Source organism: Microcaecilia unicolor, chromosome 2, assembly GCF_901765095.1.
Source record: "Microcaecilia unicolor chromosome 2, aMicUni1.1, whole genome shotgun sequence".
Classification (NCBI taxonomy): Eukaryota; Metazoa; Chordata; class Amphibia; order Gymnophiona; family Siphonopidae; genus Microcaecilia; species Microcaecilia unicolor.
The window spans coordinates 219,418,474-219,909,469 of NC_044032.1; the positions used below are offsets into that span (position 1 = coordinate 219,418,474).

Consider the following 490,996-nt stretch of genomic DNA (forward strand, 5'->3'; position numbering starts at 1 on the left):
TGGGCGTGGTTAACACATGGGCATCCTTGACCGATAATGGGAAAAAAAAGGGCATCCCTCACGAACATTTGGCCAATTTTACTTGGTCCTTTTTTTCATGACCAAGCCTCAAAAAGGTGCCCGAACTGACCAGATTATCACCGGAGGGAATCGGGGATGACTTCCCCTTACTCCCCCAGTGGTCACCAACCCCCTCCCACCCTAAAAAAATATATTAAAAACATTTTTTCCAGCCTCTAAGCCAGCCTCAAATGTCATACCCATCTCCATCACAGCAGTATGCAGGTTCCTGAAGCAGTTTTTAGTGGGTGCAGTGCACTTCAGGCAGGCAGGCAGACCCAGGCCCATCTCCACCTACCTGTTATACTTGTGGCGGTAAATGTGAGCCCTCCAAAACTCACCACATCTAGGTGCCCCTCTTCACCCATAAGGGCTATGGTAGTGGTGTACAGTTGTGGGGAGTGGGTTTTGGGGGGGCTCAGCACACAAGGTAAGGGAGCTATGGACTTGGGAGCAATTTGTGAAGTCCACTGCAGTGCCCCCTAGGGTGCCCGGTTGGTGTCCTGGCATTTGAGGGGGACCAGTGCACTATGAATGCTGGCTCCTCCCACGACCAAATGCCTTGGATTTGGTCGTTTTTGAGATGGGCGTCCCCGGTTTCCATTATCGGCGAAAATCGAGATCGCCCATCTGTAAGGTCTGCGATCTCAACATTTAGGTTGACCATCTCTAAGGTCGAACTAAATGTTGAGATTTGGGTGTCCCTGACCGTATAATCGAAACGAAAGATGGACGCCTATCTTGTTTCGATTATATGGGTTGTCCCGCCCTTTCCCGGGGATGTCCTCAGAGATGGGCACCCTTAGAGATGGTTGTCCTCGTTTGAAAATGCCCCTCCACGTCTCACAAATTGGTCTAGGATATTGGACCCAGCCAATGTTCATTCCTGGGACCCATGGAGGGGCATAATCGAAAGGAACATCCAAGTTTTGATGAGGATGTCCTTGCAAAACGTCCTGATTCAGGGGCGGGGAAACCCGTATTATCAAAATAAGGTGGACGTCCATCTTTCGTTTCGATAATACGGTCAGGGACGTCCAGATCTTGAAATTTTGGTCATCCTTAGAGATGGTTGACCCTAGACTTGGTCGTTTCGGATTTTCAGCGATAATCGAAACCAAGGATGTCCATCTCAGAAATGACCAAATGCAAGCCATTTGGTCGTGGTAGGAGCCAGCATTTCTAGTGCACTGCTCCCCCTGACATGCCAGGACACCAACCGGGCACCCTAGGGGGCACTGCAGTGGACTTCATAAAATGCTCCCAGGAACATAGCTCCCTTACCTTGTGTGCTGAGTCCTCCAAAACCCACTATCCCCAACTGTACACCACTACCATAGCCCTTACAGGTGAAGGGGGGAACCTAGATGTTGGTACAGTGGGTTTGTGGGTTTGCTAACCCCCGGACAGCAACGTAGCCAGACCACAAAAATTGGGAGGGCCGGAGCCCAAAGTGTGTGTGTGTGTGTGTGGGGGGGGGGGGGGCATATTTTGCCCTACCTCCCGGCCCCCCATCCCGTCTCCCTGGAGTCATTGGTCCACTTCCCACTTCCTTCCGACACATGGACCTGAGTATGACATCTGAGGCTGGCATAAAGGCTTGCACAAAATATTTTTAAAGATGTTTTTTTGAGGGTGAGAGGGGGTTAGTGACCACTGGGGGAGTAAGGGGAGGTCATCCCTGATTCCGTTGGTCATCTGGTCATTTTGGGCACCTTTTTGTGCCTTGGTTGTAAGAAAAACACGACCAGGTAAAGTCATCCAAGTGTTCATCAGGGACATACTTGTTTCTTTCGATTATGGGTCGAGGTCGTCCAAGTGTTAGGCATGCCCAAGTCCCACCTTCGCTACGCTTCCAATACGCACCCTTGAACTTTGGCCGTCTCTGCTATGGAAAGCAGTTGGGGACGTCCAAAATCGGCTTTTGATTATACAGATTTGGACGACCATGTGAGAAGGACGCCTGTGAGATGGGCAACCTTCTCTTTCGAAAATGAGCCCATAAGCCTCCTTGAAATATGCCTCCCTGGATCTCGATGTTAGGAATCACAAACTGTCCATCTGCATATTGCTGGTGGACAGGGCCACCGAGAGGTGGGGCAAGATTCCCCCGGGCCCAGCCTCCAAGGGGGGCCCGGTGCCGGGGTCTGTCTCTCTCCTGCTCCTGATGGGACCCAGGTGATCACATCCCGACAGGAGCAGGAGAAAGAAAACCTTGGCATTGGGCCCCCCTGGAGGCTGAGGAGGAGCAGACACAGGGCTTTGGGGCCTCTGGTTTGGCTGGCAGGGGTCCCCAAGCCCCGCCAGGAGAAGCCTTTCTCCAGCATTGGTCTCCACCACATTGCTTGCCCTGCAGCTGCTTTTCCCCTCACATTGAGCATGCTAGTGAGCATGTGCAACATGAGGGGAAAAGCAGCTGCAGGGCAGGCAATGAGGAGAACAGCGCTGGAGGAAGGCTTCTTCTGGAGGGGCTTGGGGACCCCCACCAGCCAAGGTATGTGGAGTTCCGGTGGGGGGCTGGGAGGTAGGGCAAAATATGCTCCCCCCCCCCCACACACACACTTGGGGCTCCGGCCCTCCCAATTTTTGTGGTCTGGCTATCTGGCTACGTGGCTGTCTGGGGGTTAGCTGCGGCGGTCTTGGGGGGGGGGGGGGAGTGGTGGCCCTGCCCTGGGCCCAGCTCAGTCTCTCAGCAGCCCTGCTGGTGGAATTTGTTTTGCCACATTTTCATGGTAAACTTGATGTATTCGATCAATCCAGGGTTTGTACATTTCAAGGCAATTTATTTTCCAGGAATGTGGATATAAGGCTTTCTTATAGTCAATCCATGCTATACTGAGATGTCTGCTTTTCTTGGCACTGGCCACAATGGCTTTACTCAACATTAACTGGTCCTTGGTTCCATATGCTCCCTTTTTATTGCCATGATGTTATTAGAATCTATATAGTCATATATTCTATCAGCATCTAGTGCTGTGAACAGCTTTTAGAATGTAGATGGACAGTAATAGGTCTGTAATTTTTAGGACTGTTACTTGGATCTCTATTTGGAAGAAGAAATGTTTGGCCTGTTATTAGCCACTGTGGTGTTGATTCTGGCTACCCGAACAACTGATTTTTACAGTTCATCAGGTCTTGGGGTGCTTTGGTGGTTGAGCACCCCCAATATTGAACAAACTCCTTCACTGTATCCAATGAGAGGCAATTTGTTCTGAGTTTAGCACCCCAGTCATTTTGAAAAGTTGGCCCTATGCATAGACTTAACTGAAAGACTGGAAAAAGCTCTAAAAAAGAACTTCAAAATATATAACAGCAATAATTTAAAGCATTATGAAAATATTTAAACTTGACCCAAGAAAACCTAAAAAATACAAAAAAAACCTAACAATGGCAGTGCAAGAAACTGGAAAGAAAAAGAGTGAACCAGAGACGAAGCCTCTATTGAAAAAGAAGAGCAAATAAGTCAGTACATGGATTCACATGAGACTCAAACAACAAACTCCGCCAGAGAGTTGCATGAACAGAAAAGAGTTCACCCGAGACACAATAAATAAATCCCACCACAGAGTAGACAATCTGGCCTCAGTGCACACAGCAGAGCACACCCATGACTAAGCCTTCAAGCCCTGTGACAGCTCATTTATAAGGCACAGAAGAGAGCTGACCTGAGACCCAGCAAACCTGTGCTGCAAAGGAGCAGGCCTTGAGTACAGAGCAAACCTCACCTGAAACTCAAACAGCAGACTCCACCAGAGAGCAGTTCATCTAGTTCACAAGAGTTTATTCAAACTGAAGTTGTTACATAGATTGAGATATTTCATAGAGGGTTATTAGTTATTATTTTTGGACCATTATTCAAGCAGTTTTTCTTACTTCTTTGGACTATTGTAATATCTGCTTTTTGAGATTACCAGCTAAACAAATATCGGGCTCATTTTTGAAAGAGAAGGGCGCCCATCTTTCGACATAAATCGGAAGATGGGCGTCCATCTCACAGGGTCGCCCAAATCGGTATAATTGAAAGCTGATTTTGGACATCCCCAACTGCTTTCCGTTGCAGGGACAGCCAAAGTTCAAGGGGGCTTATCGGAGGCGTAGTGAAGGCGGGACTTGGGCATGCCTAACACTTGGACGTCCTCGACCCATAATCGAAAGAAACAAGGACGTCCCTGATGAACACTTGGATGACTTTACCTGGTCGTGTTTTTCTTACAACCAAGGCACAAAAAGGTGCCCGAAATGACCAGATGACCACCGGACAGAATCAGGGATGACCTCCCCTTACTCACCCCAGTGGTCACTAACCCCCTCTCACCCTCAAAAAACATCTTTCAAAATACTGTCAGCCTCTATGACAGCCTCAGATGTCAGACTCAGGTCCATGACAGCAGTATTCAAGTCCCTGGAGCAGTTATAGTGGGTGCAGTGCACTTCAGGCAGGCGGACCCAGGCCCCCCCACCTGTTATGTTTGTAGATGAAACAGCGAGCCCTCCAAAACCCACCACAAACCCACTGTACCCACATCTAGGTGCCCCCCTTCACCCGTAAGGGCTATGGTAGTGGTGTACAGTGATGGGGTTTGGGGGGGTCAGCACACAAGGTAAGGGAGCTATGTACCTGGGAGCAATTTATGAAGTCCACTGCAGTGCCCCCTAGGGTGCCCGGTTGGTGTTCTGGCATGTCAGACGGACCAGTGCACTACAAATGCTGGCTCCTCCCATGACCAAATGGCTTGCATTTGGTCGTTTCTGAGATGGATGTCCTTGGTTTCGATTAGCGCCGAAAATCAGAAACAACCAAATCTAGGGACGACCAAATTTAAGGATTTGGATGTCCCTGATGGTATTTTTGAAACGAAAGATGGACATCCAACTTGTTTCGAAAATACGGGTTTCCTCGTCCCTAGATCAGGACGTTTTGCGAGGATGTCCATATCAAAACATGGAGGTCCCTTTCAAAAATACCCTTCCACGAAGGCTCCAAGTTTTCCTAAAATGTATCTGTAAAAATTATTTTGAAAGGTAATGGGGTTGAGCACGCAACATCTTTTCTGTGTGAATTACATTGGTTGCCTATAAGGGCAAGGATTTAATTTAAACTGTTAACTTTCATTTTACAGACTTTATATGGATTGAGCCCTGGATATTTAGCTGTTATGATTACTGTATATAGGCTATCCTGCTGTTTGCAATCTTTCTAGTAACTGTTATTAGCCCCTCCATCTCGTATGTGCTGCCGGCTGGTTAGTACAAAAAATAGTACATTAACATAGTAACATAGTAGATGACGGCAGAAAAAGACCTGCACGGTCCATCCAGTCTGCTGAGGTGGAAGGAGGTGTTTCAGAGAGCTCTGCAGACTTCCAGTGGGAGGAGAGTGAGGCCTAACTCCCTCCCCAAGGATGTGGAGGGCCTCTGGGGAGCGTTCCCCAGGACAGGCCCAGGCCATGGGGCCTCTTGGGCTCAGGGACCAGAGGGTCAGGAAAAGCGGTCTCCTCCCTTGCAGTGCCGCAGGGAGGAGGGAAAGGAGCCCTGTGGATAGAAGAGGGCCAGACTCCAAGGGAGGAAGCCAGACTGGTACCCCCCTCGCGGCCGCACGACGTCCAGCAGGTGAGGGGGGGAGAGAGCTGGCGGAGACCCTAGAGAAGAGCTGGTCTGAGAAGGAAAGAGTGGTAATGGAGATCTGTCAAGAGGCCCTGCCGGAGGTGGAGGAGGAAAGCAGTGAGGATAGTGACGATCTAGAGGAGGAAGAGCTTGTGGACTACTGCCAGGATCCAGAGGACCCGGCCAGTGGCATAATTAAAGTGGTGAAGAGAATTAAAAGTACGGAGAAGGAGGTGGTGGACCTGGGGAAGCGAGTCAAAATGGCAAAAGCCCTGAGCAGGCTGGCCCCAGCAGAGCATCGCAAGACCTATATGAAAGAGGAAACCAGGCTGCTTAGGCTTCTCCAGAGAAAAGAACAGCTGCTGAGGGCCCTGAGGAAAGGCCCTGGAAATCCTCTGAGAGAACTCTATATCAACAGAGACAGGATGGCCTCGGGGGGACAGGCCCCGTCAGCCTCGGTACAGTGGAAGCAACAAACAGAGCAGGAAGGAATCAGCCCAGGCTTTGGACCCCAGAACATTGAAGCATCAGGGGAGCTGCCAGGAACTAGCACCCAAAATACATTGAAATTCATGCAATACCTTGCTAGTCAGTCAGGGCCTCTGCAGGCAGCTTCTGGAGTAAGCAGGACTGAAGATGGGGCTGTGGAAGCCTCATTGAGAGCACCTGAGTGTGGGAGAACAGAACAGGAAAAAAAACTTTAACACTAAGACTTTTCACATTGTTGAAACAGAGGCTGCAATTTCAGGAGAGAAACCTTTTTCCACAGAAGTGGTGGTGGAAGTTGAAACAGAGAACTTACCTGGAGAAGAGGAGGTTGTCCTGTTCCCATTGCCTGTAGTAGGAGCAGACGGCAAGGAAAAAATGCCTGGGAGGCCTCACCCACAAAGCTCTGAGGAGCAGGATGTTCCAGCCAATCAGCCTGCAGCAGGGCTAAGGACTGAAAGTGGAGATGTTCCAGCAGGGAGCTGCCTCTTAAAGGAGAATGCAGGAAGAAAGGCAGGTGAAGACAAGGAGTGGTTTTCCATAGAGAAAGCACAGGAGGCCACACAGTGTTCCCCACATAAAGGTTCAGAATGGCAAGGAACTGCGCTGCCGGGTGGCGGGATGCCATGCCCGCCCAGCACATTGGAGCAGGAGGCGCCAGCCAATCGGGCTGGAGGAGCAGGGATGGCCGCAGAGGAGAATGCTACAGCGCAGGAGGATTCCCCATGTTTGGGAGAGCGAGTGGTGCTGGAGTGCGGGAAGCCACTCTTACTTTGCAAAACGGCAGAGCAGGAAGTCCCAACGAAGCAGGACGCCAGAGGGGAGACCAGTTCCCAGGAAAACAGCGGGCCCGCACAGGGAAAGCTGGAGCAGCACGTTGCAAGGAGGGACCCAGCACAGAGAGCAGGTTCCGGGGGGGAAGGAGGGGGGGAGGAGCGGGAGGTGTTTGCCTTGCAGTGTGCGCCAGAAGGAAACTTGACTGGTACCTTTGACTTTGCAGTTGGCCAGGCTGCAGGGGTGCGAGCCAGGGGGGAGTGTTCGGGCCGGGAGGGGAGGGTTGGCTCGGTGGGCGGGGGAGGGGGTCAGGGGCATTGGGAGGGGAACAAGTATTTAGGGGAACCTGCTCTCACTGTCTCTAGCGAACGTGTTGAAGGGGACAATGGCAGGTTTTTTTGCTGCAGGGGAAATGGTACAGAAGGACACTGTGAAGGCAGGGGATGTGCAAAGTCTGCTGACAGAAGGGAGAGAAGGGAGGGAGGCTGAGAGGGGAGGCAAGAGAGAGAGGGGGGTACGGCACAGCAGGAGCAGGGGGGTCTCAGTGCAGGAGATGGAGGAGGGGGACGGTGGGGGGGTGCTCCATCCTTTGCGGCGGTAGTAGGTGGGAGGGGCGGGCGCAGGGGGAATGGGGGGGCAGGAAGCATTGGGGAAGGATGGGGGGGAGGGTGGGGGGGCCAGGATCCCAAAAGGAGGAATATGATTCAGTTAAGGTGGGTGGGGGAGGGGGGGATGCCAAGTAGGGATGAGGCCCTGAAGTTGGTCTTGGGTTTAGGATTTCTCCCAGAGGACCTCTATGCCTGTATCCACCCGGTGAATATCCCAGAGTATGATGTTAGTTTTCTGACCCAGCGAGGCATGGAGGTCTTCTGGGAGAAATACGAGGGGGTAAGGGGGAAAGGGGATTGGAGAAACTTTAGGGCCGTACCGATCAGCAGACCTGACCTGGTGCAGGTAACCCTGCTGGTCCGAAATGAATCCATTTCAGGGGCGGACCTGGCCTTCTGGCTACAGCGGTACGCAGAATTGCGTACCCCCTTGTCCAAACTCCCTGACCCCAGTAGGGTGTGGGCGGGAGGATGGTGTGCGCAGGTTAGGCTGAAGCAGGCAGGACACATGACCCAGCACATTCCCTCCGCGGCGTTCATTGGCAGGGATCGGATCCTCTGCTTTTACAAGGGGCAGCCGCGGCAATGTCACAAGTGCGGGTCATTCAGACATTTTAGTATGTCGTGCCCAGTATGGCAGTGTGGGAAGTGCGGGTCTAAGGAGCATCCTACGGAGTCTTGTGCATCTATCCGGTGTAATTTGTGTGGGGGTCTGGGGCATGCATTCAGAGCTTGCCCTTGGGCCTCCCATAACGTGGGAGAGGAGGACATGGGAGGGGGCGGTCCAGTTCAGAGGGAGAGGGGGGGAGTGAATGTAGGGCGAGATCAGGTTCCCGGGGTGGGGGGGAAAGGAGCTGCGGAGGGACAGGGAGTGGGAGGTGGGGAAGGGTTGGGGGAAGGGCGGAAGCGGCAGGACGGGGCAGATGAGGGTTGGACGCGGGTGTCAACAAAACAACGGAAGGTGACGGGGGTACGGGAGGAAGGGGGAGGGGAGGCAGGAATGGGGATAGAAGTAGAGAACAGATTTAGGGGATTGGAAGATGAGGGAGGGGGTGACGAACTGGCAGGAGAGGAAGGAGAGGATGGGATGAGCCGGCAGGATGGGTTGGAAAGCATGGCAGACGCTGGAAAGGGAACAGCGGGTAAAAGGAAGAAGAAGAAGAGGGAGAAGGTTTTGAGGGACGAAGAGGAGGAAATGGTAGTGGAGGAGGTCGGGGAGGTGGGGGGCAGATTGGGGGGGGCTGAAGGGAGGGTCGGGGAGAAAAGGAGGGTAGGACAGGAGGCAGGGATGAAGGCAAGAGAGGAGAGGGAGGATGGGCTGGAGGCAGGATTGATGGAGGGGGTCGAAGAAGGGGCAGAAGGGGCGGGAGAGGAGGCAGGGGGGGGAGGGTCAGTGGACGACTCCCAAGGAGGGAGGGAGGTGGGCGAAGAAAAGAGGAAGAAGGAGAGGAAGAAAGTAAGGAAAGGGGGGGGGCTTTTTGAGCTAGGGGTCCGGGACTGGGCGGACGAGGAAGGGGAGGGTGAAGGGGAAGGGATCCCTGGAGGTAGTATGGAGCAGAGGGAAGGTAGCAAGGAGGGCGGGGGGTATGGAACGGCACAATGATGGCTGGACTGCTGTTAACATTCGCCACACTTAATGTGGCTAGTGTCGCCTCCCAGAGGGCGAGATGCTTGGCGTTCGATGGCCTCTCTGCCGTGGCGGTGGACTGTTTTCTTCTGCAGGAGACCAGGCTGCGAACGCTGGAGGAGGTTCGGCGGGCAAAGCAGGCCTGGAGATGGGGGCCCTCTATTTGGGGTCTGGCAGGGGAACGGTATGGGGGGATAGGCATCCTCTTCAAAACATTTAAAGTAGAGATCCAGAGGGTGGTGGAGCTGGGAATTGGGAGGTGTCTGGTGTTAGATGTGAGATTGCGGGGGGTGGCTTTGCGGGTGATTAACATCTACGGGCCGCAAAGCAAACGGGGAAGGGCAGCACTGTTTGGGAAAATTCGGCCGTACCTTTACACCTCACGGCAGCTAGTTTGGGGGGGGGGGATTTTAACACAGTCATGAGGAAGGAGGATAGGGGGGGGAGGGCGGCGCAAGTAGGTTACGATGGGGTACGGCTAGCAGGGATCATGAAGGGAGCGGGATTGGTGGACGCGCACATAGAGTTTGGTGGTGGGACGCAGGGTTTCACTTTTGCCCGGGGCACTTGTAGAAGTAGAATCGACCGGTTTTTAGTTCGGGGAGGGGCGTGTGGGAAGGCACCAAGGGTGGTAGAGGTTGATTCTCAGACCACAAGATGGTGCTGGTCGAGCTGGGGGGAGGGGGGATTCACGGATTGGGGAAAGGATTGTGGCGTTTAAATCAGAAATGGTTGAGGGAGGGGGTGTTGTACCAGGAGTATCTGGAGTTTCTGGCAGACCAGGTATCCATTCAGGGTGTCTTCCCTTCCCTAGGGGACTGGTGGGAAGTTTTGAAACACCGCACCAGGGGGTTCTTTCTCCGTCAGGCGAGGAGGCAGGGGAGGGAGGTCACCCGGCTAGGAACTGCTCTGAGGAAGCGAAGGGACAATTTGATTTCCAGGGGAGGGAAGAGGGAGGACATTGAGGCCTTGCAGCAGGAGGTGGAACGGGTACAATACAATCGGTACTCTTCCCTCGTCTATGAGCGGGACTTCGGGAAGCTGCTCAGCCCGAACCCTTATGACTGCTGTAAGGAAAGAAGGGAGAGGAGGGTGGTAGAGGGGTTAAGGGATGAGGGGGTGACGCTCCAGCAGTCTAGGGAAGGTATCTTGCAGGTGGTGGGGACCCACTTTGGGCGGGTCTTTTTGGACCAACGGTTGGGGGAGGAGGCCATGGCGAGGTACATTGAGGAAACCCCAGGGGTGGGTAAGGGGGGGCCTCATCTTCGGGCCTTGCTGCGGCCGTGGACGCTGCGGGAGGAACAGGAGGCCATTGGGGCCTTGCGGCGCAGGACGGCGCCGGGGCCAGACGGACTCCCGGCAGAGTTCTACCAGCGGTTTAGGGATCAGTTGGCGCCAGTCTTGTTGGCAATCTGGGAGGCGGCACGAACAGGGGGATCCTTGCCTGAGTCGATGGGGGCATCAGCTTTGGTCCTCCTTAGCAAAGGCAAGGACCCCCAGGATGTGGCAAATTGGCGGCCGATTGCACTTCTGAACACCGACCGGAAGATCTTCGCTCACATGCTCCTTGCCCGCATGAGGAAGATCTCCGGGGAAGTGCTGGCAGCCCCGCAGGGGTGTGGGGTCCCGGGAAGGGGGGTGCTAGAGGCAGTGGCCTGGGTGAGGGAAGGCCTGGAACGTAGTCGGGTGGGAGAGGGCAGGCTGGTCGTGGCCTTGGACCAGGACAAGGCTTTCGACCGAGTGCAGTGGGGTTTTTTATGGAAGGTCCTAGACCACTATGGATTCCCGGGGGAATGGATCGCGCAACTTCAGTTATTGTATGCGGGGGCGCGATTCTTTCCCCTGGTGAATGGATGGAGGGGGGCGGAGGTGGGGATCTCGGCGGGGGTGCGGCAGGGGTGCCCGTTGAGCCCCCTGCTGTACGCTTTCGCCATTGATCCCCTGGTGAGGAAGCTGGAAGGGGGGGGGGAGGACGGGCTCAGAGGAGTGGAGGTAGGCAAAGGGAATGTGTTGCGAGTCATCGCCTATGCGGACGATATCACCGTCTGGGTGGCGGATCGCAGGGAGGGGAGGAGGCTGCAGGAGACCCTTGCAGCATACTCCCAGGCTTCGGGGTCTCGGGTAAACCTGGGCAAGAGCACCAGCTTGTGGGTGGGGCCAGAGGGACGGCGGTTTAATTTAGGTGGAGGGTTCCCGGATGGGATAGAGAAAATGAGGGTTTTGGGAGTGTATTTTGGGGGAGGGGATTACGGGCGGGAAAATTGGGAACAAAGGATAGCGGAGGCGAGGGAGAAGGTGGACCGCTGGAAGGGGTGGCGGATGCCATGGAGGACCGGGTCCGGTTGCTGAAGAGCCAGGTGGTCCCCATGTTCCTGTTCCTGAGCTACATCTGTCTCCTGCCGGAACGCTGTTTCACGGCAATTTACAGCGTGTTCTTTCAACTCCTGTGGGGGAACAGGATGAACCCAGTTCGACGTAATTTCACTTACCGGTCGCGGGAGGAAGGGGGGGTGGGAATGGTAAACCCAGTCTTGCTATTCTCCTCCCTCTTCATCCAGTTTAACCTGGGGCGGGCGGGGGGTCTGAATGCCCCAGGATGGGTACACAGTGTTGTCCAGTGGTGGGAGGGATTTTGGGGTCCTTGGTTGGGGGGAGGTAGGGTGGGACGGTTGCGGAAAGGGTTCCCGGAGGGGGTAGGCTACTATAAATCTTTGGTAAAGCTGGTTCGGCTGTGGGACATTACATGGGAGGAAGTTAGGGCAGGGCAGAGGGAGATCTGGGTGGAGCGGGTTCGCTCCCAACGCTTCTCCTCTCCCCTGGCTCTTAGGGATGCTCCGGAGCCCGTGCTGAGGCAGGGCCTGCGTTTTATTTCATCCAAACGCATCCCACACAAGTACAGGGACATTGCTTGGCTGTCCCTACATGGCAGGTTGTATGTTAGGGCAAACCTTCGGTGTAGGAACCAGCAGGACCGAGACTACCCGAGGGGGGAGTGTGCTGGCCGGCTGGAGACCATGGACCACTTCCTGAAGGAGTGTCCATTCTCCGTAGCGGTTTGCCGGAGAGTGGCTGCCTTGCTGGCCATCCCCAGCTTCACGTCCTACACCTATGCGGACTGGGTGTATGGGAGGCAGGGGGAGACGGGGCGGCTAGAGCCAGGTACCGCCTTTCTAATCTCAGTTATCATCAGATACTGCCTATGGATGGCTCGCTGCGGGGTGTCCCTGGGCCAGGAGTGCAGGTCTGCTGAGCAGGTCTCCTGGGACGTTGTCCGAGCTGTCCAGGAAGTGGCCCGATGGGAACGGGTGAAGGTGGGGGTAAAGACCTTTGGGGTTTGGTGGAAGCATGTACGCTTGAAGTTGAGTTGAATGTTTGGGGGGGGGTTGGGGGGGACGGTTTTTTGTGTAAAATTTGCATTTTTGTATAAAAGTATAGAGGGGCTGGCTTTATAACTGCACAGTGTAATGTATTGAAATTTGATTTTCCGCTTTCATTTAATAAAGGAATTCTCCAGTTTGCCCAACAAGATAAACTCATATGTGCTACTTTTTGTGTATACCCTACTTTGATTTGTACCTGTCCACTTCAGGGCACAGACCGTATAAGTCTGCCCAGCACTATCCCCGCCTCCCAACCACCAGCCCCGCCTCCCACCACCGGCTCTGCCACCCAATCTCGGCTAAACTCCGGAGGATCCATTCCTTCTGAACAGGATTCCTTTATGTTTATCCCACGCATGTTTGAATTCCGTTACCATTTTCATTTCCACCACCTCCCGCGGGAGGGCATTCTAAGCATCCATACTCTCTCCGTGAAAAAATACTTCCTGACATTTTTCTTGAGTCTGCCCCCCTTCAATCTCATTTCATGTCCTCTCGTTCTACCGCCTTCGCATCTCCAGAAAAGGTTTGTTTGTGGATTAATACCTTTCAAAACCTTGTACAGAGCTGCATGTACTATGGGCTTGTGATCTGTCAGCTACAAGCCTGTGTGGAGTTTGTATCTGAACCTAAAAGAGACCCAATTCTTCACCTTAATGTCCCTGTGAAGTATCAGTGTTCAGTATTTCTTTAAACAAACATCTACCTCAACTTCTGGAAAAACCTAAAAACACACCTTTTCAGGAAGTTCCTCCCCTCAGCGACTTCATAACTTCTTAACCATTAAAAACATCCCAAATAACCTCAAAAATGGAAAACGATGTATACCTCACTCCCGCAAATACTACCTACTCAACCCAAATGCTTTGAAAACGTAATCTACGCTACTCCAGATCATTGGCATTAAGTATCCACAACAACTAACTGACATTCTGTAATCCACCTCTGTCTGTTGCAATATGTAAGCCACATTGAACCTACCAAAGGGTGGGAAAATGTGGGATACAAATTAAATAAATAAATAAATAAATATCACTTCATTAAGACATTTGCTTTTAGGATGTCAGGAGCACCTTCCACCGCTTTCCTCTTACATTATTTGGAAGAGCTGCTGAATGGAGTGGAGGAGTGGCCTAGTGGTTAGGGTGGTGGACTTTGGTCCTGGGGAACTGAGGACCTAAGTTCAATTCCCACTTCAGGCACAGGCAGCTCCTTGTGACTCTGGGCAAGTCACTTAACCCTCCATTGTCCCATGTAAGCCGCATTGAGCCTGCCATGAGTGGGAAAGCGCAGGGTACAAATGTAACAAAAAAAAAACTTTGGAACAGTCTACCATCTGATTTAAGGAATATTTTGCACTACATGTGTCTTAGGAAAGCTGTAAAAACATGGCTGTTCCAACCATATTTGTAGAATGGATTATTTATTGATGATGTCATAATTCAGCTATACTGTACTATAAGTTTTGTACTGTATTGTAATTTTTTGTATTCTATTGTAATTATTATTGTAACCCGCTTTGAATCTGACAGTTAAGCGGGATATAACTGCTGAAATTAAATTAAATTATATTCATATTCAGGACTGGACCTATTATAAAGTGGACTAGGTGTATGCCAAGGGAGACAGACCTCAGGAGTGACAGCAAGATAGCAGCAGGGAAGTGCTTTAAAAAGCAACTGACATCAGCCAGTCTTTCAGCATCCTCTGCTCAAGCCTGCCATGTCCCATCCCCTCCCCTCCAGCAGCAGACAGGACAGAGCAGGATGTGGCAGACCTTGAGTATGTGTGCATGGTGGGATGGATCTCTGTTTGTATACTTAAGTAGAGGAGTGTGGTAGCCGTGTTAGTCCACTCTTAAGGTTATCAATAGAAATCAAACAAAATAAAACATGGAAAAGAAAATAAGATGATACCTTTTTTATTGGACATAACTTAATACATTTCTTGATTAGCTTTCGAAGGTTGCCCTTCTTCCTCAGATCGGAAATAAGCAAATGTGCTAGCTGACACGGTCTCAATCAGTGATGGCTGTATACAAACATCTATATACAAGAAACCCACAGACAGATGCAGCTACCTCCACAACTCCAGCTTCCATCCTTCACATACAAAAAGATCCACCATTTACAGCCAAGCCACAAGATACCACTGTATCTGCTCTGGCCCAGGGGACAGAGACAGACACCTTAAAAGCCTGACTGCATCCTTCAAACAGAAAGGCTACAACCCCAAAATAATCTCCAAGAATATTGCCTCCTCCCTCAAAACACCCAGGGAGAATCTGCTACAGTACAAGGAGAAAAAATCCACAGACAGAATCCCGCTTGTAGTGACATACAATCCAGAGCTGGAAAAACTGAGGAAAATCATAAGAGATCTACAACCTATACTCCAGGAGGATGAATTACTGAAAGAGATATTCCCATCCCCACCAGTACTAGCCTTCCGACAGCCACCCAACTTAAAACACAAGCTAATCAGAAGTAAACTTCCATCACAGACTGAAAAGGAACAGAAGGGCACACTTCCCTGTAATTTATCCAGTTGCAAACTATGCCAAAATATTTCACAGGACCCCAAAGTCATCCACAAAGGGATCTTTCACTTGCTCATCTTCCAATGTGGTATATATCATTCAGTTTAAAAAATGTAACGAAGGATGCTATATTGGAGAAACAGGCCAGATGCTTAAGACAAGATTCAATTTACATAGACATCACATGAACAATACTGGTGCCAGTAGGGTTCCCACGCCTGTTGGTCAACATTTTACAGGACTACTACTACTACTTAGCATTTCCATAGCGCTGTCAGGGTTAGGCAGCGCTGTACAAGTTTAAACATGGGGAAGGACAGTCCCTGCTCAAGAGGGCTTACAATCTAAAGGTAAAAACTATGTAGTCAGTGTAGGTATCAGGAATGGGAAGGTGGTTAGGCGCCAAAAGCAAGGGAGAAGAGATGGGCCTTGAGTAAGGACTTGAAAATGGGCAGGGAGGGCGCATGGCGTATGGGCTCAGGAAGTCTGTTCCAGGCATAAGGTGACGCGAGGCAGAAGGGGCGGAGTCTGGAGTTAGCGGTGGTGGAGAAGGGTACAGAAAGGAGTGATTTGTTCTGAGAGCGGAGGTTACGGGTGGGAACATACGGGGAGAGGAGGGTAGAGAGGTAATGGGGGGCTGCAGATTGAGTGCACTTGAAGGTCAATAGAGAAGCTTGAACTGTATACGGTAGCGGATCGGGAGCCAGTGAAGTGACTTGAGGAGAGGAGTGATATGAGAGTATCGGTTCACGCGGTAGATAAGACGTGCGGCGGAATTTTGGACAGATTGAAGGGGGGATAGGTGGCTAAGAGGGAGGCCAGCGAGGAGAAGGTTGCAATAGTCAAGACGAGAGGTAACGAGCGAGTGGACGAGGGACCGGGACACTGTACCAGTGACTTCACAGTGAGAATCCTGAAAGGTAACTTTAAAACCATACAAGAACGTAAGACCTTTGAAGTCAGAATGATTGAATGAAGTCAGAATGATTGAATATTTTAACACCCAACAGAAAGGACTTAACAAGGATCTGGGGTTCCTAGCCCATTATAAACCATAAAGCTGTATGTCTTTGTTGATCACCCTCCCCTCACCTATCCACACCATCCTGTTAGAATATCAATGATATGCTTTGATGTCCCCATGCACACCTCCTACCCACCCCCATCCTCCCACCCTGTCAGACTGTCATAGTAATGCTTGAATGTTTTCACTTATATACACTGTCAGCTAGCACATTTGCTTATTTCCGATCTGAGGAAGAAGGGCAACCTTCGAAAGCTAATCAAGAAATGTATTAAGTTATGTCCAATAAAAAAGGTATCATCTTATTTTCTTTTCCATGTTTTATTTTGTTTGATTTCTATTGTTTGTATACTGAAAGGCCTGCCATTCACAGCTTTTAAAAGAGAGAAAGAAGCAGGACACCTGAGGAGATGGTAGGGAAGGGGAAATGTTGACTACAGAAGGTGGGGGAGAGTAGAGAAGGGGAGATGTTGAAGACATGGGGAACGGAATGGAAAATGCTGGACTATGGGTGGGCATATTGGGGCAGAGCAGGGCAGGGCAGGGGGCCTCATAGATGATGGTTCATCTAGGGCATCCAATTTTCATGGGCCAGTCCAGTTCAAATAGCCTCAGACAGAACCATGAAGTCAATATATTACTGCTAATGGACTCAAACCTGAAATACCTGGATGAGAAGTTCCTATTCTCAGGAAAGAAGGTGCTGAAAATCAGTGGCACAAACATAGGAAGAGTGCTAAATCCTAGATTCAGCAACCCCAAATACATCCACAAGGGAACAGATGAATTAAGGCAACAGGAATATGCCCAAAAGGATAAAAGTTACTACGTAACTTTGTAAGTCTAAATGATTTGAAAATGAGCTCCATGGTATCCTTCAGAGCAAATGAATTCACAACACCTGGATATTAGAAGGGTAATTCTGTCACAGAGCACCTATTACAAGCCTGTTCTATAAAGAAATGCTATGGCCGAAGCTGCACCTCTAATGGAGGTATCATAATCGTCATGAGCCGCCCTAATCATATGCTTGGAGCATTCCTCCAAGTTAGCCATGACATTGTGAAAGGCAGGGCTATTATCCTGAGGTAATGCATCTCCAAGCTTGCTAAAATCTTCCATAATGATGTATAGATATTCTATATGATGGAAAGCATGGACTGAGATTTTTGCTGACAGCATAGCTGATTGAAACAATCTGCGAGACATTACATCCATAACCTTTACATCTTTTGGTGGAGGATGATTTGTAAAGTCCTTTTGAATTTTATTTTCTCTCATAGCCGATTTAACTACTAATGAGGCACGAGGAAGTTGTTGTTTACTGAAACCCAGAACATCCTCTACCTTATATTTATTTTCTAATGCTCTCTGAACTGAACAAGTGGAGTAAGGAGTCAGCCAGAGCTTTTGATGATGCTCCTTCAGAACTGGTGCTACAGGAAGAGCTATTGCCTCCTTAGTAATGTTTAAATATTTAGAAACAGTTCGTTTGTCAGACCTGTGATCTGAGTGCGATGGAATATTAATACTAACTGATTCTGCTAACTTTAAAAGAAACTTCGAATAAGAAATTTCTTCTAAGGTGATTGGTGTAGCCTTGCAAGGAGAATGAGGATTTGAATCTGGTTTGGAATCTTACTTAGGTGATCGTTGTGGAAAGAAAATATGATGGTCTGGTGATGAGATTGGCGTGCCAAAGAGAATCCTGTTGCTTGGAAATAGAAGAAAAAATAGACCAGTCCCTTTGTCTGTCTGAATGTTTCTTTCGATACTGTGGGTTAGCCTGTGATGTAGCAGTAGCAGTATCCTGCACTCTATTTAAACTTTGTTGCCTTAAAAAGTGAGTGAGCAAATTCAACAAATCTGTTGGAATTTGAGAAACAGATTCCTGTGGAGTGATGTGATGTGATGTATGCCTAGACACAGACGTTTATGATGTCTTGAAGGGTGTCGGCTATGACTTCAAGTCTGGGAACAAGAAGAACTCACCCAATGCCAACGTTTGGGTGCCGGTGAGTTAGGCGTGGAGACTCTACCAGACAGTCGCGCTAAACTGGTGTCAGGGTGAGTTTCAGCTAATTGCTGTTGCTGCTCGGCATCTAAAATGATAGATGCCACTGTCAGCTCCAGCACTGCCTAGGTGCCGAGAATTTCTTTTGCCAGTGTAAATGCTGTAGTCTGATCCCTGGGCACAGAGGCAAGGGGGAGAGCAGACAGCTGAGAAACCTGATCCCCAGGCATATTAGCGAGGGGGAGAGCAGGTGTAAGCAATGTCCTGATGTTAAAAGGAGTTGACACCACTGTGGCAGACAAACATAGTAACATAGTAGATGATGGTCCATCCAGTCCGCCCAACAAGATAAACTCATAGCATAAGTGTGATACTACGTATACTTGATCTTGATTTGTCCTTGCCATTTTCAGGGCACAACAAACACTTTGTCTTACGACGTTTCTTTTCAGAGATAGTAGTTGAATTTTCTAACAATGGTGTTCTGACATATTCAACTTCAAAGCTCGTATGTTAAGAGTTTTTTGAGACATACTGAGACAGTTGTCATAGATTTTTACGTCATGGTTCACACCCAAACAGCGGAAGCATAAACTGTGAGGGTCTGTGACAGAAAGGTTTCTTGTACACTTAGTACAAGCTTTGAAACCTGGCTTTGAATGAGACATAGTTAAAATCCTAGATGCTAAATTAAACCCCGTCTCAAATAATAATAATAATAATAGAAGCACGTTAGGGACAAGAATTTGACTCGGGTCATTCTGTGATAGCAGACAGAAAAAAAACTGACAGGGGGCATGGTTATGGGTTATTTCAAACTCATTGATAGGAGCAGGAAGCTAGGGACATGCAAAGTAAAGTGTTTTAATGTGTTTTTTTTTTAATTTTCAGCTTGTAGAAGGACCCGGTTTACTGAAACCCAGAACATCCTCTACCCTATATTTATTTTCAATAAATATTTCAATTAATCTGTGTGGCTATCTGATCTGATCCATGGAGAACCAGTGAGTTTTCTGGGGCTGGGACAGAAGGGAGGGCAGGGCTGCCAAGAGGGGGGGAGTAGGGGAAATTCCCCAGGGCCTGGCCTTCAAGGGGGGGCCTGGTGCCCATCCAGCACTAACATGGCTCTCCTGCTCCTGTGTGCCACAGAGCAGTTATCGCATTAACTCTGCTCTGCCATCCACAGGTCCTTCTTCCTGCCACATCCCGCCTCCTGTGTAAAGTACTTCCTGTTTGGATGTGGCAGGAAGAAGTGCAGTAGAGAGGAGCTAGCAGGAGAGAAGACAAGCAAGTAAGCAAGCCCGGGGGAGAGGGGGGCATGCACGGGCCCTGCTTTGTCTCTTGGCAGCCCTGAGGGCGGGGGGGGGGGGGGGGGGGGGCGGCAGATTGTTGAAAAAGAGTAGTACTGAAGACTATGGTGGAAAATGTGAACGGTCTGCTGTCAGCTGATGAAAAGGACTGGCAGTAAATGCCAGAATTTTACATGCTGGTGGACCCCGGGGTGGGGGGGGGGGGGGAACGGCACTATCTGAATGAGCACATGAGCAGCAGGGTAACACTAGAAAAGAGAGCTAGAAAGTGCATGCACTTGTGTACATTTCTGTGTTTCTGGTGAGGCCAGGCTCATATAAATAAATTTTACCTTTGAAAATCTGGGTTGGAGTGAAGAAGCTCAATGAAATTTTCAGCCCATGGAATATACCCTGTTAACAATTAAAATACCTGGGTAAATTCCTTTGAACACTGTCCTAATGCAGCCTCCAATCTGCCTAAATTCTTTCATAAGCATAAAAAAAAAGCTAAAATATTTTATTTTGCTTTTCCTATTTGTGAACCTTTTATCACATGTAAAATTTTGTAAATGTATACCTTAGACACATTACCCTTCAATGTCACTCTTTCAGGCAGTCCAAGAGCTGCCACGTTACCCAGCCCTAGGAGGGAAACTTTTTGGTCAGTCCTATTTTTGAACGTATATCTCAATTCAGTGCTCTATTTGTAGTCCCTGATACCACCACTAAAATCAGCACTTCAGGTCCTATAATTTACCAGAATAGAGTTGCAGAAATCCAGGACTGTCTCAAAATTTCCCTCCTGGAACTGGGTAACTTGGCAGCTCTCCATCTCTAACCATTAAGCATGTGCTTGCATAGTCTCCATGCTCACTCACAAACTATAATGTTATCATACTCACAGCTATGCTGTGTTCATTTTGCTGCTAGTTCTGGAGAGGTGAAATGATGGTGGGGGATAGGGTTCCTGGATGGGAAGAAGGCACAAATATGTTTGCCTAGGGAGCCAAACCAAGAAACACACAGTTTGTGAGACTATCAGGCTCATTTTCGAAAGAGAAGGACACCCATCTTTCGACGCAAATCGCAAGATGGTCGTCCTTCTCACAGGGTCGCCCAAATCGGTATAATCGAAAGCCGATTTTGGACATCCCCAACTGCTTTCCATCGCAGGGATGGCCAAAGTTCCCGGGGGCATGTCGGAGGCGTAGCGAAGGCGAGACTTGGGCATTGCTAACACATGGACGTCATCGACACATAATGGAAAAAAAAGGGCATCCCTGACGAGCACTTGGATGATTTTACCTGGTCCTGTTTTTCTTACAACCAAGCCAGAAAAAGGTGCCCGAACTGATCAGATGACCACCAGAGAGAATCGGGGATGACCTCCTCTTAGGGACGTTTTGCGAGGACGTCCTCTGCAAAACTTGGGCGTCCCTTTCGATTATGCCTCTCCACATGTTCCTTCTCCCCCCTCCTTCCAAGTTTGTCAGTGGTATGCTGCCACCTCTTCCTGCCGCTGCTGCACTACTTCTTTAGGTTCATAGCCCAGTGCCTCCACCATTTCTACCTCCTGTGGGATATAATGGGGTAATAATAATTTTAATTTTTGTGAGGAACGGGAACAGTGGTTACTCATCAATCTGTGTATAACTATGAAGGATAGATTTTGGAAAGGTGATGGCAATGCAGAACTTAGGTTTCTTCAAATCAACACAGAAGTCAATATGAGAAGTGGCAAACTTTATAGGTGACTCTCAGAAAGAGACCAAGAGGTGACATTGCTCAGCACAGTGAGTACATTAATCTTAATTAAGGGTATGTGTTGCACAAATGTTTAGCACATTTCATGAATCCCCTGCTATAAATGTCACCGAACGCCACTGGTTCGGGGGAAAACAAAGGATCACAGATTTGTCAAGTTACTCAGTTCCACAAGGTACACTTTTTGGCCAGTCCTAGATCTCAAAGCAGTGCAATATTTGTAGTGTCTGACTATAAAGATTGACAAAAGAGAGGCTTCCAAAGTACAAAGACACAAATGTAAGCCCCCCAAAAAACAAAAACAAAAAGCCCACAAAGGGGCCCACAAGACTGGAACAACCAAGAGTTCTTTATTGGAAATACCCGACAAGGGGTGTATTTGCATAAACTATGCCTGCCTCATAGTATAAACTAGAACTTAAGATATACATACAAATAAAATTGAATGTGCTGGTGTGCATGCCAGAGAAGACATTACATAAGTGCATCTGATTAGCAATCACTATGGGCCAGATTCTATATATGGCACCTAAAAAATCCGTGTGGAACTCAGTTTCGCCTCAGTGTATTCTATAAGATTTACGTGCGATATATAGAATACGCTTAGTCAATATCATCGCGCTAAATATGCACACGCCCATTTGCATCAACAAAAACCTGGCTTAACTCCTGGCACTTAGATTTAGGTGAACTGGGCCATATTATATAACTATCAGGCTTATTTTCGAAAGAGAAGGGCGCCCATCTTTCGACACAAATCAGAAGATGAGCATCCTTCTCCCAGGGTCTCCCAAATTGGCATAATTGAAAGCTGATTTTAGGCATCCTCAATTGCTTTCCGTCGTGGGGACGACCAAAGTTCACGGGGGAGTGTGGGAAGGGTAGCGAAGGCGGGACTGGGGCGTGCCTAACACATGGGCATCCTTGACCGATAATGGAAAAAAGAAGGGTGTCCCCAATTAGCACTTGGGCAACTTTACTTGGTCCATTTTTTCTCTTACGACCAAGTTTCAAAAAGGTGTCCGAACTGACCAGATGACCACCAGAGGGAATCGGGGATGACCTCCCCTTACTCCCCCAGTGGTCATTAATCCCCTCCCACTCTGAACAAAAAAAATCTTTAAAAATATTTTTTGCTAGCCTCAAATATCATACCCAGCTCCATGACAGCAGTATGCAGGTCCCTGGAGCAGTTTTAGTGGGTACTGCAATGCACTTCAGGCAGGCGGACCCAGGCCCACCCCCCCCCCCTACCTGTTACACTTGTGGTGGTAAATGTGAGCCCTTCAAAACCCACCAGAAACCCACTGTACCCCTTAGGGCTATGGTAGTGGTGTACAGTTGTGGGGAGTGGGTTTTGGGGGTTTCAGCACACAAGGTAAGGGAGCTATGCACCTGGGAGCAATTTGTGAAGTCCACTGCAGTGCCCCCTGTGAGAAAGACGCCCATCTTCCGATTTGTGTCGAAAGATGGGCGTCTTTCTCTTTTGAAAATGAGCCTGTAAAGTCTTAGCTTTTACACATTTGCGGCTCACATTGCACCATGGTTTTAGTTTTTCCTAGATTGCTCCATAAAGATAGCTGTTTCTTAACTTTTTTAAGTTTGTACTTGTATATATGCATTGTTTTAAAATTATTTTGATGTTTGTACAAGTACATATGCATTGTTTTTTTAATTGTATCAATATACACTTATGTTAAATGAATACTGTACATATGCACACATTTGCTTTCACTGCACATATAACGATTGCTAATCAAATGCACTTATGTAAATATTTTCTCTGGCATGCACACCAGCACATTCCAGTGGCGTAGCCAAGGGTGGGCCTGGGTGGGCCAAGGCCCACCCACTTTGGGCTCAGGCCCACCCAGTAGCAGCACACCTGTGATGTGGTTGGCAGGGATCTCCAAGCTCTACCAGCTGAAAACTCCCAACAACTGTCCCTCCTGCATACCTTGTAAATAGCAGATATTCGCCTGCAGTGAGCAGCGACTGATACATACTGCTCGCACGGGCCCCACAGCCTTTCTGCTGATGTATTCCCACCTATGCAGAAACAGAAAGTTGCATCAGAGGGAAGGCTGTGGGGCCAACATGAGCAGTGTATATTAGTTGCTGCTCGCTGCCGGTGAAAATCTGATATTTAAAAGGTATGCAGGGGAGGGGGGATGTTTGAGAGACAATATGGCATGCAGGTGAGAGAGGGAGAGACCAAATCACTTGTGAGACAAGGCGGAGTTCTTCTGCCCGCCCATCTTGGACCCAGGCCCACCCAAAATTGGGTGTCTGGCTACGCCCCTGGCACATTCAATTGTATTTGTATGTATATCTTAAGTTCTAGTTTATATATTGTTTTATTATCTTTTAGTAGCCCCCTGAGGCAGGAGTAGCCTAGTGGTTAGTGCAACAGACCTTGACCCTGGGAAAGTGGGTTTGAGTCCCACTGTAGCTCCTTGTGACTCCAGGCAAGTCACTTAACCCTCCATTGCCTAGGCACAAATAAGTACCTGTATGTAGTATGTAAACCACCTTAGATGTATTTGCAAAAGCCACAGAAAGACAGTGTATCAAGACCCCAATCCCTTCCCTCATTATACAGATCGCAATGCACCACCCCTGGAAAACAACCACGGCTTCCTTGCTATCCCCACACAACTTTTATTATTTTGCCTTGGCTAAGCGCCGTTGACATTTTTGTTGTTGTTTTACTGTTGAATTCCTCACTAACAATTCTGACATATATTACTGTATGTCACAGTCGTTAGGAAACGGTAGAGAATAAATGAGTGAGGAAGACGTCTCCCGAGGATGTACGTGCGTACCAGAGGCTTATGTGCATCCTTCCCTAGGCCTGTTGTTAAAAGCAGGGCTTCTGCTGTTGTTAAAAGCAGGGCTTCTGGTTAAAAAAAAAAAAGGCAGGAAAACCCACCAGAAAGGAGCCGGGAGACGTCATTGCAGGCTGGGACTGAGGGGGCGGGCGGCAGAGGCAAGATGCTCCGCCCGCAGCAAACCTCCCTCTAAGAGCTCCAGCAGGAAACAGAAACACTTCCCTACATTCATTCCCACCGCCCTTCCTAGTCAGCAGCCCTGAGTCTTCACACAGGCTTGGCCCCTCCTCCTCCCCCTTCTGTTTGCATACAGGAAAAACAGCGTGTGATATATTTTTTTCCCTTTTTTTTTGCAAAAAGGAGGATTCTTGATCTTTGCAAACTTTTCTGGGGCATTCTCCCCTTCTTCTTGTAGCGGCTGCATGCGTGCCCGGATACCGAAGAGGGAGTTATAAGAGTGCGTGCTGGCTAGCGCTGAGGGTGGAAAAGGAAGGCAAATACTGCTGACAGACGGTGCAGTGCCCGAGAGGAGGGAGACTTGTCTTTTGCCTTGCTCTCGGGGCACGAAGGGGACGTGGTGAAAAATCCCCACAGGGCTGGTGGATCGAGAAGCAGCTTGTGCCTGCCTTTGCCAAGAGGAGATCTGCTTCCTCGGTCGATCGCTGTATTAAATGTTACTGGTCTGTGTGCGAAAGGCAGGGAGAGCAAATACACAGACTGCTTTTTAGACGGCATTTTCCCCTCTCCTTAATTTTTGTTTTGGTTTGGGTTTTTTTTTTTGTCATGGCGGGTTGCTGCTTATCTCCTGAAGAGAAGGAATCGCAAAGGATAAATGCAGAAATTGAAAGACAGCTCCGCAGGGACAAGAAAGATGCCAGGAGAGAGTTGAAACTGTTGCTTCTGGGTAGGTGGCGGCTTTTACTAAAATAATGTTCTTCTTCTTTGCTTGTCAGCTTTTGGGACTCATTGGGGGATGGGGGCTTTTTTTTTTTTTTTGCTTAAGGATTGGACTGGCTGAGAGGTTTTAATGAACAAAAATCATTTTGGGCGGGGGCTGTGATGATGCCTCTTTCCATTTCTTGCATTTGTTGGCATCCTCGAGCCTTTCTGTTCTCTCAGAAGCAAATGGAATATGGCCAATTCCTGGAACTAGAGACAAATCTTTTACTTCTAAACACTGACACTTGGTCCCGTGTATGATGGGAGCAAGTTTAGAGGGGGTAGGCATAAGAATACAGATGGAAGTGGTGGTCGTTTTTTTTTTTCTTCCTTTTTCTTCTTTCGCTTCAGTGATGCCCAGTTTACCTTCCTACTCCAGCCAGATCACGTGCGTCTTCCTGGAGGAGTGCGATGGGTAGCAGACGGTGGGGCCTGGCCCGGGTACGTTTTTGCGAGCGCCGTGCGGTGCAGTTTGTGCGTTACTTCAGACTTCAGAGTGAGATAAGGACTGGGTGGCGGTGAGGTGCCCTCGCGCACCTGGCAGCGGGCGGGGGCGACGTGGAGGGGAGCCGCTGCCCTGAAGGGTCTCGCGACCGGGCAGGCTGTTGCCTGGGGTCGCAAAACAACTTTCTAATAGGTAGCACAACCCTTCTCTTTTCAAAATGGCCAGATATAGCTCATGCTTGGAGGGAAGGGTTGTCGCCAAAGTTACTAGACACTGGACAGTGTTCTCAAGAGTCTGTATTTAACCCAAAATGTCATTGTGTGTGTGTGTGTGTGTGTGTGTGTGGGGTGGGGTGGGGGGGGGGTGCTTGTGGGAATAAACTATAGCTGGCTGGTTTAAGTTACCCTCCGTTATTTTAAGGGTGGAGTGAATATTTAAGGCTGTATTTCAAAAGCAGTGCAAAAAGAAGTGTTAGAGCAGTAGACCATATTATAGTCTTATTTCTTCCAGTTTTATTATTTTTTAAAAACACATAGCTGATAACATATCCCAATCCTTAAATTACAAAACATAACTGTACATTTACATTCATAACTACTACATTATTACTGTGATAATCTAAAACATGTCAAGCAATAAAACCTCACTAAACAAAAGCACTTTGTTGTTTCCAAATTATAATAAATTTGTCTCTGAAAGTAAAGCAACAGGCGATGAATATTTATTTTATTAATTATAACACAGTTATGTTGTTTGAACAATTTTACTATGAATCATATGCCTTATTGATTTAAAATTTGACACCCAGTTGTGTGAACCTTTGTCCTAGTGGATTTTTAAGAACAGAACTCTTGGACAGCAGCAAACCTGCAAAGTGCAAGTGTTAATATATGCAAGGAAAAACAGATGCCTCAGGTGGAAGTATTTCTGAGAAGGCACCTTGCTCCACCTCCTGCCCTTTGCCACTTTGTGGTTCCCAATTCTCCATTCTGTAGGTGTAGAACTTAATCTGGTCCTCACTGTGGGGCCCTTTAGATGCAGGACATTTAATGCATGGTAACCGCAAAACTAATGTGATTATTGGGAGTGGCCCTGCATTTTTCAATACGAGTCCTGCATTAAAAGTTCCCTTAGCATGCTGTACTGATACAGTAGCAGTTAACACGCAACCACTTAGCACTGTCTATTAAGGAGGCGGTAAGTGGTTCCATTCAGTAGCGTAGCAAGGGTGGAGCGGTGGGGGCGGTCTGCCCCGGGTGCACGCTGCTGGGGGTGCAGAGAGCAACCGCGCGGCTGCTCCCAGCAGCTAGGAATGCACTGGGGGGGGGGGGGGGTTGATGCGTCGGGGGTGTCATTGCATCGGGTGGGGGTGCGCAGCGGTGATCCGCCCCAGGTGGTAGTCGACTTAGGAACACCACTGGTTCCATTCTAACTGCACTTTATTTAGTGCACTTTAAGTGGCGCAACCTCTCCAAGCCCATTCTCTGCCCATGCTCCATCTATAGTTTTGCCTCTTAGGGGCCCTTTTACTAAGCAGTGGTAAGGGCTAACAAGTGGGTAGCACGGGTCAGCAGGGGTAGCATGGGTGCCCTCTGGTAGTTTTGAAGTTGACATGTGCTGTTTTCCATGGTAGAAAATAATTTTCTACCGTGGGGGCATTCCCGGTGGTAATCTGGAGCACAGGCACATTGGCGTGCGCTGCCTGATTACCGCATGAGTAGCACGTGAGCTCGTATTGCTTGGTCGGTGGCAGTAAGGGTTCAGGAAGTAAATAGCCACGCGCTACTTCTGATTTTACAGCGCGGCTATTTACTACCCCCATTAAAAAAAACCTCCTTTTTCCCAGCAGTGGTAAAAAATGGCCCAGTGCGCACCAATTTCACGGGTCCACACTACCACAGACCACTTTTTACTACAGCTTAGTAAAAGGACCCCTTAAGTTAAAAATACACGGTGTAGTGCATGGCAGTGGCAAAATATAATGCAAGAGCTGTTCCCACGTTTGTGTGTTGGCTGTTAACCATGCGTTAATCTGCTTGTTGGAAGAGCCCTTTTACTAAAGTGCGCTAGGCTATCTCTCCAAATAGTCTTTGAGAGAAAGGGCAGAAGGTTTGTTGGTATAGACAGCACAGAATAAAAACACAAGTACATGTCCTTTATTTTTTTACTTAAAATGAGGTGTGCAACTTGTAGAGAAGATTTTATTTTTCTCTAATGAATGTACTGTTGCTCAGAATCCCAGTACAGTACTATAAAAAAAAACTAGAAAAGTTAATGTATCTACAATTTCATTCCTTTTTTGCTGCTGCTTTTTTTTTTTTTTAATCTGTTCGTTATGTGAATCTGTTTCTGGATGCCAGGCAGTTTTGTAAATTGTTGCACTGAAATGAATTATGCTTTGTAGCTTAAAGCAAAGAGAACTTGTAGTACTACTGTAGGTAATTGCAAAGTGTCCCATTGCACTTGTAGACATATTTCTCTATCCAATATAGGAAAAACCTTTGTCATCTTAAATAATTTTAATTTAGATAACGGAGGTAAAATTTGTAGAACAAGAATTATTACGGGTGAGGAAAAACGTCTTTACTTGGAGGATAGTTGATGTGTGTGGAATAACTTACCAGCGGAGGCCTGGCTGGATTTGTACACGGATGTATTAGGTCTGTGTCTCGGGCAGCAATCTGTCAGAGCTGCTAGAACAACTGGGACTTGCTGTTAACAGAGTTTTTTTTTTGAGAGGGGCTGCAAGTCAGGTTTGGGGATGCATTACTGACAGTGCTTAAAACTAAACCTGTTACTCAGGAGGGGGTTGTAAGTAGCCAAAACCATAACAGAGTTTAAATGGGGGTTCAGATTTGTAGAGAAGGCAGTGGGAAGGGCAGATGGGTGGACCTGGGTTGTAGAATTCCCTAACTCATTCCTGTTCTCAATCATGTGGAGTACTAGAGATCCGAAAAGGGGAGATGGCAGATGAAGCTGACTTGAACAAAATTGTGCTAAGTGTAATGCCACAGTCTCGAGAAGCTAATGTCAACTAATAAATATATAGAAGCAAGTCTTTGTTACCTTCTCAATTATTGGTGGTGGTGGCCAAAAAAAACCAAAAACAAAAAAAAAGTTTCCTAGCATAGGCTGCACACTGACTTGGCTACACCTCTAAGTGACCAGTTACCCTGAACTACAGTAGCACAGGCAGGGGGTAGGAGGAGGGGCAGGCTAATGGGCAAAATTCTCCAGTGTCAGGTCACCTGGACAGCTAAAAATTGGTGTGCTTGGTACTGGTCCAGGCAGTACTGCTTGCACTGTAGTGAGCCCAGGTCAGAAAAGCTGCTGGCAAACAGTTAAGCTCTGGAACTCTTTGCCGGAGGATGAAGTAACTGGGTTTAAAAAAAGGTTTGGACGAGTTCCTGGAGGAAAAGTCCATAGTCCGCTATTGAGACAGACACGGGGAAGCAACTGCTTGCCCTGGAATTGGTAGCATGGGATGTTACCACGTTTTGGGTTTCTGCCAGGTATTTGTGACCTGGCTTGGCCACTGTTGGAAACAAGATACTGGGGTAGATGGACCATTGGTCTGACCCAGTATGGCTACTCTTATGCACTTCTTTAATTTTATATTCATTTCTTGCATTTGAACTTTTGTAGATTTTCTTGTATGCTTGTATATTGCTCATTTGGTGGTTTTAATATTTTTCTGACCTTTCTAACCTCTCTTCCACTCTGGCAGTGATGGTGGCTCCTTCAGAGCCTAACCACAGCAGCAGCAGCTTTTCTGACCTGGGCTCACTGCAGTGTAAGCGGTACTCCCTGGAGCAGTACCAAGCACGAACTACAAACCTGAAAAATAGCAAAAAACCAACAAGGATACCAAAAATAGACATAATTAAAAAAAATGAGCTAAACAGAAAGTTACAAGGAAACGTATATTTTGTCCTGGCTGCTGAAAAGATTTAGACTGGCACCAAAGTTTACTAAATATTTTTCTATTCTTATCTATATTATCATGTAATGGACTTTTTGGAAGCACAAACTGATCAAGGGCTTCTTTTCTCCTGGTGTGACAAGCATTCTTGTGTCAACAGTCGAATCTTTAATGTGTTCAGGGACAAACAGCCAGAGTGCAAAAGTCCCACATAAAATATGGAACACTTTTTTAAAACTTCTCCTGTCCTGCAGAATTAATGTGGGACATATTATCTATGCACATTTTTTCTCTGTTAGAAACCATTTCTAGAGTTCACCTTTCAGCTGTTTTGTTGTATTCATATTTAGAATTTGTCAGGTTACAGCTTTGTCCAGGTTTCTGTTGACAAGTAGCACAACCCACCCCCCTCAGTTTATGCAGATCCCTACTGGTAGGAGTGACCAGGTAAAGGGAGTTGTCAAAAATGTCAAACATTTGCATTGCCTCAGTGGTAAAATACATAGCAGTAGGGAAATGGACAGCATTAATAGCTTCATTTGTTCTAAAGCTGGGATTCTCAATCCAGTCCTGAGGACACACCCAGCCACAATGAATATGCATGAGATTTACATACAGTGCAATTAGTGCATGCAAATGTATCCCATGCATTTCATTGTGGAGGTCCTGAAAACCTGACAGGCTGGGTGTGACTCAAGGTCTGAGTTGAAAACCCCTGTTCTAAAGGAAACCTGAATTTCTCAAAGTGTTATTAATATCAGTGTTGCATTAAAAGACAGAGTGCAAATGTCCAGTGTATTTTCCATTTGGATTGTCACTCTCCTGCCTCATCTCTGCTCTAAGACTGTCTGAATTCTAAAATAGTTTTACCAGGTAGGTTAGAATTTGGGTTGTAGAAAAGCCTGCCTTAATTCACTGATCTATCCTTTCCTCCTGGCATCTCTCAGTACCTTCACACTGAAAAGCAGTGCTAATTGTGAGTGTTTAGGGGATGTGATAGCCCTTGTTCTTGCACAGACTACCCCTTACCCATTTCCAGTTACTAAATCATGCATGCACTTCCACTCTCTTACTCTCTGTTGGGATCGTCTGGCACAGTTGTACGATTTTCTGGAGTATCCAATATGTTTGGCTCCTGAAAATCCTGATGACAGATCAAAGCAGCCTGCAAAATGAGCAGACCTCCAGCTAAATTTCTGAAACTTATTAGTTGTGATTCTCCAAGAGCCCTTGGAAAATGTTTACATCACTGGTTGTCCCCTAGGGTCTTTTTGGGGGAAAAGCAAAGGAGTACTTGTAAAGTTCTAAGAGGAACTTTATATGATGCTTGTTACCTGTATCTTGTAAAGAATAACTTTAAGCAGTTCATGTAGCAAGTTATTAATGTAGATATTAGCAATCTTTACAATATGTGTGCACATATTTATTTTAGAATAAATTATAGTGCTTTCTTATTTTAACAGTCTGACATGTAGGGATAACCACGCGGGACGCAGCTCTAGGCTAACTGGTGCCTTGTGCAAAATCTGATATTAACACTGTCCTGCCCCTTTTTAAAAAAGTACCAGCTTCACTCATGCCTGAAGCCTCTTCAGGCATCTCTCCTGTACCGTCAAGCCAGAAGGTCAGACCTCAGTGAAGTCTGTGTTCTAGGATGGGACAGAACTCCCAGTGTAAATCCTGCAGTATGTACAGAAGCTCCCTAGCAATTGGTACAGAGCAAAACTAGGAGGCTACTTCCACTCGCATACAAAAAAAAAAATTCTAGCATCGCTGCAGTAAAAGCAAAAATGACTTCATCCACTGCCTACTACTGAGAATTGTACCAGAAGCCACCCAGATTCTGAAGTGCAAATCTTCCATACAGTAATGGCTTTCCTTCCCTGTGCTCAAAACAGCAACAACCCAATCTGTGAAAAAGTAGTACTTCAAATACTATACCAGGCCTTAGACCACCTCTGCACCCCCCTGCTGGGGAAACTGAACAAGGCAGACTGATGCAGATTCCTGTATAGGGCATGCACACTAGCAGGATCATTTCCCTCAGTGACACATGCAGTGCACAGACAGACCCTCACCAAACACAGAATAAGGCACCATAAACTAGCAGTATGCAGACAGAACCAGAACCCCACAAAGCCAGGCTCTGTGAGATGTATAATAGTGGAGGCATTGAAACACAGTGCCATCTGTACTATGGAAAATACAGTGCTATCAGACATGCATTTCCAACGCTGACATATTCTAATCACTAAACCAAAAGTAAAGTGCTTTTTCCCCCTTGCCTTTGTTGTCTGGATTGTTTCTAATCATGTTCATCCTGTAGATCTTCTAACTCCTTTTCTAGGGTTTCCTTTCCTTTTGTTCTTTTTTTTTTTTTCTTTCCCTACTTTGTTCTGTCTCTCTTCCAATGGTCCTTTCCTTTCTTTCTTTTGTCTGTCTTCTTGTCTGTTTCATTCTTCTAGCTCTCCCTGTCCAGCTGGGCGGGCTCATGGGGCTGGGCTGCACTGGTGCCTAACACGCCGACCTTGGCTCTGGAGGACCCCTGGGGCGGGCCTGGCTCTGGCTCTGCCTGCCCCAAAGTGCTGCACTGCTTAAGTTGGAGAGTCGCGTCGGAGAGAAAAGGACAGGAGGTCGGAGGAACGTCGTAGAGCGAGCGGGTTGTCCGGCTTAGCAGCAGGTATTCTAGGTCTGGCAGGAATGTTTGTTATAGCACCGTGACTCCGCACGGGAAGGCAGCAACTGCAGCACATGCGCATAGGCGCCATTTATTGAGAAATCCATTTGGGGGAGCGACTGCTCCCCCTGCGCCCCACCTAGCTACGCCACTGCCCCTTATTCATTTTCATGCTTTTTCCAGCCATCTCTTCTAACATCCTCCTATCTATTTTGTTTTCATTCTTACGCTCTTCAAAATACTCCCATCCCCTGCAGTCACCTCTCTCATTTTCTTCCACTCTTTCCCTTTACCTCTCCAGTGTGTCTTGCACTTTTACCCAACTTCAGTCTTCTCCATCTGCTTCATCCCCTGGATTCTATAAATGGCACCCAAATGTCCATGCCCGAATTTGGGTGCAATCCAGAGATTAATGAGCCAATTAACATCAATAATTGGGTGCTAAGAATCAATTATTGATTCTTACCAGTTAGAGGTTGCACATGCATCTGGCTGCGCACTATTCAATAAACCTGGGCGCCCAAATCCTGTGGGGGATTTGAGCGCCCAGGTTTATAAAAGAGTTACATAAGTACATAAGTACATAAGTAGTGCCATACTGGGAAAGACCAAAGGTCCATCTAGCCCAGCATCCTGTCACCGACAGTGGCCAATCCAGGTCAAGGGCACCTGGCACGCTCCCCAAACGTAAAAACATTCCAGACAAGTTATACCTAAAAATGCGGAATTTTTCCAAGTCCATTTAATAGCGGTCTATGGACTTGTCCTTTAGGAATCTATCTAACCCCTTTTTAAACTCCGTCAAGCTAACCGCCCGTACCACGTTCTCCGGCAACGAATTCCAGAGTCTAATTACACGTTGGGTGAAGAAAAATTTTCTCCGATTCGTTTTAAATTTACCACACTGTAGCTTCAACTCATGCCCTCTAGTCCTAGTATTTTTGGATAGCGTGAACAGTCGCTTCACATCCACCCGATCCATTCCACTCATTATTTTATACACTTCTATCATATCTCCCCTCAGCCGTCTCTTCTCCAAACTGAAAAGCCCTAGCCTTCTCAGCCTCTCTTCATAGGAAAGTCGTCCCATCCCCACTATCATTTTCGTCGCCCTTCGCTGTACCTTTTCCAATTCTACTATATCTTTTTTGAGATACGGAGACCAGCACTGAACACAATACTCCAGGTGCGGTCGCACCATGGAGCGATACAACGGCATTATAACATCCGCACACCTGGACTCCATACCCTTCCTAATAACACCCAACATTCTATTCGCTTTCCTAGCCGCAGCAGCACACTGAGCAGAAGGTTTCAGCATATCATCGACGACGACACCCAGATCCCTTTCTTGATCCGTAACTCCTAACGCGGAACCTTGCAAGTTGCTATGGGTGGGTCGGGGTCTTCACAAAAGATGTGCGCAGTGTTATAGAATTTGGGGGATCCTTGCCCAATGTCCTCACCAGGATTTATACCAGGTTTTAGCTGGCATAAGTCCTTGTGCCCTCCCTGCTAGGTGCTATTCTATAAAGGGTGCTGGGAATAACGCAGAGTGCTGATTTTTCTTGGTACCTATTTTTCAGCACCATTTACTGAATCTGGCTTTGTCTGACCAAATCTTCATTCTTCCTGTTGCCTGCCTACCAGCTTTCCATCTCCGACTGTCACCTTTCTCACTTCCCATCTTTCATTTTTTCCTCTGTTCTTCCCATTCTTGGTTCCTTTTTCTTTTTTAAATTATTTATAGACTTTTCAGCCTATTCTCCATCTTTCATTCCTTCCTCAGCCTATTTCCCTCTTGTCTTTCAGCCACTCCCTAGAACTCATCTGCTTTCCTCTGCCTTTCTTCCCCACAACAAACTGAATTTCTTTCCTGTAATTCCCCTACATCCCTGTTTATTTCCCTTTCTTTCCTTCTTCATCAGTTGTATGCCCTCAGCACGACAGGTCTTTCAGACATCTCTCAGCTCCTCTCCACTTTTCAGTGTCCTCCCCTCATTTTCTAGTCCACGCTCAATTCCACAATCTCCTGAGTCTCCGTTTTAACTAGGAGCTTCAGAGCTGCCTCTCCTTCTTCTCAAGGGCATTCAGTCTCACCTTCCAAACCTCCCTCCTCCTCCTTTTCCTCATGTTTCATTCTTGACCTCTCAGCTTCCATCTTCTCCCACCCCTTATTTTTACCATCCATCTGTGCCTTCTGCCTGACTCTTACCTTCCATCCTCTCTCCTATGATCTGACCCATTCTAGCCCTGGCAACAGGAGAACTGTTCTGCTTCTCCTCCTCCTTCTCTCAGCACCAGTATACCTCTCCCCTGTGTGGTTCAAACATTAACCATGTCATTGGCAGGGCTGGGCCCACAGTGCTGCTTTCTTATTAGCAAAGAAAGCATCAACTCTTCATCCATGACTGAGAGGGAGGCAGCAGCTGTACTTCACCTTGCAGGTGGAAATAGCTCATAGTGGGAGGGTGGTAAATTTATATGAGGACAAAAAAGGTGCTAGCAGGGAGTCCCACCTTCCATTCTCGGGTGCAGTGGAGAAAAGGAAGCGCACTCGTAGAGGTTCTGAGTTCGAGACCTGGTGGAAAATGACCACTGGTCAAACTCTTCTTTGCCCCATTGGTGGGAGGAGGGCTGCAGTTGGAGGTGGTAACTAACTCTTTCTCAGCCCTGTTAGACCTGGTATTTGGCATCCTTGGTGACCACACTGCAGATCCTCAAAAGCTGGCCCTGCTCATATGGATTGGTGTACACAGATTCACACATGCACGCTCACGGTTTCACACACACTGTCTTAGCAGAAAAGGGATGGCACAACAAACTTACAAGTTACTGTCCGTGATCCCTCATAGAATTGCATTGTGATTAAAATCACAGTTGAAAATCTCTTAGAGTGTGCCCTCTTTACAGAGCTGTTTGTTCTGTGGTTCCTTGCTCTCCTTGTATTTCATCTTTACCTCACTTTTGAAGACAGTTCTTATGTGGTCTTGGTGGTATGTATATGACCCTATGTATCAGTAAGGAGCTCACTGGTTCAAGTGTTTGTAAAAGGGACAAAATATGTCATTTAGTAGAAGAATAACTCTTCTTTATGTATGTTCCCCCTCCCCCCACTACAAAGGAATAAATTAAAAAAATCCATACGACAGATATTAGGTCACCAACTGTGAAAATGACTGATGGGCCTCTTTTTTTTTTTAATCAAGCTGCATTTGCGTCTCCTAGTGCAGTAATGCCGACAAAGCCCATTCACTTTGAATGGGCTCCTTTGGCATTGCTGCGAGGAAACCGCTAGCGCGGCTTGATAAAAGAGGCCCTTAGTTGGCTAGCTCTGGGGAGGGTATCCCTCCTCCCTGCTGACTTCTGTGTCCAGCTGAACCTCTGGGATAAGATTCATGGCCCACACTGATCCCTTTCTTTGGAGTGGTGAATCTATGGCACTCTCTTATTCCTTCCTCTGGGGGAGCCAGAGAAAGTGACAGAACAAACAGGGAACCAGTTCCTTAACGTCCCTCCGGACCAGCCCAGGTTTGGACTGATGGGTTGTGCACGCCTTCCAGCAGGTGGAACACTATCCACTGGGGGGGGGGGGAGGGGGACACCAGTGGCATTCCCCTGATGAGATTGGCCTCCCGCAACCACCAGAAGAGGCTGCTGGAAGGCGTGCACAACCCATCAGTCCAACCTGGGCTGGGACGGGGGGGGGGGGGGGGGGGACTAAAGGAAAGCAAATTAGCAGGTAAGGTCTAATTTCTCCTTAAAGAAGCAGGATCAGCCATGAGATCCAAAGAGGAACTGAGAGCCCCAGGAAACTTAGATGTAGGAAGGGACAGTGATGGCAGCCATAGAGTGTAGGAGGAGCCGTAATCCTCTTTGAAGTTTTATGTTTCTGCCTTTTTGTAATTCTTATGTTGGGGTTGAGAATATATCAGGGGCGTATCTGAACTGCGGCGGTAGGGGGGGCCAGGGCCAGAGTGAGGGGGCACATTATAGCCCCCCCCGCCGCCATTGCCGATCCCCCTCCCCCCAGCCGCTGCCAATCTCCCCCCTCCGTTGTTGTCGCCTACCTTCGCTGGCGGGGGACCCCAACCCCCGCCAGCCGAGGTCCGCGTCCTCCTGCCGCTGCCGGCTGCCGTTAAAAGAATTCCGTCAGCTGGCGGGGGATCCCCAACCCCCGCCAGCCAAGCCGAGGTCCTTTCATTTCTTCTTCCAGTAAAGCTGGCGCCGAAAGTTTCTTCTGAGTCTGACGTCGCTGCACGTTGTACGTGCAGGACGTCAGACTCAGAAACAGCTTTACTGGAAGAAGAAATGAAAGGACCTCGGCTTGGCTGGCGGGGGTTGGGGGTCCCCGCCAGCTGACGGAATTCTTTTAACGGCAGCCGGCAGCGGCAGGAGGACGCGGACCTCGGCTGGCGGGGGTTGGGGTCCCCCGCCAGCGAAGGTAGGCGACAACAACGGAGGGGGAGGGTTGGCAGCGGTAGGGGGGGTCCAGGGCGAAATCTGCGAGGGCCCAGGCCCCTGAGGCCCCATGCAGATACGCCCCTGGAATATATATATATATATATATATATATATATATATATATATATATATATATAATATATATATATATACATTTTTTTTTCTTTTTTGCTGTTGTACCCTTTACATCGCATCTGGAACAATATACCTACAGAAGTGGTAGCCTTGTGTGTATCATGCAGGTTTATGGGTCTGGTAAGCATTTGCACGGTAATATAGTCCAAACAAGATGAAATGAGTTGCATCCAGAGCCTAGAGTTAACACAATGAACTAACTAGCTGGAAACAGGACAGGCTGCATGACTTCTGTGAATACTTTTACCTTGAGATGTAGCCTCTCATTAAAGTAAGAGAAAGTACACATCCTGAAGAAAACAGCACCCAAAGAAATACCTCTTCCATGAAAGGTCTTAGTTATCTAGTGATTTGGGGGGTCTTTTACTAAGGTGTGCTAGCGTTTTTAGCTCATGCTAAAAATCAGCTGACGCTAAAAGGGGGGATTCTATATATGGCGCCTAAAAAAAATCTGTGCAGAAAGCATTTTTGCCTAAACATATTCTATAAGCGGCGGCTAGATTTAGGTGCAGTATATAGAATACACTTAGTTGATATCTCGGTGCCTAAAACTATGCACATCCATTTACACCAGCGAAAACATGACGTAAACCTGGCACGTAGATTTAGATGCACTGAGCCATATTCTATAACTACGCGTGTAAATTTTGGAACACCCATGAAACACCCATTTCCCCGCCCATAACCACGCCCCCTTTTGGCTTTGCATGTTAGAAGTTAGGTGCCCTGCGTTATACAATACTCTTAGCAAGTTGTGCGCGTAAATTCTAATTATTGCCAAGTAGTGCTCATTATTTGTTAAGTGCTGTTATCTTGCTGATCTGCTTGTTAAGCTAATTAAGTTATGTACGTTGTTATAGAATATGCTTGGATTTTGGGGTGAATTTCTAGTTGCACTATATAGAATCCGAAAGTAAATGCTAATGACACCCATTATATTCATATGGGCGTCTGTGTTTAGCATCAGCTGATTTTTAGTGTGAACTAAGAGTTCTAGCACACCTGAATAATAGACCCTTTTGTTTCATTAATCTATGGCACAAACGTATCGCTTGATAATGCAGACAAGCTTGTCTAGTTTTTCATATTTTTAAAAAAACTTCTCTCTATTAAATTCTCACCACAAAGTGTGGGATTGCCCATACAAAAAAAAAAAAAACCCACCCAACACGTTTGTTCCTTACAGTCAGTACACAAAAAGACTATCTCCCAGCCATAATGCCTATTTAATACAACAGTGTAAGAAATAAAATATCATTGCACCATATAGTTTTCCAGTTTAAATAATGAAATATCTAAATGTTAAAATATGTTTTACTTAAACCATATATGTTCTTTCTTTAATTTTTTCCTTTAAGTAAGTAAACTTTAAGTGAAACAAAGAATAAAATATCTCAAACAAAATAGCTTTAAATTACAAGCCTAGAATACGTTGCTTGGGACAGGCTTTGAGGCCCATCTAGTCTGCCCAATTTACTCTTCTGCTGCTGAACCACAGAGACTGCCTTCATCTTCACTTCTTTGTTTTGTCCCACACCTTGCTGAACTCCATTATAGGTTTGACCTCCACCATTTGCCTGGAAGGCTGCTCCATCCATTTACCGTCCTCCTTTCTATGAAGAAAAATATCATCATTCTGCTTCCTTTTTAAATATTCTTCCTCTAGAACACATTTTCTTCTGAAAAAAATGCCTGCTCTTTGTGCTTTACATTATGAGGTATTTGAGGTCTCGGGTATACAAATTTAGGGGCCTTTTTACTAAAGTGTATTGAAGTTTTGGGCTTAATGTGCTATGACACAAGGATTTTATCAGGCCCAAAAGGAACATTGCATCAAGGAGAGGCATTCCCACTATTTTTTATTGCTGGTTGTGTGTTAACTTTTGGATTAGGAGGCAGTAAGTGCTCCCTTGTTAACTGTGCATTAGCCAGTTAGTGTGCAGTAAGTGTAATATGCTAGTTAGCTAACTCTTCCATGCCCAGTCTCCGCCCATGCCACTCCCCCTAGTACATAAATTCAAAAAAATTAAGTAGTATTGGGTAACAGGCAAACTACCTCAAAACCTCTTTCCAGGCATTACCTGCACATTAAAGGCTGGATTCAGTAAATGACACTCCTGTGCTATTCTGAAATGGGCAATCATAGCACAGAGTGTCAATTTTGGCACCCACATTTGAGCACCAGGATGCCTGCTGAAACCAATTGTACTTCTCTGTGCCCAGTTTGGTTGCGCATAACCAGTATACATTATGTGCAAATTTTAGGAATGCCCCTGACCCAACCGTGCTCCTCCCATGGCCATGCCCCCTTTTGGTTTGCACGCTATGGGATTTGGGCGCGCATTGTTACGGAATAGCACGTAACAAGATGTGCATGCAAATTCAGTTGGCGTGCCAGTTATCACTCAGTTATTGACACGGATTGCATCATTAGCCAATTTAGTTGGGTGGGTGCATATCTTGGATCGGTGCCCAACTTTGAGTGCCATATATAAAATCCGGGGGTGAGTTCTTAATGCACTTTAGTAAAAGGGCCCCATAGTTCTTTAAACCTAACTTCACAGGAGTTGTGAGGCTTCCAGGTTCTGCATCATTTTGGTAGCCCTTCTCTTATCTGTTCTTCTTATGTCCTTTTGGAGGTACAGCCTCTAGAATTAGACAAAATCCCCCAAATTCTATACATGGCGCCTTAAGTTGTTTCGCGCTAATTTGGCTGCATGGCCAAATTCTGCACACAACTTAATTGATAAAAAAACCAGTCAGTTTAATTAGAATTAACATGCACTACTTTGTAAGTGTATTCTGTAATGAGATGCACGCAAATTCTAAAGCACAGTCAAAAAGGGGGCGTGGCCATGGGCATGGAATGGGTGGGTTGCGGGAGTTTCAGAAAACTATGTGCACTATTATGGAATACACCCGATGTGCGTCTAACTTAGGCGCAGGTATTTAGGCCTGGTTTTAGGTGGCCTAAATGGGTGTGCCTAAATTTTAGTCGCAAGATTGGTGCATATTCTATAAACTACGTGTAACTTTAGATGTAGTTTATAGAATCACACTAACCATATGGTTTTACGGTGCCGATTTTTAAGATGCCATAAATAGAATTCCCTCCAGTATTCCAGATGAGATCTCACCAGTAACCAGTGTCACTTCCAGTTCTTTGTACTGATATGCATTGATATTATCATATATGAACACCCTGAGGTTCTTTTTGTTTTGGGCACATCAGTATCTTTGCCCCTTATCACATACTGCTCTTTTGGATTTTTGCAATTCATGTTCATGACACCATACATTTTTAATCCAGAAAAAGAAAAACCTGCTACCAAGCTGTTTACCACTTCTCATGTCTTCCCAGATCATGCTTCATTTTTTTCTGCACCATCTGGACTGTTTATTTTGTATTTCTGTCCCTATCTCGCTTTTCTCAATGTGACTCATAACAGAATAATAAGCATACAACCATGTAAGTAAATACAGCGTCAAACACATTTCATCTCCCCAAACTTACAGAATCACAGTGTGCCTTAACCCCCTTTTGTCACAGCAGGGCTTGAGAATTAACTATCTCCCTCCCCCCCACACCCATCACCAGTGTTCCATGTGAGGTGGGAGGAGAGCCAAAAAACATCTGCCTATATGCTTGCTAAGTTCAGAGTAAAAGTTCCAGGGGTTCTACATAAGTACATATAAATGAAAGAAACTTCAACATCTCCATTAACAATAACAGGGGGTCTTTTATGTAGGCGCGCTGGCGTTTTTAGCACGCATTAAAAATAGGGGCATGCTAAACACTAAAGACGCCAATGTATTCCTGTGGGCGTCTTTAGCATTTAGCGCATGCCTATTTTTAATGCACGCTAAAAATGCCAGCATGCCTACGTAAATGACCCCCACAGTGATACCCACGTGAAAAACACGACGAAAAAGATGTTTTACACCATGTGGAAACTTAAAAGAGTAAAACCTTTCTTCCCTAGACACATCTTCTGTACCCTGGTACAGTCAATGGTAATAAGCCATCTGGACTACTGCAATGCACTGAATGCCGGGTGCAAAGAACAGACAATCAAAAAAACTCCAAACTGCCCAGAATACAGCCGCCAGACTCATATTTGGAAAAACCAAATATGAAAGCGCAAAACCCCTAAGAGAGAAACTTCACTGGCTTCCACTTAAGGAACGCATTGCGTTCAAGATCTGCACAATTGTACACAAAATCATTCATGCAGGTGCCCCAATCTACATGCTAAACCTAGTGGACCTACCTCCCAGAAACGCCACAAGATCATCCCGCAAATTTCTCAACCTGCACTACCCCAGCTGCAAAGGTCTTAAATACAAGCTGATGCACGCCACTACCTTCTCTTACAAGAGCACGCAGATATGGAATGCATTACCTACAGACCTGAAAGCATTCAAAGAAACATCTATCTTTCGAAAATCTCTGAAAACATTCTTCTTCAACGAGGCCTACAATGAGAACCTATAACCTCACTAAGTCCACTCAACTATGAATGCACACCTTCCACAACTACCCTAACAACTCTCTTCCTTCTTCCCTCTCCCCTTCCTTAATCGCTACACATTACTAACTGTATCTGATATCCTGTTATGACAATGATATCAAATCTATGTAAGCCACATTCAGCCTGCAAATAGGTGGGGGAATTTGGGATACAAATGCAATAAATAAATAAATAAATAAGGTTACCTATAAGAAGTTTCATCAGAATGCATATATTTCTGTTGGTTTGGAAGTTTACCAGCTTCTGAATTAAGTTGTGATTTTTGCATTGGGATGGCACAGTTGTGCCATTGATTTATGAATATAGCAAAAATGATCACACATGTTTTTTAAGTTAGAAAAATATGAAGATATAAATGGCAAAGTTGGTTCTTAATTTGCCGTTATGAGTTGGGCTTAGAATGCTGAGGTAGGAGCCCTGAGATCTGAGTGACTGATCCAAAACTTTGTTTATATCTCGCTGCTAATTTCTTCCGAGGTGCTCACAACATTCACTGTGACAGTTCTGAACTGCTTTCAGATTAAAATAATAGGGTAAACTTAGTTAATTTAAAACTTCCCGCAGGGATGTTTATAATCCTAATGACAACTTCCAGGGTCAGGCATTTACTGCTGCTATTGCCCTGGTGAATTTAAAAGCACAAGGCAAAGCTCTCCCGGTAGGCAGGAAGCGTCTGGAAATTGTTGGACCCTAGAGATCATTCTTAATAAACTCTGCTTAGCAAATTGGTGGCATTCTAGCATTGTTACCACCTGAGGGATGTAAACTGGTGTGGTAGCAATATTAGTCTGCTTTTAAAAGTTATAGAAATAAAACAAAATGGGGAAAAGAAAATAAGATGATACCTTTTTTTATTGGACTAACTTACATTTTTCATTAGCTTTTGAAGGTAGCCCTTTTTCTCCAGATCAGAAATAAGCAAATGTTGACATATCAGAATATATAAATGCAACACAAAAGCATTCCAATGACAGTCTCACAGGAAGAGGGTAGGGTGGGTGGGTTAGGTGAGAAACGTGGATGAGAGACAGGGAGAGAAGGATGGCTGATAAGAGGGTGACAAAGCAGTAGAATTTTGTGGTTTATAATGGGATAACCCCCCCCCCCCCCCCCCAGATATTCAAGTGCTGTCTGGTAGGTGTCAAAATATGTCATCATGTTGACTTCAAAAGGTCTTACATTCTTGAATTGTCTTAAAGTTTCCTTTTAGTATTCTCACCATAAAATCATTCATGCATAAGGGAATCCTTCACTTGCTCATCTTCAAATGTGATATATATCATTCAATGCAAAAAGTGTGAAGAAGGAGAAATTAGCCAGATGTAAAAGACAAGATTTAGTCTACATAGACATCATATTAAGGATGACAAATGCCAACCAGGATGTCACCTCTGCCAGACAGCACTTTACAAAACCAGAACACTATTTTTTTCACCCTCTTATCAGTCATCCATCCATCTCTTCCTGTCTCTCACCTACTCGGCTCTCCCTGGTGCCCAAGATCAAAAGTAAACACGAGTGCTAGAGGCCATTAGTGCCCGTATTTACCAGCACAGAATGATCAGAGGGATCTAGCACAGCAAACAATGAGTATGCCAGACCTTAGCATGCAAATGTAGTCAAGCTCATTTAAATGAGGTCATTTTGTATTCCTCCTTAATGATCAGAAAAGAGCGACTGAAACAAAGTTGCCTTACCACTGTAAAAAAAATAACGCCCAATCCGAGCAGGCGGTACCTTATTGGAAGAGAGGATTTCCCATGATTCTTTCTGCAAAATCTACCAGTTTTGATTGCTTTTGGAAGCAGAAGGAAGCCCGGGCAAGCCTTTCAGCGCTGGCTGTGAGAAACAGCAGACCCGAAGGTGACGCACACATTGGTGTTCTTGTCCTGCGTCTAAAATTTAAAGCAGCCATGCTTAAAAACAAACAAACCAAAGCACACATTGGCATCATTTACTTGCATCTAAATATAAGCATTCAGAAAAAAAATGCTTCACATTCGGGTTTTACCAGGAGCTGAGCTTACCGCTGAACTCTTCTGTGCGTGTGCCAAGCACAATCCTCCCGTTGAACTTCTGCTCAAAGCTATGAGCGTAGCTATATTTGCATCTTAATTAGCATTGAGCATTAGGGCATTGTTCTTTTGCACTGTTCTGGTGGTATTTTTATGCTGCTCTTCAGAATATCGCCAGAGTATTGATCAAAACGGGGAAACGCCTGCTTCTCGCCTAACCTGCCCCACACTGTCTTCTTGTTAGACTGTCAATTGGAGTGCTTTTGTGTTTCATTTATTTATTCTGATATTTGTCAACATTTGCTTATTTCTGATCTGGAGAAGAAGGGCTATCTTCAAAACATAGTAACATAGTAAATGACGGCAGAAAAAGACCTGCATGGTCCATCCAGTCTGCCCAACAAGATATACTCATATGTGCTACTTTTTGTGTATACCTTACCTTGATTTGTACCTGTCCTTTTCAGGGCACAGACCATATAAGTCTGCCCAGCACTATCCCCACCTCCCGCCACCGGCTCTGCCACCCAATCTCGGCTAAGCTCCTTAGGATCCATTCCTTCTGAACAGGAATGGATCCTAAGGAGCTAATCAAAAATGTATTGTTAGTCCAATAAAAAAGGTATCATCTTATTTTCTTTTCTGTCTTGTTTTATTTCTATTTATTACTTTAGATCAGATGAAAATTCTTCCCCTGCTACATGTTTTGTTATGACAGCCTGAAAGCCCTGAGCTGTTTCTTTTCTTGTTGATATCCGCTGCAGTGTGGGGTTATCGTTTCATTTCCCGTTTTAACCTTTTGGGTATGTTCAAACAGAGATAAGCTGTTTATCTAGAATTCTACATCACTACGAGCAAGTGACACTGAATTGCTAAGATTTTATCGGCCTTTTGTCGGAGAGGATGTGAGGTGATAGGGAACATTAGCCCTGAGCTCTGGCAGAGTTCAGGCAGTGGTCAGTTACGGGTGATGGTTAGGACACTGTTAATATCTCATCTCCCGGATCAGGCATTAACAGGGGGAGTGGAGAATAGGACACTGGCTGCATGTTACATATGTCATAATTGGGTCACTGACAGGCTACCTCCAGAACATTTTGTTAAAACAATATTGGCAGGTTCTCCCAGCATTCAGGAAAGGAGTGAGACTGGAGGAGTTCATGGGTATGTGGGGATATTATCCACTACGTTTGAAAGATGAGACTGTGGAAGGCATGAGAGAGATTTGTGCTTATTAAATGATCTTGTGACAGTAAGGGGAATTGGCACAAAGCATCCTGCAAGGAGCAGGTTCAGCTGAGATGAGACATGATACTGGGACCAACATGCTTGACCCCGATGGACAGGAGACTTGAACTAATGTTTGCTACACAGCAGCGTGGGGTGCTACCGTCTGAGTCACTGAACAGGCCCAGAAATCCATTTTAAAGCCTGAATAGTACCAACATGACAACTTTTTTTTTTCTTTCTCTGTTATTAATTCCTGATCTTCTCAGAATTCTCACTGGGTAATAGGTTAACTCTTACTGCCCTGCAAACTGAAGGGGCTGGGATGCTGCTTCTGAGGCATATATACTCAGCAGTCCTCTGTAGTAGCCACATTTTTCTCCTGCACTCATTTCCCACTAGGCCTCAAGAGATGGGGGATCTGAATACAGATCCTCCCACACTGAAGCACAGAGGAGAGGCCAAAATGACATTTTATTTTGGCCTTTTAAAGCTGCAAGCTGTCTGAGCAAACACCCATTCATGCCTTCTGGTGTGCAGTGTAGAGCTTAATTGGGTAATAAGTGGCCTAATGGTTAGAGCAGTGAGCTGAGAACCAGTTCAGACCCCTCTGCAGGTACTTATGATCTTTGGCAAGCCACTTCGCCCTCCTTTGCCTCAGGTAAAAACTCAGATTGTGAACCCTCTAGGGACAGAAAAACACCAACTGCACCTGAAGGTACACTGCTTTGATAGCTATCCGGTGTGCAGATGAAACAGCAAAAGAAATAGTACATATCCTAAGTTTCATGCTTTGAAACAAAATGATAGTGCTAACATGATTCTTATAATTTAAATTTCCTGGTTATTTCTAGATGTCTCCTTTTTATTCCCCCCCCCTAACTTTTTCAGTGTGTTTAGCTGGTCTTCTCTGTTCTGAAGAATCTCTTTTCCGGCATTCAAGTTTCACTTTTCATGGTATATTCCTCCCAGGCATTAATCCATGAGATGCCATCCTGGGCTTAGTGGAAGGAGAGTCAGCATATTGGTACTCTGATTTATAATTTTCATGGGGGTAAAATGTGCTGCTTTGGATTTAAAGGTCAACAAACCATTTTTAGGTGATATGTACCTTTTTTATTGGAATAACTTAATTCATCTATGACTAGATTTCCAGAGTTACCCTCTGTTAAATAGGAGAAACATTACAAAATGTTAAAAAAACAAGCATCTCCTCTGGAATAAAATTATATTTGGAAAGATATAGGGGATCTCTCTCTTTGTTGTTGTTTTTTTTTTCTTTTTTCATGTAAATAAATTTCAAGATAAAACGTTGCTAGTTTTGCCTCACAATAAAAACAGCACGTTGTGAACTTCTAAAAAATATTTTCTGTGTACCAACTGCTTGTGGTCTGTATCAGGAATGCAAATGTATTAGAGACATCGAGGTAGACTTCATGGGCAGGTCACAGTTGAATGATGTAAAATTAAAAGTCTGGTAATTCTGCTTTTATCAGTTCTTTTACTCGGTATGTAGTCCAGGACATCTATCTTGGTTGATTTTTAGCAAGCCAGGGATGTCTCGCTTGATTTGCTCCTCCCCTGCTGCTTGTACCAGGCACATCATTTTGTCATGCCCATGCGAAGATGGTTGGATTTTTCACAACTCCTAATTCTATAATTTTGCATGCACATTTTTGTACTTAGGGGCCATTTTACAAAGCTGCGGTAGAAAGTGTCCTGTGGTAGTTTGTGAAATTGGCACGCGCTGGGCCAATTTTTACCACGACTGGAAAAAAGGGCTTTAAAAAAAAAATGAGGCAGTAAATGGCCGTACGCTAAAATCAAAAGTAGCACACGCCTATTTACTGCCTGAGCCCTTACCACCACCCATTGACCTAGCAGTAAGGGCTCACCCGCTAACTGTGTGTGGTAAACATGCATCGCGCATCGATGTGGCCACGCTGCCGATTACCGCAGGGAATGCCCCTCACAGTAGAAATTAGAAAAGTATTTTATACTGTGGGGGGAAAAAGCACACGCCAAGTTCAAAATTACCGCCGGACGGCCGCGTTAACTGGGTGGTAGCGTTTGATTTGGCGCACGCTACCCACGCATTAGCCCTACCGCTGCTTAGTAAAAGGGCCCCTTAGCTGCTAAACTACGCGTATAGGTGATAGAATACTGCCAGTTACATGTGTAAGTTAATTGGTAAATTAGGTGCTATTTGGTGCTTACAGCCAATTATCAGTGGTAATTTGGAATTAATTGACGCTGCTTTGCAGTTACACACATAACTGCACTAAGTTGTATTCTGGAAACAGTGCACAATGCTATAAGCGCCGATGCTGAAAACTCCGGTGCTGTAAAAATACTACCGGAACAGCACAGAAGAACAACGCCCTAATACTCTCCACTCCGAGGGTGTCGGAAGGCCTGTGCCAGTTGGCAATGCTACTGGAACAGGGGGGGGGGGGGGGGGTCGTCCTCTTCGCTGCCGGTTGTTGGCAGCTGGTCATCTGCGGTGGCTTTGTGTTTGGTGTGTGCTGCACGCTGAAGGGGGGCCCTGTTTCCTCCTGGGCCGCTGATTCCAGCCGTTGGTCTTCAGCCTGCCTTCCTGACAGCCGGTCAGCTGTTTTCAGCGAAGATCGCATGTGGCTGGATGCTGAGAACTGACAAGCTACCTTCAGCGAGTCAAGACTTCATTTTGGACTCCTTAATTTCTTTTCTTTTTGCTTTCTTCTCTCTGCTTACTTATTTGTTTACATAATGTATTTGTATTGCGCTGGTCTGGCGATCGCCTTTCCAGTCTAATGTAAGCCATTTTGAGCCCGCATCCTGTGGGAAAAGGTGGGGTATAAATGCACTAAAATAAATAAATGAATAATGAGATGCAAATATAGATGCACTCATAGCGTTCAGCATTAGGGAGTTTCGGCGGGAGGATTGTGCTTGGTGCGTGCACACAAGAGTTCTGCAGTAACCTCGGCTCCTGTGCACACGTGCCTGGTAAAACCTGTTTTCTGTGGCCAGAATATAAATGTTTTAAATTGTTTTTAGCTTGGACGCTAATATTTAGATGCAGAAAAAGGATGCCAATGTGTGCTTTCACTGGGTGTTTTTAATTTTCTTTTTTAGCATGGACACTTTAAATTTAGACACAGGAAACAGACACCGGTGTGTGCTTTTGCTTGGGTCCAGTAGCGTAGCCAGACTTCGGCGGGAGGGGGGGGCCAGAGCCGAGGTGAGAGGGCACAATGTAGCCCTCTCCCCCAGTGACGCTGACACCCCCCTGCTGACGACCCTCTCGACCCCCCCTCCCTGCCGCCAACCCTCCTCCACCGCCGTCGCCTACCTTTGCTGGCGGGGGACCCCAACCCCCGCCAGCCGAGGTCCTCTCCTTCCCGCGCAAGGCTTCGTTCTTCTGAGTCTGACGTCCTGCATGTACAACGTGCAGGACGTCAGACTCAGAAGAACGAAGCCTTTTCGCGGGAAAAGAGGATCTCGGCTGACGGGGGTTGGGGTCCCCCACCAGCAAAGGTAGGCGGGGGGGGGGGGTTGAGAGGGTCGTCAGCAGGGGGGTCCAGGGCCGAATCTACGGGGGGCCCAGGCCCCCGTGGCCCCACATAGCTAGGCCCCTGCTTGGGTCTGCCGTTTCTCACGACCACGCTTAAGGGCTTGTACGGTTTACTTCTGCTTCCAAAAGTAATCAAAACCAGCAAATTTCATAGAAGGAAGCATGAGAAATCCTCTCTTCCAACACCCTAACAGCATGCTCCGACTAGGCGTTATTTTTTGCCGTGGTAAGGCAGTTCTCTTGTGGGCGCTCTTTTCTGAGCATTGGGGAGGAATACAAAATGACCTAATTTAAATGAGCTTAACTACATTTGCATGCTACTTGCGCTGTTTGCGCGCTCGTTTGTTCCCGCGCTCCGAGCCTCTGAACATTCTGCGCAAGTAAATGTGGGTTCTAGTCCAGTGCTAGTGGCCATCTAATGCCCGCATTTAATTTTGAGCATCAGGACAATAGGGTGTAACTCCAAGAGGGGCAAACATTTGAGAGAGGCATGGACTGGTCAGGGGCACATTGCCTAGCACTTACACTACTAAGATTCCAGAATATTGTCAGTCACATATGCAATTGCAACTCTTAGTCGCAGTCATTTACACCAGCCATTGGTGTGTAAATGCTGACTTACACTAGTGTAGAGTGTAGGAGTGGCCTAGTGGTTAGAGCACCTGTATTGCAATCCAGAGGTGGCCGGTTCAAATCTACTGCTGCTCCTTGTGATCTTGGGCAAGTCACTTAACCCTCCATTGCCTCAGGTACAAACTTAGATTGTGAGCCCTTTTGGGACAGAGAAATACCCAAATGTAACTCACCTTGAGCTACTACTGAAAAAGGTGTGTGCAAAATCTAAATAAATAAAGAGTATTCTAGAATGGCAGTTATGTATGTAGTAGCTGATACAGAATTCATGCTCAGTGTGCAGCATCCTAGCACCTAGGTTTTGGTGACCTTTTCAGAATTACCCCCCTACCCCCCCCTAATTATATAAACTTGAGTGCACAATTTTGCAACTAGCGTGTAAAATTGTGCTTGTATGTTTATAGAATAGTGCGTAATTTAACCGGCACCTGACTTGTTTAAGTGGGCACTAATTGGCTTTAACAGCCAATAATGACCCCTAAGTACAGTTAATTGGCACCAGCTCCCAGTTATGCATGTAACTACTACTTCTAATCATTTCTACTACTACTACTACTACTTAACATTTCTAAAGCGCTACTAGGGTTACGCAGCGCTGTACAATTTACATAGAGGGACAGTCCCTGCTCAAAGAGCTTAATTTCTACAGCTCTACTAGATGCTGTACACATGTCTCTGTCCCTACAGGGCTCAAGTTTTTTTTTTTGTACCTGAGGCAATGGAGAGATAAGTGACTTGCCCAAGGTCACAAGAAGCTGCAGCGGGAATGAAACCCAGGTTGCTAGGATCAAAGCCCGCTGCACTAACCATTAGGCTACTCTTCCACTCTGCACATGTAACTGCACTTAGGTGCTATCTATAAACTTAGGGCCCGATATTCAGAGAGAGTTAACTGGCCAGGAACAGCCATCGACTGGTTAGCACCAAAAATAAAGCCAGCGATGTTGGGAGTGTTCAGGGGGCGTGACCAGTTAAGTCCCGATATTCAAAACGTAACCAGCCAAATAGGCCTGCTTTTTATGCGGCTTTATCTTTGCCCGCTAAGCCGTGGCCAGTTAAGTCTGAATAGCAACTTAACCAGTCATGCACTAGCTGGCATTGGAAAAACCTGGATATTCAGTGCAGATCGCTGGGAATGGCTTGGCATTTAATATCCAGGTTGAATGCCAGCAGTGGGCAGTCAGTGCGCTACCTGCTGGTGGCTGAACATCTGAGGAGGGGGGAGTGTTATTGTCTTAAGTTCTATAGTGTGTAACTACAAGTGGAGCGTTAACATGGAGGGGCACGGTTGGGCCAGGGGTGTTTCAGGTATTTAGGCGCTAAGTTACATGTGCAACTAACAGTATTTTGGCATGAGCATTTACACTGAGAACGCGGGCAACTGGGTTTGACTCCCACTGTAGTTCCTTGTGACTCTGGGCAAGTCACTTAACCCTCCATTGCCCCAGGCCTAGCACACCTTAGTAAAAGAACTCTAACGGATTTAGCACGCACTAACTGCTAAGAAGCCTATATGGTTACGGTTTATTTCAATTTGCTATACCACCATAACTAACTAGCAGCTCTCAGTGGTTTACAATAAAGCAAAATTAAAACAAATCTAAGAAGAGGAAAGGGACTACAAAATTTGTACAGGAAAGTGGATCGAACAGAGAGAGAGAGAGAGATGCAGAAGATTAGGATAGAGGAGAAGGGAAGAGGGCAATGGACAGAAAACAACAGCGATTTGCCATAAAAATTACTCTGCGGAAAAGGCATCAGTAAAAAGCCAAGTCTTTGGTTTTATTTTGAAAGTTTTAAAAGAGAATTCAGCCTGAATGTCTTGTGGAAGTGAATTCTAATGAAAAGGTGCAGCAAAGAAAAAGGCATGATGACGACTGGACTCTAGTTGAGCAGATTTAGAACTGGGCAAGACCAAACACTGATCGTTTATTGAGCGTAAAAGGCTGGCTGGAACATAATGGGCTGCATGACATTTAGCACACACTAATTGCTAGCACGTGCTAAATCTGTTAGCACACCTTAGTAAAGGAGCCCTTAGATTGCGAGTCCACTAGGGACTGAGAAAGTACCTGCTTATAATATTTGTATACTGTTTTGGTTGTACAACAGAAAGGTGGTATATCAAATCCCATTACCATTCACCAGCCTTTGACATAAATGCTTGCACCAAAAGTTTGGCACTCAAATGCTGACTCAGTGTTGCAGAACACTTGCTTAGTGCTCCCAGTTTTTTTTTCCAGCTAACTTTTGGCGCCCTTTCTTGAATCTACCCCTATATGTTTTCCAAGGCTTGTATTGGCCCAGTATAAATCTGGACTCTCTTTATGGTGGGATACTTCTCATTTGAAACAATATGGGAAATGTTAGTGGAGTTCCCCAGGTCATTTGTAGTCTAAAATGACAGGAACTCTCCCCCACTGGAAGTTTCAGGTTTGTCTTATGTTGGAAACGGTGCAAAGAGTGAGCACTCTTTCTACATTGCCTCTGAAATGGGGGGGGGGGGGGGGGGGGGGCAGGAACCAAACATGAAAATTCCTGTAAATGATATGGAAAAGTAAGTAAAATTAAAATTTTGTGTCTGCACACCCCTGTTAATTGACTAGTATTAAAATATCATTGCATTATGTTTTTTTAATACGTGAACTTTCAAGACCACAGAAGTCTGAAGAAGGGATTCATGCAGTCTTAAGGTCATATACAATATACTAGTGTTGTCATACTGTTCTTGTTATGGTCCAGTGAAAGGCACAACAACTTTCAAAGGATATGATTTTACTGACCCTATCACAGGTTTCTTTAGCTATAAATAGTAGAATCCTTATTAGAGTCATTGGGCCTGTTACGCTGATCACCTTCTTTGATAGCAAAGAGGCAGGGCTCTGATCTTTGACATCAATTTATAAAATGATCTTGGGTTTAAGTTTAATTAAAACATTATTTATTCAAATTAGTTTGCTGAGATGTAGCTTTTTTTCTCAAGTACATGTGCTTATCAGTTGCTAAAGGCAGTAATTCAGTGTCGGTGAAATGAATAAATTGGCAGCAAGGTTTGCCCAAATGTAGCTGATCTGAACATGGCACACTTTACAGAGCAGAGAATCAGGAGATTGTAGGACAAGCTGTACAGTCTTGTGCTTTAGAAAAATATGGGCCTGATACTCGAAAAAAACCTGTACTCCTAAATTTATGTTCCTAAATTAAGACTCCTAAATTTGTGCTTAATTTTCTGTCTAACTTAGCCTAAGTTTTCAGCTGAAAATTTCTTAAGAGCTTAAAAGTTATGCTTATAAATTTAGGCCTGCCATTCATTTGCCTAGATCAGGGGTTCTCAACCCAGTCCTCGGGACACACCAATCCATTCTGGTTTTCAAGATATCCACAATTAATACGAGATAAATTTGCATGAGCTTCCATTGTATGCAGATCTATCTCATACATATTCATTGTGGGTATTCTAAAATCCTAACTGGCTTGGTGTGTCCTGAGGACTGGGTTAGGAACTCTTGGCCCATATTGATGAGCCTAGTGAAAATCAGTGCTAGGCTCCTAAGTTTTTATCCATGCCCAAAATCTGCCCTTTTGCCGTTCATTTTTTCTGCTCCTAAATGTAGGAGTCTAGCAAGCCTTTGAGTATAAATTTAAGCACTCAAGTTTTTAAAGACGCCAATTTAGAAGCATAAATTCTTTGAATATTGGCCTCAGTATTTTCAGCATTTCATTTTGACTCCTTTTGTGATATGATCATTCTTAAGTGGTCTTTTCATACATGTTTTTCAGTATTAAAAAAAAAAAGACTCCAGGTAATTTGTAAGAATATGATTGTTCGTGGTACCTTTTGCTTGAAATACTGTAGATGGTATCTCAGCAGTTGGATGTGAGGTTTTCCAGTTAATCTAATACGGTGAAATAAAATCTTGTTTGAACGAACACTATCTTAGGTGTAATGGATTTACATAATTCTGAATGGATTTACATAATTCAGCTATTGACTTTGACAGAACGCTAAAGCGGATGTCAGCTTTCTAATTATTATACACATAAGTAACTTTTCTTTGGTTTAGTTAACTGTTTTAAATTCGGGTACAAGTGAATTCTGAAGACACCAACTGCCGGATTCTATCCAGCATGCCTAGAGATCGGTGCGGAAATCCATGCATAGTCTATAACAACGCTAATCAGCGTTTTTAACACCAATTAACGAGCAATAATGAGCACTAAATGGCAATAATTAGAATTTACAGGCCCAACTCGCTAAACGTATTCTGTAATGAACTGTGCCTAAATACTAATGTGAGCAGTTGAAAAGGGAAATGACTATGGGAGGGGAAATGGGCGTTTCATAGGCATTCCATTTGAGTAGAGAGATGTGGTAGCCCTGTTAGTCCACTTTTAAAGGTAATCAATAGAAATAAAACAAAATAAAACATGGAAAAGAAAATAAGGTGATACCTTTTTTTATTGGACATAACTTAATACATTTTTTGATTAGCTTTCGAAGGTAACCCTTCTTCGTCAGCATTAGGTGTAGAATATTTATCAGACATTTAAAAAGAGTGTAGACCAGCTTGCTTGCCTTTGATGCTGTAGCAGCTGTCTCAGAATTGGTTGTTTATTGTATGGTTGCGAGAAACTGCAAATGGGAAGTCTACTAAGATTATTAAACGGTACTGCTGCTTGATAGTGGAGGAGCAGCCTCTGTTCCTTGTGATCTGGACCAAGTCGTTTAATCCTCCATTGCCTCCGGTAAAAACATAGATTGTACATCCTACAGGGATAGGGAAATGCCTACTGTACATGAATTTTACGTGCCTTGAGTTATTATTGAAACAGGCATGAGCTAAATCCAGAATCTGTTCCCCATCCCCCCCACGTGTCCGCTCTTGCTAGTCTGCTGCCACCCGTCCTTGATGCCGGCAGTTTCTTCCCTTGTCTCTACTTCTAGGAGTCTGAGGGCTTTAATTCTCCATCTTTCACCTATTCCCCCCCCCCCCCCCATGAAACACTATCTTCTTTTTTTTCTCCATAAGCCCATTTCATTCTTTTATGTCATTCCATTGCTTCATTACCAGCTACTGCCTCCTGCACAGTTTTAGCTGTTCACAGTCCTAGCTAAGTGGTTTTATATTTTGGACAAGGCTTGGAGTAAGCCGAACTCTAGAGTAGCTAAATTGCAAAAAAATTTTGTAGGTGTTTTTTTATTTTTAAATTTTTATATTAGATTGTATGGTATACACCTGCTTATGTGCTTGTATTTTTATGTTTGTCATATTTATCATTCTATAGAATTTTGAGGTGGAAGCTGTTAATACTGACCTAATTAAAGGTAGGTCCTTGTTAGAAATTAAAATAGAAAGCTAACAATTTTAGTAGGGGCCCTTTTACTAAGCTAACACACGCTTAATGCAGCAAAAAAGAGCCTAATGCAAGATGCGTAAATGTATTCAGTGTTAGTTTTAGCATCTGTGTGCGCTAAGTTCAGTGTGAATTATATTTTTGTATTTTTATGGAGGTGGTAAGTGCTTTCGTGGTAATTTTGTTAAATGGTTTTGTGCTATTGCTAACATTAGCACATGGCCATTAATGCAACAAATAGACAAAGCCCTTTTTGACAGCCACATTAGAAATGGGGTTAGTGTGTGGGAAAAGCCTGCGTAAGGACGTGCTAAGTGCAATAGGTTTTAGAAATTACAGTCTGTATATATACAGTACATTCTCAATAATCCGACCATCCAGTGTATCTGAGAGACACCCCCCCCCCCCGTGATGTCATCGCGTTGCCATTAGGAAGAGAACCTGCACACTTCTTATCTTCTGGCTTCACATGCTGCTGGTTAGTGTTAATAAACAATACTATTTTTTAAATACAGATACCCTATCCTATGCCTGTTCTTTATGCATAAAGTATGTTTTCTGTGCATTTTTAAAGGAGTTACCATTGTTTTCTCTGTTATCCGACTTTTCACTTATCAGACAACAGCTCAGTCCCTTTACATTGAATAACAGAGACTGTACTATATATACTTGTGGGTGTGTATGTGTATGTATATATATATATGTAATATTATACGTATGTGTGTGTGTGAAGCCCCGCCCAGCTCGTCTCAGGATGGACTGGGCAAGGCTGGGAGCCACCATTTTCGAGGTGGTGCTGCTTGAAGAGGAGGGAGTCTACTCCCTCATTCAGTAAAGGTGGGGGGGGGGGGGAGTGGAAAAGAGGGCCACTAGACCACCAGATTGGGGAGGGGCTTGGTTTGAGGCCTATTTGGCCACCAGGGCTATTTTTGGGGGGGGGGGATAATGGGGGGGGTTAGGGAGTGGAGATCCACTGGATCTCCAGCCCCCATGAACTTGTGTCGGGGGGGTCAGGGGGACTGGAGGCCCGCCGGACTTCCAGCCCCTGTGTAGCTGGCTCAGCGTTTTGGGGGTTGGGGTTCCTGCTCCTGCGGTAGGGGCTGTATTGGTGGGAATGGGGGGGCCTGCTAGCATGCAAATGCATGCTGGGCAGGGCTCACCATTCCTCCCCAATGGTCTGCAAACCCTAATGCCAGCTCTGAGCTGCTATAGGGTTTGCCGTGGACAATACGCCAATGTTTGATGTGGTGGTCGCTGATCATTGAGGAGGAATACACTTAGCTGACATTTGCATGCTACTTGCGCTAAGAGCCCTGTTTTGCATGCATGTGCATGTGCTAGTTGCATTCAGAGCCTGCGAGCGCGTTTCACGCACTTGGGAGCTCTGACCATGGGGGTAGCAAATGCAGACACTAGTATGGCGCTAATAGCCTCTAGCACCTGCGTTTGCTTCAGATCATCAGCCCATGAGTGCATCTACCTAACAATCAGAGTTCCTTTTGACAGACCTAGTCAGTGCATCTCTAGTACAAGGACAGAGGCCAGTTTGTAAGAAATGTAAAGCAGCTCTGAAAACTTGTATTTTCTGTCAGGCATTCCCTGAATGATACCTCTCTAACCACACTGCTAAGTGTAATTTTGTGATATTACTGCCTCCTGCTGGCCTGTTTTTTGCCACTTTTGCAGGCATGGCCCTTGCTTCTTCCCCAACTCCTTAACCTGTTGTATTGCAATGCTTTGATGAGCATTTTTAATGATATTGTAAAATAATTTTCTTATGTTCCAACCTTCTATTAATGTCTGTCCCCTCTTTTTTTACCCTCTACCCACTCCCTCCCCCCAGGTTTTGTCTTGTCACCTACCCAAACTTTTATTATAGTTTGATGTAAACGGCATAGATGCTATTGACTTATTTGTGGATGTTTTATCAGGGAGCTGCTTTTCTTTTCCTGTTTGACTGGCTAGTATGTTGTAGGTAAGCTGCATGAGGGTGGTTTCCAAAACCATTTACTGCTGTAAATTAACCTGACTAAAAATTGATCTCCTCTGCCCTGCTGCTGTAAGTACTTATAGTCTTCCATAATGTAGGGGACACATCCCCATGATTGGGAGAAGACCTATAGAATTGCTTGCCTAGAAGAAATGCAGATATTCATCTAGCTTTCCTTTTTGAAAAGTAGCTAGGAGGTCTGTAAGTTAAATGTAACCCAGGTTTTTGGAGCTGGGTGGGCTAGTCAAAATTGTCCCCTCCCCTATGCCATACTTAGAGCTCTTTGGGATTTGTTTTTCATTATCTGTGCCTTATGGGGGTGGGAGAATGTCGCTGGTATCTGCAGTGAGATTATTAGGAGCTGGTGCGGCGTATCTTCAAGGGTTTTTGGATTAAGTGATAAACCCTCCTGCACACAATTTGTATCCCACTCAGTTTTGTTTTCGGAGCCTTTAGTAAAAGTGTGGTGAATTCTGGGCTTAATGCGTTTTAACACAAGACTTTCCTTTGCACTAAGCTCAGATTGTACTTGGTACTCATGAGGGGATTTTAAAAAAATATATTTTAATGCAGGTCATGCACTAATGTCATTAGTGTGCGTCACTTGCATACAGTTAATGTGGGAGAACGTACCGCTTTTTAATTAGGAGGTGCTAGGTACTCCTGTACTAATCAAAACACTCTAGCTGGGTAACGCGAGAATGTCCCCTCTGCCCATGATACACCCCCTCCCCCCAAAAAATAAAAAAAAAGGTAGTACATGGATTACTGTGTGCAAACAGGCAAAATACAGCAAAATGCTTTTAACACAGTGGTTCTCAAGTGGTGGGAGGTATGTTGCATACAATTTTGTATAAATAGCATGTCTGTGTTTCCTTTCCAATCTTTAATACCTGCAAGCTGGGAAGACCAGGAATCTTGAGAATCAGATTCTTGAAATCCCCATAATTGGTCCCTATTTCTGCTTCCCCATGACCCTTAATAATAATTTCTGCTGTCCATAGATTGTTTTCTGTATAGTTTTTGAGTAGTATATTTGTAGGTTTTTGTGTTGCTTCACAGTATCTGACAGTGGAGGAATTTTGTGTTGCTGTTACTCAGGTGACATCAGAAATTGAATATATGGAGAAATTAGATCTTACCTACTAATTTGCTTTCCTTTAGTCCCTCCGGACCAGTCCAGGGATTGACTGATGGGTTATGCACCACCTCCTCCAGCAGGTGGAGACTGAGAACTCTGAATCTAGAGAGCCCATAAAAGCCATAGCCACGTAGCCTAGAGTCAGTATTCTCAGTCTCCAGCAGGTGGAAAGGGGGTAAGAGCCCTTACTCTCTTCAGGGGACTTTTTTTTCTTTCTTTCCCTCTGCTTGACTTCAGTTAAAATAGAAGAGGACAGGATTTTTAAATTTTCTTCTGCTTTTCCTTCTGTGCCCAGAGTAATTTGGCTTGGTGGGACTGAGTACAGTGCATACTCTAGTCAGCCCTGAGGTGCTACACCCGAAGGTACCGGGTCCCTCCCTCAACTTTCCTCCTACTTCTCCCAGTCAGCGGCTTGTACTGTAGGCTGGGGAGGGCTCACTCTCTCCGACGGGAGAGCAGTTCAGCCTAGGGAGAAGGCAGCCGTAATATAAGAAAAAACCACGAACAGCACAGCAACTCTTTGGAAAGGAGGTAATTTTTGGTCTCTCTCTCTCTCCCTGGTTTTCCCGGTCGGGTGGAGGCTTGTTTGCGCAGATTTAAGATCAGCAGGACCAGCCATGAGCGAAAAGCTGCGCTGGTGTCTAGTCTGCCAGCGCCGGGGGGGGGGGGGGGGGGGGGGGGGGGGTTGGAGCCTCCGGTGCGTGTAAATTTTGTACAGCGATCAAAGATTTGGGGGCGGTGGCTCCTTCTTCAGTTCCGGCGGGGTCGGTTGCGATGGCGACTCCTGTGGCCCCGCCGGCCCCAGCGCTTGCTGCTTGGAGGCCAGAAACCATGCTTGCAGCTCGGAGGCCTGAAATGGGGCTCGCCCCGGTTGGGGCGGAAATGGCGGCCATTTTGACTGCTCCGTCCAGCGTGGAGGACAGAGCTGCACTTGGAAATTTGTTTTGTTGTATGACAAGTGAGAAATTTGGGACTGATGTGTTGCTTACAGTTTTTTTTAATATGAGATAGGGAAATTCATATAAAACTTACAGTTAAACAAGTATTTAGGCATGAATTTAGTTGTGAATTTTCAGTGTGTCACATATATGAATGTTGTCTCAAGTGTGTCACAACAGAAGAAGGGTTCAGAACCACTGCTTTAATGCATTTTGTGGTAGCCTGTTCTTGTGCACTAACCCTGTGCCCTTTAGTAAAATTACCTCTTAGTTTGTGAATCATGGAACTTTGGGGGATAAAAAAAGCCTCCCAAATCAAATGCCTTATGTATGTTTTCTGTTGAATTTTCAATCTACTAAGAAAAATAGGTTTGTAAACTAGTCCATAGTACCATGCAGGAATTACCATAATGGCCTCAAATTTATTTCCCACTTCACATATTTTTGTCATTCATATGTAGTTTATTTTGAGGCATATTTTCAAAGCATTTATACTTCCAAAATTACATAGTAACCTATGGAACGTTGTAAGCAAGTGCTTTGAAAATTAGCCCCTTAGAGTTTATGCATTTGTACTGTGTAAACACACGGATATATTGTTGGAAAAATACTGGTCACTGTGGGAGGGGCTGGGCCAAGAGACAGGGACTGCGCTGGGGTAACTCTGGAAAAGATGTTGATGGTAGGGATAGATAGAAAGGGAGGAGAAAAGTGGGACAGCAAGAGATATGCAGGTAATATCAATGCAAAAAAATGTGTTAAAAAAAAAGGAGAGGGGAGAAATAGCTATACATTTTTCATGTCCCCCCCCCCCCCCCCCAAAAAAAAAAAACATTTGGCTGGCATAGAGGTGTTAAAAATTGTTTCTACCTGTATATAGTACCATAGTAAATGATGGCCAATAAAGACCAGCATGACCTATCTAGTCTGCCCAGTATAGTGGTTAGAGTTGTAACTACAGCTCAGTGGAAGTTACTACCCTCTCTACTTTTTTTTTTTTTAATTGTCATGAAGTCTTTATTAATACTTAAAACACAGATTTAAATACATAGCACATCGTATACAGCATAGTGCAGTTCAAATGTATATAACCAATTTATGGTATTGTGGATGACAAATAATACAACACATGGTAAGATTCTCACTGCATACACATCCACCCAGACAATTCTTGCCGTACGAGTGCGCCCAGGAGACTAGTCATTATGCTCAGCCCATGACTTCAAGATTTGTAATTTTGTATATATGTTAATCCCCATCTCCCACCCCCACCCACCCTATCCCACCCCACTAACCAGCATCACACTACCCGATAACAGCAACCATATTATACATGAAGAAGAAAAGGTTCCCAGATCATGTGCCATCTGTTCAGATGATTGCGCCGCTCAGCTAATAGCCTTTCCAATTCACAGATGAGCCTCAGTTTTTGAATCCACCTAGCTATTGGTGGGATTATAGGCTGTTTCCAATGGGCTGCAATTACCACTCTAGCAGCACATATAGCCTGCCTCAGAAAAATTTGCTGGGTCTGAGGGCGATGTGCAACCCCCGCCAGAAACAGAAAAAAGGTTGGATTCCAAGGTAGTGGGCTACCCATCCATCTTTGCAGCCTATTATGTACAGATCTCCAGAAGGCACTGATCTTCCTACAAGTCCACCATATATGTCCCGCTGTGCCTTTTACACCGCAACCTCTCCAACATACTCCCGTTGTGGTGGGGAAAATGCGCTGGAGGCGCTCAGGTGTCAGGTACCATCGGTACAGCACCTTTACCGCATTCTCCTTGAAGGGCACATGAGACGACACCCTCAACACATCCCGCTCCAGTCTCTCCCATGATGCCTCCCCCATTGTCAACCCCAGCTCCCTTTGCCAGCCCTTCCTATGAAGCGTGTAATTCTGGGATTGCCTATTAACAATATGGTAGAGGCGTGAGACCAGCCCACTAGTTTTGGGTGGCCCCTCACAGATGGCTTCAAGTGCAGATTTTTCCCGGGCCACCACCTCCCGAACTGCCCGTGTCCTAAGAAAGGTGGCTAATTGGAGGTAAGCATACCGGTCCGACCCTATTATAGGGAATCTCTCGAGAGCCTCTGGATACGACAACAGCGAATCCCCCTCAAACATTTGGCCCCACCTTTGTAGACCTCCCCTGTACCATCTAGTGAATACTCCCTTTATTGTACCGGGGTAAAATAGTGGGTTGTGTGCTATAGGAGACAGACAGGAGAGTTCAGTACGTCCACGGGGAAACAAACTATCCCAATTAGAAAGGGTAACATATATGGAAGGACACAAGCCCCCCTCTAGGGATCTAAGTGAACTCGGGATCCACAAGAGCGCCCCCAAGGGCCGTGCACCCAAGGTGTATTGTTCCAGTTGCACCCACTGTCGATCCGGATAGTCCTGAAACCATTCCACTGCCGCGCGCACCTGAACTGCTCTATAGTACCAGGCCAAGTTGGGTACCCCCAACCCTCCCCTCTTTTTATCCTGGTATAGGACCGAACGCGCCAGCCGCGGACGTTTCCCCGCCCAGATAAATCGCATTTTACGTTCCTGCAATGTTACTAGGAATTTCCTTGGCATCTTGATTGGGAGGGCTTGAAAAAGGTAGAGCAGGCGCGGCAAAACATTCATCTTTACAGCAGCTATGCGGCCAAACCAGGAGAGATCCAGGTCACCCCATCTACCAAGGTCCTCAGTGAGTGTCCCAGCCAAGCCCTTGTAGTTTACAGCAAAGAGCTCGGAGTGGCGGGCCATCAGATTGACCCCCAGGTAACAAATGCTCCTGTCAGCCCACCTGAAGGCATAGGTAGATCTCAACGTTCCCACAAGCTCCTCCGGGAGAGACACATTCAAGACTTCAGATTTTTACATATTCACTTTAAAGCCCGACACAGTCGAGAATTCTTCAATCTCCCCCAAGAGCCCGGGGAAAGTGGTTAGGGGGCGAGTAACAAACAACAGCACGTCATCCGCAAATAGGGATAGCTTATGTACTCTTCCACCTATGGAGAGACCCGAGATATCAGGGTTATTCCTAAGCCTGGTAGCAAATGGTTCCATCACCATTGCGAATAGCAAGGGAGATAAGGGGCAACCCTGTCTAGTACCCCGATGTAGAGGAATCGTTGCAGAGTTGCCCCCATTAACTCGTATACAAGCCTTAGGAGAATCGTAAAACGCTTGAATCCAGCCCCGAAACTGAGGTCCTACCCCAAAGGCCTCTATCACTTTGTACATAAATGGCCAATGCACGCGGTCGAAGGCCTTTTCGGCATCTAGGCTAAGAAGGCATAGGGGCTTATTCATTATTTTTGCCAAATACATTAGGTCAACCACTCGCCTAGTATTGTCTGAAGCCTTTCTATATGAAACAAATCCCACCTGGTCAGGGTGAATGACAGCTGGAAGCAAAGGTGCCAGGCGGTTGGCCAAGACTTTAGCTAAGATTTTGACATCTGCATTCAAAACAGATATCGGGCGGTAAGACCCACAGTCTGTGTGGTCCTTATTCGGTTTAGGCAGAACCGCAATCCAGGCTTCCAACATGGAAGCAGGCAGAGCCTCCCCCTTCCCACTCAGGTTAAACAGATCAGCTAACAGCGGAGCCAACTCAAGGGCAAATTTCTTGTAAAATTCATTGGGTAAGCCATCCAATCCCGGTGACTTACAGGAGGGCAGATGCTGAATTGCCTTTTGTATCTCAACCGGAGTGACCGGGGCATCCAGCATGGTCCTCTGCTGCTCTGTGAAAGAGGCAAGGCTACTGTCAGCTAAGTATTCTAGAATAGATTCAGCAGGAGGATTAATCTCTTGTGCATAGAGCCCCTGATAAAATTCACTAAAGCGCCTCCTTATGGACTCAGCTGTATTCAACATTTCACCCCTCTCCCCCTTGATATGTGTTACCGCTCGGTCCACCTTTCGTCTTCGTAGCTTTATAGCCAAGAGACGCCCTGCTTTGTTAGTAAATTCGTAAGATCGAACCCTATTTCTATTTTGTATCCAACTTAGCTGTTCAGAGTAGATAGAGTCCAGCTGAAGCCTCTGTCCCCGCAGCTCCTCCAGCACCTCTGAAGAGCCACCTGACTTGTGTTGCGCCTTCAGACGCCTAATCCTTGCCAGGCATTGTGCCAGCTGGGCCCTACGGACTCTCGCACGCTTACTAGCTAACTGTAGAAAGTAGCCTCGCGAAACTGCCTTCATTGCATCCCATACCACTCCAAGGGGTGGACCCGACTCCATATTGAACTCCAGGTATTCCTTCAGGACCTTTCTACATCCCTCTACCACCTCCCCCTCCTGCAGCAAGTCTGTATTAAGCATCCATCTTTTGTCTTTGACCTCAGCCCTGATAGTTGGCAAGGTAACCCATACCGGGGCATGGTCAGAAATTGTCGCACTACCAATTCCTGCTTGTGGTCCCCTCTCAGCAAGAGTAACATCTAAGAATATATAATCAATACGAGAGTATGACTTATGTACGGGGGAGAAAAATGTATAATCCCTCATGGTCTTATGACTAAGTCTCCAGATATCTAAAGTCCCCAGGGAATAGACCAAAGAACCTAAGGCCAGAGAGTCCCTTGACACCTGCTGCTGGGGTAACCCGGATCTGTCCAGCGCCTGGTCCATGACTTCGTTAAAGTCACCCCCCAAAATCAGAGAGCTCCTGGTGAATGTAGTTAATATGTTCTTTACTTTGGTGTAAAAGGTGGTCGTTTGGTGCGTATATAGATGCAAGCGTAAGTTCGACTTGGTCTATGGTGATGTGAAGCATCAGGAATCTCCCTCCTGGGTCACGTTTAATGTTTAGAATTTGGGGCGAAATGGAGTTGTGGAACAAGACCGCTACCCCACGCTTCTTGGACCCATCTGCTGAGGAGGCAAAAACGGCATTGGGATAGTCTGAGTGTGAGAGGAGTCGCTCATGCACCCTGCGGAGATGTGTCTCCTGCAGCAGAACAACATGCGGTTTTATCTGTTGTAACTCTTTAAACAGTTTCTGCCTTTTTTGAGGCATGTTCAACCCCTTCACATTATATGATAGTATTTTAAGGTCTGCACACATTACAAGGATTCTAGGTCAAGGCTAAACAAATGGGTTCCAATCACTCCATGTGTAGATGTTCCAATAAACCGGTGATGCCCCCTACCCGCCCCTCCCCCTCCTTGCCTTCTAAGTGTCCCCCTACTCTCCCATATCCCCCCCAACCCCTCTTTTCTAACACCAACTCGGAGGCACATGGCCCCAAAGTGGGACGAGAGAAAGTGACACACCCTCATCCCCACAGCCAGCTCCCTCACCCCTCCCTGAATCACTCCTTAAACCACCAAGGTCCCTTAACTTTCTACCCAATGCTGAGTGCACTCATCTTCATAAAGGACCCCAGCACGCCCCACAAATATTTAAGCTACCTCCCCCCTATGTCCCCAGCAACATTACAACCTTGAACACAACAGTCCCCACCCCACTTTTCCACCCTCATAACTTCCAGTAATAAGGGACCTTAGTGTCCCTTTTGCTAAAGTAACATAACTCTTAAAACATAACATTACAGTTGCTACTCCCTGCTGCTTTTCCAGCCATTGGCACAGACAGAACCATCGTCCCTCCAACCCTTGCAGAGTGCCACTGCAGCGGTTCAGGTTTCCTCCATGGTAACTCTTCTTTTCGAATTGTTCCTTTTAGTAGTGGAAGGGACCCGCTGCCATTTTTGAAGTTTAGCCTTCGTGGCGGATGCTAAATCACCTGGAGGCTTGCTTGTTTTCACCAGGCCCGCCGCATGCAGGGATGCCCATGCTTCGGACAGTGATGTTACTCTATTTTTGGTTCCCTGGAGAGTGTAATTCAGCGAGAAAGGGAAGCCCCATCTATATGCAACGTGTTCTTTAGTTAGAATGTCCAGGGCCGGTTTCATGAGGCGTCTCTGCTGTAGAGTAAACTGCGAAAGGTCTTGAAACACAGATATTTTTGCTCCGCCATATTCCAGGTCAGTCTTTTTCCTGGCGCAATTAAGCAGTTGTTCTTTCAATTCATACCGGTGGAATCGTGAGATAATGTCCCTTGCTCTGTTCTCCTGCCTCTGACCGAGGGATCTATGTGCTCTATCAATTTCTATCTTAGCCGTTGCAGCATCAGAACCCAGCAGGGAGGCACACAGTGTTTGTATAATAAGCGGGACATCTTCGTTCTCACCTCCTTCGGGGACTCCACGGAACCTAAGATTGTTCCAACGTCCCCTGTTTTCTAGGTCATCGAGCTTGTATGTGAGGTCTTTATTTTGTTGATCCAGAGTTTGAAGGTGGGCCTCATGCGAGAGCAGGGACTCAGAGTGCTCTTCCAGCTTTGCCTCCGCCTCTTCAACTCTGTTGCCCAGCTCGCGGAGGTCAGAGCTGAGTACCTCCATTTTGTCCAAGATCTCGTCCTTCGATTTTTTAATATCCTCCTGTATACCTGCGAGCATCTGGCGAAGTTCGCCCGAGATTCCTTTTTTAGCCGGCGGCTTCCGCGACTCTGACATCGACAGCGCGGAGTCTGAGTCCGACGGGGAAGCTCGCGCCATTGCCTCGTGGCGCTTTGCTGTTTTACTTGCCCCGCCGCCAGTCGATTTATCGGCCTCCTTAGGCCGCGCTGAAGATGCTCTACTCATGCTGTTGCCGATGAGGAGCAGTTAGGAACGCTGCAAACACTTTTAAAATAGCTGGGGAGTGCTTTTTATAGCGAATTTGTAATTCAGGGAGCGGGAGCTCAGAAGCTAAGCTGCCATCAGTGGCGGTGACGTCACTTCCTCTCCCCTCTCTACTTTTTTAAAAGTGTGAGTCACTTATGTTTTGCTTTGAGCGGAAATGCTTTAAAACACTTTGATTTCATCCTATTATTATCCCCTGCTCTTTTGAATTCTGTCACTGTTTTTGTACCCACCACTGGGAGGGCATTCTGGGCATTCACCACCCTTTCCATCAGAAAAATATTTCCTGATGTTGATTTAAAATTTTCCTCCTTTCCACTTTATATATTGCCCTCTTGGTTCTATAGTTTTCCTGGCTTTGGAAAAGGTTGTTATTATTTATTGCATTTGTATCCCACATTTTCCCACCTCTTTGCAGGCTCAATGTGGCTTACAGTACATCATGAATAGTGGAAATAAGAAGAGAAAAGACATTTGCTATTACAGAAGGATTCTGGGTAACATGACAATGAAAGAAACATGATTGTAATATAACAGAAAAAACATTATAAGACAGTTCAGGATACATGGGGGGAATTCACATATGTTGATCTTTGTGATATGTCTTGTTAAAGAGATGGGTCTTCAGTAGTTTGCAGAAGTTGGTTAGTTCATAGGTTGTTTTTAGGTTGCGCAACAGCGCGTTCCATAGTTGTGTGCTCATATAGGAAAAGGTTGATGCGTGCGTTAATTTGTATTTTAGACCTTTACAGTTGGGGAAATGAAGATTAAGGAATGTGCGAGATGATTTTTTAGCATTCCTGGGTGGTAAGTCTATCAGGTCTGACATGTAGGCTGGTTAATTTCTTCAGTAATGCCTTTCAAGTATTTAAACATCTATATCAAATTTCCCCTTTCTCGTCTGTTCTCTAGTATTGAGGTCTTCAAGTCGCTTCTCATATGTCTTCTGGCACAGACCTCATATCTTATATTTTTATCACCTTCCTCTGAACTAGTCCAAGTCCTTTCTTTCTTTCTGTCTTTCTGTCTTCCTTCATGCATGCATTTGTATCCCGCATTTTCCCACCTATTGGTAGGTTCAATGTGGCTTGCATGATTCTGGAGTAAAATAGTTACAGATTGTATACAGCAAGGTTACAATTTATATGGAACAATGAGAGTCTTTAGTAGATTGTGTAGAGCTAGGTTTTAATTTGTATAGACCAATGAGATTGGCAGATGTCTTGATTTTGATAGGTTAATGGGTTTATGTTTGTAGCAGGCGGCTGAGGCTTTCTTCCGTTTCTGTTCATTGTCATTTTCTTGTGTTGTAATTCGGTAATCAGGGTGGTTAAGTTGGTTTTCTGAAAAAGTGGGTCTTCAGGTGTTTTCAGAAGATTAGGTAATTGTCCTTGAGTTTCAGGTCATTTGGTAATGTGTTCCAAAGTTTGGTGCAAACGTAGGAGAAGCTGGAAGAACAAAATTACAGAGCATATTAAAAAGTATGGATTAATGAGACAAAGCCAACATGGATTTAGTGAAGGAAAATCTTGCCTCACCAATCTATTTTATTTCTTTGAAGGGATGAGAAGAGACACGTGGATAAAAGTGAGCCGGTTGGTATTGTGTATCTAGATTTTGAAAAGGCATTTGACAAAATACCTCATGAAAGACTCTAGAGGAAATTGGAGAGTCATGGAATAGGAGGTAGTGTCCTATTGTGAATTAAAAGCTGGTTAAAGGATAGAAAACAGACAGTAGGGTTAAATGGTCAGTATTTTTTTTGTTACATTTGTACCCCACACTTTCCCACTCATGGCAGGCTCAATATTCTCAATGGAGAAGGGTAGATAGTGGGGTTCCCTAGGGATCTATGCTGGGAACGCTGCTTTTTAACATATTTATAAATGATCTAGAGATGGGAGTAACTAGTGAGGTAATTAAATTTACTATTGACCAAAGTTATTCAAAGTTGTTAAATCGCAAGAGGATTGTGAAAAATTACAAGAGGACCTTACGAGACTGGGTATCCAAATGGCAGATGACATTTAATGTGAGCAAGTGCAAAGTGATGCATGTGGGAAAAAGGAACCCAAATTAATGCTATGTAATGCAAGGTTCCATGTTAAGAGTCACCGACCAGGAAAGGGATCTAGGCGTCATCGTTGATAATATATTGAAACCCTCTGCTCAGTGTGTGGCAGTAGCTAAGAAAGCAAATAGAATGTTAGGTATTATTAGAAAAGGAATGGAAAACAAGAATGAGGACATTTGTAATGTATCGCTCCATGGTGTGCAGTTGCATCTCAAAAAAGATATAATGTAATTAGAAAAGGTACAGAGAAGGGCAATGAAAATGGTAAATGGGATGGGACAACTTCCCTATGAGGAAAGGCTAAAGCGGCTAGGGCTCTTCAGTTTGGACAAAAGATAGCTGAGGGGGAGATATTTTAGAGGTCTGTGTGCATCTAAGCATTCTTCTGGCTTTGGCCATCACCTTGAGATTCTCAAACACTAACACCTTGAGGACTCTCTCCTAGTTTGTGAACATCAGTCTTTCACCCCCTATTGAATACAGGATTTCTACACCTCAAGTACATGTGTGTCTGTATGTAAACATATATTATTAATTATTAATTGTTTCCACAGTGCATCCCAGATGTATAGTGCTGTACCTGTAATGGACAGTTCCTACATATTGGAGTTAGAAGTCTGATCAAAGCTCACAGACAAGACAAGAAATAGAATATGAGCTAGGGCACCAAAGGTGTGATTGAAGAGAATGAGACAGGTGGGTAGAGGTAAGGATTAAATTGAGGATCATCAAATCTGAGGTCCGGTACTGAAAATACTTAAAGATACATTTTGGGTAATGCGCTTTGTTACTGATCAGTCTATTTTAATTGGTGTAGATAGACAGACTTATTAACCCCTTAACACTGTCTGAATCTGGAAATCAGAGCACTGAATGACCAAGTACTTTTTGTGGGCAAGAAGATTTAAAGGTTTAAGGGGTAAAAGCAGCATTGAAGAGATGACCATAAAGGGAGCGCTCTATTTCTATAGCCATACTTATAAAAGTGTGGGAAAGTAATGTTATGAAACTTCACCTTTAGAAAAGAAGAGAATCACATATCTTACCCACACGCACATTCCCTTGCACACATGTGCTCCCATTGTGATCATTTTTGCCATTTCTCTGAAGTTGTGATTATTTAAAAAAAAAAAAAAAAAATGGTAGTATACTTATAATACAGGAGCATTAATAGTGAACAGTTAGCCACATAAATTAACAAAACATAATGGATGTGTAAGATTTTTCCCTTCTCAGTGTGATTTTCCTTCCAGGATCTTTATTGATTTTATTTTTAAGAGAGGCCCCTAGAATTTATTAGCAAAATTTAAATGGCAGGAAAAACATGAGAAGTATGAGAGGATCGAATTTGGAAACGCTTTCAAAACTACGCTCTGCTTCAGTTTGGTAGTAAGGTCTATGATGGAATGAGGGGACAGTAGAATGACCCCTTCCCACATTTAACACAGGGTTGAGTTGAAGAACATGGTGAGAACTGTACATTCCTCCCTATCTGTCCCCATGCCCTGTGGGGGAGACAGCAGACTTTGAGATACCAGTTGAGGGATGGGCAAGGTGGGTCATTCTGGAATGGAACACACACCAGAATTCCAAGATCACTAACTTCCAGTTGAGACTCATGTTTCATTATGGAGATAGTCCAACCAAGTAACTTCGGTGGACAAGTTCTAATGTTCTAGTTATAAAACCTAGCTACTAAGCAGCCACCATTCCTTCCTTCATAACAGAATCTACTTGGAAAATTAAACTTGTGTAAATGAAATTTTTAAGTGAGCTGTTGGAGACGCCGAAGGGTAGAACAATATGTAACAAAAGAATCCACCCCTCCACCTTAGAAACTTATATTGGAAAGGATTCTGAAAACTATGCCTTTAAATGCTTTGCCTAGTTGTTGAGGAAAATAACCAGTTTTTCATGCTTTTTGTAATTGATATTTGGGAAAATTCAGTATCTGGTTGCTGTTCTTCTCCTGAAGGCAAAAACCATAAACTTTGAGGTGACCTTAATGTTAGTTATAGTTAAATAATTTAGTCAGTCAGTCTTTCCAGGATATTGAGTATTCTCATGTCCAGAAAAAAGCAACTGGATCAGGTACAAGCCTAAGGCCTGATGTGCAGATGTGAATTAACACAAGTTCCTTGTCATCAAGCAGATGAATCCATTACGAGTGGATTGTGTCCATCAACCAGCAGGGAGAGATAGAGAGCACTGAAAAACCATAGTGCCTCATGGCCAGCTAGCTCCATCTGCCTCTTCAGTATTCTCTATCTCCCCAGCAGGGTGGTTGCAGCTTGTTCAAGCTCCTTCAGAAAATCTGCCTGGGGTGGCTCCTGTGCTTTTGCCAGTTGTAGCAGGGGTGTTGTGGCTGATGGTGCCCACTTTAAAGGCAAATAGGTTAGCCCTTTCCCTGCCTTACCCAGCCCCCAATGTGGAAGTGGACAAATAGGCAAGCCCTGTCCTTGTCTTTGCCCATGCTGGGGATGCAGGCACATAGGTTCGCCCTTTCCCTGCCTTTTCCACGCTACTGATCCTCCGGAGTTGGAAATTTGCCTCTTTCGCTGTTGCCTCAAACTTTTCTCACAGCGTTAAAAAAAAAAAAAAAGTTGCATCGCGCTTTGGCGCTGCGATCCCAGAAAAGAAGCTTTCTTTTCAGCATATCTGCTATCTGGCTGGCCTCTGTCTGAAGTCTTTAAGGCACATTCCACAAGAGCGATTTCCTCTTCTTGGGCTGAAACTGATGCACTCTCAATTCAAGAGATATACAGTGCAGCTACTTGGGCTTTGAAGCTCTCTTTTGCCCGACATTACAGGCTGGATGTGGCTGCCAGGAGAGACGCGCATTTTGGCACGTGGTGTGGCTTGTTCCCATCCTATCTAGGGATTGCTTTGATACATCCCACTCGTAATGGATTCATCTGCTTGATGACAAGGAAGGGAAAATTAGGTTCTTACCTTGGTAATTTTCTTTCCTTTAGTTATAGCAGATGAATCCATGAGCCCTCCCTCAGTGGTTCATTGTGTGATTCATGTTGCTTTTATGTTCAGTTTTTCCTGTAGATATGTTCCCTCATTGGGAGAAGTTGGAAAACAGTTTTCAGGATTTCTGTTCAGTTACAGGAGGATGAGTTCATTCCCTCCTTTGAGTTATAGCTCCAGTTTTGGGGCGTTCATCCGCTGTGAGGAAAGTTCATGTTGTTATGCTTTGCGGTGTAACACTGCTTTGGAAGCTTCAAATACTGAAGCGGCAGATGGAGCTAGATGGCCATGAGGCACTATGGTTTTTCAGTGCTCTCTATCTCCCCCTGTTGGTTGATGGACACAACCCACTCGTAATGGATTCATCTGCTATGACTAAAGGAAAGAAAATTACCAAGGTAAGAACCTAATTTTCCCTTACAGACTTAGGAGGGACATTATCAATATGGGCTGCCATTAAGATGAGTTGTTTTACCACAAGTTGTGCTATTTTAGCAGAGGGTCCTATTTTATGCAATGAGACTCTATACTAAAATAGTGCAACTTAATAACCCATCTTAACTGCAGCCCAAGTTGTTAACTTCCCCCCTTAAGTTACTAAATAGGTCCAATTTGCACATAAATCCTTGGATTCTATATAGTGCTTCTTCAGTTATATGTGCAAATCCAGGATTTGTGCACGCAACTTAGTTAACAAACCAATTGGCGCCGATAATTGCCAGTTAAACAGTTGAAAGTAATTTGCATTAATTAGAATTTACGCGCACAACTATCTAAATATATTCTGTAGCATGATGCATATAAATTCTAAGTTGCATAGTTGAAAAGGGGGTGTAGCCATGAATGTGTAATGAGCAGGATGTGGGCGTTTCTAAACGTTTCTAAAATCTGTGCGCGTTATAGAATACACCCAGTCCGCGCCTAATTTAGGCATCAGTATTTACACCAAGTTTTACTTGGCATAACTGCCCATGACTAAATGTAGTCATGCGGATGGGTTCTCATGTATTCTACAAACCAGATGGAAATTTAGGCGTATTCTATAAAGTATGCCTACATTTAGGTGTACTTTATAGAATACACCTAGGCATATTTTTTCGGTGATGATTTTTGTGGCATGATATATATAGAATCTAGCCCAAAGGGGCTCGCTTTAAATTCCATGTATTTAACATATTAATGCACATTAATAAATTTAGGGGCCCTTTTCCTACAGCTTAGCGTGTGCTAATGGACATTAACATGTGCTAAGTGTCATGTGACCGATAGGTGTAAAATAGGATGTGTAGCATTTAGCATGTGCTAATGTCTATTAGCATAAACAAAGCTTTATTAAAAGGTCCCTTGGGAGTTTGTGAGCCCTCTGGGGACAGGGAAATAGAAATACTGCATCAGAAGGTAACTCACCCTGGGCTACTAGTGAAAAGGCATGAGCTGAATCCAAATAAACTGGTATTAAGGAAAAGGACAGTTTGGTGGTGCCTAGCAGTGTCTGTTAGGGTTTCTTCTAACAAAAATGTATATATTTGATACTGTGATATTGAATGCCAAAAGGTGATTAAGTTTTTTTTTTTCAGCTATCTAGTATGTAAACATTTATTTAAAATTCCTGCACAACCACAAAACTGGTTAAACAAGCATTCACTGCGGCTTACAATAAACATAGCATTTGAAACTCAAAACAAACAATCACAAATAAACCGAAAAGACCAACACATAGTTTAAAAATACTAAATGCAGTCATGTAAAAGCTATGAGGCGAGACTTGCGAACCTAAACATGTATACTCTGGAGGAAAGGAGAAACAGGGGCGATGTGATACCAACGTTCAAATATTTGAAAGGTATTAATCCGCAAACGAACCTTTTCCGGAGATGCGAAGGCGGTAGAACGAGAGGACATGAAATGAGATTGAAGGGGGGCAGACTCAAGAAAAATGTCAGGAAGTATTTTTTCACGGCGAGAGTAGTGGATGCTTGGAATGCCCTCCCGCGGGAGGTGGTGGAAATGAAAACCGTAACGGAATTCAAACATGCGAGGGATAAACATAAAGGAATCCTGTTCAGAAGGAATGGATCCTCAGGAGCTTAGCCGAGATTGGGAAGTGGGGCTGGTTGTTGGGAGGCGGGGATAGTGCTGAGCAGACTTATACGGTCTTTGCCAGAGCCAGTGGTGGGAGGCGGGACTGCTGGTTGGGAGGCGGGGATAGTGCTGGGCAGACTTATGCGGTCTATGCCAGAGCCGGTGGTGGGAGGCGGGGCTGGAGGCGGGGATAGTGCTGGGCAGACTTATACGGTCTGTGCCCTGAAGAGGACAGGTACAAATCAAAGTAGGGTATACACAAAAAATAGCACATATGAGTTTATCTTGTTGGGCAGACTGAATGGACCGTGCAGGTCTTTTTCTGCCGTCATCTACTATGTTACTATCCAGCTTATAATTGAAAAAGAAAAACGCCTATATTGCGACCCAAATCGGGAGATAGACGTTTATCTCACAAAAACGAATAAAGCGGTATAATCGAAAGCCGAATTTGGACGTTTTCAACTGCACTCTGTCGCGGATGGGGCGTGTCGAAGGCGTGGTGAAGGCGTAACTGGGGCGTGGTTATCGGGCGATCAGAGATGGGCGCCTTTCGCCGATAATGGAAGAAAAATATGCGTTTTTAGCGAGAATTTAGGGCACTTTTCCTGGACCCTGTTTTTCCACGAATAAGGCCCCAAAAAGTGCCCTAAATGACCAGATGACCACTGGAGGGAATCGGGGATGACCTCACTTGACTCCCCCAGTGGTCACAAACCCCCTCCCACCACAAAATATGCCGTTTCACAACTTTTTATTTTCACCCTCAAATGTCATACCCACCTCCCTGGCAGCAGTATGCAGGTCACTGGAGCAGTTGTTAGGGGGTGCAGTGGACTTCAGGCAGGTGGACCCAGGCCCATCCCCCCCTACCTGTTACAATTGTGCTGCTTAATGCTTAGTCGTCCAACCCCCCCAAACCCACTGTACCCACATGTAGGTTCCCCCCTTCACCCCTTAGGGCTATAGTAATGGTGTAGACTTGTGGGCAGTGGGTTTTGAGGGGGATTTGGGGGGCTCAACACACAAGGGAAGGGTGCTATGCACCTGGGAGCTCTTTTACCTTTTTTTTTGTTTTTGTAAAAGTGCCCCCTAGGGTGCCTGGTTGGTGTCCTGGCATGTGAGGGGGACCAGTGCACTACGATTCCTGGCCCCTCCCACGAACAAATGCCTTGGATTTATTCGTTTTTGAGCTGGGCGCTTTCATTTTCCATTATCACTGAAAAACAAAAACGCCCAGCTCACAAATTGTCGAATAAAACATGGACGTCTATTTTTTTCGAAAATACGGTTCGGTCCGCCCCTTCACGGACCCGTTCTCGGAGATAAACGCCCATGGAGATAGACGTTTTCGTTCAATTATGCCCCTCTATGTATGTTCCCTAAAGTGATGTTAAGTCCTGCTTACCCAGAAGCTGTACTGAAAAAAGTTCCAAAACCAGGACCAGCCACAGTCAGTGCCATGGAATGAATTACTGATAGCTTAGCCACACATACAGTAATCAGGGGCAGTGTCAAGATGCCATATAATGTTTTAAAAATAAACCAACAAACCTTGAACTTAATTCTGTACTCAACAGGCAACCAGTGCAGAGATTCTGAGGCAGATGTAATATGATCCCATATGCTACGACTTACCAACAGTCAGGCTGCCCACATTCTGAGCCTTTTGAATTGCACATAATTATGATTTTGGTAAACCCAAATCCAAACCCAGGCCATTCAAAACTACAGCCTGAAGTACCGTATGAAAATTAATTGGATGCAAGATAAAATGTGACTGTTACAGTAAACAAAGTTTACCGAAGACCCTTCTAACTATCTATCATAAGCTCACCTAGCAAAATTCCAAGGCTGCCTCAGCATGGTTACTCGCTATTATTCATGATGTCCAAAACTAGTGATTGACCACAATACTTAGGTTAGATACCATTGTGATAAATTATTTGTTTTGGACATTGCATGATATTTTTTTTTTAAGTGAAATAAAAATGGGGATGCCGTGATACGCTTTGGATCACACAGTCTTTGTTATAAAATACTTGATAAATGTTCAAACTGACACTAGTTTACCAAGTAAATTGCCTTGAATTTGACATTTGTGTGTTCACTGTGCTTAATGTCCCATTTTATTCACATATTTAAGTTGATGTATATAGACAAAAAATTAATTTGAGGGTTTTGCGTTCTGGTTTGGTACTTTGGTTTTGAAAATATAATGACAGACATAGGCATAGTCGCTTTTCATTTTTGGCAGGGGTGGGGGGGGGGGGGGAGAGAAGGGATAAGGAGCTCAGGATTGCAAGAAGAGGTGACCTTTTTTTTTTCTCTTCCCCTCCCTCCAATTCACTTTGATTTAGCATGGAAGGGCACACTTTCCCTCTAGGCCTTATGGCAGCCTTCTCCTCCCATCCCAACTTCTTGATGAGCTTCAAAGAGGAACTTCTTCCTCTTTGAAGCTCATCTCTCTCTCTCTCTCTCTTTCTCTCTTGTATTCTTCCCATCCCCCTTTTAAGCTTGTACATTCTTGGCACCTGTACTACATTTTCTTGGTTTCTGATTGCCTTTCTTGATACCCGAGGATCTCCTATTTCTCCATACCCATCACAGAATAGTCCCTTGCTGTCATCAGTTTTGTTGTTAATGCTGTTCGTGCTTTTTCTCCTTTACCCACAGTGTTACGGGTTTCTTACGTAGGGCTTTTTAGAGGTGAGAATGGGAATATTTGGTGATCACAATTTCATTCTTCATAATTCTGTCAGTATTGTGATTCCAGTATTTTTCTGGTAATGTTGTAGTATTCATGCATTGTCTAATGGAGGGAGACATACTACCTTTCTGTGCATTTCTGTAGCATGTTGTACCAAGTAATGAGACATATAACCATTTCCAGTTCTGTGCCATAGAATCTGTTTGTCAGTTTTAAGAACATTTTTTTCCTATAGCGGCAGTGAGCCATCTTGTCCGTAATCCACTTGTTTTTACTGTAGTTATTAATCTCTCCCCCTTAGGTTTAAGCTTACCTCTCCTTAACCATTCATGTGTAAGGACTTGATTTACTTGTGGTTTCTGGGGAAACTCTATTTTCCATTGTACTTGTTTGCTGGTCTGATTTCATTAAACATTTTTTTTCCTCTTGTTTTGCAAATTCTGTTGTTTCTTGCTACCCCCGCCCCAAGGCACTGGTGAATCTTCACTCATTCCTTCAGTCCGCCAAAATTCAGAGTATTCAGGTCACCTCAGTAACAGCCACAAAAACTCCTTCCAACTTGTGACGTAAAACAAACCTTACAAAAAAAAAAAAGTCACTAAGTAAGAATCTGTATAGCAAACCTGCCAACCATAACAACACTAACCCTCAGGATTCAATAGCAGCAATCCAACCTATTAAAATTACAGTGCTGCAGATATTACACTGGGCTATAGAACAGAACATTTTGAAGCCCAAAGCACAAATAGTTTAAATGTACAGAACAGGCAATATGGATGTGGGGAGAACTCCTATGCCCAATAGAAAAGTTGGAGAAGCAATGAAGGCCGCATCAGAGGCTGAAATCTTTAGGAGCAGGGGAAGAAGATTTTTTTTTTTAATAATTTGGATCCTGTTAAATGTTCAGTCCTGAAGAGACAGTCTAGTCAGTATAGTAGATACATGATGTTTTTTTAAATTATCTTATTTATGCATGTATTTTTGTACCCAACCTAGAACTGTAGAGAGCAGGAGGTAGTAAATAAATTGATTAATTGAGAAGACTAGTGAGGGGGAAGAGGAGGAGATGCCATGTGAAACATATATGCTGCACAAAGCCCAGCCTATCTATACCCTATATGCTGCCTGTTAATTCCCATTTTGCAGAGGTCATGCTGTATGTAGGAAGGAGAGAGGCATATGTGACTCTACGTATGATTCTACGTGTGCTCAGAAAGTAGCTCCTATTTAAGGGCCACCTGAGCATAAGGCAGTGGTGACTTTCCATAACCAGACCTAATTAGTGTTTCATGGAACACTGGTTGGGAAACGCTTGCCTACAAATGAAAGTTGGGAGGGGAGGAAGAGTAGAACCGTGGGAAGAGATGGGGAAAGGAAGAGGAGCCCTGGACAGGCTTGGGGACGTACTTGCTACCTGTATAGCAAAGGTTATGCTTGGGCTTCCTCAAGCTAGGTGGATGAGAATTTTTGGATTTCTAAGGGTGCTTTTGGCTGTTTTTAAATCTTTCCATTGGCTAGTTTAATTTGGTTTGAATTTGGTAGAGTTGATATTTGAGTCCTGCTTCTAGCATTTTCTTGTAGCAGGGGCTCCTATTGTGAAATGGCAGGGTATTGAATTTGAACTGCATCAGGATTAAAGTTTGCTCTTGTTTCCTGTATCCTAGAGGAGAATATTTGAGTTATTATTATTATTATTATTTATTGCATTTGTATTCCACATTTTCCCACCTATTTGCAGGCTCAATGTGGCTTACAGAGTTTTACCCTTGTTGTGATGGTTAAATAGGTGGGGTTATTTAAATTATAGTATGTTATTTTAATCTGGTTTGATTTATATTCGCTCTCACCCCAGATTTTTTTTTATATACACCTCCCCCCATAATGAGAAGGGTGGGCTTTCTTTCCTGCAGTATTACTTCCAGAACATGGTACATATGCTAAATTCTCTCTTGCTGTTTGAAACAGGGTAGAATTAAAGCATAGGCAAACTAGGCATGTGCCTAGTACCTTTCTAACTTGGTCATTGAGAGGACAGAAATCATGCAGAAAAGGCATACTAAATGACCTGTAGCACCATCTTTACAAACGAAGGCTTCAGATACTTCAAATGTTCTGCCAGAGGAACAAGAGATGGAAGGACAGGGTAGAGACATTAAAATATTTGACAAGCTTTAACAAAATGCAGGAAGATGAAAATCTTGTAGGAAAAGGGAAATATCTGAAGCTGCAGGAAGGAAGGCTCAAAGGAAACTTGAGAAAACACTGCTGTTAACGGCGATTGATGCCTGGAATAGACTACATCACTGTTAAGCAGTATTACATACTAGCTGATACCTCCTGCACCTATTAGTCTACTTGTCCCTGCTAAGTCACACCTCCCCAGCCAGACTCCACCATTTTTGTCCCAAAACTTTGTCTTAACATAAACATCTCTCTATATAATAATTTGTTCATTTGTGTCCCTGGATGGCTGGCTGGGTTCATAACTGTATGCAAATGAGCTTACGTCAGCTCACCTCCAGCGTTCCCTTCCCCTCTGTGTCCCGCCCTCGCGGAAATACGAAATGACGTCAGAGGAGGGCGGGACACTGAGAGGGAAGGAAAGGGAAGATTAGAGGTGATGCAAGCCGAGCGTGCTGCTGCTGCGACCTGAGGGAAGGAAAGGGAAGGCTGGAGGCAACACGAGCGGAGCCTGCTGCTGCTATGACCTGAGATAAAAGGAAACTTTTAAAGGCAGGGCGGCAGGAAGGAAAAGAGGACTGTTGTGGGAGATGAGGGCGGGCAGGTGAGGACTGGGGTTGAACTCGACCTTGGGTGCTTAAAAGGGGGGCAGGTGGGGGCTGGGGCGAGTCACTAGACATGGGGGGGAGAATCGCTGGACATGGATGGGATGAGAGGGGAGAGGAGAATCGCTGGACATGGAGGGGAGGGCAGGGGGGAGAGAGGAGAAATCGCTTAGACTGAGTCACTGGGCATGGATTGGATGGGATGGGGTGGGATAATTGCTGGACTTGGAGGGGAGGGCAGGGGATCGTTTAGACGATAGCCTTCTTAGGTCCCATTTCATTTTTCGCGAAACGGACTTTTTTGCTTGTGAATCCATAAATCACTCAATATTCCACTGTTGTCCTTTTCTGGGCGCATGGTTGAGTGTTGGGGAGGTGGGAGCGTGTGTGTTTCCTCTCTTTTTCCCTTCCTTTATCATCCCCTCCTACCCTGTCCTTCCCTCCCTTTTTTACTTCTCTGTCACCTTGGCAGCATCTCTGCAAGTTCTAGTAGAGGGGGGAGGGGCAGGGTGCGACCCCTGGTGGCATTTCCACAGTAGTGCCACTGTGGGCATTGTGTTCCTTAGTTATGTTGCCATGAGTCTTTCTAGCTCCTCTTTCAGTACTGTTCAGGTAGCAGATGCAAGCTAATGGGCACATCTGTGTCCACAAACACTACAGATGTTTTCTGCCAGAGGTCACTGTGAGAGGAGCATCAAAGGGGTACGGTGTAGGGTTTATATGCATGCTGATGCTCATATGTGCACCCCATTCCCTGGTGACAGATGGACCTGTATTTATCCTATGGGAATTTATATATATATATATATTTATATATATATATATATATATATGTGTGTGTGTGTGTGTGTGTAGATAGATACAGATATATAGATCAATATATAAAGCAATTTAAGCAAGTTAGCCTCACACAAGCAACTTATCAGCTGATAATCAGCCGCACCTAACTGGTTTGTGCCACTGAATATCACCACGGACCGCTCAACTGAGAGACGACTATTTTGTGGGCAGTCCTGGGGTGGAGTCGGCACTTTTGCGGTTAAGTGTCGATATTTAGCACTTAACCGCTTAAGTTAAGTGGCCAAATGAGACTGCATAAAACACAGTTCTATCTTTGTGTGGTGTCGCTTAGGCTGTTACGTACTCAATTTTGTACTTAACCGCATAAGAGGTAGTTGGCCGCATAAACCCGGTTATTCAGTGCTGGTGCCCAGACGTGGCTTTTAGCATTGAATATCTGGGAACAATGCTGGTGGCGGCTAAAAACCGCTTACTGCTGCTGTCTGAATATCTACCCCATAGATGCTCGGGAGGGAAGGGAGTAAGGGAGAGAGTTGGCGTTCCATAGAATTCCACAATATAAGAGTTCCTTGACCAAGAAATAGTTTGATAACATTGGCCTACATTCCGAGAGACAATTTAAGCATGCTTGGAATAGATACAAAATGCAGTGATAAGGCAGGGAAACAGTCACATATAATTTTAGAGGACCAGTGGGGGGAGAATATAACCTAATAGATGGAGAATGGAGCCTGACTGCCTCTGATCTCCAAATAAGGAAAACCTATACAAACGGCCTTTATTACAGCCTTGTCGGCAAAAGCACCGTAGCATTGAGCTTCCAAGATGGCTAGGAGTAACCCACATGGAATAATACCATCAGTTTGCATGCTTGGGGACAGATGTAGAAGCCAGTGGTAGCAGTAGGATTGATAGGCTAAGTAAAAAAAAACAAAAAAAACATGGTGGGAGCCAATGTTGTTTAATTATAGGAAACTATGTGGTCATCTACTGAAAGTGCTAGAAAACTGTAAAAGGAAACAACTGTGCAGATTGGATGGGCTAATGATTCCTTTCCTTGGTGCTCCACTTTCTCCCTATCTACCATGGTCAGAGTTGGCTTAAACATTAGACAGCTTCTGGGGGGAGAAAAGAGCAGTTACAGTCAAAACAGAACAACTGATCCTAAAAGCCACAGAAACTCAAAAGAACCATTAGTGCATGTGTTACCCAGAGGGAGGGTGGTCAATTTTCAAATAGCAGTTAAAAAAAAAAAAAAAAAAAAAAAAAAAGCAGCCAGAAAAACCAATTAGTGGCAAACAAACAGGGAAAATTTATTTCAAGAAGCAATCTTTAGTGACTAGTGTGTTATGTACTGTCCTACAGGGTATTCAATGTAAAACAAAGATTCCCTACACTGGGCTCCTTCCCTGAAGTAGTATTCATCGATCTTTCACCAAAATGAGTGTTTTACTCGAGTTTTGAAGCAGTTCACACTGGCCTCCAGGATCCTAGTGTAAGCGATCTTTATACATTGAATGCCCTGCTTTTAATGTTGGTTACTAGTTCCTATTATAAGGATTGAATGTGCCCCTGATGCAGGCATCGAGTTGCTGAAACATATCGGGCAAAGGCTGAAACATCTGTGTGGTAGGACAGTATATAACACACTCGTCACTAAAGATTGCTCCTTGAAATAAATTTCCCATGTTTGTTTGCCACTTCTGGCTGCTCTTTTTCTTTTCTTTCTTTCTGTCTCTCTCTTTTTTATTTTTTTTTTACTGCTATTTGGACTTCTACTGTGGCTTTTTTGTTCCTCTTTCCTTTTTCCCAATTTTCAAATAGTCCATTTACATAGCTAAATGGCTTTTGGAAACTGTACTCATTATATAACTGTGTACAAAGCAAAAATGTTTATTACTACATAAGTACAGTTCCTAATTATGGGGCCCTTTTACTAAGCTGTGGTAAACACTAGTGTGCGTTTACTAGGGCTTAAAATGACTTATAGTGGAACACACTCGGGCGTCCTGTGGTAAGTTTCAATTCAGCGTGCGCTAACTTTAGCACACAAAAAAATATTTTTCTTGGAGGAGCGTGTCAGGAGGATGGAGTGTGGGTGGTCCTGCATTAGTCTTTAGCATGGCTACATTACCGTTCACTAGCTGACCGTTACCCCCCTACAAAGTAAGTGTTCATGTGGTAAGGGTTTTTTTTTTAATGACTGTACACTAATGACAACACGTTCAAGGTGTGTCCTTCCTCCTCTCTGGTCTCTCCTCACGGTGCACCTAGCTCCTAGTTCTGCCCTGTGTATCTTTTTTTTTCCATCTGTCGCCCCCCCCCCCCCCCCCACACCAAATAAACTCTTTCTTCCTCTCAAAATTTAGATTTTTAAATCACATAGGGAGGAATTCTATAAATGGAATTCAAAAATGGGTGCTGGAAAAGATTGTCTCTAAGCACTATTCTATAAAGGATGTGTGGTGTTTAGCGCCAGTTCTCTGGACACCAGACTTGCCTGTTGGGTACACTGACCCATTATTCTATAACTCTGCGTGAAATATTTTTGGAATGCCCCTTCCATGGCCACACCTCCTTTTGGGTTGTGCGCTGTGGGATTTAGGTGCCCAGGGTTATAGCGTGAGGCCAGATACACATGCAAATCCTAGTTGATGACAGTTAACATCAATTATTAGTTAGCATCCCATTATTAATGGTTAAGAGCTCGTTAGCAAATTAAGTTGCATGCACAACTCAGGACAGCATCCAGATTTGGGCATATGATTCACACTGCATGTCATTTTGCAGTCTTTCTCTCTGGACTTTCCCCATTCTGTCTGTATGCTGTATATCTGTAAGCAAAGAATATATCCTCTTCATCAAAATACATTTTCTCTGTGTTGTGGTGATTGGCTTGCTAAAGGGAACTTATTTCCCATCAAGGTAAAGATAGTCCTCTGTATTCAAATATCAAGTTGAGAACTTGTGTGATGATTTCTTGTCAGACTGTTAGTGGGGTGGTTTGCCATTGTCTTCCCCAGTCATCTGTATCCCCTGGTTAGGGCTGGCAACACATCTACTGATTAAAAGTGGATGGATGGCTGAGTTGGTCAGAGGCTGGCTACCTGGCAGAAATCCCAGTGTGGGATTTTATCTCAGGTTGTGGGTGTAGTGGGCAAACAACTACTGATCGCACCACAAGCCCTCCTATGGTTTACTAAACATCTAAGGAAGCGCTGCTGAGACCTTTTCTGTACGACCCCATTTTAACACTTAAAAATTCAGATGACCCCAGATGATGATTAAAAGAACATAGACTGCCTGTCCCCTTCCTTTCCTCATCCGCTTCCTTCTTCCCATCACTTATCCAAAGCACGAAGGCAGAAGCAACAACAGTGGTAGTAACACTCAGCTGTGCGCTCACAGACCTTAGTACTCTGCATGGATTTCCAGTGTAACAGGAAGCCCACATATGAGGAGGGGGCAGGGCCTGTGAACATTCATTGATTGTAGCAAGAATAGCGAAGATGACTCAGGAATGAGTGGACAACAGTGAATAAACAGTCAATAAAAAGTTTATTGAAAGGTAATCGAGACTCGACACAGCTGTGTTTCGGCCGACTAGGCCTGCATCAGGAGTTGGTCGTGATTCTAAACCACAAGTTCACTCTTGGAGTTTCACTGTGCATACATTTTTGCTCCACTCGGGCTCACGGAACGCACAATCTATTTCCTTTATACAGTTGTGACAACCAACTCCTGTTTTATTCACTGGAGCGTTGCTCACTTATTCCTGAGTCATCTTCGCTGTTCTTGCTACAAACTGTGTATCCTGCGGATATTTGTTTCTTCTGTGTATGCATCAACATTCATTGATTCGCAGGCCCCATGCTAGCTACAACTACTGGGACAGTAGGTCACAGTGGTGGTCCAGAGGCAGATCCCATCTTCTAATGGGGTCAGTTTGTGAACCATTGCCCTGAACGTTATTCAAGACCATCATGCTTCCACTGCAACTCTTCTGTGATCTGTGTGTTACGTGGAGAGGGGAGTATAGGGAGGGGGGATCAGGGGGTGTACATTGAAAATGGCCCTGAATAGCTTTTTATTAGAAATATTTAGCACTAGCTCTAGTACACAAACTGTAGCTGTGAGTGCTCTATGGTGGAGGATCCATATTTACTATGGAGGGGGTATACCTAAACTTGGGGAGGGAGGTGGATGTTGCTATTCTGAGAGTTCCTGCTGTCCGATGAGCACTTCTGAAGGTACACCTAGGAGGAAGCGGCTCTAATTTGTCATTCTATTCCTCGTCCTTCAACTGGCAAAGGTACCTAGGCTTATGGTAGGAGGAGAAGAAGCAGGAGAAGCGTGCCAAAAAAGACTGAAAGCAAACAAGACAAGTAGGCTTCCTAGTTTTCAGATGTTTAGCACCCATATGGACGTGGGGTGTTTCAACTTTTCCGACTTCTGAAATGACTGTGTTAAAAAAGTTTCTTTAAACACATCACTGTTTGAATTAGTTCTAAAACAAGAAACTATCCTTATAAAGCGAAGAGAGTTAGAAGAAAACTGTCTTTCGTGCTTGTACAGCTCACAGGGAAGCATTGTATTTTTCTTACCTTTTCATTATCTTATAGGCTGTTTAGCAGACTCCCTTGTTTTGTCTAACTGGCTGCCTTCCATCCTTCTTCCTAGTGCCAGATTTCTGTTGTGATAAGACTGATGTTTATTTTCTTTTATTTGGATCTCCCATCAGGAACTGATTTTATAAATTGGTAAATAGCTGTGTGTTGGACCTTTACAACTAGCGTGAACTGGTTTGGGGGGATGGGAGAAGAGTTTCTGGTATCTGAATAAATCAAATGCCGTATAGTGTACACAGCTCTTGTAGCCATATGCAGGAAAAACTACATTCTTTATATTTTGTGATTAACTTTCTGTGAATATGCAGAAGAATGATCTAACATCTTTTAGTCTTCTGGTGGTCTAGTAAAAGAAAGGCCTTCCCCCTTATATAATTACCCTCAGTAAGTGTTGCAGCATGAACTGAACATGAAGATGCTGGGAACAGCCAAACAATTTTAAGGGCAATTCTGTAATTTAAGTGCCCACATTTTACATGGGTGCTTGCACATCTAAATGTCTAGAATATTAGCACTTATCCCAAATGTTATATATATTGCGCCTTAATTTCCGTGCGAAAATCAAAGTGTATTCTACAACAATGCGCATAACTTAATTGGTTAACTAGCTAATCAGCACTATGTTAACAAGCAATTAGCACTAATTGGCATTAAGTTTACGCTCACAACTCGCTAAGTGTATTCTGTAACGTGATGTATGTAAATTCTAAGTCACTTGGAGGGGCATAATCGAATGGGGCGCCCAAGTTTTCCTGAGGACGTCCTTGCAGGACATCCCGGCGAAGGGGCGGGGAAACCTGTATTATTGAAACAAGATGGGCGGCCATCTTTCGTTTCGATAATACGGTCGGGGACGCCCAAATCTCCACATTTAGGTTGTCCTTAGAGATGGTCATCCCCGGTTTTCGGTGATAATGGAAACCGAGGACGCCCATCTCAGAAACAACCAAATCCAAGCCGTTTGGTCTTGGGAGGAGCCAGCATTCATAGTGCACTGGTCCCCCTCACATGCCAGGACACCAACTGGGCACCCTAGGGGGCACTACAGTGGACTTTGGAAATTGCTCCCAGGTGCATATCTCCCTTACCTTGTGTGCTGAGCCCCCAAAACCCACTACCCACAACTATACACCACTACCATAGCCCTAAGGGGTGAAGGGGGGCATCTACATGTGGGCACAGTGGGTTTCGGGTGGGTTTTGAAGGGCTCACATTTACCACCACACAAGTGTAACAGGTAGGGGGGGATGGGCCTGTGTCCGCTTGCCTGAAGTGCACTGCACCCACTAAAAGTGCTCCAGGGACCAGCATACTGCTGTCAGGGAGCTGGGCATGACATTTGAGGCTGGCAAAAAATATTTTTAAAGTTTTTTTTTTTTTTTTAAGGGTGGGGGGGTTAGTGACCACTGGGGGAGTAATGGGAGGTCATCACCGATTCCCTCCGGTGGTCATCTGGTCAGTTCGGGCACCTTTTTGAGGCTTGATCGCAAGAAAAAATGGACCAAGTAAAATCGGCCAAGTGCTCGTCAGGGACGCCCTTCTTTTTTCCATTATCGGTCGAGGATGCTCATGTGTTCAGCATGCCCCAGTCCCGCCTTCACTATGCCCCCGTGAACTTTGGTCGTGCCCGCGACGGAAAGCAGTTGAGGATGCCCCAAATCGGCTTTTGATTACGTCGATTTGGGCGACCCTGGGAGAAGGACGCCCATCTTGCAATTTGTGTTGAAAGATGGGCGCCCTTCTCTTTTGAAAATAAGCCTGATAGTTGAAAAGGGGGCGTGGTCATGTGCGTTGCTAAACTCTATGCGCATTATTATGGAATACATCTGCTCTGTGCCTAATTTAGGCGTCAGGATTTGTGCCAAGTAAATGGACGTGACCAAATTTGGTAATGTGGAGAGGCGCTCGGTGTATTCTATATACTGCACGGAAATTTATGCCTAGTCTATAAAATTTAGGTATACTTTAGAGAATACACCTAGGCGTATATTTTTTAACGTGTGGATTTTTCTGGCGCTATATATAGAATCTAGTCCTTAATGCGTGTATGTGTGTTCACACCCATGAAAGTGCCAGTAGGGTGCCTAAGCGCTGTTCTACAAATACCTGTGCCACTTACATAGTGTGTGTATATATGCAAGGAGGCATATGCATGGGCGGGCCTCCCAATATTGTAAGTTACGTTCATCTCTGCTGCACTTAGGTACCTGCACTATGGCTGGTGCAACTGGGGACATTTAAACGTAAGGCACACCGACACTGGGTTACACTAGTATTCTATAATGGAACCTCGAGTCCTACCTTGCGGCCTCAGGGTGTCTAAATGGAGGTGTCCAGCTGTAGAATTTACCCCCTGAATGCAGAGGTTTTGCAGTTACCACAGGTTACATTTGGCAAGTAAAGTGTGTTTACTAAAGTCCGTTAAGACTTTCCAGTTCATAGGGCCCAATATTTCCAAAATTTAAATGTGTAGGGGGAGTAGGGACTGCAGGCATTCTAAGAGCAGAGGAAAATGTTATACAGAAATTGGCAAAAATGAATGCTTTCTCTGTAATTTATACAGTCGAGCGTTGGTACCAGGGGCGTAGCCAGACCTTGGCGGGAGGGGGTCCAGAGCCCGAGGTGGGGGGCACTGTTCAGCCGCTCCCTCTGCCTGCCCGTCCGCCACTGACCCCCCTTCCACTTTGGACCCCCCTGTCAGGTACCTTGTTTGCTGGCGGGGGTCCTCAACCCCCGACAGCTGAAGAGTCTTCTTCAGCGCGGTCGACTCTGGCGACTTTGTTGTGTGATGATCTGTTTCAAACTCCTGACGTCCTGCACGTCCTGTAAGGCGTCAGAAACAGATCATCACACAGCGAAGGCGCTGAAGAAGACTCTTTGGCTGGTGGGGGTTGGGGACCCCCGCCAGCAAACAAGGTACCTGGCACTGCGGCTGGGGTCAAATGTAGAGGGGACCAGGGCTTAATCTGTGGGGGCCCATGCCCCCGTGACCCCACATAGCTACGCCCCTGGCTGGCAAACAAGTATTGGGTGCAGCTTTGTATGAATAAGAAATCTGTTCAGAGTTACAAGCTGATAGTGGTGTCACCTGTATGAGTCACTGCCAAAAATTTACATTCATAGATTTCTGGTCCATGAATTGCTGAACATTCACTTTGTAGTCCTTTTACAAAGCTGCAGTAAAAAGTGGCCTTAGCATACCCTTAAGCGGGTCTTGCCTGCGTACTAAGGGGTTCTTTTACAAAGGCGTGCTGAAAAATGGCTTGCGGTAGTGTAGGCTCGAGTTTTGGGTGCGCGCTGATCCATTTTTTAGCGCGTCTGTAAAAAAGGCCTTTTTTTTTTTTGCCGAAAATGGACGTGCGTCAAAATGAAAATTGGCACGTGTCCATTTTGGGTCTGAGACTTTACCACCAGCCATTGACCTGGCGGTAAAGACTCACGCGGTAACCAGGCGGTAATGACCTATGCGCGCCAAATGCCACTTGGCGCTCGTCTGTTACGCGTGCCCGAAAATAAAAAATATTTTTCAGACATGTGTCTCGGACACGCACCAAAAATGAAATTACCGCAAGAGCCACGCGGTAGTCTGGCGGTAACTCCATTTTTGCATATGTTGGGCGCGTTTAGATGCTGATGGGGCTTAGTAAAATGGCCCCTAAGCTGGTTTCTACTGCAGCTGGAAAACAGTCAGGTGTCTGAATTAATGGCCGCGCGCTAATGTTGATTTTAGTGCATGGTCATTATTAATAATTAGGGCATGTTTTGTAGGTGGTAATGTCTTGTGATAATCCTGTGCTTAGTACAGCTACATTGCTGTATGCTAACTGAATAGCACAGAAACGCCCATTCTCCACCCTCCAGACACTCCCCCTCAGCTGAAAAATAACCATTTTTTTTGCGCGTGAGTGGTGTGCCATATTGCAAAATTACCCCAGTTTAGTAAAAAGATCCCTTTTATGTTTTTGCACTAATCACTTTATGGTATAGATTTCTGACTTTTGTGTATAGTTTGGGAATGATTTCATAAAGGATTTTCTTCTTTGCATAAAGCATGTTTTCCATGTGGAAAACTATATTATAAAATTGTGAGATTAAAAAAAAATATATATTCTGTGCTGATAGATTGTATGTATCTGTATTTGGACAGCATGCAGCCATTCCCAAGGGTGTCATTTTGGGTGGAGTGAAAGCAAAGTTGTGATGTTCATGTATAAGATATAAAATATATATATTTAAAATATGGAACAGGTGTAAATTTGTGCATGAATATTCATGTTTTGGGGGCTGTTTTGGGGGAATAACAGCACATAGAGGCATATTTTCAAAGCACTTTGGGAGGCTAAGTTCCATAGGTTTCTATGGAACTTTGGGAGGCTAAGTGCTTTGAAAATGAGCTTGATAGGCACCTAGTTTGCCTTTACAAAATTTGCTTAGATGCCATTTTGGTCTTTTCACCTGTCATCAGATTGCCCCTCATATGTATTTTGAATTCTTATTTGTTGTTTAGGATATCCCTACAATTCAACAGCAATGTAGTACAGTCTTGGTAAACGTTGGCTCACTGGGGATGTAGAATAATCTACTGATTCTCATGTCCAGCCAGCCTTTTTGTGGGTTAGGCAGCCAGAGGTGCGTATGAATCTAGAACTTTAAACTTCATCCATCTGATTGAAACCTGATATTCTGATCATCAGCTTTGCTAGTTCATTCTCTAAAAACTGATTCTCTTAGTCCTAGCTGCTGCTGCTGATCAAGTGTTGTCTAAAGACTAATTGGGAATGTTCAGTATGTGGTTTCTTCCTGGCTTTGTAGATTATTTTGTGTTCCAATAGTTTCGTTATTTTAATATAGGTGTTAACTTAGACCAGCTTCACTTGTGACATTTATGTGGGTTATTAAAAATAGATACATACTTATTTGAATTTTGTTTTCCTAATGTTTTGGATATGTTTTTGCATGCAGGATATGTCTTGGTTAATTTAACTTCCATCATCTTTTGTACCAGCCTTTGTGTTTACTAAAGCAAAGTAGTTTGCTTGTTAATAGTCTTGGGTTGATTTATTTTTATCTTTATTAGTTGACTGTACCTCAAAGTCCATTGAACCAGCTGTGCTTTATTTCTAATTGCTGCTGTATAATTTTCTTTATTCAGGATTGCAAGATTTTATTTTTTCTGAGAATTTGGGCTGCGGTTAAAAGTTTTTAGAATCCAGGGTAAAATTTTTTTTTGTTTTAATTTGTTTTGTCTAAAAAGTTTTGCTTAGATTTTCTGCTGCAGCTGGCCCAGGCTAGAGAAAGATATGAGGTTAGAGAGCGGGAAAGGAGGAAAGTAGAATATAGTGGAGAAAGGTTGAAAGGAGAGAAGAAAGACAAAAAAAAAATAGAAATGGCAGAATAAAAAATTCCATATCATCAAGCTGATCAATCCATAGACTGGTGGGTTGTGTCCATCTACCAGCAGGTGGAGATAGAGAGCAAACTTTTGCCTCCCTATATGTGGTCATGTGCTGCCGGAAACTCCACAGTATGTTCTCTATCTCAGCAGGTGGTGGTCACACACAGCAGCAGCTCTGGCTAGGCCTCCAAGCCTAATCCTTAGGTTTTGTTGAGGCCTGGGGTTGAGGGCTCTTTTGAGCAAGTGCAAACCTGGTGGTGCCAGGTCCCTCCTTTTCTCTCCCCTCCCGCTGGCTCCGTTTAAAAAAAAAAAAAAAAAAAAAAAAAATTTTAAACGTCTTTAAAGGCGTTTAATTCGACGTTTCTTTAAACGTTCACTGCAGCTACTCACTGGGACACCAGTTCGTTACAGCTCGGAGCGGCAAGCAGGTAATTTTACCTTTTTATAGCGGGCAGGGGGTTCCCCGATTCTTCTCCTCGTGGCATATGGCGTCGGAGGGCGAGGGCGCAAAGGGTCGCTCCCCGGATCGCTGGAGCGCTTCTAGAGGGGATGCGGGGGTTTTACAACCTGATTCGCCCTTGATGGGTGACAGTTTAGTGACCGATGAATGTCCCGGTCGTTCCTCCGGCGTGGCGTTTTTTTCCCGCCATAAACGCCCATCCCCCGCTCCTCGCCTCCGCCATCTTGGCCGGCCACGTGGCTCGGACGGCTTCTTCGTGGGCCGCCCTTGAGGTTGGAGACATTAATGCCATGAACGCCCTTAATTTGGGCGACGGCACAAGCGGCTAAAGTTAAGCGCCGTTCTTCCCGCGCGGCTCCTTCGCGGAGTTTCGCGCCGGACGCCATTTTGGATGCGCAGCATGTCTCTCCCCCGCTATTGCGAGCGCCGGTTGAGAGTGCGTCTAGGGCTGTTGCCCAGGCTGCGGAAGTGCACAGTCTGGGGGGTTTCTCCCCCGAGTTTGTTTTGCTGCTGCATCAGGCTTTCCTCATGCAAAACGCTGCCCCTGCTCCCTCTTCTGATAAAGAGGTTGAGGTTCCCAGAGGTAAACGCCCTCGGGTTGATTTCCAGGCCTTGGAGGACTTTGTCTCCTCCGATGTAGATGAGGGCAGCGTGTCTGAGGTCTCCCAACGGTCCTTTGCGGATTCCTTGGAGGAGATAGATCCCCGCTCGGATGGAGCGGATGACCCCTCTGCAGCGCGGCTTTTTAGCCCAGAGGATTTGCCCAACCTGTTTTTACAGGCCATGGACACTTTGAAGATTTCCTCTCCGGAGGACGTCTCTCCCTCAGCCCCTGTTGGCTCTGCCATTATGCTGGGGACGAAGCGCCCGCCTAGATCCTTCCACGTGCATGATGCCATGCACACCTTAATTGCGGCTCAATGGGATGTCCCGGAAACGAGCCTTAAAGTGGCTAGGGCTATGTCCCGCCTCTATCCTTTGGCTGTGAGTGAACGTGAGGCCTATCTGTGGCCTACCGTGGATTCTTTAATCACTGCGGTGACTAAGAAAACGGCGTTGCCGGTGGAAGGTGGCACGGCCCTAAAGGACGCCCAAGACAGAAGATTGGAGGCGGCCTTAAGGTCGTCCTTTGAGGCAGCTGCTTTAAGTTTGCAGGCCTCAGTTTGCGGCTCCTATGTGGCCAGGGCGTGCCTGACTATGGTGCAGCGGGCTTCCCCCTCGGATCTTTCCTTGAGGGCTGATTGGCCGGCCCTGGAATCGGGCTTAGCCTATTTGGCAGACTTGATGTATGATGTCTTGAGAGCCTCAGCTAAAGGCATGGCTCAGACAGTCTCTGCGCGGCGGTGGCTTTGGCTGAAACATTGGTCTGCTGACCACGCCTCTAAATCCCGCCTGGCTAGATTGCCTTTTAAAGGCAAGCTGCTCTTTGGGGTCGAGCTGGACAAAATCGTGACCGATCTCGGCACGTCTAAGGGCAAGAAATTACCAGAGGTCAGGGCTCGGGCTAGTACTCGTCCCGGTACCTCCAGAGGACGGTTGCTGGAAGCCCGTCGGTACCGCCCGGGCAAGTCGGGTTCCTCTGCCCACTCTTCCTTCAAGAGGAATTTCTCCCCCAAGCAGCATTCCTTTCGCAGAGACCGCCGTCCCGGAGGTGCGCCCTCCGGTCCTCCCCCAGGGTCTCGTACCCAATGACGGGGCCTTGGTTCACGCCCCAGTGCAGATTGGAGGACGGCTGTCCTCGTTTCTGGGCGAGTGGACCACTATAACTTCAGACGCGTGGGTGCTGGAAGTCATCAGAGACGGCTACAAGCTAGAGTTCTGCCAACCCTTAAGAGACGGGTTTGTACTCTCTCCCTGCAAGTCTCCGGTCAAGCTGTGGCAGTGCAGCAGACCTTGGACAACCTGATCCGCCTGGGTGCGGTCGTTCCGGTGCCAAAAAATCAGATTGGCAAGGGACGTTACTCCATTTACTTTGTGGTTCCAAAGAAAGGAGGTTCTGTCCGGCCTATCCTCGACCTCAAAGGGGTCAATCGGGCCTGGAAAGTGAGGCACTTTCGCATGGAGACTCTCCGCTCTGTTATAGCGGCAGTGAAGGCAGGAGAGTTCTTGGCTTCCTTGGACATCAAGGAAGCGTACCTGCATATTCCCATCTGGCCTCCTCTCCAACGCTTTCTGCGTTTTACAGTCCTGAGACGACACTTCCAGTTCAGAGCCCTCCCTTTCGGGTTGGCTACTGCTCCGCGGACCTTTTCCAAAGTAATGGGGGTCATAGCGGCCTTCCTGCTAAAGGAAGGAGTACAAGTCCATCCTTATCTGGACGACTGGTTGATCCGAGCCCCCTCTTATGCAGAGTGCGGCAAAGCTATGGACCGGGTAGTTGCTCTTGTGAGCTCCCTGGGATGGATCATCAACTGGAAGAAGAGCCAGCTGCGCCCGACTCAGTCCCTGGAGTATCTGGGAGTTCGATTCGACACCCAAGTGGGCAGAGTGTTCCTGCCAGACAATCGGATTGTCAAGCTTCAGGCTCAGGTGGACTAGTTCCTAGTAGCCTCTCCTATTCGGGCTTGGGACTACGTGCAGCTGTTGGGCTCTATGACGGCCACGATGGAAGTAGTGCCCTGGGCCAGGGCTCATATGAGACCACTACCGCTATCTCTGCTGCTGCGCTGGACTCCGATGTCGGAGGATTATGCTGTGCGCCTTCCCGTGGACCCAGCAGTGCGCAAGGCGCTGAGCTGGTGGACGCAGACAGACAAGTTGTCTGCAGGATTGCCTCTGGTGACCCCGGAGTGGATTGTCGTCACGACAAACGCCTCTTTGATGGGCTGGGGAGCCCACTGCTTGGGAAGGACAGCGCAGGGGCTCTAGTCTCCTGCAGAGGCAAGTGGTCTATCAACCTCCTGGAACTCAGAGCCATTCGGTTGGTGTTATTGGAGTTCATCCCGGTACTGGTGTTGTAGCCTGTACGGGTCCTGTCGGACAATGCCACGGCTGTGGCCTATATCAACCGCCAGGGAGGTACCAAGAGCGCCCCTCTAGCCAAGGAGGCTATGAGTCTTTGCCAGTGGGCGGAAGCGAACCTGGAGCAGCTTTCAGCGGCCCACATTGCCGGAGTCATGAATGTCAAGGCGGACTTTCTCAGTCGCCATACCTTGGAGCCCGGAGAGTGGCAACTATCTGCTCAGGCGTTCTTGGACATCACGAAGCGCTGGGGCCAGCCGAGCCTAGATCTGATGGCGTCATCGGCCAATTGCCAAGTGCCGCGCTTTTTCAGCAGAGGACGGGACCCTCGATCCCTGGGAGTAGATGCTCTTCTCCAACAGTGGCCGACACAAGAGCTCCTCTATGTGTTCCCGCCCTGGCCCATGTTGGGCAGGGTGCTAGACCGGGTGGCAAAGCATCCCGGCAGGGTAATCCTGGTGGGTCCGGATTGGCCCAGACGTCCCTGGTATGCGGACTTGATCAGGCTCTCAGTCGACGATCCTCTGCGGCTGTCAGTGGAGCAGGGCCGGTTACATCAGAGTCCCGTGGTGATGGAGGATCCCTCTCCCTTTGGTCTTACGGCCTGGCTATTGAGCGGCAGCGTCTGAGGAAGAAGGGCTTCTCAGACAAGGTCATCGCCACTATGCTGAGAGCGAGGAAACGCTCTACTTCTACTGCTTACGCCAGGGTTTGGCGTATCTTTGCAGCATGGTGTGAAGCAGGCTCACTTTCTCCCTTCACTGCTCCAATTTCTTCAGTGTTGGCGTTCCTGCAAGAAGGTCTGGAGAAAGGCCTGTCGCTCAGTTCCCTTAAAGTCCAGGTAGCGGCTCTGGCTTGCTTCAGGGGCCGCCTGAAGGGTGCTTCCCTGGCTTCGCAGCCAGATGTGGTGCGCTTTCTCAAGGGAGTTAATCACCTGCGCCCTCCTCTGCACTCAGTGGTGCCTGCGTGGAATCTCAACCTGGTGCTAAGAGCATTGCAGAAGCCGCCTTTTGAACCCTTGTCGAGGGCATCTCTGAAAGACCTGACGTTGAAAGCAGTCTTTTTGGTGGCTATCACTTCAGCCAGAAGAGTTTCCGAGCTCCAGGCGCTCTCATGTCGAGAGCCTTTTCTGCAGTTCACTGAGGCAGGAGTGACTATTCGCACAGTGCCTTCCTTCCTGCCCAAGATTGTTTCTCGCTTCCATGTGAATCAGCAGCTCTGTCTCCCTTCCTTTCGTAGGGAGGACTACCCAGAGGAGTACTCTGCTCTTAAATATCTGGATGTGAGACGAGTCATCTTCAGATACTTGGAAGTGACCAATGATTTCCGGAAATCGGATCATCTGTTTGTCCTGTTTGCAGGTCCTCGTAAGGGTCTGCAGGCTGCTAAGCCTACAGTGGCAAGATGGGTCAAGGAAGCCATTGCAGCGGCTTATGTGGCCGCGGGGAAGGTGCCGCCTATCCAGCTGAAGGCTCACTCCACGAGAGCTCAGGCGGCCTCGATGGCAGAGGCCGGATCCGTCTCCTTGGAAGAGATATGCAAGGCGGCAACTTGGGCTTCGGCTCATACATTCTCCAAGCATTACCGTTTGACTGTGGCTGCACGGGCGGAGGCCCGGTTTGGAGCTTCAGTGTTGAGGTCAGGGATTTCAATGTCCCGCCCTGGGTGAGTACTGCTTCGGTACATCCCACCAGTCTATGGATTGATCAGCTTGATGATATGGAAGGTAAAATTATGTATAATCATACCTGATAATTTTCTTTCCATTAATCATAGCTGATCAATCCATAGCCCCTCCCAGATATCTGTTCTGTTTTTATTCTGGTTGCATTTCAGGTTCAAGTTTAGTCTTCAGTTACTTCAGAAAGACTTCGTGTTCAAGTTTTTTCACTTGGATTCTTCAAGAGTTGAGACGAGTTTGTGTTACAGTGAGCTGCTGCATTCCTCTCCCCTCCGTTTTACGGGGCTGGATTGAGACATAAATTCTGCCGGCACTCCCTCCCGCTTCGTGCGGCTGTAGGGCAGCTTTGTACCCCTCCCGCTTCGGCGGTGTTAGGGTCAGTCAGCTCCTCCCGCGGTTGCGGTTGCAGGATAAGCCAGATCCCCCCGCATCGGCGGGTGTGGTGTCCCTCCCCCGCTCCGCGGGGATGAGCTGGACGGATTCCCCTCCCCCACTTGTGTGGGGATGAGCTGGGTTAATTCCCCTCCCCCGTTTCGGCGGTGGTGAGCTGGGCAGAGTGTCCCTTCGTGGGTGTAATTCTCTAAGTGCTGAGTCCTGCGGATGGAGCTTTGATATCGACATACTGAGGAGTTTCCGGCAGCACATGACCACATATAGGGAGGCAAAAGTTTGCTCTCTATCTCCACCTGCTGGTAGATGGACACAACCCACCAGTCTATGGATTGATCAGCTATGATTAATGGAAAGAAAATTATCAGGTATGATTATACATAATTTTACCATATATGATAGTTAAAGGGGCCCTTTTACTAGGGCATGGTAGTCCTAATGCGGGCCTACCATGGGATTTGCTGTGGCGTCCTGCAGTAGTTTGGCCAGCTACTTCTGCTGCAGGAGGTGTGTCTGGAGGAGGAGAGTAGGCTTACCTGCGCTAATTGGATAGCGCAGGCACATTAATATACACTACTCGTAGGAGTTGCATGGGAACCCTTATCACCTCCTAAATAGGTGGTGGTAAGGGTTTCTGACAGTAATGGCCATGTGCTAATGGGGAAATTAGCCCATGGCCATTTAAACCCCAAAACCCCCAAAACACCAACAGCCCCATTTTTCAATCTTGCTTGAAAGTGACTGGAGCGTGCGGCAAACCCACGTGCTAATCTCAGTGCCAACCACTTTCTAGTGTGGCTTGATAAAAGGACCCCAAAATGAGCTGTTTGATCAAGGGGCCCTTTTACTAAGCTGTGTTAGTAAATGGGTTTAGCGTGTCCTTACATGGGACTTTCCCATACACTAAGCGCAGCTGTAAATTTGGCCTTTTTTCAATTATTTCTTTTTCTGGCTGTGTGCTAATGCTAACACTATCACGTGGCCATTAAAAATAATAACCTCGGAGCCCTTACTGCCTCCTAGGACAATGCTAAGGGCTTCTGTGTTAAGTCAGTGTTATTTGGTTAGTGCACGCTACTGTCAACATGCTAGCTGACCAGCACTTTCTACACCCATTCTCCGCTCCTGATAAGTTATTTCCCAAAAAAATAAATAAATACCGAACGGTTAGTTCGTGTAGATGGCAAAACTAACACAAAATGCTTTAACACATCCTGTGTTAGGCCATTTTTTTCTGTTTAGTAAAAGGGCCTCCAAAAAAATTTAGACAAAATTAAACAAAACTTGTTTTGAAAACCATTTTATTCCTCATTCTGGGAGGAAGTTAAACAAGGAGCAGTAAAAGGTGAGCTTTTACCAGTCCTTGATTTACCACAGGAGTCACCCACCTTCAATACTACAGGTTGCCAACTCCCATGGTAAAGCACTGATGCTGCCTGCGAGTTGCCTGAGCCCCATTCATTCTAGAAAATGCCTTGTTAGACTGGCGATGACAAGAATAGATGAAAATTACAGATAACCATTTCCCCTATTCTTCCTCTCAGAACTCTTCTTTTAACTTAGCTGTCCTATCACTTAGCTTCTCTTAGACTTTCTCGGCGGGATTCTATATATCGCGCCAAGATTTCTGCGCAGAATTCAAAGCGTATTTCATAACAATGCGCATAAACTAATTGGTTACCAAGCTGATCAATGTTGGTAATTGGATGGTAGCAACCAATTATCAACACATTGGCATCAATTAGAATTTACATGCAGAACTGTCTAAGCGTATTCTGTAATGTGGTGTGCATAAATTCTAAGTCGTATAGTTGAAAAATGGGTATGACCACAGGCGAGTCATGGGCGTTTCTAAATCTATGAGCGTTGTTGTAGAATACACCCGGTCCGTATATAATTTAGGTGTCAGGATTTACACTAAGTTTTACTTGGCGTAATTATCCGTGACTAAATTTAGTCGTGTGGAGCAGTGCTCTGTGTATTCTGTACTTGGTGAATTTCATTTCAGCGCTTTTTTTTTTGGCATGATATAGAGAATCTAGTCCTCTTTGTCTTAAGATGTAGGACAACACTGTAAATATTTACACTAGGCCACAGAGCACCAATGTAGCTACTGATGGAAAACTAGAACAAACTGGATCGTACAAATCCCTACACAGAAACTACATGCGAGCAGAATCCTTCACCTCAGTCACAGATGCAGAAAACATACCAACTCTCATCAATACAAAACGCAACAAGATAAATTAGAAAGAAACTGGCAGATTGGAAACCACTAATGCAGTATCAGTAAAGGAAAAATAGATGTGCACGGTATTTCCTTCTGTGTGCCACAGAATACAAAAATAGAAAGATGTACTTTTGCCAAAGCTGATGCATTCCAGTTCTTAAAAATTGAAAAATTTCTTTTCTACCTTTGTTGTCTTAGCATTTTATTTTTCTAACTGGTCCAGCCTATCTCTTCTACTTTCTTTGTGTGATTCATATCCTTTATTTTTTTTTTCAACGTCTCTTTTCCATTTCTTCTCTCTTTCCTATTTTCTTATTGTCCTTGTCCCTGTTTCCTGCCTTATTCTCCCTTTGTTTTTACTCACCCCCTCCCAAGTCCTCATCTGTCTTTCTCTGACTCTCATTCCTTCACCAACCCCTGATATATGCTATTTCTTTTTTTTTTTTCCCTTTATCCTTTACCCAACTTCCCAAATTCTTCAACTTCTGCCAGTTTCATTTCTGTACTATCTTTTTTTTTTTTTTTTTTTTGTACCCCGCGCTTTCCCACTCATGGCAGGCTCAATTTGTACCTGGGGCAATGGAGGGTTAAGTGACTTGCCCAGAGTCACAAGGAGCTGCCTGTGCCTGCAGTGGGAATCGAACCCAGTTCCCCAGGACCAAAGTCCACCACTCTAACCACTAGGCCACTCCTCCACTCCTCCACTCTTTGCATATCATAGTCTCATCTCTTAGGGGCAGATGATCAAAAGCCCTGAAGCTAGCGCTGGAACAGTGCGGGGCTTTACTGCACCGATGATCAGAGATAATGCATGCAGATTTAAGCAGCGCAATTATCTCTGATCATGGGGTAGAAGTGCGGGCGAATTGTGCCGAGCATGCGCTCAGCACAATCCTCCCACACTTGTTTGACAGGTCTGGGCTGTCAAAATCCCAAACCTGTCAAACACAGGGGCTGGAGGTCCATGGGACCACCAGGCCCTGACTACCCCTGCCCCGAACAACGGGGGCTGGAGGTCCGGCGGACCTCCGGTCCCCCCCCCCCTACGATCCCACCCCCCCCAGGTTCAGGGAGGGCTGGAGATCCGTTGGGTCTCCAGCCCCCCAAAACCCCCAGAAAAAGACTCCCTGGTGGTCCGGTGGCCACCACCGCTGCCGGTCAACCCCTCCTTCCCTCCCTCCTAGCGAGTTTCAGGGGTGGCCGGACCTCCAGCCCACCCCAACTCCCAGAGTTGTCTGCCGCCGAATCCCTGGTAAAAATAACCCCGAACCCCCTCCCGGCCCTCCTACCTTAGTTGGAAGAGGGATGCAGCCTGCCTCCCTCCTCTTCCTTCGACGCCGCAAAATGGCAGCGCCCAGCCCTGCCCAGTGCATCCTGCGATGCGCTGGGCGGGGCTACACACCATATAAGGGAGCAACTCTGTTACTGTTGTAATTAGTGAAGATGTATTACTGCCTCCTAAATAAGAGGCAGTTCAGAGGTGTGTCTGCTGAATTTTTGTGATGATTTGGAACGCCCTTCAACTGAGCAAGAACAATTTATTTGGAAATTTTGCTTTATAGCTAAAAGAAATATCCTGATTCATTGGATATGCGTAGAACTACCAGGAATAACATTGTGGAGAACCAAAAATGCATGATTTCTTATGAATGGAGTGTTTTGTCTGTCCTCCAAGTTGGGGATAAATGAATTTAATACATTTCTAAAAATTTGGGTTCTCTAACCATGCGATTTGTTTAGTTCACTCCTTAATTCCTTAAGGGGGTGATCGGAGGGTTATGGGGGAACTGAAACGGGGTTGGAGGGTATAAGCGGACGAGGTGGGTATTGCTGTGGGTTCTGGGGATGCAGAAATGGGAAGTTACGGGGGGGGGGGGGGGGAAGCATATGAGGAAGAAAGTGATGGTGATTGTTGCTTAATGACATTTTCTTGTAAGAAATTTGAAAATAAATAGGAGGCAGTAAGTGCAATAGTGTTAACTGTGAATACCCAAGGTGTGGTAATGAACATTTCTATACAGTAATTGGATGGTGATACCCTCAACAACGCACAGGCTTTGTGCTTTGATAATGCATTAAGGAGTCCTTTTACTAAAGTGCACTACAGTCTGGCTTAATATGTTCTAACTTGGGACTTTCCAATACGTTAAGACCAGATTTTACATGCCACTCTTTTGGGGCTTTTTGTGTGTGTGTGTGTGTGTTTTTTTTTTCTCCAGGCCTGCAGAAAGTTAACACAGGAGCATTTAGAGCCTCCTCCAGTTTAGTGCAAGTTAATCATAACATGGTAACTGGTTAATGCTGCCCAAAGCAGAAGCAGGAAGACACCCTGTATGGAAACCCAAACACAGAAGCCAAAGCAGGACCCAATAAGGGCTGTGTTTCAGCGGTTGTAGCCATCTGCCTCAGGGGTTACTATGCACAACTTAAGACACTGAGGGGTCCTTTTACAAAGCCACGGGAGGGCTAACGTGCGGGTAGCACGTGCCAAATCGTTACTACTGCCGGGATAGCACGTGCAGCTGGCAGTAGTTCTAAGATTGGCATACGCCGAATCCCACAGTAGAAAATATTTTTCTATTTTCTACCACATGGGGCGTTCCTGGCGGTAATTAGCAGTGTGGCCACATTGGCATATGCTGCATAGTTACCGCATGGGTAGCGCATGAGCGCTTACCGCTGAGTCAGTGGCTGGTGGTAAGGGCTCAGGCTGATAGGCACGTACTAGTTTTAATTTTTGTGCATGCCCATTTCCTAGCCCATTAAAAAAAATGGCCTTTTCCCCAGCTGCGGTAAAAAGTGGCCAAGCGCATACCCAAAAGATGTGCCCACACTAACGCAGGCCACTTTTTACCGTGGCTTTGTAAAAGGATCCCCTGAGAGCAGGGGCGTAGTCAGACTTCGGCGGGAGGGGGGTCCAGAGCTCAAGGTGGGGGGCACATTTTAGCCCCCCCACGGCGCTGCCGACCCCCCCGCCATTGCCAACCACTCCCACTGGCGCCGCCACCACCACCACCAACAACGACAACTGTGACCCCGCCACCGCCGCCCTCTCGACCCTCCCCCTCCTGCCGCCAACCTGCCGTCGCCTACCTTTGCTGGCGGGGGACCCCAACCCCCGCCAGCTGAGGTCCTCTTCTTGGGGTGCAAGGCTTCGTTCTTTTTCTCAGTCTGACGTCCTGCATCAGAAACAGAACGAAGCCTTGCGCCGGAAGAAGAGGACCTTGGCTGGCGGGGGGTTGGGGTCCCTTGCCAGCAAAGGTAGGCGACGGGTTGGCGGCGGGAGGGGGGTCGAGAGGGTCATCGGCAGGGGGGTCTAGGGCCAAATCTACGGGGGCCCAGGCCCCCGTGGCCCCACGTAGCTACTAAGAGCGATGTCTGGTGCAGAAGATAAAAACAGCAGCCTCCACAGCGCTGCAGTGTAGGTGGTAGCACACCGCGGATAATTCATAGGCCAGCTTAATGCTTTCACGCCCATTCTCTGCCCAAACCACGCCCCCCCCCCCCCCCGAGTAAATTTCTTAAAAAATAAATAACAGGGCTCCTTTTACTAAGCTGCGGCTTACCACTCACTATATAGGAAATACCGCTGGGCTACCGCAGCAGCACAGCGGTACTTCCTACCCCTAGTGCGCCATCATTTCCAGTGCTACAAAAATGTATTTATTTTTGTAGCGCCAGAGTGTACCTGGCAGTAATTGAGCAGTGCCGTACGCTGTCCGGTTTCCGCCGGGTTAGCGCGGGAGCCCTTACCGCCACATAAAAAGATCAAGTATATGTAGTAGTATGCTTATGCAATATCTTGTTGAGCAGAGGATGGTCTTTGTCTGCCATCATCTACTATGTTACTGTGTGCTCAAACACTATTTTTAACTTTTCTAAACTTCTAAGTGCACATGGGAAAAACCTTCATAGCCGTGTGTATGTAACTATAAATCAATAATCCAAACCAATTTATCTTGTATACTCATATGTTGGAAGCAGCTCCGAACTTGTATCCTTGTAATTGCTCCAACACAGCAAAAAAGGCATCCGCAGGGAGTTTCTTACATTTTTAAATTCTTAACAAACAATCTTTCTTTCAAACCACTTTCTGGCAACCAGTGCTGGTGCAGCTCAACTTCAGAGTCATGTGGTAGCAACTGGAAAGGTGCAGCTGTGACAGGACCTGGGGCAGGGCATAAAAATCCCAGGAGCCATGTTGAAATGTCTGGTTACCATGGTGACCCGGTGCTCAGAATTTATTGAGCCCTTTGTTGTATGTTTTTCCAGTTCTTGGTAGGCAGTGTTCATCATGGCAGCGGTGGCTAAGAAAGCAAATAGAATATTAGGAATTGTTAAGAAAGGAATGGAGAACAAACTGAGAATATTATAAAGCCTTTGTATCACTCCATGGTGCAACCACATCTCAAATATTGTGTACAGTTCTGGTAAACACATCTCAAAAAAGATATAGCAGAATTATATAAGGTATAGAGAAGGGGCAATGAACATGATAGTAGATGAGATGACTTCCCTCTGAGGAAAGGCTACAGCGTCTAGGGCTTGTCAGCTTGCAGAAGAGATAGCTGAGGGGAAATATGATAGAGGCTGGCATAAATACTGAATGGAATGGGTAAAGGTGAATTGCTTGTTTAATCTTTCCAAAAATACACGGAGTAGGGGGTACACAATGAAGCTATTAAGTAGTAAATTTGAAACAGATTGGAGAAAGTATTTCTTCACTCAGCATGTAATTCAACTCTGGAATTTGTTGCTGGAGAATGTGGTAAATGTAGTTAGCTTAGCAGAGTTTAAAAAAGGGTTGGACAAGTTCCTGTAAGAAAAGTCCACAAGCCATTATTAAGATGGACATAGAAAAAAATCTGTGTGTTTTTACTCTTGGGGTCTTGCCAGGTAGGATTGGCCACTGTTGGAAACATGGCACTGGGCTTGATTAACCTTCTTTTGGACTCGGTATGGCAATGATTTTATTTATTGTAACTTGGTGCTTAAAAAATATAAAATATAAAATTTTACTTGAGAAGTGATTTACTATACTGCCTTTAGCTATCAAACAGAGTAAAGCGGTTTACAGACTGAATACATAAAATGAAAAGAACTACAGTACCTTGATAGGAAAGATTGTCAACCACACCAAAACAGCACATGGACAGAGTCCTTTCACATGTATTTTGGCGAGGCATCCAGAATGCAACCAATCATGCTTTTGAAAAGACCAAGTTGTTAACACGGATTTAAAGCTTTTTAAAGCCATCTCATTGCGAATTGTAAAAGGCAGAGAGTTCCAAAAAGCAGGGGCTATAAAAATAAAGTCGAATGCCTTGTCTCTAATTGAGCCAATTGGGGTCCAGAATGGTCATTTAAAGACTGAAGGACACAAGATGGAGAATAAAAGATGGTAAGTGCTGACAAATTAGAGCGGCTTGCCAAGCTGGAAAGCTTTAAATGCTAAGACTAAGACTTTAAATTTTACTCAAAATTTAGTAATAACTCATAAACAGTGGAATAGTATGATCTGACCTGTGAGCAATGCAAAAAGTCGAATAGCTGTGTTCTGTAAAGTCAGTAGCTTCCTCATAGCGATAGCAGAAATCCCTGAGCAAACCACATTGCAAAAGTCTAATCGCTTCACAAAAAGAGTTAAGTATGGAATGGAAAGAACTGTGATCAAACATAGATCATTTGGAGGCCCTTTTACAAAAGTTCGGTAGGGCGTGACAAATTGATCCTGTTGTCGGGGTAGCGCAGGAGAAATAATTTTCTATTTTCATCTCATGGGGGTGTTCTTGGTGATAATTGGCAGTGTGGCGTGTGAGGGCTTACCACCGAGTAAATAGGCAATATGGGGGGGGGGGGGGGTCACGTGGTAAATGCAAGCTGCTAATTTTGAACTTAGTGCTTGGCCATTATTGCCGAAAGTAGAAATTTGACTTTTTGGCAGATGCGCTAAGCGGTGGCCTGAGCACACAGGAAAATCAGCTGCTAAAAGTAGCACAGGCCACTTTCTAGCATGCCTTTGTAAAGGGACCCTATAGAGCACAATCACAGGACAAAAAAATCCTGATCTAATAAGTGAGGAATCTGAAGGCAGAAAAGAAAGTCGCGAGTCAAGAATAATACCCAAATAACAAAAGTTATCCACTGGCTTAGTAGTAGTACTAAGTAAAGATAAAGAAGTTGGAGCTGGCAATTTGGAGGTACCAAAAGAACAATTTATGTTCTTTTGGTATCTCCATTGTGTGTCGTATAGTTTATATTTCCAGGGTTGACTTCTCAATTAAAAAATCCCCACTGTGTAAATTTATTAATTTTAGTAGAAGTGAGAAAACAATACCATTCATGAAAAATTTCACTCAGATTTGAAGTTTTAAAGTAAACATTTAAAATTCTAGAATACTACATTGGGAAATGAATGCTGATTGAAAGGGGGCCTTGCAAATTGTCTATCATTTTCTATTATATAATTTTATTTATTAGGATTTATTTACTGCCTTTTTGAAGAAATTCACTCACGGTGGTGTACATCAAGAATAAGTCGAGCATAAGTAATAGACAAATTACGTCAGTAAAAATATTCAAACAGTACAAAGTATGGCATGGTGTACTACATTACAGTGTAGCAGACAGTTCTTTAAAGCCAGCATCCTAATCTTTAAAATGTTATTCGACATGTCTCCCGACTACATGCTAGACCTGATTGAATTATCACCAAGGAATGCAAACCCAGAAACCAGGAGCTACTACCACGTCTACCCCAACTGCAGCAACATCACCTACAAACCCATCTACACAGCTGGGTTTAGCTACCTGGGTTCCAAATGGTGGAATTCAATCCCCACGGCCATAAGAAACATCAACAACTATCTACAGTTCAGAAAAGAACGAAAAATCTATCTATCTATCTATCTATCTATCTATCTATCTATCTATCTATCTATCTATCTATCTATCTATCTATCTATCTATCTAAGAAGGCCTATGATTAACTTCACATGTCACTCATGTTCTTAACACATGTAATCAAATAGCTTGCTCTAAGAGCCTTTTGCTAATTGTAAGCCACATTGAACCGAAACTTCTTTTTGGATAACTGTGGAATATAAAATTGTATAAATAAATAAAATAAACACAACACGCAATAAAACATTTTATCCAGGACAAAATCTCTGCCTGCTTGTCTGACATTGCTACCTAGATGTCTCAACGCCATCTTAAATTAAACATGGCTAAAACTGAACTTCTTATTTTTCCCCCTAAACCCTCCTCCCCTCTTCCCCCATTCTCTATCTATGTTAATGGCTCTCATATCCTCCCTGTCTCCTCAGCTCGTAACCTTGGAGTTATCTTCGATTCCTCTCTCTCCTTCTCTGCCCATATTCAACAAATCGCCAAAACCTGTCGCTTCTTTATCTTCAACATTAGCAAAATTTGCCCTTTCCTTTCTGAATACACCACCAGAACCCTTATTCACACCCTTATTACTTCTCGCTTGGACTATTGCAATTTACTTCTCACTGGTCTTCCACTCAATCATCTTTCTCCTCTCCAATCTGTCCAGAATTCTGCAGCTTGATTTATTTTTCGCCAAATCGCTATGCCCACACTAGCCCACTCCTCAAGTCACTTCACTGGCTCCCTATCCGCTTCCGTATACAATTCAAACTCCTCTTACTGACCTTTAAATGCATCCACTGTATGACCCCTCACTACCTCTCCTCTCTCATTTCTCCCTACACTCCTCCTCGTCAACTCCGCTCTCTGAACAAATCTCTCTTGTCGTCCCCCTTCTCCTCCACCGCTAACTCCAGACTTCGTTCCTTTTATCTTGCAGCACCTTATGCCTGGAACCGTCTTCCTGAACCCATATGTCTAGCTCCATCTCTACCTGTTTTTAAATCTATGTTGAAAGCTCACCTTTTCACTACTGCCTTTGGCCCCTAACTGTTACTTATTTGCCCTCCTCCTTCCCTGTTCCTCTTTACCCTGTAATTCCCTTGCCCGTAATGTCTTGTTTGTCTGTTTTACTTAGATTGTAAGCTCTTTGAGCTGGGACTGTCTCTCTATGTCAAGTGTTCAGCGCTGCGTGCGGCTGGTGGCGTTATATAAATGTTATTAGAAGTAGTAGTAGTAGGCTGTAAGCAAAGATGGAGCATATAGATAGAGTAGCAGGAGTAAGAAAGTAAGGTACAAATTTAAAGAAAATTGCAAGTGAGGTCAAAAAGGTGCTTGAATATTATCTTAGCTAGGGTAGGAGTGGATAAATATATCCTGTAATGATTTATGTAGTATCTACATGGAGCTAACTGATAGGGATGGCTTATGAGGTGCAAGTGTTGTGAATGTTTCATATGAGTAAAGGCATTGCTTGATGGTTAGTGTGTATTAACTGCAGACAGGTTAAGGTCATGGAAATAAATGGTGTAGTTGATGTTCTCTTTAAGCTGTGCAGGAGTCTCTGCTGCCTGGTTTTTTTTTTTTCTTCTCTTTATTAGCAATTTTTAAATCCAGTTTAAGGGGAAAAAAGACACACTGACTGGGAATTAAAAAGAAAAGTACAACATAAATTATGCCATACTAAAAAGGTAATAAATACATTTCCTTGTCATTGAAAAAAACAAGAAATATGGGAGAATAGATCACTAATATAGACACATATCCTACGATAAAAAGAAGAAAAAGATAGATGAAAGAAAAAAAGGTAAAAAAAATTCTAACCCTGCCATACATGCTTCTTACCTATACTGCCAACCAATGATTTATTTAAAATATTTTATTACTTGCACAATTCCAAAAGTACTTGGCAGCAAACAAATCAACCTACATATAAAAATATAAATTTGGATATCATATTTTACATTTTAAACTTTGGGCCCTGTTTACTAAGGTGCGTTAGCATTTTTAGCTCGCTAATGCTAGAGACACCCATATGGGTGTCTTTAGCATTATTGCGGGCTAAAAATGCTAACACAGCTACAGTAAGGCTTAGTAAACAGGGTCCTTTGTTTTGAAACCATGTACGTAATGGACTATATTCTACATATGGTGCCTGAAAAATCGGAACCAAAAAGAAATACGCCTAGGTGTATTCTATAAAGTATGCCTAAATTTAGACGTACTTTATAAAATAAGCCTACATTTCTGCGCAGATTATAGAATACCTTGAGAGCCCATGTGTGCAACTAACTTTAGTCAGGGGCAATTATACCAAGTAAAACTTGGTGTAAATGCCGATGCCTAATTTAGGCTTGGACCAGATGTATTCTGTAACAACGCGGATAGATTTTAGAAACGCCTATGACCCGCCCATGGCCACGTCCCCTTTTCACCTATGCGACTTAGAATTTACACGCATCATGTTATAGAATACGATTAAGACAGTTCTGGATGTAAATTCTAATTAGTGCCAATTAGTATCAATAATTGCTTAAGTGGCAATTGTTGGCACTGATTGGCTTGTTAACTAATTAAGTTGTGCACGCAAATCCAGAATATTACTGAATTTGCACGTTCATCTTAAATCGTGGTATATAGAATCCGGAGGAATGAGGGCAATTTCACAATGCCATTTAGAAGGACAAAAGGGCTATTTGAAAATTGCTCATTCTTCCTGCAGGTAAAAATATACTTTTTGGGTGGCTGTCAGGATCTGTTCTGCGTGGTCCTATTCAGAAGTTGGAGATCAAGGCCAGGGATAGGCAGACTTCTACAGTTTGTGTCCTGAAAATGGCAAGGACAAATCAAGATCAAGTATACGTAGTATCACACTTATGCTATGAGTTTATCTGGTCGGGCAGACTGGATGGACCATACAGGTCTTTATCTGCCGTCATCTACTATGTTACTATGAAAATAAACTCACATCTCAAAACATCAAACAGGTGGTACACCAGTGTTCTAACCACAAGGAGAGCTGCAGCCCTTTCACAGTTTCAATTCATGAGGAAGGCAGTTCCCACAGGACTCAAATGAGATGTTTGCCCTGTTGCAACCCGTTGGATGGTCAAGGCAGAGGAGAGAAAGGGGGCTGGAGGGGTTTAAAAAGCTGTGGGTTTGACCCAGGCCTTTTTCTTTCTGCCTTTTTGCACCCACAATTCATATCCTCCAATCCATCCTTATTTAATGTCTGAGATACAGTCAGGACTCTGATAGTGGTTAGGGTGGTGGACTTTGGTCCTGAGGAACTGAGTTTAATTCCCGGCACAGGCAGCTCCTTCTGACTCTTGGCAAGTCACTTAACCCTCCATTGCCTGCCACATTGAGCCTGCCATGAGTGGGAAAGTGTGGGGTACAGATGTAACAAAAATAAAAATAAAAAAAATGTTCAAATATGCTAGAAGAGTCCTAACTGGGTCATGTTGCTCCTAGGCCACCAGTGACTCGTAGTACTGATGTAACAGGGCCTAGAGGGCTGGCAACTCTGCTTCAATAGGACAGGCAACCTAGGGAAGCTCTGACCATTTTGTAATTGGGAAACCACAGCCTCCCTTATCTGCATCAACCATGGCGTGCATATGCAGGATAAATTCCCACGTCAAAGATAAACTAATTATTCCTCTTAATGTCAGATACGTTCAGTTCTTCTCGGTTAAGTTGGAGATTCAGGGGCTGGGCCAAGGTCAGGATTGTCCAGTTGGTGAATTTTTAAAGGTGATTTTTAAGAGAGTAAGCAATCAGGCTTTTACAGCATGATAAATAATTTATGAATATTCAAGGAAATGAATGGGGTTGCATAGTGGTGATAGTTATCTGTGTCTGCACGAGTGAATTGGTTACACTTGAGAAAATGCAGTGTTATTTTTGTGGTCTCTCCTATGTAGTGCAGGTATTTTATTGTGAGGCCATACTGGAATATGTTATTTTCTGTTCTGAATATCTGTGCTGTTCCTCCTTTTGAAGGCCTAAATTTGGGTGAATTGAGAAAATGGTAAAACTGGTCACAATTCTTTACCACTACTGTTTATTTCCAATTGCTACCAGAGATGCACAGTGCTGTACAAATTCTCATAAAGAGTGTCCCTGCTCCAGCCAGCTTAAAATTTAGTCAAGGCAGACATATAGGACAGAATAGGCTTTGGGAATTCCATATGTTAAGAAAATGGTTAAACTTTAATGGGCAGATGATCAAAAGCCCCGCGCTGTTCCAAACAGTGCTCTAAAATAGCGCTGGAACAGCGCAGGGCTTTACCCCGCCCTATGATCAGAGATAATTGCATGCAAATGTAAGCACGCAATTCTCTCTGATCATGGGGTAGACGTGCAGGAGGATTGTGCCTGAGCATGCAGTCAGACACAATCCTCCTGCACTTGACAATCCTCCTGCACTTGTTTGACAGGTCTGGGCTGTCAAAGCCAGACCTGTCAAACAGAGGTTGGGGGTCCATGGGACCTCCAGACCCCGACTACCCCCACCCCAATCCAAGCGAAATTGGGGCTGTAGGGCCGGCAGGGGGGGGGGGTCGAGGGGACCAGAGGTCTGCCGGATATCCAGCCTCATGTTGCTGGCGGGGGGGGGGGGGGTCGGGTCGAGGTTCCTGCGGGGGGCTGCTGCATTGAGGGGGGAATGGGAGCCTGCTAGCATGCAAATGCATGCTGGACAGGGCTCAACATTCTTCCCCAATGGTCGACAAACTCTAAAGCCAACTCTGAGCTGGCGTAGGGTTTGCTGCGACCAGTGAGCCAGTCATTATTTACAGTACAATTAGAATACATCATAGAAGGAAATAAACTCCCTCTCTGAGATTATGCATTTGTTAAAAATTTACATGCATTTACAAACTGGGTCAACACCTTGATTCACTTAGAGTTTGAGGGAAAAAGACATGCAAATTTACATGGAACTTGAGATTTACAAACTGAAAGCTTGTTAGATAATTGGCCTGGTAGTTGAAATCCAGCATTCAATACAGATTTTGCTTAAAATTGCAAAATGATAAAATTCATGAGAAAACAGGTCACAAAGAGAACTCTTAATATGCTTCAATGCTTCAAACTAACCATCACTGGTATGCTTATTTGATTTTGTAATGTGATACACTTGTATGCATGGCAATTCATTGGGGCATCTATTTATTTACAGAGCAAGAGCAGTATCGAGTCTGCATTCAAATTTAATTCGGGTTTATCTTCCTACAAATTGGACCCAGCAACCCCTCTCCCTAATAGATGACATTTCTATATGATTTCAGTTAATATGCAGCCAATGATAAAAACACGTTCTAAATGGGATGGAAGTAGAATAGCTGGCATTAGACAAACAACATTAGAAAAAATACCCTTCAAATAGCAAAATACCTCAACAGAAAAAAAGGACTTTTCTGGCAGGCTTGTCATCCACTTGACCTTTTTACTTCTGTGAATCATCTAGAGCAGTGCTCTTCAGTACAAGGCCCTGGGGGGGGGGGGGGGTTGGTTAGTGACCCCCCCCCCCCCAATAGACTTCTGGGGTGGCCTCCATTGTTTTTCTGTTTCTTTTTTCTGCTGCTCTGCCTCTCTACCCAGCCTCAGGACAGAAAGAGGAAAGGGATCGGGGGAAGAGCCAATAGTCAAAAGAGAATGCATTTGGAAATGCTCACAAACTTGAGGATACCCCCCAATGAAGTTTGAAGGTGGGCTTGTGGGGATGGATGCCATTGACACACTGGTCAGTAGTGTTGTGGCCTTGCATGGGAAGGTATTTGATGGCTGTCCTTCAGCTCATTAGAATCCAAAGTGGCTCCAAATTAAAAATGAATAAAACCCACTGATCTAGATGCCTACATTTTATAGAATAGATGTCATGGCTGTGGTCATGCCCCTGAGTCCAGACATCTTCTTCCAGTGGCTCATATAGCGGGGTCACAGAATGTGCAAGCGGACTTTCTCAGTCGCCACCAGTTGGAGCTGGGGGAGTGGACGCTCTCCCTTCTGGCCTTCGATCATATAACTGCCCGTTGGGGGATGCCAGAGATGGACTTAATGGCCACCGCATTCAATGCGAAGGCTCCCCGTTTCTTCAGCAGGGGACGAGAGCTAGGCTCAGAATGCATCGATGCCCTTCTTCAACCTTGGCCCAGGGACCTGCTCTATGCCTTTCCCCCGTGGCCAGTGGTGGACAGGTTACTGACTCGCATTGCCAGTCATATCCCGGTCGAGTGATCCTAATGGCCCCGGATTGATCAGGCTTCTGTTCGATCATCCTTTTCTGCTACTGGCGCAGGACAGTCTCCTGCAGGGGCCAGTCACGATGGAGGATCCCTCCCCTTTTGGTCTTATGGCCTGGCCCTTGAAAGGGCAAGGTTGAGAAGAAAAGGGTATCCGAACGCGGTTATCACTACGATGCTGTAGGCTTGGAAAATATCCACCTCGATAGCTTATGCTAGGGTGTGGAGTACCTTTGATTCGTGATGTGCGAGTTCGAGATTGTCAGCGGCTTCGGCTTCAGTATCGGTTATCCTCGCGTTTCTTCAGGAGGCTGTACAAAAATCACTCTTGTTGAGTTCTCTTAAGGTGCAGGTGGCAGCTCTGGCATGTTTTAGAGGCCAGCTTCAGGGGGCATCCATTGCCTCCCACCCGGATGTGGTTCGTTTCTTGAGGGGTGTAAATCATTTGTGCCTTCCTCACATTCCAGTTCTGCCATCCTGGAACCTTAATCTAGTTCTCAAAGTGCTTCGGCGTCCTCCTTTCGAACCCTTATCGGGATTACGATTAAGGATCTCACCTTGAAGTAGATTTTCCTAGTAGCCATTACTTCCACTCAGAGAATTTCAGAGTTGCAGACCTTTTCTTGCAGAGACCCCTTCTTGCGTTTTACGGCGGCGGGGGTGTTCATTAGGACAGTTTCTTCATTTTTGCCCAAGGTGGTTTCTCGTTTCCACTTGGGGCAGGCCCTGCATTTGCCGGCCTTCCGCCAGATTACCCTGAGATATTCTGGGCTCTTCGCTGCCTCGACGTGAGGCGGGCGTTTCTCAGGTATTTGGAGGTGACGAATGAATTTCTTATTTCTGACCATATCTTCGTCCTTTTTGGAGGCAGTAAGAAGGGTCATATGGCGTCCAAGGACACCATAGCCTGTTGGTTGCAGGAGGCCTTCTCTTTGGCATACATGGCATTGGGCAAGCAAGCCCCTTTGCAAGTTCGTGCTCATTCTACGCGAGCTCAAGCTTCCTCCTATGCAGAGTCCCATTTGGTTTCTCTGGAAGATATCTGCACGACAGCTACATGGGCTTCGGTCCATACATTCACTCGTCATTATCGGGTGGATGTGACAGCTCGTCAAGATGTGGTGTTTGGCTCGTCGGTGATTTCTGCTGGGTTGGGGGTGTCCAGCCCTACTTGAGGACTGCTTGGGTACATCCCACAAGTCTCTGGATTGATCTGTGGGACGCCATGGAAGGAAAAATTAATTCTTACCTGCTAATTTTCTTTTCATTAGTCCCAACAGATCAATCCAGAGGGCCCCCCCCCCCCCGGGTTTACTGTCTGCGGTTTTGTTGCGGTTGATTAATAAAATAAATAAATAAATATAGAAATGGTGGAAGTATGTTGGGCAATTGGTCTGACAATGTCAGGAGACTTTTCTATTGTTTCCATTCCACTGCTTTGGTATCGTTCATACTGAGGTTCAGCTGGCTGCACAGGTCCACATATAGCAAACCTCGGAGGTTCTCTCTATCTCCACCTGCTGGTAGAGGGACACAAACTACAAGTCTCTAGATTGATCTGTTGGGACTAATGGAAAGAAAATTATCAGGTAAGAATTTTTTCCTAAAGGAGCAGCTGCAAATGTCGAAAGTTTACATCAGGCATGGATGTTCGAAAATACCATCCTTTCAAACCTATAGCAGATATAGTCAATGCATTAAAAAAAAAAGCTGAAAGAAGGCCAAATGACAGCCAGCATGGTTGAAAAGCAAAATGAAGGAGGTTATTAGAGCTAAAGGAACATATTTCAGAAAATGCAAAGCACTGATAAGGAAGGCAAAGAGAGAATTAGAAAAGAAGCTTGCCTCAGAGACACAAATACATAATAAAAACTTTGTAGGTACATTCAAAACAAGAAGCTGGTGAGTGAAACAGCCAAATGCATGATATGATAGAGGTCTATAACGCCTGAGTGGTGTAGAATGAGTAAAAAAAAGTACTAAGACTAGGGTACATTCAAGTTACATGGATCTCTAATTAGAAAATGGATGAATAAAAAAAACCAACCCAAACTTAAATGGCTGTATATGTGTGGATGTGTTGAGTGGCACTTAGATGGTGACTTCAGCTTTGAAGAACTAAGGCTGATGTCAGGCAGATTTGTGTGGTATGTGTCCTGTATATGGCAGTCCAGTTTAGGATGAGGTGGAGATGGTTTTGCCAGCAACTTCAGTAGCTGGAACGTGAGGACAGTGCCATGCAAACATTTATGTTCTGTGTCCCACAAATGACAGATTCAGATAGGCTGGCGTTTGCTTCAATGCCAGCTCCAGTAGTTGGAATGTAAGGACAGTGCGGGGTGGTCTTCTGTCCCAGAAATGTCAAAGAAAGACCATGATCAACTATTCACATTTATTGTTTGTTTAATCATGAATTGATAATGAGTGTGACTGTTGGGCAGACTGGATGAACCATCTAGGTCTTTATCTGCTGTCATTTATTATGTAACTTTTCAAATGGCTAGGAGGAAATATTTTTTCACTCAATGAATAGTTAATCTCTGGAACTTGTTACCAGAAGATGTGTTAACTAACAGTGATTAGATTTCTGGGTTTCAAAAATGTTTGGACAAGTTCGTCGAGGAAAAGTCCTTGAGATAGAAATGGGGAAAGCCACTGCTGTCCCTGGGATTGGTTTCATGGAATTTTGCTACTGTTTGGGATTCTGTCAGGTACTTGTGACCTGGATTGACCACTGTTGGAAGCAGGATATTGAGCTAGAAGGACCATCATTCTGCCTCAGTATGGCTATTCTTATGATTGAAGGATAAAAGAGACAAAGGACAAGACTATAGTGGAGAAACTAAGTGAATTCTTTGTGGAGATACCAATGCCAAAAATGACATTTAATGGTGATGAGCTGGAGGAATTGAAACAAATCTTTGTAAATCTGTAAATATAATAGGGCAAATTGACAAACTAAAGCGGAGCAAATCACTTAGACCAAATGGTATACACTCTTGAGCAGCGATTCCCAAGTCAGTCTTGGAGTACCCCCTTGCCAGTAAGGTTTTCAGGATATCTACAATGAATATACATGAAATTTGGTTTGCATACAATGCCTCCATTATATGCAAATTTCTTTCATGTATATTTATTGTGGATACCCGGAAAACATGACTGGAAAAGGGAGTACTCCAGGACTGATTTCAGAAACACTGCCCTAGAATACTGATAAAACTAAAAAATGAAATTGCAAGTCTATTATTAGTAATATGTAGCTTATCTTTTTAAAATCAAGTATGGTACCTGAAGATTGGAGGGTGACCAATAAAATGCCAATTTTTAAAAAGAGTTCCAGAGAAGACCTTGGAAATTATAGACCAGTGATACTGACATTGGTGGCAGACAAAATGGTAAAGATTATTATAAAGAACAAAATTACTGAACATATACATTGGCATGGATTCATGGAAAAAGCTAATATTGATGTTGCCAAGGTAAGTTTTGTCATGTCTATCTGCTACTTTTTTTGATGGTATGAATAAACATGTAGGTAAAGGTGGATTAGTTGATATAAGGATTTTCAGAAAGTATTTGACAAAGAACCTCATAAAAGTCTATTAAGAAAATGTAAAAAGTTATTGGGTTGGAGGCAGTGTCCTGTAAAAGACACTGAACTGGGTAAAAGATCAGAAACAGAGAGTAGGGTTAAATGTTCAGTATTCTCAATAGAGGAGGCTAAATAGTGGAGGTTCCCAAGGAATGGTACTGGGACCCTCTTTTTTTTTTTAACATATATATTGTCTGAATGGTGTACATTCAGGTAGAGTTGTTATTCTTCTTTCCCTGGATGGCTCACAATCTAAGGAGCTCTTTTACAAAGGCATGTAAGGGCCTACTCATGTGCCCCAAGCAGTAATTCTGAATTTGGCATGCACCGAAAACACATGGTAGAAAATTGTTTCTACTGCCTGGCGCTTACCCGGCGGTAAACAGCAGTGGGTGTGCGCTGTGTGCCTTCTGCCCAGGTAGCGTGTGAGAGCATGCCGCTAATTCAGTGGGTGGTGGTAAGGTCTCAGGCCGAAAATGGACGTGCACTGGTTTTAATTTTGGCGCATGTCTATTTTCCAGCCCCTTAAAAAAAGGCCCCTTTTCTAGGACATGGTAAAAACTGGCCCGGTGCGTGTCCAAAATCCACGCTCACACTGCCGCAGGCCACTTTTTACCACAGCTTAGTAAAAGGGCTCCTCAGTTTGTACCTGAGGTAATGCAGGGTTAAGTGACTTGCCCAAGATTACAATGATCCACAGTGAGATTTGAACCAGGCTCCCCTGGTTCTCAGCCTGCTGTTCTATTAGGCTACTCCTTCACTCCACATTTATAACATAAATATCAGCAGATAAACACCTTCATGGTTCATCCAGTCTGCCCAGCAAGATGGCCAGAGTTGAATCTGGCACTCTGCACAGGTTCCACTTCATGATTAAACACTGGTATACTAAATCTCTGTCTCTCTTCCTGCCAATGTTGAGGCACAGACCGTAGAAGGTCTGCCCAGCACCTAATTTCCACCTACTGGAGTTGCCATCAAAGCCCATTCCAGCTTTGATCCTGATCTGTTTTTGCCATTTATGGGACCCAGACCAAAGTCTGCCCAGCAGTGGTCTTCCCAACTTTTGAAGGTACCGTCAAAGCTCACTCCAATTATGAGGTCATTGAAGTTTAGCTTTAATTGGATTCCATCCTTGTTCTATAAATGACCTGAAAACAGGAGTAATGAGTGAGGTGATCAAATTTTCTGATAACACAGTTATTCAAAGTTGTTAAATCACAAGAGGACTGTGAGAAATTGCAAAAGGACCTATGAGAATGGGAGACTGGGCATCAAATGAAATGTAATGTGAGCAAGTGCAAACTGATGCATGCTGGGAAAGCAACCCAAACTATAGCTAAATGATTCAAGGATCCACATTGAGTCACTACCCAAAACAAGGATTTAGGTGTCATTGTTGATGTTACATTTAAATCCTTTGCTCAGTGTGCAGTGGTGGCCAAGAAAGCAAACACAATGTTAGGTATTATTAGGAATTACCTATTGTACCTGAATGTAACTTGCCTTAAGCTACAACTGAAAAATATGTGAGCCAAATTCAAATAGTAAAGGAATGGAGAATAACACAGAGAATATTATAATGCCTTTGTAGCGGTCCGTAGTGCAACCACATCTCAAATATGTTGTGCAATTCTGGTCATTCCATCTCAAAAAAAATACAGCAAAATTAGAAAAGGTGTACAGAGAAGGGTGACCAAAATGATGGTGGATGGAATGACTTCTTTATGAGGAAAGGTTAAACAGGTTAGGGTTCTTTAGCTTGGAGAAGACATGACTGAGAGGGAGGTATGATATAGGCCTTTAAAATTATGAGTGGAGTGGAATGGAGTGGACATGTTTTTAAGTGTATATTGTTTTTCTTGTACCACCTTAACTGTCTGACAGGACAAGGCGATGTTCATACTAAAAAGGAAAAGAACAGAACTACAATATTACAAAGAAAGGTTAAAAAACACATTTACAATGCAGTCATAACAGAAGGAGAGAGGGTGGGAAGGGAAGGTATAGATAAAAGGTGAGAGAAGGGAGAAAAGATGCTAGAGAAACAGTGGTGACTGACATGACAAAAACCCTCAGTGGGCATCATAAGCCTGGTGGAACAACCAAGCCTTCACTGCAAACTTAAAGCTATTAAATGATGGGTCACTATGGATATTAATTGGGATGTTATTCCAAGTGAAAGGAACAGTGAAGAAAAAAGCACACTGGTACTCTTGAATTGGTCTGGGCCAGGGAAGAACCAGACAGTGATCGTTGATAGGACACTAGCAGGGGAGTAGGGCAGCTAAGTAAGGCGTGTGTGTGTGTGTGTGTGTGTGGGTGGGGAGTATCCAGTCTGAAGCGAGAACTAGGATTTTGTTTGCGATTGTTTGCTGAACTGGGAGCTAGTGAAATTGAAGAGGTGAAATGTGATCAAATTTACGAGCGTGGCACAAAAGTTGAATTTCTGTATTTTGCAGGGACTGATGTTTTTTCATAATTAGTTGGAGAAAGACCCAAGTAGATAATATTGCAGTAGTCCTACCATGAGATAAGAAGAGAGAGAATGAGTGAACGGAAAGATGGGAGTCATTTGTTTTTCTAGGGTGGGGCACACAATGAAGTTAGTAAGTAGTACCTTTGGAACAAATCAGAAAAAATATTTTTTTTCACGCAGTGCGTAGTTTAAGCTTTGGATTTGGTGTCAGAGAATGTGATAAAAATGATTAGCATAACAGGGCTTAATTAAAGGTTTAGACAAGTTCCTGAAAGAAAAACCCATAAACCATTATTAAGGTGGACCTGGGAAAAATTCACTTCTTCTTCTTGGAATAAGTACATGAAATCTGTTTTATTCTTTTGGTACTATGTCCTGAATGGGCCACTGGCTTGATAGACTTTCAGTGCATGATAATGCTTATATTCTTATGCAAAGATTGTGACACAAACTGTGGCGTACCTAGGGGCCAGGGGCGTAGCAACGTGGGGGCATGGGCCCCCACAGATTACGCTCTGGCCCCCTCTACATTTGACCCCGCCCCCTGCCCCATCAGGTATCTTGTTTGCTGGCGGGGGTCCCCAAACCCCGCCAGCCGAAGAGTTTTCTTTAGCGCCGGTTGACTCTGGCGCCTCCATTGTGGGATCATCTGTTTCTGACACCTTACGTCCTGCACCGTGCATGTAGCCCTGTGCAGCACGTAAGGCGTCAGAAACAGATGATCCCACAACGAGGGCGCCGGAGTCGACCGGCGCTGAAGAAGACTCTTCGGCTGCTGGGGATTGGGGACCCCCACCAGCAAACAAGGTACCTGATGTGGGGGGGGGGCAGGGAGTTGTGGTTGCAGCGGCGGGGGGGGGGGGGTCGGCAGCGGGGGGTCCGTGGCTAAACAGTGCCCCCCCACCTCAGGCTCTGGCCCCCCTCCTGCTGAGGTCTGGCTATGCCATTTTTTAACACCCCCCTCCAAAATCCAGTACTAGGCATACCGAGAATACAAAACACTCAGGACCTATAGATCAATTCTACCATACCATAAGCAGTAATTTCTATGAGTCACACAAGGAAAAGGAAAGCATCTTAAACACTGCAGTGAGCACTAGAACATCTATTCACCTATTGTAAAACGAAACCAGACAGAATAGTACAGATCGTCGATCCTGCACAGTCAATGCCAACTGAAAGCCATGCCTTTTTCACAAACACAGATACACCCTAATCCACTATAGAATAAGTAATCATAAACTTTCTATTTAGACAAAAATTAAACTGAACCCCCAAGATGCCAGACTCTGCATACAATGCAACGCCACAGAAAATGTCCCCTAGTGATGTGCAAAATATAAAGACAGTAGATGTAAATTTGAAAAAACTAACAAATACCAATCACCACTTTACAAATTAACAAATAGAAATAAAACAAATATAGAAAATAAAATAATACCATTTTATAGGACTAATACATTTAGCTTTCAGACGCCAAAACCTCCTTCCTCAGGTCAATACAGTATAGTGCTGTTACAATATCCTATTCTGACCTGAGGAAGGGGGTTTTGTTCTCTGAAATTTAGTCAAAATGTATTAAAATTAGTCCAATAAAAAGATTACCTTATTTACATGTTCTATTTATAAACATTTATTAACACATCTACAATAATACTTTATCCTAAAACAAAAAAAATAAAAATATATATTTTATTTACAGTTTGGTGGTGAAGGCGGTTGCCAGCAATTGTTGTCAATCCTAAGCATTAGCGTGTCAAAAGGAGTTTCTTTGGGGTCCTCAGCAAACAATCTGAGATGTTTAGTAATTTCAGGGGACAGGATTTCCAATAAAAATGCTTTATGATGTTCCTGACCATAATCTTCTGTTTTGGGCCAACCCTCCTGGTCTCGAAAGGCTGCTTCCAGCACCCACAATCTGTGCGCAAATTGTTCTAGTGTGTCATTTGGCAGGGGTGCAAGTGTTCTAAATGCTTTCATTTGAGTACAGCGAAATAATTGCTGAAGACCCTTTTTCACTAATTGGTATGGGTGGGTGAGAGATCCTACTTTAAAATAGTGGGGTCCTAAAGCCACATGCATTAGTCTGTCAAAGTCAGACGTTTTCCTCTTATACTTTCCTAGGCCCCAGTGAATCAGAATATCAGTGGCCCATTTGCACCATTCATTCATATTAAAAGGCATAGGGCCGACCTTCTGTGTTATCCTTTCAATGTCTCTATCCTTTAGTGAGTCATACAGTACCAGGTTTACTGGTGTTCTGGGGTCTCTACTGGACTCATTTTCTGCGTCTGCAGAATCCTCCCTGTCTCTCAGGTTAGTTCTTGAGATTGGGGTTGCCTCATCTATGCATGTCTGAGTGCTTAAGTCAGTGTTTTCAGTCTTAGATTTGCCCCCACTTCTCAAATCCACTACACACACTTCTGTGTGCTTTTGTGGTTCTATGAATTGAAAACCTGGCTTGTAGGGTGTTTCATAGGCTGGCGGTGCTGAGGGAGAAATACATGGGGCCTGCCAGCGCACAGAGTTAATCTGGTCCTTTGAGGCACATTTACTTTTTAAATGTTTTAATTCTGTTTTAGCCTCGTCCAATTGTTCATTTACATGTAAGAAGGAATTTGTTGCTTGCACCACCAGTGCCCATTTCATCGAGATGCACACTTGTGCTTCCTCAAGGTCCCTGGTTAACTGAGTGCACTGAGTGGTCAGGTCTGCATTTTGCTGTTTCAAAGTAATTAGTCCCCTACACAGGCCTTGTATAAAAAGGCATTTCCGTTTATTAGTTTTCTTTTTGAACTCTTGGGAATGGTGTACCATTTGTTTTTGAATGTTATACCAGGAATCCTCTGGGAATTCCCCTTCAAATGGGCCTCCCTTTTTGTTACAATAAGTCTGTACCATAACCTTTAGTTCTTTAAGATCAAAAGCATCCATGGTTGAGGCTGCTGAAAAATACTTTTTATTGGTACCGGGGCCTGGCTAGTTTCTTTATAGATATACATATATGGAACTAGCTCTGTGTAGCTTCTTGGATTTGGAAAAGCCCTCTTTATAAAGTAGAGGGGCTGGAGAGACAGTTTAGAATGAATATAGATTAAGCAAGGCAGGTGTTAAATTAGATATTACTACTACTACTACTATTTAGCATTGCTATAGCGCTACAAGGCATACGCAGCGCTGCACAAACATAGAAGAAAGACAGTCCCTGCTCAAAGAGCTTACAATCTAATAGACAAAAAAAATAAATAAAGTAAGCAAATCAAATCAATTAATGTGAACGGGAAGGAAGAGAGGAGGGTAGGTGGAGGCGAGTGGTTACAAGTGGTTACGAGTCAAAGGCAATGTTAAAGAGGTGGGCTTTCAGTCTAGATTTAAAGGTGGCCAAGGATGGGGGCAAGACGTAGGGGCTCAGGAAGTTTATTCCAGGCGTAGGGTGCAGCGAAACAGAAGGCGCGAAGTCTGGAGTTGGCAGTAGTGGAGAAGGGAACAGATAAGAAGGATTTATCCATGGAGCGGAGTGCACGGGAAGGGGTGTAGGGATGGACGAGTGTGGAGAGATACTGGGGAGCAGCAGAATGAGTACATTTATAGGTTAGTAGAAGAAGTTTGAACAGGATGCGAAAACGGATAGGGTCTTGAGGAGAGGGGTAGTATGAGTAAAGCGACCCTGGCGGAAGATGAGACGGGCAGCAGAGTTTTGAACCGACTGGAGAGGGGAGAGGTGACTAAGTGGGAGGCCAGCAAGAAGCAGATTGCAGTAGTCTAAACGAGAGGTGACAAGGGTGTGGATGAGGGTTTTGGTTGAGTGCTCGGACAGAAAGGGGCGGATTTTACGGATGTTGTAAAGAAAGAAACGACAGGTCTTGGCAATCTGCTGGATATGAGCAGAGAAGGAGAGAGAAGAGTCAAAGATGACCCCAAGGTTTCGAGCTGAGGAGACAGGGAGAATGAGAGAGCCATCAACAGAAATAGAAAACGGGGAAGCTCGGTTTTGGTCATATTTAATTTTAGGTGGCGTTGAGACATCCAGACAGCAATGTCAGACAAGCACGCTGAAACTTTGGTTTGGATGCAAGGTGAAATATCAGGGGTAGAAAGGTAGATTTGGGAGTCATCAGCATAGAGATGGTAGGAAAAGCCATGCGATGAGATTAATGAACCAAGGGAAGATATGCCAACTGTCGGTTCCTGTCAGGCAAAGCTGACTTTTCACCAAGACAGAGACTGGCCGGATATAGAAAAATAGTTCAAAGTGACAGTAAATTAGGTGATTATCAAAGGCAGATATGTAGTGTTTAAAAATGTGGGACTGTTTCACTTGGTACCCCTTCCAATAAAGTTGAAAGATCTATCAGTCTTTTCTGAGCAGCCCCAAACACAGCATTAAATTACTTCAACTTTCAGTCCCCCTTAACAAGCCTAGAATTACATATGCAAACATGCAGAAAGCAAAACAATGTCTTACTTACCCAGCTGGAGACTCTTTTCGAAACCGAGATGAGCTCCCCAAATGCCAGCAATCGTTGTCTAGGGTGGTCCCGGGTCCAGTTCGCAGAGGCAGTGGGTTCTCAAAGAATACACAATTCACACGGGTTTGGATATGTAAAGTATAGTATATTTTTGCAGATATGTATGTGCTCACAGCAGGACAGGTAATGGGTGCAAGGCTGTCTCTGGGTGTGTGTTTGGAGAGAGAAAGAAAGGATAGGGTGTTTGTTCAGAGGAAGAGAGAAGCCTTGGAATAGGGCTGTCTGAGAATGGGGGAAGCAGAGCCAGGTGCTCTGGTGGCTAAAGATGGAGGTGTGCAGAGAAAGAAAAAGAAGAAACAAAGGCAGCCCAACAGAGTCCTGTGCACTCTGCTGCAGGGAGAAAGAAAAAAGAGAGGCATAGTGCCCAGGACACAGAGAAGTGCCCTGCACAGAGAGAGAAGCAGTAGACCCCAAGCAGAGCTCTGTGCTCTGCTGCACAGAGAAAGACAGAGCCCCAAGTAGTGCCCTGAGCTCTGCTTTATACCTAATAAGAACTGAGAGGGAACAGGAGCAGAAAGAGATCAAATAACTTCTCTCCTTCCCAGTTATTTCCTTTACAGAACTCCAGATTATTTTTTGAAGTCAGGAAAGCTTCTCTGAAGTCAGGAAGAAAGGTGACAAATTTCATAGGTTGTCCCTCTTTGAAATCCATAGTGATGGAGCTTCTATGTCTGGCCTTGTTGCTCTCAAGCCCTGCTCCCAGATGGAACAAAAGGTATGTTAATCAAGAGTAATTGAGAAGCCAAAGGGCTATCAGGCCTCTCTGAGCACCATTTGGTCCATTTTGCCATCCTCAGTGGTTCCTGAGGGAGGGGGGAGAGTTCTCAGAGGTCAGAAGCTGGTTTAATATTAATATAAGTATGTCCAGCAATAATTTTGACTTCCAGGAATCCTGACAGTGGTTAGCTTAGCAGAGTTTAAAAAGGGGTTAGACTGTTTCCTAAAGGACAAGTCCATAAACCACTACTAAATGGACTTGGGAAAAATCCACAATTCCAGGAATAACATGTATAGAATGTTTGTACGTTTGGGAAGCTTGCCAGATGCCCTTGGCCTGGATTGGCCGCTGTCATGGACAGGATGCTGGGCTCAATGGACCCTTGGTCTTTCCCAGTGTGGCTTTACTTATGTACTTATGCCGTCTCTGGTTTCTGCTTTTCTCATCTTCTTTTCACTGTCTTCCTTTCATCCAGCATCTGTCCGCTCTCTGTCTGCCATCCAGTGTCTGCCCTCTTTCCCTGTCCCTTCCATCCACTGTCTGCCCTCTCTCCTCCTTTCATCCACTATCTGTCCTTTCTTGCTGCCCCTTCAATCCACCATTTGCCCTCCCTCTCCCATCCATCCAGGGTCTGCCCTCCGTCTCGCTCCCCTTTCCATCCAGGGTCTGTCCCCTCTCTCTGCCCCCTCTTTTCAGCCCCCTCTTTCCACCTGCACCTAGTTCCAGTTCCAGCCCACATCTCCCACCTGCCACCCTTTTCAGCCCCACTATCCCACCAGTCCCCAGCCCTTTTTTCCCATCAGTCCTGGGCTTCAGCCCCCAGCCACTTCTCCCTGTCCCCTTTTCAGCCCCTAGTTTCAACCCCAGCCCTTTTCTCTCACCAGTCCCAAGCTTCAGCCCCAGCCAGTTCTCCCTGTCCCCTTTAAAGCCACCAGTCCCCACAGTTTCAGCCCCTGCCTCTTTTCAGCTCCCAGTTCCAGTTTCAGACCCCTTCTCCCATGAGCACTTCCCCCCCCAGTCCCCTTACCCCCTCTGAGCACCCCCACCCCTCCCCAGTCCCCATTCTCCCCTCTGAGCACCCCACTCCTCCCCAATCCCCTTCTCACCTCTGAGCATCCCTCCTCTGAGCTCCCCCACCCCTCCCCAATCCCCTTCTCACCTCTGAGTACCCTTCTGAGCTCCCCCACCCTCCCCAATCCCCTCTGAGCTCCCTCACCCTCCCCAATCCCCTCTGAGCACCCCCACCCTCTCCAATCCCCTTCTCCCCTCTGAGCACCCTTCCTCTGAACTCCCCCACACCCTCTCCAATCCCCATTCTCCCCTCTGAGCACCCCCACCATCTCGAATCCCCTTCTCCCCTCTGAGCTCCCCCCGACCCAGTCCCGCCCCCCCTCCATTGAGAGCCACAGAGCCCTCTTCTCCTGCCACCGCCTGCCTTTTTCTTCTTTTTTTTTTTTAATCCGTGTAGCCAGGCAGGCAGCGCTTCGCATCTGCCCTGCGTGTGCTGTGAAAGAAGTAAATCGCCAGCGCTGGCTTCGGGGCTTCCCTCGATGTCCCGCCCTCGAGGAAATAGGAAGTTACCTCACAAGAGGGCGGGACATCGAGGGAAGACCCGAAGCCAGAGCTGGCGATTTACTTCTTTCACAGCACACGTAGGGCAGACGCGAAGCGCTGCCTGCGTGGCTGCACGGATTAAAAAAAAAAAAAAAAAAGAAGAAAAAGGCAGGCGGTGGCAGGAGAGAGACGCGACGGAGCACCCCCACCCGCGGACACCCGGGGCGGACCGCCCCCACTGGCTCGCCCTTGTTACGCCACTGGTTCCCGTGATCTGCCCCATATACGCCTCTGAACACACTTAACAGCCAAGTTGCTTACAAACACTCATGTTCTTGTCACTATGTATATTAGCGTTGGGGGGGGGGGGGGGGGATGTAATTTATGTAAGAGGCATTTTATGCACACATAGAAGACACACACATGTAGAGAGATGTGTACGTAAGAACTTAACAGATAGTGGCTGTGGTACTTAACTTAAAATTGGGCCCTTTGCATTTTTCCGTCTGCTACTTTTTGTCAGATAAACAGGGGGATGAAAAATTGGCAGTTTTGGAAGCTCCAAGTTGTTCTTCTCTTGAGCACATCCTAAACAGTTAGGAATTTCCATCTGGTATGGAGGGAGGAGGATCTTTTACAATTCTTGCAGTAAAAATGTAAATAAATAACACTTGCATCCTGGCGTTAAGAAACAATACCTTCCAAAACTTCAGCACTTTGCTAAAGTCTGCAGAATGCTTAGCTGCTACATAAATGGGGAACCTCCTTCACAACTGGCGTTTCCTCCTGCAAGATTTCTAGTCAGTGCACAACAGAGTTATAAAGGACACTGAGACATCAATGTGTCATAAATGATAAAGTAATTGCAGAGTGGAGTTTTGCTGTGCATATCATGTAACTTCCAGCTCTGTGCCGTGCAATCTGTATTATCGCTATTCATTCAATTGGAGTAGATTTCAAGCGGGGGCACTCAGATACTAAATAATAATAAATTCCAGTGCTCAATTAGTCATTTATCAATCAATACCTTATTAGATCACCAGAGCCATCACTGACAACTCGTTTCACATGAGTAACTCCTCATGACTTGCCTTAATCTTCATTGGCTCTTATGGTTATCATTTATCAAATTTTAATCTTCACTAAATCTATAAATCAGTTTCTTAAAATGGCTGAACCAGTGCCAGTATCAAAACACTTATCCTAAATTTTACAGACCAACTGTATTGAACTAATGTTCCTCTGCTCATAATGTCTGCTCAATCAATTGGCTGGTGAAGCTCCCGGGGGGGGGGGGGGGGGGGGGGTTAAGGGATGAAGACATTAACTACAAAAATCTGTAGGTAATAAAAGTTGAGATAAATCCTACATGGACAGGTTTTGAAGATCTTCATCGGTGTAAAACTGGATAAAAAAAAGAAACCCCCCACAAATTATGTAACAATCAATATGAAAAATAATAAATATAATTAAATGATCACCGAATGTTATGCTTACCAGCATGAAAATTGATAATGTACTTAGAATAAACATTTAGAATAAAAAGGCAAATATACTTCATGTGACAATTACCAAAACATATCATAGCAAATAAGCATTGTTAGTTACATACAATATATTACTCTCAATACCTAATGGTTAAACAGACTGCAGTTCTCTTGTATTCTAATCTAAAAGCACTCTTATCTACATATTTTCACTTATAGAGTTGTGCACTGAATATATCACATTGAAGATTTTTCATGATAGTTTTGTATCCTTTTTGTCTTTGTGTAACAGATGGCAAAATTTTCAGATTAGCATTTGCCATTCTGGCTTCTGCTTCTAGAATGGAAGATAGTGTTCTTAGATCACTATACATGATCCTTACCACAATTGAACCTGGAGGCGTTCAATCTATCTGTAGCCCTGAGCTTTAGCCCCTACAGAATGTAATAAAATAAAGAAAAATTGAAAACATTCTTAATTGGGAAATGTGCAAGCAGATTTTCTAAGCTGGAATTTCTTAGTTCTTGGGGAGTAGGAGCTGAGTCCTTCAGTCTTCCACTGCTTGCTAGAGCACTTGGGCCAGCTGTCCTGTGACTTGATGAAGTGTTTCCCATTCTTCAGTTGCTGGAAGGTGTTCCACTCAGCTGGTATCAACGCCCTAGTGCAGCGGGAGCCTCTCTGCATGTTTCCTGCCTGGCCTTTTATTAGCAGGGTCCTTCAGACAGTGGCCAAACATCCATTTCTTGCGATTCGTATAGCTCCTGTTTGACCTAATTGACCTTGGTACACAGATCTTATTTGTCTGCTTCTGTGGGGACAGGACGTGCTGAGGCAGGGCCCAGTCGTGATGGAGAACCCAGATCTTTTTTGGCATGTGACCTGGCCTTGGAGAAGTGTTGCCTGAGGAACAATGTTTTATTTGGCTTCGGTCATTTCTGTTCTGCTCAAGGGCTGAAGGCAGTCTACATCCTTGGTGTATGTCCGGGTGTGGCAGGTCTTTCAGCACTGGTGCGCTGATCGCGCCCTTCCTCCATGACAGGTGGAATTGTCCTCTATTCTGGTATTTTTGCAGGGAGGGCTGGAGCAGTGGTTGACTGCAAACTTCCTAAAGGTCCAGATGACTGTTCTTGTTTCAGGGGTAAGCTGCAAAGAGTTCTGTTGATGGGATAGTAGGATGTCATGCTTTTTTTTTTTAATGCTGAGTGAAGCACATTTGGCCCCTGTCTGAGCTGTTATGCAGCAGTGAGATCTCAGCCTGGTCCTCATTGCCCTCACGAGGCCTTCTTTGAAGGACCTCACCCAAAGATAGATATATGATCACCATTTGTTTGGCCAGGAGAGTGTCCAACTCTGCTCTGTAGGAATCCTTTTTTTTCTCCTTTGTATTTGAGTTCATCTCCCGTCATATGGCTCCTTCATTTTTAGCAAAAGTGGTTCGTCCCTTTCACATATATCAGGTGGTATTGCTCCCAGCATTCTCAGGTAAGAGCAGTTAGCTTAGCAGGATTTAAAAAGGTTTAGATAAATTTCTAAAAGAAAACTTCATATGCCATTATTAAGATGGACTTGGGAAAATCCACTACTTGTTTCTAGGATAAGCAGCATAAAATCTGTTTTACTGTTCTGGGATCTTGCCAGGTACTTGTGACCCTGATTGGTCACTGTTGGAAATAGGATACTGGGCTTGATGGACCTTTGGTCTGTCCCAGTATTGCAACGCTTATGTTCTTAGGATGGAGAGACTTGGATTGTGAGCAGAAGCTCCAAAGGTTGGACATCGATGGGGTGCTTTTGTGGTACCTAGAAGTTACAAATTCCTTCCAGTAGGTAATCAACTCTTCAAAATCTCATACAATTATTCAATATCATGGTCTTTGTATCTACAATGTTACTATGTTACCATGTATACAGCTGAGCAACAGAACAGGTCTAGCTTTGAATGATTTATTGAGCTCTCTAGTTTTCCGAGCAGAATGAAATGTCTCATAATTGGCAGTGTTGCACATGTATGCACTAGGCGCTGTTCAGTACGGTAGTGTCTAAAGTGCTACAGCATGTAACTGCAAGGGGGGCACACACATGGGCAAATCATGAACATCCCATGTGTCTGTCGTCAAACAATGTGCATAACTTAGGGGGAAATTCTATATATGGCGCCTTAAAAATCAGCGCCATAAAGCCACACAGTGTGATTCTATAAAGTACGCCTAAAGTTAGGCGTAGTTTATAGAATATATTTATGCAGTGTCCTTGTGTTTAAAATTTAGACGCACCCATTTAAGCCACCTAAAACTAGGCCTAAATACTTGTGCCTTACTTAGGTTAGATCGGATGTATTCTATAATAGTGAACATAGTTTTTTGAAACGCCCACATCCCGCCCATGCCCCTGCCCCCTTTTCAGTTGCATACGTTAGAGTTTACACACATTGTGTTGTAGAATACACCTAGAAAGTTGTGCGTGTAAATTCTAGTTAAAGCCAATTAGTGCCACTGATTGGTTAAGTACCAATTATTGGTGCTGATTGGCTTGTTAATTAAATTGTGCACCTAATTTGGCCATACTGCCAAATTAGTGCACACAACTTAAGGTACCATACATAGAATTTGGGCGCAAGTTGTTTGGTGCACCTAGACATACCCACTTACATCAACAATTGACCTGGCCTAAATTTTGGAATTCCAAAGAGGATTTGCACTAGTCTACTCTAATGACTTAGGCGCACCTAAGTGCCATTATGGAATTGGCGCTAAGTGCGCCCCATTGTGGCACCTACTTCTTGGTATGAAATTATAGCATTGCCCCCATTATCCTTACTTTATTTCCCCATTTTACTTCTTGTATTTCCTCTCTTAAACCCTTAAGGGTTAATTTTATTAACGGAGCACTTAGGGTAAGTGAGCATGAAAGTGCCTATTTGGGGTCTTTTTGAAATAAAGGTACATTGGCACCAAGGCAATCTTATAAAACAAGAGCACAAATCCAGCAACAGTAGCACCTACATTCATGGCGTGACATTTTGCCTGCTCAGGAGAAAGTGTACATAGCGCACACTTTATAAAATGCGCACGTAAATGGCGACTCTGTCAAGTCTCCGCCCTAACGCTCACTGTAAAAGTATTCATCAGCTTGTACCTTATGTACTTTTAGGTATGACCTAATTTTATCAGATCCCATTTGCACATGCAAAGCAATGTTTTATGCACGAAACGGCTTATAAAAAGGGACAGCAGTAAGAGGGCAGTTTTATAACTTGCCCATATGGGCTCTGGTCTCTGAAACAAAAAGGTATGCATACATGCAGTGACTGTTATTCCTGGACTCCTTCCGAGATCTGTTTTGCTTACAAGAATTCTTAACTCTGTTTTCTCTTTTCTTTTGGCACCAAACTGTTGAGCTTGTAGACCTCAATGGAACTTTTGTGGGTGGGAATCTTCTCCTGGCAGCCCCATTTAATAGTGTGTTGGAGATGCTGGGCTGAGCAGTCTGTGCAGAGGAGAGGGTGGGTTTATCTTTTTGAGGGTGGGGGAAAATTGTCTTCCGTCCTGGGGCTTGACAGTTCTTCTTCCTGACTTTTTGGATGACTCATGGTGGCTTAAGATGCATTAGTTTATACAGAAAGTTGCACTATACTAAATCTTTGCACTTTGAACTGCAGGTTCAGAATGTGGATAATAACAGGGATATATCTGCTTTTTGTGCCTGTGCATTGGAATGGGGAATTCATTGGGGGATGTTAAATTTAAAACAAAGCTGGCACATAAACAAACATGCAGAATAAAGAGACTGGCAGGAGAATGTTGCATGAAGAGGTGGCACAGAATCTGTGTGTGTTTGGTTTGAAAGACAAATAGGGGAAATGCCTGACCTTATAATCAGTAGTTTGCATAACATTTGTGGTATATGTTCACCCATAGCAAAAAAAAAAAAAAGAAAACATATTCCAGAGTGTTAAAGCAAAAGCTCAAACAGTGGTGCTCGAAGAAACTTAATGAAACTATCGCACCAGAAGAGAAGACAGCTGTGTGTAAAACTAAAAGGAGATATTTTAAGGGCAACAAACTCTCTTGGTAGGTGAGAGGAAAAAGAGTCTGCTAAGGTTTTCTTAAAACAAAAAAAAAGGAGCTGAAAAGGTAAAGAAAAAAAGATTAGCTTTCATAAACTACAAACTAGTTCAGAAAGAGGAAGATGGGCAAAAATATCCAGAAAAAGACAGTACAAAAATATTTGGAAGATCAAGGATGCAACTTATTTTTAATAATGTTAGGGGCATTCCTACAAAAGTGTGGTAGTTTTTTGCACTTACTGCAACTTAAGTGCAAAGCCTGTGTACTAAGTGCAGTGGGCATGCCTAGCATCTAGCCTGTATTTAGCGCACAGGGCAGATACCTACCAAACATGGCCATGTTACATGCTCTGGCAGATAGCAAGGATGAATCCATGATATCTACTAGAGAATGTAATGCAGGCCCCAGCATTACCCCTAGTTTGAAAAAAAAAAAAAAAGCTTGAGATGCTGTGACAGGTCATCATCCCTCTCTCAATTCCCATCCGCCAAAGCAGACTATTTCATCCCCCCTGGACTCACCCCAGTTCCCTAGTAGTCTAGGGACTTGATCGTTGTTTTTCCACTCAACCCACCATATTCTACACTTTTCAGGGAAAGAAGTATTTTATTGGGGGACAAAGCATTATCCAAAAAAACAAAATGGAACTGCAGCAGTTTGTCTTCATCCCTCCAAGTCAGTACTTAGTGGAAGCACCTTTGAATGGCATTTATAGGTGTTAGTCTTTTGGGATAAGTCTCCACCTACTTTGCACACCTAGGTTTGTCAGTATTAAGCTGTTCATCATTAAATTGTTCAAGCTCTGAGATTAAGGTTCTAACTCGGCCATGCTAGGACACTGACTTCTCCTTAGCATCCCTCCAGAACAGTCCAGAAGGACTGATGGGTTGTGCATGCCCACCAGCAGGTGGAGACTAAGAACTCTGATTCTTGCATGAGCCTATAATATCCTTGCTCAGCCTCAGTTTGAATCGGTATTCTCAGTCTCTAGCAGGTGATAGATGTGGTGAGCCCTTCAGTTTCAGAATTTTCTTCTTCTTTCTTCTTTTTAATTCTTTGCTACTTTATCTATATTTAAAAAAAACCAACAACAAAAAAAAACAACCTTTAGGCTGCATTTCTGTGCTCCGTCAGGTTCACTTTTGGCTGGCAGAGGCCCGTGGGGGTTCTCTAGTGCCTCGAGGAAAATACACTCGGGCGGCCGAGTCCCTCCCCCCTTACACCCCCGGTAGTCCTTAGCTAGCCCTAAAGAGGGCTGCTAACTTAACTTGGGACTCTCAGTCTCAACCCCTTTGAGGGAAGGGTTTGTCTGTGCTAAGGAGAGACAGTCATATTGGATATATTAAAGATTAAACCTCCCCCCCCCCCCAAAAAAAAAAACCCAGGAACACTAGCTTTGGTTCCTAGTTACTGCTGGTTTTGTTTTCTTACTGTCTGTGAGCTGCTGTCTTTCTGCTGAGTCAGTACGCATTTCGTTTTCTGAACTGACGTGAGTGAGAAGTTGAAACACTGTGCTGTCTGTCTGTCTGGCATTTGTAAGTACTGCACAGTGCCGGTGACTGGGGAGGGGGGGTGCTACAGAGCAGGTTGATTCCCCATGCTCCAGTAGTGTTTGTGGCATTGCAGCTATATGTGGAGAGCCGAGCCCTAGCAGATCGGTGATTCCAGTTTTGGCAGGAACCGCTACCATTTTAGATTCTCACAGTGCAGTTCTGGAGCGGCCTCCATGGGCTTCCTTCTTCCCTTCCTTTAGCAGCTTTTTCAGTGGTGCAAGGGGGAATCCCCAAGGGTGGTTTTCCACCAGAGTTGTCACTCCGGATCCCCCCAGGGGAGCCTCCGTCTTCCTTCTCTAAGTGCCCTAGGGTATTTTGGGATGAGGAGGTGGAGGATGAAACTCCTGGAGATTGCATGGACTCTGACCATTTTCTGCATGGTGAGGAGGAAGGGTGCAAGGGGGAATCTCCAAGGGGGTTTTTCCACCAGAGTTTGTTTTGTCAATGTATAAAGCCTCTCTTTTAAAGCATTCGACTCTCGGATGTCACTCCGGATCCTTCCAGGGGGCCTCCGTCTTCCTTCTCTAAGCGTCCTTGGGTACTCTGGGATGAGGAGGTGGAGGATGAAACTCCTGGAGATTGCATGGACTCTGACCATTTTCTGCATGGTGAGGAGGAAGGACTCTGGGAGGACAGGAACCTTAAGAGGTTGTCAGAGCCTTTCTCTCCTCAGGTTGACTCCCTACCGGGAGAAGACCCCTCGGTGGCCCTTGATTTCCACAGGGAAGACTTACAGGAGCTCATCTCTTTAGTCTCCTTTACTCTTAATTTTGAGGAAGAGCCGGTGTCTGTGGTACAGCCGACTGTGGACGTTTTAGTAAAGGAATCCGTAAGTCAGGTAAGACTTTTCCCATGCATCAAGACATCAGAGATATTGTTCAGGCACAATGGGAGAGTCCAGACACTCCTTTTCGCTTTGCCAGGTCCATGCTTCGTCTTTATCCTCTTTCAGACCAGGATAAGGCATTGTTGAAGCCTCCTGTTGTTCACATGGTAGTGTCGGCGGGCACCAAAAAGATTATAGTGCCTGCTGGAGGTACCGCTTTGAAAGACCCTCTGGCTCTTAAGATGGCGTCTCTTTTGAAGCATTGTTTCGATGTTTCCACCTTTGCGATTCAGGCTGCCATTTGTGGAGGCTTGGGGTCTAGGGCGTGCTTTCATTGGTCGGAGCTTCTTCTTGATAGGACTTCTGATCACTTGTCTTTGATTGATTCGGAAGGCTCTCAGATTGAGATATCTTACGGAAAACTTGTGGTGGTGAAACCACCTCTTCGTACTGGTGGGTGGTTGTCTGAAAGGGCTACTATTGCAAGGTGGATTAAGGAGACCATTGCTTCTAGCAAACTGATTCTGCATGGTGTCTGGGCTCATTCCACAAGGTGTGTTGCCTCTGCCTGGGTGGAGCGGTCCCTCGTTTCACCTTTGGACATCTGTAAGGCGGCAACCTGATCTTCTCTCCATACCTTTGTTCGTCATTACAGGCTGGATGTTCAAGCCCGTCAGGAAGCGGTTTTTGGTGAGCGCGTTCTTACCGCAGGGTTTTCTGGGTCCCGCCCTTAAACGTACTACTCAGGTACTTCTCATCAGTCCTTTCTGGGCCGGTCTGGATGGATGTTAAGGAAGGAGAAATTAGATCTTACCTGCTAATTTTCTTTCCTTTAGTCCTGGTTCAGGAGTTCAGTATTGAGCTCTGCTTTTGTTGTTGCATTATTAAAAAAAACAAAAAAAACAAACAACAACAACCACCCAACTTTTTATGGTTTTCTAAGCCAGCATTCTTGCTTGTTTGCTGCTTTAGTATGGACATACTGATTCAAACTGAGTAAGCATATTATAGGCTCACGCAAGAATCAGAGTTCTCAGTCTCTACCTGCTGGTAGGCGTGCACAGCCCATCAGTCCTTTCTGGGCCAGTCCGGAAGGATCAAAGGAAAGAAAATTAGCAGGTAAGATCTAATTGCTCCTTCTTTTACTTAGGCATTCCACTGTAGCTTTGGTTCTGTGCTTTGGGTCAATGTCATGCTGAAAGTTAAACTTCCAGGCCAGTTTTGGCTTTCTTGCAGAGGGCATTAGGTTTTCCTGAAGGACTTTTCTCCATTCAGGGCCAGCGCAACACGGTAAGCGTGGCAGGGGGGCACTGATCTCTGGAAGGTGCCACAATCCATGCTTACCGCTGCTGCTGGCTCACAGTTTCAGCCCCAGCTGCAGCCCCCTGGCCACCACCTGCCCACTCTCAGCTCCCGCAACAGCCCCCTTTTTATTCCTGCTGCCCCACATTTAAATATTGTACCTCAAAGTCGAAGCGACAGTGGCGGCAGCAGTGAAAGAAGCAGGCTTGCCTCGAGCCTTCCCTTCCCTTTCAGTGTCCTGCCTTTCTCTGATGTAATTTCCTGTTTCCACGAGGGTGGGACACTGTGAAGGAAGGGAAGGCAATGTTGAAAGGAGGGTAGATAGGGACACAGAGGACCATGCTGAATGGAGGTAGATAGGCACACAGGGGGGTATGCTGAAGGGAGGTAGGCACACAGAGGGGACAGTACTGAAAAAGGGGAGGGTAGATAGGGACAAAGAGGGGTCAGTGCTGAAAGAGAGGTAGATTAGCACACAGAGAAGGGAAATACTGAAAAATGGATGGGGAGTTAGGGACATGGGGGCAATGCTGAAAAGGGGTAGTTAGGCACACAGAGGAGGCAAATCAGAAAAAGGGGAGGTGAGATAGAGACACAGAGGAGCAATACTGAAAAGGGGGAGGGTAGAGATAGGGACCCAGAGGAGGAATGCTGAAAAAGGGGAGGGAGATAAGGACACTGGGAGGGCACATGGTGAACATGGGGGAGGAAAGGGACACAGCTGGAGATGCTGGAAAAGAGGTGAGATAAGGACATAGAGGAGATAGGCACCCAGAGAGGCGATGCTAGAAAAGGGGGACAATGGGAACACAGAAGGGTGATACTGGAAAAGAGGTGGAATGGTGACACTGAAGACACAGAAGGGAAATGCTGGACAGGACAAATAGGGATGCAGAGGGGAGATAGATAGTGGACACAGAAGAAATGTCAAATGGACAGAGACCCTGCAAAGACAGGAAAAAACAGAGGAAAGCAGAAGAGAGGCACTGGAACTGAATTGAATGGAGAAAATAAAATGCTCAGACAACAAAGGTAGAAAAAAGAATTTTATTTTTATTTTAAGATAAAGTAGCTGTGTTAATTTTTTGTTTTATTTGTTATTGTTAATTTGTAATATAGGGAATGAAATATGTCAGTTTCTGAAATTTACGTCTGCTATCCTTATAGCAGTACAAGGGGAAAATATTTTTGTTTTTCTTGTGTTGTCCTGCATGCCAGAGACTATTTTTTGGAGGGGTTCAGCTGGATTTTGTCTACGTATTTTGTTAGTTTATAGTCTGGCGTACTATTTTCAGTGACGCCTTTTTATATGCGCCATGGCTGGTAAATGGGTGTGGTTACTGTAAGGACAGAACCATATATAGTGACCCCACACATAAGGTTGGCACTGTATGAGTACCAGGACCTTTTTTCCTACAAAAAAAAGCACTGGATAGGGCCCAATTATCAGTGTTAATTGGCTTGTTATTTAATTAAATTGCACATGCAATTTTTAGTGACTCATAAAATTCAGGGTGAAATTGCTATTAGTTCAGATGTAGCCTAGTTGTTGGAGCACTGGGCTGACAACTTAAGGGAAGCCCGGTTCAAATTCTACTGTTTTTCCTTGTGATATTGAGCAAGTCAGGGGCCCTTTTACTAAGCTACGTTAGGTACAACAGCTGAAAGTAGAGTATCATGGGATGTGCTCTAGCGTCCAGTGTTAACCCAAAACTATACATGTGCTAGCCGTGCACTAAAAGATATTTCAGATTTGTTTGAGGGAGCGTGTCATAGTAGAGTGTGCGTTACTGAACTAACCAATTAGCACACCTGTGGTTACCACACACTAACTGGTTAGTGCAGGAATACCGCTGTTAATACAAATAAAAAAGAAAATAGGCCATTTCCCCCTGATTCTGCATTGTGCACTTAGATGTAGGCACCAAAATCGGCATGGATTATATAGCATCGCACATAACTTAATTGGCTTAACAAGCTAATGAGTGCTGATAACAGCACTTAACAAGCAATAATGAGCATTAATTGGCACTGATTAGAATTTAGGCGCACAACTCGCTAAGCGTATTCTATTACGATGTGTACCGAACTTCTAATGCGCAGAGACTAAAGGGGGCATGATTATGGGTGGGGAAATAGGTGTTTCTTGGGCGTTCCAAAATTTAGGCGCCTAGTTATAAAATATGGTCCAGGGTGCCTAAATCTACATGCTGAGATTTACACCAGGTTTTTGTTGGCGTAAGTGGATGTGCTCAGATATTGGTGCTGAAATATCAACTAAGCATATTTTGGTGATTATAGAATATGCTTAGTCGGCACTGATTCTAGTGCCACTTTTTTTAGGTGCCATATATAGAATCTCCTCATTTATGGCTGTGGTAAAAATGGCCATAGTGCACAGGAAAGACCCATGTAAGGACATACTAAGGCCACTTTTTCCCACAGCTTAGTGTAAGGATCCCTTAACCCTCCATTGCCCCAGATACTAACTTCTATTGTAAGCCCTCCAGGGACAGGGAAATACCTAGAGACATATTTTCAAAGCACTTAGCCTTCCAAAGTTCCATAGGTTTCTATGGAACTTTGGAAGGCTAAGTGCTTTGAAAATATGCCTCCTAGTGTACCTAAATGTAACTCACCTTGAGCTACTACTATTGAAAAGATGTGAGCTAAATCCAAATCATAATAGATAATTAGGAAGGAAAAATACATTGGAACAAGGTTGCTTTGCTGGTCCATAGAATAACCTTAAAAAAAACTGCTAGTGTCGATGTTTTGAATGGCGAGTTGATATTTTAGAACAAAATGGTGTTTGCACTCATGATCTGATTTTCAGTGACACTGCAATTTTTTTTCCAACTTGGTGCTGTTCTTTCTTTCTGTGTCTCTGAATTTATTTGCTTTCTGCCATGTTATGTACTGTGAAACTGGATACTGAATTCAAGTGTCTTTAATTTTCACAGGGAAAAATGCCTCAGGGAGAAGGATTTTTTTTTAAAGACGATGTAGTTGGAAGAATGTGTTTAGCTGTAGTATTACAGGGATGCAATATGTTGTTTTTTGTTCCTTCCTCTTGTAAATTTCTGGTGTGTATGATTGTGCTCACAATATGTCGATATAGTACCTGATACCTTTGCCCTATGCTTTAGGATGCAGAAACAAAAGACAACAAATGGATTGAATAAGGTTAGGTAATCTCTATAATTTTGCTTATTATCTTATACACCCTGTTAAAGCAGAGGAGGGGAAAGGCTATAGTTAGGAGCAAGGGTCAGGTATTGTAAGATTGCACTGTAGGAAGGAGGGAGGGAGGGATCAGTGAATGTGTTGAAATGCCTTATTATATTGTATATGTTACACTAAGGAGGTCATTTTAAAAACATGCCCACATATAAATAGAATTATTCACATATGTAGATCACATGTGCTCCAGATGAGACTTCCAGAGAGGGAGACATCTTCATTGGTAAGACTTAACTGTGAAATTGTTTTTAAACTTAGGGAAAGGTAGACTTAGAATTAAATAGGTAACCTCAGGTACTTTATTTTAAGGAATGCATTTTTTTTTAGCACATAAAGTCTGTGCTGTAGTTCCATAGACTAGCATTTAAGGGGGTTATTTTACAGTTTACAGGAGGCCTCAGTTTAGATTTTAATTTCCTCCCACCCCTGGCCTGATCTCTGATTTATAGGCCCTTGAACCAATTAGGAGACTGTACAGATTTAATTAGGGCATCTTTATCAGCTAGTAATTAGCTCTTAGAAATAATCTTAGATCCATACAGGAGAACCTACTTATAACATTAAAATAATAATAATAATAATAAAAACAAAGTATAGCAATATTAGAGAACTTTAGTTTACATATTCTCACTCCATTAGTGACTTTAAGAAATCACCAATAATAGATGGGGGCTATCCAGTCTTTTGCACTCAGTGTTACATGTTTGATTATATCCCAGTTGGTGAGAGATCATATGTGTGTACTTGTTGCAAAGAGCTCCTAGCACTCAGGGAACGATTCTGGTCCCTGGAGGCTAGACTAGCAGACTTGGGAGGAGCTGAGACAGACAGAGAGGTTTATGGAGGAGACCTACAGGGTTATAATAGAGAAGATCCACCTCCACTCTGGCAGCCTCTGTGCTGCCATGGAGGAGAAGGGTCTCTTGAAGAGAGAGTATCACTGTGGAGAAGCAAGAAATGATCCTGTAGCTAGGACCTGCCTCCCCCTGGTTTAGAAGGCAGTAAGGTACAGGGGGTAGGAATATTAGAGGGATAAGGAAGGGCAGACCGTCTATTCTACCCGTTGCCACTCAGAGTGGCAGTCATTTACCGCCCCCCTGATAAATCCCTCCCTTCCTTCCTCACCGACTTCGATGCCTGGCTTTCTGTTTTTCTTGAACCCTCATCTCCATCCCTCATTCTCGGAGACTTCAACATACACGTTGATGACCTGTCCAACTCTCACGCTTCTCAGTTCCTCACTCTAACATCCTCCTTCAACCTCCAGCTATGTTCCACCACCCTACTCACCGTGATGGCCATTGCCTTGACCTCGTCCTCTCCTCTTCCGGCTCACCCTCCAATTTCCACACCTCAGCTCTTCCTGTCTCTGATCATCACCTGATCACCTTCACACTTCTTCACCCTCCCCCTCAGCCCCGCCCAACATTAACCACTACTTCCAGGAATCTCCAGATTATTGACCCTCCCACCTTATCATCTAGTATTTCTAATCTCCTCCCCTCCATCATGTCCTCCGAGTCTGTTGACGAGGCTGTCTCCGCTTACAATGCCACTCTCTCCTCTGCTCTGGACACCCTTGCACCATCCACCTCCCGTCCCACAAGGCGTACTAATCCCCAGCCCTGGCTGACCCCTTGCATCCGTTACCTTCGCTCCTGCGCCCGATCTGCTGAACGCCTCTGGAGGAAATCTCGCACCATTCAGATTTCCTTCACTACAAATTCATGCTATCCTCCTTCCAGTCCTCACTATTCCTTGCCAAACAGGACTATTACACCCAATTGACTAATTCTCTCAGCTCTAACCCTCGTCGTCTCTTCGCCACCCTTAACTCCCTCCTCAAAGTGCCCTTCGCTCCCACCCCCCCGTCACTCTCTCCTCAATCACTGGCTGACTACTTCCGCGACAAGGTGCAAAAGATCAACCTTGAGTTCACTACCAAGCCACCTCCTCCTCTTCACCCTTCAACCCTCTCCCTCAACCAACCAACCCAGACCTCCTTCTCCTCCTTTCCTGATATCTCCGAGGAGGAAACCGCCCGCCTTCTTTCCTCCTCAAAATGCACCACTTGTTCCTCTGATCCCATCCCCACCAACTTACTTAACACCATCTCTCCTACTATCACCCCCTCCATCTGTCATATCCTCAACCTCTCTCTCTCCACTGCAACTGTCCCCGACACCTTCAAGCATGCTGTAGTCATGCCACTCCTCAAAAAACCATCACTAGACCCTACCTGTCCCTCCAACTACCGCCCCATCTCCCTCCTACCCTTCCTCTCCAAGACACTTGAGCGCGCAGTCCACAGCCACTGCCTTGATTTTCTCTCCTCTCATGCCATCCTTGATCCGCTTCAATCCGGTTTTCGCCCTCTTCACTCGACAGAAACAGCACTTTCTAAAGTCTGTAATGACCTGTTCCTTGCCAAATCCAGAGGCCACTACTCCATCCTCATCCTCCTGGATCTATCCGCCGCTTTTGACACTGTCAATCATGACTTACTTCTTGCCACACTGTCCTCATTTGGGTTCCAGGGCTCTGTCCTCTCCTGGTTCTCCTCCTATCTCTCCCACCGCACCTTCAAAGTTCACTCTCATGGATCTTCCTCCACCCCCATCCCCTTATCTGTTGGTGTTCCCCAGGGATCGGTCCTTGGACCCCTTCTCTTCTCAATCTACACCTCTTCCCTGGGCTCCCTGATCTCATCTCATGGTTTCCAGTATCATCTCTATGCTGATGACACCCAACTGTATCTCTCCACACCAGACATCACCGCGGAGACCCAGGCAAAGGTATCGGCCTGCTTATCCGACATTGCTGCCTGGATGTCCAACCGCCACCTGAAACTGAACATGTCCAAGACCGAGCTTATCGTCTTTCCACCAAAACCCACTTCTCCTCTTCCTCCACTTTCTATCTCAGTTGATAACACCCTCATCCTCCCCGTCTCATCTGCCCGCAACCTCGGAGTCATCTTTGACTCCTCTCTCTCCTTCTCTGCGCATATCCAGCAGATAGCCAAGACCTGTCGCTTCTTCCTCTTTAACATCAGCAAAATTCGCCCTTTCCTCTCTGAACACACCACCCGAACTCTCGTCCACGCTCTCATTACCTCTCGCCTGGACTACTGCAACTTACTCCTCACCGGCCTCCCACTTAGCCATCTATCCCCCCTTCAGTCTGTTCAGAACTCTGCTGCACGTCTCATATTCCGCCAGAACCGATATACTCATATCACCCCTCTCCTCAGGTCACTTCACTGGCTTCCGATCAGATACCGCATTCAATTCAAGCTTCTCCTTCTTACCTACAAATGCACTCAGTCTGCTGCCCCTCACTACCTCTCTACCCTCATCTCCCCTTACGTTCCCGCCCGTAACCTCCGTTCACAGGATAAATCCCTCCTCTCAGTACCCTTCTCCACCACCGCCAACTCCAGGCTCCGCTCATTCTGCCTCGCCTCACCCTATGCTTGGAACAACCTTCCTGAACCCTTACGCCAAGCCCCCTCCCTGCCCGTCTTCAAGTCTTTGCTTAAAGCCCACCTCTTCAATGCTGCGTTCGGCACCTAACCCTTACCGTTCAGTGAATCCAGACTGCCCCAATTTGACTGCCCCTATCGGACCGACCGTTCACTTGTCTATTAGATTGTAAGCTCTTTGAGCAGGGACTGTCTCTCTTTGTTAAATTGTACAGCGCTGCGTAACCCTAGTAGCGCTCTAGAAATGTTAAGTAGTAGTAGTAGTAGTAGTATGGATAAAAGAGAAATAGCTGGGAGTAGGGAGGGAGGAAGCTAAAGAGAAAAGTGATGGCTACCTCTATGTTATGATTACAAGTTGTTCATTTGTTTCCTGATGTATCTTGAACATAGCGTATGAATATTGTATTGTCTGTGATAGGTCATCAATAAAATTGTTTAAAACTAGAAGGCAGTAAGGGCTCATGTGCTGTTGATTACCGCCGGGAACACCTCCCCGTGGAAAAAAATAATAATTTTCTACTACGGGAAACTGCACGGGCCTTCGGAACTACTGCCAGGTGCCCAGCAGTAGGGTCGATTTGGTGCGTGCTACCCATGCGGTAGCCCTACTGTGGCTTAGTGAAAGAACCCCTTAGGTAAAAAGCTTGTTTTCAGAAGTGCTCGTTTCATGTGCAGGACCCAAGAGACAGGCAGAGCTCCAGAATCTCTATGCGTGGATGAGGTGATGGTGCAGGGAGGAGGGTTTTAGATTTGTTAGGACCTGGCCAACATTCTGGGGAAGGGGGAGGCTATTCTGTAAAGATGGGCTCCACCTTAACCAGGGTGGAGCCAGGCTGCTGGCATCAATATACAAAAAAGGAGATAGAGAGCTTGGGGGAAGGCCGACAGTCACTCAAAAGCACATGGTTTGGAACAAGATATCACCAATCAGGGAAGACAGGGCATCCCGATAGCGAGGTTGCAGTAGAGACCATAGTAGATCAGAGGGCTCATTTTCAAAGCACTTAGACTTACAAAGTTATATGGGGGAAGCAATGAAGCTACTAAATAGCACATTTTAAAACTAACTGGAGAAAATATGTCTTCATTCAACATGTAATTAAACTCTGGAATGCATTGCCAGAGAATGTGGTAAAAGCAGTTAGCTTAGTAGGGTTTAAAGATGGTTTGGATAAAAGAAAAGTCTATAAGCCATTGTTAAAATGGACTTTGTAAAATCCACTTCTTATTTCTAGGATAAGCAGCATAAAATCTGCTTTGCTGTTTTGGGATCTTGCCAGGTAGATTGGCCACTGTTGGAAACAGGATACTGGGCTTGATGGAGATTTGGTCTGTCCAATATGGTACCACTTATGTGATTGGAGGAGTAGCTTAGTGGTTAGTGCAATGCACTTTGATCCTGGGGAACTGGGTTCAATTCCCACTGCAGCTCCTTGTGACTCTGGGCAAGTCACTTAACCCTCCATTGCCCCAGGTACAAATAAGTACCTGTATATACTATGTAAACCACTTTGAATGTAGTTGCAAAAACCACAGAAAGGTGGTATATCAAGTCTCATTCCCCCTCTTATGTAAGTATGACCCCTAACAGTAGTACTGTGAGACTATCTGTAGGTGTCATTGGCACCATTTAGATTCCAGGGCAGGACTACTAGACTCCAAGGAGATCCCAAATTAAGTGCCAGAGGAGGGGACAGTCATGGGGGTGGGAGGAAAGTGTTTTCTTGGGGGCTGTTCTGGGGGTGGAGGGTCCTTTGAGAGGGATTGGAATGGCTTGTCTGCTCTTTGGAGGTTTTTGAGGAAGAGTTTGGATCAGGGGTTTGCTCTTTTGGTGGACCTTTGAGGGGTTGTGGCCATCTGCGGGGGAGGGGGTATCTGATGAAGGGGATTATGCATCTGGAAAGGTCAGGGGGATGAGCTGCTGTGGCTTCTTCACAGTTCGTCACTGAGGAAGTGACCATGCTACTGCTGCCCTTAATCCAACCTGCGTGCTAGCTGTCGGTCTCCCATGCCTCTACTCCACCCCATCACACCCACGACCCACTCCTATTTATATTAAGCAGTCAACACAGGGTTTTTACATCCAATATTCTTTAACATGGGTCCACACTAACGCCAACTATATAGTAAAACCTGTGCTAGTTGCTTAATGCAGCTTAATAAACAGCGCCCCCCCTTCCTGCCCCCCAAAGCTGCACTAAGGTCCAGAGAAATAATGAAAGACAGCCTGGTTTGCTTTTGTTTTGTACCCTTGTTGATTCACCAGACTAAGAAGAAGGATTTCTATTTTATAAGGAGAAGTAGGCTAAAAATTATTTTGTTTGAGGAGACACGTCTGGGGTGGGGGAGATATTCAGTTAGTGCATCCACATTAGCGTGTGCTAACTGGTTAGCATAGGATTACCATGTACAAAATAGGTGTTGATAAGTGCTGACGCGGTCAAGTTTTTTTAAATTGGCACGCACAAATGGCAACATTAGCGCATGGCCATTAATGCAAAAAAATGGAAAATCGGCCATTTTACTGCTGCTGAAAAATATCCTTATCACTTGGGAAGAAAATCCAATCAAGGGCACACTAAGGCCAGTTTTTGCCACAACTTGGTAAAAGGACCCCCAATTGAGTAAACTGTTGGATATTTTTACTGCTTTAATTGCCTATATCCAGCTTATTTATGCTGTACAGCGCTTTGGGTGAATTTCTTTAAAAAGGCATTCAATAAATCCAAATACCCACAAAATACATTACTGCTTAAAGTATGCACCTCCTTACAGAATTGCACCCTAGTAGCAAGGAGTTTTGCTATTTGCATGAATAAAGTTTGTATATCTATCACTGATATGCTATTATCATTCCCACCTTACTGTCACAACTCCAGATTTCCTCCTCTTCTCAAAGACCTGTTCTATGGGAAACTTCCTAAAATATGTGAGTTCTTGTGCACATTTGCATAAATTTGCATGGTGAATAATGTGAATTTATGTTTAATAAAAACAAATCAGTCAGTGTATTTTTCTAAATGCTGGCAGCTGCTGCTGAATTAAATCTGGATATTTGGCACTGGTATCCAGATGGTGGATTGCATATAGCCGCAGGCTGGATAGTGCTAGGGACCTCCCCTACTCTGCTATCAGACTGCCCTGGCTCGGTCCATATAGCTCTGGGGTAGTCTGTAATAGTTTTCAGTGGCATTGTCCAAATAATGCTGCTGAAAATTGCTGATTGGTTCTGGTCAGATGCTGCCACCCAGATAAGGGCTTTTGCATATCAGACTGTTTTCCAACTTTGCTTGTGTGCCTGTATAATTGGTTCTTTTTTTTAGAATTTTATGGACAAGGAGTTTCATTTATCAGTGTAAGGGAGCAAGGATAGAAGAGAGAGGTGGAGTATATAATTCTCTAAGGATCAGGTGGCGGTGAGCAAAATGTTTTTGTCGCATGCAGAAAATTTCATTTATATTTCTTAGTTGAGTGCTACGTGCTATTAATGTAACATTGTAATTCATTACAGAATGCATTTTAAAATTGTATTTATTGAAATTGCATGTTCAACTATTCAGGCAAGAGTGTAAAATACATGATTCCTCTAATAGACCTCCCACCTAGAAATGCCATCAACACAGCCCGCATCTATCTCCAACTTCATTATCCGTCTTGCTGGGGTGTCAAATACAAGCTTCTTTTTGCCTCTACTTTTCACTACTCCAGCCCGAAGACTTGGAATGCTTTACCTCTGAACCTAAAATCTCAATCTGATCATCACCTTTTCAAGAAGATTTTGAAAACGTTCTTTTTTTGAAAAAACTTACTCCATTAGTAATTCTGCTTATTAGTCACCCTAATTGTTGTTGGTGTTCTCACCTTATTCTGCTGTAAAATTCATGTGTTGTACTTCTCTACTTTTGTAATTCATGTAAGCCTCATTGGGCCTGCAATTGTGGGAAACTGTGGGGTATAAATGAACCATAAATAAATAATAATAAATAAATAAAAATTATTTCCATTTACAAATGTCTGTTTCTCTCTTCTGCTTTACCCTCTGTGTTTCTCCTCCCACAGTCTAGCATCAGCCCCAGTCTAGGTTGGGACATTAACAAGATGACAGCAAATACATGTCTTGTTTGCCCACATGTAAAGCGCCAGCAGCGATTTCAGCAACCTAAATGTGCAGAAAGAGTGGCATCACATGGCATCTTCCATGTATCATCACTGAAACTATATGTGGAAGTACTGATTTTTGTTTTTTTTCGGATATAGGAGCTAGCAATTATCTCTCTCTCTTCTAGAATTAGGCACCGGTTATAGAATATGTTTAGTTTATATTTCAGCGCTGAAATGTATGCACATCCATTTACACCAATGAAAACATGGCGTAAATCCCAGCATGTAGATCCTTAGGCGCATTGGACCATATTATATAACTATGCATGTAAATTTCAGAACACCCACAAAAATGCCCATTTTCCTACCCATAACCACGCCCCTTTTTGCCTGCGCACGTTGGAAGTTCAGCGCACATCGTTACAGAATACGCTTAGTGATTTGTGTGCCTGAATTCTAATCGGTGCTTTATTATTGCTTGTTAAGTGTAAGTGTTAAGTGTTATTATTTGTTACATTTATATCCCACATTTTCCCACCTATTTGTAGGCTCAATGTGGCTTACATAGTACTGGAGAGGTGTTAGACTCCGGTGTAAACAAATACAAGGCAATGTTGTGGTAAGATAAAGTTCATATGGCACAGCCACACTAGGGAATCGTACAACGGAAGAGTTGTGTTATATGTCCATTACATTCTTTAGTTTTGTTGTGTTGCAGAGATCAGGCATTTATGTTGGATCGGTAGGGTATACCTTTTTAAACCGGTTCCATACTGGGACAGACCGAAGGTCCATCCTGTTTCCGACAGTTGCCAATCCAGGTTACAAGTGCCTGGGCAGGATCCCAAAACAGTACAATATATTATATGGTGCTTCTCCTAGAAATAAGTAGTGGCTTTTCCCCAACTGGGCAGCTTTCTCTTCTGAGCAGTGACTTTAATTTTGTCTAGAAGTGGCGGTATATAAAGTCCTCTAATAAACATAATAGTACTGTTTGTATAATGCTGTTTCACTATTACTTTTCTTGTTATATACCAGGGGCGTAGCCAGACTTCCGTGAGAGGGGGGTCCAGAGCTCGAGGGGAGGGGGCACATTTTAGCCCCCCCCCCGCCGCCATTGTCACCCCCCATCTCTGCCGACCCCCCTCCCACCGCGAACCCGCCCCCGCCTACCTTCCGTTTTGCTGGCGGGGGACCCCACTCCCCGCCAGCCGACGTGCTCTCCGACCGTTCTGCTGCAGAGAAAAATCTTCTTCCTTGCATGCTGACGTCCTGCACGTACGGACGTCAGACTCAGAGAACTCCTTGCATGCTGACGTCCTGCAGCAGAACGGTCGGAGAGGACGTCGGCTGGCGGGGAGTGGGGTCTCCCGCCAGCAAAACGGAAGGTGGGCGGGTTTGCCGGGAGGGGGGTCCTGACTGAAATCTATGGGGGCCCAGGCCCCCTCAGGCCCCACGTAGCTACGCCACTGTCATATACGATCTTCCTCTGGTATGGTGAACTTGTCACTTTCTCTTAGTGTGGGCTAATTAGTGGATTTTCTGTTTTTAATCCTGATTTTTAAAAAATATTTTGTTTGCAATATTTATTTTCCATGGATGTCCACCTCTTTTCCTTGTCAAAGTATAATTTGTGATTGTGTGATTAAAAGTTAAATAAAAAACACAAATTAATGTGATTACAGTCATTATAACTTTTTTTCTTTAAGAAAAGTGTCACTTGTTACAGACCAGCTTTAGATCCACCCAAAACCATAAGATCAAAGGAAAAGAAACAATTATAAAGTAAATATTAAGCATGGAAAGAAACCTTTTATAGTCCATAGCTTAAGAAAAATTCAGATTCCAAATTTTAAATCTTTCCTGTCATTTAATTTAATTTTACATCTGTATTCCACTTAATCAATGACAGCATTCAAGTTCAATTCCATAGAATAACATATGTACAAATTATAAAATCATCATAAAATATTAAATATAGGGGCCCTTTTACTAAGTTGTGACAAAAGTGGCCACCACCATTTGTGTTACGTGGGTTTCCCGTGCACTGCAGCCACTTAGCGGTGGTAAAATGGCCACATTTGTGTATTTTCCTGTAATGGCCATACACTAATTTCCCAATTAGTAGGTGACCATTGCCACAGGAGCCCTTACCGCAACCTATTTACTAGGTGGTAAGGACTCGCATGCTAATCGGGCAACATGCAGGAAAAAACCTATGCTACGTGATTAGTGCAGTGCACACCTACTCTCCACCCATAGATACGTCTTATGCATCAAAAAAGAAAAACTATTTTTTAGCGCAGGATCAGCATGCACTGATCGCAACACTACCATGGGTCACCTTGGTATGTCCCTCAGCAGTGCTTTCTGGCACATGGTAGGCATACGCTAGTGCCTACTGTTGCTTAGTAAAAGGGCCCCATAAACATCTATACAATACCAATATAAAGTACAACATACAACCAACCCATGAAATATTACAATAAAAGTACACTAAGGTATTGCGTGTTTCTGAAAAAAAAGAAAAAATGCATCTATATTTGCTTTCAAGGAAACTAAATTTTCAAAATGTGCTAGTGAGTGTATTTGTATCATTATCAAACCAACACAGCTGAACAGTTATTCAATGACTACGCAATCAGGGCATGTGTTCTTTCAAATTGGGGCAGGGTACAGTGCTACCAGAATATATGGACGTGTCTATAGGTACCAGTCAAGTGAGCCTTTGAAGAATTTGTTGTCTTTATCCCAAATAGTGCTTTATTATCATTATTGTCATTGTTGTCATTATCATTATTATTTATTTGAGTATTTATATCTGGCCAATCCCAAGTCCTCAATGGGCTAAAAGCAAAATACATAAACAAACATAAATAAAAAAACACCACCACCACCACCACCACCACCACATAGGTACAAATCATAACTAACATACATAATAAATGTAAAACCAGCACAGTCATATATATATATAATATCAAGTTGGTGTGGATTGTACCAAGCAGAGAGAGGTTTGGAGGTGCATTTTCAATATGACATCTAAATCCGATTTTGGATGTTCTGTGAAAAGCGTCCAAAAATCAGTAGTGAGCATGGCCATTTTCAAACCAGAAAAAGTCCAGCTTTTTGTTTTGAAAATGGCCATTTGCTAGATGTTTTTGTGCTCAGTGCGTCTATCTTTTAGGACCATTTTCGAAAAAATAATGAAAAACACAGAAAAACAAGTCATTGGGATGTATGGGGAGGCCAGCAGTAGACTGGCCACACAGACATCCCAGCAGAACAGTGGGGAACCCTAGGAGGCAATGCAGTGGACTTTGATGTTAAAGGTCCCAGGTACACATCTCACTTTTACCCCCTTATATTGTATAGGGAGCCCTCCAAAACATACTATACACAACTTTCTCCGAGGACAAGCAGGCTGCTTGTTCTCACTGATGGGTGACGTCCACGGCAGCCCCTCCAATCGGAAACTTCACTAGCAAAGTCCTTTGCTAGTCCTCGCGCGCCCGCGCGCACCGCGCATGCGCGGCCGTCTTCCCGCCCGAAACCGGCTCGAGCCGGCCAGTCTTCTTTTGTCCGCACTCGGTACGGTCGTGTTTCGCCGTGTCAGGCCCCGGAAAGTTGACCTCGCGCGTCCAAATTGTTTTTGAGCGTGTTTTTTCTTCGGAAAAGCTTTTTCTAAAGTCGGGAAGTGCTCCGGAAACCCTCCCACCGGGTTTCGTGTCAATCCTCCCCGTACTTCCAGCTTTTTGCCCCGGTAAGTTTTCTTTCGTCGTCGGGGTAGGCCTCTTTTTGGCCTCGGTCGAGATTTTTCTCCCTCTAAATTTTGGTGCTTCAATTTTCGCCATTTCGGCTTTTGATTTCGCCGGCGTGATTTTTCCGCCCATGACATCGAAGCCTTCCAGCGGCTTCAAGAAGTGCACCCAGTGCGCCCGGGTTATCTCGCTCACTGATCGACACTCGTCGTGTCTTCAGTGTCTGGGGGCCGAGCACCGCCCTCAGAACTGCAGTCTGTGTTCCTGCTTCAAAGGCGGACTCAGGTAGCGAGACTAGCCCAGTGGAACGTGTTGTTCTCGGGCTCTTCGTCGGCATCGGCACCGGGATCTTCGAGTGCATCGACGTCGTCAGCGTCCAGACCATCTTCCTCGGCCGCCCTTGCATCGAGCGCATCGAGGCATCGGGCCTCTGCATCGGCACCGAGACATCGGATAGCTGCATCGACGTCGGTGGTACCAGGACCTCGTCTGCTGATGTCGTCGGACGGTGGTGCATCGGGTGGGAGTGCAGGTGAGGGCTGTCCATTCCCCTGCTGGTGGCGGTGAGCCCTCGGGTGGGTCTCCTCCTACCCTGAGGGCTCCTGCGATACAGCCCCCCCGAGATCGACCCTCTTCGGTCTCGGCCCCGAGGAAGCGACGGGTGGATTCGACGTCCTCCTCGTCGGTGCCGGGGAGCTCCGGTGACATGCTTCGGAAGAAGTCGAAGAAGCATCGACACCGGTCCCCTCCCCGCGTCGGCACCGAGAGCTCTGGGTCGCCGAGGGAGTCGGCACCCAGCAGGCATCAGCACCGAGAGGACCGCTCACCCTCTGTTCAGGAGGTGTCGATGCGCTCCGCTCTGGACAGCCCGGAACAGCCTCCACGCCCGGAACAGGTACTGACGTCGACGCCTGCATCGACCTCCATGCCTTTCTCTGCAGCCGCTCTGAACGAGAGCCTCCGGGCCGTTCTCCAGAGATTCTGGGGAGCTGTTGCGCCCTACCCCTCGGTACGGCGGTGCATTGCGCCTCCGGTACCGTCGAGCGTGGCGCACGGCTGGCCCATCGCCGGGGTGAGGTCCCCGACGTCGGTACAGCGTGCGGTGCCGACCTGCGGGCCACCTCCAGGAGGGCTCCCCGACTACGTCGGCGGAGGGAGCTTCGCCGAGCGGGCGAGGGAGTCTACCTCTCGACGCCCCCCATCGGGACGTGGCTCCACGAAGTCGAGCCGGGCCAGGTTGCAGAAGCAGGTCCGTGAACTTGTGTCTGACACCGAGGGGAGGCCTCGTGGGAAGAAGAAGAAGATCCCAGATATTTCTCTGACGAGGAGTCTGAGGTCTTCCTTCTGATCCCACTCCATCTCCTGAAAGGACAGCTTTCTCCTCTGAGAGTCGTCTTTTTGCTTCCTTTGTCGGGAGATGTCTACGGCCATCCCCTTCCCAGTGGTTGTGGAGGACGAGCCCAGGGCTGAAATGTTTGAGCTCCTGGGACTATCTGCTCCACCCTAAGGAAGCGTCCACTGTTCCCTGCATCATGTCCTAAAAAGACATTGCTTGAGAACTGGACGAACCTCTAACTAATCCCCACATCCCCAAGAAGACGAGTCCCAGTACCGGATCCATGGGGACCCAGAGCTGATGCGCACCCAGTTGCCTCACGACTCTGGAGTTGGGATCGGCCCTAAAGAAGGCAAGAGTTCTAGAGAGCAGCTCGGCACCCCCGGGCAAAGACTACTAGAACCTTAGACTCCTTGGGAGGAAGGCTACCATTCCTCTATGCTCGTGTCCAAGATCCAGTCTTACCAGCTCTACACGAGCATCCACATGCGGAACAATGTGCGGCAGTTGGCGGGCTTGGTTGATGCTCTTCCCCCTGAGCAAGCCAAGCCTTTTCAGGAGGTGGTCAGGCAGCTGAAGGCGTGCAGAAAATCCTGGCCAGAGGAGTTTATGACACTTTTGATGTTGCGTCCAGGGCCGCTGCTCAAGGTGTGGTGATGCGCAGGCTCTCATGGCTGCGTGCCGCCGACCTGGAGAATAGAATCCAGCAGCGGATTGCGGACTCGCCTTGCCGTGCGGATAACATTTTTGGCGAAAAAGTCGAACAGGTGGTAGAGTCTCTCCACCAGCGGGACACCGCATTCGACAAATTCGCCCGCCGGCAGCCTTCAGCTTCTACCTCTACAGGTAGACGATTTTTCGGGGGAAGGAAGACTGTTCCCTATACTTCTGGCAAGCGTAGGTACAATCCTCCTTCCCGACAGCCTGCGGCCCAGGCTAAGCCCCAGCGCGCTCGCTCTCGTCAGCAGCGTGCGCCTCAGCAAGGCCCCGCGGCTCCCCAGCAAAAGCAAGGGGCGAGCTTTTGACTGGCTCCAGCAGAGCATAGCCGACATCCAAGTGTCAGTGCCGGGCGACCTGCCAGTCGGGGGGAGGTTGAAAGCTTTTCACCAAAGGTGGCCTCTCATAACCTCCGATCTGTGGGTTCTCCAAATAGTCCGGCAAGGATACACCCTCAATTTGGCCTCAAAACCTCCAAATTGTCCACCGGGAGCTCAGTCTTACAGCTTCCAGCACAAGCAGGTACTTGCAGAGGAACTCTCCGCCCTTCTCAGCGCCAATGCGGTCGAGCCCGTGCCATCCGGGCAAGAAGGGCTGGGATTCTATTCCAGGTACTTCCTTGTGGAAAAGAAAACAGGGGGGATGCGTCCCATCCTAGACCTAAGGGCCCTGAACAAGTATCTCGTAAAAGAAAAGTTCAGGATGCTTTCCCTGGGCACCCTTCTCCCCATGATTCAGCAAAACGATTGGCTATGCTCTCTGGACTTGAAGGATGCCTATACACACATCCCGATACTGCCAGCTCACAGACAGTATCTGCGATTTCAGCTGGGCACACGCCACTTCCAGTACTGTGTGCTACCCTTTGGGCTCGCCTCTGCACCCAGGGTGTTCACAAAGTGCCTAGCTGTGGTAGCAGCGGCGCTTCGCAGGCTGGGGGTGCACGTGTTCCCATATCTCGACGATTGGCTGGTGAAGAACACATCCGAGGCAGGAGCCCTGCAGTCCATGCAGATGACTATTCGCCTCCTGGAGCTACTGGGGTTTGTGATAAATTACCCAAAGTCCCATCTTCTCCCAGTGCAGAAACTCGAATTCATCGGAGCCCTGCTGGATTCTCGGACGGCTCGCGCCTATCTCCCAGAGACGAGAGCCAACAACTTGTTGTCCCTCGTCTCGCGGGTGCGAGCGTCCCAGCAGATCACAGCTCGGCAGATGTTGAGATTGCTGGGCCACATGGCCTCCACAGTTCATGTGACTCCCATGGCCCGCCTTCACATGAGATCTGCTCAATGGACCCTAGCCTCCCAGTGGTATCAGGCCGCGGGGGGTCTAGAGGACGTGATCCACCTGTCCACGAGTTTTCTCGAATCCCTGTTTTGGTGGACGATTTGCTCCAATTTGACTCTGGGACGTCCCTTCCAAATTCCTCAGCCACAAAAAGTGCTGACCACGGATGCGTCTCTCCTGGGATGGGGAGCTCATGTCGATGGGCTTCACACCCAAGGAAGTTGGTCCCTCCAAGAACGCGATCTACAGATCAATCTTCTGGAGTTGCGAGCGATCTGGAACGCTCTGAAGGCTTTCAGAGATCGGCTGTCCCACCAAATTATCCAAATTCAGACAGACAATCAGGTTGCCATGTACTATGTCAACAAGCAGGGGGGCACCGGATCTCGCCCCCTGTGTCAGGAAGCCGTCAGCATGTGGCTCTGGGCTCGCCGTCAGGGCATGGTGCTCCAAGCCACATATCTGGCAGGCGTAAACAACAGTCTGGCCGACAGGTTGAGCAGGATTATGCAACCTCACGAGTGGTCGCTCAATTCCCGTGTGGTGCGACAGATCTTCCAGGCGTGGGGCACCCCCCTGGTGGATCTCTTCGCATCTCAAGTGAACCACAAGGTCCCTCAGTTCTGTTCCAGGCTTCAGGCCCACGGCAGACTGGCGTCGGATGCCTTCCTCCTGGATTGGGGGGAAGGTCTGCTGTATGCTTATCCTCCCATACCTCTGGTGGGGAAGACTTTGTTGAAACTCAAGCAAGACCGAGGCACCATGATTCTGATTGCTCCCTTTTGGCCGCGTCAGATCTGGTTCCCTCTTCTTCTGGAGTTATCCTCCGAAGAACCGTGGAGATTGGAGTGTTTTCCGACCCTCATCACGCAGGACGACGGGGCTCTTCTGCATCCCAACCTCCAGTCCCTGGCTCTCACGGCCTGGATGTTGAGGGCGTAGACTTTGCCTCTTTGGGTCTGCCAGAGGGTGTCTCCCGCATCTTGCTTGCTTCCAGGAAAGACTCCACTAAGAGAAGTTACTTCTTTCATTGGAGGAGGTTTGCCGTCTGGTGTGACAGCAAGGCCCTAGATCCTCGCTCTTGTCCTACACAGACCCTGCTTGAATACCTTCTGCACTTGTCTGAGTCTGGTCTCAAGACCAACTCCGTAAGGGTTCACCTTAGTGCAATCAGTGCATACCATTACCAAGTGGAAGGTAAGCCGATCTCAGGACAGCCTTTAGTTGTTCGCTTCATGAGAGGTTTGCTTTTGTCAAAGCCCCCTGTCAAGCCTCCTACAGTGTCATGGGATCTCAATGTCGTTCTCACCCAGCTGATGAAACCTCCTTTTGAGCCACTGAATTCCTGCCATCCGAAGTACTTGACCTGGAAGGTCATTTTCTTGGTGGCAGTTACTTCGGCTCGTAGAGTCAGCGAGCTTCAGGCCCTGGTAGCCCAGGCCCCTTACACCAAATTTCATCACAACAGAGTAGTCCTCCGCACTCACCCTAAGTTTCTGCCAAAGGTCGTGTCGGAGTTCCATCTGAACCAGTCAATTGTCTTGCCAACATTCTTTCCCCGTCCTCATTCCTGCCCTGCTGAACGTCAGCTGCACACATTGGACTGCAAGAGAGCATTGGCCTTCTACCTGGAGCGGACACAGCCCACCAGACAGTCCGCCCAATTGTTTGTTTCTTTTGACCCCAATAGGAGGGGAGTGGCTGTAGGGAAACGCACCATATCCAATTGGCTAGCAGATTGCATTTCCTTCACTTACGCCCAGGCGGGGCTGGCTCTTGAGGGTCATGTCACGGCTCATAATGTCAGAGCCATGGCTGCGTCGGTAGCCCACTTGAAGTCAGCCTCCATTGAAGAAATTTGCAAAGCTGCGACGTGGTCATCTGTCCACACATTCACATCTCATTACTGCCTGCAGCAGGATACCCGACGCGACAGTCGGTTCGGGCAGTCAGTTCTTCAGAACCTGTTTGGGCTTTAGGATCCAACTCCACCCCCCGAGGGCCCTGTTTGTTCTGTTCCAGGCTGCACTCTCAGTTAGTTGGTAAATTTTTTAGGTCAATCTCAGTTATGTCCTCGCCGTTGCGAGGTCCAATTGACCATGGTTGTTGTTTTGAGTGAGCCTGGGGGCTAGGGATACCCCATCAGTGAGAACAAGCAGCCTGCTTGTCCTCGGAGAAAGCGAATGCTACATACCTGTAGAAGGTATTCTCCGAGGACAGCAGGCTGATTGTTCTCACAAACCCGCCCGCCTCCCCTTTGGAGTTGTGTCTTCCCTTGAAGTGTATTGTCTTGCTACATACTGGACTGGCCGGCTCGAGCCGGTTTCGGGCGGGAAGACGGCCGCGCATGCGCGGTGCGCGCGGGCGCGCGAGGACTAGCAAAGGACTTTGCTAGTGAAGTTTCCGATTGGAGGGGCTGCCGTGGACGTCACCCATCAGTGAGAACAATCAGCCTGCTGTCCTCGAAGAATACCTTCTACAGGTATGTAGCATTCGCTATACACTATTACAATAGCCCTTATGCCTGCAGGTGTCACATTTATGTAGTTACTGTAGGTTTTTGGTGGATTTTGGAGGGCTCACACTTTCCACCACAAGTGTACCAGTTAGAGAGGGATATGAGCCTGGGTTCCCTTCTGTACAGTGCACTGCACCGACCACTAGGCTACTCCAGGGATCTGGTTGCTGCTCTTAATAGGACTGGCCATAACATCTGAAACTGTCATAGAGGCTGGTATGTACAGTTTCTTTCACAGCTTTGGTGGGTGGGAAGAGGGTCAGTGACCAGTGGTGGAGTAAGACAGTTAATGCCTTAATTCCTCCAGTGATCATTTGCTCATTTAGCCACCTTTAAGTCACTTAGAGGCAGATGCAGCAACCAAACGTAAAAAAATCAAAATCGTTAAAGTCCCTAACGATTTTTAAAAAACGAAGAATGCACCAAAAACAAAAGTCACACATGCTCAGATCGGTATTCAAACGTACAATGTATCAAAGAATCACAATACACATCGGTAATTGGCTCCTAAATCATGCGCAGAGCAGCCAAGCGTTTTGCTGGCTGCTCTGCGCATGCTGCAAACGTAAAAACAAACAAAAAAAAAAGCCACAACACATACACGTGGCTACCCGGTCAGCAAAATCCAAAAACAAAGGATCGGGAGGGGGCAAGGGCGCTCATCAGGAGCGTCCTGTATGGACGGCCTTGCCCCCCCCTCCCCCCGCTGCTCCCCACTTTCCGCCGCTCCCCCCCCCCCCCCCCGAAAAAGCAAAATGCTAGCTGCCCCGGTCCCCCTCCCTTCCTGTTCCTGTGTTCTGCAGAGCTAACTCCGCCTCCCGTCATTCTTTCGCCCCGTGCCCCGCCCCCGCTGCCCCCCCCTGAGGTCGACTACGCCGCTCCCCCCCCTCCACCGAGACCCCCCTCCCTATTAACGACCCGAGCAGCGCCTCTCACCTCTTTCAGAAGCGCTGCACGGGCAGGAAGATCTATTGTGTTGGTTGTAGAGTCTCCATGACGTCTCTTCTTCCCTGGCCCAGGCCCCGCCTCCTTCTGACGTAGGTTACTTACATCAGAAGGAGGTGGGGCCTAGGCCAGGGAAGAAGAGACGTCATGGAGACTCTACAACCAACACAATAGATCTTCCTGCCCGTGCAGCGCTTCAGAAAGAGGTGAGAGGCGCTGCTCGGGTCGTTAATAGGGAGGGGGGTCTCGGTGGAGGGGGGAGCAGCGTAGTCGACCTCAGGGGGGGCAGCGGGGGCGGGGCACGGGGCAGAAGAATGACGGGAGGCGGAGTTAGCTCTGCAGAATACAGGAAGGGAGGGGGACCGGGGCAGCTAGCATTTTGCTTTTTCGGGGGGGGGGGGGGGAGCGGCGGAAAGTGGGGAGCAGCGGGGGGGGGGGCAAGGCCGTCCATACAGGACGCTCCTGATGAGCGCCCTTGCCCCCTCCCGATCCTTTTTTTATTTTTTTATTTGATGTGTTTGCTGACGTCCTTTGGACCAATCACAGCGCTTTTAGCTCTGCTAATGCGCTGGGATTGGCTCAAAGTTTGTTTATTTTTTCACTTAATGATTTTTCCTGGCACAGAGCTGTCCTAACGAGAGGTCCAGACCTCTCGTTAGATTTCCTGCCTTTTTCCTGCGTAAAGGCAATCGGAAAAGGTTAGTGCATGTCGTTTCAATGGGGTTTTCACACTAATTGCTCATCTCCATTCCGTTTTCGTTAGCTGCTGGCTTCCTCGGTAAAAGCCCTTTCATGCATGCAACGGATCAAATTTTCCTCGTTGGAGGGTCATTAAAGGCTCATTTAGCTTTAGTGCATCTGCCTCTTAGTCATGGTTGAAACAGGTCGAGCCAAAATGTCTTAATTTTGGCCCTAGACATTTTCATTTTATTCCATTTTTGAAGAAAAAAAGTCTATCTTTTGGTCCCGCCCAAAACATTCCTCAGTACACCCTTCTTGAAATTTGGATGAACTGTGGAGCAAAATGTCTAAAACTGAGATGTTGAAAATTGCAAATTTGGACGTTTTGGAGAGAAAATGGCCTCCTTCCTTACAACATTTTTTGTATGTTTTTCTCTTTTGAAAATGAGCCCCTTGATGTGCTGAAGTCTCATTTCCAATTTCTATCACTGTCCATCCACCCAGTGAGAAACTACCGCTCTAACCATTTCCAGTTTTTTTCCCCTTAGAAATGGTGCATGCTTGACCCGGAACTACCGCTGGTGGCTGCATTGGGCTGGTGGTAGTCCCGGAATAGCAAGCGGTAAGCCCACATTGGGCTTACCTTTGCTCCTGTAAAAGGGCCCCTGAATTGATCTTCTCCATGGTGATGGACCATTCTTATCAGTTTCTCAATTGTCAGGAAGATGGTGTTTATGGCTGTTTGATCCCAGGTCAAAAGAATCAATAACTTAATCAGCAACCAATGATGAATTTCTTGTATCAAATCACCTGCTTTGCATCCATTGCATACACAAAGTTTAAGGTATATCAAGCACAATGACAGATGTGATTTTCAGTGGAGTTCAAATTTCCACAGACATCCAGCTTTTCTCAGTCATACTCATCTAACATATCAGTTGTGTCATCTTGTGCTGTCCAAATACAGAGAGGGCTTTTACAAAATTGGAACCATTGTCTGGTGTAACAGTTTTTCATGTTTGTTTATTTATTTTCCATATTTGTACCCCACATTTTCCAATCTGGTGGTAAGTTCAATGCGGCTTACAGTAACTCAGATAAGCAAGTTTCAAGTTGTTTGAGTAATGTAGAAAGGAAACCAGTACCTTATGACTTCCTTTGTTTAGAAGGTATGTATATACATACATATTTAGGATAACAAATCTGTTTCCACAAGTTCTGGATATGGTTAAGAAATTTAAAATGCATGCATGTGATTTTGAAATTGGATTGGAATTTCAAAAGGTGCACCACAGTTTTTAAACATAAGCATTTTATGTTATTGCTTTTTGAATCTTGACTAAGTAAGTAATGACTTGATTTACTTGCTGGCAAAATTGTAAATCCAAAAGTAATGCACTGGGCAAAAAATACTATGGCCATAGGCAAAAGTAAAAAAATTGATATCTAAATTGCAATAAAATAAACCATGGTTCAATTTCTTCATAAACTGATGCAAGTATTTCAAATGTGTACAAACTCTTCAGTCTTTGTAAGGTGAAACAAGCCCTCTTGGGCTGTAATGAAACACTATCATAGTGGTCGGTAACGCCGTTGTAAGATTTTCCATGGGATGACGAACAGTTAGCTGTAGTGGAGACCTACATCTGTTTATGAAGAATTCACTGACTTTTTGCTTCAGTGTGCCTCAACTTATGGTTCTGTTTTACTGCAGAAATGGAGGAGTGGCCTAGTGGTTAGGGTGGTGGACTTTGGTCCTGGGGAACTGAGGAACTGAGTTCGATTCCCGGCACAGGCAGCTCCTTGTGACTCTGGTCAAGTCACTTAACCCTCCATTGCCCGCCGCATTGAGCCTGCCATGAGTGGAAAAGCGCGGGGTACAAATGTAACAAAAAAAAAGAAAAAAACACTAGTAATTCTACTATTTCCATAGGCAATAATCTCTGCACAATGAAAATTTTAGATGAGATGATCCACTGTTGCTTGTATGATGAGATTGGTGTTAGAAAAAAATCTGTTCCAGGTTTTGCTGCTTTTATAATGAGATGGCGTCGTATCTCCTGCTTCTGTTTTCTTGCACTTGATGTAAATTTTTTATACATGTTCACACATCTGTGTATGTATGTATTGGGATTTATTAACTGCTTTTATGAAGAGACTAGGAATAAATGTCCGTTTCTGAGGGCAATGAAACGGGCGCTAGCAAGGGGCCCCCTCCCTCCGAGCTACTTGCCTTGTTCGGTGTTGGCGTTGCTGTGTGTGGGTAGGGTTTTTTTTTTTTTTTGTTTGCTGCGCCTCCGTGGCCGTGCCTGTGGCGTTTCGGTTTCGGGCCTCGAGTGTTATAGCTCCGCCCTCGACGTCATGATGTTTTGACGCGAGGGCGGTGCAGACACTCCAGGGCACACCGGATATCTCGGGCGCCTCAACTTCCGTGGAGGCTTCAGAACGTTGGGGTTGCCTTTTATATATATAGATTAATCTATCCTGAGGATGAATTAGATTGATGTGTTATTTCAAATTACATGATGAGTTTTTGAATGCTTGCCATTCTGTGTACTTTTACCCCTCCGGATTCTATATATTGTGCCTAGCGTTCCGTGCTGAGAATCCAAGCGTATTCTATAACACACTTAATTGGCTTAACAAACCGATCAGCATTTTTAACAGCACTTAACAAGCAATATAATGAGCACTAATTGGCAATAATGAGAATTCACGTGCATAACTCACTGAACATATTCTGTAATGCAGAGTGCTTCAATTGTAATGTGTGGAGATAAAAAAGGGTGTGGTTATGGGCGGGGAAATGGGTGTTTTGTGGGTGTTACAAAATTTGCACACACTGCTATAGAATATGCCCCTCTGCACCTAAATCTGCGTACCGGTATTTATGTCATACTTCCCTTGGTGTAAATGGATGCACATAGTTCTAGGCGTTGGGTATTAACTAAGCGTATTCTATGTACCGTGCCTAAATCTGGGTGCCACTTACAGAATATGCTTAGGTGGAAATTTATTCCGTGCAAATTTTTCAGGCGCCGTGTGTAGAATCTAGCCCTTAGAGCACATATTGGGCAAACTAGGACCTCGTTTACTTCCAGAATCAGTCATTAATTGCGTTTAATGACTTACAAGATGTTAAGGACAATTCTTGTTGCATGTCCACATCCATTAGGAGCCAGTTATGAGATTTAGATCTGTGTGCATTAAAGGAGGTGATTGGTCTGCAGTAATTGTTTGCTTTGAAAGTGCTTTGGTGCAAGTACTTGTAATGAAAGTGCAAACATAAAGTTGGAATGAAATAAAAGCACAGAAAAATGCCTCCATTACTTCACTAAAAGTACTTCTGTTTTGTACCTCTTTGTTACTAGTAAAAGTACTGAATTGTAAGTAATGAAACACATATAGTTTCATTTTCAAAGCATATAGGGGTCCTTTTACTAAAGGGTTGTTATTTGGCAACCCAGTACTACCGCGGGCCCAACACAGGTGCTGGCGGTAGTTCCACCCCCAGCGTGCGCCATTTCCGGCGCAAGTGGAAATATTTTAAAAATATTTCCGCAGGGAGTTACCCGTCAATAATAGGGCAACATCATGCGTTACCCAGTTAGTGCAGGAGCCCTTACCACCACCTCAATGGGTGGCAGTAAATTCTCTCCCCCCCCCCCCCTTAAATGGCTGTGTGGCAAGTGCGAACTTACTGCATGGCCATGTCTTTTTTTTGGGCCTCTTTACCTGCTTTGGTAAAAGGGCCCCATAGACTTACAAAGTCAATTTGTAAGTCGAAGTGCTTTGAAAATGAGCACTATTATTTTAAGCACTGAATGGTGGGTCTTTCCTCCCTTTTCCTCCTCTTGTTTATAGTTACTTGGTACCACTCCTTTATTTATTTATTTTGGATTTAGCTCACACCTTTTTTTAGTAGTAGCTCAAGGTGAGTTGCATTCAGGTATACTGGGTATTTCCCTATCCTTGGAGGACTCATAATCTAAGTTTGTACCTGAGACAATGGACGGTTAAATGAGTTGCCCAAGATCACAAGGAGCAGTACGATTTGAACCGGCCACCTCTGGATGTCAAGACCGTTGCTCTAACCACTAGGCCTCTGTGCCATAGGAATTGAATGGGCTTCCTCTCGTTTGTCATGCTGGGAATCGCTAGCGCGGCTTAGTAAAAGAGGCCTTTAGTTTTCATGTTAAATCTTTTAATATCCCCACCACAAAAAAAAGGCCTTTTCATTCCACCTAGACCTTGCTTTGGTACTGTCCTGCATGTAGGGTACTTCTCTACTGCCAAAAGGAAGGAGCATCAGAGTCCTTCCATGTAGATAGAATAACCTTCCAGGCAGCTGGAAAGATCCTACATAGAAGAGAAACAGGGTAATGGATTACCTTTCCCTCTTATTCTTTCATTTTAACATAGGTCTGAAAGGTGTGTCCTGTCAAGCCCATTTGGACACCACACTTGGCACCCACTTTATAGAAGTTCCTCCTAACATTTATGCACTGATTATACCCATAAATGATTAGAATTAGAGCTGTACCAAATAGCATATTTTACTATTCGGCTGAATACGAATACCAAAACGAATAATGGGCAGTGAGATTTAACATAACAAATAATAAAAGAACCAACGTGAAATCAAGGATAAAGTGTTTATTTCAGTAGGATTTAGCACAGTAGAGTCCCGGTTTATTCGTATTCTAATTTAAATTACTATTTGGCTGAATATGAATAATGTTTTTTGGGGGCACTATTTGGGGCTGAATCGAACACAAATATTCGGTACAGCCCTAATTAGAATAATGGCATATATGCATCTGTGTGCATATATAGATGTAAATGCTAAAATTCTGCCTAAGCACCATTCTGTAAATATGTGCATATCTTATAGTGCATTTGAGCAGGACTCAAATGTGTAACTTATACAGTGGTGGAAATAAGTATTTGATCCCTTGCTGATTTTGTAAGTTTGCCCACTGACAAAGACATGAGCAGCCCATAATTGAAGGGTAGGTTATTGGTAACAGTGAGAGATAGCACATCACAAATTAAATCCGGAAAATCACATTGTGGAAAGTATATGAATTTATTTGCATTCTGCAGAGGGAAATAAGTATTTAATCCCTCTGGCAAACAAGACCTAATACTTGGTGGCAAAACCCTTGTTGGCAAGCACAGCGGTCAGACGTCTTCTGTAGTTGATGATGAGGTTTGCACACATGTCAGGAGGAATTTTGGTCCACTCCTCTTTGCAGATCATCTCTAAATCATTAAGAGTTCTGGGCTGTCGCTTGGCAACTCGCAGCTTCAGCTCCCTCCATAAGTTTTCAATGGGATTAAGGTCTGGTGACTGGCTAGGCCACTCCATGACCCTAATGTGCTTCTTCCTGAGCCACTCCTTTGTTGCCTTGGCTGTATGTTTTGGGTCATTGTCGTGCTGGAAGACCCAGCCACGACCCATTTTTAAGGCCCTGGCGGAGGGAAGGAGGTTGTCACTCAGAATTGTACGGTACATGGCCCCATCCATTCTCCCATTGATGCGGTGAAGTAGTCCTGTGCCCTTAGCAGAGAAACACCCCCAAAACATAACATTTCCACCTCCATGCTTGACAGTGGGGACGGTGTTCTTTGGGTCATAGGCAGCATTTCTCTTCCTCCAAACACGGCGAGTTGAGTTCATGCCAAAGAGCTCAATTTTTGTCTCATCTGACCACAGCACCTTCTCCCAATCACTCTCGGCATCATCCAGGTGTTCACTGGCAAACTTCAGACGGGCCGTCACATGTGCCTTCCGGAGCAGGGGGACCTTGCGGGCACTGCAGGATTGCAATCCGTTATGTCGTAATGTGTTACCAATGGTTTTCGTGGTGACAGTGGTCCCAGCTGCCTTGAGATCATTGACAAGTTCCCCCCTTGTAGTTGTAGGCTGATTTCTAACCTTCCTCATGATCAAGGATACCCCACGAGGTGAGATTTTGCGTGGAGCCCCAGATCTTTGTCGATTGACAGTCATTTTGTACTTCTTCCATTTTCTTACTATGGCACCAACAGTTGTCTCCTTCTCGCCCAGCGTCTTACTGATGGTTTTGTAGCCCATTCCAGCCTTGTGCAGGTGTATGATCTTGTCCCTGACATCCTTAGACAGCTCCTTGCTCTTGGCCATTTTGTAGAGGTTAGAGTCTGACTGATTCACTGAGTCTGTAGACAGGTGTCTTTCATACAGGTGACCATTGCCGACAGCTGTCTGTCATGCAGGTAACGAGTTGATTTGGAGCATCTACCTGGTCTGTAGGGGCCAGATCTCTTACTGGTTGGTGGGGGATCAAATACTTATTTCCCTCTGCAGAATGCAAATAAATTCATATACTTTCCACAATGTGATTTTCCGGATTTAATTTGTGATGTGCTATCTCTCACTGTTACCAATAACCTACCCTTCAATTATGGGCTGCTCATGTCTTTGTCAGTGGGCAAACTTACAAAATCAGCAAGGGATCAAATACTTATTTCCACCACTGTATAATGTCATGTTATGCATGTGTCTCTGACATTTAGATGCAAACATTTTACACCAGCGCTGTCTGGCGCAAGTGCTTGTGCCTAAATTATACATGTGTATCTAACCTGTTACTATAGTATATTAAAAAGAAAGTGGGCACCACATAGGTGCAGCAATATAGAATTGTCCTCTTAGAGCACATCTCTGTGCTAACCCAGGTTTAAAGGTGTTCTGTTGTGGAAGTACAAGTTCTTTTTCAAGTATTTATATTGAGTCTCCTATAATGTTTTATTTGCTCTCAAAATTTTGATTACAGTAAAACACTGACCCACCTGCTGGAACAAAAGGAATAAAGCCAACTGATTTACATCCAAAAGTGGCTCATTCTGCTTTATCCCTCAATTGACCTCTCAGAGCTTCATGCAGAGAGAATGATCTTAGAATACTGCCTCACCCAGTACATCCTCTAACTGTTCTTCAAGTTCAGAAGTGCTCACCAACCCTAAAAGTAGAGATATAGTACTGCACTTGGAGATATAAGGATAATATTTCCTGTGATCTAGCTTAAACTTCTGTTTGAGATCCTTAAAAGATACCAGAGCAACGTTCTCGTCTATTACTTGCGCCAGAGATGTAGTTCTTTTCACTCCTGATGCTGGTTTGCGATATTGTGCTGGTCTCTTTCCACCCAGACTTATTACCTTCTCCCCCCCCCCAAAAAAAAATCAACATACTTTTTTTGAAAAACCTCAGCTTGGCCTAGACTCCAGCTTCAGCTGTGGTGCTTTTATCTACCCAGGTGTTGACTCCCAGCTTCAGCTGTGGTGCTTTTATCTACCCAGGTGTTGACTCCCAGCTTCAGCCATGGTTTGTCTGCTCTGTCCTGGCCAGGACTCTGGTAACAGTTCTTTTATGGGAGCCCCATGGTAGATCCTAGGCCTCACAGTTTAGGCAGCTGGGTGACCTGCTCATGGTTTTTCCTGCCCTGTTAATAAAGTAGGTATCTGTGTGCATAACTGTAGGGATTAATTCTGTAACTTGCCACCAAATCTTAGCTGTCCCATTGCCATGCGCTGAGCATCAATTCAATAACCACATGTGGACGCCAAGATTGTATTATGGAATACTAGTGTAAGTCGGCATTGGTGGAACTTGTTGTAGGTATGCCCATTGGGCATACATGGATGTACATAAGTGTGCCATGTGATGCACATAACCAATAGTATTCTATAAGTTACACGCATAAGTTAGAGACATGCCCATAGTCCGCCCATATGCATGGCTCCTTTGCAGGTATAGGTGCAGCCTTTTAGAAAAGCGCCTAGTGTACTTGCGTGCATACCTGACAATTTCGACACTTCTGATTGCATAAGTGTAGGTTATAGAATTGCCTTTGACATTTGTGATGTTTATATATGTTTGAGGCTTGGAAGTGTAAGGGGTATTACAGTTTATAGTTTATTAAGGGCCTTGTTTACTAAGCAGCATTATAGGCACATTAACATTTTTAATATGCATTAACCATGTATATGCCTACAGTATCCCTATAGGTGCCTACATGGTTAGCGCACACCCTAAGTGTAGGTGTGCTAAAAACACTAATGCACCTTATTGAACAAGGCCCTAAATTTGATATAACGCTTAACTTTGTATAAAATCACAGCAGTGTACAAATAAAATAAATAAATAAAAGAAAAAGGAACTCCAATTTATGACAAGAAAGCACACACACACACACACACACACACACACACACACACACACACACACACACACACACACACACACACACACACACACACACAATAGACAAAAGAAAAACAGCCATCAACAACTACCCAAAGCGTCAAGCCTGCTAATCCCCAGGGAGAATTGTTTTTATGTACAATATAAAAACACAAAATTCAAATTCATGGGGTCACATAATCTTATTCCATGGTCTCAAGAGGGACTTGGGGACCTTTTACTAAAGTGCACTAAATGTTTGTAGATACCATGCATTAGATGCACTTACTTCATATTAATTTTTGCAACACCTGTGCAGGAACTGGGTGGGGGGGGGGGGGGGGGCATATTTCCGTACAGTTAGTGCACAGAAAAGATCCTTACTGAGCAGGAAAAAAAATAATTTTATAACAGAGCACCTAGGTTAATAGTAGGGCAGGAATGTGCTTATTTCAAGCCTGTTGTACCTAGGGGTTAATAAAATGACTCTGGGCAAGTCACTTAACTCTCCATTGCCCCATGTAAGCCGCATTGAGCCTGCCATGAGTGGCAAAGCGCGGGGTACAAATGTAACAAAAAAAATAAATAAAATTACCCAAGTTGTCCCAGAGTTCCATTGTGGCCAGCAGCGCAGGTCCTTGGAATTTGCTGAGGGCTGAGTTTCTGTTGGCTTGGCAACAGCAGCTGGCAGTTAACAGAAGAAGCTGAGGCACTGTGAGTGAAAGGATGTGTTTTTGAAGGCTCTGTGTGTGAGAGATATGAAACAGTGTTAAAGTCATTTAGAAAAGGTTTAATGTGAAAGAGAATAATTGAGACCTAGTTTGAGAGTGACCTGTACAGGAGAATGGCCGTGGGTCAGGACAGTAAGTGGACTGAATGAGAAATAGAGAAGAGTGACAGGGGGAAAGTGAGAAAGGGGTTTGGATGTGACATGGAAGAAAGTGGAAGTGGGCTTTAAAACTGGGAAAGAGAAGTCATTGTGATTTGACTGGGTCTGTGTGCAGGTGAGTGCAGTACAGAGTTAACCCAGACAGCAGGTTGGAATATTCAGCACATTCATAGTATAGTGATGCTGAATTTCTTGTAAACAGTAGAAAGAGTTTAGACATTAATGATATTACAAACAGAATTTAACCAGATGCTATCAGTTTTCTCCTCAGAGAGGAGTTACCTGTGAGTAAGGAGAGGTTTTGCAAAAGTGTTTTATGCTGATTTGGTGATAGAATGTTGAGTGACAGAGTGAAGGTGAAAGGTTTGACTGTGAGAGGAGCATAGAGTCTGTGCAAAAGCTTCCTCCAACATCATTAGATTAGGGACTACACAGTGAGAAATAGATTGGAAAGGTAAAAATATTTTAATTAGTTTTGTTTAAATTAGTGAGATGGCCACAGTATTATGAAACCTATTTAAAGTCACCATAGAGAAGTTTTTGGAAGAAACAGGGAAGTCAGTGTTTTGCCTCCCAGTCTGTTTTTTTTAGAGAGGTTTAGGAAGAAGAAAGCAACTACAAAGAAGCACCGGTGAAGTCCAGTCCAGCATTCACGAGCCCCCACGCAAGAAAGAGATGACTCAACTGGAACGCTAGCTCAGCTAAGTGACAGTCTGCAAAGGGAAAAAAAACTGTACCTAGGAACTTGAGTGATATTAAAGGAAAGGGAAATAAAGGGAATACTTACCTGGGTTGAGAGTTGTCCAATCCAGAAGAAGGCGGTGCACTGAAAGAAAAGAATTACACACAAAGAATCAAATTCTTAATACAAACTGTATGAAGAAGAAACAAATAGAATGGTTAAATGTTTGGTGCAGTAGAAAATAGTGGTACTTATCTGATGTTAGGCTGTGTCAAAGAGAGCGTTCATCCTGTTTAGAATACAAAAGGAACAAGTTAACAGGGAGCAATTGCTTCTTAAAGTTTACAGGTTCAGACTGAAAAGGGGGAGGGGTTATAAGTAGGATAAGGAAATAAAATAGTGAGTGGTTGCCTGTTAAACTTATATGTTTTGACTGGAAAGAGAAAAATCTTTGCTTATAATTTATGGTTAAATACTTACCTTAATTTGAGAACGCAAAAATAAAGAAAACGTTTAATTAATACATTTGAAGTTTGATCCTTTGGAATCTGGAACAAATCCTGAATTTAGTTTCTTTTCCTCTCTCACGTTTTGAAAGTGGGAGACAGACGAGGTTAGTGTATTTGATACTCCCCTCCCTGTTTCCGGAGGTAACCCAGAGTAACGGCCGACTACTAATTGTGTGCACTCTGGGTCTCCCGCTATTCTACACCTAGCCAGAATGGAACAGAGGGGGGGAGTGACACTATGTTATAGAGATACTTAGAGGGGCATTTTAGAAAGGATGTCCAGTTCAGAATATGGATGTCCCAAGTCAGAATGTCACAAATAGATGTCCAACTATATATATTTTACAACATGATGCAAATACATGTGAGATGGATGTCCATGTGCAGGAAATGTCCAGCATGAATGACCATTTTACAAACTGAAATGTCTAAGTTATGAACGGGGGGGAGGGGGGGGGGGGAAGGGACATGAACATCTATGTGGCAGCATAGAAATGTCCATTTTATAAAATAGACAGATGTCTACTTAGAGCAGAGGGGTAACCTAATTCTTAGAGCAGTAGGTTGAGAAGCAAGGGGACCTAGGTTCAAATCCCATTCAGCTATTTGTGATTTTTTTGTTTTAATTGTGAGCCCTGCAGGAATAGAAAGCCTCCAGGCTTACAGAAGTCTTATATATTCCGGTACAGTTGATATTTGTATGTCTCTGGAGGGTTAACAATTTAAAAGAAAAAAAAGAGAGAGCATGAAGTGGGATTTTAACCTGTATCCTTTGGTCTCACCTTTAAGCTATTTTTCAGACCTGCATACTGCTCTTCTAAAAATGCCCATAGTACCTGAATCTGTCATAGAGCCTAGTATGCCTTTCTGGTTCACACCATCCATGTTTTTAGACATAAACATCCCTTTCCGTTCTGTGATTGGAGCTGAATGTCTATATTTTGGCCCCTCCCTAATCTTGCCCAGACCACACCCCCCTTGGCATATGGACATATTGCAGTGTTAGACGTCTATATTTGCCCTATATGATCAGGATATCGATGTCTAAATGACAGTTTTCAGAGGCCTAAAATAAACATTATGGTGTTTTACTGCAGCTTGGTTTGTTTATGTGAACTTTTTATGCCACCATTCTCCAGTACCACAGGAGTCATTAACCTGTGGTAACTTAGTTCTGCAGGTTAGTGACTCCCATGGTAAATGAATATTGCAAATTGTGGTCAGCCTCAGAAACTGTCTTGGGGTACCTAATGTGTGGTGCAATGCTCCTAGGGAACATTTCTTAAAGGTGCCAGACCCTCCCCCCCCTCCCCCCCCAAACCTATCTTTATCAATCCCTGGTAATGTAGGGGGTCCATGCTATAAAGTCCCCATTGCAAGAACAAATGATTACTGTTGAATCCACCTTCAGAACAGCTATTCCTTTAGGGACTGTGTGGCTCTTGCTGTTCTGACAGTCTTACAAGAAGTATATGGTAGTTCAGGCAGCATGTCAAACCCACTGACAGCACATGATATTGGAAAGGGAACAGATGTTCCAGGAGTAGTGCCAGCAGTACTGTGGAACTCAGATTGCAAAACACCGTTCAACCTGTCTGGCTGGGAGCTTGCTGATTCCTCATAGCAGTATTCTTTCCCATTTCATCCAGAGTTGAGTTTGTATTTTTTTTTTGTCAAGATCTGTTGAATTGACCTTATTTCTTTTATTTTTTAAAAATATTTTCGTTATTAAATTACTCTCTTAGTGTCTAACATAGGTGTAACCTATTGAATTGTTTTTTTCAGGTTGATGTAATAGTGCAGGATTATATCCTGAATTTGTACCTTTGGAGTACATGGCATGGCCTCGGGACAGGAATTTTGAGGAGGTTTAGTCATGAAACTGCACCTCCAAGAAAAACCACCGAGTGAATAGAAATGTGTACTTTCCTTGTCATCAAGCAGATGCAGCCATTACAGATGGGTTGTGTCCAACAACCAGCAGAGGGAGATAGAGAGCACACTTTTTCAGTGCCTCATACCAGCTTGCTCCACTGCCTCTCTTCAGTATTCTCTATCTCCCCTAGCAGAGTGGCTACAGCTTCTTCGAGCTCCATCTAAAATCTGCCTGGAGGTTGCTCCTGTGCTTTTGCCAGTAGTTAGCAGGGGTGTTGGAGGCTATAGCAGCTTCACTTTAAAGGCACATAGGTTCGCCCTTTCGCTGCCTTACCCATACCTCCGTGGATGTGGACACATTGCTTAGCTTTTCCTGTCCTTCCCCACCAACAGTGGATGCAGGCACATAGGTTCGCCCTTTCCCTGCCTTTCCCACTCACCTGAGCCTCCGGAGTTCTATTTACCTCTGCTTTCCTCACAGCATTAAAAAAAAAAAAAAGTCGCGTCGCGCTTTGGCGCTTAGACGCTGGAACAGAGGTTTTTCCTTGCCTTTTTCTGTGGGACCGGAGCTGTGATACTCGGTCCAGTGAGGTAAGAGTGTTTTCTGACTCCTCCGGGGTGGGCCCGCGATCGGGGCGATTTTGGCGCGAACCGCCATTTTGAATTTTACCGCCGTTTTCGGCGATGGCTGCGGAGTCAGTAAAGCGCTGTTCCAAGTGTGGCAAGCGCAGATCAGCAGCGGAGCTCTGTAAATCGTGCTGTACAGACGTTAGAGCCGGCCCGAGCATGGCGAGCGACGATTCTTCACGCTCTGAGCTGGCAGCGGGCGCCATTTTGAATTTACCACATGGCGCGACCTCCGCTGAGACGGAGAGTCCTGAGCCCGGGGGAGGCCTCAGAGTGACGCTGATATGAGAGCTACTAGCCCCGGCAGAGATCCGGGTGCCCAGGGTGAGTTTTTCTCCCCTGATTTTGTCTTATTAATGCATAAAGCATACATGCTTAAAAGAGCTCGCCCAAAAAGCCTGGCATAGGCCTCTTCTAATGCCCCCCCCCCCCCCGGTCTGGGTATGCCCTCTGAGGCATTATTCCCTGATAATTGGCAGAATATGAAGCGCAGAAGGGCTCATTCCCCTTCAGAGAGTGCTGCACCTCCATTCCCCCCCCCCCCCCCCCCGTGGTCGGGCTGCGAGGATTTGGAGGACTCTGGCAGGCCTTCATGGTCTGAGGAGCCAGAGTCTGGTGCAGAAGTGACTCAGGATCTGGACGATCCCTCCGCGGTGAGGATTTTCCACCGTGATGAGCTGCCAGCGCTTATTTCTGATGCCCTGCAGGCTCTCTCTATTGAGGACCCTGCCAGTGGCACAGCCTCCTCTGTGAATCCTAGGATGGCTAGTACCAAAAAGCCTGCTCGAGCCTTTCCTTTGCATGACTCCATCCAAGAGCTTATTTCGGCTCAATGGGCTGACCCCGAGGGACCTTTGAAAGTTTCCAGGGCTATGGGGCAATTATACCCTCTGAGTGAGGAGCATATGGCTCGCTTTGCTATGCCTAAATTGGATGCCCTAGTCATAGCTGTGACAAAGAGAACTACCCTCCCTGTTGAAGGAGGTGTTGCCCTGAAGGATATTCAAGACCGTAGACTGGAATCAGCACTTAAACGGTCATTTGAACTTGCAGGTCTCACTATTCGGGCATCTGCATGCAGTTGTTATGCTGCTAGAGCCTGCCTGGCTTGGTTGCAACAGGCAGTGGAACAGCCCGGTGATGGAGCAGAGCCCTTTTCAGATGTGGCTCCGCGGATGGAGTCGGCCTTGTCCTTTTTGGCTGACGCCCTTTATGATATTGTCAGAGCTTCGGCTAAACACATGGCAGTAGCAGTGGCGGCTCGCCGTCTTCTTTGACTACGGCATTGGGCGTCGGACATGGCCTCTAAGCAAAGGTTGGTGAAGTTGCCCTTTCAAGGCCTTCTCCTGTTTGGTGAGGAGTTGCAGAAAATTGTGAAGGGCCTGGGTGAGGCTAAACCCCAGCGCTTGCCCAAAGATAGGCCTCGGCCTTCCTCTAAGGGTGCGGCGGTCCACTCCTCTTACAGACCTCGCTTCCGTGAAGCTCGAAGGTACCGCCCGGGGCGTTCTGCTGGGTTCACTTCTCGTGCCCGTTTTCAGCAGAGGAACTCCTTTCACTCGGACAAACGTTCCACAGCCACTGGCTCAAGGCCTGGAGTTCAGGGGTGACCCTCTCAATGATGGTGCGCTGGCCCTCTCCTCGAGTCCTGTCATCGGAGGACGTCTTTCCCTCTTTGCTGAGGAGTGGGCCAACATTTCCTCAGATCAGTGGGTCTTGGACCTGATCAGAGACGGTTACAGAATAGAATTCGACGCCCCTGTAAGAGACATGTTTGTGGAGTCCCGATGCGGTTCTGCCGCCAAACGGGCGGCGGTAGAGGAGACTTTACAAGGTCTGATTCAGATAGGGGCCGTGTCCCCGGTACCTCCCACCGAACACAGCTGCGGCCGCTACTCCATCTACTTTGTGGTGCCGCGAAAAGGAGGGTCTTTTCGCCCTATTCTGGACTTAAAAGAATTAAACAAGTCCCTGAGAGTGCGGCATTTTCACATGGAAACCCTGCGCTCCGTCATTGCAGTGGTACAGCCAGGAGAGTTTCTCACGTCTCTGGACCTGAAAAAAGCTTACTTGCACATTCCAATTTGGCCCCCGCACCAGAAGTTTCTGAGGTTTGTGGTGATGGGAAAGCATTTCCAGTTCCGGGCCTTGCCTTTTGGCCTTGCCACAGCTCCCTGCACCTTTTCGAAGGTTATGGTGGTAGTAGCTGCCTTTCTAAGGTGAGAGGGTATTCGGGTTCACCCGTACCTGGACGACTGGCTCATTCGAGCAAACTCTGCTGCAGAGAGTCAGCATGTAACAGCCAGAGTGGTCTCAGTACTTCAATCTCTGGGCTGGGTCGTCAATTTGGCCAAATGTCACCTGACCCCTTGCAGTCTCTAGAATATTTGGGGGCCAGGTTCGACACAGCCTCGGGGTATGTGTACCAACCCGAGCAAAGGCGGTGCAAGCTTCAGAATCAGGTCCGTCTGCTCCTGAGGATGCCCCGCTCGCGAGCTGTGGACATTGTCCAGCTGCTTGGATCGATGATGGCCACCATAGAACTGGTGCCCTGGGTGAGAGCGCACCTGAGACCTCTACAGTATGCTCTACTCCAAAGATGGTCTCCAGTATCTCAGGATTATCAATGCAGACTCTCTTAGCTCCCTGCGGCCCGACTCAGCATGGAGTGGTGGCTCTCAGACAGCATGCTGCGGCGAGGAATGCTGCTGGCGCTCCCTGATTGGTGCCTAGTGGTGACAGATGCCAGTCTGAAAGGCTGGGGCGCACATTGCAAGGGAAAGTATGCCCAGGGTCTATGGACACCCGAGGAGTCGGAGTGGTCCATCAACCGCCTAGAGTTGAAAGCGGTGTTTCAGGCGCTTCTGGCCTTTCAAGTGATCCTGGAAGGATTGGCTGTCAGAGTGATGTCGGACAACACGACAGCAGTGGCCTACATAAATCGACAAGGCGGCACTCAGTGCAGAGCTCTAGCCGCGCAGGCCGAACAAATTTGCCACTGAGCCGAGCTGCATCTACAGTTTCTGTCGGCAGCTCACATTGCAGGTCAGAGCAATGTGCAAGCCGATTATCTAAGCAGGCATCAGATCGATCCAGCGGAGTGGGAACTTGCAGACGAAGTGTTCCTGCAGATATGTGCCAAGTGGGGCAAGCCGGTTATGGATCTAATGGCGACAAGTACCAATGCCAAAGTCCCGTGCTTCTTGAGCAGACGGAGAGATCCTCGCGCAGCAGGGTTGGATGCCTTGGCTCAACCCTGGCCTCCGGGCCTACTGTATGTGTTCCCTCCGTGGCCCTTGATAGGGAGAGTGCTCCTGCGGATTCGGCTGCATCCAGGAGAAGTGGTTCTCATCGCCCCGGATTGGCCCAGGAGGCCTTGGTGTGCGGACCTCCGACAGATGCTCGTAGAGGATCCCCTTCAGTTACCTTTGGTTCCCAACCTGTTGTCACAGGGTCCCGTGACCATTCAGGACGCCGGCCGATTTGGTCTTATGGTCTGGCAATTGAGAGGGCGCAATTGAGAGGCAGAGGCTATTCCAATAAAGTAATTACCACTCTCCTGCAAGCCCGCAAGCATTCCACTTTCGTGGCTTATGCCAGGATTTGGCGCCAGTTTGAAGTCTGGTGTGCTTCCAGAGAGATCACAACCCTGCGGGCTCCTGTCTCGCCGATTCTGGACTTTTTGCAGGATGGTGTACAAAAAGGCTTGGCCTATAATTCCCTGCGGGTGCAAGAGGCAGCGTTGGCCTCCCTGCGTGGCAAGGTTGAAGGCGTGTCTTTAGCTGCTCATCTGGATGTGGCACGGTTTCTTAGAGGGGTGTTTCGGCTCCGTCCTCCCGTGCGTGCACCTTGTCCAGCTTGGAACCTGGGGCTAGTGCTGAAGGCCCTTCAGGGTGCTCCCTTTGAACCGCTTCGGCGTGCTTCAGAGAAAGATTTGACACTGAAGGCCATCTTGTTAGTGGCCATTACTTTGGTGAGACGGGTGTCAGAGCTCCCGGCGCTGTCCTGTAGAGACCCATTTCTGCAATTTTCAGAGTCCGGGGTCACGGTTCGGACCGTGCCTTCCTTCTTGCCTAAGGTGGTTTCAGCGTTTCACCTAAACCAACCTATTTTCTTGCCCTCCTTTGTCGAGGAGAAGTTTCCAGAATCTTTTGGGCAATTGCACCTGTTGGACGTGCGCAGGACTCTGCTGCAGTATCTGCGAGTTACTAACTCTTTCAAGACCTCTGATCATCTGTTTGTTTTGCTATCAGGTCCTCACAGAGGGTCTCCAGCGTCTAAAGCCACTATCGCCCGCTGGCTTAAAAAATCTATCTTTTCAGCTTATTTGCTTGTTGGCAGGCCTCCGCCTGATGCCTTTAAGGCGCATTCCACTAGAGGAATTTCCTCTTCTTGGGCTGAAACTGGAGTACTCTCTCTTCAAGAGATTTGTAGTGCAGCAACATGGGCTTCTAAGCTCTCTTTTGCCCGACATTACAGGCTGGATGTGGCTGCCAGGAGGGACGCACATTTTGGAGCGCAAGTGCTGGTGCGTGGTGTGGCTTGTTCCCACCCTATCTAGGGATTGCTTTGATACATCCCATCTGTAATGGCTGCATCTGCTTGATGACAAGGAAGGGAAAATTAGGTTCTTACCGTGATAATTTTCTTTCCTTTAGTCATAGCAGATGCAGCCATGATCCCTCCCTGTCTGATGCTATCTGCTGTAAATCTATTTCAGGTTCTGTTCGTTTTTCCTGGAGATTCCGTCCTTGGGAGAAAGTCGGAAAACAGTCTTCAGGATGCTTGTTCAATTAAAGGAGGATGACTTAATTCCCTCCAGTTTCATGTTTTGGAGGATGAGTTTATTCCCTCCGGGAGGATGAGTTTATTCCCTCCAGTTATGTCTCAATGGAGGATGAGTTTATGCCCTCCGGGAGGATGTTTCATCCCCTCCATTCTGAGTTAATGCCCTTTGTTGTAGGGCCATCGTTCGCTGTGAGGAAAGCTTATGTTATTCCCATTGCGGTTTGCCATACTGCTTTGGAAGCTTCAAATACTGATTAGAGGCAGTGGAGCAAGCTGGTATGAGGCACTGAAAAAAGTGTGCTCTCTATCTCCCTCTGCTGGTTGATGGACACAACCCATCTGTAATGGCTGCATCTGCTATGACTAAAGGAAAGAAAATTATCACGGTAAGAACCTAATTTTCCTGTGCTGTTCCCTTTGAGCTATATCATATCACACTTTGATATGACGACATACAGTTTTCTCTCTTTCCATGGAACTATTAGTCCAAGTTCAGAGCGATACTGTTAATATGGGTACTCTGTAGGGTTTTGGGTGCTCTAATCGGGTTGAACTTTGGTTCTAAGAGACAGTATAGGGACTGAATTGGTGAAAGCATCAGCCGTTTTCGTGAGTATCTGCATGGCGACCTACAGTTGGTGCTCTGCTGTCAGTTATACATATGACTCTTAATCAACACAAATTATGATAAAGTGTGGAGAGATCATTAAGATTACTTAAAAAGAATGTGTGAAGTTTAAAATGAGGCCTCTATCTTGATCAGTCTTGTCTTTCTGATTCATGACAGGAAAGCTGTGAAACAAATCATTTACCATTGCTCAAAGTAACTCCAAAACAAGGACAATTGTTGGATAGAACCTAGAAATTGGAATTGAGCTGTCCAGGTCAGGATGTGTCAAATTCCTGTAGTATTTTAGGAAAGAATCTTCCAACATAGAGCCTTTTTTTCTAAAATACATAAGGGAATGCATGTGAATGCATTGGTCACTTGGAGCAGGAGCAGCCATTTTACAGTTGTCTGAAACAACAACAGAGGTAACTAGGCAACATAAGCATCTAAGTATTGCTACATGTATAAACTGGTATTTCAGAACTTTGACATGTAAGTATCGAAAGTTAGATGTGCTGTGTGCCATTTTGGATACCTACACATCTAATTACTCCCAATTAAGTATATAGCCTGCAGTAATTTGAGGGGGAGGGGGACCTTCCTTAATTCTTCCTGTCTGAAACGAGCATCTTTATAAAACTGAAATGTACTTGGGAGCAGCTGTAAATCACATCTTGATCACAATGATCATACACTTACATTACCTTTCTGAAATGGGAAATGTGTGTGTATTTTTTGGTTCTACCTTAGTTCCATCCGAACCAGGGTTGTAGCCAGAACTTAATTTTGGTTCCCTTTGAGGGGGGCCAAACATTTTCTCACTCCCCTCTTCCCCCAGCTGACACTGCCACTGCTGCATCATACCTTTGCTAGCAGGGATGCTTATGGCCCATCAGCTGAAGAGATTCGCTGCTGGAGTCCCCATCTATGCTGCCTGAGCAGCGAGGAAGCCAGCAGTTGTTCTAGCCTCGATGTCAACACTTCTGCACATGCTCAGTTTAATGCATGCACGGAAATGTCAGCATCCGTGGCTGGAGCACTCCGCTGATGTCATGTTTCTCAGGGAGCATGAGTGGGACTCTAATGGCGAATCTCTTCATCTGGCAGGGCTTGAGCATCCCCACCAGCCATAAATCTGATGCTGCAAGTTTGAAGGGGGCCTGAGCCCAAAGTGGGGGGGGGGCTCAGACCCCCATAGTCCCCTCCCCCCCAATGGCTATGCCACTGATCCAAACCATGTCCCTTTGCCATAGGCATGTGTTAACAATTCACACGTATAAATCTGAAGCTTTCAAAAATTGGGTTTTCAACCTTTGTTCAATAGACACATGCAAATGGCATATAAGGGCCTTAATGTAATTTTTCTTAGGATTAATGAATGGGTTTTGGTCGCCATACGCTTGTGTGATTTTGATTGAAAGCATGGTGTACTAGTATCTCTTCTATGTAGACAAACAGTAGAGCAGAGTAGGCAAGTGCTTTTGTGTGAGTTTGTTTTAACATTATCAAATGTGTTGCCATGCTATCTAGTGGGAAATGGGGCAGGCAGGGGTCAGCATCCAGAAAAGCTGGTGAGGATGTAAATCCATCCTTGGTGAACAGGAGACTAATTGTATAGTTGTTTAACTCTTAATTTAAAGCTGTGTTGTTTAATAAACGTGAACTTGTGTACATCACCCCCATGACTTTGCTAGTAACCATAATTTAGAATAGTAAAGGCTTCATTATTATTATTATTTTTATTACATTTGTATCCCACATTATCCCACCTTTTTGCAGGCTCAATGTGGCTTACATTTCATCGTGGATATTGGAAATAGAAAAGAATGTACATTTGGATTTACAGCAAGTTTTGGGTACAAGATGGTGAAATACATAATATTGGGAATAGAAAAGAGTATACATTGTTTTAGCAGAAGTTTTGGTTACATGATGGTGAAATACATGATAGTGTTACAGTCAAAGGCATTAGGTACAAGAAGGTATGGGAGCAAAAGACATAAAGAACATTCCTGGTATCTAGACGAAGGTGGAGTTACGCATGTTGTTCTTATGATCTATTTTGTCGAAGAGATAAGTCTTCAGGAATTTGCGGAAAGTGGTCACTTCGTAGACCGATTTCAGGTACGTGGCAGTGAGTTCCAGAGCTGTGTACTTGTGTAGGAAAAGGTTGATGCAGCATCGATCTGTATTTCAAGCCTTTGCATTTAGGAGAATGAAGATTGAGGAATGTGCGGGAGGATTTTTTTTGCATTTCTGGGTGGTAGTTCTATTAGATCCGACATACTACTACTACTACTATTTAGCATTTCTATAGCGCTACAAGGCATACGCAGCGCTGCACAAACATGTATGCTGGGGCGTCACCATGGATGATTTTATGGACCAAGGTACAGAGTTTTGAACGTGATGCGTTCTTTGAGTGGGAGCCAGTGTAGTTTTTCGCGGAGGGCTGTTGCGCTTTCGTATTTTGGTTTGCCGAATATAAGTCTGGCTGCCGGTGTTCTGGGCTGTCTGGAGTTTTTGAGTATTTGCTCTTTACAACCGGCGTTAGAGTGAGTTACAATCGTCCAGATGATTAAGTACCAGTGATTGTACCAGGTATCGGAAGACATTCCTTGGGAAAATGGTCTGACTCGTTTTTAGTTTCCACAATTGAATGGAACTTTTTTTTAGTTATGTTTTTTGTATGGTTCTCAAGTGTTAAATGTCGGTCAATGGTGACTCCAAGGATTTTTAGGGTGTCTGAGACTGGTTAGACTTAGATGGGTGTGTTGATGGTGGTGAATTCTTTCTTGTTGTATTGCGAGGTGAGTACTAGGCATTGGGTTACTGTGAATCTAGGGTAGGGGTTACTCAACCCAGTCCTTGGGACACACCTAGCCCATCAGGTTTATAGGATAGCCACAATGAATACGGATGAGATGGATTTGCATGCACTATTGTATACAAATCTATCTTGTGCATATTCATAGTGGCTATCCTGTAAACCTGACTGGGTATGTGTGTGCTGAGGACTGGTTTGAGAACTCCTGATCTAGAGCAATACGTGGTTTTTACCACTAAAAGCTAGACTTTTTTCTCTTTCCAGATACATTTTTCTAAGGGCAGATTTGGGGTGGACATTTATCTATTTTCTTTTATTTTAAATATGCTTTTTAAAAAATGTAAAACCACTTAGAAGACGATTATTATACCTTTGACCATGTCTCACAATCTCCTTAAGCTCATTCTTCAATCTCTTCCTCTCCATCCTTCCTACTCCTTACCCCTCCCAATCTCTTCTCCTTTTGCTCATCCTATCTTTGTTTACCTCTCCATGCTCAATTTACATATCCTCAAACCCCACTACTACTATGTTTACTACAACTTGTAACATTCTCCTTCAAGACTTTGTAATTCTATTTACTATGTAAGCCGCATTGAACCTGCTATGTGTGGGAAAGCACGGGGTGCAAATGTAATTATTATTATTATTATTAATTTTGATAAGTGGTATATCAAAAAATAAAAGACTTGAACTTCTTTTGCATCAGTACAAATCAAGCCATATTGTATAATTAGTAACTACTTTGGAAACTTTCAAATATCAAATCAAGTGGGAGACCTGGGTCAGAGCGTGGTTAAAGCTTGAGTTGTTACATAGTCATCGTGGGGGAAATATTCAGTCCGCAGCAGTAAGTGGCTTGGAAGCTGCGTCCAGCCACGGACTGAGCTAGTCCCAGATATTCAAAGCTGGGGCATGTGGGACTCCTGGCATTGATTTGATTTATTTGTGATACCGCTAATTACAAGAAATGTGCTTTAAATGGTTACTTATCCAGTTAGTGGACTGAATATTGCTGCTAACCAGCTAAATTGATGCTCCGCCCCAGCCCCTCCTTAATCTAGCCAGTTAGGGAATGGCTGGTTAGTGAGATATTCTGGGCAGTATTCGATTACATGCTGCTGAATATCCAGGAATGGCAAGCTCAGCAGAGTTTAACTACACGGGGGCTTCTTCTGCCTGGTTAAACCCTATTGAATATTGACCCACTTGTCTTTTTTCCCCTCCAGATATCCTCCCTAATGCTTATCCCTAGTGAATCAAGGTGTCTGCTAGCTGCAGGCTACAGGAAATCTACATCTAGCCTTTATGTTGGTATCTTTTTTTTTTGTGTCCCCCCCGCCCCCCAGCTATGATCCTTGGCCAGACCTGAGCACATCGTCCCTTCCACTTGCCCAATTGAATCCTGCATTTAGACTGACTGTATGGCAGTACACAGTGAACAGTTGGATTTATTCAAGCAAGAATGTTATTTCCTAATCCCTTAACTTTAGGGAGATCTCATCTGGAGTATTGTGTTCAGTTCTGGAGGCTTTATCTCCAAAAAGATGTGGAAGTTTAGAGGCAGTCCAGATAAGTGCTATCAGAAAGCTTTGCTAAGATCTGAGAAACTAAATAAGGACTGTAGAAGGGAGGAGGGATATGATAGAAATCAGGGGCAGTGGACGCCTTTTTGTTTGGGAGGCCAAGCTCTGCTCCAATCCCACCCAAGTTGTACACCCAACTCCAGCATCTTCCCTTTCCCTTCCAACCATTTCATAGACCCCCCCCCCCCCCCCCCATGGTGCCCAGCATCCTTCCCTACTTCTGATTCCTCCCCCACCCTGGTGTGTAGCCAGACCTCATGGAGGTGGGGGCACATTTTAGTCTTCTTCCCTGCCGCCTTGCCCCCCCCCACCGCTGTCTTACTGCACCCCCTGCCACCCTGCCACTTCCCAATCACTGCTGCATCAAAGTATCTTGGCTGGCTGGGGTCCCCACACCCGCCAGCTGACAACTTGTCCAGTGCCGGTGTCCGGCGGCGCCGCATTGCCTGCCCTGCTCTTGTTCCCTTCTCATGTCCTGCATGCTCCTTTAAGGAAAGTCACTAAAAGGAGTGTGTAGGACGTGGAGGGGGAAGAGAGAGCAGGGCAGGCAACGCGGTGGCCGCCGGGAGACCAGCGCTGAACAAGCTTCCAGCTGCGCGGGGGGTTGGGGACCCCGCCAGCAAAATCCGGGGCCGGAGGAAATTTGAGGGGCCCAGACACCCAGGGCCCCACGTAGCTACACTACTACCCCCACCCTGGTGGCCAACATGTCTCCATCCTCTTCGTCTCACTGTCTGCCCCCCCCCTCCGGTGTTGTCCAGCATGTTCTTTCCTTCCCGTCTCTCAAACCCCTTCTCAACCCCTTGTGATGCCTTAGCATTTCTCTTCTCTCCTCTCTTCCCCTCCCCCTTGGTCTTTCCTTCCCTACCCCCCCCTTCCAGGCTGAGAACCAGGGAAGACAGGGTTCAAATGCCACTGCTGCTCTTTGAGATCTTGAAAAAGTCACTTAACCCTCCATTGCCTCAGGTACAAAACTTAAATAGTAAGCCCTCCAAGGATAGGAAAATATCTACTGTACCTGAATGTTGCCTTCAGCTATTACTGAAAAAGGCATAATCTAAATCCAAAGTTTAGTACCAGGCATACTGTGAAGTAATACAAAATACTACAGATGTCACTCAGCACCTACAGAGCAATCCTACTGTACCATAATAGCAGTTAGTTCCAGAGTCACATAGCAAGCACCTGCCTCGGAAAGGACACATAAACACTGCAGTAGGCACTACAACATCAGTAAATCTATTAGAAAATTAAATAAGCAGATTTGCACAGATTGATCCTGCACTGTCAATGCTAACAGAAAACCATGCATCTTTTACATACAGAGGACACAAATAGATCCTCACCCAGTATAGAATAAGTAACCACAAATTAAAAACAGAAATAGGTAGACAAAAATTAAACTGAACCCCCAAGAAGCCACAGTACAACACCAGAGAAAGAGAAAAGGTGATACGTCCCCCTGTATTGCGCAAGATATAAAGATAGCAAATGTGATTTCAAAAACTGACATATTCCAATCACTTCATTACAAGTTAAACAAATACAAATAAAATAAAATATAGAAACTATGATACCATTTTATTGGACTAAATACATTTTTTTCAGTTAGCTTTCAGAAGCTAAAGCCTCCTTCCTCAGGTCAGGACAGTATACTGCTGTTGTGCTGACTGAGAAAGGAGGTTTTGATCTCCAACAGTTAGTCAAAGAGGTATAAATTAGTCTATACAGTACTATGGTACTGTGTTATGTTAATAAAAAGATATTGCCCTGTTTCCATTTTCTACTTATGAGGTCTTTTTCTAAGCTATGGTAATAGGATTTGATATACCACCTTTCTGTTACATATATTATATGCAGGTACTTTCTTTGTCTCTAGTAGGCTCACAATCTAAGTAAGTAGTAGTGCATGCTTGCCGTGGAATGCAGGACTTCGGCAAGTTCCAAATCTGCTGCTAATCACATGCTAAATAAAAAGTTTTTTATTTTTTGGAGGAGGCATGTCTTGGGGGTGGAGAATAGGCATTCCTGCTCTAATCAGTTAGCACATTGACATACTGCATTCTAACTGGTTAGTACTGGATTACTGCATGAACCCTTACCGTCAACAAAATAGTGTTGGTAAGTTCTCCTGTAGTAATTCTTCATAATGGCCATGCACTAATGGCAACATTAGCACATGCACAATCAATATATGGGGTTCTCTTCATAAATAATGGACACACTGACTGTTACTGGAGCAAATGCCTCGAGAAGCTCCTAGACTTTTAAAATTGTCTTCAAAGAGCAGTACTTCCTCATCATAAGTACATATAAGTACATACATAAGTACATAAGTATTGCCATACTGGGAAAGACCAAAGGTTCATCAAGCCCAGCATCCTGTTTCCAACAGTGGCCAATCCAGGTCACAAATACCTGGCAAGATCCCAAAAATGTACAAAACATTTTATATTGCTTATCCCAGAAATAGTGGATTTTCCCCAAGTCCATTTAATAACGGTCTATGGACTTTTCCTTTAGGAAGCCGTCCAAACCTTTTTTAAACTCCGCTAAGCTAACCGCCTTTACCACATTCTCTGGCAACGAATTCCAGAGTTTAATTACACGTTAAGAAAATATTTCTCAGATTCTTTTTAAATTTACTACATTGTAGATTCATCGCATGCCCCCTAGTCCTAGTATTTTTGGAAAGTGTGAACAGACGCTTCACATCTACCCGTTCAACTCCACTCATTATTTTATAGACCTCTATCATATCTCCCCTCAGCCGCCTTTTCTCCATGTAGCTTACTGCTTACTGCTGTCATAGTAAAGAACTTAGCTTAGTAATAAACTTAGCTCCAATTAATAGGTCTCTGTGTACTTCCTTGGGTCCCGACCATGATCAACGGTGGCCAGCGTTTCAAATTTCTGTTTCTGCTTCAGGATCACGGGCCAAAATGATCTACAGTGGGACGAAAAAACAGGAATGAGGTTTGTCATACCGGTCCAATTTTCTGTTTATTCTTTCTTTTATTCGTGTGCTTGCTTCCGTTCAACTGTGCCAACGGCGGCTTCAGAGACACCCTACCCAGAAAATGGCAGCTCTTTTAAAGATTTTATGACGTCACACGCTGTCATTGTCTAAACCAATCCCCATTCTTCAAGGGACGTGGGACCGTAAATCCTCTAAGAGGCAGAAACTAATTGCTGTCTATGCTTTTGTCACAGGAAATGGAGCCACTCAATTTTAGAGTTGAGCCCAGCCGGGACAGAGGCACCTAGTTTAAAGATCCATCTCTGCTCGTTTTGTAGAAGAATGCGCCGTCTATCTTGCCCTCTCTGCCCTGAGGCTATAATCTGCTGTAGCACAAGGCAGCAGAGGGATCTAAAATTATGCTTAACATCGTTGCAATGGAGGACTAAGGGTGACGTGCTCTTCATGGTCTTTATTGCACTCTTAATCTTTAAAAGAGACACCATTTTCTGGGTAGGGTGTCTCTGAAGCCACCGTCGGCACAGTTGAACGGAAGTAAGCACACAAATGAAAGAAAGAATAAACAGAAAATTATGACAAGCCTCATTCTCATTTTTTCTTCCTGCTGTAGATCCTTTTGACCTGTGATCCTGAAGCAGAAACAGAGATTCGAAACGCTGGCCACCGTTGATCACGGTCGAGACCCAAGGAAGCACACAGAGACCTGTTAATTGAAGCTAAGTCTACTACTAAGCTAAGTTCTTTACTATGACAGTAGTAAGCAATAAGCTACATGGAGGTTTTTGCTGATGATGAGGAAGTCCTGCTCCTTGAAGACAATTTTAAAAGTCTAGAAGCTTCTCGAGGCTTTTCCTCCAGTAATGGTCAGTGTGCCCATTATTTATGAAGAAACTCCCATATATTGATTGTGCATGTTGGCAGACGAGGGTATCTCATCCCCTGAAATCATTATTTAGTTTACCTCTACGAACATTAGCACATGGCCACTAATAGATAAAAAAAGAAATCTGCCATTTGCTGGTTGCGGTAAAAATAACCTTAGCACAAGGAAAAATCTGTGTAAGAGTGTGCTGAGGACACTTTTTACTGCAGCTTAGTTAAAGGACCCCTATATTAATGTTTATTAACATAGCTACCGCACTACTTTATCCTCAACTAGCAAATAAACTTCTTTTTTCTACCTTTGTTGTCTATTTACATTTTCTAATTGTGTTGATCCTGTTCTCTGGTTTCTGCTTTCTTTGTCTTTTCATTACCTTTTATTCTTACCTCTCTTGCCAGGATTTCCTGTCCATTTGTCATTTTTCTCTCCTTTTCTTTCAGCTTGCTTCAGTTTATTTTTCTGCCTCTGTCCAGATTTAATTCTTGTTTACTATTCATTTTTAAGTTTCCTCTTCTTACTGTGTTTACCTACAGCTTGTCTTCTTTCCCTCTCTCTGGATCTTCTATTTCACTTCCTCTTCACAGTCTCTTGGCAACTCTATCCTCTCCCCCCCACCCACCATCCAGCATCTGCCCTCTTTCTCCCCCACATCAAACATCTGCCCCTCCCATCTTTCATCCAGCATGTGCCCCCTTCCTCTCCCTTTCACCCAGCATCTACCCCCTTTCCCGCCCCCTCATCCATCCAGCATCTGCCCCTCTCCTCTCCCTCACCCCCCATACTGCTGCCGCTGCTGCCTCTCTAGAGCAGCAATGGCAAGACAAAGGTAACAAAATGATTGCAGGGCTGCACTGTTCATACTTGTAGCTGCCGCTGTGCACCAGAACAGGAAGTGATGTGGGAGGGGGCAGGACCAGCGGCCGCGAGTATGAACAGTTCGGCCCCTGATCACTTAACCTTTGCTTTGCCACTACTGCTGGTCTGGAAAAGCAGCGACAGTGGGGATGGCAGCAGGTCCTGGTGTGTCTGCTGCGCAACATAGAGGGAACATTTAATTTATGGGGGGTGCCATGGTGCCCATGGCTCTCCCCCCCCCCCCTTTCCAACTTCTGTGATAGAAATATTTAAATATCTTAGAAGTGTGAATAACAAGTATTTATCATCAGAAAGGAAGTTCAGCAACAAGTTGGCATGACAGAAGAATTAAAGTGGGTTGACTCAAGAGTAACCTAAGGAAATGCTTTACAGTAAAAGTGGTGCATATGTGGAAAATCTTCCAAGTGGAGGCAGTAGAGACTGAAAGAATAAGAATTCAGAAAGATGTGTTGAGCAGAGAGGATCCTTAATTATGGGGATGATGGTGTTATAGCCTGAGATGAGAGAGGCTGTGCCAACACCAGAATTAGACATTCTGGGGCCCAGGACAGAAATTTGAAAGGAGGCCCCAAAGCCAGCTTTCAGGCTGCACTTCTTCAGCTTCGAGTAGCCCTGGAATGTGCAGTATTGCAACTGCCATTTTCTGTGTTTCTGTGTTCTATTTCTATGAATTGTCATTGCATACAGTGCTGGCATGTGCCACCCTTTACATATTATACGATACTAGGAAAAAAGGCCCGTTTCTGACAGAAATGAAACAGGCGCTAGCAAGGTTTTCCTTGGAGTGTGTGTGAGTGAGTGTGTGATACAGAAAGAGTGAATGTGTGAGTGTGTGTGACAGAGCGAGGTGAATGTGTGAGTGTGTGTGACAGAGAGAGTGAGGACTGTGCGAGAGTGTGTGTGTGTGAGAATGAGAGTGTGTGCCAGGGGCCCCCTCCCTCCCAGTTTCAGGGTCTGCCCCCCCTGCAAGGTCCAGTGTCCACTCTCCCTCCCTCCCACCCACCCAGTTCCATGGTCGTTCCCCCCCCCCCCCCTCCCCAGTTTCAGGGTCCCCCCTCCCTCCCTCCATCCCAGTTTCTGGGTCCGCCTGGCCCCCCTCTAAGTTCCAGGGTCGGCCCCCCCTCCAATTTCCAGGTCTGCCCCCCCTCCAAGTTCCAGTGTCCGCTGTCCCTCCCTCCTACCCACCCTGTTCCAGGGTCATTCCCCCCCTCCCTCCCAGTTTCTGGGTCCTCCCTCCCTCCCTCCATCCCAGTTTCTGTGTCAGTCTGGCCCCCCTCCAAGTTAGTTCCAGCGTCGTTGCCCCCCTCTCTCCTTCCCTCCCTGTTCCAGGGTAGTTGCCCCCTCTCTTTCCCTCCCCTCCAGCCACCCACCTGCAACGTGGTGAAGCTGACTCCATGACTGAAGTGAAGGTTTTTTTTTTCTTCATGTTTGTCGCTCTGTAACCATCGCTGTAGGCCCCGTCCTCGTGCCTCTGATAGGTCCGCCGCCCTCGACATCAAAATGTGATGACGTTGAGGGCAGCGGACCTATCAGAGGCGCGAGGGCGGGGCCGAGAGAGATGGTGACAGAGCTACGAACCTAACGAACCCTTCACTTGAAGCCATGGAGTTAGCTTCAGAACATTGAAGGTGCCTTTTATTATAGTAGAGATTTGAATTAAAAGCAATCTTGTGACAAGCATACAAAATAAAATTTCCCTTTTTCATTTTTCTCTCTCTTTCTTTTGCCTTCTGGTAACAAATGCCACCTCTGCAGCTCTTTCCAGTTGGCAGTGGAAAGAAAAAAAGGCATAAATACATCTGAAACCTGGATTTTATTTTTATTACTGCTGTTGAGTATTAGCGGTACCGTAATAGCTTCTGGCAGCTGCCTTTATTTCTGGATATTCAGCACCCATATCTAGGGGTATGAACTTAATTGCCATGATGAGCTAATATTGCTGTCCTAACTTATCCAGATAGTTAACTGGGGGCTAGTGCTAAATATTGGCAGTACCCAGGTACCTTCTGGCTCTGCCATGGATAATGCTGTTGGAAATCAGTAACTGGAGCCAGTGAGCAGCACTTATTTGCATGCAACCTGCTCTGGAGCTTCTCTTATCACTGATCCTGCCCCCTCTGATGCATCTTCTTGTTTCTGCTAGGGCAGAACAGCTCAGTAGGGAAGGTCCAGAGCAGGTTGCAGGCAGTGTGCATGTATCGCTGCTCTGCCACTGCCCTCTAAAAAGCGCTATTTTAAGGTAACTCCAAGAAAGAAAGGGGAGGATTGAAAGAATGGGCAAGATGATAAACTACGGGCAGATGGGAAGGGAGGAAAAGATACTGGATCATACCCCTGACTGGAGGGGGATGGCAGGTGCGATTAATTTTGTTAGACACAGTTTTGTTTTTCATTTGTTACTAGTAGAATGTACAGCTTTAGTTCATAAGTACATAAGTATTGCCATACCTGGAAAGACCAAAGGTCCATCAAGCCTAGCATCCTGTTTCCAACAGTGGCCAATCCAGGTCACAAATACCTGGCAAGATCCCAAAAAAGTACAAAGCATTCTATACTGCTTATCCCAGAAATAGTGGATTTTCCTCAAGTCCATTTAATAATGGTCTATGGACTTTTCCTTTAGGAAGCCGTCCAAACCTTCTGTAAACTCCGCTGAGCTAATCACGTTTACCACGTTCTCTAGCAACTAATTCCAGAGTTTAATTACACGTTGAGTGAAGAAAAAGTTTATCCGATTCATTCATTGTAGCTTCATTGCATGCCCCCTAGTCCTAGTATTTTGGGAAGTGTAAACAGACGCTTCACATCTACCCGTTCAACTCCACTCATTATTTTATAGACCTCTATCATATCTCCCCTCAGCCGCCTTTTCTCCAAGCTGAAGAGCCCTAGCCGCTTTAGCCTTTCCTCATAGGGAAGTCGACCCATCCCCTTTACAAAGTTCTTGTTTAGGACCCAAATTTCCGAGTAACATTCCAGCTGCTTTTTCCTTGCGTCTAAGGGGCTAATATACTAACTGGGATTTCCCACACCTTAGTGGTCTGTTTTTGGTAAAAGTTTGCTATGTATGTAAACAAGCCCTGTAGCAAAGTTTCACTAGAAACTTTGCTCTGGGCCCTGGCTGAAAAACATACCTCATTCAGGGAATCTTTCTACCCAAACGAGCATAGGAAGATGTCTTCATGCACTGGTTTTCACGTGATTTTGAATTAATCCATTGCTTTTCATGGTATTGCATCATAACAACTAATTAATCAAGAAATGTAGTGAACTTTTATATAGGAGGCCATGTGAAAACATTTACTGCTTCCTTATTGTCCCTGCCATAGCTGTCCAAACAAAGTAGCTTGTGACTTGTTTGGACTGGTATGGCAGGATTCAAGGAAAGCAATTGACAGGTTAGACTAAAATTTCACCTAACAAAGGGGTAAAGTGTGACACGATCCCACAGCTGTACTTCGTATGACAAACACACAAAATACAAATTTTTTGAGGTTTTGTGCATTTTGTGTGTATGTTTATTTATTTTTTAAATGATTTAATGTCATTGTATCTGATATGCCTCTTGGAGTTAGACTGTGTTGAAACATTGACAGATATAAGCTTTTATCATCACTTTTGTCCACCTTAGTTTACCTAGCAGTTTGTTTTATGAACAGTAGGTTTGCATTTGCATATTATGAAATATGTGCATGCGTTTTCAGGGCAAAACACTGCATATAAAAGTAGATAATCATATTTCTTGATCTGGGTTCTAATTTGGATTCCACATCACTTAATTCAAGCCTAGGCTGCATGGGTATAAGAATATTTGGAAAATCCTTTTGCTCTGGTCCAGAACATTCCATTTCATTGGGCTCTTCATTATCATTTCTGGTTTACTGTTTCTTGATATTTTCATTATGTTTGCACTTTTGTACCTTGGCACAATGCCATGATGTGACTATTCTTCACTATAATTTGGATCTAGTTCTGATTCATAACTGCATCATCTATGGAATTTGAGACCAGTTGTACTTAGGGAAGAGCTGGATCTGGATTCCCTGTGGGCTGTAGCCTTAGAAGGCTCTTATACTTTATACTTCATACATTAATGTGCAGGAATTTGCATCTCAGCAGTTCATGCATGCAAATTTAAATAAACTTTCTCATGAAAAGGTAATACTGTGAAGTCTACTTTTGTAGATGGCTTTTTAAAAGCATGCTTCACAAGAAAAATAGCGCAGCATGGCTGACATTTGGTGGGTTTATATTTTTGAGGTATTTTGTGCTAATTTTTCATATGATGTGTACTTTTGGATTAGAAATGGCTGAGCAGCATGATGGCTGTGAACTTAGTCTCATTTTTAAATCTGCATTAATCAGTGCTTTTTTTGTAGAAAAAAAGGTGCCGGTACTCATTATGGGTGGGGTCACCACACATGGCTCCACCCATATGATAGCCACACCCACATTAGCCACACCCCTTATACCAGCCATGGCGCATATAAACAGACATCATTGAAAATATACTAGTATAAGAGAAACACAATAACTTGTGATTTTTTTTCATTATAAATCATTTCTGTAAGATGTTACAGCTCCAGTATACCCAGTGCAAAATAAGACAGCAGATGTAAATTCTTAAATTGGACAAATTCCAAACACTAAAATGAAAATAATATGATTTTTTTTCTACCTTTGTTGTCTGGTGACTGTTTTCTATCCATACTGGTCCAATTGTCTGATTCTGCTGCTCTTTACTGTTCTCTTAACTCCGTTTCCAGGGCTTCCTTTCCATTTATTTCTTTACTTTCCTCCTTTCTTCTTCCATTTCCAGCATTTCTCCTCTCTCCCCGCCAACCCCTCCATCCATCCATGTCCAGCAATTCTCCTCTATCTCCTGCTCTGCTCTCCTCTCCATCCATTTCCAGCATTTCTCCTTCCTCCCCTGCCATCCCATCCATGTGCATCTCCTTCCTATCTTCCCTCCCCTCCATCCATGTCCAGCATGTCTCCTCTCTCCCCTGCCCTCCCCTCCTCTCCTATCCAAGTCCAGCAATTCTCTCTTCCCTGCCTTCTCCTTCCATCCATGTCCAGCAATTCTCCATTCTCCTCTCTCCCCTGCCCAGCAGTTCTCCATTCTCCTCTCTCACCTGCCCTTCCCTGCCCTGCCATCCCATCCAATCCATGTCCAGAATGATTCTCCTCCCTCCCCTCCCCTCCATGTCCAGCGATTCTCTTTTGATAGTAGAGGCATGGGAAGAATATGGTAGCACACATACTAAAGAGGATTCACTTTGCTACTTAGATGGTTGTAATAGTAGGTCTTCTAAATATATGTTTCCTTAACGTCCCTCCGGACCAGCCCAGAAAATGACGGATGGGTTATGCACACCTACTAGCAGGTGGAGACTGAGAATTTTGACTTTCGTGAGAGCCAATAAGACCCCTGCTCATCCTCAGCCGAACTCGGTATTCTCAGTGTCCAGCAGGTGGTAGGTGGAGAGCCCTACAGTCTTGGTTCTTTTTCCTTTGTTCTCTTTATCTAGTCTGCTTTGGGCTGTGGCATCTGTGCAACAGGCGCCCCTAATTGAGAGAGGCTGAGGGCCAATGGATTTCTTTGTTAGCCTTGGGGTGCCAAACTCGGGCATCTGAGTCCCTCCACCCATTGCTCATTCCCATTTTCGGGTCCCTTGGGGTCTCTTGTTGGAATGGAGTAGAGTCTCGACCCCTTCAAGGGAAGGGTGTGGGAGTGCTTCGTGGAGACAACCACATTAGGCTGTGTACCTTCTTTATTGCTCAACTATCATTAAAAAAAAAACAAAAACAAAAAACCGAGAACGAGCAAAGCATGGCTTCTTTTGTTTTTGAGCAGTGCTGGCGTTTTTTTCTTTGGCATGCTGCAAGCGGCAATCTTCCCTATGAGGTGCAGGTGGTGCACATTCCCGCTGCAATGGCCAAGAAGCTATGATGCTGTCCTGATATTGTTGTCTTATCCTATGTTTATGGTTCTGGTTTCATGTTGCTTATTCAAGTGTATAACTTGCATGTTATTTTCTAAAATTGCAACAATCTAAAAATAAGACAGTGCTCCCTTGGCAGTTCATTGTTGTGTAAGCAACCTGTGCTGTGAACTTGAGGAAAACTACTCCATTATCAGTTAAACTTTTCTGCAGGTAATTGGCAGTAATCTGTAGGTTCTATTTTTTAAATCTGACCTACTTTCAGGTATTTCTGTCAGTGATTTTTCTTCATCTTCCAGATCTTACCTTGACTTCAACAGTTTCATGTATCTAGCTGGAAGCATTTGACTTATCTTAGTTTTTCAAAGCTTGATTATTGATCTGTGTACTTTCACATGATTGTTCAAAGTAGATAGATCAGCAATCACAAGCTGAGAGAAGAGTTATAGTATTTGTTCACCCATAGAATTGACTCATTTGGCCTTCAATTAGTTACTTGAAGACAATCAACTTTTTTGCACTTAACTTTAAAAATGTAGTAGTGTATCAACTGGAAGGGTGTCCAAACCTTTGCACATATCATAATCACTTTTTGTATTATTTAGAATCTGTACAAGCTACAATTATGTAGTAATTGTGCCTTTTAAGGTCAGCTTCCATTGGTTTATGAATTTGTAGAAATATTCAGTTTGACCAGAGGTGCCTAAACGTATTTATTCAGCTGTGGTTGAAATTGTTAAGGCTCTTCAACTATCTGATTAAAAGATTATATTTATGTGTATACTAGTAAAAAAGCCCCGTTTCTGATGCAAATGAAACGGGGGCTAGCAATGTTTTCTTCTGTGTGCATGTGGGAGTGTGTGTGTCCCTGCCCTCTGGCCTCTCTCCCCTCCCCCCTCTGAGTCCTTCACTGTTACAGAGCCAGCGATTTGATTTCGTGCTCTGCTGTTTTCCTTCACTGACTGTGTTACAGAGAGGGCGGGGCAGGACACTCATAGGGAAACCGGATATCTCGCCCCCTTCACACTTCCGGCTGGAGGCTTCATAGAACGTTGGTGTTGCCTTTTATATAGAGAGATGTACATGTACTTTTTTATACTGCTGGTTACTTTAGGTTTTAAGGAAACACAGTGCAGGCGATGAAGAAAGAAAAGGTGTTTTTATTAAAAATCTTCAGTTGATTTGACATGGCCGTGTTTCAGCTATAGGGCCTGCATCAGGAGTCTTAACATATATTCTGATATCACTACTGGATAAAAGCATGATATGATTATGAAAATGCGAGGTTTAAAAACCACCATCCAGGAGAAAAATAAACATAAGCAATATAAAAGTATTTCCCAAGTCAGTCCTGGAGTACCCCATTGCCAGTCAGTTTTTCAGGGTATGCACAATAAATATGCATGAACTTTAATTTGCATACACTGCCTTCATTATATGCAGATTTCTTCCATGCATATTCATTGTAGATATCCTAAAATACCTGACTGGCAATGGGGTACTCCAGGACTGACTTGGGAAACACTAATATAAAACAGTGTCTTCAATTGCACTGACTGCCATTCAAGGGTATACATATACATTTGAATAATCAAGCTTATCGTGAAAGACACATACACACACAGGTGATCTTTTAATCAGATATTTGAAGTGCCTGAATTTTTTCAACTAGATTATTTTAAATAGAACAAGGTTACAATATGTGACAAAAATTTTAATTATAAGACTCCTGCATTCTCATGAGACTCCGGGGATAAGAGACACTTTTTTTTTTAATATTCTTTTTTTTTTTTTTTACAATGATGTTTCATGTTCTCATTATTTTGGGCACACTGTTTTCTTTGTTTTTCAGGGGAAACCCATACATGGGATCATACATCTTAGATAATTTACTTTTCTTCATTAGAAAAGCAATGTCCTTGGATGGAGGTGGTGCCTGAATAGGTTTCCAAGGAAATAATATTCTTAATTGGAAATTGATTTACACTTGGGTGCTACAAACTATCATTCACAGTATCATTTACAGTATCTGGCATTATCTAAAAAGAAAAATGCACATCAGTACATTTTGGGGCCTGTTAAGCTGCATTAGATGTTTAATGAGGCTTTTAACATGGACTAACACCATAATGACATATTAACTTAGTACACATTAATTGAGGCCTTAAACACTGACCGCTTGAGCATTATTTAATCAGCCAGGACTGACTCCTGATCAGTTAAATATTCTTAAGCCAGCTAAGTGCTAATATTCAGTACAAGATAGCCAGCTATCTCAGCTGAATATTAGAACTTATCGGTTAGCCCGGTCACCTGTTATGTCGCGTGACAGCTGATTAGTGCCATTATTCATTGGCTGACCAGCTAAGTTTGCAGCTAGGTAGGCCTGCTATTTATGCGGTTTTGTCTTTGGCTGTTATAACTTAGCTGGTTTTCCCACCAACCATGAGAACCAGGCTACCTCCCACGGTCTCAATATTGGCCCTCGAATGCAGAAGTTATAAGAACATAAGCATTGCCATACTGGGATAGACTGAAAGCCCATCAAGCCCAGTATCTCATTTCCAACAGTGGCCAATCCAGGTTAGAAGTGCCTGGTAAGATCCTAGAAAAGGAAAACAGATTCTGTGCTGCTTATTCTAGAAATAAGCCGTGGATTTTCCCCAAGTCCATCTTAATAATGGCTTGTAACCACTCGCCTCCACCTACCCTCCTCTCCTCCTTTCTGTACACATTAATTGATTTGATTTGCTTACTTTATTTTTTGTCTATTAGATTATAAGCTCTTTAAGCAGGGACTGTCTTTCTTCTATGTTTGTGCAGCGCTGCCTACGCCTTGTAGCGCTATAGAAATGCTAAATAGTAGTAGTAGTAGTAGTACTTATGGACTTTTCTTTTAGGAAATTATCCAAACCTTTTTTTAAACCTTGCTAAACTAGCTGCTTTTACTCATTTCATCTACAAACAGACTTTTTCAAGACCCTTATTTAGCACTTTAGCCTTTGAAGATAGGCTCAAGTGCAATTTTCACCACTGAAGACAGATTCAATTGTGACTGACAATCAGAGACTCCTGAGGCAGGCATGAGGTAGTGCTACACCAGTGGTAGTTCCCGCATTTACAGTGGCCTAAAATTATTTCAGAAGTGTTGACAAAATCAATACACCTATGTGTTAAGATCTCTGCTACAGTCCTATCTAGCTAGTAAGCTATGTGGGGCTGTTCCTGAAAACAAGAATAGACAGTCAATACATTCCAATGTTTGTAAATTAGTGCCACTACTGCTGATATATGAGTTAAGGGGGCACTGCCACAATCTTTTCATTAGTTCTTTCCATCCTTTATTGAAGGAGGGAATCCTGTTGTGCATACTTAGCCCTATAATAAGCCTTCTTTACCACCGCCCTGGGATACCCTCTATCCAAAAACTTTTCATGTTGATGAAACTGAACTGTAGTAGAACAAATGCGACATATACACAAAAATTGGCTTGTGGGTAAACTGGCTAGTAGTCGATAAGGGTGAAAACTTTGAAAATGGAGGAAGATGTTTTGTGGTATTTTTTTAATGATACAAGGTGGTTTGTAGTTGCTTATCTTCTTTATATATGTGCACATCTAAAACATCAAGCTGTTCTTTGGTGCTCATTATAGTAAATTACAAATTAACTTTCAAAGAATTAATCTATTAGAGGAATGGGTTTAAAGAACAGATGTCTCCTTTCCTAAGGAAGAAGTTATTGTCACGAAATTGCTTCCCATGCTTAATATGTTTAAACTAATGGGATTTGTAGAGATATCTTTCCTCAAATTCTCTTACCAGTTGTGTGGCTACCGTTGGGTTCAATGAAGCCCCTATTGCAACTCCCTCTGTTTGCTGGTAATTGCCTTGGAACCAAAGATTTTTTTTCAGTAACAAAAGATGCCAAATTCCATTAAGAATTATGTGAAAATCCGCTTTCCCAAGGCCAAGGCTTCCTTTTGTGATATTTGTGTATACAATGATACCACATCAAGGGAGGCTAGTATTGTATCTGAATTTACTTCAACCTCTTGTATCACACTCAAGAAATGGGTAGTGTCCTGTAGATATAATTTTACTTCTTTTAAAAATGGTCTATACATTTTCCCTAAAGTTAGAACACAAGAGTAGCCATACTGGGTCAAACCAATGGTCCATCTAGCCCAGTATCCAGTTTTCCAAACAGTGGCCAAGCCAGGTCACAAGTACCTGGCAAAAACCCAAATCATTTCAACACTCCATACTACAAATTCCAGGGCAAGCAGTTGCGTCCCATGTCTGTCTCAATAGCAGACTATGGACTTTTCCTCCAGGAATTTGTTCAAACCTTTTTAAAACCCAGATACGCTAATCACTGTTACCACCTCCTCCGGCAAAGAGTTCCAGAGCTTAACTATTCATTGAGTGAAAAAATATTTCCTCCTATTTGTTTTAAAAGTATTTCCATGTAACTTCCTGGAGTGTCCCCTAGTGTTTGTACTTTTGGAAAGAGTAAAAAATCGATTTAATTCTACTCGTTCTACACCACGCAGGATTTTATAGACCTCAATCATATCTCCCCTCATCCGTCTCTTTTCCAAACTGAAGAGCCCTAACCTCTTTAGCCTTTCCTCATAAGGGAGGAGTTCCATCCCCTTTATCATGTTGGTCCCTCTTCTTTGAACCTTTTCTAATTCCACTATATCTTTTTTGAGATACAGCGACCAGAATTGAACGCAATACTGAAGGTTTGAATGCAATATTTTTGGTCTTATTCACCATCCCTTTCCTAATAATTCCTAGCATCCTGTTTGCTTTTTTGGCTGCCGCCACACACTAAGCAGAAAATTTGAGTGTATTATCTACAATGACACCCAGATCTTTTTCTTGAGCGCTGACTCCCAAGGTGGACCCTAGCATCAGGTAGCTGTGATTGGGATTATTCTTTTCAATGTGCATCACCTTGCATTTGTCCACATTAAATTTCATCTGCCATTTGAACTCCCAGTCTTCCAATTTCCTAAGGTCTTCCTGCAATATTTCACAGTCTAAAATAGAGTCTCACATGGATGCTATAGGTCACTCTGGAGAATGCTTAGTACTCTTATGGACCTTCAGGACAAAATAAATTTTAAGTGTTTTAGGAAATAAGTCATTTCCTTAGATGTAATCATATTTCTCAAAAAGGCATTACCAACTTTTGCTTTAATTTCATGTTGCAACATCTCCATCCAATTTCTTATATATTTGTTGATCAGCTAGTTGAGATTGTGCTTCTGCTATATAAGTTTGAACTGGATGATTCCACCCTTGTTTGTTTGTAAAATCACTAATTCTGTAGTCTCTCTCAAAGCTTTAAATTCTTGCCTTTGTTTCGCTATGAGATTGTATTGGATTGGAAAGTGGTTTCCACTTTTTTCAAATTTCTCATTGCTGAAATAGTTGAATCGTGGAATCTGGTGGACCTGTTGGCAACCACAAAGATTTTTTTTTCACAATGTAACCCACATTTGTTCTGCGTTCTCCACAACACTGCATATGTTGCTGCTCTATTATACTTGGCTACTGCACCAGCCATCATATTCAGCTGTTTTAGCACCTTGAGATACAGTGTTGTATTGTGAAATACGGCCCATGTCAGGTCTTCCTTTTTGGTGCTACAATAAAGTATTCTGAGCTTCAGTTTACTGGTGGATTGTCATTGTGTTATCCTCTACTCCTGTTTGGTTCCTTTGGATTCTTGTAGAGGTTGTTTTCCTGCTTTTGGTGTGGACAGTACCTGATACTCCCCCATTCCACTCATAACCAAAACTGTATGCAAGTTTCACCAGTGTTTGTCCAACTCTTTTTTTTCAATGAAGATTCCACCTCCAGCGCCCGTTTGCTGCTGTCTGCCTTCTCCCCACTCTCATCACTAATAGATACTTGCACTTTGATGTACCTCTGTCAAATACTCTGTATTTTCTGGGCTTGCTTTCAGCTCCGTTGGCTGTGATCTTCCTGCTCTCCACCCTCCCGGATTGGCACAAGGCTCCACTCCCTGGTGCCTGAAGGTGAAAACTTGTGTGGTATTTGTGCCACAGCGGCGTGAGGACTAAGTACAATTGCTGCGCCTCATTAGAGGGCAGGTAAAGAGAAGGAAGTACAAATATGACAATAATGGTAATTTTAGCACTCTGGGATTAGATCACAAACTTCCCACTCATGCAATCCAAGTTCAGAACAGTACAAATTATAAACACTGAAAGGAAAGGACACAAGGTTTAAGTATTAGAAGAATAGACAAGCTGTTTTATTAAAGACTAGTAAAAAAGCCCCGTTTCTGATGCAAATGAAACGGGGGCTAGCAAGGTTTTCTTCTGTGTGCATGTGGGAGTGTGTGTGTCCCTGCCCTCTGCCCTCTCTCCCCTCCCCCCTCTGAGTCCTTCACTGTTACAGAGAGAGTGATTTGATTTCATGCTTTGCTGTGTTTTCCTTCACTGACTGTTTGTGTTACAGAGAGGGCGGGGCAGACACTCATGGGGAAACCGGATATCTCTCCCCCTTCACACTTCCGGCTGGAGGCTTCATAGAACGTTGGTGGTGCCTTTTATATAGAGAGATAATGGTAGCAAATCTAATCAGAGACCATCTTATGCAGAATTACCCACGATGATGGTAGAACAATGATTTCATGTATATGTCAAGGCAAAGATAATGCACGCTAGCCTAGCCTAAAGTTTGTAGGACATCTGACACCCCATGCACTAAGGAGAACGCAGTTCAATCTGATAGATGGTAATATGAACACTGGATGCATAGGAAGTCAGGGACCTTTGTTTACTCTGTCTCCTTCTTACACCTTTTCTTCAGGTTATCAATAGAAATCAAACAAAATAAAACATGGAAAAGAAAATAAGATGATACCTTTTTTATTGGACATAACTTAATACATTTCTTGATTAGCTTTCGAAGGTTACCCTTCTTCATCAGATCGGAAATAAGCAAATGTGCTAGCTGACAGTGTATATAAGTGAAAACATTCAAGCATTTTTCTTCAGAAATTGAAGAGTCATGCTTACAAGACTGTGTCTTTGTTTTGCCAATGTTATTTCTTTGGGGGTCCATGGACACGGCTCTTGACGCCTTCAATGTTTTTTTTCCTTGTTCACGAAGGTCCACAGTACAGTAAAGAAAAGTTGTTGTGAGCAGTTGTTTTGCCTCTGTTAGCCTTGATGTGTGAGCAGTGTACTTGAGGCCTCTTACAGAAAAAAACCTCTGCGTGGAAACTGACATGGCCTAAGTCTGTCAAAAGTCAGGTTCATAATGTAGAATAGTGCTTGATTGTAGTTCTACATGCTTTATCCCTAAAGCGGTGTGCACCAAAGGAGCAAGGCCAAGGAGCAGAATGTTCTCCTTGGGCGAGCTCCTTGAGGCGACTCCATCTAATGTTTGGTCCTGCTTCCTATGTCTTTCTCGCTGGCAGTAGCTCTTCTGTTGCAGGTTTGTATTGGTATTCTTATTTCTCATCTGTTTCATGGGGCTTTTTCCCTACTAATATTGGCAATTGCCTGCCCCCTTCCCCTGCTTCACCCCACTCTAGGTTCCTCACTCTGAGCCTTCCTAACCCTTTCTCTTTCTCCTTTGCTTCCCCATGCCTCCCTTTAGTCTCGATCTTTCTCCTTGATTGCAGATCTATTTGATCCAAGACTGGCCTTATTTATGATCTTGTATTGTCTCAGCCCTCAGCTGTTTATTGTCTGAGACTTGGCTCCATTCTGGTGAAGTCTTTCTGAGGCAATGCTGCTCTCCTGGTATTTGCCTTTTTTAGTAAGTCCCGAGCCTCATGGAGAGGAGGGGCCATGGCCCTCCTGGCGCCTCTCTTCCCTTCCCCTTACAGAAGTTCCCTCTGGGTAACTGCCCTATCTGGAATTGCTTCTCCTGCAACTAAACTCAATCCCTGGGATCCGTTTGCTTCTGCTCTATCTTTCGCCATCACATGACCCTGTCTTCTGGGACTCTCTTGTTCTGACCGTTTTTGAATCAGTGACACAATTTCCTCATTTAGTAATTCTTGGGGATTTCAACTGCTATATGGATGCTCCCATTAGACCAGTTGATAAGCTTTTCCTTCTTTCTGACCTAGACTTGACCTAGCACCTTTCCTTCCACACCCATGTTGCCGGTCACATATTGGACCTTGTCTTCACTCAGGACCTGGATTCCCTTTTCATTTCTGGTCTCTCTTCTTTGCCTCTTTTCTGGTCAGATAACCTTCTCATTTTTTTTACCCCCCCCCCTCTCCTCTCCCCCCCTCCCAATGTTATCCTTGGTGCCACACTAGGCACATTGGCTTAGCCACTCTTTCCCTCCTTTGCACAGTGTTTTTCTACAGAATTTCACTCTTGCTGCTGGAGGCTCAGGTTTACACATGGAACTCAGTTCTCACTACGAAACTGGACTCTGTTGATTGGTATGCTTGCCTTCTGGTTTGTCCCTTCCCAGACAACCTTATTATCATGCCAGCCTGCATCTTCTCAAGAGATAGGTCAGGCACACAGAGAGGCTCTCATACAAGTCTAAGACCCAAGACAGTCTGGCGGTTTGTAAGTAACATCAGTCTTTTTTTATTGCATGGAACTCCGGTGCCAGTACTATCTCTACCTGATACAGTCTTCCATTGACTGTCCTAGGAAATTTTTCTCCATTCTGTCCCACCTTATAGTCACTAACTGTGTTGTCCCCATTTCCCTCTCTGCAGAAGATTTTGCCACTCAAGTTTCCACCAAGGTTACTTCTTTCCATTCTTCCCTTCCCTTACCTGTTCTTCCTCCTATCCAGCCTACTCCCTTGTCAGTTGTCAGTGCTTATTTTGACCACCCCCCAACCCGTTCTGTGCAGCCATCTCAGAAAACACTTGGTCCTCATTTGCCTTATTAAACTTGTTTCATCCTCAAATCCCACCACCTGTTCAGTTGACTCAATTCTTTCTACTTGGCTTAGGAACACAACGGATGGCGTAATCCCACTTGCTCGCTTCATGGTGAACAGTAGCTTATCCACGGCATTGGTTCCCCAAATTTGGAAGTCAGTCATTGTTCTTCTAGCCCTGAGGCAGTGTAATTTAGATTCTAACCTACCTGTGAAGTACTGGTCCATTTCCAACCTGCCCTATCTGGCAGAGCTCACTGAGTGAGTGGTATTTACCCAGCTGCTCCAGCAATCTGAGGACTCTTCTGCATTGCATCCCTGTCAATCAAGCTTCCGGCTGGGTTACAGTACTGAAATTGTCATTACTTTGCTCCTCAATGATTGCACACAGCTCTTGTTTCTGGGTAGATGTCCCTGGTCCTGCCGCTTGTTCTGTCCATGACATTTGACCTGAATGTAATCCTTAATTGATGATGTCCCCTTGAAGTGTGGCAGTGGGTCGTGGGTGAAAGATAGAAGGGGATAGGAAGCTGGGGAAGAAGTGAGACAGGAGAAATGAAGGGGTTGTTAGCAACAAACCATGCTTAACAGGTTTTCACTTTCCATGCACAGAGCCACTGGAAGTAAAACCTGGTAAACAGACTTTGCTGCCAACACCCAGAAGGAGCACAGGTCACAGTAAACAAAGGAAGAACTTCAGGGTTTGTGTAGCCATGTCTCCTGTCACTTCTCGCAACACACTAGCGTGCTGCAACACACCGGTTGAGAACTGCTGTTGTAGAAGAGACAGTGCATTTGGTCAAACAGTATGCAACTATCATTCAAATGGGTTGCTGTCACGTCTGTGGCCGTGACCACCCTCAGACTTACCTTATTCCTGGGGGTCAGCTTCCTAGCTGGCTCCTGTTTCTTCTGTCTGTCCTTTCTGAGCTAGCTCTGGCTCTCTGTGCTGGCTGCATCCAGCAGCATGACACTAATTGCCTCACTATACTGCACCTGTGGGTGTTGCCTGGGTTAGCTCTCTCTCTCTCTCTCTGTGTGCTGGCTGCTTCCAGCATGACTCTAATTGCTTCACTACACTACACCTGGGTGTGAGAAGCCTCTCTGTGTTTCACTGTGCTTTCTGCCTGCTCTGTGGTTTGTGCTTGAACAGCCTCCGTAGTTGCTTAGAGATTGCTGCAGCTGTGCCTTTGGTGTTGAAGGGCTTTATTAAGCTCTTAGAGACTGCAGCCTTGGCCTTTGCATTGTCAATGCCTCCGCAGTGCCTTAGGTCCCGAGGTTAGTGTGCTGTTTGCACAGTTAGCTTTCCTTGTCTTTTCTTGTGGGCTTCCAGCCCTTGTGCTTTGCGAGTTACTATCACCTGTGGGCCTTGCCTTCTGGCTCAGGGTATTATTGCTCTGTGGGCTTTCAGCCCTTCTGTGTTTATTGCTCTGTGGGCTTCCAGCTCTTCTGTGCCCATTGCTCTGAGGGCCTCCAGTCTGTCTGCGTATATCCCTTTTACCTGTGGGCTTCCAGGCCTTCTGGGTGTATTACTGCGGCCTGGGGGTTTCCAGCCTTTCTGGGTGTATCTCTCTGACCTGCAGGCTTTCAGCCTTTCTGTGTTTATTATTCTCTGTGGGTTTCTAGCCTTTCTGTTATCCCTGTGCAGTGGTGCAGCAGCACACTGTCTGAGTCTAGTTCCGTGCCCTGTCGCCCTCGTGTATCCCAGACCCAGGGTGAGTCCTCTGGATCTTCAGTTCCTGCCTTATTCTGCAAGTCCTGCCGGCCACCTGCACTTCGGAGCTCAACTCCGGAGGAACGGTGGCTAAGTGCAGGTGATGCTGTTCCTGTTTCGTCTGTTCTAGTTGCCTGCCTTGTACTACTCCAGTCCTGAGTTCCAGTTCTGCTCTTCTGTGTTTCCAGTCCCGAGGTGGTCTTGCCTGCCGCTGCCGCTCCTCGGCAGTGGCCCAAGGGCTCACGAACTCCAGTCCTGCCTTGAGGACCTGACAGAATGCCAAGGCCCTCGAGAATGCAACAGTTGCTTAGACCATGTATTATTCTGAAATCTGAGAAAGCTATTCTATCTCGGTGCTATCAGATGATGCCATCCACTTGTGTGGCTGATTTATATTGTTGTTTGTAGAGAATACAGTGATACCTCGGTTTTCGTCGATAATCCGTCCGAAAACAATCGGCAAATCCGAAACCGACGAAAACCGAGGCAATTATTTCCATATGAATCAATGAGCAGGAGAACGCGTGGTTCGCCCTTTGTTTTCACAAAATTAGCAGCGAGGTCACGTGGGCACGCTGATGAAACCCGAGGCAACCGACGAAATCCGAGACAAATTCTTTGCGGGAAAAAATCGACGAAAACCGAAACCGACAATAACCAAAGTCAACGAAAACCGAGATATTACTGTACCTGTTAAAGGTAAGCAACTCTGCTATACGTTTTGTTTCCTTATGCCACTTTATAGAAGTTGTGTATGCTTTATTAGGGCAGCTCAACCTTTTATTCACTATAGATCACTTTTACAAAGGTGCACAAGGTGGTAATTCCAAATTCGGCGCACGCTGAAAACACGCAGTAGAAAATATTTTCTATTTTATACCATGGGGCGCCTACCTGGCAGTAAACAGCAGTTGGTGCACGCTGCATGCTTACCGCCCAGGTAGCGCGTGAGATCTTACCACTAGGTCAGTGGGTGACGGTAAGGTTTCAGGCCGAAAATGGACGCGAGATTTCATTTTGCCGCACATCCATTTTCTGGCACCATTAAAATAATCCCTTTTTTCCAGACATGATGGAGAAATGGTCCAGCGCTCATCCAAAACATGCGCCCATACTACCATCGGCCACTTTCTGGTGTGCTCTTGTAAAAGGGCCCCATCTTCTTCCCTGATGCTATTATTCCTGCTGTTTATCTATGTTATAGTCACATGTTTTATACAAAATGCATTAATACTTTAGATTTATTGGTTTGATGTCTCACATAGATACCAGAGGATGAATAATTCTGAAGCTCGTTCATTTTCTTAGTTACACACAGGCAAGAGTAGCGCAGGAGCATCTTACGACTTCAGGCACTTACTCCTAGTTTGTTTTAGGAGTAAGTAAATGTCAGGAAAAAAGAAAGGTTGTTGGTGACTTGTATGCTCAGTTTGTTTGGTTGATTTTGCATTGGTCATAGTGTAGCCCTTTGCACAGCCCCCAGGTTTTCTTTGATAAAGGTAAGTTCCCACTTCTATTAAGAATTATAATTGTCATAACTTCATTTTAGTAAAAAGTTTTTAAAAAATGTAAAAAAAAAAGGAAAGTATTGATATAATAAAGGAGGTGGAGGTGTTTTAGACTAGTGATGGAAAAATTCAGTAACCTCAAGTGTAGTCAATCTCTATATATAAAAGGCACCACCAACGTTCTAATGAAGCCTCCAGCCGGAAGTGTGAAGCGCCAGAGATATCCGGTTTCCCCATGAGTGAAGGAAAATAGCACAGCACGAAATCCCTCTCTCTGTAACAGTGAAGGACTCAGAGGGGGGAGGGGAGAGAGACGCCCTCACTCTCTCTCTGTAACACAAACAGCACAGCAGGAAACTTAACACTGAAGGAGGGGGGAAGGGGAGGGGACAGACAGCACAGGGGAAGGGAGAGAAGGCAGAGGGCAGGGACACACACACTCCCACATGCACACTCTGAAGAAAACCTTGCTAGCCCCCATTTCATTTACATCAGAAACGGGGCTTTTTTACTAGTAGATTAATAAGATACTGATAAAACACCAAAGTCTTTTCCTCCACATTATTGTCCTTATTTTTACTTGACGTGAAGAAACTGAAGAGATTTAGCATTAATACTATTTAGAAAGCCTGCTATTTTTGGTGGTATTCAATAAACACAGAAGAATATGGCCCTTGCTACCTGTTTTGACTTTTCTGGTGGAGTTGCTAGAAGTAATGAAGCTGTAAAGAAGGGATCCAGTCTCTATGTAGTGAATATTCTGATCCTTAATGTCTTTGATTAACTCTGTTTTACATTTTATTTATTCCTTCAGGAATCTTACTTGATTGCACATTTATTCAAGTTTGTGTTTTTGCTTTTAAACTATTGGCATATATTTATTCAGTAGTTCTTAACGAAGTCTTTGGTACACACCCAACCAGTCAGATTTTCAAGATATCCAAAATTAATATGCATGAGATCATGTTCCATGCACTGTTTCCCCTGTATTCAAACTAATGATATGCATATTCATTGTTTTATCTGTTGGGGGCATTCCAGCACTTCTGTGCTCTGTCCTCAAACTTCGATCTTTTGCAGGTCACCATGCACCAGCATGAAAGTCACTCACTCCAGAATTTGTTTTAGAATTAATGTTGCTGTGTGTAAGAATTCAGTATATTTCCTGGAATGATGCAGTTGAGTTCTTCCCAGTGGCGTACCAAGGGGGGGCGGTGGGGGTGGTCCACCCCGGGTTCACGCTGCTGGGGGTGCCGTGGCGTGCGCCTGGCTCCGAGTTCGCTATCTTCGCTCCTTTGCTGCAGCTCCCTCTGCCCCGGAACAGGTTACTTCCTGTTTCGGGGCAGAGGGAAATGCAGCAAATGAGTGAAGTTAGTGAACTTTTCGGAGCTGACAGGCACGCGCCGCGGCACCCCCCCCCCCCCCCAGCAGCGTGCACCCGGGGGGGGTTGTCATTTCGCTGGGGGGGGGGGGGGGGCGCATCGGCGATCCGTCCCGGGTGCCATCCTGGCTAGGAACGCCACTGGTTCTCCCCCCATACTTTTTCAGTTTGTCTACCAAGATAGACCAAAATACAGAGAGGAGTGTTGTGGAAATAATAAACAATTCTGGAAAACAAAAACACACCAACATTCTAGAACAATTACCAGTACCAAAAATCTAGATATTGAAACAATTAGAAACCCACAAAACTAGGCTGGCCTAGTTGCTTAAAGAGGGCAGTTTTATAACTTGCTGCCACAATGGGGCTCACTTAGCACCAGTTCTAAACAGCCCTTAGAAATGCCCAAGCCATTATTTATTTATTTATTTTAGCAGTATTTATATTCTGCACGATCTTTACATTCTCGGTGGATAACAATATCAAAACATACGTAGATGCATATTTTCAAAGCACTTAGACTTACAAAATTCCATAGGTTACTATCCAGCTTATAATCGAAAGACAAAAACGCCTATATTGCGACCTAAATCGGGAGATAGGCGTTTATCTCCCAAAAACGAATAACGCGGTATAATCGAAAGCCGAACTTGGACGTTTTCAACTGCACTCCATCGCGGAAGCGTACAAAGTTGACGGGGGCGTGTCGGAGGCGTGGTGAAGGCGGGACTGGGGCGTGGTTATCACCCGAACAGAGATGGGCGCCTTTCGCCGATAATGGAAAAAAAGTATGCGTTTGTAGCTAGAATTTAGGGCACTTTTCCTGGACCCTGTTTTTTTCACGAATAAGGCCCCAAAAAGTGCCCTAAATGACCAGATTACCACCAGAGGGAATCGGGGATGATCTCCCCTGACTCCCCCAGTGGTCACTAACCCCCTCCCACCACAAAAAATGATGTTTCACAACTTTTTATTTTCACCCTCAAATGTCATACCCACCTCCCTGGCAGCAGTATGCAGGTCCCTGGAGCAGTTGTTAGGGGGTGCAGTGGACTTCAGGCAGGTGGACCCAGGCCCATTCCCCCCCTACCTGTTACAACTGTGCTGCTTAATGCTTAGTCGTCCAACCCCCCCAAACCCACTGTACCCACATGTAGATGCCCCCCTTCACCCCTTAGGGCTATAGTAATGGTGTAGACTTGTGGGCAGTGGGTGTTTAGGGGGATTTGGGGGGCTCAACACACAAGGGAAGGGTGCTATGCACCTGGGAGCTCTTTTACCTTTCTTTTTTGTTTTTGTAAAAGTGCCCCCTAGGGTGCCCGGTTGGTGTCCTGGCATGTGAGGGGGACCAGTGCACTACGACTCCTGGCCCCTCCCACGAACAAATGCCTTGGATTTATTCGTTTTTGAGCTGGGCGCTTTCATTTTCCATTATCACTGAAAAACAAAAACGCCCAGCTCACAAATTGTCGAATAAAACATGGACGTCTATTTTTTTCGAAAATACGGTTCGGTCCGCCCCTTCACGGACCCGTTCTCGGAGATAAACGCCCATGGAGATAGACGTTTTCGTTCAATTATGCCCCTCTATGGAACTTTGTAAGTCTAAGTGCTATGAAAATGAGTCCTATAATCTTCTAATGCATAGGACAAATAAAATAAAAACCAAAGGAAACATAAGTCAAAAATGATTAAAAAACTCCTGATTCCAAAATGAGGTCAACAGATTATACTTAGATAACATCAGTTATCACCATATGCTCGAGCAAATGATAACGTTTTTAGTTCTTTTTTAAAATGCTCCATATTCTGTAGCATACGTAATTGAAGCAGGGGCGTAACCAGCCCTCAAAAATTTTTTTTTGGGGGGGGGCCAAGGTGGACTGAGGGGGCAACATATCTTCCCCACCCCCACCCCTCGCATTAAAAATAATACCTTTGCTGGAAGGGATAACAAAGCCAGCACTGTAAACACTGCAATGGGTATTAAAATATCAATGCACCTATTGGAAAACTAAACAAACCTAATAACTATAGATTGATCATACACAGATATTTAGTGCTAAAACAATACCTGATCTTTCACACACACAGAACCTCGCCTAAGTAATCACAAACTAATTTAATTTTTGACTACATATTTCTATGTTTAAACTCCCTAGAAGCCAGACACTAAAGAGAAGCAGTGATGCATGTCCCTCTGTACCATAGGCGTAGTTTGACTGTTTTATTTGGGGGGGCAAGGGATGGGGCGGAGCATATTAGCATATTCATTTGCATATATACATATGCAAATGAATATGCTAATATGGAGGAAGGAAGGGAAAAAGAGCTGGCTTTTTGGGGGAATAACCATAATGAATATGTATGAGATATCAAGCCAGCTCTTTCTCCCTTTCTCCCTTCCTTCCTTCCTTCTTTCCTCCTTACCCAGCACTCCCTCTTCATCTCCAGTAGTATTTCCAGACCCCCTTTCCCATACCATACCAGCGTTGACCTTAGAAATGAATAGGCTATATGTAGATCCTTCAAGAGGTAGTGTGTCATGATTTAGGCTCTACACCCTTTCTGATGTTTTGGTGCCACCTCAGTAAGGCCAACACACAATCTCTCCACTGCAAAACACTATACACAAACTTGTACAAAAACACACTCATATTCTTACTAAACCATAACAGCACTAATTCCAAGGACAGACTCAGCATGCAGCAATACCAGAAAAATTGAACCTTACATGCAAAATATCACAGTACACATTTCCAAAAGCTTACATATTCCAATTAATAAATTCTGAATAAAATACTTTTTTCTACCTTTGTTGTCTCATCATTTAGTTTTTCTATTCGCTTTGGTCCCAGTGTCTTCTGTTTTATGCAGTGCCTTCTTTATGCAGTAGCCCTGTCTCTACCCTTCCTCGAGTTTCAGTATCTGCCCTCAACGTGTCCCTCACCCCAATCTTCATCCTGTTATTCCTGTGTTTTTTGTTAATTCTCCCCTCTTCCAGCACCCTCTCTTTCTATTTCCTCCTTTCTATACAGCACCCTCTCTCCCTATTTTCACTCCTCTGACCAGTATATTATCTTTCTCTCGCCCTCTTCTGTCCAGCATATCCTCCTTCCCTTACTTCAATCCAGCATCCCTCCATGTCCCCTTCCCTTCCATGTCAGCTTCTCCATTATATCATTATTTCTCCTATGTCCAGCATATCCCCTCTTTGTCCCCATCCCCATACAATGTCTAGCACCCCCCATCTTTTTCTTACCTCCCCATTTCCAGCATCTCTCCTGTCTTCTTACTCACCCTATGTCCAGCATCTTCCAATATCCCTTTTTCCCTCCCAGCATTGTCCCTGTGTGTCCTTATCCCCTCTCTGTCCAGCATTGTCTCTTTGTGTCCCTGTCTCTATGCTCCCTCAATGACCAGAATCTCGCTTCTCTGTCTCCCTGACACTCTCTTTTCTCTTCCCTTCCTCCTACATCCCCTACTGGGGCCAATATGTCTGGCTCTCAATTCCTACCATCCATTCACGGTCCAGTGTCTCTCCCCCTTTCCCCAAGTCCAGTCTCCCTTCTTCCCTCCTACTAGCTAATCCACATCTAACAATCCCCTCTCCCCCCCAATCCAGCACCTCTTCCTCTCTGTCCATCATCCCCCCCCCCCCCCACAAATATCCAGCACAGCAGGACCTGCACCTCTCTCCCTCCATCCTCCTGTCCTCCATTCACCCCTACCCACATGGTTCCATCACCTCTCTCCTCCCAAAGGTCCAGCAGAACAGTACCTCCATCTTTCTCCTTTTCTCACCCCCACCCCCATCCCGGTTTCAGCATCTCTCCCTTTTCCTTCCTCCTCACAGGCTGATTATCCCTTGCACTTGCGTTGATCGCTGCCGGTAGCGGCACTGCAGCCAGCAATAACAGCAGTCTACCTCGGAGCCTCGGACTTCCCTACCACACGTCCCGCCTCCTCTGGTACAACTTCCTGTTCCGCATAGGCGGGACGTGTGGCAGGGAAGGCTGAGGCTCCGAGGCAGACTGTTGTAATCGCTGCAGCGCCGCTACCAACAGCCCCTGGTACCGAAGTTGAAGCGGCGAACGGGCGGCCGGCAGTAGTAAAAGCAGCAAGTAGCAGACAGGCTCGACTCCGCTTTCCTGCTCTCTCTGCGTCCCGCCTTCCTCTGATGTCATTTCCTTTCGGGCGGGACGCAGAGAGAGCAGGAAAGCGGAGTCGAGCCTGTCTGCTACTTGCTGCTTTTACTACTGCCGGCCGCCCGTTCGCCGCTGCGGGTCGTCGTCGTTTGGGGGGGCAAAGCCCCCCCTCGCCCCCCCCCAGTCTACGCTCATGCTCTGTACTGTGCAAAATATAAAATGAGCAGGTGTCAATTTCAAAAATTGACATATTGCATTTCAAATTACGAAACGGAAACAAAACTAAAAAAGGAAAATAAGGTACTACCTTTTTATTGGATTAACTTAAGGAAGGAGGCTTTGGCGTCTAAAAACTAGTCAAAAATGTTTTTCAGTTAGTCCAATAAAAAGGTTTCACTATTTTCCATTTTATTTTTTTAGGTGCACTAGCATTTTTAGCACATGCTAACCAGGTAGATTCCCATAGGAATATTATGGGTGTCTATACAGTTAGCGCATGCTAATGCTTAGCGTGCACTAAAAACGCTAACATGCCTCTAGCGCGGCTTAGTAAACAAGGCCCTTAATTTATTAACCTCTAGAATAGATTAAAACAGCTACTGTACTATTTTATCCTAAATTCAAAATACAATTATTTTTCTACCTTTGTTGTCTGGCCATTTAATTTTTCTAATTGTGTTGGTCCTAGTCTTTGATTTCTGCTTTCCTGTCTTCTCTATAGGGATTCCTTTCCTTTTGTTTATTTTTCAGTGCCCTCCAGTCTTCTTCACTTCCACTACATCCATCTGCAATATTGATCTTATTCTTTCACTTTTCTTCCATTTATTTTTCTGTCTTTCAGTACAGATTTCATGTATTCTTACTATCCAGTCTTCAATTTTCCCCTTTTAAATACATCTATCTAATGCTTTCCATCTCTTTCCCTCACTCTGTCACTCCCATTCCTTTTCCTCTTCCTCTTATTTCACAGTCTTTCACTGGAAACCTCAAGAAGTCAGATTTTGCATGGACAGCAATAGTAAAGAGATAGACACTAAAATGCAAAATATCAAAGATGTGCATTTCTGAAAGTTCCCAAAACCGTACAAGGAAAAACACTTGAACTCTACTGATAATAGTCTAGTTAACCTCAATATTAAAAATGGAGGAAAAAAAGACCTCACATGCAAAAGGACACCATGGGGGTATTTTACAAAGCTGCGCTAGCGATTCCTGTACAATAAATGAGAGGAAGCCTATAGGAATTGAATGGGCTTCCTCTCATTTACTGCACAGGAATCGCTACTGCGGCTTTGTAAAAGAGGCCCCATATGATTAAGTGTCGCAAATCACGTGGATATTTTTCATGGGTTAAAAACCTCCATTTAATATTTAGATGTTTTTATGTTATTTTTAAAATTATTTTGCCTTTTTTTTTGTTACATTTGTACCCCGCGCTTTCCCACTCATGGCAGGCTCAATGCGGCTTACATATTGTATACAGGTACTTATTTGTACCTGGGGCAATGGAGGGTTAAGTGACTTGCCCAGAGTCACAAGGAGCTGCCTGTGCCTGAAGTGGGAATCGAACTCAGTTCCTCAGTTCCCCAGGACCGAAGTCCACCACCCTAACCACTAGGCCACTCCTCTTCAATTATATATGCAAATATTTCCAAAAGCTGATATTTCAATTAATAAATTCAGAATAAAATTCTTCTTTCTACCTTGTCTGAGCATTTTATTTTTATAGTCACGCTGGTCCAATGTCAATTTTCTGTTTTTCCTGTTTTTGCAGTATCCCCTGCCCGTTTGACATTTCTTCTGTCTTGTCCACCATCCAATCTTCCCTCTGTGTCCCTACTGGTCCCATCCAGCATCTTCATTCTGTGTGTCCCTGTCCCTATCCTCCATTCACATTCACCATCTGCCCTCTCAGAGTCTCTGTCCTCCCATTACATTCAGCATCTTCCCCTCTGGCTTGCTGTTTCCTGCATTTCATCCTGTTTGTCCCTCCCCACCCTACCCTACCCCATTGTGTCCAGCATTGTCCCTGTGTGTCCCTTTCCCTATGCTTTCTCCTTGCCCTGCATCTCTTCTCTGTCTCCCTGACCTTCCGCTCTTCTCTGTCTTTCCTTCCTCCTGCACTCCTACTCTGGGGCCTGAATGCCTTCCTCTTTCCCCCACCCCCATATCATAGTCCAGTATTGCTCTCTCTTGGGTCTCCAATGTATCTCCCACTTTCTTCCACTCCGTCAATCCTACCTCTCTCTCTCCCCCCCCCCCCCCCGTATCTATCCTCTCATTCTCAGATCTCGCACCTCTCCCTCCCTCCACAAATCCAGCGTGTCTCCCCTTTCCTTTCACCCCAACCTCACGGTCCCGACTCCCGGCGGCTCTGATTCTCACTCTCCTCTCTGTGGTCCAATGGTGCAACTAATTTGTCTTGATCGCTGAGGGTAGTGACACCGAAGCGATTAAGGCAGGCTGCCTCGGTCTTCCCAGTGATGACTCTCACCCACGTGGAACAGGAAGTTGCATCAGAAGAGGGTGGGCGGCATCACTGGGAAGACCGAGGCAGCCTGCCTTAATCGCTGCAGTGTCGCTACTGACATTGATCAAGACAAATTAGCAGCACCATCGATCGGACTGAAGACAGATGCCCGCACCTGAAGCAAACTAATAGCCTTAGAGCCTGGAGGTCGTGAGGGGGGAGACCGATCGCTGCAGTAAGAGCAGGTAGGCTGGGTTTTAGTTGCTGTTGAAGGCTTTAAAATTGGAGGTCATCTTATACAGGTGCCTATGATCAGTCACCTCTTTGACCACCAGCATGGGGGACCTGAGAGAGGGATGGGGGGGGGGCCTGGGCCCCCAAGGCCCCCTGTAGCTACACCACTGAATTGAAGTGATAACACATTCCATCATTTTCAACCAGCCACCATAAAAATGGATCTCCTATAATCTTCCAATCTAATGGTCTGATATAAAGGTACCTCTACCTGTAAATTTGCAGCAGATCTTAACAATCTCAGAGGTTGATAAATTTGAGGCTATTTTTGAAGAAACAGTAGTATTAAGAATTTTATATATATTTAATAAAATTTTAAACTCCACTCAATAGGGAGCTAATATAAATTATTTTTTTAAAAATTGGTGAAATATGAGTATAACGAGAACATCCTGTCAGAACAAGAGCAACAGAATTCTGGGTTACCTGCAAAGACTTAAGCACATTCTTTGAAATACCAGCCAATAATTCATTGCAATATTCAAACAAGGGGCTAATTATACTTTGAATCACAAGTCTGAAATTTGAAAAATTTTAGCAAATCTTTCAATCTCCTCACAATTCTCAACTTACAAAAAAAAAGAACCGATCTTATTTTTTTACATGAGCCTTGTAGGACAAAGTAGAATCTAAGATTACTCCTAAATCCCTCATCTCATTAGAAATAGGAATACAAACATCATGAATCTCAAACTGTGGTGGTACATCAGAAATAGGTATCCAGATAAGAATACTAGCTCAAAGCCACACTGAGCACCTAAATTTAGGTGTGCTCACTTACAGAGCAAGATCCTCACGGAAGACGAGCAGCGAATATGAATGAGGTCAAAGATAAAGGCACCAAGGAGTCCAAAGGGTGTTGTAATCTATATAAATAAATCCCACCTTGAACATTCTGAAGCTCCCTCCAACTGTGGCAGTGAAGTCCTGAACTGCTGTAGTCCTCCTGGCTATTCGGACTACTCACCACCGCCCTCAGCCACGCCCCATCTGCGACCGACGCCACGCCCCAACTGGACATAAAAAGCACCATGAACGTTCTGAACCACACTCTGAGGCTTCAAAAGTTCGTATGTTCGAAGCTCTGTAACCACTTTTAAGCACAGTACATCTGTGCGCCGCCATGATCTGAACGAGCGTCACAGCTGCAACACACACGGATGAGCGTCACACCAATAGGAATACAACAAGGGAGGAGCGTCTGAGGCGAAGGCGTCACACACACGGATGAACGTCACACCAATAGGAATACAACAAGGGAGGAGCGTCTGAGGCGAAGGCGTCAGTTGCCGTTGCCACGCAACGGAATGCAATCACGCGTCATGCACCTATCAAACAACTCAAACAAAAGAAGGGCCGGACCTACGGCTCAGTCAATACGTGCGCCTCCATCGTTGCCATGCACCTATCAAACAACTCAAAGAAAAGAAGGGGCGGACCTAACACGCGAACGGCTCACTCAATACGTGCGCCTCCATCGTTGCCAAGCAACGGAATGCAACGACGGATGATGGACCTATCACAGCCAACTGCTACACAACAAAGGAGGAGCAATAAACGTAAAATGGGTCACTCCTTCTCTGGGTAACACGAGCCCAACAACGCTGGAAAAACAACATTGCTTTCCTTTACTTTGTTGGAATAAAGGTAACGCAAACTTACTTTTCAAAAATATATTACCAACTTCTTCCTGTTTTCTATGTCCGCAATTCCCCCTCTGCTATGCCGGAACATTATTTTCTCTGTCCGCAATTCACCCTCTACTTCTTGCTGCTTTCTGTGTCCGCAATTCCCCCTCTGTACCCAGAATAAAGCGTCCTCCGAACGAAAATACTGCTTTCCTCTGCTTCTACTCATCTGCACTCATTCCCGGTATTTCACCCGCCATTTTCATAATACGTTTCACCATCTACTAATCATTGCACTGCTAAAATGCCCACCGACAACAACAAACGAACCTTTACCTGCTCATTTGCTTGCACGCCTCTACCCTCATTTATTTCTGTTTCTACACCTTTGCTGCTTCGGTGTTATTTCCTGCACCTTTACTTTCAACCCTGTTATAGGCAGCCATTTTGAGCACCACTACCAGTACTGAAACAAATGCATGTCTGCTAAAGTATACATCTGTTAACAATAATAACGTTACTAAACACAATTACATACATTAAAAGAAACTTTTCTGTCAGCTATATATGTGTAAAAAAAAAACCCTTTAAAAATCAAAACCATACCATGGGGATATCTATATAAATAAAATCCCCCCTCAGTGTTCTGAAGCTCACTCCATCTGTCCTGAACTCCTGTCCTCCTGGTAGGCTAGGCTATTCGGACTACTCACCCTCAGTCTTAGCCACGCCCATCTGGGCCGTAGGCCACGCCCCATCTGCACATAAAAAGCACCCTCAACATTCTAAAGCACACTCTGAGGCTTCAACAGTTCGTATGTTCGAAGCTCTGTAACCATTTTTAAGCACACTGCATCTCTGCCCCGCCCTGACCTATCAGAGAAGGGAGGAGTGTCACAGCTGCACTGCTCAGACCTATCAAAAGGGAACTGAAACAGGAAAAGGGAGGAGCGTCACACCGAATGACGGACCTATCAGAGGGAAGTCAAATAGAAGAAGGGAGGAGCATCAGAGGCTAACTGACCTATCAAAGGGAACTGAAACAGGAAAAGGGAGGAGCGTCACAACGAATGACGGACCTATCAGAGGGAAGTCAAATAGAAGAAGGGAGGAGCGTCAGAGGCCAAGGGGACGGCCGTATCTACGTCTCATAGGTTTCCTTGCTTTCTTTTCAGTGTATTGCAGTTGCAGCCACTTAGGTAAGTCTAGCAAGCCTGTCAGCTACTGAATACAGAAAGCAAAAGATAGCATGTGGGAACTTGCTCCATTTTGTTCTCTGGAATGCAGTGATTGTTATACAAATGGTCTTGCTTTCATTATTTTGGTAGGGCCTGCCTTCATGACTGTCCACAGTCCCCCCCAGTCCTGACACCTGACAGGGGGGACAGGGAAGGACACTCACTGTCTCACATACGCACTCGCACACACTCATTCTCACATACACACACGCACTCTCACAGACACACTCACACCCACTCTCTGTCTCACACACACACACTTGCACATTCTCACTCTCACACAGTCACTCTCTCAAACATACACACTCCGCGCAAAACCTTGCTAGCGCCCGTTTCATTTCAGTCAGAAACGGGCCTTTTTTACTAGTAGTTTATATTTATTTTGAGTTAAAAGGTTAAAAAAAATCCTTTAGCAAAATAGGAATTTGCAGCTGGAGAAGCAAGATTCGACACTTCCGTTTTTCGGTGTGAATGCCTGCATCAGAAGTCCAAATGCACTAAAGTACTGTGAGTCTCAACATATGAATGATTAGGAAATAAAAATATTGCAACTGGTACCAAATGAACCAAATGTGCTTAGCACTGAGGCAGCTTTGGTACACACAATCACAGTTTTGATTATTGGATGTGTCGAGTCGTGTTTCTCCTGTTGCAAGTTCTTACTTTGCTAAATGACTTTTTATCTTTTAGCTCAGATATAATCCATTATGACATCCTTTGAACTCCTTGATGGTTTTTTTTCCTTGACTTCACTTCATCTTTGCACGCCACTTTTTTACTGCGACTAAGTAAAAGGACCCCTGAGTGAAGACATATATTTTCTCCAGGTTGTTTAAAATTTACTACTTAATAGCTTCTTCATTTGTGCACCCTAGTCCTAGTATTTTTGAAAAGAATAAACAAGCCAATTTATTTGACAATAAAGGTTTTGAAGGAATAATCTCTAGAGAGTCTGGTCATTCCCACTCTTGTGTCCTGCATTGGACTTTTGTGGGTTTGTTTGTTTTTTTGCTTGAGAGATGTGCATGCACTGCCTTCTTGGTATGCAAATCTCTCCCATGCATATTCACTGTGAATACAGTGCACTCCATTTATGTGCACGTCGGATAAGCGTATGCTCTGTTTAACTGCATGCTGTACTTCGGTCCTGTTTTTGGCGCCATCAATTTCTATGGGGACAAACTTTGGTTTAGCGCACCACTGATAAGTGCAAGATTCGCTTATATGCATGGTTTAAGACCGCTCCTCCGCAGGAAAGACTCCGCATAAGCGCACACATGGAATATGGAAGCCGATTGGCGTGTGACAAAGGGGCAGTAAATTTGAAATCTCGTTGGTTAACTGCCACAGGCAGAATAAGCGAAAGAATGTTGTTAGAGTGTACACTGGAGTTGTTGTCGTCGTCGCGCAACTGTAAGACTTTAACACTGGCAGAACGAATAGAAGTTCTTAAAAAGTAGAAAACAAAGTCAAGCATCTATTGCTAAAGAATATGGTGTCAATCCTAGTCAAATTTCACGTATCTTGAAGCAGAAAGACCAGCTTCTGGAAGACTGGCAAAACAATACAAATCCACACCGGAAACGTAAATGGGCGGGAAAAGCTGAGGATGTAGAAGATGCTCTTCGGTGGTTTTCTCAAGTGAGGAGCAGACAGCTTCCTGTCAATGGTCCACTGCTTATGGAGAAAGCTAATCAGCTAGCTGAAAGTCTTGGACTAACTGAATTCAAAGCCACTTTTGGATGGTTGGAAAGATGGAAGGAGAGGAACAACATAAAATTCAAGAAACAGCATGGTGAAAAAGAAGATGCTGATGAATTTGGTGTTGAAAATTGGGTTGTTTCAGTTCTTCCTACCATCTTGAACGAGTTTGCACCTCATGACATTTTCAATGCTGACAACAGTCTCTACTGGCGTTCGATTCCTGATGGAACACTTGCATTCAAACAAGCCGAAACTACAGGAAGTAAAATGCCGAAGGACCGACTGATGATCCTCCTTTGCTGCAATATGGATGGGAGTGAGAAGTTGGGACCACTCGTCATTGGAAAGAGCAAACAGCCCTGTTGCTTCAAGAATGTTAAGCGACTTCCTGTGTCATACGAGGCTAATGCAAATTCATGGATTCACTGGGGAAATTTGGAAGCAGTGGCTAAAGAAGTTAGACACTAGAATGCGGGCACAAAAGTGTCAGATTTTGTTGCTTTGTGATAATTGTGCTACACACAGTGATGATGTCAGGCTGTCTAACGTCAAGGTGGTCTTCCTGCCACCAAACACTATCTCTCTGATCCAACCTATGGATCAGGGCATAATAGCCAATTTCAAAAAACATTATCGGGCTCATGTGAGCATTATGGATGACCTTACTGGCAAGGATAAACATGCTGTTGAACTGTCTCGTAATCTATCACTTTTGGATTCCCTCATATGCAGAAAGAAGCCTGGAATCATATTACACAGGCAACCATTGTGAACTGCTGCAAGCGGGCAAACTTTGTTAGGGATGTGGAGAGGGACGAAACAGATGCAGCTGTTTCAAATGCGTCAGATGAACAGGCTATTGACATCCCAGCCGGTGTTACTGAAGAGGAGTTTCATCACTATGTAGCTGTTGATTACGATCTACAAACAGCTGAAGACAGCACTGATGTCGAGATATGCGCCTACACGCAGGCAACAGCTGATGATGAAACAGATGATGAAATGAGCAGTGAGGCACATGCTGACGAAATTCAACAACCTCCTGTCACTTTTGCAAGAGTGCTGGAGAGTCTCAACACCGTGCGGGCCTATCTGGAGGCCACTGGATGTCAGTGCTATGACAGTTTTTACCGTCTGGCAGACGTAGTCTATGGAACTCACAGACACAAGAGTGTACAGAGGACTATGACTGATTACTTCAAGTAAGCCTAATGTCAGTTAACGGAGACTGTATAACGTCAGTTAACGGAGACTGTATACTGTACGTATAATAAACAGTACTGTACATATGTTTATCAGATGTCAAGCTTCTTTGGGTCATAGTGGTTAAGTGCATGCTCCGGTTAACTGCATGTATTTCTTTGGTTCAAGACCCTTGCACTTAAGCGGATTGCACTGTATTGTGAAAACCTGACTGGCCAGGTGGTCCCTGAGGACTGGGTTGAAAACCACTGAGATAGACCTTTAAATATCTGAAAGGTATTAGTGAACAAATTAATGCTTTTCCTAAGGAGGGGAAGCTGTAGAAATAGGGGGCATGATATGAAAGTATGAGGATATGTACAGAACATCCCTGAGGGCGTCTTACTAAGGTGCTCTCATGCTAAAACTGTGGACGCACTAAACGTTAGAGACGCCCATAGGACTGCATTGGCGTCTCTAACTTTTAGTGCACACACCAAAAACGTGAGCACGCCTTAGTAAAAGACGCTTTAAAGGCTTAGAGGGTGGAAACCAAGCTTAGAGTGGTTCAGTTGGAAACAAGGGTAGTGAAATAATTAATTTGCACATCTAAGAAGGCAAGAAGTAGGTAAAATGCTTAGGGGGTCTTTTACTAAAGGTTAGCTTGAGTTATCTGCAGCAGGGCCCATAGGAATAAAATGGGCCCTATTTCAGGTAACTTGAGTTAATCTTTAGTAAAAGACCCCCTCGGTGATTTCTGTAACACCACACTGGAAATGCTTGTATTTCCTTTTCAGTTTTTTTTAGTTCATCTTTCCCCTGACTAATGACATTCAAAGTTGTTCAAGGCAGAAAAACACATTTTGAATCTCATTTGCCTGAGTTCTCCAATATCTGAAAGTTCTTCTTATACTTTTGTTGTACTAAAATTAATAAAAGTCCTGGTTAGAGGCTTTTTCCAAATTTGCCTTTTTTGGGGGGAAAAATTAGGAGAGCAAGAACATTTTTTTCAGCATAACCTGAGCCTTTTACAGAAGGACAGGAGCCCTTCACTCATTTTGATGTATGCAAATTTCAGCTTAATATACAAACTGAACTGTAGATGAGTAAGTAGAAAATAATTTGAATTTCAGACTTGGCTTCCTAGGTGCAAAGCAGATGTCTTAAAAGCACAGTAAATACTGAGGGCTTGATTCACCTAAATTCATTTTGGCCTTCGAGGGCCAGATGGCAAAGAAGGAAGGAAGTACTGTCGGTATTAGTACAGGTGCTGAGATATCCACATCCCTGGTAAATGGCTTGCTTAAAAGGGAAATACCATCTGCACAGATTTTACATACAGCTGTGCTTGCTCCTTACCTTTACTGAGTTGCAAATAGGATTTGTTTTACAGCCTTTTTAAAAAAGTTAATATGCTGCATAGTTTGCAGTATCTTTCCTTGTGCTCTCTGCCATTGCCGGCATGTATCACGGTGTGCTTCCTCCATGCTGTCAAGGTGGTAATGGCTCAGCTGTGTTGATGAGAAAGCATTGCTGATGCTGGCAATTCTGTATCTAATCATGACAGTTCACAGTGAGTGTGGTGAAGGTGATTGTTGTAGTGATAGGTTTATTCACACTGGTAACAATAATAATTTAGTATTGCATTTTCTAACGCCTCTGTTTACAAAGGCACGCTATAGGCGAGTTAGCGTTTTTAATGTGTGTTAAACACTAATGCACATCAAACGCTAACACGCTGTGAGGAACCCGTGAGGGTCATGGAAGAAGGAATCCAGGAGAGGAGCAAGATGGCTAGGTTTCATACCCGGGATTCCAACTGCGAGTCCCAGGATCCTAGGGGCTGGGAAGCCACGCCCCCACGGAGGCATACGTTTCCCAAGAGCCGGAGAAGTGAGGAGGACTACAGTTCCTAAGAACCCCTGCAAAGCCCTGGGGGTAAGCATAGGGAGCAGCAAGGGAACTACAAGTCCCAGGATCCCAAGGGAGAGGAGGGGGATTGGCTGAGGAGGAATAATCATAAAGGGAGTGGAGCTCATGGAATGGGAAGGGGAGAAAGAGGTCGGAGAGGAGATCCAAGCCCAAGATGACTGGGGAAGTGAGCCCATGGAGATTGCTGCTCTAGCTCAGGTATATGGGAAGAAGTTGAAAGGCTTCATAACAAACATTCTTCAAGGCTGGGGAAAGCTTGGAGGAAAAGTTAAGCAGCTGTTCCACTCAAGGGGGAGAGAGGTGCCATGCTGTAAAGCAGTGAATGATTTCAGCTGTGGCCAGAAGTCAGACCCGGCTGGAGAAACAGATAGTGACTTGAACTGTGTCCAGGAACCTGGCCATGTTGGGGAAGCAGTGAGTGATTTGAACTGTGTCCAGGAACCTGGCCATGCTGGGGAAGCAGTGAGTGATTTGAACTGTGTCCAGAAGTCATGCCATGCTGGGGAAGCAGTGAGTGATTTAAACTGTGTCCAGAAGTCATGCCATGCTGGGGAAGCAGTGAGTGATTTAAACTGTGTCCAGAAGTGGTGCCATGCTGGGGAAACAGTGAGTGACTTGAACTGTGTTCAGAACACTGCCATGCTGGGGAAACAGTGGGTGATTTAAAACTGTGTCCATGAATCAGGCCATGCTGGGGAAGCAGTGAATGATTTAAACTGTATCCAGAAACTGTGGCCGGCGGAGGGGAAGGAACAAGGGGTTATATGTGCTGTAATCAAGGACTGTGTCTGGAAGAGGAAATGTCTTGGCCTTGCTGATGGAATAAATCGGTTTTAAGCATATTTTGGGAGTCTGGTTCTGGGAGTGCTGTGTCCAGGAAAGGGCCCTTCCAGGGTCAGCCGAGTTCATACCTGCAGGAAGGCCTGAAGGTGGTGGCCTGCTGACAACGCCTATAGGAATGTATTGGCACATTAGCATTTAACATGCCTTAACTTTAAAGGCACGTTAAAATTGCTCACATGCCTTAGTAAACATATCCTTTTATATGCAAGTTTCTTTAAATTAGACATCTTATTTTCTAACTCCTCTTACTCTGTTACCTATTCTATATGTTCCATCTTTGCTTATACCCTACACTGTCTATTATAATGTTCTATTACATATTGTGTTGACATTGTAAGTAGTTATACCGTAAAAGACAGGAGGAGCCTCCACGGAAAGTCAAAGCAAAACAGCAAAAGTAGAGGCTGACAAATGCGCAAACCAATAGGGAGATAATCTAAAAAAAAACAAAACATATTTTATTAAGGCGGATATATTTTATTTGAAATCTCTTAATATTATGTTTTTAATTTGTCCTGTTTTTTTGTAGAAAGTTGATTGTGACCCCTGAGGCAGGCACTTTGGCGCCGAAACACGGACCGTGTCGGGTCCTTGATATTGATATGAATATTCTGAATAAACTGTTTTTTGAGATTATCTCCCTATTGGTTTGCGCATTTGTCAGCCTCTACTTTTGCTGTTTTGCTAGTAGTTATACCGTGCCATACTTTGTATTGTTATTGAATACTTTTACTGCTGTAATTGTCTATTGCTTATGTTTGATTTATTCTTACGGTTCACCACCTTGACTGAATTCTTTCAAAAAGGCGGTAAATAAATCATAATAATAAATAAAAATAATTAAATGATAATGAACTGCCTGAATCTCTAGACCATATCAATGAGTACACTGAGCCCCTCTGAGTATAACTCTGTTCTACCCAAAAAACGAATACAATAACAAATATATAAAAAATATATAAAAGTATTAAAACACAAGAGCAGCTGATAATATAGTAATACCATGACGTAAATAGGGACATATTCTTTATATATATACTGTATATATATATATATATATATATATATATATATATAATAATTCTCACCTCCAACGTACGTTCTGACACTGCCTGGGACCGTGGAGATCCCTGGAGGTGTTCTGCTTCCGTTGGTAGATCACAGTGACATCACTGCTGGAAGAATCAAATGAAGTGCCACTGATTGGCTGCGAGCCAGGCAGGGGGAGGAGTAGGGAAACGCACGGAGCGTGTTTCCCTACTCCTCCCCCTGCCTAGGAAACAATTGTCAGTGCCCCCCTCTCGGAGCATCACCGAGGGGAGGGGCGCTGGACATGGGTGCCTGGAGGGGGAGAGGAGAGTCGCTGGACATGGATGGCTCCGGGGGGGGGGGAGGAGCAGGGAAGAGGGGGGTAGGGGCTTGGGTGATGCGACGGAGGGGAGGGGGGTCGCTGGACATGGATGGCTGCAGGGGGGGCAGGAGAGGGGGGGCTTGGGTGATGCGCCGAGGGGGGGTGGGGGGAAGGGGATGGTCGCTGGACATGGGTGGCTGCAGGGGGGGCAGGAAAGAGGGGGTCCTGAGACCAGTCACTCACTCACTCTGTCTCTCACATACACTCTCTCTGACACACTCTCTATCACACTCTCTCTGTCACACACACAAAGTCTCTAACTCTTTGTCACTCTCTGTCACACACAGTCTCACACACACTCTGTCGCTCTCTCTCATTTTCTCTCTGACACACACACTCTTTCTGAAACATACACTCCGAGGAAAACCTTGCTAGCGCCGGTTTCATTTCTGACAGAAATGGGCCTTTTTCACTAGTAAAATCATAAAATGAACAAATATAATGCATACAGAGTGGGTATGTAAATAAAATACGTGATAATCATATTAACTATTAACACGGCCTGTGTCGAGCAATCTTTGATGTATGCAACTATATTAATAAAGATCGTGTATTTTTAATACTGATCTGCTTGGTTGTTTTCCACTTTGGAGTTTGCGGCTTGTTTGCTTTGCTGTTTCTTGCTACCCCAAAAAAACTTCTGCAGAAGGGAAAAACAAAGAAACTAAATATTAAGGGCTCCTTTTATTAAGGTGCGCTAACAGATGTAGCGTGCACTGATTAGTGTGCACTAAATGAAGACACCTGTTATGTTCCTGTAGGTGTCTTAGCATTTAGCGTGTGCTAAATTTGTTAGCGCACCTTAGTGAAAGGAGACCTAAAATACTAAATCAGGACATAACTCTAAAGGCACTTTGTTGCATAGATATTAGAAATACAACAAAGTTTCTTACTTGTAACTGCAGTTCTCCATATCCAACAGGATAAATCTACATATGGATGACATGGTTCGATGGTGCTGGTATGAAGTAGCTCTCTTGAGAGATCTAACAAAAAATTAGAAAATGTTTTTTGAGTACGCACCAAGCTTTGCTAATGCTGCTCAGAATTCAAGTAGTGCCAGGGTGGTCTGGGGGCAGAGCTAATAATACCTGCAATATTCAGCACCGGCATTCAGATAACTATCTGGGCAAGAACTTAGGCACTATAGCTCTCTTAACTTGCCCAGTTTTGTAAAAGGGTTAAAATATTATTATTATTATTATTGTTGTTGTTGTTGTTGTTGAGGCTTATAATGATGATTAGTGATGTCTTTTTGGTCAGGGCTGTTCATAGGGTGAACTATACATGTAAATACTGGCATTTACACTTGTGTCTCAGGTATATATGGAAAACCAGATTTTAGAAAGCCAGTATTTACATGTATATACACACTATGTGCAGATAAGGAGGCATGGCTTGGACAGGGTGTACTCAAAGCCAAAATCTATATGTGTCACCTCCTACACACAAATACATACACACACACACGAGCAATACAGACATATGCATACGCAGAGAGGAAAAACAGATACACATATGTAGGCAGAGGAACACATCCTATACGCACACACGTAGGTTGGTAAGAATTCCATGAGCCATGCTGTGCATGCTGTACCCTCTTTGGTTCTATGATTTTGGTTTGGTTTGGAGGACAGATTGCTTGCACCACACACCTGTTCTTTGTAGCAACTTCAGTTTAGTTAAACTTTAGGCAAACAATATTGGTTGCCAAGTCCACGTTCTGAATCAGATTTGGTACTTTGCATGCTCTGGTTTATGCAGACATGTTGCTAGGATAATGTGAGGCTTACTGTGTCCAGGATGTTATAACTCGTGCATTCAAGAGGGAGAGACCCTAAACAAAAACAAAGCAATATGAAAATAAGGCTTAGCAAAATAAACACATACTGTTACAATTTGCAGACAGTGTTTTCTACTGCTTCTTTGTCAGCTTCCACTTCAGTCAGGGCTGAAATCCAGAGCAATTAGCTGGGGATATATTCCCCCTGTTTTCTATACCTCTGTCAACTCATTTAGCCTGCTCATGACAGTGACAGTCCTCAGGCAGCCACCATGACCATAGCTCTTTCTGCAGCCCTGCATTCACCAGCGTTGAATTGAGCCACTAATCCCCTAATTCTGTGTAGTACGTCAAAAGTTAGGCGTCGGTTCGTGACGTAACTTATGTTCTACAATGCAGTTATGTTCCATAATGGAGGTGCGATGGCAGGTACATGTGTAAGTTTCCTTAGGCACTATTCTGTAACTTGATGCCCAAGTGCTCTAGCGTGCAACTGCAAGGGAGGTATTCACAGGGGAAGGGCATGATTGGTTCATAGGGTTTTCCACCATTCCAGGTGTAAGCGTTCTTGCTGAAATGTAGGTGTGTCATTGCCGACTAACACTAGTATTCTGTAATGAATTTTAGGAGGGGGGCAAATTTGCTGCTGTTCAAGACGAGCTCAGCGCTCAAATGTTTGCACTTAACTTTTAGTTGCCTAATAGAATTACCCCATAGGTGCGATCATTCTGTGACAACAGGGATTCCATTCTTCCCAGAGGCCGTGAGTACTGCCTCCACACCATCTACAGTATCCTTTCTGAGGTGCTCTCTGCATCTATATTGGAGTTTAAGGTGATAAACTAAGATTTTTGAAATGTGATATTCATGAAACAGATGCGTAGTCTTCAAAAATGTCCACATGTAACAGCAGAAAATTGTAAAGATGTACATGCACATACAGATATATCTGCTGAGGGCATTCCCCAGGTTGAAGGTGGACATGGAAAAAAATTGAGCGCTAGCACGGTGTAGTTTTACAGTTTGAGGACTGTGTTTTGGATATGAAAGATTAATGAAATAGATTGGAAAAGATTCTTCTGTAGGCACAAGAGTTTAGGAAATGCTTGTGATACATTGATTAAAGATAACATCAGACTTAGACATAAGCTAGAAGTTACTGATAGTATAATAGAAAGAAAAATTGTGTTAAGTGAGTTTTCCTTTTGTGCAGATATGTCTGGTACAGATTTGTTCCTAACTAATCTTAGGTTGCAGCAATAGCTTTGTGACCATTTCTTAAAGTTTGATTTACCAGGCTCAGAGGGAGAGAAAGTTTTAATTACTGCTTATTCTGGTTAAGCAGTTGCCTCCTGTTCCATTGAACCACTAGCTCAATCTGACTATAGGTCAGAGGTGGGAGATGGGACCTAAGACAATTTATGGAGCTTGAAGTGGGCTTATATAATTTGGGGGGATGGGGCTACTACTGCCACCAGATCCTTCTCCCTGCTTAACATTGGGCACTCTTGTCCTTTCATCAGTTTCCAGAGACTTCCCAACTGTTCTACACAGTCCTGTTCCTCTCTGGAAACTTCTGGTGCCATACTGGTGCCTTCCTGACAGGTGAAGGAAGCACATAAGTTCAACTAGAGACCACAGCTAGGATGGACCTCAGGGCTGCTTATCCACTGTATATGAAAAGCAGATAGCTTCTCCTATTAGCTGGCTCACATTAAACAGGCACAACACAAAGCTGAAGAAGTTATTAGTTCTACTTGTACTCATTACACAACTATTTCAATTGATATAAAAGGAAAAAAAAAGACCTTAAATGTCCCAACCGTGGCATTTCATGAATATATCTTATGTCTACTTATGTTGGACTCCATTTTTCTCATCGGTCTTAAAAACAAATCTCCTTATTGTTTTTCATCATTGTTGTGCACTGCTTTCGTTCTTCTTCAACAAAAATAAATCCGACTTACCTCCTACTGCATCCCAACTAGCTTCCTATTTTGAACATAAAATCTTTAATGTAAGACAAGGTGTTATGAATCTTACCTCCTATTACCCTACCTATCGAACCGGCAAACCTACATGGATGTTCAGTAGCCAATAGATCTTGGTCTTCCTTCCAAACTCCCTTTTTGGAGACAGTAAAATCATTTCTATTGAAATATTCTGTCTCCCGTTGCGCCCTGGATGTTTGTCCTAGTTACCTTTTTAAAGGAAGCTCCAAGTACATTTATTAATCTCCTTAAACCCAATATTTCCTTCATGCTAAGTAAAGGTCGCTTCCCAAAGAATAGAGGTTCAATCATACTCCTTTTCCTAAAAATTTATCTGCATCAATCAATGATGTCACCAATTATAGACCAGTAGCACCCATCCTCCTACTAACTAAAGTCATGGAAGGCAGAGTTGCAGCCGAGTTTATGGAATATCTCTCATCTTTTTTCACTTTTGCACAAATCCCAATCAGGATTTAGGCCCTTTTTTACAACACCAAAACTGTCCTTGCCACTTTATTTTCAAACTTCAAAAAAAGAAATTAGCTTTAGTAATAAATTAATCCTGATGCAATTTGACATGTCAAGTGTATTTGACGTGGTAGACTACCAAATATATTAGATCACTTTGGATTAAGTGGGAATATCCTTTAGTGGTTTCATGGTTTCCTTAAGTTCAAATCTTATCAAGTTAAAGATGGCCGACTCTATCTCTTCTCCTCCATGGTTCATTGATTGTGGGCTCTCCCCCCATTCTATTCAATGTAATGATATCACCTTTGGGTAGCAGGCTTGAATATGAAGGATTTAATACTTTCATATATGCAGTGATGTCACTCTATACTTACCATTTAGCAAATACATCTCTGAAATTTTTATCCAAATTAAGTCTGGACTTGACCTTATGGAATCTTGGGAATCTGAGTTCAAACTTAAAGAGATAAAACCAAGTTCCTGGTCATTACCAATCCATTTGATTCTACTCCTTTCAATTCATTTACTGTTAATCAAATATCCTATCCCATCAAATCCATGCTAAAGATTCTAGGTGTAGCTGTTGATCAGTAGCTTACATTTGAGCAACATACAAACAAGGTCATTGCCAAATCATTCTTGACTCTCTGGAAGCTTAAACACATCAGGCCTTAACGTCCTATCTAGTATTCTTAGACTCCTTGTTCAATCCTTGGTTCTCTCCCAGTTGGATTACTGTAATGCTGTTTCATCAGGTTGCAAGGAGTGGATCCTAAAAAGACTCCAAACTGCTCAAAATACAGCGGTTTGATTTATTTGTAAAGTGCCATGTTTTGAAAGTCTCACCTCTTCTAATTAGATTGCATTGTCTCCCTATTAAATCTACAGTTCCGTTTAAGATATGTACCTTTATCTTTCAAATAATATACAGACTAGCTCCAAATTATATGTACCATCTAATTGAACTACCTTCTGGGAATGCTTTCCTTGGAGCCAGAGATTTCCCCAGTCTCCGCCCACTGAATTTTAAAAATGTCTGCTACAAATCAGATTTCTCCTACATCAGAACTAAATGTTAGAACTCTCTCCCTAAATGTATTAGATTTCATTCTAATTATGTGCAATTTCAAAAGAAGTTACAAACTCATCTCTTTACAGATTCATTTCAGATTTCTTCATATTACTCTAAGTTTTTTGATCTAATTAACTGTTCGACAACCTTATCTTCTTCTTGTATTATGTCTTTATCAAATTGTACATTGATATAATTGTTCTATTAATATGTTGTTCCTTATTACTCAAGCCAACATATTATGACCATTGTAGTTTTTCATTCTACATTCATTCAATCTATATTGTAAGCCACATTGAACTCAAGACTTTTTGGGATAATGTGGGATATAAATGTCACAAATAAATAACACAATAGAAAACACACTCACAAATGTATTCATATATCATTCCATCAGAAGTGCAACTCAGAAGCACAAGAACTTTTCACAGAGCTATAGCCGCTATTATTATTATTATTATCATCATCATCTTCATCAGTCTAAGAGTTTTTTTTTTTTTTTTTTTTTTTAAAGAAGTTATAAAGTTTTTTTTTTTTTTTTTAAATCTTGGACTGATGACAATGATGGTACTTCCAAGTTGTCATATAAGCTGGCATATTTCTTTCAAGGATTTTAATCCATTTTTTTTGAGTTGCTGTTTGAAAGTTGCTTCTCTTCAATTTCTGCTTCAGATTAAGTGGCTGCCAGAAAGGTGATGTGCGCAATTAGCATGTGAGGGCATTACTCAGTCCAGGATTGGCCCTTGGCAGGAGAACCAGAACACTTTTGCTCTCTACTGTTTGGTCCGCACCTCCCCTGGGGGCACCAAAGCCTTCTGCTAGGTTAATGGCCTACCTATAAATCCTCTCTAGCTGAGATGGGGTCCTTTGCTCGATAATTATAGCTCTAGTAGGTCCCTGGCCTTCTATTTAGTTCTCCATGGCTTGGAAGGACTCCTTCAGAAAGAATACTGTATATTTGGAATGAAAGGTAGAGGGAGCCAGCAACAGATGTACACTCCATGTCTTCACCTAATCTTAACCAAAAGGCCAAGCAGCAGTGAGAATTTGTACAGATAGCGTGCTGCCCCATTCCCCTCCTGTCTTTAGGCTTTTTTTTTTCTTTTCATGAAATCCAGGTGTTGAGGGTTGCTAGCCCCACACTATAAGTTTGGTATGCTTGAATGCATTTCCAGATACCTCGTTCACTTTTCCCCAACACACATTCCTTTTCTTTCTTTCTTTCTTTCTTTCTTTCTTTCTTTCTTTCTTTCTTTCTTTCTTTCTTTCTTTCTTTCTTTCTTTCTTTCTTTCTTTCTTTCTTTCTTTCTTTCTTTCTTTCTATTCTGCTTGATGTTTATTTTCTATGTAACCCAGGTCTGTATTTTGCAGTGCCTTGCCTTACGCAAATCCCTAGCATGGCAGCATCACATTATATTTCTCCCTGTTTCATGCAAATCTCAGAGTCTGACACATTCACACTACACTGCTAGAGTCTGGTTACTCCCTTCTATTGTATTTATCAACTAACAAGTTCCTGATACCTGTCCATGATCACTTAGGATCCCAGAGCAGCTTTCAAAAAACAAATATATACAGATACATTCAAAACAATAATAGCAGTATAGCCTTAATATCACACAACCAAATTCCCCTGATAGCTCACCTTTTCCCTGCTAACAGCTCATCCCCCATCTCCAACCACCATCCTTAAGACAAACTGCTACATTTATCATATCTTACCAAACTCTTGCACAAACAGGTAGGCCTTAACCAACTTTCTGAATTGTAGATTGCTTTTCTCCTCCCTAGTCAGATTGAGCCAAAGGTCTAAGGCCATCCAGAGTCATCCTCAGTCTAATCTGCAGGTCCCAGTGAATTGCCAATTCTTCCTTTGACAAGATTGCAATGAGTGATTGTAGTTCTAACAGGTGTCATGCCCAGGGTAGTGTGGGAAAGGTAAAGAGAGAGGGTCAAAAACTTGAATAAAAGACAGCCAGGATGTCAGCAGGTGGATTAACACTGCAGGATTCCCAGTGAGGCTTCAGCAGAGTTGCAGGAGCTCAGGGCCCTGCCCCCGTAAGACAAGCACCACAATCTCAGTTAAGTGTCTACATTTATTCCAGGGAAGACATCCAACAAGGCAAAACAGAAAAGAAAAACTATATACAGGTATGTAAGTTCAGGGCCAAGCAGCCAATGCTGGGCAGCAATCAAGGAAAAATGACTCTGGTCATTACAGATTCCAGGATGCGGCTTCCTTCAGCTCCAGGACAAAACTTCCCCCCTTTCCCAGCAAACTATAAAGGTTCCAAATTTGAAAGTGCTCAGTCAGGCTTGGATAGACCAGTCATCACCTTTTAGCGCAGAATTATTAAAAAAAAAAATCAAGTTAAATTCACCTTTCAAAGGTTGAAGCATTTAGAGTTCCAATATGGCAACACTCCTTTCCAAGGAACTTAAATCTCTTCCCCTACGGTGCCTGACAAATGGTACCATGGGAACAACTGCACCCCACCCCACCCACCTATGGATTTCTTTCTCTTAGCTGTAAACGTCAGCAAGAAATCTGCCCCACTGGGGTATACAGTATCCCACAGCAACTTATACAAACCAAAAAGCCAACAACAGAAAAAAAGTCAGAGGCCTGGGGGTGGAGCGTATACTGATTGTGTTCCCAGGGAACTGGCTGCAACTTTCCACAACCCCAGATTCTAGAAGTCCAGGCCACACCTTTGGCTTGTAAGCCTGCACTGGGACTGAGCTTTTCCTCTCCCCTGCCCAAGGGTAAACAAGGTTCCTTTCCTGACCTCTGGACAGGAATACACTACCTTGGGAAGCTGCTTTCCAAAGTGAGTATGGCGGCCATGGACAAACTCAACAGATCCTCAATATCCCTGTCACACATGATATTTCTTTACTCTCCCCCATCAAATCTTGGGGGGGGGGGGGATAGGGGAGTTTGTGGAAAAGCTGGGAACATTTGTTCAATTATTTATCCTCCAGATGTCAGACCAGAATTTGTAAATATTACTGGGATATTGATGATATATTTTGATTGGACTAAGGGAGAAAAGACTATCTGACAGAAGGATAAAATTCATTAAAAGTGGGCTGTTTCATGGGAAAAAAAATTAACTTTGAGTACCACAGTCTCAGTCAACAATGTTCATGTACACGCAGCTGTATCCAGAAAACAGCCTGACAGGTTCCAGCTTTCACTCCTCAGACACAAAAAGGTCCATTATACATAGTCAACCACACAGCATTACCAGAAAGCTTCAGAGTGCTGATGGGATCTCCCAAACAAAAGCTACAACTCTTAAATCATCTTCATCAAGATTGCTTACCACACTCAGAGCAAATCTAGTACAAAAGGAATTAGAACCACAGAAAGGAAAGGAAAACCACAGAGAGAATACCTCTTATAGTAACATCCACTCCAGAGCTGGAAAAAAAAAAGGCAAAGTGACAGACACATTTCCTGCTCTGCTGATACAAGCTTTCCTGCCTGTACCTAATGTGAAGCAAAACATGAATATGAAGCCAGCTTCTAAGAGAAATTCAGAAATAAGAAAATGGTATAAATCCTTGCACAATATACCATGCTTCAAAGTTTGCCAATACATATCATGGGACCCCACAGTTACTCACATGGGAAAGATTTAGTATAATTGCAACCTTTTCGTGCTGGTTTTCTAATGATGCATGGGAAGCCAGAAGTTAAAGGCAGAAATATACACAGAAACTTGTAATTTGTAATAGCTCAAGTCACCAGTTTCTGGGCTCGCATGCATCATTAGAACTGGTTGCAAATTTCCACAGCCCCGGATTCTAGAAGTCCAGTCCACATTTATGTTGTCAGTACATGTGAAGTTCTGCATAAGTGTGGACAGTTTCTTTCCTGTCTTGCTTTAACGGAAGTACCGCCAGACTACCACAGCAGCCTGGTGGTACTTCTGACCCCTACTGCACCATCATTTCCGGCGCTACAAAAATGTATTTATTTTTGTAGCGCCGAACTGTACCCAGCAGTAATTGGTTACCGGCGGGTTAGCACAGGAGCCCTTACCAGTAAGGGTAAAGGCTCCCCTCCCCGCCCCCCCTCAAAATGGCCGCGCGGCAAGTGCTTTACTTGCCGCCTGGCCATTTCCTGCAGGAAAACGAGACCTTCTGTTTTACCAGCTGCGGTAAAAAAGGGGCCTCAGCGCACGTGTAAAACACACGCCAGCACCGGCCCCCTTTTGCTGCAGCTTGGTAAAAGGGGCCCTAAGCCGATTACGTTACACGCATTGTTATAGAATACGATTGGATTTTGGCGTGGAACTCTAGGTGCGATATATAAAATCCGGCAAAGAATGACTCAGATGTAGATTGCAGACTGCTTGATGCCTTGCATCTTCCTTAACAGAATTTTCTCTTCAAAGTAGATAAGAATCTTAACCACATAAGGTTAAGCATCAGGGATCTCAACTGGTGCAGCAGTGGTTAGACATTCATTTTTCACTGGGATTCTTGGTCATCCTTTCTTTATTGCCCGTATTTCCTTGTAGTTTGCTTTCAGTTATTTACTCCTAGAAATTCTCGACTCAAAGTGCTACAACACTCAAAGAAACGGAATATTAAGAATTATGTGAAAAAGAATGGTGGAAAACTCTCAGCCTGCCTTCATAAGGGAGTCATCCCTTGCCCTTTATCAGTTTCCATTCTCTGTTTCTTTTCTAGGTTCCATTATATCCTTTTCAGGTGAGGTGACACACAGTTTAAATAGTGAGGCTGTACCATGGACTGATAACTCACTCAGGGCCTCCTTTTACAAAGCTGCGCTACTGATTCTCGGTGCGACAAGTGAGAGGAAGTCCATTCAATTCCTATGGGCTTCCTCTCATTTGCCGTGCAAGAATCGGTAGCGTGGCTTTGTAAAACAAGCCCTCATATATCCCATTTCCTTTGACAAAAATCTCTAGTCAAGGTCCCCCCCCCCCCCCCCCCCACACCCATAATCATGAACAATGCACACAGGTTTGTTTTTTTAAGGAGCCAGTACAAAATTGTATTTTTCTATGTAACTTTTTTTCCTCATTTTTTTGGTCTATTGTTTTTGGATTTTTTAAAATAATAATGTTCAAATAAAAGTACAAACAAACACAAGACAAAACATTCGTGTCCACATCACGGGAGAAAAAGAGGACAATGAGAAAGGAAACAGTACATCTAGAATTCAAAACTAACAGTTCATTTCAACCTGGTTAAACAAATGATGTTAATTCTTACCACTCATGATAACTTTACTTGGTTTCCATATCTAATATCAGTCTAACTACTCTGGTTCAAAGAATACATATTTAACATTATGGCATTATGATACTGTAATTGCTTCTGTCAGTCCATGGTGCAACTTTGACTTTCATACTGTGTGAAGTTCTGGTCTACTCGTGTGAAAAAGGATATATTGAACAATGGAAAAGACATAGAGAAGGGAAACAAAAAATGATAAAGGGGATGGAATGACACCCTTGGAGTGGAGCAGTAGCCTAGTGGTTAGTGCAGTGGACTTTGATCCTGGGGAACTGCGTTCAATTCCCACTGCAGCTCCTTGTGACTGGGCAAGTCACTTACTACTACTACTACTACTTATCATTTCTATAGCGCTACCGGACGCACGCAGCGCTTCACATGTTCACATCTGAACATGGAGAGACAGTCCCTGCTCAATAGAGCTTATAATATAATTATGACAGACAGACAGGACAAGTAAGGGTTAGGACAGACAGGACATATCAGGGATAGGGGACAGTTGAAGGTTTAGGTTTAGGCGTTAAAAGCAGCATCGAAGAGGTGGATTTTTAGCCTAGATTTGAAGATGGGCAGAGATGAGGCTTGGCGTACCGGCTCAGGAAGTTTATTCCAGGCATACGGTGCAGCAAGATAGAAGGAACGGAGTCTGGAGTTAGCGGTGGAGGAGAAGGGTGCAGATAAGAGAGATTTGCCCAGTGAGCGGAGTTCCCAGGGAGGAGTGTAGGGAGAGATGAGAGTGGAGAGGTACTGAGGAGCTGCAGAGTGAATGCATTTGTAAGTCAGTAAGAGGAGTTTGAACTGAATGCAGAAACGGATAGGGAGCCAATGAAGTGACTTGAGGAGAGGGCTAATATGAGCATAACGACACTGGCGGAATATTAGTCGTGCAGCAGAATTTTTAACAGATTGAAGAGGAGAGAGATGGCTCAGTGGGAGACCTGTGAGAAGCAAGTTGCAGTAGTCTAAGCGGGAGGTGATAAGAGTGTGGATGAGGGTTCTGGTTGCATACTCAGAAAGGAAAGGGCGAATTTTGGTGATGTTATAGAGGAAGAAACGACAGGTTTTAGCAGTCTGTTGAATATGTGAAGCGAAGGAGAGGGAGGAGTCGAAGATTACCCCAAGGTTGCATGCTGATGAGACGGGAGGGATGAGCGTATTACCCACAGAAATAGAGAAAGGGGGGAGAGGAGAGGTTGGTTTAGATGGAAAGATAAGAAGCTCAGTCTTGGTCATGTTTAGCTTCAGATGGCGGTGAAACATCCAGGCAGCAATGTCAGACAGGCATGCTGAAACTTTGGCCTGGATGCCTGCTGAGATTTCTGGTGTAGAGAGGTAGATCTGGGAGTCGCCGGCGTAAAGATGATACTGAAAACCATGGGATGAGATCAGAGTACCAAGCGAAGAAGTATGGATGGAGAAGAGTAGAGGTTCCAGGACAGATCCCTCCATTGCTCCAGGTACAAATAAGTACCTGTATATACTATGTAAACCACTTTGAATGTAGTTGCAAAAAACACAGAAAGGCGGTATATCAAGTCCCATTCTCTTCCCTTATGAAGAAAGGCTGAACAGTTGGGCTTTTCAGTTTGACAAAGATAAAACAAGAGAGGGGAAAATTGAACAGAATGGGATATGGGGGAAAACCAGTGGAAAGACACATTGAGTTTGAAAGTGGATCAGATTGGACAGATGGTTTCATAAAAATAAGCTCCTGACCCAGTGCATTTGTGGGGGAAAAATGCAGATTTTTCTGGATGTGTCTAGGATTACTCAGTCGATATAGAAACAGTTTGTTCATTTAAAAGCAATAGCTTTTGCACTTGGGGCTACTTTCTTTTTGAAATTCCCCTCTAAGTGCTGTCAGATATTAAATATGTATTTTTGTACCCAAGTAAAGTTATCATCAGTAGTAATAATTAACATCATTTATATTTGTTTAACCAGGTTGAAATTGACTGTTAGTTTTGAATTCTACATTTATTGTTTCCTTTTTTTATTGCCCTCTTTCTCCCGTGATGTGGACAAGAATGTTTTCTCTTGTAAGTGAAGTGCTTGATTGTATTTTTATTTGAATATTATAATAAAAAAAATCCAAAAAGTAGAACAAAAAAATGAGAAAAAATGTTAAAAATATAATTTTGTACTGGCTCCTGAAAAAAAAAATGGTGTGAACTGTTCATGGTTCGGGGGGGGGGGGGGGGGGGGGGACACCTTGCCTAGGGACTTCTGCCACTCAAAGGAAATGAGATGTACTGACTGTGTTATTCACCTACTACCTGTGCTGATCCTGGATCAGTCATTATGAAATCAGAAATTCTTATTTTCCTTCATGAAGAGTGACGTAGGGCATGCTTTCTCTTCTTTTGCTTTTCATTTTGGAATAGATATTCCAGCTTTGAAGTCTCTGAGCACCTTGCAGCCTTGAAAGAATAGTAAAGAATACCTTTCCTGCTGCCCCCAGAATCAGAATACAACGTGAAGCACTGTGAAATCAATGCAAATCCTCCACTCTGGCTGGTCTGTCTGTGAAAATGAATTCTTTGGCTCCAGACCAGTCCACTAGAAAAGATTCTTTGATATATATAGGGTTTTTTTTTTCTCTCTGTATGGTTACACCACTTATGTAAAAGCTTAAAGCTAAACTATCAGCCCTGTTTTGCATCTCAAATTCAATTTTTAAAAGCACTCATTGTTTTCCTAAAGGCATTTGAAACTTCAAGTTGTACTCCTTTTTCTGCCCAGCTCTTTATGTTCTCATTCTGAAACCTGAACCCAGCTGTTTCTCTTTTCCTCTGGGTCAGGCCTTGACACATTTCTTTTGGATCTGGGAGCCAGCCCTGAAATATCAGAGAGCGACTGCGGCTGACAAGTCTCTCAATCTTCCCCTCGCCACCAAAGTTTAGCCAGATGCTCAAAACTCTGGCACTGTACAAAACAGCACCGGAAAATAGCGCCATTGAAGCGCGGCAAAAGAACTTCCCAATGCTCAGCATTAATGGTATGCAAATTTTATGTGCATTGTTAGCACTGAGCATTGGGAAGTAAGTGGGGGGGGGGGGGGGGGGGAGTTGCCCAGCACAAGACTTGTGTGAAGACATTGTGGTTCTCCACTGGCCAAAGGGAGATGCCGCATGTATGAAGAAAACTCCCACTAGGCTGGGCCCTTCCTCCAGCAACACCCAAGACAGTCTTAGGTCACAGAAGAGATGCAGACTAGAGAATGACACGGGGACAAAGTTTGGCCCCGCCCCTGTCCCATCCCCGCAGGTTCTGTCTCCGTCCCTGCCCTGTCCCCGTGGGCTCTGTCCTCATCTGCAGAAGCCTTGAACACTTATGATTTTATATTTCAATCTTTTTATTAAAGTATAAAAAGGAACAATATGCTGTGCAACTGTTGTGCATAAATTACAAATAGAGAACAATAATAATAATGAGCAGATATAATAACCCTCCTTCCTACCGCCACCCTCTACCCTTCCAACCCCAACAATAGGTGATTTCTGTTACACCAAGGAATCCTAATTCACACTGTTAAAATGTCCAGGGGTATAAAATACAACCCATTCTGTAGGCCCTAGAGGGGAAAAATATGCCCTATGAAGCACTGTTATGGTTTTTTAAATCTGTGGATAAATAGGAAGTCATCAACAATTTCAGGATTCAATCTAGCTCTCCTGTCTTCCACAGTCCTTCCTGGAGTAGAAATTGTCTTCTTAGAAGATGTGCTGGTAGCAGGATGTACAGGATCTCCCATGCAAATTTTGCTAGTTGTGGCCAAAAATCAAAAAATATCCAAAAAATTTTCCAAAAAATCAAAATATCTTTGTAGGCATCACTTAAACATAAATAACAGCCCAGGTCATTAAAAGCCTTCAAAGTAGAAAATAACGTGGGGACAAAGTTTGTCCCCATCCCTGTGGGCTCTGTCCATGTCCCCATCCCTGCGGTTACTACGATTCACCATCCCCGTGTCATTCTCTAATGCAGACCTTGCTTGGAGACAGGTTTTATTTAAAATTATCTTTTTAGATACAGCTCCCCTTGCACAGCACAGCCCTCCTCCCTTTTGGCCGCTGGGCTCTTCCCCTCTGCTGCCTGTTCTCACTTGCCCCCCCTCCCCCGGGGGCCGCGAGTTGCTTTTTTTTTTTTTTAAAGAGCCCAGTGGCCAGGAGGGCTTTGCTGTGCACAGGGAGCAGCTGCCGCCAAGGTCTGGGGCCTGTGTGGACACCCTAAAGACAGCTTGTTGCTGGCATAAGATTTTCAGTGGCAAGGACGCCCTTGTTTACCGAGCTGCCCGTTGAGCATCACAGGGAATAGGTAATACTCTTATTTGCATCTTTTTGACTAAGATTTGTATCCTATTGTGCTGTCCCTTGGCGTACTCGTTATTCCCCGTGGTGGGGGCCTCTGTGCATGGTGCGCCAGCAAACGCTGGCACTAGTCTGGCACTAATTTGCTTCTGATCATCGGGGCTTTGGAGAGCAGGAGGAGAGGAGGGTTCCTTTACAGAACTGCTGAAGATTTATTAATGTGTAGTTGTGGATTGAAGTGCTAACCGGAATGCACAACCAGCACATACCCCCTCCCCCCCCCACAATGCACATTATCAGCAATATGATGGTTCCTGCTCTTCAATCCCCAATAACCACTTTGAAAGGTAATTACGGTATGACTTTGCTTTGCCTATTGCTACAACCCTGCTTCCTGCCAGTTTTCTCTCTCTCTCTCAGTTTAATTTAATCTAACCAGACACGTGTTCCTTCTACCTTCAAGAGGGATTTAAGTGGATTATAATAAAAAGTGATGTACATAGTTAAAAGAATGAAAGGTAACAATCCTCCACTTACCCAATAAAATAATACTAAAATAAACCACCCCCTTCCATCATATGGTAGAAATATGAGCACAATCATTATTGATAAAATACAGTACTGTTACCAGTATACAATTACTAATAAAAGTACAATTCTGTTACACATGAATTAAAGAAACAAAGCAAATTAACAGTCCCATAAAGTTATGTCCTAATTCCTTCGGCACATGTAAGCATAAAAACAAAAACAGACAAGGTCTTTCCTTCCCCAGCACAGAGATTAGAGGGTGATTTGCAACAACATAGATTTGGCTATAAGCCTTCACAAGAAATAAAATTAGGAGTGATTAAAGATACGGAAAAACAAAAAATGTCCCTCAAAGAGGCACATCTGGGATCAAAAAAGCAAAATCTAAAAGAAATTTAAAAATCGTGGGTCACGGGTCCTCAATAAAATACTTGTTAATGAGTTTATGGAAAAAAGAGGTCCTGAATAGCGTCCAGAACTGTAAAGAGAGATTCAGATTTCAAGTTAAAGAGCAAATTGTTGTTTAATGATAGAGACATTTAAATACCTTCGCAGCGTAAATGAACAGGAGGCAAGTCTTTCATTTGAAAACAAGCTGTAGAAGGAGGGGGCATAAAATCAAGGTGAAAAGGGACAGTCTCAGGAGTAACCTAAGGATATACTTCTTCACGGAAAGGACGGTGGAAGCATGGAACAGCCTCCCAGTGGAAATGGTAGAGATAAAGACTGTATCTGAATTCAAGAAGGTGTGGGACAGGTACGTGGTGGATCTCTGAGGGAGAGGAAGGCATAGTAGATGGTGTGGCTAGGCAGACTGGATTTGGCTGTGTGGTCCTTATCTGCCATCATTTTCTACGGGATCTTTTTACTAAGATGCGCTGAAAAATTGGCTTGCTGTAGTGTAGAATCCGGGCGGTAATGACCTATGCGTGTCAAAAGCCACTTGGCGCGCGTCTGTTATGCACACCCAAAAATAAAAAATATTTTTCAGACGCGTGTATTGGACGTGCGCCAAAAATGAAATTACTGCAAGAGCCACGTGGTAGTTGGGCAATAACTCCATTTTGGCGCGTGTAGACGCTTACATGGCTTAGTAAAAGGTCCCCATGTTTCTACAACTGCAGGATCCTTCCACTGAGTGGGAGTCCTCCACGTACAGTTCTGCCAGCAGAGGGTGCTGTTTCACTAGCACATTTTCAATAGTGAGGGATACACAAACTGCAGGACTCCAGGGTTTTGTTTCACTGGTTACCGATATCTATGGAAGGTGATTTTAAAATCCTGATTCTTGTGTTTAGAATTTTGAAAGACTTTGTTCTGCAGAGACAGCAATATGCCTGCTCTAGGGCTTTGTACTTGAACCAAGATATACATTTTGAGAAACCACCTCCATTCACTGGATCAAGTTGACTTCCACTAGGATAGGATTTTTTCAGGAAGCATCTACTGTTCCCTCTAAGCTGAGCAGGAGTCCTTCAACTACATACTGCCAGTGGGTGGTGTGGCTTCAATACTGTGCTTTCAATTGCTAGGAACAGGAAGTGGAAGGATCCTGCAGTTTTAGAAACATGGGGCCCTTTTACTAAGCCATGTAAGCGTCTACACGTGCCAAAATGGAGTTACTGCCCAACTACCATGTGGCTCTTGCGGTAATTTCATTTTTGGCGCACGTGAAACAAAATCAATAGCAGGGTGGCTCTGTCCTGTTTCTTACCATATGTTAAGACCCTTGCTGCTGTATTTCGAATCAGCTGTAACCTCCAAAGAGATCTCTTAGCAATCCTCAAGACAACTCTCAAATCAGAGTGACGAATGAATGAGCAAGTCTGATGAATAATGCAGGGCTGTGGATTTGGAGTCGCAGAGTTGGAAGCAATTTTAGGTGGAGTCAGAGCCGGTAAAAATGTCCCTACTCTGACTCCAGCTTCAGAATAAAAACTTACATTATAATATATGATAAATTTATCATTTTGGACTTTTTTTTTTTGTCCTTGAGCTAAAGTAGTGGTGAATATGTTTTATTTACCAGTACTTCAGATCAGAACAAAAATTAAAGCCTAATATCAGTAGGAGTTGGAGTCAGACAGTGAAAATAAAATAGAGAGGATGGAGTAGTTGAAGGTTTGGTGTACTGACTCCACAGCCCTTGAATAACACACTTTAGTAAATAGTAGAGAGAACTGGTAGAGACAATGTGAGGGTTTAAGAAAAACAGAAGGAAACTGGTGGGGACAGAGTGTAAGTGTAAACAGCACATGAATTAGCACACATTATTAGTGCGTAAGCACAGTAACCATTACCATATTGGCATGACAGTGTGCACTAATTCACACCAATTGCACATTGTGTTATTGAGTGGTTATGGGTGGGGAATTGGCGTAGCCTTCATGGACCTTTACCATATGCTGTCACTTGTGTAGTTAGTATGTATGTTCGTAGCCCTCCCTCTCAGTTGGAAGGAAGTGCATTCACGCTGGCTGTGAATACATTTAATAAAAGGTAAAGAACTTTTCTGTGCAGTAACTGGATGGGGACATGCTAGAAACACCCCCAGTAGTTAGCACAGAGCCTCTTCACCTTACTGCAGGGGCGTAGCTACGGGTGGGCCTGGGTGGGCCCAGGCCCACCCAATTTCAGCCCAGGCCCGCCCAGCGCCAGCCCCAGCTCCCATTGCCAGCCACTGCTGCTTTTCCTGATGAGCAGCAGGGCCGGCGCTACAAAAAGAAGAAGCGCTCAGCTGACTGAGCTGAGCGCCAACGCTAACGACGACTCGATGAGAAAAAATGTTTTAAAAAAAACGCGGCACCGCAGGCAGCCTCGAAGCATTGGCTGCTGGCTCTGCAGGCTCCGCCCGTCTTTTACGTCACTGCCCCTGGAGCGAAGCGTTGGCGCTCAGCTCAGTCAGCAGAGCGCTTCTTCTTTTTGTAGCGTTGGCCCTGCTGCTCATCAGGAAAAGCAGCAGTGGCCGGCAATGGGAGCTGGGGCTGGTGGGCCTGAATCGGGAGAGGGAAAATGGATGGCAGGATGGGGAGAGAAAGAGGGAAAACAGATGGGAGGCTGGCAGAGAAAGAGGGAAAACGGAAGGATGGGGAGAGAAAGAGTGAAAACAGATGGGAGGATGGCAGAGAAAGAGGGAAAACGGAAGGATGGGGAGAGAAAGAGGGAAAACAGATGGGAGGATGGCAGAGAAAGAGGGAAAACGGAAGGATGGGGAGAGAAAGAGGGAAAACAGATGGGAGGATGGCAGAGAAAGAGGGGAGATGGATGAAAGGATGCAGAGAAAAAGGGGAGAGACTGGAAGGATGTGGAGAGAGAAGGGACACTGAACAGAAAAGGGTAGAGAGATAAACACTGGTTAGAAGGAGGGAGAGAGACATTAGATGGAAGGATCAGGAGAGAGGGTAGATGGGTGGAAGGATGGGGAGAGAAAGAGGGAAGACGCTGGATGGAAGGTTAGGGAGAAAGAGGTGACACGATGGAAGGATGCAGAAAGAAAGAGGGGAGACTATTGGAAGGATGGGGAGACAGAGGGGAGAGACTGGAAGGATGGGGAGAGAAAGAGGAGAACTGCTGCATAGAAAGGGGAAGTAGTGAAAGATTGGAGAATAAGAGGAAGGGGCATGGGGAGAACAAGGGTGAGAAAAAGATGAAAAGCCATAAGTAGATGAAGGAAATTAAAGAATGGATAGTAAGAATGAATTAAATCTGGACACAGAGAGAGGCAGAAAAATATTGAAGAAAGCAAAGAAAAAGGAGAGAAAAATGACAAATGGCCAGGAAACCGTGGCAGAAGAGTTAAGCGAAAACGAAGGAAAGCAGAATCTAGAGACTGGGAGCAACACAATGAGAAAATGTAAATGGCCATACAACAAAGGTAAAGAAAATAATTTTATTTTTAATTTAGGATAAAGTAATATGGTGTTAATAAAGTTTCAGAGACCAGGACTTCCGGTGACGTCATGAGCTCGAGTGCAGCTCGATACTGAAGCTCCGAGCCTAATCCCATAAAATCACCGCTATCCACAATAAGAAGCAAGGCAAGGTACTTACTTTATATGGAAAAATTCCTAACAAGTTCGCCCACAAATATGGCGCAAAAAACATTAAAAAAAGATAGAAGTAAAGCGAGTAGCGTCGACACCAAAACGCTGGAGGAAACCGCGCCAACAGGGCCTACATTTACGGAGGCTCAACTCCACCAACTGACACAAGCGACCGAGAGGGCCTGGGAACCCAAATGGATAAGTCTGAATAGCAAACTAGAGGCATATCAGACGACTCTGGACGGGTTTAGTATCCGACTTGGAGATCTAGAGACGAGGGTCTCGGCAACGGAAGACGACTCGCGAGGATATGGCCCCGATATTGCAGAATTAAGGCAACAAGTGGTGGAGCAGCGCAACCTCCTAGATGAATATGAAAATAGAGCAAGAAGGAACAACATACGTATTATTGGACTGGATGAATCTGTCCCGGAGCGCAACCTTGAAACATGGTTGGAAACTTGGCTATCTAAAGAGCTGGCGCTCACGGACACGATGGGCCCAATGGTTATAGAAAGAGCACACCGCATGGGCAGAAAAATGGAGGATAGAAATAGACCGCGTGCAGTCATAGCGAAGCTAATGAACTACCGCCATAAAATAGAGATAATGCAAGGCTTCAAAATTAAACGGGACTCGCTACAATATAATAAGAGGAACATTTTGATATTCCAAGATTACTCTACTGCCGTCCAAGAAAAAAGAAAACAATACCATCCGCTCTGCTCAGAGCTGGCACAGAAAAAAATCCGATTTCGCCTACAATACCCAGCTCAACTAAAAATATATATACAGGAGAAATGGCAGTCATTTCCCACGGCAACTGAAGCCAGAAAACATTTAACGGACAATAAAATCCTGGAAGCAGCTTGAATTAGCCTTCTTGCATAATAGAGATAATATGCAAACCACAGCAAGTATTACTGAATATGTGGATAGCAAGATTATTGTTTACTGTTTAAAATTTTGGGAATTGGGAGCTTCAGGTGATCACCGAGGTCACAGGACATCCACCTGGAATATCCAGGTGGCTGTACAAAGGTTACATGTGTGGTTGGGAAGATAGGGGGAAGGGGGGGATAAGGGAAAAAGAACCTACTCTAAATATGGTAAATAAGGGACAACAGATAGATCCTCTCAGAGACATTGATGTAATGGTAAAAAATGGAAATTTGTTGACCAAGATATATGCAAGGTCCCCTGCGGGCACAAATTTTATGGGTTATAAGCGTAAGGATATATGTATACCTATGCAACTATGCCACTTAGAGTTATAACATGGAATGTAGGGGGCATAACATCCCCTATAAAACGGAACAAAATACTTACAGCCCTCAGGCGACACCGGGCAGATATAGCCTGCATACAGGAAACACGATTAAATGATATAGAACATTCTAAATTGCAAAGATTGTGGGTTGGTGAATGCTATGCGGTAAATGCCCAGGGGCGGAGGGGAGGAATTGCGGTCCTAATTCGTAAAGGGTTGGCCTGTAAAGTAACAGTGGTAGAAAAAGGGAAACAAGGTCGATACATAATACTGCGAATATGGCTACAAGGGTTTGAATTTTACCTGATCGGGGTATATGGGCCTAACGAATATGACAAAGAATTCTACCGGACGTTGGGAAGTAAATGTCTCCAATACCAACAGGGTAAGATTTTAATACTCGGGGACCTTAACTTAATTCTAAACCCCAGAGAGGACACCACTAATCCGCAGTCGGCACACTACTCAGCACAGCGAGCAGGAGAACTACAAATGCTTCTGAAGACATTAGACCTGGTGGATGTGTGGAGAACACTACATCCTGGGGAACATGACTATACACATAGATCAAGGGCACATGGAACACAATCGAGATTGGACTATATTCTCCTAGGCCGTACTATGTTCCACCAGGTGAGGGGGGCAACCATAGGACCGGAGGAGATCTCTGACCATACTCCGGTATGGATGGACTTAGAGTTACCAGGCGACAGGGTAAGAGGAATAGGGTGGAGATACCCGGCATATCTGGACGGGGACCCTCAATTCCAAAAATATCTACTGGACAAATGGGAAGACTACACATTTCACAATAAAGAACATGCAGAGACAGAACCAATCTTATTTTGGTCCGCACTAAAGGCGGTTCTTAGAGGGAACATTATTGCCTATTGTAGTGCCCAAAAGAAACGCCGAGCGGCGACAATACTACAATTGGAAAAACAACTTTCCAAAGCTAAACGTATACACATTTCAAGACCCTCCCAGGTCACATTGGAACATTTAAAGACCATACAGGTCACACTCAATACTCTGCTCCATGAAAAAGAACAAAGGTCAGCAGTGTATTATAAATATAAATTACACCGATTTGGGAACAAAACGGGACGTTTACTAAGTAAAGTAATAAAACACTGGGGGGGATCCCGGACGGTGGCGGCCCTGAAGGATGAGCATGGCAGACTCAGAGTAACACAAAATGAAATTGGGAGAATCTTTACTAAACATTTTACACAATTGTACTCAACAGAGAGCCAAGTAAATAAGCAGCTGATACAAGACTACTTAATACAAGCGGGTCTGCCAACAATAACACCTGAAGACCTAGCTATACTCAATGCTCCATTAACACTAACGGAACTCCAACAGGCTATAAAAAAATTAAAGAACCGAACGGCGCCAGGGCCAGACGGATACACTGGGGAATTTTATAAGATCCTACCCCTAGAAGCCCAAAAGACACTGTTGGAATATTATGAAGAGGTGATTGCCGCAGGAACATTTCCCAAATATGCTAATACAGCCTTAATTACCTTAATTCCTAAACCGAGGAAGTCGCTGACTAAAGCAGAAGATTACCGCCCTATATCCCTAATAAACGTTGATACCAAATTATTGGCAGGAATGTTGGCAGAACGCATGGCAAAATGCCTCCCTAACTTAATAAGCCCAGAACAAGTTGGATTTGTTAGAAATAGACAAGCCACACACAATGTCCGCCGGTTACTATTAGCTATAGCGTCATGTCAGGGGCAGGAAACACCGTCGGTAATAATGAGTGCAGACGCAGAAAAGGCATTCGATAGGGTGGGATGGGAGTATCTCTTCCAGACCATGAGGACGATGGGGATTGAGGGCTGGTTCATGCAAGCAATCGCAACACTATATTGTAAACCGGGGGCGAGCATTATTGTCAATGGTATAAAAGAGACTGAATTCAAAATAATGAGGGGAACTAGACAGGGGTGCCCATTATCCCCTGCCCTTTTTGTGATATCATTGGAACCACTGTTACATATATTGAGAAACCAGGCAACTATCACGGGAGTGCAAATAGCAGGCCAAAATATAAAGGTACTAGCTTTTGCAGACGATCTAATGATGACCATAACAGACCCTCCTAGATCCATGGCCTTGTTGATACAGGAGATAGAACGTTTTGGACAAATCTCAGGATTCAAATTAAACTTGACCAAGACAGTAGCCCTTGAAATAGTAAAATATCCACGCAAGGGATGGACTGCTGAATTTCCCCTTACCTGGGAACTAAATTCTATTAAATATTTGGGAGTGCATGTGCCGGCAGATCTCTCTCAGTTATACGATCTTAATGTAAATAACTTACTCACAGAGACTATACAGACACTGCGGGCCTGGGGCGCCCTTCCAGTGTCCCTATTGGGTAGGATTGCACTCTTTAACATGGTCATTGCCCCAAAATGGACATATATATTTCAAACTTTACCTTTGTACCTGAAAAAAAAAGATGAGCGCACATTACACCGCCACACACAACGATTCCTCTGGCGGGGAAAGAAAGCAAGACTGCCGATCTCTATATTGACTATCCCGGTGGAATATGGGGGGCTGGGACTACTGAACATTCGCTTTTTGAGTATAGCTAATGGCATGAGACACATAAATGACTGGTTCAGGCAAACCAGTGATTACACTAATACAGCCCTGGAGCTGGGTGTGTCCCCGGGGATGCATTTTGGTAACTATCTGCATGGCACTGGAGTGGAGGTTCCATATCCCCTGAAGCATTCTGGGATAGTGACAGCTGCCAGGGCTGTCTGGGAATGGGTGTGTCGCCTTCACCATTTTTCACCCAGAGTGACGCCATATTTGCCTATCTGTAACAACTATGCCTTTATACCTGGACAAATGTACACTGTATTCAAGAGGTGGGAAAAGAAAGGCATGGTATATCTTCTCCAGGTGGTGACTACCGAGGGCAGACTCAAATCATTTAATGAGCTGCAAAACAAATATGGCTTGCCTGCCAGTGATGAATTTTACTATAGACAGCTGCGACACTATGTGTCATCTTTACCATGGACATCATTAACAGAAGATGTACAGGAAGAAATTTCCTCAGCTTATTCTTTGGACTCTCAACAAAAAGTACCCATGGCATATCATCATAGACATATACGAGATACGGCTTTGGAACTGGACTATACCAAACTAGCACACACTTGGACCCTGGATTTACAAATTACAATAACTGCACAGGTGTTACAAACTCATATATTGCAGATTCGGAAGACTACAAATGCAGCTGCACACTGGGAATTACAATATAAGGTGGCTCTGAGACTGCACGTTCCACCGAGAAGGGCATTCCACATGGGACTATCCCCCTGGGGCGAGTGCCCAAAATGTAGAGCACCAGGAGCTACAACGGGACACATGTTCTGGCATTGTAAACATACGCAAAGCTTTTGGCGGCAGATTGTGACCCAGGTAACCACTATGTGGGGACAAATGTGGCATTATGATGCCCAATTATTATTTGGACAACCAAAACTGGGGAAAAGACCTAAACGAGGATACACAGCATTTGTGATGCGAGCCACGCTTGCAGGTAAACAGACCATACTGTCAGAATGGATATCCCATCAACCTCCCAAGGTGCAGCAGTGGAGGACACATATGATACATATAATGCGCATGGAACGTATGGCTATAAGGGACCTCGACTCCACAGAAGGAACACAATTTCAGCAACGTTGGAACCCGTTTTAGACTACCATGACAGCAGCAGCGAGAAGTCATATATTAAATCCCTGATAATAAGGTTTTGAAAACAAGAGGATGAAGGAGTAGGGAAGGGAGAAGGAGGATAGGGATGGGTGGGGGGGAGGAAGTTAAGGGAAGGGGGGGCGAAAATTAAAAACATTGTTTACCAAGTATGGTTTAATATGAACAATAGTAGAACTGGCAGAAATTATACAATGTATATTCTCCATGTGTTGTTTACTAATAAAAAAAGATTTAAACATAAATTGAGAGTTCCTCGGTGTACGAAAACATATTTTAGAGGTTCTGCCATAATAAAAAGTTTGGGAATCACTGCCTTAGTCAGACACACAAATATGAAACAAGGGACCACATATCAGTAATACAGGTATAAAGGCAAGAAACTGAACTGGAAATCTCAGGAAGTCACTCTTCACACAACAATAATAGAGACAGAAACTGAAATGCAAAATACCAGAGAGGCATTTCAAAAGCTGACATATTCCAATTAATAAATTCAGAATAAAATAGTTTTTTCTAAAAAAAATAAAAAAAGTTTCAGAGACCAATACTTCCTTCCTTAGGTCAGGAGAGGATACCGTAACAGCATTACATAGTAACATAGTAGATGACGGCAGAAAAAGACCTGCATGATCCATCCAGTCTGCCCAAGACAAACTCATATGTGTATACCTTACCTTGAATTTGTACCTGTCCTTTTCAGGGCACAGACCATATAAGTCTGCCCAGCAGTATTTCCCGCCTCCCAACCACCAGTCCTGCCTCCCATCACCGGCTCTGGTACAGACCGTATAAGTCTGTCCTCCCCTATCCTCGCCTCCCAACCACCACCCCCTCTTCCCCCCAACTGCTCCGCCACCCAATTTCAGCTAAGCTTCTGAGGATCCATTCCTTCTGCACAGGATTCCTCTATGCATATCCCACGCATTTTTAAACTCCGTTACCGTTTTCATCTCCACCACCTCCCACGGGAGGGCATTCCAAGCGTCGTCCACCCTCTCCGTGAAAAAATACTTCCTGATATCTTTCCTGAGTCTGCCCCCCTTCAATCTCATTTCATGTCCTCTCGTTCTACCGCCTTCCCATCTCCGGAAAAGATTCGTTTGCGGATTAATACCTTTCAAATATTTGAACGTCTGTATCATATCACCCCTGTTCCTCCTTTCCTCCAGGGTGTACATGTTCAGGTCAGCAAGCCTCTCTTCATACGTCTTGGAACGTAAATCCCATACCATCCTCGTAGCTTTTCTTTGCACCGCTTCCATTTTTTTAACATCCTTCGCAAGATACGGCCTCCAAAACTGAACACAATACTCCAGGTGGGGCCTCACCAAAGTCTTATACAGGGGCATTAAAACCTCCTTTCTTCTGCTGGTCACTCCTCTCTCTATACAGCCTAGCAATCTTCTAGCTACTGCCACCGCCTTGTCGCACTGTTTCGTCGCCTTCAGGTCCTCAGATACTATCACCCCAAGATCCCTCTCCCCGTCCGTGCCTATCAGACTCTCCCCGCCTAACACATACGTCTCCCTTGGATTTCTACTCCCTAAGTGCATCACTTTGCATTTCTTCGCATTGAATTTTAATTGCCAAACGTTAGACCATTCTTCTAGCTTTTTCAGATCTTTTTTCATGTTTTCCACACCCTCCGGGGTGTCCACTCTGTTGGAAATCTTGGTGTCATCCGCAAAAAGGCAAACTTTACCTTGTAACCCTTCAGCAATGTCACTCACAAATATATTGAACAGAATGGGCCCCAGCACCGATCCCTGAGGCACTCCACTACTCACCTTTCCCTCCTCCGAGCGAACTCCATTCACCACCACCCTCTGGCGTCTGTCCGTCAACCAGTTCCTAATCCAGTTCACCACTTCGGGTCCTATCTTCAGGCCGTCTAGTTTATTTAAGAGCTTCCTGTGGGGAACCGTGTCAAAAGCCTTGCTGAAATCTAAGTAGATGACGTCCATAGCACGTCCTTGATTTAATTCTCCTGTCACCCAGTCAAAGAATTCAATGAGATTCGTTTGGCACGATTTCCCTTTGGTGAAACCATGTTGTCTCGGATCTTGCAACTTATTGGCTTCCAGGAAATTCACTATCCTTTCCTTCAGCATGGCTTTCATTACTTTTCCAATAACCGAAGTAAGGCTTACCGGCCTGTAGTTTCCAGCTTCTTCCCTATCCCCACTTTTGTGAAGAGGGACCACCTCCGCCGTTCTCCAATCCCTCGGAACCTCTCCCGTCTCCAAGGATTTATTAAACAAATCTTTAAGAGGACCCGCCAGGACCTCTCTGAGCTCCCTCAATATTCTGGGGTGGATCCTGTCCGGTCCCATGGCTTTGTCCACCTTTAGCTTTCCAAGTTGTTGATACACACTCTCTTCCGTGAACGGTGCTATATCCATTCCATTCTCAGGTGTACTTTTGCCAGTCCCTCGCGGTCCTTCTCCAGGATTTTCTTCAGTGAAAACCGAAAAAAAGTAGCTATTTAGTAAATTGGCTTTTTCTTCATCATTATCTACATAGCGGTTCGCTGTATCTTTTAGTCTCACAATTCCCTTTTTAGTCCTTCTTCTTTCACTTGCTTGGAGAACCATATCGGTTTCCTTTTCCTCTTGCTTTTATTTACTCTCCTTATATAAAGGTCTGTGGCCCTATTTATTGCTTCTTTCAGCCTGGACCACTGCCCTTCCACTTCCTGTTCGTCCTCCCAGCCCATCATCTCCTTCCTGATACTGACCACTGCCCTTCCACTTCCTGTTCGTCCTCCCAGCCCATCATCTCCTTCCTTATACTGACCTGAGGCAGGAGGTTTTGGCCTCTGAAAGCTCACTGAAAAGGATTAGGCTATTAAATAAATTGTCTGAAATCTGATGCACTGAAAAGCAGCACTTTACCCTGTGTGACAAATGCATCTGAGTGTGACTAAATTTTGCTGGGGTGGGGGGGGGGGGGGTGTAGAGAGAAAATTTTGTGCCCACCCACTTTGGGTTCAGGCCCACCCAAAATTGGCAGTCTGGCTACGCCACTGCCTTACTGCACATTAATATTTGCTTTTAACCCGTGGTAAGTGCAAAACGTTGCCACATTTTAGTAAACAGAACCCCCAAGTCCCTCTCTCTATCCTGCTAGTCTCTTTCTCAGCTTCCTGCCCTGCCCCCGCACAGGTCCTCCTTCCTTTCCAGTTCCCCACTGTGTTCACACCAGTCTCCATTTCTCAAACCCAGTCTCCCTCTTTCTTAGCCGAGTCCCCCAGCAGTCATACTTCGTATGCAGATCTACTTTACTGCACCAGCCGTTCATTGCTTTCTTTGACCTTTACAGGCAGCTGACGCCCCCTCCTTTTTTTTAAGCATTTGTGGGCTCCTGACGCTGGTGATCCCTCTGGCTAATCAGTGACCCTAAAATTTCTGGTCACCGTGATGTTCGGGCACCTTTTCGTCAAGCCTTGTTCTGAGTTATTTTATGTTTTTGCTGGATTGCTCTGAGTTTTTACATTTTCCATATTTAAAGCATGTTCTACTCACGGTAAAAAAGCTTTTATACATTTGGGCAGTGCCAAAATAGAGCACCTACTTATCTGCAACAGTGCATAGGCATTCCCTAGAGCATAGTCTGGATAGATTAGATTAGATTATTTGTAACCCACCCATATCCAGGATGGCGAACAAAAACAACATATATAGCAATTACATAGATTATATAAATAAAATTAGTAAACAACATACCCAAACAAGTCTTCAGTAATAACAAAAAAAAAAGTATAACAGTAATTTTTAAATACAGTCCAAAATTCCCAGGCAGCTATTAGCTGTACCCAGCAGGGACGTGGTAGGCCAAACATAGTAAATGAGCCTTCAGATGACGCTTAAATGTCAATAAATGAGTTTCATTTTTCAGGCCACAAGGCACTTTGTTCCGTTCAATTGGTCCAGTAATCGAGAGAGTCCCCTTCCTTGTTGCATCCAAATGAATTTGATTCAAAGCAGGCACTCCCAAATCACAAGCCGCCACCGACTGTAACTGTCATGATGGCACATACTGTTGAACTGCATGTTTCAGACGGAAAGAAGAATCTTGCTGTAACACACAATGGATCATCGGTAACAATTTGAATTTTATGTGATATGTGATGGGCAACAAACGCAACCTCTTCAGATAAACAGTAATGGGCAGTGAATGCATTTGTTTACAAAATATGTGAGTACACTTCACTCTGCCGCACCCCAGTACCTCTCCACTCTTGTTCTCATTGGGTACTCAGTTCTGTGGCTAAATCTCTCTTGTCTGGCCCCTTCTCCTCTACTGCTAATTCCGGACTCCGTTCCTTTTATCTCGCTGCACCTCACGCCTGGAATAGATTTCCCGAGCCTGTACATCTAGCCCCGTCTTTGGCCGTTTTCAAATCCAGGCTAAAAGCCCACCTCTTTGACGCTGCTTTTGACTCCTAACCACTACTCACTTGCCCTGTCCTTTTATCCCCACCTCTTCATTCCCTTACCTCTTAGTTGTTCTGTCTGTTTACCTGTCTTATTTAGATTGTGAGCTCTTTGAGCAGGGACTGTCTTTTCGTGTATGGTGTACAGTGCTGAGTATGCCTTGTAGCACTATAGAAGTGATAAGTAGTAGTAGTACATGCATAAGAGTGTGCACACACATTTGCCCCAACTTCAGAACAGGTATAAGAATCTCTAAGGCTGGTTCTGGTGCCTGTGCTATAAAGACATAGGTGTCTATGTTGCTTTTCTAAAGTAGTCTTAAAATAGATATCTTTTTCCAGCTTGGGCATATTATAAAATTACTCCCTTTCAGGGAAATTCTTTGAACTAGGCACTGACATTTATGTATGTGATATGTGTTCATATGTATAGAATGCTAGCATATGTGCAGGTAGGTGCTGTGCTGCAAATACCTGCTTAACTTCTATAGTGCTTATTTGCAAGAGGAGCATAGGAGGGGCTCCCACTTACGAATGTAACTTACAGAATACTGTAAGTTACATACATCTCTGTTGCCCCTAAGTAAGAACATAAGAATAGCCATACTGGGTCAGACCAATGGTCCTTCTATCCCAGTGTCCTGCTTCCAGCAGTGGCCAATCCAAGTCACAAGTACCTGGCAGAAACTCAATTAGTAGCACCATTCCATGCTACCAATCCCAGGGCAAGCAGTGGCTTCCCCCATGTCTATCTCAAGAACAGACTATGGACTTATTCTCCAGGAACTTGTCCAAACCTTTTTTTAAACCCAGATACGCTAATTGCCGTTACCACATCATCCTGCAACGAGTTCCAGAGCTTAACTATTCTTTGAATGAAAATATATTTCCTCCTATTTTGTTTTAAAAGTATTTCCATGCAATTTCATTGATTGTCCCCTGGCCTTTGTACTTTTTGAATGAGTGAAAAATCGATTCACCTCCACCCTGTCCACACCACCCAGGATTTTGTAGACCTCAATCATATCCCCCTTCAGCCGTCTCTTTTCTAAGCTGAAGAGCCCTAACCTAGCCTTTCCTCATATGGGAACAGTTCCATCCCCGTTATCATTTTGATAGCTCTTCTTTTAACCTTTTCTAACTCCGCTCTATCATTTTTTAGATGTGGCAACCAGAATGGAATACAATACTCAAGTGTGAGTGCCTAAAAGTTAGACACATATATACTGTGTTAAACTTGTATTCTGCAATAGGATTTAGGTGTCTAGGTTCTTTATAGAACTCTGCACCCAGAGGGCACTGATTACCTATTGTATGCTGGGTTCAATATAAAAATTTGTTAATTCATCAGGTTTTGTATGTGATTGCCCCTTGGTACTTTCAAGCTCTGTTAGTTTATTGACCAGCTAGACATTTAAGGTCTAAAACAGCTATAAGGCTGTCTACTGAGTGAATGACAAGGACAAGATATGCAGAAACACATGCTACAGCCTTTTCAATAGCAGGGCCACTGTTGTGGAACAGCAGATCAGATTCTTTACAGTTATATCGTGGAGTAAAACAGTTCAGAAGTTCAAAAACTGATTTTTAAAAAAGTTTTTTTAGTTAAAGTTTTGTTCTGTGTGAGATAGAATAGTATATATAAATTGTATTTGTATTTTGTTTTTATTTCTGTGTGCTATTTGTACTCTACTTAGTTTCTAGGCGGAATAGAAATGTTTTAAAAAATTGAAAAGCATGTGCCCAAAATGGACGTCGTGATTAGGGCGCCAGCGATGCAATCAAAATGTTTAATTGCGTGTTGTTGCAATTGCAAATTTTTTATCATTGCCCACTGCTAATTTTTAGAGAAAATGCTGATTTTTAAAGTATGCATTTCCCACAACCTGTGGCCTGTAGTAAGATAAGTTTCAAATTGGTGAAGGAAGAAGTGCATGAGATATGCATGCAAACTTATCATCGATATCCTGAAACCCTGACTGGCTTTTGTGTAGGTCCTGCACCATATTGGTATGTTTGGCTCTGGATCAGCTCTAGACTGTGTTATATCCTTTTGGAGATATGATCTTCAGAACTGAACAGAATATTCTAGGTGCTGTCTCACCACCGAAGGTCTATATGGTGGCATTATTACTGCCCTCTCCCTATCCACTCTAGCATTCTTCTGGTTGTAGCCACGTTGCTTTGCTACCATGACATATGCAGATATAATCATCTGAGGTCTCTCTCTCGGTTAGTGCACATCAGTGTCTCAGCCCCTCCCCCATCATATCATGAATTTCTGCCTGAACACCAGGAGACCAGCCCAATTTGCCCATAACTGGGAAAAACATCACGAAGAAGCCAAGCTTTGAGTCTTTCCAATTGGATGTCAAAAATTAGGGCATTCCACAAAGATGGGGAGAGCAAATTAAAGGTGCTTTGTAAGAAGCCTCTAGCCTAAAGTTTGATGAGGGTGGAATGACCAAGAGATTAGCCTGTAAGTGCCTGAATGTGTATTGGGGAATGTAGGGGATTACTAGAGAATTCAGGTAGAGCGCTGTTCCCGAGTAAAAAGCACGGTAATCCAAGATCAGTATTTTGAATTTAATTCTACAGGAAACAGAAGCAGCATTGCTGGAGGAGCAAGGGCGAAACATGGTCAAAGTGTTGGCACTCTACAGTAGTTTTACCACTGTGTCCAGGAGGAGCTGCAGGCATTCCTGACTATGGAGAGGATTACCAGCTAAAAGAGAATTATCATAGTCTAGATAATTTAGAAGTAAAGAATGGAGTAGAGTGAAATGCTTTAAAAGTTGGAAAGAAAAAGCTAGGTGAATTTTCAAAGACTTCTAGATGTCCAGTATTCATCTGTGTTTTAGATGCATACAATTTTTGATATCTAAGAAAGAAAATGTTAAAAATTGCATGCATCAAGCCCTGGATTCTATATAGTGCGCATATAGTGCTGCGTCGAAACCTAGGCATATTCTATAACAACGCACATAACTTAATTGGCTTAAGCTAATCAGCCTTGATAGCACTTAACAAGCAATAATGAGCACTAATTAGAATTTACACGCACGGATAACTAAGCGTATTCTGTAATAAACTGCACTTAAATTCTAATGTGCACAGTTCAAAAGGGGCGTGGCTATGGGCAGGGAAATAGGCGTTTTTTTGGCATTCCAAAATTTACATGCGCAGTTATAGAATATGGCCCAGTGCACGTAAATCTACCCAAAGGGATTTAGGCCACGTTTTCATTGACCTAAATGGATGGTCATTCTTTTAGGTGCTAGGATTTCCGCCTAAGTGTATTTTATATACCGCGCTTAAATCTAGGCACTGCTTATAGAATATGCTTAGGCGGAAATCTTTACCGCGTGGAATTTTTAGGTGCCATGTATATAATCTGGCCCTAAGTGCCTAATTGAACAATCTTTAATTAGCATATTTTCTATGTCTAGCAAGATACACTTCCAAACATAAAAAAACTTTTTAATAAGGATATTAATATAAACTCAAAACCAGTTTTCTTTCTTTTTTTAAATTACTTATTTTTTAAATTTATTGTGCATATCACAAAAAATGCCATTGAAAATAAGGCCATAGATGCATTAGTAGGGTTGTTTTATAAACGTTATCCATGTGTGTAAAACCAGGCTTTACATATGAAAGGGCTTTTATATAATTGCAACTCCATCCATGCTCTGTCCCACAATATGCCTTCCTGGGCTGCGGCAAAGTGCAAATGTTCATGCGTATAGTTACACCAGTTTCTGACTGCTGAAAATGTCCACGGCTTCAATCTAGCTGAGATTTCTGCTGGTTTTTTCTTATAATTTTATAAAGACACACAGACGACCCTGCGTGTCTTTAGAAAATCGGTTCAAAACAGGCACCTACTTACCTTCACATATAGGTGATGACTTATAAAATTACCCCAAGAAGGCAACTTCCAAAGTTTTTTTTTAATGGGTAATCCCTGAACCCCCTTAAAAAAACTGTCCATCCCTCTCTGCTGTTCAAATCTTCGGTACAAATCTTTACCCATTTCCAAAAGGGATGGGCCAGGAGCATGAAAATATAAATAATGTGATTTTTTTTTCTGGGTATGGCTGCACCAAGATTCAAATGCAAACCCTGCAGAGGGTAAGAAGTTCAAAATAGCATGAGAGGCAGGCGTGGACATTTACACCAGCCCTAGGGCAGGTGTAAGTGTCTATTCTAATATTTGTCTTGTATGTATGTAATCTGTCCGAGTGGCAGGTGTGGCTCTGGCCACCTTAATCTGCAGAGTAGATGGACCATGTGGATCTTTACCTGCCGTCATATATACTATGTATTGTATAATCATAAACTACACACATACTTATGTGCTCTGCTCATCCTCTACCCATTCACGCCCAAGTATCTGCCATTTATCCCTGTGCCCACACAGTACATGCCATCATGTCATAGTGCATACCATTTCAACTATTAAGTATTCTGTAAGGGGAAGGGAAGGGAGATGGGACTTGATATACCACCTTTCTGTGGTGTTGTACAACTACATTCAAAGCGGTTTACATATATACAGGTACTTATTTTGTACCAGGGGCAATGGAGGGTTAAGTGACTTGCCCACAGTCACAAGGAGCAGCAGTGGGAATCGAACCCAGTTCCCCAGGATCAAAGTCCGCTGCACTAACCACTAGGCTACTCCTCTGCATCTACATGCAGATGTGCCCCATCCCTGACTAATTGATAAAACTTTTACTTGGAGTGGAGGAGTAGCCTAATGGTTAGTGCAGTGGGCTTTGTTCCTGGTGACCTGGGCTTGATTCCACCTCAGCTCCTTGTAACCTTAGGCAAGTAATTTAACCCTCCATTGTCCCAAGTACAAACACTTAGATTGTGAGCCCTGTTGGGACAGAGAAAGTATCTGCATATACCCCTAGATTCTATATAGCGTGCCTAGAGATCCTCGCTGAAATCCAGGCGGGTTCAATAACAAGGCGCACGACTTAATTGGCGTAAGCTAATTAGCGTTGATAGCACTTAACAAGCAATAATTAGAACCACTAGGAGTGGCCTAGTGGTTAGGGTGGTGGACTCTGGTTCTGGGGAACTGAGGAACTGAGTTCGATTCCCACTTCAGACACAGCTCCTTGTGACTCTGGGCAAGTCACTTAACCCTCCATTGCCCCAGGTACAAATAATAAGTAATCTGTCCGAGTGGCAGGTGTGGCTCTGGCCACCTTAACCTTAAGCCGCATTGAGCCTGCCATGAGTGGGAGTGCGCGGGGTACAAATGTAATTAAAATAAAATAAATGTATTCTGTAATGCACTGCGCTTTAACTTGTTGGATTATTTGTAGTAAATAATTAGCAGATTTTAGTACACACAGCTTCAGCTTTAGAAATGTTAATTTCTTTCTTCATCTCTCTCTCATTCACCCCTGAATAATTCACTGCTGAGTCACTTTAAAGTTGAAGTAACAAAACATCTGTTTACTCACAGTTTGTAGTTAGATTATAATCAGACAGGCTTATATTTACATATTACTATACATTTGTCTTATCAGCTCCTTCCATGTGCTTAGATTGTAATGGATGCTCACACCATGGATCCTCTCAGGTTAGGAGAGAACATGAGCTCCATGTGCTGTGCTGTTTCTAACCCCCACAGGAAGTTGCATAGCTGTGTGACCTCTCTAAGTAATTCACATCAGAGGTCACAGAGTAATCACAGAGAAATAATAGGTGACAGGCAATGCATGTAAAATACAATACATTCCAACATAACTTGTAATGTGCGCAGACAAAAAGCAGTGTGGTTACAGGTGGGGAAATGAGTGTTTCCTGGGCGTTCCAAAATTTACATGCATAGTTATAGAATATGGCTCTCTGCGTCTAAATCTATGTGCCGGGATTTATGCCATGTTTTGTTGTTGTAAATAGATGTTATATACCGTTCCTAAATCTAGGCGCCAATTATGGAATACACTTAGGGGGAAATGTTTTCCTTGCAGATTTTTTAGGCGCCATATATAGAATGTGTATAGGGCTGTGTACATCTAGTGATGCTATACAAATGATCAGTACTATGTTTACTGCTTTAATTGTCAGTTGCCTATATTCAGCTTATTATTTCTTCAGAAAGGGGGAAAGGGAATGGGACTGTGGTTTTTGCAACTACATTCAAAGTAGTTTACATAGTATATACAGGTACAGTGATACCTCGGTTTTCGTCGATAATCCGTACAAAAACAATCGGCGAAATCCGAAACCGACGAAAACCAAGGCAATTATTTCCATATGAATAAAAAAACGCACAAAAACACTGGAAAGCAATGGAATTGTGTGGCTAAATGCGCGGGGTGATGTTCACACAACGAGAAACAACGCCACACTGAGCAGGAGAACGCGTTTTTGCAAAATTAGCAGCGAGGTCACATGGGCACGCCGATAAAATCTGAGGCAACTGACGAAATCTGAGACAAATTTTTCGCGGAAAAAATCAACGAAAACCGAGGTATTACTGTACTTATTTGTACCTGATGGAGGGTTAAGTGACTTGCCCAGAGTCACAAGGAGTTTCAGTGGGAATCGAACCCAGTTCCCCAGGATCAAAGTCTGCTGCTCCAACCAGTAGGCTACTCCTCCAAATGCAATGACCTTCTAAATGCAATGACAACCTGCCCAAGGGACTATATTTATTAAGCTTTAATGAGCTTTTTGATAGCCTGATTTTCTCTCGCTAAGTGAGCTTTAGGACTTAATGCCCTTTAGTAGAAGGGCCCCTTAGATTGTAAGCCCTCTGGAGATGGTGAAACACTCATAGTACCTGAATGTAACTCACCACGAACTACAGGTGCACTGGCATGAGCTAAATACTAAATAAAAATATCTGTCTATAAAACAAGTCCCTTGATAAATCATGAGGCGGTTACAGGGAAATTTTAATAAAAATCTGACCCAGAGTTGTAGCACTGGAAACTTCAAATCAAGAAAGCATGTTTTTTTTTCTTTTGCGTTACTTGTGAAACATCTGGGAAAACTCACACCTGAGTGTTTAATAAAAAGCATTCATATTTCAAAAGTGCAGTATAAAAACCCCTTCCCTGTCAGGCTGTAATGTATTTACATTCATAGCAGCTTTTCCAGTCCATCAGAGAAAGCGAAAGTTAATGTTGAAACTTTCACCAAGTCCCCTATCTTTTTATTCGTATTTTATTTATTGCAAACGGCAACACAATAAATAGTTTATATACAGTGACTATTCTAAGGCACATTTGATGCCAGCGGACAGTGAGGACAGTCCTGTATACCAGTTTAACTATACTGTTGCTAAAACAGCAAAGGATCAGCTGTGCAACTTGCAATATTTTTTATCATTACTCCCAAGCCTCCCGTCTCCCTTTTCTGTGGCTGCCAATCCAGTGACAAAATCTCGTTCCAACAATGATTGCCAATGGTGGGCTAGCAATACAACATAAACTGCCTTCCATATTTCAATGTATTGACCAGGCACCCTTTTCCTTGCATAACATGCCTCCAAGCACCAGAAATTTCAGCTTCCATTAGATACTGTACGGACTTGTGGAAAATTTAGGAACCTTATATTCTTCCACAAAAGATTTTCCAAAGTCCCCAAGTCTGAAGTTCAAAATTGCTTTTGATCAAAGAAAGTTTTTCATTTTGAGCTTGAACCAGTTTTTCCTTCACAGTGGCCAAGAAGTACATTATGGCTCTGATCTTATTGTTACAAAGACGATATTTAAAGGAAGTTTGACAGTTGCTCAGTTAAAGAAGAAATATGGGTAGCCAAGCACATGATGGATGGCCTTCCAAACGCCAAACTATCTTTTTGGGATAGAGCGGCGGAAATCAATCTGAAGCAGTTCAGTGGCAAAGCAACTCTGGTCCGTGTCCAGAACGTGTTCCTGGCCCTCAGGACTCGTCAGATTATCTTACTTCCATCTTGCCTCTCCAGTCACCAGTACACTTTATAGTTGGAAATGCCAGAAGCGCAGGGACTTCTCTCATCTCCTGCTTTCTGGGACTGCACTAGGTACTTCTAATTGCAGTATGTTGACAATCCCCCCCTTGGCATTCCACTGTGGTCATCCAAAATCAAGGAGTCAGCATTCAGAATAAGTGCTCTGGTGATGGTAGGATAGTAAATAAAAACAACCTAAAAATTAATATACAGTGATACTTTGTTCTTGAATTAATTCATTTTTTGACTTAGCAGGTCAAGAAACTCCATTCTTCAGGTCAAGACAGAACAAGCAAAAGATGACAAATAAAAGAATTGAATTCATTTAATTCCAGTGCTTTATAGCCTGCTTAACCTTGGAGTTCAGTGCATCATAAAAGCATTCTGGTGATAGTCTGAAAGGCAAAATGGGGAGGGGAGAAGAGGGAGAGATGGTTGGTTGATCAAAATGTGACAAAGCAGTAGAATTTTATGGTTTATATTGCGATAGGAAACGTAGGAGGGCTTTTTCTAAAATGTGCTATAGTGCAGAATTTTAATGCACGACAAACCCAAAACTAATGCTGATTCCCACATTTTTTTTACTGCAGGTCATGCATTAATATTTGCATTATTTGCACCTGCTTCGAGTTAATGTGGGACCACTCACTGCCTTCTATTTAGGAGCTTCTAAGTGCTCTCACATTAACAGTATGTTAGCCAGTTAGTGCCACAATAAGTATAATGTGCTAGCTGGCTTATGTTTCCACTGCTCCTGATTGACTATTTTTGAAAAATTCTGTAAAGTGTGGTTTAACATGCAGATGCAGGCAAACTCCTGTAAAGCCCCTTAACATGGCTGCACGTTAATCCCGTGTGAAGAGCTAAATGCCCTTTAGTAAAAGGACCCCTTAGATCTTTTCTAAACCCTCTTACCTCATGTCAGTGGTAAGGTCAAATGCACGTAATTTCTGTAAACCAGTGTTTCTCACGTCGTTCCTGGAGTAACCCTTGCCAATCAGGTTTTAAGGATATCTACAATGAATATGCATGAGATTGATTTGCATAATGGAGGCAGTGTATGCAAATTGATTGTCATGCATTCTCATTGTGGATGTCTTGAAATCTGATTGGCACTCCAGGACCGACTCGGGAAACACTGCTGTAACTGGAAGACACACCCATGGTCTGCTTATGCTCCACCCACATGCACGTCCTCACTTGCAGTTAGGTACTACCTAAGGGGCCCTTTTAATAAAGGGTTGCTGCATGGCAACCCAGAACTACCGATGGCTCAACATGGGCGCCGGCGGTCGTTCCGCCCCAAGCTCACGCCATTTCTGGTTCTAATGGAAATATTTAAAAAATATTTCCGCAGGGGTTTACCTGGCGGTAATTGGACAGCGTCGTTCTCTGCCCGGTTCCTACCGGATTAGCGTGGGAGCCCTTACTGCCAGCTCAATGGGTGGCGGTAAGTGTTCCCCCCCCCCAAAAAAAAATGGCCACGTGGCAAGTGCGAACCTAACCGCACAGCCATTTCATTTTTGGCCTTTTCACCGCTGTAGTAAAGACCCTGGTGAGCAGCAAAAACAGCTGCTGCTAGTGCAGGGCCCCTTCTACCGCATCTTTATAAAAGGACCCTTTATAGAATAGTAGCTAATTCACATAAGTGCCAAACTGTCAATTAATGACGCCTTTGATGTGCATAAGTGGCACACACACTTCTAGGCACCAGTTTATAGGATTGCCCCAGAAGTGATTATAAGCAAGGGGGAAAAAAAGCCGATAATATTTGGATTTGAATTCAGATTTAAACCCAATTATTCTGTCATACCAGTTAGTTAATATACAGTTAAAGAAAAATGATCATGGTATTGAAGGCGTACGCCAGTGGGGAATCTGGATCCAACTTTTCCCAAATACAGCAAATTCCAAAGGTGATGCACACAGAGCTAAATTCAAAGAGGTCAGTCATGTAGAACAAATAATACAATAAAAGGCCCATTTTAGATAGATCTTGGAAAAGGGAATTGAGCAGGCCAGGCCGGGGCATGGTCTGCTTCCCCCTATACTTGTCAAAAGGCTCTGCTAAATGCAGAGCCTTTTCGTAAAATACCTAGAAGGATACTGGCAAATACACAGGTATTTGCTGGCCCATCCTGCAGGCCCAGCAATGTTGCAAAGCTGCTCATAGAAATATGTTGCTGTAGCTAGGAATATTTATTAATTTATAAAAATGTTTTATACCATTTAGTGACATATTCCAATAACACAATAAATAAAATTATAAAAAAAAGATTCATCAACATTATGGGTTTCCAGGTGCAGCAACGGGATAACAGGCCTAAGTCTGGCCTGTCATCTATTAAAAGAACTGAGGAATAAAGTCTGCTTCCCTCCTGAACTGGCCATGACATTCATCAGAATCCCCCCGATCCCCCCAGTCAAAATGACCCCCTGACTTTCTGACATCTAACAACTCTTTCCCTCTGGAGTGCCTGCCTGGTGTTTAGAGAGGGGAGACAGTGGCAGGAGCAATCCCTGGTCATTCCTACCCTGTGGGGCACCTGAGTTCTGAATACAACTATGAATCAAGGGTGCCAGTCTCATGTTACTTCTGCTGGGGTCAAGCTGCAAATAAGGGCCAGGGGTGGGGATTCTGTTGGATGTTGGGGGCAGTCTGAGGGGGGGAGGTATTTTGATGAAGCTAAGCAGGGCGGATCAGGTGTTGGGGAGGGTACCATTGGTTTCCACACCTGCACCTTCCAGTTTCGTTCCAGGTCTAAACTGGGAGCTGGCACGTACGTGTCCCTCTGGGCAAGTGCAAAAGCCAACAGACTACGTATCCCTCTGGGCAAGTGCAAAAGCCAACAGACATTTATTAAAATCTAGTTGTGTATTCCCAAAGTAAACATCTATTGTGGGGGCATGCCCAAATCATGCCCCCTTTAAATCTCTGCATCCTGGGGATTATATGCTTGCAAGTAAAATCACTATTTGCATGTCTCTGAGTCTGGCACACTCACTGATCTGGATTCTGTTTCTGTGAGTCCTGACATCCTGCATGTAGTCAGGACTCACAGAAACAGAATCCAGATCAGCAACGCGCCGGAGACCGGCGCTGAAGAGAACTTTGGCTGGCGGGGGTTGGGAACCCCCACCAGCAAAGGTACCTAACAGCAGCGGCGGGGGAGGGTTGGTAGCGGCAGGAGGGGGGGGGTCGAATGTGGCGGGGGGTTGAAAGCTGGGGAGCCAGGGCTAAATCTGCGGGGGCCCATGCCCCCGTGGCCCCACCTAGCTTCGCCCCTGTCTGGAAGTTGTGTGAGTGCCGGTCAGTATTCAGTGCTGGTACCCATATACCAGGGGCGTAGCCAGACCGGCGGGAGGGGGGTCCAGAGCCCGAGGTGAGGGGCACATTTTAGCCCCCCCCCCCGGCAACGCCGACCCCCCCCCCCCCCCCGCCATTGCCAACCCCCTCAACCCCCCTCTCCTGCTGCCAACCCTCCCCCGCCGCCGCCGTTGCCTAAGTTTGCTGGCGGGGGAATCTATGCAGCATATGTCCTTCTGTTATTTGGCCACTGTCTTTGGAAGAAACTTCCTTTAGAGCTCAGATCCAAGTCTAGCTATCGAAAGTTTAAGATTGCTCTTAAGTCATTGTGTTTTTTTTTTTGTCAAGCATTTCCCCCAATTAGTCGGAAATCAGGCCTAAAAGCAATAATGTGTCCACGTACGTTACATTAATTGGCCTCTGTCAAATTTGTAAGCTCTGTGGTCTGTCTGGTGATCTCTATTTGTTCTGCCTTCTGATATCAGCTGGATTTTGTTTTTAGTTTTTGTTGTACTGTACACACATTTTGTGATCTGTTTTGATTTTACCATTGTATACCATTTTGATGTTCTTGTATGGAAGGCTGTTAAGCTAATTATTACACCAGCTCATACTAAGACAGCGGTGCTTTTTTAATAAATCTAAATTAACAGGCAGGTTAAAAATTGATAGATAAATAAAATGCTTGGATTTTGAAGGATTAAAATCAGAGAAAATTAAAAGCATTTGAAGTGGTAGAAGTGAAGCTTGCTAATGGCAGTGCCGTTGATAGAGCATTGTGTTTTATAGATCGAAATTATAATTTACTTTTGAAGAGAGATTTTACAAAAATCTTACTTTTCCTATAAATCTAGATTTTTTGGAAAATTGAATTTACCCCTTTTGATACTTTTATTTTCATTTTTATCATCTCTTAAAATCATGTTTAATTCCATTTCAGAGCTCCTTTTGTATCCCAGAGCACTATTGGTTATTGGCTGACCTTGGTGAGAAGATATTATTCTCCTCCTGTTCCGATCTTCTAACACCTATCCCAATACGGTTTGCATGAAAAAAACAAAACAAAACACCCAAATGTCATTAGCATGTGGTTTAGAGAACCAGGATCTCCTTTCACAGAGTTCTCTAATAGCCCATTACATCTAAACCTGCATCATTGTCCTATTTCTTCCTGTATAAAGTTCAATTATAATTTCTAACACTTTGATTGCCCTGGAATTTAAAATACATTTTCCACAGTGTTATTTATGTTCAGAAGTACGTACAATCAAGAACATCTTTTTCCTTTATTGAAATGTTTCTTTTATAACTTAGCAATCTGGGGCTAAAGCTTTTTTCTTCTTGTAAAACATGTTTTACAGTCAAAATTTGCTCTAATAAAATTGCATAGGTATTTATGCAGACCACAACTAGGCACACTGAAAAAAACATTTACTTTTAGACGATCTGTACTTTGGCATTTCTGGGGTTTGGTTTTGGTAGAGATGGGATAGAGTGGTAGGGGACATTTGGATGCCAGTGGCCAAAAGATCTGCACCCTGATAGCAGTGCTAAAATGCTGGCATGAAAATAGAAGTGCACAAAGCTCATGTACTACTCAGAAATGCCCCCTCCAAAAAAATAAAAAATATTTTTTAGTGTGAGGTTAGTGCACCCTGATTTGGCAGTTACTGTAGGACACCCGAGCACATCCCATGATATGACATTTTAAGCTGTGTTAGGCACAAGTTATCTCTTAACGCAGCGTAGTAAAAGGGTCCCTTAACTTTTAAAACATTCTATGTATTTCTACTGGTAATATATTAAAAGGACAAAGACATATGGAAATAAATGTCACGTAGCATGTAGAAAAGTTGAAATCCTATAGTAGCAAATTCAGAGGCTTTACATAGGTAATGCTAATTACCCTTCTTCCTCATCCCCCCTTCAACCCCCCCAACAAACCTACTGTGGTCCCAAGCAGTATAAGGAATCACTGAGATTAAGAATATATACACCAGATGCGCCAAAGAAACTGATGACATTCGCTCAGATCTGGAAAATGAACTTGCAGTTTCACACTCACAGGAAAATAAAGCCAACAATAGATCTGAGTAGGCCAAACAACTGACTCCCTAGAGCTCCTTCTGTGTGACATGGAGGAAGTGGCTTGCGTCATGGCTATATAATAGAACAGTAGTCCTCAAATAGCACAAGGCAACTGAGCTATCACTCTGACCAAGATAAATATGCATGAGATCTAATTTGCGTACAATGGATATCATTTAAACAGCGGCAACAGCAAAACTAGTATTTTTTTTTTCTATAGTTCAGTTGAAAGTTAAAATAATTAATGATTTTTTTTATTTATTCCTGAAGAGAAATTAGTATTTAACATATTTGAAATCAAGCTTCTCTTGTTTAGCTAAATAGTTTGTTTATGTTTAATTTGGTCTTAATATACTGCCTTTCCATGCCAGAATGTCAAAGTGGTTTACAAAACAAAATCAGGAAAAAAGGAAAGAAACTCCATGCATCCAGGTAGCAAAGGAATAAGAACAAAGAACTGAATTAGGAGAGTAGCTTAGAGCAGGCCTGCCCATCCAAATCCTGCACCAGACCCTTTATGTCCCATCTTGCACATCACGAAAGATGAGGAGAAAAAGATGAATTTCAAGATCTTTGCAGAATTTCTTGTGGGTGGGCTCAGATCACAGGCAAAGGATCTGTGAGTTCCATAGAAATGGAGCCAGGAAAAAGAAAGCTGCCTGTCGTGTGAATTCTAGCCTTGCATGAATGGGGGGGGGGGGGGGGGGGGGGGGGGGTAGGGTTGGAGAAAGCCAGTGAGCGGAGTGAACATATGAAGCAGCATGGAGTTGCGGCAGTATGGCTTTATTGGCTTTGGCTGGTGTCAGAATCTTGAACACTGTAACACCAAGGGTTAATTTTTAAAAATTTATTATCATTAAAAATATTGCCTGGGAGGCCTCTGGGGTCTTCGGGCAACTTGGTCACTTTTGGGAACCTTTTGGGGTCTGGATTGCTTCTAGGGGTGGGTCCCTAAGTGATGTTTGCAGCTTGATGCAATGCTGTACCGGCTAGGAATGAAGGCTTCCTGGCTGGGACCGATTAAGAAAATGGCCGGCTATGGCCTAGCCTGTAGTTTTACTTATGCTCGGAAATACCCTGAGGCTGAGACTAGGCCCAATTTGAAGCCAGGGCCTAAATTTTGAGGCCTGCCTGGCTGGAGCTACAGAGGTTTTGCGGCTTTTTGCTACTACCGCAAGGAGTGCATCAGGACCCAGACCAAATGTGGGGGAAAGGTTGGGACCCTTGGGAGAGTGAAGTAAGGGATCTGGTGGCCCAGGAAAATGTTTAATTTATTTTAAAATGTTAGTTTTTGGGTCTGTGGGTCTGGATCATGAGGTTTACATTTTGGGGGGAAATTTTTAGTAGTTATGGGTTCTGGAGATCCTCTTGACCATGGGTCAGGGGGACGAGGTTTCTGAAAATTTTCCTATAAGGGGGTTAAATGGTAGGTGGGTAGTGCATGCTTGGTTTGGAGGTTTTAGGTGGGGTTTTGGGGGGGATTTTAATCGATTAAAATGCTTATGGGGTTATAATCTATTTTTTTTTTTAGAGGGATGTCTGAAGGTTCTGAGTGATTTTAAACCACTTTATTAGTGAAAATTGTGTGACATTCATTACTAAGTGTATTTGAAAATTTTAAAAGCATGGCGTGGAAATAGTTTTTAATAAAATGTATGGGAGTTTTTGTGGTAAAATGTCTACAACAGTAGTTTTTCTATTATTTCCCATGGGAAAAGTTAGTTTCAAAATGGAGTTTGGATTGCTCTGTTGGGGCTAATGGAAAGAAAATTATCAGGTAAGAATTAATTTTACCTTCCATGTATTAGAAAAAAAATCTGAAGGTTCCATGTAGGCTGTTGGCTGGGCTAGGTCAGATGATCCGGCCAAGGCAGCATTTCCTAGGAAACAGCTTCCTTGATAGTTGGTGAGAAGAGCTGTGATGACTGAAAAGTGTAGATGTGCTGTACTGCGTCTCTTGAGTGAGAGAAAAAATAACATTTTTAAGATGGCTGAGTGCTGTAAAATAGTGATTTGGTGAAAACTGGTAAACATTTTAAACTAAATTCAGGTTTTGAATGTTAAGTTGGGAATGATTGTTACAGAGTGAGTGAAAAGAGAAATCAAACATTTATGAGAGGTGTGTGAAAGGAGACTGGAATAATAGACAAATTAGTTTGACTGTAACGTTAAAAGTCAACCTAAGAAGGTTTGAAGTTTATGTGTGAGAGACAGTTGCAAGTGAGTGAAAGGAGAAGCTCTCCAGTAGCTATAGGAAAAAAAATGCAAAGATCAGGTCCATGGAAGACAGAGCAAACAATGAATATTTTATTTCTGTTAGCTAGCAAGGCCACAATTTTTTAACGTATATCCCCAGACTGCATTCATGATTCAGAATAAGGAGAGAGGGTTTTGCTTCCTTTAATTTTGGTACAGTTAGGGCAGTGATGGGCAACCTTTTGAGCTTGGTGTGTCAAAATTCGCCAAAAAACCGAGCATAACTCGGGTGGTGTGTCACTTCGAGAAAAAAACCATAATTTCGCGATATTTATAGTTTAACAAAAATGTATAATTGTAATATAAAACTGTATTTAATAAACCAAAAACTAATTATTTAACTTACCTACTTAGTGACTTCTTTGTTCATCTGTCAGTCGGTTTCTTTTGTTGGTCTTGATATTATTTAACTTGTGTGGGGTGCCATGAACTAAGATAAGTGAGGGGGAGGGGGAATTCTTTAACTAATCTGCCTATTAGTGACTTTTTTGTTGCTGAATTTCATTGGCTAAATCTTCAATTGAAGGTTGGTATTTTGTACACTTCAAGCCCAAGCAAGCGCTACTAACTTCATCTGTCAATCTGTTTCTTTTGTTGGTTTTGATATTATTTAACGCTGAGAATAAGGTTTCACAAAAGTACGTAGAGGGAAACATTGTGAGTAAAGCCATTGCTATATTTTTCAGGGTGCTAAAAGTGTCTGGTAATCGGATCCAGGCACTCCAAATTTCCTGGTAACTCAGATATTCTCTTAATAATTGCATCTTTATTCTGCATATCGTGAAATAGAACTGGTGCACATCTTAGGAGAGTTTCTTTAATAAATTCTCCCTCACTGAGTGCTTTTCCATGCTGAGCTATGGAGTGAGCAATGCTCAAACTTGCAGATGTTAAATTTGTAGAACCTTTTACAAATTTAAGGATGGACTTAGATTGGCTCTTATAAAAGTGTAGCTGCCTGGAAATGTATTCCTTCCGTTCATCCTCACTTTTTTTCAAGAGCTGGGAATGATTAGTTTCAAAATGTCTATTTATATTCCACGTTCTGCTTACTACCGTTTCAGTACATAGAACGCAAAATGATTTGCCATTTTTTTCTATAATGCCATACATCTCGGTCCATGTCTCTTGAAAGGGTCGGCTACTGCTACTACCACTTCCTTTACTTAACCTTGGTTTTTTATTTTTTGAGTTCTCCATCAGGGGGGCAGAGACAGAAGATAGAATTATAGATAGCCTGTTAGCCCTGCAGGCAATTAAGGGTTAACTAGCCTAACTGACCACCTTATGTAAATTAAGATGGCTGCCGCTATTTCTAATGGCGGGAAACGGCACCCATAGCACATGCCCTCGCCTCTCCCAGCCTCCCCCTCACCTATCTCAGTAATGGTGGTCAATTACAAATCCACGACACCCCAGAACAGTAGATTGGATGATGGTTGCTGGTTATGGTGATCACAGGGCCCTCAGAGATGCGTCCCCCACGGCATTCCGCTGCTCTCTGCTCCGCCGGCCGGAAGTGAGGAGCCGGGGCAGAGGGAGCAGCAGGGAGGGAGCCAATAGGAGCGCACACGGCACACCCCCAGCGGGTAAACATGCACCGGGTGATTTCGCCGGGGGGGGGGGAGGTCGCGTTGCACCGGGGGGGAGGGGGGGGCGCATCGGCGATCCGCCCCGGGTGTCAGCAAGGAACTCCGCTGCTTCTCTGTATGCGGCCACATGTGGCCGCGTGTCACTGAAAATGGCTACGCGTGTCAGTACTGACACGCGTGTCATAGGTTCGCCATCAGGGAGTTAGGGTAATAGTCTTGCATCATGGGGAACATCTAAGCCTAGATCACCACTGTTGTCTATGGGCTCCTTCGCAGGAAAGACCAAAGAGTTCAGGAGCCAAGAAAGACCTTCAGCTAAGTGATTTGCACATCTACACAAGCACCGGGGAATGTACAAAACACAGTATAGAGTACTTCTGGAGCAGGTTCTGATGCACATTGGAAAGAATAATTCGAATCATACCTGATGCTAGGGTCCACCTTGGGGGTCAGCACTCAAGAAAAAGATCTGGGTGTCATTGTAGATAATATGCTGAAATCTAATGTTCAGTGTGCGGTGGCCAAAAAAGCAAACAGGATGCTAGGAATTATTAGGAAAGGGATGGTGAATAAAGCTGAAAATACTGTTCTGGTCACTGTATCTCAAAAAACATATAGTGGAATTAGTTTCAAAGAAGAGCGACCAAAATGATGGAACTCTTCTCATATGAAGAAAGGCTAAAGAGGTAGGGCTCTTCAGCTTGGAAAAAAGACAGATGAGGGGAGATATGATTGAGGTCTACAAAATCCTGGGTGGTGCAGAACAATTAGAAGTTAATCAATTTTTTACTCATTCCAGAATTACAAAGAATAGGGAATACTCGAGGAAATTATTTGAAAATACTTTTAAAACAAATAGGAGGAAATATTTTTTCACTCAATGAATAGTTAAGCTCTGGAACTGTTTGCCAGAGGATGTGGTAACAGCAGTTAGTGAATCTGGGTTTAAAAAAGGTTTGGACAAATTCTTGGAGGAAAAGTCCATGGTCTGCTATTGAGGCAGACTTGGGAAGCAACTGCTTGCCCTGGGATTTGTAGTATGGAGTGTTGCCATGATTTGGGTTTCTGCCAGGTACTTGTGGCCTGGCTTGGCCACTGTTTGGAAAACAGGATACTCGGCTAGATAGACCATTGGTCTGACCCAGTATGGCTACTCTTATGTTCTTATGAGTTTTTGGAGCATACACGGGTTCTGTAAGGAGGGAAAAAGAACTAGAGTTAATTCTTATGTCATGAGAGAGTTTTAATTCACATTAGAAACTGAAATTTGGTCTGAGTAAAAGCAAAGTAACTTATCTGATAGCCTGGTCTGTAGTTAATTTCCTATTCACTTCAAGGTGGTAGAGTCACTGTAAGAAAAAGAAAACAGACAAAACTGTAAGGCTCAGCCAAACTCATAAAGTTTGTATTGATAGTACCTTTGAGTGCCAAATATATTCAAATTACAGCTTTAAATACATTTTGTTTCGAACAAACAGATTTTTGGCCTCTGTTTTCCAGCAAAGATAAATCCTAAATTTAGTTTTCCTTTTCCTCCATTCAACTTCGAGTTGTTTGGATGTGGTTAGTTTAATTGTATAACACTGTTAGAGAGATGTAGCTTGAGGTATCTGCCATGACTACAAACATCTGGTATAATAGAACTGAGCACCCTCTGCAACGGGGTAATTACAAAACACTGCTGAATTAGTACGGGTGTGACATATCCTGGGCCTTACAGAGAATCATAATAGCAGTGTTGTCTACAGTCTGGAGAAAACAGCGGTGATCCCTATGTAAATCACATTTAAACATTAAGAGAAGAATCATTATTAAAGAAATCATGGTAAATGAAGAAAAAGATCAAGAAACTACAGAGTGGAGGAGTGGCCTAGAGGTTAGGGTGGTGGACTTTGGTCCTGAGGAACTGAGTTCGATTCCCACTACAGGGCAGGCACAGGCAGCTCCTTGTGACTCTGGGCAAGTCACTTAACCCTCCATTGCCCCATGTAAGCCACATTGAGCCTGCCATGAGTGGGAAAGCGCAGGGTACAAATGTAACAAAAATAAAATAATAATGGAAATAACATTTTTGTAGGCAGTTAGCCCACAAGGGGGAAAAGCCATTATTAAAGCAGAGATAATAGAAATATTTTAGATTAAACAAAGATGGTGCCTGAAGGTTGTCTAAGTACTCAGGAACACTCATTTAGGAGTGCTAGAGGCCGCCACCGTCTTGTTGGACACAAAAGTTGAAAGTTGCACTGCATTCTAAACAAAAGTATATCATGCACCCTGAAACTGGATCATACAATTACAGGGATAACGAAGAAAGGTTGCCCCTAGCTGCAAAACTTGAGGTCTCAGCACTAATAATTGCCTTCTCTTCTTCTAGGTCAGTCTCAATACATCAGGGTACACTGAACTCTTATAAGTCATAGATAAAACATCTTTATATTTAAAGAGCAGCTTCAAGAGCCATTCCCTGAACCAATAATGTAGTAGGAACCAATGCTTCTGTATCTGATAAATTAAGGAAATTAGTCAATTATAAACTAGTCATAAAAACACCAGATTTCTGGATTGAAGAAAGCTGTTTCTTACCAGCGGGAAGGTAATATTTATTTATTTAATTTACTATTTGTACAGTTTGGTATAGCGCTGGTTTACAATAAATACATTTTGGAGATTGGGGGGAAAGAAGATTCTGGAACCTTCAATATTCAGGAAGATCAGAGAGGATGCTGAGATTAGTGGACCTTGATCTAACCCAGCATAGTTTTTCTTGCTTTTATGTTCTAGTAAAATGAAGGCTCCTTTTGGCCCATCTTGGGACCTGAGGGAAATCAGTGTTTTCCTTAATATCAGTTATTGTGGCTATGCAGTTTTTAACTTCCCTGGATCTATCAGACGCTTACATGTTATAATCAGACCGGACTTTCAGAAAATTTTCTATTTTGCGTTTCTAGGACAACCCTTGCAGTCCATGTGCTGCCTTTTGGGATGGTCACAGCACCATGGACATTCACCAAGGTATTGGTAATGGTATCAGTCTGTTTTAGGAAAGAAGAGGTGTCCGGTATGCCCCTATGTCAAAAATTGGCTAGTTTAGGCGAGGATTAAAAGAGAAAGTAAGCTAGCAATGGCCAGGGTTATTGTAGTCCTTGAAGAGCTGGAACGGATTATCAAATGGGCCAAAGGCAAGTTAAGTCACACTAAGTCCCTTTGCAGAATACTAGTTTAGTGCGGATCTTCCTCTTGCCTTTTTGAGCGCCATTTATAGAGTCTCTCCTGTAATGTCTGATGTTCAACAAGCCATGGTATTTCTGTCAAAGATACAGATAGACAAACTCCAGTCACAGATATGGGGGTTCTTATATATACCTTGTAAGTAGTATACTATCAGGCTCATTTTCGAAAGAGAAGGACGCCCATCTTTCAGCACAAATCGGAGGATGGGTGTCCTTCTCACAGGGTCGTCCAAATCGGTATAATGGAAAGCCGATTTTGGATGTCTCCAACTGCTTTCCGTCGCAGGGACAGCCAGAGTTCCCAGGGGTGCGTCGGAGGTGTAGCGAAGGCGGGACTTGGGCGTGCCTAACACTTGAATGTCCTCAACCCATAATGAAAAAAAAAGGGCATCCCTGACGAGCACTTGGATGACTTTACCTGGTCCTGTTTTTCTTACGACAAAACGGTGCCTGAACTGACCAGATGACCTCCCCTTACTCCCCCAGTGGTCACTAACCCCCTCCCACCCTCAAAAAAATCTTTCAAAATATTTTGTGCCAGCCTCTACGCCAGCCTCAAATGTCATACTCAGGTCTGTGACAGCAGTATGCAGGTCCCTGGAGCAGTTTTAGTGGGTGCAGTGCACTTCAGGCAGGCAGACCCAGGCCCATCCCTCCCCCTACCTGTTACACTTGTGGTGGTAAATGTGAGCCCTCCAAAACCCACTGTACCCACATCTAGGTGCCCCCCTTCACCCATAAGGGCGATGGTACTGGTGTACAGTTGTGGGTATTGGGTTTTGGAGGGCTCAGCAGACAAGGTAAGGGAGCTATGTTTCTGGGAGCAATTTCTTTTTTTTTTTTTTAGTATAAATCAGCTCCATTCACATACAATAAGTGCCAACACATTTGGCTTACTGAACCAGTCTTAGCAATCGCTTCAATACTACTGAATGCTCAACAGTTGCATCCCCTATTCTACTACATCTCATTTCTACTTCTACTTCCCCCCTCCCCCCCTCTGGGAGCAATTTCTAAAGTCCACTGCAGTGCCCCCTAGGGTGCCCGGTTGGTGTCCTGGCATGTCAGGGGGACCAGTGCAGTACAAAAGCTGGCTTCTCCCATGACCAAAGAGCTTTCATTTTGTCATTTCTGAGCTGGGCGTCCTTGGTTTCCATTATCGCCGAAAATCAGAAACGACCAAGTCTAGGGACAACCGTCTCTAAGGATGACCTAAATTTCAAGATTTGGACATCCCCGACCATATTATCGAAACGAAAGATGGATGTCCATCTTGTTTCGATAATACAGATTTCCCCGCCCTTCCATCAGGATGTTCTGCGAGGATGTCCTCATGAAAACTTGGACGTCCCTTTCGATTATGCCCTTCCACGTCATACTTTGTATTGTTATTTGAATATTTTTACTGCTGTAATTGTCTATTGCTCATGTTTGATTTATTCTACACCACCTTGAGTGAACTCCTTCAAAAAGGCGGTAAATCAATCCTAAGCTAAATAAATAAATAAATACCTGTTCTAACTGACTTGAACTACATGCAGCTACTGGAATATGTGGCAGCAATGCTGCAGATAGTCCCTTGGACAAGGACTCATGTGTGCCCATGGCTGGCAACCATCCTCCTGACTAATTTATCATCGGGGGTCATAGACTACAATAAGCAGATTGCTCTATTAGGAGCTACCTGGCAGAGCCTGCAGTGGTGCCTCAAAAGCGATACGGAAGTTTCAAGCCCAATTTATGTGTATACCTTGTGTTTTGAAAATGGACAATTGCTATTCTTAAACTTTATAGTTCCTTTCTAACTTTCAGTGACCATATGGTATTATTGTAAACCACTTAGATGTTATTACTGATGGGCGGTATATCAAATATTTAATAACCCTAGAAACTTGTGTGCACTTAAAATTATGGGCTTAAGTTTGCATTTAGATGTACTAGCAACAACTTACTCCACAGCGGATAGAGCAAGCATTCCTGAGAATTGAAGTGCTAGCTCTTTATATTCTGAGTTCAGTCTGGCAGTGAGCATGCCACGGAAAGCAGCAGTAATGTCTGGATACCTAACTTTTGTGCTTTCTGTATTCCTCCCTCTCCTTTTTTGTTTTTGTTTTTTCTCTCGTCTTCATGCAGTTATGGGATAATTTTTAATATCTTTCTTGTTTTCACTTTGTGTGGATAATTTGAACCCATGTACATTGTGGTCAGTTTTCAAACAGACGCGCTCCCCCCTCCCGGTGTTTCCTTTTGAAAATTAACAATGGCAAAGTATGTTTCCTAAAAGCAGCTGTGTCTTCACACTTCTTATTTGTGCAAGATGGTCAAGAGCATGTAAAATAGTGTGCATACTTTTGAAAATGTCAGATACATGTTTAGTTTAATCCCGTGGCCTAAACATGGTCCCCGGGAATACTGCTTCTTAACATGGTGAAGACTACACCTGCGTTGAAAACTGGCATGTATTTTTCACCAGACAGAAGAGGAGAAATTTCAAGCCATTTTACCTACATAACTCACTGTTTACTCTGGTAAAGGGCATTGAAATTGCCCTCTTAATATCAAATATTTTTTAAAAGTCTTTTCTTCCGTCTATAACTTAAAAAAAATAAATAAAAGGATTTCTTTCTTAGTTGCTCATGTTGCTTCCAGACTTTGTGACACCTGAATAGGCTTTGGTAAGATCAACCCAGCAGTATCTATTATTCACCCGAATTAACAATGATAGCTTTCATACACTTCATACATTGTGTCCTCGGGAATCGTCCTAACGTCAAAGTGAATTATCATTTCCTTTTTGCCAGTAAGGTGTTTCTACCTTACTTTGCAGACTGGGATCGGTAAATGTCATTAATGTTTAGACTTTTCAAGTTTGTTTTTTAGTGTTTTAGTCTGTGTGTGATTCTTGTAGACAAGCCGACCAGAGTATTATTTCAAATGCAGAAATAGCCATTATGAAGTAGACTAATGCATGGCTAAAAAGATATGATGTGCTACAGCCCCTCCTTTTTTATGCTGTTCTTTTCTTTCAGGCACTGGAGAGAGTGGAAAAAGTACCTTCATTAAACAGATGAGAATTATTCATGGTTCGGGTTACACAGATGAAGACAGAAGAAGTTTCACGAAACTGGTTTATCAAAACATATTTACTGCCATGCAATCTATGATCAGAGCCATGGATACTTTAAGAATACAGTATACCTCCGAGCAGAACATGGTAAGATGCTAGCAGATATATGCTCTGTTTGTTATGTGTTCTGTTCCACTTATACCCTGCCGTTTTCTTTTTTAACTCGATGGTTTGTTTAACGTGGCTTACAACAAAAATTTACAGGCTGATATTCAGTGGGAGACCAGGTGATCCCTGCAATCTGAATATCTGCCTGTTAGATTTTAGTGTGAAAAGTCTGCAAAACGTGAAGGCTTTCATCTGAAAAGCTGTCTTGTATTTTGCTTTATCACTGTTATGATTTTTATTCAAATTTGTTATTCACATTTCCTAAAAAAGAAAATTTAAAGCAAGAAAGCTAGACACAAAGGCCAGAGGTTCTGTTTAGAGAAGACAGAATAGGAACATTGGCTTGCCTGTAGCCCTCTGACTAATACACCTGTAAGGGATTTTGTTTGATTCTATAGTACAAGGCCTCTCAGACTTCTTATTTACTGCTGAGTCTCTTTAAAAGTCATAGATTTTTAATTTATATAGCTTTTATCATAGGCTAACAAGTTAAACTGTATTGTTAGAACAGTAGTTGAAGTTGTAGCAAATTTTGATGAAAAATTAACCTTAAATGCCTAATTTACCACCACCCCCCTCCCGTTTACTAAGCTGCACTAGTGGCTGCGGTGCGCTAATGCCGACAGCCCATTCACTTTGAATGGGCTGTGTCAGCATTGTCACGCAGCCACAGGAGGGTTATCCTCACACCTTTCAAAATAATGACTTAAGGTGGACACATAAGCAGCACTTATACACTCTTTTTAACATGCCGATCTGAGGAAGAAGGGCAACCTTCGAAAGCTAATCAAGAAATGTATTAAGTTATGTCCAATAAAAAAGATATCATCTTATTTTCTTTTCCATGTTTTATTTTGTTTGATTTCTATTGATAACCTTTAAGAGTGGACTAACACGGCTACCACACCTCTCTACTTAACATGCCTCTGAAATCGACTAGCAGATGGAGACAGGGAAAGAAAGTAGTTCTTGTAATCCATCCCTCAAGGTATCTTGTTTCCATAATACCTCAGTATTTCTCTGTCTCCAGCAGAATGGTGACGTTGTACTGTGCAGCTCCTTAGATTTTCAATTTCTAAACTGGTTTATTCCCGTTTAGTTAAGCTAGAAATCTAAATTTATAAGTGAAAGAGGACTGTATGGAGCTTGTGAGGGTAATACCTGTTGGTTCCAAGTCCTTTTCTTTCCTCCACCTGCTCTGCTTTGGGCTCTTGGGGACCTTAGCTCGGCTATACTGAGGCTTTCTCCTGGTCAGATATTCGGGCCACATGCCAGTTGAGTTTGGGGAGCTTTTCCTGCTACTAGAGGGCAAATACTTGGTGGTGTTGAGTCCTTTCCCTTTTCCACCACCGCCGTCTGAACTACTTCAGTCAGCAAGTATTACACAGCCTGTTTTATGTTTGCTCTGACAGTACAATTGTTGGACTTTAGCTGATAAACTAATTTTCTTCAATTCAGTGCACCTTTCTGTGGTAAAATTTTCTGTTATTTTTCCTACTGCAAAAATGGCTTGAGATCTCAAACTCTGATTTTGCTCTGTGTTGTATTTTTCTGTCTGTGCAGTACTGGTGCTTCATTTTTCCCTCACTTCTTGCCAGAAGCGGTTTTTGGTGCACCATGTTTCATAACTTCGTTTTCATCTAATGATTTTTTTCTCCATGCAGGAGAGATTCTCATAGCAAAATCTCCATGCAATAGTGAGGGGTTTTCTGTCAGTTAAAAAAAAAAAAAAAGTAGGTTGGTACTTGTGAAAGACCAAGCGGCATTCTGCTTTCTTTCTTAAGGAATGAGTTTCTGAAATGCAATGCCTTTATTGCTATCTGCAGTTATAGTGAAAAGGTTTAAAAAATGTTTTATGAATTTTTGATTTTAAATCTGCTAATGTTTTCTCTCAATGTGACCTAATTAAGCCTCTGGATTGCTTCAGCTGCCATTTCAGTTTAGCAATGTTTTTTACAGCTCATGCTGTTGGCTCTTCTGAGCTCACGATCTCTCCCTTCTCTGAGCTTGTAGTATTGACACTGCTCAGCTTATGATATCTGATGCTACTGTGCCCAGAGTTTCTGATTCAGCTGTGATGTTGGTATCTGGCTGTAATGAACTCTTGTTCTTTGCTTTACTAAGCTAGATATTTCTAGCTCTGCTTATCTTACAATGTGTGTACCTCATGAGACTATGGTATTGGAGTCTAATAGGTTTCTGGTATCTTTCTCTTCTGAACACACAAAAAAACAAAAAGAACCACGCTATGAAAAAATATCAAACGAACACACAAAGTAGGGATGGGTGCGATGCGGTCACGCTGCTTGCACGCTACCACTTCTTACGTGGTCTTAGTCACAGACTTGACTCGAGTTTTTCGTTTCAGGTATTCCTCAAGTGTACTCTCAAACACTGCTGGGCTGTGGATTGCAGATTCTTTTAGTTTCTTTTTCTTATCCTCTACAAGCTACTAGTCTCGCCTTCAGCGAAGTGTCATTACCAGAGACACTCCTTATTTAGTCTTTCAGTCTCACATCAGCTTCCCCAGCTTGAAGGGGTATCTCTAATTCAGTTCCACTTCTCATTTCATTTCACTGTTACTGTGCACCTCATGCTATTCAGATAGGGTCCTTTTACAAAGGCGCGCTGAAAAATGGCTTGTGGTAATGTAGGCAAGGGTTTTGGCGTGCGCCAATCCATTTTTCAGCGCGCCTGTGAAAAAGGACTTCTTTTTTGTTGCCAAGATTGCCGCGTGTCCATTTTGGGTCTGAGATGTTACCGTCAGCCATTGACCTAGCGGTAAAGAATCTGGGTGGTAATGACCTATGAGTGTCAAATGCCACTTTGTGCGTGTCCGTTACTTGCATCCAAAAATAAAAAATATTTTTCAGATGCACATATCGAATGCGGGCCAAAAATGAAATCGCCACAAGAGCCATGCGGTAGTCAGGCAGTAACTGCATTTTGGCGCACATTGGGTGTGTGTAGATGTTTACACAGCTTAGTAAAAGGGCCCCATAGTTCCTTCAGTTAAAGGTATACTTGATCCTTTGAGTAGAGATCAGGTTCGTTCAACGTAATGTATAGTCAGGGCCGTGCCAGCGAGGTAAGTGTGGCAGGGGGGCGCCGTCCTCTGGGGGGCACCCCGCCGCGCCATGCTTGCCTCGCCCTCCCGCTCCCATGTCCCAACTGCCCGCCCTCTTCTCCCCCCAACAAAATCTCTTTTAAATTTACCTCCGTCCGGCTGGCAGGGCAGCGAACGGCGCAGCGTCAGTGAAGGAGGCGGCGCTCCCGACGTCTCTACTGGTCTTCCCTTCGCTCAATGTCCCGCCTTCTTCTGACATCAAGGAATTGACGTCAGAAGAAGGCGGGACATTGAGCGAAGGGAAGACCAGTAGAGACGTCGGGAGCGCCGCCTCCTTCACTGACGCTGCGCCGTTCGCTGCCCTGCCAGCCGGACGGAGGTAAATTTAAAAGAGATTTTGTTGGGGGGAGAAGAGGGTGGGCAGTTGGGACATGGGAGCGGGAGGGCAGGGGAAAGAGGACAGCGATCATCTACAAGGGGGGGGGGGGACGGCACCCGATCCCCTGCGGGGGTGGCGGGACCCGATCCCCTGCAGCGGGGGCGGCACCCGATCCCTTGCAGGGGGCGCCATAGACCCTTGGCACGGCCCTGTGTATAGTGCTTCGGTGTATCTTGGATATCTGTGGGAAGGAGGATCCTAACATGACAGTTGGAAAGTTACTACCTTGTGTAAGCAGTAACACAGGAAGCAGCAGCATGTGCTTGATGAGGGAATGAAGAGACAGGTTGAATGCATTCGAGCTGAGTCTGAGAGAAGCCAAGCTGTGCAGACAGAATAAGTGTGATTTTTTTTTCCACGCGTCTCCAATGCAAGACAGATGCAGAGAAGTTCTCCTTATTCCTGCAGCCTTGTTTTGTCTCTTCTCTTATCTTCTCCGGTGCTGCTTTCCCTCTAGCATGCAGCGAGATTGCTCCTCTATTATGGATAACCTTCACAATTCAGTTTGCTCTGTTTTCACAATAAAGAGAGTGGCTCTGTTTCCTAGTGTTGGATAAGATTAATCTGAGTTGTTGGTCCGGTCTATCCAAGTTTTCAGATAGTATCACCCCTTACATCATTTTCTGGCATATTATCCTCTCAGTCTGAAGGGTAATTTTTCTCTCTGATTGGATGGAATCTTTTCCCTTTTGAGTCTTATCTGTGCTTAGTCTCAGATTCAGTTGAACTCCTCTTTCCAGCTTGTCCTGGACAAGGAAGGAAGAAATTATGTCCTGATAGTTTCCTTTCACTTAGTCCCAACAGATGAGTCCTGTCCTTCAGTAACAGTTGATCCATTTTTTGGATTCAGTTCTTTTTATTGAAATTTAAACAACGTAACAAGTAAAACATTCAGTACATATGCAACATCAGATGTGAGCGAGGATGCTCCAGATCATGATCCATTTTTGTTTACAGGTTCATTTTGTCTGTCTTCCAGAATTTTTCTGGGGCTTCTTTCATTAAGCCTATCTTTTCATTAACCAAATGTTGGGTTTAGCCATACTTCTGCTCTTCCTTAGTATAATGACTCTGGCTCTATGCCAATCTGTTCCTTCTTGTCAGATTATGTATTTTGATTTCTGGCAGCTCAGTACTTCTTCCTCTTCACCTTTTTAGGAGAAGCATTATACATCTAGCTTACATTTGCTTTGGACTCATCTGTTGATCACTTAATAAAACTCACCCTCAACGTTCTGAAGACAACGTTCTGAAGTCACTCAGTCACTCCCTGAAGGGTTCATGGATTCATGGTGGTGAAGCCACAACACTGGCCATGTCTCTCTGCCCCGCCCTCGCAAGACGGACCAATCAGAAAAAACACCCTCAACATTCTGAAACACAAAGGACCATCACAACACCGTTCCCAGGCAACACTAGGCAACGTAAGACGGACCAATCAGAGGAAACTACGTGACAATAAGGGAGGAGCATTCCCCAGCAGAATGGCTCTTATCTGAGCAGCACGGAGAGCACAGAACCACCACTGGAACGAGAGACGAGTATTCCTGCTGTGGGTATGTGCAAAAATAGACTGGGGGGGGGGGAATTTTTAAATGCCTAATGCCAGTACTGAAGAGTGCCAGAGGGCCTATAGCACAGACTATATTTGGGATCGCGTGACATGGAGTCAGAGGAGCCGGAAAACAACGTGCCCGTCACCATCTGGGACGTGGGCGAACAGGACAAGCTGCGGCCCAGCTGGAAGGATTACCCGTGACCCAGCCAGCAGCAAACAGCGACCAAGGACAGCACAGCACATCCCCCAACCCCCAAGCAAAAAACAAAACAAAAAAAGACACACATCAACAACCTGCACACACACCGCACCCTCACACACAAAATAACTCTGTGACACATACACACACACACACACACACACAAAAAAAGCCACATGCTAGCGCCCGTTTCATTGGTTTCGGAAACGGTCCTTTTTTACTAGTATATGAATAATACATTCCTCCTTTCAGAGATGCAGGTTTATGCTACAAGCTTTTTATCTATACCTAACCTCCATTGCTTGGTCATTCGAAATACTGAAGTACCATGGGATCACGGTACCCTTGATGTATAGATCACAAGAACTACTTTCTTTCCCTGTCTCCATTTGTTGGGTCAATGGACATAACCCACAGTGCCTCTTATTGCTCTGTACACTGAAAATGTAAAATGTGCAATTAAACTATGTATATAGACTGCTAAAAATCCCTTATTCCAGTCTGTATAACTTGGGAAAGTTTAACTCTAATTTTTGCCCAAATAAAAAGCACCTAAGTCTTTGCTATTTTGCCTGAAAAAGTGCTTGGGGCTAGCGGTTCTGGGCTGATTTGTGAAAATGTGATATTTTAAATGGACTTGGTTTAAATGTAGTGATCCCATGTCTCTTAACAAGGAGTGTGGAATGAAGAATACATCTGTACAAATGATCTCTCCTCCCTAATATGTTTAAAGACCACCGACTGTCTTTTCTTTAAAAGTATGCTCTAGCAGCCTCTGTCTTCAAAAAAGGTTTTCAATATGTTTCTATTGTAAAACTCATTTTTCTAAGTAACAATAAGCATCCCCCTACATATTGTATTATTAACGTAACTAGTGCTTTGTTCTATATCTGCCAGTATCCTTTTCAGAGATGCCAATTCTTGGCTCATTAGGAGTGTGTCACACTCTTCAAAGCTTTCTCACTTTTACACTCTTTAAGCCCCTTTCACTCATTAGAGCTCAGTGCCATGACACTGATTTTGATCACTGCTTTCATGAGAGGCAAGCCCAAGAGAGAAACCAAGCAATTTTTTTTTTTTTTAGACCTTGCAAGGACTTTATTTCTTGGTTTTAAAAAGATGTGTTTTGTGATATGGCAAAGTCCACACAGAAATAACAGAATCAATTTTTGGTTAATGAGGTCCAGGGTTCTTCAGCTGTTGGCCTTATTTATATCAAAATTTCCTTGTAAATGTATGATTAGGTATAATGAAGTTTCTTATGGTTTTTTTTTTTAACCAATGCTGTTAATGTTCTTCCTAAGTGATAATAAGATGGCTTGTTCTGATTCGCTGTGTTAATAGTCTGCTGTGCGATATATTTGCATTCACTCTCTCTAGAGCTGGACTTTTTTTCTGATTTTTTCTATTTCTTTTATTATACCTCCTGCTTTGGGGATTGTTGGATCCTTAAATACCGTGGCCTTGTGGTTTGCACTGTAGTGGACTTACTTGTTTCTAATTTAGGTAATTAATTTGTTTTCTGAGTGTGAACTTTTGTGTGCCAAGGTTTACTTGAAGATAACTATTCTATTTAATAGAATATATAATATTCTATCAAACTAAAAATCGTGGCCCAACTCATAAGAAGAAATCAGAGTACTGTTTCCCCTATGCCATCCCTTTTCCCTATACTCACAAATACATGTGCTCTGAAGCCTATGTAATACTTTTAGGTCCTGTTTACTAAACTGTGTTATAGGTGTGTTAGCGCTTTTAACGCGAATTAACCATGTACACGGATTAACTGTGTATGTGCCTACAATATCTCTATAGGCGCCTACACGGTTAGCACACGCGCTAATTGTAGGCTCATTAAAAATGTTAATGTGCCTTAGTAAACAGGGCCCTTACTCAAAATGCATTGATTCCAGCTTTAAACTAAAAACTTACATTATAATACATGGTAACATTTAAAGCCCAATATTAATAGGACTTGGAGTTGGAGAAGGAGCCGGACAGTAGAAAAATAGAGGCCTTAGAATTGGAATCTGAGTAGAAGGTTTTGGGGGTCTTTTACTAAGACACGCTCACGTTTGCAGCACGTGCTAAAAATAGGCGCGTGCTAAACATTAGAGACGCCGATGCATTCCTGTGGGCTCTCTAATGTTTAGTGTGCGCCAAAAACGTGAGCACGCCTTAGTACCATGTTAGTACTAAGGACTAGCATGAGGTGTAGAGGCCGACCAAAACTGAAACCGAAAACTCAAGCTTTGTGTGACTGAACCAGTAAGGGCTGCTAGGGATTGTCAGAGCTTACAGGCTGCATCCCTCCCACGGTATCCCAGCCAAAATATAATAATTTAAATAATAAAAGACCGCATTTTACCTCCACACACATGGACCACAGCTAATGAAAACTGAAGCTAAAAGCCACAGTGCTTTTACAGTGGATGACTTTGTGCCACATTCAGTGTGACAGCTGCTGTCATAACTCATCAGAGAGTCTAATTCCTAAAGAGCTTATCATCCCAAATTTACAGACTTAAAGTTTTGCTAAAATTGTGTATTTAGAACACTATATTTACCATATAAACTATTGTGGAAGATCATAACTGCATTTCTTAGTACAAAAACAAAGAATCCCCTCTCTCCCCCCCCCCCCCCCTCCCCAGGACTTCCTTTCAATCCCTAGTGGTCTAGTGGTATAGTCAAGGCAGGAACAAATTGCTTCTGCATAAAAACTTCTGCAAACAACTGCATTTTTAGCAATTTCTTGAACTGAACCACATTGCTGCACAAACGAAGGTGTCCAGGGAGGGCCTTCCATAGCCGAACACCTACAATGGAAAAAGCAGACAAATTCATATCGACATAACGAACTCTTGCTACTGTGTCCAAAGGTAAATGCATCGCATTTTCTGAATGCGGCGACCGTCGCGGACAATATGCATTTCTTTATTTGATCCACTCTATCATTGCGATATAATTTCTTTCGTTGGCTACAATGGGAACTATCAGGTCAGAAGTTGGGGATCTGGGGGTGAGTAGGAGTACAGAGGTCAGGAAACAGAGGAGAAACCTGACCAGAGAATAAAATGATTCTTCCACCTCCTTTCAAGTGCTGCTCCTGTGTCAGGATTTTCAGAATGATATTTTGGTACATGCTAGCCTTCTGGAAAGGAAGTAGTGTTACCATGAAATCCTAAAGATATATGGTACAGCTGTGTAGGCTTGCCTCCCTCCCCACACTCCATATAAGACGGAGCTCATTGGCATCATGGTCTCTGCCCTCAGAGGCTCCAGGCAAGACATGGATGTGGATTCTCTGATGGGAAGGGAGGAGAGGGTCCAATAGTATCAGTTACTCTTGTTAAATTTGCATTCCACGTGCACTCCTGCAGGTATTGAAGAAAAGGCTCTGCATCAGCAGATCCTTTTGTAAAATACTATTAGAACTGAGAACATCCTATTCTGGACATCTCAATTCCAAACTCTAAGCTCCACGTAAAATGGGGCTCTTGTGGGAGGCGGGGGGAGTTATGAATGTGAGCTCCCATTAAGATGTATTATAATACTGTTAACCCCAGTTATTAGTAACTAGGTTTCATTGCATAAAATGGGATCTGTGCTAAAACAGCACAAGTTAGTGAAAAAATAACATGTCTTAACTGTAGCCCACAGTGATAACTACACCCCTTAATGTTTTACTTTGATGTCCATGATTTGTTTTAAACACCTAGTACTGCATCTTGGTCAAAATAAAGATTGTAGTATTGGAATTCAAACCCACAAAATATTAAGTGGAGGAGTAGCCTAGTGGTTAATGCAGCAGACTTAGATCCTGGGAAACTTTTGATTCCCACTGCAGTTCCTTGTGACTCTGGGCAAGTCACTTAACCCCCCATTGCTCCAGGTATAAATAAGTAACTGTACATACAATGTAAACTTCTTTGAATGTAGTTCCAAAAAATCCCACAGAAAGGCGGTATATCAAGTCCCATTCCCTTAAGCTTTTCCAACTGAAAAGATGACAAGAGTAAAGCATTTTTAATACTAAATTTGATTGGCTAGACCCAGGTGACACCATGTGGCATGCAGCTAATATTGGATTAAGGGCCAGTAAGAAGTCATGATTAAAACATGCAACAGTAGCTAATTTTGTTAAAAAAAAAAAAGCTAGTTGCCAAAATGTTGAGGTAGCGCTGAGACAAGGTTTCAGGGCTGTGACAGTGAAATGCAGACTGGTAGGCTATATTGCCTTTATGTGCTGTCATTTTCTTTGTTTCTAGGGAAGAGCTATTCTGGCATTTCCTGCCTTCATTTGCTATGTTACTTTGATTTTTCGATAATATTTCCTCAGTGATAATTTTCACTCCAGTTGGAGGCCTTACCTCCTGCCACCATCCCATACTTCCTTTTACGCTGTTCTCAATTAGAAAACAAAATGTTAAGCACACGTCACCTGCTGTTTCTCTGTTTAGTTACTGCTATAGATGTTAAAGCCTAGGAAATATCCACTATCACAGCTTGACATTTTTAAAATCAATTGAGAGAAAAAAAATGTTTGCCTTGTAAACAGCAATCATAATATTGGATCTCTGCTGTGTGTCCTCACCCAGAGTAAGTGATAAGAGGCAAAGGCATAATTGAACAACTAAGGCCTGTGGATGTTGCTTACAGACACTGGTCAGAGAGGAGCCCTGCAGCAAACGCATGAGCAGATGGTGTACTCACAATCAGAATATATTTGGCTACCACCTAATGGGCCCTGTTACTGCTGCCGGCCTAATGTGGGAGCTAATGGTAGTGCTGACCCCAGCATACACAATTTTCAGTGCGACTGGAATTTTTTTTTACTTCCGAGTTAGCGTGGGAGCCTCTACCGTCACCTACATAGCCGCCAGAAATAGCCACATGGCAAGTGTTTTATTCACTGCACAGCCATTTCCTTTTGTTGGCTTTTTACCCGCCGCAGTAAAAGGGGCCTTGGAATGTGACGAATCCACGTGCCAACGCTTCCGCGGGGCCCCTTTTGCTGCAGTTTGGTAAAAGGAGCCCTAAGGGAGCTAAAATTTGTATGCATACCGCCTTTTTCTCCAAATGACAACTGCATATCAAGAATTGTGATCATTATTCCCACTGACCTGAGCGGGTGCCTCCAAACACCTTGTAACCACTACGCCACTGCTCTGACTAAATGGTGGTTTACACCAGTCGTTTTTAACCCAGTCCTCAGGGTCCACCTGGCCAGTAAGGTTTTCAGGATACCCACAATGAATATGCATACCAAGAAGGCAGTGCATGCAAATGCCTCTCACTCATTGATTGGGGATATCCTGAAAACCCGACTGACCAATCAGCAGGAACACCAGACTACGAGGCCCTATACGGTTCGAACTGCGTGATGGCTGGAGAAGAACTATGCAGCTAGTAAGTGGTCAGTGTGCTTCCTAGAGTTAACTGGTTCTTTCACCTTAAATTTAACAGAAATGGCATTTAGGGCAATGGTTAATTTCTGGAACGTACATTTAGCAGGATTTGATACTACTGCGCCTTTAAAGTGACTTATCACATCTCAGAGAAAGGTCAGCCCATGTTTGCAGATGATGTAAGTTGTTTTTTAAAATTTTTATTTATAATTCTTTCAATTATTACATTCACCAAAACAATGAATGTCAAGAAGTTATTAGAAAAAAGAGAGAAAAGGGAATAATTACATTACAAGCAATATTAAAAAAAACATCACTTTTGCCCACAAACTGGGAGTCAAGATAAGGAAATAATGCTAAGGAAATTTTCAAAAACTTCTAATAGAGAAGATGTACAGTGATCATAGAGCAGCTGGTTAAAGAGATCAAAATAAGGTCAGTTTATTCAAGGACAAGTGATTTCTCCCTTGCATTCAAAAACTCTATGAGCTGATTTGGCTCAAGAAACATGAATGTATTAGCACTAAACAAGGAAATTTTAATATAAATGTCCTGGCAGAAAAGTTCATTCTTCTTGCTTGGGTTATATGAGCCAAATCAGGAAAAGTGAATAGCAGAGTCAAAAACAACTCATTCATATGTGTGAATTTTGGTCAGGCTCTAACACAAAGGTGATCACAAAGAAGACCCTCCAGAAACTTATTCCAAAGATGACTCAAGGAATTTCATCAAATTCAAAGCTTCTCGAATTCCAACCTGGTTATTTACTTCCCCAGATTTCTGTCTAATGGGGGTAGACAGATAAACAGCTCTTGAAATAGGGGGAAGATTATCAGGTGGCAAGCCTAACATTTCCCTCATATAGCGCTTGACTAACTCCAACACTGAAAATATTGGTGATCTGGGTAAGATTAAAAATCTAAGTGGTCCTTTTACCAAGCAGTGGTAAAAAAGGCCCTGCAGTAGTAGTAGTAGGCCATTTTTCCTGCACACCAGGGCCCTTTTACCCACAGCGTGTTAAAAGCCCTTAAAACAAACGGCCATGTGGTAAGATTGGATTGGAGTGGAGGAGTAGCCTAGCAGTTAGTGCAGCAGACTTTGATCCTGGGGAACTGGGTTCGATTCCCACCGCAGCTCCTTGTGACTGTAGGCAAGTCACTTAACCCTCCATTGCCTCAGGTACTAAAACTTAGATTGTGAGCCCTCTAGGGACAGAGAAAGTACCTGCATATAATGTGTACAGCGCTGCGTATGTCTAATAGCGCCATAGAAATGATTAGTAGTAGTAGTAAGATTACTCTTTCCGCGTGGCCATGTGGCGGGAAGCACTTACCCCCACCCACTGAGTTGGCAGTAATGGCTCACTCTGTAACCGGGCAGCACACGGAGCTGCCCGATTACCGTTGGGTTAGTGCCATGGTGAAAGTTACAAAAATATTTTTCGTTGTGAAAGAAACGGTGTGCGCTCAAAGCAGAACTACCGCCGGAGGCTGAGTTGGGCCGGCGGTAGTTCCGGGTTATCACGCGGCAACCCTTTAATAAGAGAACCCCCTAAGATTATTCTTCCTTAATTGATTGTCAAAATATTCCAGGCGACGCTGTACTGTTAAGATGTACCTAACCCATTATAGAATACTAGCACCAAGTCACTTTAGGCATGACTGCGTACATCAGGTCAATGGCTGGCATAAGCTGATGTGCCTCAGTGCACCATGCAGCTGATAGTATTCTATAAATCACGCATGTCATATGGTAATATGCTCACGGCATGCCCTTGCTTTGCCCACAGGTACAGCCCACTCGCTAGTAGGCGTTATACAAAGTTGGAACCGAGTTTATAACAGTGACGTAGCCAGACCTGACATTTTGGATGGGCCCAGAGCTAATATGGGTGGGCACTATGTATATAGGTATGAGTCGTGTTTCATGGGATAGTCTAAATAATGCCTTAGTGTGCACTTGATGACAAAATTATCTGCCCAACAGATGTCCTGCATCAACATAAACCACATACATACTTTATGGAACACAGAAATTTTTCAAATAAATTTAAAAATGTCAATCCGCACCTGGAGTATTGTGTTCAGTACTGGTCTCCGTATCTCAAAAAAGATATAGTAGAATTGGAAAAGGTACAGCGAAGGGCGACGAAAATGATAGTGGGGATGGGACGACTTTCCTATGAAGAGAGGCTGAGAAGGCTAGGGCTTTTCAGCTTGGAGAAGAGACGGCTGAGGGGAGATATGATAGAAGTGTATAAAATAATGAGTGGAATGGATCGGGTGGATGTGAAGCGACTGTTCACGCTATCCAAAAATACTAGGACTAGAGGGCATGAGTTGAAGCTACAGTGTGGTAAATTTAAAACAAATCGGAGAACATTTTTCTTCACCCAACGTGTAATTAGACTCTGGAATTTGCTGCCGGAGAACGTGGTACGGGCGGTTAGCTTGACGGAGTTTAAAAAGGGGTTAGATAGATTCCTAAAGGACAAGTCCATAGACCGCTATTAAATGGACTTGGAAAAATTCCGCATTTTTAGGTATAACTTGTCTGGAATGTTTTTACGTTTGGGGAGCGTGCCAGGTGCCCTTGACCTGGATTGGCCACTGTCGGTGACAGGATGCTGGGCTAGATGGACCTTTGGTCTTTCCCAGTATGGCACTACTTATGTACTTATGTACTTATGTAATCCTGCACTATCCCACAATTCTAGGCAGGTTACAACTGTTACATGCGTAAAATTTCACGAGAAGAAACCTTTCCCAAAGTGCCAGCCAAAGCACACACCACTCAACCAATTGCACACCCAAAGCTTCACAGTATATGCCACTTTGTGTCTGTAAATGGACAGAAAAGCAGCAGGTAAGTGTACGCATACCTGTGTAATTGGCAGCTTTAAATGTGCTATTGACTAAATAGTGTATGCTCTAGCTGGCACCCCTAAGAGAGGTCTCGTCTCATGTGATTTAAATTGGTCTCTTCTACCCTCTGATTAATAGTGTATAGAATATACATAAAATGTTTTGCATATTAATTACTAGACAAACACTTAAACTTGACAAGACATAAGTCTACTATAATGGCAAACGTCTAAACATACATCACAGTATCCTGTAAAAATAATTACAGCAATGGCACATATCCTTCAAACCTTGCTTTATAAGAAACGTAAATGCATGATTAAATTGTGTTAAAAACCACCTTTTCTAAAATGGCAAATTGGACAGCAGCCTAAAATTACTTGGCAGATCTGTCATGGTCCACAGATAAGTTGTTTCCTCTTACAGTTGTCCATAGGAAAAAAATGTATTCAAATTCTGGTAGGACCTCGGTAATGGCTATACAAAATCCCTTCACTGCCAGATTCTTTGTTAAGTAACACTGAATCTTATGAAGATGCTTCTTAGAGCCTATGTAGCAAACCTTAACACCAATTCTGAACACACAAATACCAATAACTGTACCTTAAAAAGGCAGCAGTGAATATACACAACAGCAATACGGTTCCCATTGGAAAAACCAGACAAAGTGAGACTGATATAGATTCCCACACAAACCACATGCCAGCAGAATCTCTAACTTCGGTCACAGGCAGAACACAGACCAACCCTCATCACAATAAAGGACCAAAAATTTGATATTGTTCTGTGGCCTGGCATCAGCCTGCAGAGATGCCAAGTTACCCAGTTCCAGGCTGGAGATTTTGGGTTCATCTTAACTGTTGTTGTAATCTGCCTTTGGAAGCCTGGTGTTATAAAGAAGGAATATACTGAAATTAAATTGAATTAAAATGAAACTCTCCTTTCATTGGGGCACATGGAATCTCACCTTCACCTCATCTCTTTTGTACAAATGGATTATTCTGTTTTGAGCATGTTTCAGGGACAAGTGGGTTTCATAAATCAAAATAATAAAAATAAATATTTTCTTTCATGCCAATCTCTCATTTGTTTAAACATAATTAAATGGGCTATAAGCCCCTAATGCAGTCCAATGGTTTTCATACATTTTGTCCTTGTGATGACTTATACTGTAACCAGGGCCGCCGAGAGGGGGGGACAGGGGGGCCAAAAGTCCCCAGGCCCGCGCCACCGCAGTCAGGCCCGCCCACCGTCGCTCCCGAACTAACTAACCTTAAACGCCTCCTTCCTTTCCTTTCACCACCTTTGTGGTAAGCAGCAGCAGGGCAGGCCACTCCTTCCTTCCGTGTCCCGCCCTCGCCTGACATAACGTCCGCGAGGGCGGAGCACGGAAGGAAGGAGAGGTCTGCCCTGCTGCTGCTTGCCACGAAGGTGGTGAAAGGAAAGGAAGGAGGCGTTTAAGGTTAGTTCAGGGCCCGGTAGCGGGTGGAGGGGGTGGAGGGGGGCCCAGCGACCTCGGGGAGGGGGCCCGGCGGCGACGATGACCTCGGGTGGGGGGGCCCGGGGCCCGGCTGTGGCTCTCGACGGCCCTGACTGTAACACAGGGGCATAGCTACGGATGGGCCTGGGTGAGCCCAGGCCCACCCAGTCTCATTGATCACCAATCAGCTGCCAGCAATTCTGCCCAGCCGCACGCAGTATTCCAGTCGCATTAATAAATGTGCAGAAAGCAGTGAAGCACCTCCTACCGCCTTGATTTGTTTTCTGCTATTTGGGAGTCAAGCATCGGATGGGGGGGGGGGGCCTCCACTCCGCACCGCTCTGCTCCGCACTCTTCTTAGGGTGGTTTACTTCTGTCTACTGCTCTGCCTCCGTTCCCTGTGGCTGCCTGCTGCAGCTCCTCTAGCCTTTGCTCACTAAAGTGGTCTGCCCTGCAGTGCACGCATCGATCTGGCATGGCCAGGTTTCATCTCGTCGTCTCCAGTGAGCCCCCAGGACCCAAGGGGTTGGAGTGAGAGCAGGAGACGGCATGGTGTCGAAGGGTTGAGGCCATGGACTCGGAGGTTGGTCTGTGTTTTCCCTCCCCCGCACAGCGACAGCCATAATTCCCATGTACTCGGGGCAGGGCAGACGGGCATACATGTTGTCGTTCTTTATCGTTAGTGGCATTTTTGTTTGACCTCACTTGTGTTTTTAGGCAAACTGGCTTAGTGCGGTATGCGGATATACACAGAGGAAGTATAACAACGGGATATCTTTTCATGGGTAGAGTTGTGATTTATTCATTGTGAGTCGTGATCAGTGTGTCATTTGGAGAGGCAGGTTGAGAGGTCACCCTAGCACGTGGTGTTTTATTCGTGTGAAGGGCCACTAAAGCAGACATTATGAGAATCAGGTACTCAAACATTCAGAGTTTCTATCAATCTATTTATTTACTTATTTTATGACATTTTTATGTATGTAACAACCAAGACATGCACTAAGGGATATGAATTGGGTTGATACATGGGAGCATTTGAAGTCTTTTTTTTTTTTTTCCCTGTGTCTGGGTGAAGGAAGGGGGATGGTTTGTTGGAACTTGCTCCTTTTGTTTTGTGGGGTGCGGTGGTATATTATAAAGGTGCACTTAATATTGTTTATTGCTGCTATTTAAAAGAGAAATATTGGGTGATGGGGCAGAGCTACCGTCATACAGAAGTCAAGGATCAGTCTGGGTGTGTGCCAACATTTTCCAGCTCTGTAAAGTCTATTTGGTTGTGAAAGGCATATATATATATATTTTTTTTTTTTGGGGGGGGGGGTAATCTTTGTCTCCCAGCTCTGTGTTTGTGTATAGATGAGTCCCAGGAATAATGATGGCTAAGGGAAAGCAGCAGTAAAACAGTTGGAGCTGAATGACATTTATGTTTTCCAAATGATGATACATAGCTTGATGGAATGTCCTTGTTGTAAGACCAGAGTAAATAATTTCTTAACTTCTTGCTTAAAATTAACCAAGGAAGAACAACTCTATTATTCTATCTCACTGTATTTTCAGTTTTGTTATAGCAGGGGGCGTGGCCAGACGGCCAATTTTGGGTGGGCCTGAGCCCAAGGTGGATGGGCATGGAATTTGTCCCCTCCACGGTCCCCCTCTGGTTTGCTCCTCTGTCCACCCCTCCCTTTCCACAAACGCCAAATATTAAATACTTGAGCTGGCAGGGATCCCCAAACCCTGCATGCTGAAGTTTTCCTCGTCCTCCTCGAGCAGCCAGCACTCTTTCAAACGGCAGCCGGTAGCACTGGCCTCAGACTGATACTGCCGCCGGTAGGCTGTGAATGCTCAGTGGTTTTGTGTGTATGAAAACTGAGCATGTGCAGAGGGGCCGGTCTCAGTGTCAGCTCAAGGCAAGTGCTGCTGGTTTGCATTTGGAAGAGTGCAGGCTGCCGAAGGAAAGAACATCTTCAGTTAGCGAGGTTTGGGGATCCCCACTGGCCAAAGTGAGTGTCACAATTTTGGGTGGACCTGAGTCCAAAGTGGGTGGGTCCCGGCCCACCTGTGGCTACTCTACTGGGCGAGTCACAAATTGAAGATGAGTTAAATCTATCAATGAAAGGAAGTTTCACCTGTAGAAGAGAGTGAGAAGCAGTGATGGGAAGGGTAAGCCAAATCTGCATGGATAGGGAAAAGTGCACTAGACCTTGCTGGGGAGCGGAGGAAAATAAAAGGCTGGGTCAAGGGAAAATGAGAAGCAGAACAGGCTAAAAAGATTTAGGGGCCCATTTACAAAGGTGTGATAGGGCTACCCTGCAGGTAGTGCGTGGCAAAATAGTCATACCTCGTGGCGTACCACTGTGCCCTGCTGTAGTTCTGTGTTTGCTGCATTGCATTTCCCACACCAGAAAATATGTCTATTTTCTAGCTCTGGGTGGGGGGAGTGGACATGCCCAGCAGTAATTGGCCATCGGTGCACGCTGTCAGATTACCACCGGGTTAGCGAGTGAGCCTTTACCACCTAATAAATAGGAGGTGATAAGGGCTCAAGCAGTAAATCACTGTATGCCAATATTTTTATTAGCGCACAGCCATTTACGATTTCCATAATGGGAATTCCTGAGGCAGTAAAAATGGCTTTGGTGTGTGGCAATTTTCATATACCCACACTACCCAGATCCCCAACTTCTGACCTGCTAGTTTCCAATGTAGCCAACGAGAGAAATTATATCGCAATGATAGAGTGGATCAAATTGTGTGTGTGGGGAGGGGGGGGGGTTGCGCTGTATGTTAAAGTGGGAATTTAATCAAATAAAATAAATATTCTACATGCAACAGATAGCAGTGTGGAATCATTATGGATAGAAATTCCATGTGTAAAGGGAAAAAATATACTGGTGGGGCTGTACTACTGTCCACCAGGACAGAATAAACAGACAGATGAAGAAATGTTTGCAGAAATTAGGAAAGCTGGCAAATTAGGCAAAATTATAATAATGGGTGATTTCAATTATCCCAATATTGACTGGATAAATGTTACATCAGGAAGTGCTAGGGAGGTAAAATTCTTAGCTGTAATAAATGACTGCTTCTTGGAACAACTGGTCCAAGAACCAAGAGGGGGAGCTATTTTTAGGTGTAGGCCTTAGCAGAATGCAGGACGTGGTACAAGAGGTAATGGTGTTGGATCTGCTGGGAAACAGTTATCATAACAGGAGGCCCATACCAGATGTATTTCACATATGAATAAAGGTAGAAAGAAGAGCAAATGACAGCCAGCATGGTTAAAAGGTGAAGTGAAAGAGGCTATTAGAGCCAAAAGAGTATTCTTGAAAGAATGGAAGATAACGAATGTAGAAAATAAGAGGCATAAGCACTGTGAAGCTAGGTGCAAAGCATTGTTAAGAAAGGCTAAAAGAGAATATGAAGAAAAACTTGCCACGGAGACAAAAACTCATAGTAACACCTTTTTCAGGTACAGCAGAAACAGAAACCGTGTGAGGGAATCCTTTGGACCGTTAGATCCTGAAGGAGCAAAATAGGCACTCAGGGAGGACAAGACCATAGAGAAGAGATTGAATGAATTCATTGCTTCAGTTTTTACTGAAGAAGATGTAAGTGATTTACCTGTACCAGAAATGGTTTTCAAGGGTGATGATGTGGAGGAACTGAAAGAAATCTCAAGGAATCTGGAAGACATCCTGAACCAAATCAATCTTAAAGAGTGATAAATCACCTGGATCGGATGGTTGATCTTTAACCTGTTGTCAAAATCATGTATAGTACCTGAAGATTGGAGTGTGGCCAATGTAATGCTGATTTTTAAAAATGGTTCCAGGGGTGATCAGGGAAATTACAGACCAGTAAGCCTGATTTTAGTGCCGGGGAAAATCATTTCCTTTCTCTTCCCAAATCCCCCCCGTCTAGCACCTTCCTTCTCCCCTTCCCTCAGTGAGAGCAACACAAACTCCTCCACTACCAGACACCTGCCCCCTTCTCTTACCTGCCCCCCCCTTTTCAGCCCCAGCCCCTTTCTTCAAGGAGTTTAGATAAAATAGGAGAAGAAGTGACGTCAAAATGTTGAAGCCACTTTCCTGCGCAGCTGTTGCATCCATGTTGTCTTTCTTTATTGTTGGTAGCATTTTTATTTAATTTCACTTATATTTTCAAACATGCTGGCTTGTGCAGCATACAGATATACACAGAAGAAGTATAATAATGGAATAACTTTTCATAGGTAAAGTAGTAATTTCATGCTCAGTATGTCATTTGGAGGGGCTGGTTATAGGGACACCCTAGCACTGTTATATTCGTGCAGAGATTCCCCCCTTCCTCCCCCTCTGGTAAAGGGCCACTAAACAGACATCATGTTATAAGAAACAGGTGTTCAATATTTGAGTTTCTATTTATTTATTTACTTGCTTATTTATGACATATCCCATATTAAACATATGAATTAGGTTGAAACCTGGGAGCATTTAAAAGTTTATTTTTTTTCCTGTGCTACATCAAAAGAAAAAGATGGCATGTGGGAACTTGCTCCTTTTGTTTGTGGATTGCAGTGGTATATTATAAAAAATGCAGTTGCCTTTTTTAATTACTACTATTTCACAGAGAGGTATTGAATAATGAGGGAAGGGCTTCCTTCATGCAGAAGTTCTGTCCAACGTCAGTGTAAATGTGCCAACATTGTCCAGTTCAGCCCACTATTAGCCACTAACATAGGACTGGTGAGTTTGCTGGTGGGCTTTTGACTGAAGATTGAATGATGAGAGATGAGTATCATTTCAATATCATGTTATGCCTGAACCAGAATATTGTTTGATGTCTTTTGGACAATTGTTTTTCTTGTGATTGTATCCCAGCTTCATTGACTCTTTTTTGACACTTTATTCAGATAGTTCTTGCACCGTAGCTAGTGGAGGTTTTTTTCCCTATGATGGTGAGCCATGCCTACGCCTTAGAACTGCTGTTGACCGGGTGGTTCAGCTGCATTTCTTTCTCCATTGCTTGAGTGTGCTTGAATGTTGTGGTGTCAGAGGGTCTCAATTCTTTGGGAGTTTGTTTTTGATAGATTTTCTGACAGTATAAGTTACCACAAGAACAAAATATAAGAAAACCAATAGACTTCATTAGGGGCTTATAGCCCGTTTAGTTAAATTTAAACAAAAAGAGATCTTCATGAAACAAAATATGTATTTTTGACTTATAAAACCACTTGGTCCTGAAACATTTTCAAAACACAATAATCCATTTGTGTATCTAAAAGGTAAACTTCTACAAAACAGATGAAGATGTGATTCCATGTGCCTCAGTGAACGATTTTAATTCTACTTCCATTTAATTTAAATATATCCATCATCTTTATAACACCAGGCTTCCCAAGGCAGCCTGCAACAGTTAAGATGAACCCATCAGGAAACAGGATATCCTCACTGAAATTTGGCCATCTGTATTGTATAGAACAGTGTAGAAAAATGAACACAAAATACAGAGTTTATAATTGTGTTTCTACCAGCTACAATAAATTTTGAAGCAGTTTTAGTGATAATCAATTGTTATTTCATGATATTTATATCTACATATAGGAAGCTTTCAAATAAATTAAAAGGCTTTCCAATAAGTACAAAAAAAATCTTTTCTCCTCCACCTTTTAAGGCACTGCCTATCCAACTGAAACAGCTTTAGACTTGTTACAGATGGACTACTCATAGGCAGTCCCTTATTTCTAACAATCTTTAGCTATTGTGTTTTGGGTGTACTAAAACCGTGGCAAGCTTCGCTGGCTTCAGCTCATACAATGGACTAGATAGACTAACTTCGTCTCCTGTTTTATCCAACCTCCTTGCCTTTCTGCCACCTGCCCCTCTTTTCAGTGCCAGGCTCATTTCGTCTCCTGTTTTAACCAACCTCCTTGCCTTCTGCCACCTGCCCCTCTTTTCAGCCCTAGTTCCAGCCCCAGCTCCTTTCTTTCACCCGCCCTCATTTTCAGCCCCAGCCCCTTTTCTCCCACCTGCCCCTCCTTTTCAGTTCCCAAGTTCCAGCCTTAGCCCTCTTCTCAGCCCCCACCTGCCTGCCCTCAGCTCTCGTGACAGCCCCCTTTGTGTTCCTGTCACCCTGCATTTAAATCTCTTTTACCTCAAAGCGGCAGTGTCAGTGAAATAAACAGGCTGCCTCAGGCTTTCCCCGCACTGTGTCCCGCCCTCGCGGAAACAGGAAATTACATCAGAGGAAGCAAGGGTGGGACATAGTGAGGGAAGGCCCTAGGCAGCCTGCTGCCACTTTGAGATAAGAGATTTAAATGCAGGGCGGCAGGAACAAAAAGGGGGTTGTCGCAGGAGCTGAGGGCAGGTAGGTGGGGACTGGGGGCTGTGGGTGGAACTGTGAGCTGTTGTTAAACATGGTGTGGTGCTTACTGGGTTGTACTGGCCCTGCAGCCAAGGGAAGTCTTGCCTTACCAATTTGCTTCATTTCTTTGAAGGCGTGAATAAACATGTTGAAAAAGGTGAGCTGGTTGATGTAGTACATCTGGATTTTCAGAAAGCTTTTGACAGAGTTCCTCATGAGAGACCTCTGAGAAAATTAAAATGTCATGGGATAGAAGGCAGTGTCCTTCTGTGGATTTGGAATTGGTTATTGGACAGAAACAGATGGTAGGATTAAATGGCCATATTCCTCAATGGAGGAGGGAGGGTAAGTAGTGGAGTGCCGCAGGGATTTACGCTGGGATTGGTGCTATTTAACATATTTATAAATGCAGATGAAACAAAACTATTCAAAGTTGTCAAAACACATGCAGATTGTGAAAAATTTCAGGAAGGCCTTAGGAAACATTGAATTTCAACTGCCATACATCCAAATGGCAGATGAAATTTAATGTGGTCAAACGCAAAGTGATGCACATTGGGAAGAATAATCCGAATCATAGTTATCTGATGTGAGGATCCACCTTAGGAGTCAGCACTCAAGAAAAAGATCTAGGTGTCATTGTAATGCTGAAATCTTCTGCCGAGTGTGCAGCACTGGCCAAAAAAGCAAACAGAATGCTAGGAATTATTAGGAAAGGGATGCAAAATAAGACCAAGAATATTATAATACCTCTGTATCACTCCATGGTGTGACCTCAACTTGAATATTGCATTCAATTCTGGTCGCCGTATCTCAAAAAAGATATAGCAGCATAGGAAAAGGTTCAAAGAAGAGCGACCAAAATGATAAAAGGGATGGAACTCCTCTTATATGAGGAAAAGTTAAAGAGGTTAGGGCTCTTCAGCTTGAAAAAAAGACGGCTGAGCAGGGATATGATTGAGGTCTATAAAATCCTGAGTGGTGTAAAAGTGAATCAGTTTTTCACTCTTGTAGAAAGACCAGGCGACACTCAATGAACTTATATGGAAATACTTTTAAAATAAATAGGAGGAAATATTTTTTTCAGTCAAAGAATTATTAAGTTCTGGAATTCGCTGCCGGAGGATGTGGTAACAGCAGTTAGCGTATCTGGGTTTTAAAAAGGTTTGGACAAATTCCTGGAGGTAAAGTCCATAGTCTGGTATTGAGATGGACATAGAAGAAGCTGCTGCTTGCCCCGAGATTGGTAGTATGGAATGTTGCTGCCAATTGGGTTTCTGCCAGGTACTTGTGACGTGGATTGGCTACTGTTGGAAGCAGGATAATGGGCTAGATAGACCATCAGTCTGATCCATGCTTTTATGAGACAGTCTTTCTGCTATACCTGAGCAGCAGTGTCCTGGCAGCTTAATCAGTAAAATATCCAGTGTACCTGAAAAGGTGTGAGCAAAATCTAAATAAATAAACATGAGTGAAGATTTTTTTAAAAAGGTGGTTTATTTTCATTGTTTTTTTTAATTTTTCAAGATATTCTGTATTTTCAGTTCATTTCACGCATAACAACAAGTTAAAATGCATGCTAATTCATAGGTTAATGCTCATTAAATCAATATAATATGCACTAATTTTGTTAAGTCACCCTTCCAAATGCATAACCCTATTAATCAGATCATATTCTGGCCTGGCCTCCCATTCAGACTGCAGTTTTTGCCTTTCTGGTAGAGTACTTGCGTATACCACCTCAGAAGCAGGATCTCAGACCTTCCTGTAAAGCATGCAGATTCTCAGCATAGCAGATGGCTTAGGCAAGTCACCAAATTCTAATTTAGATGTTCTCAGAAGGAGTGATGTGGGCAGGAAGGAACTCTAACTATGCAGAGACAGACTGCACTTCCGATGCCTACAAAGATAAACACATGAAAAGAAAAACTCAATTATGAAAATAAGGGGAAGAAAGTCTGTGACCTCATGCCACAGCTTGTACAAATCAAAGTGACTTAGATAATGTAATAATTTAGATCATCAAGTAATACATGTGATTGATATTTTACCAGAGTTTTATATTAACAATTTTAGGCGAGAATAGAGTTTTATTTTTCATAATGAAGAAAGGAATAAAATGCATCATTAATATAGGAAAACATATCAGGTCAGCTGTAGTCTATTGTTTTTTTTAATTTTTAAACAGGAAGCTTTATTGAATGAATCTACAAACATACAATTGGCAACAAAAGAAACACATGATACAGATCCATTACAGCTCACGGGCACTACAGAGGTAACTCCATCTTATACAATGAAAGTAATCCCATCTTTTTATTATTTAAGTAGAATAATAAAGAAAGGCAAGGCATAACATTCCCAACTCCCAGTACCTTTCCACCCCATAAACCCTCCACATCTTCCTCAATACAAGTATAAAGCTAGTAGCATTCCCAGTTACACTAAGGTAGAAAGCAAAGGAGCCCAAATCTTTTCCCATTTGGCTATCATCGTATTTAGGTCAGCTGTAGTCTATTTTAAGGGTTATTCTATTAGTGGGTGCCTCCATTAAGGCCTCTGGTGTCATGCAGTGAGAGCCTAATTCTATGGCTTCTGAGCTCTCCCAGATTCCATTATGGAATACTAGCCTTACATTTACACACCTGCCATAGTTCTGGCATATCTGCAGGCACCTAAATGAGGTAGGGACATGTGTTGCTTACAGTATTCTGTAAACTGTGTGTAAGTGGAAATCCTACTCTAGCTCCACCCGTGGTACACTTCCCTTGCATTTGCGCACTTGGGGCCCATTTTACCAAGCTGCTGCAAAAGGGGGCCTGCGTAGGCATGTGTTTCTGACACGCCCAGTTATAAAGTTGCTTTTCACGTGGATATACACCCAATGGGAGAAACCCTTAAGTGCATTTGGTCCCATAAGTGCTATAGGCAGCATTGTAGTGTCCAAAATTACAACTGTGGTGATATTGCTAGAGGGGGGACTATGAATTATGATGCATTTCAGACCTGAAGAAATGAGCTTTACTGTGACATTCTACCACAGCTGACAGACTAAGAAAAACTGAGGATTCTTTCAAAATCTCAGAAAAGTTTCCTTTACTGGTACTTGTGACCTGGGCCTCAGGGACCAGTATGGCTATTCTTATGTTCTTATCGTGTCTGCTTCTTTTTTTTCTGCCATTGAATGTACGCTTTTCTGCTCCCTATGACTTAACCCAGTGGTTCTAGGTCAGTTCCCGCCGGACAATTCCCACCACCAATTCCCATCTGGACAATTCCCGCTGAACCAATTCCCACCACACCATGGAGGACAATTCCCACCCATAACTCCAAAAATACAAAACACACAAGTAAAGTAATCTCCCTCATTTTCTCTTCCAGGCATGCAGTTCATGTGTTTGTGTGTGGGGATGCCCCCTCCATACCCCCCCATACCCCCTGTTGTAAATTTAGGGGTCCAGAGCCCCCCAAGAAGGCTAGAGTGACCTTAAATCTGACTCCATCTCTAAATAACACTAGTACTGGGGTAATCAAGGAGTTGTGAAGTTCTAAAAGGAATTGCCACTAAGAGAGATGTTAGGTCTAAGGAAAAGATACCAGCCTTATGACAAACTGGATTTAGGTTACAAGTTATACAATGCAGCGAAAGATAGCCTGATACAGCAAAAGCATTTATACTTACAGCCTTTCATCATAAAGTGAAGCCCACAAATCATCATTTGGAATGAGGAGTTTATTTGCCAAGGTACAAGTCAAATCAGTGATTGACAACAGGCACGTACAATCAATTAATTATAGGAATATAATAATCCAGCTGCAAACAGGTGTTAATTAGTTCCTAATCTTTTATAATTTCTCTTACCAATTAAAGGTTTTACAAGGGAAAGCAATTAGGTAATTTGTCAATTCTGCTGGACACATTGGTTTCCCTTGGAGAGAGAGAGTGGCAACCCTTCTTTTCTCTCTAACTTAAACCAGGAAATATCCTGATTTTTATAGGTGCCCTCAGGATATGGATAATATGACAGTAGATATACCTGATTGGATCTATGCTAATGTCATGGTTGTCACTGATTGGCTCATGCTAATGAGTAGCTTCTATCTTGCTAACATGGTTTTGTCTTTAGCTCGCTTGACCACAAATCTTAAGCAAGACCCTGCATCCAGCTACACCTTTCCTTTCTCACACCATGGTTGACCACAATCCTGCTCACAGGAAAGTCTCATTTCTCAACTTGTTTTTCTAACTTACATTAGAGAAAATTCCACTTTGTAACAGATACGGCTTCCATTTTGTGCTGAAATCCTCCATTTTGTTTCCATATCTATTGACCTAACTTTTCCTAATTTAGCTTATTTAGGCCTCAATCCGGGCTACAAACTAGGCCATACTTTTCCAGTAAGCTCCCAGTTATGTCAGCCATCAGATTTCTGACTCAGCCAAGGTCTGTAATGGCCTGAGCTCTATGACTGGGCCCGCCACCATTCCAGTGGGGGGGTCTCTGGCTGTACCATAATTATACACCCCCCAACTAGGTTTCAACCTAATTCATGTTTAATCCAGGATCTAAATGTCATAAATAAGTAAATAAATAAATACAAAATGAAGTTCATGAGAGTGGGGGGGGGGGGGGGGGGGGGCAGTGTCCCCCACACCCCCTAAACTAGGTTTTAACCTAATTCAGCTCCTCAAAATGACACACTGATTACAATTTATAAGAAATTACTACTCTACCTATGAAAGGTTATTTTGTTATTATACATCCTCTGTGTACATTCATATGCTGCTCTAACCTCCTTGTTCCAGATGCTGTTAAAAAAAAAAAAGCACTTCCAGGACTTATGGTACCCAATACAAGAAAGAAGCTATGGTTGGTTTGGGGGAGGGGATGTCCTTGGTGGGAATTCTTCCCCTTAAATTGGAATTGTCCTAGGGGGGAATTGGTGGGGGGGAACTGTCCGGTTCAGAACTCGCCTGATACCAACCCAGTAATGCAGAGGCACATTGAGTAATGAAAAACAAGGACAGTTCACTTTTCCCCGTGATAAATGCAATATATTTATGTTTATTATGGGACTTTATATACCATCTAACATGCGCAAAAGTTTATGCAGTTTACAAAAAGTATAAAATAACACATTGTAACCAGGTACCTTTCTTGTGCAGCCAAGGATAGAACAATCTCCTCCAGCCACAGGCTTCCGGTACAATGAAGAAATATATGTTCACCAGTAACTTCAATCTTAAGAACTTTTATTCCCTGCAGGTTTCTAATACACAGTTCCAACAGCAGCATTCACCTTCAATCTTAAGCACATATAAGCCACCTGAAAGTGTGTGGCCAACAGTCCCCTTTAAGCAGCAGGCTATCAGCACATACCAGGATTCAATACAGGCTTACAGTCAGCTTCAGTCTGGGCTCTTTAGCCAGTGCACAATAAACAGTAGTTCAATTCCCAAGACAAACAGTTCTTTCAGGTCATCATCACAGTTCAATCACCAAGCAGCAGTTTCTACGTTCTAACCTCTTTCCCTTCAGGAGAGTTCAATACTTAAGGGGCTCCCTCTCGATTCCCACTTCAGGCACAGGCAGCTCCTTGTGACTCTGGGCAAGTCACTTAACCGTCCATTGCCCCATGTAAGCCGCATTGAGCCTGCCATGAGTGGGAAAGCGCGAGGTACAAATGTAACAAAAATAAATAAAAATAAAATACCCAAGGGTTTTCCCCTGCATCAACTTCACAGTGAATTCAATACTTTTGGGACTTCCTCTCACCCAAGGAATTTCAGCCTGCTTCAGTACTTTAGGGACTTCCCTGCCTAAGGGTTTTCAGCCTGCAACTGCTTCTCTCCTTCTGCTTCTCTCTCCTGAGCTGAAGTCCTGGGACTCCTTCCCACCTGCCTAATCAATCCCTGGCTTCAGCTACCACCACCAATCATTCTCCTTCCATTAGCTTCCCCACACCCATACCAGCTGAGTTAAGCATTAGACTAATGAGACCAATGATGAGCTCCTGCACACAGGGTTTCCTAACTCTCTTTCCGCCTAGTGGCAGCCACTCTACACAACCTGCCAGCTTACACCCATGTCTTCCCTGATTGCAGCTAGGAGTCCAGTCCAGGTTCTTCATCTCACCCTCTGGCGCCTTGCCTGCAATGCCTTCTGGGACTTGTATTTCAGACTGAAACTGCCTTAACCCAACCATCCTGGATGTGACTTTATCATAACATATAATAATAATGATGAAAAAGAATGCCAACCAAAATAGGAAAGAAACTTTCACTTCAAGAATCAACCACACAGTTGCAGACAGAGCACATACAACAAATAATATATAGTCACATTGAACCTGATCTATTGGGATAATGTGGGATATAAATTAAATAAATAAAAGAAAAATATAATAGACAATGACATTATGCATTAAACAGAACTGTCATCTGTCAATGGATCCCATGATATCTCCATATGCTAACTGACAAAAGTGTAAAAATGTTAAATTATACATATGAGATGTTGGAAAATGGATTTTAGAAAATAGCTAAAGCAGGATATAAAGTAGAATAGATAAGGAGTAAAAAAGAAAGAAAGAAAGAACGAACAACCTCCTTCAATAGTTTTGTCCTCTCCCTGATAGTTTTACTGACAATATTGCTAAAAAGTGCCCAGTCCAGAGAGAATGTAGTGCCCTTGAATGACCTTAATTATAACTAACATAGTACCAATTAGGAAGACATTTCTCGCATATCTTAGCTTGATGTCAAACTATGGCAGCATGTGTGAAAGAATTCAGCAGCAGAGCTGATGCAGGACTGAACTTTAATTTTAATTTTAAAATGGCATGTATATTCCTCTTCTATCCTATATAGAGGTTTGAGGAGGATCATAAACCAAATAGAGTACAACATAATTTTAAAACACAGCTCACTAATACAAAGACATTTTGATTAGATCCGAATTACATAAACAGTTAAAAAAATTATCATCTTCCTGTAAAAAGCCAAGGGGTCCTTTTACTAAAGGGTGTTAAGAGTTTGCCATGCTATTAAGGTGTTAAGGTTTGCCAGGCTACCGTGTGACCACGTTAAGTGGTTTTGTGGTGATTTGCTTGTTTCTGTGCTTTAAATCGTGTGTTACTGACTTTTTCAGAATTTTTCTATCGGGGGCGTGGCATGGACAGAGAGTGGGCTTGGAAGCCTGAGCCAGCTAGCGGATTACACTTACCACAGGCTGCTTGTATAATGCAGTGTTAATGTGGGACCACTTACCACCTCCTAAATAAGAGGTGTTAAGAGGGAGATTCTATATATGACACCTAAAAGGTCGGTGCTGAAATCAGTGCCAAGTGTATTCTATAATTGACGCCTAGATTTAGGCACCGATTATAGAATAAGCTTAGTTGATATCTCATCACCTAAAACTACATGCATCCATTTACACCAGCAAAAACGTGGTATAAATCCCGGCGCATAGATTTACATGCACTGGGCCATATTCTATAACTATGCCCGTAAATTTCAGAATGCCCATGAAATGCCCATTTCCCCACCCATAACTATGCCCCTTTTTGCCTGCACACGTTAGAAGTTTGGCACACTTTATTACAGAATATGCTTAACGAGTTATGCGTGTAAATTCTAATCAGTGCCAATTAGTGCTCATTATTTATTTGTTTGTTACATTTGTATCCCACATTTCCCCACCTGTTTGCATGCTCAATGTGGCTTACATAGTACCGTAAAGGCGTTCGCCAATGTTGGTATGAACAAATACAGTAATGTTGTGGTAGAATAAGGTTCGTGTGTACAGACACATTAGGGAATCGTAGAGAGGAAGAGAATCGTAGCGAGGAAGAGTTGTTATATGTCCATTACGAGCTTTGGTTTAGTTGTGTTGCAGGGTACAGGCATTTAAGTTGGGTCGGTAGGGTATGCCTTTTTGAACAGGCTAGTTTTTAATGATTTCCGGAAGTTTAGGTGATCATAAGTTGTTTTCACGGCTTTTGGTAATGCTTATGTAGGAAAAGCTGGATGCATAGGTTGATTTGTATTTGAGTCCTTTGCAGCTTGGGTAGTGGAGATTTAGGTATGTTCGTGCTGATCCTGTTGCGTTTCTGATTGGTAGGTCTATGAGGTCTGTCATGTATCCTGGGGCTTCGCCGTAGATAATATAGACCCTTTCTCTGCAGTAACCACTGACCTCCTACAAGAGACATTCCTGCTTTGAGACAAAGTACAAATGAACATGTGAGAGCCTGAGAGAACTCCACCTGCCTGGCCCCTCTCCCCCATTTTTTCAGATGTATTCAGCCTTGTTGAAATTGATTTCTTCATTTTTCACTGTTGAATAAGGAGAACAGATAGTTCTCATGTTCTTGTTCCTAGTAAGAAAACATATCAAAAGAATTTTCCACCTCAGAGACAGAGGGGTCAGCAATAAGATGAAGATGTAGGTTTTAGGCAGAAGTATACAAGAGAATGCAAACCTCCTTTGTCTGATTGATCAGATATAAGAAGGAAGAAGAAACTTGTGTCTGAAATTACACTTTGTTCCCTAGCACGCTAGTGCTGTGTTCCTTCATTATTACTGCCCTTTTTTTTTAACATGGTTCATGCTTAGTTTCAAACATTAAATGCTAATCAATGTTGCAAAAATTTCTTGTGTAGTCTGTAATGAAAAGGCTTGGGTTTTAAATAAAGACAGAGAAGGATTAAAAGGCAATTGTATTAATGGTTGTGTGGTGCAGTTACACACGTCTTGCATGTGTAAGTGACAGGGGTGTAGCCAGACACCCAATTTTGGGCATCCCTGAGCCCAAGGTGAGTATGCATGATGACAACCCTGCCCCTTCCCACCCAGCATCTCTCCTCCCCACCAAGAGATCGGGAGGGTCATTTAACGCCACTACTCTGACCCCCCCCCCCCCCCTTCCCGGTACCTTTAAATCCTTTAGGTCATTGCTGGCAGTGAGCAGCAACTCATTCCCCCTGCTGTTTGCTCCTGCTCCAAGCCTTCCCTCTGGCACAACTTCCTGGTCTTGTGAACTGGGGTATGTACTATAACTCGTCGTTTTCTTCTACAACCAGGATAGCATTAGCATGGAAGGATGTTCCAACAGAAATACTGTATCTTTGTTTGGAGTGGGATAGTTGTCTGTAACACATTCAGTATAATCTCGCTTACCGCTTCCCAAAATCTTTTTATGGCTGTACATTCCCATCATAAGTGGTCAAATGTCCTTATCTCTCTAACATCTTCTCCAGCAAACAAATGCAGCATTATCTCCATATTTATGAAAAACTAGTAAGAAATGCCCGTTTCGGGAAAAAATGAAACGGGTGCTAGCAAGGTAATCCCTCCCCCCACCATCCTCCCTCCCGAGTTCTAGGTCCCCCCTCCGTCCCTCCCTTCCGAGTTCCACGCCCCCCCTCTCCCTCCCTCACTCACTACCTCCCTTGGTTGCGAATTTGTGATGAAAGTTCGCAGCACTCTCCCCGCTGCTGTGCTGTCTGGAACTCTGGAATCTCTGAAACTCGTGCGTTGTGCCTTCGCCACCCCGCCCTCAACGTCATTTGCCGCCCCGCCCTCGACATCGCTTTTTGACGCGAGGGCGGAGCTACAGTGACTGCAGGCCAAACCGGATATCTCGGGCGCCTCATCCGGCTTAAGGCTTCACTTGGAACGTTGGAGGTGCCTTTTATATATATAGATATTCATATGCATTATATTCACTCTCATCATTAATTTTAATTGGGTATTTACTTTTGAATGTGAGAGAGAGAGAGCAGTTAAGAAAACTATCTGTCTCTTGTCGACCCAGTCTTGTTTCCCAACGTTCTATATATCTGTCTCCCAGGGATTACATCTAATTCTTTTAGGGCTGTGAGGGAGTAGATAGCCTACAGTTCAGCCACCTTGCAGTAGGTAGTGCTAGTCTGCTGAGGCGGAGTCAGAGGGGCAAGGCTCAGGCCAGGAGGGTGTTAAATTCCCTGAGCCAGAACAGTTCAGGGAGGCCCTGATACAGAGAAGAGGACTCCACTTTAAGCTAAGCTGCACCACCTTAGGAGAGAGGATCAGGGAAGCAGTGTGGCTCAAGCTTAACCATCCATAGAGTACCAGGGAAGAGTACCAAGGTAGGAGAGAATCTTGACTTCTATGCAGAAAGTACTTGTTTTGATGCATGTTCAGAGGGAATTCAGGAAGGGTTTAACAGAACTGTTGGGCTAGGCTGGGAGCCAACCCTGGAGAGAGAATGCTGATAGTGATATCTGAGGAACCAGAGAGAAAACAGAGACTGTAATTGTGCTGGACGAAAACCTGTGAAGAAACAGGGGCACAAAAGTTGAGTGAAACAAAATATTTTCCCTTTTTTTTGCAAAACCCTGTGTGCCTGACTGTGTTTGTGCCCAATCCAAGCCCACACCTTTGACCACATTACCAGAAGGGCTTTAAATAGATGGGAAATTAGCTTTATTTCCACACCTGCTTCAAGCAGGACTTTCTCAGAGGTTAATAGAGAGCTCAGAATATTTCTCCTGTTACTCTCTCTGGTAGCGAAGCACCATATCTGAAAATAATGAAAAAATTGTTACACAAACTGTTGCACTTACATTCATTGTCTTACAAAGAGGTCTGAAAAAGTTTAGCAAAAGATAATGAGCCACTTCTCCTAATCTGGATCACTACTAAAGAGTAACATCTTTATTCTGACTAAACGAGTTTCCAAGTTGAACCAATATAGACATTTTTATTGTCTTTAGAGATGATCTCCAATTATATAGAAATACATTTGGCGCCCCTAATCCAACTGTGTATAGACACTATGGGGCTCATTTTTGAAAGAGAAAAATGTCCCAAAAGTGTGATAAAACACCATTCTCAAATTGCCAAATTGGTATTTTCAAAACCTGTTTTGCACATATCTATCTATGCATTTTGTCTGCAGTGTGTCCAAATCACAAGGGGGCATGTCAGGAGCATTTCAAGGGCAGGATTAGGGCATGCCTAACACTTGGACGTTTTGCAGCTATAATGGGACAAAACCAAAATGTCGAGGGCGACGACTTCAACATTTTGGTCTAGACCTGTTTTTCTAACGAATGACACAAAAAGGTGCCCTAAATGACCAGATGACCACTGGAGGGATTCAGGGATGACCCCTTTACTCCCCAATGGTCACTGAACCCCTCCCACCACCAAAAAATGTGAATAAAATTAGTACTCAGCCTCAGATGTTATAGCCGGTCCATTAGAGCAGCATTCAGGTCTCTGGAGTTGTCTAGTGGTGGGTGCAGTACCCTGTAGACACATGGACCCAGGCCCATACCTCCTCCTACCTTTTACACGTGCTAGAAACCGTGAGCCCTACAAATCTCACCAGAAGCCCACTGTACTCACATATAACTGCCTGCTTCACCCATAAGGGCTATTGTAGTGGTGTACAGTAGGGTTTTGACTGGATTTAAGAGGACTCAGTAGGCAAGATAAGGGAGCAATGTGAGATGTGTATCTGGGAGAATTTATATGAAGTCCACAGCAGTGCCTCATAGGGTGCCCATTATTCTCCTGGGATGTCTGGGGTACCAGTCTACTAAAAATGCTGGCCCCTCCTACATCTCAGGGGCTTGATTTTGTGCGTTTTTAACTTGTGTGGGGTTTTTTTTTCCCAAAAATGGCCTAAAAAGATAAACACACAAAGCACAAATCCTTGTTCTTGAAATTGTATTTACGGAAAAAAAAAAAGATAACTTTTTTTTTTTTTGAAAATGGGTATATTTCCTATTAGGATTTGGTACGTTTAGAGCGAAATATCCAAAGTCCAACTTAGATGCACTATCGAGAATGCCCCTCTATATGAAGTCCTAGCTTTTTTTTTTTAACCTTGCCATATAAAAGATATAAATAATGTCTAGATTTCTGGAGGGGGGAGGGGGGAACCTTCTAGCAATCTTAACTGAAAGATGCGAAAACAAATAGACCTTTTGGGAAGACAATCATTTTAAGTACATTAATTCTTTCCAGTCACAAAAAGAATAATCTTTATTTTGGAATGACTGAACAATTTTTGTCCATTTATTTATTGTAATTTGACAAAAATAATGAGCACAGATTTCTTACCACTATTACTCCCAGGTAGCAGAATTTAGCAACTACTTTGGAATCATACTTGGCAACTTTATCTGCTGTTTACACAGATTCTAAGCTATAGTTTGAAAAATTTACTGAATAATCTGCAATACAAAAAAAAAATCTTCCAAAAGACATGGTAAATTAGAGGCCAAGCGACTTTCAGTTTCAGATTTGGCACCAAAACTAGCCTGAAATCTGGGTTTGGGTTTTGGTCTAAAATTCCAGTGCATTTTTGGCTGAAACAGAAACTCTGCCCCCCCCCCCCCCCCCCGGGGCTACCTGACCCACCTGTAGGCCCTCCCCAGGCCTACCTTAAGTAGCTGTTGTGATCTTGTGGTATTTTCAGGGTAGGAATGAAGCACACTCATTCCTACCCAATGCCACTGCCCAATTATAGTGGCTGCTGACATTTTCCATGATAGCCTCATGAGACTACCGCATGAAGTCCCAACAGCCATTTTGAGACTGCCTTCCTTATCAGCGCTTTTCATTTGACTTGCCATTCCTTATGCTGTTTCTTATTATTTTCAGTTGGATCCTTCTATTTTCTGAAGGATTTTCTTTTAGCTGTAATAGCTTCCTTCAACTCACTTTTTAACCATGCCATCTGTTGCTTGGCCTTCCTGTCTCCTTTTTTAATACATGGAATATAACTGGTCTGGGCTTCCAGGATGGTATTTTTGAACAGCATCTACACCTGATGCAAATTTTTGACCTTTGCAGCTGCTTCTCTAAGTTTTTTTTTTCACTGTTCTCATTTTATCATAGCCTCCTTTTTGAAAGTTAAATGCTAATGTTTTGGATTTCCTTTGTGTACTTAACTCCAGAGCCAATATCAAATCTGATCATATTATGATCACTATTATCAAACAGCCCCAGCACCATTACCTCCTGCACCCAATCATGTTCTCCACTAAGGTCTTGGTCTAGAATTTTTCCTCCTCTTGTTGGCTCCTGTACCAGTTGCTCCATAAACCAGTCCTTGATTTCGTCATGGAATTTTACCTCCCTAGTATGCCCTGATGTTACATTTACCCAGTCAATATCGGGGTAGTTGAAATCACCTATTATTGTTGTGTTCCCCAGTTTGTTTTTGTTAGCCTCCCTAATTTGTGATAACATTTCTACATCTGTCTGTTCATCCTGGCCAGGTGGACATAGTACACTCCTATCACTATCTTTTTCCCCTTTACACATGGAATTTCAATCTATAGGGATTCCAAGATTTGTTTTGTGTCATGCAGAATTTTCAATCCATGTGTTTTGAGACCATCCTTAACTTACAGTTCTACTCCTCCATCAATTCGATCCACCCTATCACTACGATATAATTTGTATGCTTGTATGATAGTACCCCACTTGTTATCCTCCTTCCACCAGGTCTCAGAGATGCCTATTATTTCTAACTAGTAAAAAAGGCAATGAAACGGGCGCTAGCAATGTAATGAGTTCCTGCCATTAATGTTTCCACGATTGTATTCTGAATATAATTGTTGTTTACATGTATAAGATTTCTTTATATACATTATTTTTTGTGTAAACTGTGTTACAATGTGGTAAAAGTTTTCCTTGTTCAGGCCCTTCAATCAGTTTAACAATCACATCAGAAGAGCTCCTTACTCGTGAGAATGCAACATACAGTTGCCCATGTGAGAGACTGAGAGTGACAGTGTGTTTTACAGACAGTGTGAGAGAGAGAAATACACAGAGTGATTGAGTGTGTGTGTGTGTGTGTGTGTGTGAGTGAGTGACAAAGTGATTAAATGTTTGTCTTCCCTTCCATTCTGTGCACTTGCCTCCACTGGTGTTCATACCTCCCTGTATATGATTGTTTGTTAGAGATTCAATCCACTCCACTTTCCTCCTCCAAGTTCTGTCTGTCTGATTGGTTCTTTGTTGCTTGGCAACTATGCAGCATTCCGTTTCCTCGACGTGAGGGCGGGGACAGTGAGAGCCAATGAAATGCTGAACTACAGACTTACGAACCCTACACTGCCACAGTGCCACAGTGCCACAGAGTCAGCTTCAGAATGTTGGAGGTGCTTTTTATTATATAGTATTTTTCATTTAGTGCAATATATTCTAACTCTCACATCTTATTTCTTAGGCTTCTGGCATTTGCATATAGAAGCTATGTTTGTTGTTTCTATTTACATCTTGCTCTGCTGTTGACAGTGATAATTTGTAATCTTTTGTCTGCTTTTTATTTAAAGACACCTCGTCTACTGTGGTCTCTATTGCAACCTCACTATCTTGATACCCTGTCTTCCCTATTTTGGTGATACCTTTGAATGATACCTTGATCCGAACCATGCACTTTTTGAATGACTGTCGGCCTTCCCTCAGTTTATAGTTTAAAAGCTGCTCTATCTCCTTTTTAAATACCAATGCCAGCAGCCTGGTCCCACCCTGGTTAAGGTGGAGCCCATCATTCCAGAATAGTCTGCTCCTTCCCCAGAATGTTGCCCAATTCCTTACAAATCTAAAACTCTCCTTCCTGCACCATTGCCACATCCACACATTGAGACTCTGGAGCTCTGCCTGTCTCTTCGGCTCTGCGCGTGGAATGGGGAGCATGTCTGAAAATGCTACCCTAGAGGTTCTAGATTTGAGCTTTCTACCTAAGTGCCTAAATTTGGCTTCCAGAACCTCCCTCCCACATTTTCCTATGTCATTCGTACCCATATGTACCAAGACAGCTGGCTCCTCCCCAGCACTATCTAAAATTCTATCTAGGTGACGCATGAGGTGCACCACCTTCGCACCAGGCAGGCAGGTGACCAGGCGATCCTCATGTTCACCAGCCACCCATCTATCTACATGCCTAATAATCGAATAACCAACTACAACAGCCATCATAACCCTTCCCTCCTGGGCAGAAGCTCCTGGAGACACATTCTTGGTGTGAGAGGATATTGCATCCCCTGGTAGGCTGGTCCTGGCTTCAAGATTACGTCCAGCTTCACCAGAGTGATGCTCTCCTTTTAGAAGAGCTCCCTCCTCCAAGGCAGCCCAGGGGCTGCCAGACTGGAGGTGGGACTTCTCTACAACAACGTCCCTGTAGGCCTCGTCTATGTACCTCTCTGTCTCTCTCAGCTCCTCCAAGTCTGCTACTCTAGCCTCAAGAGAACGGACTCATTCTCTGAGAGCTAGGAGCTCTTTGCATCGAGCACATACATATAACCTCTCACCAACTAGGAGATAATCATACATGTAACACAGTGCAAAAGACTGTATAGCACCCCTCTTGCGGCTGAACTGCTCTCTGCATCTTATTATTATTGTATAATTAAAACTTCTTAAGGTACTAGTGATATCAGATGAATATAAAGAGCCTTAAAATTAAATGTATGTAATTAAATGTAATATGTAATTTATTTAGTGTTTGCTTCTCAGAATATAATGAAATGTAATTAAAACTCTAATGAGAACTCTCCTCTTGTTGAATGGTAATAGGTTGTGAGGTCTTGCAGAAATGCTAATGTGTCAGCAGCATATAAAGAAATAGAATGGACATGACCATCAACCGTTAAACCTTTAATAATAGAAAGTATGTGTAGCAGCTATTGAAGATTCTGTCACAATGGCAAATAATAAAGGTGAAGAGGGCAAGCTTGATGGGTTTCTCTCTGTAACAAAATCAGCCATTTCCCAGCACGAAAGTTGAAGGGCGGGGGGGGAGGGGGGGGAGGGGGGGGGGAGAGCTCCTGTAACCACTTTAAATATTTTGGTCCAAATCTGAATTTTTGCAGCACACAAAATAAATATTGCTGTTCCCCCATATCAAAAGCTTTCTCTGTATTCAAAGAAAGAACTCCTGTCTCTTCTTTAAAGGTTTTGAACATGGTAAAGAGTACTTATCAAGCATCTAATATTAATTTGAGCCATACCTATTCTTTATGGTTCCTTTCTGATCTGGATGAATTATTTGCAATATGCAGTTTTGAATTCTGGCACTGACTATTTTGGTAAAGATTTTGTAATCAATATTCAGCAAAGAGATAGGTCTGTAATTAGAACAGAAGGAGGTAATGTTTCTATTCTCCTTCAGAATAACTGAGATAATCATGTTGTAAAAAGTTGGAGGCAGCTTCTCAGTAAGAGTGATCTTTGTTATAAGTGTCTAATAATACAGGTGCCGCAGTCCCCACCAGCCCCCCTCCGTCCGCTGCTGGGCCTTCTGCATTGAAATCATCACAGCGCCTCACCTGTCACCTCGCTCCGTGACTGAAAGTGCAGCAGCGGCAGATCAGATTCGCCTCCCTTCGGGCCTTCCCTCCCTGTGTCCCGCCCTCGTGGAAGTTACATCAGACGAGGCGCTGTGATGATTTCAATGCAGAGGGCCTGGCCCGGTGGCGGATGGAGGGAAGCAGGTGGGGACTGCGGCACGGTGGCCTGGTGGGGGGCAGCGGCGGCGACGATGACGACCTCGGGGGCGGAGCGGCCTTGCCCCGGGTCCGGCCCAGTCTCTCGGCGGTCCTGCCTCCACTGCATGAGAGTCTAAGCATGGTCATTTCTACAGTTGCAGCCAATCTGCTATATATCACAGTGTTGCTGAACTGTTAGATGATTATAACTGCTGTCAGATTTCTACAAAGAATTTATTTGTGAGGCATTCCAAGTTAATCTGCCTTCTGAGTTTTAATAATTGTGGAGACATTTTACTAAGCACGTAGGCGCCTACGCACACCCAACACATGCCAATTCAGAAATACCGCCCAGCTACCGCGTGGCCCGTGCGGTAATTTCATTTTTTACGTGTGCCAGAAAACAATATTTTACTTTCTGATGTACGCAAAAATTGGGCGGTAACTCCAACTTCACGCATGTGGGTGATTACCGCATGGTTAACGTGAGAGACCTTACCGCTAAGTCAATGGCTGGTGGTAAGGTCTCAGACCCAAATCGGACATGCAGCAATTTTTATTTTGCCGCACGTCCACCGGCAAAAATTTTAAAAAGGCATTTTTGGCAGGCATGCTGAAAAATGGATCTGGACATGCCCAAAACCCGTGCCTACACTACCGCTGGCCATTTTTTAGCACACCTTAGTAAAAGGACCCCTGTAATAGTATGCTTAACTTTAAATTGTTTGAGCTGCCACAGTAAAAAAAAATTATTTGCTTTATAAAACTTCCTCCTAGTGAGCTTCATGTAATAAGCAATTTGAGAAGATTCTAATGATTGTAATTCCCCTTTCTTTTTAATTAATGATTCACACATTTTACTTTTATGGTTAGCCTTATGCTGTCTCTCTAATCGACTAATCTGAGTCAGCAGCTGTGAAATGTTCTCTTTCTGTTGCCTTCTTTTCATATATGAGGATAGCAAAGTGATATGATCTCTTAAAACTGCTTTTCCAGCTAGCAGAAATGCTGTTCTGACTATTGCAAAACAAGTCAAATATGCCTTCTTCCATAATTTTGTCAGCTCAGGTACATATTCTGGTTCAGTTAACTGTTATCTATTCATAGCCCAGAACCTAGGCTGGAGTGGAAGAGCAGCCTAATGGTTAGTGCACAGGCTTGAGAACCTGGGGAACCAGGTTTGATTCCCACTGCAGCTCCTTGTGATTCTGGGCAAGTCACTTAACCTTCCATTGCCCCAGGTACAAAATAAGTACCTGTATATAATTCATTTTAAAACAAATTGAAGAAAATATTTCTTACTCAACGTGTAATTAAACTCTGGAATTTATTTCCAGAGAATGTGGTAAAAGGAGTCCATTATTAAAATGGACTTGGGGAAAATCCTTCTTATTTCTAGGATAAACATTATCAAATGTTTTGGGATTTTGCCAGATACTTATAACATGGATTGGCCACTGTAGGAAACGGGATTCTGGGCTTGATGGACCTTTGGTCTCTCCCAGTATGGCAACATTTGTGTACTTATGTAGGCTTAGTATCGGACAAATTATGTAGATCTATCCTAATTAGAAGCATGATTAGAGATTTGATATTCAAGATAACATTTCTTTATTTTTGATAGTAATTTATGTGACAGCAAACCACTGGTCTAGACAAGAATATGAATTATATGTCACTGGGTAAAATGCGTAGATCTGTTCATGTCTATGGTGCTGCTGCCAAGCATTGTATAGTCCATTGTTCTGTAATTGGGCATTAAAAAAAACTCATTATCTTTTGTAATGTAGCAGAATTATTTGACCCCTCCTTAGAGGTTAGTCTCTATTTCTGCTGCAGAATTAAAAAAAAAAAAAAAACCTGACTTGCTTTTGTTACTGGAAATTGAGCTCACAAGGCTCCCTGAGTATCTCAAGGTCTTCATTTAATCTTTTATCTTTGGTCTTTGCCTGTTTTTCTTATCTGAAACTATTTACATATCCAGGTTTACACTGTTGTAGTAGTATTGACTCCCCCTGCCACAACCAAGGAGCCTTCACCTCCCGTATCAGTTAATAACTGAAGGAGAGAAGTATTCCTTTCTACATATGTGTACATGTTCTGTTTGATCACCTTGACCAGACAGAGCATGAGTATAATTGTAGCTACGCACTGGTATTTTTCAGAGGAGTCTCTTCTAGGAGATTTTTTTTTTTTTTTTTTTTGCCCCTTTAATTCACCTCTGTGCACTGCGGGGGTTAAGCCATAAGTCTCTGCAGTCCAGACCCTTCATGCCTCCTCCCCGTGCATGGGAAGTTAAAACTTGCTATGAAGATCCTCTACCTGTAACTAGAAGCAATATAGCTGAATACTCTGCTAGCATCATATTAAATGTATTTATTGTATCTGCTTCCTGGGTGATTGTGCATGAGTCTGTAGTTTTATGCACATTTGTCATCAGAAAATACAAAAGAACCCACAGGCAGAAGCACCTGTTGTTCTAAATTAACCTAGAAGTAGCAATCATTGAGCTTCAATCGTCAATTTGAAGAAGTGTTTGAACAAGGAAGGAAGTACCTCCACTTGAGCATATGTATTGGCCAAGGAAAATTGCACTCTCTGAAATGAGCCGAAAATAATAATGTATCTACCTTCCAAGTCTGAGAAGGGTTTATCTATTGCAAATTGTCCATTCTTAGCAAAGAGTATCACTACTTATCCTCTGGAGTTTTTGTAGGAGAAACATACAACATGATCAACCCATACCCTCTTCAGATTCTCATGTTCCACCTAGGATACTTGTTTTTCTTTCAAAATTATTTTAGTGGGATTAGTGTTTTGAGATAGTGATAGAGTACCTTCTTTCGCTTAGTTCGGCTATTAAGCCCATGAACATTCCATGAAATTAGGTTAAAAGCCACGTAACAAGTATGTATGTATAATTTTCTGAAACTCTACATTTTTCAATCCATAAGCATAGAAAACATGAGTATATCACAGTTGTAGAAAAACTAAGAACCCTGCCCCCCTGGAAATCACTTCCCCCAAGTATAACAGCTTACCACTGCTACAAAGAATGTCCACTTTCTGGGGCATCAGAGGGGTAATGATGGTGTAAAAAACAGACCCACACCCCAATCAAAACCCCCAGTTGTCATAACATAGACAATATACGGACCTTAGCCCAGGAAAGGAGAGAAAAGAAAAAAAAAACTATAATAAAATAGATCACACACAAGTCATCAGTGAAACAGTAGAGAGCATGCACTGTGTTCATCCCATAAGACTTAGTTATTCTGCAATTAGTTATCTAAAGTGTACCCCTCGTACTACTACTACTACTATTTAACATTTCTAAAGCGCTACTAGGGTTACGCAGTGCTGTACAATTTAACATAGAGGGACAGTCCCTGCTCAAAGAGCTTACAATCTAAAAGACAAGTGAACAGTCAGTCCGATAGGGGCAGTCAAATTGGGGCAGTCTGGATTTCCTGAACGGTAAGAGTTAGGTGCCGAACGCAGCATTGAAGAGGTGGGCTTTAAGCAAAGACTTGAAGGTGGGCAGGGAGGGGGCTTGGCGTAAGGGCTCAGGAAGGTTGTTCCAAGCATAGGGTGAGGCGAGGCAGAATGAGTGGAGCCTGGAGTTGGCGGTGGTGGAGAAGGGTACTGAGAGGAGGGATTTGTCCTGTGAACGGAGGTTACGGATGGGAGCGTAATCCACCCTTCTCTGTATCCATTTAAAAGTGACCACTGGACGTTCTGGTTTACAGAGTATTTTCATTCCGGATATGTGATGTCCATTTCCGTTATAGGAGTATGTGTTAGCCAGTTTTGTGAGTGACGTCTGACCTTTAAGACTTTCTGGTTCTTGGGTATATTCACTTTCCAGTCTTCCTCTCTAGGAGCTTTACTTGATTGTCTTTCCATATCCTTGTTAGTTGAACATGCTGCCCAATCTAGGCAATCTTCAAGCTCCAAGACTAGTTGCATCTTACCCTTATAAGAGCAAATGGAAACCTTAATCTATATTTAATATCTGTCCCTCAGAGCTTGCATTAGCAGTTGACAATGTCCTGCTTTTGTAAAGTATATTGCAAAATATCTACAAAGGTTTAGATCTCCATAGTAAGGTTTTATATTGAGCTTAACCACCTAGCATACACAGAACAGTTTGCATTTTTCTTCATACTGGTGAAGCTACAATAAGCGCAACTTTACTTTTTCCTGAATCATGCTATCAGGGTGTTCTATGAGCTCTTTCTAATTGAATTTTCTTCATGTTGTTGTCCAGCACAAAATATCATGTATTTCCTTTTATTACATGATTCAGAACATGTCTTCCATAGGTCCTTGGACTCCCAGGACCTGATTGTTTTTTTGTTGGTGTTGTTGGTTTTCCATATCATCTTGTTTTTCTCTGGTCTTTTTAGACAATTTTTAAATTTTGTGAACTCTAGTCTGCAATAAAGCCACTTCATCAATTTGCTCACCAGTGTTTGTGCTGTCTTTAAGTCTGCTGCTATAGTAATGATATTTGTCCACAGCAACTTAATTTGTGTCAGTAATTCAACAAAGTCAACTTTTGCAACAGCAGCATTGGGATTGTCTAAATGCTGAACAGCCCTTGCAGGTTCTAGAATTTTTGCTGCAATCTTCTCTTGGGTTTCAGGGAATGAATCTGCTGAGTTTCACCAAAACCTTGCATAGTTAGTTTTGGCTTCCAGTATGGTAAAGATCTGAAGCCAAAACACACAAACCAAATGTCCAGAGATTAGTTTTCACAGTGATCTCAGCTCTGCAGGCTTAACAATATTTGTCTCCTACTTTCATAGGCGGTCGGTGGCCCAATTGTTTGGGGAGGCTAAAGGGGCGGGGTTAGGGGGTGGGGCCAGGGGCGGAACTTACCTCCATAATTGTCTGACAACATACAGAAAAAAATAAGTAAAAATAAAATAGTCACAATTAGTACCTTTTATTAAATTTAGTTATTAGATATGTATCATATGTCAAAAAATAGAGTGGTTGCTCAAAGCATATAGTAACCACAATTGCTCAGCTTCAAAACACTATGCACAACTTTGTGAAAAACACACTCAGAACCTTACTGTACCATAAATATTACACTGGGCAGACCCTAATACACCAATATACCACCCATACGGAAAATGCAGACCATCAACAATATGAAACAAAGGATCATAAATCATAATTCTCATGTAGAGCCACAAAACACCCTTTTAGGGTGGATAGTGTTCACAATGAGCTCCTTTTATTAACGACCATACGTAGATCCTTCAAGAGGTAGTGTGTCATGATTTAGGTAGGCTCTACACCCTTTCTGATGTTTTGGTGCCACCACAGTAAGGCCAACAAACAATCTCTCCACTGCAAAACACTATACACAAACTTGTGCAAAAACATACTCATAACCTTATCAAACCATAGCAGCACTAATTCCAAGGACAGGACGAGCTACAACCTTAGGCGTGGAAAGGCAGCACTGTAATTACACCGGCCTCTAAAACACCAGTACACAACCTAGTGAAACAAAAAGGGCTGCAATACTACATGCTAGCAGAATACTGCATCTTGATCACATATGAAAAACACATGACACAACAGATATGAAGGCAAAATACTGAACTGGAAAGTTACCTCAAGAAGTCAGACTCAGCATGCAGCAATACTAGAAAAATTGAAACTTACATGCAAAATATCACAGATACACATTTCCAAAAGCTGACATGTTCAAAACAGGTAGAGAAGTGAGCAGAACAGAATAAAGAAGGCCAGAAACAACACGTGAGCAAAGACTAGGGCAATTATCACATGGGAAAGGCGGAAATGTCCAAGGATGACGTGCCCTGCTGCTCCCTGCCACACCCAGGAATCACGAAGACCGACAACAGGGGGGGGGGGGGGGAGATCCAATAAATGTGCCAAGCTTGAATTCCGGAAGCTTTCAATTTCGAAAGATACCAAAACCCGTAACCAACACCACGAGAACATGTTTTCCTGCCAAATAGTGCCTCCCTACTTGCGTATTTTCAGGCAAAACCCCCCCGCACATGATCGTAATAACAATATTTTTAAAAATAAGCATTTGAAACTATAAGAAAAAAATAACAGTCGGAGATCACAGCACGTGAAGCCTAGACATCCATAGTCTTGGCTTGCGCCGCTCCCGCACACAACACACAGTAGTGGGGCAGAAATCTAGATAGATTGTTTCGCTTGAAGAGGTCTTTCAGTTCGCTCATTTTCTTCCTCCATTTATTCACCTGTTTAGATTCGGCCTGCGCTGCAGTGGGACCCTTCTTCCTCAGAACGGTCACTGCATCCCAATTGCTCTCTGCCATCCTATCTTAGCTTCTACTACTGCACTGAGCCCCGAAGAGCTGATTCTGGGGAGAGCTGCTTGTATCAACATCTTTCCTCTTTCCCTTCACTTTCACTCTACCGGAACCTAAAGTGGCTGCTGCATTTTGGGACCAGCCGCGGAACAGGCATTGCTGCATTCTGCATAGGCGCGCCTTCCGATTCAGTCTCCGGGAGAGGAAATGACGTCAGGGAGGGGGAGAGGCTGGGAAAGTCGGCAGCTGGTTAATGTGACCCCGTGGCTCTCTTCTGTTTTGCTGGTACTTCTAAACCGGCAGCAGTGGCAGAGTTAGCAATGGAATGGGAGGAAGGCAGAAGTCATGGTTGGGGCTGGGGAGGCTTAGCCTCCCCAAGCCTCTTATACCGGGCACCTATGCCTACTTTCTTAGCAGATACCATGCACCCCCATTGCCACACCAAAGCTACCCCCACCACCCTCAGACCACCCTTGGGAACTATAGGACTGGTGAATGCTAGATCAACTGCAAAGAAATCCTCGGTGATCCATGATGCCATACATAAACAGCATCTTGACATCCTATGAATAAGTGAAAACTGGCTAGATGAAAGGGGGGGGGGGGGGGGTTACCACTGGCTGAACTATGCCCAACAGGTTTCAACATCCAACATCAACCAAGACCAGGAGGACGGGGTGGAGGGGTAGCAGTCTTGATTCGGGATACAGTCAAACTGCACAGAATATCCATCCCCACGCTACATGAATCAGAAGCTTGTTTAATCCAGTTTAAAGAGGAGAAACCAATCTGGTTACTCATGGCACCTCGTAACACCACATTATCTGTGCAAGAACTCCTAGACTTGATTACTCAAGTGAACCTGAATTACCCTAGGCTGGTGATCATGGGAGACTTCAATCTACACATCGAAACCCCAGATTCCATCAGATCTGCCTTTCTGGACATGATGACAGCACTAGGATTTACAAAGGTGATCAGTTCTCCAACCCATGAAAAGGGTCACATACTAGGACTGGTATTTTACAAAGGAATGGATATCCCAGAATTCTGGGATAACAATATTGAAATAACACCCCTATCAAGGTCAGACCATTTTCTAATTAAATTTTCCCTAAGTGACCACCTGAAACAAATAGCACTTCCCAGAGTTTGGAAGGAGATAAGAGGCAAAAAAAAAAAGCTGACCGCTGAGAATTTCCTAGAGGCCTTGGACTATCCACATGTGGATGAAAAGACGAACAAGTTGACATCTGGAATACATACCTTGCCAAGACCTTAAAAAAACCGGCACCACTAAAAAAAGTCTTATGCCCCACTCACAAAAGCTCACCTTGTCAGAAACTGGAAAGGAGATGGCGTAAATCTTGCCTGGATGAAGACAGGCTAAACTGTAGGAAGCACACATCAAAGTACTGCCAAGCCTTAATAGCAACCAAAAAGCAGTATTTCTCTCCATGCATTGCACAGGCTGCCAATTCAACTAAGCAGCTGTTCAGTATAGTATACAGCCTACTGCAACCCCCACAACAGAACCAGCCTGCCCAATCTAAACTGAACTGCAATGATTTTGCTGCATACTTTGTCAACAAAATTAAAAGCCTCCACCAGGATTTACAGGCAATCCCACCCAGTCCCCCACCAGTTAACCAGGGGGTTCAAAAACTCGCCCCCTCCTGACAGAGACAGATGGGACACTTTTAACCCAATGGCAGAGGAGAGCAAAATCCTAAAAGACCTTTGACCAACTACCTGCTCCCTTGACCCCTGCCCATCAAAGATACAGCAGGCAAGTATGGTCCTCATAGAAGGCGCCTCAAAAATTGTGAACACCTCTCTTTCTAGTGGGCAGCTATCAACATCATTAGAAAGGGCAGTGGTTCGCCCTCTGCTAAAGAAAAACAACCTTGACCAGGACAAATTTGAAAGTTACCGGCCAGTATCCAACATTCTATTTCTAGGGAAACTCTAGAAAAACAGTCTGTGTTCAACTTAATGATTGACTAGAAGAGAGAAACTGGCTAGATCCATGTCAATCTGGATTCAGACCCGGTTATGGAACAGAAATGGTCCTCGTATCCCTACTAGATGATCTTCACAGAAACTAAGACAAGGGATTCGCCTCGATGTTAGCAGTGCTAGATTTCTCAGCAGCTTTTTGACTGACAGAAACAGGTATCAATGGAACAGTACTTGCCTAGTTCAGATCCTATCTATCAGACAGGCAACAGTCCATAATGTTTGGCAGCAACTCATCACCACCATGGACACTGACTTGCGGGGTACCACAAGGATTGATACTGTTGCCTATTCTGTTCAATATCTACCTCAAGCCACTAGCTGAGCTGATTCGGTCAATGGACACTCAGTTCTACATCTGTGCGGATGATGTGCAGCTATTCATACCCATTGAACCTGACTTACCTACAGTCTTGAATAAACTGATTACCTGTCTAACATTAATTCAAGAATGGGCTAAACACAACAAACTTTGCCTGAACCCAAGTCGAACCGAGCTTCTCGGGGTCCCCAACACAAGTGGATACATACCTGACATCAAAATCCCTTTTGGGAAGTACGAACACCCGCTCAAATCACAAGTCAGGAACCTTGGAATACAGTTAGATTCAACACTTACTCTAATTCCCCAAATCCAAGCAACCTTCAAGACCTGCTTCTACTATTTGTGACACTTAGATGCGTCTCTCCTTACATCGAGAAGGTAAATCTTATCCCAGTTGTGCATGCCATGATAACATCAAGATTGGATTACTGCAATGCACTATACAGTGGTCTGACTACAAAGGGCCCACACCAGCTCCAGTTGATTCAGAATGCAGCAGCAAAGCTCATAGAAGGTTGCAAGCGATGTGACCACATAACACCATTTTTGCAAAAACTTCATTGACTACCAGTACAGTACGAGGCTAAATGTAAAACTCTATATCTGATCTTTAAGCCCCTCAAAGGAAATGGCCCTGAGTATCTGAAAAGTAAGATGATCCTCTGCACACCGCCAAGGACACTAAAGTCTTCTCAAGGACTATCACTAACCACACCCTCTCCAAAAGACATTACACAATGTTATACCCGCAAGCGAGTCTTCTCCGGAGTAGCCCCAGCACTCTGGAATGCACTGACTTAACACAAGACTATCTCTACTTCAGGAAGCAGGTAAAAGTTTGGCTCTAAAACCAGACCTTTAATGGAAAGAAGTAACTAAACTTGTTAGTCTCACACACAAGGAGCTACTTGGGCTGCACATACTGCAGCAGGACATGTCTATCCACTCCTATCCTAGCTGAGATAATATTTAAGCATCTCTCTAGCCTCATATGCATCTTTCATTAAATCAGCCACTTTACTTTTGAACTCTTCTTACTCTCTTACCTATCTATATGTTCCATCTTTGCTTTACCCTTCACTATCAATTAAAATGTTCTATTACGTATTGTGTTGGCACTTTGAAAGAAACATACCACCCATGGGTACAAGTGATTTGTATTTTATTTGACTCCTTTGTCATTTTCTCTTTATGTTCCACACCTTATTGTATTATTTTATTACTTAATTACACATACATATTTTTTAAATATATATTTCATAGATTTGGTCTTACAGATACAATACTTAAGTGCATACGTTGATTTTCTTTTTGTGACGTATTGGTGATACAGTAACAATCGCTTCAAATGTTGTTATTAAGGTCAATTTATTTATATATTCAATAGCCGTTGAGCCCGTAAAAACGGGCTAGTAAAGGAAGGGGGGGTTTGAAAGGCCCCCCTGGATAGGTCACCGCTGCCCCCCCCCCGGAGTCCCCTCCGCCACCCCTCCACCTGGGCCGGGTACCTGGCTTCACTATTCAAACCACCGGAACGCAGCACACAGCTCATCTGAGCTGCCGTCGGCCTTCCTTCTTCTCTGCGTGTGTTCCGCCCTCGTGTGACGTAACGTCGGCGAGGGCGGGACACAGGCAGGTAAAGAAGGCCAACAGCAGCTCAGATGAGCTGTGTGCTGCGTTCCGGCGGTTTGAATAGTGAAGCCAGGTACCCGGGCCGAGTGGAAGGTGGGTGGCGGCGGCGACTCCAGGTGGGGGGGGAGCGGTAGCGGCAACCCTGGGGTGGGGGGAGCGGTGGCGACGGCGGTTCCCTCTCTCGCAGGTGCGCAAGTTCCCTCTCTGTCACGCCCCTGTCATCACATATTGACGCAGGGGCGGGACAGAGAGGGTCTCTACTGCGCATTTGCGAGTGAGTATGCCTCTTGCCATTTATATGTTTGATTTGTACTTGTTTACAGATATTTTTACTTGTTTTTATTGATATACTCTGCTCATTATGTTTTTATACACATGTTCATTTATATATCTTCATGCATTTGTGCCTTATCATCTCCTCCAACCCCTCTCCCTTATAATATTACTTATCCGCACATCCCCATTATTCTGCTAAGCTTAGCCTGTTTTTCTCTGCATTATACTTTGTAATTCTACTACTATGTAAGTCGCATTGAACCTGCTATGAGTGGGAAAGTGCGGGGTACAAATGTAACAAACAAACAAATATGTTTTACAGGCATAAAACTTGTTAATATCACGTATATTGAATTGTTTCTATGTCTTTACAATTTATGTATTTGTATATTTTTATGTGTGGTCCCATGACTCCTGAGGCAGGCAGCTTTTCACCAAAACACTGGCCCATGTAGGGTCTTTTACCTTTGGTGCCTAATAATTTGAACTTGAATTCTCTCTGCTTGAGAGTCTGGTCACCCTCTACTCTCTCTGATCCTCATACAACAAACAGAAATATTCAAACGAGGTACTGTAATTGAACACAGGTGGGCTCTGTGGGTGTTAGGGCAATTTTTGGAAACAGAACTAATTTTAGATTTGCTGTGACAAAATGTGTGAACACTCAGGCAATGAAGGATTTTAGGGTTTTTTTTGTCCTTAATTATGTTAAAAATGTGGATTGTGTTGTCTATTTTAGTGAAGCAAACTGCTATTTAATTGTACTTTTCAGGCAGCAGATTATGAAACTACAAAAGGAGAGGCAAGATTTACCAAAACCTAAAGGACAAATGATAACCAAATTTTATGAGATGTATGATATATTAATTAAATATAAAAAAGGGAAAGGGGATAGAATTTGATATACCGCCTTTCTGTGGTTACAGTCAAAGCAGTTTTCATATTATATACAGGTACTTATTTTGTACCTGGGGCAATGGAGGGAACGGTACAGTTTAGGGGATGAAGAACTTTTGTATATAAAAGAGGAGTGGGACTTGGGTGTGATCGTATGTGATGATTTTAAGGTAGCCAAACAGGTAGAAAAGGTGATGGCAAAAGCTAGAAGGATGCTTGGTTGCGTAGGGAGTGGAATGGCCTGTAGGAAAAAGGAAGTGTAAGACTCAGGTGAGACCTCATTTAGAATATTGTGTACAATCCTGGAGTCCGCACCTTCAAAAAGATATAAACAGGATGGAGTCAGTCCAGAGGGTAGCTACTAAAATGATCTTCGTCATAAAGCATATGGGGACAGACTTAAAGATCTCAATATGTGTACTTTGGAAGGAAGGTGGTAGAGGGGAGATATGATAAGAGACATTTAAATACTTATGCGGCATAAATGCATAGGTGCCGAGTATCTTTAATTTGAAAGGAAACTCTAGAATGAGGAGGCATAGGATGAAGGTAAAAGGGGATAGACTCAGAAGTAACCTGAGGAAATACTTTTTCACAGAAATGGTGGTAAATTCATGGAACAGCCTCCTGGTGGAAGAGAGAAGAAGGGTGATCTTTGCTGCAGCCTTCCACCACCATTGCATCTTCAGCCCAGCCCCCGGTTTACCATGGCAGTTCCACTGAGACTGGCCAATTCTGCAGTGATTCCACAGAGACAAACCAATTCCACAGTAAATGCAAAAATATGCAACACTTGACGTTATTTTTATGAATGGGACTGCATAAGACTGCATTGTCTTATGGATCCTAACTAAACTCTGGAAATTAGAATTTTGCTAAGAGTGAACCAGACCTATTCATGTAAACAAAATATTTCCATTTCCTATAGCAGTGCTCATTAGACCTGGTTCTGCAGTCATTAGGATCAGATCAGCAGATCACTGCTGAAATTTAATTACTGTCATAACAATGTCCTCCATTAGCCCTCTGCTGCTGTAGTTTTTAATTATAAATATTGTTTCAAGAGAGAAGAGAAAAAAAATGTTTCTACCGTCCTTTCTTAAAATAATCATCTAAAAAGTATTTACCAATCTTTTCTAAGATTCTTTAAGTTTTTGATAGGTTAGATTTTAATTTAGTGACTAGAACCACACGTAGGAGAGAAAAGGAAGTTACATAGATCCTTGCTGAAGTATAAACAAAGTTTGGGAGGAGGTTAAGGAACAGGGATGGGAACTCAATGAAGCATTCTATATGTGTCTGGTAACGCTGTACAAATGTTAATAATAATAATATTCTACACTACCAATAGAAGGCTAGTGGAGTTTAACACTGAAAACAATATAATGCAATTCTTACTCATAGTAACATAGTAGATGACGGCAGAAAAAGACCTGCACGGTCCATCCAGTCTGCCCTAGAAATGTGCTACTTTTTTGTGTATACCTTACCTTGATTTGTACCTGTCTTTTTCAGGGCACAGACCGTACAAGTCTGCCCAGCACTATCCCCGCCTCCCACCATCGGCTCTGGCACAGACCATATAAGTCTGCCCAGCACTAGCCCCGCCTCCCAACCACCAGCCCCGCCTCCTACTACCGGCTCTGTTATCCAATCTCGGCTAAGTTCCTGAGGATCCATTTCTTCTGAACAGGATTCCTTTATTTTTATCCCACGCATGTTTGAATTCTGTTACTGTTTTCATCTCCTCCACCTCCCGCAGGAGGGCATTCCAAGCATCCACCACTCTCTCCGTGAAAAAATACTTCCTGACTCCACTCTGTCCATACAAAACTGACACTTCAAAGAAAGGAAAACACCTCAGAGATTAGTACAATGCCTTCTGCATGTTTGATCTAATATCATCATAGATTTAAAACCTTTCCTGTGCAATCAACACCCTTAAATGTCAAAACAACATTTTTCAAATAAACTTTTCCTTATAAAAACAAAAACTTATTGTAAAGTCTTTTGTGGTGTGATAGTTAAAGCTATAAACCTGGCACTTCTAATGCTAGTCTTTGTCTGACGATGGCCAGCATTTTGTCCAACTGTATCAGGAACCGTAGGACTAAAAAAAAGTCTGTGAAAACATAAAACCAAACAAAAAAAAAGAACTCGTGCACTCGATACTCATTAGTTCCTTAGCGCAATCATTGTTCTTGCCATCAAACAGGCTTACAAAACACGTCAGCGGGTTAAAATATGAACACTTTCACTCAAAAAGAGCAAAGATCACCGTCTAACATTATAAAAATCAAAAGAATAAAACAAATAATTTCAAAAATGTATCAGAAAACATCAGAAAATTTGTTGCCATTCTATCTTCGCTTTCAAACCCTTTGGCTACAATTCAATCTAAGCATCCATCTTTGCTCCCACTGCAGAAGAAGTCGCTTTTGGTCTCCTCACTTCTGGTTGGGCAGGCAGTATGGTCTATTACAAAGTAACAAAAAGATTGATAGGGATGTGCCACTAACTTGAGTTTCTTCTCAGCAAGTATTCCAAGCTGCCTTTATGCTCATTTTTGTTTTTCTAAGGTAAAGTTTATGAAATATGGTTTTTTGAAGTCTGTAATGGACTCACACTGGAAAGGTTTTAAGCGTATGATTATATTAGATCAAGCATGCAAAAGGCATTGTTCTGATCTCTAAGGTGGTTTCCTTCCTTTGATGTGTGAGCTTTGTATGAACAGAGTGGAGTAACAATTGTTTTCAACTGTATGAAACACCCATTTTTTGTATCTCATTAAGCATTTAATAAAGCAAGGAATACACTTGCCAGTTAACTAATTATTTGACCTGAAGCTGAATCTATAACACATTTTCTCAGGTCTCTGCAGGTTGTTTTAGGTTTAAAAGTTTAAACTCCACAAGCTGTTTTTCCTGTTCTCTTTAGCCTGTTCCTTCTTTCCTGACTACTATTCATGGTACATTTCTGCATGCTGTCTGGTAATGTGCTGTATTTAGGGTTGCCAACTTTTTGACAGAAAAAAAAACCTGACACCTGCCCCATGTCCCTCCCTTGTCATACCCATTGTCACAGCCTTTCCCCCAACCCTCTACAACCAACTGTCCCAGTGTCTCTTTTCTGCATTTCTCTTTTTCTGTCTGCAGTGTCTCCTGTTCATTTAACATTTCTTTTCTCTCCCTGTCCACCATCCATCTTCTTTCTAAGTCCCTTATCTATCCTGTCCATCATCTCCTCTCTATGCCCCTGTCCCTATTCACTCCCCCCTCCAGCATCTGCCTTCTGTGTCCCTGTCCCCCATGTTCAGTGTCTGTCCGCTGAGTCCCTGTCCTTCTGTTTCCAGCATTGTTCCCATTTCCCTATTCCTACCTTTTCCAGTTTTGCCCTCCATGCCCAGCATCGCTTTTCTGTGTCCCTGTCCCTCCCCTCTCTGTTACCTTCCTCCCACACAACCCACCCTGGGGCCAGGATCTACTACTACTACTACTATTTAGCATTTCTATAGTGCTACAAGGCGCTTGTCTCTCCTCTGCCCCCCCCCCCTCATGGTCTGCTGGCATCTCTCCCTTCCTGGGCCATGTGTCTGTCCCCCTATCCAACCCCCCCAACTGGTCACTGCCTCCTGTCCCCTACCCCCGGAGCAGGGAGAGTTTCTTTTGCAAAAGAAAGGTCATATATGCCACAACAATGTCCTCAAACTCTCAGAATGCAAACGTATCACTTCTTTTACCCATGCTGGTAAACTAGCCAGAAGCGTTCCTAAAATAAGCCCAGGGTGGGGGTTAAACCTGTAATTTGTGGGTGATGTGTCCTTGCAATAAGAACGGGTCCGGCGACATCAGTCTCCTTCCTCTTCCCATGGTCCTTGACCAGCAGTGAGCCATGGGCAGCGCTGAAGGCATGCTGGTTCCAGCTGCCCCTGGTTCTTTTCTCTGCTTGGTCCCACCTTTTCTGATTCAACTTTTTGCGAGTAGGACTAAGCAACGAGAAGGAGCGGGACAGCTGGAAGCAGCAAGACTTCAGCACTGGCCGTGGCTTACTGCTGTTGATGACCGTGGGAAGAGGGAGGAAACTGATGTCGCCAGACCTGCAGAAGGAAAGAGAGCAAGGGAGGAAGAGTTACTTGAGGCAGCAAAAAAAAGCCTGGCTTTTGTGGTGCCGGTTTTAAGGGTCTGCCAGCAGCTGACCTGGCCATTGCAAAATCAGCCAGATGGCAACCCTAGCTCCATTCTTAATTTTGTTCTAAACCTGTTACCTGCATTCATGTCTGGTATAGCAATCAATGTTTAAATCATTCCTTTGTCCAGTATGATAGGATTTCCACACAACAAATATTAAATCACTTTACAAAGATTTTACATCTTGTATCTGTAGGAGGTAACTTGTAAAACCTTTTTTTGTATGTATATACCTTGATAACACGTATAAAAAGCCTCTTATAAAATTGTACCACATGTACAAATATGTGCTATGACAAGAGTGTTTGTACATGTCCCAAGTGTAGGCGTGTTTGCTCGTGTTCCACCCTCCTGCCGCAGAGTCAGACCCCATTGAACTTGTTGCCAGAGGATGTGGTTAAAGGAGTTGTATATCTGGGTTTTAACGACGGTTTATACAAATTCTTGGAGGGAAAGTCTATAAACCATTATTAACATAAACCTGGGGAAAGCCACTTATTCCTGGGGGTAGGAAGCACGGAATTTTGCTACTTTTTGGGATTCTGCTATGTACTTACGACCAGATCTGGCCACTGTTGGAAGCAAGATACTGGGCTAGATGGACCATTGGTCTGACCCGGTATGGCTGTTCTTATGTTCTTATCAATCCTGCTGTTTACGGAAAGCACCTTTTACTAGTGAACAACATTTGCTATATAGAGATGTGAAAAAGTTTTTGTCCCCTCTTGATTTCCCTGTTGCATATAGTCAAACTGAATGGTTTCTGATCTTTAAACAAAATGTAATATTAGACACAGAGAGCATGAATAAACACCACAGTTTTTAAATTATTACATCATTTATTTAACAAACAAATTTGTTCAACATCCATATCACCCATGTGAAATAGTAACTGTTTTTGAGACAGACAAGGGGAAGCCACTTCTTACCCTGGGTTTAGTAGCATGGAATATTGCACTATTTGGGTTTCTCCCAGGTACTTGTGCCCTGATCTAGCCACTGTTGGAAGCAGGATACTGGGATAGATGGATCTTTGGTCTGACCCACTATAACAATTCTTGTGTTCTTTTATATGTGTGTGCATTGTAAAATACACATCTATGAATGTACCTCTGCCATGTACTTTTGCACCAACAGGTATAAATTTATTCAGCCACATTTTAGTCACTGGTTTGGTTGCTTTTGTGTTGGTATTTATGAGGGAATCTATATGATGCTGTCATTTCCCCTTAAGGATACTCCCTTACTGTGTTAGAGCCACCTTAAAACTCATAATGCTGCCCAAGGGGGAAGTGACATGGAAGGGTTGGAGCCAGGAGGGCATGGTCCAGAAATTATAAAAGACCAGGGCACACCTAAGTTAAGGAGGACCAGAGGGAAGCAGTGACGCCCAACTACATTTGCCTCCATCACCTACGTGTGAACTGCCAGTGCCACAGTCAGGTAGGTCAGGTTTAGCTTGGAACCTTGCAACTTTAGATGTTTGACTCAAGTAACTGCTAGTCATTACATTGATAACTGCGGAACCAGGCCAGAGACAAGTAAAGCGTATCGCCAGACTTGGAGGCATGAACCAGTGGCGTAGCTGTGGGTGGGCCTTTCTGGTCCTCCAACACACTTCTAGGGTGACCACCTAGCTCCCCTTGCTTCCTCTCTTCCTTCCCTGGATCCATCCGCAGTCTGGCGACTCCCTCCCTATCTACCTCACCGTGTTTGTGAGCGGCAGCAGCAGCAACGCACATCTGCGCCTACATTGGTCTCTGCAGGCTTCCCTCTGCTGCATCCTGCCAAAGGAAACAGGAAGCGGCATCAGCAAGGATGGGATGTGGCCAGGGCTGCCGGGGCCGGGCCCGGGACAAGGCCGCTCTCGAGGTCACGTCGCGGGCCCCCCACCCGAGGTCGCCGGGCCCCCCTCCACCCGCTGCCAGTGCCAGGCCCTCTGAACTAACCTGAAGCGCCTTCATCTTCGACGCAAGCAGCAGCAGCAGGGCAGACCTCTCCTTCCTTTCCTGCCCCGCCCTCGCGGACGTTACATCAGGTGAGGGCGGGACACGGAAGGAAGGAGTGGCCTGCCCTGCTGCTGCTGCTTGCGTCGAAGATGAAGGCGCTTCAGGTTAGTTGTGGGAGCGACAGTGAGCACGTGGGCTGGACTGTGGTGGCGCCGGGCCCCCCCCCCCCCCCCCCGGAGGCCCGGGCCCGGGGACTTTTGTCCCCCCCTCTCGGCGGCCCTGGATGTGGCAGAGGGAAGCCTGCAGAGACCAGTGCAGACAGCGTTGTGCATTGCTGCTTGCGAACGTGATGAGGCACACTGCGGAAGGGGAGTTGCCAGGTTGTAAGTGGGGGGAAATACCGGGTGCAGGGGTGGAGGAGAGGGAGAGACAGATGCAGGACAAAGGGGGGGGGGTAGTTCAGAAGGACCAACCAAATAACTGGTCTGGCTGTGCCACTGCCAAAAACATTGCTATGATTGCAGACTAGTTTGTGTTTGATTTTTTCCTCACACCTGTGAATGGAACAGGATCTCTATCCAATACTTATAATAAATTGTGTTTTTCCTTTACCTGCACCTGTTGTGTGGCTCCAGTTAGTCCTGGCCACAGTATTTTTAAAAAAGATACATAGTTCTATGGGTCTTGGCCGCCTGACTTGGGCAACCTGTAATAAAATTTCCCTCCATCCGCCTCATTCTAATGTTGAGCACTATTTGTGCATGTTTGTTTATAGAATACTAGCACTTGTGCACACAAATGTACACATACATGCATAAGTGCTAGCTGTGTGCACAGTGGTATTCAATAAGATGTGTGTGCAAATGCTTTTATGTGTAAATGCAAGGGAGAATATGCATGGGTGGCACATGGGCAGGGCTGACAATTATGTGCACAACTTACAGAATACTGTAAACTATGTGCACACTTGCTGCATTTAGGCATGACCATTTATGCCTGCCATAAATGTAGGTGTTCTTCTGACAACTTACACTAGTATTCTATAAGCTCAGTTATGCTTATGACTACGCTAATAGAATAGGTGCCCCCCCCCCCCCCGTGTAAAGTGGGCACCTAGATTTTGCCATTCACTTATAGAATGCCTCCTCCCCCAAATGTATTAAAGGAGGTGTTTGCTCACTAATCTATACAACATGCTGTACACTTTCTTGGAAACGAGCAATTATAGAAATATTCAGAGAGTAATTAAGAAAACAGAAATGTCTCGGAGTAAGAAGTGGGGCAGTTTGGAGAGGGTCAAAGTAAAACAGCACACAAGTGAAAAAAAAAACCCCCAGCACCAAGAGCCTTCAAAATAGGGACTAATCTTTAATTTATGGACCCGACATGGGCTGTGTTTTGACGCACAGTGCCTGCATCAGGGGTTGTCTAAGGAAATAAATACTAATCACAGAAAACCCAACCTAAGGGTTACAAACGATACAGCGACCAAGGATATCTTGCCTTGTAGCACTCTGGGTCTAAAGAAATAGTGGCAAACCAAAAAGAGTGAGAAGTACAAGAATATTTTCCAGAAATCAGTTTTGGATAATTGCAATTCTTAATATTTCTGTCAATATCCAGCCTACGGCACTAAGTGTTTTATTACATACTGACTTCCGCCCAGGACCTGGATGATTTCATTAACACAATATTGCGTTAATGCAATCATCTGGGTCCCGACTCCCAGCACACAGGAGCACTGGAGCAGGAAAGGACAGAGCGAGGGAGCAACGCACCAGTGACTCAGAGACAGAAAGGTGCGGGGGTGGGCGGGGGTGGGGGCGCGTACGCATGCACGCACACAACAGTCCAGTCTTGCCCCGGGCACGGCTGTGTCTCTCAGCAGCCCTGGGTCAGAGCAGATATTTGGTGGCATTCTCCAGGTAGTTGCCACTGATGATCTGTGCTGGACCCGGTCAGTGTGAGCTAACCATGTTGGAGCTGCTCCTATGGATAACTCTTGCTGAATATCGATCTGACTGTCCCTAAAGAGACAGAATAGTTTTAGGATTAGAAAAATTGGCTAACATTTCTAGACAAATCTGTGCGTTGCCATCTTGAGCTGAACATTTGTCTAAATTGGAGAGACAGGTGGCATAAAGGAAGTAGGCCTCAAAGTTATGAGTCAGCTTCTCTTTGTTAGCATTGGATTTTCAGCTACCTTATGTTAACTTTGAGATTTCATTATGAATTTGCACCTGACAGACCCCATTGAGAATACTGAACAAATCTAATAATTCCTTTCCTAATACCTACCAAAAATAGGCATTTCAGCACCCTGAATATTTACCTTCACACACTGAGTGAGATGAAAAGTTCAGCAGTATAATCTACGAGATGGTAATTCAAGCCTCTCATTTACTTTGGCTTTTGGATGATGTGTGTGCTTACTGTGAGACAATTTTCCTGCTGTACATCATTTAATTTCTAAAACAGCCTGGACTTAGTGTACTAAAATATGCTGCTGTATTACCACATGCTAATGTGTATCAATTTATTGTAATTTCCATTTGTATTCTGTCTTTTCAGTCTAAATCAAAGGGCATATACAAATAGAAAAAAAACACTAAACAATTATAATTATCAAAATAAAATACAATAAAATTACTCCTTCAATTGTCACACCTTCTCCCCCCCCCCCCCCCACAAAACAATCCTTCCCTAGATCATAAAATAACAACCCCTGTCCCTCCACATGCTCATCATCACCTTGCTATACAGGTCAACACTCATAATAAAACCTTTTCAGGTATATTCAAAGCAGGAAGCCTGCGAGGAGTCAGTTCGGCCATTAGATGTTCACAGGGAGGACAGACCCATAGTTGAGAGACTAAATTAATTCTTTGCTTCAGTGTTTACTGAGGAAGATGTAAGGGAGCTTACCTATGCCAGAATTGGTATTTCATGGTGACAGTTTAGAGGAACTGAAACAATTTCAGTGCATGTATAATTACTATAAAAATAATTTGTGTGATGTTATGATTTATTGTTAAGATCTCATTTATTGTGCTTTTAATATCCAAGGCCTTCTGATGCTTATTAGTCTGTATGCACTTCATTATCATCTGTCGTCAGAGGTCTGTGCCACAATAAAAAAACGTTTTTTTGTGCTGGATTCTCTTCTCTTTGCCTGGTTGTTCCCACAGTGCCGTGCTTTTCTGCTTTTGTGATTTGTGGGTTTTATTGGTTCCAATTTTCTGTGAACCTGGAAGATTCAATAGACCAGATTGACAAGCTGAAGAATAGCAAATCACCTGATGGTATACACCCTAGAGTATTGAAATCTCAAAAATGAAATTGCATATATACTGTGAGTAATCTATAACCTGTGATTTAAGATAAGGTAGGGTATCTGAAGATTGGATGTTGACAAATGTAAAACCCAGTTCTAGGGGTGATCCAGGAAACTATAGACCAGTGATCCTGATGCCAGAGCTGACTATAGTCATGATTTAAAGGGACAGAATCAACATGGATTTACCCAAGGGAAGTCTTGAATTAGTAAGACTAGCCCAACCATTAGAGAAAAGTAGGCAATCACATAGGGCAGAAGCTTTTGGGGGGGGGGGGGGGGGGGAGGGAGAAGGTAGCAAAAAGCATATGCAGACAAAGCAAAACAATAGAAGCAGTAATCAGTGATTCTTTGGGTTTGTGTGACTGTCTCAATGTATTGTTTTGCTTTTACCTGCAGAAAGGGTAGGTCATTTTCAAACAGCCTGTCTACCTAGATAAATGACGTTTGGAAGCTCACACACTCACAATACCCTTGACCAGCCCTGTTCCCAGTCTATTAAAATTTTTTGAAGGCATGAATAAACGTGGATAAAGTCCCTCATGAGAAACTCCTCAGAAAATGTAAACACCATGGGATAGGAGGCAATATACTGAGATGGTTTAGGAACTGGTTAAAAGATAAGAAACACAGAGTAGGGTAAATTGGCCAAATTTAATGTTGCTATCTTCACACATTTTCAAGGACAAAATAATACTAAGCCCTAATTTTTATGACCCTGGGCCTAAGTAGTGAAAACTGACTTTGTTGGATTTGTGTAGCCTTTGCTACATCTGGAAAGACCCACAGTTTGATATTAAGAACCTTCAAAGATCAAATCATGATCCAATAATTCAGAGAATGTAACAATCAAGGTAGCTACTTGAATATTGCCCTTTAATTCACCAACAGAAGAATTAGGAGTATCCAAGCTATGTGACAAATTTAAAGAAGTTTCCATCTTATTAGCTTTTCTTGCAGAAGAGTATAGAACATTTTCAGCTCAAATCAGAAGATAATTTCAACACTTCCTTAAAATATCTATCCAACATCAATTTAAGGGAGACTCCATTTTGCTTTGGAAAGCTGAAAAAATTTGCATAAAATGCAAATATTTAGATCTTGTAATAATAATCTCAACAGCTACCAATTGTCTATAAAGCAGTATATTATCTTTAGATAGAGCCCCTCCCAATGATTCATCCTTAGACAGTCTAAATTCAAAGTCTTCCAATTTTTTTTCTCCTGATCAGTAAGCTTAGGTCTAATACACATCACTTTGAGGGGTATAATAGAACGGGGCGCCCAAGTTTTCATGAGGGTGTCCTCGCAGGACGGCCCCGCGAATCACTTTGAGGGGTATAATAGAACGGGGCGCCCAAGTTTTCATGAGGGTGTCCTCGCAGGACGGCCCCGCGAAGGGGCGGGGAAACCCGTATTATCAAAACAAGATGGGCATCCATCTTTCATTTTGATAATACGGTCGGGGATGCCCAAATCTCAACATTTAGGTCGACCTTAGAGATGGTCGACCTAAATGTTGAGATGGTCGACCTTAGAGATGGTCATCCCCGGTTTTCAGCCATAATGGTGTACAGTTGTGAGGAGTGGGTTTTGGGAGGCTCAGCACCCAAGGTAAGGGAGCTATGCACCTGGGAGCAATTTGTGAAGTCCACTGCAGTGCCCCCTAGGGTGCCCAGTTGGTGTCCTGGCATGTCAGGGGGACCAGTGCACTACGAATGCTGGCTCCTCCCACGACCAAATGAGTTGGATTTGGTCGTTTTTGAGATGGGCATCCTCAGTTTCCATTATCGACCTAAGGTCGACCTAAATGTTGAGATTTGGGCATCCCCGACTGTATTATTGAAACGAAAGATGGACGCCCATCTTGTTTTGATAATACGGGTTTCCCCGCCCCTTCGTGGGGGACGTCCTGCGAGGATGTCCTCAGTTAAACTTGGCAGCCCCATTTGATTATGCCCCTCCACGTGTCATCAGCAAATTAAATTACCTCACTAGTTACACCCATCTCTGGATCATTTATAAATATGTTAAAAAGCATTGGTACCAGCACATACCCCTGGGGATTTCCACTATCTACACTTCTCCATTGAGAATACTGACCATTTAACCCTACTCTCTGTTTTCTATCTTTTAACCAGTTTTTAATTCAGACTAGTACACTACCTCCTATCCCATGACTCTCCAATTTCCTCTGGAGTCTTTCATGAGGTACTTTCTCAAATGCCTTTTGAAAATCCAGATACACAATATCGACCGGCTCACCTTTATCCAAATGTTTGTTCACCCCTTCAAACGCTTAACTAACTCCATGTTGGCTTTGTCTAATTAATCCATGCTTTTGAATATACTCTGTAATTTTTTTCTTTATAATAGTCTCTACCATTTTGCCCAGCACCGACGTCAGGCTCACTGGTCTATTATTTCCTGTTTTAACCGACTTGAATGCAAAAGACTCAGTGTGGGAATTGATCCAGGGACCCTTTGCCTGACAGTATGTCTCTGTGCCAGTTCTTGAATTATCCTTTTTCATGTTAAATGTTGTGTAGTAGTGATTAGTTATTAACTATTCCTTTAGGTTCCTACACTGCAAATTGTTGGACGATCCCTCATTAGTGTAAATGTACTGATATTATGGAGTTTGGAGACAGCCTCTGGATGGCAGGTTGTTTCTTCCGTTCTATACACTCCCATCATCTGTGTTGGTTAAGAAAGGTAAACACCACAGCTGTTGTGAGTCCTGAATAAAAAGCAGTATGAGAACACAGTGTTGTGGTATAAATGATCAGCAATATCTTCTACAGTTTCTTTTCAAGAAGTTACAAACTTAAAGAGTATACTTCACTTACTGTGCTGTCATTCAAAGAAATGTTACTGTCCAGTTCCTCTAATTCAGAGACCAATATGTCATGGGTGGAACGGGGGCATTCCTAAAATTAACGTGCATTTTTATGGAATAACGGGGATGCGATTTTTGGATTGGGGACCCCCGCCAGCTAAGGTACTTGCTGCAGCAGTGGGTGGGGGGGCGGCGGCAGGGAGGCAGACCAAAATTGCCCCCCCCACCTCAGGCTCTGGCCCCCTCCCACGGCAATGTCTGGCTACACCGCTGGTATACGATGCCCGAGAAGGATAAAGAGTTGTTTGGATTTTGAACAATTTAAAGCGGTGGTGCAGGCTCTAATCCTGAGTCAGCTGGATTATTATAATATGTTGTGTACAGGGTGTTCTGATTTGCATTGAGGAAATTACAAACATTACAGAATACGGTCTTGAGAATGCTATATATTCTGCTAGGAAATTTAATAAGTTAACACCTTTGTATATCAGGGCTTATTGGTTACCCGTACAGGCATGAGTAATTTTTAAAGTCTGCACTTCAGTGTTTAAGATTCTGTATTGGCAAATACCACAATATAAGATAACTCATGATTTGGTCAGCTCTTCAAGGCATGTTACAATCAAAAAATTGAATATTATTACATTTTCCATGTGGTAAAGGAGTGTGATATAAGCAAATATTTGTGTCCACTTTTTCCTGTTACTATGGGTAACTTTTTTTTTTTTATGCAATCCAAATCATTTTCTACATACTACTTTTATTTTGTTTGTCTTGTCGCCTTTTGGACAGAGCCTGTCCACTGAGCCAAAATCAACAAAAGTACACCCATCTCTGACAGAGATTTCCTCTGTAAAACTGTTGGAAGCTGAAATAGTTATGATCAGCCCTTCTGATAACACGCAAAGCTGGCCCAGTGCCAGAGAGGACTTTGCTTTGTTGGAACTTGGGTGAGGTCTTTTTTTCTCACTGAGAAATAAGACGGAAATGCCACCCGCTGATTAGCTAGAATTCATTTAACAGATTGACACACATGACATTGAGATACTGTAGGTGTAGGCGCCCAGAGGAAGACTGCAGCACACTGGTGGTTACATACTGCAAAAACCCTGAGACCAAAGATCAAGCAGTTGTGGAAACAGCAGTACTCAGCTCTCAGACTTTCATGGGGATGGTGGGGGAAGTTGCTTAGAGCTTTAAAAATAATAACTTAAATCAGTACTACTGAGAGGAGAAGAAATCGGTGATATTATTGCCATTCAATATAAACAAAATCATTAAGAAGTGTCTAATTTGCTCACATTCTTCTTACTTCTGAGTCATTCTTAATGCATAAAGTACCGTTTTTCAAGTCCAGTCCACAAGGCACTGAGATCAGCTTAGGTTTTCAAGTAACTGCCTGTGAGGGAGTGAGTAAGTGATATAATGGCAGATGACTCCGAGAACACTCGCTCCCTGATGGCCTGATGCTCAAAACCTTAAAGTGCGCACCAAAAGTGATTAGCGCCGGTGTTAGTGTGCCACCCAATGCTCTATTGGTTTCAGCACGGGCCACATTTAAACATGGTCATTTAGTATTCCCGCAGCATGCTAAAAAAGATAAGTACATAAGTAATGCCACACTGGGAAAAGACCAAAGGTCCATCGAGCCCAGCATCCCGTCCCCGACAGCGGCCAATCCAGGTCAAGGGCACCTGGCAAGCTTCCCAAACGTGCAAACATTTTATACATGTTATTCCCGAAATTGTGTATTTTTCCCAAGTCCATTTAGTAGCGGTCTATGGACTTGTCCTTTAGGAAACCGTCCAACCCCCCCTTTAAACTCTGCTAAGCTAACCGCCTTCACCACGTTCTCCGGCAACGAGTTCCTGAGTTTAACTCTGCATTGGGTGAAGAAAAGGTTTCTACTATTTGTTTTAAATTTACTACACTGTAGTTTCATCGCATGTCCCCTAGTCCTAGTATTTTTGGAAAGCGTGAACAGACGCTTCACATCCATCTGTTCCATTCCACTCATTATTTTATATACCTCTATCATGTCTCCCTTCAGCCATCTCTTCTCCAAACTGAAAAGTCCTAACCTCCTTAGTCTTTCTTCATAGGGAAGTCGTCCCATCCCCGCTATCATTTTCGTCGCCCTTCGCTACACCTTTTCCAGTTTTACTATATCTTTCTTGAGATGCGGCGACCAGAATTCAACACAACACTCAAGGTGTGGTCACACCATGGAGCGATACAACGGCATTATAACATCCTCACACTGTTCTCCATACCTTTCCTAATAATACCCAACATAGAGCTATCAAGCACATTTAGTGCCAGCAAAAACAATCTCAGAATGCACTGGGTAGGGCGGGGTGCCACCATTTGGATGACGCCGCCTGGGAGGGAGAAGGAAAGGATGCTTTGAGGTATGTTAGGGCTGTGGAGTGGGCCTAGGCTACCAGGGTGGACTTTGGACCACTGGGGCTTTGGCTACTGTTTTGGGGGATTGAGGTCCACTGGAGCACCAGGGTTTTGGCTGTGGCTTTTTTTTTTGGGGGGGGGGGGTCCACTGGACCACCAGGGCCTTTTCTGAGGGGGATCGGGAGGGGTCCGCCAGATCACCAGGGATTTTTTTTTAAGGACAGAAAGGGGTTGCCTGATGTTTGGGGGGGGGGGGGGGGGGAGGAGGGAGATTCGGGCCAGTGTTTTGTGGTGACATGATTTTTTTTTTTATGTCAACTTTCCTGTCAGTGCCTGAGTCAATCAGCACCCAGGCATTAATCAATATTACGATTTTAATGTGGCATTGATTTGCATGCTCTTTATTCTGAGCATGCCATGGTAAGTTTATTGCGCTAGGTTCATAGTAGAATTTGATTCAACCGTGAACCTTTGAGCATCAACCCATGAGGCTGCAGTTTAGCCACCTTACTGCAGGTGGCACTAATCTGTGTGGCAGGCTGCATCAGAGGGGCGGGGCTCAAGCTGGGAGGTGATTACATTTCCTGGAGCTGAGTACATCAGGGAGGCTCCGAGGCAAGAGGTCTCCAGGAGCGAGACCCCGAATACAGAGGTCTCCTGGAGGAAGACTGTGAGAGAAGGAATCCCCCCAAGGAATTGGCTGGACTTTTTATAGTACCTGGGGGAGGCTCAGGGAAGCAGAGTGACCCTCAAGCTTATATCTCCAGAGTCTTGAGTGGGAAAGGCTTTCCAGGTAGGGAGTTTCTGCAAGTACCTTGAAGACTTGTGTGTTGTGTGACCAGGCTGAAGGCAAGCCTTTGTTGGACCATTTTGTTTCAAACAGTAACATTGTGTTTGGGGCATAGGTAGAAACCAGCTCTAGTAAAGACGGCTTCCTTAGGGTTCTTAAGAACACTGATAGCACTGCACTAAGCTGTGATGCAACAGGCTTTTGTATAGTATTGATTTATGCACACAAGTAGGCTGTTATAAAATTAGGTTACTTGTTGTGCAAGCTGGCATGTATTTTTTCGTTAAGTGTCTACAAGTGCAGAATTTGGGAAGTTTATAATCAAATTCCTCTCTAGATTTCTCATAGTTAGATACTGATTGTAATTGAGACATTTTCTGTTCAAGTTTTGGTTTATCTTGTGCTAACGTCCGCTGTATAGTCTGGATTAATAGCAACATAAGATCCAGTGGTTCATTATACTGTTCCACTGGTTCACAAATTCAACGTCTTCAGGAAAAAGTTTAGGTGCTTTCGGCATACATAACCCTCTAGGAATAATTTCCTTTTTACAATAATCCACCGATGTGCCACTATGCAATTCAAATCGAACACTGAGCAGCACTGCAGTATTTCAGAACCGTCATAAAATTAGCTGCATTGAGAGCAGGAATTCCCTTTCCTGGGGCATGTTTAAGGGGCTTTTTTACTAAGGTGAGCTGAAAAATGGGCTGCGCTAGTGTAGGCAAGTGTTTTGAGTGTGCACAGATCCATTTTTCAGTGTGCCTGTAAAAGAGGCCTTTTTTTATGTTTGCCGAAAATGGACGTGCGGCAAAATCAAAATTGCTGTGCGTCCGTTTTGGGTCTGAGACCTTACCACCAACCATTGACTTAGTGGTAAGGTCTGACACGTTAACCGTATGGTAATCATCTACGTGCGTAGAATGACGATTACCACCCGGTTTCTGCCGCGCGACAGAAAATAAAAATTATTTTCTGGCACGTGTAGCGGACATGCGTCAAAAATGAAATTACCACAAGGGCCACGTGGTAGCTGGGCGGTAACTCAAAATTGACGCACTTTGGGCATGTGTGGGCACCAACGCGGCTTAGTAAAAGGGCCCCACCCCTAAGTTAGGGAAGTAAGAGTAGGCGTTATTAGTATGACCCTAGTCTTAACACACAGTTTGGGCACCAGCTAGCTTGTCGTAGGTCAGGGGTATCCGGGACTAGGGCCACAAAGAAATCACAATCCACCTTATCCCAAAGCACTGCTTCTTTTCTTAATTGCACACTGAGCTGGGCGCAGGCCAGGGCTGGATAAAAATCTGGAAGGCCGTAGGGTTATGAGCGGGGGCTTTATTTCTCTTTAGTCTGTTCTCTTTTTTTTTTTTTTACCAGTCTGGGAGTAAATAAATTTCACTCACATTCAAAGAAAAGACTTCAGTCCAGAGTTGTTCAAAAAACAAAACATTTACTGAAGATTTTGCAATAGGCAGTTCAAATCCTCTTTTATGAAACAAATGGGCAAATAGTGGTATCAAATACAAACTATAAATCCAGAGCCTAACTTAGGAATATGGTGTATCTTTTCAAATGCAATTTATAATCCTACAGTATGTACATATTTACAACTTCTCCTGTCCATGCCCATCCCTTCTGGGAGAAACAACCTAAGGCTGCGTTTGCAGAATGTTTTTGAAGCAAGCAGATCTTCCTTTTGGACCAGACTTCCCTGTCTGTCCATGCTGTCCTCCAAAGGAGTACCTCTCCCGGCTACCACCTTTGTCTCCAAACAGGCTCCTTCCTATTCCTGCTCCCAGGCTGGAGCACTCTTCCACGTCATAGTAAATGCTTTACCGGCAGAAACCTCCTCCTTGATCAACCTTAGTTTCTTGAACCCATCAAGGAATCCCCCCTCTCCTCAAGGGTCCCGCAGGCAATCAAAGACCTTGTGCCGACCCCAACAATAACATTTATTAAATTCAAACTTCTCCCCTCACTGTCACTCAAGAACCCAAAACACATCCCTCTACAACTCACCTAGGAACCCACCCCCTTGGGCTGGATCCTTTACCACCCACAACCTCAGAACCCTCCCCTCAGTAACTCTGGAGAGATCTCTCATGATTGTTTAGTAATTCCTATTATAATGGGGGATTACAGTAGCTTTCTAGGGATAAAAGATATCCCCTTCCTCTGGTCAGGACTGTTGAATGATGGTATATCTCCACTTCCCAGCACACCATGAAGATTCCACATTGCAATGCATTTTGTCTCTTGCAGGACTTTCTCCCTGATTGACTCCATGCCATCCTTCATATAGAAGGCTACCCTCCACATGCTATGCCATTTCATTGTCCTATTGGCTGTTCTTCTTCCAACAGGTCTCCTAGATGCCTGTTATGTTTATTTCATCATTTAGTGTCATTCTTTCTTAGTCATCAGTCTTACCTTTTAACTATTCACACACAATTCCCATCTTACTTTCAAGGACATTTTAAGTTAGCAATACATAACAGGCACTGTAGGAAGGGGTATGATAACTTTTTTTTTACCGTCCCCTCTCCAAGAGGTATAAAAAGTATGACATTTTTTGAATATTTTGTTATCTTTCCAAGCAGCTAAGTTCAGAAAAGAAATTTCAACTACCGTGTTTCCCTGAAAATAAGATACTGTCTTATATTCATTTTTGCCCCCCAAAATGCGCTAGGTCTTATTTTCAGGGGCTGTCTTATTTTTCGGGGAAACATCGGGGTTGGATCGGGGTTGGCCCGCCCTCCGTCGCTCGCGGAACTAACCTTAAACGCCTCCTTTCACCTTCGCAGCAAGCAGCAGCAGGGCAGACCTCTCCTTCCTTCCATGCCCCGTCCTCGCCTGACATAACATCCGCGAGGGCGGGGCACGGAAGGAAGGAGAGGTCTGCCCTGCTGCTGCTTGCTGCAAAGGTGAAAGGAGGCATTTAAGGTTAGTTCCGGGTGGGTGGAGGGGGGCCCGGCGACCTCGGGTGAGGGGGCTGCCTTGTCTGGCTCTCGGCGGCCCTGCTTTCAAACAAAAATTTGCTAGGTCTTACTTTCGGGGGAGGCCTTATATCTACCAATTCAGGAAAACCTCTACTAGGTCTTATTTTCGGGGGATGTCTTACTTTCGGGGAAACAGGGTATAATTAGATTGTTTGGCGCTTATATAGAATTTCATCGTAATATGAAAATATTTTTATTTTGGAAGTATGTGCTGAATTCATCATGGTGCTTAATAGACAGCTGGCGATTAGGATATGTCTTTTTGTAAATTGATCTAAATGTTAAGTGGATAGTGAGGTAGGAAATATTTTTATGTAGTTGTTGTTATTGTTATTCCTGGTTATTGACCAGTATCTTAGTTTGTAAACCGCTCTGAACTTGAAGGCTAATGCAGGTAATAAGTTTTGTTATTATTATTACAATTAATGTTTTATTTCTATTCATTTATATTTATCTGTTCTTTATTTAAATGCACCTGAACTACTTCAGCTGGTAACACAACCCATTTTTCTAGTATACTTTGAAGATATCCTAGTCCAAACTATGCATTTCTCAGCTTTCCCTATAAGTGGTTCTATGTTGAATGTTAGCACCAGCAGCTAGGTTTGACCCTGATTAAGTAAGGCAGTGCTTCTCAACCCAGTCCCATCAGGTTTTCAGGATATCCACAATGAATATGCATGAGATAGATTTGCATTCACTTCCTCCTTGGTCTATCTCATGCATGTTCATTGTGGACATCCTGAAAACCTGATGGGACTAGGTGTGCCTCAAGGACTGGGTTGAGAAGCACCGAATTAGGAGCTCATTCTTTTAGAGTAGGCCCCTCTTCAAAGTGTTCTCAGGTTCCTAACAAATCCAAGCCCTCTTCCCTGCAGTACATGTTGAGACTCCAGAGCACAGTCGTCTTCTGCGGTCTAGCATGCATGTGGACTTCAGTTTCCTAAATTTGGTTTCCAGAAACTCCCTCCCACACCTTCCTTGTATTATTGATACTCACGGGTACCATAACAGCAGGCTCCTTCTCAGGACCTTCTAAAATTCTATCTAGAATGATATGTGAGGTCTGCTACCTTTGCAAGTTACCAAGCGAGTCTTATGCCCACCAGCCTTTCTCTGAGACTTGTGGGAAAACTTGTAAGCTTTGGGTGATTTAGAATTTGGCAGCAATGATAGAGTTTGGTTGTTATTGATAAACCCTACATCCCACTGCACTATATTGCATTGGCTCCCAGTTAACGTTTAATTTCATTAAAAAAAAAAAACATTTTTTAGGATGGTTAGAGGGAGAGCACCTTATTATCTGATAGATAAGATAACTACATGTGTACCATCTTGCCATTTGAAGAGTAGTCACATAGACCTGCTTAAGGTGCCTTCCTTTAAGGAGGTGGGCAACGTTGATTTGCATTCTCAGATGTTCTCAGTGCAGGTCCAATGTTATGGAATGCCCTTCCTGTGAACATTTAGGTTGAAAGGGAAACGTTTGGCCCTTTGAAATAAGTTTAAAACATCTATTTATGGGTAGATGAGGCTATAGTACTTAGGTTTAATAGGTTTTAGTCTTGGGCTGTTAGTGGGGGATGTAGAGAGTTTGGGAGTTCTGGGATTGCTTTTAATTTCCTTTTAATTTATTTTATATTGTTTTACCTGCCTGTTTTATATGCTATGTTAACCTGCTTGGTCATTTTTGGACGGGAGAGTGGTATATAAGAAGTGGAAAAAATTACAACCATGTTTAATAAAATATACATCTACAGTGTTCCACAGCTTAAACAAAGTTAAATCTAATGTTGTCAGCAGAGCAGCTCTCAATATCACAATTTCATACTAAGAGACTTACAGTACCCAACTTGTCACTGACCCATAGATCATACTAATTGCTTTAATCATTGAGTTTACTATTCAAACTGAAACTAAAGCAGTTTAACTTTTAGATCACTTTTAAAAGTGAAAAAAAATACCCATCTGAGAGATGAAATGCAAATGCCGGGTTGGGGACTTAGACAGCTGACGTGTTTCGCAAAGCGATGTATCAAGGATATGTCCCCTATAAAAAGGAGAAAGATAATAAATTAAACAATTTCTCCTACAGAAAAACCCCAATTGGAAAAACGAATGTCTTTCTTCCTACCTGACATTTAAACACCAGCTGTCTGGTAGAATATACTTAAACCCCAGGCAAGATGGCGGCAGCTTTTTTTTGCTATACTGTTTAACCCTCCCTCCACAGAAACTCCATTCACAGAACTACCTCACTTCAGAAAATATTTACTGGAAGTCTTGAAATTTTCCCCAGAAATCTATACCTCCGTTGAATAAAATATACCTTTTAAGTCTTCTGGTGACCTAAGTGAGACTATTTTACAAGAGGAACAACAAGGGAATTAGATGTGTCAGCTTTGCTAGAAATTTCATTGAGCATGTGACTATGATTGCCTCTTTTTTTTTGTCTCTGAACAAGATCTTAATGCTGTGATGAGCTTATCTACTATAATAAAACTCTGCTGCCTGAAGCGCTTTCACACGGAGGTGAGAGGCACTGTCATGTCAGTGCAGGGGGCCCGGCATGGAGGGAGCGGCGGCGGCGAGGAGGGTAGCTGGACATGGCGGGAGGGCAGGGGAGAGAGCAGGGTTGGTGGACTGGGGGAGGCCAAGGGAAAGAGGAGGGTTTCTGGACATGGGGGGAGAGCAGGGGAGAGAGGAGGGTTACGGACATGGGGGGAGGGCAGGGGAGCGAGCAGGGTTGGTGGACGGGGGAAGGCCAAGGGAAAGAGGAGGGTTGCTGAACATGGGGGGAGGGCAGGGGAGAGAGGAGGGTTACTGGATATGGGGAGAGGGCAGGGGAGAGAGGAGGGTTGGTGGACGGGCGGGGGAGTTCAGGGGAGAGAGGAGAGCTGCTGGACATGGGGGGAGGGCAGGGGAGAGAGCAGGGTTGCTGGACATGGATCGATGGAGGGGAGGGCAGGGGAGAGAGGAGGGTTGCTGGATATGGATGGAGGGGAGAGAGGAGGGCTGCTGGACATGGATGGATGGAGGTGAGAATTATTAAATTTACAACAATAAACAACTCGCCCCTCAACTTTCATTTCTTCCTATCGCGCTCGCCCTTTTTAACGGGCTTAACGGCTAGTCTTACATATTGAGCACTTTCCAGGTGGGCATGCACACAGGCAGAACATGGGTGGAGCGCACACTGGAGTAAGTACTCATGCATGCATGTGTATATACCAGGTTACATAAGTATTCTATAAAATAAAGTAGGCACCCATCAGGCCCCTTTGGGTACCTATATATAGATGCACTTTTATAGAATTAATCCCTAAGGATTTCTCTTGAGCATCATGCAATCTATGGGCCCGATGCTCAAAGCTCAGGTGCTGTAGTGAACAGCGCTTGCCCCATACCACAGGAACAACGAAGAAAAATAGTCCTCCAGTGCTCAAAGCTAATGGCATTCAAATTATATGCATGCAGTGAGACCAAAAGTAAGAGGGAGGAATGTTCCTGATAAGTGTGCACAAGAGTTTCGCGGTAAACGCAGCTCTTGTGCTCGTGCGCCAGGTGAACCCTGAAGTGAAACACACATTGGTGCAATTCTCCTGCACCCTTAAGTATAAGCCTTTCGCATGTTTTTTTTTCACTTGAAAGGGTTATATTTAAGTGCAGAAAACAGGCACCAATATGTACTTTAACTTTTGGATTTGTTCAGACTAACACACATTTCTTTCTCAGTACCAACGCTTACAAGCTTCACAGGCTTCTTTCCACTTCCAAAACAAATCAAAACCGGCAGATTTTAATCTGAAAATCAAAAGAAATCCTCTCTTCAAATCCCCCAACGCCAGCTCCAAGCTGGTGGTAGGTTTCCAGCAGTAAGAGCAGGGTTTGTTTGTACTCTGTACTCTCATCATTGGGAAGGAATAACAAATGACACCATTAAGATCCATTTGACTATATTTAAATACAATTTGCAGCCATCTTTGGTACGCACATTGTTTCCTGCACTAAAGCCCTTTAAGCATTCTGCGCAGATTAACATCTGCGCTAGTCCAGTGCTAATTAGTCTGACGCTGGTGTTCGGTTCTGAGTATCGGTCCCCATGATACTAATAATAATCAAAGCAGTCACTTAAAGAGGCAGTTCTGAGCTGGTTGTTTAGTAGCATCCTTGAGTGGGATTGAATTACGGCGTGACAAAGATGTTGAGGCTTTACAATAAAATGAGAGCTGCTCGGTTTTAATCTCTCTCTCAGCCTGCTGGAATGTAAACTTTGAGTATTAGCTGTTTTATAATTTAATAGGCATGATCCCATTGTAAATATCTCTAGCTTCTGAAAAGGAACACACTGACGTGATGTTATTCGTCTCTTCAGTAGTTTTTAAATAGTTTGACCCCCTTTTCTGGATGGAACTGAATTTAACATAGCACCATTAAACATGATGCTGTGCAGCGTGCTGTAAAATCCTAGATGTAACGAAAAACCCAGTGATGATGTAAACTTTTGTATACCGTTCATTGGCAGAATAGGAATGAGAATAAATGTGGATTAAATGTAGTAAATTAGAAAGAGCTGTACTGCTATTTGTTCTGCAGACAAACGGAAGAAAAATGCACAGCCAAAGCCGTCAGGAGCAATGATTAAAGAGTATTTTTTTTTTTCAAGTAGTGTTTAACATTGGGAGTCTGCAGTACCCGAGTTTTCAACACTATACTGCATCTTTGAAGGGTCACATGATGGCAATGCTCTGAACGGATACCTGGTGCTGGCTCTCCTCTTCCTGATCCTGCAAAAACCTTTACATTTTTATCAATCGCCAATTACTCAGGCACACTATATAGAGGTGACTTACCTTACCATTCTCAGGACCCTGGAAAGTGATATATAGCTATGGTTTGGCAGTGTTGAGGGGGGTATGCTGATTAAAACTCCATGGCCTAGTAAAGACCATGGCAAGTCTACTTCTGACAAAATGGTGACAGACTTGGTGGCCTCTCCCACGCCAGCTGATCTTCCGGTGCTTGTGCTTCAGGAGGCAACTATCAAAGAAATTATGAGAGACAAGATATCCTCGATGTCAAACTATCCAAGCTGCAAACATCCATCAATGATATTAAGAGAAGCCTGGATGCCCCTGCGATCAGCATTCAACCAGCTGAGGACAGGAATTCCCGCAAGGAAGATTAGGCAGTTGAGGTGAATGGTAAGGTCCGAGCACTTGAACATATGTTACATTACATTATACAGGACTTATAGCCTGCAAATACCAAAACAGTTCAGATCATTCACAATATTACTAATAACAAGTTTATAAGCTAATCTAACCAAAATCTCAGTTGGAACCTGATGCAACATATTTCCTAAATAAAACGGTCTTAAGTGAGCTCTTAAAAATTGGATAATTTTTAATCAATCCGAGTTTAAAAAGCAAAGAATTCCATAGAGTTGTATGGGGTTAAGGAATCAAATCTACCCAAGGAATCTTTCAGTCTACTTGCAGTATTCTACACTCTCTGTAATTGTCTCAAAGAGGCTTTGGTGCAACCTGAAAAAACTATATTACAGTAGTCGATTCTTGACAAAATCAAAGATTGAACAAGCCTAAATATAGTAGTGTCAAAGTATCTGTTTATGAGGTGAAATAACATCTCTCTCATTGGTCTTAAGTCTGCAAAAGACAAAGAACTACGGGAAATAGTGGAACACTGACTGCCACAGGAATTGGGTATGGAGCTGGAGGGCTCACGCCTATGAGCACAGCGGGTGCACCATGTTGGGGTTCTGAGAGTGAAGAGGGGTCGGCCCTGACCGGTGATAGCCCCCAACCTTAGCTATGCTAAAAAGAACCAGCTCATGACCCACTACAAGAAGAAAAGGCCTCTGAACTATAAAGGCAATAAATTACTTCTCTTTCAGGATTTCTCGGCTCGTGTGACTGAGCAACAAAAGCTCTTGATGCACTACTGCTGTCAGTTGATCCAACGGGGTATTAAATTTGCCCTACAATAACCTGGCAAAGGTCGAAATTGCCCATGACTACAAAACTTTCACACTCGGTACCCCTGAGGCACTAAAGATTTTCCTTGCTAAGCACTAATCTTCTGGATACTGTTTAACATCTCTTTGGTTTGGATATGTAACATGGCTCTTGGCTTGGAACTACTGGCTTTGGAGATCAACATGGCGACTTTCAGCTAATCTGACAACTCCTGCTGACATGGGCACCTCTCCTAATATAGACCGTGGATGTGCCAAGTTCTGATCTTCACTTATACTCTAATTGGGAGGGTGGGGTGGGTGCCCCACGTGCTGCACTTTAGGGGCTACTTGTACATTCTGCCCACCATTATGTCCCCTGCACTCAACACAGTTATCTATTTTGAGAAGTTATTTTGATATATGTTCCCGTCTATTCACAGCATTGATACAGTTGATTACTCTTGATTTAATTTGTTCCTTTCTAACCTCAGTTGTTTTAACTTATGATTTCTGTTTGCTTATCATAATTATGTTAATGCTGGCTTTGGATTTTATGACATCATTTGAAATTCCTACCGTCTTTGGCACAGTTACCCTTATTTTTCTGTTTATATTGTCTTAGTTTATTTTATGTTGTTGTGTTTTTTGCAGCTATATTATCCCCTCTTTATGTTATTTTTTTGTTTATTTCTCTGTGTGTTTCTTTTAATTTACTCATTTATTTATTTTATCTTATCTCATTATGTTTTATTTTTTTGTATTCTATTATGTTTTGTTACCTATTATCCCATTTTTGCATAGGGGGTGCTCTTTAGATTAGTACTTTCTGAGTGATGTTTTTACATTTGGTATGGTTAACACATAGTGGGGACAGGGAGAACATAAGAGTAGCCATACTGTGTCAGACCAATGGTCCATCTAGCCCAGTAATCTGTTTCCAACAGCAGTGGCCAAGCCAGGTCACAAGTACCTGACAGAAACCCAAATCGTGGCAACATTCCATGCTACAAATCCCAATGCACGCAGTGGCTTCCCCATGTCTGTCTCAATAGTAGACTATGGAATTTTCCTCCAGGAACTTGTCCAAACCAGAAACGCTAACTACTGTTAACACATCCTCTGACAAAGAGTTCCAGAGCTTAACTATTCATTTAGAGAGAGAGAAAAAAATATTTCCTCCCATTTGTTTTAAAAGTATTTCCATGTAACTTCCTTGAGAATCCCCTAGTCTTTGCACTTTTTGAAAGAGTAAAAAATCGATTTACTTCTACTCATTCGACAGCACTCAGAATTTTGTAGACCTCAATCTTATCTCCCCTCATCCGTTTCTTTTCCAAACTGAAGAGCCCTAACCTCTTTAACCTTTTATCATACGAGAGGAGTTACATTCCCTTTATCATTTTGGTCGACTTCTTTGAACCTTTTCTAATTCTGTTATATCTTTTTTGAGATACGGCAACTAAAACTGAACCCAATATGCAAGGTGTGATTGCAACATGGATCAATACAGAGGCATTATAGTATTTTCAGTCTTATTCACCATCCCTTTCTTAATAAAATTCAGAAAATTATTAAAGATTCACCTATTCGGAAAGGCATATCCGAATGACCCAACTTAGGTGACTCAACCCTGCAACACTTCACTATCAAAGATCGTATTGAACATTGACAAACCCTTTTACCTCAAACCCAACTTGATTGAATCTTATCTTCCCTATCCCACTATAACATTTTGTACTATTCCCATACAGGACTTGGCGAATGCCTTCATGGTATTATGTAAGCCACATTGAGCCTGCAAATGTGTGGGAAAATGTGGGATACAAATGTAACAAATAAAATAAAATAAATAATTCCTAGTATCTTGTTTGCTTTTATTGGCCGCTATCACTGCACACTGAGCAGAAGATTTCAGCGCCTTTTCTACAACGACACCTAGATCTTTTTCTTCAGTACTGACCCCCAAGGTGGACTCTAGCATCAGGTAACTATGATTCGGATTATTCTTTCCAATGTGCATCACCTTGCTTTTGTCCACATTAAATTTCATCTGCCATTTGGATACCCAGTCTTCTATTTTCCTAAGGTCATCCTGCAATATTTCACAGTCTGCATGTGTTTTAACAGCCTTGAATAGTTTTGTGTCATCTGCAAATTTAATCACCTCAATTGTTCCGATTTCCATATCATTTATAAATATGTTAAATAGCACCGGTCGCAGTACTAATCCCTGTGACACTCCACTGTTCACCCTCCTCCATTGAGAGAAATGACCTTTTAACCCTACCCTCTGTTTTCTGCCAATAACCAATTCCTAATCCGCACCAGAACCTTGCTTCCTATACCATGACTCTTTAATTTTCTCAGGAGTGTCTCATGAGGAAAGTTATCAAAAACTTTCTGAAAATCTAGATACACTACATCAATGGGCTCACCTTTATCCACATGTTTATTCACGCCTTCAAAGAAATGAAGCAAATTGGTGAGGCAAGTCTTACCTTGGCTGAACCCATGCTGTCCCATTAAATCGTGTTTGTCTTTGTGTTCCGTAATTGTATTTTTTATAATAGTTTCCGCTATTTTGCGTGGCACGGACGTGAGACTTACCGATCTGTAATTTCCCGAATCACCTCTGGAACCTTTTTAAAAATTAGTATCACATTGGCCACCTCCAATCTTCAGGTACTATGGACGATTTTAACGACAGGTTGCATATTACTAATGGCAGATCAGCAATTTCATGCTTGAGTTCTTTGCGTACCCTTGGATGTATGTCATCCGGTCCAGGTGATTTACTACTGTTTGTCAGTTTGGCTCAGTACATCTTCCAGGTTCACCGAGATTTCTTTCATTTCCTCCACATCATCACCCTTGAAAACCATTTCCGGTTCAGGCTGTTCTCTTACATCTTCTTCCATAAAGACCGAAGTAAAGAATTCATTAAGTTTCTCCGCTATGGCCTTGTCCTCCCTGAGTGCCTCTTTTGCTCCTTCGTGATCTAATGATTCCACAGATTTCTGCTTCTGATATACATGAAAAAGTTGTTACTGTGAGTTTTAGTCTCTGCGGCAAGTTTCTCTTCATATTCTTTTTTAGTCTTCTTTATTAATGATTTGTATCTGACTTACCAGTGCTTATGTTGCTTCTTATTTTCTTCATTTGGGTCCTTTTTCCATTCTTTGAAGGACAATATTTGGCTGTAATGGCCTCTTTTACTTCACCTTTTAACCATGCTGGCTGTCGTTTTCTCTTTCCACCTTTGCAAATATGTAGAAAGCATCTTGTCTAGGCTTCCAAGATGGTATTTTTGAATAATGTCCATGCCTGATGTAGTGTCCTAACCTTAGCAGACAATCCTTTGAGTTGGTTGGGTTGGGGTTTTCTTTTCCCTGGGATAAAGGGGAGAAAGGATTTGAGGACTTTGATGGTTATGTTTGCTTTTTTTGGCTATAGGTGTGGAGAGTGCTGTGTGAGTGGGCTTTAGAGTGGTTGGTAGGAAGTAAAGAGAACTTGACAACTCTAAGCAAGGAGGTTTTAGTTTCTGGGGGAGAATAGCTCATATGTTCATACCAGTTATTCTGAGGATCTACACTTTGCTTTATGCATAGCTCTGCTGAGAGGCCGACCTGGGTACTGTCTTAAACATGTATAACACAACTTTCGCTACCTTTTCAATATACCCTTCGCTATCACCTATAACGTTCTATTACATATTGTTTTGACATTGTAAATAGTATACCATTCCATACTTTGTATTGTTTTTGAATATTTTTACTGCTGTAATTGTCTATTGCTCATGCTTGATCGAAAACGGTAACAGAATTCAAACATGCATGGGATAAACATAAAGGAATCCTGTTCCGAGGGAATGGATTCTCAGAAGCTTAGCTGAGATTGGGTGGCAGAGCCGGTGGTGGGAGGCGGGGCTGGTGGTTGGGAGGTGGGGATAGTGCTGGGCAGACTTATATGGTCCGTGCCAGAGCCGGTGGTTGGGAGGCAGGGATAGTGCTGGGCAGACTTATACGGTCTGTGCCCTGAAAATGACAGGTACAAATCAAGGTAAGGTATACACAAAAAGTAGCACATATGAGTTTATCTTGTTGGGCAGACTGGATGGACCCTGCAGGTCTTTTTCTGCCGTCATCTACTATGTTACTATGTTATTCTTACTGTACACCGCCTTGAGTGAATTCCTTCAAAAAGGCGGTAAATAAATCCTAATAAATAAATTATTGTTTAAGTGTGCACATACTGCTAGCTACTTTTAATGTGGAATGACTCCACTCACAGTAAAGCGCACTAAAATTCTAAGCTATTGTAAGAAATCACACACTGACATATTGCTACTGTAGGAAACGCATCTTTCCAGCTTAGAACATGTAAAACTTCTCAACTAGGTGGGGGAAATAGCTTATGCCTCATATAATGGGTGACAGCGTGGGGTGAACATCCTTGTACACAAACGAATATCATGCACTGCAAACAAAATTATACAAGACCCAGATGGGAGATTCATAGGGTAGGTTGGAGAATTGATGGTCTGGAGAGTGGCTTTTTATTCTTTATATTCTGCTTCTTATCTTGGGTAAGTAAATTAACTCTCCATTGCCTCAGGTACAAAAATTAAATTGTAAGCTCTCTGGGGACTTTATCAAATACTAGTAGAAATTACATGTCCAGCAATTCTCTCTTCCCTGCCTTCCCCTCAAATCAATGTCCAGTGATTCTCTCTTCCCTGCCTTCCCCTCAAATCAATGTCCAGCGATTCTCCTCTCTCCCCTGCCCTCCCCTCTCTTCCATGTCCAGCAATTCTCCTCTCTTCTCCCCTCCATGTCCAGCGATTTGTTCAAACCCCAGCCCCCCTCCCCCGCCGCCCCTGCCCTCAGCTCCCTGACTTTCCATTCGTGCACCCGTACTCCCTGCCTTGAAATTATTAGTTTACCCAAAGTCGCGGCGAACTGGCAGTAAAAGCAGCAGGCTTGCACTAGCAGGCAGGCTCGCCTCCTTGTCGCTTCCCTTCCCTCTTAGCACGTCCCGCCCTCGCGGAAAGGAAATTACATCAGAGGAAGGCGGGACGCGCTGAGAGGGAAGGGAAGTGACGAGGAGGCAAGCCTGCCTGCCAGTGCCTGCCTGCTGCTTTTACTGCCAGTTTGCCGTGACTTCGGATAAATTAAAGATTTCAAAACAGGGAGCACGGGTGAACGAACGGAAAGGAGTGGGCAGTGCTGGTACAACAAAAGCGCTGATTGTGGATATCCTGAAAACCTGATAGGATCAGGAGAGCCTCAAGGACTGGGATGAGAAGCACTGGCCTAGATTTAGGTGTTTTTGAAAATGCTTGCTAACATAAATGGTTGAAAACACACCTATATGCGTGCTGGTATAAATGCACATGCCCAGATTGCATAAGACTGCACATAAATTATAAGATCTTATAATCTCTCGTGTTTAAGAATGCGCCCTGCGCACACTGCACTGAAACTCTGCACATGTGAACATATATCCGTAAATTACCTGCCATCGCATCTAGTTGATTAGCAAGAATCTTCTCATTTATGCACATATATGGTCACATAAATGACTAGAATACTGACTTCTACACTTGTTGTCAAGATTAGACAGATCCTTATAGGATCATCCCCTGTGTGCATACATCACAATTATGTGTTCAGGCTTTACACATGGAAAAAGCTTTATAAAATTACTCCTTTTGTGTGTGTAAATATATATGAGGAAAAGCTAAAAAGGTTAGGGCTCTTCAGCTTGGAAAAGAGACGGATAAGGGGAGATATTGAGGTCTACAAAATCCTGAGTGGTGTAGAACGACTAGAAGTAAATTGATTTTTTTACTCGTTCCAAAAGTACAAGGACTAGTTAAGCTCTGGAACTCTTTGCTGGAGGATGTCGTAACAGCGGTTAGTGTGTCTGGGTTTAAAAAAGGTCTGGACAAATTCCTGGAGGAAACGTCCATAGCCTGCTTTTGAAACAGACATGGGAAGCAACTGCTTGCCCTGGGATTTGTAGTATGGAGTGTTGCTACGATTTGGGTTTCTGCAAGGTACTTGTGACCTGGGTTGGCCACTGTTTGAAAAACATGATACTGGGCTAGATGGACCATTGGTCTGATCCAGTATAGCTACTCTTGTGTTCTTGTGTTCAAAACAAAGGTTTAAGATTTTAAAGTATTATGCCGAATTATGCATTTTTCCAGGTTTGTTCTGGGAGGGATGGTGTTGAGGTGATTATGATAGTTGAGTCAGTAGGCTAAGAGCCTAAAACATTGGAGGAGTGGGATCCCCACAAAGCTAAAGGCTTTCTTTGGGTCCCTAACATTTTTGCACAAGCCCTGACAAAGTAGTAAATTTAATACGAATCAGAGAAAAATTTCTTCATTCAACATGTAATTAAACTCTGGAATTCGTTGCCAGAGAATGTGGTAAGGCGGTTAGCTCAGCAGGGTTTAAAAAGGTCTGGACAGCTTCCTAAAGGAAAAGTCCATAGACCATTATTAAATTGACTTGGGGAAAATCCACTGCTTATTTTTTAGATAAGCAGCATAAAATGTATTGAACTTTTCTGGGACCTGGATTGACCACTGTTGGAGTTGGAATGCTGGTCTTGATGGACCTTTGATCTGTCCCAGTGTGGCAATACTTATGTACCTTGTATATCCTGCAGACAGTTTCCCTTTCCAGAAGTTGCAAGAAATGACAAAGGATGGATAAAAGATGTGTTATTTTGTGCAGGCAAGCTGACCTTTAAGAGATTTTTTTTATGCTCTCCTTTTGTATGAAATATAAATCTGGCCCTTATAAATTCAACAATCACTCCTTCAACGCTGCTTAGAAAGTCAGGAAGAAAATGTTTAAACGGAAAAAAAAAAGCCTACAGCTAAGGATGGGGCACCACTAGGCCAAAAATTGCAAACAGCTATGTCTCTAGACTTTTACTGTATTACATGGCTTTTATTCTGATAATTGTACTGTGGATATCTGAACTCTTGATCTTTAATAAAAATTATTATTTAAAACTTGAGTAAATTTTATGTAGCATATTCCACATGCTTTTCTTTGTTGTAGATGCAAAATCAAAGGTTTTTGTAAAATTCTGTGGCTCTATTCATGAGTAAAAAGCAATGTTTCAGGATAACGCTGGGTGCTGGTTTGACAGCATACCCCTGCTTCTCCAGAGTAGTGCATTCAAGATTTTTCAAACTATACCTGCTATGGAGATTAGACAACTACATGCCCACTTTGATTGCTGGCTGGTTGTATAGCCACTGGTGCAGAGACTCTAACAGTGTCCCATCCCAAAGCTAAAGATTTACCACAGCTGTGCTGGAGACTGAAGGCCAATGAGTGAGGCTTTTCTTGTGGGCCACAGGCATATCTAACTGCAATTCTGGCATATGTACATTACAAAAACTGATAGTCTAATCAATAAATAGAAAGTAAAAATCCTTTTCTACCTTTATCTGGTCATTTTATTTTTCTAATCGTGCTTGACCCAGTCTTCCAAAAATAGTGCTGGAACCAATTCAGTTTTCTTAGTGTCAGCAGCAGATGAATCCAGATACTTGTGGGTTGTGACCATCTACCAGCAGGTGGAGATAGAGAGCGCTGAACTGAGCTGTCTTATAGGACAGAATTTGCCTTGTCCAGTCAGTATTCTCTATCTCCAACAGGCGGAAGGACGGATTCTCACAAGCTCCTGGTCCCATCTGATGGTGGCTCCTGTTCTGGGTTACCTAGTTCAGTTGAGCCTGGGGGGTGTCTTGGCTATCCGGTGCCAACTTTAGGGGGGTACACATGGTCACCCCAAGTCCCTCTCCCACCCTTTTCCTCCTGTCCAGCCCTTTGCCTACATTCTCCTTCCTCACAGCAGTAAAAAGAAAACAAAAAAAAGGAGGAAAACTGGCATTTTACTGGCCTCTTTGTGAGGCTGAGGCTCTCTTGGAGATGGTGTGGATGCTGCTTCAGGCAGCAGGCTATTTTCCATAGCATTGGCTGGCTCCTTCATTGTCCACATTGGGGACAATGCTTTAATTGCTATTGTTCTCAGTGAAGTGTGCAGTTTTGGTTCCTCCGACAGCAGCATGGGCTACACAGCTATGCTTGCCTGTGTTTAGCGCTAGGTAGTGTCAGGACAGAGCTGGACGGGTACCCCCAGTGCTGGGACACCTGTTATAAGTATCTTGGCAGGCCACACACCATTTTTGCTGAGCAGTAATGTGGGTTATTTTTTTTTCTCTAGCGCCTTCTGGGTCACTGTTCCTCTGCTGCCTGCCACGGCCATTTTGCAGCGGCATATTTTTCTGCCCACGGTACTTCTGGTTTGTTTATCCGGTCTGCTTCTGGCACGGTTGAGCTTTCAGACCTGTCTTACCATTTCTCCAGTCTGGAATACTTTCTTGCATCCGGGATCGATCCCTGTTGCTCTGCTGCTTGGCCAGCCACAGAGTCTGCAATGTTTCCCGACAGTCTTTTTAGTCTCTGTCAGGGATTTTCTGCTTTGTAAGGCAGTATAGTGGCTTTCTGTATTTTTTGTGGGGTCTGGTTCTCCACTCCTGCTTCTGCTGTGGAAGAGATCTCTCGGTAGGATCTCCGGTGGTTCCTAGCTTGTGGGCTGGAACGGGTCCCAGTGTCACAATGCAGGTATTCCTGCCTAAATCTGTTCTTGCAATCTCATGAGCTGGGCAAAGGTTGCATGTTTCTTTGCTCCAAAAAACCAGCCCTATAATGTTGTGGGGGGTTTTATCCGAAGATCTGCTTTCTCTGTCAGCCTTTCTGTATGCAGGGCAATGTCCCACCCATATTCTGGGTTGGGGGCATGGGAGTCTTTTGTGAGGTCCCAGCAGAGCGGCCTGTTATCTCTCTCCTACTGCAGTGGTTCAGGGTGGCCAGGATTCTCCTTTGCCTTGTTGTAGGTGACTTTGTTGCCGTTTTGATGGCCAGCCTCAGCTTCTGCAAGGATCCCTTCACAGCTGTTCGTCTCCTTCTCGCTTTGACTCTACATGCCAATCTCAGCCTCTCTAGTGGATTCAGCGCGGTCTTAGTTTACCGCTTCTGCAGTGTTCTTTATCTGCAGTCACCTCTCTGCAGCTCGTATATGGCTGGGGAATGACTTAGCTAGGGGCTCAGAGTTTGGTTGCCAACTCATGTTCCCACGGTCCATCTCCTACAGCATTGCCGCTGTGGAAATGGGGCTGGCATATTTGTCAGTGTCCTAAGGCTGGGGTCGGGGTCTCTCTGATTCCAGCCCTTTCAAAAGTGTGGCTTGCATTCCAGGTTTCCCCGAATAGAGCAAAACCTCTTCTCTCAGCCAAAAGGCTAAGAGACAGAGATCCTCTACAGGATCTCCATATATTGAAAATTGATAGAAGGGTTAGAATTCCAGGGAGGTCACAGCTAACCTGCCCCAATAATATTCAGGTGAGAGGTTTTTCCCTGACCCCCTCCCCAACCAGCTTCAGTTACCCTTATTTGGTATGTGTGCTTTATTAACCCTGACTTTATTCACTAACTTTAATAGAAAATCATCCCTAAAGTGTGTAAATATTGATCATTAGTCTGACAATTATTTATCCAGTCCATTGTGCTGTTTGCTCACTGAATATGTCAAAATGTTCCCTTTTTCAGAGGCCTGGTTCCAGAGCAGTGCAACGCATGTCAGTTATAATTTATCTCAGATAGAATAAGTCTGCCTTCCAAAATCACTTCAACCAGAGATTTCATCTGTTTCTGAAAATCCCCTTCCTTTGGGTGGGGTGTGTGTGTGTGTGTGTGGGGGGGGGGGGGGGTCACATAAAATGTGTGTGTGAGCATGTATTTTATAGATAATAAACAAAGGTCATGATTTTCACCCATGCTTTACCCAAACTCCTCCCCTGAGCAGGCCTACTGTACTTACTGTATACACTTAATTCCACTTTTTTAAAGGTTTTTAATGAACTGAATGAATTCTAATGAATGCATGTCCATAGTGTTTAAGATGGTATGAGGCAGGGGCGTAGCCAGACACCCAATTTTGGGTGGGCCTGGGCCCACGATGGGTGGGCAGAAGAACTCTGTCCTATCCCACAAGTGCTTTGGTCTCTCCCTCTCTCGCCTTTATACCATATGGTCTCTCAGACATCCCCCTAACCTTTTAAATAGCAGACTTTCACCGGCAGCGAGCAGCAACTAATACACACTGCTCATGTTGGCCCCACAGCCTTCCCTCTGATGTAACTTCCTGTTTCTGCATAGGTGGGAATACATCAGAAGGAAGGCTGTGGGGCCAGTGTGAGCGGTATGTATCAGTTGCTGCTCGCAGCAGGCGAAGATCTGCTATTTACAAGGTATGCATCTCGAAATCCACCACCTGTTCCTCAGACCCCATCCCCACCAACCTACTTATCACCATCACTCCTACTATCACCCCCACCATCTGTCATATCCTCAACCTCTCTCTCTCCACTGCAACTGTCCCGGACACCTTCAAGCATGCTGTGGTCACACCACTCCTCAAAAAACCATCACTTGACCCTACCTGTCCCTCCAACTACCGCCCCATTTCCCTCCTACCCTTCCTCTCCAAGATACTTGAACGTGCCATCCACAGCCGCTGCATTGATTTTCTCTCTACTCATGTCATCCTCGATCCGCTTCAATCCGGCTTTCGCCCCCTACACTCAACAGAAACGGCACTATCTAAGGTCTGCAATGACCTGTTCCTCGCCAAATCCAAAGGTCACTACTCCATCCTCATCCTCCTCGACCTATCCGCCGCTTTTGACACTGTCAATCACAACCTACTTCTTGACACACTGTCCTCCTTTGGGTTCCAGGGCTCTGTCCTCTCCTGGTTCTCCTCTTATCTCTCTCATCGTACCTTCAGAGTACACTCTCATGGTTCGTCCTCCTCCCCTATCCCGCTCTCTGTTGGAGTTCCTCAGGGATCTGTCCTTGGGCCCCTTCTTTTTTCAATCTACACCTCTTCCTTAGGCTCCCTGATCTCTTCTCATGGTTTCCACTATCATCTTTATGCTGACAACACCCAGCTTTATCTCTCCACACCAGAAATCACTGCGGAAACCCAGGCCAAGGTATCGGCCTGCTTATCCGACATTGCTGCCTGGATGTCCAACCGCCACCTGAAACTGAACATGGCCAAGACTGAACTTATTGTTTTCCCACCCAAACCCACTTCTCCTCTGCCCGCAACCTCGGTGTCATCTTCGACTCCTCCCTCTCCTTCTCTGCACATATCCAGCAGATAGCCAAGACCTGTCGCTTCTTCCTCTACAACATTAGCAAAATTTGCCCCTTCCTCTCCGAGCACACCACCCGAACTCTCATCCACTCTCTCATTACCTCTCGCCTTGACTACTGCAACCTACTCCTCACCGGCTTCCCACTTAGCCATCTATCCCCCCTTCAGTCCATTCAGAACTCTGCCGCACGTCTTATCTTCTGCCTTAACCGATATACTCATATCACCCCTCTCCTCAAGTCACTTCACTGGCTTCCGATCAGATACCGAATACAGTTCAAGCTTCTCCTACTCACCTACAAATGCACTCGATCTGCAGCCCCTCCTTACCTCTCTACCTTCATCTCCCCTTACGTCCCTACCCGTAACCTCCGCTCTCAACACAAATCCCTCCTTTCAGTACCCTTCTCCACCACCGCCAACTCTAGGCTTTGCCCCTTCTGCCTCGCCTCTCCCCATGCTTGGAACAAACTCCCTCAGCCCATATGCCGGGCCCCCTCCCTACCCATCTTCAAATCATTGCTCAAAGCCCACCTCTTCAATGTCGCCTTCAGCACCTAATCACTACATCTCTTCTCAGGAAATCTCATCTACCCCAACTTGACATTTCGTCCTTTATATTGTAAGATCTTCTGAGCAGGGACCGTCCTTATTCGTTAATTTGTACAGCGCTGCGTAACCCTAGTAGTGCTCTAGAAATGTTAAGTAGTAGTAGTAGTATGCAGGAGGGATAGTTGGGAGTTTTCGGCTGGTGGGGCTTAGGGATCCCTGCCAGCCACATCATAGGTTTGCTGCTACTGAGTGGGCCTAAGACCAAAGTGGGTGGGCCTGGGCCACCCTTGGCTACGCCACTGGTATGAGGAGCTAGAGGAGCTAGAGTATTCAACTGTTCACTTGCATAGGCCTTCATGTACTCTACGCAAAATCCATCAAGAACTGTTGGATTTCAATACATCTAAAAGTAGTATTGTAAGGACAATTGTTGGATTGCAAGCATGGAACACGTCATCATTTGCTCTGTTTTGAGCATGACTTCTTTGGGGGTTTTTTTAAAAGAAAATTACACACTCATTTGTTACCACCTTTCCAGAAGCTAGCCAAACGTGGAGCCCGTTTTGCATAGAATGTAGAGATCAGAATTGAGATGTCCCAGTCAGGACAGGATCAGTGTGGTAATATTTTACAAAAGCTTTTCCAAAATACCTGCAGAAGTGCACATGAATGTGTGGCAGGAGGAGCCATTTTTCAAAAATGCACTTAGAAAAAAAATGAATCGCATGGACCCAGCAGCTTCTGCTTGGAGGCATTGGCTCTGCTCTGGAAGTTGTGATTTCACAACTTCCATATGTAGCTCCCCATTTCATGAAGCTAAACATGTAAGTTCCGAGGCAACAATTTTAACTTGTTTTGGGTTTGGGTTTTTTTTTTTTTTTGGAGGTGGACACAAACTACATGGGATTAAGGAAAACGATCTCTTGTGTAAAGCCGTCGCCAGAATGAGCACTTTTTAAAGCCTTGAGGTACCGTTGACCTGGTGTAAATCCCCAAATGGACTTTGCCCCATACATCTGTATATTTGGGAATACACGCCCAAACCACAACCCCTTGAAATCTGTACATATCCAGCAGATTGCCAAGATCTGTCGTTTCTTTCTTTACAACATCCGTAAAATCCGCCCCTTTCTTTCCGAGCACTCTACCAAAACCCTCATCCACACCCTTGTCACCTCTCGTTTAGACTACTGCAATCTGCTTTTTGCTGGCCTCCCACTTAGTCACCTCTCCCCTCTCCAGTCGGTTCAAAACTCTGCTGCCCGTCTCATCTTCCGCCAGGGTCGCTTTACTCATACTACCCCTCTCCTCAAGACCCTTCACTGGCTCCCTATCCATTTTCGCATCCTGTTCAAACTTCTTCTACTAACCTATAAATGTACTCACTCTGCTGCTCCCCAGTATCTCTCCACACTCGTCCTTCCCTACACCCCTTCCCGTGCACTCTGCTCCATGGATAAATCCTTCTTATCTGTTCCCTTCTCCACTACTGCCAACTCCAGACTTTGCGCCTTCTGTCTTGCTGCACCCTACGCCTGGAATAAACTTCCTGAGCCCCTACGTCTTGCCCATCCTTGGCCACCTTTAAATCTAGACTGAAAGCCCACCTCTTTAACATTGCTTTTGACTCGTAACCACACGCCTCCACCTACCCTCCTCTCTTCCTTCCCATTCACATTAATTGATTTGATTTGCTTACTTTATTTATTTTTTGTCTATTAGATTGTAAGCTCTTTGAGCAGGGACTGTCTTTCTTCTATGTTTGTGCAGCGCTGCATATGCCTTGTAGCACTATAGAAATGCTAAATAGTAGTAGTAGTAGCATATGTAAATATTAACTTTGTGAAATCAGTATTTACACCTGTATGCACTTTACATATGTAAATGGTGCTATTTCCATGTATTGTATTATACGATTTATATTCCGCTTTATACCCTAAGGATGCAAGGCGGATTACAAAAAAAGATTAACTTCTCATTAGAAGGAATTTACAACATCTTTGTGCAAATAACAAATAACATTCAATTACAAATTAATATAAAATAATGGATATGTTTCTAAAACAATGGCCATAGTAACTTGATGAAGATATAGTAGTGTTTTGTTGTTTTATTTTTACTGTAAAGAATAGACATGTTTTGAAAAAATACATGAAAATTAATAGAAGATGCTTCCTGTTCTTGTCATTGCCTCTCCTAGATATGCATGTGCTAATACCACTTCTACTAGTGGATTTTATTTACAGTTTACCATCTGGGGCAAACTTGGCCCTGTGGCATGATGGGTAGTTCTGTGGAAAACTGGCGCAGTGCATCCTGATCCTGCAGGCAGATTGTAAACAAATCTTCCCGGGAGTTCAGCCAGAGCAAGAAACAAATTCCAAAGAAATTTCTTTTAATAGAAATTACTCTTAAGGTCCTCTCCTGGGTACTTATTCCTTTTAATCCTGCAGAAAAGGAGAACCTGGTGTAAAAGAAATAGTTTACTGGGCATGAAACAAAACCTACAAGAATAAGAAACATAGCTTGGGATATTCTTCACTGCATTTGGGGCCTCTTTACTAAAATCCAGTAAAGTTTTTCAGTAACTGCTTTAGTTGTAAAAACTTAAACGCATGGCAGCTGCAAAGCCTGTACAGTAATTGTTAGGGGTATGACCAGTAACTGCCTTGCAGGTACTACCACTAGGCGGCAGAGCCGCCATTTTGTACACAGGCCAGCAACAGGTCAGGAGCAACCGGGGAAGTGCTGAGGGAAGTTGGGGTTTTGGGGGGGGGGAGGGGTTATAGAGAGGTCTTAACTGCTTAGAGAGGGGTTGGGGAATGATGTTCAAGTGGAGTGTGCTTTTTTGTTGTTGTTCAAACTGCAGACATAGTTAACTACATGGCAATAGCATAAGTGTACTTACTGCCTCCACTTGAGGAGGTGCTAAATGTGTTTTTATCTGCAATGATGGCAGCACACAATAATTTACCATACACTAAATGTAAGCACTGTCTATACCCATAAGCTGCCCATTGTCCACTCCTCTCCTACCCCCTGCCATGACATGGTATTACCACATGAATTAGTGCATAGTGTCACAACTGTGCAGTATCTGTTGCTGGGCTTTAGTAAACAGGTCCCTTTGTGTTAGTGGGGTGTTGAATCTTAGATAGATAAATGAATAGAGAATATGATACCAGAGTAGTGACATCTCTTTCACAGTATGAGTGCTTCTCACTTAAGTAGCACCAGCAACACAGTTTTCCAAAGCATCCTACTACAACTGGGCTGATCCTTCCTCCTGTTATCGTAGCAATGAAAAGTGCAAAGCACTAGCAAGCCATGTTAAAATGTATTGATGGCTGTAGATAATTTTACTGTCCAGATTCAATATGTTCTGTTAAGCAAAGATAGCTGTTCAAGGCAAACTTCATTTGAACAACACATGAGGTCGGTGCATAGAGTATATAATATGCCTGCCTGGCTGCTCTTTTGCCAGCAGTTTCGCAAACATAAATTGTTGTGTGTATTCTGAATACTGATCAATGTGAATCCTGGTGAACTATGTGAGAGCAAACTCTGTAAGCAAACTCATTGTTCATTTTCAAATATTCACCATGGGACAAAGCTGCCAAAATGTGCTATAATTGACATTACATCACATAATTCCCTTCTGCCTCTTGTATGCCTCATGAAATTTTAATTCTTTTGGACCCTATTTTTGTAGTAAGTTACAGCTTGCCAGAATTAATGCAGTTCTACCCCCATAATGCAATGGGCTCATGTCATCTGACCGTAGGATATGAGTAAATTTGTCTTCTGGATATGAGAGGACCTAAGATGATGATTTAGCATTTACAATTGTATTTTCACAATAGAAACGATCTATTACTTTTGAGACCTGTGGGATTCTCTTTGGGTCTTTCTTTAGTGGGTAAAAGATACCTCATTGCACATGAAATCTATATTTTTATTCCTCATCTGAGGTCAACGGAAGGATGTTCTTTGTGCCTGTATTATGCATAAATATAAATGGCTCAATAGAAAGATTCTTGATCAGATGAGTTTCTGCCACACACAATTCTCTATTTATATACAATTTTTTTCTTGCTTCCATGAAAGTGGAAATGCAAAACTTGTTTTCATTGGCTGAGAATAGTGATATCTGCATTTAGAGCCCAATATTCTAAAGCACATTTCCATATGGAGGGTTATTTTATAAGGGGGGGTAGTTAGTTTAAGAGGGCAAGTAAGCACCTACAGAGGCTCTAATTTATAAAGACACATAGGCGTTTTTATGAAAACTAGTGTAAGTGCAGAAATCACACCTCCCATTGCAGGCGTAGACATTACACCTGCTTGAGAGCAGTTGCAAATAGCTGCACCTAAGTTATTTAAGTACACATGTAAATTAGCCTATTTTATCATATATGTGCATACAGAGAGATATATTTTTTTTTAATGCCCTATCCTGGAAATTTCAGCAACACGATAGTATAGTGAATAGTGTTGCTGAAAATTCTTACAGTGCCAGGGCAGAACATGAACGTTTTGCTTAAGTCTGTGGATAGTTGGCAATATTCAGCTGCTCTCTGTATTGGTATACAGATAAATTTAGGCAAGCAGAAGGCTGTCCTAAATTAATCTATAGGACTGTAGAGATAGTAGCTGAATATTGGCTCCCCGTGTAATGGTGGCACTTGTTGTGTACATGTATTCATATAAACAAAAACAAAACTTCATCAAGTTACTATGGCTGTTGTTTTAGAAACATATCCATTATTTTATACTAATTTGTAATTGTTATTTGGACAAAAATGTAAATTCCTTCAATGAGAAGTTAATCTTTTTTTTTTGTAATCCGCCTTGCATCCTTAGGGTATAAAGCGGAATATAAATCGTGAAATACTTTATTTATTTTTGTTACATTTGTACCCAGCGCTTTCCCACTCATGGTAGGCTCAATGCGGCTTACATGGGGCAGTGGAGGGTTAAGTGACTTGCCCAGAGTCACAAGGAGCTGCCTGTGCCTGAAGTGGGAATTGAACTCAGTTCCTCAGTTCCCCAGGACCAGAGTCCACCACCCTAACCACTACGCCGCTACATGGAAATAGCAATATTTACATATGTAAATTGCATACAGGTATAAATACCGATTTCACAAAACTGCTATTTACATATGGATATTCATATCATGTATAGATTTCAAGGGAGTGTGGTTTGGGCGTGGCTTAGGCAGGCTTAAAATGGCGTTTGAATATTGTATTTATACTGTTGTTAAATAAAGTTAAACAATTGATATATACAAAATATAATCTTCTGGAGAAATATTGATAACGTTTAAATATTGACCCAATAGAAAATAAACATCATTTTACAATAGCACCAGCCTTTTCCACATCTATATAAATAATTCTCACCTCCAACGTTCTGAACCTCACTGTGTGGCAGGGAAACACTGAAGCTCTGTAGTCAACTAGGCTGTCATCACCACTCACTCTCACTCTCACTCATAGACCCGCCCTCAGCCACGCCCCATCCACACATAATTCACAACCCCAACATTCTAAATGTAAATTTGTAGTTGCAAGATCCCATGAGTGTCTGCCCCGCCCTCACGTCACAACGTGATGACGTGGAGGGCAGGGCTATGACACTCAGCCAATCGGCAGTTCCATGGCCCTCCGATGCTCCCCCTCCGACGCACAGCCAGAAACAGCGACCTATGCAGGGCCTCCACCCCCCCGACGCTGCCCTCCAAACACCTCACGACACTGCCGCTGGAAAACCTTGCTAGCACCCGTTTCATTGCTCACAGAAACGGGCCTTTTTTACTAGTAGCCTTATATTTCTGTTCTAAAATTGGCTCCAAGCTAGTTTGCTTTTGAAGGGGAGGAAAGAGTTGTTCGAATATAAACATCAGGGAATATGCAATAAAATGAAATCTTGTGAAACAAAAGCCTATTCTAGCAGATATTTGGTTAAGCTTGTCTAGTTAGAAAGTTTATAGCACAACTGAAATGCATGCCTTAATCCTGATGCCAAAATCTTTTCTTGTTAAATTTAGAAAGCTGCTAAAAGTAAAAACAAAACAAGATTTAAAAATAATAAAGTATTACCTGCTTGGTCCTGTTGTTGTTTTATTTGCCTGGCCAGAACATCATGTTGGAAGCAGAGAGTCCCTACTTAAACAGGGGCAGATTCCAAGCAGATACAGAGAATTTTGTTTTTAGAATTTTGGATAAAATAAAAAAATAGAAGACTATCAGGCTTATTTTCAAAAGAGAAGGGCGCCCATCTTTTGACACAAATCGGGAGATGGGCACCCTTCTCTCAGGGTTGCCCAAATAGGCATAATCGAAAGCTGATTTTGGGCGTCCCCAACTGCTTCCCGTCGCGGGGATGACCAAAGTTCCCGGGGGCGTGTCAGAGTAATAGCGAAGGTGGGACTGGGGCGTGCATAAGAGATGGCGTCCTCAAGCGATAATGGAAAAAAGAAGGGCATCCCTGACGAGCACTTGGCTGACTTTACTTGGTCCGTTTTTTGTTACGACCAAGTCTAAAAAGGTGCCCGAACTGACCAGATGACCACCGGAGGGAATAAGGGATGACCTCCCCTGACTCCCCCAGTGGTGACTAACCCCCTCCCACCCTGAAAAAAATAACTTTAAAAACTTTTTTTTGCCAGCCTCAAATATCATACTCAGGTCCATCGCAGCAGTATGCAGGTCCCTGGGGGGGGGGGGGGGGAGGTGTGTATGTGTGTCAGCGGAGGCATAGCGAAGGCGTGGACGTCCTTCTTTTAAACATTTTGGACATCCTGAACTGCCCCTCCCCACAGGGACGGCCTAGTGGTTAGAGCACTGGTCTTGCAATCCAGAGGTGGCTGCTTCAAATCCCACTGCTGCTACTTGTGATCCAAAATCCAAATAAATAAATAAAGGGGGTGTCGGAGGCGTAGCAAAGGCATGGACGTCCTTCTCACAGAAACATCCACATTTTGGATGTCCTCAACTGCCCATCGCAGGGACAGAGGCATAGCGAAGGTGCCTAACAGTTGGACGTCCTTCACCCATACTAAAAAAAAAGACGTCCCTGATGAGCACTTGGACGTTTTCACCTGGACTTGTTTTTTTTTTTAAGGTTGTAGACGGCAATTTATGTAAGGTTTTAGACGGCTATTATACACGTAGCTTGTCTGCGTGTATGAAGCCGTCTTTGGCACGTGCAGAGCAGCCACACATAACGCTTGGCTGCTCTGCACTGGCTTCCCCTCCTTAGGAAGGAAATCGTGTGCAAATGAGCTAACAGCGAGCAGCTCATTTGCATGCGATTTCCTTCATGCATGCCCGTTCCTTTCCGAATCGCTAAGGGATTGGTAAGGGAAGGGCTTTTTACGTTCAGTTAGTGCATCAGTTAGTCCACTGAAATGCAGCCTAGGGCAGTGGCATACCAAGGAGGGGGTGGTGGGGGCGGTCTGCCCTGGGTGCACGCCGCTGGGGGGGGGGGGGGTGCCGCGCGCCTGCCGGCTCTGCTCGTTCCGTGCTCCCTCTGCCCCGGAACAGGTTACCCGGGGGGTGTCCTTTTGCCAGGGGGGGTGTCTTTTTGCCGGGGGTGGGGGGTCGCGCTGCACCCGGGGGGGACGCATCGGCGATCCACCCCGGGTGTCAGCCACCCTAGGAACGCCACTGCCCTAGGGTGTCCTGGCATGTCAGGGGGACCAGTGCATTACGAATGCTGGCTCCTCCCATGACCAAATGAGTTGGATTTTGTCGTTTTTGAGATGTGCGTCCTCGTTTTCCATTATCGTCGAAAACTGGGGACGACCATGTGTAAGGTCGACCATCTCTAATAAAAATTAGATTAAAATAACCTGTGATAACAGCAAAGCCTGTATATGCAGTCTAAATTGAACCGTCTCAAAATATTTCCGAATACAGTGTAATTTGCGCATTAATAAGAATGATTTTAATCAACTGTTTAATATGAGGTTTAAAGATAATGTCTTGTCAAAAGAAACTCCTAAACGTTTAACTATTGAATCTGTATTATTTATCTTAATTGAAGTTTTATGCTTGTTTAATTTCAATGAATGTTTCAACATCCAGGACTCAATCAATGACAAACATTGTTGTATTTGCAAAGATGACCACTCTAGATAATCATTAATAGGGGTGCAGCTGTAATATCAGCATTCAAGTACAAAACATCGAGAATGCATATAAACTTTCAACAATATAGGTGACAACGGAGAACCCTGAGGACTCCGCAGACACTCTTCCAAACCTCTGATTTCTGTATGCAATTCTCCTGTTACTGACTTACAAGTGCTTTAAATTCTAGAGCTCCTCAGTATCTCTCCTCTCTTCTCTCCCTATACCTCTCCCTGAGAACTCCGTTCATCGGGCAAGTTACTCTTATCTGTACCCTTCTCCTCTTCCACCGCCAACTCTAGAATTTGTTCTTTTCATCTTGCTGCACTCTATGCCTGGATTAGCTTCCTTTGTTGGTACCTCATACTCAGTCTCTGACCCCATTCACATTTATTTATTTATTTATTACATTTGTATCCCACATTTTCCCACCGATTTGCAGGCTCAATGTGGCTTACATAGTACCGGATAAGAGCCCATCTTTTGAAAGCTATTTTTAACTCTTAACCCCCCTGATCAATACCTGTGTTGATTTACATAGTAACATAGTAAATGAAGGCAGAAAAAGACCTGCAGGGTCCATCCAGTCTGCCTAACAAGACAAACTCATATGTGCTACTTTTTGTGTACACCCTACATTGATTTGTACCTGTCCTCTTCAGGGCACAGACCGTATAAGTCTGTCCAGCACTATCCCCCCCTCCCAACCACCAACCCCGCCTCCCACCACTGGCTCTGGCACAGACCGTATAAGTCTGCCCTGCACTATCCTCACCTCCCACCACCGGCTGGCTCTGTCACCCAATCTCAGCTAAGCTCCTTAGGATCCATTCCTTCTGAATAGGATTCCTTTATGTTTATCCCACACGTGTTTGAATTCTGTTACCGTTTTCATTTCCACCACCTCCCGCGGGAGGGCATTCCAAGCATCCACTACTCTCTCCGTGAAAAAATACTTCCTGACATTTTTCTTGAGTCTGCCCCCCTTCAATCTCATTTCATGTCCTCTCGTTCTACTGCCTTCGCACCTCCGGAAATGGTTCGTTTGCGGATTAATACTTTTCAAATATTTGAAAGTCTGTATCATATCACCCCTGTTTCTCCTTTCTTCCAGAGTATACATGTTCAGGTCATCAAGTCTCAACTCATACGTCTTGTAATGCAAATCCCTTACCATTCTCGTAGCTTTTCTTTGCACTGCTTCAATTCTTTTTACATCCTTCGCAAGGTACGGCCTCCAAAACTGAACACAATACTCTAGGCAGGGCCTCACCAACGACTTATACAGGGGCATCAACACCTCCTTTCTTCTGCTGGTCACACCTCTCTCTATACAGCCTAACAACCTTCTAGCTACGGCCACCGCCTTGTCACACTGTTTCGTCGCCTTCAGATCCTCAGATACTATCACCCCAAGATCCCTCTCCCCGTCTGTACCTATCAGATTCTCCCCGCCTAACACATACATCTCCCGAGGGTTTCTATTCCCTAAGTGCATCACTTTGCATTTCTTCGTATTGAATTTTAATTGCCAAACCTTAGACCATTCTTCTAGCTTCCTCAGATCCTTTTTCATGTTTTCCACTCCCTCCCGGGTGTCCACTCTGTTGCAGATCTTAGTATCATCCGCAAATAGGCAAACTTTACCTTCTAACCCTTCGGCAATGTCACTCACAAATATATTGAACAGAATCGGTCCCAGCACTGATCCCTGAGGCACACCACTACTCATCTTTCCCTCCTCCGAGCGAATTCCATTCACCACCACCCTCTGGCTTCTGTCCGTCAACCAGTTCCTAATCCAGTTCACCACTTCGGGTCCTATCTTCAGCCCTTCCAGTTTATTTAAGAGCCTCCTGTGGGGAACCGTGTCAAAAGCTTTGCTGAAATCTAAGTAGATTACGTCCATAGCTCGTCCCTGATTCAGTTCTCTTGTCACCCAATCAAAGAACTCAATGAGATTCGTTTGGCACGATTTCCCTTTGGTAAAACCATGTTGTCTTGGATCTTGCAACTTATTGGCTTCCAGGAAATTCACTATCCTTTCCTTCAGCATCGCTTCCATTATTTTTCCAATAATCGAAGTGAGGCTTACCGGCCTGTAGTTTCCAGCTTCTTCCCTATCACCACTCTTGTAAAGAGGGACCACCTCCGCCGTTCTCCAATCCTTCGGAACCTCTCCCGTCTGCAAGGATATGTTAAACAAATCTTTAAGAGGACCCACCAGAACCTCTCTGAGCTCCCTCAATATCCTGGGGTGGATCCCATCCGGTCCCGTGGCTTTATCAACCTTTAGCTTTTCAAGCTGTTCATACACACTCTCTTCCGTGAACGGTGCTCTATCCCCTTCAATCTCATTTATACTTTTTGCAGTCCATCGCGGTCCTTCTCCAGGATTTTCTTCTGTGAAAACAGAACAAAAGTATCTATTTAGCAAATTTGCTTTTTCTTCATCATTATCCACATAGCGGTTCGCAGTATCTTTTAGTCTCACAATTCCCTTTTTAGTCATTCTCCTTTCACTTATATACCTGAAGAAATTTTTGTCACCCCTCCTTACATTTCTAGCCATTTGTTCTTCCGCTTGCGCTTTCGCCAGACGTATCTCTCTCTTGGCTTCTTTCAGTTTCATCCTGTATTCCTCCTTGTGTTCCTTTTCTTTAGTTTTTGTGTATTTCTGGAACGCCAACTCTTTAGCCTTTATTTTCTCAGCCACTTGCTTGGAGAACCATATCGGTTTCCTTTTTCTCTTGCTTTTATTTACTTTCCTTACATAAAGGTTCGTGGCCTTATTTATAGCTTCTTTCAGCCTGGACCACTGTCCTTCCACTTCTCGTATTTCCTCCCAGCCCATCATCTCCTTCCTCAGGTATTCCCCCATTTTACTAAAGTCAGCACGCTTGAAATCCAGAACTTTGAGTTTTGAGTGGCCGCTCTCCACTTTAGCTGTAATATCAAACCAAACCGTTTGATGGTCACTGCTGCCCAGGTGGGCACCCACTCGGATATTTGACACGCTATCCCCATTTGTGAGCACCAGATCCAGCGTTGCTCCCTCCCTTGTGGGTTCCGTCACCATTTGTCTGAGCAAACCGCTTTGTAAAGCATCCACGATCTCTCTACTTCTTTCCGATTCCGCAGACGGAACCTTCCAATCTACATCTGGCAGATTGAAATCTCCCAGCAACAGCACCTCTCTCTTGTTTCCCAACTTTTGAATATCTGCGATCAGGTCTTTATCTAGTTCCTCCAATTGTTTCGGAGGTCTGTAGACAACACCCACGTGTATAGAGGTTCTATCCTCTCTTTTTAAGGTGATCCATATCGCTTCTTCCTTTCCCCAGGTCCCTGTCATTTCGGTCGCTGTGATATTATTTCTCACGTATAGAGCTACTCCTCCACCTTTACGACTCTCTGTATCCTTCCTAAACAGATTATAGCCTGGTATGTTTGCATCCCATTCATGCGAACCATTTAGCCACGTCTCCGTGATTGCAACAATGTCTAAGTCTGCCTCCAACATCAGGGCTTGAAGGTCATGAACTTTATTGCTTAGACTGCGAGCATTTGTGGCCATCGTTTTCCATGTACATTTCCTGGTATGTGGAAACTGTACAAAGCAGATCGTTAATAAACCAAGGTATATTTTATTGATATAACAAAGTTAAAATATGCATACAATAGCCCATATGCATACAATAGCCCGACACAGGCCGTGTTTCGCCCAACTGGGCTGCTTCAGGGGCTAAAAGACAAGATAATAAATAATAAGTAGTAGATCTTAACATCTAAATAAAAAACATAATGATAACATAGAAATTACATAAATTAAAAAAGGCGACATTAAAAATATAATCACGTATAAATTTGTAACATCAAGAACCAGATGACATTAAAAATATGGTCACATATAAATTTATAACATTAAAATCTATAACATCAAAATCCCACAGACTCATTATTCATGATGAATAAGTATGATAGGTTAGATAGTCAGAAATTACAGACATACATATACAAATACATATTACAGAAGTCCAGAAAAGTGATGTATTTGTATATGTATGTTGTGGATATATTAACCACTTGTGATCAATATGCATGATGTCTGCAATTTCTGACTATCTAACCTAGCTATCATACTTATTCATCATGAATAATGAGTCTTTGGGATTTTGATGTTATAGATTTTAATGTTATAAATTTATATGTGACCATATTTTTAATGTCATCTGGTTCTTGATGTTACAAATTTATACGTGATTATATTTTTAATGTCGCCTTTTTTAATTTATGTAATTTCTATGTTATCATTATGTTTTTTATTTAGATGTTAAGATCTACTACTTATTATTTATTATCTTGCCTTTTAGCCCCTGAAGCAGCCCAGTTGGGCGAAACACGGCCTGTGTCGGGCTATTGTATGCATATGGGCTATTGTATGCATATTTTAACTTTGTTATATCAATAAAATATATCTTGGTTTATTAACGATCTGTTTTGTACAGTTTCCACTTTGGAGTTTGCGGATCGTCTGCCCCTTTGCTTTCTTGGACATTTCCTGGTATGTGCTTCAACATTTGTGATTTGGGGTTGTCTTTTCTCTTTGGGTACCTTCATATCCTTTTGTTCCAACTTCATTTCTTTCTCTTCTTCCTCAGTTCTATTTTCAGGATCATCACCATGTTATAATGGAGCAAAAGAATTCTGTAGGGGCAACACTTGTGAGGGCGGATCATTACCATGATAAATGTAATTCCCTAATCTCTTATTTGTCATGTTTGTCTGTCTTGAGTTGATCATAAGTTCTGTCAAGCAGGGACTATCTGATATATGTTTGTTCTGTTCGGTGCTGCATATGTCTAGTAGCACTATAGAATTGATGGGTAGTTCTAGTAGTACTAATCAGCTTATACTGTGGCACCCATTGCTCCATTTTTACTGCAGTCATTGCCAGCTGCTCTCTGTGCATGCCGAGTCACCCTGGGTGTCTGTTGATCTTTCCTCTGGTTCCTAGACCTTAGATAGAGGTCTAGGAGGAGTGGCCTAGTGGTTAGAGCACCGGTTTTGACATCCAGAGGTGGCCAGTTCAAATTTAAAACAAATCGGAGAAACATTTTCTTCACTCAACGTGTAATTAAACTCTGGAATTCGTTGCCAGAGAATGTGGTAAAGGCGGTTAGCTTAGCAGAGTTTAAAAAAGGTTTGAATGGTTTCCTAAAGAAAAAGTCCATAGACCATTATTAAATGGACTAGGAGGAAAATCCACTATTTCTGGGATAAGCAGTATAAAATGTTTTGTACTTTTTTGGGATCTTGCCAGGTATTTGTGACCTGGATTGGCCACTGTTGGAAACAGGATGCTGGGCTTGGTGGTCGTTTGGTCTTTCCCGGTATGGCAGTACTTATGTACTTATCCCACTGTTGCTCCTTGTGATCTTGGGCAACTTACTTAACCCTCCATTGTATCAGGTACAAACTTAGATTGTGAGTCCTCCAAGGACAGGGAAATACCCAGTGTACCTGAATATATCTCACCCTGAGCTACTAGTGAGAAAAAAATCCAAATAAAAATAGAGATTCTTCTCCATATTTCCTCTTTGGTGTTTACCGCCGTCTTGTATGTTACCCATTTGATGAAAAACTCAACAGTGCACAGTACTTCAGAATTTGATGGTACTTGATAATGCACTCTTTTATTATTGTTATGTTCCTTAGTAATTAATGTTCCTTCTGAATATTCTGCTGGGGTGAGCAAAGAGAAACTGACTTCAGATCTTAAAGGCCATTTTTTATAACCTCCTGTTCCCTACTTCTGTTGTATGTGTGCTGTTTGCCAAGTTTAGGGCTCATACATTAAAACAATTCACTGATTTACAGAGCAACATTCTTTAATTCCATTATTATAATTCCATTACCCAGAAATGTTCCATGCCTGGAAATTTGTACAGCTGCACCACTCAAATAGCCCTTGGTACAGTGCAGCCAGTTTCTTCCCTAATGATAACAGAGTGCTAATATGTAGAGATGCAAAAATTGCTTCTGTCTCATTGGCATGCAAAGTGAGGGCACCAGGGAGCAAATTAATTAGTATGGTCCTGTTTGAGAGGCAAGAAGCTCCCATTTAATGTGCTGTCTGAAAGTGTGTCTTAATTCTGTGGACTCAGGGCTGACCCAATACCTAGGCATACTAGGTATTCAACTAGGGCAGCACAATTTGGAGAGAGGAAGGGTAGCATTGGCATGCCCATCATGGCAAACCAGCACAAAGTCTTAAGCCTGCATACATGCTCAAGACCTGATGCCTCCAATTCACTTTGAACTACGTATGTGTGTGAGGGGGGGGGGGGGTAGAAGGAGAACACCAGGGTGAGGGAACGGATGGAGAAAAGAAGAGCAGATACTGAACACCACGAGGGGTTGGTAGTGAAAGGGAGGGCATATCCTGAACATCTCAGGGGGCAGGACTAGGGAAAAAAGGAAATGCCTCGGAGAAATGGGGAGGGAAAAGGTCATATGCTGAACACTTTGGGGGTAGGGACAAGCCACCCTGGTGGGTGGTGGTACATGGCTGAAGATTTGCCTAGGCAGATATGCGAAGTCACACACATTGAAGCCCCTTCTCCAGCTCATACGTGCAAGTTCCTCCTCACACTTAGCAGCACTAAAACATGCTGCTTCAGGCCGGCACAAGGCCTTCCCCCTGCCACTTCCCATCTCTGATGCAACTTCCATTTCTGGTGGGTAGGACATGGTAGACAGAAGGCCCTGAGCTGGCTAGAGGCCATACATCTTGAGCACTGGCAGCACCAGATTCAAGGTTGGCAGGCTGTGTTGGGTGGGGGAAGTCAGAGATGTAAGTCCACAGGAGGGAAGAGATAGAGAGAGGAACAGATGCCAGGTTTTTGAAGCCTGGTTTGCCGGGTTCTTCAAGCCTGGATTGGCCGCTGTCGGAGACAGGATGCTGGGCTTGATGGACCCTTGGTCTTTTCCCAGTATGGCGGTGCTTATGACTTGCAAGGGAAGAAGGCTGAGGGAATGATGCTGCGCTTGGAGTTGAGGAAAGACAGGAGGGAGGAAAGAGGAAGATATGCTGGAGAAGGGGAAAGGAGGAAGAGGGAGAGATACTGGACCCATGGGGGGGGCATAGGAGGGAGGGATGCTGGTCCGGGAGGAAGGGAAGAGAGATGCTGGCCCTTGGGGGGAGGGGGGAGCAGAATACAGGAGAGAAAGAAGATCAGTGGAGAGTAGTTGGCTCCTGGAAGGTGGGCTGTGCGGGAGGAAGAGTGAGGGGAGAAGATGGACATGAGGGAGGGATAGGGACACTGAGGGGCAGTGCTGGGCACATGGGGTTGATAAAAACACCGGAGCAATGTTGGAAGTGGGTTCATAGGGACACAGAGGGTTGATGCTAGATAGAGGGAGAATAGTATGGACACAGGGCAAGAATAAGATCACAGAGGGGAGATGTTCAAAATGACAGGAGGATAAGGGCAGGGACACAGTGGGGAGATGCTGAACAGGGCAGATAGGAACACAGAGGGTAAATAAATGATGGACATGGAGAGAGAAGAAATGCCAAATGGACAAGAAGACCCTGGCGTGAGAGTTAAGAGAATAAAGGAAAGCAGAAACTGAGACCAACAAGATTAAAAACAAACAAACCATAAAATGACCAGAAAACAAAGATAGAAAAAGGATTGATTAGAGTATGTCAGTTGGGACCCATGAGAAAAGCTTCAGTCATTGGTCCTCAATCTCAGGCACAGCGGTGTTAAATCTCCAGCTTTGGGATAAGAGGCTCTTGGCATTTCTGCCTAGGGCATCAGATACCCTTGTGCTGGCCCTGGATTTCTGAGTGATTCGTAGCCGCTTCACCTTCTGCAGAAGCATGGATCCATATCTGGAAATCTCAGTTTACATTTTACAGATCTATTTACATTTGTGCTACCTTTGAGATAAGCCAGTGTGACAAGTGAAAGAACATCTTTCCTCCAGTTATACTGTAAAAGCAGTGACACATGAGCTCATCCAAGTCCTTGCAAGTTCTTTTTTAGCTATCAAAGGATACTGCACACCTTTGTCTAAAGTTATGCCACATATGCACACATTTTCAATGTCCACATCTGCTGTCAGAATACTATGTAAGTGATCATCATTCCTGTACAGTATTAGGGTCATTTCAATAGCATAGTGGACTGTGGGTGAAAGAACTCAGAAGCAAAGGTGACCATAGGAGCCAGCTCTGTGGGTACTTGAGCACCCCCAATATTGAACAAACTGCTTGACTATGTCCAGTGAGAGGTCATTTCTGTTGGGTTTAGCACCTCCCAATAATTTTGAAAAGTTTGCTCCTATTGACCAAATTCTTTTGTGGAAGCACTGATTTGTATTAGGTTCCAAACAGGTCTGGTTTTTATATGCAGAAAACAATTGGGCAAAATTTCAGATGAAAATGTAGATTTTCAGGTTGTGGGGGGAGTGCAAATTTAGGAACCTAAGATGTTTAAATTTAGGAGCTCAACTTAGGCCATTGGCTGACTCTGGCACTTCCTCACATGCTTAGGTACCCTACTGACTTCTTGCTGCTCAGGCAGCATGGCCAGGGCTTTGCCAGAGACTCTCTGGCTGGTGGGTCTTGGGCATCTCTGCCAGCCATGTATCTGGTGCCACAATTTTGGAGGGGGCTTGAGTCTGAAGTGGGGAGGGGCAAGCCCTCGAGGACCCCTCCCCCCAGCTATGCCCCTGATGTGCGTTTATGTGTGTGCTTTCAGTATGTCTGTGATCAGGGGAAGGCAGTTTTAAAGGTGCAATTCATTAATTATAATGTTAGATTGAACAGAAACTTCTTACAGACCACTTCCTCCCCTCCTGTGACACAAGTTGCCATCCAACCCCACTGTCTTCCCAGTGTGTGGATCCTAAATGCAGTGTAGAAGAGGTTCCAGGAAGGCTCAGCTCTGAAGGTCTTCTTAAAACGTCTTACAATAAGCTGCATGAAAGGTACTATAGAAGATTACTCTAATGCCTATGACATCCCTCTATAGCCATTACATTGTAAAGAGCATGCCCTCATATATCCACAAATTCTGCAGGTAGCTAATATAGATATGGGGACCACTAATCATGCCACTTTGCTGTCGAAGAGTAAATCAATAAAGATCAGCCTTACTCAAGAGGTAATACATAATGGGCTGTATTCCAGAAAAACATTGATTAGCTGTATTTCTGTTTCCATTCACGTTCTCTTTTGTCCTAGTTCAGTATCGGGCAGCCAACATTCATGGAGCAGCTCACAGATAGGGAATGCTAGGGCATTAGTGGATGACTGGGGGGTGTAGCACCTCGCAGGGATAACAAAATGTCAGTTTAATATATTGTCAGCTAACTCTAGATTGTAATGCTTCCTGACGTAGAATATTTTTTAATGTTCCACCTTCTCCTCTTCCCTTTTCCAAAGTGTGCACACACAGACTCAGACCATCATTTTCCCAGCAGTTACTTCACACAGTAGAATTACAAAGTTGTAAGAAGAATATACAGTTTGTAGTAAACGCAAAATTAATGGGGTTAACAGATAAGTAAATTGAACATAGGAGGAATTGGGTGCAGAAGGAGTTGAGCGTTGAGAGGTAATCGTAGGAAGATGGAAGGAATGGATATGGGGTAGCAAAAAAGGATAAAGGGAAACATGGTCAGAATCATGTGGGCAAGTTTTGGTTAGGTTGAATCGTTAGGGCAGGCTATCTTGAAGAGATGGGTCTTGAGTGAATTTCCCCTCTAACCCCCTTCCCCCAGACAGGCACCTGATTGTCCACCCACACAAAGAAGCATCTGACCCTCCTTTCACCCCCTTGATTCCCTCTTGGCACTTACTAGGGTTTTCCTGGTGGGTGAATAGTGGGTTAGGAGTGACCTGTCAATGCTTCTGCCCTGTTGCCATCTCGGGTTCAAAATGGCAATTCTAACCCTTAGCGGTAGTCTTGCGGTAATACCGTTATGGATCAAGCTACCAAATAAAGGCTTGACCTCGTGGTAGTACTGCTAAGGTTCATAGGTGCCATGTTGCGCGCAGAACCCAGGCTGGCAACGGAGCAGGAGCATCCAGGGATCGCTTCTGCCCCACCAATAACCCGGGGGGGGGGGGTGGTAGAATTGGGGTTGGGAGATGAGGTTCAGATGGTCAGAACGGTAATTGGAGAGAATGGGAGGTGGATCAGGGCCAGGATAACTGTCTGTTGCAATCCGCACCCATGCTCCATTCATATCCCGCCCTGTTTCTGTTCCATAACTGGACATACAGTTAACATGTGAATTGACATGCACTGTTATGCTGCACGGTAACAACTTCCCAGAGGTCTGATGAGTATGAGGGAGAGAGAGAGAGGTGCATTCCCCAAGGTCTAAAGTCAACATTAATTCCAACCTACTGATGCCACTATTAGAAAATTAAATGCTTTTATTGCCATGAGCTGGACAGAAACCTCCCATAGGCCTCAGGTGGCATGTAGACAAATGTCGACCAAACAGTGTGTGTGTGCCTCCAGATTTCATTAGGAATGCCACAGAAAATGTCAGCTAATGCTCAGAACAGCATAAACTCACAGCACCTTATGGCAATGAGACACTGGCAGTCCTTAAGCATACAAGGAGTCTTTTCTGAACCCATGTGGTCACACTTAACTCTCTCCTCCCAGAATGGGGGAATTAACAGGGTGCTTCCTCCTCAGAGGCCTTGCAGCCCTGGTGGGGCTTTCAATGTTTCCTTAGCTTTTTATTTGGTAATGTGAGCCCTTTCTGTTCCCAGACTGCCTGCTCCATGGAAGCTGTTTTGGGTTTGAAAAAGTTGGGAACCACTGCTGTAGATTATAGTTTGCTCACCTTTTGCCTGTTAATCTGCAGACACTAATCCATGCTTCTGGGCAGGATGGGCCCACTTCCTCCTTGTACCCTAGAAGAATTGTTGCTGGCTGGGGTGAGAGATTAATGCAGTGCACATGTTTGTTCACTCCTGGCTCATTTGCTTAGCAAAGGCTGCCAACTGGGACTACTCTGGGGGGAGGAGGGGAGGTGGCTGTGGTCAGAAAAGCATGTTAAGTTTTTTGTTTGTTTTTAAATCTGAAGTATCTAGTTCTGAGAGCTACAAGCAAACAAAAAAAAAGATTTTAATACTGTGCCCACCAACATAATGCGTATAGAAATTAAAGCACCAGTTGCTTTCATTTTATAATAATTGTGTGAGGGGTATCTACACCTTTCCAGCTCCCTGCTGTGAGCAGCAAGATGGGATGATCATTATATAGAAAGGCACCCTTGGCAAACTTTTAGCCTTGCGCACCTGCCTCCCTCCTCCTCAAATTAACCTTTAGGCCCAGTGACCCCTCCATGGTCATAGTTCCACACCACCCTTTCCTGAATACTTTGGATAAATGAGCTACTTTAAAACTGTACATCCTTCTTGCTTCTAGAAATGCCTTTTGTTTCTTTTTAGTTTGTATAGTTGACTGCTCGCTGCTGCCCTAGGCTATTGCCTAGTCATGCCTAATAGCCGGGCTGGCCCGGCCCTGGATATAGAAAGATTGTCAATTGTTGTGACCAAGAGGTTATAGGCACTCTGCAGGCCAAGAAGCCCATGGTTTTCTTCTGCATTGCCCAAGGGAAGGAACATAAATACATTTAAGAACCAAAGAAACGTAGATCATTTATTAGAAAAAGTTTTCAAGGGGTTTTGCTCACTGTTACTGGAATCATAGATAAATGGATTGGCAAAGAGGAGACTGGTTAGAAAGAATGCTTCAGTGCACATGGAACTAGTTAGGGCTTATTTTTTAGAGAAGTGTGTTGTTGAAAAGTCAAATATGAGAGTTTCCTACCATAAGCAATCGTACAAGCGTGGGAGTATTATATGCATGACTTTTATCACGTTTGTTATTACAGCTGTTTCTTCACCAGTGGCTCTCCTTTGTTTGTACCTCTCCTTTTACTTTTGTGGTCAGGAGTAGGGGGACTTGGGAAGATGGGGAAGTTGGTGAGCATGATCATGTTGTCACCTCTCAAACACTTTTGTGAAGGAGGGTGTTCCTCCGTCCATTGTGGTACAATCTTCAGTGTTCCATCAAGTCTACGAGTTTCCTCTGATGATTTCTTTTGGATGGCAGACCGGGTGTATTCTATAACAACACACACAGATTTTAGAAACACCCATAACCTGCCCATTCCATGCCCATGGCCATGCCACGTTTTCAACTACGCGTCTTAGAATTTACACAAATCACGTTACAGAATACACTTAGACTATGGAACTTTGTAAGTCTAAGTGCTTTGAAAATGCGTCCCTTAGTAAAAATTTATCCTGTAAATGTTCTAGAGCCAGAGTGTATAGATGTATGACTGGTGTTAGAAAGGAGCCTTGTGATTCATGAAGTACAACGTATATTTCTTAGACAACTCTACTTGAAATAGATCAGCTGATTGAAAGGTATTTTCTGCTATATTTGTCACGTATTCTTCAATTGATTTGTCTAAAAACCACAGTAAAATTCATTTTTTTTAAATCGTAAGAAATATGTGAGCGAGTCAATAACATATAAATAGACAGGGTCTTTGTTTTCCTCTTGCTCTTAGGGCTTTTTGGGTTCCTTTTAGTATTGTGAATGTTTATTAATGTACATTCACTGTCTCTTTCTCAGTTTTTATTGTATTGTAATTTAGGAGTGTTGCTTGTGGTTGTATGATCAGGTTTATAAATGAGGAATTCCTTAAATGTGTATAACAATACTTAAGAATAGGTAGACTCTCCTATCACAGATTGAAAATACTATTGTGGTGTTTTGTTTTGTTTTAAGCTAAGCTCACTCCTTTGCAATAATGAGTCAAATGGCTTTTTCTGAAACAAATGTACTTTATTGTGCATAAGGACTGTGGAAAAATAATGCATCAAACCATTCAAAATAAGTGTCAAAAATACTTCAGTAAATGAAACACCTCTACTGGAGCCTTTAATATTATTGATCACATAACCAGCTTACTGTGAGGTCTTCCAGGATTCAAAACCACGTCTCTGTGTACCAGAGACTGGAGACTACAGGAGTCATTTTGCTATTCTTCAGGTTTAAAGAAATATGAGCTATAGTGAGAGAAAGAAATGTCTGCTTCCTGGAGAAGCTTATTGGACTACCAAGAGGTGTGTCTGATTAGTAATCACAGGAGAACCAAAGCCAGGCAGATAGAACAGTGTTTGGTGAGTCTCTCTTATGTTTACTGCATTCCAGTTCCTCTTTACTGCTTAGGATTGAATCCATCTTTATTGTGCTTTGAGCTTAGTTTCTGGTTCACTTCAGTCCCTGCTGGTCCATTGCAGTGCTCTGCCCGATCTCGGGCTTAGGTGTTCCATCTATACTCAGTGCCAGCGGAGGTCCTGACACTTATATCCCCCCTTAGCAAAGTACAACATCATAAAAACAATAATACGTTTTGGTGCTGGGCAGTTTCATAAAGTTAAGTATTCAGCTCATGTTTTTCCAGTGGTAGGTCAAGATGAGTTACATTCAGCTTCAGTAAGTATTTCCCTGTCATTTGAGCTTGTACTTGAGGCAATGAAGGGTATTCCTGTACATTGAGCACATTTTGGTTTGCAGAAAAGCCATTTGATATTAACGGAATGGAGATAAGCAATAGAGCATTGTTTGCAACGATGAAATGAGACTGCCCATTTATACATATAGGACTAGATTCTGTATATCCCACCTAAACATTTGGCGCCGATATGAAATTCAGTTCAGCGTATTCTATAAAGTATGCCTTAATTTGGGCGTACTTTATAGAATAAACCTAAATTTCTGCACACTTTACAGAATACGCCGAGTGCTGGTCCATGTGATTTAGTTGTGGCCAATTATGCCAAGTAAAACTTGGTGTAAATCCCTACACCTAAATTAGGCACTGAGCGGGTGTATTCTATAACAACACGCATAGATTTTAGATACACCCATGGCCCACCGATTCCACGCCCATGGCCCACCCATTCCACGCCCATGGCCATGTTCCCTTTTCAGCTATGTGACTTAGAATTTACGCACATCATGTTACAAAATACGCTTAGCAAGTAGTGTGTGTAAATTCTAATTAATGCCAGGTAGTGCTGATGATTGGTTGTGTAGAGATATGGTACAGCTAGGAGCCCTCCTTGGGCTTCCACTGGAATGGTGGAAGGCTAAACCTTGGAGTTTTAGGCTATTAAAAACAGCTGGTAATATTTGCCTAAGTTAAAACCAATGGCTGGTATAATTGAGGCCTTGTTGGAAAAGCAAGGCCTAGTAATTAAGCCTAAAAGGAGGGCTAGATAACTTGAAATGGAAAGGTTAGGCCAAGGAGACTGTAATTAAAATGGAAGTTCAGTTGCAATCTGAGATACAAAATGGAAGATGAATTGCAATATGAGTTATGAAATGGAATCTTTAAGGCTATGTGTCAGAAAAAATTGTTTGTCATGGCAGGTGCAAAATTGAGGAACTTGAAATAGAAGAAAGGCGGGTGAGAGGGGGATTTGCGGTTGACTAAGTTTTGGGTAAACAAGTTTATCATAGCACTCTATGTGCCTCATTACTTTCTATGGAGTGAGAGGGTATAAAAAGAAGGCTGAATCTGGGAGTGGCTGGCAGAAGACCCAGATGCTGCCAGGGTTGCTGTCACTCTGTTCAGAAGTCTGATAGATGTCTTTGATTGCATTGCCTTGTATTGGTAAGCATAAATAAAATACATATCTTTACCTCCTGTCTTCTCTCATTCCTATAAGAGATCTAAGGTTTTTGGGGTGACCCTATGACAAATGATTACTACAAAGAGTCTGCTTATCCTCAAAGTAATAAGGAGTCAGATAGTCATAAACTATCATGTAGACAAAAGCCTTCTAGTCAATCCTACCGATGACTGGCCATGTGTCCCCTCAACACCAGGGACTTCATGGACAGTCTAAGGTAAATCAATTCAGTTGTTAACCAATTATCAGCACTGGTTAGCTTGTTAACCAATTAGATATTCTGCACATCACTATGAAATATGCTTCGACTTCCGCATGGAAATCATGGCACGATATATAGAATCCTGAGGATAGAGGGCAATTGTATAAGGAAGGTGCCAACATTTAGGCACCAAGAGCATGTGTAAATAACCAAAATACCAGCATATATGCATTTATGTGTACGCATACGCACTTAAATTCCAGTATTCCAGCTAATTGATATTCTGTAACACGATACCTAAATGTGATGCCATATAAATTGAAGGTGGGTATATACATGGGCAGGACCCACAGGCACCAAATAGGCACCTTTTTGGCACCTAAAATTGGCTTTTTAGGATTACCCCATATAAGATCATTTTATAAGGAGGCGCTAAGAATGCACATAAATGGTAATACTTTAGTTATAGGTGTGTAAATGGGCTGTTTTCTCCCTGGGTGCAATTTTATAAGTATGTGCGTAGAATCAATGGTGTGTACTTTGTTAGTGAAAGCGCACACGGGTGGAATTTTCGTGAAGGGCAAAATGATGATTTATGCATGTTCTTTTGCAATCTACATGCAAGCATTTGTGCCAGCTCTGCTATAAAGGTCTGTTCCTGCTATGCAGGTGTGGGTTACGCTACATACACTAGTCTCTTATAAGAAAAAGTAACATGGTAGTACAGTGAATGTTGGCAAATAAAGACCTGCATGGTCCATCCAGTCTGCCCAACAAAATGGCCAGACGTACCTACTTTTCCTTATAAAATAGCACCTAAATAGGTGCCTATGTTCATGCTTCTAGGGTGCCTAGGTGTCACGTCTGTGGCCGTGACCACCCTCATACTTACCCTGTTTCTGGGAGTCAGTGGCTGTGCTGGCTTCTGCTTGTCTCTGTGTCTGTCTCTGTCTTAGTTTCTCTCTGGCTCTGTGTGCTGATTGCCTTACTGGACCTCACCTGTGTGGGCTATGCCTCTTCCAAGATGGCTGCCGCCTCCTCTACGCCAGTATCCAAGATGGCTCCTGCTTGTCCTTCCTGTGGGCTCTCTTTCTCTGTGTGTCAAGCCTCTCTTTGGAGGCAAGGAACTTCCTGCTTCTGTCCTGCTGGTAGTGACTCATCAGTGAGAGCCTTCATAAGGAAGTGTTGGGCTTGCAGTCAGGGCCTTTGCATGAAGTGTTATGCTCTTAGGCCAGGTCAGGTTAGTAGGTGTCTGCTGCACTACTGCTTAGCCTCTCTCTGGGTTCCAGCCCAGCTTCTTTCTGTGTCTGTTGTCTTGCTGTGGGAGGTTTCCCTGCCTCTGTTCCTGGCTTACTCTGTGTTTGGGGTGAAGCCTCTGTTCCTGGCTTGCTCTGTGTTTGGGGTGAAGCCTCTGCTCCTGGCTTACTCTGTGTTTGGGGTGCTGCCTCTGTTCCTGGCTTGCTCTGTGTTTGGGGTAAAGCCTCTGCTCCTGGCTTACTCTGTGTTTGGGGTGTTGCCTCTGTTCCTGGCTTACTCTGTGTTTGGGGTGAAGCCTTTGTTCCTGGCTTACTCTGTGTTTGGGGTGAAGCCTCTGCTCCTGGCTTACTCTGTGTTTGGGGTGAAGCCTCTGTTCCTGGCTTACTCTGTGTTTGGGGTGAAGCCTCTGTCCGTGTTTGTTCTCTGTTTGCTCTGCTGCCGGTCCAAGACCCTTGGCCTGTCTTCCTGGTTTACTCTGTTTGCTCTGTTGCCTATCTTGAACCCTGCTTGTATTTTCTGAGTGTATATCCTGAATCCTGCCTTGCCTAGTCTGTGTGCTTACCCTGCTTCTATTTCCTGTGTGTATATCCTGATTCCTGTCTCTCTGTCTAGCTAGTGTTTATGGCCAGGGCGTGGTCCCTGTTTCCTGCTGCTTCCTAGCTAGTGGGTTTACCCGCTGGGTATTCCCTGATCCCCAGTCTGCCTTGCTTGCATGTTGCATAGTCTTTGTTCCTATGTCTTGTCTCCTTGGTCTGCCTTCTGGTTCTTGCTAGTTGCTGTGCAGCAGCACTCTGTCTGAGTTTAGTTCCTAGTCCAGTTTCCTCGTGTTTCCTTGTTCCTCGGTAAGTCCTCTGGATCTCCAGTCCGGCCTTGGCCAGCAAGTCCTGTTGGCCGCCTGCACGCTGGAGCTCAACTCCAGCGGAAAGGTGGCTAAGCACAGGTGAAGCAGTTCCTGTTCTGCCGGTTCCAGTGGCCTACTTCCAGTCCCGAGTTCCAGTCCGGTCCTTCCGGACGTCCAGTTCCAAGATGATCTTGCCTGCCTCTGCCGCTCCTCGGCAGGGGCCCATGGGCTCACGATCCCCAGTGCTGCCTCGAGGACCTGACACTAGGTTTGGCGATGGAAGAGACCCCTATTTTCTAAAAACTAGAGCTGTACCAAATAACTATTCGGCCAAATTGAGCTTTAACATAACAAATAATAAAAGAAACAACGTGTTATCAGAGATCAAGTGTTTATTTCAGTAGGATTTAGCACAGTACAGCTCCGGATTATTTGTATTTGAATTTAAATCACTATTTGGCCTAAGACGAATATTGTGTTGAACAAGAAACTTAGAAGGGTAGAAAAATGTCGGCAGATAAAGATCATATGGCCTATCCAGTCTGCCCATTAGAGATCCTATGTACTTGTCTCAAGCTCTCTTGAATTCAGATACTGTTGTCATCTCCACCACTTCCACTGGGAGGCTGATCCATGACTTCACCACCCTTTCTGGCACTATTTGGGGCCAAATCAAATGGAATATGAATATTTGGTACACCCCTTATAAAAACACATTGGCATCTACAGTGGGGGAAATAAGTATTTGATCCCTTGCTGATTTTGTAAGTTTGCCCACTGACAAAGACATGAGCAGCCCATAATTGAAGGGTAGGTTATTGGTAACAGTGAGAGATAGCACATCACAAATTAAATCCGGAAAATCACATTGTGGAAAGTATATGAATTTATTTGCATTCTGCAGAGGGAAATAAGTATTTGATCCCTCTGGCAAACAAGACCTAATACTTGGTGGCAAAACCCTTGTTGGCAAGCACAGCGGTCAGACGTCTTCTGTAGTTGATGATGAGGTTTGCACACATGTCAGGAGGAATTTTGGTCCACTCCTCTTTGCAGATCATCTCTAAATCATTAAGAGTTCTGGGCTGTCGCTTGGCAACTCGCAGCTTCAGCTCCCTCCATAAGTTTTCAATGGGATTAAGGTCTGGTGACTGGCTAGGCCACTCCATGACCCTAATGTGCTTCTTCCTGAGCCACTCCTTTGTTGCCTTGGCTGTATGTTTTGGGTCATTGTCGTGCTGGAAGACCCAGCCACGACCCATTTTTAAGGCCCTGGCGGAGGGAAGGAGGTTGTCACTCAGAATTGTACGGTACATGGCCCCATCCATTCTCCCATTGATGCGGTGAAGTAGTCCTGTGCCCTTAGCAGAGAAACACCCCCAAAACATAACATTTCCACCTCCATGCTTGACAGTGGGGACGGTGTTCTTTGGGTCATAGGCAGCATTTCTCTTCCTCCAAACACGGCGAGTTGAGTTCATGCCAAAGAGCTCAATTTTTGTCTCATCTGACCACAGCACCTTCTCCCAATCACTCTCGGCATCATCCAGGTGTTCACTGGCAAACTTCAGACGGGCCGTCACATGTGCCTTCCAGAGCAGGGGGACCTTGCGGGCACTGCAGGATTGCAATCCGTTATGTCGTAATGTGTTACCAATGGTTTTCGTGGTGACAGTGGTCCCAGCTGCCTTGAGATCATTGACAAGTTCCCCCCTTGTAGTTGTAGGCTGATTTCTAACCTTCCTCATGATCAAGGATACCCCACGAGGTGAGATTTTGCATGGAGCCCCAGATCTTTGTCGATTGACAGTCATTTTGTACTTCTTCCATTTTCTTACTATGGCACCAACAGTTGTCTCCTTCTCGCCCAGCGTCTTACTGATGGTTTTGTAGCCCATTCCAGCCTTGTGCAGGTGTATGATCTTGTCCCTGACATCCTTAGACAGCTCCTTGCTCTTGGCCATTTTGTAGAGGTTAGAGTCTGACTGATTCACTGAGTCTGTGGACAGGTGTCTTTCATACAGGTGACCATTGCCGACAGCTGTCTGTCATGCAGGTAACGAGTTGATTTGGAGCATCTACCTGGTCTGTAGGGGCCAGATCTCTTACTGGTTGGTGGGGGATCAAATACTTATTTCCCTCTGCAGAATGCAAATAAATTCATATACTTTCCACAATGTGATTTTCCGGATTTAATTTGTGATGTGCTATCTCTCACTGTTACCAATAACCTACCCTTCAATTATGGGCTGCTCATGTCTTTGTCAGTGGGCAAACTTACAAAATCAGCAAGGGATCAAATACTTATTTCCCCCACTGTATGTATCTTTATAAAATAGCACAATTGTGTTGAAATCACATCTAGATTGAAGGTACATACTTTTTTTTTCTGCTGAGGACTGCTTTTACCAACGGGCAAGAGAGGCAGCTGCTCTAGGCCCCTATTTAAAGGGGGCCCAGTTGCCCGTATGTAAATGTTGCCCTGAGTCCGTAACTTTGTCAGTGGCTATTGGTATGTCTTTCTCTACAGGACTGCATCAGTGCCACCACATCTCCCTATTTCCCCCGCCCTGTGATCCTCCAAACATGTCTCTGGTTGCTGGCAGTAATTGCGAGAGGCTGCCCCTAGCCCTTCACTCTCCTGTATTCCATCTTCTCTGCTACAACTTCCTGTTTCTGTGTAAGCAGGATGCAGTAGATGGAAGGCCCCAGGGCCTGTCTTAATTGCTGCCACAGCCAGTGACCAAAAGCATGTTTGGAGGACTGCAGGGGAGAGGGAGTGGAGGAAGGAGAGATGCTGGACCCATGAGGGAGGGGAGAGAAAGAAAATGGAACTGGGGACATGAGGGGGAGAGATGCTGGACTAGGGAGTGGACAGGAGGGAAGAGAAAGAAAGAGAGACTGGATCAAAGGAGAGGGGAAGAAAGGGGGAGAGATGCTGGACCCACTGAGGTAGAGAGGAATAGATGTTGGGCCACAAGGAGGGACAGAGGAGATGTGCTGGCCCTGAGGTAGGGAGGTGTGGGAAGAAGGGCACAGAGAAGGCAGAAGCTGGACACAGGGAGGAACAGGGACGCAGAAGAGGTGGTCATAAAGGGAGCATAGGGACATGGACACAGAGGGGTAATGGTGTATAGGGAGAGGATAGGAAAACAAAGGGACAATGATGTACACCTGATGGAGGGGATAGGAACACAGATAGGCAATGCTGGACACAGGGGAAGGATAGAGATACTGAGAAAAGATAGGGACACAGAGGGAAAGTGCTGAATATAGGTGTAGGATAGGGACACTGAGGGGGCAGATACTGAACAAATACCTGGCAAGATCCCGAAAAAGTTCATGACAGTTTATGCTGCTTATCCAGAAATAGCAGTGCATTTTCCCCAAGTCAATCTATCCCATAGTGTCAGACCAAAGCATGAGTAGAGCCAGGGTGGTGTCTGGAGTTACCCAGATAATGGACATATTCATAGAAACAGAGAAAAATGACGGCAGATAAAGACTGTATGACCATCCATGCCATCTACTATCTCTTCCTCTCCCCTAGAGATCTTATGTACCTGTCCCAAGCTTTCTTGAATTCAGACTCCATTTTCGTCCCCTCTACCTCCACCGGAGGCCGCTCCACAAATTCACCACCCTTTCCGTGAAGAAGTATTTCCTCTGGTTAGTCCTCCTGTGCCCCCTCATCCCAATTGAAAGAGACTCGCCTCCTGTGCATTTTCTACCACATAGGTATTTAGATGTCTCTATCATATCTCCCCTTTCCCGCCTATCTTTCAAAGTTTACATATTGAGATCTTTAAGTCTGTCCCCCATACATTTTATGAAGAAGACCACTGACCATTTTAGTAGCAGCCCTCTAGTCTGACTCCATCCTATTTTATCTTTTTGAAGGTGAGGTCTCCAGAACTGTACACAATATTCTACATAAGGTCTCACTAGAGTCTTATACAGAGGCATTTTCACCTCCTTTTTCCTGCTGGCCATTCCTCTCCCTATGCATCCAAGTACCCTTTTAGCTTTTGCTGTCGACTTTTCTACCAGTTTGGCCACCTTAGCATCATTACATATGATCACACCCAAGTCCCACTCCTCTTTCGTGCACAAAAGTTCTCCCCTCCTAAAAGGCTGCCCTCATTTATCTGAATAAGTTGTCCAGCTGAATAAGTTCTAATGTTCACTGCCTTATCCAGATATTCAGCAATGGCCATTATCAGGTTAGTGATGCTGAATATCCAAATATTTTTTACCACAGTGGCTGGGGCAGGGCCGTGCCAAGGGTCTCTGGTGCCCCCCTGCAGACTATCAGTTGGTGCCACCCCCCCCCCCCCCCCCCCCCCCCCGTCTCGCTTCTTCATTAGATGTTTCTCCATTGCTACCTGTCTTTCCTTTAGACTGAAAACTACAGGCCCAGCCAGACCTGACAAAAGGGTCTACCACACCCTTCAATGTCAAGCATATACTAGAAAACTGTAAATTAGCTTACACAGGAAAGCAGTTTAAAAAAATAAACACAATTCCTGCTGTTTCTTAACACTGCTCTCCAGAGAAAAGCACTGCCTTTATAAAGAGGCTTTTCAGTGGGACTTAGCCTATTAAAAACTATTAGCATAATTAGGAATGGCCAGCCCTTGTAACTGCAGAGACCTAAGCTTTGATTATGCATGTTCCTGTCTTTGTTACAGTGAGGGGGGGGGGAGTCTCTTCATCTCATTTACACAGTCTGACCTCCCTGGCTCACTGGGAGCCCAGTCTCTTGGAGACTGCTATACATTGCAAAATAAGATAGCAGATGTAAATTCTCAAAGTGGATATATTCCAAACACTAAAATGAAAATAAAACGATTTTTTTTCTACCTTTGTTGGCTGGTGACTTTCTTTTTCTGATCATGCTGGCCCAGTATCTGATTCTGTTGCTGGTATCTGTCCTCTTAACTCTGTTTCCAGGGCTTCCTTTCCATTGTATGTATCCCTCATTGATAAGTCTCTGACTCTAAAGTTTAGCAATTTCATTAAAGCAAAATGTATTTTCAAATATCACAAACTCTCCCTATCCAAGCAGAATGTTTTATATAAAAACAAACACACAAAAAAAGCAATCAGATTTTTACTTACCAGCTATTCTACACTATACGTCAGCTAAACTTCCTCAGCCAATTAAATGGATTTTAGCTGTAGCCAGGGGTGTGCTGGTAAATTTTTAACAACAGGCTCTTTCTCCAGACTAGCCAGCTCTGCAGTTGGAAGGGCCAGGGGTGGCCGGGGGTTGGGGGGGAGCGAGAGCGACACTTTCCTCTCTCTCCTCCCTCCCTTCGTGCGGGCACGCTAGGCATACCTTTGCTGGCAGCCAATAAATGGACTGCCACCACTCCCTATGTCTTGCTCTGAGCAGCATGCTGGAACTTCTCACATGCTTGAGAAGTCCCAGCCTGCTGCCCAGAGCTGGAAACAAGGAGCGGGGAGCAGCAGTAGTCTATTTACTTGGTTGGAAGGGCTCAGCATCCCCACCAGCAAAGTAAAGATAATTCAGCAGGGGGCCGAAGCCCACATTTTGGGAGCTAGTTGTTAAAGTAGCCATGGAGGGCCCTACTTTAACAACCGGCTCCCAAAATTCTTAAAAACTTAACAACCGGCTCTTGCGAGCCTGTGAGAGCCTGCTCCAGCACACCACTGGCTGTAGCTACGATAATTATGTACACATCATTGCAGTCATGCCCTCCTCTCAGTGTACATGCTCAAAAATCAAAAACTTTGAACCACTTACAGATAACAATTACACTATTTATTTTTTATTTCTCCCCAGTCTCACTTGCACACCTGCCTCCAAACCTGTTCTCTTTAATATGAATGTTGTTCCAGCTCACCCTGAATGAAAGTTGTTCACACACCAAAGCAATAAATAGCTGCTGGTTGTACTCTTTGAAGCAGCTTTAGCAGAGCAGCGTCTCTGTCTCAGCACTGCTGGGCTACCTTCACTTCCTGATGCGGGAAGGGCAGGGGAGAGAGGAGAATCACAACTTCAGGTAAAAGATTTTGCAAGTGAGTGGCGCCCTCTAGAGGTCGGCGCCCCCCTGCATTGCATACCTCGCTTACCGTGTCAGCACGGCCCTGGGCTGGGGTTTAAAATATAATGCTGACTGTGGGGGCTGGATATTTACCTGTGTGTATTTAGAACAGGATTAATCACCCACAGTCCTTGAGGGCCATAACTCAATCTGGATTTCAAGATTTCCACACTGAATATGCAGAGATTGATTTGCATGTACTGCTTCTGTTGTATGCAAATAGATTTCATCCATATTCATTGTGAAAATCTTGAAAACCCAACTGGGTTGTGGCCTTTGAGGACTGTGGCTGCTCACCCTTGGTTGAGAAGGGAGAAGGAAAGCCAGGGTTAGATTTATTATTTATAATCAACTTATGTGGTGGGGGGCACAAATAGAGCATATTTCAAAACCTACACCTTAACAGTACTCTTTATATAATACTAGTAAAAAAGCCCCGTTTCTGATGCAAATGAAACGAGGGCTAGCAAGGTTTTCTTCTGTGTGCATGTGGGAGTGTGTGTGTCCCACTCCCTGCCCTCGCTCCCTTCCCCTGTGCTGTCTGTCCTCTCTGTCCCCTCCCCCCTCGGAGTCCAGTCCTTCAGTGTTAAGTTTCCTGCTGTGCTGTGTTTGTGTTACAGAGATAGTGAGGGTTTCTGCCCTCTCTCCCCTCCCCCCTCTGAGTCCTTCACTGTTACAGAGAGAGCGATTTGATTGTGTGTTTTGTTGTGTTTTCCTTCACTGTTTGTGTTACAGAGAGAGCAAGGGTGGGGGCAGACACTCATGGGGAAACCGGATATCTCTCCCCCTTCACACTTCTGGCTGGAGGCTTCATTTAGAACGTTGGTGGTGCCTTTTATATATAGAGATTTGCCTACTTAGTACAAAAACTCAGTAGCAAAGGACATTGATAGCAACTTTTTTCACATGAGGCGCACAGCCTCATGACTCGCTCAGTTCATCATCAGTCCATTAATGCCACTCTATTGTTTAGCATGTCTATACTTTAATACTGTCTCCTGGGCAAAATGATTAGGAGCTGTGGCAGTTGCCAGGACCGTTCCTTGATGCAGCACAGGCGAAACATGGCCCATGTCGCCTAGGGTCCTGATGATTAAAACTTTGTTGAGATAAGTGATTTAATTTGAATATTTTTGATAGAAGCTTAATGTTAAATGTTTGACACTATTAAAGTATGGACATGCTAAACAATAGAGTGGCATTAATGGACCGATGATGAATGAACGAGTCATGAGGCTGTGTTCCTCATGTGAAAAAAGTTGCTAACAAGGCCTTTTGCTACTGAGTTTTGTATTAAGTAGGCCCTTATTATATAAGAGTATTGTTAAGGCTCAGGGTTTGAAGTACACTGTATAGGGCAAATACTGGGCATTATGAAGGTGAATTTGACCACTTTAAGTAGAACTGCAAAGATAGTTTAGGACTGTGTATTCAGGGGTCCTACCTAGCAGTGGTGTAGCTATGTGTGTGCCTGGGTGGGCACAGGCCCACCCATTCTTGGCTCAGGTCCATCCAGTGGCGGCACCCCACATCAAGATCTCTCCTCCTCTGCAGTGTCCCAGCATCTACCCGCCCGTCGCTGAACCCCCGTCCCTCACTGGTGTACCTTACAGGCATCCCCGGCGCTTGCAGTGATTCAATTATTGCTGCCCTGCAGGCTTCTGTTGGCCAGGTCCCGCCAGACAGGAAATGATGAAAGCGAGGGCGGGACCTGGCTGATGGAAGCCTGCAGGGCCAGTTCAGGCAGCAATAATTGAATAACTGCAGGCGCCGTGGACACCTGTAAGGTATACCAGGGAGGGATGGGGTTCAGCGATGGGCGGGCAGATGCCGAGACGCCGCAGAGGAAAGAGATGTTAATGTGGGGGGGGGGGGGGGGGGGGGGAGGCGGCTATGGAGTGCCCTGCCGTGGAAGAGCCCAACAAAGTTAGCTCTGGGCCTATCCAGAATACTGGGTCTGGCTACACCACTGCTACATAGATGGATAGTATGGCTGAAAGTGTGACATAAAGGGGCCCTTTGAATAAAGCTACATTAGGCACTAAGGTGTACCTAATACAAATTTAAATGGCTTTACCATGGGACATGCTGAGGCACCCTGCAGTAAAGTGCCAAACTAGCACACGCTAACTGCACACTAAACATTTTTTTTTAGGGGGCGAGTCGGGGTGGGGGGGGTGGAGAGCGAGCATGCGTGCGCTAACCAGTTAGCACAGATAGCATGTGGGCCCTCACCGCCTACTCAATGGGTAGCAATAAATGCACATGCTGCACACTAATGGCAACATTAGCGCATGACCAGTGGAGGAGTGGCCTAGTGGTTAGGGTGGTGGACTTTGGTCCTGGGAAACTGAGGAACTGAGTTCGACTCCCACTTCAGGCAGCTCCTTGTGACTCTGGGCAAGTCACTTAACCTTCCTTTGCCCCATGTAAGCCGCATTGAGCCTGCCATGAGTGGGAAAGCGCGGGGTACAAATGTAACAAAAAAAAATACAAAAAGCAGTGGTAAAAATGGATTTAGCACACAGGAAAAACCCACGTGAGGGCGCTAAAGCCTCTTTTTACCGCAGCTTAGTAAAAGTGCCCCAAAGATAGACATGTAAGGCAGCTTCGCTTCCCAATACTGACCTCCCATTTGTTATCTAATCGATTCTCTTTTGTACAAGCACTGTATTTTTTTGATAGATTTGCAAGGGTATTTTTTTTTCTTTTTTACAGGTTGATGTAATAGATTTGCAACACAAACTTTATAGTCTTAAAAAAAAAGAGGGGGGGGGGATCCTGTGAGTCTGATCCAAAGGTCTTAGTAAAGTGAAACATTTTGTTGAATTTAGTGTGTTGATTTTGTTTGATTTTAAGAGAGTCACATGTATTGTGTCCATGTCATTACTGGCCTGTGTTTACCTTGTCGTGCTGTGTACATTCTCAGTACAATTGTAAACAGCAGCACAATAATTATGGTTAAATCACTTGGCAGACGTTAACAAGATGAATGCAGTATTTCTACTGTAGGTCTGATGGAGATACTGGTTTTGTAAGTCCACACAGCATTAAAGCCTGTATGCCATATGCTTACCCTACGTTAAAAGGGTAAATTCCAATACTAGGTCTATGCGACTTGTACAATTCATGAACTTGCGACAGTGAATTGCTATAACGCCGGCGCAGTTACTGGTGTGATAGCGACAGCTGCAACCACTGATTCACGGGGGGAATGCAAACCTGTGACGAAAGCTGATCAAATCAAACATAGTAGATATGAATTGGTTTAGGACAGCGATTCAGACTTATGTTCTTTCACGGTTAGTCACTGTTAGGCTTTCGCCTCCAAATTTGCCCAAAGTTAGGCGAGCGGTTATGGGCATGGATTGCAAATACACTCTTAAAGTAATGGCCTAAATGGCTGATAATCAGTCATTAACTGTAGCAAGTGGTAATGGACACTAATTACCGGTTACACATGTATCTACTCTGCACCCCTATTCAGGGCCGAATTAAGTCCAACTGATCCCTTAAGTACAGTCCAACAGTGTGCCCCTCGGCCCTTCCATTGCTTAACTGAAAAGACATTAAGATGCTGTAAGTGTTGAGACATATCATTATTGTACAAAACAAAATATTATATATATTTATGAACTCAGCAACACAACGAAACCAAAACTTGCAATGAACAATATATATAACTCTTCTCTTGATTCTCTAATGTGACTGTAACAACATCACTTTGTTTCATCACCGGAGGTGGCTAACACCTCACGGTACTATGTAAGCCACATTGAGCCTGCAAATAGGTGGGAAAATGTGGAGTACAGATGCAACAAATAAATAAATAAATGATTAGAAAAACACTGAAATTCATGTTGGATAATGGGTGTGGCAAACAGCAGTGAAAGCGTTAAGGGCATGATAGCTAGGGAAAAAAACTCTGTGGTGCCTCCCTTCCCTTGGTGCCCTAAGCACATATTTATTTTGTTTTATAGTTAATCCAGGGCTGATCCTTTTCTTTAACATGTGTACCTAATTTATCTTGCACGCAGCTCCAAAGGGGGCTTAGCCAAGGGAGGGGGCATAGGGGTGTCATGGGTGTTCCCAGTTTGTAGGCGCGGAATTATAGTGTACTCAGGGCCGGTCTTAGACAGAGGCGACCAAGGCGGCCGCATAGGGCCCCGCGCCTAAGGGGGCCCCGCTCTGCCTCCGCTCCGACCTCCGCTCGCCTCGGATGACCGTCCGCATCATTCATGATGATCCCGCGGCTCGGCCACTCCACTTCTGGGGAGGGGAGGTTTCATGATAGCATTGTGCTTATTATTTCAATCAGTTTTTTTTATACAAGTTTAGCTTCATTTGTCTTTATTTGAAATTTCATAAATAAAAAAATTTCTAAAAATGGAATAATCTTATCAATGGGGTGGAGCTAGGGTGGGGGCGGAGCTAGGGCAGGGCTAGGATGGGGCCCCACCAAATTGGTCTGCACAGGGCCCCGCACTTGCTAAGACCGGCCCTGAGTGTACTTCCGTTTGCACGCTTGACAGTAGTGAGGCACGAGTATTTACTCTAGCCTTTGGCAGATGTAAATGATCAGACCTAAAGTTAGGCATGAAAATGACTTAAGCTAGTATTCTATAAAGACAATTCTGTGCATGTTTGCCTTTATAGAATTGACGCTTCCTGGCGCCTAACTTTGGGCTCCCTATACAGCATTCTCCCCATATGTGGAACTGCCAAAGAAATTAGTAGCCTAGTTACAAGTGTTATAGAATACGGCCAAAAAACTAGATATGGAAGTGCCAAGATGGATCCCTTCATGTCCCCTGTTAAGAGCTCCACGTTGGTTACCATTGAATTTCTGGGTTCTATTTAAGATACTGGCTGTGGCTTTTCGAGTGTTACATTTTAATGGTCTCTTGTATTTAGGGGAGAAAACTGGTTGGCATGTTCCAGGGAGACCTTTGCAACTCAAACTCCTTGGAACCCTTACTCACTGGTTGGTCTTATCGCATATTGACTACTGCAGTGGAATTTATGCTGGTTGCCGTAATTTCATTCTGAAAAAACTCCAGACTGTTCAAAACACTGCTGCACAGCTAGTATTAGGTAAATCACGCTTTGAACATGCTCAGCCTCTTCGTTTTAACCTACACTGGCTCCCCATTTTGGACCGTATTACCTTCAAAATCTGCTCATTGACTCACAAGATCATCTATGGGGAAGCCCTTGCTTACATGCAAGATTTAATTGATCTGCCATCCAGAAATTCTTCTGTGACTGCTCAATCCTACCTTAATGTACACTATCCAAACTTCAAGTCTGTTAAATATAAACTGCTCTTTTCATCATCTTTCTCCTACGTCAGTCCAAAGTCCTGGAACGTTCTACCAAGGCATCTAAAGAAGATTGACAACCACCAGCTATTCAAAAAAGCCTTAAAAACGTTTTTATTCAAAAAGCTTATCCTACCCATTAATGCTTAATCCTCACCCTCCTAATATTGTCTTTACCCGTTTACTACTTCAACCCAGTCACGCATCCTTGTATAATCCTCCCATTCTTTCCTGTCCTTCTGACTTTTCGTGTCATTACCCTCCTTGCATTGTAAGCTTTTGTAACATTGTAAGCCACATTGTGCTCGCTGTAGTGGGAAAATGTGGGGTATAAATGTACCACAAATAAATAAATTCCAGTCAGAAAAGGTAGTTTTGCATTCCTTCGGTGAACAGACTTAGGAAGGTTAAAGTCTCATAATAGGATTTTTTTTCTGTTATTATCCCATTTTTATGGAATGAATGCCAGATGTATTGAGGCTAGAAGTGATAGTTCTGGTTTTTCCCTCGATAGGTGATACTCTATATTGAGGTAGGTGAGCGGCTGATAGGTTATTTGTATACTGTTTGGTCTTTTTAGTGCAGGGCCACGGTCTGGTTTTTCGGATTTCCTCAATGAATGTGCATGTGATCTGTTTGCGTGCAGTGCCTCTACTGTATGCAAATAGATTTCATGCATATTAATTGGGGAAATCCTGAAAACCCAACTGGGTTGCAGCCCTCGAGGACCAAGATTGCCCACCCCTGTTTTACTGGGATGGTACTTTGAAAGGGGACACGGGCAGTATCTGAAATTTATTAGATAAATATTGATATGTTTGAGATTTTTATTTATATATTGTATGATATTTGATTTGTATCTTTTTAATTTGTAAGCCACTTTGGATGACTATTTTGTGTAGCTGAAGCCAATATATAAATATTGAGAATAAAGGGCCAGCTTTAACTGTCAGGGAAAAGTGTCAGAATCCTACAAAATTGGTTTGCTTACCCAAATCACTTCAAGATTGAAGAATTTCTCATTAGTATATGTGTGTTTTGTGTGTGTGGGGGGGGGGGGGGGGGAGTAGTGAATGTGAATCACATGATTTCTTATCTGGTAATCAAGAGAACTACATCTCTTAATTGCATTTGCACATGGTTCTACAGCACCTTTGTAAATAAAATGTTTCATAAAGCATAACCAGTTACAGTAAATAAGGGTGACCCGGTATTTTATTTGTGCATATAGCAGAACAGAAGACAAGACTGGAGGTGTGTGTGAGGATATGAAACAAATAATGGATTAGCTCAGGTCTAGGAAGCAGGAGGGTCATGAAAAGTGCAAGTTGCATCACATAGTTCACTTGCGTATAATGCTGTCTAATAAGTGGCTCGAGAACCACAGGATCTGGGTTTGATTCTCACTGCAGCTCCTTATGACCCTAGGCAAGTCACGGAACCCTCTGTTGTCCCAGATACAAAATAAGTATCTGTATATAATATGGAAACCGCTTTGATTGTAACCAGAGAAAGGCAGAATATCAAATCCCATCTCCTTTTTCCTTTCCCCCTTGCCAGTCACTGGTTTGTTGCAGTACTACCTCGGTTAATACTGGTGGTGTTCTATTCCATTGATTGAGGGTTTGGGATAATGTGGGATATAAATATTCATTTGTTTAAAATATTTATATTCCACCCATTCCACGGAATGATTGCTCAGTTCTCGTTTTCTCATGTTCGTCTCCCTCTGTATTTCTATCTTCACCCTTTTTCTCTTGCTCCCTTTGTTTCTTCTCTCTCTCTCTCTCATTCTGTCTTTCTCTGAAGACTGATGTGGCCTAGTTGATGTGTGTGCAACCACTTCACTCTTTGCATACAGCTTGTGCTTCTGTTTTTATGTCACACAGACCACTCTGCTCTGGGCACATCAGTTAATTTTTTTCTCTATCTTTTGATGTTTCACCGATTTGTTTACATTTCTCACACCTTTTTCAGTCGTAGCTCAATGGAAGTTACGTTCAGGTGCAGTATGCAAGTGGTTTTAGGTTTTGCACAACTGATGACAATACAAAGCTCCAGTATTTATTTGCACTTGAAAAATCTGGGTTCTTTTTAAGTGATGATACTTTATATTGCACTGACATGAAAATGACCAATACTGTGGGAGCTTTCATCACAGCTCTTGGGAAGGTGGGAGCTGCAAATCTCTCATAAATATTCATTGTGGATATCCTGAAAACCTGGCTGGCTGGGAAGCCCCCAGGACAGGTTGGGAACCCCTGCTATAGAGAGGCACAACAAGGAGGCATGTCTTATCCATTGGAAACTTTGTAAACATTACATTCCTGTACTGAAAAAAAACACTGGATCATGATCTTAAGAGAACTATGGAGAATGAAGAGGTTACTCATAATTACCTAGGGCATTCCCATTCCAACCAATAAAAAGCTGGATGCAAGGTAGCCAGATATAGTAAAAGAGAAAATACCAGAACGGCATTCATCGAGGTGTCAGTCCCAAGGAGTTACTTTGTGAATTGCATAGAGAGAGAGAGAAAGATCTTCAAATACCAAGAAACAGGGCTGCCAAGAGAGGGCGGAACTGGATCACTCCATACCCCCCAACTCGGGCTGCTGCTGCACCACCCCCTCCCCCACACACTCGGATCGCCACCGTACCAACTTGCACCTTACCGACTTCTGCTGTCCTCTCCTGCTGCACGTGCCGCCCTGTACCTGGATGATTGCATTAATACGATATCGAATTAATACAATCATCCAGGTCCTGGGTGGCTCACAGCAGGAGAAGAGACCAAGAGAAAACAGACCTGTCCCGGAAGCAGGCGGAAAGAAGCTTGCCTACACTGGGCCCAGGCCCCCTCTTGGAGCCAGGGTCTGGGGAATTTGGCCCCCCTGCCCTCCCCTCTCGGCAGCCCTGCCAAGAAATGCAATTAGAGACCAACAAAATGTGGCAGAAAAATACAGAAATAGTTTTCATTGTTTGGGGTGCCACAGATTTGGTTAAAAGGAATTTCCAGACACACCTGAATAAGTTGCCTATACATGTAACGTCTTCTGAACTGCAGGAGGAAGCTCTCTTTGGCACAATGCAAGTCCTGCGGCGAGTGTTAGCAGTAAGTTTGAGAGACAGAGACCGTACTAACCCCTGGAAGAAAGGATGGGAAGGTGGAGAAGGAAAAGGGAAAAATATAGGATAAAATGAATTGTATGGGGAAACATGAAAAATGTCAAGATGTATATGAGTTTTGTATAACATATAGAACCCTCCTGATGTGCAGAATGTGTGTGATACATGAAGAAAGGGATCTACGCAGTCTAAACATCGCAAACAACAACTTATTTGTACAGCTGTGTGGTCAGTCTAATAATAAAAACTAAATTGTGAAACGCAAAGAGGGGCATAATCGAAAAGGGCGCCCAAGTATTCCTGAGAACGTCCTCGCAGGACGTCCCGGCAAAGGGGCGGGGAAACCCGTATTATCGAAACAAAATGGGCGTCCATCCTTCGTTTCGATAATACAGTCGGGGACGCCCAAATCTTGACATTTAGGTCATTGCTAGAGATGGTCATCCTTAGACTTGGTCGTTTCTGATTTTCGGCGATAATGGAAACTAAGGATGCCCATTTCAGAAACGACCAAATGCAAGCCATTTGGTCGTGGAAGGAGCCAGCATTCATAGTGCACTGGTTCCCCTGACATGCCAGGACACCAACTGGGCACCCTAGGGGGCACTGCAGTGGACTTCAGAAAAAGCTCCCAGGTGCATAGCTCCCTTACCTTGTGTGCTGAGCCCCCCAACCCCCCCCCCCCCCAAACCCACTACCCCAAACTGTACATCACTACCATAGCCCTTACGGGTGAAGGGGGGCACCTAGATGTGGGTACAGTGGGTTTCTGGTGGGTTTTGTAGGGCTCACATTTACCACCACAAGTGTAACAGGTAAGGGGGATGGGCCTGGGTCCGCCTGCCTGAAGTGCACTGCACCCACTAAAACTGCTCCAGGGACCTGTGTACTGCTGTGATGGACCTGAGTATGACATTTGAGGCTGGCACAAAATATTTTTAAAGTTATTTTTTGAGGGTGGGAGGGGGTTAGTGACCACTGGGGGAGTAAGGGGAGGTCATCCCCTATTCCCTCCGGTGGTCATCTGATCAGTTCGGGCACCTTTTTGTGGCTTGTTCGTAAGAAAAACTGGACCAGGTAAAGTCGTCCAAATGCTCATCAGGGACGCCCCCTTTTTTTTCCATTATGGGTCGAGGACGCCCATGTGTTAGGCACACCTAGGTCCCGCCTTTGCTACACCTCCGACATGCCCCCGGGAACTTTGGTCGCCCCCACAACTGAAAGCAGTTGTGGACGCCCAAAATCGGCTTTCGATTATGCCGATTTGGGCGACCCTGTGAGAAGGATGCCCATCTTCCGATTTGTGTCGAAAGGTGGGCGTCCTTCTCTTTCTACTACTACTTGACATTTCTATAGCGCTACTAGGTTTACGCAGCGCTGTACAGTTTAACAAAAAGGGCAGTCCCTGCTCAAAGGAGCTTACAATCTAAAGGACGAAATGACAAGTTGGGGCAGTCTAGATTTCTTAAATAGTGGTTAGGTGCCAAAGGTGACATTGAAGAGATGGGCTTTGAGCAAGGATTTGAAGATGGGCAGGGAGGGGGCCTGGCGTATGGGCTCAGGGAGTTTATTCCAGGCATGGGGTCAGGCGAGGCAGAAAGGGCGGAGCCTGGAGTTGGCGGTGGTGGAGAAGTAGTAGTAAGTAAGTAGTAGTAAATCCTAGTGCCCATCCAATATAAAGGTTTCCCAGGCTAATTGTAGGATGCACAAGGGTCCTGCATTCTCTAGGCTGCTACTTTCTACATTTGAGGCTCCAAATGTTTTGTAGCTTGTTATTCTGCAAGCCTCTGTTTGCTGAGGTTGACAGGAGTTGACTATATTTACTCATGTGCCTAGTTATCCCGATCTGCTTTAGCTGTAACGCAAAACCTGTATAACAAGAAAGAAAACCTACTATGGCATTATATTGTTCATCTGTTAAAAATTAAAGAAGCCATTCATCTGCCACTAGGCTTTTGTGAAAGTAAACAACATTACAGTAATAGCCGTCTGCTCAGTAAAAGCACAGGGCCAGATTTACGTATCAGGAACAAATAAAGCCAAAAAACAAAAAGCATAAAAAGCCTGAAAGTCCATTTGTGTGCATAGTTGTGAATTAGCACACTTTTCGCCACCGGCTTGAATTTTGTGCAACTTCAAGAAGCAGAGAGAAAAGTACCCTGGAAAAATAATATGAACAGAAAATAATGTTTAAAAAAATGCTACAGGAACTTTTTCCTGTCTATCACTAAATTTAGCAGTTGAGCAAAAGTCCTACAGTGCTTTTTGCAGGGTTGTAAAATATTTATTTTATTTTTGCTTACATGACTTTTGTCCCTTCTTGAAGTTGGACCCAATTATTCTAATTCTAAATTGTACTAAAAGACTTTACAAGATTTTTTTTTACGCTATCTGTTTTTTTTTTTCTCTTATATTTTCCTAAAACTTAGACCTTGGCTATAGCATAGTGTTCAAACTTCACCTTTATGGAAGACTGTCAGTTTTTCATTGTGTTTAATTGTTCACCCCTGGGAATGTTACACAATTTTTGTTACTGCCAGACATTTTATTGGGTGCGGTGAAAAATGCACATGTATGTTTTACTTCTTCTAATTAACCTCTGACTCTCTCCGTTTTGGTCTTACTCTGTGGTGCTACCTAGAAGAAGAGTGGAGTTCTATAAGGAGGAAAGATAAAGGATGGTAGACTGGGTTAAAACATCTGAAGAAATTCCTGCCTGTTTTTAATAGACCTACACATCCAAAATTAGGCAGCTAAACCCCATTGTGCTATGTATCTTGGGTAATCTGCATATTAAATAGGAATGCATGTTTATCGTGTACTTTATTTTGTACAGGCTAAGGCTTCATTAATTTCTTGTTATTTGAATTGGTTTATTTCACTTGTCTCCTACATTTGATGCAGTGTAACTCTCTTCATAAGGTCTTTTTCATCCCTGCTGTCCACTCACATCCTTGCTTTGCCCTTCCATTTTATCTCATTCCCTTTCATGGCCTCCTTCCCTCTCTTCCCTGGCCCTACCCAAGTCTTCTCCTCTTTCTCCTGTTCTGCAGTGGGCTACATGCATGTCTCTGTGATATTGTGTGGTTGTAGTGCTGTGAAAAGTTTAATTCTGGGTTACACTGTGGTCGTTCTTCAGAAATATTGTCAGATTGGTATGGTGGATCTGGAAGTGTCACAGATTAACTGGAGCAAGAAACAAAACTATACCTTTGCACTGCACTTGACTGGTGCAATAGAAAAACAGCACCAGTAAATGTTGTGCTGGAAAGCTGCAGACACTGAGAAATATACTGGTTAAATACAATGGACTGACTGTACACTCAACACCCTCCATGAAGATTGTTTGAGGCCAGATGACTGGGGCAGATAATCCCATATCTGGCATCTTTGCAAAAACAGCTCCAGTCACAAGACCAAACTGTAACTCCCTTTCAGTTAACAGGCTTAACTGTGTCTTACCTTAGAGGTCACCAAAAGCAATATTGCATTGCAGACTGGGGTGGGAGAAAGAGTTCAAAGAATTCTGCAGCCTCCGTTCCCTTTCATGACTGGAGAAGAACAGAAGCTGCCTAACTTAATTTCAGCGTAGTTCAACTAAATCCCTTTATGTTCTGGTCCAGATCTGCCCAGAGCTGTGGTTGTTCAAAAACTTTCAAGTCGATATGAAACAAAAATCCTGACACTTCCAGTTTTGTCAAGCTTTATACTAATTTGTGTGTCATGGTAGTATCTCGCCAAGTCTGGACCAGTTAGGTAGCACCACCTGCTGGGCAGCCTTCAGCCCAACATGTTCCTAGAAAATTATAGTCCCATGCTACTGCTCCTCTCTGCCCCAGTCTTTGCATCAGCCTGCTGCAAAAGAGATACAAGTACTGTATGTGCTGAGTAGACCTCTAAATTACATACAGTACACCAACCTACAGTGATCAGGCCTGTGGATCAACAGGGAATGCCACAATTGAAGGCTTCAAAGATGCCCTTCCAATGCATTGACCCCGTACTTCTTCCCAGTGTTTACAGTGGTGAGTCTCAGGCAGAGAAGAAGCAACAAAGGGCACTGGAAGATTTAGGCTGCAGTCCCGAAGACATCAGCGTTGGTGGATCTTGCTCTCCTGAAGTGCCAATGGTTTCCTCACTGCTCTCAAGCTAGAGGCCCTTGAATACAATTGCATAGTGATTCAAGAGTTGTTTCATATGGTTGCAGAAGGTGGGTTATGAAAGGACTTCACAGGATAACCATACCAGTAGCTTTCGGATGGGCATAGGTTTTCCTGCCACTGTAGAAATGAGTTGCATTGGCAGATGCAAGGTTATATGTAAGTACATAACTATTGCCATACTGGGAAAGACCAAAGGTCCATCAAGCCCAGCATCCTGTTTCCAACAGTGGCCAATCCAGGTCACAAATACCTGGCAAGATCCCAAAAAAGTACAAAACATTTTATACTGCTTATCCCAGAAATAGTGGATTTTCCCCAAGTCCATTTAATAATGGTCTATGGACTTTTCCTTTAGGAAGCCGTCCAAACCTTTTTAAAACTCCACTAACCGCCTTTACCACATTCTCTGGCAACTAATTCCAGAGTTTAATTACACGTTGAGTGAAGAAAAACTTTCTCCAGTTAGTTTTAAATTTACTACATTGTAGCTTCATCGCATGCCCCCTAGTCCTAGTATTTTTGGAAAGTGTAAACAGACGCTTCACATTTACCCATTCAACTCCACTCATTATTTTATAGACCTCTATCATATCTCCCCTCAGCCGCCTTTTCTCCAAGCTGAAGAGCCCTAGCTGCATGGGGCTACATACAGGACGTGCACGGCACAGGATGTCAGGAGTTCGAAACAGATCATCACACAGCGAAGGCGCCAGTCGACAGGTGCTGAAGAAGACTCTTCGGCTGGTGGGGGTTGGGGACCCCCGCCAGCAAACAAGGTACCTGGCAGCGGTGTCAGCGTTGGGGGAGGGTTTTGGGGTCGGCGGTGGGGGGGAATCGGCTAAACAGTGCCCCCCCCCCACCTCAGGCTTTGGACACCCCTCCCGCCGAGGTCTGGCTATGCCCCTGGGGCAAGATATTTGGTCTGTAGCTGCGTTTCTAGAACTGTGTAGCCCTTGGGTTTTTAAGGGTCTCAGTTTCCTTAGAAATCACCAGGGAATAGCTTGTAGGGTAGGATACTTGCCAGACCCAAGCAGGAAACCCAATCTGTTGGTGGGTAATTACAGGAGTATGAGTACATGCCTAGGTACATGTGAAATCTGAGTAATGCTTTGCTGGACCCTTCAAGTGTCTATGTGTGTATGAAGTGGAGGAGTAGCCTAATGGTTCATGCAGTGGGTTGAGAACCTGGGGAACTGATTTCGATGTGGCTCCTTTGACCCTGGGCAAGACGCTCAACCTTCCATTGCCCCGGTACAAAAACGTAGATTGTGAGCCCACTAGGGATAAAGTATGTACCTACATTTAACATGCAAACTGCTTTGGTTGTACCACAGAAAGGTGGTATATCAGGAATCTAATAATAAACAAATAATAATTAGGATTAGCACTGAGGTGTTACTTGACAAACAGATTATTACTAGTGTATATGGAAAAGGTATGTCTTACCTGATAACTTTCTTTTTTTTTTTTTTTTTAGTCTCAGCAGATGAATCCTGAGACTTGTGAGTTGTGACCATCTACTAGCAGGTGGAGATAGAGAGTACTGAACTGAACTGAACTCTGCGTTATAGGATGGAACCCCTCCTGATCAGTTACTTTAGCTCATGACAAAGCAGAAGGAGCTAAAAAAAAATATGCTTCCTTCCTCACAGAGTGAGACCGCATTCCCCATGAACCTAGACAAAACTTCAACCACTGGTTAACTAGCTAATCAGCGCTGTAAATTGGATGTTAACAAGCAATTGTCAGCATTAATTGGCATTAAGGTTCATGCGCACAACTCGCTAAGCATATTCTGTAACGCGGTGCGCCTAAATTCTAAGTTGCATAGTTGAAAAGGGGGCGTGGCATAGGCATTTCTAACATCTACATGCGTTGTTATAGAATACACCCGCTGTCCCCTGGATTCTATATATTGCGCTCAGAGATCGGCGCTGAAACCGGCACGGATTCTATAACAATGAATGAATGTAATTTAACAAGCTTAGCAAACTAATGAGCATTGATAACAGCAGTTAACAAGCAATAATGAGCACTAATTTGCAGATTATAATTTAGGTACATAACTCGCTAAGCGTATTCTGTAATGATGTGCGCCAAACTTCTAACACATGCAGGCATAAAGGGGCGTGGCTATGGGTAGGAAAATGGGCATTTTGTGGGTGTTCCAAAATTTAAACGCCTAGTTATAAAATGTGGCCTAGTGCGCCTAAATCTACACGCATGGATTTACACCAAGTTTTCACTGGTGTAAATGGATGTGCGTAGATTTAGGCGCTGAAATATGAACTAAGTCTATTCTATCATCGCCACCTAAATTTAGGCACTGATTATAGAACGTGCTTAATCGGCACTGATTTCAGTGTTGATTTTTTTAGGCGCCATATATAGAATCTCCCCCTCCGCGCCTAATTTAGGCCTCGGGATTTATACCGTGTAAAACATGGCATAAATAGCCTCGACTACAGTTGGTCACGTGGAGAGGTGCTTGGCGTTATTCTATATACTTCGTAGAAATTTAAGCCTATTCTATAAAATTTAGGCGTACTTTACAGAATACGCCTAGGTGGGGGGGGGGGGGGTTCCACGTGGAATCTTCAGGTGCTGTATATAGAATATAGCCCTTTAGGGGTAATTCTATAAGTGGGCACCCACATTAAAACACAATACTGGCACTTTTGCGGGGTAAGTGGACGCATATGCGCATAATTGCCTGCAAAGTAGCTAAGCACTATTCTGTACAGGTGTGCTTAAGTGACACAGTGTGTAAAAGAAGGGAGCTTTCAAATGAGAGGGGCATAGGCGCTGCTTTCACTTACATGTGCCACTTACAGAATGGTGCAGTGGCAGCTGAGTGGCTTCTTTTATTTTTGACAGAAGATCTATATAGGGCAATAATAGGTTTTCTTTCTTGCTACACAGGTTTTGCAATAAACCTAATGCAAATTGGGATAACCAGCACCTGAGTAAATAGAGTCACGGCCAGCCAACCTCAGCAAACAGTCTGCATATTGCATACATAAATTTGCAGAATAATAACAAGCTACAAAACATTTTGAACCTCAAATGCAGTAAGCGCCGTTTACAGAATGGTGCCCACAGTTATATCAGGTCTGTGGCTGGTGTGACTGCGGGTGCCTTGATTTTAGATGTTCCAATACATATAAAGGAATCCCAGTATCCAGATATCATTATCGAGTAGGCTCTCACTGTGTGGCACCCACTTATTTTCTCTGATTTGTTTTAAATTTACTACTTTGTATCTTCAGTGCGTGCCCCTAGTCCTAGTATTTTTGGAAAGAGTAAACAAGTCATTCACAGCTACCCGTTCCACTCCTCTCATTATTTTAAATACCTCTATCATATCTCTCTTCAGCCATCTTTTCTCCAAACTGAAGAACCTTAGCCGCTTCAGCTTTTCCTCATAGGGAAGTTGTCCAATTCCCTTTATCATTTTTGTCACCCTTCTCTGTACCTTTTCTAATTCCACACTATCTTCTTTGAGATGCAGTGATCAGAACTGCACAAAGTATTCAAGGTGCGGTCGCACCATGGAGCAATACAAAGGTATTATAACATGCTCATTTTTGTTTTCCATCAGTGATGTGCCACAGGGATCTGTCCTTGGGCCGTCTCTTTTTAGCATCTTTGTGAGTGATATTGTGGAAGGACTGTCTGGTAAAGTTTGTCTCTTTGTGGATACAGAACTCTGTAATTTGATCCATGTCAGCCTTGACATGTCTAAGAATGACTTAGGAAGCACCTGCTTTTCTTTCTCTTGGCTTGGAATCTTGACTGGTCTACCCACCTGCTGATGCACACTTAATCTAATGGCCATGGGTCAACACCTAGGCAACTGATGCAGCTGTCCTCTGGGCAGGGCCAGCAGAATGCAGTAAGCAGGGTATATATGGCAGGGGGCGCCAGAAACTGCCATGCTTACCTGTGTGCTATGCTCCACTGGCCACTGCCGTCGCCGCACACAAGACCTACCTTGATCCTTGAAGGCCGCCCTGGTGGTGTGGTGGCCTCTGCAGTTACGGGGACATGAAACAATCAAACTCTGCAGCCATTTTGAGAAAACACGGCGGTGCCTCCTGCAGCACAGAAGAGCAAAGTGGAGAGCGCCGGAGATGGCGTAGCGGCATTGGGCAGGAAAGAGTGGGATTCTTTTCTGCACCCGCAGAGGCCAGTACACCACCAGGGCGGGCGGCAAGGTAGGACTGTAGTGTGTGGGAGGGGGATGGCGACATTACTGCGGCAGTGGGAGGGAGGTGAACATGTTTTGGCACAGTATAAGTCATCACAAGGACAAAATATAAGAAAACCAATGGACTGCATTAGGGGCATATAGCCAGTTTAGTTATCTCAAAAGAAATGAGAGATCTGCATGAAAGAAAATATTTATTTTTATTATGTTGACTTATGAAAAACCACTTGTCCCTGAAATTTGGCTATATATTACTGTATTGTATAGAACTGTGTAGAAAATTTAATCTGTTTTAGTGATATTCAATTTTATTTCATGTTATTTATATCTACATATGGGAAGCTTTCAAATAAATTAGAAAGCTGTCGAGTAAAAAAAAAACAACTTTTGTTCTTCACCTTTTAAGGCACTGGCCTGAAAAAGGGTGCAGGATGGGAGAAGGGGGGGAGGGAGAAGAGAGATGCTGGGGGGGAGGTGGAAACTGATAGTCTGTAGAGGGACGTCAGAGAACCTAGCACCGGTCCTGCCTCTGGGCACCCTCCCCAGCTTCGCCTGCTGCAAATTGGGCTTTTGCAACTGAAGGGAGTAATAAGAGGACCTTATGAGACTGGGAGACTGAGCGTCTAAATGTCAGATGATGTTTAATGTGAGCAAGTGCAAAGTGATGCATGTGGGAAAGAGGAACCTGAATTATAGCTACGTCATGCAAGGTTCCACGTTAGGAGTCACGAACCAAGAAAGGGATCTAGGTGTCGTCATTGATGATACGTTGAAACCTTCTGCTCAGTGTGCTGCTGCGGCTAAGAAAGCAAATAGAATGTTAGGTATTATTAGGAAAGGAATGGAAAACAAAAATGAGGATATTATAATGCCTTTGTATCGCTCCATGGTGTGACTGCACCTCGAATATTGTGTTCAATTCTGGTCGCTGCATCTCAAAAAAGATATAGTGGAATTAGAAAAGGTTCAGAGAAGGGAGACAAAAATGATAAAGGGGATGGGACAGCTTCCCTATGACGAAAGGCTAAAGTGGCTAGGGCTCTTCAGCTTGGAGAAAAGACGGCTGAGGGGAGATATGATAGAGGTCTATAAAATAATGAGTGGAGTGGAATGGTAGACGTGAATTGTTTGTTTACTGTTTCCAAAAATACTAGGACTATAGGGGGCATGCGATGAAGCTACAAAGTAGTAAATTTAAAACGAATCAGAGAAAAATTTTCTTCACTCAGCATATAATTCAACTCTGGAATTCGTTACCAGAAAATATGGTAAAGGTGGTTAGCTTAGCAGAGTTTTAAAAAGGTTTGGATGGCTTCCTAAAGGAAAAGTCCATAGACCATTATTAAATTAGACTTGGGGAAAATCCACGATTTCTGGGATAAACAGCATAAAATGTTTTGTACTTTTTTGTGATCTTGCCAGGTATTTGTGACCTGGATTGGCCACTGTTGGAAATAAGATGCTGGGCTTGAAGGACCTTTGGTCTGTCCCAGTATGGCAATACTTATGTACTTATCTATAAAATAATAAGTGGAGTGGAACAGGTAGGCATGAAGCGTCTGTTTATTCTTTCCAAAAATACTAGGACTAGGGGGCATTAAATGAAGCTACAAAGCAGTAAATTTAAAATGAATCGGAGACAATTTTTCTTCACTCAACATGTAATTAAACTCTGGAATTTGTTGCTAGAGAATGTGGTAAAGGCGGTTAGCTTAGCGATGTTTAAAAAAGGTTTGGACGGCTTCCTAAAGGAAAAGTCCATAGACCATTATTAAAATGGACTTGGGGAAAATCCACTGCTTAGTTGTGGGATAAGCAGCATAAAATGTTTTGTACTTTTTTGGGATCTTGTCAGGTATTTGTGACCAGGATTGGCCACTGTTGGAAACAGGATACTGGACGTGAGGGACCTTTGGTCTGCCCCAGTATGGCAATACTTATGTAGTTATGAATTTGAGTGCAGAGCGTTATAGGATTATACGCAGACCGATCTGTGTGCAAATCCCAATCTGTGCCAATTTATGTCAGTAATTGATTGATAACCAATTGATTGTTATCCAGTGATGTAGTTCTGTGGTCTCTTTCTACATGAAACTGCATTTTATCTTTTTTTCACAGTTTATTGTAAAGACTGTTATTTAATCTGAAAACTTGCATGAGAGCTAGTTTAATTGCTGTTCTTGTTTCTTGCATTCAGAATGTCTGTCTGGACTGTGTATATCCTTTTAAGAAAGGAAGCTGCTGCCACCTATTCTTTGCACTTACAGACTGTGTGCTGAAGGTGACAAGTTATTCATGTTTGGTGCTAGTGATAGGGCTACCTGCCCACTTCACCCGGTGACAAGTGGAGTCTGCTGTGAAAACAGGCTTTAAAAGAGACTCATTGCTGGTTGTGATGCCTTTTTCTGCTTTCACATGGACTTGGCATTCAGATGAGGATACCACATACTTGCTAGCTACTGCTGGGCACTGGTTCTGCTGGTGTGTGATATTTGTTGATTGATGTAATAGGCTTCCCCTTCACTCCCCCTGCCCAATAAGTGATTTCTAAGTGGATTGTGTAAGATAGCAGAGAATGAGTCTGGATATGTAGTATGGTGTTGCTCAACCTTTGAGGGAACAACTTAGTCTAGGGTTACCATATTTGGTCCCCCCCCCCAAAAAAGAGGACACATGCGCTGCCCCGCCCCACCCCTTTCACCCCCCACATCCCCTTAAGGGTGTCCTACCCCCTAGTCCCCTCCCCTTACCTTACTCCACTGCCCTAGTGGTCTAGTGACCTCTTCGGGTCAGGAAAGAGCCCCCTCTTTCCTGCCCGGAGCGCTGCCCTGCATTCTCTGACTTCCCCTCTTCCTTCAACTTTCAGCGGCCATTTTGAATTGGCGCCGGGACCGTCGGCATTGCAAGAGGAAGTCAGAGAATGTAGGACATTGCTCCGGGCAGGAAAGAGGGGGCTCTTTCCTGCCCCGAAGAGGTCACTAGACCACCAGGGCAGTAGAGTAAGGTAAGGGGAGGGGATAGGACACCATTAGACCCGCCCACCAGGCTGCCTGTTTGTCCGGAAATCTGGACAAACGGGCAGGCTGGCAAAACCTGCCCGTTTGCCCGGCCTTGTCCTCAAAAAGAGGACACGTCCTGGTAAAACCGGACGTATGGTAACCCTAGCTTAGTCCCTCCCACCCACCTTTCCAGCCTTATGACTGTTTTTCTTATAGAGGTTTTTTTAGGCTTCACACCTTTCAGCTTTACTCAGTTAACATTGCTTCTTCTTCATTTAACCCCACCTATAACTGAATTTGTTTAGTTCTACCGAATCATGGAGACACTGGGCCCAATGTTCACACACGCTTAAGGCTAGGTTCTAGATATGGCGCCAAATAAATTGGCACTGAATAAAGCACTATTCAATAAGCCGCGCTTAAAAGGCACGGTTTATAGAATAACGTTTACGCCCAGGAATAGCACCTAACTTTAGGTATGGCAATTTGCACCAGCAGAAACATGTTGCAAATGTATGCGCCTACATTAGGTGGGTATCCCCATTATTCTATAACAACGCGTGATAGTTTTAGGAATACCCTCGTTAAACCCATAACCCTCTCATTTCTGCACCCCCATTTTCAGATTGTGCATAACTTTTAGGCACGGATCCTGCACCTAAATTTACATGCGTAAATGCCAATTAAATTTAATTAGAGCCAATAATTGCTTGCTAAAAGCCAATTGGTGCTAATTAGCTCGTTAAGTTAAATTGCGCGCATATTTTCAGTACCTCTCACTATTCAGATATCGGCGCTGAATATATGTAATATATTTAAACACTGAATATAGCATTTAAAATCACTGACCATGGCATTTGAATCTTGACTGACTGTTTTTAACTCAAAAGCCACTCTTTGTTGTTTCTGTGTATAGTCTGTGTACCTTGACCAACCATAAGCTGCAAGAGACCAGAATTGTCTGAGTTGCTAATACTACTGTTACTACTACCACCAATAATAATAATGATCGTAAAAATTCATAACCTTTGCAACTAGGGCAAAGTCACTTTAATTCATTTTCATTGAGTTCAAAAGTATTTGAGGCAGTAGCTATAGCTAGTTATTTTGCTTTCAGAGTGACCAGTAACTATAACCGGTAATGTTCTTTTGACAGGAGGTGGAGGAGTGGCCTAGTGGTTAGGGTGGAGAACTGAGGAACTGAGTTCAATTCCCACTTCAGGCACAGGCAGCTCCTTGTGACTCTGGGCAAGTCACTTAACCCTCCATTGCCCTATGTAAGCCACATTGAGCCTGCCATGAGTGGGAAAGCGCAGGGTACAAATGTAACAAAAAATAAAAATACAAGAAAACAAAGAAAAGAAAAACAATGATACCTGGAGAAGAAGGTCCTGGTCTTTGAAAACTGTCAAAACTGTATTAAATTAGTCCAGTAGAAAAAGCTTTTCTTATTTTTCTTTTCCTTGTTTTATTTCTATTTATTAACCTTTAAAGTGGACCTAACACAGCAGTCATACTACTTCTGACAGTAGTAAATGTGCCTGATTATGTTCAAAATTAACTATACTCTGGTTCAGCGTTTTTCAACCGGTGTGCCGTGGGAGTTGGGCCAGCTTAATTGGTCAAAAATGAAAAGTACCTTTTAAGTTTTCTTGTCTGTAGCGGTTAGCGGCAGCAAGCAGCGATTTATACAGCCTGCTCGCGCCAACCGTGGAGCCTTATGCTAGACTATTTATGAGGGGAGAGAGAAGGTAAATGGTGGACTATTTGTGTGGGTGGGTGGGGGGGGGAGGTAAAATGCTGACAATGTGTGGGTGTGAGGGGAGACCATATGCTCCACCATATGCCTAGAATAGACTTCCTGAGTCAATACGTCAAGCCCATTCCTGGCCATCTTCAAATCTAGGCTAAAAGCCACTTTTTGGATGCTGCTTTTAACTCCTAACCCCTATTCACTTGTTCAGTACCCATGTCTGTTTTATCATTCCCACCTTAAATAATTCCCTTATCCCTTATTTGTCCTGTTTGTCTGTCCTGATTAGATTGTAAGCTCTGCAGAGCAGGGACTATCTCTTCATGTTGAAGTGTATCTTCTAGTAGCACTATAGAAATGATAAGTAGTAGTGGCATTTACATGTTCATTGTGAATTTCTTAAAAACAAATTGGGAAACTTCCAAGATGGGATTGGAAAGCCCTGCTCTAATTTTCAATATTATTTTACTTTTTTTCAAACTATGAACTCCAAACTTGCTCTCTTTCTCTAAATTTAATTAGAAAGTGTAAAACAATATGAGAATATCCTGATGCCTGTGAAAGATAGTTTTCTACCATTGCTTGACACCCTGCCACACAGGTAGCAGACTTATAGAGATGTTAAAAGGATCTGGTCCCAGTTCTTAAAGGAGGTCTTTTTTTTATTTCCTCTGCCACAAGAATGCCAACCACCAAGGTTTCCTGGGGAAAAAATTAAATTTAAAAATCAACTAAAACCACAACTGGCCAATCAAGGACACTGTTGAAAAGTGGAAGGAAGTAAAGATTATCAGGAAAAGAGAGATTCTTAAAAATTGGCATCTGTGTAAAGCTTTTTCCCCGGTGGAAGTGGTGGAGACTGACGGAATTAAAAAATACATAGGATAGAAACAAAGGATTCTTAAATAGAGGATGGTTTCAAAACAAAACTTAACTATTGATGTGTTAAATTAAGTTCACTTATGATGGGCAGGAGTCAGTGGCTGCCCTACCATTAGGTCAACTGAGGCAGGGGCCTCAGGTGGCATTTTTTTGGAGCGGCATGCCCAGGGGTGTGCTGGTAAAATTTTAACAACGGGCTCTCTCTCCGGGCATAACCGGCCCTGAAATTTGGGTGGGGGGAATACATGCCTCTCTCTCCCCTCCCTTGTGCAGGTACGCTAGGCATACCGTTGCCGAGCCCCACCAGCCAATAAATGGACTGCCACCATTCTCTGCTGCTTGTTTCTGGCTCTGAGCAGCATTATGGAACCTTCTTGCGCTTGCATGAAAAGTCCCAGCCTGATGCTTAGAGTCAGAAACAAGGAGCAGGGAGCAGCAGCAGTCTATTTACTTGGCTGGTGGGGCCAGCATCACTGCCAGCAAGGTAAAAGAGAATTCAGGAGGGGGCCCAAACCCACATTTTGGGAGTCAGTTGTTAAAATAGCCATATGGAGGCCTATTTTAACAACCGGCTCCCAAAATTCTTAAAAACTTAACAAACAGCTCTCGCGAGCCCGCTCCAGCACACCACTGGGCATGCCCCTCTTATGCCAGCTGCGCTCTGGCATCACTTCCTGCCCTTCCTTCCCCAATCTCTTTCCCCGAATTCATATTCTTTTATTGTTTTCCAAAAGTTGAGGCAGAAGCAGTTCTCATATCCTGCCCTGCCGCCGATGCCAGCCCCTTCTCTCTTATGTCCCGCCCCTCTCTGACATAACTTCCTGTTTCCTCAGAGGCAGGCCGCAGTAAAGAGAAGGGGCCAGCAGCAGGGCAGCATATGGGAACCACTCCCGCCCTAACTTTTGGAACGCAAGAAAAGAAGGTAAATTCGGGAAAGGGGGTTGGGGAAGGAAGGGGTGAGATGTCAGACTGTGGCTGGGAGGGGGTGGAGCCAGGGCAGCAACTCATCCCCTCGCTTCAGGCAACAGACTGTCTTGGGCCCCCCCTGGGCAGGAGTAATGCTTAAATGGCAGCTCCAGTAGTTGGAACGTGAGGACAATGCCGGCCGGACTTCTACAGTCTATGTTTCGTATATGGCAGGACAGATCAGGATGGGCTGGAATGGGTTTCGATGTCGACTCCAGTAGTTGGGAAGTAGGGCCAGTGCTGAAGCCCTAAAAGTCTGAGCCCATCAGGATCAAGTCTGTGTATTTTTTTATACCACATTCTTATCGTATGCAATAAGTGTGGGTTCTGTATATCTCAGTGGGGGAGGGGAAGGCATCATAAAGTGGAACTTGGTGAATAAAACGTAATAATCAGTGGCATAGCTATGTGGGGCCATGGGGGCCTGGGCCCCCGTAGATTTGGCCCTGGACCCCCTGCCGATGACCCTCTCGACCCCCCCTCCCGACGCCAACCCTCCCCCCCCCCCGATGCCGTCGCCATAGGCTACCTTTGCTGGCGGGGGACCCCAACCCCCACCAGCCGAGGTCCTCTTCTTCCGGCGCAAGGCTTCGTTCTGTTTCTGAGTCTGATGTCCTGCACGTACAACTGTTGGGCAAACTGGATGGATCATGCAGGTCTTTTCTTCCGTCAATTTACTTTGTTACTATATTTGAAATGAGCAATTACCTCTGTCCTTTATTAATTAAAACAATTCTAAAGCAACTGTAAATATCCTGTCGCCTAGGAATGCTACCCTGGAATTCTCCTTGTCTATGGAATGCCAGGAGTTATCCTATCCTAAGTTCCATTCTGTTTTGAAGACGTGCTTGTTTCAGCGGGCTTTTGGATTCTGTATGACAGATGACAGTGGGATACTGCGTATCCACTGGCCTACTGATTGATTTCTTCGTAGGTTGTATCTTAAAATATGTGTTTTTCCTGTTCTGTGATTGCTCTTTCCTGTCTTAAACTGGAGTTCTTTTCTTTATCTGTGTTTAAATTTTCTATATGGTAAACTGCCCTGTTACATCTTTTGGGAGAGGGAGTTATTAAATTTTAATAAACCATAAATCAGACAAAAAAGCAAGAAATTGGTACAAACATTTCAACTCCAAAGTGCCTGCAAAGTGGCTGATACATTAGCAACCAGGCATGACTGGAAAATGACTGGTTGCATAGGAGGCATGAAGATTAAAATTTGATGCCCAACGCTTAGCTATTTTAAATTGAGCTGTTTTGGGCAGCTCAGGTGCTGCTGAGTAGAGTGACCCACCTGGCTGCGCCTTGGCCTGGAAAATCCTGCTGTAGGAACACTGCATGGTAAAAGCCATTCTGATCATGGAAGGGGCAGGGGGTCAAGTCAGTTAAAGCATCTGCATCACTAAAGCTTTCTGTCCTGTTTTGAGCTGCTGCCAGCAGCTTCTTAGTACATAAGCATCACCATGCTGGGACAGACCAAGGGTCCATCGAGGCCAGGACCCTGTCACCGACAGTGGCCAAAGAGCAAGCAATTTGTCCCACCCATCCTAGAAATACTGTATTCCCTCATCCATTCAATAACATTTTATGGCTTTTTCCTCCAGGAAGCCGTCCAACCCTTTTTTGAAGCCCAATAAGTTAACCGCCTTAACCACCTTTTCCAGTAGCGAATTCCAGAGTTTAACTACGCGTTGAGTGAAGAAAAATGTCCTCCGATTCGTTTTAAATTTACCACACTGCAGCTTCATCGCATGCCCCCTTGTCCTAGTATTTTTGGAAATCATAAACAGACGCTCCACATCGACCCATTCAGTTCCACTCATTATCTTATAGACCTCTATCATATCTCCCCTCAGCCACCTTTTCTCCAGGCTGAAGAGCCCCAGCCTCTTCAGCCTATCCTGATAGGGAAGTCGTCCCATCCCCTGTATCATCTTTGTCGCCCTTCTCTGCACCTTTTCCAATTCCACCACGTCTTTTTTGAGGTGCGGCGACCAGAATTGAACAGAATACTCGAGGTGCGGTCGCACCATGGAGAGATACAATGGCAGAATAATATCCTTATTTTTGTTTTCAATCCCTGTCCTAATGATACCCAACATTCTATTTGCTTTCCAGCCGCAGCAGCACATTGAGCAGAAGTTTTCAACGTATCATCTACAATGACACCTAGATCCCTTTCTCGGTCCATGACTCCCAATGCTGAACCTTGCATGACGTAGTTATAGTTTGGGTTCCTCTTTCCCTCATGCATCACTTTGCACTTGTTCACATTAAACGTCATCTGCCATTTAGACGCCCAGTCTCCCAGTCTCGTAAGGTCCTCTTGAAGTTTTTCCCAATCTTCCCGCGATTTGACTACTTTGAATAACTTTGTGTCATCGGCAAATTTGATTACCTCACTAGTTACCCCCATCTCTAGGTCATTTATGAATATGTTAAAAAGCAGAGGTCCCAGCACTGATCCCTGAGGGACCCCGCTAACTACCATTCTCCATTGCGAATATTGACCTTTTAGTCCTACTCTCTGTTTCCTATCTTTCACCCAGCTTCTTCTTCCACCTCTCTGCTTGAACTAGCATGATCCACTCTGGCCTCAGGAGGAGAGCAGTGCTTCTTCACTATCTCTGCTGCTGTCTTAGCTCCATAGGGCTCTGTAGCTTTATGGGATCCTCTTACCTAGAGTAGTTCAAACTTTAGAGGAGGAGGCAGCAGTAAAGAAACACTGTTGTCCTCTGTATGCTGGAAGGGCTGGAAAAGGCTTGAGATGCAGTGTAAAAGGACAGGAGATTTGAGAAGAGGATAGGGAAGCTGGGTAACAGGTAAGAGAAGAAAGGGTTTTGGATACTGGGAGGGACTGAGTGACAGGTAAGGAGCTGTGAGAGGTTGGTGAGGGAATAAGATTTGGAGGAAGATGAATGAGGGCTGGGGAGAGTGGAAGATGGAAAGCTCAGATAAATGAGATGTGACATGAGGGAAACAGGACTACTAAACAGTGAGAAAAGGGGAAAATGAGGGGTAAAATCTAGCTTTGAGTGGGGCAGAGAAGGAAGAAATAGAGAAAAATGATGAAAGGGAACAATCAAATGTCAGAGATAGATGAGGAGAGAAAGGGAAGACAGGAAAAAAAAAGAAGAAATGAAAATGGGACCCTGGAAAAGAACTTAGATGATGATAACACAAAGAAAATGGAAAGACTGAGACCAACACATAGTAACATAGTAACAAGGTAAATGACGGCAGAAAAAGACCTGCATGGTCCATCCAGTCTGCCCAACAAGATAAACTCATATGTGCTACTTTTTGTGTATACCCTACTTTGATTTGTACCTGTGCTGTTCAGGGCACAGACCGTATAAGTCTGCCCAGCACTATCCCCGCCTCCGTCCATCGGCTCTGCCACCCAATCTCGGCTAAGCTTCTTAGGATCCATTCCTTCTGAACAGGATTCCTTTATATTTATCCCACGCGTGTTTGAATTCTGTTACCGTTTTCATTTCCACCACCTCCCGCGGGAGGGCATTCCAAGCATCCACCACTCTCTCCGTGAAAAAATACTTCCTGACATTTTTCTTGAGTCTGCCCCCCTTCAATCTCATTTCATGTCCTCTCGTTCTACTGCCTTCGCACCTCCGGAAAAGGTTCGTTTGCGGATTAATACTTTTCAAATATTTGAACGTCTGTATCATATCACCCCTGTAGTAAAAAAAGAAAATATGCCCAGTAACAGTTGGACATATTTTGTTTTTAGTTAAGTGATTGGAATGTGTCAGCTTTTGATAATGTGCAACTCAGAAAAGTTTGTATTCTGCATAGTTCAGAAGGAAATGCATTTCTCCAATGTTGCATTACACATTTCTAGTTTATGATGGTTTATTCTGTAGGTGAGGTTCTGTTTGTCCTCTGCATGTGTGACAAAGGTATTCTGTTCCTGTTTGGTTACTGTGTAGTCTGATTTATTTGGTTTCTCCAGCAAGATATGTGTTGATATTCCAGCATGATTCCTTTTATAGGTGAAGTTTTGTTGCTATTTGAATCCTGGATGTTATTGCTGTTTTAGTATGACACATTTTCTATATAAGTCTGGAATGTGTTTGCAAGGTTTGGTTACTTCCAAACTGCATGCCAGTGAACAGTTTCAGTTGTTGTTACTGAGGTGACTCTAGAATTTGTATATTATGTAGAATGTACTTCACCTATGAAAGTATAATTACATTATTTCTGCATATGCTTTCTAGGGGCCCTGTTAAGGTGCACTAGCATTTTTAGCGCACACTAAACACTAGAGACACCCATATATTCCTATGAGCGTCTCTAGCATTATCACATGCTAATTTTTAGTGTGCGCTAAAAACGCTAGCGTGCCTATAGTGTGGCTTAGTAAACAGTGCCCTAGGTCAATGAAAATAAACTTTAAAAAAATATGGTGATGGAGCTGCATTCTATATTGCTACAATTTGGTTTATTTCCCTTATGTAAAGTTTTGTGAAATAATAGGAATGGTGTTGAAAGAACATGTGTATATAACAAGGTTTTTGTCTCTTTTAAAATTATCCATCCGGGTCACATTATTGGAGGGGGTGTCTGGCTGTGCCTGCCCTGCTCTGCTCTTTCCCAGTTTTCCCCACCCCCACCTTGCTCTGCCCCTATGCTTCAGCCTTCCCCCAAAAATGCATCATTATTGGGGGGGGGGGGGGGGGGGGAGAAGGGACAGAAGATGATTGTTGGGAAGACAGGTGAAAGAGGGGTAGGGTTACCATATGTCCGGATTTACCTGGACATGTCCTCTTTTTGAGATGAATAGAAGTTTGCCAAAAAAGAGACTTATGTACTAGGCATGAAATTTTATATGTAATTCTAGCTTTTAGTAGTAGCCAATGAAGCTTGCGCAAAAAAAGAAATAACTGTCATGTTTGTTAAATTTAAAAATCAATCTTGTTGCAGTATTTTGCAGTAGTTGAAGTCTTGAGTACAATTTTTATGTAATGCCAATATACACGAGAGTTGCAATAGTCTAATTGAGAAACCATCATAGATTAAACAACTAAAGCAAAAAGTACTTCATGAAAGCAGGAACAGTTCAGTATCAGTTGCCTTTGTTTGTTAAAAAAAATGTTCCTAGTAAATTATTAAGATGATGGGGTTCAAAAGATAATATGGAATCAAAAATGACCCCTAAGACCCATGATGTCTGTGTAATTGGTAAGGGTTCTGAAGAATGTGTCAAGATTGAAGTAGGTATGGTGGATATGGTAGAGCTAAACTAAAGAGTTTTAGTTTTATCTTTGTTAAGCTTCAGCATTTGTTTGTTTGCCCAATTTTTTTTATTTTATATATGCAAGCAGTAATGTCAACATATAGTTTGTATCCAGCATATTCTGTTTGGTGCTACGTGATCAGTGAGTTGACAACACATATACAAGTAGGACTCTTCGTTTTGCATTCATTATTTGGTGTATTTATTGACCCCTGATGCAGATGCTTTTTAGCGTCGAAACACGGCCTGTGTCGGGTCGTTATCTCTGATATAATAAAGACTGTTGGACTCACGTCTCCAGTGGTGAATCGTCTATTAGTCTCTACTTTTGCCTTCTGTGATTCGTCATCGTAGAGAACTTTTCCTGTTCTATATTTTGGAGTGGAGGAGTGGCCTAGTGGTTAGGGTGGTGGACTTTGGTCCTGGGGAACTGAGGAACTGAGTTCGATTCCCGGCACAGGCAGCTCCTTGTGACACTGGGCAAGTCACTTAACCCTCCATTGCCTGCCGCATTGAGCCTGCCATGAGTGGGAAAAAGTGCGGGGTACAAATGTAACAAAAAAAATTAAAAAAAATATAGAATAAGTTCCAAATGGACACATTTTGATGCCTAGAAATAGATGCCCTTTTATTGAATTGCCCTCTTCCAGTCAGGCCATGCCTTAGCTACTATTTATTCAAAATATTTATAAACCACTCTATCCAATTGCCCTAGGTGGTGTACAACATAGGAACGTACATAATCATTAGCATCAAGATGGGATATGTTTAAAAACAAACTTGGCAACTAACATTGTACAGTGAGCTGTCCCCTACATCATGATGCCAAATGCCTGAGTGAAAAAAAGTAATTTCAGCAGCTTCCCGAATTGCACAATGAATGACACCACTCGAATTTCTACTGGCAAGGTATTCCAAATCAAGGTGCCAGCAATTTGAAGCATTGCAGATCGATTAGCCTCAAGCAGTGGCGTAGCAAGGGCGGGGCGGTGGGGGCGGTCCGCCCTGGGTGTCGGCGGGTGGGGGGTGCTCCGTCGAGAGCCGACAGCTCTCATCTCCTGCCGCTACCCTGCTTTTTTTTTTTAATCCGTTGCAGCGACACAGGCAGCGCTTCCCGTCTGCCCTGTGAAGGAGAAAATCGCGTCACTGGCGTCGGGCCTTCCCTCGTTGTGACCCGCCCTCGAGGAAATAGGAAGTTACCTCAGAAGAGGGCGGGACACAACGAGGGAAGGCCTGACGCCAGCGACGCAATTTTCTCCTTCACAGGGCAGACGGGAAGCGCTGCCTGCGTCACTGCAATGGATTAAAAAAAAAAAGCAGGGTAGCGGCAGGAGACGACAGCTGTCGGCTCTCAACGGAGGGGGCACAGGACGGGACCGGCTCGGGGGAGGGGGAAGCTCAGAGGGGAGAAGGGGATTGGGGAGGGTGGGAGAGCCTAGAGGGGTGCTCAGGGGAGCAGGGGATTGGGGAGGGTGAGTGAGCCTAGAGGGGTGCCCAAGGGAGAAGGGGATTGGGGAGGGTGGGAGAGCCTAGAGGGGTGCTCAGGGGAGAAGGGGATTGGGGAGGGTGGGTGAGCTTAGAGGGGTGCTTAGGGGAGCAGGTGATTGGGGAGGGTGGGGGAGCTTAGATGGGTCTCTGGGTGCTCAGAGGGGAGAAGGGGATTCAGGAGGGTGGGGGAGCTTAGAGGGGTGCTCAGGGGAGAAGAGGATTGGGGAGGGTGGCGGAGCTTAGAGGGGAGAAGGGGACTGGGGAGGGGAGTGCTCAGAGGGGAGAAGGGGTCTGAAGCTGTAACTGGGGTCTGACAAGGGGGCAGGAGGGAAAATGGATCCATGCCTGGGGCAGGTGGGAGAATGGGTCTGGGGCTGAAAAAGGGGGATGCAAGGCATGTGGTGGATGAAGCGGGCTGAAAAGAGCGGGCAGAGAGAGAGGGGACAGACCCTGGATGGAAGTGGGGAATGTGAGGGAGGGCAGACCCTGGATGGATGGGAGAGGGAGGGCAGACGGATTGAAGGGGCAGAGAGAAAGGGCAGATGGTGGCTGGAAGGGGGAGAGAGAAAGAGGGCAGACTGGGGCAAATGGTGGATGGAAGGGGCAGAGATAGAGGGCAGATGTGGATGGGAGGGAGTTGGCAGACTGGGGCAGACAGTGGATGGAAGGAGCAGAGAGAGAGAGGGCAGACAGTGGATGGAAGGGACATTAGAGAGGGCAAACACTGGATGGCAGAGAGCGAAGACAGATGCTGGATGGAAGGAAGACAGTGAAAAGAAGATGAGGAAAGCAGAAACCAGAGACAACAAACTGTAAATAAAATATATATTTTTATTTTTTTGCTTTAGGATATAGTATTGTAGCTGTGTTAAATGTTTATAAATAGAACATGTAAATAAGGTTATTGGACTAATTTTAATACATTTCGACTTAACTTTCAGAGAAGAAAACCCCCTTCCTCAGGTCAGGATAGGATACTGTAACAGTACTATATTGTATTGACCTGAGGAAGGAGATTTTGGCCTCTGGAAGCCAAATGTATTAGTCCAATAAAATGGTATTATTTTATTTTCTGTATTTGTTTTATTTCTGTTTGTTAATTTGTAAAGTGGTGATTGGTATTTGTTAGTTTTTTTTCAAATTTACATCTGCTGTCTTTATATTTTGCACAGTACTAGGGGACATTTTCTGTTTCTGTGGTGTTGCATTGTATGCAGTCTGGCATCTTGGGGGTTCAGTTTAATTTTTGTCTAAATAGAAAGTTTATGATTACTTATTCTATAGTGGATTAGGATGTATCTGTGTTTGTGAAAAAGACATGGCTTTCGGTTGGCATCGACTGTGCAGGATTGATGATCTGTACTAATCTGTCTGTTTTCGTTTTACAGTAGGTGAATTGATGTTCTAGTGCTCACTGTAGTGTTTAAGATGCTTTCCTTTTCCTTGTGTGACTCATACAAATTACTGTTTATGGTATGGTAGAATTGCTCTATAGGTCCTGAGTGTTTTGTATTCTCGGTATGTCTAGTACTGGATTTGGGGGGGGGGTGGTGTTAAAAAAATGACCGGCCCCGGGTGTCAACTACCCTAGCTACGCCACTAGCCTCAAGCCAGACGCATCTATCAATAAAATGCAAATTTTGAGAGGGCTGATAAAAGCTAAAAGAAGAAACCAATGAGGGAGGAGCGTCAGCCTTCAAGACTTTAAAAATCAGAGTCAGATCCTTGAACTTGATCCGCCAGTTCACTGAACACCAATGCAAGCCAGGCCATTATAATGACCTTCTTAAATTATTGTAACTCTTTATTTGCTAGTTTGTCCATAAAGATTACTCCAGAGCAGTGGTTCTCAACCAGTGTGTCGGGACAGTCTGGTGTGTTCCCAAAAGGTGGGAGGTGTATCACAAAAAAAAGTTGCTGTAGACAACAAGCCTGTGTTTCTTTTTACAACCGTCAGTGCCTGCAAGCTGGGAAGACCGACAATCTTGAGAGTCAGGCTCTTGAAATCCCCGTAGCTAGTCCCTATTTCTTCTTCCCCAGTACTCCCAATAATAACTGCTGCTTCCAGCCTCAACTGAAAATGTTGCAGGTCTGCTGTCCATAGATTCCACTTGCTATATACTACTACTACTACTTAACATTTCTAAAGCGCTACTAGCGTTACGTAGCGCTGTACAATTTAACATAAAAGGACAGTCCCTGCTCAAAGAGCTTACAATCTAAAGGACACGTGAACAGTATATAGTTTCTGAGTAGCATATTTGCAGGTTTTAGTGGTGCATCACAGTATCTGGCAGTGGATGAGTTTTATGTTACTGTTTCTGAGGTGACTCTAGAATTTGAATATATATTTGTTTTTAATGTATGACGTGAGAAATCTGGGACTGATGTGTTGCATACAGCTTTTAATATGGGTTAGGCAAATTCATACTAAATTTAGTTAAACAATGAAATATTTAGGTATGCTTTATCCAGCTGTGAATTTTAGTGTCTTTGGTATATCACGTACTTAAACATTGTCTTGTCAGGTGTGTCACAAAAAGAAGAAAGGTTGAGAACCACTGCTTCAAAGGTATAGTAAGTGAAAAGTGCTGTTGCCTGTATTGGTGAGATCACATTAGGCCAGTACTTATAGACCTACACTGGCTTCTGCTTAATCCTAGAATTATCTTTAAAATAACTGCAGTTACTTTGAAAGGTTTGCATAACCCCTACCTAATGGGGCGTAGCCAGACACCCAATCTTGGGTGGGCCTGGGCCCAAGATGGGTGGGCAGAACTCCGCCTTGTCCCACAAGTGACTTGGTCTGTCCCTCTCTCGCCTGCATACCATATGGTCTCTCAAACTGCTTGGTAAAAGGGACCCAAAGTTAGTTTAATCCATAGAGCTATACAAATAGAAGCTGAATATCCCCGCTATCCATGCAGCTAGCGGTAGTCACTGCTGAAGACATATGTTCAGCACCACTTATTATCCGGAGAGCAGTGCAAAATATATAGAAGAAATTTAAATGCCACACCCAGTATTTGAAAAACACAGTGAGGGACCCTTTTACTAAGCCGTGAAAGCATCTACGCATGCCCAGTGCGCACCAAAATGGAGTTACTGCCCGGCTACCGCATGGCTCTTGCGGTAATTTCATTTTTGGTGTGCGCATCTGAAAAATAATTTCTATTTTCGGACGCGCGTAGGTCGTTACCACCTGGTTAACGAGTACCACTAGGTCAATGGCTGGTGGTAAGGTCTCAGACTCAAAAAGAACACGCGGCAATTTAGATTTTGCCGCACATCCATTTCCGGCAAAAATGTTTTAAAAAAAAGGTATTTTTTGCAGTCATGCTGAAAAATGGATCTGCGCGCTACCAAAACACGTGCCTACACTACTGCAGGCCATTTTCAGTGCACCTTAGTAAAAGGACCCCTGAGGACTGGAATGTTTCAATATTGACCAGATAATTTATTCAGTCCCGTGTATTTTTATTCCATTGTATGCTCCAGTGCTAGAAAGTTGTGCCAGAGACATGCTTAATTTGGTTATGAAATACTCTGCTTCTTTCAGTGAGTTTCAGAGGTTTTGTGGGTTTGGAGACATGACTGATTATCTGAAGAGTTCCTTAAAGTAAATAGAAATAAAGCACTCTAGAGCTTCAGAATCATAACTGAAACCTCTCTTGTGAATGCACAGATTAAGCAGACTAGAGCTTCTCTGTTATAAAGGTTAAAACCAAATGCACATGTTCTCTGTTTACTTTCCATCTCTCTTGTCACACAGTGTGCAACTAGTGAACTGGGTTTCAAAAGCATGTCTTTATTATCTAATTTTTGCTTTGGGAAATAGTGATTAAAAAAAAGTTTGTTGCAGGGTTGATATTAAGGTGAACCATTCTACTGTGCTGAATGCTAGATATTATGAACAGACAAAAGTTATGTTTCATCTTAGTGTGCTGTGCTTCCCCTTTAGACTACTGCAGAAGAATATTTGTAAGCAGGAGGAGACTTGTTTTTATATATATGTATATGACAGATACTACCTAAGAATTTATAATTGCTTATAGTTCGTATACACATTCAAAAAATAAGCAAAGGAGATTACAAATTAAACACACACAACAGATGTAAAATCACAGCCCAACACAAAGGAAATTCACATTAAATTCAGAAGCAATGATTTGACTTTTAGAGTGTCAGATTGTAGTGGTTTGACTATGGTTGGTTATTCTGTTTTTTTTTTTGTTTTTTTTACTATTTCCTTTCTGTAACTTTTACCTTTTTTTCTGCCTGTTATTGATTTATATGCTTATGAACCATTTTGATCAGGAAAGAGTTATGTAATGTGCAAATAAATAAATAAATAAATAAATAAATAAGCAACCTACATAAATAAAAACAACAGGAAGATAAAACTGAGACATATTCCTAACTTAGGGGGCCTTTTACTAAGCTGTGGTAAAAGGGGCCCTGCACTAGCGGTGGCGGCTGTTTTTTTGCTGCGCACCAGGACCCGTTTTACCGCAGCGGGTGAAAATAGCCAAAAATGAAGTAACCGTGCAGTAAGTTTGCACTTGCCGTGCTGCCATTTCAGGGGGAGCATTTACCACCACCCATTGAGGTAGCGGTAAGGGCTCCCGTGCTAACCCTGCAATAACCGGGTATTACGCTATGCTGCCCAATTATCGCCAGTATTTCCACCAGCGCTGGAAATGGCGCATGCTGGAGGCGGCACTGCTTCCGGCACCTGCATTGGGCCAGTAGTAGTTCTGGGTTTCCATGCGGGGTAACCCTTTAGTAAAAGGGTCCCTTAATCGAGGGCCACAGAATTATGTGACCTCGTAGTGTTAATAGGTTGGAGGAGATGAATTTTGGATAATGATGGAAAGACACCACAATAATATGTCCAGTAGAGATTTCTCTTTTTTGGCACTGGAGTTTCCTCCTGCTTTCTTGAACTTACTGTTGAATTGGAGCAGGTCTCACACAAAACAGATGCAGATGCTATGTTGTCGATGACTGAAGAACAGAAGAAGATACAGTGCTGTGTTTCCCAGTCAGGGCCATTTAGTTGCCAAATAATTCCTGTTTGGAGCCTTATTTGGTGTATTTGGTGCTATCTTCTTCTGTTCTTGGAACTGGTCCCATTTTGGAATGTGGTGTCATGAACTTTCTTTTGCTTATATAGGGCTTTAGAAACCTTTAAGCTCCCATTTAGTCTGACCGGGCAGTGTGTGTGTCTGATCAGGAGCCAGAGACAATGACTTTTCCTTTAACCCTGTGTAAATATACATTGAGTATGGCCCATTGGAAATACTCCTGAGAGATGGACTGGGACTCTCGTCACCTTCTACATATTGAACAGGGAATGTTTGAAGACTGAATTGAGGTTTATATGCATTGATTATACTTCAAATGAATGTGAAGTCATAAACCAGAATGGAGAAAGAGAAAGTTTTCTGATCAGTTAATGAAAAAAAAAGTTCACAATTTTTGATATGGAAACTAGCAGGCTTATGTTCGAAAGAGAAGGGCGCCCATCTTTCGACACAAATCGGGAGATGGGCGTCCTTCTCGCAGGGTTGCCCAAATCGGCATAATCGAAAGCTTTGGGAGTCCCCAAATGCTTCCCGTCGCGGGGATGACCAAAGTTCCCGGGGGCGTGTTGGAGGCGTAGCAAAGGCGTGACAGGGGCGCACCTAACAGATGGGCGTCTTCGAGCGATAATGGAAAAAAGAAGGGTGCCCCTGAGGAGCACTTGGGCGACTTCACTTGGTCCATTTTTTCTTACGACCAAGCCTCAAAAAGGTGCCTGAACTGACCAGATGACCACTGGAGGGAATCGGGGATGACCTCCCCTGACTCCCCCAGTGGTCACTAACCCCCTCCCACCCTGAAAAAAAACAACTTTAAAAACTTTTTTTGCCAGCCTGAAATGTCATACTCAGGTCCATCGCAGCAGTATGCAGGTCTCTGGGTGGGGGAGGTATGTGTGTGTCAGCGGAGGCATAGCGAAGGCATGGACGTTGCCCTTTCAAACATTTTGGACGTCCTGAACTGCCACCCCTCCTACAGGGACGGCCAAATTTCAAGGGAGTGGAGTGGCCTAGAGGTTAGAGCACTGGTCTTGCAATCCAGAGGTGGCCGGTTCAAATCCCATGTGAGCCAAAATACAAATAAAGGGGATGTCAGAGGCATAGCAAAGGCATGGACGTCCTTCTCACAGAAACATCCACATTTTGGACATCCTCAACTGCCGTCGCAGGAACGGAGGCATAGCAAAGGACATCCTTCACCCATACTCTTAAAAAAAAAAAAAAAAAGACGTCCCTGACGAGCACTTGGACATTTTCACCTGGACTTGTGTTTTTCTAAGGTTGTAGACGGCAATTATACACGCAGCTTGTCTGCATGTATGAAGCCGTCTTTTGCACACGCAGAGCAGCCACGCATAATGCTTGGCTGCTCTGCACTGGCTTCCCCTCCTTAGGAAGGAAATCGTGTGCAAATGAGCTAACAACGAGCAGCTCATTTGCATGCGATTTCCTTCATGCATGCCCGTTCCTTTCACTAAGGGATTGGTAAGGGAAGGGCTTTTTCAGTTCAGGGGGACCAGTGCACTATGAATGCTGGCTCCTCCCACGACCAAGTGACTTGGATTTTGTAGTTTCTGAGATGGTCGTCCTCACTTTCCATTATCGCTGAAAATCAGAAACTACCAAGTCCTGGGGACGACCATCTCTAAGGGCGACCTAAATTTGCTGATTTGGGCATCCCCGACCTTATTATCGACACAAAAGATGGAAGCCCATCTTGTTTCGATAATATGGGTTTCACCGCCCCTTGCTGGAGCCATCCCCAGGAGAACTTGGGCGTCCCTTTCGATTATGTCCCTCCACGTCACTCATGCAATTTATATGGTACTGTTAGTAAAGCTTATAGTAACATAACATAGTAAATCCAAGCGGACAAAGACCAATGGGCCCATCAAGCCCTGCACAATTATTCTACTTTCACTGCTAAAGATATATTCCAGCTACGTGGAAACTTGACCACTTTCAGGATATTACACCTTATCCAAGTTAGTTTTTCTTGTCTTTCTCTTTGGTGCTCAGTCGTACACACTTGGCATTCAGCAGCTCCCCTCACAGCCTCCATGCCTTACCCCCAAAGGGCCCTTATGCTAAAAGTAATGGTTTTGATATACCGCCTTTCTCTGGTACAATCAAAGTAATTTATATTTATTATATGCAGGTACTTTTTCTATCCCTAGTGAGCAGTGGAAGGTTAAGTGACTTGCTCAGGGTCACAAGGAGCTGTAGTGGGAATCAAACCCCATGTTCTCAGCCAACTTCACTAACCATTTGGTGTGAGTCTGTTAACATGCAAATTAGCACATGGTAGCTGCTACCGCACAAGCATGGTACTTGTTTCTGCATCGGGTTAACAGTCAGTGTGTACAAATTCATGATTAAGAGCGTTATGTGGTAGGGGGCAGTAACTTGGCAGGACATGGGCAGAGAATGGGTGTAGAAAGCAAGCTGCAGGTAGCATGTGGCACATACACAGTACCATGGAGTGGAGGAGTAACCTAGTGGTTAGAGCACCAGTTTCCTCCTCAAAACTAACTGCCTGTTCCTTCGATCCTATTCCCACCCATCTACTTAACACTATCTCTCCTACTGTCATCCCTTTTATCTGTCATATCCTCAATCTTTCACTTTCCACTGCGACTGTTCCTGATGCCTTCAAACATGCTGTAGTCACACCACTCCTTAAAAAACCTTCATTGGACCCTACCTATCCTTCCAACTATTGCCCCATCTCCCTCCTCCCTTTCTTATCCAAGATACTTGTCTGTGCTGTTCACTGCCTTTGCCTTGACTTTCTTTCCTCTCAAGTTATTCTTGATCCACTTCAATCTGGCTTTTGCCCCCTTCATTCCACTGAAACAGCACTTGCTAAAGTGTCCAATGACCTGTTCCTGGCCAGATCCAAAGGCCTCTATTCCATCCTCATCCTTCTCAATCTATCTGCTGCTTTTGACACTGTTGATCACAGCCTACTCCTTGATATGCTGTCCTCACTTGGATTTCAGGGCTCTGTTCTTTCCTGGTTTTCTTCTTATCTCTCCCATCGAACGTTTAATGTATACTCTGGTGGATCCTCCTCCACTTCTATCCCACTGTCAGTTGGTGTACCTCAGGGATCTGTCCTGGAACCTCTTCATTTCTCCATCTATACTTCTTCCCTTGGTACTCTGATCTCATCCCATGGTTTTCAGTACCATCTTTACGCTGATGACTCCCAGATCTACCTCTCCACCCCAGAAATCTCAGCAGGAATTCAGGCCAAAGTATCAGCCTGCCTGTCTGACATTGCCGCCTGGATGTCCCACCACCATCTGAAACTAAACATGACCAAGACTGAGCTTCTTATCTTTCCCCCTAAACCAACTTCTCCTCTTCCCCCATTCTCTATTTCTGTGGATAACACTCTCATCCTCCCTGTCTTATCAGCTCGTAACCTTGGGGTCATCTTTGACTCCTCTTTCTCCTTCTCTGAACATATTCAGCAGACTGCTAAAACCTGTCATTTCTTTCTCTATAATATCACCAAAATTCGCCCTTTCCTTTCTGAGCACGCTACCAGAACCTTTATCCACACTCTTATCACCTCTTGCATAGATTATTGCAACTTGCTTCTCACAGGTCTCCCACTTAGCCATCTCTCTTCTCTTCAAAATTCTGCCACACGACTTATATTCCACCAGTGTCGCTATGTTCATATTAGCCCTCTCCTCAAGTCACTTCACTGGCTCCCTATCTGTTTCCGCATACATTTCAAACTCCTCTTATTGACTTATAAGTGCTATCATTCTGCAGTTCCTCAGTACCTCTCCACTCTCATCTCTCCCTACATTCCTCCCCGGGAACTCCGTTCACTGGGTAAATCTCTCTTATCTACACCCTTCTCCTCCACCGCTAACTCCAGACTCTGTTCCTTTTATCTTGCTGCACCATATGTCTGGAATAAACTTCCTGAGCCGATCCATCAAGCTCCATCTCTGGCCATCTTCAAATCTAGGCTAAAAGCCCACCTTTTTGATGCTGCTTTTAACTCCTAACCCCTACTCACGTGTTCAGTACCCTTATTTTATCATCCCTACCTTATTTCCATTATCCTGTTATTTGTCCTGTTTGTCTGTCCTAATTAGATTATAAGCTCTGTTGAGCAGGGACTGTCTCTTCATGTTCAATTGTACAGCGCTGCGTACGTCTAGTAGCACTATAGAAGTGATACGTCGTAGTAGTAGTAGCAGTCTTGGTATCCAGAGGTGGCTGGCTCAAATCCAAGTTCTGCTCCTTATGATCTTGGACAAGTCACTTAACCCTCCATTGCTTCAGGTGCAAGATTAGATTGGGAGCCCTCCAGAGACAGAGAAATACCCAGTGTACCTGAATGTAACTCACCTTGAGCTACTACTGAAAAAGGTGTGAGCAAAATATAAATAAATACCAGCATTAACTGGTAGTTAGTGCAGGTCATCTTAGTGCCTCCTAAATAGGAGGCTTGAAGTGCATCCAACCTAATTGTGCCCAGAGTACCATGCACTGTTTGCCTTTTTAGCATGAGAATTGCAAAGGGACATACAGGGCATGACCTCAATAGTTGCACTATTCCATTTATACCTACTGCACCTAAAGTTAAGGCAAATTAGCTGCAAAATCTAAAGCACTTTAGTAAAAGCCCCCCCCCCAGCTATGAGAACTAGTGAGGCAGTGCTGAATGTTAGGTCACTAGATATTTACTGGCCAGTTGGCCAGTAGTTGGTCACCGCCAACCTCATAGCAGTATTGCTAGGCCATATTTCCTTCATCTGTCCATTGTTTTCTTATCTGTCCCCCATAAAGGGTGTTTTTTTGTACATTGATTCGGTTCTTTGTGCCTCTTATTTTTTTTTGCTTTTCATCATCTTCAGTCTGTCCGCTCCATTCTTTCTGCCTCCCTTTTACGACCACTTATACATGCACTGGTTATATCCCGTTTGGACTACTGTAACTCTCTTTTTGCAGGTCTACCTTTACAGAGTTTGAAGCGGTTACAACTTATTCAGTCAACTATAGTTAAACTACTTCACAGCGCACAATGTTTTGACCACATCGCGCCTCTTCTGATATCTGAACACTGGCTTCCTATTTCAGCTCGCATAAAGTCAGTGCATTTTTTCTAGCAAAAAAGGTGCCGGTACTCAAATGCAGGCTATCCTTCAGGGGTGGAGTGATCACTGAGGGACCCACCCCACAATAGCCAGGCCCCCTGCAACCAGTCACAGAATCTATGACAAGGCAGAATTGGTGTGTAGAGCCTGAGGTCTTTCATTAAAACCTGGGGGGGACCATGGGTCAATTTTAGCAGACAATGGAAAAGGTGCTGGTACTCAGTACCCCCACGTACCCCTTCAAATAAAGCCCTGCATAAAGTGCATTCTGCTGTTGGTTTATAAATCTAGAGCCCCTTGTGCCCCTCTTTATCTCAACAAGGTTCTTATTCCGTACCCTTCTTTGTGTTATCTTAGATCAGCCAATAGTAATTTTTTTTTTTGTTACATTTGTACCCCGCGCTTTCCCACTCATGGCAGGCTCAATGCGGCAGGCAATGGAGGGTTAAGCGACTTGCCCAGAGTCACAAGGAGCTGCCTCTGCTGGGAATCAAACTCAGTTCCTCAGTTCCCCAGGACCAAAGTCCACCACCCTAACCACTAGGCCACTCCTCCCCAGTCCTTCCCCAGTCCTTTTTCTTCTTTTCCTTCCTCTTTTTTCTTTGTTCTAAGTTTAGAGACTTTTTTTTTATTGTGTTTTTTTTTTGTAAACCACGTTGAAGCCTATGTTAGGCCACATACAACAGTATGTCAAGCATATGAAATAAATATAGAAATTAAGGGATTAATTATCTGTTACTGACTAATACATTAAGACCCTGAAGGTTTAACTCGTGTTTTTTAATTCCTGGGTCATAGGTGGAATAAAATTAACTCGCTTTTCTGAGGCTCCTGCAAAGTAAAAGTGAGAAGGAAAACAGGAGCCTTTTCTTGCTTCCAATATTGGGCTCACTGTAAAGATTTGTAGCTATGAATGGATGATATCTGTTGTGCATCTTTACAAATCTACATAAATGCATTATTCTTTAGTTGGTAGATGAGTGTGGGCATGGGAAGATACGAACAAATTCTTGGAAGATGTTGTACGCACAGTGAAAGAAGAAGCTGTGTGACTATCAGGGTTTTCCCCCCAGCATTATTGGACTATTTCATTTTAGCAGAGTACAAATGAAAGAAGGAGGTGTTAAGAAGCTTGGCATGAAATTCATAAGAGAAAGGAAGAGATCAGCTAGAGCAAGTTGCTGGAAAAAATTTTCAACTTTCTGATTCTGGAGATGTATACAAAAATTCAGAGAATGCTGTTTTGTCTAGACTTGGTAATCCCTACTACAGAGTGGCTGGCCTCATTTCGGAATGATATCATAAAACATAGTAAAGTAAAGTGAATACTGACTTGTCTGACCCCAAATGTGTAACAATATACAATATATTTTTTGTCGGTAGCTTCCTCTTGCTTAATTGAAAACTGCCACTACTGAACATACGGGCATATATCTGTCATCATTTTATTCCCCTTCCTACCCACCCGTGCCTGCGATCATACTGACAGTCAACCAGCTGAAAGACAGAAGACTGTGGCTGCCTGAAGAGTATACCTAAACCAGTTGTGGCTGGTTTAGGTATACGTTTCTATCTAAGAGTTAGATAGAAACGTATACCTAAACCAGCTAGTACATGGTGCTGTAATGGATGGAACTGTGATATTTCATACTGCACTGAAAATGGCAACTGCATGGTTGAGTGGATAGGTATTGGTATACAAAGCCTTTCTGTCACATTCTTATTCCCCAGGATGATCTCCTCATAAATAAGTGAGCTGTGGTCTCATCCTGTCGTTTATACTGCTCCTAGTCACAGCCTGATGACGCAGGTGACTTGATTAGCTGAGAATGCTCTCTAACTTGATTGATGCTTAGGAATAGGGCTGTACCGAATATTCATATTTGATTCGATTCGGCCCCGAATACAGTATTCGTGTTCAGCCAAATAGTGATTTAAATTTGAATATGAATAATCCAGGGCTCTACTGTGCTAAATCCTACTGCAATAAACACTTGATCTCTAATTTCACATTGCTTCTTTTTTATCATTTGTTATGTTAAAGCTCAATTCCCATTATTCGTATTCGGTATTCTTATTTGGCCAAATAATATTTTTCATTCATGTTCGGTTGAATAGTAAAATATGCTATTCAGTGCAGCTCTACATAGGAATGCATCCTCTCTGATTGGATTCCTGCACCATTAGAGCTTCCATTCTATCTCATCTTTGAGTAGGTCTCACTTCTGAGATGCTGCGTGATGGTACTTCTGCTGAGCCATGGTATCTTATCCTTGCCTCTTTCCACATATGGACCTGCTGTGCCAGCCCTGATCTTAGCGAATGTCTTGACAACCCTTCTTCTTGCTGTTGTGGTGGTGGTTCTGTTCGGCAAAGCTACTCCTGCTTCCTTCCATCTGGTGACTGGGGTCTACTCTGCCTCTGTGGGGAACACCTCAGGTTCAGGCTTCAAATCCTGGTAGCTTCTGAATACTAAAGGAGGCTGTTACAATGAAAAAGCACAACCTAGGTCTGATGTTCCTCATGGCGTTTGACCTTACTGTGACACTTTCTTGATCAGGGTGACAGTTCAAATCCCAATCACATTAGCACTACTTAAAAATCATTACCATCTGATAATTCATGTGGATAAAATTCATCATTACAGGCCAATTCCCGTGTTACTAAAACCCTTCTCCATGTCACTAAATGTGTATTATAGTTTGCACCTTGTTTGGCAGTCTGAACAGAGAGGCCAAGGAGTGACTAAGCAACTACCTTTTTATCCTCAGAAGAAATTCTCCAGGGACGAAGGGATGTATTTCCATCAGTCTGGTCAGAATGAACAGACAGACAATAAAATGCTAACAGAAAGGGAAGCTAACAAAATTGGCAACAGTCATAATGGGCATTCGCAATTACACCAATATTCACTGAGTAAATATTACATCAGAGCATGGTAGGGAGGCAGAGTTTCTAAATGAAACAAATGACCATATCATGAAGATGTTGGACCAGGAACTGAAGAACGAGGGAACAAGTTCAGACCTACCCTTAGTGGAATGTAGGATTTTGTGTAAGGGGCCACCTGGTAACAGTGATCATAATGTCATCAAATTTGACTTAGTAAAAGAAGGGCAGACACTGAAGAACTACACTGCACTAGCCTTTAACTTTCAAAATGGAGACTATGATAAACTGAGGAAAACAGAAACAATCTAAAAGGAGCAGCTATAAAGGTTAAAAATTCACATAAGGTACGGACAGTTTTTAAAAATACAATTTTGGAAGCCCAGGCCAAATGACTGCTGGCATGGTTAAAAGGTGAGGTGAAAGTGGCTATCGTAAAAGAACAAGTTAAAAAAAAAAGGAGAACAAATTAAGAAAATAGGGGGGCGGGGGGAAGCATTAAAGAGCACTGGCAAGTTAGCTGCAAAGCACCAATATGGCTGGCAAAAAGAACATTTGAAAAGCAGCTTTGCAGTTGAGGCAAGAATTCATAATAAAATCTTTCAGGTACACTTGAAGTGAGTAGCCTGTAAGGAAGTTGATCGGACAGATAAAAGATGGGTAAAAGAATCACTCATGGAGGAAAAAGCCATAGTGAAAAAAATTAAAGGAATTCTTTGCTTTGTTCCCTATTGATGAGGATGTTGGGGAGGAACCGATGCTGAAAACTATGATGATGATGACCCGAAGGAACTGAAAAAAATTATGGTGAACCTGGAAGTTGAAATAGGGTAAATTGTTAAACTAAAGAGTAATAAATCACCTAGACTGGATGGTATACATCCCAAAGCTCCAAAAGAACTCAAAAAATGAAAGTGCAGATCTGTTTTTAGTCATTTGTAACCCAAAGATTGAAGGAGGGCCAGCATAATTTTTAAAAAGAACTCATAGAATGATCTAGAAAACTGGAGACGCATGAGCCTGTTGTGAGTGACACGCAGTTGGTGGAAACAATTGTTAAAAAAGACAAACCTAAATTACCAAATATATATTTATAGATGGGTATAGTTTATTGGGCAGAATTAATGTGGATTTAACCTAGAGAAGTCTTGCCTCACCAATTTGCTATATTTTTTTGAAGGAGTTAAACATATGGATAAGGATGACCTGGTTGATAAGGAGTGTCTGGATTTCCAAGAGAGACTCTTGAGAAGATTTTTAAAAATATAGCATAGGAGGCCAATATGGAACCTTGTATTGTGTAACTATAGTTTGGATTATTTTTCCCTGTGTTCAGAACTTTGCACTTGGCCATCTTAAATTTCACGTGCCGTTTGGATACACGGTCTCCCAGTCTCGCAAGGTCCTTTTGCAATTTCTCACAATCCACTTGTGATTTTATAACTTTGAATAAGGTTGCATCATCCACAGATTTGTTCACCTCACTTGTCCCCTTTCCACATCATTTATAAAGTGGGTTAAAAAGCACAGGTCCCATTAGAGACCCCTGTGGCATTCCACTATTTATTTTTCTCCATTGAAAAAAAAGACCTTTTCTGTTTTCTATATTTTAGCCAGTTTGTAGTCCTCAGTAGAATATTAAAGAGGTAATTTTATAGACCTTTCTAAATGGACTCTTACAAAATTAGGTCACAACTAAACATGCATACAAACTAGCCAGAGGAGCCTTCCCCTTGTTGTGGAAGCTGTAGGAGGGTATTATCAAGTCAGAATCCAATATTCTAGTGAGCCACTAGAGGTCTCTGTTATCAGTGCAGAAACTTAAAGGTCTTTACACAGGATTATAAGGACTACTTTTGTAAATGTTTTGCAGAGAATAGTTAGTCTGTCCCTTATTTTAGGTTTATGCCATCAGTATGTGTCCTATACTGAAGAAAGTGAACTTGGATCCCTTGGTGCCTAGCTCATATCGCCCCATGTGGAGTCTTCCATTCTTGGTAAAACTGGTAAAGTGAAGCAGCTGCAGACTTTTATTAATTTCCTTTAGAAGATCAACAGTATGGTTTTTGTAAAGGTTGTGGTGTAGAGACATTAATGGTGTTTATATTTGATGGTTCCAGGTTGCTCTAATTCCCACAATAAACGATCTGTCGATTTTTCTTCACATCACTATAGCCTTTGATTTGAAGAATCACAACATTTCATTGGGAAGACTGCTGCTTTTAGATACAGGTGACACAGTGTATCATGGTTTTGGTCTTATCTCATTGATTGGGAGATGCAGGTTAGACGAAGGGGCTCTTTTTACTAAAGCTTAGCGTGCGATAATGAACATTAGTATGTGTTAAATTCTGCAAGTCTTATTTTATACCTATGGGCCATGTTGTACTTAGCACATGCTAATGTCAGCCCATAATAAACTTTAGTGAAATGGCCCCTTATTGATAGAGAGGGGCATTTTCGATATGACATCTAAATCCAATTGGATGCTTTGTGGAAAACATCCAAAAATCCAGTAGTGAACATGCTCATTTTCAAACAAACAAAAAAAAAAAAATCCAACTTTTTGGTTTGAAAATGGCCATTTGCTAGATGTTTTTGTGCTCAGTGTGTCTATCTTTTATGACCATTAAAAAAAAAAAGCCAAGGGAAAACATTTAAAGACAAACCATTGAGATGAATTGAGGGGAGGAGGGCAGCATTCTTAGTAGATTAGCCAGACAGAAACCCCTTCAGAGCTGTGGGACACCCTAGGGGGCACTGCAGTGGACTTGACATAAAAGGTGCCAGGTACACATATCACCGTTACCAGACTGGATGGACCGTGCAGGTCTTTTTCTGCCGTCATCTACTATGTTACTATGTTATATATTGTATGTTGAGCCCTCCAGGACCCACCAAAAACCTATTCTACCCAACTGTACACCACTACAATAACCCTTATGACTGCAGGTGTCACCTATATGTGGGTACAATAGGTTTTTGGTGGGTTTTGGGGGACTGACACTTTCTGCCATAAGTGTAACAGTAGAATGGGTCCCCTTCCCCAAAGTGCACAGCATAGACCACTAGGCTACTCCAGTGACCTGTTTGCTTCTCTAATAGGACTGGCCATAACATCTGAAGCTGTCAGAGACTGGAATGTACCTCTTTCTTTTGCATCTTTGGGGGACGGGAGAAAATTAGTGACCACTGAAGGAGTAAGAGGCGATCATGCCTTAATTCCCCTAGTGGTCATAATGAGGGGCATAGTTGAAAGGAACAACCAAGTTTTGTTGAGGATGTCCTCGCAAAACGTCCCAATAGAGTGGCGGCGAAACCCGTATTATCGAAACAAGATGGATGTCCATCTATGGTTTCGAATAATACAGTCAGGGACGTCCAAATCTTGAAATTTAGGTCGTCCCTAGACTTGGTCATTTCTGATTTTCGGCGATAATGGAAACCAAGGACGTCCATCTCAGAAACGACCAAATGCAAGCCCTTTGGTCGTAGGAGGAGCCAGCATTTGTAGTGCCTAGGATACCAACCGGGCACCCTAGGGGGCACTGCAGTGGACTTAAGAAATTGCTCCCAGGTACATAGTTCCCTTACCTTGTGTGCTGAGCCCCCCAAAACCCATTACCCACAACTGTACACCACTACCATAGCCCTTACAGGTGAAGGGGGGCACCTAGATGTGGGTACAGTGGGTTTCTGGTGGGTTTCTGGTGGGTTTTGGAGGGCTCGCTGTTTCCTCCACAAACGTAACAGGTAGGGTGGGTATGGGCCTGGGTCTGCCTGCCTGAAGTGCACTGCACCCACTAAAACTGCTTCAGGGACCTGCATACTGCTGTGATGGACCTGAGTATGACATTTGAGGCTGGCATAGAGGCTAGCAAAAAATATTTTTAAAGATTTTTTTTTGAGGGTGGGAGGGGATTAGTGACCACTTGGGGAGTAAGAGGACGTCATCCCCAATTCTCTCCGGTGGTCATCTGGTCAGTTCGGGCACCTTTTTGTGCCTTGGTCATAAAAAAAACAGGACCAGGTAAAGTCGTCCAAGTGCTCGTCAGGGACGCCCTTTTTTTCCATTATGGGTCGAGTACATCCATGTGTTAGGCACACCCAAGTCCTACCTTCGCTACGCCTCCGACACGCCCCCGTGAACTTTGGTCGTCCCTGCGACGGAAAGCAGTCGGGGACGCCCAAAATCGGCTTTCGATTATACTGATTTGGGTGACCCTGTGAGAAGGACGTCCATCTTCCGATTTGTGTCGAAAGATGGGCGTCCTTCTCTTTCGAAAATGAGCCTACTAGTGGCTCCCAACTGAGTTTCATATTCAGTTTAAGGCTTTATAGATAGGTCTGAGCTGCCAACTAGGCAGTATTTACAGGTTTGTTTGGGGTTTTTTTGTTTATTTTTTTGCTATATTTTTGTTTTTGATGATTTAGGTGCTTATTTTCAAAGCACATAGACTTACACAGTTACATTGTAACCTATAGAACTTTGGAAGTCTATGTGCTTTGAAAATGAATCTCCACATATTGCATGTTTATAAGAATTCTTGTTAGGCTGCTATGCTCATTTGAATCTATTCAATACTTTGTTTAGCAGGCTAGTGTGGTTTTACTCTATATACTAAATACACAGATTTAGTTGCATTGGAGGAGGAAAATACCTCAGAAGCTCAGCCTGTGGAGTTGTTATTGTACCACAGTAGCTGGGCAAACCTCCTCATGGGTCCGAAAAACTTCCAATTAATTTAACTTTTTTTATATATTTTTCTTCAATAATTTTTGTGAGTTTTTCAACATGAAAAGGCACTTATCTGAAACTGTCGCTGCTTATACTGTGAGCTCAACAGAGCGCTTCCGTTTCACTCTTTGCTTCTTCGGGAGCTACACCTGTAATCGTTTCTTTCAGAGAGTCCTAAATACAAAAAAGAATCAATGAGTAAAATCCAAGGTTTCATGGACTAATCTTCTTTCTGCACAGTCCAAAAATGGCGCCTGTCCATTTTTAAAGGACACCCTCGATCTCGACCCAATCGGGACTGTTCCCGAAACAGTGAAATTTAAAGGGCTAAGGCTGTGTTTGTAAACAATGCCTTAAATCGTTCACATTTTATAAAAACACCTTCCTCTCAATTCTGTTATTTAATCCTAGTGGAATGAGCGATTGCAACTTAAATATCCATCTATGTTCTAAGTGGAGCAACTTACGATTTCTATCTCCTCCTCTGATGGGTGGGTATTATGTGGTCAATCACGATGCACCGATAATCTGCAAATGTATGTTGTTGTTCCATATGGTGAGTTGCTATTGGAGCTTCCATTTTCTGATGGGAAAAGTTGTGTTTATGTTCGCTTAGTCTTTGTTTGAGTGTCCTGGTGGTCTTGCCCACATATATTTTGTGGCAAGGACAAATCAAAATGTACAACACGAACGTGCTTCTACAGTCCGTGTTGTGTTTGATTGCATATGTTTTGTTGTCTATTGGGTTTGTGAAGCTGTTAGAACTTATCATATATGGACAAAAAATACAGGATCCACATCTAGTGTGTCTTGCTGAAAATGTTTATAAGAACATAAGTATTGCCATACTGGGACAGAACAAAGTTTCATCAAGCCCAGTATCCTGTTTCCAGCAGTGGCCAATCCTGTTCACAAGTACCTGGCAGGATCCCAGAATAGTAAAACCGATTTTATGTTGCTTATCGTAGAATATGCAGTGGATTTTCCCAAGTCCATCTTAATGATGACTTATGGACTTTCTTTTAGGAAATTATCCAACCCTTTTTTTAAACCCTGCAAAGCTAACTGTTTTTACCACATTCTCTGGCAACAAATCCCAGAGTTTAATTACTCATTGAGTGAAGAAATATTTTCTCTGATTCGTTTTAAATTTACTACTTACTAGCTTTTTTGTGTGCCCCCTAGTCCTAGTATTTTTAGAACATAGTAATATAGTAAATGACAGCAGATAAAGACCTGAACGGTCCATCCAGTCTGCCCAGCAAGATAAAATCATTTTACATGGTATGTAATAACTTTATACCCGAGTTTGATTTGTCCTTGCCATTCTCAGCTCCTCTCATCCAAGCCACAAATATACTAGTAAGTAATATAAATCCAATTTGCATATCAGTGCCCACAATTCTTATATTCTCATGCCCTACATGGCATTGCCCCCAAATCAATCTCCTGTACTTCATGCTGTTCTCAAATAGGGCTTAGCCCAACTTGCCAATACCGGATCCCATAGTTTACATACCTTCTCGATCATTCCATGCACTCTAGCTGACTGACTCTATCTCCATTATCCCACACACTTTACCCCACCAGCTGTCTAAGGAACAGCAGGCTGCTGCCAAGATCATTCTCCGGGTCCCTAGTAGCAATTTTTCAGCCAGCTAAACTTGTTGTCCCTCTCCACAGTCTTATGGGAATAAAAAGAACAGTTGCATTTTACACTCCATGGGAATCTCTAATCGAGTGAATTGCATCTTTCCTAGAATTGTATCTTACAGTTCTTTAAGAACTGGGCATGTACATAATATATGAGTAAAGATTCCCTTATTACTACACATCCTCCGTCATGCATTATCTTTTCCTATGATACCTAAACTGTCAAGTTCAAGCTTCTCCTATTGACCTTCAAGTGCACTCAATCTGCAGCCCCCCATTACCTCTCTACCCTCCTCTCCCCATATGTTCCCACCCATAACCTCCGCTCTCAGGACAAATCACTCCTTTCTGTACCCTTCTCCACCACCGCTAACTCCAGACTCCGCCCCTTCTGCCTCGCATCACCTTATGCCTGGAACAGACTTCCTGAGCCCATACGCCATGCGCCCTCGCTGCCCATTTTCAAGTCCTTACTCAAGGCCCATCTCTTCTCCCTTGCTTTTGGTGCCTAACCACCTTCCCATTCCTGATACCTACACTGACTACATAGTTTTTACCTTTAGATTGTAAGCTCTCTTGAACAGGGACTGTCCTTCCCCATGTTTAAACTTGTACAGCACTGCGTAACCCTGGCAGCGCTATAGAAATGCTAAGTAGTAGTAGTAGTAGTAAACTGTCTGGAGTTATGTAGCCCCACACAATAGCCACATAACAAGTCATGAATTTGATATACCACCTATCTGTGGGTACAACCAAAGCAGTTTACATATATTATATGCAGGTACTTTTTCTGTCCCTAGTGGGCTCACAATCTAAATATTGTACCTGGAGCAGTGGAGGGTTAAGTGACTTGCCCAGGGTCACAATGAACTGCAGTGGGAATCAAACCCAGTTCCCCAGGTTCTCAGCCCACTTCACTAACCATTAGGCTACTGCACTCCGTTAAGGTAGCTCTTCCATACTCCTTCTGATAAAACCCTCCAGATTTTCCTAGTAATTTTCTCGCCCAACTCCCTATGGTACTCTTCCCTTGCTCTTATCTCTCCCCCCCCCCCCCCCCCCACCTATCAACAAAATTCCACACACACCTATAGATGCTCCCCATCCTTCCCTTTAATGTAGCTTTTAAAAACATCTCAGGCTCTAATTCATTCGGCATTTTAGAAAAACGCTGCTTATTTCAATTTTCAAGACCCACACCTCGTTACTGCTAGCATGCATATTGGGGAAAGTAGGGCACCATAAATTCCTTCTAGAACTCCAACCAGAAACAAAACACCCCATCTTGGAATAGCTGGCCGAAGTACCAGAGATGTGAGCTTTGAAGTACTTCCCAAACCTGAATTGACCATATTTTCCACTTCTGTAAAGGAACCATTGGTCCTATCCCCTTCCCTACCACACTTCTCCATCGCTCCTCTGCTACTCCTACTGACCTCCTCCTCCAGTTAATCTGTAGGCCACCCTTTAATCCCATTCATCCTCTTCTGTTCCATTCCAGCCTGAGGAAACTGCCATTGATTTAACAAACTAAAAAGCACTGCTAAATTGTAGTGACAAAAATTAGGTAAATTAATGTTTCCATCCTTTCTTGGTCTCTTATTCTCAGGCTGCTCTCTGGTTCCAACACCAGTTTATGTAAAACTTTGAAAAAACTCAACAGTACACTTAGCAGGTTTAAGCAGGGCTACAAACACCTTCTCCACAAACCCTCTGTCTCTTCCATCCATGTTTTCTGGTAGACCAACAATTCTGATGTTTGATTTCTGCTGTCTATCTTCCAGGTCTGTCACTTTCTCCTGCATCGCAATTACACGCTGCCAGAGTTGAGCCAATGATCTTGCTACGCCCGAATCCCAGTCCTCCAGACTTGAGACCCTGTGCTCAAGTTCTTCCGCTCTGGATCCTAGACCTTTTAATTTTGCATCCAGGCCTAAGACCCCATCTTTTATGCCCTGGAGTTCTTAAACAAAAAAAATCTGCTCTCATCTGTTGCAGCACCACCAATGCTTGCTCTCAATGCTTCTCTTGAATTTCAACATATGTGCCACACTACTGTTTTGCATGGTCTGTCTCAGGATGCTCTGCGGTGGCAACTTCCAGATACAGTGATACCTCGGTTTTCTTCGATAATCCATCCGAAAACAATCGGCGAAATCTGAAACCGACGAAAACCAAGGCAATTATTTCCATATGAATAAAAACACTGGAAAGCAATGGAATTGTTTGGCTAGACGCGCGGAGTGATGCTCACACAACGAGAAACAACGCCACACTGAGCAGGAGAACGCGTTTTCACAAAATTAGCAGCGAGGTCACGTGGGCACACCAACGAAATCCGAGGCAACCGACAAAATCCAAGACAAATATTTCATGAAAAAAAATAAACGAAAACCGACGATAACCGAAGTCAACGAAAACCGAGGTATTACTGTACATGTGGTTTACCAGTGTGCATTTATCATTTGCTGAAATTGTTTTAATTTCAATAATACATATCTAAAGACTTTGCTGAATAAATTGTGTGAATAGCTGCCTAGACTGGGACCAATATATAATGAAAAAAACAGAAGCCTCAACTACCCAGAGGGAAGTCGAAAACTTTTACGTAAACCTCCCTACGGGAGGAAAAAAACACTTGGAAAAAACCAGAATGGGCCTGCAAAATCCGAAAATTCACTAGGTCAACTATTAAACACAATTACCTACTAGTCTTAAATATCCCCAAAATAAATGGAAAGAACGAAACCGGGACAAGAACTGAACTTAGCTTAAAATGCTGAACAGTCTGTTGTACAGTTTCTCTCCTCCTGACGCAGTGTGGCGAAACAAGCAGGGCCCCTTGTCGGGGTGTTTTGAAAGCTTTTACAATTTGGGACATGTTTTGGAAATACAGTGACTGCGAATCTTTTGACGCCAGTGATACAGCGCAGGGGATGCAGTGACTCCAGCATTTTAAGCTAAGTTTTGTTTTACTGCGGGATAGTTGAGACTTCTATTTTTTCATTATATATTGGTCCCGGTCTGGGCAGCTAGTCTCACAATTTATTCAACAAAGTCTTTAGATATTTAGGAATGACACCTGAATTTGCTCTCCGAGGGGTGGTATAATTTCAATAAAACATTTTTGAACTAAAGTTGTATGCATACTAAGCAATGATAATCAGATGAGTGCTACAGCGGAATATACACAGACAACTTTAAATGGATAACTTAGCTGTTAGAAATTATATTTGATATTTGGTTGCTGGCACAAACATTCCCTGTAAGTGTGTGAGAATTTGCCATCTGTGTTCCTACTTTTGAGGGTGGTGTAGCAATATCACAGTTTGCTGTGCATGCTGGCAGGTCCCCTGACAGTCCCATAAAATCTGCCTGCCCTGCAATATTGTTGCACTACCCCAGTGAGAGGACTGTGGGTAGCGGACCCCTTTGCACCTTAGTGAGGAACACTGGCCAACTCTTACATATATAAGCTACATGAACAGTGGCTGAATTTTGACACGCTCTATATAATTTTACCTCCCCACCTTTAAATGCCCCTATGCCCGCCCTGTAAATATATAACTTTGGCCGTGTAGGACAAGATTGTATATATCGTACTGAGATGTCCACACGGAAATTGAAGAGTGTTTCATAAAGTATGCTTTAATTTAGGCGTATTTTATAGAATAAGCTTAAATTTCCACGCTGTTTATAGAATACACCGAGCACTGGTCCACGTAACTAAATTTAGTCACGGTCAATTACGCCAAGTAAAACCTTTTGTAAATCCTGATGTCTAAATTAGGCACGGAGGAGGAGATTCTATATGTGGCGCCTAAAAAATTGGTGCTGAAATCAGTGCCGACTATTCTACAATCGGCACCTAGATTTAGGCGCCAATTATAGAATACTAGTAAAAAAGGCCCGTTTCAGAAACAAATGAAACGGGCGCTAGCATGTAGTTTTTTTTTTCTCCTGTAGTTTTTCCTTTGAAGAGAAAAGCACTGTATGAAGCGGCACTGTCTTTTCCTGGGGTGATTGAGGTCGGGGAATCCTTGAGGTGGGTTAGGGGTTGCCTTATGCCGGGGATGTTTTTTGTTGGTTGGCGGGAGAGCAGCACTGTCTGGGGCCGTCGGTTTTAACGGTATTTTTGGTCCTTGTGGCAAGCAGCGACATCTTGTTTTGGGTGGTGTGGTTTGCGGAAGGGAGAGTACGCCACTCTTTCGGTTCGTTATAGGGCAGCAGCATAGGAACGATGCAGGAGGAATGCAGGACGAATGCGCAGCGGGAAGCAGCGCGGTGTGTGCATCCTCGAGGTGGGTGACGGGGGCTTTTTGAGGCAGGGGATGGTTTTGCACGTCCTGGGTTGCTTGGTTCGTGAGAAGGTGAAGGGGGGGAGGTGTTCCAGTTATGTGCACGTGCGTGATAATGTTTTTTTTTCTTTGTTGTATATTCAAGCAGTTTGCCAGCCAGTCTGTACTGAATCCTAGGCTGGGGAGGACCCCCCGCCTGGGTCAGTCTGTGATGCAGGCTAGGTCGGGTTTAATTTTTGCAGGTGGCGGCACACGTCGCAGATGGCGAGGGGCACGCTTCTTTTTTTTTCTTTGTTGCCTCCGGTTTTGTATATTGAAGGAATTAGCGGTTTTGTATATTCAAGCAGTTTGCCAGCCAGCCTCTACCGAATCTTAGGCTGGGGAGGAATAGGGAAGTTTCCCTACTCCTCCCCCCACCTGGGTCAGTCTGTGATGCAGGCTAGGTCGGATTTAATTTTTGCAGGTGGCGGCGCACGTTGCAGATGGCGAGGGGCACGCTGTACTCTTGTTTCCCCGGGTCCAACAACAATATTTGTGTACATACCCAGTGCTGGGATATTCTCTGTTTCCAGCGGTGTTCGTCTGCTCTCTGTGCTGCTCAGACAATGAGGCATTCTACAGCTGAATGCTCCTCCCTTCTTCTGTTTTTTTTCTTCTGATAGGTGAGTTCTATGTCGCATTCCGTTGCCTGGTAACAGTTCTGCTTTGTTAGTGGGCAAGCCCCTTCTGATAGGTCCGTGTTATGTCGGATGGCTTCACCACCATGAAACCATGAACCCTTTATCGTGTGCTGTGACTTCAGAATCTTTGTCCTCAGAATGTTCACGGTGCGTTTTATTATATTAGATGCTTAGTTAATATTTCAGTGCCGATATCTGAGCACATCCATTTACACCAACAAAAACCTGGTGTATAAATTTAGGCACACTGACCCATATTCTATAACTAGGCACCTAAATTTTGGAACGCCCATAGCTACGGCCCCTTTTGCCTCTGCGCATTAGAAGTTCAGCATACATTATTACGGAATATGTTTAGTGAGTTGTGTTCCTAAATTCTAATCAGTGCCAATTAGTGCTCATTATTGCTTGTTAAGTGATGTTATCAGCGCTCATTAGCTTGTTAAGCCAATTAAGTTACGTGCAGTGTTATAGAATCCGCACCGATTTTGGTACCTAAATCTAAGCACACTATATAGAATCCAGGGGGGAGTGGGTGTATTCTATAACAACGCACCTAGATTTTAGAAATGCCCATGACCCACCCATTCCATAACCACACCCACTTAATGTCAAGTAGTGCTGATAATTGGTTGTTAAATCCAATTATCAGCGCTGATAAGCTTGTTAACTTATTAAGTTAAGCGCATTATTTTGGAATATGCTTCGATTTCCACGTGGAAATTTCGACACAATAAATAGAATCCCGGGGATAGTGACTTACACTGTTAAAGTTATCTGTTTAAGGGCCCTGTTTACTGTCATGTTCCCTGCTTGCGCAGGGTATGGGCATCTGAGGAGATGGCGGCCATCTTGGATTTGGGCATATCCAGGAGAGGGCAGCCATCTCAGAGGTGGGCGTCTTAGGATGGGGTCGGCCATCTTGGTGTTGGGCAGCCACAAGAAGGAAGTCCATGTTTGGGCTTGAGGGCATCTCTGTTTGGGGCAGCCATCTTAAAGACAGCTGTGCATGTTTGGGCCTAATTCCTGCACTATTTAAAGCCATGCCACCAGTCCTCCTACGTTTCGGCTTCTTTTCAGTTCTCTGAGTAGTTGCAGTGCTTCTGGACTTTCTACTGTTTGCTGCCTGGTATTGACCTTTGCCTGATCCTGGACTTTCTACTGTTTGCTGCCTGGTATTGACCTTCGCCTGATTCTGGATTTTGCTTCTGTTTGCTGCCTGGTATTGACCTTTGCCTGATCCTGGACTTTCTACTGATTACTGCCAGCTATTGACCTTTTGCCTGATTCGGGATTTTCTACTGTCTGCTGCCTGGTATTGACCACTGTTTGCTCCTGGTCCGTCTTTGCCTTCTGCCTGGCTGTGCCCCGTGGACTTTGTTCTGGACTCAGTTCTTCCTGCTGTTGGCTTCCCGCACCTGGGGGCTCAACCCCTGGGGAACGGAGGGAGACACAGGGGGAACTCGGGGTTGGCTGACAGCTCGGTGGGGATTCTTCCTTCATCGGGCACAAGGGCTCACATCTACACTTGGTGTACCCCACAGTTTACTATGGTGCGTTAGCATTTTTAACATGCCTACAATTAGCGCACACGCTAACCGTGTAGGTGCCTATAGGGATATTGTAGGCACATACATGGTTAACGCACGTTAAAAATACTAATGCGCCTATAACACCGCTTAGTAAACAGGGCCCTAAATGTCCAAGACTTTTTTTTAAAGGTAATTAAGATACCATGCATCTAAAGAGAAACGTAAGGCTAAACGGGGGATAACTGAGGTCAGGGAAGGTTTTTGTGGCACACTGAAGGAGACAACTGAGATTTAGTGGGAAGGAATGCTAAGGGAAGGGTGGATTATGTGGGGAAAGGGAGAAAAAATTGAGTGTTTAGCAAGGGAGAAGGGAGAGGTCTGGGGACCTAAGCAGAAACATACAGCACAGATGCAGATACATCATATAGAAAATCTTTGGAATTTTACCGAACTTTTTAATCTTGAGAGGACTACATATGTACTGCACCATGAAATTTTAGGACTTTCCAAATCACACCATTTATGATGGGCATTTTTCTAGTACATATTCATGTATCTAATAGAGGGGAAGTGTTTCAACAACCCAGTCGTTTGAGTTCAAGAGGTCTATTTCATCATCCGCAGTGAAGGAAATCAAACATTCTGCGGCCTCTCCTGGTGCATTAGGAATTTCCAAGGGAAAGTATAAGCTAAACACAGCTGTCTTCAACCTCTGCTCCCCTTGTTTGATTCTGATCTCTGAAAAACATTAAAGAGAAATAAATATTTTACTCATTTTATAACAGAGATACAGTAAGTAATTTTAAGCTATCCAAAGGGAGTTGTAAGAGAAGAGGCTTTAGAATGGACCAAGTTGTGTAGTGACTGTTATTTCTGGACCTTGTTTAGCATGGTCAAAATTTGCATCTTTGAAACTGATTCTAGTTGTTTTATGTAGTGTATTTCTGGACCTGTATTCAGCCTCTGTGGTTGGCTTTTTTTTTTTAAGGCCGGCTACTGCAGCTTTTTAAAAAAATCTGGATGTCCCATGCTGATATTCGAATAGGGGTCAAACATCCAGATTCAGTGGAGACAGATACTGCTGTCTGGATAGTGGCAATATTCTGTCCAGATAGCTAACCAGATAAAGTTCTGTCCTGTATCCAGATAGCTCTCTAGTTAGTGGTTTCAGAATCGCTACTGTCTTGGATAACCTTTGCCTCCGTCTACTCCCTCATACTGTTCTGACAATATTCAGATGGTGATGGGGCAATCTGTAATGATATTCTGGAGCACTATCAGATAATGTCACTGGAAAATCAATGGATGGCCATAGTCAGCAGCACTTATCAGGATACTCTACGCCACTCACTATCTGTATAAAGTTCTTCAAAATCCAAATAAATAAATAAAGTGGCACAGGTGAGAGACAGCTTTCGGATTTGGCAACAAAGATTTAATGCTAAAAAATGCAGGATTATGCATTTGGGCTGCAAAAATCTGAGGGAGTGTTTCCGTATACGGGATGAAGTACTTCTGTGGACAAAAGAAGAACAAGATTTGGGGGTGATCGGATCTTTTGATCGTAGGGTGGCCAAAGAGTTAGAAAAGGCAATAGCAAAAGCCATAAGGATGCTTGGGTGCATAGTAGGGGGAATAGCCAGCAGCAGTGGCGTACCAAGGGGGGGCGGTCTGCCCCGGGTGCACGCCGCTGGGGGGGGGGGTGCCGCAGCACGCGCCTGTCTGCTCCCAGTTCGCTAGGCTCGCTAAATTCTCTTGTTTGCTGCAGCTCCCTCTTTCTGCCCCGGAACAGGTTACTTCCTGTTCCGGGGCAGAGGGAGGGAGCTGCAGCGAACGAGAGAATTTAGCGAGCGTAGTGAACTGGGAGCAGACAGGCGCACGCTGCTGCACCCCCCCTAGTGGCGTGCACGTGGGGGGGGGCGCATCGGCGATCCGCCCTGGGTGCCGTCGAGGCTAGGAACGCAACTGGCCAGCAGGAAAAAAAGAGATGATAATTCCTCTGTATAAGTCTCTGTAGAGACCTCATGTTGAATATTGTATACAATTCTGGATACCGCACCTTGGTGGCTTTGTCATAAAATGTTTGGGGACAGACTCAAAGATATCAATATGTATACTTTGGAAGAAAGGCAGGAGGGGGAGATATGATAGACATTTTTAAATATTTCAGTGACATAAGTGCACAAGAGGCAAGTCTCTTTTAACTGAAAAAAAGATCTAGAATGAAGGGGCATAGGATGAAGATGAAAGGAGATAGGAGTAATCTAAAGAAATACTTCTTTACGGAAAGGGTGGTGGAGCATGGGAAGCCTCTCGGTGGAGGTGGTCCATTTTCCAGTGGAAACTTAGCCACTTTGGTTCTTTGTTCTTGTAAATCATCAGGGACTCTCTTCTTGTCACCCTCCTTTTCCTTCAGGCATGATTTTTAACTGCTTCTCTCATTATTCTTCATGGAAGAAAGTGGTGATCTGGTTGTGTTCCAAGTTGTTCTAGGAACCAGTGCAGCAGCTGCATATGCTCTGTATCTGTTTCTCCACTCTTTCTCCCAAAGTTCACTGATTAGGCTAGCCAGCAACTAGCTTTCCCTTACTTCAGTGTTGCAGTGGCTAGAGAGCAAAAGACAAAGAAAACTCCATTTGGCTGGGGTATTTGTACTGTTAAGTTTCTGTCCAAGAGGTGTCACTGGCAAGAGACCCATCCTCTGGTTCCAGAAGGATTCAGGTAAAAAAAAAGATCAAAACATTTTTTTCCATTTTATTTATTTATTTTTTTTATGCATTCTTGTATCCCACCATTATCCGAAAACATGTTTTGGTTCAAAGTGGCTTACAATTTATATTACATTACATTGCAGTTTACATTTTGGTGAAGTTACTGTTGGTTTGTCCAATGTGGGGAGAGCTTTCATAGTTCATGTTGCTATTCAGAGAGTTTTAGTACAGTTAAATTGAGACAGCTTTTGTATTTAATTGTAGAGGTCTGGCGTTTTTCCATATGGATTTAGAAGAAGTCGAATTGGTGTGGAAAGTGGTGATAATTCTGTGTTTAGTTGTACAATTTAGTTGTACAATGAAGAGAGAGGTTTTCATTTCTTTTCTGAATTGGAGTAGATTTGTGATTTTTGGTATCGAGTTCCAGCATTTGGAACCCAGATAGCTGAAGCCTGCTGTGTAGATGGTTTTGTAGATAGTGTTTTTGCAATTGGGAAGACATAGGTGTAGGTAGTTTCTGTTCTCTGGATTTGCATTTCTTGGGGATACTTCGATTAAGTCAATCATGTACTCATGTGCCATTCCAAATATTAATTTGAAGATTAGGGTGCTCGCTGTGAAAAGTAGTCTTGCCTTGATAGGTAGCCAATGTAGTGTTTCAAGCAGTGGGGTTACCCTTTCATATTTCGATTTCTTGAAAATCAGTCTTGCTCCTGTGTTTTGGACTGTATATAATGATTTCAGTGTATTTTCCTTGCACCCTATGTATGCTGCATTGCAGTAGTCTAGCTGCAATGGTATTGTTGATTGAACTAGAGTTCAGAATGATTGTCTGGGGAAATAGTCTCTTATCCTTCTTAGTTTCCACAGTGTTTTGAAACATTTTGATGTTATTGCTGATATTTGATTGTCAAGCATTAGATGTTTGTTGAGAATGATTCCTAGAATTTTTAGTTGTGTTTTGATGTAGTATTTTTGTTGGTTGATTGTGAATTTTTGATAAGATTTGGGGTTGTGTGGGTTGGATAGTACCAGGAAATCCTCTAATTTGAGTTTGAAAATTGCTGCCCATTCTTCCATGAGGTCCAAGCCTGTTTTTATTTTGTCCTGTATGTTTGTGATGTTACTTTGAAAAGGTATGAAGATGGTGACATCATCTGCATATATGAATGAATTGAAGCCCATTTGTTCCAGTTTTTTCTGAGTGACACCATCATTACGTTGGTGATATTGGCGATCCCTGTGGTACGCCACACTCAGAGATCCATGCAGCTGATGTTTGGTTGAACATTTTTACAATATAGGATCTTATCTTTAGGAAGCCATTGAACCACGTTGCCACTGCACCACTGATTCCTATATTGTCTAGCAGTGTCATTAGTGTGTTATGGTCTGCTAAGTCGAACGCACTTGACATGTCGAATTGTAGTAGTAGTACGTTTTATCCTTTGCATATTAGGCTTCTGAATTTCGTTATCATGGTGGTTATGACCATCTCAGTGCTGTGTTGTAGTCTGAACCCTGATTGAGAGGTATGAAGAACTGTGAATTTTGTCAAGTATTCCATTAGTTGTTATGTTACTAGGCCTTCCATCGTTTTGATCAGCAGTGGTATTGAAGCCACTGGCCTGTAATTTGTGATTTTACTGATCTTGCTTGTTGTGTTTTTGAGGATAGATGTGAGTACTATGTCTCCTTTGTCTATTGGGAATTGACCTCATAAGTACATAAGTAATGCCACACTGGGAAAAGACCAAAGGTCCATCGAACCCAGCATCCTGTCCAGCATCCTCTTTCAAACATGTATACATATGTTTGATGAAGTGCTCGATGAACCAGTCTGGTGGGGTTTTCATCATGTAGTTGGGGCATTTGTCTAGTAGGCAGTATGCATGTGCGTAAGTGATCACCAAGCTGGTATCTGGATGGTGAATAACCATGCACATAGACAGTATTTATTGGTTTTGGGACCAAGACTGGAACTGACTTACACCAGTAGACCGAATAAGCAGTCCTTTCAAACTTTTATCCAGTCCGCTTACTCAATAACTCAAACGACTCCATTGTTGCTGTTCTGAACCAATGATTTATTAAAGTCACTTTTTGGCAGTGAAATACAATGTTGCAGGTGTAGTAGACTTAATGGCGAAAGCAACAGTAGCAAACTCTGACTTTTCTGTCTGATCATTCTACTCAATCTCCCCTTGACTGTTGAGAAAACCGAGTCTCAAAAAATGAAGAACAGTCTAATCCATTCAGATGGAAAAAATCCTTTGGTAAGGTCTTCCTGCAATTTTTCACAATCCGCATGTGTTTTGACGACTTTGAATAGTTTTGTGTCATCTGCAAATTTAATCACCTCTTATCGTTTTGATTTCCAGATCATTTATAAGTAAGTTGAATAACACCAGTCCCAGTGCAGATCCCTGTGGCTCTCCATTGAGAAAAATGGCTATTTAACCCTACCTCTATATTCTATCCAACAACCAATTCCTAATCTACAGAAGGACATTGCCTCCTATTCCATGACTCTTTAATTTTCTCGGGAGTCTCTCATGAGGAACTTTGTCAAAAAGCTTTCTGAAAATCTAGATGCACTACATCAACCAGCTCACCTTTATCCACATTTATTCACGCCTTCAAAGAAATGAAGAAAATTGGTGAGGCAAGATTTTCCTTGGCTGAACCCATACTGACCCAGTCCCATGTTTGTCTATTTTATTTTTTATAATAGTTTCCACTATTTTGCCTGGCACTGAGGTCAGGCTTACCAGTCTGTTTATTTCCCAGATCACCCCTGGAACCCTTTTTAAAAATCAGCATTACATTGGCCACTCTCCTGCTCTGCCACTTTCCCTGTCCTCTCCAGGGTCCCCCAAGGTTTTATGCTTTCCTCAGCCAAGTTCAATATTGTTCTCGCTCTACTTTTGACTGTCATTCAGGAACAAGGCTGTTTTTCTTTCTGCTACACTGACATTCAAATTGTGTACTTCACCCCTGACCCTCAGTCTCCATCCCCCCTCCCCTCAGGCTTTAAATTCATGCCTTTCTGCTGTCTCTTCTTGGCTGAAGGAGAATGGTCTTTACTTCAACAGGCCTAAATGTGAGTCCATCGCGTTCACTAGCCTACATTCTTTGTTACCCCCTGTTCCGGTTCTAGATAACAACCTACTCTCCTTTAGTAATTTTGCTAGAATCTTGGGGGTTCTGTTTGACTCAAAACTCTCCTTCAAACTGCAGATTGATAATTTTGTCAAATCTTTTTTTTTTTTTTTTTTGCTTTCACAGTATCTGTTCTATCTGACCATTCCTGTCCTCTGTCTATTCGCTTTCTTATTCTAGCCTTGGTTATTACTTGCTTAGACTACTGTAACTCTCTATATGCTGGATTTCCTTTACATGCTCTGAAATTACTTCAGTTGATTCAGTCTACAGTCATCAAACTCATCCACCGAGCACATTGTGTTGACCATGTCACCCCTCTCCTCCGACTTGAACATTGGCTACCAGTTTCTTTTTGTATCCGCTATAATCTGCTCATGCTTGTCGTTAAAGGTCGCTTTCCTAACACCCCTGCTTATATATATATATACATATAAACTTTTAATCCCTTATTCTCCCTCTCGTCACCTTCACTCATCTGATAATCTTCTTTGCATTCTGCGTCCCTCTGCTCTTCATCTTTTGCTCTCCCGTGACACGGCCTTTTATCTACCTGGGCCCCAAGCTGTGGAATACACTTCCCTCTTCTCTCAGAGCCAGCATGCCGCTGCAGTTCTTCAAAGCTTTGCTCAAAATGTTCTCTTCTCTAGTACCTTTTCCTCTACATCTTCCTACCTGCCCCACCTCTCTCTCTCTCCCCCCCCCCCCCCCCCCCTTCAGTACAGTCACTTGATTTTTTTAGCTTGTTGTAAACCACTTAGTCGCATGGGAACAATTTTGTGGTATATTGAATGTCTGGAATTTAAAAAAAAAATTTGCCCTCTTCCACCCCTTCCCCGTCAACCCGGGACTGCCACTTCTCTCCCTCTTCTAAGTGAACAATTGTAAGAACCTTTATAACGTTTCTCAATACTTGTAATGTGGCATTAATAACTTTACCACAGGAAAGATAAAACCATTATATTATCTGATGCATTCGTAAAGACAAGCCAAAATTAATAGTGGCATAAAGATGTCACAGATAAAAGTTAATGAGTATAGCAGACAAAACAGATCCCTGCAGCACTCCTTTCTCCATTGCAAACCAGCCTGAACTTTCTGCTCCTCATCTCACCATTCGTTATCTAAAAACTCCTCCTTCATACTCTTCATAATCTAAACTGGGCACAGATGATTTGGACTAGTCAAATTTGAAAACTTTTGTACTATTGAAAGTAGTTATGCTGGATTTACTTCTTGAAAGTTGCTCCAGGCATTTTGCCCTCTCCTCTCCCCCGCCAGTGGCTGCCACTTCTCTCCCTCTCCTCCCATGGTGTCTGGCATTTTTTCTGCTCGCTCCTGGCTGCTGCTGCCACTGCTGACAGAGAAATGAAAGCAAGCAGGGCTGGTGTGGGGCCCCGTTCCCACCCTCTCAGATGCTCAAGGCCATGCACTTGTCAATGGTTGCGGCAGTAGCAAGAATGCCAGTCACCCTGGGGTGTGGGGGGGGGGGGGGGGAGGAGTGAGAGAGAAGAGCCAGTCATTGGAGGGGGAGGGGGAAGCATAGCAATTTCTTCTGACTTGACTATAAGCCGAAACCCTGATTTTGGGGCTTTTCTTTGTTGGGCCCAAAAGTTTTGGCTTATATTCAAGTATATATGATAATTAAACTATAACAAATAACCATACCAACCTGTTTCCTCCTGGCTTTCCTCTTAATTCTCTCTCCTTCCTTTCTTTTACTGTCGATAATATTATGGAGTGCTGCTTTCTGAAGTATGACAATCTCTCTTTTCTTGCTCCAGGAAAATGCGTCAATAATCAGAGAAGTGGAGGTGGACAAAGTGAACGCATTGGAAAGAAAGCACATGGAAGCAATCAAGAAGCTCTGGGAAGACCCGGGAATCCAGGAGTGTTACGACAGACGCAGAGAGTACCAGCTGTCAGACTCGGCTAAGTAGTAAGTATAAAAGGGCACAGGAGTAGAAATCTATCTTAGACTTACAAGCCAAGCAAGTGGGCTGCTGGGATGGACAAAGGATGTCTATGTTGCTAATTTTTATTTGAAACAAAAATAGTGGTTGGAAAGAGGCTAGGAGAATTCATAGTAACTGCCATCTTTGGTGCATGTAGGACAGCACAAATTTGGACTACTGACTTCAGGAGACACGGAGGTGGAAGTTCAGAGCTTGATGCTCCACTCCTGCCTATCCTCTTAAGGATGGAAATACTGTTTAAATAATCATTTAATTGTCTGTGAAACAATAACTAAACTATTGCATTTGTGGGGGCCTACCATACCCTGTGTTTTTCACATAAACCCCTCCAGGACATGCCCATGCACTCCTCGGGCTGGCTATTACCTGATATGGGGGTATTTTATACTCAAGGTCTGCGAGACAGTTTTCTAAAGGAAATTCTGTATGTCTTTGCCTTGTGACCTTCTTGGAAATTATCATCTCCCCACTCTGGCAAGTTCCCTATAAATCCCTTTTGAAGACTCTCCCCTAAATCAGTCAGTCAATCAATCTGCACATTTATAGGGGCCCAAAGTGGATTACAAAACTGTAACTGAAACAAGGTACCTGGAAGTACAAATTTAAAAATGACCAAAAGCATGGTTTAAAAAAGAAATGTCTAAACTCTGGGGAATCATATGGCGGCCCTCCCCCACGCTCCTGTTTGATGGTCATTGAGTGAGGGGCCCCCGGAAGAGAGGGATGCTACCTTTCATTCGTAGAGCAACGATAATGGGGAAACAGACTATATTATCCCAGTGGCTACAGCCAGACCCGCCTGATCTGCAAGCATGGCGAGCTCAGATGATATCTCTGAGCGCAATGGAACGGAAGGATGTGGAGGATCTGGCCTCACAGAGGGGAGATCGATTGCTTCAGTGTTGGTCCCCCTTCTGGGAAACCTTAACTCCTACAGCATGTAGCAGGATCCTGAATGGGTTAAGGTCATAAGGGAGGGTTAGGGAGGGAGGGTAGGTGGGTTAAGGGGAGGGCGATCTTTGGAAGAAGGATGGGTTGAAAATACAAAAGAAAAAAAATTGGAAATGTTGCAATTGTTGGCTGTACACTGTACCCTTTTTTGGAATAAATAAAGTGTAAAAAAAAAATATATATATACAAAATAGAAGAGCTTTCAAATGGCTGTGAAAAACTCTGAGTAGACTGTTCCCAATTATAGATGCTTGATATGAAAAAGAACTATCCAAAAATGTCTACAATGTAAGCCTTTTACTAATGGAAAGTGCAAAAGTAAGTTATTTTTTTTTGTTCTCAAGGCTTTTAAGGATCTAGGAAAAGACAATAGGCAGGTAAAGCTCTCAGGACGTATGCCTTCAAATATCTTGTATACCAGACAAACCACTTTAAAGGTAATTCTCACTTGAGGTATCCGGCGAAGAGAAATTAATAAGGTTGTTACATAAACATATTTTTAAGATCAGTTTAGCAGCTATATTCTGCAATAGCTGGAGCTTAAATCGTAGCTATATAGACAGACAAGCATGTAAAGCATTGAATAGTCCAAATGCTATAAATTCAATGCCTGAACTAGAAGTCGGAAATACTCTTCATTGAAAGATAAACATATTGAGCATAATTGACATATTGAGCATAATTTGACTACTGAATTTATTTGCAAATCCAGAACAACCATGATGAACTTTTTGACTGAATGAAGAATCCCTAATAACAATCTGACAACATTAGGGACAACATTTATGGAGTTAACTACATTATCTTTGTTATTTCCCTGTTAAGTTTCAGTTTGTAAATTGAATTCCAGTTTTCCACCAGACTAATGCATTCATTAATATGATAAACATTTTGAGTAAAATCATTAGCTGCAGTAATCAAAATCATCTATCATCTGCATAAGAATAAAAACTATATCTCATAGTATCTTTCTAAAACTACTCCGAAACCAGTTTTTTTGGTTCCAACTGAAACCAAATCTGTGGCTGAAATTCACTGCTTGGTTTTGGCTGAAACTGATGGTTACTGGCGTTAATCAGTGTTAGGTCCTGGCTTGGCACCCACTCTCTCCCTGACCAGAAGACAACTCCCTCCTGTTTTTCTCTCCCTCCACCCCGAACAGGATGAACTGTCCATTGATCTATCCCTCCATGCCCGAACAGGGGGAAACAACCCCTGCCCCTTCCTGAACCCATTCATAGCCCTCTTTCCTGGGTACACTTTAAATCGTGGTGGTCTAGTGGCAAGATTTTCACGGAGGGTTGCAAGAGCCATTTTGAGATTGGAGCCGGCATAGGCAGGAGTGACTGTGAATTGCTCCTGCCTATGCCAGCTCCAATTAGAAAATGGCTGCCTCGAGATTGCTGCTGAAAGTCATGGCATCCATTTTGACAGCAAAGGCAGGAACAACAGTGGATCGCTCCCACCCTGACTAGGCCACTAGCAGCGGCATAATCGAAAGAGAAGGACGCCCATCTTCCAACACAAATCGGGACATGGGCGTCCTTCTTTCAAGGTCGCTCAAATCAGAATAATCGAAAGCCGATTTTGGGCGTCCTCAACTTCTTTTCGTCGCGGGGACAACCAAAGTTCACAGGGGCATGTCAGCAGTGTACTGAAGGCGGGACGGGGGTGTGGTTAAGAGATGGGCGTCCTCAGCCGATAATGGAAAAAAGAAGGGCATCCCTGACGAGCATTTGGCCGACTTTACTTGGTCCAATTTGTTTCACGACCAAGCCTCGAAAAGATGCCCGAACTGAGCAGATGGCCACCGGAGGGGATCGGGGATTACCTCCCCTTACTCCCCCAGTGGTCACCCACCCCCTCCCACCCAAAAAAAAATTTTTTAAACATTTTTTACCAGCCTCTATGCCAGCCTCAAATGTCGTACCCAGCTCCATCACAGCAGTATGCAGGTCCCTGGAGCAGGTTTTAGTGGGTATTGCAGTGCACTTCAGGCAGACAGACAGACCCAGGCCCATCCCCCCCCTACCTGTTACACTTGTGCTGGTAAATGTGAGCCCTCCAAAACCCACTATACCCACATCTAGGTGCCCCCCTTTACCCTTTAAGGGCTATGGTGGTGTTGTACAGTTGGGGGGTGTTGGGGGGCTCAGCACCCAAGGTAAGGGAGCTATGCACCATGGGATCAATTTATGAAATCCACTGCAGTGCCCCCTAGGGCATGTGAGGGGGACCAGTGCAGTGGTCCTGGCATGTGAGGGGGACCAGTGCACTATGAATGCTGGCTCCTCCCACAACCAAAGGGCTTGGATTTGGTCGTTTTTGAGATGGGCGTCCTCTTTTTCCATTATGGCCGAAAACCGGGGATGACCATCTCTAAGGTCGACCATCTCTTAGGTCGACCTAAATGTTGAAATTTGGGCATCCCTGACTGTATTATCGAAAAGAAAGATGGACGCCCATCTTGTTTCGATAATATAGGATGCCCCGCCCCTTCGCGGGGACATCCTCAGAGATGGACGCCCTTAGAGATGGGCGTCCCTGTTTGAAAATGCCCCTCCAGACCACCAGGATTTAAGGTAGGCATAGGAGACTTACAGGTAGGTCCAGGTGGGGGCTCCTCCTGATCAGGAATGGGGGGGCTGGAGAGAGGAAGTACAGGAGGGACACAAGGGTCCTCTTGTTTGGCAAAGGAGGAACATAGCACAAAGTTTTGGTTTCAGCTGAAAATGTACTGGCATTTTCAGCCAAAACCTAGACAAAGCTTTTGGGCCGCTTTCAATGCCAAAACTGAAATTTACTAATATGAACATTAAAAAGATTAAGAGAGAGTGAGTGGATCCCTGTGGCACCCTTCATGATGGCTTCCAGCTAGAAAATAAGTTGTTTCTAATTTTAACCTTATAGAGCCTGTTACACAAAAATTCACCAAACAATTTAAGAACCATTCCAAAAATGTCAAACTCTAATTAGCAGTATTGAAAGGTGAAGTTAAATCAAATTGAGCAAAAGTGCTTCAATACCTCAAGATAAAAATCTGTTAGCATCTGAAATTAATGTAAAAAGGAAAGACTCTGTACTATGCATGCTTTGGAAGCCAAATTGAGAATGATGTAAGCCATCATTATCTGTCAAATAGGTCATCAGCTAGACAGCCACTATAGCTTCCATCAACTTAGTCAATAATGGTAACTGATTTATAGTTGGAAGGCAAAGTCAAGTCTAAGCCTTCATTCTTGGGAACGGGGATCAATATAATACTGCCTAATGATTCAAGAAATCTGCCTTTTTCAAATAATCTACCAATAAATGCAGTATACCATAGGATCCCTTGCCTCACCGTCTTAAAAAAAATAGAGAGATAGATATATATCATTTGATACATAATGTAGGAGATAAAATTAACAGCAGAGCAATGCTAGGTCTGTCATGGGAGTACGAAGAAGGTGATTGCTGTCTTGTGACTACTTAGCTTTCTCTTTGGATATTATGTTTTGATTTTCCAAACTGGAAGTTTGAGCCATTGAGTAGGAGAAGCAGTCACTCGACAGAAACGTAGCCAGTTTTTAATGTCAAGTGAAGCAGACGTTTTGTAAAATAGGCGCCGATGCAAGGCGGGCTGATCTGCATAGGCACCATTTATTCAAAATCTGTTTGGGTGAGTGGTCACTCCCCTTGCAGCCCACCTAGCTGCACCTCTGGCCACACGGTCAGTGAGGAAATGTTCTACCAAGGTCTCTATGAAGCACGCAGCTGCTGCTCTGGGGTCTATGGCCTCAGAGTAGGAGCCAGGAGACTCAGGCTTTCTGTGCATGTCCACAGGTATTGCAAAGAAAACCCTGACCTACTGTACATATTTTGCAAGATTTGTTGTAAGGATAAACCACAGGGAATCTAGAATAACAGAGTGTTGTGGGGTGAAATTCACATGTAATAATGCTACTTTGTATGATTTTTATTTCTTTTGATACTCTGATTTTTCCCCATAGTTATTCTTTTTAATGATTTTCCTTTATTGTTGGTTGACCTATAGATAAAGTTGTTTGATTATACAGGATACCATATATATTTTGCTAATGTTGAAGTTACAGCAAGCTGGGCCAATGTGGAGCCTTGAATATCTGTGCATGCTCAAGGCCTACCTGCTCCCACCCTCTGAGACTTTGAAACGGTGGATGCCATCAGGCCATAAGCAGATGCTCAAAACCTTGCTTTGGCCCAGGTTGCTGTAACTTAAGGAGCAAAATCCTAGTTACTGCTGGAGGGGGGAAGAGAGAGGAGGAGGGAAACGAGAGAGAAGTGACAGTCATCACGGGAGGGGAGAGAGAAGCAACAGAGAAATCCTGGTCACTGTGGGGGGAGTATTAATCAAATTGTATTTTTCAAACCCTTGTGCAATGAGAATGAGCCAACCACATTTCATCATATTCCTGAGATATCCCTGCATATTATTTATTGTACTCAAGCGTACCATACGGAAATCCTGTCTCCATTGATTTTCATCCTCCTGAGTATGCTCTATGTGATCTGTCTTTTATCCTCAACTCCCAAATTCTTTGTGCAGGTATCGTGATGATAATCTTTCCTCTCCACCATGCCACTAGATATCTTTCATTCTGACTGCCAATGCTGGAGTTTGTCCTAAGGTAGCTAGCGATCATGCAGTAGTGTTTCTGATCTTTCATCACCTCTGACAGGTGGGGGAGTAGTAGCCTAACGGTTAGAGCAGCAGGCTGAAACCCAGGGAAGCCTGGTTTAAATTCCTTTGCAGCTCCTTGTGATTATTGGCAAGCTACTTAACCCTCCCTTCCATATCTTCCTGCTAGATCAGTCCAGAAAAGTGGGTTATGCCCTTAACCAGCAGATGGAGGCAGAAATGCTAACTTTTAGAGATGTCACTACCAGTATAAGGCTTGGTGCAGTCCTGGACCATGCCAATATTCTTTCCCTCCAGTAGGTGGTTTTAGTCTGGATTGCAGCTGAAGATGTTGTATTTGAGTCCTTTGATACAGGTCATAGCCTGTGTTCCTTGTAGGAGCCAGTACCTGGAGAAAGACTCTTGAGGTCCATTTGCAGATCTTCTCCTGATTGAGCATGGAGGGGGCATAAAATTGTCTCTGTGCCAGGTCTCTGGGCCTCTCTTGGTGGACTGGTTGTTCTGGCTTTGTGGTCCTATAGGGCCCCAGCCAAAGGTGGGTGGTGAGTAGCAGGGTTTGTTGGATGTCTGTCTGTCTTACTTTCATTTTTTTGTCCCCTCCCCCCCCCCCCCCCCCCCCCCCCCCGGTCTGGGCTAATCCAAAAAAAAAAAAAAGAAAGAAAAGGTATGAGCCTGAAGGAGGATCCTCCTCCTGTGGGATCAGATCAGAGGGAGAGGCATCCCTGAAAGAGTAGAAATCAGCTTTATTGGAAGGGAAGAGACCTAAGCTATATCCTCATTCCTGGGGCAGTGCCTGGTCCAGGAATTAATGGAATGATTTCAAATTGCCCTGGCTTCTATGCAGACAATGGAGCAGCTGGTATCAGGGAGACTGCTGAAGATCATTTTGCAGGACATTTGGGGGGGGGGGTGGGGGATCAAGAGACCTAAGGGTCGGTCTGCAACACATCTGAAGAAAACTCTTGTTTGGGGAAAACCTAGAAAGGTTGGTCAAGGACCTGGGTAAAGTGGTTACCCCAAAACTGAGCCAAGAATCCATTTCAAGAATAAAGTATGTCGTGTCCAAGCGATTGAAACTGCTTTCATTCAGAGAGAGAGAGACCTCTATCTCCTCTGGATATAAGATGGGGTAGTTTAAGAAAATCCAACTCTTTTAGGGTGCCTGTAAACCCAGGGATGGTGATGGGCACCCAGCAGATGGAAGGAAAGGTTTTCAATGAGTGCCGGTGGGCTTATTCTGAGCAGCAGCAGCAGGTGGAAGTTCGTCTCGGCCTCTCTTTTGCAAAGTGGGCCCACATCACTTCAAATCAGTGAGTTCTCGATGTGGTGCGGCAAGAATGCATGCTGAGCTTCACAAACCCCTTTTCCAACAGCTTTATAATTTCTCCCTGTGGCTCAGAGATCAAAAGAAAGGCTGTTAACAAGATGGTAAGCTATCTGTTGCAACTTAGAGGCATCATCCTGGTTCCCCTGGCAGAGTAAGGATGAGGACATGTTGTAGTTCTCAAGAAAGGAATTTTTTTTGTCCTGGACCTCCAGGAGGTCAATATGGCCTTGTGAGTTCCCAGGTTTCAAATAGAAACATTGCAGCAGGTGATTGCAGCTGTCAGACTGGGTGAGTATCTCGCCCTCAATCTGTCAGTGGTTTGTCTAGACTTTCCAATTCATATAGTAACATAGTAGATGACGGCAGAAAAAGACCTGCACGGTCCATCCAGTCTGCCCAACAAGATAAACTCTCATATGCTACTTTTTGTGTGTACCTTACCTTGATTTGTATCTGCCATTTTCAGGGCACAGACCGTAGAAGTCTGCCCACCACCAGCCCCGCCTCCCACCACCGGCTCTGCCACCCAATCTCGGCTAAGCTTCTGAGGATCCATTCCTTCTGAACAAGATTCCTTTATGTTTATCCCACGCATGTTTGAATACCGTTACAGTTTTCATCTCCACCACCTCCCGCGGGAGGACATTCCAAGTATCCACCACTTTCTCCGTGAAAAAATACTTCCTGACATTTTTCTTGAGGCTGCCCCCCTTCAATCTCATTTCATGTCCTCTAGTTCTACCACTTTCCCATCTCCGGAAAAGGTTCGTTTGCGGATTAATACCTTTCAAATATTTGAACGTCTGTATCATATCACCCGTTTCTCCTTTCCTCCAGGGTATACATGTTCAGGTCAGCAAGTCTCTCCTCATACGTCTTGTAACGCATTATCCTCCCTCATGTTCATCATAAAAAATATCATATACAAAAATAAAAGTAAAAACTTATGTTTGACAAGGCAAAATATTCCCATATAATTAAACATATAATTTTTTTTAAACCCATAACAAATGATAACAAGTATCTAACCATGTTTTCCTTTTTCTACTGGGGGCCACTGCCCTTCCCTATCCCTCCATTCCTCCTTGTAGCCCAGCATCAACCCTGCCCTCCCCCTCCCCCATAGTCTGGCATGATGGCATCTCCCCTCCCTTCCCAATCCAGCAATCCCCCCACCCAGAAGCCCACCAGAATTACAAATAAAATATATATTTTTTAAATCTTGGCTGGAATAGAGGCAGACAAAGCTAAGGGAAGCTTCTGCTGTAGCGGAGGCTTCCAACTCTTGAGCAGCAGGGGAGAAGTGCCCACCCATAGCTACCTGCCTGCTCAAAGCTTTTTTTTTTTTTTTTTTTGGTCCAATGCAAAGCCACAGTATTGAAGAACTGAAGATCAAGATAGGCAGTTTCTAGTCTCCAGCAGGGTAAGGATGGAGCCACAGCGGTTGGCACAAACAAACTTGGGCAGGCTGTGAGGTCCCAGCAGTGAACAGGCAACCTCCGGTGGGTTATGGCACCTTCTCTGTGCCGCGTCCCACCCATGTGGAGGACGCGGGACGCAGCAGAGAGAAGGCCCCATAGTCCGCTGGAGGTTTACCTGTCTTCACTGCTGCAACCTCGTAGTCCGCCAGAGGTTGGGAAGTTTTAAGGACTGCATGAGGGGAGGGAGAGTAATGCTATTCCTAGATACATGGAATAAGGAAAGGAAAAATGGCAAGAAAGCCTCTTAACTGCTGCAGCTGCTGGAGACTGAAGGCAAATTTTAACGACCCTATGGGAGGAAAGTGGAAGGGAAGATGTCAGAGCCGTGTGAAAACGAGGAGAGGGAAGGAAAATTTAGTACTTCAGCCTTTTCCTTGTAAAGAAGCAGCATGTAGTGAGGTAAAAGCACTTAAAACTGGCTCAGATAATACTTCGTTACAAGTAAAAGTGCTCATGCTTGTCTTGTACTCGGTAACAAGTAAAAGTAATGAAATGGTATTGTAACACATTACTTTTACTTCATTACTATACAACACTGCTGGGAAGGCGACAATTCTTATACAATTGGTGATGTCTCTAAGAGTCATTGTCCTCTGCCTCCATCTGCTGGTTGAGAGGCACAATCCACTTGTCTGGACTGGTTTAGCAAGACTTGAGGAAAGATTAGTAGGTCAGAACAAATTTCGCCTTGCTCCAGGTACAATCTTAGACTATAAACTCTCCAAGGACAAGAAAATACCTACTGTTCGTGAATGCAACTCAACCTTGAACTAAAACTGAAGCAAGCCCAGGGTAAGTCTAAAATCCCATTCCTCTGTATAGAAATTCAAGACCTTAAGCCATAGAGGGCAAACCTATTCCTGACATAGGAAAGTGTATAGATTCTAATTTGGTTTCCAACTGCAGTCAAAATATTTGCTTGGTGTTTAATTATGGAATTAAGAGTGTGAAGGATTAGAATTTGTTTTCCCCCTGAAATTATTTTGGACAAATCTTGATTTGTGTATGTTCTGAGTCTCCGTTGTTTTACCAATTGCTGCCTGACATCTAGTGGTGTACAAGGAATCAACACAAATAAACATGTGAATCTACTCCTCTGTCAAAAGACTTTCTCTGAAAGTCTCTGAAAGCTTAATTTATTGAATACCTTCTTGGATGCTTTACTTTGGGGATTTTGTTATTGTACTTTATGTGTGAACAGTTAAAGTGATTGGTGTACAGGTTAGACCTCACTCAACTTTATTCGCACAAACTGTGTAATTGTAATTGATTCCTGTACATTGTAAGCCACTTTGAGTCTACTTCATGTGGAAAAAAGTTGGGTATAAATGTTCATAAATAAATAAATAAAACTAGTGTTAAACCTGTTTCAAACAGTTCGAAAAGTGAAACAAAACAATCTTCACTTATGTTCTTGTACATGAATTACAGCTAAATTGCCTCAGTAGCCGCAGCAATCTCACTTTTTATAGATATCAATGGCTGGCAGAAAAGGCCTGCAAAGGGAGGAAGGGACAAGACATAGGGCTGAGTGAATAGAAGATGGTGTGAGTAAGAGAAAACAAATAGGGCATTTGAATGACAAAAACATTTCTCCATCTTCATTCTTAAGTGTTTGAGAAGGAAATAATGGGAGCAAAGAGAAAGCCAAAAGCTATTAGTATAACATCTGTGGTGGGCAAAGTAATGATAGCATTCCTAAAGGGCAAAATAGTTCATTACCTTAAATCCAGAGGATTACAAGACCATAAGCAACATGGCTTTACAAGGGAAAAATCTTTTTTCCAAACAAACTGGGTTAATTTTTTTGATGTACTAAATTCGGAAGATGCAGGAGATGGATTATGGTTTATTATGATTTAATATACCATCTTTCCTCTTGAGATAACAAGGCAGTGTACAATAATAGTCAATTTAGAATGAAAGGAACACCATTGTGTTAAGGAAAGAAGAATGAAGTAAACAGCAACAAGAATGAATAGCCATTCGTGTAAAATTAAAATTGCGGAAGTTAGCAGATCCGCTGATTGCTGTCATTGCCCACTTGGATGATATATGCCTTTTCAAATAGATGGGTCTTTAAGAGGACTTTAGGTTTATGGTGGGGAGGGTTCAAGTAAAAGTGCAGAAGTGAAGGAGTTCCAGAGGGAAGAAGCGAGCCAAAAATATGCTCGGTTTCTGGTAGATTAGTACATAAGTACATAAGTAGTGCCATACTGGGAAAGACCAAAGGTCCATCTAGCCCAGCATCCTGTCACCGACAGTGGCCAATCCAGGTCAAGGGCACCTGGCACGCTCCCCAAACGTAAAAGCATTCCAGACAAGTTATACCTAAAAATGCGGAATTTTTCCAAGTCCATTTAATAGCAGTCTATGGACTTGTCCTTTAGGAATCTATCTAACCCCTTTTTAAACTCCGTCAAGCTAACCGCCCGTACCACGTTCTCCGGCAACGAATTCCAGAGTCTAATTACACGTTGGGTGAAGAAAAATTTTCTCCGATTCGTTTTAAATTTACCACACTGTAGCTTCAACTCATGCCCTCTAGTCCTAGTATTTTTGGATAGCGTGAACAGTCGCTTCACATCCACCCGATCCATTCCACTCATTATTTTATACACTTCTATCATATCTCCCCTCAGCCGTCTCTTCTCCAAGCTGAAAAGCCCTAGCCTTCTCAGCCTCTCTTCATAGGAAAGTCGTCCCATCCCCACTATCATTTTCGTCGCCCTTCGCTGTACCTTTTCCAATTCTACTATATCTTTTTTGAGATACGGAGACCAGTACTGAACACAATACTCCAGGTGCGGTCACACCATGGAGCGATACAATGGCATTATAACATCCGCACACCTGGACTCCATACCCTTCCTAATAACACCCAACATTCTATTCGCTTTCCTAGCCGCAGCAGCACACTGAGCAGAAGGTTTCAGCGTATCATCGACGACGACACCCAGATCCCTTTCTTGATCCGTAACTCCTAACGCGGAACCTTGCAAGACGTAGCTATAATTCGGGTTCCTCTTACCCACATGCATCACTTTGCACTTGTCAACATTGAACTTCATCTGCCACTTGCACGCCCATTCTCCCAGTCTCGCAAGGTCCTCCTGTAATCGTTCACATTCCTCCTGCGACTTGACGACCCTGAATAATTTTGTGTCATCGGCTTGGTTTAGGGGTGGTATCTGAAGACTGTTGTTATTAAGGACTCTAGGTGGGGCATAAGGAATGGTTAAGGAGAACAGGTAAGCATGGATACCTGAGTGGAGTACCTTGTGAGTGAGGACTAGGACTTTGTAATGGAGTCCATTAAGGCCTTTGATACTGGTCTGGGAGTTGTAAGAAAAATTCTAAAATGAATGAGAAGTTGATTGAGCAAGAGAAGGTGAGGTATAACACTTAATTTCAGTAGCGCAACAAGGTAAACTCAAATGTGCTACTTTTTGTGTATACCTTACCTTGATTTGTATCTGTCATTTACAGGGCATAGACCATAGAAGTCTGCCCAGCACTAGTGGTGGGAGGCGGGGTTTCACACTTGATGTTCATTCACGGGACCAGTATTCTATCGTTTTCCACAGAGTAGAGAGGTTGGTTTTCTAATCTCTCCTCAGCGCGTTAAACTATTGCTTTTCCTTCTTTATTTGGGGGTATTTTTTCTTCATATTCTTCATTAATTGAATTTATTCATTTTTAAAATATTTTTTTCATTTTTTAGTGTTTGGGGCTTTGAGGGCCCAGACCCTCTTTATTCCTGTCTCAAGCCCCCCTAGAATGTGGGCAGTTGACCTGCATTCATTCCTCCCCCCCCCCACGCTCCGTTATCTCTGTCCCTTCCCTTCTCTCTCAGTCTGGTGTCTTTCCTTCCTGTGGCAACCCCCCCCCCCCCCCCCCGGCGCTGCAATTGTCTGACTTATGGCATCAATCAAAGCAACCTCACCTCCTGCCAGCCCTGGAAGCTTTCCCTTTGCACAACTTCCTGTTAGGCTCTGCAGATGGAAAGCTTCTGGGGCTTTGATTGCCACCTCTGCCGAAAGTTAGAGGATAGCAATGCCATGGTGGGGTACAGGAAGGAAAGAGATGCCAGACCATGGGGGAGGGAAAAGAAAGATATATTGGGCCATTCGAGGTGGAAGGTTCGACGGAGCGAGAGAGATGCCTAACCTGCAGGTGGCAGGGAAACGAGGAATAGAAGGGTGAAAAATGTCAAATGGGGGAGAGGCAGAGAGATGTCAGATCATGGGGGCTGGGGGAGGGAGAGGGAGCGAGAACTGGAATGATGAGGGAAGACAGTGGAAAAGACCCTGGACCCATTGATTGGAGAGGGAGTGGGAGAGAGAGAGAGAATGAGAGAGAAATTCTGGGATGGGGATCGGGTTTGAATGGAGGGAAAAGAGCAAGAGACCAGACCAGAAGAGAGATGGGGCCCTGGGGTGGGGGAGTGCAGGAGAAAAAGAACAGAGGGGAAGAAGCTGGGCATAGTGAGGCACAGGGACATGGATGGAATGATGATGGACAGAAGACACTGGAAAGAGCAGATGATGGATGGGACGGTGGGTGGGGGAATAAGGGAAACAGAGCAGAAGATGAATTGGACTAGGTGGCAGTGAAAAAGACCAAAAGATGAATGGGACTGGGGGAAAGAGGGAGAATAGAGCAGATTACTATGACTCGTGGGGGGGAGGTAGGGGAATAGATCAGAAGATGACTGGGACTTGTTGATTTAATGGGAGAGTGTTAGGGAGCAGGGAATTATGGATGGGAGAGATGGAGTTGGAATTTTGAGGGGATAGTGAGTACTTGGCAACTGGTAAGGTAGGAGTTGGGAGTATGTAGATGAGTTGGGGAAATGAGTGAGGGAATGAAGTGACGAGTAAGAGAAAGGGGATGAAGTATGGGGGGAGTAAGAGAGGCATTGAAATAGGATGGATGTACTAGGTAGGAATGTGAGAGGAAGGGGTTAAGTCTCAAGGGGTTGAGTGAGGTCAGAAATGGGGTTAAAAAGATGGTGAAAGAGGCAATAGGAGATGGAGTAGAGGGTAAGAGAAGAATGGTCTGAAGGCAAGGGAAGGAGGAAAGGAAAGACTGATTGAGCTGTGGCTGGTGAGGGGCTGAGAGAGTGAGTACAGAAGATAGAAATGAGGGACTAGGGAGTGGGTTAAAGATGAGGGGAGAAAGGAGACTGGGGAAGGAGAGAGACAGATGTGCCAGTGGGAGTGCTGGAGAGAGAGAAATGGGAAAGGCCAGTAGGTAGATGAGATGTGAAAAGGAGAAGACTAAGGACTAAAGGTGAGGAATGAATGAGCAGATAGAGAGGCAGAAAAATAAGTGAAGAAAAGCTGAAAGGAAAAGAACAACTCAGAGATGGATGAAGGAGAGGAAGTGAAGAAGACAGGAAGGGAGAGAAGAAGTGGCAGAGGGACTGGAGACTTTGGAAAGAAAGTTTAGAAAAGATAGAGGAAAGCAGAAACTGGAGACTGGGATAAACATGATCAGAAAAAAAAAATGACCAGAGAGCAAAGGTAGAAAGAATAATTTTATTTTGAATTCAGTGCATGGTGTCAGTTTACAGTAGATTTACACTGTTTTATTTATATTTTGTAGAGTGCAAAATGCTTTTTCTCTTTCTTTTATCTAGTATTGCACTGCATGCAGAATGTGGCTTCATGGGGTTCAAGTTTAATTTTTGTGTTCATATTCATATTTTAAGCTTGTTGTCACTTATTCTGTACTTGGCAGTGGTCTGTTTGTGTTCAGTACTTGTGACCAGGACCAGGAACTCTGTATGGAGTTTCTATTTAAGCATCTGTAATAATTCAGCTTGTTCAGTTTCAAAAACAGTTACCAATAGAAATCAAACAAAATAAAACATGGAAAAGAAAATAAGATGATACCTTTTTTATTGGACATAAGAAGGGCAACCTTCGAAAGCTAATCAAGAAATGTATTAAGTTATGTCCAATAAAAAAGGTGGTATCTTATTTTCTTTTCCATGTTTTATTTTGTTTGATTTCTATTGATAACCTTAAGAGTGGACTAACACGGCTACCACACTCCTCTACTTAAAAACAGTTACCAAAATTAATTTATGTTGTGAGCCTGATAACTAGTGTGTCCCATATGTGAGAATATTATGCCTGCTTGTCCTTGGAGAAAGCAACGTTACTTGCCTGTAGCAGGTGTTCTCTGAGGACAGCAGGCATATTCTCACATTCACCCCCCCCCCCCCCCCCCGTCTCCCCTTGGAGTTGTCTTCCTAGTTTTATTACTGTACTGTTGGTCCTACCCTCGAACATCGGGCGGGAAGGCATCCACACATGCACAGTGGGGGCACTGCCTCAAAGTTTTAAAGTGACAGTGCACTATGGCAGTGTCCACACAAGACTCTGAGGATTACATCACCCACATGTGAGAACATATGCCTGCTGTCCTCGGAGGATACCTGATACAGGTAAGTAACTTAGCTATATCAGAGTTAGACATGTCTGTGAAGCTTGGGTTTTAGGTGTTAGAGAGGGTTATACATGAAACAGGGATGTGTCTGCTATGGGTAAGATGACTGAGGTGTGGGTGGGGATTTCTGTGTGTTGGGGGCACAGTGGGGCTGTGATGTATGGGTCGTGTGTAGATGAGGCATCTCAGTGTGAGGTGACTGGGAGAGTGGTTTAGTGGGGGTGTTTGTGTATAAGGAACCAAGGACAGGGGTGTTGAGTGCATAGTGAGAGTGCGAGGGAGGTTTAGTCTGAGAAGGGCTTCTGAGATGCAGATCGGGGGGGGGGGGTGCCTGAGCTGGGTCTTTAGGGAGGGTGTCAGGGTTGTAAGGGAGGGCTTTGGGGGGGGGGATGCGAGGGGGGGGGTTAGGATCTCCAGCCCCCTGAGAACTTGTGTCAGGGGGGTTGGAGGAACTGGAGATCCACCGGACCTCCAGCCCCCATGTCACTAGCTTGTGGTTAGGATTTGGTGGGGCACTAGGCCACCAGGACCTTGCTGTTTGGGGTCTTGTGGTTCCACAGATCTCCAGCCCCAGTGTTTGACAGATCTGGGCTTTTGAGAGCCCGGACCTGTCAAATAAGTACGGGAGATGCGCTCAGGCACAGTCCTCCCGCACTTTACCCTACAATCAGAAATAATAGCGCGCATAAATTTGCATGCTATTATTTTTCATCATAGGAGCGGTAAAGCCCCGCGCTGTTCCAGCTTTATTTTTAGAACGCTATTTGGAACAGCATGGTGCATTAGATCATCTGAGCATAAGTAAAGTTCATAGCACTTTAGATAAGGGACATGTGGCCTTACCGGTAGCATTAGATCTTTCGATGGCTTTTGATCTTATCATCAACTTCTCATCTCTCATTTAACTGAACTCGACATAGGCAGCCAAGCTCTAACATGGTTCATATCTTTTTTGCATCATTGACACTGACCTCTGGGGTCCCACAAGGCTCAGTTCTTTCTCCACTATTGTTTAACATTTTCTTAAGTCCCTGGAGTGGAGGAGTAGCCTAGTGGTTAGTGCAGTGGACTTTGATCCTGGGGAACTGAGTTCGATTCCCACTGCAGCTCCTTGTGACTCTGGGCAAGTCACTTAACCCTCTGTTGCCCCTGGTACAAAATAAGTACCTGAATATATGTAAACCATGTATACATTGACCATGTTTCCCATTATCCTTTTTGCTACCCCATATCCATTCCTTTCCATCTTTCTACGCCTACCTCCCAATGCTCATTTCCTTCTAAACCCAATTCCTTCTATGTTCAACTTACTTATCTGTTAACCCCATACCACAAACTGTATATTCTTCTTCGACTTTGTAATTCTTTATATTGTTACTATGTAAGCCGCATTGAGCCTGCCATGTGTGGGAAAGCGCGAGGCACAAATGTAATAAATAAACTGTCCAAGGTGGTTCTGCAAGGAGGGTAGGAGATGTAATGGAGGGTTGAGGGGACACATCCCTGCCTGTTACCCCTGCTCTTTGCATCTATAAAACATTTTACAGTATGGGAAATTGGAGGAGGTGAGCACAGCGCTCACTGCAACGCTGCTGTGCTGCATCCTTATCATAATCTTCACCATGCTGCCCCCACAGTTGGGGAAAGAAAAAAGAGGTGCTGTTGCTGGGAGTGTGGGCCTGCCTGACTGGACTTGTTGAAATACAAAACATTACCAACTTCATCAGCTGAGCCTTGGTTTCTGAACAGCTGAGATCCACTGCTGTATAATGTTTCAGAAATAGAGTTGCAGTTGCCTCTGGAGTGTATGACCTGGCAGCATGTCTAGTGCTGGAATTAAATGGAAACTTTTCAAGAGGAAGGGAGACTAGGAAGAATGATGATATTATTGCCCAACTAAAGCTAGGTAAAAGCGCCATCCCTGGCTGCCTTCAAATTCAGGCTAAAGGCCTAACTGTTTGATGCTGCTTTACTCCTGACTTGTCACTTTCATCTTATCCTTGTGTCCTTCTGTCTGTCCTTCCCTTATCCTTATTGATCCTGTCTGTTTGTCCTGATTTAGATTGTAAGCTCTTTTGAGCGGGGACTGTCTTTCTTCATGTTCAGTTGTAAAGCGCTGCATACGACTGGTAGCGCTATAGAAGTGAATTTATAGTAGTAGTAGTAGTAAACTGAGATACAAATGGCTAGCCAAAGGTGACAAAGAAAGCCTGTAAGCATGATTTCAACATGCATTAAAGTGATGACTTAACACTTTAACTTCTATAACTAGACCACTTTCTTCCTATAATTTTACATCAATGAAATTGTTATTCTCAGAACATATGGATAATATATAGGTTATAACTCCACACTGTATATGTGAGCCTGGTGATTTGGTTTCTGATCCTTTAGGCCACCATCTTAATTAGAACTCATTTCAGTTGGACTTCAGTGCTTATTCACACCTACTCAGAGATATTTTTTTCCTCCTTGTTTCTTGTCCTCTGCCAACTCACTTAGCCCCAGTCATGGCAGCAACAGACTTCAGCAGAGGGTCCTGCACCAGGGTTCTCCCTAGAATACTGCAATCATAGTTCCTAGGTCTGGCCACTAGGTGTCACCATTGCACAATGACTGGAACCTTCTATGGTGCTTCTGGAGCATCTTCAGCCAGCCAGGTGAATGGAAGACTTGCCCTAAGAATTGAACCTGGGTCCATTGAGTCGGCCCATACTATATATTGCAAGTTGAGACCATTTACCAAGGAGAAATTACCTGTTTGTATCTTTCTTTACAGCTACATTAGTGATGTAGATCGTATTTCTGCTCCATCATATGTGCCAACTCAGCAAGATGTACTACGAGTCAGAGTGCCAACAACTGGAATCATTGAGTATCCTTTTGATTTAGAAAATATTATTTTTAGGTAAGTAACATTTTTACACTGATGTTAAATATATTCTTCATAATGTGTTGTAGTGGGAAAAGCCAGTGTTACAACAAGAGTTTTCCCATGGTTGTTTTTTCTTTTTAATTAAGTGTGAACATTAGCTTATGTGCAGAATGAAACAAGTAAGACATGTACAGAGTCCCTCAGCCCATTCTTTCCCTCCACAAAATAGAGATCTGATCCCTTCTCACAATGCAAATAGGATTAGACTAAATTATTCTTTTTTTTTTTAAATCAACAACAGTTTCTGTGCAAACCAGTGTGACCAATAGCATGACCTAAAGTGCAGTTTCACTGGATTTTCTTTGAAACGTTGATTAAATATATAGTGTATACCATAGCAGTGTAGAGAGATGCATAAGAAATGGCAGCTGCTCCTTGAAGCTTACATTCTTGATCAGACAGACAGAAGAAAACAACACAGAGACAAAGACAAATAAGAGGTTTGAGTTAGGGAGAAGAGGGGGCATTTGTGGGGAAAAAAATAATCTGGGTGAAGGGTAGGTGGGAATAATAATCTGATGCTCAAAACAGAATGCATTTTACATTCATTGCGGATATTTGCTTATCTAATTGATATATTTCCATGTGACTTATGGGACAACAAAGCAGTTTATAATTAAAATACAGCTCAGTGCAACAGTCCATGCAGAACTATCATTAAATTAGCTTAATCAAAGAAAGAGCACAGATCACTAGATAACAAACTAGTGCCCAAGGAGACAAACCATCGTACAGGGCAATATGAAACCAACTTCCAACTATCTGCAGCACCTCAGATCATTTCACCTGCTCCCCACTTTTCTGTCAGTGATTTTGTAGTTCTTGTCGCCAGTAATGCCGCAGATAGGGAGAAGGCTCCTGCATCATGCTCTCGTCCGTTCATTGGCTGGCTGGCTGCTGCAGCTTGCGACATCAAGAAGCCAGTTATGGATTTGTGGGGCTGTGCTGGGCCACCTGCTCAGAGCTCCACCTCCACCAACTGACTTGCTCCTTTGTACTAAGACCCATGGATGTGAAGTGCACCCCATGGCTGTAGAAATGGACCTGGAGGAACTGAGGGACAGGCCATGGGTTGACATCCATATGCAGGCACAGGCTGAGATAGGCCACAGCAGGGATGGAGAGGGGAGTTTCTTGGCTCACAATTGGACACAGGTGCCAAGGCTGCAGCCCAGCAGAGAGCTCACTCTGTACTATTACTACTACTTATCATTTCTATAGTGCTACTAGATGTACGCAGCGCTGTGGGCTAATATGTGGAGTCTTGAACTGTGGAGTTCTGATGCAGGACTCTGTCAGAACTCACTCAAAAGAAACAAATAGGACAGAGCTTGAGAATGGGATATATTGAATGAATGGGAATTATGGAAAGCAGGCCACTGCCAGCCAGTGCTAACTCTGATGCTTCCCTGACCAGGTGGAGTAGAGCAGTACAAAAATAAGCCACTGTCGCCCTAGTCTCTGTCCCTCACTGAACCTAGCTATTCTACTGTTTAGAAATATGTTAAAAAATGTGTTTTGATTTTAGTGTAATTTGATACTACCCGGGGTCATTATAAAAATACTGTGTTCCAGAAATCCAGCCCTATATGAATCTTGTCTGTTCTGGGAGCATTTCTTCAACAGAAGAGACCTACTGAACGTACACATTGCTTTTCTGCAATTCTTTAGATGCAAACATTTCTCATGCATATTCTTTATAGATATCCTGAAAATCAGACTGGATGGAGTTACTCCAGGACTAGTTTGAGAAACACTTATGGTCTCGTACATAAGATCAATTTCTAGAAAGTCTATAGTGGAAGTAGGATTGATTAATTTCACTAAAAGGCATACTCAGCCTAAGATGACACAAAAGGTCAAGCACATGTAGATTCCTGGCTCTACTGAAGTTACAGTATAGTCCACACCCTCAAACAAGGGTACTGTCACAATGAATAATAGAAAAGCCCCTCAATCAATAAAGGAACATAGATTTTATTAAGTCAGGGGGATTTTTTATGTGTGCTGGACTGCCAAATACTTTTATGATCTGATAGCTCGAAAGCATTTACTGGTATCGCAGCTGCCTCTATATAGAGATAAATGTTACACCTGTCAAATTTTAGCAGAACTGTCCAGATAGTACCACTGAAAATTCTTAGAGACCACTCCTGCACCGTCTGGAAAGTAGTTCTAAAAATTCTTAGAGACCACCTCTGTACCATCCAGATAGTGCCGCTGAAAATTCTTTTTTTTTTGTACGTTGGATTCCCTCTCCTTTTCTTTGTATATATTCAGTGCCACTTGCTATGTGGATATATGTTTAAATGCTGCAGCCTGCATTTACAAAAAGCACTGACAGAAGCATTTGAATATTGACCCATTAGAAGTAGCTCACATGAGTTTATCTTGTTGGGCAGACTGGATGGACCGTGCGGGTCTTTTTCTGCCGTCATCTACTATGTTACTATGATTAGATTATAGATATGATACATCATCACTCAGGTGTCTCTTAGTGATTAAAAAATAACCTTTATATAAACATCTCTTTCATTGTTTCATTTATGCTGTAATCAAACACAAGAACTGGAATTAAAGTGTAACAATTTATTCTGTTAATTATATATATTTTTTAAAGAAGCAGCTCCAAACCTTCCCTCAGAAAAATTGAAAGACACAAAGGTTTCTCCTTCAGTTTGAGCACTGACCATGAGCTATACTTCCACCCCTGACTCTGTTACACATATTACTCTCTCCAGCTAGACAGTACTGTTCTAAGCTGAAGCATTAGTTTTAGGTATATTCTAAAGAAAAGCATTATTTTCACCAAAATATAAGACTGCATTCCCATCTCCTCCATCCAGATGCAGAGAGTCAGTGGGCTTCCACAGTCTTCCCAGAAAATCAACATAAAACCCCATCACTCAAGACTGCTGCCCCTCAACAAAGTGCAAAATAGTGATGTAAAGCTGCTGTAAGGGTCAGGGGAAAGTCACCAATGCATGACCAGATTGGGGCGTAGATCACCAGCTGATTAAGGATGGGGAATTTGAAACAGGACAAAACTATTTTTTTGTTTAATTTCTCAAAAGAAATAATACTTCCTCCTCTCCCCCCCCCCCCCCCCCGACACACACAATTTAGGTTGTTTTCTTTTGACTTTTTAAAAAAATGGTATGTTGTATTTCACAAAAGACACACCAGCACCCAAAAACCCAAATATAATGAAAAAGCGAGCGTGCAGACCCCTGCAGCTGAGCTGTTTGTGTTTCTCCCTAACAGGATGGTGGATGTAGGTGGCCAGAGATCCGAAAGAAGGAAGTGGATTCACTGCTTTGAAAACGTTACCTCCATAATTTTCTTAGTTGCACTAAGTGAATATGATCAGGTTTTGGCAGAGTGTGACAATGAGGTAAGACTCATTATTAGACAATGGAGCTACCAAATGGAAAAGGCTTATTCTTTACTCCCAGGAATGTGTAATTTTTAATGGAAAAATTAATTGCCACTCCTTTCCTAATGACCAAGGAGGCTGCTTGTCTTCGAAACCAAACTCATGAGAAGCATGCTGGCTCAGTTTCTGTAAATGAACTTGAGAATGAGAAATCTATTCTTAAAAACTTCAAGGTAACCAAAAAAAAATGATGTTCTTTGTTGAAGCCTACAATGCAGTCATCAACACACAAGAGAAAGCTGAATAATAATAATAATATTTCCCCCAAATTGTTATAAAATTGGCAAGTAACAGATGGTAAAAAGTAACCCGCTGAGGACAGCCCAGTGGCTCAGTATTTGTGTTGCACACTGTCACATAGATAAGCTGTGTTTGGTTGTCAGTCAAGCCATCCACCCCCTCAGGTGCGCAGGGGTGAAGATTCTGCAGAGACAGTGTTCACAGCCATTGCACAACAGTGACACCTAGGGCCCCTTTTACCAAGCTGCAGCAAAAGGGGGCTGGCGTTGGCGTCAGCACCTGTTTTACATACGCACCAAGGCCCCGTTTTACCGCAGCTGGTAAAAGGGAAGGTCTCGCTTTCCTGCAGTAAATGACCATGCGGCAAGTAAAGCACTTGCCACGCTGCCATTTCGGAGGGGAGCCCTTACCACCACCCAATGAGGTGGTGGTAAGGGCTCCCGCACTAACCTGGCAGTAACCGGGCAGCACGCGGCGCTGCCCGATTACTGCCGGGTACAGTCCAGCACTACAAAAATAAATCTTTGTAGCTCCAGAAATGACGGCGCGGTAGGGGTAGGAAGTACCGCCGGGCTGCTGCGGTAGCCTGACAGTACTTCCGTTATAGCGAGCGGTAAGCCCGCGTTGAGCTTACCACCACTTAGTAAAAGGAGCTCTTAGTGAACGAATTTAGGGCCCATGTCTACATGGCTCTGATGGCCCCAGCCAAAGCCCATCAGTGCAGTGATGAGCTTATATGAGTCATGTGTGGCTATAGAGCAGAGATAAAAACTCTCTAGTCAATTGTGAATGGAGGTTCATGGCTCCATATGCCAACAGAGACTAGTTGAGCTGGAAGCCCAAAGGAGCAAGATGAGGCCGTGTATGCAGATGGATTGTTACATAAAGCGGTATTTCTCAAGCTGGCCCTGGAGTGCTTCTCCCTAGCCATTCTGGTCTTCAGGATATCCACAATGAATACGCATGAGATAGGAGGCACTGCATGCAAACTGTTACATGCAAATCTACCTCATGCATATTCATTATGGATATCCTCAAACCCAGACTGGCTCAGGGGTATTCAAGAACTGGCTCGAGAAACACTCAGGTAAGGTACATAAGATCAATTTCAGGAACATTAATTGTGGACCATTCATTGTCTTGAAAGTACCATCATAGCTTTGGAGTGTAATGAGAGAACATTGTGCTAATATGTTGGGTTGGATTGGATGTATTAATTTTATATGCCTCTTTGTAATAAGTGTTGGCAGTTTACATGATTCCAAAAAAGGCAAACAATTAATACAGAATACAATATAACAAAGCCAGCAAAGCAAGAAACAAGATTGTTTGATTGATTAAATTGTACTACATAGCTCTCCTAGTACAAAAACATTTTGCTAACCCCATGTTGCTATGTAGATCTTGGCACTTCCAGGAACCTTGCTAAGAAAGAGCTGGGCACTGCAGTCCTTTTTCTTTCTGCAGGAATAGTGAACTATTTTGCATTATGTATTTCTTTATTCTTAATTCTTTTCATTTTGTTTTGCATTGTATAGAATCGCATGGAAGAGAGCAAAGCTTTATTTAAAACCATCATTACATACCCTTGGTTTCTGAATTCTTCAGTCATTCTGTTCTTAAACAAAAAGGACCTTTTAGAGGAAAAAATCCTATATTCCCATCTAATTGACTATTTTCCAGAATACCCAGGTAAGTGTCTATGCTATTTACTCTAAGCATGTAGGGAACAAATTTTAATAGCCCACTTAGTTGCAAAACATGCCCATGCTTGTAATGCTTCTATTATGTAGCTAATTTTCAAACGAAATTTACCTGAGTAGTTTCTCTTTGTAAATTAACTATAAAGTATTTCCCCCAAATTCTATAAATGGCACCATAACGCGTGCGCACTAATTTAATTGCGCACACAACTTAATTGATTAACAAGCCAGTCAGCACCGATAATTGGTACTTAACCAATTAGCAGCACTAATTGGCTTTAATTAGAATGTATGCACACAACTTTCTAGGTGTATTCCACAACGCAGTGTGCGTAAATTCTAATGCGTGCAGTTGAAAAGGGGACGTGACCAAGGGCGTGGAATGGTCAGGTTGTGGGTGTTTCAAAAAACTACGCATACTAGTATAGAATACACCTGATCAGCGCAGGTATTTTAGGCCTGGTTTTAGGTGGCCTAAATGGGTGCGCCTAAATTTTAGTCACAAGAATGGCGCCTGAGCATATTCTGTAAACTACGCCTAACTTTAGGCGTAGTTTATAGAATCACGCTAACTGCGTGGTTTTTCAGCATCGATTTTTATGATGCCTTTTATTGAATTTGGCCCTTTTTGTATAAAAGATGCAAAAAAGTTTACATCTGCTGTTTATGCAAGAAGCTGATCAGTGTACTTACACTTGAAAATCAAATGCACTTTATCCATGTTCCTCCCTGGATTTGAGCACATCCCTGGAATGCCTCTTTTTACCCAACTACAGTTATGTGCATTGCTGAAGCCAATACATGTACTTCTAGCTGGATAGCGTATGTTATTTTTTGACCAGGCCAGTTTACCCAGGTAAGAGAGGAGGGAAGTCATCGACCTGGGTGACCATTGTTGTTCTACTGTTAAGTCCACTTATTAGTAACTAGATCTCATTGCATAAATTGGGACCAGTGCTAAGATAGCACAAGTTAATGGTATGACACATTTTAACAGTAGCTTACATCGATAACTGCGCCCCAAAATGGAGTTGAAAATTGGCCCTCATGTATTATTTTAGAAGAGAGAAGAATGAAGGGTTCTTGACTGTTTACAGTGGTTCTCAACCTAGATCTGAAGACAAACCCAGCCAGTCGAACTTTTCTGGATACCTACAGTGAATGTGCATGAGAGGTAGTTCATGTACATTTATTTCTTTGTTTCATACGTATTCATTGCAGGTATCCTGAAAACCTAACTCGCTGGGCGTATCCTATGGACTGGGTTCAGACCACCTGAGCTAGAATAATAATAGTTGCCTTCCGTTTACTGCTGTGTTATCCAGATAAAGTAAGGTTTGCTGAAGGAAATTGGACTTATCTGTCCGTAAGGGATCTGTTTACTAAGCAGCATTAACAGGGCAATTCTATACACTAAATACTAACATTTACGGGCATAAATGTTTAGAATACTAGCACATGCAGGTACATATGGCAGAATACTGCCCAAGCTAGATTCTGTAAATACCTACTTAACTTACATTGCATGTATTTGCAAAGGACATGTACCACAGGGGTGGCACATGGACAGGACTTCCACTTACACATGTAACTTACAGAATACTGAAAGTTACATGAGGTTCTGCAGCATTCAGGTGCTAACATACCAGCTCTATTGCTTTTTTTACACTGATTTTATTCTTCTTATTTTTCTCACTTCTTTTGTTTCTTCTGATCTTGGACCTTTATGTACAGCGACCCAGTTTATGTACAACTGGCTTTCTGCTCATAGACTTGTTTTGAACCCAGCTAAAACCATAGCTTGTTGGGTGTCCAGATCCCACCCTGTTCCCTCGCTACCTCTTACCTTTTTTAATACTCCTGTAACTCCAGTCACGTCATTCCATTACCTTGGATTCATCATTGATTCATGGTTATCTTTTGAGCACCAAATCTCAAAGTTGTTCAGCTAGGATTTTTCTGGCTTCACCGTCTCTGATAGATCAGCAAATATTTAGATTTTACGTCTATGCATACTCTTTCACGCATTTATTTATATCACGATTAGATTATTATAACTCGGTTTATGCAGGCATCACTTCCATTGAATAGCATCATCTTCAAAGCCTTCAGAATTTGGCAGCCCACCTACTACTGAAAGCCAAGAAGTTTGACTATATCTCCCCTCTTTTTCGCCAGCTTCAATGGTTATCTTTTCCATACCATGCTTGGTTCAAAATCCTGATTCTCACTCATAAAGTACTTCATTCTGGTTTCCCTCTCTTACTTTTCCTCTGTTGTAATCCTGTACACGCCCTCCGCTCTCTTCGTTCCTTAGATACACATTGTTTGATGCTACCCGATAGGCTTACCACAAATCTATGCAAATGTCTACTTTTTATTTTTTAGCCCCCAAAGCTCTGGAATGATTTGTCCCCCACTCTCAGATCAGAACTCTCCTTTTCTAAACTTAAAACTCTACTTAATAGCCATTTTTTTTCAACATTTTTAAAATTAATTTTCTCTTGTGCCTATGTGCTTTGCCTGGTTTTGACTGATTGATTGATTGTTTTCTTTCCTCTCATAACGTTCAAAAGCGCATGGTTTGGGATAAGGTATCTTTCAAAGATATCACCAAAACAGGGAAGATAGAGTATCCTGATTGTGAGGTTGCAATAGAGACCATAGTAGATCTTAGATTCATCATTTAGCATGGAATCACAGTTTACTCAGGCTGTCAAGATTGTGTTTTTTAATTTGCTGTGCTTACGCTTTGTCAAGTTTTGGATTTGCAGTCCCTCCAATCAATCATAGAGACCCCGATCATTCCTCATCTTGATCACTGTAATAGCCTGTTTGTGGATCTTCTTTTCAGATTTGTCAACCTCAGGTTCTACAAAATGTACCTTTTGGGTTGGCTCTAGGCTGTCCAAAGTTTGTATCTCTTGTCCCTTTTGCTACAGTGTCTTCATTAGTTACTGGGTCTGCAATGAATGTTGATCAATATCTTGACCCATGTCTTTAGGGCTATTAAGGGTAAGCGGGACTTATATACTTGACGCAACATATCAGTTGATAGAGTCCAGATTGTACTTTATATTCTAGCCATTGGCCTTCTCTTCTGGTCATGCAAGGGTAAGAGGGTAGGGTAAAAGCATTTAGGGTGGAGGGGAGGCACACCACTTCTATGAAAAAATCTCCCTATTGCGGTTAATTCTGAGAATTATCTTTGCATTCAGAAAAGGGTAAAGCTTGGCTTTTTTTCTTAGCAGCATGAGATACTTGTATTTCTTGTATGAAGAAGTTTTGCTTTTGCTAGTTTGTGTATTTTAACCTCTGTGCTCATACTATATACATGTATTGTTGTGATTCTATTGCAATTAATAAGGGAATTTGTAAATTTTATAAGTAAATGCCCTCCCTGATGCACGGAAATAGACGTAGAAGCAGGTGGCACTGATGCTATCTTGTATCCAGGACCTGCTGAATTTTGCTTGGCATCAGTGTTGATGCATGGCTGATGCACTGATCCTCGCTAAATAATGATTCAGCATCTCCTGAATTTTCCTTCCAGCTCTTGTATACCCCAATGTAGAGAAGGATGAGCAGTCCTCTCTGTAGGGGAGCTTCAGAGAAGGGAAAGTGGCTGTTTTAATCTCCTTGTCTTGAGAATCGGTTCTATGTTTCCTCACTGTCACTGAACACTTTAGTGTCAAGAGAGATCTCTTGATGCTAATACCAATGCACTGGAATCCTTATGCATCGGATAGGACTTCCACAATGGCCTGCTCCATTGGCCTCCTTGTGGAAAGAATCTATCCTTAATCTTATACTGAAGAAATCAAAGCTGGATCCCTTATTAGCTGATAGCTATAGGCCCATCTCAAATTTATCATTTGTAACTAAATTGACAGAAAAAACAATAGTTCAACAGTTGTTGAAGTTTTTTCACTCTTAATAATACTTTTCATCTGAGGCAATCAAGTTTTAGGAAGGGTCATAGCTGAGTATACTAAATGAAATCTGAATATATTTAGATGTTTATAAGCATGTGCTTCTGAATCAGTTAGACCTGAGCTCTGCCTTTGATGCTGTGAATCATTCATTGTTGCTAGCAAAGTTGGGAGAACTTGGTTTAAATTTATTCTGTTTCAGATTGGTTTGATCTTATATTTCATCAGAATTTTAGAATACAGATTGCGGAACAATGTTCTGATGCTTATTTTACTTGTGACATCCTCCTCTTCCTAACTTCATTCAAGTATTAGGCATGTGTTTGTTTATACCCTGACAATATCCTCAACAGTTCTAAGCGGTTCCAATCAAAGAAGCCAGAACAAACCTCTGGAATGCAGTATCAATAACATTTTAATTACAAAATTTTCTAAAGAGATGTGTTTTTAGGAGCTTCCTGAATGACAAATAAGACTGTGATAAAAAAAAATTTGCTCTGCTACTTCTTTCCATAAACGTACTCCCTGAACTGAAAAAAGGCTGTTGGAAAGACCTAGCCTTTTCCTTCCGTTAACACGTGGAAATGTAAACAAATTGTCAGCCCGAGATCTGAATTATTGAAGAAATCTAGTAATCAGGATTATTGATAGTGAGCAACTGAGAGATTTGTTCAGGTTTTGAACAAAAAGCGTAGAAATTTTGTTTTCTCTGTATTGAGTTTTAATTTGTGTATGTCCATCTACCCTTCTAACAGTTCCATGCAGCTCTGAACTCTAGCAATATTTATGTCATGAATAGATTGAAAAGGAATGAAGACAGAAATATCATCCTCATAGATATAGTGGAGAAATCATTTCTATTTAATAGTAAACTTAAAGACCATAAAAAGACATTAAACAATATTGGAGACAATGGAGAACCCTTTGGAACTCTGCATGGGTTATTCCATTAAATGATAGGTCCAAGTGTAATTTGACTCTAAGATGTACAACTGAAAAAAACACTGAACCACTTCAGGACCTTACCCACGATTCCAATCTCCTCTAGGTTCTGTAGCAAGAAAGCATGGTCCAGCAAGTCAAAAGGTGATGATAAATCGAATTGAAAGAGTAAAGCATACTTTCCTCACTCAGCAATGAACAGTGAACCTAACACCATCACTTTTTACTAAAGAATGGGCAAAACCCAGATTGAGCTGTGGGCAGAATGTCATACATGTCTAAATAATGGATCAACTATGATGCAACCAGACCCTCCATAAGCTTCACTAAAGAGGGGATAGATGCCACAGGCCTATAGTTGGTAACCACTTGTTTAGGTTGCTTTTGGTCTTTGGGAATAGGTGTTATTATTATTTCTGCCATATTGTTAGAAAAAATACCTTGGGATAGCTGGTGATTGATCCATGAACAGACATTTAAATGAAAAAACAGTGGAACTGTCTTCATTGTATAAGGGGGACAGATGTCCAATATAAAAAGAATGGAAAAAGGATCCAAATGTAGAAAATAAGAAACAACTGCAAAGCATTAATGAAAAAGGCTGAAAGAGAATATGAAGAGAAACATACCGCAGAGGCTAAAACTCACAGTAACAACTTTTTCAGGTACATCAGAAGCAGAAAGCCTATGAATGAATCTGTGGGACTGTTAGATCATGAAGGGGCACTCAGGGAGGACAAGGCCATAAAGTGGAGAAACTGAATGAATTACTTGCTTCTACCTTTACGGAAGAAGATATAAGAGGTCTGCCTGTACCGGAAATGGTTTTCAAGGGTGACGATGCGGAGGAACTGAAAGAAATCTCAGTGAACCTGGAAGATGTACTGAGCTAAATTGACAAATTAAAGAGTAGTAAATCACCTGGACCGGATGGCATGCATCCAAGGGTACTCAAAGAACTCAAGCATGAAACTGCTGATCTGCTGTTAGTAATATGCAACCTGTCGTTAAAATTGTCCATAGTACCTGAACATTGGAAGGTGGCCAAAGTGATGCCAATTTTTACAAAGGGTTTACAAGGGGTGATTCTGGAAATTATGGACTGGTAAGCTTGACGTTGGTGCCGGGCAAAATAACAGAAGCTATTATAAAGAATAAAATTACAGAACAAATAGACAAACATGGTTTAATGGGAAAGAATCAACATAGGTTCAGCCAAGGGAAGTCTTGCCTTATTTCTTTGAAGGCATGAATAAACATGTTGATAAAGGTGAGCCGGATGATGTAGAGTATTTAGATTTTCAGAAAGCTTTTGATAAAATTCCTCATGAGAGACTCCTGAGAAAATTAGAGTCATGAGATAGGAGGCAGTGTACTGGTGTGGATTAGGAATTAGTTATAGAACAGAAAACAGAGGGTAGGGTTAAATGGTCATTTCTCTCAGTGGAGGAGAGTGAACAGTGGAGTGCCACAGGGATCTGTATTGGGACCGGTGCTATTTAACGTGTTTATAAATGACATGAAAATTGGAACCGCAATTGAGGTAATTAAATTTGCAGATGATACAAAAGTATTCAAGATTGTTAAAACATGAGCAGACTGTGAAATATTGCAGGAGGAAGACCTTAGGAAATTGGAAGACTGGGCATTCAAATGGCAGATGAAATTTAATGTGGACAGATGCAAGGTGATGCACATTGGAAAGAATAATCTGAATCATAGTTACCTGATCATAGGGTCCACCTTGGGGGTCAGCGCTCAAGAAAAAGATCTAGGTGTCATTGTAGATAATACACTGAAATCTTCTGCTCAGTGTGTGGCGGCGGAGGCCAAAAAAGCAAACAGGATGCTATGAATTATTAGAAAAGGGATGGTGAATAAGACCAAATATAATGCCTTTGTATCACTCCATGGTGTGACCAGACCTTGAGTATTACATTCCGTTCTGGTTGTCGTATCTCAAAAAAGATATAGCAGAATTAGAAAAGGTTCAAAGAAGAGCGACCAAAATGATAATGGGAATGGAACTCCTCTCGTATGAGGAAAGGCTAAAGAGGTTAGAGCTCTTCAGTTTGGAAAAGAGATGGATGAGGGGAGATATGATTGAGGTCTATAAAATCCTGAGTGGTGTAGAATGAGTAGAAGTAAATGGAATTTTTACTCGTTCCAAAAGTACAAAGACTAGGGGACACTCGAGGAAGTTACATGGGAATACTTTTAAAACAAATAGGAGAAAATATTTTGTCACTCAACGGTTAAGCTCTGGAACTCTTTGCCAGAGGATATAGTAACAGCCATTAGCGTATCTGGGCTTTAAAAAAGTTTGGACAAATTCCTGGAGGAAGTGTCCATAGTCTGCTATTGAGTCAGATATGGGGAAGCAACTGCTTGCCCCAGGATTGCTACTAATTGGGTTTATGCCAGGTATTTGTGACCTGGCTTGGCCAATGTTTGAAAACAGGATACTGAGCTAGTTGGACCATTGGTCTGACCCAGCATGGCTTCTCTTATGTTCTTCCTTGGTGAAGACCGAAGCAAAGAGTTCATTTAATCTCTCCGCTATGGCTTTGTCATCCCTGAGTGTTCCTTTTACCCCTCGGTCATCTAGTGGTCCAACTGATTTTTTTTTGCTGCCTTCTTGCTTTTAATGTACCTAAAATGTTTTTACTATGTGTTGTTGCCTCCAGCTCAATCTTTTTTTTCAAAGTCCCTCTTTGCCTTCCTTATCAGTGCTTTGCATTTGACTTGCCATTCCTTATGCTGTTTCTTATTTTCAGTCGGATCCTTCTTCCATTTTCTGAAAGATTTTCTTTTAGCTCTAATAGCTTCCTTCACCTCACTTTTTAACCATGTCGGCTGTTGTTTGACCTTCCTTCCTCCTTCCCTCCTTTTTTTATTACATGGAATATAACTGTCCTGGGTTACATGTTTGAACTTCTGTAAAAACAATTTTCACAAGAATGGATGGGGTTTGGACTTTGTATTACAAATTGTTTGCTCTAGCATATTTTATTAAAACCTAATTTTTTGTTTCTGTTGACTTCAGTCACCTTTTCCCAGAGATGGTCACATGTATGTAACATCTTAGGAACACTATCCTCAACCAACTCTGTATCGGTCTCAGAGAAACTATGACGATAACATATCAAGCTGCTCGGATTTGGAACTCTGTTCCTCCAAAAATTAGGGAGATTAGATCGTATCCTCTTTTTATGAAATATTTGAAAGCACATTTGTTTCATAAATAGTTACTAATAGAAACTTAATTTAATTTGATCTTAATTAATTGACATGTAACTCCCAATATTTGGTTACATTGCTTTCTAATCCACTTAGAACTGTTTGGTAATAGCGAAATATAAGCCTTTGTAGTGTAATGTGAATACCGTAGTGAGTGTTAGCAATAAATTTGAGAGATCATACTCCATGTGTCTTGGTTTAGGACTGAGGTTCATTACTATCATGTTGTGCACAAAATGAACCCATTTGGAGACATTGCTTTCAAATGAAAAAAGAACTTTATTCATAAAATTCAATGGAAAATTATGACTATTGAGCTTTGGGGAAAGAAGAAAATCGGGGTGACTTCTCATGATGATATACAGTATAATATACATATTGAAAGCCCTGCTCTGAGAGTTTTCCAACCTGGGCTCCACTGGATGACAATGTGTTGTCGGATATATTCGTGTTTCCTTTATTTTGTTTTTTCAAATGCCTTTGACTTAACAATACTCATTATATCTGTAAGTGCCACAATCTGTCTTTCATAAGTACCTGATGAGGGTATTTAACGGAAGCAAGTAAAATATCAATAGAGGGAGTCAGAAGAATGGTACCAAGACAAGAAACAACCAATCCTTAATGGTTGATCAAGATTATTAGTAGAACAAAAAGAGCCCGACATAACCATGTTTCTCCTATGAAGACTGCACCAAAGGTCTTATGTAAGTTAACACACACATGGAAGTGGAACTGATATCAAAATCTGTATCCAGTTAAATGGTTTGCCAACAAACAAAGTTGATGTTCAACAGTTGCAGAACAAAAGGAACATAATGCAGCCTTCATAGGTGAAACGTAGCCCACATCGGGCTTTTTTGTTTTACTGATAAACTTTGTCAACAACTAAGGATTGGTGGTTTTTTGATGCCATTCTTCAGACTTTGTTACTGGATTTATAGCACCAGCCTCTCTGTAGTTTTGTTGTAAAGTATCAACAGAGTGTCCAGTTACAGAGTTTATAGTCCGCTATTACCAAATATAGTTCAAAGCAGATAACAAGAGGAACTGGACCAAACATCCGGGAACAAGTTCAGAGTGTGTCATTTTTAAAAAGTGGATTATATTAATACAAGCCCTGTTTAAATGTAAAAATAAGGTGGAGTAGCATTCTATCTTGCTTATGACCTATTTCCCATCTTTGCCACCTTCTACCCTCTGAAAGTACTCCCCAGTCTGAAAAATAGAACAATCTAATGTCCCTCCCCAACAACCTATCGGCACACCAAGTTTGGTTGAGGTAGTTCCAGCTATTCAGTTGTTATAGAGGTGGGGCTGGGGGAGAATCCTCAAGTCACTTCACTGGCTCCCTATCCGTTTCCGCATTCAATTCAAACTTCTCTTACTGACCTATAAGTGAATTCACTCTACCGCTCCCCAGTACCTCTCCACTCTTGTCTCTCCCTACGCCCTCCCTCGGGTACTCCGTTCTGTGGATAAATCTCTCTTGTCTGTCCCCTTCTTCTCTACTGCTAATTCCAGACTCTATTCCTTTTATCTCGCTGCATCTCACGCCTGGAATAGACTTCCCGAGCCTGTATGTCCACCTCTTTAACACTGCTTTTGACTCCTAACCACTACTCACTTGCCCTGTAGCCTTTTACCTCTTTAATTCCCTTACCTCTTAGTTGTTCTGTCTATTTGTCTGTCCTATTTAGATTGTGAGCTCTTTGAGCAGGGACTTTCTTTTCATATATGATGTACAGCACTGCGTATGCCTTGTAGCGCTATAGAAGTGATAAGTAGTAGTAGTAGACAAACACATAAACATTGGTACAATCTGATAAACTTTTCTTTCTACCAAAGCAAGGCTAAAAATTATGAGAAATATAATATACCATTGTAAAAACTAAAGAATGCTTAGAAATAAAACCAAAACAATAAGCAACAGTGTCAAGAGAAGGGCAAGTTAATATTTTTTTAATAACTTACATAGTACTGCAGATAGGTTTGAATGCCCTTTATTTATCTTTTGAAAGATTAATTTCCTTACCCATTCAGTTAAAGCATAAGCCACCATCTCTTATGCACTTTGGGGTCCTTTTACAAAGCCGGGGTACAAAGTGGCCTGCAGTAGTGTGGGCAGGTCTTTTAGGCATGTGCTGGGCCATTTTTCTACTGTGGCTGGGGAAAAGGCTATTTTTTAATGGGCCAGGAAATGGGCTGCGCTAACATTAAAGACTAGCACGTGCCTATTTACGGCCTGAGCCCTTACTGCCACCCATTGAGCTAGCGGTAAGGGCTCACGCTACCCATGCGGTAACCATGCAGCGCGCACCGGGAACGCCCCCACAGTAGAAAAATTATTTTCTACTGCGGGAATTTGGCGCATGCCACACTTGGAATTACCGCCGGGCGCATGCACTACCCCGGCAGTAGTGCCGATTGAGCGTGCGCTACCTGTGCGTTACCCTCCCACGCCTTTGTAAAAGGGCCCCATTATTTTGGAGCGGAGGAGTCTGTCTTTCTCAAAACTATTAAAGTATCCTTTTCGTGTTTCTAACTAGGTCCTAAGCAAGACGGAAAAGCTGCCAGGGAGTTCATTCTCAAGCTGTACCAGGATCAGAATCCAGACAAAGAGAAAGTCATCTACTCGCACTTCACCTGCGCCACAGACACAGAAAACATCCGCTTCGTCTTTGCCGCTGTCAAGGACACTATCTTACAGTTAAACTTGAGGGAGTTCAACCTGGTGTGAGAGACTGCATCGGGTTCAGAGAGATGAGAGACTCCCTGGAGCCAGCTGCTTTGTTCATCACCTCTGTTGTCATCACAGTCTACAAAAAAAAAATGTTTTTCTCAACTTTTCCTACTGTGATAAAGATATGTTTTCTTCTGATATTCCTATTTGCAGGACCAGAGGTGGAAGGATTACTTAGTCCAATGTTCTGAGGGCTGTTTCACAGTTTTACTTGTTCTCTTTTTTTTTTTTTCTAAAGGTAAATAAAGAACCATATAAAACATTTTTATAAATTCCCTTTGCAGATTTTGGCTTTGAGAGAATTTTTTTTTTTTTTTTTTGTTTTGACAGCTTTTGAAATTAAGAATATTTAAGAAAAATATTTTATAGAAATGTGTGTAAAACCAGTGCAGCAGCCTTGTGTTTTCTAATGTTTTTATTTTAATTGTATTTGATAACTATTGGAAATCATATAGCATAAGTTTCAACCACAGTTGCCTTAGGTAGTGTAAAGCATTGTGGTTTTTAGCACTGTAGACTGTTGTCATTTAAAACAGAATGAGTTTTTTTAATTGCTTTTAATGGATTTTTTTTTGGGGGGGGGAGGGCTATGTTAAATTTAACATCGTTAGAATTTTATATTGGGAATGTCTTTCCAGGATGACACGTCAAAAACATAATAGGGATTTCTTTTTAAAAAATGTTTGAATTTTTTAAATTCAATCTTCGTTTTTAATTTAGTATGTCTTTGTGAAAAGCAAAGGGTGTCATTTCAATTTCTAACAGTTGCTACCATTCATAGTGACATGTATATGACAACTGAATACTTAGAACGAAAAACAATACCAAAGAGTCAAATGTACTTAATTAGGGATCAGTAAAAATCATTATTATTAGCCATCTTTTTCTCATGAACAGGAAGTATATTTTTGTTATTATTATTTTTTAAGGGAGAAATTGGTTTAATTTGAGGAATAGTGTCATAGGCCACATTTTCCTTGCTCTGATTCCATAGGTCATTTCAAAGCTCTTGCATGTTCATGTACTGTCCTCCCCCCACCCCTAGTCACAGAATAGGAAAAACTATAGTACATTTGGACAACGTGAGCTGTTGCCCTCCATGAATCAGTTTTGAAAAGCTCATTCACTCTCTAGAAGCTTGAATATAAAAGCAGTGCAATGTGCTGAAGTAGAAATTTTCCTGCCTTATGCCAGCCCAGTCTTCACGCAATGAAAGTACTGCAGGTGTTAAAGCAGAGTTGTGAGCCTGAAGACCTCACTTCTAGTAACCTTGTCTATCGCTTGCAGGGCCATCTGCAGATCCTTGTGACTCTGGGCAAGTCACTTTGGGACCCTTTTACAAAGGCAGGTTAAAAAACAGCATGTGCTACTTTTAAGCAGGTGTTTTCCTGTGTGCTCAGGCCATCTCTTAGCACATCTGCTGAAAAGCCGAATTTCTATTTACGGCAATAATGGCCAGGCGCTAAGTCCAAAATTAGTGCCTGGCCATTTATGGCGTGAGCCCTTGCCGCCTCCTATTTACTTGGTGGTAACGGCTCATGCACTAACCTCGCAGTATTCGGGCAGCACGTGGCAATGTGGCCACACTGCCGATTACTTGCCAGGAAAGCCCCCCCCCCCCTCCCACTGTGGTAGAAAACAGAAAATTATTTTCTACACTGGGGAAACTGCACGCACCAACTTCAGAACTAGCGCCAGTCTCCTGCACTACCCTGGCAGTAGAGCCGATTTGGCGCACCCCACCCTGCCTTTGTAAAAGGACCCCTTAACCCTCCATTGCCCCAGGTAACAAAGCTTAGATTGTGAGCCCACTAGGGACAGAGAAAGTACCTGTATTATAATAGGTAAACCACTTTGATTGTAACCACAAAAGGACTGTCTGTCAAATCCAATCCCCATTCCCTTTCCTTGAACCAGTGCCCAAACTACAACTTTAAGCTGTTTTAAACAGGGAAAAGTGTAACCGTGGAAGCTGAACTGTCTTGTATAGCTGTATACATTAATGGTTTGAAATACATAATATTGTACATCATGTTATTTAGCACTAAGATAAATTGACTCTGACAAATGGGAAAGAAAATAAATTGTGTCTGTTATGAAATAAATGAATTTTTAAAAATGTGCTCATCTTGAATTGACTGGGCCTTCCTGAGGGGAGAAAACCATGATGAATGGTAAATTTTAATTTTTTACTGTTCAATAGATAGACCAAAGAATCTATATATATAAAAGGCACCACTGAAGCCCCCAGCCGGAAGTGTGAAGCGCCAGAGATATCCGGTTTCCCCATGAGTGAAGGAAAACAGCACAGCAGGAAATCCCACAAAACAGTGAAGGACTCAGAGGGGGGAGGGGAGAAAGATGCCCTCACTCTCTCTGTAACAAAAACACAGAACAGCAGGAAACAACACTGAAGGACTGGACTCCGAGGGGGAGGGGGAAGGAGAGAGGGCAGAGGGCAGGGACACCCCCCCCCCCCCACATGCACACTCTGAAGAAAACCTTGCTAGCCCCCGTTTCATTTGCATCAGAAACGGGGTTTTTTTTACTAGTGTTATATAAATGATGATTAAATACCATCGTATTAGACAAATACAATATTAAAATTGTATTTCTGGGCTGCCAGAAATTAGCTTCTGTTCTTACAAATATACAGTTCTTTCTTGGCACTTGACCCTGTTTGTATAAATCTTCATGTTCATCCTCTGAAGAAGGACCTTTGAAGTCTTAAAAGCTTGTGTACAGCAACATCCTTGGATAATTCCTATGTCTATCCAGTAAACAGTGACAACTGACACTGAATCCAGTTTTATCCAAGACTTGATACCTGAAAAATATTTTCAGTGAATTTACTGTAGATTTCCCACTATATGAAATGTAGGAGTAGGTTAGTTTCCATTTAGGATCCAATTCATATTTGGAGCCAAAGTCTATTTTTTCAGAAAAACGTCATTTTAGTTTGCTAATTAAGACTTCCCAGTACACAAAATCGTTATATAAGGCTCTATGTTTCCATCTTAATGGTTTTAGTGGGACCCTAAGAGGTCAGTTTCAAAGAGGTTAGACACTTAAGGCCCTGTTTACTAAGGCTCGTTAGCATTTTAACGCGCCTACAATTAGCGTGCGCACTAACCATGCAGTCGCCTATAGAGATATTGTAGGCGCATACGCAGTTAACACGCATACATAGTTAACGTGCATTAAAGATGCTAATGCGCTATGATGCAGCTTAGTAAACAGGGCCCTTAACTTTGTCCCTCTAAAAACTGACGAGGGCTGAGAACCTAAATTTAAGGCCCCTTTTTCACTAGGTCTGTAAAGTTATGGGTCTAAAAAGTGGGCTAGGTCAGGACAAGAGCAAAGGCACTTGAGTGCCTAGTTGTAGATATCAGGACTAACTTAAGCACCTACGTTTGGGAAAGTGTAATGTGCAGGATTAGCACAGGAACAACTAATACCCCCCCCCCCCCCCCCCCCCAGGCATGAACCCTCCAACAAAAATTAAAAAATATTTTTAGTACATAGCACGAACAGATTTGGAACTTACCACAGGAAGTCATTTTAAGTTGTGGTAAGTGTTCGCTAACTCTTACCACAACATAGTTTCTAATTAGCAGTGTTTGATATACCACTCTTCTTGGTGAACCCAAATCAAAACAGCTTACAATGGTAGTCCAGCAAGGTCAAATATTTGATTAAAATATCATCATTCTACACATTCATATACGGACAAACAGCAAAATAATTTTAAAAAAGATAAATCAATATACACAATAAATTCTATAGTCAAATTAACAGAGATAATGACAATAGCCATATTACATATGGACCTTACAGATATAGCCTAGGTACAAAACGTGGCCCTGGGGAAGAATCTTACAAAATGGGGATACCATCCTTTGATATATGCACACAACATTATTATGTTTATCCCTTTTGATGGTGGATATTCTCTTCAGTGGCATAGTGCCAGGGGAGCGGCTGCTCCCCCAAATGGAGTTCTGCCAGCTCCTATTTTTTTTCATCCTGTTGCACTGAAAATGTGCGCCGGCGGAAGTCCACTCTCGCTCCCCCTGCGCCATCAACCTGCCTCATCCTGGCTCCACTTCTGTTTCTCTTAAATGTAAAATCTGGTTTAAATATCATAGATTCAAGGGCATCCACATTTAAATGAAAGTTAAACAAACATAAGGCTAAGTTTCTAGTTTTTATGAGCCCTTGCAATGAACTTAGGACCCCTTAAAATGGCGGTAAGCCCAATGCGGGCTTACTGCTTGCTAAAAAGGAAGTATTGCCGGGCAATCGCAGCAGCCCGGCTATAGTTCCCATCCCCAGTGCGCTCTCATATCCAGTGTGTACCCAGCGGTAATCGGACAGTGCCGCACGCGGCCAGGTTAGCGTGGGAGCCCTAATCGTAAAGACGTGAGTATTTATGGAATTAATTTTGCTCTGGAATCCACCTTAAAAATCTTGGGTGTGATATTTGACAAAAATCTCACTTTTGAGCCACATGTAAAAGCAGTAACAACTAAAGCGTTTAAACTATTATGCAAGCTAAGAATATTTAGGCACTATTTCTCTTTGGATACCTTTAAATTGGTGGCACAAATCATGACTTTAGTTCATCTGAATTATTGTAAGAGCATTTATTTAGGCTGCAAAGAGGATGTTATACAGAGGCTTCAAACATTATTAAATACAACAGCTCATTTGATATTTAAGCACTTAAAACTTGAAAGAGCTGCACCTCTTTGGAGGCATTTGCATTGTTACCAGTGCATTCCCCGTGATTTTAAAAATGTGTTCCTTGATTTTCTTGATTCTTCATGATCTAGCCCCAAATTATATGTTATCATTGATATGCTTATCAGTTAGGAACTCTAATCTTAATTCTGCATTTTCCTAGTCCAAAGAGGTTAATCTATAAAAACTTATTTTTCTACTACATTTGCCAACCATTGGAATGATCTCCCATACCTGATTAGGAGGGAAATGAACATTGGTCGCTTCTGTAAAAAGACCCATCTGTTTAAGAAGTACTTTGGGATGTAGTTGATTCCAATGGATCTTTTGTTAATTTTTATGTTACAATCTGTCCTCGGTATGCCCAGTTTTTTTACTTTGTGAGCCACACTGAACCAGAAATGGCATGTGCGGGGTACAATTGATATTAAGCAGTGTAATGTACAAGAACTCCATGCCTACATTGCAAAGGTTTTCGTGGCCCTGGTCAAATTGTATATTTCAATGAATCCTTAACAATCTATATGGTACAAAGTTAAACACAACTATTTTCTACAGATTTTAATATGTAATTTCTACTAGTTTGCAAGTTTTTTTTAAATATTCAAAATAATGCGGTGGATAGGTATAACATTTTGGACATCCTTTCAGTCAATATTTTGTAACATTTCCTTTGGCAGGATTAACAGCTTGAAATGTTTCTCATACACAGATAAGGGGGGAAGTTATTAAGGTGTATTAAAAGTCAGGCTTTTGCCACATGTTAATTTACTACAGGAGTCACTACCTGTGTTATCTCAGTAGCACAGGTTACCAACTCCTAGGATTAACCTCGCAAGCTATACTAGCTGGAGAGAACTGGGCTGCTCCTTAAAGGTATGACCCCCCAATGTCTAGCAGACACATACTTCTGAAGTTCCCCATTACATACTCCCCTCCTCCGTAAAGCTTCCTCGGTACCAAAGTTCCCCATCCTCCTGGCCTAGCTTGCAAAGTTCCCTGGGGAATTGGTGGGGTCAGGGAAGGCGTGATCCTCAGTTGCTCCTCAGTCTTTGGCGGCTAAGATTTAATGCAAAAAAAAAAGGGCTGTTCATTTGGGCTGCATAAACCCATCAGAGAGGTACCTTATAGGAGGTGAAGTACTTATGTGCACAAAAGAAGAGTGGGATTTGGAGGTGTTCGTATCTAATCATCTTAAAGTGGCCGAACAGGTAGAAAAGGTCATTTCAAAAGCCAGAAGGATACTTAGGTGCCAGTCAGGTTTTCAGGATATCCACAATGAATATGCATGAAAGAGATTTGTATATAATGAAGACAGTGCATGCATATCAAATTCATGTATATTCATTGTGGATATCCTGAAAACCTGACCAGCAAGGGAGTACTCCAGGACCCCGACTTGGGAAACACTGATTTAGAGTTCTGTGTGCAATTATAGAGACTGCACCTTCAAAAAAACGTAAACAGGATGGAATCTGGTGGCTATTAAAATGGTCAGTGTTCTTTGCCATAAAGCATATGGGGACAGACCTAAAGATCTCAATATGTATACTTTGGAAGAAAGGCAGGAGAGGGGGATATGATAGAGGCACTTAAATACCTCTCTGTGTAGAGGTACTTAGGTGAGCAGAGAATTGCTAAATAGCAATTATTCTGGACTCTTTTGCTAAGGAAATGAGTGTACCTAATTAGCCCTTAGGCTCTGCTAACAGGCTGCACCAATGAAAGGAATAATGCCAAAGTGGAAGTATATGGCAAAATGTAAAGCAAGGTACAAAACTCTGAACACTACCAAAATATACTGATTATTACACCAATAGATA

The 490,996-nt window shown here is 43.8% G+C and overlaps 1 protein-coding gene across 1 annotated transcript; it reads left to right on the forward strand.

Annotated features, from left to right (window-relative positions):
* Positions 1-24,619: 24,619 nt before the first annotated feature.
* LOC115463316 (guanine nucleotide-binding protein subunit alpha-14) lies at positions 24,620-485,102 on the forward strand. Its single transcript, XM_030193719.1, has 7 exons — positions 24,620-24,907; positions 269,261-269,445; positions 450,190-450,344; positions 468,039-468,167; positions 471,459-471,588; positions 473,409-473,562; positions 484,237-485,102. Exons 1-7 carry the CDS (start codon positions 24,787-24,789, stop codon positions 484,425-484,427), a joined length of 1,065 nt encoding a protein of 354 aa, XP_030049579.1. The 5' UTR covers positions 24,620-24,786; the 3' UTR covers positions 484,428-485,102.
* The last annotated feature ends 5,894 nt before the right edge of the window (positions 485,103-490,996 follow it).

What these genes read in the sequence shown, in the direction of transcription:
- LOC115463316 (XM_030193719.1), top strand. Translation starts at nt 24,787, where the DNA reads ATGGCGGGTTGCTGCTTATCTCCTGAAGAGAAGGAATCGCAAAGGATA. An exon ending in GTTGAAACTGTTGCTTCTGG is followed by an intron (nt 24,908 to 269,260) that starts GTAGGTGGCGGC and finishes CTTTTCTTTCAG; the next exon opens with GCACTGGAGAGAGTGGAAAA. An exon ending in ATACCTCCGAGCAGAACATG is followed by an intron (nt 269,446 to 450,189) that starts GTAAGATGCTAG and finishes TTCTTGCTCCAG; the next exon opens with GAAAATGCGTCAATAATCAG.